The sequence below is a fragment of the Siniperca chuatsi genome, linkage group LG3, assembly GCF_020085105.1.
Source record: "Siniperca chuatsi isolate FFG_IHB_CAS linkage group LG3, ASM2008510v1, whole genome shotgun sequence".
Lineage (NCBI taxonomy): Eukaryota > Metazoa > Chordata > Actinopteri > Centrarchiformes > Sinipercidae > Siniperca > Siniperca chuatsi.
This window is the reverse complement of record NC_058044.1, coordinates 2,919,205-3,385,092: the sequence shown is the minus strand read 5'-3', so window position 1 is coordinate 3,385,092 and position 465,888 is coordinate 2,919,205. Positions and strand designations below refer to the sequence as shown.

General features: G+C 40.7%; 23 protein-coding genes and 2 long non-coding RNA genes across 37 annotated transcripts; 15 read left to right on the top strand and 10 right to left on the bottom strand.

The window, feature by feature from the left end:
• Positions 1 to 1,606: 1,606 nt before the first annotated feature.
• Positions 1,607 to 8,836, top strand: LOC122873163. Of its 2 annotated transcripts, none has more exons than XM_044189533.1 (5): positions 1,607 to 1,678; positions 5,399 to 5,737; positions 5,845 to 5,934; positions 6,144 to 6,260; positions 8,462 to 8,835. In XM_044189533.1, exons 1-5 carry the CDS (start codon positions 1,618 to 1,620, stop codon positions 8,650 to 8,652), a joined length of 798 nt encoding a protein of 265 aa, XP_044045468.1. In that variant the 5' UTR covers positions 1,607 to 1,617; the 3' UTR covers positions 8,653 to 8,835. The 2 variants fall into 2 exon arrangements, with proteins under 2 accessions (XP_044045468.1, XP_044045469.1); XM_044189534.1 differs by lacking the exon at positions 1,607 to 1,678 and adding an exon at positions 2,944 to 3,006 and having other exon boundaries at positions 8,462 to 8,836.
• A 3,530-nt stretch (positions 8,837 to 12,366) lies between these two features.
• On the top strand, positions 12,367 to 52,509 carry LOC122873160 (butyrophilin-like protein 2). 2 transcript variants are annotated; one of them, XM_044189530.1, is made up of 8 exons: positions 12,367 to 12,562; positions 14,906 to 15,235; positions 15,552 to 15,602; positions 35,020 to 35,349; positions 35,663 to 35,713; positions 46,926 to 47,255; positions 49,874 to 49,978; positions 50,732 to 52,509. In XM_044189530.1, exons 1-8 carry the CDS (start codon positions 12,496 to 12,498, stop codon positions 50,878 to 50,880), a joined length of 1,413 nt encoding a protein of 470 aa, XP_044045465.1. In that variant the 5' UTR covers positions 12,367 to 12,495; the 3' UTR covers positions 50,881 to 52,509. The 2 variants fall into 2 exon arrangements, with proteins under 2 accessions (XP_044045465.1, XP_044045466.1); XM_044189531.1 differs by lacking the exons at positions 35,020 to 35,349; positions 35,663 to 35,713; positions 46,926 to 47,255; positions 49,874 to 49,978; positions 50,732 to 52,509 and adding exons at positions 25,215 to 25,553; positions 25,661 to 25,750; positions 25,960 to 26,076; positions 28,277 to 30,196 and having other exon boundaries at positions 12,368 to 12,562.
• Positions 52,510 to 54,613: 2,104 nt separating this feature from the next.
• cdc6 (cell division cycle 6 homolog (S. cerevisiae)) lies at positions 54,614 to 63,616 on the top strand. The gene is made up of 12 exons (XM_044189527.1): positions 54,614 to 54,799; positions 55,793 to 56,099; positions 56,779 to 57,042; positions 58,381 to 58,580; positions 59,111 to 59,259; positions 59,665 to 59,771; positions 59,882 to 60,021; positions 60,137 to 60,237; positions 60,514 to 60,581; positions 60,674 to 60,852; positions 61,806 to 61,946; positions 63,196 to 63,616. Exons 2-12 carry the CDS (start codon positions 55,805 to 55,807, stop codon positions 63,286 to 63,288), a joined length of 1,737 nt encoding a protein of 578 aa, XP_044045462.1. The 5' UTR covers positions 54,614 to 54,799; positions 55,793 to 55,804; the 3' UTR covers positions 63,289 to 63,616.
• Positions 63,617 to 66,069: 2,453 nt separating this feature from the next.
• On the bottom strand, positions 66,070 to 78,382 carry ccsapa (centriole, cilia and spindle-associated protein a). The gene is made up of 4 exons (XM_044189532.1): positions 78,235 to 78,382; positions 76,044 to 76,425; positions 72,038 to 72,378; positions 66,070 to 71,329 (listed from the first exon to the last, which is right to left on the bottom strand). The coding sequence occupies exons 2-4, from the start codon at positions 76,393 to 76,395 to the stop codon at positions 71,150 to 71,152; spliced, it is 873 nt and encodes a 290-aa protein (XP_044045467.1). The 5' UTR covers positions 76,396 to 76,425; positions 78,235 to 78,382; the 3' UTR covers positions 66,070 to 71,149.
• A 4,279-nt stretch (positions 78,383 to 82,661) lies between these two features.
• On the bottom strand, positions 82,662 to 89,522 carry acta1a (actin alpha 1, skeletal muscle a). Its single transcript, XM_044189525.1, has 7 exons — positions 89,364 to 89,522; positions 87,946 to 88,085; positions 85,782 to 86,106; positions 84,619 to 84,780; positions 84,147 to 84,338; positions 83,828 to 84,009; positions 82,662 to 83,056 (listed from the first exon to the last, which is right to left on the bottom strand). Exons 2-7 carry the CDS (start codon positions 88,072 to 88,074, stop codon positions 82,913 to 82,915), a joined length of 1,134 nt encoding a protein of 377 aa, XP_044045460.1. The 5' UTR covers positions 88,075 to 88,085; positions 89,364 to 89,522; the 3' UTR covers positions 82,662 to 82,912.
• Positions 89,523 to 96,353: 6,831 nt separating this feature from the next.
• Positions 96,354 to 135,444, bottom strand: nup133 (nucleoporin 133). The gene is made up of 38 exons (XM_044191511.1): positions 135,158 to 135,444; positions 132,113 to 132,228; positions 131,854 to 131,957; positions 130,396 to 130,629; positions 129,727 to 129,897; positions 128,816 to 128,971; positions 128,283 to 128,353; positions 126,910 to 127,057; positions 124,686 to 124,969; positions 124,524 to 124,543; positions 124,084 to 124,248; positions 122,811 to 122,975; positions 121,626 to 121,776; positions 120,427 to 120,593; positions 119,209 to 119,373; positions 117,985 to 118,149; positions 116,796 to 116,960; positions 115,517 to 115,681; positions 114,293 to 114,448; positions 113,076 to 113,240; positions 111,822 to 111,977; positions 110,547 to 110,711; positions 109,248 to 109,366; positions 108,632 to 108,723; positions 107,959 to 108,122; positions 107,014 to 107,108; positions 105,878 to 106,102; positions 105,673 to 105,795; positions 105,481 to 105,580; positions 104,236 to 104,499; positions 103,188 to 103,321; positions 101,128 to 101,286; positions 99,187 to 99,322; positions 98,423 to 98,541; positions 97,445 to 97,525; positions 97,274 to 97,338; positions 96,922 to 97,010; positions 96,354 to 96,613 (listed from the first exon to the last, which is right to left on the bottom strand). Exons 1-38 carry the CDS (start codon positions 135,283 to 135,285, stop codon positions 96,477 to 96,479), a joined length of 5,484 nt encoding a protein of 1,827 aa, XP_044047446.1. The 5' UTR covers positions 135,286 to 135,444; the 3' UTR covers positions 96,354 to 96,476.
• LOC122873154 lies at positions 113,827 to 115,763 on the top strand. Its single transcript, XR_006377367.1, has 2 exons — positions 113,827 to 113,993; positions 115,217 to 115,763. It is a non-coding gene; the product is annotated as an uncharacterized LOC122873154 (long non-coding RNA).
• Positions 135,445 to 136,529: 1,085 nt separating the features above from the next.
• Positions 136,530 to 142,002, top strand: taf5l (TAF5-like RNA polymerase II, p300/CBP-associated factor (PCAF)-associated factor). Its single transcript, XM_044189523.1, has 5 exons — positions 136,530 to 136,853; positions 137,394 to 137,535; positions 138,122 to 138,226; positions 138,407 to 139,167; positions 140,111 to 142,002. The coding sequence occupies exons 2-5, from the start codon at positions 137,397 to 137,399 to the stop codon at positions 140,906 to 140,908; spliced, it is 1,803 nt and encodes a 600-aa protein (XP_044045458.1). The 5' UTR covers positions 136,530 to 136,853; positions 137,394 to 137,396; the 3' UTR covers positions 140,909 to 142,002.
• Positions 142,003 to 144,898: 2,896 nt separating this feature from the next.
• capn9 (calpain 9) lies at positions 144,899 to 160,972 on the top strand. Its single transcript, XM_044189522.1, has 20 exons — positions 144,899 to 145,222; positions 146,382 to 146,451; positions 146,546 to 146,664; positions 147,827 to 147,960; positions 149,166 to 149,334; positions 149,436 to 149,519; positions 149,903 to 149,988; positions 150,889 to 150,966; positions 152,902 to 153,062; positions 153,255 to 153,412; positions 155,099 to 155,307; positions 155,780 to 155,816; positions 155,905 to 155,985; positions 156,588 to 156,645; positions 158,453 to 158,517; positions 158,721 to 158,789; positions 158,998 to 159,076; positions 160,013 to 160,129; positions 160,293 to 160,351; positions 160,645 to 160,972. Exons 1-20 carry the CDS (start codon positions 145,016 to 145,018, stop codon positions 160,669 to 160,671), a joined length of 2,067 nt encoding a protein of 688 aa, XP_044045457.1. The 5' UTR covers positions 144,899 to 145,015; the 3' UTR covers positions 160,672 to 160,972.
• Positions 160,973 to 165,247: 4,275 nt separating this feature from the next.
• On the top strand, positions 165,248 to 175,623 carry ltv1 (LTV1 ribosome biogenesis factor). The gene is made up of 11 exons (XM_044189520.1): positions 165,248 to 165,439; positions 166,719 to 166,850; positions 167,198 to 167,392; positions 168,061 to 168,148; positions 168,720 to 168,852; positions 169,413 to 169,650; positions 170,538 to 170,665; positions 170,820 to 170,959; positions 173,372 to 173,424; positions 174,166 to 174,366; positions 175,092 to 175,623. Exons 1-11 carry the CDS (start codon positions 165,437 to 165,439, stop codon positions 175,200 to 175,202), a joined length of 1,422 nt encoding a protein of 473 aa, XP_044045455.1. The 5' UTR covers positions 165,248 to 165,436; the 3' UTR covers positions 175,203 to 175,623.
• Positions 175,624 to 176,502: 879 nt separating this feature from the next.
• ifngr1 (interferon gamma receptor 1) lies at positions 176,503 to 188,877 on the bottom strand. Its single transcript, XM_044189521.1, has 8 exons — positions 188,693 to 188,877; positions 188,513 to 188,601; positions 182,878 to 182,995; positions 182,269 to 182,450; positions 181,976 to 182,124; positions 180,830 to 181,004; positions 178,644 to 178,774; positions 176,503 to 178,547 (listed from the first exon to the last, which is right to left on the bottom strand). Exons 2-8 carry the CDS (start codon positions 188,571 to 188,573, stop codon positions 178,188 to 178,190), a joined length of 1,176 nt encoding a protein of 391 aa, XP_044045456.1. The 5' UTR covers positions 188,574 to 188,601; positions 188,693 to 188,877; the 3' UTR covers positions 176,503 to 178,187.
• Positions 188,878 to 197,045: 8,168 nt separating this feature from the next.
• On the top strand, positions 197,046 to 202,017 carry LOC122873149 (small integral membrane protein 28-like). Its single transcript, XM_044189519.1, has 2 exons — positions 197,046 to 197,284; positions 201,093 to 202,017. The coding sequence occupies exons 1-2, from the start codon at positions 197,186 to 197,188 to the stop codon at positions 201,513 to 201,515; spliced, it is 522 nt and encodes a 173-aa protein (XP_044045454.1). The 5' UTR covers positions 197,046 to 197,185; the 3' UTR covers positions 201,516 to 202,017.
• Positions 202,018 to 204,247: 2,230 nt separating this feature from the next.
• On the bottom strand, positions 204,248 to 208,258 carry LOC122873148. Its single transcript, XM_044189518.1, has 5 exons — positions 207,653 to 208,258; positions 206,690 to 207,160; positions 206,312 to 206,375; positions 204,602 to 204,646; positions 204,248 to 204,419 (listed from the first exon to the last, which is right to left on the bottom strand). Exons 1-5 carry the CDS (start codon positions 207,849 to 207,851, stop codon positions 204,350 to 204,352), a joined length of 849 nt encoding a protein of 282 aa, XP_044045453.1. The 5' UTR covers positions 207,852 to 208,258; the 3' UTR covers positions 204,248 to 204,349.
• A 3,812-nt stretch (positions 208,259 to 212,070) lies between these two features.
• LOC122873146 (cell wall protein DAN4-like) lies at positions 212,071 to 217,244 on the bottom strand. Of its 3 annotated transcripts, none has more exons than XM_044189514.1 (5): positions 217,139 to 217,244; positions 215,890 to 216,060; positions 213,757 to 214,872; positions 213,598 to 213,658; positions 212,071 to 212,470 (listed from the first exon to the last, which is right to left on the bottom strand). In XM_044189514.1, exons 2-5 carry the CDS (start codon positions 216,047 to 216,049, stop codon positions 212,404 to 212,406), a joined length of 1,404 nt encoding a protein of 467 aa, XP_044045449.1. In that variant the 5' UTR covers positions 216,050 to 216,060; positions 217,139 to 217,244; the 3' UTR covers positions 212,071 to 212,403. The 3 variants fall into 3 exon arrangements, with proteins under 3 accessions (XP_044045449.1, XP_044045451.1, XP_044045450.1); XM_044189516.1 differs by having other exon boundaries at positions 217,142 to 217,197; XM_044189515.1 differs by having other exon boundaries at positions 215,890 to 216,057; positions 217,139 to 217,194.
• Positions 217,245 to 232,648: 15,404 nt separating this feature from the next.
• On the top strand, positions 232,649 to 259,818 carry akt3b (v-akt murine thymoma viral oncogene homolog 3b). The gene is made up of 14 exons (XM_044189513.1): positions 232,649 to 233,305; positions 238,255 to 238,737; positions 246,239 to 246,364; positions 246,458 to 246,569; positions 249,150 to 249,294; positions 249,435 to 249,566; positions 250,034 to 250,099; positions 250,350 to 250,418; positions 252,090 to 252,212; positions 252,395 to 252,523; positions 253,153 to 253,367; positions 254,616 to 254,703; positions 255,339 to 255,441; positions 256,390 to 259,818. Exons 2-14 carry the CDS (start codon positions 238,692 to 238,694, stop codon positions 256,473 to 256,475), a joined length of 1,440 nt encoding a protein of 479 aa, XP_044045448.1. The 5' UTR covers positions 232,649 to 233,305; positions 238,255 to 238,691; the 3' UTR covers positions 256,476 to 259,818.
• Positions 259,819 to 260,378: 560 nt separating this feature from the next.
• pus10 (pseudouridine synthase 10) lies at positions 260,379 to 271,897 on the bottom strand. Of its 7 annotated transcripts, none has more exons than XM_044189505.1 (18): positions 271,448 to 271,710; positions 269,513 to 269,599; positions 269,239 to 269,373; positions 268,823 to 269,095; positions 268,652 to 268,738; positions 267,996 to 268,030; positions 267,766 to 267,880; positions 267,420 to 267,481; positions 267,196 to 267,241; positions 266,496 to 266,560; positions 266,330 to 266,415; positions 266,106 to 266,231; positions 265,766 to 266,001; positions 264,430 to 264,485; positions 264,184 to 264,301; positions 263,676 to 263,818; positions 261,713 to 261,812; positions 260,379 to 261,516 (listed from the first exon to the last, which is right to left on the bottom strand). In XM_044189505.1, exons 3-18 carry the CDS (start codon positions 269,362 to 269,364, stop codon positions 261,478 to 261,480), a joined length of 1,713 nt encoding a protein of 570 aa, XP_044045440.1. In that variant the 5' UTR covers positions 269,365 to 269,373; positions 269,513 to 269,599; positions 271,448 to 271,710; the 3' UTR covers positions 260,379 to 261,477. The 7 variants fall into 7 exon arrangements, with proteins under 7 accessions (XP_044045440.1, XP_044045446.1, XP_044045445.1 ...); XM_044189511.1 differs by lacking the exon at positions 269,513 to 269,599 and having other exon boundaries at positions 265,766 to 265,842; positions 265,945 to 266,001; positions 271,527 to 271,702; XM_044189510.1 differs by lacking the exon at positions 269,513 to 269,599 and having other exon boundaries at positions 265,766 to 265,842; positions 265,945 to 266,001; positions 271,448 to 271,701.
• Positions 271,779 to 279,584, top strand: cct4 (chaperonin containing TCP1, subunit 4 (delta)). Its single transcript, XM_044189512.1, has 13 exons — positions 271,779 to 272,094; positions 273,077 to 273,129; positions 273,244 to 273,333; positions 273,490 to 273,598; positions 274,658 to 274,922; positions 275,130 to 275,262; positions 275,842 to 275,981; positions 276,092 to 276,188; positions 276,690 to 276,800; positions 277,037 to 277,167; positions 278,246 to 278,480; positions 279,160 to 279,273; positions 279,421 to 279,584. Exons 1-13 carry the CDS (start codon positions 271,977 to 271,979, stop codon positions 279,433 to 279,435), a joined length of 1,611 nt encoding a protein of 536 aa, XP_044045447.1. The 5' UTR covers positions 271,779 to 271,976; the 3' UTR covers positions 279,436 to 279,584.
• Positions 279,585 to 280,155: 571 nt separating this feature from the next.
• fam161a (FAM161 centrosomal protein A) lies at positions 280,156 to 289,000 on the top strand. Its single transcript, XM_044189503.1, has 8 exons — positions 280,156 to 280,858; positions 282,239 to 282,507; positions 283,795 to 285,021; positions 285,329 to 285,496; positions 285,577 to 285,676; positions 286,692 to 286,831; positions 287,269 to 287,549; positions 287,791 to 289,000. The coding sequence occupies exons 1-8, from the start codon at positions 280,703 to 280,705 to the stop codon at positions 287,865 to 287,867; spliced, it is 2,418 nt and encodes an 805-aa protein (XP_044045438.1). The 5' UTR covers positions 280,156 to 280,702; the 3' UTR covers positions 287,868 to 289,000.
• Positions 289,001 to 289,535: 535 nt separating this feature from the next.
• On the top strand, positions 289,536 to 309,263 carry xpo1a (exportin 1 (CRM1 homolog, yeast) a). The gene is made up of 25 exons (XM_044189502.1): positions 289,536 to 290,181; positions 290,917 to 291,049; positions 291,304 to 291,405; positions 292,282 to 292,354; positions 292,455 to 292,516; positions 292,594 to 292,638; positions 293,431 to 293,612; positions 294,309 to 294,357; positions 294,451 to 294,570; positions 295,880 to 296,008; positions 297,991 to 298,149; positions 299,300 to 299,482; positions 300,199 to 300,337; positions 300,981 to 301,162; positions 301,423 to 301,579; positions 301,918 to 302,081; positions 303,044 to 303,178; positions 303,307 to 303,490; positions 303,950 to 304,056; positions 304,710 to 304,904; positions 305,034 to 305,202; positions 305,866 to 306,000; positions 306,326 to 306,485; positions 307,264 to 307,360; positions 308,409 to 309,263. The coding sequence occupies exons 2-25, from the start codon at positions 290,924 to 290,926 to the stop codon at positions 308,553 to 308,555; spliced, it is 3,201 nt and encodes a 1,066-aa protein (XP_044045437.1). The 5' UTR covers positions 289,536 to 290,181; positions 290,917 to 290,923; the 3' UTR covers positions 308,556 to 309,263.
• Positions 309,264 to 310,814: 1,551 nt separating this feature from the next.
• On the top strand, positions 310,815 to 379,840 carry usp34 (ubiquitin specific peptidase 34). The gene is given in 79 exon segments (XM_044189501.1): positions 310,815 to 311,178; positions 321,089 to 321,179; positions 324,384 to 324,936; positions 325,867 to 325,917; positions 329,579 to 329,728; positions 330,258 to 330,325; positions 333,817 to 334,009; positions 335,514 to 335,575; positions 336,126 to 336,207; positions 336,489 to 336,581; positions 337,253 to 337,378; positions 337,490 to 337,619; positions 338,411 to 338,541; positions 339,269 to 339,984; positions 340,813 to 341,027; positions 341,177 to 341,295; positions 341,723 to 341,850; positions 342,226 to 342,315; positions 342,571 to 342,666; positions 343,781 to 343,863; positions 345,749 to 345,903; positions 347,001 to 347,114; positions 347,431 to 347,530; positions 347,966 to 348,128; positions 348,270 to 348,396; positions 348,495 to 348,645; positions 348,802 to 348,902; positions 349,194 to 349,409; positions 349,559 to 349,684; positions 349,892 to 350,014; positions 350,497 to 350,580; positions 350,845 to 350,931; positions 351,117 to 351,317; positions 351,434 to 351,516; positions 351,610 to 351,650; positions 351,881 to 352,005; positions 352,552 to 352,704; positions 353,658 to 353,762; positions 353,912 to 353,967; positions 354,816 to 355,120; positions 356,817 to 356,980; positions 357,097 to 357,162; positions 357,754 to 357,900; positions 358,288 to 358,344; positions 358,947 to 359,024; positions 359,153 to 359,247; positions 359,890 to 360,062; positions 360,250 to 360,400; positions 360,531 to 360,609; positions 360,690 to 360,743; positions 360,852 to 360,947; positions 361,240 to 361,304; positions 361,407 to 361,482; positions 362,159 to 362,206; positions 362,302 to 362,367; positions 362,559 to 362,639; positions 362,802 to 362,887; positions 363,619 to 363,787; positions 364,436 to 364,510; positions 364,736 to 364,887; positions 364,986 to 365,139; positions 365,567 to 365,611; positions 365,989 to 366,093; positions 366,880 to 367,027; positions 367,831 to 368,135; positions 369,006 to 369,335; positions 370,498 to 370,655; positions 370,961 to 371,039; positions 371,459 to 371,585; positions 371,916 to 371,998; positions 372,000 to 372,024; positions 372,569 to 372,673; positions 373,198 to 373,322; positions 373,868 to 373,991; positions 374,147 to 374,226; positions 374,858 to 374,998; positions 375,406 to 375,546; positions 375,675 to 375,831; positions 378,196 to 379,840. Coding segments are annotated over 79 exon segments (10,992 nt in total). The 5' UTR covers positions 310,815 to 311,135; the 3' UTR covers positions 378,942 to 379,840.
• A 1,351-nt stretch (positions 379,841 to 381,191) lies between these two features.
• LOC122873138 lies at positions 381,192 to 382,615 on the bottom strand. Its single transcript, XR_006377366.1, has 3 exons — positions 382,560 to 382,615; positions 382,431 to 382,467; positions 381,192 to 382,312 (listed from the first exon to the last, which is right to left on the bottom strand). It is a non-coding gene; the product is annotated as an uncharacterized LOC122873138 (long non-coding RNA).
• A 34-nt stretch (positions 382,616 to 382,649) lies between these two features.
• LOC122874027 lies at positions 382,650 to 389,287 on the bottom strand. The gene is made up of 7 exons (XM_044191509.1): positions 389,080 to 389,287; positions 387,404 to 387,514; positions 385,986 to 386,177; positions 384,434 to 384,531; positions 384,167 to 384,364; positions 383,469 to 383,796; positions 382,650 to 382,661 (listed from the first exon to the last, which is right to left on the bottom strand). The coding sequence occupies exons 1-7, from the start codon at positions 389,080 to 389,082 to the stop codon at positions 382,650 to 382,652; spliced, it is 942 nt and encodes a 313-aa protein (XP_044047444.1). The 5' UTR covers positions 389,083 to 389,287.
• On the bottom strand, positions 389,252 to 415,188 carry LOC122873137 (protocadherin Fat 4). The gene is made up of 27 exons (XM_044189500.1): positions 415,027 to 415,188; positions 412,703 to 412,771; positions 411,688 to 411,851; positions 410,822 to 410,869; positions 410,652 to 410,741; positions 409,547 to 409,633; positions 408,449 to 408,556; positions 408,211 to 408,324; positions 407,907 to 408,000; positions 407,677 to 407,795; positions 406,752 to 406,925; positions 406,543 to 406,671; positions 405,711 to 405,866; positions 404,739 to 404,919; positions 403,503 to 403,636; positions 402,351 to 403,301; positions 401,963 to 402,091; positions 400,941 to 401,096; positions 400,147 to 400,327; positions 399,913 to 400,046; positions 397,850 to 398,797; positions 396,212 to 396,337; positions 394,411 to 394,662; positions 394,227 to 394,325; positions 393,314 to 393,486; positions 391,063 to 391,214; positions 389,252 to 389,386 (listed from the first exon to the last, which is right to left on the bottom strand). The coding sequence occupies exons 1-27, from the start codon at positions 415,106 to 415,108 to the stop codon at positions 389,283 to 389,285; spliced, it is 5,154 nt and encodes a 1,717-aa protein (XP_044045435.1). The 5' UTR covers positions 415,109 to 415,188; the 3' UTR covers positions 389,252 to 389,282.
• Positions 415,189 to 423,572: 8,384 nt separating this feature from the next.
• Positions 423,573 to 450,820, top strand: LOC122873121. 2 transcript variants are annotated; one of them, XM_044189473.1, is made up of 6 exons: positions 423,573 to 423,630; positions 425,337 to 425,401; positions 426,340 to 426,420; positions 447,982 to 448,016; positions 448,864 to 448,899; positions 449,324 to 450,820. In XM_044189473.1, the coding sequence occupies exons 3-6, from the start codon at positions 426,340 to 426,342 to the stop codon at positions 450,534 to 450,536; spliced, it is 1,365 nt and encodes a 454-aa protein (XP_044045408.1). In that variant the 5' UTR covers positions 423,573 to 423,630; positions 425,337 to 425,401; the 3' UTR covers positions 450,537 to 450,820. The 2 variants fall into 2 exon arrangements, with proteins under 2 accessions (XP_044045408.1, XP_044045409.1); XM_044189474.1 differs by lacking the exons at positions 423,573 to 423,630; positions 425,337 to 425,401; positions 426,340 to 426,420 and adding exons at positions 445,976 to 446,167; positions 446,790 to 446,822 and having other exon boundaries at positions 447,904 to 448,016.
• Positions 450,821 to 460,290: 9,470 nt separating this feature from the next.
• Positions 460,291 to 464,634, top strand: LOC122873128 (keratin, type II cytoskeletal 2 epidermal-like). Of its 2 annotated transcripts, none has more exons than XM_044189491.1 (4): positions 460,291 to 460,408; positions 462,336 to 462,451; positions 462,994 to 463,795; positions 463,843 to 464,634. In XM_044189491.1, the coding sequence occupies exons 2-4, from the start codon at positions 462,336 to 462,338 to the stop codon at positions 463,957 to 463,959; spliced, it is 1,035 nt and encodes a 344-aa protein (XP_044045426.1). In that variant the 5' UTR covers positions 460,291 to 460,408; the 3' UTR covers positions 463,960 to 464,634. The 2 variants fall into 2 exon arrangements, with proteins under 2 accessions (XP_044045426.1, XP_044045427.1); XM_044189492.1 differs by having other exon boundaries at positions 460,335 to 460,412.
• The last annotated feature ends 1,254 nt before the right edge of the window (positions 464,635 to 465,888 follow it).

Below are 465,888 nucleotides of genomic sequence, written 5' to 3'. Positions count from 1 at the left end.
TTTGTGTAAAATCTGACAAACCGGTAACTACAGCTGTCAGATAAAGTTACTCTGAAATAGAGCTGCGATGATTAATCGATTTAGTTGTCAACTGTTAAATTAATCGCCACCTGTCTTGATGATTGATTAATCGCCTTTCGGTCTTTTTTTTTCTAAAGGGGGAAAAAGTTAAAATTCTCTGATTTCAGCTTCTCAAATGTGAATATTTTTGGGGTTTCTTTGCTCCTCTGTGACAGTAAACTGAATATCTTTGGGTTGTGGACAAAACGAGACATTTGAGGACGTCGCCTCGGGCTTTGGGAATCACTGATTGCCATTTTTCACCATTTTCTGGACCAAACAACTAATCGATTAATAGAGAAAATGACAGATTAATCGATAATGAAAAAAATAATCGTTAGTTGCGACTCTGCGATGTTGGAAATTGGTCTCAAATTACAAATATCAAGTCTGAAAATTGTTCTCATAAACGATACTTTTAAATCTTGGTCATTAAAACAGTTCCTACATGAAGCTGCTCACAACAAATCTGTGGATTATCTTGAGTAACCGGGTCGTGATTTCTGGAAAGAGACGTCGCTGCCATATTGTCCCATCATATTAAATAAATGCAGATATCTCCAAAACTCGGCAACTGACCCCAAAACTATCTAGATGGATAGACAGCTCTACAGCTGAGAGGGGAAAATATGTATTTTTGATTTTGGGGTGAACTGCCCCTTTAAAGTGACAAGTCCACCATTATAGCTTTTTTTATTTTTATTTTTGCATTGATCCGTAAGGCCGGTGACACTGTGGGGTGGAGCTGGACTCTCTGGCGGTGGTGTCAGAGAGGAGGATGCTGGCCAAACTACACGCCATCTTGGACAGTGTCTCCCACCCGCTCCATGACGTGCTGGTCAAGCAAAGGGCGCCTTCAGCGGAAGACTCATCCCCACAATGCACCACAGAGCGCCACAGGAAGTCATTCCTGCCTGTGGCCATCAGACTCTTTAACTCCTCCCTCTAAGTGTCAGTCTGTATGACCCTGGGTCACTAAACTGGACATTGATCATTAACATCTCTGCAATACTTGAAATATTGTGCAATATTCTCTGTTTTCAGTTTAATATTCCCTATTTATTGATATTTATTAATACTTATATTACTGCTGTGCAATATCCACCATCTAATAATCATCTTAATAAGCTACACTTAACTTGACAGCACTCATTATTGCACTATTTATTACTTATATTATTAGATTGTATTGTACCATAGAATACTTATCAACCTCTAAATCCAATTTGTACTTTACACTTATTTTAGCTTTTATACTTTATTTTACTATTTAGATTTATTTTATTTTTTTTGCTCATTTATATATTCCATCCAGTTTTTAAGTTCCCATTTTTGTTTCTTTGCAGTAAAAAAACATTTGCTAACTTTTTGAAACGCCTCTAGTGGCATTAATGTGAAAGCGCGTGGAGACACTGTCTCTTTAAGAGCTGGTGTTATTGCGCAAGATTTTATCCCGCCAAAAAGTAGCTTATTGAAACTCCCGCGGACCCCGCAGCCAATGAGATCCGCCATTGGCCGCGGGAAAATTAGCAGGGCGGGGGAGGAGCCTTTCTCTCAATGGGAGGAGCACGAGAGAACTCACACACTTACCAGCACGCGGACTGCACCTTCAAACCAGGTAAAACAAAATCTAACATTTATAACTGAAATGTTTTGGTGGATTTTAACAAATTTAAAGTACATATTATTGAACAGGATGCTGCAGCTGGTTTAAGTGTTTATTATAAAGATTGATTGGTGCAGTTTTATGTAAGGTTGTTACAAAGGAGGGCTCGTGCAGTTAACTTTATGCGGGAATTTGGGGATTTTAATATGTGCAGTAAATGTGACGTGGTGACAAAATGCTCCAAACCAGCAATGTTGTTTTAAACTCAGGAGCTAAGTGTTGAAATGAGTAACCGGTGCTCTTTATCATTTCGTTGCATTGCAGTTTCTCACGTCACATATTTTTGGGGAAACTTTATTTTGGCTTTGTCTTTATATTGCATTGATAGGCAACATTTTACAGCGAGCAACCGCTTAATTGGATTGACAACAAAATCCTCATAGCCCACTTCTTCTGAATGTTAAATGTTGACCAAAGTACATAACAATTGCGATATTGCTAACTGACATCCTGATAGTTTAAAGTGTCTGGATCATAGTTCAAACTCCTGTGCAAAATACTCGATATTTAGCTCCGCAAAGCTCAATCTAATGTAGTTTAATACAACAGCCATGCAATAAGTCCTTCCTGCATTTTTAACTTTTGCTTATTGCATTATACAGGAGGAGTTTATTTAGCCTACCCTCACTGTTAAAAACACCTCTTCTGCAGGTAGGACTGTTGCATTAGACTGCATTAGTTTTAGCTATGTGGACCTAATAAACTAGAGTATATACTTTACATAGCATATACTATACCGCTATAAGTGGTCAAATAAATTAGCATATCTACCCTTTTTAGTAGAAGAGTAGAATAGAAGAAGAAGAAGAAGGGAAGAGAGAGAAAGAGTGCAAGCGCTGTCGACTGTACCATTCTGACATTACGTCGGGGTGTGTTGGTGAATTCACCACGCCAAATGCGATGTAATAATAAAATGTGTTAATAAACTAATAGATTGTATTGTTATGTGGCGAACAGAAAGTAAATTGAGTATGAATCTGTTTTTATGATCCTGTTTCAGCGACAACCATAGACCTTTACCAGCCGCCCGCCCCCCCTCCACCCCCACCGGGACTAGGGCATGACGTCCGGCTCCCCTTCCTCCATTATGATTGGCTAATATGGCGCGGGACTTCCGGTCACGTAATTGTGGCGCTCACGTCCAGTCGTGGTTCGGTAGCGGGAGTTTTTGAAGCCATTTAACATTAGCACGTCGCCGCGATGTTTTATCTCTTTTACTCTTAGTTTAATAATGAACATGACACTGGCGACTCTACCGAGTGTTTCGTCGGTTGCCAAGGGTAAGTTTAAACATCGACTCTGGTAAAACTGCTAAGTTTAAAACTGGTTTAAAACTATTTACGCCATTACTGTTTTAACACGGCGGCGTCGTCCATGTTAGAAAGCTAGCGTGACATTAGTGCTCATCAGTATGTTGTTATAAACCTAAACTGGGTACGGTTCCCTCTATTTATACTTTTAAAGGACTTTCTAAAACTTGAGTTTTGTTGTGTTTATTGTTATAGTTTGACAACAAAAACACACAAAATGGCGAATGCAGCGACCATAAATCATTACCACTCACTTTTTTTGTTTTTAAGCTTATGTGCGATATTGTTGAGATTGTGTCAGTGACACGTTGGGTCATCTCTTTCTTGAGCTTTTAGCTGTCCTGTTTTTTTCCTTACCTGTACCAAGGTGTTCACGTACAGTGTAATAATTGCGGTATAACATCACTAACCCATGTCACACACATGGCAAATATTGTCCATTTGTCTAATTGTATTACATTGGGACAGCTGTTTGTGTTGTTGTGTCCACCCTGTTGTGTGTCAAGTAAATTTAAAAAACAAAACATGTCTTCACAGTTTTATACTGATGAGGCGAGGATACCACACTAAACAATGATAAAATAATACTAATGTATGAAATTAACTGCTGCATTTTTAATGCAAGTTTGTCTTTTCGTTTCCTGCAGGATTCTTGAAAGCGTAGATAGATTTTTACACTTTTCCGTCACTTCAGCTCAGAATAACTTGAGGCGACTTTTGTAAAGACAGCTGGACAAAAAAAACTATGTCCTCGTCTATATGTCGTCTTTTTATTAGGGGGGGGGACTATCCACACACAATCGGCTCCCCGTGAAGTGTAAATGCAACTTTTGGGATGCAGATAGACCCAGGCATTAAAGGTTGGGTACGCGATTCTGGAGAAATCCAATACCATGACAAATACCATGATATAGAGTGAAAACAACAACACAGCGAGTGATGTAACTAACATTAGCTAGGTTTGTGGGTTAGCAAACTGTCCCTATAGTTGCTGCTGCGAAGCTAACAGCCAGAGAGGACGAGACGGTTTCCCAGAGCCAGCACAGCAGCTCCAGACAGCGACGCTCACAACTCTCCTGCTGCTATGGCTAACATCACGACAGCAGCACATCTATATGTCAGCTGAGTGTCCGTGGGCAAGTCGTTTAACGTGACCTGACGCACAAATCACGGCTGGATTAGTGCTGTGTGGCTCGGTCCGAGCCTCTTTGTTTATTTCCCATTTACAGAGCCGGGGCTGAGTACAAACACCGGGTTTGTTTTCAGCAAACACACACTGAACGGACAGCTAGCGGACCGCGAGGAGATATTCGCTGAATTTGACAGAAAGACGTGTATTGCGTGAATCGGATACCCCACCTTTTTAACTTTTCTTCTCATCTACGCTCCGCTTTTGCGGCAGATGCTTTTTTTTAACTTAAAGTGTATCACATATTCGTAATAGTTCATCATGAGTGTAAGTTTCTCCTCTCTCTAGTCTAGAGAGCTGAAACGACTGAAATGACAAGATTTCCAGCCTCACAAATGTGAGTTCTTGCTGGTTTTCTTTGTCTTCCATGGTAGTAAAATGAACATTTTTGGGTTTTAGACGGTTCATCGGTCAAAAGGGCAATTTGAGGACGCCACCTTGGGCTCTGGTAAACGGTGATGGACTATTTTCTGACAATAATTCAAGAAAATAAACCCTACTAGACTACTGAGCATGCTGAAAATGCCAAATGTATTTAAAAAGACACAACTGATGACTGTGTGTGGCCTTAACCTTTGAATATTTGGATATTATTACTAGAATTTCTACAGCTTCTTATACTACAGTTGTTGTTTTTATTGCTGCCACAATAACAACATTTCCTTGTCAGTATCACCGTTTCATCTTATATCGTATTAAGTACGTCACTCGTGATTCTGAGGTTGGACCCTTTGTGTGTTTTCAGTTCATAAAAGTTAACTAACATTTTGGTCGCCTAAAATACTGATACTAGCTCACACATTTACATTGGATAAAAAAGTACAGTTGCCGTGTTTATATACTCCTCACTTATTTGTATTTTTTTTTAACTGCAAGTCTACTTTTTTTTAAATTCATCTTATTTTACTTATTTGAACCTCATAAACTCACTCCACGCTCGTGTTGATCCAGTTTATTTATACTAGACGGTCAGTGGATTTGTGGCTTTTGAGAGGTGAATTATTTGGAGGAAACAGATAACAGCGCGGACACCAAAGAGCAACAAGAGCATGGCAGACTATCAGAACATGACAAGCGCACTGAATTTAAACATGCAAAACATTTTAAATGCCTAAGAGATGGCTGTTCTTCAGAGGCTTTCAAACTGTCTAAATGCAATGTTTGTTTCCCCAGGAGAGCCTCGCGCCATTTGCCCGACTCCAATAAAGGTAGTAGAAGGCGACGATGTTACTCTGCAGTGTCGACTGGATCCTCGGGACGACGTGTCTACTTTCGGAGTGGATTGGAAGAAAGGTTATGACAAGGATGTCGTCCACTCCTACCGACATCAACAGGACCAACATAACCTACAGATGGATCAATACAGAAACAGGACGCATCTCAACCACGAAGACCTGAGCAGAGGAGTCCTGACTCTGAGGATCTCCTCAGTGCGGCCGTCTGACAGCGGACTGTACAGAGGCTTTGTCTCAAAACTGATCATAGTCAGGTTCAATATTGAAGTCATTGTTGGTGAGCATCCTGCGTTTAATACTGTACACGTCAATTTAGGATGTTTTTATTCAAAATGTATATATCGTTGTTCCTTTTTAATAAGACCTTTTAATCATTTGAAACAGTGGGAAAAGACCAACAGAACGAGACAGAGAGAGATGACTCCAGCACAACTGGACCTCCAGAGGAAGAAGTGACCGAGCCGGACGATCGCGGTAAATGTCTTTTTGAATATTTCTCTAGAAAACTGAAGTTAAACTTTATCCTACATTCTCTCTACACGATGATACAAGATAATCTGACTGCAGACGTTGTGTGAGCAGTACACTGTAGACGAACTATCAGAAGGAATAACCGTATTGGAGAAACACTGCGTCACCTTTGAACCTGCACTTCTTCTGAACTCTGTCTGATTTTCCTTCAGATGCTGCAAAGATGGAGGCTGGCTGGAAAATTGTCCTTCCTGTTGTCGTTCCCGTTGTTGCTGCTGCTGCTCTTGTTGGTGGCGTTATTTTTATCCTGGTGAAACGTGGAAAGATCCGTAAGTTACAAACTTCTCCTCTACAGTATTTTATCATCAGTGGTGGAACAAAGCTAATAAGGACATTTACTCAAGCGCTGCACTGACTGACAATTGTGAGGTATTGGTACTTTACTTGAGTATTTCCATTTTATGCTCCTTTTTACTTCCACTCCACGACATCTCAGCTGCAAGTCATTGCGCTTTTCACTCCCATTAGTTATTTGGCAGCTACAGCTACTAGTAACTTTACAGATTAAGAGCTTTTTAATTAAGCTGTTAAATATCAAACCGGTGGTTCTCAACCTTTTTTTGTTTTGTGACCTCTTACGTAAAAGTCACTAGTTGCGGCTCCTCGTCATGTTTCAGATGTATATGAGTTGTAAGCAGCTCCCCTCTAAACTTTTAACATGGTTTCATTTGAAAAACTGTTTGAGGCCCAAATAGGTAAAATTATTCAATATTTCACAATAAAAACGTAAAGATTACAGAAAATGAAAACAGATTTGAGAATCAGAACTGTGTTTTTTCTTCTTTCCTCTCCGTTGAATCATCTCACGACCCCTCAGATTTATCTGGCGGCCCTTTTGGAGGGGTCCGACCCCCAGGTCGGGAACCACTGGACTAAACTACCGAACTGTATATAAAATACCGTATTGGCCCGAATATAAGATGACCCCCCCTTTTTCCAACCGCCGTTTCTGGAAGAAGACTTTGAACGTCGATACTTTTAACCCAAGTAGAAGAGAGCCCTCGTCCTTGAACCCTTTAGTCTAAAAGTGAAACATGAAATAATACCATTAAAGCAGAATAGCGGGCGACCGATATGGGTCTTTCAATGGCCGCTGCGGATATCTAGAGAGCAGGGCGGCCGATGTCCGATAAGTCGATATCTAAACAAAGATAAGTCGTGTGTAATTCTTTCATTCAATCTAATATACGTGCTTATCTCAGCCAGTAACCTGCTGTTTTTAGACAGAATTTTTTACTAATTAACAAAATATAAAAATGCATTGGGTTATGCTGTAGAGGTAAGAAGGTGACTGGTATTTAAGGGAGAGCAGGGTTCAGTCATTCAGCTGCATTGTAGCTATACTGTCTGTCCGTCACTGAAGCAGCTTGTCTGTCAGTCGCTCTCCTGTCCGGCTCTCGAAACCGTCAGAAACTCCTCTGACATTCAGCATTTTTAAAATCTTTTTGAGCTCCACCTCAGCTGTGACGGCAGTACTTCTCGAGATTTTCTTCATTGTTCGTTTTTGCAGTAGAGACGTCGCTTTTCTCTCGCCCCTGATTTTTATTTCCTTCCTGGCATTAAAACACGAGCCTTCAGAAACCCGGTTGAAACTGCAGGTTAAACTGGACCAACAGACTAACTCTACAAGACTCGCTATAAACTGAGGCGCTCGCTAGCTTAGCAACATTAATGCTACTAACAACTCGCAACTTCGCTCTAGGAGCCGGTTTAACTGTTTACTCCTCCAATGTAAAACAACCCAAACTTTTTTAAAAAGTAATTTCCAGGGGAAAAATAATCGCCTTATATTAGAGCCAACACGGTATTTAAAACTAGCTCCACCTGGAGCTGCTGCAACAGTAAAATGCTGTTTACACGTTGATGCATCAGTATTGATAATCTAATAATGTCAGATTTAATAAATCAGTCACAGGGGAGATTTTACTGCAGAGCAAGTACTTGTATTTTTGAAATTCAGCTGATAATACTTTTTACTTAAGTAGGATGTTTAATGCAGGACCTTTTTACTTGTATTGAAGAATTTTCACATTGTGGAATTACTACTTTTACTCACGTGAGTGCTTATTATCAACATTTGAAGCCGTGAACTGTGATCACTGTTGAGCAGATTTCTTTCGTTTAGTTTAAATCAACCATCAGGGTTCAGTTCTGCTAGTTTTATAATATTTTAAGGCACTTGTGGGCAGTAATTCAGTTTTATTGTTCACTGACCTTCAGGGCAATGTTACGTTATTTCTGAATAATCAAATCAAAACGGGGTTTTTTTTTTCAGTGGAGTAGAGGTCATGGCTTTGAACATCAATTTCATTATCTTGCATACATTTACCGTAATGTGGTGATCGTTTATATCAGAAACTATCATTGATGTTGTGATGAGATGTAATGATATCAACAATATCATCACATTGCCCGGTTCTACTGCTGTATGACTGTAGTGCGTCACAAACTGGTTTCCATGTTCTCACAGAGATTTGTAAGAAGAAGCTCAGAGGAGTGATGGAGCCAAACAACTTTGAAATGCAAAACCTGAGGACCAAAGCAGCGGAGGCGGGGGAAGACCCAGACGGCGCTGCAGAAAATGGCCTCGGAGCGGCGGGGATCGCACAGGAGCAGACGGACGCTCGCGTGCTTGTGGGACACGAAGACCCAGAGGGTTAGAGAGACGCGGTGGTTTTCAGAAAGTTTACAGTACTCTGGTCGGCAGGACAAACGTGGACTGCAGTACTAGGCTTATAGATTCATTTTACGAAAACACATTTACTCAGAATAAGAATCTGGTTAATTTTGGTCCAGAACCTTTTTTAAATCTCAAATCTTCCATCTCTTTTGTAAGTGATTAATAATTTATCTGAGTTCGTTACAATGGGCTCCAAATACGAGTTAGTTTTCATGAACATGTTTCTTCAAATATTTACAGGTGAGAAGTCATCTCGTGAAATATCTAGAATATATATATATATATATATATATATATATATATATATATATATATATATATATATATATATATATATAGATATAGATATATAGATATATATATTTTAGAAGATATATATATATATATATACGAATATATATATATATATATATATATATATATATATATATATATATATATATATATATATATATAGATAGATAAAAATGATAGATAGATATAATATCTGATCAAAATAGATATATAGAAGAAAATGTTTCAAATATATAGATATATATATATATATATATATTTAAAACAAACAAAGATATATATATTTAAAACAAACCTTCCTTCGAGCTCGGGTCCTCTACCAGAGGCCTGGGAGCTTGAGGGTTCTGCGCAGTATCTTTGCTGTTCCCAGTACTGCACTCTTCTGGACCGAGATGTCTGGTGGTCTTCCAGGGATCTGCTGTAGCCGCTCCTCCAGTTTGGGGGTCACTGCCCCGAGTGCTCCGATGACCACGGGCACCACTGTCGCCTTCACCTTCCAGGCCTTCTCCAGCTCTTCTCTGAGCCCCTGGTACTTCTCTAGTTTCTCATGTTCCTTTCTCCTGATGTTGATGTATGTATGAGACTTCAATGTGGAAACTTTAAGAAATCACAATACTGGAGTGAATTTGCTTGTTACCCATTAGGGACCAACAAGTATCAAACTATACGTACATTCTTTAACTTTTTTTTGGAAGAGGCTGAGAAAAGTATATTCTTGATTTTTAAAAGTACCTCTGTTGCCAGAAAATATCTTGGGCATTAATTTACTAATAAAGATATATTTGGCCGTCCTGCACGTCACCTGCTTTGGTGACAAAGACGTGGAAACAGCCAAATCCACCAAAACTAACCTCATGGCCTCGACAGCAGAACGCATTTTGGAAAAATGAACCTTTTTACAATCAGATCACACCAAAAAATGGCTCCGTAAAATAGCATTATGTTATTTAATATTATTCCAACCGTCTCCCACCCTGTTTTGTGTTATTGTAGTGTTTCTTCGATATTTTCTGTTCTGTTATTTATTAAATTTAACTACTTACAACTCAACAATAAGTATTGCCCGATTGCCCAGGGAAGAATTAAACACATGTAGATTACTGGAGTTGACGACAACTACTCTCATTACTGTAAGTAAGTGCAATAAAACCTCCTCGAGTAAAAAGCAATACACCTGTTCATCAAGCTTAAACGTGTGAACGTGTAGAAAGCGACATTTTAATCTGCTCCGCCTGCAGTCTCTTGTTTTACACAACCGCAGCGAGCTAGCTCGGCTAAGAGCTAGCTGTTTAGCTTAGTTTGCCACGAATCTCACAATTTGGCACATTGTTGTAAACTCAGCTGAGACAAACCAGCCCCTCCTCCCATCACTCGGTGTCTTAAATATGAATATTCAAGAATATGATTTATTTTTAGATTTCTTTCCAGATATTATTGAATGTATGCTGCAACGTTGCTGTTGCTGCTTTATAAATTTTGTTATATTTTAAATTTTCGATTCTGATCCTGTTCTGAATTAATTTTAGTTAAATAATAGATTTCTTTTTTAAAGCAATTATTTAGTAATGAAGGGGGGGGGGGGGGTCGTACCATTTTCAATATGCAATAATGTTTGTTGCTTTGCATCTATGACGCGCTGTGTCCTTGTTCTGTTTCATTTACTTTATAAAGATTAAACATGACAGTTAACTTTACTTTTTGTTGTTGTTTGATGAGCGATAATAAATTAAACTTTGTATAGGGGCAAGTAAAAAACCCAACAAAACCTTGTCGTTGAACCCTGATTTATACTAAAAGGTATAAAAATGTATAAAAGGATATAAAAATGTGAAGTAAACACTTGTATGGAAGATGAGGAAGGAAACATTGCAATAAAGTAATAATAAAAAAAAATCTTCCATCAGAGCAATCGGTCAATAAATTACAATCAATAGCCAACAATTATTCTTCAGTGACACGTGCAGAATAATGACTTATTATTATTTATTAATAATAAGAAAGACGTACATGTTTTCAGTGGCCTTTGGTTTCTCTTAGTGGTTTTAGTATTGTAAGCTTTTTATTAATTGATCTTTCAAGTTTTATTCTGTTTGTTTTTACTGTTTGTAATTTCATTTATTGTTGTATTTGTGTCTTTCTTGCTAATGTTGTTGTACCCTTCACTTTGTACAGCACTTTGATTAGACCAGACTAATATATGATTAATAAATTCAACTTTGTCAATTAAGTTTCGTCTTATGTTATTAAAGAAACTCCGTGTCAATAATGTGAAACGATGTGGCGAGACTGTGACTTTAAAGCAGTGGTGGACAGTAACCAAGTACTGTACTTAAGTACACATTTGAGGTACTTTTAATGCCTCTTTCTTCTTCTACTCCACAACTCAGAGGGAAATATTGTACTTTTAACTTCACTACATTTATCTGACAGCTTCAGTTACTTTACAAATTAAGATGTTTACATTAAAAACAACACATGAAGCGTTTTATAAAATGTTTTGTTATAAATTGAACTACCAAACAGTTTATACAAGTACAGCTAAAACGATCAGTCGATTAACTAACTGATCAGTCAATTGACAGAAAATAAATTGGCAACTATTTTGTTAATCATAATTTTTTTTGTGTAAAAACATTTCCTGGTTGCAGCTTCTCTGACGTGAAGATTTGCTGCTTTTCCTTTGAATGATTGTCATGTTTTGTTAATAACGTCGAGCTTTGGACTGTTGGTCGGACACGACAAACCAAACAATCAATCGATTAATGGAGAAAATAATCATCAGCTGCAGTCTGATACAAACCAAAATCGTGCTTTTACATTAATGCACGAGGAATAATAATCTAATGATATAATATATAATTTTATAACAGTCACAGGGGACATTTTACTGCTTTTATTTTTAATACTTTAAGTACATTTTCCTGATTATACATACATACTTTTACTTAAGTAATATTTTCAATGCAGAACTTTCACTTGTAACAGAGTATTTTTTTTACAGTGTGGTATCTGTACTCTTATTTAAGGATCTGCATACTTCCTCCTGCGCTGCTTTAAAGGCTGAAGAACAACAACAACAACTGTTTCTGGTGTGGTTGATTTTATTTAAATAAAGTTGGATACAAAAAAAAAATCTACCCCGCCAAAACACACCATTGGCCCGTTGCCTCAGCCAATGAGAGTTCCAGAATTCCGAAAGGCGCGAAATTCCTCTGACGATAGGAGCTAAAATCCTCAAATACTCGAAATGTGTTAGTGATATTGTTCCTCAGTCTTGTAGAAAACCTGTTGTGTTGTTGCAACACAATTTGAATGAACATCGTGGTGATTATTTGGGTCGAGAGAGAGTCTTTAAAGTAGCTTTGACACATTTATTTAGGTGAGACAGCCGGAAGTGACGTATGGCTGTGCCTCCTCTTGGGGCTGTGTTATGACGCTTTCACGGCCGGCGTGCAGACACACCACAGCTAAGAAACAGCATTTTAAAACCTTACGAGTGGCTGGGATCACAATAAAAAAAGTACTTCGCAATGATAGCGACGTGTGCGCTTGTAACGTGGTATTACGTAAACGCTTTCACAGCGTTTGCTGAAGCCGGTAAGTTGCGTTAGCTAACGCTAGCGTAATGCTAGCGTTTAAAGCTATGTCCTGAAGTTGTCAGCGTTAGCATCTTTTTTTTTTTTTTTTAGGTTTGTATCATCGGTATGTTGTTGTTGTTAGCTAATGCGGACTGTTTTATAGCATTGTTGAAAACTGTTAGCTAATGCGGACTGGTTTATAGCATTGTTGAAAACTTTTAACCTTATACTGACAACTTGAGCTAGCGATAGCATTGCTATCTAAGCTAGTTAGCTAACGTAGCATTAAAGGGACAGTTCACCAAAATAAAAACTTGATATTGTTTCTCTTTACCTGTAGAGCTGTTTATCCATCTAGACTGAGAGGTGGTTGGATGTCAACAGCTGTGAAAGTTGCGAGAGGTTGTCCCGAGATAGATTAGTTGATTTCATGTCAATATATTAAGAAATTATTAAGATATTGAAATTACAACCTTGAAGGTTGAACCTACACTTTTTTTTTCACAGCTTTAGTTAGTGAAAAGGCCCTTAACACCACGATGCATGGCAGGTGGTTTAATGTCAATAAATTAAATAAATGAGCAAGATATTGGAATTACAACACTGAAATGTGCACAATTAAGGAAATAGGTCGTGGATAACAGGATATGCTGAGGTTTTTAATTCATTTTTTAACTTTTTTATTTACAAACTCACAGGTGTGAAATGTTTAAGGGCTGTCACTCTCTATAATGGCTGTGGTTTGAGATTTCTATGTTGAAAAACAGAAAAGTTATTGAAGATTGAAATGGGTCTTTTGCACTCTTATGACAGTCCCTAACTACGCCTGCAGAGTTGGACAGACATTCAGTCCTTTGCGCTCTCAACTGCGTCGTCATATTTGGTGATTTTAAATATGTGACACAACTGCCTAAATTAGCTTTCCAACATATCCCAAAAACCGGGAGAAATGGAGGCTTTGACACAGAGCTATTGAAGGTAACAGCTGCTAAAACTGAAGAACGCCATACACATTGAACTAACTTGTGACAAAAGGTCAGAAGGCGTTTTGGGACAGAAACAAAGCCAGGCGTTTTGAACGAAGGTGGGGTAATGAGTTGTGTATAGCATTTTATAAATTTTCTGTGATTTATTTCAACATTATCATATATACTCCTTACCTACACAGGAGGGGGTACAGATGGATAGGCTGACTACATAGTCCCTAAATACCTAGAGGTCCAGGGAAAAGACTCAGGAACGCACTGTAGGCCTGTAGCCTACATATGTGTTGTAAAGTAGGCCTGCTTACAGTCCAGGGTACAGCTTTGTACTGACAGGGGACTTCAGCAGCCTGAGGTGCAGGTTTATGTGAATGGACACTGGTATACAGAGTGCTGTTCATTGTTAATGAGTACAGGAAGCAGAAAAGCTTGTTTATGATGAGGATTTTACAGTAAATACAGCTGATGTGAAAACCAGGAGTGTTCATTTAACAAACAAGGGCGTTGTAGAAGATGACTGTCATGTCACAGTTTAGCTGTCACGTACAGTAAAGGACACAAACACTACAGCCGTCGAAAAACTTTGAGTCGTTGCACTATATCGAGATTTATGATACAAAAGGCTCTCAAACTCAGCACATCTCTTCTAACAGTAAACTAACGTGAAACCATTTAAACGTAAGGTTTTCTTGTGAAAAGAGATGCTCAGTATAGTTAGTAAAAATAAATATATACTGTACATAGTAGCAGAAGCTATGCAATGTTGATTAAACAGTCCAGTGGAGATACTGCTTAATTTTGGTAACCTTAACTTGTTGTAGGCATTTAACCTCTCTGGGCACAGGCAGAGCAAAGCGCACGCCCTTTGTCTGACTACTAAAAGATATTTTCTGAGTACCGAGAACATTTTTGTCAACAGACCAGGACAAAGAGAGATGATTCCAGCACAACTAGACCGCTGGGTGAGCCGGACAGTCCTGGTAAATTGCCTCGAGCTGATCTGTTAACAGAAATGTAGTTGTTTTTCACTGGTTATTTCTTTATCTTTTTGAGTAACAGTGAAATACAATAATGACACTGTAAATTGGGAAGAAGTATGTTGCGGCCGTGATCTAAAGCGATACCAAAAAGATTGACGTTCAACGGTTCTGAGATTTTAAATGAGTTCAGTGTGGCGAGCTGCAGATGTGCGACAAGCTCGCTAGGCACGCCAAACCTTGCCAGCTGATCAGTTTATCCAGCGTAGGAGGACTGTCCTCTCCGGAAAGGGTCGAGGTGGAGCAGCACGTTTACATTTTAGGAATAGTTGCACCGCTGAATTGAACAGCAGCGACTGATCAGAGGTGTTGCGTAAAGGTGATGTTTGTTTGTTTCCCCAGGAGAGCCTCGCGCCATTTGCCCGACTTCAGTAAAGGTAGTAGAAGGCGACGATGTTACTCTTCAGTGGCGACTGGATCCTCCGGTCGACGTGTCCGCTTACACGGTGGATTGGAAGAAAGACCAGGGTTTCGTCCACGCTTACCGACATCAACAGGACCAACATAACCTACAGATGGATCAATACAGAAACAGGACGCATCTCAACCATGAAGACCTGAGCATAGGAGTCCCGACTCTGAGGATCTCCTCAGTGCGGCCGTCTGACAGCGGACTGTACAGATGCTTTGTCTCAAGACTGAGGGCCGGTTGTGTTATTGACGTCATTGTTGGTGAGCATCCTGCATTTAATACAGTTTCCTTCAGACACTGTAAAGGTTTGTCAGAATTAGGGGAATCCCAGTCATGGTTTTGGCCCATAATAGTCCTTAATACTGGGTCTGATCTGATACTGAATTCATCCAGAAAGACTTTCTTGTGAAAAGACATGCTCACTATAGGTTGTAAAGATAAATATACACATAGCAGCATTTAACCTCTTTGGGCACAGGCAGAGTAAGTAGTGTCTGACTACTAAAAGATATATTAGTCTGTTTTCTCAGTACTGAGAACATTTTTGTCCTTTTTTTTTGTTTGTGTTTTAAACAGTAACAGGTGATTCCAGCACAACTAGACCACTGGATGAGCCGGACGATCCTGGTAAATTACTTGAAATGCATGTTTGTTTCTTTATCTTTGAGTACAAGAAGGTTTTTGTAGAAATGTGCAGCTTAACGGTAAAATGAGCAGGATTTGTCGGTGGCTATTTTGTTAATAAACCATTCAAAGTTGGCCCCGGCTCAACGAGAGCGAGCGGTGGTCGAGCGAGCTAGAGAGTGAATGAAGAGAGGCAGCGGCGTTGGCGAGAAACGAAGCAGTGAATCGGAGAAATAAAACATTTTCTGATTTGTTTCACAGCGGCTTCGTTTTAAAGCCTCAAAATAAACACGCCCCCACACCTCTGCACCACCCTGCGGGAAGGAGCCAGCTTCAGCCCCGCCCCCCTCGGTCAAACAGACGCACAGCGTCTGCGGCTTTTTATACGTCCATGACGCAGACCGAGAGCAGAGAGACGGACACAGCGATGTAACCTGCTCGCTACGTTTTTATAGAGTCCGGACCTCACAGCCTGCGCGCTGCTGTTGGCTGGAGGCTACACACCACTGCCCAAAGGTTGACGCCCAGAAACAACCCGAACACAACAAAATAACAAGAACATACAGGCAGAGGGCAGCGTCTCTACGGGCTAGAGAACTAATAGCCATAATGTCGTCGCAGCTTATATATAAAACAACTGGCAGCACGGGTTAAAAGCACGGAAGCCACACGTGTAACGTCAGCATGAAAAATTAAAAAAGTAAACTCTGAGCACCTTTTTTTGTTTGTTTTTTTTTTTTGTACAATTTTTAAAAGCGTAACAACAAGATGTAGTTTCCATCCAAAGCCGTCAGTCTGCAGCTTTCACACAGCAAACGCCGTATATTTGATATGTGTCGCTATTGTTTATTCCATCATTTACTAACAAGATGAAGCGGCTGACCACCTTAGCTAAAAGATTTACTGAACATAAATGAAGAAGACTCAATCAACCTGCGCATCAAGCCACATTTTCCCACTTTTGAAGAGATAAAAAAAACAGTTTTTGGGGTGGAGGCAGATCTATATATGTAGGTAGGCTCTCCAAATAACGTCTCCGAGGTTTAGAGGTTAGGACCGTGAAACGCAACGTCCCTGGTTCGAGTTGTTTCATCTCTCTGCTACTGTCTGTTTTATAAAAGCGCAAAAATGCCTGAAAAATACTTTAAAAATGTTCCCAGCTACAGCTGATCTTGACTTCTGTATGTTTCCCTAATCCAAAGAGTTATAAGATTTATTCTTTGCTTTAGTTTATCATCAGAATACTTCTTATGTTTGTTTCTTATTTCCAGAGTTAATAATATCTAATAGGGCTGCACAATTAATCGACATATATTATCGAAATCGCCAAGTGCAACATCCAAATCCAAATTTTTGATGAAGGTGAAGTGTGTGAAGTGCTGCGAGACTACAAATCTTGTTCTCCAGATGTAAGAAAACGTGTTTGTTTGGTACAAGACCCCAACAAATGTCACGTCGTCGTGATTTTAATAGTTTTGGGGTTTTTTTTCAGTGAAATCGTGATTCTCACTAATCGTGAATCATATCGCAATTTGATTTTATCGCAGTTGTCGTGTAAGTTTTTTTATTTTTACCGTATCGTGCAGCCCTACTTTCTACCGGTGTGTGTTTATAAGTGTGAGAGCTGACCTGTAGTGACCCCCCCCCCCCTCTGTCTCTCCTTCTGCCCTCAGCCATGATGAGAGGAGCTCCTCCAGCACCGCCGGTGGGGAGGTGAACAACTGACCTCAGCTCAGGACTTGAACTCTCAGTCAGCCGATTCGATGGACGGTCGGAGGGTGGTGGTGGTGGTGGGAGGAGGAGAGGGGGGGGAGGGGATGGGGGGTTGGTGAAGAAGCACTCAAATCACAAACACACTACAACACAAACACACTAACACTATAAACCACCTGCTGGAAGCACAGCGGCACCACGACAGGTTTGACGCTGCTCGCCGGTCACCTTCTGTCTCTGCACGAGAGAACAAAAACCACTCGGAGGCGAGAAGCAGACTCGACCCTTCTGGCTGCGACCACCTCGACTTCTCCTCTGCCGACGGGACGCAGAGGCTCCAGTCTGACGCATCAGGACCAAACTCCGAACACTTCCAAATCTGTGCGTTCCATCTTTTTTTTTTTTTTTATATATATATAAATGCAGATTCATGATAATAATAATAATAATAATAATAATGGTGATTTTCATAATTATTCTGAATAACATCTTTTTATTTGGTTTAACTTTATTATTTTGGTGTCAGCATTAATTTGTGGGGACAATTTCAACACTACGAACGGAAACTGTCTTTTTGAAATGATGTTTTCAGCAGGTGAATTTACACTTCCCACAAAACTGATAATGCCATGAATGTGGGGTTGATTGACTGTTATATATATATATATAATGTTTAATTTTTTTTTTTTTTTTTTTGGGGGGGTTGTTATATTTTGTCTTTAAATAGCCATTCCAGCAGTGCCAGGTGAGGGTGCGTTTGAATCTAATCTGTGTCTGTGTGCCAAAAGCGGAGTGGAGTCAAATGAAGTGCACAGAGGACAGTTTCCATACATGTTATAAATATAACTGACATGTTTTAATTTCTCTTTTCGATCTTTTGGACAAAATGCATTACTGGAAAACTTGCCAAGTTATGACAGAAGCCTCGCCCGGTCGATTACTTTTACATCTGGAGAGCGACTATTTCCTGGGGGTTGTACCCCCCTACTTTCCTTTATTTGGGGGGTGTTTATATTTCCGTCTTCAGGCGATTTGTTGCACGGCAGCTTATCTGCTAAACCGAGACACTGTGCATGACGCTTATTAAGGCACTTCCGCTAACAGAAGACCCCGACACCAGGATTGCATTCACGTTGATGTGACAAAAACCTAGAAACACTAAGAGGGTTTATCGTAAAATGTTTCCCCCCCCCCCTTTTGTTGTGTCACATCCAGCATCTTTCTCCAAACGCACTGCGGCTCCACGGCGGAGGCCAACACTAAATTATTATTAGTTTACTGGACCAAGTAAAGATGATTTGGCTGCAGGTTTGCAGTGCAGAGTTTTGGAGGTGTTTTTTTTTAATATATATAAGGGATCATTTATCAACTTTCTGTGCAGGGAAGTCAGTCTAAAAGCTCAACTCTGTTCTGAACCCATCATTGTACTTTTGCTGCTGTTGGCCCCTTTTTTAATTATTATTATTTTTTAATAGAGGGGACTGTGCGGCCAGAGAAAGACGACATGTTGTTTAATTGCTATGCAAGGAGCAGTTTGTACAGATTTGTAGTTGGTAGCAGCTAACCAAAAGACAAAAGGAACACTTAAGTGCCAGAGAACTGTTTTAAGCAGATGGAGGTTATTTACTTTTTCTTTTAAGCTTGACTTTAAAACACTAATTACATGACAGTCAAACTAAGATGAACAAAAAAAACGCTTGTTCAGGTCAGATTCTTCATTCTCAGTGATGCAGCGCCACCTGCTGGACCTTGCCTTACGCAAATCTGTTGTCACTCTCATCGGTACCAGTGCTTTTATGTTTTGTTTTTGACGTGGGGAGATGATGACAACAAGGTAAATAAAGAAACGAGTTTATTTTGGGGGGGGGGAAAATGCAATAAATATTGTATATTTACACACAAGGAATATGGTAATCATAGTTATTGATCTATTTTTATGTTGTAAAAAGCTTGTAATATAGGAAAGAGAAATGATTATAACTGCTCCAGTCTTTGGTCTGATGGAGATGGAGCACCTCTCTGGATGTTTGGCCATAGCGGTGAATGAGCTGAATGGATGTGTGTGAGGGTTTTTTTGTTTTTTTTTTTTTTTTGCCAACGAGCCAACATTTTTGGGATCCTGTTTCTAAAGAACCGGGTACTGTAGTGAACGGTGCGTCCGAGCGACGGCAACAAATGGAACTACGCTTCCTGTCCTGGATGAACGCTCACCTTGTCACACAGGTGACCCCGAAACACCTTGTTCTCACCTTTTATCCACTCAAGAGCAAAAAAAAAAAACAAAAAAAAAAACAAACTCTGTGGTCATTTCATGTTAATCAACCATGTTTTTATCATTTGAAATAATTTTCAAATAAATGTGGGGGTGAAAAAGGGTACCTGTTTTCTCTTCCTGCTCTATTTCTGTGTTTTTAATGAGTCTGTTTCACGTTTAAATTCTTTACTGGAGTAAAAGTTTACTTGTCTGCTGCTCTAAATAATGGTCATTTGTTAACGTACGTGTTACTGTTGATAAAGTAGTTGCAGTTTAGTGATTTTTTTTGTGTAAAATCTGACAAACCGGTAACTACAGCTGTCAGATAAAGTTACTCTGAAATAGAGCTGCGATGATTAATCGATTTAGTTGTCAACTGTTAAATTAATCGCCACCTGTCTTGATGATTGATTAATCGCCTTTCGGTCTTTTTTCTAAAGGGGGAAAAAAGTTAAAATTCTCTGATTTCAGCTTCTCAAATGTGAATATTTTTGGGGTTTCTTTGCTCCTCTGTGACAGTAAACTGAATATCTTTGGGTTGTGGACAAAACGAGACATTTGAGGACGTCGCCTCGGGCTTTGGGAATCACTGATTGCCATTTTTCACCATTTTCTGGACCAAACAACTAATCGATTAATAGAGAAAATGACAGATTAATCGATAATGAAAAAAATAATCGTTAGTTGCGACTCTGCGATGTTGGAAATTGGTCTCAAATTACAAATATCAAGTCTGAAAATTGTTCTCATAAACGATACTTTTAAATCTTGGTCATTAAAACAGTTCCTACATGAAGCTGCTCACAACAAATCTGTGGATTATCTTGAGTAACCGGGTCGTGATTTCTGGAAAGAGACGTCGCTGCCATATTGTCCCATCATATTAAATAAATGCAGATATCTCCAAAACTCGGCAACTGACCCCAAAACTATCTAGATGGATAGACAGCTCTACAGCTGAGAGGGGAAAATATGTATTTTTGATTTTGGGGTGAACTGCCCCTTTAAAGTGACAAGTCCACCATTATAGCTTTTTTATTTTTTATTTTTGCATTGATCCGTAAGGCCGGTGACACTGTGGGGGTGGAGCTGGACTCTCTGGCGGTGGTGTCAGAGAGGAGGATGCTGGCCAAACTACACGCCATCTTGGACAGTGTCTCCCACCCGCTCCATGACGTGCTGGTCAAGCAAAGGAGCGCCTTCAGCGGAAGACTCATCCCCCCACAATGCACCACAGAGCGCCACAGGAAGTCATTCCTGCCTGTGGCCATCAGACTCTTTAACTCCTCCCTCTAAGTGTCAGTCTGTATGACCCTGGGTCACTAAACTGGACATTGATCATTAACATCTCTGCAATACTTGAAATATTGTGCAATATTCTCTGTTTTCAGTTTAATATTCCCTATTTATTGATATTTATTAATACTTATATTACTGCTGTGCAATATCCACCATCTAATAATCATCTTAATAAGCTACACTTAACTTGACAGCACTCATTATTGCACTATTTATTACTTATATTATTAGATTGTATTGTACCATAGAATACTTATCAACCTCTAAATCCAATTTGTACTTTACACTTATTTTAGCTTTTATACTTTATTTTACTATTTAGATTTATTTTATTTTTTTTGCTCATTTATATATTCCATCCAGTTTTTTAAGTTCCCATTTTTGTTTCCTTCGCAGTAAAAAAAACATTTGCTAACTTTTTGAAACGCCTCTAGTGGCATTAATGTGAAAGCGCGTGGAGACACTGTCTCTTTAAGAGCTGGTGTTATTGCGCAAGATTTTATCCCGCCAAAAAAGTAGCTTATTGAAACTCCCGCGGACCCCGCAGCCAATGAGATCCGCCATTGGCCGCGGGAAAATTAGCAGGGCGGGGGGGGGAGGAGCCTTTCTCTCAATGGGAGGAGCACGAGAGAACTCACACACTTACCAGCACGCGGACTGCACCTTCAAACCAGGTAAAACAAAATCTAACATTTATAACTGAAATGTTTTGGTGGATTTTAACAAATTTAAAGTACATATTATTGAACAGGATGCTGCAGCTGGTTTAAGTGTTTATTATAAAGATTGATTGGTGCAGTTTTATGTAAGGTTGTTACAAAGGAGGGCTCGTGCAGTTAACTTTATGCGGGAATTTGGGGATTTTAATATGTGCAGTAAATGTGACGTGGTGACAAAATGCTCCAAACCAGCAATGTTGTTTTAAACTCAGGAGCTAAGTGTTGAAATGAGTAACCGGTGCTCTTTATCATTTCGTTGCATTGCAGTTTCTCACGTCACATATTTTTTGGGGGGAAACTTTATTTTGGCTTTGTCTTTATATTGCATTGATAGGCAACATTTTACAGCGAGCAACCGCTTAATTGGATTGACAACAAAATCCTCATAGCCCACTTCTTCTGAATGTTAAATGTTGACCAAAGTACATAACAATTGCGATATTGCTAACTGACATCCTGATAGTTTAAAGTGTCTGGATCATAGTTCAAACTCCTGTGCAAAATACTCGATATTTAGCTCCGCAAAGCTCAATCTAATGTAGTTTAATACAACAGCCATGCAATAAGTCCTTCCTGCATTTTTAACTTTTGCTTATTGCATTATACAGGGAGGAGTTTATTTAGCCTACCCTCACTGTTAAAAACACCTCTTCTGCAGGTAGGACTGTTGCATTAGACTGCATTAGTTTTAGCTATGTGGACCTAATAAACTAGAGTATATACTTTACATAGCATATACTATACCGCTATAAGTGGTCAAATAAATTAGCATATCTACCCTTTTTTAGTAGAAGAGTAGAATAGAAGAAGAAGAAGAAGGGAAGAGAGAGAAAGAGTGCAAGCGCTGTCGACTGTACCATTCTGACATTACGTAGGGGTGTGTTGGTGAATTCACCACGCCAAATGCGATGTAATAATAAAATGTGTTAATAAACTAATAGATTGTATTGTTATGTGGCGAACAGAAAGTAAATTGAGTATGAATCTGTTTTTATGATCCTGTTTCAGCGACAACCATAGACCTTTACCAGCCGCCCGCCCCCCCCCCCCACCCCCACCGGGACTAGGGCATGACGTCCGGCTCCCCTTCCTCCATTATGATTGGCTAATATGGCGCGGGACTTCCGGTCACGTAATTGTGGCGCTCACGTCCAGTCGTGGTTCGGTAGCGGGAGTTTTTGAAGCCATTTAACATTAGCACGTCGCCGCGATGTTTTTATCTCTTTTTACTCTTAGTTTAATAATGAACATGACACTGGCGACTCTACCGAGTGTTTCGTCGGTTGCCAAGGGTAAGTTTAAACATCGACTCTGGTAAAACTGCTAAGTTTAAAACTGGTTTAAAACTATTTACGCCATTACTGTTTTAACACGGCGGCGTCGTCCATGTTAGAAAGCTAGCGTGACATTAGTGCTCATCAGTATGTTGTTATAAACCTAAACTGGGTACGGTTCCCTCTATTTATACTTTTAAAGGACTTTCTAAAACTTGAGTTTTGTTGTGTTTATTGTTATAGTTTGACAACAAAAACACACAAAATGGCGAATGCAGCGACCATAAATCATTACCACTCACTTTTTTGTTTTTAAGCTTATGTGCGATATTGTTGAGATTGTGTCAGTGACACGTTGGGTCATCTCTTTCTTGAGCTTTTAGCTGTCCTGTTTTTTTCCTTACCTGTACCAAGGTGTTCACGTACAGTGTAATAATTGCGGTATAACATCACTAACCCATGTCACACACATGGCAAATATTGTCCATTTGTCTAATTGTATTACATTGGGACAGCTGTTTGTGTTGTTGTGTCCACCCTGTTGTGTGTCAAGTAAATTTAAAAAACAAAACATGTCTTCACAGTTTTATACTGATGGGCGAGGATACCACACTAAACAATGATAAAATAATACTAATGTATGAAATTAACTGCTGCATTTTTAATGCAAGTTTGTCTTTTCGTTTCCTGCAGGATTCTTGAAAGCGTAGATAGATTTTTACACTTTTCCGTCACTTCAGCTCAGAATAACTTGAGGCGACTTTTGTAAAGACAGCTGGACAAAAAAAACTATGTCCTCGTCTATATGTCGTCTTTTTATTAGGGGACTATCCACACACAATCGGCTCCCGTGAAGTGTAAATGCAACTTTTGGGATGCAGATAGACCCAGGCATTAAAGGTTGGGTACGCGATTCTGGAGAAATCCAATACCATGACAAATACCATGATATAGAGTGAAAACAACGACACAGCGAGTGATGTAACTAACATTAGCTAGGTTTGTGGGTTAGCAAACTGTCCCTATAGTTGCTGCTGCGAAGCTAACAGCCAGAGAGGACGAGACGGTTTCCCAGAGCCAGCACAGCAGCTCCAGACAGCGACGCTCACAACTCTCCTGCTGCTATGGCTAACATCACAACAGCAGCACATCTATATGTCAGCTGAGTGTCCGTGGGCAAGTCGTTTAACGTGACCTGACGCACAAATCACGGCTGGATTAGTGCTGTGTGGCTCGGTCCGAGCCTCTTTGTTTATTTCCCATTTACAGAGCCGGGGCTGAGTACAAACACCGGGTTTGTTTTCAGCAAACACACACTGAACGGACAGCTAGCGGACCGAGAGGAGATATTCGCTGAATTTGACAAAAGGACGTGTATTGCGTGAATCGGATACCCCACCTTTTTAACTTCTTTTCTTCTCATCTACGCTCCGCTTTTGCGGCGGATGCTTTTTTTTTTAACTTAAAGTGTATCACATATTCGTAATAGTTCATCATGAGTGTAAGTTTCTCCTCTCTCTAGTCTAGAGAGCTGAAACGACTGAAATGACAAGATTTCCAGCCTCACAAATGTGAGTTCTTGCTGGTTTTCTTTGTCTTCCATGGTAGTAAAATGAACATTTTTGGGTTTTAGACGGTTCATCGGTCAAAAGGGCAATTTGAGGACGCCACCTTGGGCTCTGGTAAACTGTGATGGACTATTTTCTGACAAACAACTGATGACTGTGTGTGTGGCCTTAGCCTTTGAATATTTGGATATTATTACTAGAATTTCTACAGCTTCTTATACTACAGTTGTTGTTTTTATTGCTGCCACAATAACAACATTTCCTTGTCAGTATCACCGTTTCATCTTATATCGTATTAAGTACGTCACTCGTGATTCTGAGGTTGGACCCTTTGTGTGTTTTCAGTTCATAAAAGTTAACTAACATTTTGGTCGCCTAAAATACTGATACTAGCTCACACATTTACATTGGATAAAAAAGTACAGTTGCCGTGTTTATATACTTCTCACTTATTTGTGTTTTTTTTTAACTGCAAGTCTACTTTTTTTAAAAATTCATCTTATTTTACTTATTTGAACCTCATAAACTCACTCCACGCTCGTGTTGATCCAGTTTATTTATACTAGACGGTCAGTGGATTTGTGGCTTTTGCAGAAACCAGTTTGAGAGGTGAATTATTTGGAGGAAACAGATAACAGCGCGGACACCAAAGAGCAACAAGAGCATGGCAGACTATCAGAACATGACAAGCGCACTGAATTTAAACATGCAAAACATTTTAAATGCCTAAGAGATGGCTGTTCTTCAGAGGCTTTCAAACTGTCTAAATGCAATGTTTGTTTCCCCAGGAGAGCCTCGCGCCATTTGCCCGACTCCAATAAAGGTAGTAGAAGGCGACGATGTTACTCTGCAGTGTCGACTGGATCCTCGGGACGACGTGTCTACTTTCGGAGTGGATTGGAAGAAAGGTTATGACAAGGATGTCGTCCACTCCTACCGACATCAACAGGACCAACATAACCTACAGATGGATCAATACAGAAACAGGACGCATCTCAACCACGAAGACCTGAGCAGAGGAGTCCTGACTCTGAGGATCTCCTCAGTGCGGCCGTCTGACAGCGGACTGTACAGAGGCTTTGTCTCAAAACTGATCATAGTCAGGTTCAATATTGAAGTCATTGTTGGTGAGCATCCTGCGTTTAATACTGTACACGTCAATTTAGGATGTTTTTATTCAAAATGTATATATCGTTGTTCCTTTTTAATAAGACCTTTTAATCATTTGAAACAGTGGGAAAAGACCAACAGAACGAGACAGAGAGAGATGACTCCAGCACAACTGGACCTCCAGAGGAAGAAGTGACCGAGCCGGACGATCGCGGTAAATGTCTTTTTGAATATTTCTCTAGAAAACTGAAGTTAAACTTTATCCTACATTCTCTCTACACGATGATACAAGATAATCTGACTGCAGACGTTGTGTGAGCAGTACACTGTAGACGAACTATCAGAAGGAATAACCGTATTGGAGAAACACTGCGTCACCTTTGAACCTGCACTTCTTCTGAACTCTGTCTGATTTTCCTTCAGATGCTGCAAAGATGGAGGCTGGCTGGAAAATTGTCCTTCCTGTTGTCGTTCCCGTTGTTGCTGCTGCTGCTCTTGTTGGTGGCGTTATTTTTATCCTGGTGAAACGTGGAAAGATCCGTAAGTTACAAACTTCTCCTCAACAGTATTTTATCATCAGTGGTGGAACAAAGCTAATAAGGACATTTACTCAAGCGCTGCACTGACTGACAATTGTGAGGTATTGGTACTTTACTTGAGTATTTCCATTTTATGCTCCTTTTTACTTCCACTCCACGACATCTCAGCTGCAAGTCATTGCGCTTTTCACTCCCATTAGTTATTTGGCAGCTACAGCTACTAGTAACTTTACAGATTAAGAGCTTTTTAATTAAGCTGTTAAATATCAAACCGGTGGTTCTCAACCTTTTTTTGTTTTGTGACCTCTTACGTAAAAGTCACTAGTTGCGGCTCCTCGTCATGTTTCAGATGTATATGAGTTGTAAGCAGCTCCCCTCTAAACTTTTAACATGGTTTCATTTGAAAAACTGTTTGAGGCCCAAATAGGTAAAATTATTCAATATTTCACAATAAAAACGTAAAGATTACAGAAAATGAAAACAGATTTGAGAATCAGAACTGTGTTTTTCTTCTTTCCTCTCCGTTGAATCATCTCACGACCCCTCAGATTTATCTGGCGGCCCTTTTGGAGGGTCCGACCCCAGGTCGGGAACCACTGGACTAAACTACCGAACTGTATATAAAATACCGTATTGGCCCGAATATAAGATGACCCCCTTTTTCCAACCGCCGTTTCTGGAAGAAGACTTTGAACGTCGATACTTTTAACCCAAGTAGAAGAGAGCCTCGTCCTTGAACCCTTTAGTCTAAAAGTGAAACATGAAATAATACCATTAAAGCAGAATAGCGGGCGACCGATATGGGTCTTTCAATGGCGCGCTGCGGATATCTAGAGAGCAGGGCGGCCGATGTCCGATAAGTCGATATCTAAACAAAGATAAGTCGTGTGTAATTCTTTCATTCAATCTAATATACGTGCTTATCTCAGCCAGTAACCTGCTGTTTTTAGACAGAATTTTTTACTAATTAACAAAATATAAAAATGCATTGGGTTATGCTGTAGAGGTAAGAAGGTGACTGGTATTTAAGGGAGAGCAGGGTTCAGTCATTCAGCTGCATTGTAGCTATACTGTCTGTCCGTCACTGAAGCAGCTTGTCTGTCAGTCGCTCTCCTGTCCGGCTCTCGAAACCGTCAGAAACTCCTCTGACATTCAGCATTTTTAAAATCTTTTTGAGCTCCACCTCATCTGTGACGGCAGTACTTCTCGAGATTTTCTTCATTGTTCGTTTTTGCAGTAGAGACGTCGTTTTTCTCTCGCCCTGATTTTTATTTCCTTCCTGGCATTAAAACACGAGCCTTCAGAAACCCGGTTGAAACTGCAGGTTAAACTGGACCAACAGACTAACTCTACAAGACTCGCTATAAACTGAGGCGCTCGCTAGCTTAGCAACATTAATGCTACTAACAACTCGCAACGCTCGCTCTAGGAGCCGGTTTAACTGTTTACTCCTCCAATGTAAAACAACCCAAACTTTTTTTAAAAAGTAATTTCCAGGGGGGAAAAATAATCGCCTTATATTAGAGCCAACACGGTATTTAAAACTAGCTCCACCTGGAGCTGCTGCAACAGTAAAATGCTGTTTACACGTTGATGCATCAGTATTGATAATCTAATAATGTCAGATTTAATAAATCAGTCACAGGGGAGATTTTACTGCAGAGCAAGTACTTGTATTTTTGAAATTCAGCTGATAATACTTTTTACTTAAGTAGGATGTTTAATGCAGGACCTTTTTACTTGTATTGAAGAATTTTCACATTGTGGAATTACTACTTTTACTCACGTGAGTGCTTATTATCAACATTTGAAGCCGTGAACTGTGATCACTGTTGAGCAGATTTCTTTCGTTTAGTTTAAATCAACCATCAGGGTTCAGTTCTGCTAGTTTTATAATATTTTAAGGCATTTCTGGGCAGTAATTCAGTTTTATTGTTCACTGACCTTCAGGGCAATGTTACGTTATTTCTGAATAATCAAATCAAAACGGGGTTTTTTTTTTTCAGTGGAGTAGAGGTCATGGCTTTGAACATCAATTTCATTATCTTGCATACATTTACCGTAATGTGGTGATCGTTTATTTCAGAAACTATCATTGATGTTGTGATGAGATGTAATGATATCAACAATATCATCACATTGCCCGGTTCTACTGCTGTATGACTGTAGTGCGTCACAAACTGGTTTCCATGTTCTCACAGAGATTTGTAAGAAGAAGCTCAGAGGAGTGATGGAGCCAAACAACTTTGAAATGCAAAACCTGAGGACCGAAGCAGCGGAGGCGGGGGAAGACCCAGACGGCGCTGCAGAAAATGGCCTCGGAGCGGCGGGGATCGCACAGGAGCAGACGGACACTCGCGTGCTTGTGGGACACGAAGAACCAGAGGGTTAGAGAGACGCGGTGGTTTTCAGAAAGTTTACAGTACTCTGGTCGGCAGGACAAACGTGGACTGCAGTACTAGGCTTATAGATTCATTTTACGAAAACACATTTACTCAGAATAAGAATCTGATTAATTTTGGTCCAGAACCTTTTTTTAAATCTCAAATCTTCCATCTCTTTTGTAAGTGATTAATAATTTATCTGAGTTAGTTACAATGGGCTCCAAATACGAGTTAGCTCGAACATGTTTCTTCAAATATTTACAGGTGAGAAGTCATCTCGTGAAATATTTTTAGAAGAGGACGAATCGAAAAATGATCCGATACAATACCTGATTCAAAATAGAAAGAAGAAAATGTTTCAAATATCTAGAATATATATTTATAGATTTAAAACAAACAAACTTCGTCCTTCGAGCTCGGGTCCTCTACCAGAGGCCTGGGAGCTTGAGGGTTCTGCGCAGTATCTTTGCTGTTCCCAGTACTGCACTCTTCTGGACCCAGTTGTCTGGTGGTCTTCCAGGGATCTGCTGTAGCCGCTCCTCCAGTTTGGGGGTCACTGCCCCGAGTGCTGCGATGACCACGGGCACCACTGTCGCCTTCACCTTCCAGGCCTTCTCCAGCTCTTCTCTGAGCCCCTGGTACTTCTCTAGTTTCTCATGTTCCTTTTTCCTGATGTTGATGTATGTATGAGACTTCAATGTGGAAACTTAAAATATCTTGGGCATTAATTTACTAATAAAGATATATTTGGCCGTCCTGCACGTCACCTGCTTGGTGACAAAGACGTGGAAACAACCAAATCCACCAAAACTAACCTCATGGCCTCGACAACAGAACGCATTTTGGAAAAATGAACCTTTTTACAATCAGATCACACCAAAAAATGGCTCCGTAAAATAGCATTATGTTATTTAATATTATTCCAACCGTCTCCCACCCTGTTTTGTGTTATTGTAGTGTTTCTTCGATATTTTCTGTTCTGTTATTTATTAAATGTAACTACTTACAACTCAACAATAAGTATTGCCCGATTGCCCAGGGAAGAATTAAACACATGTAGATTACTGGAGTTGACGACGACTACTCTCATTACTGTAAGTAAGTGCAATAAAACCTCCTCGAGTAAAAAGCAATACACCTGTTCATCAAGCTTAAACGTGTGAACGTGTAGAAAGCGACATTTTAATCTGCTCCGCCTGCAGTCTCTTGTTTTACACAACGCGCAGCGAGCTAGCTCGGCTAAGAGCTAGCTGTTTAGCTTAGTTTGCCACGAATCTCACAATTTGGCACATTGTTGTAAACTCAGCTGAGACAAACCAGCCCCTCCTCCCATCACTCGGTGTCTTAAATATGAATATTCAAGAATATGATTTATTTTTAGATTTCTTTCCAGATATTATTGAATGTATGCTGCGACGTTGCTGTTGCTGCTTTATAAATTTTGTTATATTTTAAATTTTCGATTCTGATCCTGTTCTGAATTAATTTTAGTTAAATAATAGATTTTTTTTTAAAGCAATTATTTAGTAATGAAGGGGGGGGGGTCGTACCATTTTCAATATGCAATAATGTTTGTTGCTTTGCATCTATGACGCGCTGTGTCCTTGTTCTGTTTCATTTACTTTATAAAGATTAAACATGACAGTTAACTTTACTTTTTGTTGTTGTTTGATGAGCGATAATAAATTAAACTTTGTATAGGGGCAAGTAAAAACCCGACTGGGCAAGTAAAAAAAACCCAACAAAACCTTGTCGTTGAACCCTGATTTATACTAAAAGGTATAAAAATGTATAAAAGGATATAAAAATGTGAAGTAAACACTTGTTTGGAAGATGAGGAAGGAAACATTGCAATAAAGTAATAATAAAAAAAAATCTTCCATCAGAGCAATCGGTCAATAAATTACAATCAATAGCCAACAATTATTCTTCAGTGACACGTGCAGAATAATGACTTATTATTATTTATTAATAATAAGAAAGACATTACATGTTTTCAGTGGCCTTTGGTTTCTCTTAGTGGTTTTAGTATTGTAAGCTTTTTATTAATTGATCTTTCAAGTTTTATTCTGTTTGTTTTTACTGTTTGTAATTTCATTTATTGTTGTATTTGTGTCTTTCTTGCTAATGTTGTTGTGCCCTTCACTTTGTACAGCACTTTGATTAGACCAGACTAATATATGATTAATAAATTCAACTTTCGTCAATTAAGTTTTCGTCTTATGTTATTAAAGAAACTCCGTGTCAATAATGTGAAACGATGTGGCGAGACTGTGACTTTAAAGCAGTGGTGGACAGTAACCAAGTACTGTACTTAAGTACACATTTGAGGTACTTTTAATGCCTCTTTCTTCTTCTACTCCACAACTCAGAGGAAATATTGTACTTTTAACTTCACTACATTTATCTGACAGCTTCAGTTACTCTACAAATTAAGATGTTTACATTAAAAACAACACATGAAGCGTTTTATAAAATGTTTTGTTATAAATTGAACTACCAAACAGTTTATACAAGTACAGCTAAAACGATCAGTCGATTAACTAACTGATCAGTCAATTGACAGAAAATAAATTGGCAACTATTTTGTTAATCATAATTTTTTTTGTGTAAAAACATTTCCTGGTTGCAGCTTCTCTGACGTGAAGATTTGCTGCTTTTCCTTTGAATGATTGTCATGTTTTGTTAATAATGTCGAGGTTTGGACTGTTGGTCGGACACGACAACATTGTGAAGGCGTTTCTCACTATTTTCACAAGTTTTACAAACCAAACAATCGATCGATTAATGGAGAAAATAATCATCAGCTGCAGTCTGATACAAACCAAAATCCTGCTTTTACATTAATGCACAAGGAATAATAATCTAATGATATAATATATAATTTTATAACAGTCACAGGGGACATTTTACTGCTTTGAGTACTTTTATTTTTAATACTTTAAGTACATTTTCCTGATTATACTTACATACTTTTACTTAAGTAATATTTTCAATGCAGGACTTTCACTTGTAACAGAGTATATATATATATTTTTTTACAGTATGGTATCAGTACTTTTACTTAAGGATCTGCATACTTCCTCCTGCGCTGCTTTAAAGGCTGAAGAACAACAACAACAACTGTTTATGGTGTGGTTGATTTGATTTAAATAAAGTTGGATACAAAAAAAAAATCTACCCCGCCAAAACACACCATTGGCCCGCTGCCTCAGCCAATGAGAGTTCCAGAATTCCGAAAGGCGCGAAATTCCTCTGACGATAGTAAAAAAGGGGGCGGGGCAAAGGGGGCCATGTGCGGAAAGACACGGAAGAGGAGGCGGCAGTCAGAGAGAGCGCGCTTCAAACGTGGACTTTCTTTATATTTTCCCGAACCAGGTAAAAAGAAATACGCTTATTTATTTTAAAGAGAAAGTGTGAAATATTTGGCGAGGATTCAAACACGTAACGTTACAACATCGTTTCACTAACTAAAGCTGTTTTGGTTAATGTTCGCGTGGCTGTTGTGTCATTTGGCGTGGAATGAGTCTGTGTACGATTTCACTTTGCAGTTTTTTATATTGGAAATTGGTCAAAAAAGGGGGATTCGCCCTTTTGTTTGTATGCAATGTGTCTGTGGGACTAAACACTACAAGTGTGGGGAAACCATGCCGTGGAGCTAAAATCCTCAAATACTCGAAATGTGTTCGTGATATTGTTCCTCAGTCTTGTAGAAAACCTGTTGTGTTGTTGCAACACAATTTGAATGAACATCGTGGTTATTATTTGGGTCGAGAGAGAGTCTTTAAAGTAGATTTGACACATTTATTAGAGCCTTTTTCAGACGGTGAGACAGCCGGAAGTGACGTATGGCTGTGCCTCCTCTTGTGGCTGTGTTATGACGCTTTCACGGCCGGCGTGCAGACACACCACAGCTAAGAAACAGCATTTTAAAACCTTACGAATGGCTGGGATGACAATAAAGTACTTCGCAATCATAGCGACGTGTGCGCTTGTAACGTGTTATTACGTAAACGCTTCCACAGCGTTTGCTGAAGCCGGTAAGTTGCGTTAGCTAACGGCTAGTTTAGAGTTTAAAGCGATGTCCTGAAGTTGTCAGCGTTAGCATTTTTTTTTTTTTTTTTTTTTTAGGTTTGAATCATCGGTATGTTGTTGTTAGCTAATGCGGACTGTTTTATAGCATTGTTGAAAACTGTTAGCTAATGCGGACTGTTTTATAGCATTGTTGAAAACTGTTAGCTAATGCGGACTGGTTTATAGCATTGTTGAAAACTTTTAAGCTAATACTGACAACTTTAGCTAGCGATAGCATTGCTATCTAAGCTAGTTAGCAAACTTTAAAGGGACAGTTCACCAAAATCAAAACTTGATATTGTTTCTCTTTACCTGTAGAGCTGTTTATCCATCTAGACTGAGAGGTGGTTGGATGTAAACAGCTGTGAAAGTTGCGAGAGGTTGTCCCAAGATAGATTAGTTGATTTCATGCCAATATATTAAGAAATCATTAAGATATTGAAATTACAACCTTAAAGGTTGAACCTACACTTTTCACAGCTTTTTAGTTAGTGAAAAGGCCCTTAACACCACGATGCATGGCAGGTGGTTTAATGTCAATAAATTAAATAAATGAGCAAGATACTGGAATTACAACATTGAAATGTGCACAATTAAGGAAATAGCTCATGGATAACAGGATATGCTGAGGTTTTTAATTCATTTTTTAACTTTTTTATTTACAAACTCACAGGTGTGAAATGTTTAAGGGCTGCCACTCTCTATAATGGCTGTGGTTTGAGATTTCTATGTTGAAAAACAGAAAAGTTATTGAAGATTGAAATGGGTCTTTTGCACTCTTATGACAGTCCCTAACTACGCCTGCAGAGTTGGACAGACATTCAGTCCTTTGCGCTCTCAACTGCGTCGTCATATTTGGTGATTTTAAATATGTGACACAACTGCCTAAATTAGCTTTCCAACATATCCCAAAAACCGGGAGAAATTGAGGCTTTGACACAGAGCTATTGAAGGTAACAGCTGCTAAAACTGAAGAACGCCATACACATTGAACTAACTTGTGACAAAAGGCCAGAAGGCGTTTTGGGACAGAAACAAAGCCAGGCGTTTTGAACGAAGGTGGGGTAATGATTTGTGTATAGCATTTTATAAATTTTCTGTGATTTATTTCAACATTATCATATATATACTCCTTACCTACACAGGAGGGGTACAGATGGATAGGCTGACTACATAGTCCCTAAATACCTAGAGGTCCAGGGAAAAGACTCAGGAACGCACTGTAGGCCTGTAGCCTACATATATGTTGTAAAGTAGGCCTGCTTACAGTCCAGGGTACAGCTTTGTACTGACAGGGGACTTCAGCAGCCTGAGGTGCAGGTTTATGTGAATGGACATTGGTATACAGAGTGCTGTTCATTGTTAATGAGTACAGGAAGCAGAAAAGCTTGTTTATGATGAGGTTTTTACAGTAAATACAGCTGAAGTGAAAACCAGGAGTGTTCATTTAACAAACAAGGGCGTTGTAGAAGATGACTGATGTCCTGTCACAGTGTAGCTGTCACGTACAGTAAAGGACACAAACACTACAGCCGTCGAAAAACTTTGAGTCGTTGCACTATATCGAGATTTATGATACAAGAGGCTCTCAAACTCAGCACATCTCTTCTAACAGTAAACTAACGTGAAACCATTTAAACATAAGGTTTTCTTGTGAAAAGAGATGCTCAGTATAGTTAGTAAAAATAAATATATACTGTACATAGTAGCAGAAGCTATGCAATGTTGATTAAACAGTCAAGTGGAGGTACTGCTTAATTTTGGTAACCTTAACTTGTTGTAGGCATTTAACCTCTCTGGGCACAGGCAGAGCAAAGCGCACGCCCTTTGTCTGACTACTAAAAGATATTTTCTGAGTACCGAGAACATTTTTGTCTTGTTTGTTTTTAAAAAGTAACTAAGGACCAACAGACCAGGACAAAGAGAGATGATTCCAGCACAACTAGACCACTGGGTGAGCTGGACGATCCTGGTAAATTGCCTCGAGCTGTTCTGTTAAACAGAAATTTAGTTGTTTTCACTGGTTATTTCTTCATCTTTTTGAGTAATAGTGAATAGGTACCCAGTAGTTTAAAAAATACCCACAGTATAAAACGTTCCCACATTATTACCCCCTTTTATTCCCTAACTTCACATCGTGTTCCTACATGTATGTTTTGGTACTGTACAATAATGACACTGTAAATTGGGAAGAAGTACGTTGCGGCCGTGATCTAAAGCGAAACCAAAAAGATTGACTTTCGACATTTTTGAGATTTTAAATTAGCTCAGTTCAGTGTGGCGAGCTGCAGATGTGCAACAAGCTCGCTAGGCACGCCAAACCTTGCCAGCTGATCAGTTTATCCAGCGTAGGAGGACTGTCCTCTCCGGAAAGGGCCGAGGTGGAGCAGCACGTTTTACATTTTAGGAATAGTTGCACCGCTGAATTGAACAGCAGCGGCTGATCAGAGGTGTTGCGTAAAGGTGATGTTTGTTTGTTTCCCCAGGAGAGCCTCGCGCCATTTGCCCGACTTCAGTAAAGGTAGTAGAAGGCGACGATGTTACTCTTCCGTGTCGACTGGATCCTCCGGTCGACGTGTCCGCTTACACGGTGGATTGGAAGAAAGACAAGGATGTCGTCCACTCCTACCGACATCAACAGGACCAACATAACCTACAGATGGATCAATACAGCAACAGGACGCATCTCAACCATGAAGACCTGAGCAGAGGAGTCCCGACTCTGAGGATCTCCTCAGTGCGGCCGTCTGACAGCGGACAGTACAGATGCTTTGTCTCAAAACTGAGGGCCGGTTGTGTTATTGACGTTATTGTTGGTGAGCATCCTGCGTTTAATACAGTTTCCTTCAGACACTGTAAAGGTTTGTCAGAATTAGGGGAATCCCAGTCATGGTTTTGGCCCATAATAGTCCTTAATACTGGGTCTGATCTGATACTGAATTCATCCAGAAAGACTTTCTTGTGAAAAGACATGCTCACTATAGGTTGTAAAGATAAATATACACATAGCAGCATTTAACCTCTTTGGGCACAGGCAGAGTAAGTAGTGTGTGACTACTAAAAGATATATTAGTCTGTTTTCTCAGTACTGAGAACATTTTTGTCCTTTTTTTTGTTTGTTTTAAACAGTAACAGGTGATTCCAGCACAACTAGACCACTGGATGAGCCGGACGATCCTGGTAAATTACTTGAAATGCATCTTTGTTTCTTTATCTTTGAGTACAAGAAGGTTTTTGTAGAAATGTGCAGCTTAAAGGTAAAATGAGCAGGATTTGTCGGTGGCTATTTTGTTAATAAACCATTCAAAGTTGGCCCCGGCTCAACGAGAGCGAGCGGTGGTCGAGCGAGCTAGAGAGTGAATGAAGAGAGGCAGCGGCGTTGGCGAGAAACGAAGCAGTGAATCGGAGAAATAAAACATTTTCTGATTTGTTTCACAGCGGCTTCGTTTTAAAGCACAAATAAACACACCTCCACACCTCTGCACCACCCTGCGGGAAGGAGCCAGCTTCATCCCGTCAGCCCCGCCCCCCTCGGTCAAACAGACGCACAGGCCTGCGGCTTTTTATACGTCCATGACGCAGACCGAGAGCAGAGAGACGGACACAGCGATGTAACCTGCTCGCGCACGTTTTTATAGAGTCCGGACCTCACAGCCTGCGCGCGCTGCTGTTGGCTGGAGGCTACACACCACTGCCCAAAGGTTGACGCCAGAAACAACCCGAACACAACAAAATAACAAGAAAATACAGGCAGAGGGCAGCGTCTCTACGGGCTAGAGAACTAATAGCCATAATGTCGTCGCAGCTTATATATAAAACAACCGGCAGCACGGGTTAAAAGCACGGAAGCCACACGTGTAACGTCGGCATGAAAAATTAAAACAGTAAACTGACTGCTGCACAAGAGGCGCTCAGTTTATTACATTGGCATGTATTATGTATAAAAATTGCTTCACTCTTAAGAAACTGTCTATACAAGATTGAAGTATTTCTTTACCATACAGGATCATGAAAAGAGACTCTGAGCACCTGTTTTGTTTGTAAAATTTTTAAAAGCGTAACAACAAGATGTAGTTTCCATCCAAAGCCGTCAGTCTGCAGCTTTATCAGCGGTCAGAAAGTCACACACGGAAACTGTAAACGCATGTCAGACTGATCAGCCAAGTATTGATCACAGAGCCTGAAAAATGTTTGAACTCTTCATTAAACAACCTTAAACGCGCAGTAACTGTGTGAACTGTCTTACCTTTTTAATTTATTCCCGCAGTTTTACTGCAAAACCGCAGCCTTCATAAAAATCCGCGGCTCTGACCAGATTGCTGGAGCTGACGGCTAATTCTGCTCTCTAAGCTAACCAGGAGGGTCGCTTCTTGAACATCTCCCACTCCATTTTACGGCACAGAAACCACTCCACATGCTGATCTTCTCGTAATCTTCTTCTCAGCCTGTGGGCGTCGTGTGTGTGTGTGTGTGTAGTGATCCACTATCCATAGCCGTGCCATTTAACGGTTATCACTGGCCCTTGCTGAGCCTTACGCCGGGATTTCCACCGGACACGGCTCTATAACGCCGCGTCTGCGAGCCGGTTTTGTTCCGTCCTCCAAGCGGCTTCATCCCCCACCGGGAGCGTTTCAGAAGCAGAGCGGTTTGCCTGCCCGACGTTGTTGATTTGGTCCTCTTTTTTTTTTCCTTGGCTTTTGTGCTTCGATCATTGGAAAGTAAGCTATCTAGTGAAATTATTTATTTATTTATTTATTTTTTTTTTTTAGTTGTATTTTGTTGTTGATGTATGATCAAATGCTGATTTTTACAATTTGCATTCAGGAGACCAAGAGGGGACACGTTACAGTGTTCAGGGGTCTTACTTCGTTTTGAAACTCTGACGTAAGATCTCTTGAATACTTAATGTTCATTGGTTGTCACACAGAAGGGAACTTTATCCTCACTTATCTGCCAAACTTTCAGAACCGCAGAAAGTTCTTTCCAGTGGTGTTGAACCTAGTGTCCAAGTGCCTTATGATGTTGTCCATAGCAGTAAAAAACACTGTCCTGAGCTGTCTCCTCTCATACTCTCTTCCTTTTCCTCTGGCGGCTGTGTTCCTTACTAGCAATCAGTGTTTCCTCCGACAGGAGAGGCGATGCAAAGAGCAACCTGTTTTCTCTTTTTGTAGATGGCCCATCGCTCTGGGCTGGCACTAACAAATGAGTAAAGGTGATTGATTGCAGCCAACAAAATAATTTGAACTTTCTGGGCTTGACCCTGCAGCATGCACACCTGCAATATTTATTTATTTAAGGTGTGTGGGAGGCACAGGGTGAAAAGGTAGCCAGATGATTTGGGCTTGGACTCCCTTGACTTTCCCTGACATGTTTGTCGTATCTCCGATGTCTTGGTCATGGCGCACGCTTTCAATCATCTCTGCTATCTCACTTCCTGTCTTTTTGTGACAGTCCTTGACCTCAAGAAACCGTTCAGGGATTTTTCCCCCAGTTATCTGCTTCTTTGTTGTAACTCGCATCTCATGAGCACAGCACTCTGCTGAGTGTGGGAAATGTCTGACGTAGCGTCACAGATGACGTAATGAGCAATAAATGGCATCCTTCCTTTTTTGTGAATTCTTCTGAACACATTTTGAATGTCAGCTGAGATAATGTGTTAGTCCGGCTTTTGTTTTGCGTTTCCTGATTTCTGTAAGTGCTCATTCAGCAGTGGATAGTAATGAGACAAGCTCAACAAGTGTGCCTAGGAAATTACCATTGTGGATGTCATCTAGGTCTTTGGTTTTACCCCTGAAAATTTAAATTCCTTGATGCCAAGTGCAGCGTTACGTCTGGGATTCTCTGCAACAGAGCTGTTTTCCTCCGACTGCTACTGGAAGTGGACGAATTTGCAGCAACGGCAGTTAGTGGCATTGGCCGTCAGCTGCAGAAGCAGATAAAAAAAACGCTCATTGGCTTGGGAATTTCATTTTATATCCATGTTGACTGTTCAGTGCACTAAGGGAAGGTCTTTAACTCGCCATCCACCGAGTGTTTTTCAACATCCTCCTCGCTCTGTCTCTTTCTGTGCATCGCCTATCATTTGCTCCATCCTCAGCATTTGCATTGGTGCTGCCGCCACTGTCTTTCACCTCCGCTACTCCTCCCTGACAAAAACGTATCACTTGTAGAGGGTCCTTCTGGCTCTGTGGAGTGTACACATGATCCTATAATATAATATGATAATATATCCTATAATATAATACCATTTGTAATAACATCATAACCAAAATTTCAGTTACTACAATTTATTTATTTATTTTTTTTGGCTTAAATTAACCGCAAAATGAAACAGCACTGAATCCTGCAGAATATTGACCCAATTTACCTGCACTTGCGTATCAACACCACTAGATATCAGTAAACGACCATATTTCAGTCTGCATCAAAGCCATGGAGACATACCTTGGCTGTGTGACTTGAAGGTATTATTTAACATTGACTCAGTCTGTATTAAACTGTTCAATTCAATTTTATTTATATAGCGCCAATTCATAACAGAAGTTATCTCATTGCACTTTTCCTATAGAGCAGGTCTAGACCGTACTCTTTATAATATTTACAGAGACCCAACAGATCCCACCATGAGCAAGCACTTGGCCACAGTGGCAAGGAAAAACTTCCTTTAAGAGGCAGAAACCTCGAGCTGAACTAGACTCGATGGTGGGCGGCCATCCGCCGCTGCCGAGTTAGGTTTAGAGAGAGAGATATTTTGGGAATAACAGCTATAGGAATAATAATGTCAGTATTAGTAACAGAGCCAATAACAACAACTGTAGCAGCAGTTGTCGAGCAGGAACACGGGGGCAGCAGGTGGCCCACAACCACAGATCCAGACTCTGCAGCTCCGGAGGCAGAAACACCTGCTGAAAGTGACAGAAGGAGAGAGGAGAGAGACGAGAAAGCACAAAACTACGGGAGAGAGACGATGTCGAGTTAGTAACATGTAGTAATGGGATAAAAATGCATACAGATGGAGAGGAAAGAGGTGCATCATGGGAAGTCTCCCGGCAGTCTAGGCCTATAGCAGCATAACTAAGGGATGGTTCAGGACTCACCCTGAGCCAGTCCTAACTATAAGCTTCATCAAAGAGGAAAGTCTTAAGCCTGCTCTTAAATGTGGAGATGGTGTCTGCCTCCCGAACCCAAACTGGGACCTGGTTCCACAGGAGTCCAGCATCACTTACAGACTAGAGGCTGTTTGTTTTGTTTTTTTTTTTCACATAATGATCATTATGTGAGAAAACTAATTATTTTAATTGACTGACGTGTCGTTCAACACAATGTTGCTCACCTCCTTCAGTTGGGAGTGGGGGGGGGGCTGTTGAGCCTGAAGCTGCATCTGTTGGGCATGGCACCGGACAGGGACCGCTGATTTTAAGTATGAATAGTTTGCTAAAAGTTTGTCTGCATTGATTTTTTTTTTTTTAAAGGTTGTTGGGTTGAGCAATACAGAGATGCTTTTCCTTTTTAACAAGGAAAGCAAAACAAACCATTAGTTGTATTAGTACATTGTAAATACAATTATTAATGATAGGTTAATTTAATATTGAAAAATCAATTACCTGATGTTCAAATGATGGATTTTTTTTGGGCCCCTGTCACTCACAGGCCCTCACGTCCCCCCATACGGTGCCATTGCTTTAATGCTTGTAATGCATATATTTATTTTCCGTGGCGTCAAAGAAATAACTGATTATGAGCATTATTATTATTATTATTATTATTATTAGTCTTTATTCATAACATCTGGTCGATTAGCGAAGAGGAAGTACTTTAAAAGAGGCGCCTTGTACGACGGTTGTGATTACACTACGCACTTTTTAATGGACTTAATGAGCTGCCACAGTAATCAGAAGGATAAAAGCACAACGCGTCGCAGTTTTAACTGCTTTTAACTGTCTGATCCGGTAAAAATCCCCACAATCTACATTTTACCATGGCACCCAAATGATTTGCATATAAATATATACATCGCTTAAGATTGCTTCCAGAACGGTTCACAATCAGCAAAAATACTTCGGCTTTTGAAAATCATGTTAAAATCACGTATATATTATCAAACGGTCCTGTGGTTGGTCCGTTTTTGCCTTCGTGGAGCACCGATGAAGAGACTAAGCTTTTTGTTTAGTCCGCAGCCGAGTTCGACTGAACCAAACAAACCAGAACCAAAGAGGTAATGTGTGAAAACACCCTTACGCTGCACTAGTAGTGTCTCATCGTGCTGGCGCTGTTTTGGTTTAATTTGTCCAGGTTTTAAGATACCTGCCTCCACCTCAGTACATTGGAAGTGGAGGAATTTAATTTATGGTGCTCAGAGCGTTTGAAACATATAACATTTGAAAAATTAAACGGCATCTTGCTTTTCAGAATCGTTGAGGTCTGACGGATCATCCATTACTCTGGATTACTGGAGTTACTTCTTGAACTAGATAGTTTATTTTTCATTGCTGAGCACCACAAACTAGACTCCTTCACCTCCACTGTATTAGGGTGGAGGCAGAAGTCGAGATATCTCAAAACCTAAACGAATAAAACCATCTGTGTGGTTCGACACCACTGTGTGTAAATGAGGAAATAGTATGTGCGCGTTATGCAAAATATGAACTAGTGGAATAAATCCCATCGCTGTGTTGAAAAAATGCTGCCTCGCAGTGAGTCCTGGTTCTCATTAATGTCTTCTCTGGTTTTCTTTCAGATGGGGAAAAGAGGAAGCATATCCTTGCCGCTGTCATTGCCGCTGCTGTTGTTGTTGTTCTTTGCATTATCGCTGGAGCTCTGGTGAAAAGTGGAAGGATCTGTAAGTTACAGAACGAATTCCTGCCTCGCAGCTTTTTATTAACATTTAAAACCCTGATAAGTGATCGCTGTTGTGAGCAGCCAAAGAAGATTTTGTGTTGTAATTTCACAATCAGCTACGAGGGGAAACCAGAGCTGATATAAAAATAAATATTTCAATGAACACAGTCAAGTCCTTAGACGTATATTTGTACTTTGCCTAACCAGTAAGCAGTACACGCCAACGTTTTTAAACCGTGTTACAAACTTGTTTCCATGTTGTCCATAGCGAACCCTATGGTGAGGTTCAGAAGACGGAGGGTGTAAGAAGCAGAGGCGGCACAAAGCTGTGAGCTGACATCTTTTAAAAAAAAATAAAAGATTCAATCAGCAAAAGATGACCCGGACCCGGGTGGCCCTGGCGCAGACCCGGACCCGGGTGGCCCTGGCGCAGACCCGGACCCGGGTGGCCCTGGCGCAGAGGATTGGGGAAACAACAAGAAGTAAAGTGATGACCCGGACTTCATGTGTCCGTGATTGGCTGCGTGAACTCGGTTCAGATGACTTGCCTCTCCAGATTTATCTCTGTCTTCCAGCACGGTCGATTTTATGTCACAAGATAAATGGTCTTTTTTAAATTACTTGTCGGCGTCGGCCCTCTGACACTAATCCTTCCTGGCATGTAATACTTCCTCCAATGTGCAGAGAGGCAGCAGGCTTTCTGACCAATGCACGATGCTGAAATTAAGTCTAATAAACTGCACCAGATAATTTATACAGAAATCATAGAATTTATCCTGTTTTTCACCAGAACAGATTTGTATCAACATTATTTTTATCCAAACATAAATCAACAGCTCATTGTCATTAAAGTGATTTTTTTATTTTTTTATTTTAAAATGTCAGCTGTGAGTTCTTGTTATTCTTGGCGAACCACAGGAAGAAGTGCTGACACGTGCACATTTAATGTCGTCAGATGCACATTTTGTGATGCGGCCTCAATTTTACATTATTTTACTGTTACAACTCGGCCCGGGTTTGGCGCAGATTGTAACGGTGGAACTCCTTCTCTTTGACATCAAATCGTTCATTCTGTGATTGTAGGTGGAGAAGTTGGAAACAATGCTGATTTGAAGGAGACAAATCTACTGTGAACCCACTGCATGAATCAGTTAAACTGTTTCTGTCGGCTGCTTGATTGCACGTCTGCAGGCAACATGGGGGTTCGATGGGATTTCTGTCCAGCGGATCGTTTTCTGTGCCGTTAAAATCTCCAGGAAAATAAAAACTCCTCAGGCCCACAGTGACGCTGAGTTAGTTTTAAAAACTCTGCAATGAGCTCAACTAACTGAACTTTATACTATACATTTATGGCTTACAGTGAGCGGACTTGTATTTATCTGCACTTTTACCGAGGATATTTTGAAACATTGCATGGACAAAAAAGACTTTAAAGTGTTAAACCTGGGGAAGTGTTTTACAGTTTCAGCCTGTGTAACAGAGTATTTTCCCCCTCTGTAGTTGTTTTACTGAGAGGAACAGCTCAGTCAGCATGAACTGTGATCACTGTCTGGTTTACTAGACAGGTTTACACTAATGTGGTGTTTTTATCCCGAGTTGACTCGACATCTGACTCCACGTCAACGATAAAATAACTAGACCTGCAAACTCATATGTTTAAGGCCATTTAGAAGTACGGGGTAGATGTGTTGTATTTGCATATACATGTTCTGTTGATTAGATTGAAATATATTATTGAGATATATTATTTGACCTTTTTTTTGTGTGTGGAAAACTAGTGATGAAGCTTTTGGGAATTGACTGGTTAAAACTGCAGCCCACGGTTAATCTGACTTTAAACAGCTTTAGTTTCATCATAAAAGTCCCAGAAGCCTGGTGGCAGTGGGAGAAGTTACGTACATAAATGTATAAAATAAGAAATTGCATCTCAGTGACCAAAGACAAAGATGACTTCACAGGAAGAAACCAGACGATCGTCGTTAACGTCTTTTATTATTTATTTAAAAAAAAAAAAAAAAAAGTCTTTGTTAAACTTTAGAGTCCAAGATAATCTGACTGTGGGTGTCGAGTGAACATGTGCCGCGGGTCCGAACATTAAATATGAGCTTTACATGTTTACACAGTTAGCACATCGAGGTGAGGGACACTTCAAAACTAAACCAAAACTTTCTGTGTTGTCATGTGTTACAATTGTTAGTGCCATTTTGCCAAATGAGGTTTTCTGAGTCAGTGTCTTCGTTTAAGTCTCGTCTCAAAACACATTTTTACCTGATTTTTACCTGAACTGCCTGTTTATTTGATTGGTTTTGTGTATTTTATCATTCACTGTGGTATTTTATTTCTCTTGTTGTGAAGCACTGTTTTGATAAGAGCTCTATAAATAAATTTTTATTACCGCTGCTGTGATAATGTTATGCCTAACTAATAATTGTACAAGTAGTTCCGACCAAGCGATCTGAAACAGCTAGACGCATAGAAGTGACAGCACCCTAAAAAAAATATTACTCCGCCTGGTGCAAGAAAAATGTTGTTTTTGAAAGGTTAAACGCCAACAAATGTGGTTTAAAGCAGAATATTTCGTTACATAAAAACATGTTGTGAATTTAGGAAATATTGCATCTATCTTTGTTTTGTTTTTTTCAAATAAATGTTGTGGACTTGACAAGGCTCTGGAGTTATTGGAAATGTTTGGGTCACGTGGAAACTTTTCAGCCTCGATGTTAAGCTCAGGCGTCCTCCATCAGCTGGTGCTGGTACCGGCTCAGAAACGCACGTGAAGGTCCCGGCCGCATCGCTGTCGTGCCAATATTGACGTTAAAGCGCAGCCTCCGGTGTAATATGTACGGATAATGTACAGCGAGCCGGTCATTATTGGAGGGGAAGTGACCGGCTCGCTGTACATTATCCGTACATATTACACCGGAGGCTGCGCTTTAACGTCAATATTGGCACGACAGCGATGCGGCCGGGACCTTCACGTGTGTTTCTGAGCCGGTAGCATCCGGATACTTACGGGAAAAAATCAATAATTTGACACCAAATATTGATTTTATTTTTTTTTAATTGCTTTTAAAGTGATTTGTTCTGTAGTCTAGTGTATTTAGAGTCAGTCTTCATATTGTGTGTTTTTACTTTGTTTATCTGTTAATGTTGCACAAGAGGGAATCATTTCCAACCCGATTAATCCTTCAACATTTTAGCTGTTGGTGTTAATTCTGGTTATAGTTATTAATTTAATTATTAATCCAAGTTCCAAATTGATAGTTTAGTGTATTTTATTTCTCTTTTGTTTTGTTTTGTTTTTTAAGCTGAGTGGCGCCCCCGAGGACTCTTATTCATTTAAAGTTATTTATGATTATCTTTTGATAATTCTGCCAGGATTAATTGATCGCACAGACAGAAGTGGGTGTATTTATTGAACTTTTTTTTAAAAAACAAAACAGTTACATAACTTTTACATACAATATGAATACATGAAACAAAAAGAATAAATAAACATTGAGGAAGAAAGCAAAAAAAAAAAAAGGGAAAAGGTTCCTGACAGCAGTTCGGTAAATGCACCACATATCGGTAGATTACCTGCTGCATGGTTTAAACATTGATGTATTAGTAAATGTTAAAACTATTTCCTTCGAGCAAATACGTTTCAATAAGTGCCCACTTCTGTCGAAAAGAGTCAGATTTTACCTGCAAGTCTGCGGCCATTTTCTCAAATATATATATATATATATATATATATATATATATATATATATATACCTGTTTCAGTCCTTGTGTCCACTCTGTCACAGTAGGTTCGCGCACCTTCATCCAATTCACAGTGATTATCTTCCTGGCTGCCATTAATAATATATGCAATACAAATAAGTGGGATTTATTAAACTGATCTGAGGGGAAACCATCAAGCAAACAGAAAACTGGGAGCAAAATTTTACTAATTTCCCTTTTAATCCTCTGTCAATACAATAGTACTTTGGGACATTCCCAGAATATATGCACATAGACCCCCACCATCTCCAGCACTGCGATAAAGGTGATGTACTGTCAAATTTGGCAACCACCAATGGGACTCTGAAGAATCTCATTTTCCAATCAAATTCCTTCCACATTTGACTACTTGTACCCTTATGACAGCCAACACATATATTTATCCACATCTCATCCTCTATTACAGCATTTAACTCTAATTCCCAGTTTCTTTTGATATGAAACGTGTCATCAAATTGGTCCTGCATTAACTTCCTATAAATATGCGGGTGTCTCCTTTTAACCACTGTATAAACCAGAAGCATCTGGGGGGGGAAAAAAGATCAATCTGATCAATCTAGGCAGCGCTGATCAAATGTGATCGATAATCTGTTAATGTATTGCCTATTTCTCGCCTCAGGTGTTTTTCAGAAACACATTTCAGTGCGCTGTAATAAGAGAAAGTTTGTGACCTGGCTGCGTGGTGAGGGGGCGGGGCCAGACGTACGTCAGCGTGCAGCCGTCACGACAAGCTCCTCCCCCACGTCATCAGGTGCTCTGCTTCCTAACGGGACCCGGCCTGATCATGAAGGTGCTGCTTTTGTCCTTATCGTTTCTGGGTGTTTTACCGTTCGCTGAAGTGATCACGGGTAAGTTAATCAATTAAACTAATCAGTCAGAGTTTGCTTCTTTGTCACGCAACTTGATTTTTTTCCGGGCGATCAAATGTGAAAAACGGATTCAAACAGGCGGCGAGCTCGTGCAATCGCTCTGTAAGTGCAGTTAACTTTGCACAGAAACAGCCGGTAGAAATGTGCTTCAGAGAAACCCAGAGAGCACTTTTTAACCAGAATCAGAAATACTTTATGACGTACAAAGTGGATATAAAGTATAAAAGCTAAAATAAGTGTAAAGCACAAAGTGGATTTGCAGGTTGATAAGTATAGTGCGGTATAATGCAATGTAATAATATAAGTAATAGTGCAATAATGAGTGCTGTCAAGTTAAATGTTTCAGATTAACCAGATTATGAGATGGAGGATATTGCACAGCAGTAATTTAAGTATTAATAAATATCAATAAACAGGGAATTTTAATCTGAAAACAGAGTTTGTTGCACAATTGGTTCAAGTATTGCAGTGATTTTAGTGACTTCGGGTCACACAGACTGACGCTTACAGGGAGGAGTTGAAGAGTTTGATGGCGACAGGCAGGAATGACTTCCTTGGCCACACCCTCCATAATGCAGTTAAACCAGCCCCCACATTTTAACATTCACACGGGTAGTATTTGGAGGTTTGTTGCACCGGATGCGTTGTGTCCACCTCGTGCACATTGACTACCTTTGTGTCCAAGGAAGCAGAATGTCAGAGTTCAGTGTGGCGAGCTGCAGATGTGCAACAAGCTCGCTAGGCACGCCAAACCTTGCCAGCTGATCAGTTTATCCAGCGTAGGAGGACTGTCCTCTCCGGAAAGGGCCGAGGCGGAGCAGCACGTTTTACATTTTAGGAATAGTTGCACCGCTGAATTGAACAGCAGCGGCTGATCAGAGGTGTTGCGTAAAGGTGATGTTTGTTTGTTTCCCCAGGAGAGCCTCGCGCCATTTGCCCGACTTCAGTAAAGGTAGTAGAAGGTGACGATGTTACTCTGCAGTGTCGACTGGATCCTCCGGTCGACGTGTCCGCTTACACAGTGGATTGGAAGAAAGACATGGGTGTCGTCCACTCCTACCGACATCAACAGGACCAACATAACCTACAGATGGATCAATACAGAAACAGGACGCATCTCAACCACGAAGACCTGAGCAGAGGAGTCCAGACTCTGAGGATCTCCTCAGTGCGGCCGTCTGACAGCGGACAGTACAGATGCTTTGTCTCAAAACTGAGGGCCAGTTGTGTTATTGACGTCATTGTTGGTGAGCATCCTGCGTTTAATACAGTTTCCTTCAGACACTGTAAAGGTTTGTCAGAATTAGGGAAATCCCAGTCATGGTTTTGGCCCAGACCCCGATTTGAGTCCCTTAATACTGGGTCTGATCTGATACTGAATTCATCCAGAAAGACTTTCTTGTGAAAAGACATGCTCACTATAGGTTGTAAAGATAAATACAGTGGTGTGAAAAAGTGTTTGCCCCCCCCCCTTCCTGATTTCTTTTTTTTTTTTTTGCATGTTTGTCAAACTTAAATGTTTCAGATCATCAAAAAAATTTAAATATTAGTCCTGCATTTAATTTGTCAAAGATTTGTCAGAATTAAGGGAAATCCAAGGTCAAGGAAAGTCGAGGTTTTGGCCCAGACCAAGTCTTTAATACGTCACTGCGTCTCATCTATACGTGCGATATACGTGCTGACGTAAGCGTGTTGTCTCATTTCCGGTTCCGGTGTTTGTGTTTTCCTGGTAGCTACGTTTGCTGCGCTAGCTCGTCGCAGTTACTTTTGTTTGATTTTCTTCATTATAATGACCAACTGTCTGCTATACATTTAAACGTACACTAGTTCTGCTCAAGCACTCATAGCTCTCTCTCCTCCTTTTAACGCTAATCCCGAAGTTTACACGCTATTCGTATTTTTGCTAGCTACCGTTCTTTATCTTAGCAGCTAGCTAATGGCTTCTCTCTCTCTCCTGCTCGGTGTGTCAGCTGTTTAGCTTTTCCTCTGCCTCCTTTAGTGATAATGGTACATGTAATAACTGTAGTTTATTTGTAGCATTGAATGCGAGGCTTAGTGAATTGGAAACCAATGGGAACTGAATCATTAGCTGCTGTAGTTAGCCAACCAATCGGAGGTCACTAAAGTTCATGTTGAGTCGGTGTGTACATATGCAAAGACAATGGCAGACTCTGGTTTTCTCTGGGCCCCGAATCAGAGTTCAGACCAGGAGGCAGAGTTGCAGTCCTACACCATCAGAGCAGTTACCCACCCTCGACCACTTAAATTAATAAAACCAAAAGTTAACAGAAGAGGAGCTGTACATAGAAACCTAAACAAAAACAGTGAAATAGCTAAACAAAATAGGAGAATTAAACGTGGACTCTCAAACATCAGATCTAAAGCTGTACTAGTGAATATCAGAGCATCATATTGACTTATTTTGTCTTGCTGAAACCTGGCTGGGTCATGAAGAATATGTTAGCCTAAATTAATACACTCCGCCCAGTCATATATATGTGTGTGTGTGTGTGTGTATATATATATATATATATACTCTCACATCCCTCGAGGCTCCGGCCGAGGAGGTGGAGTTGCAGCCATCTTCGACTCAAGCCTATTAATCAGCCCTAAACTAAATTATATCTCATTCGAGAGCCTTGTTCTTAGTCTTTCACACCCGACCTGAAAAACACGACAGCCAATTCTATTTGTTACAGTGTACCGCGCTCCTGGTCCTTATTCTGAGTTTTTATCAAGTTTAGTCCTTAAAACAGATAAATTAATTATTGTAGGTGATTTTAACATTCATGTGGACGTTGAAAATGATGATGCCTTAGTACTGCGTTTATCTCTTTATTAAATTTGATTGGCTTTTGTCAGAGAGTACATGAAGCCACTCACTGTTTTAACCACAGCCTTAACCTTGTTCTGATATACGGCAATGAAACTGAACATTTAATAGTCTTTCCACAGAATCCTTCTTTATCGGACCATTATTTAATAACTTCTGAACTCCTATTACTGGACCACATGCCATTAGGCAAACACTCCTACACTAGATATCTATCTGATATTGCTGTAGCTTAATTTAAGAAAGCACTTCCATCTGCATTTAATTCAATGTTATGTCTCAATAAAACAGAGAACTCCTGTGCAAATGGCAGCCCCTCCCAAACCCAAACAAATCTAGTTGATAGTGCTGCAGGCTCACGAACGACACTCGATTCTATCACCCCTCTAAAAAAGAAGATAATAAAACAAAGAAGGTCAGCTCCGTGGTATAACCCCCAAACCCGCAAATTAAACATCACGAAAACTTGAAAGGGAATGGCGTTCCAACAACCTGGAAGAATCTCATTTAGTCTTAAAACATACAGGAAGGCCCTCCGTAATGCCAGAGCAGCCTACTACTCATCATTAATAGAGGAAAATGAGATAACTTCTGTTATGAATTGGCGCTATATAAATAAAATTGAATTGAACAGTTTAATACAGACTGAGTCACTTAATGCTTCAAAGTGACAGCCATTGTTAAATAATACCTTCAAGTCACACAGCCAAGGTATGTCTCCATGGCTTTGATGCAGACTGAAATATGGTCGTTTACTGAAATCTAGTGGTGTTGATACGCAACTGCAGGTAATTTGGGTCAATATTGTCGATCGTGGTAAACCTCTTTTTGAATATTTCTCTAGAAAACTGAAGTTTGAAGTTAAACTTTATCCTACATTCTCTCTACACGATGATACAAGATAATCTGACTGCAGACGTTGTGTGAGCAGTACACTGTAGATGAACTATCAGAAGGAATAACCGTATTGGAGAAACGCTGCGTCACCTTTGAACCTGCACTTCTTCTGAACTCTGTCTGATTTTCCTTCAGTTGCTGCAAAGATGGAGGCTGGCTGGAAACGTGTCGTTCCCGTTGTTGCTGCTGCTGCTCTTGTTGGTGGCGTTATTTTGATCCTGGTGAAACGTGGAAAGATCCGTAAGTTACAAACTTCTCCTCTACAGTGTTTTATCATCAGTGGTGGAACGTAACTCAGAGGAATGATGTCAAACAACTTTAAAATGGAAAGCCTGAGGACCTGAGCAACCGAGATGAAGATGGATGAAGACCCAGACAGCGCTGAGACGATAACCATCCATCACTACACCGTTTAAAAACTAACCAGACTTCACCTGCTTAACCAAAACCTTTTGCTCAACAGAAACACATTTTAACTTGCGTATATGGACGAGAAAAAAGGCATTACAGATCTGAGAAACACATTGCAGAATAAGACTCAGGTTTAATTTGGTCCAGAAGTGCAGTATTGGGGAAAGAACATTTTCTTGAATAACCTTCATCTCAAATCTTCCATCTGATCCTCTGAGCTCGTCTCTAAATGACAAGATTTATTCTTCAGTGGCGCTTCTATCAAAAGTTTACAGAATCATTTAAAAATGGGACCAAACCACTTTCCATACAGGACCTGTCAGCCCCCCTCCCCCCGAGTCCTGCCTTGTGGGCCAAAATCAGCAAGAATATTTTACACTCATTTTCCAGTAATTGATTCTAATTCGGCATATGAGTTTTAAGATGGTTTGAAAATGATTGACAAACTTTTACATTTGTTTACACTGCACTCCCGCAGCATCATGCTGAGATGTGGGGAATGTACAGTATTTGTTGTTACTTCTTCATTTCCTTCACCAACTTACTTTTAAGTGTCACAAACTGCTTTTCTTTCTCTCTCAGAGAATCGTATGCAGACGCTCAGGGGAAGGCAGCAGCCAAAACCAGAGACGGCGGCAAACGGATCTGAAATGAAGAAGCTGAACACCCTGGGAGCAGACGGGGACGAGGACAAGGAGAGGCCTGCGGAAAACGGCGTGGGGAACAAGTGATGGTCGGCGGACTGGCTGCTGGAGTGAGAAGACAACCGTTCATCACCTCAACGATCAAAAGCTGTTACCGAGCAAACAACCATTAAACCTCCACATGGACCAGTAAAGGTTCGACACATCTCAGACAGCATTAATGGGTCCATTTGGTCCAGACGCACAATACTGGAAAAGGGACTTTTTATAGATCTGATGAGTCCAGTGTTAATATATATATATATATATATATATATATATATATATATATATATATATATATATATATATATATATATATATATACAGGATAATATCGATCAATTTCAGTTTCTATACATCAATAAAATGAAAAGAAGACCTGTCAATCACCCCCAGTTTCCTGGGCCAAAATATGAGAGAATATTTTCCACAAAATACCAAGATGCAACTTGTATAATATAAAGATGGGAAACGCATAACTAGGGACGTGTTTTTAGTGATGTCGCTTCAGACTCTACAAAATGTCATTCATGGCGATCCGTCCAGTGGATGTTGAGATATTTCAAACATTCATGGTTCCCAGAGGATAAATCCTAATGATTTTTAGGCTTCGAGGAAAAAAACACCTCAACAACTAATGAAAGTTGGGACACACATTCATGTTCCCCTCATAATAACTTAGTTGATGTCTGACGTTTCCTCTAGCTCCATCATCAGTACTTACAATACTGGTTTATGACCTGCAAAACTACTGACATTCCCATCAGCCTCAGCTGTTTTGTGCTAATTAGCAAATGTTAGCATGCTAACACGGCAAAATACAATCATGGTATACCTGTTAAACATCAGCATCAGTTATCGTTGTAAGTGTGTTAGCATGCTGACTTTAGCATTTAGCTCAAAGCACCACTGTGCCTTTAAAACAGCTGCTAGCATGGCTGTAGACTGGTACTGAAAGAAATACATCTAATGCGTTTCCTTCCTCAAATCATTTTGGTCCCCTTATTTTGCATTTATAAGCAGCATATAAACAAGTAATAAATGGTTACTATTGCAAAGTCAACCTACTACCACAACTTGTCCATTTATCTTCAGTCGACTCGACTACTGCAACTCTGTTCGTTTAAATCCAGACTGAAGACTTTCCTGTTTGCCGCTGACTTTTATTAAATCAAATAATGATTCATTTCTTAAACTGCACTGTAACTTTTACTCTCCTGTTTTATCTTGTTTTTATTTTATATTTAACTCATATTTAAGTGTATTTAAATGTCTTTTTATATGGCCTTATGTTTCTTTTATGTTTTGTGTAAAACACTTTAAATTGTCTTGTTGAAATGTGCGTTGCCTTACTTTAATGTAGTTGTTAGCAGTTATAAGGTGTTTATTAATGCACAGTATTTGTCATAATTATAACTTCTATGAAGACTATTTGTTGTTACAACTGTGTCTTACCATATTGTCATTGATTATTTGTTTACACACCATATGTCCACAGTGGAGCAAAACTAAAAACTTTTCTATTTTTAATAATGTCTTTTTACTTTTGTTGATGTCGAATGAAACATTTATTGTATTTGTCTACATATTACTTGTTGCTCTATGTGCTATATTTTAATATAAAACACATTGAGTCTACCCTTTAATGATGAAATATAACTAAAATTGACTTTAGTATTACTTTTACCTATGCTGCCATTGTATTCAGAATCAGAAATACTTTATTGATCCCCGAGGGGAAACTCTTTTGTTTCAGCTGCTCGCTGTCACGTCAGTGCACACAGGAAGAGAAGTACTAAGCAAATCAAAATATAATACACTATAATACAGGTGAGATAAATTAAGTACAAAGTGGACATAAGTATAAAAGCTAAAATAAGTATAAAGTACAAAGTGGATTTAGAGGTTGATAAGTATTGTATGGTATAATACAATGCAATAATATAATTAATAGTGCAGTAATGAGTGCTGTCAAGTTAAGTTAAGCTTATTAAGATGATTATGAGACGGATATTGCACAGCAGTAATAGAAGTATTAATAAATATCAATAAATTTAACTGAAAAGAGTATATTGCACAATATGTCAAGTACTGCAGAGATGTTAATGATCAATGTCCAGTTTAGTGACTCAGGGTCATACAGACTGACACTTAGAGGGAGGAGTTAAAGAGTCTGATGGCCACAGGCAGGAGTGACTTCCTGTGGCGCTCTGTGGTGCATTGTGGGGGGTTGAGTCTTCCGCTGAAGGTGCTCCTTTGCTTGACCAGCACGTCATGGAGCGGGTGGGAGACACTGTCCAAGATGGCAGGTAGTTTGGCCAGCATCCTCCTCTCTGACACCACCGCCAGAGAGTCCAGCTCCACCCCCACAGTGTCACCGGCCTTACGGATCAGTTTGTTGAGCCTGTTAGCATCTGCTACCCTCAACCTGCTGCCCCAGCATGCAACATCATACAGGATAGCACCGGCCACCACAGACTCATAAAACATCCTCAGCATTGTCCGGCAAGATGTCTTCCACAGAACAGGGACCCTCTGGAGACTCAGGTTCAGGTTGAAGACATGTTGAAGGACTCCACATAGCTGGGGGGCACAGGCTTTTAGCACCCTGGGGCTAACGCCATCGGGGCCTGCAGCCTTGTTTGAGTGGAGTTTCATCAGCTGTCCTCTCACCTGGTCAGCAGTCAGGCACACAGCAAAGATAACAGGCGGGGAGGGGGGGTCGTCGGTCTGGAGAGGGCCGTTAGCCTGAGAGCCAGTTGAGGGGGGGAGTAGGACTCTCCCAGGAAGATGGACGAGGGGGGGAGCAGAGTACTCAGAGGAGCTTGAGGGCCGACAGCAGCTGAGTTAGAGGGGGGATGAGCAGGAGCCGGTGTGTCGAATCTGTTAAAGAACAGATTCAGTTCGTTGGCCCTGTCCAAGCTGCCTTCAGCTCCTCTGCTGCCAGTCGGTCTGAAGCCAGTGATGGTCTTCATGCCGCTCCAGACCTCCCTCATGTTGTTCTGCTGGAGTTTCCTCTCCAGCTTCCTCCTGTACTTCTCCTTGGCTTCCCTGATTTTTACCTTCAGGTCAGCCTGGATAGCCCTCACCTCCTCCCTATTACCATCAGTAAAGGCTTTCAGGATGTCCTTGATGTCCTTTGTTACCCACGGTTTGTTATTCGGGTAACAATGGACCGTCTTCGTTGGGACATTGCAGTACACTCAGAAGTTAATATAGCCAGTGATGCACTCAGTAAGCCTTCCTCCTCAGTGTAGCGCGGTATAACACTGAAGTTAAAATATACAGTAACAGGGAAAACTTGACATTATCACTCATTCCACCTTACAGTACTCGTCTTATAGTACATGCTGGCTTTAGTTAAACAACTGTACTGTACTGTTACTGTATATTGCTGCTTTTATACATAAATAAATACTACTGGGTTTTTCTGAGGTCATGGGTCAAAGTACAATTATATAAATACTTATTAGAAGCTCAAGTCACAATTTTGAATCATAATACTTTATTTTTTAAATGTTTTAAGTATGTAACTCAGCTGTAAAGTTGTCACTTATGTCATCACAAACACAAATAGTGGATTGTTTTCTAGAAACAGTGATTTTTTAGCAGGACTCTGGTACAAAAAGTTTGCCACGTACCAGACTGACGTAACAAAACAACACTGAAGTTCCCGGGAAAATTATATTCCGCCAAAACAGTGTTCTATTAAAACTCCCGCCACAGGCCTGCCGGCTTCCTAACACTGACGTAACGTCCGCCTGTGACGCTGAGCCAATGAGCTGCTGCTGCGAACTTTAGCTGGCCAATCAGAGAGCACGGCTGATCGAGGAGGCGCTGGAGGAGATTTGGCGCAAGTTTGAGCAGCTCAGTGTGCGGAAGAAGACGGACAGATAGAGACTTCGAGACGAGAGAAAACACCCAACTCTGAGCGGAGAAGACTTCTTTTTAACTTATTAAAAAGGTAAATGTATCACCTACGCGTTGATTTAAGCAAAAAGACGTGAAGTAGTTTGTTCATCGTACCCGGAAGAGAGTCCTCCTTCTCGTCTTAGTTGCTTTGCTAGTTTATCGTCTAAAACACCACGATTAGCTTCTTTTTCTCGTTATGTATCGACAAACTTCTCCCTTCAGATTGATTCGCATGTTAACACGATATGTTTTAGGTTAAACCTAAGTCATGTTAATGTAGAAATTTGGGTATTTTTTTTACTTAAACGCCACTGTTTGGACCTCTGCTGTCTTGGCGCCATTTAACAGCCGCACTGTATTGTTTCCTCTGCGGGAACATTTTTAACTAAAGACAACTGTTAGCTAAGGATTTACAAACCTCAACAAACCTCTAACACGTTACAGTAACAGCCACGTTTCACTTTAGATCAACCTGATGTTTAACGCGAAACTATATTGAAGTTAAATTCAATTCACTGAAACTTTATTGGAACCTCTCATTCGCATGTAAGAACAGCCAGACACTTAAATGCTTGGAGGTGGAGTAATGCATGTATTTATTGTGTTTTTTTTTAAAGGTTTAATTTAATGAAAGAGTTTGCAATTACCATAGTAAGATGCTGCAGGGTAAAGTACAAAATGCAATATCTGTGCCTGAATTTTAGTACCAGTACAAAAGTGATGCCTTTTTCAGAGCTTTATTTAGAGTTTTCTTCTCAAGAAATGCAAAGAAAAGCTCAACATTAATGGTGTGTGGTTATTAAAGTAAAATGACGCGAATGCGCGTGATGTTCTGCACAAAAAACTCTTATTTTTTTATTTAAAAATATATATACCAGACCTCAAATCCATCAGTGTTCAAGGTTGCCACAAGTCATGTTTAGGTAGTCATTTATGTAGCCAGAACTTGTCTCACAGGGTTTTACAGACCCAAAGAGGTGTTTCTTTTCCAGGTGTTCCCAGTCCCCTTTCTGTAATAATCTTTCCCTTTTTTTTAATATTTCAGATTAAACACAAAATGCCCAGCACGCGCTCTCAGGGTCGGGCTCAGCCCACGCTGTCCTTCCCTCGCCGCAAATCCTGCAGAGCTTCCTCACGCTCCAAGACGCAGCAGCGGGACAAATCTCCAACTCCATCACCCACCGAGCCTGAACCCCAGCACCCGGCCCGGATCCGGATCGGACCGCTCTCCCCGAGACGCCACGTCGACCGGCCCACTCCTCTCTCACCCAGACGACCTGCAGCCCAGCAACCACCGCCAGCATCTCCCAGTCTGCAGCCACGGCTTCCACTCAGCCCGCGCAAACGCACAGGTGAGAGACTCCGTACAGGTATTTTACTCCCTTCCACAGTCCAGATGAGGATCACAGAACTTAACGGGGCGGCGGGTCGTGTACGTAAACGTTACTGTTTACTGAGTGCGTCACATAAAATACAATAACATGACAACAGCAACATAGAAAATATTCAGGTGGTTATTCAGCTAAATAGCAAATATTTAATCATTTTGGGATTCAAGTTTTTAGTTCTTTGAAAGTTTAAGTTATTTACAACGTAAGTTACGTAAAGGAATAGTTCAACATTTTGGTCTGCGGTTGTTTGCTTTCTACTCACTCTCAGCCAGAAAGCCATTCATTCAGCATATTTCCTAAAGTGTCTGACTTCTGCTTTAAGTCTAAATCGGAGTGGATTTGGATTCCATGCTGAAGTTTAACACTATTGAACCCCAACACTAGTCGTCTGTCTGGAAAAATAACTTATTGTTAAACAATGTGTGATCTTAAACAATCGCAAACATCCACTCCACGCGTCCTTTTTTTAATAAACGCCCTTTTCACAGCTCTTTTATACCTTCAGACCGCTTTTCTTGTTAGTCTGGCTTTTGATCGATCTGGTTTATCAATTCATTTGAACTTCCTCACGTCACAGAATCGAGTTCCTCCACTTGAACTTCACTGGGAAATTAAACGCTTCTGTATTTTCTCTCTCAAGGTGACGACAACGGCTGCAACCTCGGCGCCTCCCTGCTCGGTTCGCCGCCGAAGCAGAGCAAGCCGGCCCCGGCCTCGCCCCGAAAGCTCGGCTTTGACGAGAACTCGCCGGTCTTGGCTCGCCGACGGCTGGTGTCGCTGTCACCCCGGCAGCCGCTCTCTCCCGCCGCCGGATCGTCCCCGAGGCGACAGGAAACGCCTGCTGGAAGCCCGGCCCGCCAAAACTCAGAGAAGAAGCCGCCGGTCGTTCGGCTCTTTGCAGACAGTAAGAGCTCTCAAGTGTTTGAAAAGTTCACTTGTTTAACCTCTTTTTTTTTTATCAGCAAAAATCCAAGTTAGGGCTGCAGCTAAATATTATTTTCATTATCGATTGATGCGACCATTATTTTCCAGATTAACTGAACAATCACAGGTTTCCAAGTTGACACATTCAAATGTTTTGTCGCCTAAAACCCAAAGATCTTCACCGTCATAGAAAGTGAGGAGAACAAGCACGTGTTCGCATCCGAGTGGCGGGAACCAGAGACCTTTATGCTTAAAAAACTGACTTAAAGATCGATCATCAAAACAGTCGCCTTACGTGCCAAAAGTTCCTGCTCTGATCCAAGTTGGGGAAACGTGTGTCCTTTTTTTTAAATAAATATCTTTTTAGATTTTGTGTGAAAAAAGTTTTATTCTAGTTTTCCAAGCTGCTTTTTCCAATTTAGGTGTGAGATCAGTAAAATCTTAATTGAAGTGTTGTATTTTTTTTTATTTTTTTTGTGATTCCTTTTTATTTGATCGGCTAAAATGGAGGAAGGCTTCACATGGATTCACCTGGTTAAAATTATACACATTCATAACAATTTAGCTAAATTACTCAATATATACATTTCCAAAGGCTGCCATCATCGAACCAAGACTACCAACATAATATCCAAACACAAATAAGGCAGTCAAACTGCCTACAGCCCTGTTACACTGGTAAAGAGCGCCATCTAGTGGCGAAATATCTATGATTTGAATTGGCCTGGTTCTATAGTGCCGCTGCCTTCAACACAGACTCTACATCGTCAAGTAACAACGAATCTCGCAAAACTAACAACGAGGAATACTTAGAGTATTTCTACAAAAGACAGACTGAGGGAGAAAACTGGTTTTGCACTCAGCAAATCTTCCCAGACCTCGAAAACGCAGCACACACAAATATTCACCCACCAAACTGTGAAAGGGGAATAATTGTTCTGCATTTGTTGAAAGTCAGTTGACAGAAAATGATGTGCAACTACTTTTTAAAACTGATTTTGTTTTATTAATTTACATTTTTGTAAAAGTAAAAATGTCGGTGGCTTCTCCAATTTGAGGATTAGCTGCTTTTTCTCTGTTTTATGATTAGAAACTAAATACTTTTGGGTTTGGGGACTGTTGGCTGGACAAAACAAGACATCTCCGGACGTCCCCTCGGGCAACGCGGGACATTTTCACCATTTTCTGACATCGTATAATCCAAATAATCTATTAATTAAGTCAAAAACACTCATCTGACCATCCACAGCTGCCTGTCGCTGTAAATCCAGCCACAGTGATCTTAGTTAAATAATGGATTTGACCTCTTCTCCTCCAGAGTCAAGGTTTCTGAGCGTGAAGCAGGCGCTCCACACCGCCGTCCCCGAGCGGCTCCTGTCCCGGGAGGCCGAGCGGGCGTCCGTCCGCTCTTTCCTGGAGGAGAAGGCCCTGCGGCGTCTCCCCGGCAGCCTCTACATCTCCGGAGCCCCGGGGACCGGCAAGACGGCCTGCCTCAACTGCGTCCTGCAGGAGATGAAGGTACTTTTAGCAGTCGAGCTTCAGCCGAATGTGGGAGGAGGACGCGCACTGTGTGTTGTCCTGTGATATTACATGCGTGGAGCTTGAGTCTCTGCAGAAAGGGGCCAGTCGAGCCGTGGTGCTCTGAATGAATAATGGTATTTTTACGCTGTAGTATTGCTACTTTTACTCGTATAAAAGATCAGAGAGAGGAAGGAAAACGCGCCTGCTGCATAAATTATATTTATTTTCTTTCTTAAATTATGTGAAATGCTGGAGAGTTTTTATCTCCTCTGGCGTCCTGAAAGTATCTAAGTAACAAGTCATTTCTCATTTAGCAGGCCGAGCGCTTAACAGGAAAAATAACTGATCGGCGATGAAAGTTATTGTTAGTTGCAGGTCTAGTTTTCATCACTTTTATCAGACATTTCTACAATTTTAGGTGACGTGAAGAGTTTTCAAATCCAGGCTCATAAGTTATTATTTCTCTTTGAACAGATTATTATTGTTATTATTATTTATCGTTATAACGGCGTCTTCTGCCCCGTCAGGCCGAGCTGTCCTCCGTACAGACGGTGGTGGTGAACTGTATGAGTCTGCGGAGCTCCCACGGCATCTTCCCGCTGCTGGCCGACAAGCTGAGAGCGCCCGGCGGGCAGAACGGACTGCAGAGGTTCCTGACGGCCCCGGGGCCCGCTGTGTGAGTAACCCGGCTTGGTTCCCAGGGAGGAACCAGCGTCCTACAACAGGGGACTGAAATGTGACGCAGGGAATGACACCACCTGTGTCTTCATACGTGTTCGATTAAATGTTTGATTTGAGTCCTTTTTTGTATTTTCCTTCAAATGAAGATACAATTCTGACTCAATTAGTTTTTCTTTAATAGTCAGAGAACCATTTGTCAGCAATATTAACTGATTTGATGAACAACTGCTGGTTACGGCTTTAAATGCAGTGTGCTTTTGTTTGGCTCTTTATTATTTTGAACTGACGACTTGATGTCTTTTTTTTCTCTTTTTTTTTTTTTGATGAGGTTAAAAACACGTCTTCATCAGAAAGTCCAGTAATGAACGAGACTCTGACTCCATCTGTGTTTCCTCCTCAGGCTGCTGGTTCTGGACGAGATGGACCAGCTGGACAGTAAAGCCCAGGACGTCCTCTACACCATCTTTGAATGGCCGTACCTGCCAAAATCTCGCCTCTGTCTCATCGGTAAGAGCTTCACCCAATACGATAAGACTACAGTCTCTGTGCCAGATGTTCAGTGTTTCTTCTGAAACTTGAAAGAACGCGAGCGACGATGGTGGCTGCTGTTTTTGCAGGTATCGCCAACGCTCTGGATCTGACGGACCGCATCCTGCCCAGACTGCAGGCTCGCCCTCACTGCCGCCCCCTGCTGTTACACTTCCCTCCCTACAGCCGGCAGGAGCTCACCGCCATCGTGCAGGACAGACTTGCTCAGGTAAACGCAGAGTGAGATGCAACGCTGGCAGAGGGGAAAATAAACATCTTGATTTTTAATTTCCAGACTTTCTTATGAGACTTCTGTATTAAGTTTTAAATGTTCCTCCTCTCAGGCGTCGGCTGAAGGGATCCTGGACGCCTCGGCGGTTCAGTTCTGTGCCAGGAAAGTGTCGGCGGTTTCAGGAGACGCCAGGAAAGCTCTGGACATCTGCAGGTACGAAATAAGTTTCTGCTGGTTAACCTTCTCAGTTTGGTTTTTAGAGCACACGCATTTGTTGTGTAAGAAATAGTTTTAAAACTGTTGCTTTTAATGTGATGAACCTGATTTCTGTGGAGCATCTTGATAAAACTTTTCAACTGATGTAAATCTTAACACCGCTCAAACATTTAGGGTCAAGTGTGTTTTTCTGCGAGTTCTTCTCTCGCTGCAGTTAAAGCCCGTTAGATCAGGAGTTGGATTTGTTCAACGTTCGATTGATTTTGTTTTCAGGAGAGCTGTTGAGGTTGTGGAGTCTGACGAGAGGAAGAACGCATCGGATCCGAAAGCTGAAACTAAAGGTGAGTGCTGCTGCGGCCGTCGGCTGATTTCTGTTCCTCACTCGACAAATGCGAACACTAACTCCAACGCTTCTGTCCTCGGGTGCGTGCAGCGTCGCGGGTCAGCCTTCCCCAGGTTGCGCGGGTGCTGTCGGAGGTGTACGGCGACCGGATGGCGTCTCAGGGCAGCGGCTCTGATGGAGAGAGCTTCCCCCTGCAGCAGAAGCTGCTGGTCTGCTGCCTGCTGCTGCTCATACGCAACGGAAAGAGCAAAGAAATCGTCCTCGGAAAGGTGAGTTAATGAACTGCTCGTGTTTTATTTAGAGGGAGTAACGGCAGCTGTTGTCCTGGAGAACCAAGATCCATCCATCCATCCATTTTCTACCGCTTGGTCCCCGTTAGGGGGTCGCGGGTGACTGTTGTCCTGGAGGGACACCTGGACAGATGCATTCAATACGGGCAATTTAGTTATCAAAACCAAAGTCTTTGGACGGTTAACACGGGGAGGACATGCAGACTCCACCCAGAGAGATTGTGTGATGTTGGTCCGGTGAATCGAACCCACGAACCCACGATCTCCTTATTGACCCCGAGAACCAAGATGCAAAGTTTATGTTAATATGATGACGGAAGATTATTCCTTCCAGCTGTTACTCATAAAATACGTTTTCTGGCAAGTGAAAGATAATTATCTTTTTATTCTTTTGGACATTGTGTACACGTCTAGTGCTTTAATGTTTAATTTATTTCAGTGTGGCTCCAAAGCGCAACTCAACTGTAAAACAAAACAAAAACTTCTACGAATCTTGACCCAGTCACAATCCGCCTCACTCTTCATTTCCATTGCAAAGATATTATAAATGGCAGATCTGCAAGGAAATGAATTAAGAATAAACCAGACTAGATCCCACTGAACGACTATGATTTAAGTCACACGTCGGTGCAAAATGGATTTAAATGCTGGTTTTATTGATTTGGTTTGTATTTGCTGCGTGTTTAGTTACAAGCAGTTAAACTATAGGAGCTGGAATGAAAGTTACAGTAAGAGTCGGGAGTAAAGCCAGCGTTACGTAATGCAAGTATAAAACCTGGCAACTCGATGACAGTTAGTCACTGAGCTGCAGCCTCACTTATTTTAAACGTCCAGCAGGTGGCACCGAAGCCTGAAGGTGAATAACTCCTGGTGTTTTTCAGTCGTGCCGTGTCCGACGAGGTGGGAAACGTGATGTTCTGTTTGTGTTTCAGCTCCATGAGGTTTACAGCCGCCTGTGCGCTCAGAGGCAGGTGTCTGCGGTCGGCCAGGGCGAGTGTTTGTCTCTCTGCGGTCTGCTGGAGAGTCGAGGAGTCTTCGCTCTGAAGAAAGCCAAAGAGGCTCGACTCACTAAGGTGTGCCCGTCGAACATCGCACCGTCACTCCGCACCACAACGTTACATCACCATGCGTTACTCCATCTGGGTTTCCTCGGGCTGTTTTGATATCGACTGTATCATTTCGGACTAGCTTGTGGTGGTGGGCGTGGTGTAATCCCCATCAGTACACACACACACACACACACACACTGAAAGATAAAGTTATTACACAAGGCTTTCCATTAGTCAGTTTGCAGATTTGCGTGTATTTTAAGGCGCGAGAGAGAAAAGGCGAGCGAGCAGAAGGTGAAACGTGACCCCTTTTTTTTTTTTTTGTAATCTGTGTTTCATTGATGTAACTTTCCTAAAGAAATACAGACGGAGCTCTTAGCAACACTCGGGTGGAGGCTTCACGCAGATTTCATGTCTCTGTAAATGCTGAAAGGTGGTGGTGGCAGACCCAGGTACCTTCGAGAACTCGATGGTCTCCTTTAGTTAAAATCAGTATTCTGCCAGAAGGAAAAGTGCAGCACAGACTGCAACAAGTTCAGGGAGAGTTATATAATTCAGTTTTTTTATTTATTTTATTGTCTTCTCGTGGACCAAATTCTCTGAGGCCCAGTTTGAGTCCGCAGCCTGGGGGGTGGGAACCTCTGATGTGGAGAATAAACATTTTTTGCGTCTCTGATTTTTAACTTCGTCCATCCTGCTACAACTCAGGTAAAACAATATAGTTTTTGTGCTGGTAGATTGTGGCACACAGCAACAAATATCAGAACGTGTGTCTTTAAAAATGTCTTGCAGCCCAACTGCATATCCAGTCATTGTGGTCTGGTATTGTTTAGGTTTAAATAGGGCTGCAACTAAAGACTGTGTGTGTCGTTTTTGTCCTTTTGGTCTATAAAACAGATCAATGACCCAGTTCTCTGCAAATGTGTTTTGTTTTTTTCTGACCAACAGTCTAAAACCCAAATATCTTAAATTTATTTTTAATGTAAGGTCAAGAAAAGCAACAAAGTCTCGTATTTGAAAAGATTTAACCAATAAATTTTGGGGCATTTTTGCTTGAAAAAAAAAAAAAGACAAAATAGTTGGGGAATTAATTTCCTGTCGATCGATTTAATTGGCTAATCGCTGCAGCTCCAGATCCGATTTTTTTTGGTTCGTGTCAGATATCGCTCCTATAAACGGCAACGCGGTGAGCGTTTCGTTGAGACAGTTCAGGTCGTTGCCTGGAAACCAGAAAGCCGTGATCTGACAGGTGGATGTTTGTTTCCTCCTGCAGGTGTTTCTGAAGATCGAGGAGAAGGACGTTGAAAACGCTCTGAAGGATCGGACTCTGCTGGGCGGCATCCTCGCTGCGGGGCTCCCGTCATGATCTCACATGTTTATTTATTTTTTTTAATCTCATTTTTAAGTTAAACATACGAACCAAGATTTTTCACTGGTTTATTTTTCTTTTTATTCTCGTTTTTGCTGAGAATTTGTACAGTTTTTTTTTTTTTTTTTTAAATGAAAATGTTTACAAAAAAATAGATTTATTTTTAAATTTTTTTCTCACACTGATGTTGACGCTCAGCTTATGAGTTGCCGAGAAATGTTAAAAACCCCACACGTCAGTTATGAAATGGCAGCATTTGTTTCAGTTTGGATTTGAAACGTTTCCATTTTTATGCTGTAAATAAACAAATGTACAGACATTTTAATCAGCTTTCCTTTGTTGTTTTTTTGCTGCAGTGCAGAGAAACAACCAAACAAAACAAACGCTCACGCAGGAACGCACACGGTGAACCGTGTTTTCTCTATTTATGCACAATTTTACTCCTTTTTCCTGCTCTCATTCACAATATCACTATTTATGTGTCATATCCCAGCACTGGGAGATACTGATGAACATTTATTGTACTTTTTTAATGGTCCATTGTTACCTACACCCGTGTAAAGGCATGCATGGCCCAAAACTCTTTCCAAATTATTTCCAACAATTTAAAAACTGTTAACAGCCTCACATTTAGCTTTGTGTGAGCAGCGGGGGGCCCAGAATAAATTGTGTAAATATATTAAACCAGATCATTATGCAAAGGCTGAGTCAAAACCTTTTTTAGAAATATAAAAACTAAACGGAGAACCAGCGTTTAGTTTTTATGCTCCACTGTCAGTTTGTCACCGCGTGTTATTAAATTTGGGAATATTTATTCATAACTTGCACTGTAATTTTTATTATTCTGTTTTAGCTTATTTTTATCTTCTATTTTTTTTTTCTTGAAATCCTGTTTATGTTTGTCTTTTATATCTTTTCACGTGACATTAAAAGTGCTACATGTGCAAGGAAACTTGCCTCGACAGACCAACTGATGAAAATACTAAACATTTTCTACAAGTGTAAAATGTCTGTGCAGTTATTTGAGGCTATTTTGCTTCTTCTTTCAGGCTATTGGAAGGAAAACGTCCAAAATACACATTTTAGGTGTTTATTTTACTAAACTTTGGCTGTTTGTGTCTGTAGATTCTCCTAAATTCACAAAAAGGTAGCATTAGATAATGCCTCATTTGCGTATTTAAACATTAAAAACAACAGTGTAAGTAATCAACCGGGGAAGCTTCATGGTGATATCTATTAGTTAACCTGTTCACCTGTAGTGTCTCGCTAAATGTATGAAATTTTACATCCTCTGAGCCAGAAATCTCCCCTTCAGTAGCGCTTACATGCACCAAACTTTCCAGGTGTATTCCTGTCTATATTCTGGAGGTTTCCACAGAGGGGTTTGTTCATATATAATTCATAGCCTGATTTATAGAACATTTTATTCCTGAAAACATGGCGAAAATGTATTTATTTATTTTTTTTAAATGGCTGATAGTATTTTAAAAGAGAGAGATCCAAAACTCTCTCTGTGAAAACCTTTGACTCTAATATGTCGACAAAATGAAACAAGAATTTTTAAACCTGGCTTTATAACAATGTGCACATTTCTGTTCTGGAAATGTATGCAAATTAGCAATTTTTTAAAAATTAGATAATGCCTCATTTGCATATTTAAACATACAATTTCAGAAAACTTGTAATACAAAAAAAAAAATGGCCTAAATGTAACAACTAATCAACTGTTGTGTTATCTGTTAGTTAAATCTCTTTCACCTGCGGTGTCTCCCCTTAAGCTGTTCCTTTAAAACCACTCAAACCAGTGACCGTCCACCTGAACAGCCCCGCTGATTGGATTAAAGGGTTAACTGACTGATTTTCCGGCCTGTGGCAGACCTGCAGGAGCTGTGAGGAAACTTCACGACCCACGACTGAGACTTGAACCATCACGTCTTCATGCACCAGGCTGCAGGACAAAAGCCGGTTTGTCTCCTGCTGAAATCCAGAGACTCTTAAGTTTCTGATTTCTCCGTGAACCCCTGAATACACCGTCACTCATTTTACAGGAGGAGGACAGAAAAGCAGGAAATAAAGCATGAACGAGCTGGGTGATTATCCACAAAAACGTCTCGGTTAACCCACTTTATTTACTTCAGTGGTGGAAAGTAACCAAATACATTTACTCATGTACTTAAGTACAATTTTGAACTTGTACTTTACTTGAGTTTTTCCATTTCATGCCACTTTCTACTTCTACTCCGCTACATCTCAGAGGTTGTACTTTTCACTCCACCACTGCATTTGTCTGACAGCTTTAGTTACTTTTCAGATTTTACATAAACAAAAACACATAATACGCTTAGGAAATCTGATGCGTTGCTAAAGATTAAACCAGTTTCCAACATAAATAAAGTAGCTCCACCTCAAACCAGGTACAACAGTAAAATGCTGCTCACAATATAATAATATACCAGTAACGGGACATTTTATTGCAGAACGAGAACTTTAACCATTTAATAATAATAATACTTTTGTACTTTTAGTATTTTTCTGCTGTTGTATTGGTACTTTTACTTCAGTAAAGGAACCGAATACTTGTTCCACCACTGCGTGCGATCTGAACACAAGCACAAACTTCAGACTTTCGGAGAATTGACTGAAAATTACAAAATAACATAAAACCCGATGGCTCCTCTAAACCTCGACAGCTAAATAATCTGAATTTGGTGAAATTATGTTGACAGAATTGAGATTTAATTCCATATTCAGAAAAATTAAAGACACAAATACAAACTATTCAAATGTGATTTTACTCAAATATGATTTATTCACAGCAAAGTGGATGAAAATATATATATATATAACTATATATATATATATATCTATATATATATCGTTGTGCATGTTTTCAAATACAAATACAGTGACCAAAAAGGTAAACGAAGTTGGAGATAAAATACTCAGATGTGAGATACATATTTCATATTATCTTCTGCAAATAAACCACACAAACTCAAAGCTTTAGTAGAGACACAGCCAGCAAATAAAAGCAACTTTCTGTGCATTTAACTAGTTTATATTTTAGTGCCTGTTTTTAGTTAAAATGTGGGATTTTCTATAAATACACAGTCGAATTAGCTGCTCGACAACAGTTTGGATATTTTGCTTTGATTGTCTGAACGTTCAGACTCAAAACTCAAACTCATCAAATAAACAAAAACACACCACAAAGTATCTGCAAACACGAAACCACGTGAACCTCTTCACCTCAGTACAGAATTCAATCTGTGTGTAATTTCAGCTTCTTTCCGCCTGAGACACTTTTATTTTTTATTTTTAACTACACAGTAATGATAATTTTCTGAAGTATGTCATTCAATTTAAATACAAATAGTAAAGGGCTCGTTTGGCTCGTTTGAAACATTTTCTGAACTTTCTTCATTTTATTGTTTGTTCGGAAAAACGAGGTCTCAGAGTTGCTTCTGACACTGTCTTACGATATCATTTCATTCAGGATCCTTTAAAGAGTTTCCCCTCGGATCAATAAAGTATTTCTGATTCTGATTTAACCCCTTCAACCCCCTTAACTTGTGCTGTGCAGCCAAACGTTGTTCAAACTCACAGAACTCTTAATATTACTACTATGTTGGGCTGAATTTGGGCAAAATGTGTGTGAAATGATGCATAAAAAACTAAATGTTTTATATATTAGTGAAATATAGCTTCACCGAAGGGTCGGAACAAGCCGATGTAGAATAAATACTGTATGTAACACAGTCAGACAGCGTGGAACAAGATAATTTCAATCATTTTAAAGCTAATCAAGTGGAAATATAAGAGGAAAACTGGATTTTAGGGAGTTCAAATAACAATCTGACATTTTCTTTTAAATAAAGTTGTCTGTTTTGACTTCACCTGCTGACAGTTTAATCTCCTCTTAGTGAACTTTGACGAAGCCTCAAACACAGAAACACAGCTGAGACTGTTCACGCTGAAGACATTAAAGCCACAAACGCTTCAAACAAAACCAAAAAAGTGAATTAACAACGTGAGTTTTTGAAGGTTAATATCAATATTTTTATACCTGAAGCCCCCATTAGTTGATATTTTATGTCCATTCTGATGTTTATTTTGATCTTTTTGATCATTTTCAAGGGAACATATTCTTAATATTTTCAGCCGTCAGTTTCTTCTTGTCAGGGCGACAACAGGACCATCATCTGACACTAAAGCCATAAGCAACAGCAACAGAATTGGATGAATATAACAGCTTTAAAGACACTGACCCACCAAGCGTTTGTTTAATATAATTCTTTATGTACCGTTTTTCTTTTTTTTTTAAATGTTCACATATTTTAAATGCCAAAATATGTGAAAATTTCACCCGAAACGACACATTTCCAGTGTCGAATCTTGATTTTTGTTCTTACAAAGTGAGAAAATGTGAGTAAAATCATATTAGGAGTTGCCGTTTTTTGAACAGTAACACAAATCGATGCCTGTAGTGTTAAAATAAAGTAACAGCAGTGTGTTGTTTCAGACCGGACGCTTTAAAAAATGGTTTGTCTCCTCGACGTCTCGCAGCTGAAGAGTGAAAACGAAAATATTAAATGAAACTAAATAAACAGTTTTGCACATTCAGAGTGACGAGGTTCAGCCGGTAATAAACATTCTCAGTGAATTTATATGCACTCAGTTTTAAAAGTGTACTCGCAGGATGTCATGAACATTAGCCCTCAGTTTGAGTCACGATGACATCGACGTGTGTTTACAATCTTTAGTTACATCAAACAGTCGACAAACAATCAGAAAAACAAACTTTTCTTCACTATGACACAATCTGTGCGATTTGATGGAAACAGATGAGTTTAAAATCCGTCAACAAGGCGCTAAAATATGTTCACATCCATTAAAATGTATAATATACTGACTGTAAACATTCCCTTTCCCCCATTTTCATCCCATCGCTGGATACAAACGCCAAACTGAAAGAGGAAACTGATTTCAGGGTTTCGAGCAGGAAAAACGTGATAAATCTTTATTTTATGGGTCTGTAATTCCCCAATAATTCACAATCAGTTATCCTTTCTGTAAAGAACCATGTAAGTTGGAGTAATTATTGGTGCAGCCCCATTTAAACTCTAAAATAATATTCATTCGTTCATTAATTTACTGTATTACAAATTACATAGTTCTTTCTAGGAAACGAGCCTGATGTTAAAGCACATTCATTTCTATACAAATGTCATAACTTTTGTTTATTATAACTCGAAACAAGAAAAACTGAACTGGGAAATGACAGACCTGTAAAATAAAGAGTTGCTGAGGCGTAAACCTCAATCCCGACGAGCCGTGTGATCAGTTTAGTGATTTGATGACGGCCTTATCAATGCCTCCGCTCGCTCCCCCCGACCGTTAATGTGTTGTTTCACAAAAGTGAATTCATTCTTTGTGACATTATGGTCTTTTAGGTGGTTCGCCTCCGCTGAAGAAACCTGCAGGAAACCCTGGATACTGAAACCAAATAAGCTTCAGCTTAAACATGAATTAACAATATTATAGTGTTGCATTTGAATTAATCTTACAAAGGTATTATTTAAAACTTATGCAAAAGCAAAAAAAGCTTACTTTTGCACAATCAGCCCCAAGAAGTTAAACTCAAATCCTCTTGTTATTCAATCTGCTTGGATTCATTGGTCCTACTGCAGATTATTTCTCGTTAAAATCAAAGTAAACCAGAAGCTGCATCTCAATGTGCCAAACCCTGAAGACAAGCAAACTAAACTCTGAGATTATTAGAAAGGTAGCACAGCTTAAATATAGTTTCTACTCAGAAAATACCTTAAATACTAATTTTATTTGATAAATCTTGTGTTTCTACGTAGTTTATTCAAATCTAAACTTGAGTCTGTAGATCCAAAATACTCAAATATCAAAAATACTCCAGTTTGGTCCTTTCTGCTGCCTCTTAAATCAAACACTTTGAGTTAAAAACACAGCTGCCTTTGTGAAAGAGAAGTGAAAATGACTAAATGTGTCTGAGAGAAGAATTAACAGCTAAAATAAAGCACAGCAGTGTGTTCGGAGAAATTAAATACATTCAAATAGTGATCTGGATGTGATTTAATTCTCTCTGATGTTTGTTCATCATCAAACTGCGAACAGCTTCGACAGAAACACAGAAAACTATTTCAGCCCGTCGCGTCTGAAAATGTTTTCGGACCGAAGAACAACACTGTTCCTGCAGACCGCGTCGCTGCCGTCGGCTGGAAAACACACATTTGAAAAGCGGAAGTTTCTTTGCAAATTACTCGTAAATGCCTTTAAACGGTCAGATTTAGACCCGAACTTCATTCAACCTGAGGCGCTTTCACACAAGACAAGTAGGGATCTCCTGGACCTGTAAAGCACATTAAAATCCAATGATACGTATTGTTTAAAATCAGATTTTTGTTTATCATGCTGAATGTTAAAAGAGGTGTTTTATCAGGTTCAAACACTAATGATATTTTTATAGTAAAATCGCTAGAAGTGATTATTTAAGCAGCTGCTGGTGTTTTAGCGTTTAGCTGATTGTCGTGTTTTATCAGAGGGGAGAAGGTTAAAGATTTATTATTATTACTGAACCCTGATCCACGGCTTCTGCCATCACGGATCAGGTCGCCGAACCATAATGAATGCATCTTTAGACTCGGCCAGTACTCGATCCCATCTTGTTTAATGTTTGGTGAATATCTTGAAATTTAAATCACACGGTCTAAAAATAAATGACCGTATAAACTTTAGACTCAACAGGGCGCGTGGCTGGGTTTTGTTTTTTCCTCGACAGCAGCGATTCGCTCTCGAAGGGACACTGAAGCAACAAGAAAACACAGTTCCCGTCGTCTCGTTACTTCATCATAAAGGACATAATGCGTAAAGTAAAGAAGAGGGCAGAGTTATATCAGGTCACCAGGGTTCAAAGTGAAACTCCTGTTCATTTTTTGCATAGTTAAAAGGCATGATGGAGCATTTACAACTCTTAAACCTTATAAAAATATCGATTATAGCCGCTTTAAAGAGAAATGACACTCTCCTGGTTGAATAATTTGGATACATTGGTGACGGTGATGATGAAGTGTTTGACTGGAGCCTGACCGATAACCAAGACCGGCCGATATTAGCTTATTATAGATATATCTACGTATATATGTCGGCTGATATTAAATAACAAGAAATGTTAACAAAGAAATGCCAAAGATTCGTTTTTCAGGTGATTTAGAAACTGTCTCTATCGAACAGTTACACTGTAAAATGTCCCACTCAGTACATTTCTTGGTCCCAGTTTTATAAATTGTACAGGATCAAAATGTTTGTTATGTAAAAAAAGATATATATATATATATATATATATATATAGGCCGATATATCACTTTCAGATTTTTTAAATATTAATATTAGCCTAAAAAATCCAGTTTCGATCAGGCTATAGTTCTGAGTAAGCCAGTCCCTTTAACATAGGAAGAGCCACTGGGGCTTATGGGTACTGTAGTATTTAGAGCCATTCACCAAACTAAGAAACTAATAAAATGCGATTTGTCAAGGGGGATGAATCTATATCTGATGACCATGACATAACCCTGTTTTATCGTAAAGTCTTCCAAAACTTTCCTCTGTTTCTGTAGTTTTATTGAAATTTATTTTGAGAGCTCTGCCTACTTCCTGACTTTAGACAAGACAAGACAAGACAGCGAGCGCCGTTTTGGTCTGATGGACTGTAACGAGACAACGCGATCCTCAGTTCGTCTTGTTGTTTCAGCTGAACGAACTAACGACCCCTGCTCCACCGTCCAGTGAGTAAACCTGGTTTTCAGGGATCGGGGTTTGGCTCCTGTCTCTACCTCAGCCGGGCGGAGAAGCAGCGCATGTACTCCGTCATCCAGCGGTCGTTCACCACCGTCAGCTGCGACCGCCTCATCTTCTCCAGGTCTGCTGACCGAGCCCGCCGACGGTCCAGGTTGGAGCTCCATTTGTCGGACTGTCGTCGGGTCTGAACGCAGGCGTCGGACGTGTTGTTCTGAGAGGAGAAACCAGAGAGGCGGAGAGAGAGAGAGAGGGAGAGGGGAGTCGTTTCCGAAAAGCTCACCTGTGTTTTATTATTAATGCTTGCCGAGTGTTTGGTGACACGGCTTCACTTCTCTGGTGTCCCGTGAACGAGGTCGAGCCGCTCTGAGAGACTCAAACTGTTCCGGCTTCTACAGTTTACATCCTAACTCTTTGGTTGTTCCTCTTTTTTAATCAGAATCAGAAATACTTTATTGATCCCCGAAGGGAAACTCTTTGTTACAGCAGCTCACCTTTACGTCAGTGCACACAGGAGAAAGTACTAGCAAAAAATATGATACAATACACTATAAAAACTATAAAAACAGGTCAGAAAATGAATGAAGTACCAGGTGGGTATAAGTATAAAATAAAATAAGTGTGAAGTACCAGGTGGGTTTACCGGTTGATGATGATAATACAGTATAATAATACAATGTAGTAATGTAAGTAATAAGTAGTAGTGCAACAATGCTTTTTAAATTACATTATGCAAGAGCATCACAAACGCCGAGGGTGGTGTTGGAAAATGGTCAGCTGCGATATAAAGTTGGATTTATTTGAGTTAATAAGACTAAATCCACTCGTACGGACCTTGAACTTGCTGTTTTGACCTGATAAATGTTACGTTTTTATAAAAGTTTTTAATCAGTGTGTATTTAAAAGTGAGACAAACACTCACGTCATTCGGCGTCCTCCTGACCTCCGTCTGTGTCTCGGCCCAGTCCAGTCGGCCGGACGGCCTCCGGTTCTCCTGCTCCTTGGTGCTGATCGGTGGTTGGCTCTTCGCTCTCTGCTGTTTGCGGACGACAGCCGGTTCGTCGTCATGGGAACTGTCCCGGTGTCCCGGCTCAGGCCGAGGGGTGCGGCGGCGGCGACGTCGTCTCGGCGCCGGGTTTACAGGCTCTCCGTCAGAAGACGGCGTGTCAGCAGGACCATCGTCCGCCGCCGTGTCGTCTGAGGGCCCGCTGCTGTTTGGGGCCGCCGCCATCGAAGCACCGCTGGCTTCATTCACACCGTTTTCTAGAACAGCCGGTTTACAGGACACACAGAAACACCGCAGGTCAGAGCCACAGCAAAGATTTCATCAAAGAAACGTCTTCTCGTCGATTTTCTGATTGATTGTCAGGCGTTTACGTGCATGCTGATGATTTACACGTCGTGCAGTAGTCTGATGATTGTCGTGTTGATACTTTGTCAGGGTTAACTTAGTTCAGTTCAGCAGAGAGATCCCGTCCTGAACTGAGCGTACATACACACACACGTATAACATCACGAATGAAAATAAACACATTTAGATTTAAGGAATGTAATTTCTGTAAGTGATATCACTCTACTGTCAGCGGTAGTGAAACCCACTGAAATCTTAGTCACGGCAGGATCATTTTCATTTATCTCACAAATTACGTATAAAATAAATCAAACTGATCGAAGCCCTGAGCTGTGTTTCACTGTTCACATACATGAGAAAAACTAAACGAACAACAAGAAATTCTTTGTTTGTTTTTGCAGCTTGAACACATTAATTTGGACAGGGACTGCAACCAACGATTGTTTTCATTATCAATTAATCTGCCCATCACTTTCTCGATTAATCGATTAATCGTTTGATCTGTAAAACAGTGAAAAACGTCCGTCACAGTTCCCTAAAGCCCAAGTTAACGTCTTCAAATTGCTTGTTTACGACCACATGAGACAGCGAATCCTTACAGGTGTGAAACGGGAACTTTTTTTTTTACATTTTTGCTTATAAAATGACTGAAACTATTAATCAATTATCGATTTTTTTTGTTGGTAAAATGTTTTGATGCATTTATCGTTACCTCGAGTATCTTTTTTTAGATATTTATTAATGTGTTTATGTGTTTTTAAAGCTTATAGCCTTTTAATGTTAGTTTTGTGATTAACTGCGTTTATACTGAAAGTCGAAAAGATTAAATTATTAAAGATTAAATTATTGCCCATCCCAAAACATGCTGCCTAGTTTTTATGTTCCTACACTTATTTTTGCATTAAGTTTTAACTAGTAATGTAAAGTAACTAATCTGCAGAATATTTTCTTGATTGTTTTGTCGATAAATTGTCGAAAAATAGTGAAAAATTATTTCTCAGTCATGACTTATTCAGATGGCGTCTTTGTCCGACCAACAGTCCAAAACCCAAAGATATTCAATTTACTATCATATATGACAAAGAAAAGCATCACATTATCATATTTCAGTACCTGAAAACGGTATTTTTATTAGTTGTTTATCAAAATAGTTGCAGCATAGTAATTTTCTACTAATCGGTCAATCGACATATTGTTTCAGCACTTGTACAAGTATTTGTACCCTTAACATGACAGTTCATAGAAGATTACAATATACTGCATTTATTCCTCCAACAGAGTGCACTGTAACAGGATGTGGTACAAATATAATATGCTGGTTTTCAGTTTATTATATTGCTAAATATACTGTATTATGGACCGTCTATAAATTTGTGGTGGTGAATTTCAGAGCTGGTCCCCAGACACCCTCCTGTCTGAAATGTAGCCATGGAAATGACACAATAGGTCCTTTATATCTGTCTGAACGGGAGGAAACAGTCCCATCTGATCACTGAACCTTCAGTCCACAAATATTTTTAGCATCAGTGTCTCTTGAGGTAAACAAGTCTCTGGCCCTCATACTGTCAGAGTGACGCTCACACAGGAGCACAAAGAAACTCCTCCTGGGGGTCTGTTAGATTATCCCAAAATATTCCTGGAAGCGAGACAGGAAACAGAGGAATCAGTGCAAACAGGAACACTCTTATACTTAAGTATAGACAGTCGTATGAATCTCGTCCCAGGTGAGATTAGTTTCCTTACAGTGCAACCTGATCGACCGTGAGCATTTGGTTTAATGCGTGTTCGTTAAGAGTTTCAGAACCCCTGAACGACGGCTGCAGCTGATGATTATTTTCATTATGGATTAATCTGGTTATTGCTTTTTCTAACTAACTGTTTAGTCTCTAAACTGTCAGAGTAGTGAAACGAGAGTCCACAGCCACGCCAGCAGCTCTGTGAGGCGGTGCTTTGAGCTAAATGCTAACGTGCTGATGTTTAGCAGGTAAAGCTTAACATTGTCACCATCTTAAGTTAAGTTGTTAGCATGCTAACATTTGCTAATTAGCGCCGAACACAAAGTAGGCAGATGGGAGTGTCATTAGTTTTGCAGGTTTTTGCAAGTATTTGCTCCATGAAAAGTCAAATAAGCACCGACGTTATTGGTTGAATGAATGATTGTCTGCAACGATTAGTCGACGGACAGAAAATCAATCAAAACTCTTTAGTTTCAGCTTCTCTAATGTGGATATTTGCTGGTTTCCTTTATGTATTAAGTTGAAGATCTTTGGGTTTTGGACCGTTGATCGGACAAAACTAGACATTTTGAAGATGCCACATTTACTCTGGGAACTTGTGATTGACATTTATGACATCTGACTTGACATTTTACAGACCGAACAATGAATCGAGAAAACAATCAGCACATTGACTGAGAGTGAGTGTGCATACACATTTTGACGGTGGATATCTATAACTCAGACTTGACGAAGCTTAAATTAGACACTAATTAATCTGTTGTTTATTTTATTTATTAATTTATTACAGGATAGCACTGGCCACCACATAGCACTGTGGTGGCCGGTGCTATCTTGTATGCTGTTGCATGCTGGGGCAGCAGGTTGAGGGTAGCGGACGCCAACAGGCTCAACAAACTGATCCGTAAGGCCGGTGACATTGTGGGGGTGGAGCTGGACTCTCTGGCGGTGGTGTCAGAGAGGAGGATGCTGGCCAAACTACACGCCATCTTGGACAGCGTCTCCCACCCGCTCCATGACGTGCTGGTCAAACAAAGGAGCACCTTCAGCGGCAGACTCATCCCCCCACAATGCACCACAGAGCGCCACAGGAAGTCATTCCTGCCTGTGGCCATCAGACTCTTTAACTCCTCCCTCTAAGTGTCAGTCTGTATGACCCTAAGTCACTAAACTGGACATTGATCATCAACATCTCTGCAGTACTTGAAATAATTGTGCAATATCCGTGTAATACTCCTGTGCAATATTTAGCTTTTTCCTATTTATTATTTATACCTCCATTACTGCTGTTGCAATACTACTTACTACTTATATTATTACATTGCATTATTATACCGGTAAACCCACTTGGTACTTCACACTTATTTTATTTTATACTTATACCCACTTGGTACTTAATTTATTTTCTGACCTGTTTTTATAGTTTTTATAGTGTATTGTATTATATTTTTTCCTAGCACTTTCTCCTGTGTGCACTGACGTAAAGCTGCTGTAACAAAGAGTTTCCCTTCGGGGATCAATAAAGTATTTCTGATTCTGATTTCTGATTCTGATTATTAAACTACACAACATTAGAAGTTTGTAAAAAATGCGCATCAGAAGTCCTGAGAGCCAAAAGGGACGTCTTCAAATTTCTTCTTTAACAGCCCAAAACCCAAAGAGAACGGTAGCAAACCCTCACATCGGAGAAGCCGGAACCAGTGGATGTTTGGCATTTCTGCTTGATAAATGATTTAAACGATTGATCAGTTATTCAAATGGGTGTCTATTTATTTTCTGATGAATCGACTAATCGTTTCACCACTGAAAGTCAGCAAAATTATCACAAACAGTTTGCTCACCTGCGGTCGGTGCAGCGTCTGCGACCGGTGCCTCTCCAGCTCCCACCTCAGTCTCTCCGTCCCCAGGAGGAGGTTTCAGTCCCGGACTGGACGGCCTCTGCTTCCCCTCCGAGGACGTCGGCAGTGGGAGGGACAGGGGGGCCACTTTGTTCCTGGTCAGCCTCGGCGTGGACCAGCCGCTGGAGTCAGAGCCGCAGTCCCAGCCCTCCCAGAACCAGGGGTTGTGGGAATGCTCCATCACCCTCCGGGTCAGACGGTACTTCAGAGAGTCCTCGTAACATTTGGAAAACGTCTCCCATTTGGGATCCCTGAACTTCTTCATGTACTCCGTCCGGATTTTCTTGGTGACCATGGTTCTCGTTATTGCTCGTGTCTGGAAACACTGGAGGGAAAGCAGAGGAGGGAATGAAATAATGAAATAAAAACGGAGAGCTGCGAGCGGCACTCAACAGGATTAGGCCCGATGGGCAGTGTAGTCTGTTATCAGAAGGCAAGAGAAGTTAAACTGATTCTGTAATCAAGCACAAGAATTCCCAGTGAATTAATACCTACAGTAAAGTCAGTAAATTAAAAAAACTAAAAACTGATATATAACATGCTAACTTTAATCTCCTAATGGTGAAAGAAACTGTAAAACAAACATGGGGTCACTGAAGGAGAGTTTTGAAGCTTTGATCTCTCCAGTTCCTGAAACTATTTCAGGCAAAAGGGATGAAGCCCAGGTGAAACTTGAGGTGGCACTGTGATAGGCTGAGACACCTGTCAATCAACGTAACATCGAATCATACTTCTCTTTAATCCTTGCTATCTCTTAATGGGACATTGATTCTCAAAATCAAACCCATCAAGGTCCATACATACAGCGTATTTAACTACATAATAAACTGAAAACCAGCACTGTCTAAAACAGTATTCAGATCCTTTACTTCAGTAAAAGTACTAATAAGAATACTATGTAAAAGTATGTGAGTATAATACTTAAAGTATTAAAGCAGTAAAACGTTCCCTGTGACTGTTATAAAATTATATATTATATCATCAGATTATTATTCCTCGTGCATTAATGTAAAGCAGGATGTTGCTGCTGCAGCTGGTTGAACGGCAGCTAATGATTATCTTCATTCTGGATCCATCTGCTGATTCTTTCCTCCATCGATCGATCGATCGTTCGGTTTGTAAGACTTGTGAAAATAGTGAGAAATAACTGATTGATCGACTAATCGTTTCAGCTGTACTCGTGTAAACTGTTTTGTAGTTATAATATGTAACAAAGCATCATATTTTATAAGATCTTCGTTTGTTTTTCATGCAAAAATCTTAATTTGTGAAGTAACTAAAGCTGTCGGATAAATGCAGTGGAGTAAAAAAGTGGAAGTGGAAGTATAAAGTGGCATAAAATGGAAATACTCGAGTAAAGTACCTCGAATTTGTACTTAAATACAGTAGTTGCGTAATTGTACTTATTTACATTCCACCACTGCTTACAACATTTTACCAAATTAATTAATTTGTATGTCTCTGAGCCCTTGGTGACGTGGCTCTGACAGGTGTGGTCTACCTGTAAGCCCCGCCCACCCACCCACCCCCTCCACAACAGATAATACTCAGAGCAGAGCTTATTATAGTCTTACTACTGACTGTACTACACATACAACACGATCAATAACAGACTATTTCCTCTACACACATCTTTCCTTTTTATTTTATTATCTAAATTAAATACCTGTTATCTTTAGTGAAAACAAGCTACACTAATTATTTATTTATCTGAGCTGGACTACATCTGATCCAAGGACAGAACCGGGACAACATCTAACATCAATTTATTGTCAAGCAGCTAATTATTGCAGATTTATTGGTGTATTTTAACTGAAATACAGACAGAAATGGGTCTCTTGTTCTGATGGCTTTTATTTCCTCAGTCACACCCCGAAACATCGTCTTTTCAAAATGTAAGCCGCAGAGAAAAACAATACAGCCGCTAGTGTCTGTTGAAGGTGGAAAAAAAAGACATTTAAGTGTGTAAATTTGAGTTTTAAAATTACAGTTGTCGTGTGAAAACGGGCTACAGCCATATTCTCAACCGTTACTCTCACCTGCCTGCTCCGTTAAGCCCCGTTTGTAACCACGGAGAGGTTTAAAGATATGAGGCTAACGGATGGATATTAAAGCCCGGAATCATTTTACTCACAAAGACCTCATTCCAGAGGGGTCCGGTCTCTGATTTTACACCCGGTCCGTCCCTTCAGTCCCGCGGTGAGAAGCCTAGCATCGCCCCGCTCCTCCGGCTCTCCGTCTCCGACTGACAGCGAACACCGAGAGCCGTTAGCTAACATACAACACGCGGGCTTCCGGTTAGACTTTCAAAATAAAACTGCAAGGGGAACATCGAGCTCATCACCTCCGCGTGGTGGGGCAGAATATGGAGGAGGGACTCTTTACAACATCAAAATCAGTCACACAGTTTATCATCTATCTCGAGACTTATATAGAAAATACACTTAAGTATTCAGATCCTTTTTTTTTTTAAGTATTAAGACCACTCTGTGAAAATACTCCACTACAAGTAAAAGTCCTGCGTTCAAAACCTTAACCTTAACCTTGAAGCTCCATCCCTTATGTATCTGGACTGTCTGAAAAACTACAAAGGATCTTTAGACTGCACGATGTTCCTGTTTTCTTTAAACCAGGCAACACTTTAAGACAGAAACTCGTTCACCCCAAGGACAAGATGCACACACAAAAAACAGAGCAATGTAGTTTACTCCATTCAGTGCAGTGAGAAAACTGCAAAGAACGGTACATAGGTGAGACCAAACAGCCGCTTCACAAAAGACTTTATCAGCACAGACGACACGCTAACTCGGGATTGCAGAGCGCCGTGCATTTGCATCTAAAAGCTACAAACCGCACATTTGAAGACAGCGAGGTGAAGATTCTAAGTAGAGAGAAGAGTTGGTTTGAAAGAGGAGTCAAAGAAGCCATTTTGTGAAAAAAGAAAACCCCTCTTTGAACAGAAATGGTGGTCTGAGATTCAATCTGCCCAAAGTCTATCACAGTGTATCAGCACCATGGTCAAGCCAATCATATGCTAATCAGGTACTTAACAGTGATGAGGGAGGTGCAGCCAGAAAACAATAGGCCTGATTACTGATTACTGGGCCATCATGGAAACAATTAGGTCAGTTTCAGGTGAAACTAGTTATTAACAGATACTCAGGTAGACTCCTTCCTGAGGGCAGGGCTTATGTAACACAGAGTAACTTAAATTTCTAGTTCCTGTCCCATTTTTTCACAATTGAGAATGAAACCGTCTCGATTCTGAAAACAGCGTCCAGATGACTACGACTGAAACCTTTTCTACGATAAACCTTACTGAAGTAAAAGTATGTAAGTATCAAGTATGAAAAGTCCTCACTGTGCAGTAAAGTGTTCCCTGTCAGTGTTTTATTATATCTGATGTTTCTGGATTCATATTCCTGCTGCATTAATGTGTGTGTTGCATTTTACTGCTGCAGATGTTTAAGGTTGAGCTCATTTTAACTGCTTTATATACTGTTGGGTATTTTAATCTGCAGCAATGCATCATGGTCTATAAGACCATCATGTGTTTGTGGCGTCGCCGTCCCGTGAGAACCACGTATCTCTAAAAAGTCAACTTTTCATGAGAGAAACAGCCTGTTTTCAGCTCTGTGACGATGCGTTTTCCAGCTGATCCGAGGGGGGGGTTAAAGAGTTCATTCAGCTTCAGGAGGAGGAGTGTTTTCTCAGCACATGAAGGAAACTCTTCATCCTTCAGCTCTGTTAACCAGGACCGAGAGGTGCGACCACATCACACCTGGTTCAGCCTCTTGACATCGGCTCCCTGTTGGTTTCAGGATTGATCCCTTATGAACCTTCACGTAGTCTGAGATCTTCGGGCAGGGGTCTCCTGTCTGTTCCTGAGTCCAGGATGGAAACTAAGGGGGACAGAGCTTTGGCCATCAGGGCCCCGAGGCTCTGGAACAACCTGCCCGAAGACATCAGGCTGTCTGAGTCAGAGTCTTCGTTTAAGTCTCGTCTCAAAACACATTTTTATCTGAAAGCAGATCCTGATTTTACCTGAACTGGCTGCTTATTTTATTGCTTTTGTGTATTTTATTTCTTTATATCTCATCATTCACTGTGGTGTTTTATTTCTCTTGTTGTGAAGCACTTTGTACTTTGTTTTGATAAGTGCTCTATAAATAAAGTTTTATTATTATTATCACAAACATCTGGAGATACAGGGTTTTCACTGGACAGGAAGGGTGTGAAATACTGTGATCTGTAAAGTAACTGAAGCCGTCAGACAAATGCAGCCAAAAGTACAATATTTCCCTCTGAGATGTAGCGGAGTGGAAGTATAAAGTTGCATAAAATGGAAATACTCAGGTAAAGTACAAGTACCTCGAATTTGTACTAAATACTTGAGTAAATCTACTCTTAAATTAAAGTCTTTTAAAGTCGTTGGACTTTAAGGAAGATGTAATTCTAACCAATTACATATTATTTTTGCACATATTCTCTTCATACTGTGAACAATTGCACATCGTCTTTTCTTTTAAACACTGCGCAGCTCTTTTCATTTAAAAACAGATTTCACATATTTATTTACTGTACATTTCTATTTTATATTAATGATTCTTGACTTTTGCAGTACTTTTCTCTTACTGTGTTTATTGTGCCCGTTATGCACCGACCACACCAAGGCAAAGTCCTGTTTCTGAATCTTACTGTGAGATGTTTAGTAAAATGAAGTTTACTAAACTTTTAAAATAGTTTTCAACTGTATTAATTGTAGTAATTGTATTTGTGTATTTTATGTATTTTATTTCTTTATATTTCATCATTCACTGTGGTGTTTTATTTCTCTTGTTGTGAAGCACTTTGTACTTTGTTTTGATAAGTGCTCTATAAATAAAGTTTTATTATTATTATTATTCACACATGGAGTTTGCCCTGTTGTCATGGAGACGGGTCTGTTGACATGCTAGCTCAGTAGCACGTATCTGTTTTTCGCTTAAAATTGATCTTAATTGTTCATTCTTGACCTTGAAAATAACAAGATGAAAAATGTCGAATGTCGTTGGTGTAAGAAAGAGGAAAACCTCCATTAAACAAAGTGTTTTCTTCTCCTCAAACTGAAGCAGTACTCGTCACTAGTAAAAGTAATACTTTTTCCTGTGAGGTCTGGCTTTGAGTCACATTTCACCCAGTACTAATGGAGACAGACATTTATTAAACTCTCAAACTATTTATATAAGACACACACATGCCTTAGTTTTGTTTCAGAGAGGCTTCCCCTGATGGCCGGGAGAATATTCATTTTCAAAAGAACAATGTCACAAGCTTTGACAGGAGCCTAAGCAGGAAGCCAGCAGCAGGTAGAGGATATTAACAATAATGTTATTAAGTCATGAGATTGTTTAGTTTGGCACACAGGTGCTGCTGGATTCATTTCAACACTTGGACCTGAGCTCTGTGTTTGTCTTGGAGCTTTAAGAGCTTCATAAAGTTTATTATGAACCTGGTTTCACTCGTGTGTTTGGATTCGGACCAGTGGAGTGGGAATTTTAATGGTCTACAGATATATTTGTGGTGATGCTCCTACTGGCTGATATTTAGAGTCACTATTTGTCATCTTTTATCCTTTTCAGTAGTAGCTCACAAGTATTTAGTGTGTCCTCCAAGATTTCCTAATTCTCAGGTTGGAAAAGTCCACATCTGATCCTCCAGACCAGCGATCTGCGACAACTGAGGCAGAATGAAAAAGAACATTTTTAACAGGCCATCAGTCCTATCAGTGATGACAACACCGACCCGACTATTTATCCAAAACGTTAGCCATAAATACGGACGTCCAGAGCGAACCGCAGGATCGGGATCTGGGCTGATCCCACCATTTTTTTTGAGGGAAACCTGATCCATTTCAGCCTTTGTTACTTTTAGAAACTCTGCGAGAAAGTGACTATTAAATGAGAGGAAAGTCCAAAGTGATGTCACTTTTACTCCTGTGTTAAGGAAGTAGCTTGCATCCTATGAGAGGGCAGGCTGGGCATCAGGCCTCATCACTTTTTTTTAAGTACCGACCAAAATGTGTCTGACAGCCAGCATTAAAAACAGTTCGGTACCAAACGCTGTCACTGAATGTCAGATGTGTACTCTGGTTTACTTATTCTTTCATCAGATTTAAATCTAAATGTTTAGGCATTTAAGTTCTTGTTTAGTAACATTTCACATTTTATCAGACATCTGCAGCAACAAATAATTAACATCCAATAATAAAATGTATATTTTTTTCTGGAATGGACCATTCTGCATGAAGAGTACTTTTACTTTTGGTACTTTGAGTTTATTTTGATGCTAATACTTTTGTACTTTCACTTTCAATGCACGAGTTTTACTTGTAACAGAGTATTTCTACCCTGTGGTGTTTCTACTTCTGTTTAAGTAAAAGATCTGAGTACTTCCTCCACCTCTGGATATCTGCAATAGTAAACATAAACCTCATATAATATATATATTTTTTTTAGGTCTAACAAACCTAAAACACATCCAAAGTGTTCACAATCAGAAATAACAGACAGAAGTCGCACGTGAAAATAAATGGATTTTATTTGTCTCGTTTCTTTTTTGGTCTTTTCTGTGTTTTTTTTTGTCTCAGTTGGTCCGACTTGGAGTGTGTCGTACCTCGAAAGCCAACACTCGCTTTGCTCTCACATACACACCGGACATCATTCGCATTCAAAACATCACATGCATAACGGAAGGAATAAATAACATATGTACAGGTTAGACGCTTCTCGTCCTGGGACGGCAGCGTCTCGTTGCTTGCGGAGGCGTCGCGTTTAGAAGCACTTGCGGTGGACGATGCTGGGGCCGGCCTCGTCGTACTCCTGCTTGCTGATCCACATCTGCTGGAAGGTGGAGAGGGAGGCCAGGATGGAGCCGCCGATCCAGACGGAGTATTTACGCTCAGGAGGGGCGATGATCTGCAGAAGAGAAGGAAATCACGTTGTTTTTTTTTGTTGTTGCCTGATAGCACGTAAAATAATCACATTATTACAGATAGGATGATGATACCACCGACTCCGTGATTACTTCAGTCAGAAAATTTAATTGGCAATCATTTTGAAAATCGATTAATCATTCAAGTCATTTATCGAGCAAGAATGCCAAACATTTTCTGATTCCAGCTTCTCAAATGAGAGAATTTTCTGTTTTTATATAATTGTAAATTGAATATATTTGAATTTTGGACTGTCGATCGAGTAATTTGAAGACTCAGGGAACTCTTGATGGCCATTTTTCACTATTTTCTGACATTTTATAGCCTAAACAATTGATCAGTAATGAAAATGATCCCTAATTGCAGCCCTAGTTTAAATATTTGTTGATCTGTTGATTATATTTTGGATTGACTGTTGTTAAGTAGCTTTTTGTGCTTCTGTTATTAACTATAAATATCTGGCCCGCTTCCCACAATTTTGATCTGCTACAATATATATATGGCCAAAATTATGTGGACACATAAAGAAATGGTATTCCTTGTTTGGTGTGGAAGAACTTGAGTCTGCGAGTCAGAGCTTATCGCCCAACATCAGTGTCGGACCTCACTGATGCTGTGGTGGCTGAATGGGAGAAAATCCGAACATCTGGTGGCAGGTCTTCCCAGAAGAGTGGAGGCTGTTTTGTAAACTATCTTCACAAACTGTCCAAATCCGATCACGGGTGATGCAGGGTTAGTTGAGGGTTTGTCGTACCTTGATCTTCATGGTGCTGGGAGCCAGAGCTGTGATCTCCTTCTGCATGCGGTCAGCGATACCCGGGTACATGGTGGTGCCGCCGGACAGCACGTTGTTGGCGTACAGGTCCTTACGGATGTCGATGTCACACTTCATGATGCTGTTGTAGGCGGTTTCATGGATACCAGCGGACTCCATACCTGTTCAGGTGCACGGCAGAGAGATTCGGGTTACACATAAAGAAACGTTTAACCTTTTATTATTCAACCTTGAGCTTTCAGATTGCATCGGTTCTTCTCTCCACAAATAAAAGAGAAGTACAGCTCATACTACACACCGATGAAGGAGGGCTGGAACAGGGTTTCGGGGCAGCGGAAACGCTCGTTGCCGATGGTGATGACCTGACCGTCCGGCAGCTCGTAGCTCTTCTCCAGGGAGGAGGAGGAGGCGGCGGTGGCCATCTCGTTCTCAAAGTCCAGAGCCACGTAGCAAAGCTTCTCCTTGATGTCACGCACGATCTCACGCTCAGCTGGAAACAGAGAGCGAAGATCAGACTTTGTGCATAATGCGAAAAGTAAATTAAGTGCGTAGATGTTTTAAGACGGAGAATTGATATCAAGACTTTGCATCAAACTGAATATATTTCCTTTTCTAAGCCATTTTTTAGCCACATTTTTTTGGGGCACATCCACTAAAAGCTCACAAACAGGAAGCTTCATATTTTTGTTAAACTAACTGAAGGAAAAGGCGTAACTTCCTATTAAAATAAAACTGGACCGCTGTGTTTTGTGCTGAAGTGAAGTGTTTACCGGTTGTGACGAAGGAGTAGCCACGCTCGGTCAGGATCTTCATGAGGTAATCGGTCAGATCGCGACCAGCCAAGTCCAGACGCATGATGGCGTGAGGCAGGGCGTAGCCCTCATAGATGGGCACGTTGTGGGTCACGCCATCACCAGAGTCCAGCACGATACCTGAGAGCAGAAACCGAAGAGTTAAATCTAAGTTTGAGGTTTTATATCCACCCTGTGATGAGCCATGAGAAAAGGTTTAAAACAGGATCAATACTCAGTTACAACTTCCTCCTTAATGCTTTATTTATTAATGCAGTGCAGCATTTCTGCCCTAAGGTCTACATCGGGTCTCACCGTTTAAAAAGTTGGTTTATTTCACAGACAGAAAACTGACTGACTTCTATAGTTAGCTAGAACTGCAGCTAACAATTATTTTCATTATCAAACAATCTATCAATTCATTTTTTGATTAATCGTTTAGTTTCCTGGAGCCCAAAGAGACGTCTTCTTCTGTCAGACCAACAGTCCAAAACCCAAACGTATTCAGTTCACATGATATAAAACAGAGAAAAGCGCGAAATCCTGATATAAGAGGAGCTGAAACCGAAAAATGTGACTAGTGCTTGACTAGTTGTTGCTTTTAATTTTTCCTATCGATCGATTAATTGTTCTACAGTTAGATAATAATTTTGGTAATCAAGTGAGGTTCTAATATTGATGGTCAATTATTAATTTTCATCATTTATAGAGTAAAAATTGTTTTAAAAAGTAAAATTTTCTTGAAAAATGTATTACTTTTCTTGCTTCACATCATTATGAACTGAATTCTTACGGATTGTGGCCGCTTGCAATTTAAAGACATTTTACAGACCAAATGGTTACTTAAAAAAATAACCCATAGGCTAATGGACAAAGGGATGTTTGTAATATTATATTGCGATATTGATATATATCATGATATTGTGCATTTTCTGTAATTTTAATTGATAAACAGTTTGTGAGCAGTTAAACCAACCTAATGTCTCTTTTTGGATAAACCAATTCACAATGCAAAAATCCTGCAAATCCAATGTTGACAGGTGAAAACATAATTTAACTGTCATAGAAAATTGTTTTCTTATTATAAGTTATAATCCTGTGTTCTAATAATCCTTTCTTGTGTGTGTGTGTGTGTGACTCACCGGTGGTACGACCGGAGGCGTAGAGGGACAGCACGGCCTGGATGGCCACGTACATGGCGGGGACGTTGAAGGTCTCAAACATGATCTGAGTCATCTTCTCCCTGTTGGCTTTGGGGTTGAGCGGGGCCTCCGTCAGCAGGGTGGGGTGCTCCTCGGGGGCCACGCGAAGCTCGTTGTAGAAGGTGTGGTGCCAGATCTTCTCCATGTCGTCCCAGTTGGTGATGATGCCGTGCTCGATGGGGTACTTCAAGGTCAGGATGCCCCTCTTGCTCTGGGCCTCGTCGCCCACGTAGGAGTCCTTCTGACCCATACCGACCATCACACCCTGAGGGGAGGAGGGAAACCAGCGGAGAAGTTATGAATGTTTTATAACTTTGAGAATAACTTCAGTACAAGTCCATCAAAATCACAACTTACAGTGCTTTACTCCCATAACGTTTCCAGCTGTCTTGCCTTCATCGAGGCGAGGCGTTTGAATGTGACTAAAGCTACTGAATGAACAATGGTTGATCCATCCTTACACTCCCGATACGAACAACACGTGTGAGTTTTAGTCCCAAATTGTAAGTTTTACACATACAGCGCTTGCCTGTGCTTCGAGTGTCTTCAACACGCAATTTTCTGGGATTAAAGCAAAGCTGGACAGAGGTCCAAACTGTCCGACTCAAGCGATTTCAACGCCCTTGGTGGAGATGAAAGCCCGCAAAACGTTTACAAAAAGCCGCTCGATTACTGGAGCTGTTCGGGTTGGAAACACTCACACTACTCTCCCTCTCCAGCGTTTAACTGATAAGCAAATATTGCACAACAAATACATATAATATTTATTATTGTTTATTATATATTGTACTCTACTATACTATACTTTATTATATTTTATATTCTATGCTATATTGCTGCACTATACTGTATATTATGTTATACTATATTACTACATTTCACCTTATATTTTATTTTAAATCCCATATGATATTATACTATATTATATTTATATGTTTTATTACATAATGTACTACATCATATTTCTATATTACTACAGACAAGTATAATTACTGAATACTACACTGTTCTGATGTACGCTGTTACAGTAGGTGGTATCATATACTTTGCTGCTACTAATCGCACCACTATGTCACTAACTGCACTATTAGTTAAAGTACACTGGTTGTGGCTACTGTGTGTTTGTGAACTGCTTGCCTTGTAATTTCGAGTTTAATTGCTCTCGTATAGTTTCTATTTTTATTCTTTTATTATTATTTATTTTTTCTACTTTTCTCTATTTATCTGCACTTATTTCTGTGCTGCTGCAACACCTGGATTTGTTAATCAATAATAATAATAATAAAACTTTATTTATAGAGCACTTATCAAAACAAAGTGCAAAGTGCTTCACAACAAGAGAAATAAAATACCACAGTGAATGATGAAATATAAAGAAATAAAGTACATAAAATACACAAAAACAGTAAAATAAGCAGCCAGTTCAGGTAAAATCAGGATCTGCTTTCAGATAAAAATGTGTTTTGAGACGAGACTTAAATGAAGACTCTGACTCAGACAGCCTGATGTCTTCGGGCAGGTTGTTCCAGAGCCTCGGGGCCCTGATGGCCAAAGCTCTGTCCCCCTTAGTTTCCATCCTGGACTCAGGAACGGACAGGAGACCCCTGCCCGAAGATCTCAGACTGCGTGAGGGTTCATAAGGGATTACAAGGTCTAAGATATAATCTAGAGCCACGAAGAGCCTTAAAAGTAATCAACAAGATCTTAAAATCAATCCTGAAACCAACAGGGAGCCGATGTAAAGAGGCTGAAACAGGTGTGATGTGGTCGCAGCTCTCGGTCCTGGTTTACAGCCGAGCAGCTGAGTCCTGTACAGTCTGCAGTCGTGTCAGAGTTTTTAGATTAAGACGAGTGAACAGGCTGTTACAATAATCGAGGCGTGAGGAGATAAAAGCATGTACAACAGTTTCTGCATCACTAAGATTTAAAATAGATCGGATTTTCAAAGGTGAATAAAGATTTGTCTTATCTTTAAAAAAAGAAGAAGCATATATTCAGCATGATTAAAAGCTGCCAAAAACTCAGGAGGTCAAGGGTCAGGTCCTGTGTGTGACTACAGAATGATAAAATAACAGATGCATTTTTTTGTGGAGGGGGTGCCTACCTGGTGACGGGGGCGGCCGACGATGGAGGGGAACACGGCCCTGGGGGCGTCGTCTCCGGCGAAGCCAGCCTTCACCAGGCCGGAGCCGTTGTCACACACCAGGGCGGTGGTCTCGTCGTCGTCACACATGTCTGCAGGTGCTGGAGAGGGAAAGTCAGAGGGGGGGGGTGGGTTTCTCTACAGCAGATACACACAAAAACACCTGTGGTTTACTTTAGCCTTCACAAATGCCTTAATTACCAGCTGAATGCACAGAAACGATAGCAAAGTGGTGAGCCAGTATTTCCCCAAAGACCTGAGCTGTGCATATGTGATGTTTAGGTGCACAGACCATGTAAGAATTACATAATTCATCACCACAGCCATAGCTACGTGTTGTTTAACAGTGTGTTTATTATTGTATTCTGCGGGTAGTTCATCCGTTAGTCACCAAAATCATCTACTTTAATTTTATAAATTGTTTACAGCTGCTAAAACTAGCACCAAAGTTTCAAAACAACCTCTTTTTGACCTAAATTGATTTGCTTTGGCTGCTCCTTATGTTATCTTACACCGCAGACGAAACCTTTCTGTTGCTGTTCTGTCTTGGGGAAATATTTAATTATTATTTTATTACTTTTTCTTCAGTTGTGGAGTCTAATTATCAACAAATACATTATTTTTTTCTGATTTTTTCTCCTATACACTCCCTGTTATATTTAAACTGTATGAATAATCAAAGGCTAATGGCTATAACTCTCAGCCCTGCAGTGTCTGGCTCCGGTATATCATTAAACCAGAGGGTAGTTAATCAGCTGAATACAGTTACTCAGCTTGTAATGACATGTTGTCATTAAGAAGCAAACAGAAACGCCATTAACCCTCATTTAGTGTAATGATGCCTTCAGTTGCTCCTCATAAACTCCTACATCTGAACTTTAAGCTGCTGTCACGTTTTCATTATGCGTTTCTGTTTTTGGCTAGTTAGAATATGTGTTATGTAAAAAGAACGTACAAAAAAAATACATCACAATTGTTACCCTAATTGATAACATAGCTTGCGCAGTCTCTGTACTTTAAACATTACATTTCGGTGTCACAGAAAATTCCGATTTGCCCAGTTTCTTGCGTCGTTCTCTCGTAATACCAGAATTACCCACAGCACTTGAATGCAGCGGGTCTGGCTCTGACAGGAAGTTTTCCGCTGCCTGTCACAATAAAAGCTGCTTTTTTTTTCTAACCGTTGAAGGTGAACAGAAGCAGGCTACGGTTCACTGCCAGCTCCCAGCCGTTAACCACTCAGTCCGGATTATTCTCCATCTGTTTCACTCACTTAAACTAACAAACCAGACTCCATTAACTCAACATCTAATTCCACCTCTGTCCTTCTCTCCATCCACCCAGCCCATCCCGGTGCCCCGCTCCTCCAAGCCACTTACCTCTGCTTGTCTCCGGCTGTCAGTGAGGAAACTTTAACCGCTACTGGTTCCAGCTGAGGGGGTGACGGGCAGCGACCACCGGGGTCCTTATATATACCTTCTCGTCCATACCACCCGGAGAGGGTTTTTTTTTCTTCTCCCCAGACAGCCGTTAGGAATGTCCGAGTATTCGACAGGAATTCAACCGGTCCTTCGTCCATATTTGGTCGCGCGGGAGGGCGGCCGCATGCATGCACACAGAAGCTCGCGCGCTTGGCGGGCCATATATGGAGAGGAAGCCCCCGCGAGGCTGCCGCGGAGCGCTCGAGCCCGTGTATGGAGCGAGACCAGACCGACCGTTACCGGCGCGTGTGGAGTACTACTACTAACACACACACACACACACATTCAGTCTACAGAAAGTACACACGCCCATTCAGAACTATAAAGTTTATTTTTAACATTTTTTACCGAACTTTTTTTTTAGTTCATTTGACAAAGCCTCTAGCGTTTGTTGTTTTTTTTGTTTGTTTGTTTGTTTGTTTGTTTTTTAAATTAATGTTATTATTTCCATTGTGGTCCTTGATGTAAAGGTAGCAAATAGCCTACTGGGACACATCATACAAACAAACAAACAAACAAACAAACAAACAACAAAACTACAATCGATACCTACTGTATGTCATCAGCAATAAAATCACTCCCAAGTTTAACATAAAAAAAAAGAATATGAAAATTGACATGTAATATTTCCCACTAGCCATAATTAGACATTTCATAGCCATAATTTGAACCCCTTGTTGGGGGGAAGTAGCCTAATATGTTATGTTACTGCTTAACTTACTGCTTAGAAGTAACTAATGTGTTACTGAATAAAAAAATAAACTTGAAAAGGTAAAAATCTTCTGTAGGAAATTTGCGTGCGCTGCTGAAACTTTGCAGTTGAAACATTTAAAACTATTTCAATGTCTTTGTATGGCAATGGCATCTGAAGTCGAAGACGTTAAAGCAAATAAAGTTGCGCCTGAAATTGAATCGCTGAAAGACAATGGACACTAATTCTGTAATTCTGTATAATGGAACAGAATTACCGAAAAAAGTTAAAGTGGCAGTCAAAACTAAAATGTTGAAAGGAGTTGCAGTTTCAGTTTAAAGTTATGTGTAAGCGCTGAGTGAGTTGATACTGAAGTATCAGTTGAAGTGAAATTGGAGTGAGATGAAGTTAAAGCCCTGAAAGGAGTTGTAGTGAAAGTGAAAAGGGCTGAAAGAAGCCGAAGCGTTTGATGAAGTTTAAGCGTGAAGTGTAAGTACACTCAAGGACACAAAGGAGTCGTTTGAATTGAAGTCCTGCAAAGAGTGTAAAAGCTAAAGGCACGGTCAGAAGTGTCATTTGAAGTGTAAGTAGTGAAAGGAGTTGAAGTGTCGCCTGAAATGTGAGTGCTGAAAGCAGTTTAAGCATCACTTAAAGTATAAGTGCTATAAGGACTTTGAATCGTCAGATACTGCATACTTCTAATTTTTACTGTTTGCATATTTAAAATTTTTCCACTTTCATTCGACAAAAAGCAAACACTCTCATTCAAAACTTAAACGCTTCAAGGCAAGCTTGAAGCCCTGAAAGGAGTGTAAATGACATGCCTTTGGAGCTATTGAAACGTCTTTGTATGGCAGTAAGAGCTGAAATTAAACATATTAAAAGAAATGGAGATGTACCTAATGAAATGGAAGTGACAGTTTAAACAAAGTTACTGGAAAAAGTAGCAGTTCAAAAGGAAAAGCTGAAAGCAGTTAAAGTGAAAAGTCGAATGAAGTTCAAGTGATAGATTTTGTGTTAAGTGCTGAGTCGAATCTGCATTATCAGTTGAAGTGAAAGCACAGAAAATTTGTAATATCAGTTGAAGTCAAGTCCTGAAAGGAGTGTAATCCCTGAAAGTAGATGTCAGTTGAAGTGTCATTTGAAGTGTAAGTAGAACAAGGAGTTTAAATTGTAAGACACTCCATACTTTTACATACCATACATTTTGCTGTCTGCATACCTTTAGTCATTGTATAGCAGTAATAGCCAGAGTTAAAATATTAAAAGGAAATAAAGCTGTACCTCAACTTTAAAAACACTGAATGACATTGAAGTGAGTTTTATTGAATTACTGGAAAAAGTAGCTGTTAAAATGGAAGCACTGAAACCAGTTGTTAGATTGAGGTGACAATTTGTGTGTTTAGCGCTGAGTTAAATCTGCATTATCAGTAATATCAGCACTGAAAGGAGTTGAAGTGTAAGCATAAAGTGTAAGCACCAAAAGGAGTCGAAATGTCAGTTGAAGTCAAGTCCTGAAAAGAGTGTAAAAACTTAAAAGCAGATGTAAGTTGAAGTGTCATTTGAAGGGTAAGCAGTGAGTAAGTAGTTGAATGATCACATTTAGTGTAATCACTAATGGCAGACCAAGTCTAAAAGCAGCAGCAGCCAATCAGAGTCTTATCATCACATCGACTCAGCAAATAAACCTTTAACTATGTTTGATTTAAAAACATCAACGAATAGAGCTCTTAGCCAGAAATGTTTTTTTTAAAAAAGCTGCTCGGCAACAACATCCACACAGCAGCCGAGCGACGTTTCGGTTCCTAAAAACAAGAGCGTCAGGACCTCCAACCCCCGTCGGACAGCTGCAGCCGGAGGACTGAGACAGAAATCCTCTGAGAGACAAAAAAAAAAACGAGCCAACAGACCCGGCTCTGTTTATCCAACTGTTAACTGAGCTCCGCTGAGGTGTCGGGATCATCAGAAAAGCCGGGGCGAGTTTTATATAGAAGATGACCTGAGACTATGGCAGGAGACTGTAGTCATCGGTCCAAAAAAAGGGGAAGAAGACATAACTGAAACATTTAGTGGCAAAAAAAATGGCTTCCCTCTTACAGACACGATCGCATTATCTTCTGACCTGCCTCAACAGAGAGGCAAAAGGTCAAAATCAGTGCTTGTCGACCTTTCTGGCTCTTGACCCTTTAAAACAAACCTTCAATCCTCTTCAAGAGGCTGATATGGAGCTGAACGGTGATTTTGCCTTTATTAAACTACTAACGTAGTGTGGTTAACACTGAGTAGGTAGTGTGTTCAGTGGGTTTATCAGAACTTTTGATCCGAACAAACTGCCTGCTTCGGAAAATGAAGTTCATGAGAAAGGTGAAAGCAGTGGTGGAAGAAGTAAAAATGTATCAAAAGTAAGTATTTGTTTGTCGGTGTTATATCATTATATTACTAGACCATTATTATTGATGCTTTAGCATGTAAACAGAACTTCAAGGCTCTTATCTATACTTTTTGGTAGTTAAATCTATAACAGAATCACATTTTATATACTGATCAACATGTTTTGTTTGTAAAATCTCGATCTGAAGCGTAACAAAGTAATTATAGCTGTCAAATAATTGTAGTGGAGTACAAATATTTCCCTCTGAAGTGTAGTGAAGTAGAAGTATAAGGTAGCATAAAATGAAAATACTGAAGAAAAGTACAAGTACCTTAAAATTGTACTTCAGTTCAGAGCATTTGAGTAAATGTACTTTGTTACAGTCCACTACTGAGAATCGAAACAGTAAAGTTGTTGGCTGGAAAACACAAGTAGAGTGCAGAGTTGGTGGTGTTGCCATGTGGGTTCACCAGACGGACTTTCCTTTCACACAGTTACACAATAACGTGTCATTTGATCCACGCACGGTTAAAATATAAATATTGATTAGAGCAGTTTTAAAGCTGCACAGTGTCTTTACACTGTTACACTTACTAAAAGCAGTAATATCACAGTTTAAAAATACTCCATTATACAAAAAAAGTCCTGCATTCAGAATTTTACTTAAGTAAATGTATGTTTACGCTGAATGGCCCCTTTCAGAATGGATATTATTGGATTATTATTATTATTGTTATTAATGATGCATTAACATGTAAGTAGCATTTTAATATTGTAGCTGGTTGAGATGGAGCAAATTTGAACCTGTGTACAGTCTAACCTATAACAACGCATCACATTGTACACAGTATGTTTATATTTTGTGTATAAAATCTAAATCTGCAACTATAGCTATTGATTTAGCTATTGAGTACAAAGTAGAATATTTGCCTCTGAAATGTAGTTGAGTAGAAGTACAAAGAAGTATAAAATGGAAATACTCAAGTATTCCTTGCATGTAATGTATGTAGGTTATACGTGTGTGTGTGTGTGCATGCATACATGTATCTACATGATACATGTGTGACAACAATTGTGTTGAATTATTGTATGCTTATTTTAAATTCTTGACTCTGAGCTAAAAGAGATCCAAATAAACCAAACCAAACCTTGAAATTGTACTAAAGTTAGGTGAGATTTGCTTTTAAGCATGTTTTCCAATCCTGCAGGTCTGTGGTGGTTTTTTTATCTCTCTCACTGCTGTTTAAAATAAGACAGTTTGGATTTTACTGATCATTTTTTTGATTTACTTGCTATGAGCAGGAAAGCGACTGTGCTAACAGACCAAGAGTTAATCTGGGCAGACAAAGCAAATCTACAGCGTTTCAGTTCGTGATTATGTACTTCTTCCCTGTTGCAGTCCCGCTCCGTCATCAGATAACTGGGCTTTGATATCAGATCTTTAGTGCAGCTTTAATTATCTGACCCTCTGAACCCTGTTATTCCAACATTAAGTCGCTTTAAAACGATAATATTCTGTCATCACATATTCTTCCTTGAAGCTGGGAGACTCCGACTCCGTGTTTTTGTTAATTACTGAACCAATACATCAAACTGAAGTATTTCAGATGTCTATAATCCAACAAGTCCTCCTCATTATAGACAAAATACGTCGTTTGTCGCTGACCTTTTGGACAACACACAGAAGCTTTTTATGATAATGACAGTCTCCTATTATTTGTATTATTTATTTGCACATTTTACCAAAATTCAGCCACGCACATTTGGTTTCTTTGGAAATTGCAGATTTGAAAATAAACTTCTGCGTATTTGAACAATGCTTGTACGTCCAGTCTACATTTAAAAAAAAGTTCTGACCCTTAAATGTAGTGCTATAATATGTAACTAAAGTGCTTTTGCCAACTGTCCTGCTTAGATAAAACTCAGTTATGTTTCTCCAACTATTAAAGGTTTATCTATCCAGTTAAAAGCAGAACAGAGCAGCTACGTAGAGCTGATGTCCCTAATCTAACCTACTTCCACTATTTTTAGGTGAGCTGGACCCTGAAAGCCATCTGCAGCCGCTGTAGCTGTGAAAGTGGATCATCACAGAGGATCCCTGTCACCGTGGCAAGAAGTCCAAATCTATTTATAACCAACATCTGCCCCTCGTCACCAAACAGGAGTAAGTCCTGACTGACGCAGGCCAGCTTCTGGAGTCTGCAGGCTCAGGTTTGTGTCACTTTCTAGGTCTGATATCAGACGCTAAGAAGCCACGGAGAGTAGAAAGTAAACAGGATTAAGTTCCTGCAGAGAAATGTTACAGTCTGTGGCCTCACAGGTACAGTGCCTATTTATTGTTTTACAAGATTGAATTAAAGTAGATTTAATGAGGAGTTTTTTTTTTTTATGCTGATCAACAGAAAAGGACCCTTTAATGTCAAAGTGAGAACAGATCGCTACAAAGTGATCTGAATTCATTACAAATATAAAATATGACATACTTATTTGTGTAAGTATTCGCACACCTCCAAGTCAGCAGTGATGGAGGAAGCACTATACCACACTGTAGAAATACTCTGTTACAAGTAAAAGTCCTGCATTCAAAATCTTATTAAGTAAAAGTACAAAAGTATTAAGATCAAAATATACTTAAAGTACCAAAAGTACTCATTATGCAGAATGGCCCATTTCAGAATAATATATTATTGGATTATAATTATTGATGCATTAATGTGTTCATCACTTTAATGTTGCAGCTGGTGAAGGTGGAGCTTATTTTAATTACTTTATATACTGCTGGGTAACTTGTGAATTTCCCCCGAGGAGCAATTTAGTCTTATCTGATCTTAATCTATAATAATACATAATAATAATGTATTAGCTGATTATATTTGGTATTTCTAATCTGAATCTGCAAAGTAACTGTAAATGCAGTGCAGTAAAAAGTACAATATTTCCCTCTGAATTGTGGCGGAGTAGAAGTATAATGTAGCATAAAATAGAAAAACTCCAGTAAAGTACAAGTACCTCAAAATTGTACTCAAGTACCTTTTGTGTTCTTTTGTTTTGTTTTGTCTGACTCACCAAAGTTGGACCTTCCAGATACACATGTAAAGCATTTATACTGCGGTCAGCTGAAACCCTTTCACACAGGTGATCGCCATTTAACTAATTATGTGACTTCTAAAATCATCTGTCTGCACCAGTGATGATTTAGGTGCGTCCTATTAAAAGCAGGTGAATACTTACGCAAACATGTATTTTGTATTTGTAATGACTGTTTTCCCTTCGACTGTCTTTTTTCTGTTCATCAGTGTCAAAAAAGCTTCATTAAATCCATTAAATCTACTTTTTATTGGCGCTGTAGCTACATGTAGTGAGCATTAATTAGGCTGCTGTGATTACAGATGATGTATTATCACGTTTAACTTTGCTTACTAATGTTGAAAGCTGAATCTAAATGGACTCAATAAAGGATTCAGATTCAGTGACCTAACTTTTTTTTGACACACAGCTCAAGGCTTTTTTCTGGGCACGCACACACACCGTGTTTTTCACTGTTTTAAAACCAAATTATGTGACTAGTTTCTTCTATAACAGCAACAGAAATATGCTGGATGTAGGATTTATTTGACTTACCAGTAATATCTTCTCTTCTGTAGATAAATCATTGCCTTTGTTTTTAAAAAACAAACAAATATGTACACTTTGTCACTATTGTTGTTTTAAAACAGTGCTTTAGAAATGTCACTAGATGTCAGTAAATGACAACAGAATCAACTGAAGCTGAAGTGCTTTCCCACCAGCACTCCCATTCAAAACTTGCTGCAAAAATACTGCAGTCTACAGAAATAACAACACATTTATTTAGAAAAAACAGCACAATTCAAACAAATATCAAAAAATGAATCAGAATGCAAAAGGAAAGCTGAAGTGCGGTCGGCGTTACTGGGAAGGGGAGAGGTCGTCACATCTGGGCTTGCAGGTAATGTTCATAATTGGCTCGAAGGACAAATTCAAAGTAGGGTTTTGATTTCAAACTGCTCAGCTCGTCCAGCTCCAGCAGCTCTTTGACGTCAGGCAGGTACGTCTGCAGAGGCACGCCTGAAAAATACAGAGATTACGGAGTCATTTGGGGAAAATACGGAGTCAAATTAATGTTTTAATGGTTATTTGTAAGTATAACCTTTAATACATGGATGAAACTTTGACAGTCCAGATAACAAACTGAGGAAATGTAATGATGCACTTTAACAACACCACCGTCTTGTCTGATACCTTCTCAAAATCGGGGTGATGTGTTTTAGTCATTTAAGCTCTTTACATTTGTGGATGAAATGAACCCTTTGCTTGAATCCACCTGGCTGTACGTTGGTTTATTTTCTCAGCGCAGCTTCGTGAATGTTTCTCACCTTCCTGTATGAGCTTGAGGAGGATCTTGACGAAGATGCTGTCTTTGGCGGCTTCCAGAGGGTCGTCAGTGCCGTCAGCTGAGGACCAGCTGGGAGGAACGCAGCATCAAAGTCAATCAATCAGAGAAATCAATAAACTTCAAAACAACCACGGCCTGTGATGCACAGTGAACACGGTCGCACGTTTATAAATCAGTGTTTCATCGTTTACTTTCATTTGTAAAGAGCTTTAACGATCTCACACAGTTTGTAAAACAATCTTCCATCAGCGACATCAAAATTTAATTTCAGCAAATCTTCAGTCTCCAAATTGAATGAGTAGATAAACTAAAACACGACAGATGGATCTTACTCGTCTCTCCTGAGCGCTTTGCCGAAGATCTCACATTTCAGCGAGTCCGTGTCCACAGCGTCCTCCTGCAACGTGAGCACAGAGAAATCCACATAAGTTGACTTTTAACCGCCGCCGAGGCCGACTAGTCGAACCTCAAACAGACCAGCGCTCAGTAAATCAGGAAGTTACCCCGTCGATGTACTCCAGCAGATCCAGAGCCTTTTTGAAGTCGTACTCGTTGGCTCGCCTGTTGTCATCACAGACGTACAACTGTGGAGCGGAGGAAACACTGACGTGAGCCGAGGCTGTCAAGTGACCGTTAGCATGTTAACATGATCATTCCCCGCTTATGGCCGTAATCTGGTTTCAGAAATGTCAAAGGAAAAAGTAAAAGTAAAGCCACTGGTAGAGTTATCCTGCAGAAAAACCGATTGTTTGTTCCTTTATAATCTTTCATAAAAGGTTCTGTGATTGTGACAATGTTCACAACTGAAAGTAGTGGAAAGTAAAGTATTTAATTGGAAAAAGAGACAACCTCAGCAACAAAGTCTATTACAACTTGGTTGTGATTCACGTGTCAAAAAAACAGAAGGGAGAATAAAACTTCAACCAGCTGAAACAAACAGGGAATCTGACCAAACTGCATGTCAGCTGGGCTTTAGAGAAACACAACACCTGCTTTATCTGTTTTTCTGTGCACGTTTACAGAGTTAATGACACGAATGTGTGATAGTTTAGTTCACCAAAAATCACCAAACAACATTTTCTCCCTCTTAAAAAATGGTCACCAAAACTCACTGTGTGAATCCTGTGGAGTTTCTTCCTCAAAAAACATTCGAAAGCTGATTTTTAAAAGTATTTTAAATCCAGCATTGTTTACATTCAGCATGTCACCAAAACTCACTGTGTGAATCCTTGCTACAGACACGCAGATGACGTGCAAAGAGTTTCAGGTTTTAAGATGTCTGCCACCAGAACACCCATTTTCTTGCGTAGGAAACAGCAACGTGTGACTGAGGTGAACAGAATTTCAAAGAGTTTCAGGTTTTAAAATGTCGTGGCATTTCTGTCGTGGCATTCAAGCAAGAAAAAAGTCCATGTCCCAGTTCCTCTGGATGATGCACAGACCTCTTTGTGAGCAGAGGGTGTGTGTGTGTGTGTTTTCACCTGTATGAGGTTGTGAGCGCTGAGCAGAGGCATGGTGTCGGGGTTCTGCTGCTTCTCCTCCAGCAGCTGTCGGGGCAGAGTCTCCTGATGCAGCAGGAAGCGCTCCTGCTCCACGATGTCTGATTGGACAGATAAACGACATGCGTCACGTCCAGTTACGGGACAAGTTCAAGCTCTGCCCCTTGCATGTCTATCATGCGACGTTCTTCTGGTTTTTCGTTTGTAAGAAAAGTGGAAAAGCTGCTAAAAGTCAGATTTTTCAGGTGTTATAGTGTCAGATCTAGATTCTGCAGCAGTAAGCCATCAAATAAAAGCCTACACACTAAATTACAAAGCAGCACCACATGGACTGAAAATTAAGAGCTAGCCTTAAGCCGTTTTCTTACAAGTTTAACTTTGATCATTTAGATTTGGTACAAAATGTGGGAAATTACATTATTGTTTGTTTTGTTTTGGATGCTTTGACTTGTTTTGATGGTGCTACAATGTGAGAGGGTTACAGGTGACACGGATGACGGCCCGATTACTGAATGATGCGAGTATCCTAAAGGAGGTCCTTGAAGGATGTTTGAAAGTGTACGTAAAGTGGTTTTCAACCCATTATTTCCGTACGAAGGCCGAAATATTAAAAGAGCAAACCTCCTTCAGGCTGTTAAGCAGCAGCAGCAGCATACATTTGATAGGGTTGAGGTGTTTCTTCATTTGAAGACAACAGATTCATTTTAAGTACTGACTGTGTGCCGCGATTGATTGGAATCGTTTACCGTCGACTTGTTTGTTGAGCTCGTCCTCCGGCAGGTCGGATGCCAGCACCGTCAGCTTACTGAGAGCCAGCAGCGTCTTCTTCTTCACAAAGTATCGTGTCTCCATGTTGGCCTGGTTGTAGAGCGTCCTGTGAGCCTGCGGAGACACGAGAGACCAAGTCAGTCGCAGCGACATACTAAGACCTCTGACTATGAAGGGAATATTAATGCTGCAACTACAAGTTATGATCATCACTGGTTGATGTGTCATTTTTGGTCACACAAAGTGTGAAATGTTACAAAATCAATGACTAATGCTTATTACAACCCAAAGTTACTCTTAACATATCTTTTAGTTGCTTATTTGATCTGACCGGCAGCCAAAAAACCCTGAACGAGTTCAATTTAAACTGACAATAAACAGAGAAACAGTAAATGCACGTGAGGCGATACAATACACAATAACAGACATTTGTATTTACATCTCGTGGATAAATTGAACATCTCTAAGTTTATACATAAAAGAAAACTAACTGAGAACTTTTAAATGTTAAACTAAAATATTGCAGTTTTCTTTCTTCTGATATTTGCAGACCACCTTGTATCACCTCGACAAGCAAAAAAAGTCAAAAACACAAATGTCAGACTGTGTTTAAAACCAGGAAGCTTTTCTTTTTCTGTGTATGTGAAACAGAGAGTGTGTGTGTGTGTGTGTGTGTGGCTTTCCTGTGTGTGCTTGGTAACTGCAAGCCGGAGGGAAGCTGTGCAATGTGTGTGTGTGTGTGTGTGTGTGTGTGAGATGCAGAGGCGTATTCATTGCTGCCGTACTGTGCTGTCGCTCTGGTGGTGAGCATCAATGTGTTAAAAGCTGCTGAAACAGGAAGGAAATGGAGTTTGTGTGTGTGAGTGTGTGTGTGTGTGTGTTCTGTTATAAGCTGTAGTAAATGTAGACTATGACAGTGGGAAAGAAATAAGGAAGGAAATATAATATAGTTCTGTGTGTCGCTATTTTAGGTGAAACTAGATTTACCGCCCTGCGGTTGTTTGCCTCCACCGACCAGTCAAGTTTCAGTTTGCATCCACGCCTGTCCAGAATATATGAAGTGAAGACTTTGAATGAACTTATGTATGATTCCAGTGAATCCACACGTTGAACTGATAAATGAAGGATTATGACAGATGTGTTGGCTAAACAGCTAAACATGTACTTGATTTACTATGTAAAGATGGATTCTTATAGAGCATAGCGGCACAAAATGTGCTGCTTTTTTCAAGAGTGGTAGGAAGAAAGGTAAAAGAAAAGAAGAGAGACAGGATGGAACAAAAGAAGGAAGATGACATGAGGAGAGAGAGAGAGAGAGAGAGGAGAGAAAAAACTAGCAAAAAGGAAGCGAGAAGAGAGAAATCGGAAGGAAGGAAGGAAGGAAGGAAGGAAGGAAGGAAGGAAGTGTGTGTGTTGTTTTTATCCTCACAGAGGATGTGGTTGTGGTTTTGTACTGAAGCATGAAACCAGCTGTGTGTGTGTGTGTGTGTGTGTGTGTGTGTGTGTGTGTGTGTGTGTGTGTGTGTGTGTGTGTGTGTGTGTGTGTGTGTGTGAGAGAGAGAGAGAGAGAGAGAGAGAGAGAGAGAGAGAGAGAGAGAGAGAGAGAGAGAGAGAGAGAGTGTGTGTCACTGTGTTTGTCACTGTGCGTGTGTGTGAGAGTGTGTGTCACTGTGTTTGTCACTGTGTGTGTGTGTGTCACTGTGTTTGTCACTGTGTGTGTGTGTGTGTGTGTGTCACTGTGTGTGTGTTTGTCACTGTGTGTGTGTGTGTGTGTGTGTGTGAGAGAGTGTTTGTCACTGTGTGTGTGTGTGTGTGTGAGAGAAAGTGTGTGTCACTGTGTGTGTGTGAGAGAGTGTGTGTCACTGTGTGTGTGTGTGTGTGTGTGTGTGTGTGTGTGTGTGTGTGTGTGTGTCCCGTACACTGCGGTAGTCGTGGATGTGGATGTGGTGCAGCCAGCTCAGGTGCTGGTGAGACTGCAGGAAGCTGGCCAGCTGCTGGTGCTGGGCGGCCGGCTGGGACAGCAGCTTCCCCCTCTTCCCCTTCTCCATGTACCAGCGGAACAGGAAGTCGGCAAAGTTCTGCAGCAGGAAGTGACACGTGGGGCGAAAAGAGGAAGTTAGCCGGCAGATGCGTGAAGAAAGCTCCGGCATGTAAAATGAAAGTAAAACCGTGACTTCGCTCATGAGTCTGAAGGTAACATGAGATGGGCGTCGTGCCGTCTGCGAGCACACTTATTTGTTTCGTCTTTATAAGACAAAACTACGACGGCACTGAAGGGACTGAGACCTTTTTTTCTTTCTTGAAATACAAAGACAATAAATTAGGATTTTTATGGAGGAGTTGTTTGTTTTTTTGTTGAGAAAGCAACATTTCTGTCACAGACTTTCATCAGGCGTTTAACTCACACAAAATATCTTTATACTTGAGCCACAGGCTGCAACCACCAATCAAAAAATTAAGTCACCTGACACAAATGCACCTTCATTAACTGATAAAATACAATCAATAAAATGAGACAAGCAGTGTTTCTCAACATCTTTAGACACTTAGCTTGTTGCTTTCTCATTTAACTTTGTTCTGCTGGAGTTTATTACCCTCTTTTGTCTCCACACATCAGGTGTGTACAAATTGTCACGACCTCAATAGCTAATTTCACTTCTTCAATTTCTTCTAAATAAAACTCTGCAGCCACATTAGAAGTCAAATGTGACTGTAATATTAATTTCACACCAGAAAACTAAATTGTTGGAGAGACAAGTTTTCAATTCTTAGAGCTTTGGGGCAAAGAAAAATAAAAGGAGGGAAGGTCATGTTGTTGCCTCAATCTGAAAGGGTTTATCTTGTGTTTGTAGGCATTTTAGGAAATCTCAGACTCAGCTTGTCAGGCCCGAGTTTCATCAGATGAAGCTGGACCTAAAGCTGAAGGCTGACGTTTGTACAGCTACACCGTGTCTACGCAGGAGGCGTAGCGCGAGCAGCATGTCAGAAGCAGCTTCAGTCCTCCATCTGTGTCTCTAAGTCGCGTTCAGGTACAGTACTGAGTGTAGGTCACCTGCGTTTTGGCTGCATTCAGAGCTGCACACACACACACACACACACACACACACAACGAGTGTAGTTACGTGCGTAAAACAGAAGAAAATAGACTTGAAGCGCAAAAATATGGGTGAAGTTTCCGATCTCAGCATGTTACCAAGCTAACGCTGACATGCTACCATTAATACTAAAGTTTCGGATTGAACATTCAGCTCTGGTGGCTGCTGCTCTGTACCGCATCTTGTATCAGAGAGGCTTCCCTTGTCCAGTGACTCATTTCAGTCACATATCTCTGAAAGCTTGATTTATAGTCGTCCATTAAAAAGGGGGTACGGCGTAGCTACGGAGCCTGTGCACATAGCTGCCGAAGCTACGCCGTATCTGAATCTGTGCCCATTGTTTCCACCGCCGCAATGTTTGAGCTTCACACTGAGCCGACTCATATACAACACTGACTCTCATCTGTGAATGTAAAAGCATTACTAATGTAACATTGTGTATATAAACATTTAACATGCTAACGCTGTACGCATGTTAAAGGTACCCTGTGAACAAAGTTTTGTTTTCATACTGTGTTATTCACCGAAACACGTGTGTGCATCCTTAGGGCCTATCCAAATTTGTTCAATTAATTTCCTTAAAAAAACATTTGCAAAACTAATTTTTTTTAAAAATAATTTTGAAATCTGCATTGTTTACATCAGCTAGCATTCTTGTTTCCTGCCGTGTGCTGGTGCATTGCTACGTTTTGTTCCAGTAAAATAGCAAGAAACTGTTGGCACATTCAACGTGTGTGTTATTAGAGTGTAAACAAAACAAGGGCCTGTGCATTAAAACATTACTCCGCAGCACTGCTGACGGTCAAAAACTCCACAGGGTGCCTTTAACGTGCTAACAAAACACGATTCTTTCTCAAAGTGGTCCCTTCTGGTTCTTTGTGTACCTGGTCTGTAAACTTGGTCATGTAGTGCTGCAGGCGGTTCTGGTTGTCGGTCTGCTCACACATCTGAACCAGGATGTCGAAGTCACAGTACTTCTCAGCCAGCGCTGCCACCCACTGGTACTGACCCAGATCCACTGCAACACACAGAGACTTCACAGTGACAACCGCAACGCAGACCTACTAAAATCTGTTCATTGTATGTCGAGTGACACTGTGACGTCTTTAGACTTTAACTTGTGATGTTTAGCAGGAATGTCCACCATGTGCAGCTTGGTTTAAGAAGAAACAGTTAGCCGTAGTTTTAAGCTTTAAGACGTTCGTGTTATTTAATTTTTAACTTTTTATAAACTTCAAAATACTTTTTTTATTTTATAAATAAGAGCTCATCAGTTTCTGTTTCTGACTTTGTCCAAGTTAATGTGTTTGTTGAGGGTAGATTGTTCCTTTAATACTAGTAGAGCGTGTACAAAAAAAACAACACAATTTATCCCTATTTTCTAAACTAAATTATTTCTTTTCTTTTAACTAGCTTTTTTACCTCAACATTATTTTCTCATTTAAATATTTTTTTATTTTTAATGTCTAGCATCTCTTGAGGATGATCTTTCTTTAGTAGCAGAATACTGTGACCTTTGACTCTTCGTGTTGTTACTGGTGGCATTACTAATCACATACTGTATCTGTGTATATGTTGACTGATGTGTCGTTTTACTATAGTTTTTTTACTGTTCATTAAAGTTAATCATAGTTTATATTATTAAACTTGTTTTTATGCTGAATTGTTTCTTATCTAATCTTTGGCATATTGTTGGTTTTGAGTTGTTGTTACTGATATTAATATAATTTCCACTGTTTACGGTTTATATTTGCCGTTGGTGTTATGTTTTTGAAACGTTTATTCTTAAATTGTAAAACGTCCTGTTAAGTACATACGTGGGCCAAAACTCTGTAATATATTGGTTGATATATTGTTATTAGACTTTTTAAAAGGAAAAGGGATTATTGTTAGACTCTCAGTCAGTCCCTCAGTACCGTTTAATCCACTTACACAGCGGGGCCAGCAGCTCGGAGCGGCGCTGGCTGTACTCCATTTCCAGGCTGTTGTAGCGCTCCTGTTGGGCCCCTGAGGGCCTCTGCTGCTGCAGGGACGTCAGCTGGGCCACATAGCCGCCCAGGTAGATGTCCAACAACGCCACCAGCTGCTCGCAAAGGGCGCCGCGCAGCTCTGAGTCGGCGTGCGGGTACACAGAGCGCAGGATGATCTCGTGCTGGCGGGAGATGACGGTGCGAACGCCGGTGACACCGCCGGACGCTGGAGGAGAAAAGATCAGGTGGGCGTCAAGGGGTTAATAATTTATTCTACTCCAAAAAGCACTTTTACATGTAACTAACAAACATTTGTACATTTGTAAACAGCATTAATATAAATAAGGCAGACATCATCTGGAACTTTTAAAATAAATAAACACACAAACACCATTATTTAGGAGCTTATTTTCAGTCACAGTGTTTACATGGACTGCAGTATTCGATATTCTGATATTAAAAAGGTATCTGTGGAGTTTCGGACCACGGCAGTGCTATACAGCAATTTATTTATGAGTGGGACCCCGCAGGTGACCGACAGGTGGCGGTAACACGCAAACACAATAACGCGGCAACAAAGGCAGTGAGGAAGAAGACTTACAGCAAATAAACATGGATGTAAACAATGCTGGATTTAAAATGTCGGGCGGGAAAAAGGTTTGCAAATGTTTTATGAGGAAGTTAACACACTCAACACATTTATAAGAGTTCAAGGATACACACAATGCGTTTAGGTGAGAAACACTGAATGTTTTTTTGAAAACTCCACAGGACACCTTTAATGAATCTAAGTGATTAATTAAAAGTCTTAAATGAGAAACTGCTATATGCAAATGATGTACAGTAATAATGTCATACATGAATTAAGCATAAAATTATGGCATGTAGAGAAATCTAATTTTAATCTACATATTGAAAGGCCGTTTAGGACACGTAGAGTGTTGCGGTGGTCTAAACTCCAAAATCCAGCATTGGCAGCCTTAAAACTTCTTTAATTTCTAAGGGCTGCACATGAACGCTTGTTTTCTGCAGATATTCTAAATCAAAACGCGCTTTCAATTTATTTTCCACAAAGACTTTCTGGTATTAAGGCTTAAATAAATTCAGAGCTTAAACAAGCGATGAGGCTCATGGGGGCGTTTTCACAGCAACGCGCTGTCGGGCTGCAGAGACCTGAGGACAGAAAGCTTCGACGAGTTAGTTTTACCTGTCCATGGGATATACTCAGGCTCTGCAGCAGCGTTTTCAGAAGCTCTGTACATGAAGGCCTTGGTCTCCCTGTACTGACCAGCAGCCTGAAGAATGTCCTGCACACGCAAAGTACATGTCGGTACAATTATTTGACTTCACTACATTACTACATCACGTCACCCTTCGTGAAATGACGAACGTGTTGTACCTTGATGATGCTGTTGACAGTGAGAACCACCTCGGCCCACTGCACGGAGTCGACCGGGTTCTCCTTCAGACTCCGCTCCTCCTCCTCCAGCAGACAATCAAACACCGAGGAGATCTGAGACACCTGCGAGCACACCGAAAACTAAATTAAAATCCAACTTCCACACCACATGGATTATCACAGCAGAACGCAGTCGGACACAAACCTCTCTGAAGAAGACATCAGCAGCGGTGAGGCTGGGCGGCACGGCGGCGTTGTTCCTCTGCAGCGCGATGCTGATGGCCCGGTTGACCAGCTCGGCGTGTTTGGTGTGGTGGTTCTTCAGCACCATGGCTGCCTGAAGCTTCTCGGCGTGTTCACACAGCAGCAGGCGCGTTGCCATGGCAGACGAGCGGACCGTCACCTGGCCAAGCCGGTCCAGCAGACCCACCTGACAGGGGGAGGACGATCGTTTCATAGGTTCTACTTTTCTGTTCTTTCTAAATCCAGCCTGCGTCTTAAGAGCTGTATTTCCACCAAAGAGGTTCTATTTTTAGTCCCGTTTGTCTGAAATTTAGCAGGATGTCAACAACTACTTAAAGGGGAACTTTCCAGGTTTGTTTCCAGGTGTTGTGGAGTGCTACTACATGTATGAAAAAGTAGTATAAAGCCTTTTGTGTCTCCAGAGGGAGCTGTGTGAAGTCTGATATCACTTTATCTGAAGACTACGAGTTTGAAGAAGACAAAAATCTGTTGGTGTGGAGTTAGAAAGAACCAGACCTCTGTAGCAAGCTGCCGGCTAGAGGCTCCAGGTTTACATTAGCTGCTACTAGCATAACAAACCCCAGATCTCCAACCCGCCAACTGTCACGTTGCATTGTGGGTAATGTGTGCGCCAGGTTTTGACAAGAAGAATGTGTGGAATGAGACTTCTGGATCTGCTGCATCGCCTTTTTGATCTTTTTGTCCAATTACGAGTCCGACATGTTACAGGGGTGCAATGCTGAATAGGTGGAGCACTCTTAACACAGAGCTGATTAGTCTTTGGTGCAATAGCACCACCATGTGGCCATTTATCAGACATATTTTCACACAACCCTCATGGACTGTGAGGCGTAGAAGCAACATCTTTTACTTTCTGGATTCCTTCGTCCAACACAAACCAATCTATATAGATGCTTGATATGATAGATATCGTATTAAGCCTATCCTATCCCATAAAATACAAAATTAAATGCTGAACCCTTAAAGAGATCAGCACAGCTCTAAAACATGATTTCTTTAAAATAACACAGGTTGGATTTATTGTAAGTTGCCACTACATGAATTTAAGGTATTCCAGCTGTATTTGTGTGTGCGTACCTGGAGCAGGAAGTCCATGAAGCAGCCGTGGGCCTTCATCTTGTCCTCCAGCTGGTGGAGGATGATGAGGGAGGTGAGAGGAAAGCCAGCGCTCTCTGGAAGAACGGAAACAGAGACGTTTGTATGAAATAAACACGGCAGAAGTACAGAACAGTTTGAATGAGCTGTTCCATAATCTTCAGGTTATTTAATATATTGTTATTTTTGTCCTTGTTCATTTCTTCAAGCTAAAGGATTTTTTAGACAATCTAATTACGACTGTGATGTTTATATTATTTACTTTTCTGCAGTTTTTTAAGTGATGTAACAGTAAAGTTAGGAAAACGATTGAGGACAGACAAGGAATATATAGCTGAGGGACGTGAGGTACAAATACATCCATTAAAGCATATAACGTGCTAACAACATGTTATATATGTTGTATTAACTCCGATCTATATCAGGGTTACTGGACACGCAGAGCAAACAATCCCGGTTCTACATACTGACAAAATATATAATAATATCACCTGTGGTGACTGCATTCAGGTTAATTTAGTATTATTTTCAGGGGGTTCTTAATGTAACATATGCACACAAGAATCTTCAAATTTACTGAATAAATGTGGTGCAATTACTGCAAAAAACAAAAGCAATCCCATTAACTCTGTTGTTTCTTGTCAAAAACTGGATGTTGTTGACAAAACAGCTGTAGCTCAGTTTGCTCTGGGAGAAAAGGGATCCTTCCTCTTTTGAATTCAGTGGCAATTCCTCCAAATCACAATCTAATATATTATAAATAAAGATTAGAGTCTGGCAGTCTCGTTTGTCTATGATAAATATCCTCACTGTATGTCTCATAATGTAACATTGTATAGAAATGCTGCATCAGGATTTTTGCCAGGTTGTTTTTTTGAAGAACAGGTGGATAGACCGTCTCTCCGTCCCCCCTTTTCCCCTCCTCACCGTCGGGGACAGACTCGGCCCAGCGGGGGTCGGAGGCCGGGTAATCGTCCACCAGGTCCAGGTTGATTCGAGTCACCACGCTGTCCAGCTCGGCTCCCTCCTCCCCGTCACCGTCAGCAGGGAAGAGCTCGTCCGTGACCGTCTGAGCACCCACCAGATCATTACTGACAAAAGGAAAGAAGATTTTTATTTTTAATTTACAGTATTAAAAAGGAACTAAATCCTTGCGTCTTAAATCAGCCAGCTGCAGTCAAAGAATTTTTAAAAACTTTTTGTTCAATAATAAATGAGCACTGAACTCAATAAAAGATTTAGATAAAAATATCAAATGTTCCAAAAGTCCAAAGTTACTCCCGACAACATGACGCCGACAAAAGCAACTCTTTGTCTTTGTGATCTTTGACCAGCATGTTCGATGTTTTTACTTCATAAAACACTAAAATTAATCATCTTTCCACAGAAGTGGCCTGATTTAGTAATAATTTAAGCACTTGATTAAACCCAAATGTACAACCTCTGTCATTTAAAAAAAAGCAGGTTTTCATTGATCGCACTTGGTCTTCTGATGATACTGTGTGATGTACGATTCAGACGACTAAGTCAGAAAGTAGTGTGTGAAACCAGGAGACAACTCTTTCCACTGTCCAAACCATCAACAAAAGATTTTGTTTACCGACAGAACTGCAGGAAAGCCGCCTTCAGGAGTTTGGTTTTGTCCTCGTGAGCTACGGGCTCTGCTCTGGTTGGAGTCTCCATGGCTGAAACCTTAAACACAGAAACGAAATAAGAAATGCGTTTTAGATTCAGTCACAATCGAATGCATAATCACATGGTTCAGTGCCATTTTCTTCACTTCTTTTAAGTTTCCTGTATCAGACTTAGAAATTCATATAAATAATTACATTAGTTGAATGCGTCTTGAACAATTTTTAGAAAATGATTAGCTCCATGTCTGTCTCTCAAATAAAATATTCCGTGACACAAGGTGGAATATATCTGAGAGTTCTCCCTTTGATGTCAACAGTTCTCCCTTTGATGTCAACAGTTCTCACTTTGATGTCAACAGTTCTACCTTTGATGTCAACAGTTCTACCTTTGATGTCAACAGTTCTCCCTTTGATGTCAACAGTTCTACCTTTGATGTCAACAGTTCTCACTTTGATCCATCAGTGACCTCATTATGACGTCATTGAGTTTCCAGCAGAGAGACTATAAGTACGAGCTGTGCCGCTATCAGTCTAACTTCCACACTCCCACAGAGGACAGGTGGAGAGCTCTGAAGCCCGGACAGACCCCGGGTTGAGGCTGTGGACGATGGGCCTCAGAGCCAGGTGCTGCCGCTGAGCTTCCAGCTCGCGGTGCGCCTTGTTGCTCACGTCCTGCCAGCGCACGGACAGCCCTCGCGCTTCTGTAAAGGTGGCAGGATAGGCTCCAGTAGGAGCTCCAGAGCTTTCCAGTGTCCTCGGTGGGAGCTGGGTCTCTCTCTCTCTCTCTGTTGCATGCTGGGAGTTGGTGAGAGTGGTGGTGGTGGGGAGAGTTTCTAAATCTAGTTTTTTTTTCTCTTTTCTTTGTTTCTTTTCTATATAGAAAATACATGATTTAGAAAGGAAACTGTAAAATAGTTGAATACTGGTGAGTGGTGAGAATGGCGTCTGTTGATATTGGTGTATAACATTGTTGTATTATACTGTGGAGGATGTTGTATATTGTGTTGTATAATATTGTATCGGCATCACGCATGAATCAGGCTGTGGTTGTTTTCTTGAAGGAACAAAATCTAGTTAGTCGTTTAATAGTAACTGGTCTTACTGTTAATGAGGCGTTTGTGCAACTTTCTCCGCTGTATACTGTGACAACAAAAGTTACAGTTTCAAATATCCCGCCTTTCATATCTAATGATGTTTTGCAACGTGAGTTAGTGCGTTTTGGAAAAGTTGTTAGTCCCTTTAAAACTGTTACGCTTGGATGTAAACATCCGGCTCTGAAGCACGTTGCGTCTTTCAGACGGTACGTCTACATGGTGCTAGAATCACCTGAGAGTACACTGGATATTAATTTCCGCGTGAAACATGAGGGAAGGTTGGGTGGGAGCTGGGTCTGTCTCTCTCTCTGTCTCTCTCTCCCTCTCTCTTTCTTCATCTCTCTCTGTCTGTCTGTCTGTCTGTCTCTCTCTGTGACACAAGGTGGAAAATATCTGAAAGTTCTCCCTTTGATGTCAACAGTTCTCACTTTGGTGTCAACAGATCTACCTTTGATGTCAACAGATCTCACTTTGATGTCAACAGTTCTCCCTTTGATGTCAACAGTTCTCACTTTGATGTCAACAGATCTCACTTTGATGTCAACAGATCTCACTTTGATGTCAACAGTTCTCCCTTTGATGTCAACAGTTCTACCTTTGATGTCAACAGTTCTCCCTTTGATGTCAACAGTTCTCCCTTTGATGTCAACAGTTCTCACTTTGATGTCAACAGTTCTCACTTTGATGTCAACAGTTCTCACTTTGATCCATCAGTGACCTCATTATGACGTCATTGAGTTTCCAGCAGAGAGACTATAAGTACGAGCTGTGCCGCTATCAGTCTAACTTCCACACTCCCACAGAGGACAGGTGGAGAGCTCTGAAGCCCGGACAGACCCCGGGTTGAGGCTGTGGACGATGGGCCTCAGAGCCAGGTGCTGCCGCTGAGCTTCCAGCTCGCGGTGCGCCTTGTTGCTCACGTCCTGCCAGCGCACGGACAGCCCTCGCGCTTCTGTAAAGGTGGCAGGATAGGCTCCAGTAGGAGCTCCAGAGCTTTCCAGTGTCCTCGGTGGGAGCTGGGTCTCTCTCTCTCTCTCTCTCTCTCTCTCTGACTGTCTGTCTATGTGTCTCTCTGTTGCATGCTGGGAGTTGGTGAGAGTGGTGGTGGTGGGGAGAGTTTCTAAATCTAGTTTTTTTTTCTCTTTTCTTTGTTTCTTTTCTATATAGAAAATACATGATTTAGAAAGGAAACTGTAAAATAGTTGAATATTGGTGAGTGTTGTATATTGTTGTATAACATTGTTGTATTATATTGTGTTGTATATTGTGTTGTATAATATTGTATCGGCATCACGCATGAATCAGGCTGTGGTTGTTTTCTTGAAGGAACAAAATCTAGTTAGTCGTTTAATAGTAACTGGTCTTACTGTTAATGAGGCGTTTGTGCAACTTTCTCCGCTGTATACTGTGACAACAAAAGTTACAGTTTCAAATATCCCGCCTTTCATATCTAATGATGTTTTGCAACGTGAGTTAGTGCGTTTTGGAAAAGTTGTTAGTCCCTTTAAAACTGTTACGCTTGGATGTAAACATCCGGCTCTGAAGCACGTTGCGTCTTTCAGACGGTACGTCTACATGGTGCTAGAATCACCTGAGAGTACACTGGATATTAATTTCCGCGTGAAACATGAGGGAAGGTTGGGTGGGAGCTGGGTCTGTCTCTCTCTCTGTCTCTCTCTCCCTCTCTCTCTCTTCATCTCTCTCTGTCTGTCTGTCTGTCTCTCTCTCTGTGACACAAGGTGGAAAATATCTGAAAGTTCTCCTTTGATGTCAACAGTTCCACCTGTTGAGGTGAGTGTCAACAGATGCTTGCTTTGATGTCAACTGAATCTCACTTTGATGTCAACAGTTCAAACCTTTGATGGATTTAGTTCTACCTTTGATGTCAACAGTTCTGCACTTTGATGTCAACAGTTCTCCTTTGATTTCAACAGTTCTCACTTTGATGATCAACAGTTCTCACTTTGATCCATCAGTGACCTCATTATGACGTCATTGAGTTTCCAGCAGAGAGACTAGGCAGCTTTTACGAGCTGTGCCGCTATCAGTCTAACTTCCACACTCCCACAGAGGACAGGTGGAGAGCTCTGAAGCCCGGACAGACCCGGGTTGAGGCTGTGGACGATGGGCCTCAGAGCCAGGTGCTGCCGCTGAGCTTCCAGCTCGCGGTGCGCCTTGTTGCTCACGTCCTGCCAGCGCACGGACAGCCCTCGCGCTTCTGTAAAGGTGGCAGGATAGGCTCCAGTAGGAGCTCCAGAGCTTTCCAGTGTCCTCGGTGGGGGAGCTCTCTCTCTCTCTCTCTCTCTCTGTTGCATGCTGGCATGCTAGGAGTTGGTGAGAGTGGTGGTGGTGGGGAGAGTTTCTAAATCTAGTTTTTTTTTCTCTTTTCTTTGTTTCTTTTCTATATAGAAAATACATGATTTAGAAAGGAAACTGTAAAATAGTTGAATACTGGTGAGTGTTGTATATTGTTGTATAAGATTCTTGTATATTGTGTTGTATATTGTGTTGTATAATATTGTATTGGCATCACGCATGAGTCAGGCTGTGGTTGTTTTCTTGAAGGAACAAAATCTAGTTAGTCGTTTAATAGTAACTGGTCTTACTGTTAATGAGGCGTTTGTGCAACTTTCTCCGCTGTATACTGTGACAACAAAAGTTACAGTTTCAAATATCCCGCCTTTCATATCTAATGATGTTTTGCAACGTGAGTTAGTGCGTTTTGGAAAAGTTGTTAGTCCCTTTAAAACTGTTACGCTTGGATGTAAACATCCGGCTCTGAAGCACGTTGCGTCTTTCAGACGGTACGTCTACATGGTGCTAGAATCACCTGAGAGTACACTGGATATTAATTTCCGCGTGAAACATGAGGGAAGGTTGGGTGGGAGCTGGGTCTGTCTCTCTCTCTGTCTCTCTCTCCCTCTCTCTTTCTTTCTCTCTCTCTCTGTCTGTCTGTCTGTCTGTCTCTCTCTGTGACACAAGGTGGAAAATATCTGAAAGTTCTCCCTTTGATGTCAACAACAGTCTCTGTCAACAGATCTCACTTTGATGTCAACAGATCTCACCTTTGATGTCAACAGATCTCACTTTGATGTCAACAGTTCTACCTTTGATGTCAACAGTTCTACCTTTGATGTCAACAGTTCTACCTTTGATGTCAACAGTTCTCCTTTGATGTCAGTTCTCACTTTGATGTCAACAGTTCTCACTTTGATGTCAACAGTTCTCACTTTGATCCATCAGTGACCTCATTATGACGTCATTGAGTTTCCAGCAGAGAGACTATAAGTACGAGCTGTGCCGCTATCAGTCTAACTTCCACACTCCCACAGAGGACAGGTGGAGAGCTCTGAAGCCCGGACAGACCCCGGGTTGAGGCTGTGGACGATGGGCCTCAGAGCCAGGTGCTGCCGCTGAGCTTCCAGCTCGCGGTGCGCCTTGTTGCTCACGTCCTGCCAGCGCACGGACAGCCCTCGCGCTTCTGTAAAGGTGGCAGGATAGGCTCCAGTAGGAGCTCCAGAGCTTTCCAGTGTCCTCGGTGGGAGCTGGGTCTCTCTCTCTCTCTCTCTCTCTGTTGCATGCTGGGAGTTGGTGAGAGTGGTGGTGGTGGTGGGGAGAGTTTCTAAATCTAGTTTTTTTTTCTCTTTTCTTTGTTTCTTTTCTATATAGAAAATACATGATTTAGAAAGGAAACTGTAAAATAGTTGAATACTGGTGAGTGTTGTATATTGTTGTATTATATTGTTGTATATTGTGTTGTATAATATTGTATTGGCATCACGCATGAGTCAGGCTGTTGTTGTTTTCTTGAAGGAACAAAATCTAGTTAGTCGTTTAATAGTAACTGGTCTTACTGTTAATGAGGCGTTTGTGCAACTTTCTCCGCTGTATACTGTGACAACAAAAGTTACAGTTTCAAATATCCCGCCTTTCATATCTAATGATGTTTTGCAACGTGAGTTAGTGCGTTTTGGAAAAGTTGTTAGTCCCTTTAAAACTGTTACGCTTGGATGTAAACATCCGGCTCTGAAGCACGCTATGCGTCTCTTTCAGACGGTATGCGTCTACATGGTGCTAGAATCACCTGAGAGTACACTGGATATTAATTTCCGCGTGAAACATGAGGGAAGGTTGGGTGGGAGCTGGGTCTGTCTCTCTCTCTGTCTCTCTCTCCCTCTCTCTCTCTTTCTCTCTCTCTGTCTGTCTGTCTGTCTGTCTCTCTCTGTGACACAAGGTGGAAAATATCTGATATCTGATGTCAACAGTTCTCCTTTGATGTCAACAGATCTACCTTTGATGTCAACAGATCTCACTTTGATGTCAACAGTTCTACCTTTGATGTCAACAGTTCTACCTTTGATGTCAACAGTTCTCCCTTTGATGTCAACAGTTCTACCTTTGATGTCAACAGTTCTCACTTTGATGTCAACAGTTCTCACTTTGATCCATCAGTGACCTCATTATGACGTCATTGAGTTTCCAGCAGAGAGACTATAAGTACGAGCTGTGCCGCTATCAGTCTAACTTCCACACTCCCACAGAGGACAGGTGGAGAGCTCTGAAGCCCGGACAGACCCGGGTTGAGGCTGTGGACGATGGGCCTCAGAGCCAGGTGCTGCCGCTGAGCTTCCAGCTCGCGGTGCGCCTTGTTGCTCACGTCCTGCCAGCGCACGGACAGCCCTCGCGCTTCTGTAAAGGTGGCAGGATAGGCTCCAGTAGGAGCTCCAGAGCTTTCCAGTGTCCTCGGTGGGAGCTCTCTCTCTCTCTCTCTCTCTCTCTGTTGCATGCTGGGAGTTGGTGAGAGTGGTGGTGGTGGTGGGGAGAGTTTCTAAATCTAGTTTTTTTTTCTCTTTTCTTTGTTTCTTTTCTATATAGAAAATACATGATTTAGAAAGGAAACTGTAAAATAGTTGAATACTGGTGAGTGTTGTATATTGTTGTATAAGATTGTTGTATTAGATTGTTGTATATTGTGTTGTATAATATTGTATCGGCATCACGCATGAATCAGGCTGTGGTTGTTTTCTTGAAGGAACAAAATCTAGTTAGTCGTTTAATAGTAACTGGTCTTACTGTTAATGAGGCGTTTGTGCAACTTTCTCCGCTGTATACTGTGACAACAAAAGTTACAGTTTCAAATATCCCGCCTTTCATATCTAATGATGTTTTGCAACGTGAGTTAGTGCGTTTTGGAAAAGTTGTTAGTCCCTTTAAAACTGTTACGCTTGGATGTAAACATCCGGCTCTGAAGCACGTTGCGTCTTTCAGACGGTACGTCTACATGGTGCTAGAATCACCTGAGAGTACACTGGATATTAATTTCCGTGTGAAACATGAGGGAAGGTTGGGTGGGAGCTGGGTCTGTCTCTCTCTCTGTCTCTCTCTCCCTCTCTCTGTCTCTCTCTTTCTTTATCTCTCTCTGTCTGTCTGTCTGTCTGTCTGTCTCTGTGACACAAGGTGGAAAATATCTGAAAGTTCTCCCTTTGATGTCAACAGTTCTCCCTTTGATGTCAACAGATCTCACTTTGATGTCAACAGTTCTACCTTTGATGTCAACAGTTCTACCTTTGATGTCAACAGTTCTACCTTTGATGTCAACAGTTCTCCCTTTGATGTCAACAGTTCTACCTTTGATGTCAACAGTTCTCACTTTGATGTCAACAGTTCTCACTTTGATCCATCAGTGACCTCATTATGACGTCATTGAGTTTCCAGCAGAGAGACTATAAGTACGAGCTGTGCCGCTATCAGTCTAACTTCCACACTCCCACAGAGGACAGGTGGAGAGCTCTGAAGCCCGGACAGACCCCGGGTTGAGGCTGTGGACGATGGGCCTCAGAGCCAGGTGCTGCCGCTGAGCTTCCAGCTCGCGGTGCGCCTTGTTGCTCACGTCCTGCCAGCGCACGGACAGCCCTCGCGCTTCTGTAAAGGTGGCAGGATAGGCTCCAGTAGGAGCTCCAGAGCTTTCCAGTGTCCTCGGTGGGAGCTGGGTCTCTCTCTCTCTCTCTCTCTCTCTCTCTCTCTGTTGCATGCTGGGAGTTGGTGAGAGTGGTGGTGGTGGGGAGAGTTTCTAAATCTAGTTTTTTTTCTCTTTTCTTTGTTTCTTTTCTATATAGAAAATACATGATTTAGAAAGGAAACTGTAAAATAGTTGAATACTGGTGAGTGTTGTATATTGGTGTATAACATTGTTGTATTATATTGTGTTGTATATTGTGTTGTATAATATTGTATCGGCATCACGCATGAATCAGGCTGTGGTTGTTTTCTTGAAGGAACAAAATCTAGTTAGTCGTTTAATAGTAACTGGTCTTACTGTTAATGAGGCGTTTGTGCAACTTTCTCCGCTGTATACTGTGACAACAAAAGTTACAGTTTCAAATATCCCGCCTTTCATATCTAATGATGTTTTGCAACGTGAGTTAGTGCGTTTTGGAAAAGTTGTTAGTCCCTTTAAAACTGTTACGCTTGGATGTAAACATCCGGCTCTGAAGCACGTTGCGTCTTTCAGACGGTACGTCTACATGGTGCTAGAATCACCTGAGAGTACACTGGATATTAATTTCCGCGTGAAACATGAGGGAAGGTTGGGTGGGAGCTGGGTCTGTCTCTCTCTCCCTCTCTCTTTCTTCATCTCTCTCTGTCTGTCTGTCTGTCTGTCTCTCTCTGTGACACAAGGTGGAAAATATCTGAAAGTTCTCCCTTTGATGTGTCAACAGTTCTCTTTGATGTCAACAGATCTACCTTTGATGTCAACAGATCTCACTTTGATGTCAACAGATCTCACTTTGATGTCAACAGTTCTACCTTTGATGTCAGTTCTACCTTTGATGTCAACAGTTCTACCTTTGATGTCAACAGTTCTCCTTTGATGTCAACAGTTCTCCTTTGATGTCAACAGTTCTCCCTTTGATGTCAACAGTTCTCACTTTGATGTCAACAGTTCTCACTTTGATCCATCAGTGACCTCATTATGACGTCATTGAGTTTCCAGCAGAGAGACTATAAGTACGAGCTGTGCCGCTATCAGTCTAACTTCCACACTCCCACAGAGGACAGGTGGAGAGCTCTGAAGCCCGGACAGACCCCGGGTTGAGGCTGTGGACGATGGGCCTCAGAGCCAGGTGCTGCCGCTGAGCTTCCAGCTCGCGGTGCGCCTTGTTGCTCACGTCCTGCCAGCGCACGGACAGCCCTCGCGCTTCTGTAAAGGTGGCAGGATAGGCTCCAGTAGGAGCTCCAGAGCTTTCCAGTGTCCTCGGTGGGAGCTGGGTCTCTCTCTCTCTCTCTCTCTCTCTGTCTGTTGCATGCTGGGAGTTGGTGAGAGTGGTGGTGGTGGTGGGGAGAGTTTCTAAATCTAGTTTTTTTTTCTCTTTTCTTTGTTTCTTTTCTATATAGAAAATACATGATTTAGAAAGGAAACTGTAAAATAGTTGAATACTGGTGAGTGTTGTATATTGTTGTATTATATTGTTGTATTATATTGTTGTATATTGTGTTGTATAATATTGTATTGGCATCACGCATGAATCAGGCTGTTGTTGTTTTCTTGAAGGAACAAAATCTAGTTAGTCGTTTAATAGTAACTGGTCTTACTGTTAATGAGGCGTTTGTGCAACTTTCTCCGCTGTATACTGTGACAACAAAAGTTACAGTTTCAAATATCCCGCCTTTCATATCTAATGATGTTTTGCAACGTGAGTTAGTGCGTTTTGGAAAAGTTGTTAGTCCCTTTAAAACTGTTACGCTTGGATGTAAACATCCGGCTCTGAAGCACGTTGCGTCTTTCAGACGGTACGTCTACATGGTGCTAGAATCACCTGAGAAAACACTGGATATTAATTTCCGTGTGAAACATGAGGGAAGGTTGGGTGGGAGCTGGGTCTGTCTCTCTCTCTGTCTCGCTCTACCTCTCTCTTTCTTTATCTCTCTCTGTCTGTCTGTCTGTCTGTCTCTCTCTGTGACACAAGGTGGAAAATATCTGAAAGTTCTCCCTTTGATGTCAACAGTTCTACCTTTGATGTCAACAGATCTCACTTTGATGTCAACAGTTCTACCTTTGATGTCAACAGTTCTACCTTTGATGTCAACAGTTCTACCTTTGATGTCAACAGTTCTCACTTTGATGTCAACAGTTCTCACTTTGATCCATCAGTGACCTCATTATGACGTCATTGAGTTTCCAGCAGAGAGACTATAAGTACGAGCTGTGCCGCTATCAGTCTAACTTCCACACTCCCACAGAGGACAGGTGGAGAGCTCTGAAGCCCGGACAGACCCCGGGTTGAGGCTGTGGACGATGGGCCTCAGAGCCAGGTGCTGCCGCTGAGCTTCCAGCTCGCGGTGCGCCTTGTTGCTCACGTCCTGCCAGCGCACGGACAGCCCTCGCGCTTCTGTAAAGGTGGCAGGATAGGCTCCAGTAGGAGCTCCAGAGCTTTCCAGTGTCCTCGGTGGGAGCTGGGTCTCTCTCTCTCTCTCTCTGTTGCATGCTGGGAGTTGGTGAGAGTGGTGGTGGTGGTGGGGAGAGTTTCTAAATCTAGTTTTTTTTTCTCTTTTCTTTGTTTCTTTTCTATATAGAAAATACATGATTTAGAAAGGAAACTGTAAAATAGTTGAATACTGGTGAGTGTTGTATATTGTTGTATAACATTGTTGTTGTATATATTGTTGTATATTGTGTTGTATAATATTGTATTGGCATCACGCATGAATCAGGCTGTGGTTGTTTTCTTGAAGGAACAAAATCTAGTTAGTCGTTTAATAGTAACTGGTCTTACTGTTAATGAGGCGTTTGTGCAACTTTCTCCGCTGTATACTGTGACAACAAAAGTTACAGTTTCAAATATCCCGCCTTTCATATCTAATGATGTTTTGCAACGTGAGTTAGTGCGTTTTGGAAAAGTTGTTAGTCCCTTTAAAACTGTTACGCTTGGATGTAAACATCCGGCTCTGAAGCACGTTGCGTCTTTCAGGACGGTACGTCTACATGGTGCTAGAATCACCTGAGAGTACACTGGATATTAATTTCCGCGTGAAACATGAGGGAAGGTTGGGTGGGAGCTGGGTCTGTCTCTCTCTCTGTCTCTCTCTCCCTCTCTCTTTCTTCATCTCTCTCTGTCTGTCTGTCTGTCTGTCTCTCTCTGTGACACAAGGTGGAAAATATCTGAAAGTTCTCCCTTTGATGTCAACAGTTCTCACTTTGATGTCAACAGATCTACCTTTGATGTCAACAGATCTCACTTTGATGTCAACAGTTCTACCTTTGATGTCAACAGTTCTACCTTTGATGTCAACAGTTCTACCTTTGATGTCAACAGTTCTACCTTTGATGTCAACAGTTCTCACTTTGATGTCAACAGTTCTCACTTTGATCCATCAGTGACCTCATTATGACGTCATTGAGTTTCCAGCAGAGAGACTATAAGTACGAGCTGTGCCGCTATCAGTCTAACTTCCACACTCCCACAGAGGACAGGTGGAGAGCTCTGAAGCCCGGACAGACCCCGGGTTGAGGCTGTGGACGATGGGCCTCAGAGCCAGGTGCTGCCGCTGAGCTTCCAGCTCGCGGTGCGCCTTGTTGCTCACGTCCTGCCAGCGCACGGACAGCCCTCGCGCTTCTGTAAAGGTGGCAGGATAGGCTCCAGTAGGAGCTCCAGAGCTTTCCAGTGTCCTCGGTGGGAGCTGGTCTCTCTCTCTCTCTCTCTCTCTCTCTGTCTGTTGCATGCTGGGAGTTGGTGAGAGTGGTGGTGGTGGTGGGGAGAGTTTCTAAATCTAGTTTTTTTTTCTCTTTTCTTTGTTTCTTTTCTATATAGAAAATACATGATTTAGAAAGGAAACTGTAAAATAGTTGAATACTGGTGAGTGTTGTATATTGGTGTATAACATTGTTGTATTATATTGTGTTGTATAATATTGTATCGGCATCACGCATGAATCAGGCTGTGGTTGTTTTCTTGAAGGAACAAAATCTAGTTAGTCGTTTAATAGTAACTGGTCTTACTGTTAATGAGGCGTTTGTGCAACTTTCTCCGCTGTATACTGTGACAACAAAAGTTACAGTTTCAAATATCCCGCCTTTCATATCTAATGATGTTTTGCAACGTGAGTTAGTGCGTTTTGGAAAAGTTGTTAGTCCCTTTAAAACTGTTACGCTTGGATGTAAACATCCGGCTCTGAAGCACGTTGCGTCTTTCAGACGGTACGTCTACATGGTGCTAGAATCACCTGAGAGTACACTGGATATTAATTTCCGCGTGAAACATGAGGGAAGGTTGGGTGGGAGCTGGGTCTGTCTCTCTCTCCCTCTCTCTCTCTCTCTCTCTCTTTTTTCTCTCTCTGTCTGTCTGTCTGTCTGTCTCTCTCTGTGACACAAGGTGGAAAATATCTGAAAGTTCTCCTTTGATGTCAACAGTTCTCACTTTGATGTCAACAGATCTACCTTTGATGTCAACAGATCTCACTTTGATGTCAACAGTTCTACCTTTGATGTCAACAGTTCTACCTTTGATGTCAACAGTTCTCCCTTGATGTCAACAGTTCTCCTTTGATGTCAACAGTTCTCACTTTGATGTCAACAGTTCTCACTTTGATCCATCAGTGACCTCATTATGACGTCATTGAGTTTCCAGCAGAGAGACTATAAGTACGAGCTGTGCCGCTATCAGTCTAACTTCCACACTCCCACAGAGGACAGGTGGAGAGCTCTGAAGCCCGGACAGACCCCGGGTTGAGGCTGTGGACGATGGGCCTCAGAGCCAGGTGCTGCCGCTGAGCTTCCAGCTCGCGGTGCGCCTTGTTGCTCACGTCCTGCCAGCGCGCACGGACAGCCCTCGCGCTTCTGTAAAGGTGGCAGGATAGGCTCCAGTAGGAGCTCCAGAGCTTTCCAGTGTCCTCGGTGGGAGCTGGGTCTCTCTCTCTCTCTCTCTGTTGCATGCTGGGAGTTGGTGAGAGTGGTGGTGGTGGTGGGGAGAGTTTCTAAATCTAGTTTTTTTTTCTCTTTTCTTTGTTTCTTTTCTATATAGAAAATACATGATTTAGAAAGGAAACTGTAAAATAGTTGAATACTGGTGAGTGTTGTATATTGTTGTATTATATTGTTGTATATTGTGTTGTATAATATTGTATTGGCATCACGCATGAGTCAGGCTGTTGTTGTTTTCTTGAAGGAACAAAATCTAGTTAGTCGTTTAATAGTAACTGGTCTTACTGTTAATGAGGCGTTTGTGCAACTTTCTCCGCTGTATACTGTGACAACAAAAGTTACAGTTTCAAATATCCCGCCTTTCATATCTAATGATGTTTTGCAACGTGAGTTAGTGCGTTTTGGAAAAGTTGTTAGTCCCTTTAAAACTGTTACGCTTGGATGTAAACATCCGGCTCTGAAGCACGTTGCGTCTTTCAGACGGTACGTCTACATGGTGCTAGAATCACCTGAGAAAACACTGGATATTAATTTCCGTGTGAAACATGAGGGAAGGTTGGGTGGGAGCTGGGTCTGTCTCTCTCTCTGTCTCGCTCTCCCTCTCTCTTTCTTTATCTCTCTCTGTCTGTCTGTCTGTCTCTCTCTGTGACACAAGGTGGAAAATATCTGAAAGTTCTCCCTTTGATGTCAACAGTTCTACCTTTGATGTCAACAGATCTCACTTTGATGTCAACAGTTCTACCTTTGATGTCAACAGTTCTACCTTTGATGTCAACAGTTCTACCTTTGATGTCAACAGTTCTACCTTTGATGTCAACAGTTCTCACTTTGATGTCAACAGTTCTCACTTTGATCCATCAGTGACCTCATTATGACGTCATTGAGTTTCCAGCAGAGAGACTATAAGTACGAGCTGTGCCGCTATCAGTCTAACTTCCACACTCCCACAGAGGACAGGTGGAGAGCTCTGAAGCCCGGACAGACCCCGGGTTGAGGCTGTGGACGATGGGCCTCAGAGCCAGGTGCTGCCGCTGAGCTTCCAGCTCGCGGTGCGCCTTGTTGCTCACGTCCTGCCAGCGCACGGACAGCCCTCGCGCTTCTGTAAAGGTGGCAGGATAGGCTCCAGTAGGAGCTCCAGAGCTTTCCAGTGTCCTCGGTGGGAGCTGGGTCTCTCTCTCTCTCTGTTGCATGCTGGGAGTTGGTGAGAGTGGTGGTGGTGGGGAGAGTTTCTAAATCTAGTTTTTTTTTCTCTTTTCTTTGTTTCTTTTCTATATAGAAAATACATGATTTAGAAAGGAAACTGTAAAATAGTTGAATACTGGTGAGTGTTGTATATTGGTGTATAACATTGTTGTATTATATTGTGTTGTATATTGTGTTGTATAATATTGTATCGGCATCACGCATGAATCAGGCTGTGGTTGTTTTCTTGAAGGAACAAAATCTAGTTAGTCGTTTAATAGTAACTGGTCTTACTGTTAATGAGGCGTTTGTGCAACTTTCTCCGCTGTATACTGTGACAACAAAAGTTACAGTTTCAAATATCCCGCCTTTCATATCTAATGATGTTTTGCAACGTGAGTTAGTGCGTTTTGGAAAAGTTGTTAGTCCCTTTAAAACTGTTACGCTTGGATGTAAACATCCGGCTCTGAAGCACGTTGCGTCTTTCAGACGGTACGTCTACATGGTGCTAGAATCACCTGAGAGTACACTGGATATTAATTTCCGCGTGAAACATGAGGGAAGGTTGGGTGGGAGCTGGGTCTGTCTCTCTCTCTGTCTCTCTCTCCCTCTCTCTTTCTTCATCTCTCTCTGTCTGTCTGTCTGTCTGTCTGTCTCTCTCTGTGACACAAGGTGGAAAATATCTGAAAGTTCTCCCTTTGATGTCAACAGTTCTCACTTTGGTGTCAACAGATCTACCTTTGATGTCAACAGATCTCACTTTGATGTCAACAGTTCTACCTTTGATGTCAACAGTTCTACCTTTGATGTCAACAGTTCTCCCTTTGATGTCAACAGTTCTCACTTTGATGTCAACAGTTCTCACTTTGATCCATCAGTGACCTCATTATGACGTCATTGAGTTTCCAGCAGAGAGACTATAAGTACGAGCTGTGCCGCTATCAGTCTAACTTCCACACTCCCACAGAGGACAGGTGGAGAGCTCTGAAGCCCGGACAGACCCCGGGTTGAGGCTGTGGACGATGGGCCTCAGAGCCAGGTGCTGCCGCTGAGCTTCCAGCTCGCGGTGCGCCTTGTTGCTCACGTCCTGCCAGCGCACGGACAGCCCTCGCGCTTCTGTAAAGGTGGCAGGATAGGCTCCAGTAGGAGCTCCAGAGCTTTCCAGTGTCCTCGGTGGGAGCTGGGTCTCTCTCTCTCTCTCTCTGTTGCATGCTGGGAGTTGGTGAGAGTGGTGGTGGTGGTGGGGAGAGTTTCTAAATCTAGTTTTTTTTTCTCTTTTCTTTGTTTCTTTTCTATATAGAAAATACATGATTTAGAAAGGAAACTGTAAAATAGTTGAATACTGGTGAGTGTTGTATATTGTTGTATTATATTGTTGTATATTGTGTTGTATAATATTGTATCGGCATCACGCATGAATCAGGCTGTGGTTGTTTTCTTGAAGGAACAAAATCTAGTTAGTCGTTTAATAGTAACTGGTCTTACTGTTAATGAGGCGTTTGTGCAACTTTCTCCGCTGTATACTGTGACAACAAAAGTTACAGTTTCAAATATCCCGCCTTTCATATCTAATGATGTTTTGCAACGTGAGTTAGTGCGTTTTGGAAAAGTTGTTAGTCCCTTTAAAACTGTTACGCTTGGATGTAAACATCCGGCTCTGAAGCACGTGCGGCGCCCAAAGCGTCTTTCAGACGTGAGTGTATGCGTCTACATGGTGCTAGAATCACCTGAGAGTACACTGGATATTAATTTCCGTGTGAAACATGAGGGAAGGTTGTGAGACGTATGGTAAACAAATTAACATAAACAATTTATTTTCTGATGTAGACAGATTTGTTCAATCTGTTATGTTTTATCAGAGGACTGTTGGAGTTGAGGAACTTAGTGAGAAGAAGCGTTTTCAGCTGAAAACGCATCTTACCAGTATAAGAAAAGGCAAAGCAATGACTAGGAAAAAGAACAAATCAAGAATCTAAAACAATCATGTATCACATGGTGTCTTTTCCTTCCTTGTCTCTGTCTGTCTGTCTCTCTGTCTGTCTGTCTCTCTCTGTCTCTCTCCGTGACACAAGGTGGAAAATATCTTAAAGTTCTCCCTTTGATGTCAACAGTTCTCACTTTGATGTCAACAGTTCTCACTTTGATCCATCAGTGACCTCATTATGACATCATTGAGTTCCAGCAGAGAGACTATAAGTACGAGCTGTGCCGCTATCAGTCTAACTTCCACACTCCCACAGAGGACAGGTGGAGAGCTCTGAAGCCCGGACAGACCCCGGGTTGAGGCTGTGGACGATGGGCCTCAGAGCCAGGTGCTGCCGCTGAGCTTCCAGCTCGCGGTGCGCCTTGTTGCTCACGTCCTGCCAGCGCACGGACAGCCCTCGCGCTTCTGTAAAGGTGGCAGGATAGGCTCCAGTAGGAGCTCCAGAGCTTTCCAGTGTCCTCGGTGGGAGCTGGGTCTCTCTCTGTCTGTCTGTCTGTCTGTCTGTCTGTCTCTCTCTCAAATCAAATATTCCGTGACACAAGGTGGAATATATCTGAGAGTTTTCACTTTGATATCAACAGCAATAATTACGTTTCTTGAATGCTTCTTGAACAATTAGTGCAAATTATTAGCTTTCTTTCCATTTCTACCTTCAAAAAAAACCCCATTTCCTTATGTACTTTCTTCACGACATGTAAATCTGCAGGTTAAAATACTAAAACTATTTTATTGATTTATTTTTGTCTTAGTTACTTAGTTGTTGTTCTTTTTCATTTTCTACTCTATTTTCCCCGGTTGTAATTACTTGTAAAAGCTTAAATAACTGACCGCTTAAGGATCACTTAAGTCTCATATAATGTAAATCCATCACTCTCTTTGAAATCTCACCTAACTGTGTTATTATACTAATCTGATTGTTTGAAAATGCTCGTTCATCTGGAGCCAAGGATGAGACACAAGGTTTTCTTTTCTTACCAGGTAAGTTAAAGCTGATTTTCTCATCAGGTAGTCCTCCCCTGCTGGTTCCCGTCCAGCAAGCAAACACCAGCTCCTCGTTATACAGGAAGGCGGTGGAGCCGGGGGAGCGTGGCAGCACCAGCCGTGTAGCCTGTAGGGCCTCCTCACTCTGACAAAGCAAAATTAAGCATGCATCTTCGTCATCATACATTTTTGACGGAAAATAAAACTTAACGTAAACCCAACAACATCATCTGAAGGAGGTCTCAAATCTCTGCAAGTTGATCTTTATACCATGGCTCTCGTAAATTCAAACCAGCGGCTGCCTGGATGGCATGAAGTTAGCCTTAAATGTGTTAATAAAACACGCAAACAAAGCAATTTATTCTATAAACTTAAAGGGTCAGTTCACACTAATCACACAAAAATATAGATATTTTCCACACTTAACCTTTAGTTTTGGTTGCATTTGTCCAAGTTTTGAGACATCCATACTGCCTAGGCCTGTCACGTTATGACCTCGATCATTTTTCCTGACCTCGATATTGCCCGTTGTGTTTACATGCGTGTTTGTTTACATAAGAATGTCGCCAACATTTTAGCCAACATGATGCCAGAACAAACAGCAGGGTTTTCCCCTACTGTTAAAAGCCTCGGGTAGCAGCGCTTAAGCGTTTTAAGTCGAACAGAAACAACAGAAAAAACGATGCTGAGACACGTTTTGCTGTCATTTCTGGTCGCGTGCTGCTTCTGAGCTCAGGTAGCTCACACAGCGACAGTGAACCAGGTGAAGTGAAGATAACGTGTTACTCGAGGTTAATAGGTGTTTCCCCCACACAAATGCATCATTTCAGCCAGCAAGTTTGAAAGAATAAGTCCAAATGGCTGCACTCCACAGCTCCGGCGTGGGAACATTTTGGGTTTAAGCCGAATGAGAGAGGAGAGCCCATTAACGTGAATGAGCCAGTTTGTTGACTTTATTTAAAAACAGTGACAACGAAAAGAGGCAATACAACTACCTGTTAAGGAATGAATGACTCTCCATACCCCTGTGCTTGATTAATATTTATTTAAGTGCAATTTTTGTTAACAGAGCCCAAGAGTCCATTTTATTTATTGTTCTGGTTGTGTGGTTTTATTTTATTTATGTTTTATTTATTTGGGATATTTTAATATTTTCTTCACACTCCAGTTCCAATGTCTGAATATTCTTAAGAATTAAAAGCCCACTGCTCTTTAAAAAGTGTGTACTTGCAGAACTGCAATGAAATAACTGTTTATCGCAGTTATTTCCGGGACAATATATCGTTCAACAGAAGTAGTTATCGTGACAGGCCACTACAATTCAATGAAGGAGAAAGGAATTTAGTTTGTGGTCCGTGAGACATTTTTATTTAAAAACACTGTCATGGTTACCCTGGATCAGGGGTTTTCAAACGGTGAAGCGAAGGGACGGTATGGAGAGAGAGACCTGTCTTAGGTGCACCTGTCCCCTTCACCGTGTGAGGTGAAGGGGACAGGTGCATGGCGGTTCAACACACACAGGTTAATTAAAGTACTGCAAAACCCTCAGTGCTCTCAATTGCTGCAATTTGTTGCATCAAATATCGTATTCCTTCTCGGAGACATAACTCAAGTCACATCAAAAAACACAGACAAGATGAAAACAATCGATTCAGTGTGATTTACCAAGAATCATCACATTTTAAACTGTCTTCAGTATCAAAAGTAGATCTTGATTTTGTCTGAGGAGCGGCCCACAGTGTCAGACCGCTGCTCTAGGGACTATTTCTTTGTTAGAAAGTAGTTCTAGTTTGGATCCGATCCACTGGTCTCGGAAAAACTCTGTTGAATGTTTTAAAATGTCCTTTTTCAAATGAATGAAATTCCATTCGCCTCCACTGTATTGGAGTAGAGGCAGAAATCTAACAGGCGGACATCTAACACACCTCATCACATAAAACCAAAACTATCTGCATGGATAGATACCAGAAAAGATAAGCAGCATAATCTTTTTGTGATCATGGGTGAACTGACCCTTTAATAGATCCAGTACAGACGACAAACAGAATCTGAATCCACCCCTGCAGCATCAGGATCGGGACTGACCTGGAATGGAGGGTTGTACTTGGTGACTTCCACGGTGAACTGGTCGGAGATGGCGGCTCCGTTGTCCTGCAGGGTGACCAGGCAGAAGTAAGCCAGGCAGGGAGTGTCTGACGGGTGCCAGGCTGCAGCCAAAACCACCAGGCCGGCTCTGAAAACACACAGCACAGACTCCGGCTCAGGTCAGCCTGAGATGATAATAATAATAATACTAATAATAATAAAACTTTATTTATAGAGCACTTATCAAAACAAAGTACAAAGTGCTTCACAACAAGAGAAATAAAATACCACAGTGAATGACGAGCTATAAAGAGATAAAATACATAAAATACACAAAAGCAATAAAATAAACAGCCAGTTCAGGTAAAATCAGGATCTGCTTTCTGATAAAAATGTGTTTTGAGACGAGACTTAAATGAAGACACTGACTCAGACAGCCTGATGTCTTCGGGCAGGTTGTTCCAGAGCCTCGGGACCCTGATGGCAAAAGCTCTGTCCCCCTTAGTTTCCATCCTGGACTCAGGAACAGACAGGAGACCCCTGCCCGAAGATCTCAGACTACGTGAAGGTTCATAAGGGATTACAAGGTCTAAAATATAGTCTGGGGCCATGAAGAGCCTTAAAAGTAATCAACAAGATCTTAAAGTCAGTCCTGAAACCAACAGGGAGCCGATGTAAAGAGGCTGAAACGGGTGTGATGTGGTCGCACCTCTCGGTCCTGGTTAACAGCCGAGCAGCTGAGTCCTGTACAGTCTGCAGTCGTGTCAAAGTGTCAAAGTTTTTTGATTAAGACGAGTGAACAGGCCGTTACAATAATCAAGGCGTGAGGAGATAAAAGCATGTACAACAGTTTCTGCATCACTAAGATTTAAAATAGAAGTATACTATAGAGATATAGAGATATACTCTGAATTTTGGTATTTCCTTCCCTATATGTATTCCAGCTATCAGTTAATTCTACCTCTCAGAAATACTCCTTTAACTCCTCAGTACACAAGACTTTCTCACAGACTACTTCCTTCTGGATACAAGGATCCTCCCTTCTATTAAATGCGATTACAGATGTTAATTTTAAGTCTCAAGCTTCCATTTGTCTCTTTGCAAGAAGGATTTTATTTGCTCAAAAGTAAAAACCCTCTACCTTCCTATTTACTGACCTTGCTTTAAGAGGTGGTGCATCACATTCAGTTAGAGAGGACCAATAATAAATTAATAGAAAGACATTGTTCAGGTAGGTAGATTTTTAATTGAAGAATCTAAAAATGTCACCTAATATGACAAAGACAACTTCAGACCATTTATACTTAAGTGTAAAACAAGCAGGAAGTCATGCACACACACACACACACACACACAGAGATGAACACACTCACTGGCTGAGCTTCATATCCAGGTATGTCACGTTCGCTCCCTCCTTCATCTCCTCGTAGTTGCTCTCTGAGCCCTGGTGGGAGAGAAATGTTTGAGAAACCTTTTACTGTTTGACCATGATGGAAAAGTATCGGAGCTTTAGGTGTCATGAAGAGATTTAAAAAGATAAATTATGGCAGTTAAGAATTTAGTTAAGAACTGTATTGTGAATTACAGTTTCTGTGTCATCTCTGCTTATTACTTATTTTATTACATTGTATTATTATACTGTATTATCATCATCAACCGGTAAACCCACTTGGTACTTGACACTTAGTTTATCTTATACTTATACCGACCTGATGCTTAATTTATTTTCTGACCTGTGTTTATAGTGTATCATATTGTTTGCTAGTACTTTCTCCTGTGTGCACTGACGTAAAGGCGAGCTGCTGTAACAAAGAGTTTCCCTACGGGGATCAATAAAGTATTTCTGATTCTGATTTACCTCCTGTTAGAAAATAAAATACACTTTCACCAACATCTTTGTACTGACCCAGATGGCGTCTGCAATGCTCTCGGTCAGAGCTCTCTGGACGTCCCAGCTGAGGATCTGGTGCTCCCAACTGTCGTCCACCTCCCATTTACACAGACTGGAGCTGGTCAGCGTGTACAGGCAGCTGGCTCCGCCCACCCACAGCACACTGTGGAGCTGCAGCAGAAAACAGAGTCTGTTCACCATCTGAACACGAGTAAACCAGCAGCAAGGTCGACTGTGCTGAAAAATACTGAAACTGCAGCTGAGCTTATCTCAAATTGTTCACATGTTCACTATTAAGGGGATTTATAAAAAATATATATATATTGTGTTTGTTGGCAAAAGTCAAGAAAACAATTACATACACTTTTCATGTCATACACCTGTGCTATAGTTACCCTGTAAACAATTTCTGGAACGTAATCACTCATTTCTCTCTCTGTACGCCAAATTTCATTCAAATCTGTCACGTTTTTGTGAAAACCTGCCAAATAACAAACAGATAAACAAAGTAACGACACCAAAACACAGGATTTTTAAAGCCGATACAGATACTCAACATAAACTCTTTTGGTAAAGATCCTTTTAACTTGGTTGTGGCCACGTTATGTACTTTGCAGGACATTTTACAGTTTAAAAATCAACTTTTGGCTTGGTCAGTTATAATATGTTAAATTTGTACTGCTTTCAGTTGCTTTATGGCAACTGTTGAATCCCTCAAAGAAGCTAACTAACTAAGAGCTTCTGTAACAGGTTGTGTACATTTGGCTAGCTTTAGAAGTAAGCAGCCACAATGCTAATTATTTGCTTTATTACATTTGATTTATTATATTCAAATTATCTACACTTAGGGGCGCAGCCCTACACCACACTCCACCTACTGGACTCCACGCTTTGTCTTTACAGTACAATGTGTTAGTGTGACTCACTGTGTCGTTGGCTGGTGGGGAGAGGATGCCGAACAAGCTGGAGACACGGCGTCCGATGCCGGAGAGCACACCCTGACCCTGCTGCAGGGCTCGGTACTGCAGCTTTCCCGAGGAATCTGCACTCGCTCTCAACAGCCGACTCTTCTCCGAGGACAAGACGAAGCTTCCACCCTGAGAGACAAGAGAAAAGTCAGAAATAAAGACAGAGAAAACAACAGCAGGGATGTTCTGTTTGATTAAAGCTGAAGGTTCAAACCAGACTGAAAAACCAAATGGTAAACGGACTGTACTTGTATAGCTCCTTTCTAGTCTTCCGCCCACTCAAAGCGCTTCACGCTACACATCGCATTTACCCCATTCACACACTTGCTCATCAGTCCAAAGAAACTAACTCATTCACACACACTCACACGAAAGGCACAGCCCTCAGGAGCAATTTGGGGTTCAGTATCTTGCCCAAGGACACTTCGACATGCAGGCCGCATGGGGAAGCCAACCTTCCGCTCTACCTCTAAGCCACAGCGCCCGTGTGAATTACAAATAAAACTGAAAAAACAGATTGACTAGTAGCTGCTGCATCAGGGAGTTTGATAACCCGTCAGCTGCCAGGTTAGAGGTCTTAGCTGCAACGGCATCAAAATAAATCTGATTTATTGAAGATTTACTTACTCTCACAGCAACAACAGAGTTGCAGAGATCTCCAAGGTCCACGTCTGTCTCTGTGTAGTTGCCCTCCTGGGCCAGGCTGGGCCACAAGCGAGCCGTCCCCTCCGCAGCCACGGCCAGGACGGAGATGGACTGAACGGCGGCCGTCTCCAGAGGAGCAGCGGAGGCCATGGCCACGAGGTCGGCTGTGTAGTTGTAGTCACTGCTGGGCAGCTGCAGCTCCTTACACACTGACATCTGCAGGAAAACACACAGAGAGTTGGTGGATTTTAAAACTTAAATTATTAATCTGTGAGTGATTCCTCTGGGGCTGCAACTAACAACCATTTTCAGTGGATTAGCCTGTAAGTTACTTTTCGTATAATCAGAAAATATTGAAAAATACGCATCGCAGTTTCCGAGAGCCCAAGGTGACGTCTTCGTCTGGTCGCAGATACAGGACACTCAAGATGGAAAAAGGCACATTTTGGTAGAAGTTTGCTTTGCTGCTGCCACCGCATGTTCCTACCACTTTCTTCAAATCTGACTGCTCCTCACGGTCACTGAGGTGTGTTGAAAAACACTACCACACTCACAACAAAGCTCTGTAGTTCACAAATGTTTCAGGCCCAGTCACTACAACTACACAGCTTACATTTTTCCTCCCATGATCAAAAACTCTTGTACCAACTGATACTTAAATATGTGAACAATTCTTGTGCTGGTGGCTCTGCAGCAACTGTCTTGGAAACTTCAACACTTTAGTCGGAGTAGAACGGTGTAGTCCCTCATTCGTCCAGGAGTGTTCTATCGTAGAAAAGGTTTCAGTCGTAGTCATCTGGACACTGTTTTCAGAATCAAGACGTTTCGGCTCCCATCCGGAAGTCATTCTCAATTGTGAAAAAATGGGACGGGAACTAGAAATTTAAGCTACTCTGTGTTACATAAGCCCTGCCCTCAGGAAGGGGTCTACCTGAGTATCTGTTGATTAGCATATGATTGGCGTGACCAAGGTGTGACCAAGATTCAATCTGCCCAAAGTCTACCACAGTGTATTAGCACCTTGGTCATGTCAATCATATGCTAATCAGGTACTTAACAGTGATGAGGGAGGTGCAGGCAGAAAACAATAGGCCTGATTACTGATTACTGGGCCATCATGGAAACAATTAGGTCAGTTTCAGGTGAAACTAGCTATTAACAGATACTCAGGTAGACTCCTTCCTGAGGGCAGGGCTTATGTAACACAGAGTAGCTTAAATTTCTAGTTCCCGTCCCATTTTTTTTCACAATTGAGAATGACTTCCGGATGGGACCCGAAACGTCTTGATTCTGAAAACAGTGTCCTTTAGTCGGAGTATTCCTTGCAAAATGTTGCACCAACTTTTTCACTGTTTGATTAAATCTCTGGACTGGGAAGCAGCTGTTGTTTTGCAGCTTTAGTTTCTGGATCTATTTGGTGCAAGAGAGGCTGAACTGTACCTTGGCCACAGCAGTCTGGCAGATCTTCCAGATGATGAGTCTCTCTCCACAAACCATCCAGGCCCAGCCGCTCTCATTCACCTTCACCGAGATCTGGTCATCAGCTAGGGGGGACCGACACACACAGAACTGCTCAGTGGCAATACTGGAACAGGACACAGTACTTTTAACAAACCCTGACAGACAGAAAGGGACATCGAGAGGAACAGAAAACTGAAATACATCCCAGAAAATAAGCAGAAGATGAGGTTTCCTTTACCATCAGCCATCGTCAGTGCCTCCATCACTTTGACAGGCAGCGACGAGCCGAAGGTTTGCACATCATAGTTGATTGATTCTGCAGCTGCATGGCTCTGCACTCTGGTGGGTGTCGACCTGGTGGTGAGAGATTTTTTTTTTTTTAAGAGTAAGACAAAGTGGACAAATTCTCAGCTGAATATTGAGCTGCTTTGTGTTGCTGTTGAATTGTAATGCACTATAGTGAGAGATGTGTCAGATATTCAGTCTCATCCCAGTGGTACCTACTTAGACTTTTACTGCTCTATCCCGCATTTACTATCCCGCATTTACTACTGCTCTATCCCGCATTTACTACTGCTCTATCCCGCATTTACTACTGCTCTATCCCGCATTTACTACTGCTCTATCCCGCATTTATTACTGCTCTATCCCGCATTTACTACTGCTCTATCCCACATTTACTATCCCGCATTTACTACTGCTCTATCCCGCTGCATTTATTACTGCTCTATCCCGCATTTACTATCCCGCATTTATTACTGCTCTATCCCGCATTTACTACTGCTCTATCCCGCATTTACTACTGCTCTATCCCGCATTTACTATCCCGCATTTATTACTGCTCTATCCCGCATTTACTATCCCGCATTTATTACTGCTCTATCCCGCATTTACTACTGCTCTATCCCGCATTTACTACTGCTCTATCCCACATTTACTATCCCGCATTTATTACTGCTCTATCCCGCATTTACTACTGCTCTATCCCGCATTTACTATCCCGCATTTATTACTGCTCTATCCCGCATTTACTATCCCGCATTTATTACTGCTCTATCCCGCATTTACTACTGCTCTATCCCGCATTTACTATCCCGCATTTACTACTGCTCTATCCCGCATTTACTATCCTGCATTTATTACTGCTCTATCCCGCATTTACTACTGCTCTATCCCACATTTACTATCCTGCATTTACTACTGCTCTATCCCGCATTTACTATCCCGCATTTACTACTGCTCTATCCTGCATTTACTACTGCTCTATCCCGCATTTACTACTGCTCTATCCCGCATTTATTACTGCTCTATCCTGCATTTATTACTGCTCTATCCCGCATTTACTACTGCTCTATCCTGCATTTATTACTGCTCTATCCTGCATTTATTACTGCTCTATCCTGCATTTATTACTGCTCTATCCCGCATTTACTACTGCTCTATCCCGCATTTACTACTGCTCTATCCTGCATTTATTACTGCTCTATCCCGCATTTATTACTGCTCTATCCCGCATTTACTACTGCTCTATCCTGCATTTATTACTGCTCTATCCCGCATTTACTACTGCTCTATCCCGCATTTACTACTGCTCTATCCCGCATTTACTACTGCTCTATCCTGCATTTACTACTGCTCTATCCTGCATTTACTACTGCTCTATCCCGCATTTACTACTGCTCTATCCCGCATTTACTACTGCTCTATCCCGCATTTATTACTGCTCTATCCTGCATTTATTACTGCTCTATCCCGCATTTACTACTGCTCTATCCCGCATTTACTACTGCTCTATCCTGCATTTATTACTGCTCTATCCCGCATTTATTACTGCTCTATCCCGCATTTACTACTGCTCTATCCCGCATTTATTACTGCTCTATGCCGCATTTACTACTGCTCTATCCCGCATTTACTATCCCGCATTTACTACTGCTCTATCCCGCATTTACTACTGCTCTATCCTGCATTTACTACTGCTCTATCCCGCATTTACTACTGCTCTATCCCGCATTTACTACTGCTCTATCCCGCATTTATTACTGCTCTATCCCGCATTTACTACTGCTCTATCCCGCATTTACTACTGCTCTATCCCGCATTTATTACTGCTCTATCCCGCATTTATTACTGCTCTATCCCGCATTTATTACTGCTCTATCCCGCATTTATTACTGCTCTATCCCGCATTTATTACTGCTCTATCCCGCATTTATTACTGCTCTATCCCGCATTTATTACTGCTCTATCCAGCATTTATTACTGCTCTATCCCGCATTTATTACTGCTCTATCCCGCATTTATTACTGCTCTATCCAGCATTTATTACTGCTCTATCCCGCATTTATTACTGTTCTATCCCGCATTTACTACTGCTCTATCCTGCATTTATTACTGTTCTATCCCGCATTTATTACTGTTCTATCCCGCATTTACTACTGCTCTATCCTGCATTTATTACTGCTCTATCCCGCATTTACTACTGCTCTATCCGCATTTATTACTGCTCTATCCCGCATTTATTACTGCTCTATCCCGCATTTACTATCCCGCATTTATTACTGCTCTATCCCGCATTTACTATCCCGCATTTACTACTGCTCTATCCCGCATTTATTACTGCTCTATCCCGCATTTATTACTGTTCCATCCCACATTTATTACTGCTCTATCCCGCATTTATTACTGTTCTATCCCGCATTTATTACTGCTCTATCCCGCATTTATTACTGCTCTATCCAGCATTTATTACTGCTCTATCCCGCATTTATTACTGCTCTATCCCGCATTTACTATCTATCCGCATTTATTACTGCTCTATCCTGCATTTACTACTGCATCTATATCCGCATTTATTACTGCTCTATCCCGCATTTATTACTGCTCTATCCTGCATTTATTACTGCTCTATCCTGCATTTATTACTGCTCTATCCCGCATTTACTACTGCTCTATCCTGCATTTATGCACACACTTTATATCCTGCACTTGCTTATTGCACTTCTGGTTAGACCTAAACTGCATTTCGTTGCCTCGTGCTTGTACGTGTGTAATGACAATAAAGTTGAATCTAATCTACCCTCATTAGTATAAATGGGGTAAACAAAAGTAACAGACACACCACAAACTACGTCCTCCAAAACGATCATACACTTGAATCAACACCTCTTTAAAACAAAAGCTGAACATCATAACCTTCATGAGGGGTTTATTACAGCACTGTTGTATTCGACTGCATTAGTTTTAGCTAGGTGGACCTAATAAACCGGCAGCTTTCACTCACCTCGCCGACAGAGGCGTCCTGCGCGGGGAGAACAGCAGACCGGTGGCCGCACCGGAGACGCTCTTCCGGCCGGTTGTCCTGCCCTGCTGCCTGCGGCCGGAGCTCGGGGCGGTGCGGGGGCTAAACATGCCTGCTGTGATACCCGGTGCTGCCCAACAGTCGCGATATATGTCAAATTTAACCGTGAAAATCTACCAACACCGCCAACCCTCACTGTAAAATCTTCTCCAAACAGCGCGCGGTGCAGTCGCTTGACATATACGTCATCACTGGGTCAACGAAACGCCCCGCCCCCCGACAAACCGGAACTTTAAATAAATAAATAAATAAATAAATAAATAAATATATATATATATTTTTTTTAGAATGATGCAATAACGTTAATAATATGATTATAATTATAATATGAATATTTCACATTTTTTAAATTAGTTTTAGCCCTGAAATCTAGTTCGGTTAAAAATCTTTTCATGAGTCTGGGGTCACATAATAAGTGATATATGAATATTATTTTTATTATTATAACAACATCATCATTATTACTTGTTATCTGTCAAAAACAGCCTTCTTTAACACACACTACCTGGCCACTTTTATGGTACACTTACCATTTAATGCAAACCAATACAACAGATCTGCCACAAATTCTGCATTTAGGAAGATTATAATGTTCCGTTTTTGTTGACACTGTAATTCAACTATATGCTTATTATTGATAATGTTGGACACCTCTCAATATAATACAGTCCAGTAGTACAATCCATGTTTTAGCAAAACCCGGATTAGATTCAGTGGCCTACTTAATCTAACCTTAATCTCACATTAGAAATTTAATTTTTATAAGATTTGTTCGGGCAGCCTGAGAGCAGTGCCAATGAAAACAAGTGTGTGACTTTTAGTGAATGTTTTAATTTCAATCATATTCAATGATTTTATATCACTATATGTCAGCACTGAGGTAGAATTGCATTCATGATTCGCATAGACAATATATATAATATAATAAGTAGAAAACGCACGAGACGTTAACGTTGTTTTTAATCTGTTCTACCTGCCCAGGTGGGATGAGACACGACCCTCCAGATTGCCTTCGAGAAAGTGTCACTTTAAAATTGCATTGCTCAGCAGTGCAAGAGCACCCTCCATACAATGTTACCCTCAGACGTTTTTAAATCAATACAGATTAATCGTTAACTCGGCATATTTCTGATGCGCAAAGTGACGCGTATTGTGATTAAACTTTTGTTCACGGTGATGTAATACACAGTCTTTCTGATTCGACAGCCGACCGACAGTGACCGACTTGCAAACCACTCCAAAAAAGAGTTGACATTTTATTTAAGTTTGGCTCTGGCGCTTGTTTCCCTTCATTTTTCAATGGAGTTTGGTTCAAATTTCGCCGCACACGAAAAAGGCCTATCCAGACATAGGTAGTAGATTGTCGATAGATTTACCCTTGCGATGATAAAGGGAAAGCCAGGCGGACGAGTGGATTAACGATAGCCGTTACCCATCAGAGATGAAAGCGGCGGGCTAGCTAACCTAGCATGATTTGATGGAGGCTGAGCGGGGGGCGGAAAACCACGATGGAGCAGCAACGACATGCAGCGGCGTAGCTTCAACTGGGAACTGAGTTACATTAAAACCTCACCAGCTTGCATACAGTAACTGAGGACGGAGAACAGCACGATATGCAGTGAGTACCAGCTTTCAACCGGCGGTGCTACGGAACCGGATCAATCCCGCTAAAAGTTCGGAGCCGCCAGGCCCACTGCCACTAGCGCTAAGTTAGCCGGTTAGCTCAGTTCAGGCATCCTCCTCTAAAGTGGAAACCTGCCAGCTTTTAGACCGGATTAATGCGTGCTTCAGGCTTCTACATTAGTTTCACGCTAACACACATATATATTTAGACTGTCAGCAAGGACGTATCCAATGTTTAAAGCCTTAGTAAACACATTAGCTCGCTTCTTTGCTAGCTAATTAGCTACTGGGAAGATGCTGTGCTCAGGAGGGTTAATATTGTCGTGGAGAAAGATTAATCGGATTTTAAGCATTATTACAAACAGCACAGCCTTTTGCCTACTTGAACATATATTGTTTAAACAGTTTGGTGTGATTGGTGGCCAGAGAGAGAGAGAGGAAGTGATGTGCAGGAGTCTCCTCTTATTTGAAACGTCTCAGGTGTATGACAGTTTTTGTTTTGTTTGTTTGTTTGTTTGTTTTTGTTTCTCCTCAGGTCATGAAGCGGGTTCGCACTGAGCAGATCCAGTATGCCGTGACTCAGTACCTGAAGCGGAGGCAGTATGTAGACACTGACGGCTCCCCGAAAGGAGCCAAGCTCTTCCAGTCAGCCGAGGAGATGGCTGCCAGCCTCACAGGTGAACAAACTGTGAAGATGAAGATGATGGTGTTTTGTCATTTGTCTTTCACATCAGACTCCACTTCATGTCAGAGTGAAATAATGTACTTTTACTCCACTACATTTAACAGCTCACTTACTAACTTGGGTTTTACATACAGAACATATCAATTACATACCCACACAGGTGTTTTTAGTTATTGTGGCTGATTTAGACCTGCTTGTGTTGTCTACGCTGGAATTTACGTGAGTCCGTGTACTAATAAGACGAGTGATAAAGTTTTAACTTTAACAAAACTAACAGGATAGTGAGACAGATGTCTGCCATGCCCAATTCGTGCACAGTCCTGAGAAAAGGTTTAATCAGACATAAGTAAACTTTGTCTTTAAACTACCCAACAAGTTATAAAATAGTTCAAATGAAGTTCACGCACACCAGCTACATTACAACGCTGCTTACATTACTACGCATGCCATTATAATAATAATAAAAATAAAAATACACTATTGTACCACTCTGAAAGGGGCCATTCTGCATAATGAATATTTTACTTCTTTCTCTTCTTCCTCCTCCTCTCCCTTCTTCTTTCTGGTTCTCTGAGCAGTGCAGACAGAGTCGGGTTGCGCCAACATCGTCTCTGCAGCACCGTGCCAGTCCGACCCACAGCAGTATGAGACTCAGTACTCCAGACTGCGCTCCTTTCTGTCAGGTATCACATTCCTGCTGTCACTGAATTCCTTAGCTCAGCACAGCACAGCTTTGTGTTGTGCTGTGACCTTACCAATAGTTTACCATTTAAAATTTCTGCTTTAAGTTGTTTTGGAAAATGGCAAAAGTCCTTTTTGGATGTGAAAACCCTCAGAATAATTTTTATTTCCCCCTAAATCAGAAACAGAAATATCCTGGGCAAAGGAGGTGAGCAGCATCCTCTACCCGCTCTTCGTCTACCTCCACCTGGACATGGTGCGCTGCGGCCTGAAGGGGGCAGTAGATGGTTTTTACAGTCGTTTCCACAGCGCCTTTCTTCAGGACAGCGAGCAGCGTGCCACCGTAGAGCAGCTCCCCCGTGTTCTCACCGCTCAGGACGTTGCAGCCAACCCCAAGCTGAGTGCTTTCCTGGAGCACAAGTACGTGGTTCACCTGACAGAGCCGGCCTACAGCTACCTGCTGCGTTACCTGCAGAGTGAGGACAACAGCGCCCTCTGCAGGGCCCTCAGCACACACCTGCAGGTGGAGGTCACCGCCTCCAGGTGTACAGACTACCAGCTGTATGGAGCTGCCAGCGGGGCGACTGCCGCCCCAAACTCCACCTCCTCCTGGGCAGGAGTGGGCGGGACAGAGGGCAGGGAGGGGGTGGAGGTTCCCGCAGGGATCCCACAGAGTGAGGCGGCCCTGGAGGCTCTGCAGGACTGCATCAAGAAAGTCCGCGAGGGCCCCCCCACGCTCACCACCGTGTGTTTTTACGCTTTTCACCACACTGAGCAGATGCTGAACACCGCCGATGTCTCGGCTGACAGCCGGCTGCTGGCCGCCGGCTTTGACAGCTCGACGGTGAAGCTGTGGAGCCTCCGAGCCAGGAAGCTGAAGGCCAAACCGCATCAGGCTGACGTGTCGCTCATCCACCTGGCCTGTGACGTTCTGGAGGAGGAAGTGAGTTGACTGAAGGGATAATTATCAACTGATGGTTGTTTCAAATGGCTTCAGTGAGCTTTATCGTGTAGATTGATTCGAACAGTAACAGCAAGTTTACTGCGTAGTTGACATTGTTTTTGCAATTTGAGGTATGCGTTGTTGTTAGTCAATTAATATTTTGGTCTATAAAGTAGCAGAAAATTTAGAAAAATATTCACAGGTTTCTGGAGCCCAGAAGTCTGAATAAGTTTGTTAAAGTTCAAAACCCGAAGATATTCAATTTACAGTGACATAAAAAAGCAGCAAATCCTCATCTTTGAGAAACCTGACCCACAGAATATTTGGCATTTAATGACTTTTGATTAATCGATTATCAAAATTGCTGTAGATTACATTGATAACTTAAGTCACTAATTGTTTCAACACTTGATTAGAGATGCTGTTAATGATTTCTTTATATATCTTTATTTATTTGTTAGGGTTTTGATTACTTAAAAGACTTTAGAGACTGCGTTATGGAGAATGTCCGTTACTTGTTGATAGAGCCTAAAGTAATATCATTAACATTGCTGCTGATCAAATAAGCAATGTTTCCATTTAATATGTGGAGATTTTTAATGAAGAGAAACAGAAATCACCCTCATTTGTGGAAAAAGTAATATGTAGACGTTTTGATGTCGTCTTGGTCTCCAGGAAACTATGATGGACATTTTTATCAAGTTTCTGACATTTTCTAGACAAAAGAAATAACAGAGAAAATATTCAACAGATTAATCGATAATCAATATGATTATCTGCAGCCCTATAACTAAAAGTTGTAATTGATGAAATTGACTTAATTGACGTTTTTTGTTTTTTCGCAGAATTTGAATTCACTCAAACGTTTTCCAAAGGCAAAAAAAATAATAGTTAAATAGACGGGTAATGTCAGGTGTCACATTTTTCCATTGTTTCTCCTCAGGTGGACGAAGAAGACGGCTCCGGCAGCGAGATAAAGACGCTGCGAGGTCACAGCGGCCCGGTGTTTCGTACCGCCTTCCTGACGGACAGCTCCGGCCTGCTCTCCTGCTCTGAGGACACAACCATCCGCTACTGGGACCTGGGTAGCTTCACCAACACCGCGCTCTACCAGGGCCACGCCTACCCGGTGTGGGACGTGGACGTCAGCCCCTGCAGCCTTTACTTCGCCAGCGGCTCCCACGACCGCACGGCCCGCCTCTGGACGTTCTCCCGCACTTACCCGCTGCGGCTTTACGCCGGGCATCTCGCCGACGTCGACTGTGTGAAATTCCATCCCAACTCCAACTACCTGGCCACCGGCTCCACAGACAAGACTGTCCGGCTGTGGAGCACCCAGCAGGGGTCGTCTGTTCGCCTCTTCACTGGCCACCGTGGCCCGGTGCTGTCACTCGCTTTCTCACCTAACGGGAAGTACTTGGCGTCCGCCGGGGAGGACCAGAGGGTGAAGCTGTGGGACTTGGCATCGGGGACGTTGTTCAAAGACCTGCGGGGACACACGGACAGCGTCACCAGCCTGTCTTTCAGCCCGGACAGCAGCCTGGTGGCGTCGTCGTCTATGGACAACTCAGTCCGGGTGTGGGACATCCGGAACTCCCACGGCGGGACACCAGCTGACGGCTCGTCCAGTGAACTGGTGGGACTGTACACTGGAAACACCAGCAACGTGCTGAACGTCCAGTTCATGGCCTGCAACCTGCTGCTGGTGACGGGAACTGCACAAGAGAAAACGGAACAGTAGCTACGGCGATCTGGTTTTTGTGTTTTTATGTTTGGGAGAAAAGCTGGAATATCTCCAGATGTTTGTTTGAAGATGTGGTCACCAGTCAGACTGTGTTTTCTTCCCTGAGCCAACCACTGAGAGCTTGAAAGTCACCACCTGCCCAGGAGTCGGAAAAGAAGCAAGCTTAGATATTCAATTATATATATATTATCATTTGTCTCTGGTATTTTCTAATTACCAAAGCGTCTTCACTAGATGTCAGTATTAAAGAATTCCTCAGTTTCTCGTGTATCTGACGATTTAAAAAAGCGTAAAGTTCTGGGTCTGGTGCCTTGGTGGTCAAAAACTGTTTACTCTGCTGTCATGCACAAGTTTTTTTTTTTATGAACTATAAAATCAGCATATAACATGTGACTATTGGGAAAACATTGTTCCTGTTGGTTAAAAAAAAAATAAAAATCCATTGCATACACAGACAGTACGATCCTAATACTCTGTGTTTGTGATGATAACGTGCAGATCTAAATCAGTTTGCTGCTGTTGGACAAATTCGCATCTTCAAGGAGAAAACTACAAATGAAGAAAAATACATGTTGCATCGATGCCCATAGAGTTTAGAGACTGTATTCAGAGGCCTCAAAGGTCGAATACAAAAGCTGACGAGTGACCGTGTGAACTTTAAAACGCCAGAACGGGAAGTGGTTGTTTCTTCTCACAGCGGCAGTGAATGCTGTTGGTTTGTCTCTGAAAGTATAAATAGCCTTTTTGAGGAAATTTCTAAGAATCAAACCTGTATTTTTCACACTGTTCTGCGAGTGGCATTAACTGTGCAATGCTTAAAAGTGTAAATATACTGTATTTTTGTAATATTTTGGCTACCAAGAGGTTGTTCTTTAACGAGGGCTAAAAAATACTGACAGAGAAACCGATTTGACATTTCTGGATTGTTTTCATACATTCAGAGTGTGACTGAGGTTTATTTTTTTTGTTTTTGTTGTTTTTGAATATTTCATTCATATATTCAGTCTGGAAGTTGCCCTTTATGTTCGTCAGTAAACTTTCGTTCCCTCTTGTAGCCAAACACAAGGAATAAATAACAGAATTTATTTGAACTAATGCTTCAGTCAGTTCCTCTTCTGAGTATTTGTATTTGAGTATCTGTTGTTATGCTGGTCCACATGTGGTTCTGCTTCACTGCATATAAAACGCCCTGATACTGATGTCGTTAAACCTGACCTATCAGACTGGACAGGCAGGACTCACATCAGCAAAACCTTAAATGTGGGTTAGCTGGTTATACAAGCAATCTAATCCTTATTTTACACTCTAGGAGCAGACTGAGCTTGCTGGTTTTTGAGTCCATTTGACAAACTTAAAATCCTCATGATCATAATGACAGAAAAGACTGTTAACCTTTTTTAAATAAATACTTTTATCTCATCATCTGCTGGATGTTGAACAAGACAAACAAGAGGGAACTACTGATAAGAGATCATGTATAACTACAAAAAAACAAACATTGGAAAGTTGTGCTACATGCAAGGATCAAACAAGCAATCCTTGGCTTCTAATATCCCTCCTCCCCCTCAGTCCCATCATCCGGTCCCGCCCAGGAGGAGGTGGAGTTTGGGGCAGTAGTCACCCGCCTGCAGCTCCGTACAGCTGGTAGTCTGTACGTGATCTCCACCTGCAGGTGTTTGCTGAGGGCCCTGCAGAGGGCGCTGTTGTCCTTGCTATTTAACCTACCCTCATTGATATAAATGGGGTGGCCAAAATAATAGATATGTCAGTATAACACAATACAATTCAACAACACCACGATCTACAGCCTCCAAACAAGATCATACGGATGAATCAGCACCTCAGTTTAAGCAAAAACTGAACATTATAACTTCATGAAGGAGGATTTATTGCAGCACTGTTGTATCAGACTGCATTTAGCCAGGTGTTCCTAATAAACTGAGTGCAAAATCAACGAATAAATGATGACGTATTGCTATAGGTTGAGATAAGTTAAGACTATTGATCCCCAGGGGGGGAATTCACAAGCTACCCAGCAGTACATGAAGTATTAAAATTAGCTCCACCTTTACCAGCTGCAACATTCAAGTGATGAAGTTAGAAGACGTTAATGCATCAATAATTATATTTATATAGTATACATTATTCTGAATATTAAGTACTTTTTGTACGTTAATTATATTTTGATGCTAATACTTTTGTACTTTAACTTGTAACAGAGTATTTCTACACTGTGGTATTGCTACTTTTACATACATAAGTAATACATCTGAGGACTTCTTCCACCACTGCCATCTACTGTCCCCCCCCCCATCCTCAGGTCGCACTGCACCATGTCCAGGTGGAGGTAGACAAAGAGTGGGTGGAGGATATTTCTGTTTCTAACTTAGATCTAATTAAGGTCACACAGCATGCAAAGAGGACTCGTAAATGTGATTTTGTGGATGCTTGTATCCAAAACACCTGACAACCCTCTCTCAACAACGGTAATCTCGCAGCACAACTGTGAAAATACACAGTCATCTTAAGCTATGTAAGGAATCCAGCGACTGTGCAGCAGGAATGTGGATGTCGTAGCTGACGGAGAGGAAAGCAGGGCGGAAGACCGAGTCTCACACCTCGACTCTGTCTCCCTCTCATTTTGTGTCATCTCTCCGCTGTCACAAAATATCTAGTAAAGGGACAAAATTTGCCAAACAATCTGGCATACGTTGGAAAACGGTTGGCAGAAATGTACAGTTTACATTACTGTGGCATTGGCTTCTAACCTGGGGGTCACGAGAGGAATCCAGTGGTGTGAAAATGTTTTTTTATTTTCTTCTCATCTTTGCTATTTTCTTGTGAAATACTAAAGTTTTACTTCTTAAGGCCTCTAAAAACGATTCAGATCACACTCGTCTGATGAGGGCAAATCATGTTTCGCTCGAGCCGCCTCAAAACCCGCGTAGACCTGCAGGCTGTGACGACAGGTCTCCAGTGGACGTTAGTTTGTATTAAGGGGTCCAGCCATCCATTAGCTGGACCCGCTTCTGCTTTTGAGCCGATCCCAGCTGCGGTGGTGGACAGTAACCAAGTACATTTACTCAAGTACTGTACTTAAGTACAATTTTGAGGTACTTGTACTTTACTTGAGTATTACCTTCTTATGCAACTTCATACTTCTACTCCGCTACATTTTAGAGGGAAACTACATTTACTTTTCAGATTAAGATTTTACACAGAAAACCTAGGACTTCTTAAAATCAAACATTGGCAAGCTACCCAGAATAACTACCCAACAGTATATAAACTAGTTAAAATAGCAAACTTTGACAAGCTACAACATTAAAATGCTGCTTACATATTAATACATCAGGAATAATAATCTAAAAATACTGCTGCCTATTACTGCTGCTTTTACTCTGAGACTTTAAGTACATTTTGTTGCTAATACGTCTGTACTTTTACTTAAGTAAACTAGTAACAGAGTACTTCTACAGTGTGGTGTTGCTACTATTACTAAAGTAAGAGATCTGAATACTTCTTCCACCGCTGCCCAGCTGACACTGAGCGAGAGGTGAGGTACACCCTGGATGACATGTAGGCAGTTTAGAGTCTCCAATCAACCTGACCTGCATGTCTTTGGACTGTGGGAGGAAAGTGGAGCATCTGGAAAACATGCAAACACCACACAGAAAGGTTCAAACCCAGAACCACTTGCTGTGAGGCAACAGTGCCTCCCAGTTATGGCAAATATATGCTAAAATAAGCAAATACACTTCTGTGGTCCTTTGAGTGCACCGAAAAGTTCCAATTTAGAGATGCAGATTTGAATGAGAACACCACTTCTAGACATCAGGAATGCATTCTTACTGTTTCCTGCAGGCCAAGCCCAAAGAGAGAGAGAGAGAGAGAGCGAGGTAAGAGAGTGAGAGAGAGAGTCAGCAGGGGCGAGGTTCACCGCCACGGGAGGACAAACCAGTTTCTGTCTGGAGGGTGTGTTACCTTCCTGCCCTACCGACCTGACAGGCTTGTCCCTGCATCAAACACACAGCAGCTGACTCCATCACACACCACCTCACCGCGTCCTCCTTCTCCACTCACTGAGGTTCTTCCCCGAGGAAGATGCCTGTCCAGTCCACTTTGTCCGGCAGGGGCTCCGGCTCCATCAAGGCCGAGAACACACAGTCGGACGGGAAGTCGTTTGAGCAGCTGAGGAACGAATGTTTGCAGAAGGGGGTCCTGTTTGAGGATCCAGACTTCCCCGCCACCGACTCCTCGCTCTTCTTCAGCCAGAGTGTCCCTGTCCAGATTCAATGGAAGAGGCCCAAGGTATGTAGGCACATAACATTTTAGATCTGAAGTTTTAGGGGGGCTTGGCTGATGCTCTGGTCAAAGCAGCATCCAGACAACTGAGCAAGTTGTGCTCAAGAAGTGTCCAAACATCTCACAGTATGTCCTCTTAAGGCCAGAAGTGGTCTTGAAATCTGTTAGATTCAGTTTCTGAAGTGTTGAATGAATGAAGTGTTGTGGTTTGTAGGTGAACTGTTCGTCTGATGAGAGGTTTTGACACTCATGCAGGCTGTTTTGTGACACTTGCTTTAATATTCTAGTTGCTTGGAGTGATAAAATTAATCGTACTATTTGCTATTACTAATAGGCACTGAAAAGTCTGGTTCAGCACAACCCGAATAAATGAAAACCAATAAACTGTCTATGGCGGTTGACCGAATGAGTGTTGGCAGCGTTAATACAGAGAATCAATAATTACTGATATTATGGTACTGAATTAACAAAGTGAAAGTTTATTTGAGGTTGGGTTTTTTTATTGCTTTTAATACAAAAAAGAGCAATTGAGTATTTATCCGGCCGTATCTGCAAAACCAGTTCTGCAAGAAAACAGTGTAAATAGAGTCAAGTGCAGGGGCAGTTTCCTCTGAGCTCTGTGGGCAGACTTTATCCCCACAAGCCTCAGTGTTATCTGCAGTAACACAGTTGTGAGAAGTCATGCCCAGAGGTTCGATTTGGTCGGTTTTTAGCTGATCAGCTTTAGATTAAGACGTTTGTGGAAGCTTTCTTGATTTTTTTCCATGAACTCTTTAAAGCTATGTGATGTCCTTGCTTGTTTTGTATTTTTTTAGCATTGTCTCTTGTTTTTTTTTAGCTCATTTCCAGCATATTTACCTGTTAACATACCTTCAGCACTGCCCTGGCTAGAGTAAACTGGGGAAAAGTTACTCACTCATGTGCGTTACAATGACTACACATTTCTCTCTTGGGCGTTCCTTCAAAATAAATGCTTCAGCTGCCTGCATTTGTTGTGTGGTGTGTTTTCTGTGTTACAGTTACTGCAATTTCAGGCTGATTAATATGCCTGGAATGTGAACACACCTATCAAAGGCACCTGTGTCACCTCTCAACTGTCATTTGTTTTTGTTTTTTTTAAATAAACCAACCTGTTCTTTTGCTGTTTCTCGCCCCGTCTTTACAGGAGCTCTGCGACAACCCAAAGTTCATCGTCGGTGGTGCAGACAGGACAGACATTTGCCAAGGAGAGCTCGGTTGGTACTCAAGTTATCCGCATGAGTCATTTTGTGTCTTTCGTATGCACACATTTCACTCATTTTCCCATGATGCACCTGCTTGTCACCACAGGAGACTGCTGGCTCCTGGCAGCCATTGCATCCTTGACCCTAAAAGAAGACGCCCTGACCCGAGTCGTCCCCCACGACCAGGACTTTGACCACAGATACGCCGGCATCTTTCACTTCCAGGTACACCGCCGGCTGATTGGCTGCAGACTGATAAGGCATCTGAGCAGAGATGGCTTATTGGCTGACATGTGTCCCTTTTGAATGAGTCTCATGTGCTGGTCCTTTTCAGACATTTCAGCCTCGATTCTCTGAGAAAGACACACAGATTAATGCAGACCGGAGGGCAATAACTATGTAACGTCTGAGGTTTATAGTGTACATTTACATTTAGTGGTCAAATCTCCTTTAATAAAGTAAATTAACCCTCCATCCATCAGCTCTACCCGATTATCCTTCGCAGGGTTGCGAGGCGCTGGAGTCCATCCCCGCTGGCGCTGGACGAGAGGCGGTGGTGCACAAATCAAATTAACCCCCTTTTAACAAACATAGTAAAAACAGATGTGACAAGAGTTGTCAAGAAACTGTAGCCTCACACAGTGGACACCCTCCCAAATGAACAATAATCTAAAATATGATATATACAGTATATATGCACACATATACAGTATCTTGTAGCTACACTGTATATATATATATATATATATATATATGAATTGGTAAAATATAAACACATGTAAACACAAACAAAATAAGGAAAATAAGACAAACTAAACAGAGCAGTTATAGCAGTTTAAATCATATAGAATTTGCACATTAAATATAAATGAAAACACGTCAGTAAAATATAAAGATGAATTCATGTTCTGAACCCAGTTTCAGTCTGTAGATTAAACATTAAAAACCTGTATTGTACTGCAGCTGAGGAATGAAGCAGTAACAAAGCTTCACTTCCTCTAACAGGAAGTTAGGTTCAGTGAAAACTCCGAACTGTTTAAATAGTTTAAAGCCTAAATTCTCAAAACATAAAGGCAATTTGAAAAAAATAAAAGACTTTATATACTTTATTCAATTTCTTCTAATTTGTGTTGATTTTTTTTTTCTGTTATAGAGATATTAAGGCTTAAGAGAAGTATTTTTAGGAGCATGTTTGCTTGCTGGATTCTGCTCACAAATGAGCCAAAATAACAAATTCACAAAAAGGCGTTTTTTTTTGTTTACTTTTTGTCTTTTACAGAATCGGCTTCTGTCTGATACACATGACAAATAATGGGCTGTAGGCAGAGGATGAACAGCGTCGCAGAAACAAAGCGTTTTGTGACAATATTCTCTGTTGCTCTTTTAGTTCTGGCAGCACAACAAATGGCTGGACGTCGTGGTGGACGACAGGCTGCCGTCGGTGAGAAACAAACTCATCATGCTTCACTCCGCCTCCAACGACGAGTTCTGGAGCGCCCTGCTGGAGAAAGCCTACGCCAAGTAACGACACTTAACTTCATTTTATACCTCCTGGGCGACAGATGATAAACATAAAACACTTCACTCATCCTCTACTGTATCTTTGTTTCCTCCAAAATCACAGTCGTATCACAGTGTACCTCTGTAATTTTATCATATCTGCTTAAATGTTACTGAAAATGTAAAGCTCTGCTCGCCGTTCTGTTCATTACACCCACAATAATCAAGTTTTGGACAGAACAAACTCATGACTTAGCAGTTCTTAGTGGAGCTCGATGAAAGGACCATTAAAATGAATAGGGTTCTTCCTCTGGGGAGCGCAAATGTTCTCAGAAATGTCATGGCTGTGTTTATCCTGAGGGTGGCCCTTGAGGAAAGGTCAGAGTGCGTAAATTGCAAAAGGTTTATCCTCTGGGGGCCACAAATGTTCTCCTGACATTAGAGTTTGATTTTAGCCACGCTAGCCACGTGGCTCTGTGGACGGCAATGTAAGTCTGTTGGTCGGTCATTTGGTCCACCGCTTTGTTCCAGACAGAAGTATCTCAACACCTGTCGGACATAGTAAGATAACATTTTGTACAGACATTCGTGGTGTCTGTGAATGTCCATGGATTGTGGCGATCCCCTGACTTTTTCCTTCTCTTCGTGGAGTTTTGGGAAAATTTCGGGGCAAACATTCGTGTCCCTGTGATCGCTTAGATGATCGATTAATCTTCCATTATGCGCCGTCAGCTGTTTGTTTGTTACTTCAGGTTATGACCCAAAACCTGCAAAACTAATGACATTCCCATCAGCCTCTGCTGTACTTTGTGTTTAGTGTTAATTAGCCAGTGTTAGCATGCTAACACACTGAAGTAAGATGGTGAACATTATACCTCATAGACTTCAGCGTGTTAGCATTATCACTGTGCGCATGTTAGCATGCTGACATTAGCATTTAGCTCAAAGTGCTGCTGTGCTCAAGTGCAGCCGCTATCACTCTTAGTTGTTAATGTGTAAAAGCTGACATTTGGCCTGATAGTGGCGCTACAGGAAAGGTCAGGGGGTCACCAAAGGGATCAGGGTTTAACCCCTGGGGAGCATGAATATCCACAACAAGACCATCATCTTAAAATTCTTAACATGTGACAGCTTTACAAACCACTCTGATGGTTTAAATACAAGTAAATCTTTAAGTTTGGCTTTCGACTTTATCACACGTTAACCACTGTGACGTGTTGTTTTAGACTGCACGGCAGCTACGAGTCCCTGAAGGGCGGCAGCACAATGGAGGCCATGGAGGACTTTACCGGCGGTGTGGGGGAAGCATATGAAACCAAGAGTGCTCCAGACGACCTGTTCTCGATCATGAAGAAGGCCCTGGACAGAGGCTCCATGATGGGATGCTCTATTGATGTAAAGAAAATGTTCTTACTTATACCATTTCATTATTGTTGCTTCCGTGCTTCAGCCAAGCGCTCGTGTTTTAAACCTCTGGGTGTTTCGGTTTTCTCCAGATCACCAGCTCTGCCGAGTCTGAGGCCAAGACGACCACCGGCCTGGTGAAGGGACATGCATACTCCATCACAGGCGTGGAGGAGGTGAGACTCAGAACAGATCGCTTAGATCTGGTTTTAAGTATTTCTGACTGGAATCAGTATCAGCACTGCAGACCGATTCATTATGATTAGGGAAAATGACAGAAAACCTTTATGTAGTTGAATGACTGCTGAAATCACGCACAGTTCTTGTTGGCATGTGGAAAACATTCAATGACAAACAAAAATACACATTTAAAAAAAATTTTAAATACAAATTACATCTAAGCTGCATATAGTCAAACAAAGCCAGAGTAAAAATGTGAAAACAAGCCAGTTTTATGATCTGGCCAAAGATTTGTACTTAATTTGTAATAATAGAAATAACAATGAAGTAAGAAAGTCTTACTGTAACAATAAGCAAATTAAATTTGTCTGATTTTCAGGTGAATTTCAGAGGTCAGACGGTCCAGCTGATCCGAATCAGAAACCCCTGGGGTCAGGTCGAGTGGAATGGTCCCTGGAGTGACGAGTAAGCATAAACGAGAATACCACTTTCAAAATACACAATACATGTGAAAAGAAATATAAAGTGTACCCGAGGTCAAATTATGAGACCAAGACCCCCCCATCCCTCCTTTATAGGAGCCCCGAGAGAGAGACAGAACAACTACAAACGACTTCTTTGGTCATCTCTCTGTTGTCCTTTTTTCGTCCCCTTGTGTTGTTTTGTGTCACTTTGTAGTCGTTTTACATCTCTGTACTTCTTTTGGGTCGATGTATCATCCGTTCATTCAGTAATTTCATTCAATCTAGAAAAAAAAAAGGAAAAGCAGATCAGAATTTAGTTGTTTCGTGTTTTGTAGGCAAAAAACAACAACAAGCCAAATGACTGTGTTTCCCTGTTTTCATCTTGAAACGGGTAATCAGATAAACTAAAAACCAACCCCCCAAAACAAGTCTTATTTCTGTTTTTCTGTTACTTTGTTTAGTGTTTAAATGTGGGCGTTTAGACAGTTATCATGCGGTGCACTACAGTGCAGGCTTGGCCAATATGTAGTTTTATAAATGGTTTAAGAGGAGACAATAACACTCTTGTTTCCCCAATTGACTCGAGCAGCTTCATTAGTAATTTGATACCTGTAAGATTATTAGGGGTAAGGTTATCATAACATCCTAATATGTAACGTAGTACATAACTTATCATCTTTATATTTGTGACACCCTGAGTCCCTTATTGCACCACCAAAATTCCTTGTTACGCTGTTTATATAATATGAAACCCTTGAAAATACTTGCGATTTACAACAGATGTACGGTAAAAACAACATGTTTGTTGGTGTGTTTTTCCTAAAAAAAAAAGTATTGGCACTGTTGCTTCTCTCTGATTCCTGCGTGTTAAGGTTGTAACCGATTGTTTTGTCCGTTTCAGTTCCAGAGAGTGGAGTTATGTTGACAAGGCGGAAAAGAATCGCATCCTGCAGAATTCAGCAGACGACGGTGAATTCTGGTGAGTCCACCTGATGGATCTGGTCCAAACTGAAGATTAAGACATCTATTTAATTGTATACAACTTTGTTTTAGCATTAGGATTGTACATTAAACATGTTGTATGTATGCAGGGATGTAGTGTACTATTAAATTTCACTCACCAGTAAATATCACTCCTAATGGGAACAGTGATGCTGGGCCTTTGAATGAAGAAGTGCTGTCAGGTCAGGTGTAAGTCTTATAGGTGCGAAGTACATCACAGAGGTGACTGTCAGACATCTTGGACCTCAGTCTGCTCTTGTTCAGTGTCCCAAGTGAAAATGTTTGGTCACATATGTACGTAGAGCCAAATCTACTGAGCATCCTTTCGGCATGGAGCCTGATCTGTGGAAGTCTGGACTTTTCCGAACCCCTGTAGAGCTCAGTGGGAGCTGCTGGTGGTGACTTCGGAGAGTCTCACCACATTGCATTTCAATAAGCTCCAACTGCATGTCCTTCTGAACTCCTTCCATGGTCTGAGAACAGGCTGAAGTCAGTCTCAATGGCAGCGAAATCTTGAAAGTGCTGGTTAAACTTTGTGATTAGTGATGTTGCCCCATTTTCACAGAAGCGTTGGCATTTGGGAAACTGGAGATAATTCCCAACTTCAGAGTTGGGAAGTGTGCAGCGCTGCCATCACTCTTTTGCCGTTCAAGAAGTCGAATCTTCACAGCAAATTATTTCATGTTTGCATACATTTGCAACACAAGCTCCTCTTTTCCTCACAAGCTCTTGTTCAATGTGTTCGGATCAGTGAGATTAACAAAAAAAGTGAGGTCTGCCAATCACTCGGGGTTGCTCAGTCCAGACCTCAGCATACAGAACTGCTCCTGAACCATCCCACGACTAAGCCAGTGCACACCTGAGCGGTAGATTACGTCCCTGTATTGTGCATCGATTTCCAACAGGAAAGTGCTCTTGATTGGATGAGATTAAACGTTTTCACCATTCACCATTTCACCTAATGTACTTTGATTTCTTCTGGCGAACCCAGTTTATTTGTGTTCATGGTCATTCCTATGTTGACTAGCAGCTTCTTTTTGCTAACTTGTTTGTTTGTTGTTGTGTTTTCTTTTCGGTGGGTTATTTATGCCTGTAACTGCCTTTCTATTGCTTTCTATTGCTTTCTATTGACTGGTGTGCCATTACCATTGTATCAGCACTTCCTGAACACGTTTACACAGTGTATATATACAGTATAATGCAAGATTCATATGTATATGCATCGTTGTTAATGCTCATCTAGCTAATAAATTGCTAGTTGGACATGGACATGAAAAGGAAGGTGGGATATCCACTGAACACAAAAATAGCAGCACTAACACATAATAAGGCAAAGAATGCAGTGTAAAATAAACTGAACATGTCGACTAAAACGGGCTTAATGCTCAGTAAGCATGTAATTACCAGTATAACAAGTGAAAAGGGTAAGAGAAGATTTGGCAAATGCTACATTTTCTAAATGAGCTAAAACACTCATTAAAACAAAGAGATTGTGCAGCAGAGTTTCTCAAACTAAGGGTCAGTATCCCATGTGAGGCTGATTGATATATAGACGGGGTCACATGAGGTTTCTTAAACTGATGGTTGTTTGATATATCAAAAGGTTAATTAAATAGGTTGGAAATATATCAGTATTTCTATGCAATCCATTTGGAGCCCATCCAGTGCTCCAGAAATCTGTGTGTGTGTACCTTCACTTCAAATCTGCAGGAGGCTATAAATTATCTAAGTTTGCAAAATGCATTTTAAAAATGACCTCATGAGCACATTCAAATCTGCTTTATTCTGTTGCCTTTTGAACATTGTACTACTTTATTATTAAACTCTGTGTTTTGAGCACAAATATGACAAAGCTGAACTCTTGTGAAATCACCGTATTTGGAGATGACAGTGATCGTGTTTGTGACTCCAGGATGGAGTTTCAGGACTTCAAGAGGAACTACGACAAGGTGGAGATCTGCAACATGACCCCTGATTCCCTGACTGACAACACAAAGCGCGCCTGGGAGGTCAGCCTGTTTGAGGGAAACTGGATCCGCGGCTCCACCGCTGGAGGCTGCAGGAACTTCATCGGTAAGACCGCCAGATCTGAGAATCTGAAATTGAAACGTCTTTCTCAACACAGTGAAAAAATTCACCAACACTTTACTGCACAGTGAACAAGTTAGGTGTACTGGCAACATTGCAGACGATAGAATGAGACTTATTTCAGTTGGTGTTTAAAACCCAAACTGCCCTCTAAAGCTTTGCATCTTCAATCCGCAGACACATTTTGGACCAACCCGCAATTCAAGCTGCAGCTGGAGGACACTGATGACGATGACGATGTGTGCAGCGTAGTGATCGCTCTGATGCAGAAGAACAGACGAAAGATGAGGAAGGAAGGCCTGGACATGGAGACCATCGGCTTCGCAGTGTACGAGGTCAGAAAGAAACCAAACATGTTTGAGCCTCACACTCCTGCTTTAAGTGTTTTTCTTTTAATAGTGTCACTTTTTTCCATATAAAGCAACTTTCAACATGGTTTAAAATCTACATTAAAGTGTTTCCTGACAGTGAGGCAACTCATCAGAACAGAGTTTCTCAAACTTTGGGTCAGGACTCCATGTTGGCTTTAACTATTTCTATTCCTTTAACTAATTAACTCATTTCAAATATAAGATAATAATATAACAATCTGTATAATAAATAAATGTACTGTACAAGAATTTTTTATACTTGCTGTAAGAACATTGTTGTGCCAAGAATAGACATATTTTAAGTACACATGAAATAGATGGGAAGGGTATAATTAACATAAGTTAATGTTAATTAACTTAATTAACATAAGTTAATTATACCCTCAAAGGAGAGCCTGTGAAAACAGCTAGGTTAAATTTTTCTATTCAATACTGTTTTTCAATACTGTTTTTGCTGCAATGCTGTCGATCAATCAAGAAATACAGAAATGCAACATTTTTTGACTAAAAAAGTATATATTATGTAGTTAGTTAAGCTATATTTTTTTCAGGAAGTCTGAGATCAATCATTACATATAAGATGGTATCATCGGCATAAAACTGGACTTTGCAGTTGTAAAATAATGATGCATTATCTTAGAGTAAATAGCAAGGGGCCTAATATTGATCATTGTGGAACACCTTTATCAAAAACTTTATTTGAAGCAATTTGCAACAACAGTTTGAACTCTACAGGAAAGATTTGATTCAAACCACCTGTAAGCAGAATCTTCAAACCCATGGATAACAACTTATTTGATCGATGGATTAGAGCAATTTATATGAAAGAGAAATATTTTTAAATGATTCATATTTTGTCTTATGCATCTATAGTTATTATCTATTCACCATATCTGTATTTCTGTTGTAGAAAATTAAACATGGCGAAGCAGCATTTAGTTTATATTCACCACATATCTGGAACAAACTCCCAGAAAACTGCAGGTCTGCTGCAACTCTCTTCTTTTAAATCAAGGCTGAAGACTTTTCTGTTTGCCGCTGCCTTTTATTAAACCGAATAATGATTAATTTCTTACACTGCACTGTAACTTTTAATCTCCTGTTTTATTTTGTTTTTATTTTCTATTTAACTCTTTTTAAGTGTTTTTAAATGTCTTTTTATATTGCCCTATGTTGTTTTTATGTTTTATGTATAGCACTTTGAATTGCCTTGTTGTTGAAATGTGCTACACAAATAAACGTGCCTTGCCTTGCCTTGACCTTGGAAACAGCAGTTGACAAAACAACGGTCCATGTGCTTGTAGCTGTTCTGGAGCTTTCGATCAAATCATATCACTTGATTTATAGATGAATGAGAAGCTAACATGGACGAGAAGTCTTTAAAATCCTCAGAAAAATAAAAATTTGAACATCAATTCCATGACAACTGAGCAAAGTCCATCTGTTGATCCAAAGCTTCAAGAGGGCTACTAAATGGACCTTGAGGGCACATTGTTTTGTCAATCTGCCTACTTTTGTCAATCTTGTACTTCCGTCATACTCCCCTGCTTTTACTAGTCATATTTTTTTTTTACATGATTTACGTGTTATTTAATATTTTGTCTAGTTAGGATGAGATGAATGAATGTCCTGTCCTCTCTGTCTGTTCAGGCTCCAGATGACGATGACCACCTGGGGAAAGATTTCTTCCGCTACCACTCGTCCAAGGCTCGCAGCAAGACCTACATCAACATGCGGGAGGTGTCGGAGCGCTTCACACTGCCTCCTGGGAAATACCTGCTGGTCCCAACCACCTTCCAGCCCCACCATGAGGCCGACTTCCTCATCAGGATCTTCTCAGAGAAGAAGGCCGAAGCTCTGTGAGTGTTCAGCTCTGGGTTCTGGGTTGAGTTTGGACACGGAGGGACAAAACTCAGGCAGCACACAATAAGTCAATTCTATTTAAAACCCAAAGAGAATTTAAAATAAGGAACCCTAAAAGAGTAAAAAAAAAAACTGAGAAACTTCAAGACCAAAACTGAATTTGAGAAATAAAGTCAAAAGTAGTTATCTCCTTTTTGTCCACATTTTATTTCTTTTGAAGAATCTTTCATCAAACACACAATCAAATTAGCCCCAAAATAATTTCATCTGTACGGGTTTAATAGAGAGTTTAAGTGCTCCGATGTTGGTCCGAATGCAGTTTCAGTGGCTTTTACAGTCTGATAAGAATGTAATCCTTGGGGTAACACTGAATAATTGTAAAAACATTTTAAAATATGAAATGTCAGCACAAATTTTCTGCAATCACTGACTTTTCTTTGAATTTTTATGTGTGGTTCTCTTCCACAGGGAGATGGGGAGCAATGTTGATGCTGACCTCCCAGATGTAAGTAGATCACCCGAGAATTGATTATCAATCAATCAGCCAGTCCTGTCTGCTTGTCTGCTTGTACTGATGCTGTTGTTTCCACTAGCCGCCTGCTCCCAGCCTTCCAGAAGAGGAAACAAAGGAGGAGAAAGGCCTGAGGAGGCTGTTTGATCAGCTGGCGGGTGATGTAAGAAAACAGCAGCTTCACCTTCACCAGATCAGTCCACATTTAATTTACTTTAACTTTCATTAAATAGTAGTAAACAGTATAGTGGAGCATTTAGCAGCTAAAAAGACAGATATTTGTCTCTGGAGTTGGGGGAGACCAAAAACAGAGATAAAAGGAGAGTGAATATTGGACTTACATTCATCAGGTGACACAAACACCAATCGGAATTAATGATAATGTTGCATCCTGTTTGTTGGGTGTGTAAATAAGCACCTGTTTGCTTATATGTTACTTTATAAGGTGATAATATGTCAGGGATGTTATGTTGTGATGTTATTCTGCCTCCAAGCGGCCAAAAACGTATGTTAATGCAGCTTTAATATTTTACAATGATCAAAACATTTTTTTCACTATAGAGAAGAATGGGAATTTAAGGATAAACACTGTAAAATTGATAGTTTCATATATTTCACATTGAAACTAGGGTTGGAAATATTATAATAAAAAGCTCAGATTGGTAGACGTCCCAGTTCTGCAGATGTTGTGGTAATTACTGTGTTGTGCATTAGTATGTATGAATTTTTTTCAACGTTTTCTTTTCATCCCTGGTGTGCCTCCAGGACAAGGCTATCTCTGTCAGAGAGCTTCAGCAGATGCTGAATGGCGTTCTCAGCAGACGTAAGTGAATTATAAGTATTTTGATGTCTTTATTCACTTTAGTTTAATTTCTTTTTTCTCTTTCTGGCTTGATTTTTGGAAACCCTCTTTATGTAAAACCTTTTTACAGATGCTATTCGTAGCACAAACATCAACTGGTAAATTTGACGTGCTGTACGGAGTCCCACAAGGATGCATACTTGGTCCTCTTCTGTTTGATATTTAAATGCTTCCACCGGGCTCTATCATCATCTTATCTGTTATTATAACTACACAGATGATATACAAGTCTATATTTACTTCTTCTTTTCCTTTCGGCTGTTCCCTTTCAGAGGTCGCCACAGCGAATCATGTGCCTCCATCTATTACTATCTCCTGAAAACATGATCACTTTATATTTATTGTGCAACTGCCTTAAAGACATCAATCTCTGAATGTTATGAAACGTCCTGCAGTTAAACAGAGAAAACACTGAACTTCTAGTGTTGGGTGCAGCAGGTCTGTTTATGAGATTGTGCTTTACAATTAAACTTGAACTTGTTGACCAGTTATATTCCATCTTTAAAGCAAAAGTTCAACACTTTGGGAAATTTGCTTATTCACTTTCTGGCGGAGAGTTAGATTGATCCCAGTCTCATATCTGTCAAATATGTTAAATATGAAGCAGCCAGCAGCCTTTTAGCTTAGCTTAGCACAAAGACTGGAAACAGCTGGCCTGGCTCTGTCCGAAGGTAACAAAATTTGCTTACCTACCAGGGTTACTTGACTATTTCTTCACAACCAGTGGAGACTCCAGAAAGTCAATACTCCTAGCCAAGAAATAGTTTGGCTCATAACCCCTGTAAAATGCCAAATTTTCGTAAACAGACCAGATGTAAAACATTAATTAGTGAATTTTAGCGGTGCTGGTTGGCAGATTTGGTTACTTTTGGACAGTCAGGCAAACTGTTTCCCCCTGTTTCCAGTCTTTATGTTACATGCTAAGCTAACTGGCTGCTGGCTATAGCCTTATATTCAATGGACAGATATGAGAGTGGTATCAATCTTCTTATCTAACTCTACGTCAGAGAGCGTATTTCCCCAAAAATGTTGAAATATTGCTTTACATGCAAACCAGAGAAGCTGCCTCCTAAAATAGAAAAACACCTTCTGCAAGCTTAAACTCAGTTTACTCTGGAAGAACAGCGCCCTCTTTCTGTTTTGTACTGTAAAGCAGTGGTTCCCAACCTGGGTGTCGCTACCCTCAAATGATCCCATGAAATGTCCAGATGATTACCAGATTAAAGGGATAAGAAAGAAAGAAAATATATGCTGTATATACAGTATTTCTGTCACACAATATTATATTTTCTATTATATTTTTCTTGTGAAATAATGTCTTCCACCTTTTTCACATATCTAAAGATCCTTTAAACAGTCTGAGAAGGGAAAAAAATTGCTCTTTGGTTGGTTGATTAGGGGTCACAAGCAGACATTGTTTTTAAGATGTAATGAGCCAAAAACGCTGTAAAGCAATCCAGCAGGTTTCCCTCCAAATGCAACCATTTGGTTCATCATGTAAAAGGAACAGTAGTCCTCTAATTTATGGTCTAATATGCTAATGTGTCAAAATGATATGTGCAGCAATCTTTGATGCCAAAATACTGCATGTGGCACCTTTAATCTTACATGTACAATATGTACTGCATTTTCTTAACATTTCTTTCTATGTTTTATCATTTCATGCAAATGAAAAAAAAACAACCTAAATATCTTGAGAGTTATCATGCAACATTATTGCATTATTTTGTTGAATGATGTTCCACTGTTTTGTCTATTTTGTCTTCAGGAAAAGAGATCAAATTTGACGGCCTGAGTCTCAACACCTGCCACAGTATTATCAACCTGATGGATGTATCCTTCCACATCACTGACTGACTTGTGACTAACACACATTTACGGCGTGATGGCTGCATCAGTTGTTCTCTGTTCACCGAGTTAATCCTGTAAAAATAACACAACAACTAAGGCTGGAGATTAGAGGGATGGTTTTAAAATAATGGATAAGCTGATTACCACAGTGCTTTTTAAAAGTTTTTTCCTTGACGGTAAACCAGGTGGACAACACAGGGAAGCTGGAGTTCCAAGAGTTTAAGGTCTTCTGGGAAAAGATGAAGAAGTGGATTGTACGTGTTGATTTATGAGCAGAAGTAGCAGAAAATTTAAATACTTAAGTAAAGTACAAGTACCTCAAAATTGTACTTAAGTACAGTACTTGAGTACATTTGCTTGCTTTCCTTTATTTACTGCTGTAAATCAGCTCTGGTGGTGGAGGTTTTGGGAGTGCGGTTCTTTGTGTTTCAGGCTGTTAAAGGTGAACTTGTGTTGTTGCAGATGCTCTTCTTGTCCTTCGACAGCGACCGCTCAGGGAAGATGTCGTCCTACGAGCTTCGCAGTGCTCTCAAAGCCGCAGGTGAGAGTCGACTGACTGCTGTTTAAACTTTGTGCAGAATATGAACACACTTTATTTACTTTAATATTTTCATTTCGTTTGAAATTGTCATTTTTTCCCCTTTATTATTTATTATTGGACTCTTTTCAGATTTTAATACATTCACACAGATATGGAGTTTTAATATACTGACATTAATTTAACACATTGTGTATAGATTTCACAATGCAATATATTCAATTTGACAAAAAGAATGTACTCGAGGTTCACTTACTAGCTTTTTCCACAGCTTTCAAAAAACATCTCGCAGTCTTCCTTAGTGGACAGAGTTTGCTCAACTGTGTCACCATAACAAAAGAGTAAACTCTATCCACTAAGGAAGACCATGAGATGCAGTTGAAAGAGCTGGAAAAAGCCAGTAAGCAGACCTTGAGTTAAGTTTTTTCTTTTCAAATGAAATGTTTGTTTGCAAGGAGTTTTCTTGAAGACAATAATGTAATGTATACTCATTATTGTACATTATAGAATACTGTATATGTGATATATTCATTTGTGAAATACTGCATACTTAGTATTATAATTATAGTATATTATAGAATACAGCAATTATTGCCATGTTAAAATATACTGTAAAACCTATTTTCCATATATTCAACATTTAACAACACAAAAAAATGACAGTATATTTGCATGTACTGTAAAATCAATGTGTAGTCCATTCAAATATTCAATATGTGTTTCTAAATATACTACATTATATTACAGTGTCAATATATGTTTGTTTCACAGGATTTACATCACAGAGCAGTTCAATTTCCTTTTATTATTATTTATAGTAAAATGAGTAAAAGTACTATTTGTTCTAGTATTAATAGTGGCTGTATTAGCGATAGTAGTAATAGTTATTCATTTACGGGAATGATTCAGTGTTTTGGGTGTAAATCTGCTCCCATGCAGGCATGCAGCTGAACAACAGGCTCCTGCAGCTGATCGGCTTGAGGTTTGCTGACGAGAACTACGACATCGACTTCGACGACTACCTCACCTGCATCGTCCGTCTGGAGAACATGTTCAGTACGTAAAAAAAGGAATATGTCAAAATAAAATCCTCCACTAGATTTACAATAACCGCATTAAAGCCTCAAATTGATCACAGTGAAGATTCACTGGTGTTAAAATCAGCTTTAAGAAAGTTATTTGCCACTTTGTGCTGACTGGAACTCTTTATCTGAACCAGGAGTTTTCCAGGCGATGGATAAATCCAACAAGGGACGTGTGAACATGAACATCATGCAGGTAAAACCTTAAAATCCTTTAATCTCAGCAAAGACCTCTGAAGTGTTTGTTTTATCGCACCTGGTGTACCAGATGGGTGGGATTTATCCAGATCCTGTGATTGTCTTTCTGATCACAAGCTTTATTTTGCTTCTTTTTGTCTCAGTACAGAATCTGAATCAGAATCAGAAATACTTTATTGATCCCCGAGGGGAAACTCTTTTGTTACTTTTGGTACTTAACTTAGCTTGTGATGTATTGATGACTTGATTTAATTGCTTTAACTACACTTTATTTTCTCTTTACCTTTACAGTTCCTGATGCTGTCCATGAATGTCTGAGCAGAAGCTGGAAGCAAACAGAAGCCACGGGAAGAACAAAACACAGTCCCGGAGCGCAGTGTGTTGAATACTCGGGCCGTAATGGTGCATGCACGCATTTTCTTTATGATGTTTCAAATTCTCAAAATCTATCTGCTTTTTTGAGCAAATAATGTGAGATAACTTTCTGCGCTGAAGTATTGGAACGGTGGGAGCAGATGTTAAAGTTTACTGACTTGTGCTTTTGGACAAAACATTGTTTTATTTTCTCTGTTCTCTGCATGAATGGAAATACATTTTGAATTAAACGTCTGGCTTTTCAGTGTGGGCAAATGTTACTGAGTTGGACAGTGTATCAGTTCACTTTTGTGATTAATCAAGATTTATATTTATAGAAAATGTTGGACTGAATAAAGTTTTTCTTAATAACTACAATAATTTCAAGAGTCAGCCGGTTCCACAGTGAAACACATGAAACCTTACAGGAAGTGCAGTTAAAGTTTGTTCATTTATGAACTTCCACTAACAAGAGTTGAGTATCGCAGAGCAACTTCTCCAAAGGTTTAATGAATTGTTCATTTAATTTTTTGCATGGCAGTGGTGGAAGAAGTACTCAGATCTTCTATTTAAGTAAAAGTCTAAAATTTTACATGAGTAAAAAGTATTAGCAGCAAAAGAACGACCCATTTCAGAATAATATGTGTAATTGGATTATAATTATTGATTCATTAATGTGTTTAGCACTTTAATGTTGCAGCTGGTAAAGGTGGAGATAACTATAACTACTTTACACACTGCTGGGCACCTCTGTCTATAATAACACATCCAAATTTATTTGTTAATTATATTTTGTGTTAATAATCTGAATCTGCAAAATAACCAGCAACTAAACTTATCAAATTAATGTGGGGGAGGTTTTGCATGGTAAAAGACTTAAACGATTATCAGAGAAGTTGCCAATTAAAGCTCTTATATGTTTGGTGTGTAAAAATCTTAACTTGTAAAGTAACTAGTAACTCCAGCTGTCAGACAAATGAGTAAAAAGTACAATATTTCCCTCTGAGATGTAGAGGAGTGGAAGTATAAACTAGCATTAAATGGAAATACTCAGGTACTGTACTTGAGTAAATGTACTTTGTTGCACGGCACGACATTCATTTGCTGGTGTTTTGTCTGTTCGCTTGAAGTTGCAGCCGAGAGGCGGCCACCATGAGGGTTGTTTTGATAAAACAGACAATGAGTTTCTGAAACTTAAAAATAATCTTCATGCAGGAGGATCGGTGTGAAAGGTGTGAAGGTTGTAGATTGGGTGGGTTAGGGTGCAGGTAAAGAATGTGGCTTGAACTGGAAAAACAGGATCCGAAACATTTCACAACCACTAAATGTTTAAAGTGAGAGGTGGAAAAACACTGCAGGGAGTGAGCGAGTGGGTGGAAGATACTTTTCTTAGTAGAAACCTTATTTGCAACCAAGAGGTGTTACTAATAACGTTAAGAATGGCTCCATAGAGCCAGTGGAAGTCAGACATTGTTAATTATTCACACCTGTGCTTTTTTTCTGCTGTGACATGTGTGCACAGTAACCAGTCGCCTCCCTGTCCTGTACATACCAAATACAGAGCACACAGGGACGACACGTGGAGGCTTCTAGCAGACCCAGTAAACAATCAACACTCCTGCTGGAACACCACCTAACCCCGGATGTGTTGTGTGCCACTTACTTTCGACTCAACACAAACGTATATTACCAACACATGCAAAAAGCTCCTAAACTAAATGTTGTCGCAGGAGCTCTCTGCCACACGTGGCTTTAAGAACAGGTAATGATGCAGGCGCCACCTCGAGACCGTTATCATTTCAGTTCATATCGCGGTAGTGCATGTTCCCAAATAAACTTGCAGTTAATTTTATTACCACTAACAAACACAGTGAAACTCCTGGAGGTTATGGTTAATGAACCATTCAAGGACTTTGTTACAAGGTGCTGCACGACGCAAACCTTGAAGAAAATATGGAATTAAAAACAGGAAATAACATAAAAACAATAAACAATAAAAAAACTACACAGGAGGCAAACGTGTGTCCCTTTGGGCTTAAACACTGGCAGTCTAATTTATGATACTGTCAGTTGATTACTTAGTGTTTTGTTTGTTTTGTTTGTTTTTTTTTACTGGGAAATCATTATATGGCAAGATATTCTGACTGCATAGTAAGGGTCTGAGTGCTCGCCTCGTTTGGGTTCCCGTCCCTGTGCTGTAGGTGTGGATTTACCTGCCAAACAGTCTCTGAAGTCACAGACCGGCTGCACGAACTAAAACTGAGGTTAAAGCATGAGTCTGGTGATATTCCTTATTGTTCTTATTGTCAGCAAATCCCATGAAAAGACCAAAACCAACAAGGAACTGACCCTGCTAACAAGTATTGTGTCCAAAGCCTGCCATACGTTATTCCTCTGTGCCACAGAGCTGGAGTCGATGTCCACAAACTATCAAAAACATGCCCCAGATACTCACTAGAGCAGCAAATGTGGATTAATCCGCTGCTGTCCCACCAATAAAGTTTGCTAAAAACTATTTGTGAGCTGTTTTACATCTACAGTAGGAACCAATGAGTAAGACAGAATACATGTGCGTCAATGAGAGGGACCCAGGTGGGACGGTGAGGTCACAGGGAGCAGAGGTGACGAAGGTGCAGGACTTTAAGTACTTAGGGTCAACGGTTCAGAGCGATGGAGACTGTGGAAAAGAGGTGAAGAGGCGAGTGCGAGCAGGTTGGAGCGGGTGGAGAAAAGTGTCAGGTGTGTTGTGTGATAAAAGAGTCTCAGCAAGAATGAAAGGAAAGGTGTTGAGACGGCGGCGGTGAGACCAGCGATGTTGGACAGCTTAGAGACAGCGGCGCTGAAGGAAAGACAAGAGGCAGAGCTGGAGGCAGCAGAGCTTAAGATGCTGAGGTTCTCTTTGGGAGGGACGAGGACGGACAGGATCAGGAACGAGGACATCAGAGGGACAGCTCATGTTAGATGTTTCGGAGATAAAGTCAGGGAGGCCAGATCGAGGCGGTTTGGACGTGTTCAGAGGAGAGACTGTGAATATATTGGTAGAAGGGTGCTGAGGTTGGAGCTGCCAGGCAGGAGGTCTAGAGGAAGACCAGAGAGGAGATTTATGGATGTAGTGAGAGAAGACATGAAGTTAATTGGTGTGAGTGAAGAGGATGCAGAGGACAGGGTTAGACGGAGGCACGTGATTCGCTGTGGCGACCCCAGAAAGGGAACAGCCGAAAGGAAAAGAAGAAGTAGGAACCAATGAGCTTTGAGCTGAGAGCCGCAGGCAGGTTAGGAAATGCTCAAGTGTTAAGAGACGCGGGGGTAACACGTTGTTGGTTTGATCTTTTCATGGGATTTGTTGACAGTAAGAAGAACAATGCCAGCAGCTTTAATTGGTAAGGCTTTAATATTTTTAAATATGCAAAAAGTGTTCACTTCATACACCCAACTGCAGCACATATACACAGGTATCAGCCACAATCCTTCTCTACGGAGAAAGTCGTGTCTTTGACGAGGAGTTAAGAGACTAGTATGTAGTAAAACATCAGAATCAGAATCAGAAATACTTTATTGATCCCCGAGGGGAAACTCTTTTGTTACAGCAGCTTGCTGTCACGTCAGCGCACACAGGAAGAGAAGTACTAAGCAAATCAGAATATAATACACTATAATACAGGTGAGATAAATTAAGTACAAAGTGGACATAAGTATAAAATTTAAATAAGTGTAAAGCACAAGAGTGGATTTAGCGATTGATGATATGTATGTACGGTATAATAACACCATGGTATAATAACACCTTGTTTACAAGAGTTTCCCTACGGGGATCAATAAAGTATTTCTGATTCTGATTCTGATAATAATATAAGTAGTAAGTAATAGTGCATGAACTGTCAAGTTAAGTGTAGCCTATTAAGATGATTATGAGACGGAGGATATTGCACAATTATTTCAAGTATTGCAGAGATGTTAATGATCCAATGTCCAGTTTAGTGACTTCGGGTCATACAGACTGACACTTAGAGGGAGGAGTTAAAGAGTCTGATGGCCACAGGCAGGAATGACTTCCTGTGGCGCTCTGTGGTGCATTGTGGGGGGATGAGTCTTCCGCTGAAGGTGCTAACATGACATTACATTAGAAAATCTTCTTGGGAAGGTATCATGGAAAATATATAGCCATTTAATCAACTACTTAAACGTAGTTGATTAATTAAAAGTAGTTGATTAATTAAAAGTAGTTGATTACTGTATTAACCCACTAATCCACCTTCCAGTCCAGCGGGGGGCGGTAATGAGCCCTTAAACTGGTTTTCCAACCGCCACTAAATGAAGGGAGAAAGAATCCAATTTGGACTGTACCAACAATGCACAATGTATAGGAATTACAACCACGGTCTTCAATAACATGAATTACATTATTAATAAAACACATGTATCAATTTAAGATCATTCATGAATTATTATAAAATAATTATTTTTGCCAAGAATAAAAATGTATCACATGTGCTCCCCATGTTAAAGCATATTATTGTCGTTTGAACACCCCCCTGCTCTTCTCTGAAATGGTTCCTCCCAGTAATGGTAGCAGCAGCATGGTGACGGAGAATCCAGCGTGGATAAACAACAACAACGACAGTTTCTGGATTTAAACGGTTATTTTGTGTTAACAGCTACCTTAAGTTTGAGTTTTGAGGACATTTAAACCTGACCAGCCGAAGAAACCCGTCAGAGATTCCGTTACAAAATGGTGAGCTAACATTTCTTAACTGAGCTAACCTTGTTAGCTAACAGCGGCTAATGCCACTGATGTATAACCATGAAAAATCACATTATTGGTAGAAAATAAACGTCGTTAGCTAAATGTCCGTTTGTATTATAGTTACGTAATTAAATTTAGACAGTGTTGTAGCTTTGATCAAAAGAACAAGTCCCCCCCCCCCCTTTTCGCTCTTGTTTTTGTAGCTAGCTAACTCAGCTGTTTCCTTCTTAATGCTAATACTGCTAAAGTTAAATTATTCCATGTTGTTGTCTTTAGCACCAGAGATTCAGAGGAGCCGGACCTTCCTAAAGTTAGTTTACACACGATTATTTGACAAGCGTCCTGCCCATGTTAAGATGAAGATGTAAAGACAAAGTGTTGGTTTAATCCAGCTGATTTGGGGACACACAGAAGCCCATACAGGAAACTTATGGACTGTGTATGTTGTAAATGTTGTAATGTGGTTTAATGCGGATCTACTTGGGTTGTAAAACTACGTTTGGGAGTCTTTAATGACTTGGACTAGGTTGACATGTTGATCTGTTGCACCTCTGGAACTAATGTTTGTTTTTGAGTATTCATTAATCTGTCAATTATTCCTTTTGATTAATAGTCAACTGACAAAACAATACCACCTCAAGTAGGTGGGTTAGTAGGTGTTCTGGAGCTTTTGATCATATCGCTTGATCTTCATCGGCATATGGAGTTTACCCAGTTTTTCGTGGACATTCAAATTTCTATTTTTTTCTAATAAAACTGACCTTGAGGTGGGATTGTGGCGTCAGCTCCTGTGTCCAAAGTCAAGAACTTTTGTGTTTAATCTATAAAATGTCAATTAACAGTGAAAAATGCTCATCACAAGTTTCAAGAGCCTAAGGTGACGTCTTCAAATGTTTTGTTTTGTCCAACCAACCACCCAAAACCCAAAGACATTTAATTTACAAAGATAGAAAACAAAGTAAAATGTTGTTAATTCGGTCATTATTAAATCGCAAAGATTGAAAATTATGATCCTCATTCACTTCTTGTTCAGAAGTAATCTTGTTTAAGGTAAACGGTGAGTTTGGTAACAGTACATCTTAAAAACTTCATGACAGATTTTTATGAAGTGCTTTGCTCAAAGGCACCTCACTTGGGGTAATAAGGGAGAGGGAAACAATGCTGCTGTCTTTGCCACGCAGTTTTGTCCCGGGATCAAACCAAAGACCTTGCTGTTACGTCGTCACCGGCGAACGCCACTATTCACTGCCGCGTTTGTCTCTTCCAGCCTCATCGAAAGAAGAAATCGTTCATCGAAAAGAAGAAGGCCGTGACCTTTCACCTCGTCCACAGAAGTCAGAGGGACCCGCTGGCTGCAGATGAGAAAGCCCCACAGCACGTCCTCCTGCCCGCCACCAAGGTACGGCTTAACCTCAGCGGTTCATCTTTTAGGCTCGTGACCCTTCAAAGAAAAGCAGCAGAAAGTTGAAACCCCTGCTCACCTGGTTGCATATGTGTGAGCAGTTCAGCCAAAGAGGGATGTACTCTGTGAAGAGTTTACAGAAGCTTGAAGAGGTTAAAACTATTCAGCATTTCACAATTAAAAATGAAATCGGCAAAAGTCTGTTTTGTTGTTGCTTCCTCTTTCCTGTCTTGTTAATTTCATGCAACCGCCGCTTTAATTTGACCAAACAAATGTCACAGCATTGCTTGATTTTGGAAATGTCGTCATGTGTAATGCGATGTCACGATTTCGGCGTTTCTCAGGTGGAAGTTGAGAAGCGGCGCGAGGAGCAGAGGGAATTTGGCGTTTTCTTCGACGATGACTACAACTACCTGCAGCACCTGAAGGAGGCGTCGTGCCCGACCGAGCTGGTGGCAGCCGGCCCCTTACACACCGACAGGCGGCCTTTTCACCTCTGTGATGAAGAGGAGGAGGGTGACACGGACAAGGCCGTTCCTGTAAGTTCACTCAGAGTTGCCCTCAGTCAGGAAAATCTTGGAAAAGTTATGGGATGTAAAAACAGGTTTCGCAGAGCTGGGGGGGGTTTTGAAAAACTTTAAAATATTTCTGGCATTTCAGATTCTGATGCTAGGTTTGTAAACTTCAGTTTCTTCCTCCCGGGAGGTTATGTTGTTGGTCCTGTTTGTTTGTTTGCAAGCAAGTGTTTCAAAAATTAAGATTCAGTGAAGTTTGTTGGAAAAGTAGGCAGTGGACCAATAAAGAACTAGTAAGTTTTTTGTGTGGATGGCGCCACCAAGTGGCAATTTATGAAGCACTTTTACATTTACATTTTTACTTATATGCACATTTTTACTCATAATCCCTGAACTGTGAGGCATAGAAGCAAAAAAAAATCATTTTTTCTGGATTTCTTAGTAAGACAAACAGCAAAAGCAACATGTTTGATTCTAACGGGATCCCAAAAAACTGAACCTCAAAATATTGCAATTTAAGAGTTTTTTCATTATTAAAAAAAAAAAAAGAAGAAGAGGATTTTCCTGATGCCACTGCTCAGACGTTGGCCGATTATCCCTTGATGTCGCTCACACACATTCACGCAATTGGTCAATAAACAAAAAAACAAGTTTGAAAGTCTGAAATGATTCCTGTTGTGTTTGATGAACAGGCAGCTTCCATCAACCTGCCATCTTCAGTGTTCGCCTCAGAGTTTGAAGAGGAGGTGGGACTTCTGAACAAGGCCGCTCCCATCTCAGGTAAGCAGCATCTCAGGTACGCAGCTCATCGGCTTCAAATGACGTAAAGGAGTTTATGACTTGTATCGGCCTCTGCCGGTGACCAGTAGGAACTGATCGTGAATGTGAACGTGATAATTTAGAGTGAGCGCTTTAAAAACGAAATAATTATAGACCGAATAATTTAGGGAACAAAATCATCATTTTATATATATATATATATATATATATATATATATATTGTCTGTATTTAATTTTGTTGCTTTGGATTATATTGTGTTTCACCATATCGACGATTGTGTGACTACACTCTTCAAGATTTAAGAAACAGTTTTAGATGCTGAAACACGGAGCTGCTTTCTCCTGATACAGGGAAGATTTTAGTCTTAAAAAATCCAGCTGTGTTATCGGCAGATCTTCGGACTGAAACAGAAAACTGCAAAGGTGTAACATCATTTTATGAGTCATAAGAGATCAGAGACCTAGCTGCTGTTTGTTGTCCCCAGCATGTGAAGTTGCCTAAATCAGCTTTTAAAGTTGCCCTCAGGTTCAGATGTCCGCATCTCGTTGTGTCTTCTTCCTCTTCCTTCAGGGCCACGGCTGGACATGGACCCCGACATCGTGGCTGCTCTTGACGAAGACTTCGACTTCGACGACCCCAACAACATCCTGGACGATGACTTTATCATCAAAGCAAACTCTGCGAGTGGAGCAGTGGACAAAGAGTAAGAAATTAAACTTGTTTTTTCTCACTGCTGATGCTGCTCAGAACTGTGTATCATTTCATTTTCGTCATTTGAGGGATTTTAAAATATGTTTGACTTCTGTCTAGACGCAGTGCCTTTTTATATTTATACCGTTGTTACTGCTGGTTGCTTTACGTGGTTGCGCTGACAAAAATTCGGACTGTTGTTCCGGTTAATAGCGTGGTTTATTTAAGCAACAGAAATGATTTATTGTATGTCATCTTTTAGTAGAATCATATTGAACAGAAACAGAGAGCTGACGTGTTGCTTTATCAAAATAACAACTGCATTATCTCTTTTTCTTGAGGTGAAAAATTTATTCTTTGCAGACACATAATGTGAAATATCACAAAATCGTCCAATGAACATTATCTTTTATTGAACCATATTTCAGCAGTAACATATTCACGGAGTAATGTGATTGCTAATTGATTGATTGATAACTGTATGTAGATATTGGTAGACAAAACGAAGGGAAATGTTGCAGATATTCTCTGACGTTTAATTGTGATTTCCTGTTTGTGTGTAACCTGTGACAGAGGTGACGACGAAGATGACGATGATGATGACGATGAGTGGGATGACACAGACGAGGAAGATGACTTTGACTCTGAGGGCGGGTTTTCGGGTGAGGAGGACACGGAAGGGGGCGGCCGCGGTCGAGAGTTTCTGTTCATGGACGAGGAGACGAAGAGTCGGTTCACAGAGTACTCGATGACGTCGTCTGTGATGAGGAGGAACGAGCAGCTCACTCTGCTGGACGACCGCTTTGAAAAGGTGAACTTTTAATTAATTAAAAAAATCCAATTAATTTTAAACACTGAGATTAGGTACACTCCCAATTTTTACATAAAAGTTAGTGGTGGAATCTAACTAAGTACATTTACTCAAGTGCTGTACTTAAGTACAAATTCGAGGTACTTGGACTTTACTTGAGTATTTACATTTTATGCAACTTCATACTTCTACTCTGCTTCATCTCAGGGGCAAATATTGTACTTTTTACTTCACTACGTTTGTCTGACAGCTTTAGTTACTTTGCAGATCACAATCTTTCATCCCCTTCCTGTCCAGTGAAAACCACGCCAGCCCGCTGTGACTGATTCAAAGTAACTGAATTACTAAACATTATGACATTGACGCATAATCTATATTTAATGTTGATCGGTCACATTATGGCCAGTAATGTTCTGCTTATCTATAAGTATCTGCATCTATCTATCCAGCATATTAGATCAGTGGATTTCATCCTTTAGTCAGGTGATTTTTGGCGCAGTTTTCTGAATGAAATGTAATTATATATTCCTTTTTTTTTTTTTTTTTATACAAACCCGTCCACAGACAACCAATCTGAAGCCACGTTTGTGATAATGCTTAAAACTAGTACCAGGCACAACATTTCTGGCCGCATTTCAACATCTGCAGACTGCTGACCTACTGGTATTGACCAATGTTGATGGCCTTTACTTCCTTCACACCTCCACCCATTCAGCTGCCATTTGTTTGGCCGCCCGGGGGAGACGAGGGTGGTAACACTCCTTAAAAAGCGTCTGTGCGTACCCTCCGTATTGTGACCAAACTCACTTGTGTGTTTCTCCACAGGGTCTTAAATCTGTTTCACTTGGTCAGAAACTACATCTGTGTTGTTGTTGTTGTTGTTTCAGTTTTACGAACAGTTTGATGATGACGAGATCGGCGCTCTGGACAACGCAGAGCTGGAGGGTTTCATCGAACCGGACAGCGCTCGCCTGGAAGAAGTTATCAAAGACTACTTCATACAGAAAGAGAAGGAGTGGGTGGATTTTATTTTTCTGTCCTCTTGATCTGATTCCGTCATTTTGTTTTTTGTGACAGGAGGTTTCATTAAAATATGGGACCATCTGCTGGACGAAAACGTTGCTTTAAATGACCCGTCTGACTAATTGTATGTCTTGTTTGTGGTTTAGATACCTGAGGCCTGATGACTTGGGTCCCAAAGAACTTCCTGTCGTGAATGAGGAGGAGGAAGATGAGGAGGAGGGAGAAGAGATGGAAACTGTGGTCGTCGGGGCTCCAGAAGAGAAGTGGGACTGTGAAACCATCATCAGTGAGTTTCATTTCTAGTTTTATTTATAGAGGGGGCTTTACAATCTCCACAGCACCCGACACCCTCCGTCCTTAGAACTTCGATTCATTCGGATCAGGAAAAACTCCCCAAAAAACATTTTAACATTTTAAAAAATGGAAGAAACCTCGGGAAGAGCAGCAGAGGAGGGATCCCTCTCCCAGGACGGACAGACAGGAAATAGACCTACATAATAAAATTACAGTATGGACAATCACGATGACAAAGTTATGAATTGTAAACATGTATAAAGATTATGGATCCGGGAGGACGTCGAGCAGCTGCATGACCTCCTCTCCACCATGGAGACCTGGAAGAGGGCGGACTACGCAAACACACAAGAGGCAACACTTAAACACACCATTCACACACACACACACACACACAGAGAGAGAGAGAGAGAGAGAGAGAGAGACACCGACAGCCAGGAGAGAGAGACAGAGAGAGAGAGACAGAGAGAGAGACACCGACAGCCAGTAGAGAGAGAGACACCGACAGCCAGTAGAGAGAGAGACACCGACAGCCAGTAGAGAGAGAGACAGAGAGAGAGACAGAGAGAGAGAGACACCGACAGCCAGTAGAGAGAGAGACAGAGAGAGAGAGACACAGAGAGAGAGACACCGACAGCCAGTAGAGAGAGAGAGAGAGAGACACCGACAGCCAGTAGAGAGAGACAGAGAGAGAGAGACAGAGACAGAGACACCGACAGCCAGTAGAGAGAGAGAGAGAGAGAGACAGAGAGAGAGACAGAGAGAGAGACAGAGAGAGAGACACCGACAGCCAGTAGAGAGAGAGAGAGAGAGAGAGAGAGAGAGAGACACACGACAGCCAGTAGAGAGAGAGACAGAGAGAGAGAGACACAGAGAGACAGACACCGACAGCCAGTAGAGAGAGAGAGAGAGAGAGAGACAGAGAGAGAGACACCGACAGCCAGTAGAGAGAGAGAGAGAGAGAGAGAGAGACAGAGAGAGAGACAGAGAGACAGAGAGAGAGACAGAGAGAGAGACACCGACAGCCAGTAGAGAGAGAGAGAGAGAGAGACAGAGAGAGAGACACCGACAGCCAGTAGAGAGAGAGACAGAGAGAGAGAGACACAGAGAGACAGACACCGACAGCCAGTAGAGAGAGAGAGAGAGAGAGAGACAGAGAGAGAGACACCGACAGCCAGTAGAGAGAGAGAGAGAGAGAGAGACACCGACAGCCAGTAGAGAGAGAGAGAGAGAGAGAGAGACACCGACAGCCAGTAGAGAGAGACAGAGAGAGAGACAGAGAGAGAGAGACAGAGACAGAGACACCGACAGCCAGTAGAGAGAGAGAGAGAGAGAGAGAGAGAGACAGAGACAGAGAGAGAGAGACAGCCAGGACACGTTAAAGTTAGTTTGTTCAGACACTTTTGGAAATACGCTTTGTTTGCTGTCTTTCCAGGACTTGGGGACAGATTTGTAGTTGTTTGAAAGCAGCGTTGATGCAGCTCGACGCTTCCAGTGTTTGTGCTAAGCTAAGCTAAACGGCCAAAAAGCCTAAAATGTTGGGAGTACTCCTTTAAGACGCAGCAAACACAAATCCACCAGTGGAGGATTTGATGTAATGTTTGCATGCAAATGTTTAGAAAGCAAATCAGCAAATAAACATAATTCAAATTTTACCGGCTATTTTAGAACTACAGATCTCTTTTTAAATGACCGCTCTTCAAAGATAATAGTTCAGAGGAAGTCGTGACACACTCTGCCGTCGCGCCGTGAGATGACCCCAGTTAATAAGTTAATATAAAGTTTATGAACTTTAACAACAAGCATTGTCGGGTTTATTGAACTGGAGAACTGACGATTTTATTGGGTATTCGTTATCGACAGAATCAGAGAACTTTGCTCTGATTGGTAACAAAAAAAAAGGACTACAGTGTATTTACCTGTTGGCTAAGATCTTGTAGTGATTTATTGGGAGCCAAAGGTTAAAATCTTATCTGTTTTACGTCAGAGCTATCAAGCTTATTTGGTCAATGGTTGATAAAATATCACCACAACCAGTCGGGCCCATGGGTGTTATTTTCCATGTCGGAAACTCTGCAGTAATAAAGAGTAAAATAAATCTTAACTTGTCAGAAGTGATGTTGTATAAATTCCAGGCCTTAAATGCTCGAGTAGAGTAAAATATAATGTTTGTGTTTTAATTTCTTAAAAGAATAAATTATGATGTCTCGCACCTCCTCGATAGTTCAGCAACTGCTTATTTTTTTTAAACCTTTAACGTGATGAAATTGGTTGTAATTCCTCTTTGAATTGAGTCGATGTGTTTGATGAATGTGACGCTGACGCTGTTAATTTTATGTGTGTTCTGTAGATGTTGTATGTGTATATCTTATTTTGACTGTATAATGTTTCTTGTCTTCTCCAGGCACATATTCCAACATATATAACAGACCGAAAGTCATTAAAGATCCACCGAAGGTATGAAAAGACATTTTTACCTGCTATTAGATACGATACACACTAAAAACACAAAACAGGATGAAAGGGTTGATTACCCCACACCTGCAGTGCTGTCCTGAAAACTCAAAGCTCCTGTCTCGCCACTTCCTGTCAGACAGGTTATGTGACCAACTGGCCGAGCGTGTCGCACCACCACCTTTGACTCTCCTGAGGAAGGAGATAACGCTACAGCTGAAACCGTCAAGGCGACAAACAAGCGCACTAGTCTGCAGAGTGAAGACTAGAGTGTAGTGTGTCAACTGTGACACAAAGTCTCACTTACGAGATGCTGTTATTTAAGACGGCACCTTCTTGTGTTGATTTCTTTGCGTACAGTTTTGTAAATTTTGGGAATATTATGGAATTTCAACAAGCACATTCCAGTCCGGGACAGCCAGGGTTTACAGCAGTATATCATAACGCTTTTTTTTTTTAATAGTTTATTTCAACCATTTTCTGCATAGCTGGTTGTTTTCAGCACAGACTGAGTAGAAGTCTGATTTTAGAAAACCTCACCAAACCGGGAAGGTGAAAGATTTAAATGTTGTAGATGAGCTGCGACAGAGCTGGATTTGTATAATTTTACTAATAGGTTACAACCTTTTTAAAAAACACTATTGTCAAGCTGCTTAATGACCCAGCCACTCTTAGCACGTTCACTAAAAATAAGACTTGAATCAACCTCCCCCCTCCCCCCTTTTTGTTTCCTTCTGTCCTCAGCCAAAGCCGATCCAGGTGTCCAGTAAGACGGGTATCCCTCTGGGCGTCCTTCCTGCCAGAGGTCTGACCGCCAAGCAGGCGGAGTGCATGACGAGGATCAACGACTCGGACCTGCCTCGTGTCTCCACCCAGCCCCGCGACAAGGAGGAGAGCAGAGAGGCGAGGAAAGCGAGGAAACAGGCCATCAAGGAAGAACGCAAGGTGAGAGAGAAAGAGAGAGATATGAGGGTGACTCTGGAATCTGCCCACTCCACAGCATCGATCAGTTTGTCAGCAGTTGTCACCGTTAACAAGCGTAGTCTTAGTTTTAGACCGGTGTAAGAGCCGAACTAAGACTGGCCAACCTCTGAAGATCAATATAACCCAATGATGTGTTGTGTCTTTGGCGTAAGCCCCATCAAATCTTGCTTTCAGTACTTAAGTATTCTCTATAACATTTCATATTCATGTCTAAATAAGCAGTCAAAGTAAAAGTTAAAAAAAAAAAACATCCTCAGGGTTATTTAAAGAGTTTAAAACTCACTAATCTGCTTCATCAGGGCGATGTAGGTGTTGACATCAGTGAGTCACGCTGTAGTTTATTCTGACTCACAGTCCCACACACTCCGTCCTGCTGCCACAAACACTCACACTAGAACAAAACAATCAGCTCAATGAAATGTTTTATGGCAGTGATTTGTTTGATTTTGCTCTTATCCAAGTGCGACTTACATCAGAGCCTGGCCATTCTGTTTTTACTCACATTTTCCAAAACAAAAAGGGCATCATCAGTATCGCTATGAATCTTTTAGGTCACCTTCTTATGATAAGAAAAGGCGTAGGCAAGAAAAACGATGCCGGAGGAAAAGATGTCAACAAATGATTTTAAAGACATGAAAATATTTGTACAGTACAATGGGTTAAATTCTGCTTCTGTGTTTGAATAGGAGAGGAGAGTAGAGAAGAAAGCCAACAAGACGGCGTTCAAGGAAGAAAAAGTCCGACAGGAGAAGCAGATGTTGCACCTGAGAACGAACGTTCAAGGCATTAAGCTTTAATAGCCAGCTGCCGGCGCTCCGCCCTCCACAGACTTTTTTACCCGTTGACGGCGTCAGCAGTGGACACATTTCTCTTCACTTCAGTGAAGCTGACAGGACGGCAAACAAACCCAAACAAGAGGACTGACGGGGTGCTGAGAGGCTCTGGGTTCTTAGACCAGAGTTTCCTCAAATCATCATCTTCATAAAGTGCATTTAATTCAAAAATTAAACTATCTACAGTAAACCAGCTCAGGTCATCATGTTATAACAGTTTGAAATCCAGGAATACTAAAGGCTGGGTATCGAACCAAAATGTCTTTGTAGCACAGAGTATTGAAGACTTACGCATCAAAAGTTGGCTTTGAATGTCTGATCATATTGTTAATCTTGTTTGATCATTCTCTGATATAACATGATTTAAAATCTACGTGTTTGGCAATTTTGGACTAATTTATTTTCTTGTGCAGCTGCTCATGTTAAACCACATTTAAAAAGGAAAAGTTGGACATTTTGGGAAATAACACCTATTCGCTTTCTTGCCAAGAGTTCGATGAGAAGATCGATACCAGCCTTGTCACTGTACGCTAGCAGACGGCTGACTTAGCTTAGCATAAAGACTGGAAATGGGGGGAAACAGCTAGCCTGGCTCTGTCCAAAGGTAACAAAATCCACCTGCCAGCTCCTCTAAAGCTCCCTGATTCACACGTTACATCTTATTTGTTTAATCAGCACAAAAACAGAAGTGTAAAAAGGAAGAACCGGCATGTTACGGGGTTATGTGCCGGATTATTCCCGGCTCTAAAAGAAACATGAAACAGTCCGGCACGAATCCCCGTAAGATGGCAGTTTGTGCTTGATATAGCGTCATATTCATAAGAGCGGTATCAGTCTTCTCCTTTTGCCAGAAAGCAAATAAGCATATCTCCCAGGATGACAAACTATTCCTTTTAACATTCGGCTTCTTTTGGTAACGGGGGAAAATGATTTGAGGAAAATGTTCACAAACGTATCGAAAAAACATTGTTTTGGCCAAAACGCCGCTACCATCGGGATTTGTATGCCCAGACCTGCAAACACCTCTTCATATTTAAGAGTTAACAAAACCAAATATAAATAGGTGAGCTGATGAGCATCTGCTCAGAAACCAGAAACTCTTTGGCAAATCACCATGCTGACATTCCTTCCTCTCATGCAAACAAGCATCCAGTGTAATGGTTCAAGTCCATTTTGTTTGATAAAGTCACATCTTGTATTGGTCGGTGCGTAAAATAAAAATCTTTTTGGCTTCGGTGTTTAACCCCTAAAACAAATTGAACAATTATTGTAAAATTAGTCTTTATTGAAATCATATTAGCAACTGTATAAAAAGCCAGTATTTATATAACAAGAGAGAACAAACTTTAACAACATAAGCAACCCTGGGGTAATGTAAACAACAAACCTAATCCTCTCGATGCAGACAAAAGAAAAAGAACACTCCCATCTCCTACAGAGCCAGTTTTGCAGGTCACAGGTTTTCCAACAACAGCAGATGGAAACTGTGATAATTGCAGTTGTGTGGAATTGATAAGGCGTGGCCCTGCCAGCAAAATTGAAAGGTATGTTAACACCTACAAATCTGCTGCCAGGAAAGTCCAGATTATTTGAGGTTCTCGGTTTAACTTAACGTGTAAAACAAAACCCTTAAGGGTGGTCAGAACAACCAGGAACAGGCTCACCCAAATGTACCTTTAGTGGTAGTTTGGTTTTATTTGTCCAGGTTTTGAGATTTTTACTGCCAAACTGGGAGTTTAATTGAATTCTGCTCCAAAAAAATGACAGAAGATTCAACTGCAACATCACTTCGTATAAACAAGTTTCCGTGCTTGCTCTGGACGATCCAGACCTCGCAGCGAATGAATTGTTTTCATTGGAACTACTTTCGACCGAAGAAATAGTCCCTATGAAAACTGGTGAAAGTGGATCATTATATCTAAAAAGAAGCGTTGCTGTTTTTCAAGTATTTCAGTTCACCTTCATTGTATTTGGATCGCAGCAGAAATCTCATCTCATAAAGCTAAAACTATCTACATGATTAGATGCCACTTGATGCAAGTGGGAAGATCCTTTTTTTGTGTGAACCACCCCTTAAATAAAATAATAAATGCTGGCAAAGATAAAAAGCCCCTTCCTTCATGAATAACAGCAACACATACAACCACCGCTTTCAGCTAAATTCCAGCTAGATTAAAAGTTTCCCGTTAATAATCTGCACTGCTGCATCTGATAAAATGCCACAAGAGCGGAGCCTGGCTGAGGGTGAGAGATCTAGCTGGCTGCATCTGTAAGCAGACAGAAAACAGCTGGAAGGTGACTGGTTTGTTTCCCTGGTACAACAGAGTCAAACAGCAGCATTGACTACTGCATCTTCTTTGAATGATGTTAAAAACGGGTAAAAAAGCAGCTGAGACTGCACAATGGTGAAAAGTCCTACTCCAAAATGTTGCTCCACGTTGTTCCGTGCAGAGGTAACGCACGCTGAAGTCTTTTTTTTAATCCTCTTTGTGTTGCAGTTCTTCGATTCGCCCTCAGATTTGTATTTGCCTCCAAAAAACAGCCACAAGGCAAACCAACGATATATACTTAAACATGTTTTAAAAAAAGGTTGAGTGCTTATAGGGGTTAGTGATTTTTTTTTTCTTTCCTGGAGCTGTTTGCAAATCACATGAAATCCTTAAAAATCTGTTTCGGATGGAGAGAGGATTAAGGGTCACTTCAGAGAGTAAAATTTTAGATTTGATCAGTGCATCTTCAACTGTGCAGTCAGAAAGAAGAAGGTTTGAGGGTGATTGGGGGGGTACAGCATCACTCCCAACTTCTCCAAGAGGTCTCTTGAGTACCGACTCCCTGAGTGCACCGGTTCAGGCGTTATAGTGCATAGCTAGCCCCGAAGTACGGAGGTCCTGGATTACCTATTATTAAATAAACTTGAATCCAAAATCAAGTCCTCTGACAGTTGTATTACTAACCCCTGTAACCCGTGGCCATGTCTCCCTCACCCATGTCCACCTGCAGAATATGTGGACAGTCGTAGGGTGACTTCTCCCCCCCCTCTTTCACCACCACCTCCTCCTCCTCCTCCAAATCAATCGAAAAACACTCTGTTTTCACCGAGCCGTCCGAAGAGTCGTCATCTATCCTCTGTCTCTCTGGAGGTCGGCACTGCATGTACGAGGCGGCAGAAGACTGGTAATCAGAGCCGGCACTGCTGTCCTCGAGGTCCCCCTCCTCTAAGCTGACAATCACTGTAACAGGACTGATATCTGTGGTGGACACGGGGCAATACTTCATGTCCCGTTCGCTGGGGTTTGGCAGCAGTGGGTCCTTGACAAGAAGAGAGGGATAGGCAAAAGCGTTAAAAAACAAATAGAGCAACACAATTACCAAAGATTTGATTGTTTTTCCAATTTGACACCTTACCAGAGTCTTGGGTAGACTGGGTGTATTCTTTGTCCACGTCCAGGCCCTTGTATTATAGATGATAATTGTTACCACAATGATTACGAAGACAATGGCGGACAGCAGTATGATAAGCGTTATCATGTGGGCCCCTGCAATCAAAAAAAAAAAATTTAGTTTGGAAATGTGCTGAAGCAAAGAGCACTTTTATTTTGAAGGATAGGTTCACAATCTTTCAACTCAGGTGACCATTCGCACGCCGGACACGTTTTTGCTCGCAGCAATCATTCCTCTTGGACGGTAAAGAGATTCCTCCCTAATGCACTGAACTCCACAGTCCTTGCTCTGTGCAAAAACACATTCCCAAGCAAGTTTATCTGAACATAACGAGGTGAGAGGCTGTTGGACAGAAAGTGAATTGATCGCCCCAAAGTTAGTGTTTTGTGTTTAAAAAAAACAAAACATTCCTCTGCAGCTCAGCAAGGAAACTATCTGAGGAAACGCAAAGAGCCCATTCTGAACTAATGAGACTGTAGCTTTGGAAGATATCCACTTGAGTTGTCTAACTGATGTAGCCTCATATCAAATATACACTCAGTGTCCACTTTATTAGGTACACCTGGACAGTCTAATGCAATCCAACACAGCTGACGTCTGCTTTTATGATGCATACGGTGTTCATTTATTGTTGACACTGTCATAGAGGTGTTCATTCAATTTATGTTGTAGCACTGAGGTAAAAGTTAGTGTTTCTAATATTCTTATAGTTCTCAATATTATGTAGTCCAGTACAACACCACCTTTAACTTTGACCTCAGGAATAAACATATAATTGAATTTACTTAACATTATGTGGGGGGGGGTTGTCATTGCAAGCAACACCTTTCACATTAAACGCATCAGTTTTTCCCCCATTGCGAGGACTCGGAAGTCTCTCTGTCTTGCACATTTACTGTCTGGTTCTGTCTCAGTGTTTTCAGCAACAACTGGCACTTTTTTTTACAATAAACAAGCTCCGGTAAACCCGCTCTACACTACCTGCCCAGCGGCAAACAGCAGACTGACACAGCTCGAGACTAGCTGGCGAGGAAAGAAAGTGTCATCAGGTGGACAGAAACAGCTGTCCAGTGGGATGATAATGTTGCTTTGTGTCTACTGGATGTGTAAATATGCTACATGTTAGTTATGACAATTTAATAAGCCAATAACTTGTCAGGGCTGTGTGTCTGTCAGCTTGTGATGGAGGTCTTCTGTCTTTAAGTGACACAGTAAGTAAAAAAAATAAAACAAACAAACATAAAAACCGAACTAACAACAATAAATGACATTAAATGCAGTGTAGTTCCTTCGATCCTTCTCATCGTGGTTATGAAAAAGTGAGTTATTTCCCTCTGCGCCCTTTTTTTAAAATTCAGCTTTCAGATTGCCAAACTACTTCCTGTTGACAGTGGTGGAATGTAACTAAGTGCATTTACTCAAGTACTGTGTTTAGTTACTTGTACTTTACCTGAGTATTTCCATTTTATGCAACTTTATACTTCTACGCCGCTACATCTCAGAGGCAAATATTTTGCTTTTTACTGCACTGCAGTACTACTACTACTTCCTGTCCAGTGAAAACCACGTATCTCCAGATGTTTGTGATGAGCTGAAGGATGAAGAGTTTCCTTCATGTGCTGAGGAAACTCTCCTCCTCCTGAAGTTGAATGAACTCTTTAACCCCCCCTCGGATCAGCTGGGAAACGCATCGTCACAGAGCTGAAAACGTTGACTTTTTAGAGAAACGTGCTTCTCACAGGACAGCGATGCTGCAAACACGTGATGATCTTATAGACCATGATGCATTGCTGTAGATTAAACAGCTGTAATATTAATCCAGAAATCAGATATAATAAAACACTGACAGGAGCGTTTTACTGCACAGTGAGGACTTTTACTTTTGATACTTTAAGTACATTCAGCTGATAATACTTAGATACTAAGTAAGGTTTTGAATGCAGGACTTTTACTTGTAGTGGAGTATTTTCCCAGTGCGGTGTTAGTACTTTTACTTAAATAAAGGATCTGAATACTGCCTGTTGATAGCTGTGTCCACGCCGTTTATTTGTATGTTACAACAACTTGCTTTTCATCGAACACAGATACAGACACATTTTTGATGCAGCACACTGTCAGTCTTCGAAGAAGCCTTCCCAGCTCAGACTTACCCATTGCGTTACTGGGACAGATGCTGTCTGTCTTATTGAACAACACTTCGCCAACTTCATTTCCGGCCAGCACCGACCCTGTCAGTGTGACGCACTCCGCCACACCCTCGGGAAAGGGGACATCATATTTGCAGTTCAGCTGATTCACTGTGCAGTCCTCACCCCCATAATCTTTCTGAAAGTCACAGAACAGGTCATTAATATCAACATTGCTTTTTATCTTATTTGCATATTATTACAATAATGAACAAAGCATTTGACCTCCATTGTTTTGGGGTGGAGGCAGAAATCTCAAGAGACATATTTCTGAGTGAAGTGACCTTTTAACAAATCCCTAGTTCTTGTTGAGCTAAATCTGGCTCCATTTCAGAACTGCTTCTCCATATCCGACCCTAGCGGAGCCATAATAAACACAGCATCAAACATTTCTGCGCGTGACAGGGTCTGAAGATGGCGATGCTCGTCGGTCTGTCCAACGCTCTGGTCCAGAGTGATGAAGGTAGCTGGAAAACGCTATCTAACTCCATGAGACAGGCCTCTCATGAAGAAGGACAGTCGTGGTCCACGGGGGGACGATTCCAAACGGTTTTTGTCGAAAATGCCGACCTTTCTTCTGGTGCTAACACTGGGGAAAAGCTTTCGCTTGTACACAAGAAAAAAAAAACATCTAGTGACCAGCGTAAAATCTCAGGGTCTTTGGACAAAAAAAAAAAATCAGACTTTGGCTCAACTTTTGAGCTTTTGACTGACCTTCCAGATTTGTAAACTCCTTTTTCATACTGTTATAAACCACCGTGCAGTGTTGCTCCAACCGGCGCGTGCGATTTTGTTAGTTTTTATACTTTATATCCACTTTTGTACTTAATTTATCTTAGCTGTATTATAGTGTATTATATTTTGATTTGCACATCTCTTATTTCTTACTAGAAATAATTGTCTCGTTGCAGACTTATTTTATTATTATTTCTATTTCTATTCTATTAGTGCTTCTATTCCTGTGTGCACTGACGTGACAGTGAGCAGCTGTAACCCTCGGGGATCAATAAAGTATTTCTGATACGGACGTGTGATGTTCTTTAAATACACCCATCCTCCAAATGCAGTGCATCCCGTAGTAAAAAGTCTATAAACTGTATTTGTACTTACACCACCGGAAGTGACAGTGAATTTAAAGGTGGCATCATCCGGCTTGGTAGCCTGCTTCAGTTCACTGTAGTGGTGGAAGGGATTTCTGAAACTCACTGTGGCCCCCGAATCCTCCACATTCAGATTCACAGGAGGGAAATTTAATTTACCTGTGAAGAGAAATTCAAGTTTTATATCTGCAAGAGAGAAACTTGGCAAAGTAATTTCTATTTGTAACTCAAGCATCTTCTAACTTGAACCACGCTCAAGTGGGTTGCATCGGATTTACAGGGAAATAAACACACATTACTTACATTTTATATCAGCCGTCTTTAAGTCGTTAAAGCTGAATGATTTAGAGAGTGCTGCTGCAGACTGGCGGCCTCCCCGTAAGGCCGTTACATTGACATAGTGGTAGCTCAAGTAGCGCTTTTCAGATTCCCAGATGAAATGGCTCAGATCACACTGATGGTCTGTGGTTTCGATCACATTATTCCTTAAATATGAGCAACAATACAGCAGATTAATCATTCATTTTACTAAATCCGATCAGCAGCCAAAGACAGTATTCAGAAACAAAAACTCGCATGCTAGTCTTACCAGTTCTACACAATACAAAAGAAGTCGCTGATTGTACTTACTAATCGACTAATCCAATATTATAATTAGTATCTATTACTACCATCATTATTCTACTATTCATAACAGCACTAAATAGGTTCATGTGCAGACTGACAGTTTAATCTGAACGCAGTATTCTGTTTAAACTTTATCATTTTTAACCACAATTTCAACACAAAACTTCTGCTGCTGCTAGGTTAACAAGTTACAGTGCAAACATTTAAATCACATTTAACTATTAATCACACCAATTCAAGCATTACCAAAGTTATATTTTCTTATTTCAAGTTTAGAGTAGTTACCCTTCAGAACCCTGGATGTGTACCCTGAAGCTGGTTTGCGGTTGCTGTGTGCTGTACTCCCAGCTGACTGTGACTTTGGGATTTTGGCAGCTCACAGTCACATTTGTTGGAGGCAGAACTGCGAGTGAGAAAAGAGGAGAGACCCATAAACAGACATGTAACCGAACACCTATCCATCGCAGACTATATGGACATTTGGATCAGCACACTGGTTCGGTATTTTGGGGCATTTTTGTACCTTTAATACCGTCAGTAAAGAGATGACAGGGAGGGAGAGAGTAACACAGATGTATACAGGGGGGGGGGTCCCCACACAAGACAATGTTGGACACACCAAAATAGTACTTTGCAAATAAGACGTACACTCAGTTGCCAGTTTATTAGGCACACCTAGCTAAAGCTAATGCAACTGTCCTGCGATAAATCCTACCTCCGCGAAGGTTATAGTGTTCGGTTTATGTTTAAACTGAAACTTTTATGAGGGTAACTTAACCTACCCTCACTGATATAAACAAGGCGGACAAAATAACAGAAATACCTGCACCACAAACTACATCTCATACAGCTGAATCAACACCTCTCGGAAACAGTTTCAGCACAAATCAGTCAGTCGTGGTTACAAAAGTCTTACAGGAAAGAAAGAATTGGTGACGAAGGCACATTTTATTTTATTTCTGCGAGCTATGCCGCATACTGTGTACCAAATAATGTCAACGTTTACCCACGCTGGCAGAGCTAGATGAGGGCAAAAGCATTTCTGTGCAGACACGACACTCGTACGCAGTTACAACACCCGCACGGCTACATATCAGCCATGCACGAACAAAAAAACCACATATTTGATTGTTATATTAGCACCAGAATGGGTGTGTGAAGCTGCAGCACATACTTTCTGCAAAACATTTCCAGTAACACGCCTTCAGTGCTTCACCACTTGTCCTACATCATAACAGCAGTGTGGTGGCAGGTAGCTGGCAGGTACAAGGAAGCAGGTGTAAAACAACAGGTACATAAATGCATTGTGGTTGCTCTTCAGCATTCCACCAGAGTCGTGCGTCAGTGTTTATCAGCTACTGCCTCGCCTGTTTTTTAATCTGCTGAGGAGAAGACGTCTCGTATAAGATGGGTATTAATAAAACAAGAATTCTGTAATCTCAGGTGTGCTTGGGCGGAACCAGGTGAAAAGGTATATTAAAAAGCATGAGAAACGAACTTGAATAAATCAAAATGTCAGTTCATTAAAACTGATATTTTTCATTTACAGGTGACAACTAATCGGAAAATCAATAACTGAACTGAGCTTTAGTTTTAGTCAAGGCTAGCTGCGGCTATCTCACAAGCTAGCTTTCACTCGATCGCTCTTACTTTAGCTGTCTAATTAGCGGTCTGCAGTAACTACACGGCCAAAGTACACTTTCTTTCTTTTTTGTTGCAGATTTAAAGAGCTGTTTTCATGGAAATTACACATTTCTACGGCATAATATTTTTTTTATAATCGGAAAAACAGATGTCGGAGAGTCAGATACAGCTTATAACTCAGTTTTGACCAAATATAGTTATTTGTGAAATAAATGAGGTTGAGGAAAGATGTAAAAAGGAGAAATAAACCGAGACAAAATACAACCTAGAGAAGCCAGCTGAATATAAGGCAGCTAAACCCCTCATGCATTTGAGCAGCTGGTATCACCTTTCCCTTAGATATTTCCAGCTAAAGTCACTCAAGGCAAAATGTGACGAGAAATATAATCATTTAAAACCACGTTATTTGAACACACTTGGTTATATTTCGTTATAAAGTCAGGTAGAAACCAAACAGCTCAATTCTTTTGTGAGAAAATAATGTTGTAAGTGTGGTCGCTGGTTCTAATACATGATTCCTGTGCAGAGCATGTGCTTATGGATTGGGGGAAGCGGTGAGTTACTGGTGTTTTAGTTATCGATTTCATGGCCTCGTCGATACTTGTCGCTGGATCAGTCCCGTTCCTTAACTTACAATGACTCACTTTATTTAAAAGCTGTCATTTGCTGTAGTCTTCTTCTTTAAACCGCCAGAACCTGGTCGTCACTGTGGCGTGAAACACGGACGCTTCACGCGAAATGACGCAAGTGTAATTTATATAGTTGTAGGTTTTTGAGGTGAGATCCCCGTCAGCACCATTTGCCAGTTTGTTTTATTGTCGGATGGTATGACTCGTTGGAGTATAGTGAGGGAATATATTTCAGTGTAATTTGGGGGAATATTTGGTGTGATTTCATTCCTGTATATGTGACCTCTGTGAATTTTGCTGAATTCCTGTGTGGCTTCTGTAAACATGTGACAAATGAACAGGAAGTGGAGTTTTGTTTTTGGAAGTGTTCAGAAAAAGTAAAAAAATAAGTAAATGAGAGTTCGGCGGTTGTTTTACCGTTGGCGCTGCCACCGAGCCGACTCGACGTGACAGTCTCACGTCGTCCTTATCATGTGGTTATCGATATAAGAAAGTTAGGATAAGGATGAGATCAATGCAGGCTAAAGATAAACGCTACAATCCCAATGAAGAGAAGTGCACTGGTATGTGCTGGGAAATGTGAAAACCTTTACAGTCTTATGTGGTTTTCAACCAGTCTGCAGGCTCTGACTCCCACCAAACATCTCAGCAGTTTATTTATTTATTTATTTATGAGTTTTAAGTTTTATTCTTGTGCAAATGTAGTAGTTGTTTAGGTGACATACGACAAAAAAAAAACCCTTAAAAATCTGTATTCAGTTTTGCAAGCACTTGGCAGTAAGAAATAATATTGGATACACTACATGGTCAAAAGTATGTGGACACCTGAACATTACACCCATATAGAAGATCGCTCTTCTTGTTTCAGACTTGGCTGCAGGGATTTACTCCCATTCAGACACGAGAGCATCAGTGAGGTCCAGCTCTGGCGATTTCATATGGGATGTCTACTGACGGACGGCGGAGATGGGAAAGGTTCCCATGTTTACGACTTTTAAGCGTCCAAGTGTTCGAGACAGTTGTATGCTTGCAGAGTTGGTCGCGTGAAGGTTAAAGATACGTGGCGGTCAATATGTCCGTTAACTTCTGGTTTTAATTAAACCACAGACTTTGGCTAATGCGAGGCGTCCATATTTGTTTGCCTTCTGTATTAATTAGCAAGTAAGATATATGAGAAGTTTTAGACAAATCTAGAGTTGTAATCACAACTTGGATGTTGACGTGGGAAAACTGGTAATTACGGAGCATTCTCGGCATTCCAGTTCATCCAAAAAAGGTGTTGAATGGCCAGTCAAGTTCTTCCACACCAAACTGGGAAAACCATTTCTTAAATGGACCCGGCTTTGTGTCGTGCTGAAATAGGAAAGGGATGTGGACGCAAACTGCTGACACAAACTTTCTGTCTATCGATGTATGCTGTATATCATCGAGAGCTCCCTTCAATGGAAGTATGTCCACATACTTTTGGCCATATGGTCTACTGGTGCATCTACTGCAGGCTAAACACTTTCCAAAGGAATGTGTAATTAAAATGTGAGCTATCCGGTTTCCCAAAAATACACAATGTTGCTGATCAGTTGGATTCTTCTGAGGCTGATTGAAAGCAGGTAAATCAAGACCTCACCCTTTCCTTGTTCCTAGTCTGCAAACACACGGACCTCAACCTTTGCTTTACGATCTCGGTTATTTCAGCACCATTAAGGCTGAGTCCTTACCGCAGCGGCGCGGGTTCGATTCCAACCCTCCGCTGCGTGTCACCCCCCATCTCTCGCTCCTTCCCTGTCTGCATCTAACTATCTGCAGCTGTCACCGTCCAATAAAAAAAAAAAAAGGCGAAATGCCCCCAAATAAATCTTTAAATAAGTTGGAAAGTTTTTGAGGAAGCAGTGTGAGCATGACACAGGTCCGCTCGGGACTGGTTTGTTGTGGTTCCTGAGAAAAATAATAATGAAAGCACCTGGACAGAGAAGTGAGGCGTCATTCACCTTTGGAGGAGAGCCGGAACAGAAACTATTGCCACATTAACACTTTTTCCAACTTGTGGTAACGTCTACACAAGTCTGAGCAACACACAAGCCACATTACACCTACATCTGCCCCGGAAAGAGGCAGGGACACCCAGAAACTCTCCACGCCGTTTTGCAATTATGAATTAAAAGAGGAAATACGTGTTCTCTACGGTTTGAAAAGAAAAACGTCCCATGATTTAAGCACCAGCCCTCAGGATACAGAAAGTTTTTGTCTGGCTGCTTATTAAGCTGATTATAAAGTGGCCATAAATTCACTGCATGGTAGAAAACATCCACACCCACGGGCGACTGATGAAGCTGGACCTCGAACACATTTATTACTCCCCCAGAAATATTTTTATACGCATCACAGCGTCCCTCAAATTTCTCTAAAAGTCTAACAAAAGAAAAAACGCTATTTTATGGCACATCACACTAAGTTTCGCCCGTAGTGGCCTTCCCATGATTAGCGTTTTAAATAACAGTGATTTCCATTATTGAGTCATCTAATTGTTCTGAGACGAATCAATTACAAAAGGTAGTTTATAACATCTGTGAATTATTAACAGTGATATTAAAAACGGCCATAACAAGTTTCAAGAGTCCAAAGTGCTTTCTTTCTTTCCAGCAGTAAGGAAAGACAAAATATTCGGTTTATGATATAAAAACAGACAAAAGCAGCTACTTCTCACATTTCAGAAGCTCGAACCAGCTGGAGTTTTTATACTTGATAAATGACTTCACAGATTAACTGTGGTTAAATCATTTTCTACATTTCAACTAATTACGTCCACCAAGGCGTGTTTTCGGTGCCAAATGTTAAAAAAAACATTTAGGACAGTTTCAGTTTAATTTCATGGGAAATTCCAACCATAAAGAAACTTTTTGATTCAAAGACGTGAACATTTTTACTCTCTGATGAACTAAAGCACTAAGGCAGTCTGGGTAACTACATCCTGGTGTGTATTTCGGTGCAGATCCAGTTGCAGATTAAACATTTCTAAACTTTTTTTTTCAATTAAAAATACAATTTGAATATTGCGCAGCTTTGGCAGAGGTAAAATAATGTTTTCTTAAATGCGGAACACACAATTTTCCTGTTTTTATGTGCTCATACTGTATAGTTTATTCTTGTGCGCAGAGCAATGAGACAAGCTGCTAAAATAAAAAGGATTAAATAAAATAAACACACTAAATGTTTCAGCACTAATCAGGTTCATGGACTTTTTTTCTGCAACTTCAACCTGAATACAAGACTTAAAAATAAGTAATTTTGACTATTTCTAACTAACGAAATACAAACATTTATTTTTTTTACATTTGAATTTTACTTTGCCTCATTATTTAAGTGTAACAGCAAACATAAATAATGACAAGTGCCCAAAGGTCAAGGTCTCATTTTGATTTGTCAACAACTAAACATCCGGATATGAATGTGAAGTTTACTTCATCTTCTTCTTTTATTTCAACAGTTTACTTCTTCTTTCTTTTTCTTTTTTTAGCAGTATTGTAGTTTAACAGTAACATGCGTGGGTCCCACATACAAAACACATCTAATCATTTCATTTAAAGATGATAATAGCAGCACAAAGAGCAACATGTAGGCAAACTGCATTATAACTGAGTGCAGCTTCTTACCAATCACAGCAGAAACTCCACTGATCAGAAGGAGCAGGCCAGTGAACCAGCGGTCCAGCATGTTTCAGGTCTTCAGACACCTAGTCCACCTAGCACCAGCAGAAACCCGGCTTACTGCTCAGCACCGAGGAGCCAAAATAAAATGAATAAAACCCCCCACGAGCCTTCATTAGAAACTACCTTTACACAACAGCACGTGGAGTTTCTCTTCCTGAAGTTCCCGATTTTCTTCTTGATTTCCACAGAAACCCCGCCAGTGACTCACATCCCCAACTCCGTGTCTGTGCTGTTAAGACATAAGACACACAAGACTCAAATTAACCTGCGTAATCAGGGAAAACACCTTGATGACGTCACCGGATACAGCAAAGACCGCGGATCTTATTTTTCTAAATAAAGGTTTAATTGAAAAGATGGCGAAGCTTAAATGAGAGAAAAACAAATCGAGCATTTTCTGACAAGCGAGTCTGCAAAAAAAAAAAGAAGAAACAAATACATGAATTCAGTAAATGCATTAAAAATGGACCGCGGATGAAAACACAATAAAAGCCCGAAAGCTTACAGCGGTGTGAAAAAGTGTTTGCCCGCTTCCTGATTTCTTTTTTTTTTTGCGTGTTTGTCACACTTAAATGTTTCAGATCATCAAACAAATTTAAACATTAGTCAAAGATAACACAAGTAAACACAAAATGCAGTTTTTAAATCAAGGTTGTTATTACTAAGGGAAAACAAAATCCAAACCTACATGGCCCTGTGTGAAAAAGTGATTGCCCCCTAAACCTAATAACTGGTTGGGCCACCCTTAGCAGCAACACCTGCAGTCAGGTGTTTGCGATAACTTGAGTCTTTTACAGCGCTGTGGAGGAGTTTTGGCCCACTCATCTTTGCAGAATTGTTGTAATTCAGCCACATTGTTGTATTTCCATTGTGGTCCTCTGGTGTAACACTTAACACACCACAAGATAAAGCAAAACAACAACCAGACAGCAAGCGAAGACAATACCATCAGCATGTGCAATATCTAAAACCCCACTGAGACTGAAACCTCATTCGTAAGGGAGACCTGAGTACTTTAAAAAATCGATATCTACGTAGTTTAAAAAAATATATCTAAAAATAATACAGGACTCCCAAGAACAGTAATATAATTATTAAAAAAAACAACCCCATAAATAATGTATGATGGAAAAAGAATAGAGAATAATCAAATATATATATATATATATATATATGTATATATATAACTGAAGTGGCTGATATCAAGAAGTCCTACCAATGGCTAGAGCGGGCTGGATTGAAGGACAGCACAGAGGCACTCATCATGGCTGCACAGGAGCAGGCCCTGAGCACCAGAGCAATAGAGGCCCAGATCTACCGCACCAGACAAGACCCAAGGTGTAGGCTGTGCAAAGAGGCCCCTGAGACAATCCAGCACATAACTGCAGGGTGTAAGATGCTGGCAGGAAAGCATACATGGAGCGCCATAACCAAGTAGCTGGCATAGTGTACAGGAACATCTGCACTGAGTATGGACTGGAAACCCCGAGGTCAAAGTGGGAAACACCTCCAAAGGTGGTAGAGAATGACCGAGCCAAGATCCTGTGGGACTTCCAGATCCAGACTGACAGAATGGTAATGGCGAACCAGCCTGACATCGTGGTGGTTGACAAACAGCAGAGGAAAGCCGTTGTGGTTGGACGTGGCGATACCAAGCGATGGCAACATCAGGAAAAAGGAACATGAGAAACTAGAGAAGTACCAGGGGGCTCAGAGAAGAGCTGGAGAAGGCCTGGAAGGTGAAGGCAACAGTGGTGCCCGTGGTCATCGGAGCACTCGGGGCAGTGACCCCCAAACTGGAGGAGTGGCTACAGCAGCAGATCTCGGTCCAGAAGAGTGCCCTGGGAACAGAAGAACACCAGACATCTCAGGTCCAGAAGAGTGCAGGATACTGGGAGGACAAAGCAAAGATACTATATATATATATATATATATATATATATATATATATAATAAAGAAAATGAAAATGATGATAGATGGATAGATATTGGACAAACATATTATCACTCCATAGTTAAATATATGGATCTATTAAGGTGTTTTTAATGGGTGTTTTTTTTTTGTATTTCACTTAAATCCCAGTTATTCTCAATTATTAATTTATTTCACGACTCTATTGCGAAGACAGAAGTGCTTTGATTTCCGTTTTTTTCATTACTTTCTGCACAGGTGAATCAGAAAAAAGCTGGTGTTTGTCGCCACCTACAGTTCACACCCTGACATGGCACTTCCATTTATTTTGACAGATGTGGCACAAAAAATAAAAGACATAATCTGCCTCATTCAACTTTAGCTTCTGTTTTATTTTACACTTTATAAATCCTGTTTATCTGTGTATATTTTTATATTGCCTTGTGTTTCTTTGCCTTGTCTTTTTCTGTCTTATGTAAAACACTTGTTGAAAGGTGCTGTACAAATAAACTTGTCTTTCTTTGCCCAGTGTAACCATATTATACAATACATTGCAGATGACCTACAGACTAAGTACAGCCCGGTTCCAGACCTCTGATTTCCCCCCCCACATCTCTGATTTGTTCACAGATTCAAATATGAATTAAGTGAAGAAAAATAGTAGTTCAGTGTCACTATCAGGCTAACAGACACATGCAGGATATAAGTACAAAATGCTCTTAAAAGAAGCAATAAAGCATTAAAATAGTTTCAGTATAATCTGAAAAAGACGTGTGTTATATATTAGCCATTCCACCTTATTTTAAAGAACAATCTCGCTTCACACGACGTGTCTGTTGCCCACTTGTTGTCTTTTTAGCCCGAGCTGCTGTGACAAAGCATGTTTATCGCACCGTGCCAGCAGCATCCAACTTCAGCAGAGTGAAAAGCAAAGCCTCTTATGGGATTACAGCTGCAGTCTTTTACTGAGTCAGATGCAGAGACGAGAGGAGCGACGACCTCTCACACAAACTTCTTTGATGAATTTCTCCCGGGAAATTCATCAAAACAGCCCTGGGACATATTCCAGATTATTAAGAAGTAGTCTGCAGGGCATTATAATCTATTGCAAGTAATCACCTGTACATTTATATAAATCTCTCCATGTGTAAATTCACAACAAGGTCTGTGGATTATCTTGAGTAAATGGGTCACTCTGAGCACCACGAGCCATATAGTCCCACTATATTCACAAAAGGCAGACATCTCCAAAACTCGGTAACTCACTGCAAAACAATCTAGACGGATAAACAGCACTACAGGTAAGAGGAAACATATGTATTTGTACTTGTAATGGAGCATTTTTACACTGAATTACTGGTACTTTTAAGTAAAGAGTCTGCACACTTCTTCCAGCACTGCTGGAAGTGTAAGTTGACATACAGAATTAAAGAAAATGCCGTGTGAGGCAGGGCAGTGGGATTACTCAGGGTACCATCAGTGGTGTAATGACAGGTCTGACTTTACCCATGATCCCCCTCTCCACATCTGTATGCTCGGACCCGGCCCTCATATTTCTGCCCTCTCAGCTCGCCACGTGAGGAGTAATTACAGCTGCACGCCTGGGCCAGTAATCCCGCAGGGACAAATCCCACCCGCTGCCCCCAGAGCACTGAGCATCCCGCTGGGTCGAGTCCAGACAGATGTTGAACCTCACAGCTGGACTGCAGACATGTCTTTGATCAGCATTGGCATCAGCATTGTCGTGAACAACATCTGGAATAGCTGATGCATTGGAAGCTATTTGTTTAATTAACAGAAGGACGACATTGACTAGAGGTACGAGGTTAACAAAGTACATTCACTCAAGTACACTGTAGTAGAAATGTTTGTACTCTGAGATACTTTCACTTCAGTCATTACAAACAAATACATGATGGTCGCAAATAAAGCCTGAGGGTGAAATTATGAAAGAAAAACTACATTACTTGTTGGTTGTCAAATTTATAAACGTACATATGACCAGTCAAGTCCTTCCAAACCAAGCTGGGAAAACCATTTCCGGTGGTGGAATCTAACTAAGTACATTTACGCAAGTACTGTACTTAAGCACAAATTTGAGGTATTTGTATTTTCTTTTAATGCCATTTTTAGATTCTGCTGGGTAGCTTGTTATAATAATAATAATACGTTTATTTGTTGATTATATTTTGTATTATTATTCTGAATCTGCAAAGTAAAAAATACAATATTTGCCTCCAACTTGGAGTAGAAGTATAAAGTAGCAGAAAATGGAAAGAAAAATACTCAAGTAAAGTACAAATACCTCAAGTACTTATTTACTCTTCACCATGTTGTAATAATGTAAATAACAGGCTTGTGGAAATCCCAATAAACACAGTACGAACACAAACAGGAAGCAGTCTCGTAAACATGGCATGTTGGTAAAAACATTTTCTGAGGCAACAGTATTTTCATTCAACCATTAATGAAACAAGTCAATAACATTTCAAGTCTCGTAGAGCAGCACAAAGAATACATTTGTGTACATGAGTGATTTCTTTGCCAAATGGGTTTCAGAGTAACATGTAACCCTAAAACAACATGTTTTATAAATCTGTTTCACACTGAAGAGAAATAAAATACTCAAAGAAAGAAAAAACGTTGACAGAATATAAGGCTGCATCATTGTCAAACCCCCCCCCCCTTCACTGAGGTGCCTAAACCAAACCCTGAAAAACACACAAAACACCACAGTTGTTTGTATTTTCCCACAACAGCAATGATTACTTGATCTATTGTAGGTCAGATAGCAAACAGCTCAGCCCAGACAGGCTAATCACCACTGCTGCTGCTGCTGCTGTCTGCATGAGTTTATCATTGCAATCGATTTTTAATTACTCAGACAGAAAACTGCTCCTACTCCAGTGATAATCCATCTGTCCAGTTATTCCATCTGTTGAAAGCTCAGGTTCACCTCGATTGATTAAACAGAAAATGTAATCACACACAACTCTGTCCTGACTAAAGTAGAGAGCAGCCATGTCAATGTTTTTGAGAAAACCTTAAAAATGTGCATGTGTCCAGTGTGTAATGTTGATTCAAAGGTGACATTTTCACTTTAACTTCTAAATTTCAAACAGCGTACAGTAAATTAAAAAAGGAGACGCTCAGGATTCACAGTAATAATGTGTTGCTTCATCTCCATGTGCCAGAGAATAAACAATGAATCTCTATCTATCTATCTATCTATCTATCTATCTATCTATCTATCTATCTATCTATCTATCTATCTATCTATCTATCTATCTATCTATCTATCTATCTATCTCCTATAACATCCTGGATTCTGTTGCAGAAGCATACAAATTGTGTTGACGTTGCTTCTTCTAGGCTTCAGACACACTGGCCATGCCACTTCTTCATTCCTTTTCTTGCATTGACAATGGTTTGAATGTATATGTTAGCATTTTTTTTGGTTTCGTGGTTATTTGTTTTTAAATTTGGTCTGTTCTGTTGGCTTGTGGAGGCCTGCAAACAGAAACGACCCCTCACTGGCTTCCCACCCACAAACCAATTGGAATCAAACCCTCCGTCTTTGCACTGGCGGACGGGAACTTTCCCCCCGCACCACCAACACACCCTCAACGCCACATTTAAGAACAACAAACAAAATCTGATTTGAAAAAAATAACTTGGGCTCCAACATTAGCATACACCACAACATGTGAGCTATCAGACAGTTTTAGCATATATGTGAGTCTTTCAAATGGACTTTTTTATCAACATTTGTGAGCATAAACACAACCGTTGTTATGCCGCGTCCAGAGGTGGCCGAGACACAACATCTTCCCCAAAACCCAAGCAGCCGCAGACAGATTGCTGAGATTTAACGACAGTGACGTTTATTTACGACGTGTTTTAAAATAGATGGAGCTGAAAAATTGACTTCAGGGAGGGCAAAGACCAAAATCACAAACAAATCATAACTGGGAAGGTGTAACAAATGTGACAAAACAAAGAAACCGAATTACAATAACTTGCCTCGAACTAAAATTAACAGGAGAAAACAAGCTCAGCAGAAGCTGCAGCCGACCCCCCAATAAACTCCTGGAGAACAAAAACCATCAGCGCGGCAGAGATAAGGAGGCCAATCACCTGCGGTTACCAGAGGCCGGTGGACCAATCGCCTGCAGGTACACACCTGTTTGCATGCATTCCCACTTAAACACTTGTCACACATCATACCATAACAATTTCACAGATGAGAGAAACACATTAACACAACAAAGCACGACCACGGTCGTAACAAACACTAGAAAGCACCATCTTTGTCCATTTACCGAACATCGCTTCTTAAGTGCCGAGTCGAGTCATGAAAAATGTTGTGTTGGAGTGATAAATTAGTGGTATATAAACATCATTTCTCGGAGACATTGTTGCCCACTGTGCATGAGATTTAATGTGCTCACAAACAGATGTGAGTCAGTCTCACTGAAAGCATTTGCACGCATGAAACACGTTTCCCCGTGCATCTTCCAGCAGTATGCGGCTGAATCAGGTGCTCGACATGATGCCCAGGCTCACCACGGCTCTGCAGCATCATTAAAGCCCTGGGACAAATGTCACCCTCTCCTACAGGTGGTGACCCATATTTGCGATTATTGTCTCCAGTGGCCGTATAATTATGACAGGAGCAAAGGAGGACGTCAGGTGAGGCAGCATAAGGAGTAATTTGAGTGATCAAAAACAGGTCAGGTCATCACTAACACTGATGACCTTCCTCACACTGCAGCTTTTCCATACAGTAAAACGTGCAGATAAATCTCGCGCCTAATCCATCCTATAGTTATTTCATCAAAAACACTTTTTCAGGTGTTTTCTCGCTCGTGCAATATTTCAGTGAGGATTAATGTAAGGAGGCTGCACGCCAGCCTCGGGACGACTCGTGCGTTAGTCCTGCTGTCTCGCAGAGCTGCTGCTTTAGGTTTAATTAACACACACACACACACACACACCATCAGGTTCCTGCAGCTCCGCAGACCTCACAGGTTCATATTCATTTCTAAAATCAAATGAATTTCTTAACCCTTAGCCAAAAGGTACTGTAGGCTGAGGGTAATCATAATATCAGCTGAAATATTAAATATATGGTACCGAAGAGTCAAAATGATTTTTTACCCAGTTTACACCATCATATCATTACATAGGTGCGGGCACACTTCATACACAAATACATAATTCAATGAAAAGATTAAAAATGGAAATACAACATAAAACACTAAAGTGTAAAGAAAAAGAAGAGAAACCTTTCAAAAAGAAATAAATAAAGATAAAAACATAAATAAGAGAGTGAAGAGTTTGTTAAAGGTGGTGGACAAGCGTTTTTAATTGCTGCTGATGATCAACAGAAAAATAATGAATTCATTTTATCAAGTAAGAATACCAAACATTTTCTGGTTCATGCATATCATCATCATCATCATATCATCATCAGTTTTTTGCCCGTTGGTCGGACAATGGAAGCAATTTTTAGACGTTTTAACAATTAATTAAACAATTAGTTTCAACCTCAACCTTACCTTCTCTGCTTTTAAGCACGTTATGTAGTGAGCAGGGTCTCTGGGCCAGATTAACCAACAGCTGAAGTATTAAAGATATTAAAGCGACTTTAGGGCCCCTTACCATATTGTTAGTTAGTTGTGCTTATTACCAAACACAAAATTACCTCAGAATAACTTTGAAACACCAGGAGAGGAAAGGGAAGGTTCAGGCTCAAACAGGGAAGGCTTTGGTTTTGTGGTTTTTGTCTTGGACCACTGGGAAAATACTGACAACACAAAAACAGGAGTGTGTCGTTAGAAACGAAAACCAGCAAAATGTTCTTGGAAGATTTTCTCTTCCCTCAATACTGGTGAAGAACACACACACACACACACACACACACACACACACTGTTTGTAACAACAGTGTGTTTTTTCCTCAATTGTGTCCCACGTGCCTGAGAGTTGATCTGAAGAGGAGCCTCGCCTTTTTCTGTCACCAAGCTTTACTGGCACACAAACTGGATCCCCCCCACACACACACACACACACACACACACACATATGCTTGTATTTTTACACCTGTGAGGACCCTCATTGACACAATGCATTCCCTTTACCTTAACCATCACAATTTAATGCCTAACCCTAACCCAAACCTAATTCTAACCTGAGCCTTGAAAACCAGGTCTGAACCCTCAAACAGCCCTTTGAAGGTCTGTCCGAAAGTGAGGACCGGCCAAAATGCCCTCACTCCCAAGGTATAAAACTCAAATTGGTCCTCACAAAGATATATGTACAAGCACATACACACACGCTCTCTATCTCTGTGATATAGGGCGGCTGCGCGGCCCGAAATCCCATCATTGGCCTGAATCCTGTTGCTCTGCTGCATGTGTCAGCATGTGAGCAGCTGCTTAGCTCGGGGGCCCCTCCCATCGGGCCCTCCGCTGGGCACCAACCCACCCATCTCACCCTCCACTCCCAACAACCCCCCCCACCACCACCACCTGACCAGCAGCCCTCCCCTCCCTGCTCTCTGCTCTGTTTACTCCTCTGGACCAACAACTGGATGCTTTAGTTGATCATCTATTTACTCTACAAACACACATTTCTCCCTCCGTCAGTCCACACCACGACCACCACCACCTCCACCACCACCACCACCGTCACCTGAGCATTATGCGAAGGCTTCTGGAGAGCAGCTGGATGAGGTTTGGACCGGCAGGCAGAGGGTCGTACGACTGGGTGACAGGATCACCTTCAGCACAGGAGAAGCAGGTGTGTAGAGTTCAAGTTCAGCAGTGTAAATCTGACATATTCACCTGTCACGCTCAGAATGTACCTAGAAACATGTGGATTTAAAATTACAGGTAAAAGAAAATTGTGTTTCTGCTTGTTTCAGGGCGTAATTTTAGCTGATTTGAAGTGAAACATTTAAATCTAAGACACACATGTCTTCTGCATCATTTTATATACATTTTGCCAAAATTATGCCTGAGATATCTGATATCTTTGGAGACTTTGGTATCTTGACAACAACCTAAAATAACATGCTGTGCCTTTGAATGATACTTGGCCATGCAATGTACATGTAATGATGAATCCACATGCTGTAGGGTTGAAGAGGCGAAGAGTGTTTAACAGGTAAACCAGCCAGCTGCACTCATTACTTTACTGGAGACTAACTTTTAAAATCAAAATGGATCAAAATCTAAATCTCAAGTTGAAACCATTTTTTCAGAGGGAACAGTCACATGGTCAAAGATGATCTGGTGCTTATGACGTTTTTATGCTATTTTTATTTTCTTAATGTTTGTGCTCTGTATTGTTTGTATGTATTTTCCTGTTGAGTTATGTGGTGCAAAGTAACTAAATTACACAAGTACTGTACAATTACAAACTAGTAGAGTGCAGATCGCTGCCAGGCCTGGGCTGCGTTCAACCCCGACAAAACGTAGAAAAACTTACCCTGTTGTGTTCAAGCGCACTGCCTTTTTAATACGGTGGGGTTTATATACACGTCACTGTGATTGGGTAACACCTCTGTCACACCCACCAAACGAGAGAAAACCTTTTGCGAATCTTTTCACGCCCTTTAGTCTGTACTAACTTATATTGTGCAGAGACAGCATGTCATTTTACGTGCGAATATCATAGAAACAAAAATGTCAGGTGGCTTAGTTTAAAGAGCGACAAAGTCCACATAGGGACGAAGTCAGAGTGGATGGATAAGTCAAACAAACACAAGACTTTCACTCAGGAGACTGCTGTTCGTGTCCTGTGTGAAAACAAAAGTCAATCTTGACTTATTTTAACTTACGAACATAAGTTAACGTACGTAACGTATTTAACTTAAGTGTATATAAAGTAGGTAAAACTAGCTAACTGTATATAAAGTAGTTAAAACTAGCTAACTGTATATAAAGTAGGTAAAACTAGCTAACTGTAAATAAAGTCGGTAAAACTAGCTAACTGTATATAAAATAGGTAAAACTAGCTAACTGTAAATAAAGTAGGTAAAACTAGCTAACTGTAATAAAGTAGGTAAAACTAGCTAACTGTAAATAAAGTCGGTAAAACTAGCTAACTGTAAAAGTAGGTAAAACTAGCTAACTGTAAATAAAGTCGGTAAAACTAGCTAACTGTATATAAAATAGGTAAAACTAGCTAACTGTAAATAAAGTAGGTAAAACTAGCTAACTGTAATAAAGTAGGTAAAACTAGCTAACTGTAAATAAAATAGGTAAAACTAGCTAACTGTAAATAAAGTCGGTAAAACTAGCTAACTGTATATAAAATAGGTAAAACTAGCTAACTGTATATAAAGTAGTTAAAACTAGCTAACTGTAAATAAAGTAGGTAAAACTAGCTAACTGTATATAAAGTAGTTAAAACTAGCTAACTGTATATAAAATAGGTAAAACTAGCTAACTGTAATAAAGTAGGTAAAACTAGCTAACTGTAAAAGTAGTTAAAACTAGCTAACTGTATATAAAATAGGTAAAACTAGCTAACTGTATATAAAATAGGTAAAACTAGCTAACTGTAAATAAAGTAGTTAAAATAGCTAACTGTATATAAAGTAGTTAAAAATAGCTAACTGTATATAAAGTAGGCAGTTAGAGTCTAAAATGGGATCATGAGTCAGAAAATGTTCCTGCTGTAAGGCCTCTAATTTCTTAACATTAGTACCTGTTTGTAACTGCACAAAGGAAAACTGTGGATTGTCTATATTGTAATGGGGCTAAATTATGATGATTTTTTTTTTTACTGTTAGCAAACAGAGGCTAAAAATGCTTAACGGAAAACCAAAAGAGGAGATGCAGTAAAGTGTAGCAGGCTTGAGATCTGGAGACCAGTCTTTTTCTTTCTTTCTTTTGTCCCTAGAGAGTCCTTTAAGCCTCATATAAAGTCTCAGACTTTCAGGACGGCAACACTTTGTACTGAGGGCAACTGAGTCACACTCAGACAGATTGAGAATTAAAACTGTCCAGTCCTGCAGAGGACCAGAGTCTGCAGGGTGCTGGGTCATCCAGGCAGCATTAACTAATTGCTAGAAAAACTGAGACAGGGGGGAATTTGGGACACTGTGGGCGGATGTGAGCAGCACCGCCACATGTTGTCCTCTCACAGCTGGAGGGGTGCAGGATCACCCTTCTTGTCTGGATCAAACACAGACTTGCAATGCGTGATGTGCAGCGCTGCAGATTTACAGCTGCTGCTGTTCGTTCTCGCAGAGGATCGTGATCAGAAAATGTGACTGCACCGTAAATACAGTAGATTCAAGTGGAAGCAGGAAATATCTCTGTAAAATCTAATGGATGTTTACAACATACAGTTTAGGTGAAAAGTTAGTTTTTCTTTTCTAAATATTATATACAGTATGCTGCAGGCTAAGTAATTAAGATAAAATAAGGTATTAATGAGATGAATATACTTATATTTAAATACATATAAAACAAACACAAATCCATTTTAATACTTCAAAAGGCAGCCATAAGAGTTGAAAAAAAACTAAAAAGAACCAATAAACAACGAACTTTTGTTCATCCAATCATTGTATTTCTGTTAAAGCGGGAATTATGAAACAAAAAATGTTTAGAAATAAACGTATGAATGACACGTTAGACACAATAAGCTGTAGTCTGCAGAACATTTTGATGTTGTAATGTCTTCTACTGTACTGTTTGGTCGGGTGTAGTTGCCTTTTTTGTTTGTGTGTTTGTTTGTTTTTCTTTTTTTATTCTAAATTGGTTTTGTAATCATTTACAGGCCCAATAAGTTTCAGTTTCACGATTTCAGGATAAATATGAATATAATATAGAAATGTGAAACTGCCAGAATACAAAAAAAAAGGGGGGGCATCTTGCCCAAAACGTACATGTGGCAATATTAAAAAGTCAAATTAGAGTGCGGTCCTAGTCTATTTTTTTTCGGATAAATATGATCAAATGATTTTTTTTACAACCCAGCTGATCGTCTGACTCATGCTGCTCACCCACGGGCCTCCATTTGTATTAGAGAAGGTCATTTTGTTGTTTTTGAGCAAGAAATAAATGCTGCTAGCACCCAGAATAAAAGAGATGTTCCCACCCAATTCTACCAATGTCCACACCTAGATAAACGTTTTTTTATCCCATCAATTGTGCACACACCACGTACAGAAGCTGAATTATATTTTGAAACAGTACAACTGTTTTTATGTTTGTGGTAATTTGATGAAACACAACTTTATTTAGGAAAATGCACCATGTGAGCACGATATAAAGTAAAATCAGACAGGAATCTATGAGACAGGGCCACGAAATTACAAAATGACGCACAACCCACTAAATGCAAACAAACCTGTAAGTAATCAAATCACCAAAAAGCAACTGACACACAGTGAATCTGGGACGTCTGGGGCCCTTGGAGATCTGAATGATAATACAGCCTTGCAAATGCCACCAAACCATCTGCTGTCTACAAAGAATTTGATGGGTAAAACAGCAAAAATATCCAAACCTGCAAAAATAAAACCCTTGTTGTGAAAGTCCCCAGATAGACAAATATTTCTGTAATTCAGCTATTCCTTGCTGGTCTCCAGGGCTACAACTGGAATGAGTTGGACCTGGGAGACGACAGAAAGTCGGAGCTGGCGGTCTACGTCGTCCTCCTGGTCGTCTCCGTCCTCCTGCTGGCTCTCCTGGTCGGCTTGGTCTACCGCCGGTGTTCCCGCAGCAAACTGAGTCTGGCCGACATCATCGCTCTGGACCTCCAGGACGCAGAGAGCAGCGCCGAGTTCCTCTCCTCCCTGACCGGGAACGCAGAGCGCCACACCAGCACCAGCTCCGATGGATCGGATGGAGTCTTCGTCATGGTCTACCTGCCTCCGCCCTACGAGGAAACGCTCACCAAGATCACCCGGGCTGCCAGCCTCTCCAGCTCCAAAGACGTGGAGTCAGTAAAGATAGAAGATCTGGAGGCCAAGCTGTGTCCAGAGCTCAAGGCCAGCGGCCGATATGTGTGAGAAGGCGTTAATGCTGCAGTGTAAATAGACATTATAAGAACAATATTTCTTAATAATTTATTTAGTGTTTTTATAACTTTGTTGTCCGCGAATTATACTTATGTAAATATCACTCAACTCTGCAGCTCTATGGAGCTTTTTAGCCTCTTTTAGCTCATAGTTTTGGTTTTGCGGTGCATTTACTGTCTGGTTCAGTCTTGGCGCTCTCATCAACCTCGTTTCCAGCAGCAGCAGCAGCAGCAGCAGCAGGCAGACAAGCTCTGATAAACCCGCTGTTCACGAGCTGCTCAGCAACAAACGGCAGACAGACACAGTTAGAGACCAGCTGGGGAAGAAAGTGGAACAACCGGCAGCTGAAGAGCCAAACCGGAGCTAAAGGAGAGTCAACATTGGACTTCTGTTCATCAGGTGTTAGCTTGTTTTGGAGGTTTCAGTCGTAGTCATCTGGACGCTGTTTTCAGAAAGAAAAAAGAAAGAAGAGTTGGTTTGAACGGGGCGTCAAGGAAGCCATTTTTTGTGAAAAAAGAAAACCCCTCTTTGAACAGAAATGGTGGTCTGAGATTTAATCTGCCCAAAGTTTACCACAGTGTATCAGCACCTTGGTCACGCCAATCACATGTTAATCAGGCACTTAACAGTGATGAGGTAGATGCAGCCAGAAAACAATAGGCCTGATTACTGATTACTGGGCCATCTTGGAAACTATTAGGTCAGTTTCAGGTGAAACTAGTTATTAACAGATACTCAGGTAGACTCCTCCCTGAGGGCGGGGCTTATGTAACACAGAGTAGCTTAAATTTCCAGTTCCCGTCCAATTTTTTCACAATTGAGAATGACTTCCGGATGGGAGCCGAAACGTCTTGATTCTGAAAACAGTGTCCAGACGACTACGACTGAAACCTTTTCTATTTGAAATCTGGTCACGAACCAAAGTATTTACATTTTTAAAAATTTTGACCAGATGATGGCGTTAGAGGAAAAGTCAGATGCATCATCATCCGTCCGACAGATGTTGAGATATTTCACAAAGAGGAAAAAAAAGTCAACCTCATGGTGGCGCTAGAGGAAAAGTCAGACGATCACAAAAGTCAGTAGGAAATCATCATCTGGAAACCTTGAATGTCTGTAGATGTTGAGATAGTAAGTGAAAACTTTGACAAGCTGGTGGCGCTAGAGGAAAAGTTAAGGAATAAGCAAAATCATTGGGATTCATCCTTTTGGCACCATAGACCTCTGTACCAAATTTAATTCCATCCAATAGTTGTCCAGATATTTCACTAAAAGCTGATAATGTCAACCAGCTGGTGGCGCTAGATTAAAAGTCAGGTGATCACCAAAGTCAGCAGCATTCGTCCTGTGGGGGCCGCGAATGTCTGAACCTAATTTCATGGCAATCTGTCCAATAGTTGTTAAGATATTTCAGTCTGGACCAAAGTGGAGGACAGTTCATCCCTACAGACACAGATACAGAGCATCATGTGACAAATATTTTCCTGACTCAGTGGGACGTCAGTGTGATTAATATACAGTATAAACTGTACACACACACACACACATATACATATATATATATATATATATATATATATATATATATATATATATATAAACTGTACAGACGGGTGAAAAATAGTGTGGGACAGAGAGAACGATTGTCCGTCAAAATGCAATACAATGCAGACTGATCTGAGCTGTGCTGGTGAGTACATAAACACAGTAATAAAGTAAAGTACGACCTCTAGTTGTGACAAGCCGGCTAATTGTCTCCAGCTGTATTATTATCTTTGACACATTTAAAACGGCACTGAATATGGGCTGTAAAGTTAGAAATCACTGTGCTGTATCTCTTATTGTGACATTAGTCAAATCTGACTCATGTTGCCATTAACTTTTTGCATTTATGACCCCACGTTTGCTAGTTTTGGAGATAAAAATAAACTGTTTAGATAACTTTTAATAAAAGTCACGGCTACTTGAATTCTCACACCGAACATCTATCGTGTCGCTAAGGAGAGACGATGCTGTTGTCGTTTTTTAAAAACAGTTGTCACGTTAGGAACTGTGTGAAAAGCATTAGGTAGGAAGTGTGTACTTTTTCTTTCAGCTGAAGGGAGGGTAGCCTGACGTCTTTGGGAGAGCAGGGGAGGGTCTTTTAACTTTTTGTAATCCCAGATTTAAACCTCTGTATTAGGGCTTTCTCATCAAAATCAGCAGCCTGTTCTCATTTTTGTAATAACTAATTAAAACAGCTCTGTATTTTGTCATGTTTGTCATAAATAAACTCGTTTTACGGAATTAGAGGGACGGCGTTGCAGTTGTTTTTAATTATTTTTAAGTCAGAGGGGAAAATCCAAAGAAAATAATAATTATTATTATAATAATTATAATAAATAATATATTAAATAATGCTGGAAAGAGTCTTTCTTTTTAACAAAGTGAAATATAAGATTCAATCCCCTCCCCACTGCTTTTCATACAGTCCCTTACATCTGTTAAATATAGGACTCTTGACGTGCAGTAAGGTGCTGGTGACTCAACCATACAGCCTTATAATTTATTTAAATGTGCTGCTGAGGCAATAATAAAACACGATATTAATAGGATTATTTAAAGGCTTTCTTGCATCTTTATTGTGGAAATTCCTTCATCAGTCCTCATTGTGACACTTTTTTCCACAATGCTGTAGGGCAGATTTCATTTTTGGATTGTAGACACCAAAACGCAACAACAAGTGCAACATGCTTCACTTTATTATTATTTATTAAATCACTGGCCACTCATTTGAGAGAAGGTTAATCCTTCCAGCGATAGTTACGGCACTAAAGGTATTTAGGTTATGAGCATTCAGCGAAGTACTCAGAGGGATCCTTATTGCTGCACTCTTCCTGGAAGATGAGCCTGATCCTGCAAATAAACAGAACAGATCAACGTTACTTGAGGTGTGCAAATGTTGTTTTTGTTAAGTAAACAGACTGAATTGATTTCACGATTAAATGGTAATGAATTCATAATTTATTGCTTTCAAAAGGCAGATTACCAAAAGCATCCAACCTAAAGACCACAAACAGACGAAGACGATAACTTACATTCTTCTTAACTCCTTCCAGTGGGTCGAACCGAAACCATTTTCACTGTGGAAATATAATATATAAAGAATATTCACAGCGTTAGGGTTTAGTTCCTGTTTGAATCACAGTGCAAACAAACGTAAAACCTTCAGTCCCGATGGGCTTCAGGCCACAACCCAACCAGTGACGTCACAGACATCAAACACAGCAACATCACATCCCTCTCTCCCCCCTCGTTTCCTGTCTGACTCCGTACTATCCTTAAAAAAACTACATGCAAAACACCCACTGTGACATCACTGACGTCACCACTGTGACGTCACTGACCCACTGTGACGTCACTGATTGGGGCGTGGCATGCTTGAAAAGTTTAGCTCACAGAGAGCAGAGCAGCAGCAGATTTTCTGATTTTCTGTTTTTGAAGCTTCTTTCAAAATGTGAATTTTCTTGTGAAAATACTCCACTACAAGTAAAAGGCCTGCGTTCAAAACCTTACTTAAGTAAAAGTATGTAAGTATAATCAGCCAAATGTACCTAAAGTATGACAGTAAAAGTCCTCACTGTGCAGTAAAACGTTCCCTGTCAGTGTTTTTTATTATATCTGATGTTTCTGGATTCATATTCCTGCTGCATTAATGTGTGTGTTGCATTTTACTGCTGCAGATGTTTAAGGTTGAGCTCATTTTAACTGCTTTATATCCTGGTGGGTAGTTTAATCTGCAGCAATGCATCATGGTCTATAAGATCATCATGTGTTTGTAGCGTCGCTGTCCTGTGAGAACCACGTTTCTCTAAAAAGTCAACGTTTTCAGCTCTGTGACGATGCGTTTTCCAGCTGATCTGAGGGGGGGTTAAAGAGTTTATTCAGCTTCAGGAGGAGGAGAGTTTTCTCAGCAGGAAACTCTTGATCCTTCAGCTCATCACAGACATCTGGAGATACGTGGTTTTCACTGGACAGGAAGGGTGTGAAAAATTGTGATCTGTAAAGTAACTAAAGCCGTCAGACAAATGCAGCCAAAAGTACAATATTTGCCTCTGAGATGTAGCGGAGTAGAAGTATAAAGTACCTCAGATTTGTACTTAGGTACAGTACTTGAGTAAATGTATTGTGCTCACCTTAAATCTGAGTTTAAAATGTGGACACACCAGCAGGATTTTGAGACCTCACTGTTTTAGAAGCCAATCATGTGTGCGTGCATCAAGAATGGGCTTTTCAGTGAAGTTAGGAGACATCTCGTGTTTAATAGTTAGACTTTTGAAATGAACAATATTTGCATATTAATAGATTCTGGATTTTTTTGGTGAAAGATGAGTAATATATGTAATTTTAAAAAGGTTTTGTTGAAAAACAATATCAGAACCAAAGTATTGTTCAAAGCAGAGCATTTTTATGTGTCTTAAAAAAAGAGAGGATCTTTAAAAAACACTTTCTCAGTGTCATTTTCAAAGATGGAGAATATTTATCAGCTCAGTTAACAATGAAAGGGAGTGAATGAATCCAGGCAGGGCAAAACTGATTAAAAAATGTCTGTATAAATGTCATATTTAACAATTATGTGATGGAAATTGAGCAAAACCATAAATCGGGTGCAATTGGGGCAACTAAGGTACAATAAAGTCAACATAAATCAACTTACAATTTTAAAAATAAGTTAAACTGCGCAAAGGTTTTCTGACATTTGATGCACCTTGTGATTCCACTGTGAAGAAATTTAAAAATGAACTTACATAAGATGGTTGAAGATGGTTATCACGCAGCTGACGTCGTCACGTGTGTCGTCATCGACCAAGTCTGGAAAGAAAACAAGTTTGCTGTTTTAAGGCGAAGACGCAAGTTGAAAATGTGAAAACGGGACGAGGAGAGAAGAAGAAAAGCAGGGTGAACTGTAGTTCCTGTTAATTATCTGAGCTGTGACATAAACACACAGCAGATTGGTAAACACATAAACACACAGATGATTGGTGCATAGGTTGCTAGCTAGCTACAGCTAACGTCTGTAGAGTCGAATAAACAGTCAAATTTGAGCGAATAACGCCGGGCAAACGTTTACCATGCGTTCGGTCTGTAACGCTGACGTGTAGCTATAAGCACAAACTGAAACTCACTGTTGCAGTCCATCCCACAGATGTTGGGTGACGGAGTCGTGCCGTCGCTGCAGACCAGGTGACTGCTGAGCTGGAAAAGGCCATAGAGCGTCCAGACCTCCTCGTCCAGGTGTGGAAGGCTGGTGAGTGGTTTAGACCGGGTGGGGCGGGTGGGGGCTGTAGGCCGGGTGGGGGCTGTAGGCTGGTTGGGGGATGTAGACCGGTTGGGGGGTGTAGGCCGGGTGGGTGGTGTAGGCCGGGTGGGTGGTGTGGGGCGGGTTTGCAGTGGAGGCTGCCTGTCGTGCTGTTGCTCCCGGGTGTGGGGCCGGATCGTGATTAAAGGGTCCTCGGGGTCCACAGGCTCCGTCAGGCCGAACACGCCCCCATAGCCCGTGTCCCTCTTCCTCCTACCGTGAGGGTCTTCCATCCCGGGAGTCAGCTGACTGACCACGCTGGTGTTAAAACCCGACGCCAGCTCCACGTGACAGACGACTGAAGGCAGCGGAGAGAAGAGAGAAACAAATCATCTCCAATGTCACACTTTGTCAGCCACACTTCCACAAACTACCGGGCAGACCGAATATTCTTGGTCCCCAGAGGGTGATTCCCAACGATTTCATGACCCCCAATCTTTCCTCTAGCACCGCCATCGGCTCAAAACTTCAACCTGTACACAAGCACTTTTTAAATTAGCTTATGCAAGAAATAACAACTGAGCAGCTGAGGCACCAAGGGGAGCTCATGTTGGTTTAAATCAGATCTACATGGTTCAGTCCAGGACTCCCAGGAGCCCAGGAGAAACAAACGGTAATTTCTCGATCACAAAATATCATGAATCGTGGACATTATACAAATCGGCGACTGCGTGAAATGTTTTCTCAATTTTTTCTTACAATTAACAACATTTTAAACATGTGTTCATTTTCGAAACCATTAATAGCAGGCTTCAGTGTTTCTAATGTAAAAGTTACAACCAGGACTTACTCTTTGCCACTAAGGTCTCCAAACTCCGCTCTTTGGGCTTTTCTGCCTTCTGCAGCAGTTCACCAATCCCCTTCGTCAGCTGGTCCTTCAGTTCACATTTGGACACAAGTCCCCCTTCAGCCAGACTGCAGCCCAGCACTGCCAAGAGACACACCTCAAGTATTCTCATCTTGACTCCAGTTATCATCTTTGAAAGCATACGTGACAAGATATATATATATACTGTCTGCAGAGCCAGCGGTGGCGAATCAGAGAGAGCAAATCTTTTGTTCTCCTCAGATAAAGGCCGCTCCCTCTGCGCCTAGCAACAGGGCTCTGGAAGTGCACGATGTTGAGCCGAATCTCACGCTTAGCTTTGGGTTTCTGAGCCCTAAAGAGGTCGAGGGGAAAAATGATCCATCTACCTGAAAAAATCTTTTCTCATTTATAGGTTACGCCTTCGTCCTGTTGAAAAGACCTGGACATGAGACTAAAACAAGATAAGGCGAAACAGTTTATCATCTCACGTCATCGTGAGACATTTATAATTTCAGAGGATCGGGTGTCAGCGCCGGCAGTCTGGCAGCAGTGAACACACAGTGTGTTTTTAAAATGAGGCCGTTAGTTTCCTGAAGGCAGATATCACGTTAAGCCCAACAAAAGAAACAACAATACCAAGAGCAGCGAAACAGCAACATGAAAGGTGAGGGGAAGAACACATGACTTCAGTTTCAGTGAATACGTTTTCCACGAAGGATCTTGTTAGACTTTTAAAATTAAAACTGTAATAAAATCCCCACCCATATAGTGCTCCAGGCTGATAAATCGAACATGTATAGGATCTGAACGCAGTGAAAGTCAGAGAAAGCGCTGTTGTGGAAGAGGTGTAGTCTTCTGCTGAAACTCAGTACAGCTGGAAGTTATATGTCAGCACAGAAATGCAAAGAATACATTTTCAAGTACTGTACAATTTAGAGTTACTACTAATTAATTTGTGTGATTCTGTTTGGACTTCTTCAGTAACCCTGTCTCCTACAAATTAAAAGTTTAAATACTACAAATACAGAGGTTCTTATCCTTAGCTGTTAAATACACGTTCAGAAACGTTTAGACCCGGCACGGACTCTTGGCCAGTATGTTAAGGGTTTGATTCGTTCGAATATTGTTAATCTATTGTGTCTCAGGATGACATCCCTGGATTGTTTACATGTGGTCTGCTGCAAAGCTTTTGACCGGGTCATCAAACTGGCTCCCCACCAAATTCGAAATCCAGTGCAGGATTTTTCGGATTACTTGTAGAGTTTTGTGTGATCAGGCACCAGCAGTGGTGGAGCGTAACTAAGTACATTTACTCAAGTGCTGTACCTAAGTACAAATTCGAGGTTTTAATCAAGTATTTCCATCTTATGCAACTTAATACTTCCACTCCACCACATCTCAGAGGCAAATTTTGTACTTTTTACTCCACTACATTTGTCTTTTCAGATTATTTTTCATCCCCTTCCTGATTTTGATGAACTGAAGGATGAAGAGTTTTAGCTTTAGTTACTTTACAAATTACAAATTTTCACACCCTTCCTGTCCAGTGAAAACCTCGTATCTCCAGATGTTTGTGATGAGCTGAAGGATGAAGAGTTTCCTTCATGTGCTGAGAAAACTCTCCTCCTCCTGAAGCTGAATAAACTCTTTAACCCCCCCTCGGATCAGCTGGAAAACGCATCGTCACAGAGCTGAAAACGTTGACTTTTTAGAGAAACGTGCTTCTCACAGCACAGCGACGCTACAAACACGTGATGATCTTATAGACCATGATGCATTGCTGCAGATTAAACTACCCAACAGTATATAAAGCAGTTAAAATGAGCTCAACCTTAAACATTAATGCAGCAGGAATCTCGGAACCCATCGACTATCGTCTGATGACGATTTGAATGCTGATAAATTGTAAAGAAGCTAATAAAAGCTAATCTCAAGAGTTACGAGATTGATAAAAAGCTCTCTTTTGCTCTTCACACGGGCTGTTTACCTGCTTGCAACCAAAGCCCACTCTAACATGACAGGTCAATACTACGCGGACTACAAATGGAAACCAAAACACTTCTGATAGATTCATATGCAGAATCTGTTTATAGAGATTAATGCAGCAGTAATATAAACCCAGAAACATCAGATATATATATATATATATATATATATATATATATATATATATATATATATTACTGCATAATGAGTACTTTTACTTTTGGTATTTTATGTACATTTTTCTTACATACTTTTTTGAATACAGGACTTTTACTTTTTTTTTAACAGTGTGGTTTAGTACTTTTACTTAAGTAAAGGATCTGAATATTTCTTCCACCACTGGGGTCCTGCCTACATTACAGACCTACAGCAACCTTACGTCACCAGCAGGTCTCTACGGTCCTCTGATTAGATTCGATTAGATTAGAATCAACTTTATTGTCATTACACACGTACAAGTACAAGGCAACGAAATGCAGTTTAGGTCGAACCAGAAGTGCAATAAGAAAGTGCAGGATATAAAGTATGTGCATAAATGCAGGATAGAGCAGTATTAGGAAAATATTTTACAAGTGGTGCTATGGACATTATATACAGATGGCATTACCATAAACAGAAGTATACTGATGGATATGTACAATAATGAATCGGACTGGGCAGAACTGCAGTGCAATGATTATAAAGTAGTGCAGTTTATGGAAATAGTTAGTGCAGTATTCAGTACATAGTACTGGAGTGCAAATGAACATGTGGTACATGTAGCAAAAACAATATAGCAGCATTTAAAGTTCAGTAGGAAGACAGCTCTGGGAAAAAAAGCTGTTTCTCAGGCTGCTGGTCCTGGTCCTGGTCCGGGTCCGGAGACACCTGAGGCGCCTGCCGGAAGGCGGGGGAGAGAAGAGTCAGGGTCTGCTGGCTGTTTCTTGCTCCAGGGTTAAAACTAAAGGAGTCGTGGCTTCTAAACTTTGGAGCTTTCTCCCTTTGGACCTAAGAGCTGTGGACACCTTTAAAAAGCAGCAGACCCACCTGTGTAGACTTTCCTTCGACAAGTTCTTGTTCTGCTTTTATCTCTGTTTTATTTTTTCCTCTTACATCACGTCTGTATTTTATGTCTTGCTTTTTGTCTGTTATTGAAAGGTGCTAAATAAACATAAACTTTACTTACTTACAAATACATGTTCAAGGATATTGCTGCCTAAATTATATTCACGGGTGACATTTTTCAGGGGATCTGGAGAGTAATTGTGATCCCCTGACTTTTAATCAAACACCACCAGCAGGTTCATATTTAGAAATATCTCGACAACTATTGGAAGAATTCGTGTTCCCCTCAGGATGATTTTTTAAAATCTAGCGCCATCATCAGGTCAGTTTGTCCAATACGTTGGTTTATAACCAACTACCTGCAAAGCTAATGACATTCCCATCCCATGTTCACATGTTTAGTGTTAATTTGCACGGTAAACATTTCACCTGCTAAGCGTCGGCATGTTAACATTGTCACAGTTAGCATGTTAGCATTCTGATCACCTGCCTGAATACAAGCCTCACTGAGCTGCTACTGTGACTGTAGACGCTTTAGTAGTTAGCACAGTTAACTTATCTGAAAGTTAATTCACACTGTCGATCCCACTGTCATTTCTGTCTTAACTGTCACTTGCTGAAAAAGTTTAGGAATTATGTATTTCAGTGTGGAATCATTTTAGGCTTGAGACAAGTATATTAAAGCAATTATCACTATTATTAATTTATTCCTGTCTACTGAGTGAGTTTTAAAATTTCCAACACTGCTGTTGAGCCTCTATTTCTACATGCGATGTAAAAGGAAAAACAGGGAAACAGGGTTTAATAGCATGGGTATGGGTTTATGGAGAGAGCCACGTGGCCTGCGTTCTTGATTTTTATTACTGTATGTTATCAGAATTAATAGTCTGATCAGCTTCAATTCTAAATCAGCTTATGATGCCTTCAGGCATTATGATCCTCTAAGTCTCTACCACATGAACCAACAGTATCTTCTTTTAAAAGCAGACTAAAAACTTTTTTCTCAAGCTTTGTTGGGTTTAAAGTGTGTGGTTGACAGGTACATTTTGTATCATAGAATTAGTATTCTTTGTCATTATTATTTAATAATAATGATACCTACTTATCTTATTCCATTTGTATTGTAATACCATTTTATATTGTTTTTATCATATCTTGTGTTTCCATACATGTAATGCCTCCTTATTTTGTTTGTTTTTGTCATGCAGGATTTTTGCCTATTTTTCTCGCTTGCTTTTATTTTGAAGTGCGTTGAGTCTGCGCCTGTCGTGTGAAATGTGCTATATAAATAAACTTGATATATCTTGAATATCTAACTTAGATCATAAGCAGCGTTGCTGTAAGTACAGTAACATGTTCTCAAACACATATCAAACAGCAAAACACGTTTATTCGAAGATTACAGAGAGCGGAAGATACAAGAATAATATTCTTCAGGAATAAAATCACTATTCACAATAGTGATTACACAATATCGCCAAAACTATTAAAATGACAGAGATACATTGTCAGTTTAACCTCAAGTTCTGGTGATTTTGAGAACAAATTCACCCACAAACGAACCAAAACAAAATGACTGTAGTAAAGAAAACTCACTGATTTATTAAAGTGACTTTTTAAAAAAAAATTCTTCACAATGTTTGGGAGATTAGGATGCGGTTCAAAGCGCATCCTGCGGGTAGAAAATGTGTTGTGACAGCTGCTCAATAACATTGGTCGAAGTAGTTCTTGGTGCGATAACACTGGTGAGAGGCGTTCTTCAATACGTCCCTGTTTTGATGGGGGGGAAGAAGCAAAACAATTTGTTAAAACAGCAGTTATTAGTTTGTCAGTAAGCAGCATATACATATGGTCCCACAGTTGTATTGTTTTATTACTCGTCACTGTTTGAATTGTTTATGTTACATCCTACACCTGTACTTATATTTTGTTTGTTAGTATCTTCCCCGGCTGGATACAGTATTCATCTACATGCATATACAGTACAGTCTTCACTGTGACTTCACTTGATGAACACAGTATTCAGCAAGGGAACAATACTGACTAAAATCTTCTCTTTTTTTAAACCTTTATTTAACCAGGTAAGTCCGATTGAGGTCAGAAACCTCTTTTGCAAGGGAGGCCTGGCCGGGACAGCTGCATAAAAAAGGTTAAGACAGGACAATACAACATCAGGCACACAAATAAAACAGTACTGCAAACCAGGTAACAATGTTAAGGTACACCTGGCTAAAACTAATGCAGTCTAATTCAACAGCCCTGCAATAAATCCTCCCTTCATGAAGGTTATAATGTTGAGTTTTTGTTGAAACTGTTTTAGAGAGGTGTTGAATGTAGTTTATGGTGCCTTTAACCTGTACTGCATTCGACAGAGAGGTTTTTCTGTTATTCAGCCTACCCTCAATATAAGTGGATTAGACAAAATAATAGATAATATAACGCCCTTAAACTCTTCATGCAGCGAAGGTCCTGCATGCCACGTTTCAGCCAAAAATATATTTAAAAAAAAACAGCAAACCTTCCTTTCCATAAAAAATACACCAACCCCAAAAAACCAACAGAATGAAGAAAACGGTACATTTTAAATGTCACGTAAGTCACTAAAATGGAAATGTCCAGCTTTCTGAAAATGTATGACCATTCTTGCCACCTAAATGTGAGTAGCAGCTAAGCTAACTGTGATGCTAATCATGCTAGTCATGGCTGACATACCTACGCAGGCTTTATATAAACTATGAACTTATCACAATTTGACCTGTGCGTGTGTGTGTGTGTGTGTGTGTATACTGTATGTAAACGGTATATAAATCTCTTTTCATAGAGTATGATAGGAGGTGCATCTCAAAAGGTACATTTCAGAAGAATTATGACTTTAACTTTTCTGTAGAGAAACTTACAGCCAGTAACCAGTCTTCACAAAGCAATCGATGTCATCCATTATGTCGTCATCGGTGAAGGCTTGGGGGGGGAGACAGTCATTAATATGCATAATATCTCATTTAAATAATTATCAGTGGTTACTCTTTTGTCTGTACGTCTCCGGTTCAAAGACTCACCTGTGCAGGTTGTACGACAGGTATTTCTGGACCAGAGATAACCAGAATTACAGAAGTGGCTGTCAGTCAGCTGGAAGAGTCCATAATAGCCGAGGGACTTAAGGCTCCTCTTGTGTCTGGGAGGCTGGGAGGACTGCGTCTTATCGTCCTCATCGCTCCTCCCGTCGTCATCCTCACCGAACTTGTCTTCGAGCAGTTCCTTCAGGCTTTCCATCTCTGTCGTGTCAGACTCCTCGCTGGATTTGTCAGCCTCCCACTTTCGTCTGCGAACCAGAAGGTTTGGTTCGGTGGTCGTTGGTTCGGTGGTCGTTGTCTCGGTGGTCGTTGTCTCGGTGGTCGCTGTCTCGGTGGTCGTTGGTTCGGTGGTCGTTGGTTCGGTGGTCGTTGTCTCGGTGGTCGCTGTCTCGGTGGTCGCTGTCTCGGTGGTCGTTGGTTCGGTGGTCGTTGGTTCGGTGGTCGTTGTCTCGGTGGTCGTTGTCTCGGTGGTCGCTGTCTCGGTGGTCGTTGGTTCGGTGGTCGTTGGTTCGGTGGTCATTGGTTCGGTGGTCGTTGTCTCGGTGGTCGTTGTCTCGGTGGTCGCTGTCTCGGTGGTCGCTGTCTCGGTGGTCGTTGGTTCGGTGGTCGTTGGTTCGGTGGTCGTTGTCTCTGTGGTCGTTGTCTCTGTGGTCGTTGGTTCGGTGGTCGTTGGTTCGGTGGTCGTTGTCTCGGTGGTCGTTGGTTCAGTGGTCGTTGTCTCTGTAGTCGTTGGTTCGGTGGTCGTTGTCTCAGTAGTCGTTGGTTCGGTGGTCGTTGTCTCAGTAGTCGTTGGTTCGGTGGTCGTTGTCTCGGTGGTCGTTGGTTCGGTGGTCGTTGTCGCGGTGGTCGTTGTCTCGGTGGTCGTTGGTTCGGTGGTCGTTGTCTCGGTGGTCGTTGGTTCGGTGGTCGTTGTCGCGGTGGTCGTTGTCTCGGTGGTAGTTGTCGCGGTGGTCGTTGTCTCGGTGGTTGTTCTATCGACTCGTGGTGTTGAGAGAGTTGTGACCGTTGTTGTTGGCCTGACTGTCGTTGTAGTTCTGCGTTTGCCGTACACCTTGACCAGGCCGGTGTTCAGGCGGGACGCCCTGTCCACTTCACAGATAACTGCAAGGAGACGGCAGAATGCAAACAAAGAAGAAGAAGATTAAAATAGGGTGATAGCCAATAAGTGAAATTTTCTTCCTTTAACACCGACCTGTATGTACTTCTAATTTTCTTTGTTTGAGTTATTGGGTTCTTAAAAATGACATGTTGGACTCCTGATTCATGGACAGATTATGAGACAATTGGCCCCTGGGGGCATGTAAAAGGTTCCCCACCCCTCCAGAGGAGCAAGACACCCAGACTGAAAGAGACATCTGTGTTGCGATTGTTTTGCGTCTCTTTGTAGTTGTTTGTGCCGCTCTGGAGTCGTTTTGTATATCTTTGTGGTCATTTTGCGTCTTTGTCTTGCGTCACTTTGTAGTCATTTAATTGGGTTTACAATAAGAAATGTTAACCGTCACTTCAAACAGAGGCTCTGTCCCAGGAACCCCCTAACCCCTTGGGCCCCTGGGCCTGTGCCCGGTAGGCCACTTCAGTAATCCTTCCATGTCCTGAATACATTGACCAAAGATAAAAAATAGATGTTTTCCTGTATTATGACTTTAGTATTTGCATAACAAAGCAACCCTTTCACCAGAAACAGACGTTGATATTGGAAGAATCTGCAGAATGCTGGATCAAGTTCAATGAAAACCTTTTTTTTACGTCCTATGCCAAAACGTTTTAAATGTTTTGCTTTCTACAATATCTGCAGTTATGGTATGGTTAAAATAAGGGAAACATGGTCCTCGTGGCAAATAAAATATAGTTAAGGTGTGGTTAGGATTAGCCGATTACACTTCAGGCAAGCGAAAGATCATGATGGGAAAACTCATCACTTTTTAATACTCTTACTTTTTGTATGTCGCTTGTCTATCATTTTATCTATCAGTTTTTTCGTCCTGTTTGCAAACTCTTATCTGTCTTCCTGCTCTTGATTTCCCCTGACAGCTGAATGATTTGAGCTGGTGACTCTGGAGGTCATTGGCTGACTTTTCTAACCTTCGGGACACCTAACCCACCATTTATTAACCTCACCTATAGCCAGGATTCTTTCCCTGAATCTTTGAAGGCTTCTGGACAGGGTGATCGCCGCCCCGAGCTTTTCTTTCAGCTCGCATTTGGAGACGGTCCGGCCCTCAGACAGGCTGGGCACCAGAACCGTCACGGTCAACACTACCAGCAGCCCCAACTTCATGTCAACACCTTCTGTGGGGAAAATGGGGAAATTAAAACATTACTGCAGGTAGGAGAGGACGTCAACCAATACAAATTGGTTTCATTTGGAACAAATTTCCACTGAAAAACAGCAGGACTTTTAAAGGAGCAGACTGGTTAAAACTGATCTTTGTGCATAAACAGCTGTGCAGAGGACAGCGTTCAGCTCAGATTACAGTAAACAGCGTCCTCTAGTGGTCAGACAGGTTAAAACATGCCTCTGCTAATGAAAAGTCAGGAGAGAAAAAGCAAATTAACTGTCGGTTATTAATCATTGCGGAGTGCTGTGCTGAAAAACAAACATTTTATTTACAGGATCATTAATCTGAAAAAAATCTAAAAAAGACACATTATTGATAAAATTCATATATATATATGCATGATTGAAATATCTGTGAAATATCTGTCAGTGGGATAAGATTATTTTACCTGACTCCAGAAGTGTACATTTTATTTAAAATTTCTATCTTGGTTTGAGATACATGTCTATATATATCCTCATTTCTGGAAATTGTGAAACAAGGTAAAGACATCAAGAGGACTGATCTCACTCATATTTGCTGATTTGCACTCTAAAAAACAATGACTATTTTGAATAAATTGGGTTTTGTAGTTGCAGTTGTTCTTATTTTACCCCTTTACAAAATCAGAATAACAATTTGCATATATTCATCAGGGAGAGTAATGTTAATAAGAGACACCATCTGCACTTTTAATTATAATTTAAATTTAATTTTAATTATATAATATATCCAATATTAATACACAAAGAGTCATAAAGTACAAGTTGTACAGCAGAGACAGATAACTCGGTAACAATAGGAAAATATATTAAGATGTTAATTAACTTTTTGTTCAATGTTAAAAAAATTTTAATTAATTAATTTTAGTGTTTTATTATTTTTTCCAGCTTCAAAGAAAGTGGCGAGTAAAAAATAATAATAAAAATAATGACATCAGTAATTTGTGATTGTAAAAATTTTTTTTTTAAAAGCACTGACAAAAATGAATAATAAATAAAAACAATAATAACAAAAAGAAGATTAAGAAAAGAAAAGCTGTTTCCTACCACGTTCTTCCACCTATAATATGAACCTTCGAGTTTGTTGATGGAAGTTTGCCTCTCTCTGTCTGCAGATCAAAATGATCTGAGTTTATATATCACAACTTCAACCTGCGGACCAACCTGTTTTACTAGTCGTTTTCTTACATCATGTCCTTGAACAGGGAAATTGTCAAAGTCACTACTAAACAATACACAAAAGACTCCTGTGACGTGAACATGGATTACATTTTTTGAGACTCACAATGACAAAGACTGGTCACCCAACACCTGAACACAACATTTACAGCAACAATGAAGCAAAACAATCACAATTCAGAGTTTTGAACTGATCGCAGAGTGTTGTGTTATAGCTGTACATGAAGTTATTTTTTACTGAAGTTCATTAACAAGACCGTGCCTCTACCGTACCTTATCATGGACTGCGAGCTGGTTCTCAGCCCCTCGGACTGCGATCTCTTCTATGATCGATCCGAGGTCTTTGAATCTCATCAGTCCACAGTCGCCCCTGACGCAGCTCTGGGATTTAGCTCCTTCCCATGCAACAACCCTCTCTGACTGGACAGCCACCCCGCCGCCAGCCCCCTACAACGGTGCAGCAAACACGTTCAGCCCTCACTGAGGGCCGTGTCTGACTTGTCCCGTGTCTTTTCCTCTTTTCTCTCATCCTTGTGTCAGCAGGTAGCACATCCAACCCCTGCGCATGCATCCTTTCTTCTTCTCTTCCTTCAGTCGTGGCTCCTGCAGCAACCACCACTAACGCTGTCGTTCATACCACCTCCATCGCGCGGTCTCTCCACCCTTCAGTCTGCCTTCCTTCAGCTCATCTTTCCCCAGAGAAAACAGAAGGACCCTGTACATCCCTCGCCTACCACTTCCTTCCATCGACATTTTATTACCAGTTTCATCGGCAGTTTTACGCCCACTCAGTTCTCAAAATCAGAACATTCACCATCCAAGTGTACCTCAGTGCATCAAACTGCTTACTGGAGCTCCAGCCCCTTCCCTTTCTCACCCCCACGTCAACATGTTACTCAAAGGCCTACAAAAGGCAGAACCTCAGGTCACACCAAAACGCTGACAGCAGTCCTCCTCATTCGTTGCATCCAAACCCTCCGCACAGGATGCTTATCCCCATCCACTGACTCAACCCTCGAAGCAATGTTCCTCCTAGCATTCTTTGTTTTTTTTTTTACGATGCTCGGAATTCAGCACCACCTCATCTACCTACAACCCATCCGGCATCTCCGACATTTCTATCCACTCCCCGGACACTCTCAGATTTAACCTCAAAACCGACCGACTCGGCCTCGCTCACCCCACTTTCCTCTTCCACTTCCAACTCTTATCTGAGCCCATCGTGCTTCTCCACAAGGCCCGTTCCACCACCATCTCCGCCAAGTTCTGTCCGAGTCAGGAATCTCTCCCGAACGATACCCCGGTCACTCCCTCCACATCTGAGCCGCTCCAACCGCATCCAGACAAGGGAAATCCAAAATTCTTGGCGGCCGGTCTTCCGAAGCTTACCATCGCTACATCCACAGCCACCCCAGCGACATCCAAAGAGCCGTTCTCGCTTAGTCCAGTGAAGTTAACTTTGGGGGATGATGAAGCAGAAAGCTCATCCCCCCTTCATCCCTCTCCTCGACCCCAATCATCCCACTGCAATATTTGAAATAAATGTGCAATATTCTCTGTTTAATACTGCTGTGCAATATCCTCTTTTCAGTTTAAAATCCCCTGTTTATTGATATTCATTCATACTTCTATTACTGCTGTGCAATATCCACCGTCTCATTATAATCTTAATAAGCTACACTTAACTTGACAGTTCATGCACTATTACTTATTACTTATATTATTACATGGTGTTATTATACCGTACATACTTATCATCAACCTCTAAATCCACTTTGTACTTTACACTTATTTAGCTTTTATACTTATATCTACTTTGTACTTAATTTATCTCACCTGTATTATAGCGTATTATACTTTGATTTGCTTAGTACTTCTATTCCTGTGTGCACTGACGTGATAGTGAGCAGCTGTAACAAAAGAGTTTCCCCTCGGGGATCAATAAAGTATTTCTGATTCTGATTATGATTCTGACCATACACGACCCCGACCAACCTCAGGTTCCTGTTCATCCCCATGCAATCAACCCCCTTCATCCCACTGTTCACGACCCTCATCCTATCCTTCCCGAATCCTTTTGCCAATCTGAATAAACTACCTTTTATTCTGCACAAATGGCGTGGTCTTTGTTAGTTAAATATAATATGTATGTACTGTATAGTATAAAACGTGCATGAAGTAATATTTCTGTGGTCACTCGAAGTGCCGAAATCACAGAAAATTATCAGCAACTCTGCAGCTCTGCTGAACTTTTTAGCCTCTTTTAGCTCATAATTTTAGTTTTACATCATATTTCCTGTTTGGTTCTTTCATCAACCCTGTCTCCAGCAGTAGCAGGCAGCTGTTTCCAGCAAACAAGTGACCCGGAGAGCTCAACGCACTGCAACTATAAAGAAAACACACAAGCAAATGAAGAAAAACATCTTTAACAATATGACAACACATCAGCAGCATAACAAAACATGTACAGAAAACGCAACCAAATACAGAAACAGATACAGGAAAAAACAGAAATAAGTTACAACGTTTCCAGGGGACTCTAAAAACTGATGAACACGCCTGGGCACACGAGTGTTTGCGTTGGTTGTGGCTCATTTGCAGCGTGTTTCTGTAGTGGGGTTGTCTGTATTTGCAGCACATCTCAGACAGACAGTGTGCCAAACCTTCTGCTTTGGTATTTGGTCGGCCATGAAGACATGGACGGGTGAGAGTGGCTCCCCTGTTTCCCCAACACTGAGCCAGATAAGGCTAACTAGTTTGTCCAGGTTATTTTTGCTGTGTCACTGTCCAAACACATGCATCAATACTGAACACACATCACGCATTTTTCAGGGAAATCTGATTCTCCAGAGGAGCGGCTCTGACGTACAGAGCTGTTGTTCTGAATGTGGTGAAAGGAGACACAGAGGGCTTAAGTATATTTTTAGACATGTTTATTTTACTCAGTTATTTACCCCTCTAACTACTTTTTACTTTTTTGAAAGTAAAATGTGTACTTTTAAAATCCCCCAGACTACTCATTACAAAATATATTAAAATAATGATAATGACCCACACCATTAATGATGAAGATAATGATAATAAATAATTTACTCATAGAAATACTGGTCGCACTTTATTTTACGGTACACTAATAAGCCGTACTTTGCATCAAATTAGACTGAAACTAGAAATATGCTCTCAATTATAAGTATAGTATATTTGGGGTCTAATACGGCATTACATGCGGTTTCTAATTACAGCATAATTTAGGTGTATGGTGTCTAATTAGGGTATAACTGTGTTTGTTTACTGTGTCATAAAGAACATATTTCTAGTTTCAGTCTAATTTGATGCAAAGTACGGCTTATTAGGCTGCATGTTATAAGCAAAGGCTTGGGATTGGTTCCACAATTATGTGTGTGAAGTCAGGGAATGTCCAGTTCTTTCCGGTAACAAAAGGTGTTCCACATGGCTCCGTTGTGGGTCCTGTCCTCTTCACCATTTATATTAATGATATTGTCTCTTCATTGAGTGGCTCTCAAGTCCATCGTTATGCTGATGACACTATTGTGTACTGCATTGCTGATTCAACTAGCCACTGAGAACCTGCAACTTTCCTTTAATGCTCTACAAGATGCTCTTAATAATCTTAAACTGGCACTTCATGCAAATAAAACAAAATTCATGCTGTTTACCAAAGACAGAGATATCGATTATAATAGTGTGCATATATCCTCTGCGAATGGGTCTAACATTTAAATTCATTTAAACATTTAAATGCCAATCTTGTCAGCAAACTGCTTCAAAAATATTGTTTGTTTCTTTTATATAAACAGACTAGTAGAAAGAGGGCTGTTGAGGCAGTTTTCCAATCAATTTTGGAAATCAATCACTGGAACTGTGGACCCTAACTCGCTCAAATGAAATTGGAAAGTCAGCCTTTTATTTTAGTGCCCCAAATACTTGGAATGATCTATACTATACTTGAGTACTTGAAAAATCAATACTTTACCAACCTATGGACAATTTAAAACCATGATCATAAACCTCCCGGCTTCAATGTGTCACTGTTTTAACTGATTTTTCTTTATTCTCATCTGTGTTTGTCCTATATTTTTAACTTGTATGTAACTTGGACATCGTTGCAAATGAGGGCAACATCAGTGGTACTTTGAGTTTAAATAAAGGTTTGAAATTAAACCACCACCAGCTTTATTTGACAGAGCAGCTAAATGTTCATCACCAGTGACAACCAGTATAATGCAGTAAGAAATGAAGTCCACGTTAAATAAATCTAATAAAGTTCACACAAATCTACCGTAGTTTATTGTTTAAAAACAAAGAGTCTCTTTGGGATGATGACCTGGTTTTTCCCATCATAAGTCAACTTTTGAAAGCCTGTTGAACTGTTTTCATTGTGAGAAAAACACAGAGACAGGCTTTACATGAAGGTGTTTGGTATGTTGAGTGCTGTCATGCAGGAAGTATCGGATGTTTTTGCTTTTGATGGATAACTTTTTTTAAAACCCCATGTATCACCCCCTCCAAATCTTTCTTTCTTTCTTTGAGAACGAGACTTGGTGCTCAAATTTTTTGTGTGTATGTTTTTTTTTTAAAACAGTGGTGCCTAAACACTAAAGATGACTGACAGGAGGAAGGCAGAAAAAAAACATATTGCTTACATAACTGCTGCACAAAATTATATTTATTTTTTAGATTTTACTAGGCTTTACTGAATAATCGTATCTGTGTGTCTAAAAATTATTCAGTAAACAAACTATAGGAGATAGAAAGGCTAGTGGGCTAACAAAGTTATTAATAATTATAGTAATTATACATCTTCTAATCAAACACTCTACTGTCATTAACCTCTGTCACTGCCCTTGCTTCATCCTCTGCCACTTGTGTTATTTCAACATGAAGTTATAAAACAAGAATATAAACAAACAATATTTCCTGAGTGAGAGGTCAGTCCCTCCTCCTCTCTCAAACCGGCTGGATGCTGAAGAGATTCACAATTTCACACCTCAAAGTTCAATCAGATTGAACCGATTGAACGAGTTAATTCGCAACTGTAAGCAAATGTGTTTCCCCGTTCCACATTCAAATGAATGGGAAGCAAAATCCAGTGTGACTGTGAGTTAGTCTGTCTGTTCTGCTGTTTGCGGGCGTGTTTCAAGAAGGATGTCATAGTCCTGCTGTCAGACATCATCAGCTACTGAACTGGATAAGTTGCCATGCGAAAATATGCCAATAAAACCTAAAACAAAAAGCTCAGTAAATTTGCAGGTCATGATGACTGAAATGGTGAGCAGAATATTCATTCTGCATAATGTTTATATACATATTTGTTGATTTTAGTAACATTTAGGCTCATTCAGATTCGAAGTTTGAGAACATTTGAGAAAGACGGTGTAGTCCCTCATTCGTCCAGGAGTGTTCTATCGTAGAAAAGGTTTCAGTCGTAGTCGTCTGGACACTGTTTTCAGAATCAAGACGTTTCGGCTCCCATCAGGAAGTCATTCTCAATTGTGAAAAAATTGGACGGGAACTGGAAATTTAAGCAAATCTGAGTTACATAAGCCCCGCCCTCAGGGAGGAGTCTACCTGAGTATCTGTTGATTAGCTAGTTTCACCTGAAACTGACCTAATAGTTTCAAGATGGCCCAGTAATCAGTAATCAGGCCTATTGTTTTCTGGCTGCATCTACTTCATCACTGTTAAGTACCTGATTAGCATGTGATAGGCGTGACCAAGGTGATAATACACTCTGATAGACTTTGGGCAACATTTGAGAAAAACGTTCTCTTAAATCACTTGTACGTGCCACTTAAGAACAAATCTGGTTCTTGCACGAGGCCCATTGTTTTGTTTTAAAAGGGGTTACAAGTCAAAAAGGTTGGGAGCCACTGACTCAGAGCACGTTTCTCCAGCTCATGTCTATCAACAACCGCATGCAACAGTTTACATGTTCAAAATAAGCACACAAAACACAAAAAGACAAAGTTAATGTAGTGCATTTTGCCTGCACTGTTACTCATAAAGCGGTTATAAGTGGATTTCCACCTTCAGCGATCAGTGAGGCTGTCAGACCGGTTAGCTGTCTCATGCTGTTCATCCCTTTTAGCCCCAGAACACCTTAGCTCTTTGTTCTCACACTCAGGTAAGCAATGACCCCAGTTAGAGACAAACAGGCCTCAGTAGGTAACATACAGGAAGAAACACTCTCATATCACAACTGAAGACATGTTTCTTGGCACGTACACTGTCTCATCTTGCAGAGATGGTAACCAAAGCCCCTGTACAACCCACACAGGAGTTATTTCACCTGATCGCAGCTCAGGACTTTCAGGAGGCGTGTCCGCGCTCTGCTTGACATCTCACTTTCCAGTTAGTTTAACATTTGACAATACAGATAAGCAAAATGCAAGCTAGTGCTGCAACTAATTATTATTTTCCCCATCAAAGACATCACTACAAAGTGTTAGCAAATCATCCGATATCAAAATCAGTCAGCAAAGAGATGAGTTTTGTTTAGAAACAAAATTTTGAACTGAGCCATGTTGGTTTTTGAAAAGCTGACATTTCTGAATGAAACATATTTTCTCATTTCGTCGATTCATCCTTTTTTCTGTAAGATGAAAGAGGCCAACTAACAGTCCAGAACTAAAAAGATATTTAGTTTGCTATCATATGAGACAAAGAATAGAAACAAATCTTCACATTTGAGAAGCTGGAACCAACAAATGTTTAGTCTTTGTGCTTAAAAAGTGACTCAAATGATTAACTGATTGTCAAAATAGTTGCCGATTCATTTTCTGTCAGTGAACAAATTTATCAATTCGAGTAATTGTTTCAGCTCTAATACGAACAGTAAAATGTTGTGGAGAACAGAATAAAATTGACAAAAAGTCAACTTATGTACTTTCATTGTGGTCGTTTAGTCCTTTATATGGCTGCACTAACACAATAAGTAACTAATGCCTCAAAAATACAACAAATAATTCCCATTGAGAATTTGCTTCCATTACTAACCAACAGACAGATTTTACATTTACAAAGTATTTGGAATATTTGGAATGAGTTTATTCAGCTTTTCAACCGTTAAACGTTTAATCTGCCAACAGATTAAACCTTCAAAATGAAATCTAACAGCATAAAATCAAAAGTTATAATCACACAGTAAATGAAGAGTCTGTATAAAATACTGTTGATCAAAAACATAGTTTTGCAGTCACTGGAGAGCACCTGGGTTTGAAAACTGCATATGATCTCGTGATGATGTGCAAAGAAGTAAATAAGCGTCCAGGTTGTTGGACAAATGTATCTTGGTATGAACGCACGTCACATACCTGAAATACAGGTTCTGCAGCTGTTACCGACATGAGGTGTCATCACAGCACTTCCTGTCAAATGACTGGCCATTGGTCAATAAAGACGCCATTACGCCACAATACAAAAATGACTCTAACTGCAACACATGTACTGAAGATGTTCTGTAAGTGATTAAATATAATCTTTCAATTAGAACAGTATATTTTAATATATCAACTACGCACTTCCTCTTTGCTCAGCATGCACTGAGATGAGCAGGTATCAAACCACATGATGACCTTGTGTTTTGCCATGTGGTGGTTTTAGTGCTGCAGTTACATCTTTTAGCCACAAGATGGATCTGTTATCCAACAAAAAAATGAATGGAAAACACATATATATATATATATGAAATATCAGCACTCTCATTTACACATGAAACTGCTCTGTCTTTATTCTGTGAAAAATAAACTGTTGTTAAAATACAGCTTCTGTTAAAACTGAGCAGTCATGTGAACAATAGCCCCTTTCTGTGGCCGCGTGATGCCACTGCGGATTTAAAATGACCACAAATGACCAAGAATTACAAACTCAGCTGCAACATGCAGAGCACAAGTCAAATAAACTACGGTCAATTACTACAGCGCATTCTCCTAAATATTTAAAACATGTTCTCACAAAGGTAAAAGCACTTAGGAAACAGTAGCACACTAAACCTCTTAATAATTGAGTTGATTTCTGATCCTTTTAATGTTTAAAAGCATTCTAATTAATTCATGCACATACTAAAATCATGAAAACAAAAACATACACATAAGGTTAAAAAATATATTGTGCACAGGAATCTGGAGTATGCAGGACCAGTTAGATGAACCGCAATAGCACCAGTTTTCATTTCTACATGAACATAACTGGGCCGACCTGAACGTCAGAGCTTCTGGTCTGCAGACGATTCATTCGTTCTACATGTGTACACTTCATGGGCTTTTGTTGGACTTTGTATCTGTGGAACTGGAACATATTTTGTAAAAAGCAGATTATTGACAAGCTCATTGCAGCCGCTGATGTCCTTTTAAAAGGAAAACATTGGCAGTGGTGGAAAGTAACTGAGTACATATACTCAAGTACTGTATTTAAGTACAATTTTGAGGTACAAATTTTCTGCTACTTTATACTTCTACTCCACTACAGTTCAGAGGGAAATATTGTACTTTTTATTCTACTACATTTATCTGACAGCTTTAGTTACTGGTTACTTTCCAGATTCAGATTAATAATACAAAATATAATCAACAAATAAATGTATTATTATAGGTTAAGAAACTTGACGGATCTCCAGGGGGGAAATTCACAAACTATTTAGCTGTATCTAAAGTAATTGCATGACAAGTTCTTTTACTTTTGGTACTTTAAGTAACATTTTATGCTAATACGTTTGTACTTTTACTTAAGTAAATTATCGAATGCATGACTTTTACTTCTAACAGAGTATTTCTAAACTGTGGTGCTGCTACTTTTACTTAAGTACAAAGATACACTAATGATGAAATGTTTCCACAAGCGCACCGAAGGCACAAACCCCGCTGGACTACTGAGGACCAAACTGCTCCTGGTAAGTCGTCTGAGGGGGGCGCCGTTCCGGGACAGCGGGACTGTGACGGAGGACAGTCAGCGCTCTCAGAGTGCGGAGGTCGAAGCTCTGCTGGTAGTCTTCACACGGAGGGTTTGGAGACTGAAGAGACTCGTGGACGGACTGAGACCGTCCACTGTGAAGATTATAGCTGCAACATGTTGAAAGACAGTAAAGTACAATACTGTGATTGTTATTAAAATTACATGTTTGTTTTCTATACTTATTTTCTATCTGTCCAACACTTTATTTAAACAGATTACCATAAAACTTATTCTGGCTATTCCTGGTCGCCAGAGGATGAATCACAATGACCTTGCTCTAGCGCCCCCATCAGCCCAAATTTTCAACTTCCATCCATCCATCCGTTTTCTCCTGCTTATCCGGGGGGCCAGGGCGCGGTGGCAGCAGGCTGAGCAAGGTGGTCCAGACGTCCCTCTCCCCGAGCAACGTTTTCCAGCTCCTCCTGGGGGATCCCGAGGCGTTCCCAAGCCAGATGAGATATGTAACCTCTCCGGCGTGTTCTGGTTCTACCCAACCTCCAAAACCTCCAATGGAAGGTGGCCAAGAGGATCCTGATCAGATGCCCGAACCACCTCAAGCTGAGCTCCTTACTCTAAGGTTGAGCCCAGCCACCCTACGGAGGCAACTCATTTCAGCTGCTTGCGTCCGCGATCTCATTCTTTTCGGTCGCTACACCAAAGCTCGTTACCGCAGGCGAGAGCTGGAACGTAGATCGACTGATAAATCGAAAGCTCAGCTCCCTCTTCACCGCAACGCTCTCATTGCTGCTGATGCCGCACCAGTCCGCCTGCCCATCTCACGGTTCACTTTACCCTCCTAGAACAAGATCCCGAGATACCCGAACTCCTTCGCTTGGGGCAGCAACTCCTCCCAACACGGAGGGAGCAGAGAAGCATGGCCTCAGACTTGTGCACAGGAAATATAAAAATAAAAACAATAGCAGCCATATTTCAAGTTTACCAAGCACATTCATCATCCCCAGAGAATGAACCCTTTGCATTTTGGACACTACGTGACCTTTCCTCTATCTCCACCCTCAGAATAACTTGAACTTTTAACCAGCCTTTACTTTTTAGGCCAATCAGGAGATAAATATTTGGCCTAATTTCCTGTACAGTCAAGCTCCCTCATCACATCAGTTTTCAGGCTTCTGCATGTGTCTGTATAGAGATGTGTAAGAATTTATTTCCCGTTCTATTTCATTAGCAGGGCGTTATTTTTGTCATACAACTCGGACAGTTATTCTTGACATATCCAACTTTCTAACCATCAATATGTCAGAATATTTCTACGTATTGCAAATCAAGAATCTTGCATATTTATTTCTTGCAACCAATAAGAAAGTACCCGAGGCAGCGACCAGCAGAAGCGCTACTAAATGAAGACCCGAAAGAACCGGCTCTCGTAAAGGAACGGAGCCATAAAGATCCGGCTCCCTTCAAAGAGCCGTGATTCCCATCACTAGTTGAATTTGTCAGAGCAGATTCATGCTCATTGGAGTATAAACACTTTCTGTTCTGTGCGCTCCATCTTTCCATCTCTACTGTGGTGCCACACTCAGCCCAAAATGCTGACTTTAAAAATAACAACTCTCATAATCTAATCGGCATCTTTTAGATAAACATGTGTTACATTCAGCTCCCTCTGCACTGATCATCTCATAACAATAGAAATCGTGTAGGTTCAAGACGCAATTCAGTGCACTACTTCTGACATTTAGCAGACTGAGCAGAGATTCACATTCAGCACCCACCCATAACCTTACCCACAATCCTTTGAGTGAACAACATGGACTCTACCCAGCTGTCCTGGATATAACCCATGCACATCTCTCCCCAGACGTGACGATCTGGAATAGAAAGGAATAAAAAGCTGAATGTACAAGGTTCCCATCACTCAGAATACACACCACATCTTTTACATGAAGTTCAGTTTTATTTTTGTAAGCCAGTGGTGAAATGTAATTTACTCAAGTATTTGAACTTCAGTAATACCTTTTCATGCCACTTTATACACTACGTATCTGAGGGAAATATTGTACTATTTATGTTTTAATTAAGGATTAAGTATCATTTTGGAGTAAAGTCCCCCAGGTTTAGATTGCTGGTGCTGCTCACTCACTTTGGCGCTAACGTGGTCGGTCCATCAAGCTTTCCGGAGTCCTGAGACTCTCTGAACTCATGCAGCCTCAGAGCGACGCCAGATCCCGCCATCACTCAAGACCAGGTCCAGAGAGGGTTGAGGGTGACGCTCCAGTGTGAGAGTTTCCTGTGGATGAACACAGACGTAGATCCATCGGCAGGAGCTCTGTACTAAACCTTTAATACCTTTATGAAGTTTCTTAAGTAATGGTATGTAAGTATAATAAGGAAAATATGCTGTAAGTGTTAAAGTAAAAGGATTAAAAGCAGTAAAATGTCCCCTGTGGCTGCTGTGCTGTTATATATTCTATCATCAGGTTATTATTCCTCGTGCATTAATGTAAAGCAGGATGTTGCTGCTGCAGCTGGTTGAACTGCAGCTAATGATTATCTTCATTCTGGATCCATCTGCTGATTCTTTTCTCCATCAATCGATCGATCGTTATAACAGCATAACAGTCACAGGGGACATTTTTCTGCTTTGAGTACTTTTACTTTTGCTGGTACATTTTCTCGATTATACTTTTACTTAAGTAACATTTTCAATGCAGGACTTTCACTTGTAACAGAGTACTTTCACAGTGCGGTGTTAGTACTTTCACTTGAGTAAAGGATCTGAATACTTCCTCCCAACGGTTAAACACTGACTTTAAAAACCAACGAGACGCAACATTCAAGCCTCGGTGTACTTACTGTAAACTTGACAAAAGTCATTCACAATTGCTGTTCCAGACGTCCCACCACCCTTTATTAGTTGGAAGAACCACCAGCAGTGTTGCCTGCAGATGAGAGCGACCCCCCCCCCACCCACCCCCCACCCCTAACTGCTGACCTGGAGTCAGTTGGAGTCTTATTTAGAGAGGATAACCTGAGAGACTGAATCACTCGGCTGTACTCGAATCTGCTCCACTTTATTTCCTCAGCAGTGTCCCGTCCTCTCCTATTTTCTATATTAGTGTTTCCTTCTCGTCTCTTCTCTTCTCTTCGCGACGTCTCTGCAGGAGAACGAGGACAGAGAAACCCAACACTGCACTCTGACAGCAGAGCAAACTGACACTGGTAACCACACACACACACACACACACACACACACACACACACACACACACAGCTACTATGGTTACTGTAGGACTTATTAGATACATTATTGTATGCTCCATTGTTTCATATATTAAAATGATGAGATGCACATATCTTACTGTCCGTAGAAAACCATGTTTTCCAGCCTCAGATCCTCCGGCAGGGCTCTGCTGGCGGCTCCCAGTCCCGGCTCAAGACTAGATGATTTTATTTGCGTCATTGCAGACCTCAGATGTTTCAACCATGTAAAGCACTTTGTAACTTTGCTTTGAAAAGTGCTGTATAAATAAAGTTTATCATCATCATTATTATTATTTATCAGGACAAAACAAGAAGCAAAAAAATAAAGTCATGTTTATGTAATTCAAAATGATCAATGAAAGAAACTTCTCCATGACATGAAGCACCACTATCAGGTCAAAAATGCCTCTTGATTACAAGAAATATCAGTAATGAGCAGACTTTCATGCTCCCCAGATGATGAACGCGTATTATTTCTTACTGTAATGCTTATTTTTAATTTTTAATTTGTTGTTGGTTGGTTTTATTTATTTTTTATAATCAATATATACATAGGGATCCTGTTCCTCAATGTGTTTTTCTCTGAGTGTAAATAAAGGTTATACAGTATGTGTGTGTGTATATATATATATATATATATATATATATATATATATATATATATATATATATATATATACACACACACACAGTCATTAGACTCGGGCGTCAGGTATGAACACATACGTATCACCCACAGGAAGGGAGAAGTCAAAACTTAAAAGACAAAATGTGTCTCCTCGACAGTGGAGAAAGGTGGGACACCAATTATGTTTCAATCTCCACGTCCAAAAAAACCAACATCGATACACTTTTTACATTTTATTTTATAGTCTATGAAATGTCAAAAATCGTGTCAGATGCCCATCACGTCCGGGTCTGAAGAGATGCCTTTAAAGTGTTTATTCTGACTGAACAACACACAAAAACACAAATTAAAAGATATTAAACAGAAAGCAATTAATAAATCTGAAGCTGTAACGTGAAACTTATTAGAAAAATGAATAATTGGAAATGGTATTGGTTAATATATTTTAATGCTATTGTATTGCTGTTGGATATTATTGAATTACATTTTTTGTCTTTTGTTATTTTTTGTGTGTGTGTGTGGGGGGGCAATATTTGTCTTGTGTTGACAGTGAGCAGACACCTCTGAACAATATCCACAAACTGTCTCATGTAAAGTGGGACTGAATTGTTATTTTACAGACTGTAATTGATTAATGCAAAGCAGCAGCAGCAGTCCCGTCTATGTAGGCCTGCAGCCAGACTGGGACCAGGATCCTCAAACAAAGCATCCATTCACAGGAAGGCTGGGGAGGGAGGGAGGCGGGGAGGGAGGGAGGGAGGGAGGGGGTGCTATACATTTTGGTAAGCCTGAGTAAATTAATAACAGTATAAAAGTCTGAAAAAAATTATTGTCAGTGTGCAAAATATCCACATGGTTGGTTGGAGAGTCTCTCCAGTGGACTTGATATCTGCTGTGGATCAGAGGGAAGTGAATTATAACTGAACTGAGAGAGAGACAGAGAGACAGAGAGAGACAGAGAGACAGAGAGAGACAGAGAGAGAGAGAGAGACAGAGAGAGAGAGAGAGAGAGACAACAAAAGCTGGGGACCAACAAAAGCCCTGGATGACATGAGGAGAGAGATGCTGCGTTCACGTACTCCCTGTAAAGTCCTACTTCCCAAAGTAGAGGAACACAACAGACTCAGACATGCCGAGAGACACACAGTAAATCTTGACGTGCAATAATTTAACCCTTAAGACACGAGAACGAAACGTAGCGCTCAAATGATCAGTCGATTAATCGATTAGATCAACAGAAATCTACAATTACTTTAATAACTGATTGATCGTTTGGGTCGATTTTGAGGCAAAAACAAAAAGCTTCTCAAATGTGAGGATTTGTTGCTTTTCTCTCTTTTATATATATCTTCTCCTGGAAACTGAATATCTTTGGGGTTTTTGGACTGCTGGTCTGACTGAACAAATAATTCCAGTAAATTTGACAAAATAATCTTAACTCAGGGATTAATTACTAGCTTTTTCTGGAGCTTTCAACCTCTTCTTATGGTCTTTATCGATGGATCGTGTGGTTGAAAACCCCCAGAAAAAGCCATTAACTGGACCTTCACTCTCAAGAGAAAGAATACAGGTGAATAAAAATAATAATTAGTTGCAGCCCATCAAAATATCATGATGCAAAGAGCCATACTGCGATGTGAAACCAAACTCATGTATTACCACAGGCATTTTCATGTGTACAGTGTGTAGTAATTTCCTCATTTCAGTCCTGCACAAGACATGATCTATTCTAATTATTATATCTATTCAAGTTTTAGCTGGTTTGATATTCTTCTTCAACTTAAAGCTGAAACCTTTATTTTATTTTTTTTTTTTTAAAAAGTCATCTGCAAGTGTTTTTTAGACACGTTGGACCTTCTAACCTAGTTTAGGAAATCTCTCACAGATATTTTATCCCTGTGCAGGCATCGCGCATTTTTTTAAATCCTCAGCTTTCTTTATTACTAGACAGTAAAGCTGGAATTCACATCATAAATCATATGTAACTTTAGCACTATCGGCAGCTTGGAAATGCATCAGATCAGATATACATCGCCATTCACTGCAAACTCTTTCACAATGGTGGACTGAGCTCTCAATCTGTTTGGCGCTTGACAAGGCTTATTATATTTTTGAAGGGAACACCCAAGAACTTTACAAAATTTTGCATTTCCATAAAAGCTTTTTTGATAAGTGATTACAGTTTTTTAAGCAAAGCTACCAAACATTGTCTGGTTTCAGCCTCTCGAAATGCTAAATATGTGCTGTTTTTCATTTCTCCTGTATGACAGTAAATTGAATATCTTCAATATTTTGGACTGTTGGTTGGACAAAACAAGCAAACTGAACACGTTCCACAATAATAATTAACCGATTAATTGAGAAAATAATTGTCAGATTAATTGATAATGACAACAATAATCATAATAATAAAACTTTATTTATAGAGCACTTATCAAAACAAAGTACAAAGTGCTTCACAACAAGAGAAATAAAATACCACAGTGAATGATGAAATATAAAGAAATAAAACACATAAGAATACACAAAAGCAATAAAATAAACAGTAAAATAAACAGCCAGTTCAGGTAAAACCAGGATCTGCTTTCAGATAAAAATGTGTTTTGAGACGAGACTTAAAAGAAGACAACCCAGTAAACATTAGTATAAAGTTATTTAAGGGTAATATTTCTAAAATCCTGGACACGACCTCGGTGTCCTCATTTTTAGCCCTTAATTTAAAAACAAATTCCCAGGTTCAGTCACATTTCCCAGCTGGCTCGGTCCGTGACTGCACGGAGCGGCCATATTTCCGACGGCCCCTGAAGGCGGCAGGAGTCCTCCCAGTCAGAGCTGGCTGAACGTGACGTGCAGACTCGGAGCAGAGCGAGGTTTCCTGGCGGAGCTGCGGAGGGAGCAGGAGCCGAGCGGGTCTGTCTGTCTGCGTGTCCGTCCGTGTGTCTGTCTACCGCCGCCGCAGTCTCTGTCTGTCTGGGTCACACACACACACACACACACACACACACAAAAAAGCCTCCTCTTTTCGGCTTCCACGGTCTGGACACGGCATCGGCGGCTATGGATCCATCGCTGTCCTCCTCCTGTTTTCACCACTGAGGGACGTTAACGTTACTCCGTCGGATGCTCCAGTGCCCATAGAGGAGGAGGAGGAGGAGGTGGAGGAGGTGGTGGAGGAGGAGGGGGGGCAGGCAGCCCTATCATTCTTCGACTACCAGGTGATAAATAATTATTATAATATGGCATAACGTGTTGTGTGTGGGGATTGTTTGTAGGTATAGGGAGAAGAGAAGGGGGGTTGGGGGGGTCGTCGTTTTGGGGGCACGGTGAGCGGGTTTGTCTCGAGCCCGGAGCGGGTGGGAGCGGAGGTTAGCATGCTAGCTAGCTGCTGTTAGCGGGCTGCTGCTGCTGCTGCTGCTGCTGCTGCTTCGTCATTCGCCAGTCTGGGGAGGGATGCGGCGCCGGGATGCTGCTGCTGCCTGTGCTGCAGAAGGGAGGGGAGGGCTAATAATGATAACGGTACCGTCCGTCTGGCCTCGGCCCATCTCCGTGATGAACGACACCCCTCCCCTCTCTCTCTCTCTCCTCCTCTCCCCCCTTCTCCTCCTCCTCCCCCCACCCCGGTCTCCCATCCCTTCAAAAACACGGCGTCGCGTCTCCGAGATGAATAAATAAAACGGCCGTTAAACCGCGGGGTTGTTTCATCACAGAGACCAACGGCTCCTCCAGTGACTGTCAGTTAGCCAGCTTGCTATGCTAGCCAGCCTTCCAGCCAGGCATCCAGCTAGCTAGCTAGCCGGCTAACATTAGCGGTAGCATCCCCACCACCTCCCCCTTCTCCTCTCCCCCCCCGCCGCTAGCATCCCTGGCTAGTTCGCATCCTCCAGCCGAGCCATCACAGGCCACGACCGTCTCCCTGACCCTGCCATTTCACACCGGGAGCCCGCTGCTTTATCTCCACCAACACTGACGACTCGGTGCGAGAATCACGGCCAGACATTTATTCGCGTCTCGCCCATTTAAAATATAACGGAGCACGCCAGCGGATGTTGTTATGTAACAGATAATGACACCACACGCCCTTGAAACAAAAGCTGTTGTTTCGGTATTTGTTTGTTTGTGTGCGGTGCAGGACCCAATCGTTGGCCGATAAATCAAAGACAGCGGGGTGTTTGTGGTACCGAGGGCCGCGACTCTGAACCGGCTTCTGAAATACACAACGGCTGCTCCTGTCAGCCATTGTTTTTGTTGTCATTTCCAGCCTTGGATCTCCCCATTGATGGTGTTATGTGCATTGAAGGAACATGGCCAAAACATGTTCCGCATCTTACATTACTACTTATAGCTTGGTGCCGAAATGTCATATTATGATTAATAATCATTATAGGGAAGGTGATTATTACCCATAATGTATTAAACTGTACTGGAAGGGCCAGCCATTAGGAGATGGTGAAATGCTGTGGGGGAAAAAGTCAGTTTGTTATAAAAAAAAAAATCACGTTTTCTTATTAAATTCCTTGTAAAATACTAGTAGGAGTGAGACTTAATGGTTATCTCATGATGGGTAACATTATATAGGCAATTATGCGATGTGTGATATATTACAGGACAAATCATTTATGAATCATGATGGTGTTGGTGAAACTGAACAGGCATTTATATAGCACCTTTCAAACACAGAGGCACTTCAAAGCGATTTACAAAAGCAATAGAAATGCATTTAAGAACACAATGTATTGCGACGGTTCGTCACCATATTTGTTTCACTTCATCAGAAAGGAGGGCTGGACGATGGCGTTATATTGTTTTAATCACATCGCGACGATATGATCTTAACAGATCTTAAAGCTGTATGTGAAACCCGACAAAATCAGATATTTAAGTTCTTGGTTTACACATATGAAGAGTTTGGCCTCATGTAATTGCACAACAGTGGAACATACTTAATTGTTTTGAATACATTTGCCATATCTTGATATCAGTGTTGAAAATCTCTTTATAAATACGTGATAATGATTCAGCTATATTGCCCATCCCTGTAAGGGAGTGCTAGCAGAGTTTTAAAGTCCGCTAAGATGTAGTAATACGTAATATTTTAACTTTTTTAACTTAAAGGCAGCAACATGCACGTGTGTCATAATTTAAGTGTCAAACAGCCGTCAGACTGGGACGAGGCAAAACTACCAGAAAGAAGCAGTTCAAGTTAAGACACTTGAAGTAATGGAAATCTGCACTTCTGCCTCGGTATCACAATAAATTGTATTGTGATATACTGTATTGGTGTATGAATATTTCGTGTCACTCATACTACCCGACAACCCTAAAGCAAGTTTCATCAACACGGAGATGGGAAGTATTTATATGAAGTTTTTGGTTTGGCAGCTGGAACAAAGCAAAAGAATAAATATTACTACATATACAAGAAATCACTAAACGTATGCATAAGAGAGGCGTAAACAGAAAATGTATGTGATTCATCTCCTAGCTCATAGGTTCGGTTCAAAGCCTACAACAAATTTCTCAGGGATTTTTAAAATGGGACATTTACCTCCGGTACTGTTCCTGTAAAAAAAAAGTCTCCAGGTACGTTTCAGCAACATACTTTTCAGCACGTTTGGTCTGCAGCTTATCGATGGTCTGATACTACAGTATGAGTTGAATAGTGTGAAATGGAAATACATTGTCCAGTCGCTGTGTAAGCTTTAGGGATAAATGTGATTTATAAATCATTTTACTCTTGGTTTTTTTTCAGGACAGTGGTTCCCAGAGTGAGGTCCTAGGCCTCCATTAAAACAAAGACTAATTTCATATTCCCTTCTAGATGGTAAAAGCCTGCCGGTCTCTGTTAAACTGAGATATGAAGCAATAGATGCTTTATATCAAGCAGCACTGGTTTTAGGAGAGCTGTACTTTGTGGACAAACACGTAAGAAATGCAGCTGCTGTTCGGATTTCAACGTCTGTCCGCTGAGGCACCGGTGAAGACATTAGAAGGAGGGGTGAAGTGAAGGTAAAGGGAAAGTTTGGGAGTGAAGGAATGAAAGAAGGAAGAAAGAGGAGTGAGGGCAGGGGAGGAGAGAACAAGGGAAGGCGTGACAACAGATAAGGGAGGAAGAGGACAAGGATTAAGGGAGGTCAGGCGTAGGGATTCCCCCTTAGCGTTGTTTTTAATGGGAGCCATTTCTAATTTAGTATACCTAGAGTTCTGATCAGGGGCCACAAAAGTGATTTTGAGAGCATTGCTTAAATGCTGGTAGTAAATTGAAGCAGTGTCACGTTTCACAAATGATTGCAAATTGCAGATAAATAATAAGTCCTACAGGGCTCCTGAATGCTCATGCATGGGTTGCAAGTACGGCATTTACAGTGTTTTCATTAATGAAGCGTAACTTAACGCAAGAGGAAATGATCTCATGTTGCAAATCACCGCTTGCATGTCGCAAATTTGGTGAAAGGGGCCCCAAGTCCAATGTAACCGCTCTGCTATCTGCGCTTGGGAAAGTTTTCGAAATGATGCAAATATATCTCTCTGCCTCTCTCTTGACACCTGTTTTATTTGCAGGGGGCAGAGCTTTGGTCAAACACTCAAAGAAGAAGTGATGGTCAACACTAATACCTTAGATATGGCTGCGATAGGACTGGACGATAGGACAATATATACAATATAAAACGACTAACTCTGCAACTAAAGATTATTTTCTCAGTCAGAACGTCCCAGAGCCCAAAGTGACATCTTCAAATTGCTTGATTAGTCTGACCAACAGTCTGAGAAGAAGAGAAAGACGACGTTGGAGGAGGGTTGGGGCTGGTGAAGGTGGGAGGGAAAGAGGGAAGGAGGAGAGAGAGGGAGCGAGGGAGGTACTGGACTTTTGTGAGGAAGGAGAAAGGGAGCCAAGGAAATGCTATATGGATGTATTGGAAGAAGGGAAGGACCCAGTCAAGGAGGGTGAGAAAGAAAGAAGGAAGGAGAGGAGGAGGTATAAAAAGATTGGGGGAGAAGTGGTTAGGGAAGGACTGATGCAGAGAAGGAGGGAGAGAAGGAGTTAGTGAAAAGGGGAGATAACAAAGGAAGGAGAGAGGGGGGAGAAGGTGTGAGGAGGCTAGGACAATGGGGAAGAAGTTGAGGTAATAGAAGGAGAGAAGATAGAAAGGGAAGGAGAGTAGTATCTGGAGAAGGAAGGAGGTGAGAGTGAGGGAGAAAGGGATCCAGTCAAGGAAGGTGATAAAGAAGGTAGGAAGGAGAAGAGGAGGTAAAAAAAACATGGGTAAACGTTTTTGAAGGACTGATGGAGAGAAGGAAGGAAAGGGAGGATGCAAGAGGGAGGGAGAGAAGGAGTTAGTGAGAAAGGGAATGAACGAAGGAAAGAGGAGCAGGAGAAGATCGGGTGACTGATGTGAGGAGGCAAGGAAAATGGGGAAGGAGAGATGAAGGTAAAGGAAGGAAAGTAGGGCCCAGTGAAGGAGGGAGGTTCCCCAATTCTTTGAGGGAGGAGAGAACGAGGGAAGGAGAAAGGAAGTCAAGAGAATGAAAGACTGATGTGGACGGAGGGTGAGAAAGAAGGAAGGAAGGAAGGAGAAGAGGAGGTAAAAAAAATGGAGGTAACAGTAGTTAGTCAAGGACTGATGAGAGAAGGAAGGAAAGGGAGGATGCAAGAGGGAGGGAACAAGTTAAAGAAGCAAGGATGGAGAAGAGGAGGTAAAACAGTTAAGTAAAAAAGCAGGGAGGGAAGGAGAAAGGAGGGAACAAAGGAAGGGGAGTAGGAGGAGATGATATAAGGGGGTGAATGATGTGAGGAGGCTAGAAAATGGGGAAGGAGAGATGAAGGTAAGGAGGGAGGTAAAGAAGGAAGGAGAGAGAAGAGACGGTAAAAGAAAATTGGGGGAGAATTAGTTACGCAAAGATTGATGGAAAGAAGGAAGTTATAGGGAGGAAAAGGAGGAGTTAGAGAAGACGTCAGGGAACAAAGTAAGGAGAGGAGAAAGGAGAAAGTGTGAGGAGGCAAGGAAGAAGGAGAAGGAGGTAAGGAAGCAGGAAGTGCGTTAAGGCTTTGAACAATAAGTGGCGGCCTGCTGTGTTTGCTGAGCGAGGGAAACTATCACCTAACCTGCTCTGTGTGGTTTTATTTTTTTCTTCCTTCTCTCATTTCTCTGCCTCCGTTTCCTTCCAGGCTGACTCAACGCTGGAGCGCCTGAACACAGAAGAAGAAGAAGAAGAAGAAGAAGAAGTTTGAAGAGAACGAGGGAGTGAGGAAAACCGAAACAGAGAGCAAGAAGGAGGGAGGGAGAGAAAGAGGGGAGGGAGACTAGGAGGGGAGAGAGACAGAAGACCGCAAGAGAAAGTCAGGTTGGGTCGGCGGGGCGAGAGGAGGTAAGAGAAAGTGAAAGAAAGATATTAGACATTATAGACTCATACGGCCCAGTGGGGAACAAGTTGACAGATCTGAGGTCAGGCGAGAGAGGGCGCAGGTAGTTTGGAGGTTGGAGGTCGAGCGGTCAGACGGGAGGCTGACTGAGCTTCAGCCGCACAAACTGTCCCGCCACCCCCACCAACAACTGTCCTACACCGTCACCACACTGGGAGAACTGGTGACGAGGAGAAGCCACCATGAGCGACCAGAACGTCGTCAAGGAAGGCTGGGTCCAGAAAAGAGGTGAGGAGGGCTCATGTTTTCATCTGTAACGGCTAAGATTGCATCCAGCTGTGTGCGCTTTTTTATATTTCGCCGAATTAGACGTAGCTGGTGATAGTCTAAATTTTTCTTCTTGTCAACAAATTCCACGAAAACACCAAAACCAACAGTGAATGTATCTACTAACAAGTATTGTCTGTGTATTAGGGATGTGCATCTCCATCACGATGCATTGCCGACGATCCGATACATTAAAGATATGAAGCAACGGCCAATGCGGTACGATACGATTCACCCCTATTGCGATGCGGTGCGATTCGACACGATTTGATCCAACACTATGCGATACAATGCGATTCGACGCGATGCAAAAGAATAGGATGCTCTGCAATTGACTATGGTAGAGAGATTTTATTTCTTTCTTCTCAAGCAAACAGCAAATCATAAATTAACCAAAAAAAAGTGCCATTTTTACTTCACATATTTGTTTCTCTAGTACTGCAACTCAGTAAGCATCTCATATGTGCTGTTTCTTTTTGAGCTCTAAAAAACACACAAAAAGTATCTGACAAAAGAGAAAATAAAACCGGGCCTGGGCCTTGCCTTAAACCAGTTCTTCTTTCCTGTTCTCTGTTTCCAGTTACGCTTTTATAACTCCTCACACATTTAACTGTTAAACAATTTAAGGAAGTTGCAAGACTTTGCTCACCAGTCTTGCTAGCGGTACCGCTGGGGCTAGCTAGAGCTGAATCCGAGGGGGAGGGGGAGGCAGACGTCTCCACACTCGCACCATGTCGCCACTTCAGGTGAGTTTTTAAGTTAGTCGTGCTGCCTGTGTACTTTTATAGAGTCTTGTCAAGTTGTCCGTCTCTCTTGAAAAATCCGAAGTGTCGCCAAACATTTGATTTGTAGGAATCCGGAGGAACGTGTAGCTCTTCCTCCTCCGTGTTAATCTCTAATGTGGCACGCCTCGGCCTCCGTAGTAGCTAACACGCCACTGACAGCAGTGGAGATGAGAGAGCGCGCTTGACAAACAGTTTAGAAAGGAGGAATCAATCTAAATGTAAAATTATTGGTAACAAATTATTGGTCACATTATTCAATAATAAAGGCATAGGGCCTCTGCTAATAATTGTATATAAATAAATCTGATTTTACCGATGCAAAGATGTTCTCGAGTTCATCCCAAATTGTAACCGGTGCACACTTTTTTAATCGGGCCAATCGCATGTTGAACTTTTATGCCGATGCTCGGATGCGAATCGGTGAATCTTACCATCCCTACTGTGTATCCAAAGCCTGATATGTCTTCTTCCTCTGAGCCAAAGAGCTCCAAAAACGATTAAAAACACATCAGCGAGCCACGCTGTTGCACTGGGCGACATGTTCCTTCATCACCATGAACACACACAGACTGTAGTTTATTCTGACTCAGCCCCACACACACCGTCCTGCTGCCCCAAACGCTCACTAGAGCACCAAATGTGGATTCATCCGCCGCTGAAAATAGTCCCCAACAAATGCACTTATTTCCTCCTTTTGCCTCAGATGAAGGTGTGAATATGCCGACATTATCTGACAGAACAGAAACGACAATGCTAACCAGCTCTTGGAAGTCACTTCTCCTTTCTGTATTTTTTACACACAGGAAGCTGATTTATTGGAAACCTGACAGTTGGATTGAAACATGGCTGATGTGTTCTGGTCTTTGTGGCTGTCTGTGTTTGTGCTTGTTTTAATGAATTTATTCATCTTAGTGCGTGTCTGTGTCTGGCGTGGCTTTTAGGTTTGTCTTTACGCAGGATGGAAACATTTCCAGCCACAGATGGCTGCTGTTCTCTTGTCATTCTCTATTGGATTTCCATTTTTAGTTTTAATTATTTAGCTGACTCGTTCGTTTAGTGTTCAGGTGGAGATGTGTGTTCTGCTCCAGGACATCTGAAACCAGATTAACACAACATCTGTTGAGGCAATTGAACCGGAGACCATTATGTTACAGGACTCTACTGAAAAGGCATTTTACATGTCATCAAATAAATTCATTCATTCATGTGAAAACAACTAGTTTTTTCAGCCTAACTGTGTCACAGGTCCATACCACACTCTCATTCTATATAGTATGTTATACACTCTAATCTTAAACTTCACTTTTTCGCATTTCTTTTTTACAGAACTGCAAACTTTCAGTAAAATTTGCCATTCTGAATGAAAAATATCGCACCAACGTGAATTGTGTAGGTCAAGCAACAAGCACTTGAAATCCTGGTTCAGCCAGACAGGAAGACAGGAAACGATGTACTTAAAAATGATGCAGGTCAATTTAACTACTCATGTCTGCTCAACAGGCTGCGTGGGTCGACGGGGGTTGTGCCACTTGTCACGGTCTTTTGACCTTTTTCAAGGCCCCCCCCCAGCAGCTTTAATTTAAATTTCAAAACTGAAAAAACTGAACTACATGTATCCTTTCCATCAATTTTTATCTGAGTGCACCAGAGTGATGCATTTATATGCTAAAATAAGCATTTTCTTCCACACGGGGAAGGCCCTGAACCCCTCTGCAGGTGTTGGGGTTCAGAATCGTCAGAGTCGCCTGATTTTACAAGAAATTAACATACTTCACCATTTTATACTAACGTGAAAGGATCAAAGATTTGAATGGATGGACATGGGCCTGTTGCACATAATAAGAAAGCAAAAATGATTGAATACTTTTTGTTTTCTGAGATGGTTTTGGAGCCCTTCCCACACTCACACCCACATTTTCATCTTTTCCACTTACTTCATTTTATTCATGCATTGCATTATGGGCCAATAGTAATAATAATAATAACATTAAATCTACTTAATTTTGTAAATTTATCAATGTGAATGCACTGCATATTTAGAACTGGGATAGAATTAGTATGTAGTGTGAAACTGAAACACAGCTGTTGTTTTTGAAGACACACTGAAATGCAAAACAACAGGAAACCAGCTAAATCTCTTCTTCTGCATCTTGCAGTTATTAATATAGTCACTTGTATGGTCACTTACAATGTATTTCAGTAAAGCCAAACATGCAATTTAGTTCTTCCCATTGAAATCTCAACTGTTGAACAAGGCGTTCCTGCACAGAGACGTCAATGAAATCAGTATTTTATCATTTAGAAGTTGTCTGATGACAGAAACATAAATTCGAATTTGAAATTCGCTAATGACAACACCTTCCCTTTGTGATCGGCTATGTAGACATTCAAAATGAGCAATCGCAACGAGAGTTAGAGGTGACAGAAAGATGTCTTCTTAACTTTGCTGCCACACAAACCTGCTGGTCCACGCTACAACACCAAGACACCGAGGAATTCACTGTTTAAGGTGCTTAGCCAGTCAGAAAAGATGTGTTTTTATGCGGCTCAGTGTGGACATGGCCTAAGCCGCCCTGCCAGTTTGAAGAACAGCACCTCCAAACAATGGTTGTTTACCTGCCAGACGGAGAGCAGAGAGAAGGCAGGCTTTGCAGGGCTGCAGCCCAGTCTGAGCTGCACTTGGCTGGTGTGTTATTTCCCACAGTGATTTTTAGTGTGTGTGTGTGTGTGTGTGTGTGTGTGCTGGAGGTGTGTTTGTCTGGTCTGAGCTCAGAGCTGTTGGCTGGCAGGCAGGGGGAAGTTTCTCTGTGGCACTATGAGCATACAGAGGATGACCTAACACTCTGGTTCCTTCCTCTCCGGCCCCCACAAGTCCCTGAATTGTTTATTGCACCTCTGTGTGCTCTTATAATTCAGTCCTAACAGCCCTCTGAGAGAAACTGCCCCAAGCAGCTCTCTGGGCTGTTTAGGATCAAAACCCAAGAGTTCACACGCAGTTCAGGACGGTTTGGAAACTGGGGTTTTGAAACACGATTTCTGAGAAATGCAAAAAAAGTCGTAAACTTTGAATGTGGAGCAACATTATTGTTCTGGAGTTTATGTTGTTTAACCTGTTTTAGTTGTTAGAAATGGTCTTTGAATGAGTGTATTCACAAACTGATGGATCTGTTCCAGCAAAATGAGCCTTTTTTGAACAAATTAACAAATGTAAAGTTTGTCCTGTTTGTCCGGGGGGGGGGGGTCAGTGGAGGAAGGACCAGGGCGGCCATGAGAGACCTCTTGAAGTTGCATCTTTACTTCTTTAATGTTATGTGCAGGTGTTTCCTGTTGGAGCAGTACGTTGAGCGGGACATATCACAGTGAGGAATCGATTTAAACTGTAAACCAATGAGAAATCAGTCATAGTGAAAGCTCATTGAGTTCAAAGGAGAACAGGAGGGGAACACTTTCTCGAGGACACTTAAGCATGTGGACAGGAGGAGGTTGGACTCCCAACCACCAACCTGACAGTGACGCCCGAGCGGGCAAGACTGATCTGCATTGCGGTCCTGTATCTGTGCTGGAAGCGATCCCGGCTCCACTAGAGGAGCGGAGTAGTCCACAACTCTGTGCTTCTGTCTCTGTGGGAATCAAAACAAGTGCGATCGGCTCTCGCTCGGTTGTCGCTTGCATTGCGTCAGAGGACATTTGCATAAAGTTGAGTCTTTCTCAACTTTATGCAAATGTCAAATGTTATGCAAACCCTGTAGTGCCACTGGGTGCCTTTTTTTTTAAAATCTATGTAGCTCAGCGGGCGGTGCCGGGCTGCAACGCCAGGCCCCACTCACGAACAGCTGTCTGAACAGCCTGTAACAAACGTGCTGAATGTATTTCCTTCCTTAAAATAATTTTATATATCTGCATTGTTTCCATCCATGTTTACTAGGTTGCAGTTTTCTACTTAACTTGTTGGCGCCTTCTTGGCGTGTTACTGCTACCAACTGTCGATTAGCTGAAACATTACTCCAAAGAGCTACTAGTGGTTTAAAACTCCACAGAATACCTTTTAGGATTCACAGATTTCCAGGAAGTGACAGTTAATCTGGAATGTAAAATCCCTGTTTAATGGGGTCTTTAAAATCGAAAGGGTTCCTCCTCTGGGGAGTAGGAATGAATGTGCTCCGCAAATCTAGTAGCAATCTGGTCAAACTCCCTGACCGACCGACTGACACTGTCATCCTCGGGCCCCGCCACTAGTGATGAGCTAAACCTGTGACAAATTGTGAAACTTTGTCATAGTAATGTAAATGTAACGCTCTATAAGTGCACCATTTCTGTTAGTGACCAATTAGTCAATTATTCTACAAGCCTGTCTAGAGAAAAAAAACATTTCTGATAATTGATTAATTATCTTTTTCCTCACTGCTCCTTCACTTTCCCCACCTATATTTATCCAGCTCCAAGCTCTATTGAACCCTGAACCATTAGCCTTTAGGCCACCTCTGCCTCTGTTCAGTTGGCAGACATAGTTCATAACAATTTTGATAATTGATTAATGGTTTAAGTCATTTATCAGAATGATCAGTTCTTTAGCTTTTCGAATAGAAGGATTTGCTGCTCCTCTCTGTTTTATATCATTGTAAAGTAAATATCTTTGGGGGGGGTTAAGACATCTTCTTGGGCTCTGGGAATTTTTAAACAGGCATTTTCACAATTTTTTAACATTTTAAGGACTAAACAATTAATCAAATAATCTTTTTAAGTTGCAGCTTAAACTATTTAGCAACATAGATGTGCCTGCAAGTTATGCTATGCTGTTGACTTTCTCTTTCTCTGCTGCTCACCAGCTTTTAAGTGGAACTGACTTTTTCTGACTTCACCCCATCCCTGTCTTTGTCATCCTCGTCACACTGTTGTTCTGAAGCTGTGGAAATCATCAGATGTGTGAGAATAGTTTTGTCAGATTTTGATTTGTTGGATAGATGCTGAGGCAGTTCAGTTCAGTCGTTGATCACTAATACAGACATACTTTGGTTCCAGCGCCTTGTTCTCCGTTAGCTCTGGTGCTAATGTGTCAACATCTCACCACGACATATTCATGTATTCCAACATTTGTTGTAATTGTGTCACAAATTGATGAGTCAGAACAGCAGGAAACCAACACTTCATGGCTGCTGAATAAGAATAAGCACCGTGTTCATACAGTATTTCTCGTCAAAAGATTTCTTCCTCAGCTGGAAGTGGTACAGATGCTTAAATGAATTTGTTAGCTGATGTTTGTTTATTATTCTGATGCTTATTTCACAATATGCAGCAGAAAACCAAATTTAACCAGTTCAAAGTGATGAGTCGTCCACTACAGCAGGGGTGATTTTGTTAGTGTTTCAGTCCTGGCCCAGTTAAAAACAGTAAGCTCTGGAGTTTACATTCCTGACATGGCTTTCTACGAGACACCTGTGAAACTATTACTGTTTGAGCCTGTTTCACGTCATTTACGACATGTCTGACCCCGTGCACTTTTGAAAGGCGTCGTGGAATTCAGTTGAAATTCGAAAGCAGTTTCACAAATTCCCCAGCAAGCCCTGATTTGGTCATTTGCAGCTGAGAAGAGGTCATGGTGAAAACGTGGCTAAATGGGGTTGAAAAGTGACTTTTAACTGTTGTTTCAACAGCAATTCAGTGCCTATATTTTAATGTGAAGATGTTTAAATATAGTGATTGGAATGATCAAAAAAATGTTTTATATGTCACCAAGATGTCTAAAAAACTAAATGCAGACATCTAGACTTCCTTTAACCAAAATGATGCTTATTGGATCTGTAACTATAATATGATTGCTGAAAATAAAACAGCAGAGGGAGAAATTTAACTCACTAGAATAAAGGATATGAAACTTGCAAAAATCTGCCAAAATCATCCACCTGCGATGAATTCAGATAATCACTGATTCCTGATGTAGCTATCACCCCACCCTCGTGGTACTGCATTTATAATATGTTCTTAGCAGAGTTGGGTTTTTAAAAATATTGGTTTAAAATGTCTTATTAATAGTGCACTTTTGGAATAATAGCCAGTTACGGCCAAAATGGATCATAATACAAGAGAGGATGAAAGAAAATTTGATGCGTTATATCGGAATATTTTTTAAATCGGTGTGAAAAACATTCAAGAGTGACTTAACACTGCTGTCCTCCAGTGGTTTAACTTCTCACCTGGCTGCAGTGATGCACAGGTGTGCTCCAGGAACCCACAACGCCACTGTTGGGTGTGCTTACAGATGCAACAGAGCGCATTTATGACTACACCCAGGTGTGGGAAACTTTCTATCAGAGAGGTCAGCAAAACACTGCTTTTCAGCCTGGTGTTACGTTACTCTTTAAGTGCACTGCTCCTAGCAAGCGCTACCACAGCTTCTGTGGATTGAAAAGGACGTCAGAGGGACGGACACATCCGTCACTGCTGATTTAGTTATTAGCAAGAAATGGCTAACATGAGCATGATGTCTGACTGAGTAATGTTATAAAATGAAATGAGAGTTCAGTCTCATTATCAGGCTAACACCAACCTTACAGAGACACGTTCCTCTACATTCATTACAAAATTAAAGTGATTTTAATGCAAAAAGTCCACAGCTCTGTCTAATATGTTATTGTAGCAGGATGTAACCTGTTGGTGTCACTTTTTTCCCCTCCCTGCAGGTGAGTACATCAAGAACTGGCGACCGCGCTACTTTCTGCTGAAGACAGACGGCTCTTTCATCGGCTACAAGGACAAACCACAGGACTCTGACCTGGCCTACCCGCTCAACAACTTCTCTGTAGCAAGTAAGACACGAACAGAGGCCTTCATCAGATATTTCACACGCTAAAAACAAATATCCGTGGAACGCCGCACATCGATCTCTGTGTGACTTCCAGAATGTCAGCTGATGAAGACCGAGCGGCCCAAGCCAAACACCTTCATCATCCGCTGTCTGCAGTGGACCACCGTCATCGAGAGGACTTTTCACGTCGACACTCCTGATGAGAGGTGAGCCTTCAGCCTCCTCCTCCTCCTCCTCGGCAGTCTTTCCTCACATATGAGTTTAGACTGAAGGATGTTTTTTCTATTTATTTGACAGAACAGGGAGAAGTAAGGCCATCCAGCCGATGAATAATATATCTAAAAATATCTCGGAAAATACTGGCTACTTATTTCTGAGCTAATAATGAAAGGAAAATAACCACCTGTCGATCATTACCACAATTTTTAAGTTGCATTATGTCATTTTTGGGTCAATGGGTCAATATTTTTCTATAAAGATTCTAAAGAAAAGGGAATCTGTAAATAGTGTTACTGGATATTTGGGTTTTAGCTACTGAACCACACCTCTTTTGTTTGTGTTGAGGATGAGGAGCGGCTATCTAAAGGACACTATAAGACACTATACAAAATATTATAGAAACCATCAAAGGAGACTTACAGTGCATGTTATATTTTCTTAATGCAGATATTGAGCTGTAAAACAATCTCAACTGCTTTCCTTGTGTTAGTGTTGACTTACTTTTGGCTGCTTGTGTATTGAAAAAAAAAAAATAGAACTGTAATAAAACAAGATATGGGAGAGGACTCACTATCAACAGATACCAGATATGAAAGGTCTGGCATTGGGATTAGGGGTCTCAGTCCTGAACCAGACTGGAGGGTTTTTGTGTTAAATTCTCCTCACACAATAGGAGTCTGTCAACACGGTGAGAAGAAAGACAGGAAACAGGGGTGTGGGGCTGAGGCTAGACGCCAAGTTTTGAAGGGTTTTGTTCCAAAACACAATATAATGTATACATTATGCTTAATGGTTTGTTATGTACAAGACTCAGCTGACAACATCCTCCGAGCTCTTACATGCACTTGACCAGCAGTCATTTTGTCAGAGTAGGTCTGTAGGCCGTTTGGAGGATGGATAGCTTGCGTTGGATCGGACCATTCATTGGCTCTCGCATCTCATTGGCCTCCAGTTTATTTTATTTAAAAAAAAATGTAAGAAAAACGAACAAATTAAAAGTCAGTATTTTAAAAGCTGCGTTTCCAAATGTAGGTTTTCTATTTTGCTTTTATTTACTGTCCATTTGGTAGCAGACGGGCGGACTTTACCGCAGAGGACGAAGCTCTCGGTTTTAGAAAGGCTAGGAAAAAAATGTCAAAATGAGTTTTTATTTGTTTTCTGTGATTGACATTCTACCTAATATCACTGTAAATGTGTTAATGTAGTAAACTCTGCCTTTTCAGTGCACCAGGCAGGTTAAACCTTCTTCTAATAGCACTCAATCAAACCTGAAACCTTTAGATGACAGGATAGTCCGATTAAAGCTGGATTTATCCTTGACAGAAGGGGTTAACAGCCTTATTATTGATTCATAGCTAAGCCTCAGATCTCACCTGTTAATAGCACCGCCTCAACTGTGATCAGGTCGTACGGTGCTGCAGCAACTGTTTACATTTACTTTGTGATATAAGGCGAAGACGAGGCGGTTTTCCTTGTCTCGTTAAGAGTCTACTGCTGTGCAGTTCCCATGTTTATGTTCTTCCGTTCTCTGTGACGGAGAGCGGTGATCGTGATGAGCAAATGAGCAGATTTCTGAGGCTTTTTTCAACTTGGTTAATGTTTTCATTATCAACCATCTCCACTGGCATCGGCAACTTGTAGGAGAAAACAGGAGCAGCCAAAGCTGACCAGTCGCAGTTCTTAGCTGTAGCTAAGTTTTTGAGAAGGTGCACGTCAGCTACAGCCTATCTTAACCCACAACTATAAGTCTACCTTAACACCTGGCCACTCAGTTTGTACCTCCTTAAACTGGTTGTGATACACAGCGTAGTGTTTTCTGCTTAGTTTTGTGTTGAAGAAGCTTTGGGGATTGTTTTTGGTCTGAGTGGTTAAATTCTAGACACCCAGCTCAGCATCAGATGTAGTTACAAAGAGATACCTCAGTTTGGTTTTTTTTTGGGGGGGGGGGTTAAGCTATTATTATGCAGAATCAACAAGACAAACTTGTGGAAGCCTATCTCTCTGTGCAGTTTGAACATATTGTAGGAGACAGAACATGGGTGCACTGTGTGTTCGCTGCATGTGTGTGGGTTGGTCTGGTGCTGAGGGGGCGGAGCTCACAGGAGCAGGTGCGCGTGCACGCATGTCTGTAAAGGTGAGCACTTACCTGAGGCCGGGTTGTTGAGAGTCAGGGACGGGTAGCCGTAATTTTTGTTGACCGCCTGATTTTCCTGTTTTTTGTCCATCTACGTTACCTGTTTTATGCATCTGGTTTTCATGTCCATCCTCTGTCTGCCGTGCTTTGATGGCTCATGTGCAATAAACCTACAAAACGCATGTTGGATCTCAGAACGCGGCTGCAAGGTTTGTTAAGGAAGCCGCTACACATATGGACACATAATCTTACAGTAGCTCAATATGTGAGAGTCTATAGTTTCAACTAGCAGTCTCTTAAAAGTTTGGGGAAAAAAGTCCTTTTAGCTTCTCCAAAGATTTATAGTCTAAAATTGAAGCCACAGTTACAAGTAATTAACCCACAAAAAAAAGTGCCGCCTGCAGGTATTTTAACCTGTTGTTGTGTCCTGCAGGGACGAGTGGGCAGAGGCCATCCAGATGGTAGCCGAGTCTCTGGCCAAACAGGAGGAGGAGGGCATCCTGTGCAGCCCCACCTCCCAGATCGAGAACGTCAACGAGGAGGAGATGGACACCTCCATCAGCCACTACAAACGAAAGGTGACGGTTGGTCTGAGTGTAGTCAAAATATCGTTCCTGCTCGTACAGCAAGGGCTGTCTTACTTTGAGACGAGGATGTAAGTGCATTGAATGATGGAGAACCAGATTCTTCACACCATGCCTCTTATTTCTTTGTCCAGACAATGAATGACTTTGATTATCTGAAGCTTCTGGGCAAAGGCACTTTTGGGAAAGTCATTCTGGTGAGGGAGAAGGCGAGTGGCACCTACTACGCCATGAAGATCCTGAAGAAGGAAGTCATCATAGCCAAGGTCCTTTTTAATGTTTATCAGTTGTTACTTGTTGCTGCTGTTTTGTTGTCTGTAAAACACTTTTTAACTCTGAAAAGTTTGACATTTTTTTTATTTATTAATTCTAACTTGACTGCAGTAAGCACCAGCACTAAGCACTTTTTATTCTTGATGCCAGTTTTTGATCACTGGATTCAAACGACTGTCATATAATCAATTTTTTTTACAAAGATCTACCATGACTCAGCAAAAAAATCTAAATGCATTACCTTCAGTGTCAAATATTTGGCATGTAATTATTAGTCTAGGATGTTTATGTTTTAGAAAAATCAGTTACAAATGGGTTTTATACTGGCATTAGCCCAATATTCACACACCTCCCTGCCGATTACATCCTCGACCTTTTGACTAAAACAAGAGGCAGACGAGCTCCTTTTGTCTCCTGATTAATCACTCTGCCTCTTCTTTTTTCTTTTTTTTTATCACAGGATGAAGTTGCTCACACACTCACAGAAAGTAGGGTATTAAAAAACACTCGGCATCCATTCCTAACTGTGAGTATCAGCATGTAGATTGCATGAAACATAACATGAAGACACACCTGTGCTACTTAGTTTTTAAAAAAAAAAGAGAGAAGCAGTGGCCACCGACTTCAATTCAAAGTCTCTTTTGATAAGTGTCGTGCAAAGGAGGAAGGATGCGCTGAATTCAGACCACAAAGCTTCTGTTATTAAAAAATAATGTGTTTGAAACAAACGGCTGAGCTCTGCTGAGTTTAAAAAATCTGTATATATTGTGTTTCAGTCTCTGAAGTACTCGTTCCAGACTAAAGATCGGCTGTGCTTTGTAATGGAGTACGTCAACGGAGGAGAGGTGAGAGATCAATGAGGAAGAAATGTTTTTGATGCTGGCAGATGTTCTGTCTTATTTCAACATGGGAGTTATTTCAAGAATTATTGAAGAATGTTGATTAACAACACAGTGTGATTCAAAGAGCTTTAACAGAAAGTGGTTTATATCTTGTTTGGAGAGTTGTAGGACTGGAATGTCCGCACTGTCGTGGGTTTTTTGGTATCAATTTATCAATTTCAAGGCAGAGAGACATGCAAAATATCTTGAGAACTATTCATTTCTTTTTACGCGAGTTCAGTCAGAGACACTTGCATCAAGGGATCGACCGTCTATTACAAATGGTTACACAGTTTGTTTTAAAATCTGAGTCGCAACAAGGATTTTTGTTGGGAGAATGAATCCCGCTTAACAAACGCATCCGTGAACATTAAATAGCAAAAGCTTGGCTCATAAGGTGGCGGCCATGAGCGTAATAATTGTGAGAAGACACAGGTTGTAATGACCGTGCTGTACACCTGCACGAATATGATTGGACGTTACCAGTCGGCCGATCAGCCGTGAATGAGCCAGTGATTATGAAGCATAATTAAAGCTACTAATGCTGGTCAGCCAGTGCAGGCGTGACTTCAGTGCTCTGCCTGAACTAACGCTGTGCTCCATCAGAAAGCGTCTATTTAGAGAGAAATATACTGTAATAAAGAAGTCCTTCCGTATCTCTCTAAGGGGTATGTTGTTAAAATGGGTGCCTGATAAATAACCTTCTTAAAATTCTGTAAGTCCGATCTGTTTGGTGTGAAGAAACAGGCAAGCAGGACCGGACTGGGACAATAATTCAGGGAATCTAACGTCAGCCCAGGCCAATATCTCCACACATTCACAACAGACCACGTATACTGTAGTCGTTTTGAAGAAATATTATTTCTGTTTATTGTTAATGCCAGTAACACGTAACTTTGTTTTATTACTACACACAAAAAGTGCTTCGCAAGTATACAAAATAGTTAAAAACAGCCAAGTGTCTTCAGTTTCAGTTTCAGTGCCTCAGTTTGTTTTTGCACCTGGCATTTCCTGCGAGCTCTGACAGGACTGGGCTCTGGTAGCTCTGAGTAACTGGAGCTACTTCCACCTGACTAAACATTATACAGCTCTTTACTTTCACTATTATTTCATTTTGCATTTTTTTAACACTGGCCTGACACTCTGGGCCAATCAGCTGGCCAGTCCGGGCCTGCAGGCTAGTGTTTATAATAATTGCGCCATATTGAATTTTTGAAAAAAGATTTCAGATATATACATAGATTTGTCTATTTAGAGAAAACGATTACTACTCTTTCCTGTACTAAAATGGACTTTGATTCAGAACTGGTTCTATACTGTATACATGTACTGTTTGTATGAAAAATATATGTATTCCCACACATACACAGGCCCCAGCTTTGCTTTGTCCACAGTATGATGTGCTTTAAGCCTTGTTTAATGATCGGAGAGTCCAGAACTGTCATTCTGCTGTTGTTTTGAGTGTAACTGTGTGTGACTTGATCTCATCTGCTTACATCTCAGCCCCTCCTGGGTTCCACTGCAGAAAATCTCCAGCAGTGATTTTGATCTTTGATTATCTTTACTGAATTAATCAGCTTATCACAACAGAGACGTCTGAGGTGTATGAACTCGCGTTTTTATTTTTCTTGGCAGCTGTTTTTCCATTTGTCGAGAGAAAGAGTTTTTTCGGAGGACCGCACCCGTTTCTACGGCGCCGAGATCGTCTCTGCTCTAGACTACCTACATTCTGCCAAGATCGTCTATCGTGATCTAAAGGTAAACCACACCTGCTGTGGGTGAGGTGGTCTAAGAAAAAGCCAACATTAGACGCCTGCGCTGAGTTTACAGTCATCAGTTTAACATGTGGAAACACACAGAAACATGTCCAGATTGTGCATGTAAGATGGAAAAACAAAGGGATGTGTTTTTTTTTTTATTTCTCTCGTCCTCCCCGTCAGCTGGAGAACCTCATGTTGGACAAAGACGGCCACATCAAGATCACCGACTTTGGCCTCTGCAAAGAAGGCATCACCGACACTGCCACCATGAAGACCTTCTGCGGAACACCAGAGTACCTCGCTCCTGAGGTCAGAGGTCACACTAAACAGAGAATTAGAACAAATTAGCCAATTTGGGTTTCAGAGTTGATGGAACCTGCAGTGCCTATAAAAAAATAACAACCAGAAAAATAAGACTACGAAAGTCGTGCTTGCAGATTGGAAACTAGTCTGTCTAAACCCAAACTGGGCCTGTTTTTGTCCTGTATGATGAAATCAGGAAAGAAACTGTTTGTCTGTTTGTCACCAAGCGGCAACCACCGGGGCTAAACATTGTAGCCAATGTGGAAGTACCCTAAAGATTTAGTTCCTCTAATGGCAGCTGGATGTTTTCTTTACAACAAAGTAGAATGTCACCAACTGATTTCACTTCTTCTAATGTGTATCTTGGTGGAGATTTTGAAAGTTATTTTTCCATTAAAAGGATTTGAAAGAGGATATCAGATATGTCAGGGTCAAAAATAGTTACATCAGAAAGAAAAGATGCGCAGGTTGGTGTTGAATTTTTCATTTTATCTAACAATGGTTACATTACAACACTGGCTAGACCTCGTGCATACGGAAAATACTAGGTTTGCAACAATTTTTTAAGCTTCCTAAGAGGAAATTTAAAGGAAATACTGATAACATTATGGTTAAATAGTATTGTATCTTATCAGGTGCTGGAGGACAATGACTATGGACGGGCGGTGGACTGGTGGGGTTTGGGCGTGGTGACGTACGAGATGATGTGCGGCCGCCTGCCGTTCTACAACCAGGACCACGAGAAGCTGTTCGAGCTCATCCTCATGGAGGAGATCAAGTTCCCACGAACCCTGTCGGCCGACGCCAAGTCGCTGCTGTCGGGGCTGCTCATCAAGGACCCCAACAAACGGTACACACACTAACAATGTGGAGACAAACACACCATCACCAGGCTTTCATAATACATGGGTAAGCATGGCGTTGTGCAGAGAAAGGCTGCTGTTTTCAACGGAGGAGGCAGTTGAGATGCATGATGCCCTGATTTTTTGGGGGCTTTTCTCCCCCCATTTCTCATTAGATACAGTATAGTAGGTGAATTATGACCACGATGGCCAGTGTCTTAAACTGCTAGTCCACAACAATGCCCTGTTTTCTTCCCCATTTCCTTCAACTTTGGAGAAAATGCAGTGCATTTCCCTCTGCAGTGCAGTTCTAGTCCGTGCGAAGTCTCCAGTCGTGTGGAGACTGTTGATGAGCGCCACTGGGAGGGTGTAACATGTGGTAGGTTCCTGTGCAGGTGCCCTGTTACCTTTCAAACTTCACTAAGCTTTGGCTGGAAAACATGGTGACCCCTCTGAGGTTCATTCAGTGGTTTTCTGACATTGACGGGAGGCTTACATTGTGCGGGCAACGTATTTGACCAGTAGTACAACGTAATGCAGAGTCCCGACGGTGGTTTTATGCTATTTTATGCTAGCGATGCGTGTGCCAACAAAGCCACATTGCAAAGGCAAAGTAGATTGCTAGTGAGCAAACAATTAACGTTTTTAGTTGTTGTTTTTAAAAAAAATCCACTTTGCAAACGCTTTACGATGAAGGAAATGCATTCAACACATTTGTTAGACCTCAAGAACAGGAGAGAGCTGCAGCAGCCTAGGCGCAAGCTCAATTTTAAGGTTTAGCTGTTAAAAAAACGTTAGATTTAGGAAATCCACCATCCATTATGGCCTACTGACCTTGCAGGATCCTGTTTCTTATTCACAGGACAGGAGATAAAAAAAAATACTTGTCCTGTAGTGTCCCGCACATCCCCGAATTCACCGGTTCATTTCGCTATTTAAACAGCTCGATGTTAGGAAGAGAACAAAACCTCCTAATGATAATTGGTATTCAGCAAAAGTGCTGTTAGACCAAACTGGCTGGTGGCTGCTGTTAATTTCCCACTCTTGATTATCTCTGAGGCGTTCTCTGTCTCTAATGAAGAAACTGGTGCAAAGAGGCTACTGCAGCTTCAGACAGCGAACTCGTTCACCTGGGCGAGTTATTTTGGGATCAGTAGCAGGTGGATATTCTGGTTCCATTGATGGAGACTTTATAAGAGCAGCGTTTGATGTCTGACTTCGACGTCTTCTTCTTCTCTCCTTCTCTTTTCTGACAGGCTGGGCGGCGGACCGGATGACGCTAAGGAGATCATGCGACACAGTTTCTTTGGCACAGTCGACTGGCAGGACGTCTACGACAAGAAGGTGAGAGCAGGATTTAGCTGCTAGACGTCATCCGATCTTCAGTGGTAATTTATTCAAACAGCGTACCTGAGATATTCTGGTAGCAGGGTTACCTAATTTTTCAAAAGAAGTCTGGCTGGGATGTAAACTCCAAAATAGAACGGAAAAGAAAAAAGATTACCTCATCTCCATCTCATTTCAACAACATAAAGCCGTCCAAACACCACCGGGCCCTCTTGACGGACACCTTGTCTTCTTTTTCTCCTTGTTTAACAGAAATATCAGTCAGTCAAGGTCTTTGTTGCTCGCTGCATGTCCACGTTAAATATTTAGGAAAGAAATGTGTTTTAGTCATTTACCCCTTTTACCCAGATTTATTACAAGTTCCACCTGATTGAGTTACATATGGTTTGGCTTTCATTTTTCGCCTTATTAATACTGTTCACATAAACATCCAAGTCATAATTATGACTTTCCACTCCTCCAAATGATAATTGGTATTCAACAAAATGCTGAATACCAATGCTGGTGCTAATTTAATGGATATATATTTGACCATGCTCAGTATTTTTCAACCCTCACACAACTAACTAACTGTCACTGTCCTGTTGGAGGCAGAAAACTCACCTTATTCACCTACTTCCTGTCTGTTCCAGCTGGTCCCACCTTTCCAGCCCCAGGTCAGCTCAGAGACGGACACGCGCTACTTCGACGAGGAGTTTACAGCACAGACCATCACCATCACTCCGCCAGAGAAATGTAAGGATGTGTTTCTACCGATCAGTTTCCTGATACATCAGGCCGGTGCTGCTCTTCTATTAAACACCAGATCTGTTAATATGATGGACGCTAAGTATTTTACTTCTTTAATGAATCTGCTTCCTTTTGGCTTAAAGGGGAATTGATTTTAAAGATGAATTTACCAAATAAAATGTTCAAAATGTTTTGTGCAGTGACAAAGAAAATATAATACAAAAGCTACAAAGTTTCATCTTTGAATTATGTGTAAAATGTTTATAATTATATCAAATACCAGCTCATAAATTTATGCTTAATTTCATTACTTAATTTGAATATTTAAAAACAGCAGGAGTAGTTTAATGCTTTGACATTTTAGATGGTTTAAATGAGCAGATTTTTCAAATTTGATCAAAACATGGCAGAAATACTGACGATGGTAAAATGGCAGGAGAGGGGATGGAAACCAGAAAAAAAGTGTCCCGTATAGGTTTGGGGTTCAATAGCATTTTATAAAGTTAGAAATAACCAAATCAGATTTTGTTGGCTGAGAAGGCAGAAACACAGTTTTTAGTCGCAGCCTAATCATTGTTCACAACCTGTAGCTACAACCTGAAAAGCAGATGCTAACTGAACCGTAGCCCAGTGCCATGAGCGCCTAGATGTTGTTTCATTCTTGCTAAGTACAGCCGAGGCCGATGTGACGACGTGTGTTTTAAGGTTTTTGTCAGACTAGTGGAGCTGTTTTACCCGTAGGTGGCAATAGATGAAAAGTCAGGGAATCACCAAAATCATTAGGATACATTGTCTGGGACCATGAACGACGGGTCCAGAGCCAAATATCGTAAAGTTGGACCAAAGTGTTGGACTGGTAGAGAGACACATCGCTAGTCACGTGACAAACGTATGTCCTTTGTTATGGAATGGCTTATATTTGCCTCTAATGCGTGTCTGTTTCTCTCTCTGCAGACGACGAGGACGGGATGGACGCGGCGGACAACGAGCGAAGGCCTCATTTCCCACAGTTCTCCTACTCAGCCAGCGGGCGGGAGTGAGCGCTCCGGCCCAGCCAGCCAGTATCGTCCCCATTCGTGGCCATTTTGAGGAAAACACGTAGCCATTTTAGGGAAAAAACCAGTCTCCCCTCTTTTTCTCCTTCTCTGCCTCCTCACAGACGGGGAGAAGTCTTTTTAGGGACTTTAAAAGAGGTTTTTGCACAGTGGGATAGACTCCAGCCGGTCTCCCCACACTAAAAAAATAAGTCTCCTACATTTTCAGCGCTATTTACTGCAGAAGGCAATGTTTTTGTTATTTATTTTTTACTCTCCATCAGTATTAAGTTGTCGACCTGGGTTGCGTTAATCTTTTTTTTTTTGTTTGTTGTTTCTGCCCCTTTTTCTTCTCCTCCTTCTTCTTCTTTTGACTTTTTGCACTTGGTTTGGAAGAGCCGTTTTAGGGAACAAAAAACCAAAAATGTTGCCTTACGTGTGCAGATGTTTCGTATCATACCGACAGGGTGATCTTCTGGGAGAGGGCGGGCGGGTTTTCGGGGGTTGTGAAGGGTCATTCTTAGTTGAGAATAAGTGCATGGCTCGTGGTTCACTCAAAAAAAAAAAAAAAAAAAAAATATATACAAAAAAAATATTTTTCTTTCTCATACATGCCATGGCAGCGCACATTCCCCAATCCCATGGCGATGAAAATCACTGTCTACAGGTCAGTTAAAAAAAGAAAATCAAACAAAAAAAACAAACAAAAGAAAGACGAGAACGGACGAGTCTGTTTTAATTCCTTTCATCGTTGCGGTGTTACTACTTTGCTCGTATTTTTTTCTACCCATGTGTGTTGTTTTTTTTTTTCCTCGCGCTCCACTTCTAAGTTGTTCTTTTACTTTGAAACAGGAAACACTAAACTGCCAGAAACTGCACAGTTCACTCAGGCGCCACAGAGCACAACCGCGTTCAAACTCAGCTAACCGCTCCAGCTTTCCACAGCCGGCAGGGGAACGAGGCCTTTCTCTGCTTTCTCACCGCTTCTCCTCCTCCTCTTCCTCTTCACCTCCTCTCTTCTGTTTCCTCATCGTAGCTGTAGGACTAGTGGAATGGGTGTTTACACAGGGAAATGTGGCTTAATGTATGTATGTACTGTATGTATGTACTGTATGTATGTGGGACATGTGGGATCAACCATATGCTGTCATAGCACACAAACACACACACATATATATATATATATTTACACTCAGAAACAGGAAACAGCTGTGAGCTCTGCGTACTGATCAGACTGAAGTCGGCAGTTCACTCCAAACTAAATCAAATTTGGTGTTTTCTCAAATTCACAGAATACTGCAACTCCAGGTGTGTTTAACAGGAACAGCTGATGCCAGGTGGAGTCCACACAGAGGCCGTTTCCTGTGTATATTTAGTCTAATCAGGCCGGTTAGCGTCCTGTTGCAAAGCATTGCTGCATTTTGGATGAAAATAAGTTTATGCCTTATGGATTTGAGTACGTTTTCCACAGGTATGCTTCGGTTTCGGTTTGGTAGTGAACCTCCTAGACCAAACTACAATCCCCGGCAGCAATACATCCAGCATGGACGTACCAGCTTCATGTACAACTATTGGTACAACCACAGCTGATGTATTAGCACAAGCTTAGTGAGTCCCGGCCTCTAGTGGTCCGAGAGGTGCACAACACTTCACGAAGGAGAAGACTCGAAAACCTGAAAAACACTCGATTCATTCAGAGGAACTGACTACTGAACACTATGAACTCACTGCGTAGATCGAAGCTAAATGCGAACCGGCCTTTTCACCTGTGAAAACACGTCAAATTTCATTAGTTTCTGGAGACGACTGCCGACTTCATCTGTTCCGCAGAAATCAGCTCGCACTCGTCGGGGTTCCTGCACACATCTGGAAAGGTTCGGAGGAAGAATTCGGTGATTTCCAGGTCTTAAAAGCTATTTGCAATTGCTACAGATTTTGGAAAATAGTTTTCTGATGCCCTGTCATCTCATACTCTTGAAGTTCACGTGTAAAAGTGATGAAATAGGTCAGAGACGTATAAAAACATATCGAAGAGCGAGTAAAGACGCGCAGTCTAGTAACATCTTGGGTAAGGTTTGGATCTTTGTGCACCTGTGTGGGAACCCTGACAGCATACACGAGACTTTCATTCATATTTATATATATATACACACACACACGCAAACACACAGATATACAAAGACTGTTTTTAGACGATAAATCAGAGTGAAGAAGATATAATTTATCACACGGACACTAACAGAAACGAGGCTTCCAGCTCCAGATGCAGGGGTTCTGTCCCTGTATATCCTGTCAGTATTGTGAGAAAAAAAAAAAAAGTATTTATACATACATGTTTTTAAATCTGAACTGAGGGTATCAATAAATCACTAATCATGTCACAGATCACGAGAAAACTGAGCCGTGAGACACTCATGTATGAAGACTGTGAGGACTGCCAGAAAAAAGTTGAGTCGCCCCAAACTTCTTGATGTAAATATGCAATGCAATTATTTTTTTTTTTTTGGTTTTTTGTTTTGTTTGTTTTTTGGGTCTTTAGTGGCATCTTGACAGACGAGACGTGAACTTTTTTTTCCCCCTGCGTGACTGTACTTCAAGCTTGCTGATGAGAAAAATGACCGGAAAAATACGACGACGACCGCAAAACGACTCAAAAACTGCATTTAAGAAAAAAAGTTAAATAAGAAGGCGAGAAGTAAAGACGGTATCAAAGACCGGACCCTTCCATTGATGGTTTTATTCCTTTCCGGGTTGATACACAGACTCGACTTGTTATCGTCCATGGAGGATGTTTCCATGGAGACAAACCCCGCCCCCCTCCTTCCTTTTGTCGCCATGGCCCCCTGAAAACGATCGACTCCCGAATTTCTGAGAGGACGTGACTAACTGTGGAGTCTGCACTGTCATTTCTGTTTCCCTTCACGACCTTTAAAAAAACTAAAAAAATACAAAAAGTGGGACCGTGGCTGACATTTAAACTTTTTTTTTTTTTTTTTGCAGTGCTGGTTTCATCAGGTTGTTCCAATCCCATCATCCCTTGCTTCTCCTTCTCCCCCTTTTTTTTGTACCATAGTATTTGTTTTATTTATGTTTGTCATTCTAGGCAGTGTTACCTTGTATGTTGTTAAAAAAGGCACCTCGTGAAAGTCGCTGAAGGATGATGATGATGATGATGATGATGATGATGATGGATGCATTAACTGAAGTCTCTTTTTATTCTCTTTTTTTTTTTGGGATCGTTTGCTTGTTTGTTTTCTTACCAAAACATTAGGGCAAGAACCCAGTAGTGGACTTGCATTGCCGTGGTAGTATTTATTTTGAATTAAATTAAAAGAAATACATTTCAGGGTTTCTGCTGTCGTGGCTCTTTATTTCGGCTGTTCTCGGATCTTTGCCGCCCTTCGGAGGCGATGAGCATCAGCTTGGAGAGAAAACGTACGTTGCGGCTCGTGTGGCTCCTGATTCATTTAAAGAAAAGCTTCTGCAGGGCAGATTCAAGGAAAACAAGTTCATGACTCCTCAACGTTGTATCCAACAGAACAAAAATGACTTTTTGCCAAAATACAACCCCCACGTGCTTCACGATGGACCATTTTCCAGCATACCACTGGGGCTAGTGTCAATACGACACCAAAAAGATGAACCCTTACTTTGAAGAATATTTTTCTTTCTGGGTTTTTCCCTCATTGAACAAAAGAAGCCAAATTTCTCAAATGTTAAATGTTGTCTAATTAGAAATTACAGGAACTCTGCCTAAAAGAAATAGTCGGTAACTGGCAACGTTTTAATTTAAATCAGAAACTCTCCGACCAAAGAATAAAAGATATTAATATATAAAGATATATAATCTGTCCAGACACTCACATTTGTTTGTACGAAAAAGTATTGAAGTTCAAGTCCCACATGAGACAGATTCAGATTTTTTTAATGTGATATCGTTGTCCAGGTTAATTAGTTTCAGTTCATTTTGCTATGAAAAATAATTTGCAGACGCTTCCGTTAGATGACAGTCTGCTCCGTCAGTTGCATGGAAATACAGATAACAGCACATTGAACTGAAAGGTCGAATTTCCACCATGCAACAGTAATGCGACTTTAGCATGCTAACGTTAGCACGGCTCATGCTTAACACAGAATGTTAGCATGCAAACATGCTAGCTGTCATCTTGATCCCTGTGCACACCTTGGGGGAAAAAATCAAAACTTTTTTTTTTTTTTAAACATTTTTATCTTGAAGTAGGTTGTAGAAATATGTTGTGAAATATCGGATAAAAATGTTGGTTTCGCCAACATTTTAATCATTTAAAGCAGACAGCTGACGTCAGTGAGATGACGAAAACACCTTTGAAGATGCAACCTGCTGCTGGATAACAGTTAAAAAATGTTGTTTGGGATTTCCCCCCCCCTAAGGTTTGCGAATAGAAACGAACAGTGCTGCAAATGAAGCTACATGAAACTCAAAGTACGGCTGAAGCTTAGACTGAGCCTGACAAGCTGAAGTGTCCTAAAATGGCCACCGTACGGAGGATAAACCCTTTTGATTCACCCAACAAGACCTTTCCTCTGGTGCCACCCTCAGGACAAACTAGACGGTTTTGACCACCGGTGGTAAAGATCTAAGAATACAAAAAGTTGTCTTTCCATTTTTTCCATCCATACCAACAAAACAAAAACAAAAATCTAGGGTGTGACTGAAACTAATCACAACAGAACAAGGCCACTAGAAAGCGTTATTAACCGTTTTCTGTGATACAACGGAAGACGGGGGGTCACGATCCAGAAACCAAAACATAAACACGCCCGGGCTTCGCGGAGCAGCCAGCGGGACTGTCTGACCGGAGTTCGTGGTTTCCTCTTCACCGTTCCGTTTTCAGTCTCGCTCTGATCCTGGTCGATGGTTTGGTGTAATGCTCCCGCACAGGATCCCCGGCTGCTGACAGAACCAGTTCGGTCTCACCGAGATCGAACCCGCGGCCTCTCAGATACAGGACGAGGCCGGCGGCAGAGTTCACTCCGGTATGGACGGAGGCCAGTCGACATCCACAGACTGAGAGAGGAAACACACAGACAGATTAGAGTCATTTAACTGTTAAATGTTTAAAGATCTGAGGATCATAATCTGTTCCAGAGCAGCACGAGTACCTCTAAAAATATAAAAAGAGACTCTGCTGTTCTTTCTGGTATTTGTCATCTAAAAATACTACAGATTTTAAATTTCTGGACGGATGATAATCCCATCCCACCTCCACGTCCAGCTCCAGGATGTCTGTATCCGTCTTCAGCAGCTGACACAGGTTGGGTTTGGTGCGCCCGAAGTCTCCGTGGACAAACTCTTTGATGTAACTGTTGACGGATGACGTTCAGGAACACATCGTGAACTAAAAAGTTCAGTAAAAATCAGCTTAAACAGTTTAAAACTATTAAAATGCTGCTTAAAATTTAATTTTTACAGCAGTTTAAAAACTGATAGCTGGCAAACGTTGGCTGTTTGTACCTAAATACAGCTGTTGAACACATATATATATATATATATATATACATATATATATATATATATATATATACATATATATATATATATATATATATATATATATATATATATATATATACATACATATATATACACATATATATATATATATATATATATATGTATATATATATATATATATATATATATACATATATATATATATATATATATATACATATATATATATATATATATATATATATATATATATATATATATATATACATACATATATATACACATATATATATATATATATATACATATATATATATATATATATATATATATATATATATATATATATATATATATATATATATATATATATATATATATATATATATACATATATATATATATATATATATATATATATATATATATATATATATATATATATATATATAATATATATATATATATATATATATATATATATATATATATATATATATATATATATATATATATATATATATATATATATATATATATATATATATATATATATATATATATATATATATATATATATATATATATATATATATAGAATAAGAAGACTAAAAGTCTACAACCATGCTAACTCCCCATGAAGCTTAAATGCTCATTACATGCTAAAAAAAAAAAAAAAAAAAAAAAAAAAAGATTTTGCGTGAATGAAATGAGACAACTTTTCTATTCTTACAACTAGTTGGGTAGAAAATGTCAAGTTTGGCCAGAGAAAAAGGTGCTAATGCTAACATGCTGGCATTTGTGTTATCTTTGTAATGTTAGCATCCTGGATGTATCAGGTTAGCATGCTAACATGCTAAACATTAGTATGCTAACTTGCCAACCGGCCTTTCCTCTTGTAGTGCCAACCCTCAAGCCAAACATAGCACGTTAGCATAAATCAGCTGTGCTTAAAGCTTATTGCTAACATAGCACGTTAGCATAAATCAGCTGTGCTTAAAGCTTATTGCTAACATAGCACGTTAGCAGTTAATATAAATGTAACCATGTTAGCATGCTATGTTAGTTTTCAGTTTGAGACTGATTAAAGTGGAGCAGTGGTGGAACAAGTACTCAGACCTTGTAACAGAGTATTTCTACACTTTAGTACAAGTAAAAGTCCTGCATTTAAATTTCAATGTACAAATGTTTTGGCATCAAAATATACTTAAAGTACCAAAAGTAAAAGTCCTCATTATGCAGAATGGGCCATTTTAGAATAATAATATAATTATTGATTGAAGCTGGTAAAGATGGAGCTAATTTTTTATACTTTATCTGCCGTGTAGCTTGTGAATTTCCCCCAGGGGATCAATAAAAGTTTTATCTTAATCTATAATATTATAATTTATCATTTACAACATCATCATTTTTTTGTAGTGGAGTAAAAAAGTACAATATTTGTAGTAGAGTAGTAGTATAAAGTAGCAGAAAATGGAAATACTCAAGTACAAGTACCTCAAAATTGTACTTAAGTACAGAGTTAATGTTCTTAGTTACTCTCCAGCACTGATGTAGCATAGCTCACTGTTCTTACATCCAATAATCTTATTTTGTGATGTGTAATGAGCGTCATGGGGCCGCTAACGTCTCTACAGACTTCCCGTCTCGCTAATATAATAAAGAGTCATTTTTTCCACTGTGGAGAAACAACAGATTTGATGTGAGGATACGTCCCGGCCTGTGTCTTCAGCCCCAGGTAGAAGTGATGCGAGTCCAGGAAGCGGGTGCTCATGCTGTGGATGACTCGCTGACGAATGGCCAGCGCCCGCCGGTGCAAGACCCTCAGAGGAGTCTTCTGGTCCAGAGTCAGATCCTGACGGGATGAACAACAAGCTAATCTTCATCCAGTCAGTTTATTCCTGGAGCATCACTGTTTGCTACTGGCGGCCACTCAGTACCTCCCCACTGGAGATGCTGACTTTCCATTTGCAGCATTTGAAATTGTTCATGAAATCCAGTTTCAGAAATCAATTTAAAAACATTACAGACCAGAATAAAATGTGGAATACAATTCAGTTTCAGATGTACAACTGATTATAACACACATTCAGATTCACCAAATTAAAAATAATAATTCAGGAATCACAAATATCAGCCTAAAACGCTTCTTTAATCTCTTGGCTGTACACAGACAAACTGACGTGACAGTGTGTGTGTGTGTGTGTGTGTTGTAGTGACCTTGATGTCGTCGATGAAGGTGATGTCTTCGCTCTGAATGGGTTTCTGTGTCCAGACGAGCGCCGTGTACGACTTGGTTTTCTCCTCCTCTCCCTCCTTCATCCGACTCATGGCCTCTCTGCAGTTCGACACACAACAAACACACACAGCCCCAGTGCATCGTTTTGTCAGCTGTCTTCGTTTCTATTCATTTATTGCTACAGATTCAACGATGCGGGTGCAGTTTAGTGTGTCATATTCTCTCACCTGGTAACAATCTGCAGGTCTCTCACCCTGATTTTGTCTGAAGAGTTGTTAATGGTCTAAAAACAAAAAGGTTAGTAGTCGTCAGTGTTTCAAAGGTCAGTGTTTATGTCCTCGTGACGTCAGGACATAAACACTGCATGTGCGTAGCTCTGTCAGTGTAATAAGTTGTTGTGTCAACAGAGAGAAAGACTACGAGCTAACAGCTTTTCAGTCTGTCCAACACTTCGGTCCAGAGTTAAATATCTCTAAAACTCATGAAAGTTGCAGCAGATATTCACGGCTCCCTGAGGATGAAGCTAACTATTTTCGGTGACCCTGGGATTCCTGTAATCGAGCTGAGTATTGATGTTTTGTGTCTCTCTCTCTGTATTTTGACAAGTCGTATCTACCTACTGAAGATCTTTATGGCTGCAAGTAAAACTGTTTTTTTACTGTTTTGTTGCTCTGGAACGAAGCGTCGACTTTCTCTAAGTGAGCATCAGAGCGAACAAGTCAGCAGGCAGGTTTCCGTCCAAATGTAGCGCGCAAATGTTAACCAAATTTTCAGAAACTCTGCAAAAGAAAATGCGACTTTATGTGCGTTTCCATCCACTACTGTTAAGCCAATATTAGGTTCATTGAGATAAGCAGCAGGTGGTGCTAATGCTCCAGTGAGGTGCCTTTACACCATTGTAGAAGAAGAGGGAGCAACAAGATGACGTAGTTAAAAAGAGCTCCAGTCAAACCTCAAATGGTGGGAAAAAAATGTAGAAAACATGATGGAAATATGGCATTTATGTTTGTTTCATGTGTTAATTTGAAGAAGTTAGTCTCCTCATCGCTCCACGCGGATCTGCCGCCATTTTTTGTCTCTTCATTTGACGTTTAAGTCACATGCTTCATGTACATCATGACTTATTAATTCTGTTTCCATTGCACTTTGTCGCAATCTTTTTTTTTTTTTTTTTTTAAATTAATACGCCAACTTCTCCACCTCAGACAAGCTTTTTTGCAATATTTAAACTTTTTTTCCAAATTTTCCACTCCTTTTTTTTTTTTTGTTACAGGTGGATGTCGTAGAAAAGGTTTCATTCGTAGTCATCTGGACACTGTTTTCAGAATCAAGACGTTTCGGCTCCCATCAGGAAGTCATTCTCAATCGGATGGGAGCTGAAACGTCTTGATTCTGAAAACAGTGTCCAGATGATCACGACTGAAACCTTTTCACGATAGAACACTCCTGGACGAATGAGGGACTACACCGTCTTACAGGTGGATGGAAACCCACTGAGTGAAGTGTTTTATATGACGTTTGTGAGGTGAATGATGGGTTTGGGAGTGAGTTGCCGGGGCCGACCTCCTGCAGCTGCTTCATCTCCACTTTGCTCAGTCTGGATCTGTGAGGATTCAGCAGCTCCATCGCAAACGGACGACCTGCCAATTGAACCAAAACAGAAAATAAAAATACTTCAGGTGACGAAATCCTCTGCAAGTGCAGCTTTAGGAAAATAGATAAATAAATAAAGTGTGTCTCACCGTTTCCAAGAGTCCGGACATCCACATCCTCCCTGCCAGACGAGGAGAAATTAAATCCTGTAACGAAACAAAAAGGGAGATTATCAGGACACATTCAGGATCATTTTTTTGTCCGATTCAACACAGTTCTGAGACAACTAGCCGTCAGAGTGTGGTCTCACCGCCGGCTCTGAAGGAAGACAGGACGGGCGCTGCGATCAGCTCCTCCACCGAGGACTCCATCCTCCTCTCCCCATCGATCACCCAGGGAGTCTGAGGCAGACTGCGGCAGAACTTGTTGTACCTCCCTGGACAACAGGAAGAACATCAGGAGGGAAAACTGAAACCCTGATTCTGAGTTTAGACAACAAAAATGTAAAAACATTTTCTTGGTGTCGTACAATACCTGCCACAAAGACAGACACGTGGAGACACTGGACGTCCCGAGGGCTGCAACTGCTGGTCGGCTGCGCCGGTGGACACGGGTAGTGTCTGAAAACAAACACGATCATTTCACGCAGCCCTTTTTAGAACAACATCAGGAACTGAGATATAAAAAAGGTGATGCTTACTTCAGAAATTTGCCGTCAGATATCTTTTCCAGAGCTTTGACCACCGCCATCCTGGTGAACACCGACTGCAGAAAGACAAAAAGGACACACGCTGTTTTTATTAGTCCCTCTGCCCTTTATATCAAATAAACCTGCACTTCTGGGGACCTACGTTGCATGTCATACCCCTCTCCCCTCATTTCCTGTCTCTCTCAACTATCCAAAGAAGGCAAAAATGCCAAAAAATTACCATAATAAATCGGGAGAGGAAACGTCCTAGAGCCTTGTCGTCAGCGTGAGGTTGCCAGGCAACCAGCAAAAGACTCCAGGAAGTCACTGCTTCCAGCCAAGAAACAGTCTCGCACAAAACCCTCTTTTTAAGATTTCAGTTTGTGTACAGATTAAACAAACAAGATATAACGTGTTAATTACTGAGCTTCAGAGGTGATGGCAGGCGGATTTTGTTACCTTCACACAGAGCCAGGCTAGCTGTTTCCCTCTGTTTCCAGTCTTTATGCTAAGCTAAGCTAACAGTCTCCTGGCTCCAGCTTCACATTGAACCGACAGACATAACTCTCGGCAAGAAAGCATAAAAGCGTATTTCACAAAATGTCCAACCTTTCCTGTAATGTGTCTCAAGGTGACAATAAACTTAATCCTTCTGATTTGAAAGGTGTTACCAAAAAAACTCATCAACACCTTAACTCTGTTGCTTCCTCACCTGTTTGTTCTTGGTGGGTTTGAAGCAGTCAGGACATGACGATGCACTGTGGGAAGGACAGAAAACAGGACGTAGAGTATCATTTAACCATACGGCCATTCAGGTTCAAAAGGTCAGAGGTCAGCTCGGAGGTAAGACTTTAACTACATTCATCTAAAGTTGCACGTGTTTCAGAAACTTTGCATTACAGCTTTCTCTAGATCTTCGGAGAGATCAGGACTCACAGGAAGTGGCAGTCAGCGTCAGTCTCTGGGTGAGTGAACTCCACACCGACCTCGAACAAACTCTGAAAAAACAAAAAACACAAAGCCAGCTCCATCTGTGAATATCGCATTTGTAGTGTGGAAAATGATATGGTTTAATACGTCAGAGGGGGAAATTAAAGAGGTTAAATGCTTTTAAATCACAAGACTGGCTGTGAAAACGTAAACTGAGAAAGTAAACGACATCTTTGCCCTTGAGAACTGAAACTTTTTTTATTTATAAAGTCAAGTTTGTAAATGATTATATATAAAAAACTTTTCCTTAAATAAAACTGAGTTTTTCTCCTTTTCACGGGGGTCTCCCTACCCTGGTAACCACGGCAACGCCGCCCAGCGCCTTGGCGACCTGGCCCTGCATGATCCACTTGAAGGCCTCCTTCACCTGGACGACATCGTCCTTGTCGAGCGCAACGCTCTTCTCTCTGAATGAGCGAAACAAAACGTGCCAAAGTTAAAGCAAACTTGTGACCCCACGTGACGCCCGACTGCACATGCAGCGATGTTTAAAATGGAGGAAGACGAGACAAATTCCTTTACCTCATTTCCTTCTTCACGTGAAGCCAGCAGGAGTGCTGCAGGATTAACAAAATACCATAAAGTCATACTAATGTGACAGAAACTAAACTTGCCATGGAACCATTGTAGTCCAGAAACTGTTAAAAACACATCAGTGAGCCGCACTGTTGTTCCTTCATCACCATGAACACACACACTGTAGTTTATAATATAAAAACTACAGTGAGCAGCTGTTTGTCTTCAGTAGGAACCAATGGGCTCGGAGCTGAGAGCCACAGACAGGAAGTCAGAGATTATTGACAGACAAACACATTGTTTGTTTGGGTCTTTTCATGACATTTGTTAGACAATAAGAAAAATATCATTTAATGCTTGCTATCTGGATTTGATTGTCTGACAGCACAGCTCCCAAGTACAACGCTTTTCTGCAGCCTTTTATATTTGGACTGTTGTTCAAACAAAACAAAAGTATCTGAAGACGTTCACATTGGGCTCTGGGAACGCGTGATTGCCATTTTTCAAAATGTTCTGACATTTTACAGACCAAATGATTAGTCAGTTAATTGGAGAGATGATCAACAGATTAATCAAAAGTGAAAATAATCATTAGTTGCAGCTCTAGCTATTAAATGACATCACACACACACACACACACACACACACGCACGCGGACTGACCTCGCGGACACACAGCTGAGCAGGCAGAGAGACAGACAGCACCAGGGTGTCGAACTCGTACTTTTCTGCCTTCACCGCCTCCGCTATCTGTTAACATAGAACATCAAGTTCACCTGAACCATGATACAAGTGTCGCGTATGTAAGCAGTGAATATTTCACAGCACGCGCACCTTTACGGCCTGGGTCGTGCCGCAGAGTTCCTGTAGGATCCCCAAACACACCACGCACACACACGACTCTCCATCCTTCAGTTTGACCACAGCAGCAGCGTCTTCCTCTGACGGGGCGTCAGCCACACCGGGCGCCAGTTTAGCTCTTTTGCTTGGTGGGTCATCGGGTGGTTCTGACCCCGCTGCACCATGGGATTTGGTGTTTTCTTCCGTGGACTCTGCTTTGCTGTTCTCTGTACTGCTGATGAAAGCTTGAAGTTCCTTGAGCGTATCCTGTGTAAGATGGACAACGACGCAACGTGTGACGGATCAGTAAGTAACTGGCATTAAGAGGGAACCGCCGGCCATTTAAAAACATTTATGAATGAACACAGAAAGGTGCCAATGTCAACAGCTAAAATCGGGACGAGTCTTACCTGTTGCGGTTGTCGGTAGGCAGCCTGAACACTCACACAGCAGAACCTGAGGACGCAGCGAGCGCAGCAGCCGGCCGACAGCAGCTTCTGGACGATGGGTTTGTCCTTCTCCTTCAGCGGCAGCATGACTCCAGACTGCAGGAGGCGCAGAGACACGCATTAGGAAACACAGGGTGGTCCGCCCACATCGATGACACTTGTTAAAACTTTCTTCAGTCAAATCATTTCTCAAAAAACAAAACATAGAAATAATAAAAAATTCTTGTCTCATTACCTTTGTTGTAAATTAAAACGTTTGGGATTTCAGACTGTTGGTCAGACATGTAAAGTAGTCTTAAGACATCATTTCAGGTTCCTGGAACTTGATGTGATGCAAGTGTCATTATTTGTTTTTACATTTTACATGCTAAACAAATCAATCAAAAATAATTAAATAGATTACACAATAGCATGCCTGAATCTAAATCAAAGGTGCTGGTGATATTTAAAAGTAAATGATGTATCTGTCCCTGCTGATGTTTATGTGAATGTCTGTGCAGGACTAAAAAAAAACAAAAAAAAACTTCCACAGACTCACTTATTAGAGCCCGACCGATAAATCAGCCAGGCCGATATCTCGGCAAATATTAGCTCTTGCATACATTATATCTGTATCAGCGAATATACAGCTGGGTGACAAATTACAGGAGAAACCAACATAAAGTGTCTTAGTAAGGTGCTGGGCCACCACGTGCTGACTGAACAGCTTCAGCGCTCCTTGGCACCGATTCTACGAGTCTCCGAACTCTACCGGAGGGACGAACACCTTCTTCCAAAAAGACATTCCCTCATTGGGTGTTTTGATTATCGCGGTGGAGAGCGCCGTCTGACGCGTCGGTCCAAATCTCCCATAGGTGTTCAGTTGGGTTGAGATCTGGTGACCGCGAAGGCCACGGCTGATGATTCACACCACTTCCATACTCATCGAACCATTCAGTGAGCCCCCGTGCTGTCTGGATGGGGGGGGGGCATTGTCATCCTGGAGGAGACCACTCCCATCGGGATAGAAATGTTCCATCACAGCATAAAGGTGATCGCTCAAAACAGCTTTGTATTGATTTGCAGTGACCTTTCCCTCTAAAGGGACAAGGGGACCCAAACCATGCCAGCTAAATGCCCCCGGATCCCCTCACTGTAGGGGGGGTCAAGCTTTCAGCACCGTACCGTTCTCTCTGTGTTCGCCACACATGCTTGTCGAGAATATGGTGAAGGATGACCCCCCCCCATCTCTGTAGACCAGTGCCAAAGGTCTTTGCACCACTGAACTCTCATCTTTGTAATGAGGGGTTTATACACTGCAACCCCACTATAATAACTGATCACATCCTGCATTGACATTCCCACCCGAGGAAGAGTTACTCTTCAAATCAAATGTCGACAACAATCTCCGGCCCTGTTCACTATTGTCTTTCCTTCCTATTGAAACAAGCTGAACAGCATTTGTGACTGAAGCTCCTGCAGTCCGGGCCACAACAACGAACCCTCTTTCAGGGCCACTTGGATCTTTTCCTCTTGCCATCTTGATACAAAATCAGAATCAGCTGGGCCTGCTCAGCATTTTTTATTTTTTTTTTAAACACGCCACAGAGCATGATTGGATGATAATTGCTTAATTGTACCATGCAGTGCACCTTTGTGGAAGCATCTGCATTCATTATGTTTCTCCACTCGTTTATTCAGGTGTTTCCTTTAATTTGTCACCTGCCTGTATCTGCCAAGAAGTCACATAACGAAACATAAATGCCAAATGATCGATTTCTCCATTACATAGTTTATACAGTTGAAAAATAAACTCGTCTGTGCTCTCTGGTGGACAAAATGTCCCTCTCAGTACATATCTTGGTCAGGGTTCAATAACCAAATTTGTCAAAAATGTGTGTTCATGTAAAAAAAATCAAAAATAGCTAATATATCCTAATTTTAAGTTCCCATAAAAGAGTGAACATGAAATGCGGGCCAAAGTAAGTAGAATTACAAACAGCTACTCTTGCAATATGCAAGTCATACATGATGTACACAATCTGTAGCTTAAAACATGACTGTGTGGTCTCCTGATTCTTGCTGTCTGCTAAGCTAATTTAGCTAACACTGAGCTTTTAGGAGCCACAACGAGAGGATGTGAACGCAAACGGCACATTGAGCCGCTGATAAACAATCAAAATAAACCTACCGGACACGGAGGTGGTTAATTCACGAAGATATAAAGTAACGGAAACAGACGGGGTTTAGTTACATGTGAACATGTTTACCCAAAATGCTTCTTCCCTGCTAGTTCAGCCCAAAGAGACAAAGCTAATCAACCCAGATCAGTTTCTCTCAACTTCGTGAGACATTTTCGGCTTTAGCAACAAAGTAGAGACCACACTCAAACCAGCCTTTGATTAATAAAGACAATCGCGTATAATCTGGGCACAAATTTAAATATTTTAAATTAAAAAAATCAACGTTAATGTGTTCTGTCACATCGGTTATCAACGCCTACTGTCTGAAAACGTCATCTCCAAGCGCCGGGCAGTTTGACAGCCGGGTCCTTCTTCTCTACGCAGCAGCCGGTGTCTCTGGAAGGTTCTGACTGGGACCGGGTGGAGATACCTTAATCTGAGTCCATCCGAAGCCGAACCGCGGTGTTTCAGCTCCGGGGTTCATCAGTCCCGTTCCGAAGACTTCTCTTAACATTTACCATCGATTATAAAGCCGCGATGCCCGAAGCGATGTCGGCATCTAAAGCCCCAGTCCGAGGCAGAAACAAAGGAGGGGCGTATGTGGACCGCGACAAGCCGGCCCAAATTCGGTTCAGTAACATCTCTGCTGCCAAAGGTAGACCAAAAGACTTATAAGCTGTTTGAAACGGTTAATATCAGTCCCAAAATATCACCTTTCAGTTCCGTTTCATGGCTGTGGGCTGGGCTGGGCACCGTTATTCATTCTCGTTTTAGCATTGGCTTCTACCTGGTCCGAAATGTAATTCACTAAAGTGCCAATTTAACAGCCTTACTCCGTAATAAAAGTACATTACGTAGTGGCTACAAAGGTTTAGGTGGCTTTATTAATTTAAAAGAATCACCTTTTCTGTTCGGCATATATGACTGCACGACATACCACTTTAGTTAGTTACCTTAATGAAATTAAAATTAAAATTTGGGTTTATTCCGTTAAAGCTTCTTCCAGTGCAGCATGAGACAATAATTTCCCAAATTTTGATGCAAGACTCCAAGAGTCTGGTGTGGCGTTGTCTTCCTGCAAGATGCTCATGACTCAACACAATCTCAGCATTAGCTAGCTCAGTGGCCCCAAAGTGCTGCAGACTATATATGGCCAGAAACTAAAATGTTTATCTAAATTTAAAAGCTGAAGTAGGAGGTCTACAGTTTGCAGTCTTCTAGTAATATCACTTTGCTTTTAATGGATAGCTTGATTTCCTTTTAGTTGTGACATTTTGGTCTCGCTTGTGAATTATTTATGTGCTCGTTCATTTTATTATCCTGAAGCATATGCAACTACTTTGCTCTGTATACTAAGAATAACAAGACCAACCCTAATATTAAAAACCCTGTTTTGTGTATTTTCAACAAACGACTAGTGGATATTGTGGGTTTTTTTTTGGTTCCTCTTGCTTGTGAAAACATGGATGTTTTGTTGACCTATTTTCTGACCTGTTTTTATAGTGTATTATATTTTTTTCCTAGTACTTTCTCCTGTGTGCACTGACGTAAAGGCGAGCTACTGTAACAAAGAGTTTCCCTTCGGGGATCAATAAAGTATTTCTGATTCTGATCATTGACACCTGCTTGTTTGACAGCTGTTGCGGATGCCGTCAGAACAAGCCTGGGGCCCAAAGGCATGGACAAGATGGTCAGTAAATACATTTTGGCTTCAGGCTAACTTGCCCTAGCTCCTGGGTCATACACATGTTTATAAAGCAGGTGCTGTTTTTTTATTTTATTTTTGTTTGTTTGTTTGTTTCAGATCCAGGATGAGAAAGGTGACGTGACCATCACCAACGATGGTGCCACCATCCTGAAGCAGATGCAGGTGCTCCACCCTGCAGCCAAAATGGTACGTTCGTGTTTTGGATGCAGAAGAATCAACAAACACTTTTACTTTTTCCCTAGATAATTTGCAATACAGGTCATTGGTATTTTAACATGAACTAATCTTAGTTGTTTTTTTTAAAAACCTGGATGTGTGTGTGTGTGTGTGTGTGTGTTTCAGCTGGTGGAGCTATCCAAAGCCCAGGACATTGAGGCTGGTGACGGCACCACCTCTGTGGTGGTGATTGCTGGAGCGCTGCTGGATGCCTGCTACAAACTGCTGCAGAAAGGTAAAAGCTGCAGAGGAAAACAGATACAACGTGAAATAAATGAATGCCGTTATTGTAGACACTTATCTCGGAAAGGGAAGGTTGGCATATTGAAAATGAGAAGATGCAAATTTTGGCTTTCGTGAGCAGATTTTTCAAGTTCACTTCAAATTCAGACGAGGGCCCTTTTTGTCGTGCTTACTTTGCGGTAATTAATTAAATAATAATAAATAATTAAACTTTATTTATAGAGCACTTATCAAAACAAAGTACAAAGTGCTTCACAACAAGAGAAATAAAACACCACAGTGAATGATGAAATATAAAGAAATAAAATACATAAAAGCAATAAAACAGTAAAATAAGCAGCCAGTTCAGGTAAAATCAGGATCTGCTTTCAGATAAAAATGTGTTTTGAGACGAGATTTAAACGAAGACTCTGACTCAGACAGCCTGATGTCTTCGGGCAGGTTGTTCCAGAGCCTCGGGGCCCTGATGGCCAAAGCTCTGTCCCCCTTAGTTTCCATCCTGGACTCAGGAACAGACAGGAGACCCCTGCCCGAAGATCTCAGACTACGTGAAGGTTCATAAGGGATTACAAGGTCTAAAATATAGTCTGGAGCCATGAAGAGCCTTAAAAGTAATCAACAAGATCTTAAAGTCGATCCTGAAACCAACAGGGAGCCGGGAACTTTCTCTGCACTGCAGGTCAGACACCATACTGAAGTTAGCTTGATAATCACCAGCTGGACGCATCATTTAAAGAAGTGTTTTGCCTCATCCTGCGGCTAGCCGATTTCCTGGGTGAGAAATCATTTAGTCTATAAAATGCCAGAAAACTGTGAAAAATGGCATTCACAATATATTGTTGTTCGACCAGCAGTTCAAAGATATTTAATTTAAAATTATGTAAAACTGAGAGTCAGAAAATCCTCACGTTAGTAGCTGAAACCAGACAATGTCTGACATTTTCGCTTGGTAAATTACTTGTATGATCAAGTGATTAAATTTTCTGCAGATCGACGAACGTGTTGTTAAGTTGTTTCAGTACTAATGTTTACACGTTGTGCCGTCGGTCAGGTATCCACCCCACCATCATCTCGGAGTCGTTCCAGAAGGCTGTGGAGAAAGGTGTGGAGGTGCTGACGGGCATGAGCCGGCCGGTGCAGCTGAGCGACCGCGAGACGCTGCTCAACAGCGCCACCACGTCGCTGTGCTCCAAGGTGGTGTCGCAGTACTCCAGCCTGCTGGCACCCATGAGCGTGGACGCCGTCATGCGAGTCATCGACCCGGCCACCGCCACCGGTGTCGACCTGCAGGACATCAAAATCATCAAGAAGCTCGGGTGAGTGCGAGCGCTGGAGTCTCGCTGGTCCATATCACAAATCATTCACACACAATCACTGGTTCTATTTTAAAAAGTCATTTGAGACGCATCCTTTGTATATTCCTTTTGTATTTCTTTACATTTCAAAGGGATTTTAGACCCACTCCACGCATTCAAAGTTTTGATCTGGATTTCCCCTCTCTGTTTTTTTATTGTGTTTCATAGAGGGACCATTGATGACTGTGAGATGGTGGAAGGCCTGGTGCTGAACCAGAGGTTGGCCAACAGCAGCGTGACCCGTGTGGAGAAGGCCAAGATCGGCCTCATCCAGTTCTGCCTGTCCCCACCCAAAACTGACGTGAGTCACTCGATAAATATCAGCTCAGAGGAAAGACTGCAGCTTTTCTGTCTACTTTTATGGTATTTTATGTTGTACTTTACTTTATATGAGGGGAAATACATCTTAGCATTTCTTTAGTTCCACTGTTAGTTTTACTTGATGCAATGCATGACATTTAAAAACAAAATTTTCTCGTTTCTCCCCTAATTGAAATTTGCTTGAAATCATTTATTTGGACTACAGAAACGATCACACAATATAATCACATCATCGCAATATGCTTCCGCTGAAAGATGAGTGACTGATGATACTGAATTATCATCATTAGTCATTATTATCACCCTGTCCTATAGTTTTATCTTTGCCTAATAAGTAGAATAAAGTGCTCTTAAAAAGCTTAATCTCATTCTTGGCACACTTCTCAACACACTTCGCTGTTTTGGATTTATTTGTGTCATGTTTCCAGTGATCAAAGCTATCCTGAACATATTGTGTTATAAGCTTTAATTGGAGAAGCATTCCCTTTCTTCTTGGAGGTGACAAATTCCTGACACGGTCCTTCTCTTTCCTGACCTGTGGGGTTTTTTTGACGCGCAGATGGACAACCAGATCGTGGTGTCAGACTACGTCCAGATGGACCGCGTGCTGCGGGAGGAGCGCACTTACATCCTCAACATGGTGAAACAGATTAAGAAGGCCGGCTGCAACGTGCTGCTCATCCAGAAGTCCATTCTCAGGTACACAAACACAGCTAACATGAGGACAGATGCTGGTCTCCGCGTCTTGTCAAACTCTAGATATGGACAGTAAACACGTTTCATACTAACAACAAACTGTCCTGTGACAGAGACGCTCTGAGCGACCTCGCCCTGCACTTCCTCAACAAAATGAAGATCATGGTGGTGAAGGAGATCGAGAGGGAGGACATTGAGTTCATCTGCAAGGTGAGCGTCATCAAAATGTCTGCAGCTGCACTGTGTTTCAGGCTGCACCGAACTGCAGTTATCATAGATGAAAAGACACTTCTCGGTAATAAGAGTAGATATTTTTATTTATTTTTTTTTTACATAGATGTTGTCGTGTTAGTTTGGCTCATACCTCAGTTCTCAGGAGCTGTGAACCTGAGGGCCTGTTTGGCTTTGATAAAGTCATAATTGCTTCCAAGTTAGCCCATTGGAAAATAACATTTCAGTAAGGAGCTGCATAGTGAACTCTGCCAAAGAATATTACAATTATTTGCTTCTATATTTATTAAAAACCTAATAAGCCAGGTGGACATTTCTACTCATGAGCAAATATTTGGGTTTAGATGGCCTTTACTTTTTTTGTTTTCAGTGTCTCCACTAGTTTTTGTACTCTTTGACTCTTTACATCACACTAGGAATGTCAATGCCTAAATCCTACATATGACAGCAAAGTAAAACAAAGTGTCCCCTACCATCCAGACTCTTGGCACCAAGCCCATCGCCCACATCGACCACTTCACTCCAGAGATGCTCGGCACGGCAGAGCTGGCGGAGGAGGTCAGCCTGGATGGCTCCGGCAAGCTGGTCAAGGTACGCGCCAGGCTGAGTCTTTGTGCTGAGATCTTGGACGATTCAGAGCTGTTATAATATAGCAGTTTTCAGATCAATGACTCCTCATACTTCACATACAATACAAAGAACAACACAAATGAGACAATTGCAAAGTACTGGGAACCAGAATAGGAGAACAGCTCCAGTGTGAGAGGCTGAATGTGTGACGCTGTGGTGTTATGCTTCCGGTAAACGTTGGGCGTTGCTCCTTGCAGATCACAGGCTGTACCAGCCCCGGGAAGACGGTGAGCATCGTGGTTCGGGGCTCCAACAAGCTGGTGATCGAGGAGGCAGAGCGCTCCATCCATGATGCGCTGTGTGTCATCCGCTGCCTGGTCAAGAAGAGGTGGGTCATTCCTGCAGAGTTCATTTCAAAAACGTGACAGAGAAGTAATCACTGAAACTGAGAGAAAACACAGATAAACTGTCCACATAAATGTTTTTGGAAATTGAGAGTACAGGCGCAGAAAACCTCTGACAAAGGCGCTCTTGCATTGGTTCATCCTGCAGGAGCGTAAGAAACAGAGGAACAGTGCTGTGGAAAGCTCACCATTTATTCACTCCTGGTTGTCTCAGCAACTTGGCTGGGGAGCATTCACACATTTATTACATATCCAAGGAAAACTGGGAAATGATTTTGAAAAAAGATGTACAAAAAATCCACAAAAATTCTGCGAAATGTATCTGTCCACTTCTTAAAGGATAATTCCAGTTTTCTATCGATAATAATAATAATAATAATAATAATTTCAGTCGTAGTCATCTGGACACTGTTTTCTGGAAGTCATTCTCAATTGAGAATGACTTCCTGATGGGAGCCGAAACGTCTTGATTCTGAAAACAGTGTCCAGATGACTACGACTGAAACCTTTTCTACGATAGAACACTCCTGGACGAATGAGGGACTACACCGTCTTAATAATAATAATAATAATAATAATAATAATAATAATAATAATAATGTACTTAAGTTAATTGCTAAGAAACTGTAACAGTGACACCTCTTAAAAAAAATCTGACAGGTCAAGAAACACAAGCAGACGGGTTATACAGACTTATTTGGAAGAGAAAATGAAGGCGAACAGTTGTAACGTTGTAAACATTCATCACAGTTTACAGACTGACTTCCTGCTTCAGTTTTGACCTACTGTACTTACCGTAGCCGAGCGCACACATTTTCATGTGCACTGGGGGACAGGTACGTTTCAGGTCTGCTCACTTTTAGTGTTACCTCCCAAATAATGATCTGGGGAAAAAAAACAACCTGTCTGATCATCTGACTCATCTGACTTTTTTGTCTCGATGTTCCCAGGTTTTAGCAATTAGCTGTCTTTCCTTTTAGATTCACAATTTGACTTATTGTTTTATTATTGACGTCATTTATTTCATTAACTCCATCGTCTTTCTCCTCCTCCGCCCCTCAGGGCTCTGATAGCTGGTGGCGGCGCTCCAGAAATCGAGCTGGCTGTGCGTCTGGCAGAGTACTCGCGCACTCTGGGCGGCATGGAGGCCTACTGCGTGCGGGCGTACAGCGACGCCCTTGAGGTGATCCCCTCGACGCTTGCCGAGAACGCCGGCCTGAACCCCATCTCCACTGTGACGGAGCTCCGCAACAGGCACGCTCAGGGAGACAAGATGGCCGGCATAAACGTCCGCAAGGTCTGCTCTCAGTCTCCCATTTTTCATCAACATGTTGATGTTCATGAAGTAACATAGTGAGGATAAAACAGAGGATCATATAGACTTAGTGCTGAAACAGTTAGGGTTAGGTCAAGTCAATCGGTCGTTTTACGTGATTTATCCAATAAAAAATTCTCTAGTTCTTGTTTTTTAGTGTTGGTTTGTTGCTTTTTCCTGTTTTGATATTGTAAATTGAATATCTTCGAGTGTTGGACTGTTAGTCAGGCAAAACAAGCGATTTAAAGACCCTGCCTTGCGCTCTTGGAAACAGTGTTTCACAGTTTACTGACATTTCACAGACCAAACAGTGTATTTAATTAAATGGAACAATAATCGACAGATGAATCAATAATGAAATAATTATTACTTGCAGCCGTGTTGTGCAGTGATTTTTAAAAATGTAAAAAAAATGAAGCCATGTGGAATTGCATATCACTTTTAAATAGTGATACAGCAATGATAACACTATATTGATTTCACCAAAGGTGAATTGCATGTAATGATGCTGCAGCATTAACAGACTCCCCACCACACACTTCCCAATGGCTGCTCTTATATATTTTCCTTTGCTGTAACCTGGTATCAAGACTGATTTGACTGACTGGTTTACTGTGTGTGTGTGTGTGTGTGTGTGTGTGTGTGTGTGTGTGTGTGATAGGGAGGAATCTCCAACATCTTGGAGGAGCTGGTGGTGCAGCCTTTACTGGTTTCCATCAGTGCACTGACCCTGGCCACCGAGACGGTCCGCAGCATCCTCAAGATCGACGACGTGGTAAGACTTAACAACCCCAAACTGTGGATTCAATTGTTGAAAGTGAATTTATCTGAAATTAGTCTATATTCGTGTTTTTTGCTCAGTCTAAGTGCACTGTTAGTCCATGTTAAGTCTGAAGTGCACATCTGTTTTGTCTTGTTACAGGTGAACACCCGTTAAGAGATTTGAGTTCTGTCCACTAAGCCTGCTCGTACTGCGAGGGATCGGACGACTCTGCCAACATCAGTCTGTTCAGATTCCCGCTGTAGTTGTTACGTTGCGTAATTTAATAAAATTAAAGGCTTGTTTTTGTTTTTGTTGACACTCCAGCTGTTGCCCGTGTGATTCTTTTGCCTCGCAGTGAGTTAAACCTCTGGCCCGTGGCCCTCCTAGAGGGTCATGAATAATATGGTTTCAGTTCAGGATTTGTTTTTTTAATTTATTTTTTTGATGTGTTTTAATGCTGTTTCAGAGGATTTTTAAACCCTTAAAATGGCTGCATTTAAAGTTTAGATTTACACAAATGTGCTTCTCTTGATTTGTTTAGTATTGAAGGCCTTCATTTTTTTAATCTTTGCAAACAAGACATTACAACAGGGCATTACAGATCCTTGGCATACGTCTGAGTAGCAAACCTAAACATTCAAGAGTCAAATTAACAATGGCACGCAAGAAAATGAGAATTCATAATGTTTTTTAAACACTATTTGATCAAGAAAGGCTTTTTAACATTTAAAAATCTATTAGACAACACAAGACAGATAAAATATGCCTCAAAATCTGAAAGACAAAATGTAATTATGACATTTTATCATGAGAAGTGGTCTTCAGTGTAAATCAAAGCCTATTGTATTTTTTTTATTGTAAAGTTCTACAGATCTGAATAAATAATTCTGCAGATTTAAAATCCACAAATGTCAAGGACTTCCTGTACAGCTAGGATTTATAAAAATGCATTAAAAGTGGGTGGGGGGTTTTCTTTAGCAATTATGAGAATTGTATTAATCAACACATTTTCCAGTTCCCCTATCAATAAAGTCCATACATTAACTTTACATCCACACATTACATCCAGGTGGTCAACAGATAAAGTCTAACATTTTCCTCCAATATATAGAGTGAGAAAGCAAAAATGTTTAAACATTACTGTTAGTTTTTTTTTTTTTTTTCGTGCAAGGAATTCACTTGATGGCTATATATCGTTAATTAATTTGTCAAATTATAATGCTTTTAATTTGTATGGAACCCACATTTTTTCCCCCACTTCCTGTCACGCTCCGTCACTTCCTTCCCAACCAAGCTCTGCTCCGTTGCTAAGGAGCCCACCTTCAACACACAGTTTTTAGCACGCGGACAGCAACTCTAGTCACTATATTGACTTAATCTCAAAAATACCTGACTTTGTAACGTTAATGTGCAGAAAAACTGGAGCAAATACTACGAGGCCATGGCGAATGCCCACCGGACAAACGTTCTGGTCACTTCGTGTCTGAAAACGCCGGTAGACCCGCACACCAAAGCCCCGTTAGCTTCGTACGAGAGGGAGAGAGTCCTGCCGTTCGCGGCTACAAGTCATGTGGACAACCGGCACTACGAGAAGGAGGTAAAGACAATAAAAATCACATTAATGAGTATTAATTCTGGTGTGAAGCTACAGTACGACAGTTACAACCTCACCTTTTAGTTTAAAACACCTTCAAAATGAGTCTGACGGCTTCTTTTACTGATACAAATTAGCCCTAACTAACTAGCTGTTAGCGCTAACTTAGGTTAGCTAAAAGCCTGGTAGCTTAATTTAAAACCGACAGTGTAAATTGCAGATTTTCATAATAATTAAAATATTTCCTCACTGCTGCACAGTAAGGGAATTACCACTAATGCGAGATGAAAAATCAAATGATTACATTTAATTGAATCCCGCTGTCTTCTGTCTTATAAAACAAGTGTAATTTAGTCCAATGCCTCTGAAATGAGGCCAAGAAAGCATTTTTAGCTCTGCAAACATAGGCAACAGATTTGGGACAAAACTAGAAAAATCCTCCCAAGCACCATGAAGGAAAGACAGAGTATTGCTGATGCTGTCAACTATATTATAACCAGTGACTCTGGATCACAAAAAGATCCAGTTTGTCTTAATAAGGTGGAAAAACAGAGTTCAAAGTGGTTTTATGCTTCACTACATAACTGCCCATACTACATTAGTTGAATCACAATACTGCTTTCAGATTTAATGTGTTTTCCCCTCCCTTCCATATTACAATCCTGACTTAATAGAGTTGTAATGCTTACATTTTACCAGTATAATTTTATTTTGTTTTTCGAGTGAAACCGACTGATCTTCTGATCTTGTGCGGTCAACAGGCCGTTGACAGTTTCAGGTCAGTCTGTGTGGTGGAAGGGATTTGACCTGTGTAATTTGTTGACTATTTTTGGACTTCGGTCTTGACAAGATTACCAGACGCCACATTCAGTTAATAATCCTAAACACTTAATTATCTATTGGACAACAACACTGCAGGATCCCGCAGCAGTTTCAGTGAAGTTCTTGACAAACACCTCATAATAATGTGATCAGCAATTGAGCCAGACACCTGAGGCAAGGTGTGTGTCAGTTGAGCTCTTTCGTGGTAAGCTGCTCTTTGTGCTCCGCCATATGATCCAGGTTGCTGCTGCAGCAGGATAATAGGCTTAGTCCTGGAGGAGCCGCTGCGCAGGGCTGCTCTGCTCCAAAAAACAATGTCCTGCAGCCAGCATAAAATATAAAAGTCTGGCAGCTTCAAAACAAATATATTAGCTTCAGGCTACTTTTTAATATCATGTTATATAAATCATATAATGTATGAGTCAAGTCACATACTGTTGTTTGTTTCCCACTGAGGCCACCCTTGTCATCAGTCCACTGTTACAATAAGTTGCTTAAGATTTAGATAGAAAATTACCACTGATTGGCAAATGAGCTTTACATGACTTTTGACCTTTTCAGCTGGAGTATGAGGACTCAGGCTCTGATTTCTGTGGTGAGGACCGTTTGGGGAAGGGCGGTCCTCTCCTGGTGACTGACTACAGAGCAGCAGGAGACCGCCTTGACCTGAGTGAAATCTTCTTCACCAACGAGGAGTACTACAGCAAGCTGGAGGAGCTGAAGAAGGCCCACCTTCGCACCATGGCTGAGCTGGAGAGCATGTATCGGCGAAAGCTGCAGCTCAAGTCCATGGAGCCTCTGGACGTGGCGACGCTGGGGACGAGGCACAGGTGGGTGGCTTCTGGTCAAGATTATGTAAGGGACTCAGTGTTAATGTGTTGGGTTTGTCACACATAGAGAATATTTGCAACTGCACATTTGCATAACTGAACTGTCCTAAAATACAACAAAAAGATTCAACAAATGTGAATCCTTGATCTTTCTCCTTTTGGCCTAAAGGGGGTGCTATATCAACATTTCATATCACAACAGTAAGGGTCAATTCACCCAAATCACAAAAATAGTTTCTCATTCAGTGCCAGTGGTATTTAGCCTTGTAGATAGATTAGTTTTATGTGCCTTTATGTACCTCTGAAACTTCTGCTGCTACTCCAGTATAATGGAGGTAAAACAATTGAAAATGACATTTGAAAAACTCAACAGAAATGTTTTTTTTTTTAGATATAATGTCTCAATCACTTTGGATAATCCACAAACCATGCTGTAAATAGTTTTCACAGGGACTATTTCTAAAGTAGGAAGTTGTTAGGATGTTGACTGTTGACAGTGAGGTCTGTGGATTATCCACCTGGGAACACAGGTGCTCTGGATGATCCACACAATGCTTTCGACTTTGTTTGTTATTCTTCAGTGCTTCGTGCCATCACACTTCCACCAGCAGAGGCACTTTTGGAACATTTTGGAATAAGACAAAAGTGTCTCTATAAATTTCAAACTGTTCTATCACTTTAATTAATTAAATTGTGTGCTCTGTGTTATATTATACAAGTGTAATTAGAGATTAAATGATTAATCGATTAGTTGATTCACAGAAAACAATTGATTAATTGAGTAATTTCTCAATAACAAATGTCGAGCAATTGCCAGTTTCAGCTTCCACAATGTGAGGATTTGCTGCTGTCATATCATTTATAAATTGAATAGCTTAGACAAAATAAGCAATTTGAATATTTCACTTTGGGCTCTGAGAAATTGTGGGAGAAGGGGATTTTTCACAATTTATAGACAAAATGATTAATCAATTAATTGAGAAAATAATCAACAGATTAGTTGATAAAGAAAATAATCGTTAGATGTAACCCTGAGTGCAATTTAATTGAGCATGTATATGTTTCCTGAGAGATGATTTATAATAAGATCGTATTATGAATTACAAGAATACCAAGCTCAAAATAAATTTTTAAGTGAATTATTAAAGATAGCACCTTTTCCCCCATTTTTTTTTCAGAATTAACAGTTTTCTTCATTGTGATACGGTGAGTTTTAGTGATGGTGACCAATTTTCTGAGTATTAGGTGCTTTGTCATGTTAACAGTCATTGATTTATGTTTTGTTAGGCTACTGTGGTCGAACACCAGCCCAGCAGCTTCACGCCGTTTGAGGAAGTCGCACTCTGCTGTTGAACTCAGGAGGGGCTCCGGACAGTCAGACTCTTCAGATGAAGATGAAGCTGCCAGTAACGATGTGGAGAAAGGCCTGCTTTTTTCTCCTAAAGAACACATCAAGAACATGTGGCGGGATTTTGAGCTGTCCCCTCATAATGGCCACCTCTCGTTCTCCTCGTTGCACAGCCTGTCGGGAGACCAGAAGACACCAAGACAGGGAAAAGGAAAGAAGAGGCAGGGGCATAAAGATGGAGAGCAGGAGCCTTGGAAACACAGAGTGACCGTCCCGAAACCTTTCCAGATGATGCTGCGTGAGGCTGAGAAGCGAAAGCGTGGCATAAAGACGCGTTCAGAGATCGAACTGGAGAACGCAGAGCTGCGACGGCAGCTGGAAGAACTGACAGAGTGCCAGAGGAAGTTCCGTGCGAGCCCCGTACCGGCTCATGTTCACCTCCCGCTTTATGAAGAGCTGCAGGAGCGGAACGAGGAACGACAACGATCGATAAGAGAACGAGAAGATCAGCATCTTCAAACCATCCAGAAGCCCTTCAGCTTCCTGGAGAGGGAGCGACTCAAGAAGGAGCAGAAACAGCTACATCACCCGCAACCATCCGATCAGGAAAAAGTGAAACCCTTCAAGGCCAAGCCTGTGCCCAAGGCAGTGTACGCAGCAGCATCAGGGGAGCAGATGAAGGAGGAGCAGCTCTATCGGTCTATCAAGATAAAGATGAGAGCTGAGGAGATGCTCCACAGTGCTTCGATGCCGGCCAGCATGCTCGCACGACGACTCAGCGAACGCAAGAAGACCAAAGACAGCAGCGCCGCAGCCGGAGGGGACAACGACTTCTCCCACAGGCCCCATATTAACAAAGAGGTACCTGACTTCGACGCCAGTTACCGACGCTTCCAGAAACACCTGGAGAAACAAAAAGAGGTGAAGCCCACGACTGCATGCGAACCCTTTGAATTGAGGACGTCACAGATCTCTTCGCACCGCGAACGCATCCTGGCCGACATCGAGAAGGAGCAGAGCAGCCCTCGGATGCTGCGCTGGCCGTACATCAGCCCCAGGCCGTCTCGGACGGCAAACTCAAGTGTCTGTTCGTCCCTCTCTGGCAGCCTAGAGCTCCTGCCTACCAAAGTCACAGATGCCACCAAAAAGCGCCATGAGGCTGTGAGGTACCATTTTACGACTCCAAAGGCTTCCACCATTTTAGTTGAGATTGAGACAGCCTCAGAACTCAAATGTCCTATTTAGACATCAAGACCTCAGTCCAACCAGACCAACAGTTGCCTTCTGTGTTTGAAATCCCCAAAGGCTGAGTTTTTGTGGAACTCCTTTCCCCAACATCCCTGCAGTGTGCTTACAACCCCTCCCCGCCCCGCCCATAGCCAATTGTTGCTCAACTATCTTCCCCCGCCCTCCCAAAGTCCCCATCCCATCCAAACCTTCCTGCATCTGTGACCAGATTGTCTCCCTGAGTAGAAAGGTGCTGGAGCAGAGGAAGAAGGCTGAGGAGGAGGAGGAGCGGTGGAAGGAAAGGCAGAAGCAGAAGGAGAAGCAGCTGCAGAGGGTGGTGGTGAAACGCGCCCAGGCCAACGACCCCCACCTGGCTCTCTCACAGACGCACCAGACCAAACTCAAAGAATTCAGGTACCCTAAAAACAACATGACTACAGCATGAACTGTTGTTGAGTGGAATGGGACGATCCATAAATTTGTTTTCTCTGCAGGAAACAAGAGCTTCAGCGCAGGAAGGAGTACCGGCAGGAGATTAAAGAGATGCAGCAGAGATTGAAGGGGAGGCCGCTGCTGTTGGAGCAGGTTGCACAGGTGAACATCAACTGGAGCCTTAAATCAGAAAACACAGGTGTCCATGTGATCCCCCCCTGTGACGAGCCTGCTGTCGACCATATTTTAAAATCCAAACCGGATTTCTGTATGACCGCATACCCTGAGACACATCCCCAGTGTGATTACAGCAGATTGTGTGCTTTCACAAATGTATGTTCAAGCCTTAAAGCGGTAGAACATTTAAACGGAGACAGATGAATTGATTAGCCAATTAATTAACACCGAACTAAAGGTTAAATGATGTTCCTGCATCAAACATACAGAAAACCAGACCATTTGTATGTCATAGGTGAATAGGGACATTCTGACTAAATAAATAAAAGACTATAAAATAATACCAATACAACACTTTATTTAAATAGTTCCTTCCTTTACACATAAAAAGAGGCCTAAAATCATTGAAACAGCTAAAACAATGCATACACTGAGAGTTAACTAGTTAAAACAAGAAATGTAAAATGGTATGTGAATAATAAAATTATAAACAATTATACATTTATAAACATTTGGTTTTCAAATGAGATTTACATGAAGATAATGAGGTATAAAAAAATATGCTTTTAAGATACATTGCTGAACAAGCTACTGCTGATTGATCTTTTTTTTTGGTGCATTTGGTTGTTGGGTGGATTTTTAAACCTTTTCTGGATAATTGTGAAAAAGGAGATGCTGTAACGTGACATAACCAGTTATTTCCACCATCACCGAAGAGAATCAAAGATCAATTTCTGCATCCCCAGGAGCAGCAAATATATATCTGAATGCAGCGCAACCATAAGTTAAAGTTAGTTTTGAATAAAAGGCTGGAAATTCAGGAAACTGTAGGAAATCAGTGACTGAAGGGAACGTTAATGGACTACAACCATAAGTGCTGGTATGCATGAATATCCGGACTGATGAAATCTAACAATGTTAATGTATCTGAGTGTGTTATTTTAGCTTTGATTACCATGTCACTGCTTACACTAACTTTCTGAAGGTGCTTTGATAACAGAGGAATGCCAAACAGGCAGCAGAGAAGCGCTACACAGACGCCCTGCATGGATGTGATCTGACTGAGGAGTTTATCAGCAGCAAGGCGGCCAAATCAGGATCTGCACGCAAAGCCTCCCAGTCCAGTGACAGCAAACAGAGGTAAACCTGTGACGTCATTGTCGTGTAAACTGCACACTACGCTCAAGTTTACTGACGAAGCCAGTCTGATGCTTTAAGCATCAGAAAACCAAAAGTATGATTGACATAAAATGTCTGGGAGGGACTGCAATGAGCGATTTGGTCAATAAAATGTCACAATAAGCTGAAAATGTTGTATATAAAGCCAGTAATAAATGTCAAGTCAAAAAGATTCCAAGTACGTACACACAAAAAGGGGATTTAAATCTTAAGTTTAAATTTGTTGATTTCTAGAAATCAGCAAACTAACACCAAAATTGTATTTGGGTAAATGGGTGGGTGGCTCACAGCTTTATCAGAATTAGTTCTTACTATTAATACGAGTACAGCCATATTTAAGGCCTAACGCTGCAACTGACTCTCTTATCAGAAGCTGATTGTGTTCTTCTGTTTGTTAGTGACGAAGAGGAGCCAGACATGGGATATGAACCTGTTCACTACAGAAAGGTCTTCCTGGACGATGAAGACGTGGACGCAGATCCAAACGAAAGGGAAGGAGGGAGAGAGGAAGAGGAGAGTGACGAAACTTCATTAAACCGCCGTGATGGAGAGGACGCCGGCAGTCACCGCTCAGATCAGGATTACCATGGAGATGATCACCACTATTCAGATGAAAGTTTCCACTACTCGGACGATCATGAGAACTATTCAGACGACAGCGAGCATGATGCTGACACTAGTAAGCAGGAAGCAGGGGAGTGATGTCATCAAACATCACCGTTGCTATGTTTATAAAACTCTGACAGAGCAAATCTGAACAGCTTCTTATTCCTAAAATGATAAGATGTTATGTTTTATTGTAAATATCGCGCACGTTTAGAATGGAAAATGTGATATCTTTAACCTGAGGTGACGAGATTGATTGTGTCTGAAATCACTTCCTTGTTTGTTTGTTTTTTTTGTTACGTTTATTTATTTAGGGAGTTTCACTGAGAGGAACAAACACACACATTCACACCTGGAAGCTGTCGAGTACAACCACAGTCTGATCTGCTGAGCTGCTCCACTGGAGCGGTCGGGGTTAAGGACCTTGCTCAAGGGCACCTCAGTGGTGGTAATGAGGGAGGGGCAGAAATTGAACAGACGACCTCCCGGTCACAAGCTCGCTTCTCTAATCTTTAGCCCACCGCTGCCCACTCTGACTTCACTCATTCGCTATCCCCTACATAATAAACACTCAGTAGATTACTCTGTAGTGAGCAGTTCATTGAGATTTTAGACACTTTTGAATCGTCATTAGTGACAGATGTAATTTCTAGCAAAATGCCGTACGTGTCATGAGCACTTTCGCTCCATTGTGGGAATTTTTGAGTGCACAATAAAACGCTTCACACTTAAGGAAGTGATTTTGGACACAGCCATAGGCCATTTGCACAGTACACACTTTGACTCGTCATAGTAGGACGAGCACAGGTGTTATAATAACATTATAATAACATTAACGATGGCTCCTTCTATTCAACGGTCCCAGTGAGCCATGACAGTAATGGCATGTCCCAAATCCATACTACATACTAATTCTATACAGTAATTACTCCATACTTACTCTTAATATACTGTTTTAGCAGTTAGTATACGCACGCTGTCTGCTTCAAATATACTTTATTTCATGACCTATCCAGTGCGAACACAGCACATACTAAAAACCTGCTTAGAATTAGTATGTAGTATGGACTTGGCAGCTAAATGGAATTCGGCCATTATTAATTTTATTATTTCCAGATGTGCTTTTCCTGCTGTGACAAAAATGTCTTCCATTAAAAGGCCTAATTTCAATGAGCTAACATCTTACTTATCTGTATATATTTTATAATATCACAATTCTTCTGTTTTATGTATGTTTTTTTTGTTTACACATGCTTTGGCAATGTTAACATCTGTTTCCCATGCCAATGAAGCCAAACTGAATTGAATATAAGAGAAAATAAATAAATAATCATGTTTCTGTAATGTTTATGGCTTTCAGTTATTGGTTTTGTGGTACTGTATATACACTTGTGTTATTGTCTGCAGCTGTGTTTTATGTGCTGCAGCCTCTCTTGGCCAGGACACTCTTGAAAAAGTGAGTTTTAATCTCAATGAGTCTTTTATTCCTGGTTAAATAAAGATTAAATAAAATGTTTTTAAAAAGTGTCGAATGTTTATTTATAGAGGTGTTCATGTTGAGTTTTGAAATATACACTCCCTCTTTCTGCAAATGAACATAAAAACAGTGACATCAGTATTGAAAGTCAATAATCAAAGTTCAATATCTTACATTCGTGGCACTTTGGATAAAAGACTATCAAATGACACACGACTTCACACATGTGGACTAATATTTGTTGCTGTATGAAATACTTATTCATTGTTTTTTTTGTTTTTTTTAGTCATCGTGACCTTGTTTATGTCACACTGGACCATCTTCAATAAAGCCACTTATTCAAAAATGACAACTCGTTTGATTTTGTTATGAATTTAAGTTATTTGTTATTGTTTAGGGGCCTGTGTGTTGACATTCACGTTGCTCCTCATCAGAGGTCAAACTGAGACAGAACACAGAGGGAGAGAGAGAGGTTGAGCCAGATTGACAGTTCCACCCAGCCTATGACACAGCATGACGACTGCGCCAGCGCAACCAATCAGATGCCGAGTGGGCGGGTACATAGTCCAAATTTTACGCGGCGCGCGACGGGCCGAAACACCGAGAATGAATATCCCGGTCTCAACCGGTTTCAACCGGTCCGTGGTTGGAAGCATGAGCTTAGAGGAAGAGCACACTTGCACGCATTAAAACATCTCTGCTCTCCAACAGTGTGTGCTAATAGAGCCAGAAATAAAAACGAAACTCTTTCATTTCGTGATTATGACCCGGAATACCGCTCGAAGTTTTGACTCCGTGAATCTGTGTTGTTAGCTTAGCTTACATTAGCCAGCAGACCTGAACCATCATTGACTTTTCCATTAGCACGCTAAAGTTGCTATTAGCCCGGTGGGAGTCGGCTGTAATCACTGATAGCTAAAGAAAAAGATATGTTTCAGACTGGTTGAAGACAAGAAACAATATGCTGTAACTACGGAAGGCTTTAAATACATCGCCAAGAATCGATAAGTATCCAACCTAAAGGTATTTTTTTTAAATTAGCGCTCTTAGTGTCATCCAGGAAAGCTAACATCAACGTTAGCTGTTGGCTAGCGAAGGTTAGGAGCATTGTAACGTGTGCCATGAGATAACGTTGTAGTTGTTTTCAACGCACCGAGAGGATTAATATTTCGCCAAGTCGCATCAGTGAACCAATACTTGTTTTCGACGAGCGGACAGGACACACCAGGTAAGTTAATCCCGATCAGCATTAACCTAACTAACCCATCGTCGGCTAACGTTAGCACCCGTCAGTTTCAAAAGTAATGTGGTGTTTTTGTCTTTGGGGCGCGGGGGGGGTTAACTAGCTGTTACTCAAACCAAACATGACATAACGCACTGTAGCCGGGGGACTTGTGTTTCCACGACCATGTTTTCCTCTGTGGCTAACTCATTTTTAATTGCTCTCAATAGCCGTAAAACAGGTCTATCAGTTGGGTTGTAGTGAATGCAGCTCTGCACCCAGTTAGCCAGGTGGGGGCGTTGTTTCATCTTCTACAAGCTTATTTGTTTCAATGGGTGTCATAATTGGACCACGAGGGCTGACTGAAGCTTCAAGCTGGCTGCCTTGACACATTTTGACTGAACAAGAATAACTTGTTTCTGACTCACTGCTGCAAAACGTGAAGGAAAACTAACCATGCTTGTAAGGCCTACATTCCCACTTCTGTTTTGGCTCACCTTTCCAAATATTAATGCATCCATTAAATGTCATGTTTCATTACCCCAGTTTAGTAGTATAGTATTTTAAATATTACTAAAATATGCAAGTGACACTAATACTCAAAGCTTTAGTTCTTAACTGTCTTCCTGCAATCTCTACCTGTAGATGAGTGTATTTATTTTTTTTGTAAGTTTCGGTAGTACCTTTGTTACTACTACCAGGTGCTGCTGTGGTTAAAGTTCATATAATTTCTCCTCTCAGAAGCTCTATGCCAGCAGAAATGACGATGTTGGCGGATCACCCAGCCAGACAGCTGCTGGACTTCAACCAGAAACTGGACATCAACCTGTTGGACAATGTTGTCAACTCCATGTACCACGACATTGGATCCCAGGTGAGGACTGCTCTTCTCTGCTGTGGGCTTCCACTTCAGGTGGATGGGATTCACATGTAGTCTGTGCAAAGCTGTGACATTTGATTACAAACGAGCTCCTCGTGGGTTAAATGTATTTTTGTTCGGTAACAAAAATGAAGAATATGTTGCTTAGCTTAACCGTGTAGCTTAACGGGAAATATACCCGTGGTTGATCTTTTAAAAACCTAAAGATTCATGGACTATAAATTGTTTGTTGTGTTGCTGTCTTGTAGCAACGAGTGGCCCAGGAAGTTCTCACCAACCTGAAGGACCATCCAGACGCCTGGACGAGGGTCGACACTATCCTGGAGTTCTCTCAGAACATGAAGACTAAAGTACGTACCTGACACGTACGATCTAGTAGCAGAGAAAAGCTATGAGCTCACGTCAGCTTCTTGTTGACAGTGTCTCAGGGCAAGTGTAATTATGTGAGACTGATGTTTATCAGTTTATCCACATCAGGCCACAGCTTTCGGGGCAGTGAGTTTGGACATTCACTCTGCTTTAGCACCACTGTTTTCTCCAGCTAATGGAAACTTTCTGTGCTTATCTGAAAAATTATTAGTCTTCTCTTATCTTTTGGTCTGAGCCATTAGTTGTGATAATATTATCATCAGTGGTCAGCGCTATCAAAATGTCGATTTTCTGTTGTTTTTGAGTTTCTCTTGGTGTCGCTGTTGTCTTTATTTGTTCAGTTGTGATGGCTTCCAATGCTTATGCCAACTATCCACAGTTCTTCCCTTTTAGTATCACAGTTGCTGCTGCCAGTAGTGCTAAATGCTGCAAATAGAACAGCAAATAGATTAGTTTTCAGCAGCTTGATGTAGGGTTGATCTGTTCTGTGTTGTAATACGAGACTGTACATCTGTTAAGTTATTTACAAACAGCGCTGTCATTTCCATTCATGTGGAAGGATAAAGGGACCTGAATGGTCCAAAAAATGGACACAGATGGGACACACAGTTCTGTTTATACTACATTGAGTATCTGCATGCACGAACCTGTTCACACGTGTTTTTCGGTGTGTATGGTCCATGCTTACAGTCCTTAGGTCATACATTTTGGGCTGCATGCGCCTGTACGTGTATGACATCACCAGGGAGACATGACAAAATACCATATAGTGGTTGTTTGTTGTTAATTAGCTCTTGATGAGAACATTACGTCTAATACTTTTTCAGAGCTCTAATACATCTCAATTTTTCTCTCAGTATTATGCACTGCAGATTCTGGAGACAGTCATCAAAACACGCTGGAAGATTCTCCCTAGAAATCAGTGTGAAGGTCAGTTTAATGACGTTAAATAAAAAGATTATAAAGATGTGTTTCTTGTCAGAGAAATCCTCTCTGCATTTTCCGTTAAAACACTTGGATATATTTTCAGGCATCAAGAAATACGTTGTTGGGTTGATCATCAAGACTTCGTCTGATCCTGCAAACATGGAGGTGAGGTTACATTAATGTAAGATATTGAACTTTGTGCTGCTCAATACTGATGTCACTGTTTTTATGTTCATTTGCAGAAAGAGGGAGTGTACATTTCAAAACTCAACATGATCCTCGTGCAGGTAAATACACATTTGACTGTTTGACGCTTTTTAAAAAAATACTTTATTTAACCAGGAATAAAAGACTCATTGAGATTAAAACTCTTTTTCAAGAGTGTTCTGGCCAAGACAGGCAGCAGCACATAAGACAAACATAAAACAATTTACAATGAAAACAAAGAACAAATTACAGAATTATAAGATATAAAAACAATTTTCAACATTCAAAACATCTACAGCCAGATGTATCTGCTTCCCAGGCACTTAAAATCACTTTAAACACGTCTAATAAGACCAGCTCCCGAAGATTTAAGTGATTTTGCAACTGATTCTAAGCCGAGGGAGCAGCATACTTAAACGCCCCTTTTCCCAGTTCAGTACGGACTTTGGGGACAGTCAGTAGAAATAAGTCCTGGGAGCGAAGACAATAACTTCCCATACTTTTTTAGGATGCAGATCTGTAGGTAAGAGGGAAGCAGCCCAAGAATAACCTTATAAATAAGAATATGCCAATGATTAAACCTACGGGTAACCGAGGCAGACCATCCAACACGATCATACACAGAGCAATGGTGAGTAAGCGCTTTGAGGTTTGTAATAAATCTCAGTGCTCCATGGTAGACTGGAGATTTTTCATGAGTAATGTTGAAAGAGTCGAGTAAGGAGGCAATGAAATGCTCATTAAAACAAGCAAGCATTTCGGCCTTATTAGAGATTTTATGCGTGTCCTTAATGTACGTAGTTCAAGAGCAGTGACTGACATGATGTGATGAGGCTGGTGACACAGAGCTCTTCTTCTCTGAACTGGTTTAGATCCTGAAGCAGGAATGGCCCAAACACTGGCCCACCTTTATCAGCGATATCGTGGGAGCGAGTCGGACCAGCGAGAGCCTCTGTCAGAACAACATGATCATCCTCAAACTGCTCAGCGAGGAGGTTTTTGACTTCTCCAGTGGCCAGATGACCCAAGTCAAGGCCAAGCACCTCAAAGACAGGTAGCTGATAAAAGTAAATGTACTGTGACTTATGTGAAGTGAAGAGTTGTTGGTACATTTTGGTTGTCGCTTGTTAGTTGTCTGTTCTGTCCTCTAGTTCTGCAGGAAAATAGATTAATGGAAATCCAGATATCAGTTATCCAGATCACTTCCCCAGTTTACGTCCATTCAGTTGCAGTACTTAGAATGCAGTGAATGGGTGTGTGCCATAACAGTACTCTTAAGTATCAACATTTTCTGCTTCAATCAATTTAAATTAAATATTTAACTCTGGCACAGTTAAGATTAGCTCACACTACATGTTTTAATCACCCTTTCTGCTTGGCCAAAACATCCAAACTTTCGCTCACACACACACAGAAGTGTTTTTGTTCAGTGACAGTTCCAATAAAGTTTTATTCAAACAAGATGGCTGCATTCTCAAATGTTGACAAAAAAAAAGAGAAAGACCGAAGAGAAGGAGTGCGGGGAGAATCATTATCAGAGCACAGTCTCAGTCAGGGCTACAGCAGCCTGCTTAAACTGCTAGATCATTGATCGTTTGGGCAGTTAATCAGGTGTTGCAACACCTGGGCGTCAAACAGAAGCTGATCTGGGGGAAATTGGTCAGGGGCAACCAATTCAGGGGCTTAATCCATACAGTGTCTGCCAGCTTAAGACATGACTCACTGATGATCCCTACTCTTTGTTTTTCAGCATGTGCAACGAGTTTTCCCAAATATTCCAGCTGTGCCAGTTTGTGATGGTAAGACGAGGTTGACGTCAGACCAAACAGTTCTCAGCATCTGCCTCTGATGTTTATTGAATACCACAATCTGTACCACCTTCTTCTGTGTAGGAAAACTCCCAGAATGCCCCACTGGTCCATGCCACGCTGGAGACTCTCCTCCGCTTCCTGAATTGGATTCCTTTAGGTTACATCTTCGAGACTAAGCTCATCAGCACTCTGGTCTACAAGGTAAACCAGATAACATTCGTTCAGTAAATCAAAACTTTAGGTGAAACGTTTGTGTAGTTGGCCAAATCGGAATCAGATCATATTTATTCATTCATCTTCACACAGCGCACACGGAGTAAAAACTACATTTATAAACAAAAGATAAATATGGCGGTGCAAGAAGTAGCAAAGTGCAAACAGATATAGTGTTGGTGCGCAAAGTTTACATACGCTGACAGTTGCACGTTGTGAGCTGACAGAGTGTCCGACCATTCAAACGTGAAATGAGAACATTTAAATCACGATGTTACGATGGTAGAGGATGGATCGTCCATCGGCCCAACTCTAATAAGATAAGCCTTTATTGATCCCCATAGGGGAAATTCGGTTGTTGCAGCAGCACAAAGGCAGAAATAAATACAGATAAATAGGTAAAGTAAAAAAATAATAATAAGAGGTATATACAACTAGAATAAGAATAGAAGTAAAAAGCAATTTAAACAGATATTTTCAATATATGCTGTGTTTCGCCTCCAATGAGAATGTCCTCTGACAAAGGCGCTCTTGCATTGGTTCATCCTGCAGAAGCGTAACAAACAGAGGAAGTGCTGTTGAACGCTCGCCATTTGTTTACATCTGGTTGCCCCAGCAACTTGGCCAGGGAGCATCCACGCACACACATTACTGTACGTGTCTGTAAAGCATGGAAAAGGGACAGTTTTTCAGAACATTGAATGTACCAAAAATTGACAAATCTTTGGAGAAAATTTTTATTTTGTCAGAAAATTATTTGCCAAAATTTTGATAATTGATTAAACATTTAAGTCATTTATCAAGCAAAAACGTTCACTGGTTTCAGCTTCTTATATGTAAGGATTTGCTGCTTTTCTCTGTTTTACATCATTGTGAACTAAATGTCTTTGGGGTCGTTTTAATGTGTCACCTTGAGCTCTGGGTGATGGACATTTTTTATTAATCTTACAATTTATAGACCAAGCCATTAACTGATGAATGGAGAGAGAAAACCCCAGATTGATTGATAATGAAAGTTATCTTTAGTTGCGGCCCTAATTTGCCCTAGTCTGCATTTTACACACATCTGCCTGTGAACTACTTAGTCCTGACCCATTGTGAGCCACTGTCACTATCAGTTTTGTGACCAGCCTGCAATCAGGGCAGAAAATCGGTGGGTTGATGGATGTAAACACTGAATTATAAAACTGCCATTTTTCACAGAAACACGAGTAGGAGTACTGACAATACAGACAGACGGGACAGTTAAACCGGCAGTTCAGCACTGACCTGATTTGTTTTGTTTGTGTGTTTTCAGTTCTTGAACGTGCCCATGTTTCGCAACGTGACGCTAAAATGTTTAACGGAGATTGCCGGAGTGAGCGTCAACCAGTACGAGGAGCAGTTCGTCAGCCTGTTTACCCTCACCATGTGCCAGCTCAAACAGGTACACAAACACACACAAACACACAATCATTCTGAGTGGTGCTTAAGTTAATTGCACTCATTATGATTACACACAAGCACACTCTGTTATTACGCACACACTTTGTGTAAACAACATCCTGCCACACAATTTCCTACCACACACACACACACACACACACACACACACACATACAGCATATAAAGTCTGCAGGCAGCACAAACTCTCAGACTTGCTGTCAGCCTGTTATTGCACACACACACAAACACACTACACTGTCAGGCAGTGTAAGCAGTTGTTCACTGTTATTACAAATAGACACAAATAACTCACCTGTGGGCGGAGTTTATGGGACAACACGGTTGAAAGCTGCAGGGGGAAATTCCAAAAACAAAAAGCATGAGTGGAACACAACACAGTGTGTTAGTATTTTGTTTTTGAATTTTGCGTGTTTGTCTTTGTTTGTATTCACCGCAAGGTTTTGGTCCCATTGAGCTTCCTCGCCTTACTGTATACATAGAATTAGCTGACGCAGGTGTGGTTGCTAACACCCTCGACACACCTATAGAGAGTATGCGTTTACAGACTGCCTGAGACTAAAAAGATGACAAGCAACACAAAGAAATTCTTTTGTAGGAGTTTTTAACATCAACTAATGGTTTTCTGAACGAAACATGTAATAACATCAGAATATTTTTACAAGACTGAGTACAGACAACCAGAAGATCATTTTAATGCCCATTGAATTTTGATCAGGGTGACAAGTAAGCGGACTTTATTGATGTAGCACGGCAAGTTACAGAGTGCTTTACAGGAGGAAGTGAGAAAAGGGCAAGACAGCACAAAAACGAGCAAAGTTTATAAGTGGAAAAAATCAAGAAAAAGCCAAAGAAAACAAGTGGGAAGATGCTTTTTAAAGATTTGAACTGATTTGGCTCCTCTCTCTGCAAAAAAGGCTGTTTCAAAGTCAAGCAGCAACAAAAGTGATGCTATCCGGTTGTTTCATCGTTAGGGATCAGGTATCAGTAGGCACGGATTGTTTAAATATGACTTATCAAACATTTGAACTGTCTGGGAGTCTTAATTAATAATGAATCACTTGTCTTTCAGGAAACAAATCATAACCTTCTTTCACTCCACATTGTCTCAGTGTATTTACCATCAGCATGTGCACACACGCTCCTTATTAGGTGGATGTAAACTGCTCCCCCTGCCTGCAGTTGTTATCGTTGTAAGAGCGAAATAATCCTGAATGATCGTAGATATCAGGCCTAAAAAGCCATGTTCCCCAATAACAGGTGTTACTGATGAAGAGTCATTAAGTCAGAAGATGATGTTTATCTCTAATTTATAATATCTAGAGCCGTAGTTACCAAGCCTTTTGAATTGTGGCCCCTTAAAGTGTCTACCTGCGACCCTCCTCACAGGTTGCAGAAGTCTGAGCTGCGAATGGTTCTACCAAAGATTTTCTCTTCTACACTTCTCAGATTGTTGAATCAAATTTTAAAGTTTTTTTAGTGATCAGAAAAGGTCAAATTAAACTATTTCACAAGAAATATAAAAAAAAAAAATAGCAAAAGTCAGAACAAGAACAAAACATGTTGTATGTTAACAGGCTGTTAATAAATGTACATCTATACACTCATGCTAAAAAGAAACATCAATTTGAATTATGGATATATATTTTTTTTCTCTTAATTGAAATGGTTCAGATCTTGAGGGTGAAAGCTTTTTTCCAAAGCATTTAACCCCATCTCATGGTCTTCCTCACCACATAGTGTTTGCAGGGTTTGCTTTGTTAGTTTTAAGTCTAGTTTTAGATGAAATGATCTTCTTGGGTGGTCTGACGGCTCAGTGTGGTTTAAGACCTAAAGGTATTTACAGTAAATACAATGTCCTCAAACAAAACACACTATGGATGCAATTATGGCAAAACAATTGAGGAAAAAATAAAGTTTGAGTATAAATAAATAAAGCGAAGTAATGTTTTGTCGTCTGGTCAGATGCTGCCTTTGAACACTAACATCAGAATGGCCTACGCCAACGGGAAGGACGACGAGCAGAACTTCATCCAGAACCTCAGCCTGTTCCTCTGCACCTTCCTCAAAGAACACGGCCAGCTCATCGAGAAGAGGCCCAACCTGCGAGAGACACTCATGGAGGTAGGAGGGCGAGACGGATCCCTTTCACTTAAATCAGAAAAGGGGGGGGGGGTTTCATTACAGAACGAACTAGACATTTTCACTGTTGAAACTGGGTTTTGTTTTTCATGTGGAAATGTGAACTTAAATGATTTAGTCATTTCCGCCTCCGCTTTAGGGTTGTTAGAAAGAAAACTCCCCCTCGTATTCAGTGACTTCCCTGCCTCTCCTGTGTTTCCTTGCCAGTGGTGTCCTGATTAAACCTTTGCAATGACATACATTTGGGACTGATTACAGTGGGAAGGACCACCTTTTATAAGTACTGTTTCAGGAGGCGATGTTGACAGAAGAGCAGTAGTCCGTGTAGCAGTTTGTTCAAGAAAAGACTGTTCAGTTGGTATTTTGCTGCAGTTAGACAGAGAGATACAGAGATATCCATTAATCCCGGATGGAAATGTAGCCAAGTGGCAAAAAAATAAGGAAACTACAGATCAGTATGGAGACTTAAGTGTATTAAATAAGACATTTTGAAATGATTAATCATATGAATAAATACAGATATGTAATATATCACTTTTATTCGAGACAAATGGGGCAGAGCCAACCAATCACAATTGTGAATCACTGCTCATTCAGACTTAAGCAACGACCTTTTGAAAGAAAACAAACAAAAACTTATGTGTTGAATAATAAACACTATGGCTCTCCATACGATGGATAAATAAAATAAAAAATAAGATACAATAAACTAAAAAAATATAATAAACTAAAACTGAACCAAAAAAGTACTGTAATCTAAATCTATACTGTGCAATGATAGTACCTGGCAGTAAATAAAGTTTAAAAGTAAAGCCAAACTTCTCTGTCTCCTAACGTTAGTTCAGAATAGCGTAAAGTTAGTCAATCGTGTATAACCCAGATATTTATCACATGAAGCCGGGTGTCACCGCCGCAGGAGAAGACCCCAACAAACATCAGTGATTTTAAGTTGTTGTTATTCCTCTTTGTAACAGAATAAGTAAATTGCTTGTACTCTAATCATATTATCCAAAAGGAAACATTTTGCAGTGATGTACGTGTGATTACATGTGCTGCAACCCTGAGCCATATAGCAAGACTAACCACTGTTAGTACTGTTATGCGAACTCACCACACTTTGCTCCGCCCTCAGGCCCTGCACTACATGCTGCTGGTGTCGGAGGTGGAGGAGACGGAGATCTTTAAGATTTGTCTCGAGTACTGGAACCACCTGGCAGCAGAGCTCTACAGAGAGAGTCCCTTCTCCACCTCCAGCACCCCGCTGCTGTCCGACGTCCCTCCACGCAGACACCTCTACCTGCCTGTACTCTCCCAGGTAGGGCTGTCACCCAACACACTGAGATATTCACACAGACTATAAACTGATTTATGACACAAATGTGAATTTTCATTAATTTGGTTAATCTGCAGATACGTTTCTCAGTTAATCGATTAAGCGTTTGTTTAATAAAATGTCAGAAAATGATTATAAATAATCTGACGACGTCATCAGAGTCCAAAACCCAAAGATATTAAGTTTACTATCACAAAGACAAAGCAACAAATACTCTCATTTTAGAAGCTGGAACCAAAGGACATTTTAACAATTGATAGTGATCAAAATAATTTCCCATTATTTTTCTGTCAAGACTAATTGATTAATCATTTCAGCTCTAAATGTAAACCAGTTGTGAATTAATGGAGGACTTTAGCACACTTCCTGATGAACTGTATTCTAGAAATGTGAAACTGAACATGATCATGTGATGTTTTTCTACGCAGGATGCTTGTGGATGCACAATTATGAACGAAATGCAAAACATGATTATTTTAATCAGTTTTAAAACCATAATTTCATTTTCAGTACTGATTATTCATCTGTTTTTGTCAACAAAATACATTTATTGCTTGAAAACATTCAAGAATTATTCGCTGTCACTTTAACAATGTACTTAAACATGCTTCAAATTAGGAAGATTGGTCAGTCGGCTCAATCAGAGGCTGTTGCAGACTCGCACATCCAGCTTATTCCCCCTCCTCTTCTTCTTGTAGGTGCGTTTGCTGATGGTGAGCCGCATGGCCAAACCAGAGGAGGTGCTGGTGGTGGAGAACGACCAGGGCGAGGTGGTCAGGGAGTTCATGAAGGACACGGACGCCATTAACCTTTACAAGAACATGAGGGAGACTCTTGGTAAGTTGATACATGTCTGTGGTGATAAATACATGGTTCTGTTTCAGATACACACATTATTAAATATCAGTTCTTTCTTTAAATGTGAAGTTTTAAGTGCTTTTTTAGTTTTCCAGATAGTGTACATCTACAGTGTGTTTGGACTGTCTACTCATTATTGTCATTGGTATTCCAGTTTGCTTACTCCTTTATTGACTCATACACGTCTCTTACACTGGATTTGTTTACATTCAGTTTCTAAACCAGGTTTAGGGCTTTTTATTGTAAATTACACAACTGGGTCCAGAAATCTCTGGTAAATTTGAACTCAGACGAGAAGAAACCCATTTAAATTGTCTGGTTTACTCATGTATTTATGAGTCTGTTGTGTTTATTGAAATGTTTCACACCTTTCAGTTGTTGTTTTCCCTGAGAGTAACACCTACTTTTGATTATCATTTCCCTACACTGTATTTGAAGAGGGAGGAATTCATATTTATTACACTATTTATTAATGGCAACCAAACAAAATCGAAAACATAGCACAGCACACAGAACAAGTAGCCTGACATGACCAGTAGCTGAGTTATTGCATGTAAAAGTATCCACTATGTATTTCTCACACACACACACCATAGACTCAACCGTCTCTCTGTGTCTGCAGTGTATCTGACCCATCTGGACTACGCCGACACTGAACGCATCATGACAGAGAAGCTCCACAACCAGGTGAACGGCACCGAGTGGTCGTGGAGGAACCTGAACATGCTCTGCTGGGCCATCGGCTCCATCAGCGGGGCGATGCACGAGGAGGATGAGAAGAGGTTCCTGGTAACCGTCATCAAGGTGGGGGCGCACAGACCATATTATATTTGTGTTAACATCCCTCTTAGTTAGTCCAGCTACAAGTGGCAACTCGCCTGTGTCTGGCAACATGGCTGCGTGACAGAAGCATTTAATTAGCTAACCTGCTGAGTCCAGTTAATCAATCCTAATTGCTTTCTCTGTAATCCTAGACCATTTCTCCCAACCAGTTATTGACACAGCAGTTATGTGTGTGTTGAACTGTGACCGACGTTAACTGATTGCGTGTGTTACGTGCTCAGGACCTGCTTGGCTTGTGTGAGCAGAAAAGAGGGAAGGACAACAAGGCCATCATTGCGTCCAACATCATGTACATTGTGGGCCAGTATCCTCGCTTCCTCCGAGCCCACTGGAAGTTCCTCAAGACTGTCGTCAACAAGCTGTTTGAGTTCATGCACGGTGAGAAACCGGAAAAGATCGAATCCTCCACACAGATCAGATCGAATCCTTTTGCGTAAATCGTTCTCTAAATCTTTGAATCAAAAATCCACTGCTATTTGAAGTCTTAAATGCATCTTTACTGAAACGTATTGATTCTTAAATCTAAATCTGCTTACAAACTGTGATGTGTGATTCTGAAGAGCCCCCCAAAAAAAAGAATAACACAGACCTTGAAGAATTTGTATTTCCTAAAAGTGCTACTGTTACTTGCACTGTGATTAACGCATGAATGCTGTCTGTCAGTAAATGAGGCTTATCTTGATTTTGTGTCGTTTATCCTCTCCTTGGTCACACAGAGACCCACGACGGTGTACAGGACATGGCGTGTGACACTTTCATCAAGATCGCCCAGAAGTGCCGGCGTCATTTTGTCCAGGTTCAGGTGGGCGAGGTGATGCCCTTCATCGATGAGATCCTCAACAACATCAACACCATCATCTGTGACCTGCAGCCACAGCAGGTCAGTCCTGTCTCTGACTTTTTTTGATTTTGATTTATTTGACATATCAAAAATATATATATATATATATATATATATATATATATATATATATATATATATATATATATACACTGCGACAAATACATAATCATTGAAAATGTTGAAAATGAGGATAACACAATAAAGTTACAGGATAACTGATTTCCATTGTGGTCCTATTTCCAGGAAGACAAAGATAGCAATACAAGTCACAGATGACTAAGGTACCCTGTACCATCACATAGGCTACATTAAAACAACACATCCTTCCATATAAAACTACAAAGCAAGGCAAAAGAAAATAAATATATACCTATATACTATATAGCGCACTTAACTGCACATACATGCATAGGCTACTTGCATACATACCTACACACATTCCCACCTATTACATCCATAATAAAATACGTATACACATACACCCAGTGGCCAACTCAGCAGGCACCGCCGCACACCCAACAAAGCGGCCACTCCCATCTTTGAGTGTGGCCCCTTCATTAGGCGCACCCAACAAAGTGTCCTCCGAGCACACATACCTACAAGCATACCGTGCATACACACATACATACATACATATGTACACCCACATACATTTCTAAGTCATTCTCTCATTTTGGTCAAATAACCATTTCCCACATGCATGTTTAAACCTACGACAGGACTGACTTGATTTTATCTCAGCTGGAAGTCTATTCCACTCTACCGCTTCCATGTACAGAAAGGTATTTTGCCCAGAACATGTCTTAAATCTACATGGCACAATGTCTGTGGCCCTGCTTCTAGGTGTCATTAATGTTATTTGTTTGTTTTTTTTAAATGCCATTATTTGTAAGACTTTTACGGATGACATATGTTACATTTTGCACTAAAACTTTTGCTACATTGTTAGCGCTGTGTGAAGGTCTGAGTCAGGTAATATCTGCCCCTCGTCTCCGCAGGTTCATACGTTTTATGAGGCCGTTGGCTACATGATTGGAGCTCAGACAGACCAGGCAGTTCAGGAGCTTCTGATAGAGAAGTACATGCTGCTGCCTAACCAGGTGTGGGACAGCATCATCCAGCAGGCCACCAAGGTGAGGACAGGTCGATTATAATCCACTGATGTTTCCTTAATGCCTCAGGCGTTCTCATTTAATGCAGCCTGTAGCCTGCTTTCGTTGAAAATGGCTACTTAAGCTAAATTATGGACTCTCTGCTGCAGAACGTGGACATCCTGAAGGACGCAGAGACGGTGCGTCAGCTGGGCAGCATCCTAAAGACAAACGTCCGAGCCTGTAAAGCTGTCGGCCATCCCTTTGTTGTCCAGCTGGGACGAATCTACCTGGACATGCTCAACGTCTACAAGTGCCTGAGTGAAAACATCTCCTCGGCTGTCCAGACCAACGGTTAGTTCCTATTCGCTCCCTGTGTGTGTCTCTGTCTCAGTGTGTGTTAAGGTGTAACATGGCTAAGGTGTGTGTGTGTGTATGGCTCTTCAACCGAAGTCTTCAGCCATTTACATTTCTTGCTTCTTTTTTTTTAAAGAGGTTATAACTGATTTTTTACACTAATGTATCAAATGACAGTTGAAAACAATGGTACAATGTGAAAGTGGTCTGTTGTAGTGATGAACGTACAGAGAATTCAGCAGCAAACAGCAGACAGACACAGTTAGAGACCAGCTGGTGAGCCAGATATTTCCCTCCGGAAGTACTGGATGTATAAATATGTTTTAAAAACAGTTTATATATATATATATATATATATATATATATATATATATATATATATATATATATATATAAACTGTTTCCGCTGCCCCTAAGTGGCCAGGTTTAAATAACTGTCTTGTATCATTTATACAGGTGAGATGGTGACCAAACAGCCTCTGATCAGGAGTATGAGGACGGTAAAGAGAGAGACATTGAAGCTGATCTCAGGCTGGGTCAGTCGCTCCAACGACCCTCAGATGGTGAGCAGGTGTTTTTATTTTTCCCAGTCAATTCTGTAATAGAGGAAAGTCTTTTTTAAATGTGTGATTTATAATGACTTTTATTTTTAGCAGTGTTCCACACAAAGCATCCTCTATATTTAATTCAACAGCAGTGCAACGACACAGTGAAAACATAACCAATGCTGCTACAGCAAATGGAAAACTGTACTAATGATTTAGGATGTATGCCCAGTTCCTTCTCAAAAACAACAGTCATAATGTTTATAATTAAAAGCTGAAATTAAAAAATGTTTTCAGTGCTGTGAACTGCACTGTAACCCTTACTGGGACCAAAACATGCACAAACAAAAATCAAAACTACAAATGTCCCCCAAACACAAGTATATAATATAATTTTGATTCCAAACCATTTTTCACTGCCTTATTGACCGGTACCAACGTCTAAAGATGGGTTTTAACAAGGTTTTAACTCGACTAAATCACGTTAAAGTCAAATATAGACGTATTTGAATGTAGAAAATTGACATAGAGTTCTTATTTTACACCATCTAATGACTGGTTTCTTCGGGATCCATATCTACTCTTTCTGATCAAAAATCTTTTAATGGTACAGTCATAGACATTGGGATGGTGGGTCTGTCAACGTGTTTGTGTGTTGTTTTGTGGTCCAGGTGGGAGAGAACTTTGTGCCCCCCCTGCTGGAGGCGGTTCTCATCGACTACCAGAGGAACGTGCCTGCTGCCAGAGAGCCCGAGGTCCTCAGCACCATGGCAACCATCGTCAACAAGCTGGGAGTCCACATCACGGGTGAAATCCCCAAGATCTTTGACGCCGTCTTTGAGTGCACTTTGAACATGATCAACAAGGTCGGTTTGAGTTATTTAATCACACCTGGTACCAGGTGAAAACTCTTAGAAAACAATTTTTAAAAAAAATTATTACAGTTACAAAGTTACAGACTTTAACTCCTTGTTGTTCTCCTCCTGTGCCATCAGGACTTTGAAGAATTCCCAGAACACAGAACCCATTTCTTCTACCTCCTTCAAGCCGCCACCTCCCAGTGCTTCCCAGCCTTCCTGTCCATCGCCCCGGCCCAGTTCAAACTGATCCTAGACTCCATCATCTGGGCCTTCAAGCACACGATGAGGAACGTGGCCGACACAGGTCTGAACTGGCATCGACTCATCCTGTCAGATAGAGTTCGCACAAATATAGAGAACTTAGAAAGGTCATTGAATTTAAAAACTGTCTTGGCGGGGCTTGAAAAAGTTGGATAATGAACTCAGCTCAATAATGGCTTTGTCAGCTTTTTTTTCACAGCCAGAAAAATGTTTTCACTATTTAGAAACGTAGCTATGAACCTTTTTTAATAAGTAAAAAAACAAACTAAAAAACCTTCTTGATTTACTCAAATTTTAAACATAGAACATGGCTTCATTTTGATGTCTGTTAAATGTGCATTGTGCCTCTTTATATGATGGTAAAAGGCAAAAAGTACACACTTAAGTTGCAGTTAACATTTTTTCTTCAGACAATGTTTCAGTTCAACAAACCTCTTCCTGCCGTCTCCAAACAGAAGGCTAACTCCTCTTTAGATTGGAGAGGTCTCCTGACTAATAACACAGATTATGATTAGGAATTAGCAATTACATTGTAAGAAATAATGTTTAAAACTGCGGTGTTTCATTTTTTTAAATTCTGAAATCTTAGTTGAAACACAGAATTATATCGTGGACAACTGATACAAGTTAGGTTAATGTGCCAGAGCAGTGCAGAAGTTTGGAAACAGTGGCTGTTTCCATATCTCTGTGTCTTCATCTCCTGCAGGTCTACAGATCCTGTACACACTCCTGCAGAACGTGTCTGGAGAGGAGGCGGCAGCACAGAGCTTCTACCAGACGTACTTCTGTGACATCCTGCAGCACATCTTCTCCGTGGTCACTGATACCTCTCACACTGCAGGTAAAGAGACTGACCTGGTGGCATCTGGCTGTGTGAAGACATATTCTAACCCTTTTTCATTTTCCAAAACTGGAAAATATACAATATTCAGTTTAGTTTTTATATAAAGTTTGAACACATTTGCTCTCAGGTTAACTCCTCATTTACTTTGTTAATATGAAAAATAGAATTTATTGTCTTTTAATGTTAGAAGTTACTCTGTGGGGTTTTAACAGCTTTTAGGGGCCTAATTTCATTAAAGCATACTCAACACAAAAATATTAAGTAAACTGTAAGTTCATGTGACAAACGCTGACGAACCCCTCTGCTTGCTTCCTGTCTGCAGGTCTGACCATGCACGCCACCATTTTGGCCTACATGTTCAACCTGGTGGAGGAGGGGAAGGTCAGTGTTGCTCTGAGCGCCGCCAGCCCTGCCAACAACCAGGCGCACGTCCAGGAGTACATCGCCAACCTGCTGAAGACGGCCTTCCCCCATCTGCAAGAGTAAGTAGGCTTCAGCCCCGTCAGGTGAACCACAGTGGGATTACACGAGCTGTGTGTGTTTGGTTAACGTTGCCAGGTGTATTCAGTGCTTTTTCATGGAAGAGGTTTTACACAAACACGTGGAGATTAAAGGGAAAATTTAATAACTGAGATTTTTTTTCAGCCACAGCAATTTCAATAGACCAGAATGCACTTATGCCAAAGAACACATTGTGAGTGAAGGCTACAGCTGCCATCATAGACATATCCCGAGAGTTCGAGTCTTTAGTCCTAAAACCTGGAAGTGAGTCAGTACTATTGAACTCTGGGTTCCATCCTCTAATTCTAGAGAATTTATTTACTTAGAAAACTTTGATTTATGCAGAAAATAAGGTCTGAGGCTGACGGAAAATCACAAAATAAATTGCACCTGTTAACGTGGCACTCATAAGTTTGAAGGCTGTTTTGTGCTTTAAGGATTAGGGTTATATAATGGGAACTGTGTGGTTCAAAAATTGTAACATGTATTCACTGGTTCAGATTATTTTTAAACATTGAAAATGGAACTGCAGATGCACAGACTTTTGATTGAAAGCAGCAACTTGGCACTCCTTTGGAGGTTGTCAAAAAACATTCAGGCAAATGCCTACATGAAGCAGTGGTATATCACATGAGAGGGAAGAAGTTAATAAAAAGGTCATGTTTGTTGCACGGCTGTAACAGATGTTGTTGTTTTGTCCACCCTTGTACATGCTGTGCTGTTTACAGACTTGCGGCTAATTGAATGTCTTGTCTTCAGTGCCCAGGTGAAGGTGTTTGTAACGGGTCTGTTCAGCTTGAATCAGGACATCCCCGCCTTCAAGGAGCACCTGAGGGACTTCCTTGTGCAGATCAAAGTGAGTGTCCAGAGGAAATGGTTAACACCTGCACCTGAAAACAGACCAGGGAAGATGTCATTAATAAAAATGTAGTACTAAAATTAACTGACAGTTGCATCGAGACTATGTTTCACAACACACAGACGTTGTTAAAAAAGGAGATGACAGATCAAAGAAGGATTTGTAATGTTTCTGGATGATTTGAATCTGCAGTTCTCAAGCACATGTCATCCAGAAACAAGAGTCTGCTGCCTCTCATTCACAGAGAAGCCGTTAGGGAAAACAACTTTATGCTAATTTATGTTTGTTCTAATAATTTTTGTTGAACAGGACTTTATTTTACATTGGTGATTAGTTAAAACAGGCGTGTTGTTGAAGTCCAAGCCTGATGAAGCTCATTCAAGGTGAAACTTGTGCTTTAATTTTGGGAAACTGGCAGTGTAAAGTGATTTTTGGTCATCACAGTTAATGCCTTAGACCCTGTCTGACTTCCAAACACTGCAGCAGCTGATTTAACTGACGGAGTCACTTTTACTTGGAATTTAGACAATACATGAAAGGGGCTACAATGCATTAGTTGTGTCGCATAACTTTCTATGCACTGTGCTTGAATATTGTGTGGGAGAATTGTAAAAGCACATCAAAGCAAAAAGGTGATGATATAAAAACATCGGGCGACATCAAATCATCTCAACTGAGCCTCCGTCAAAATGTAAACAATGATTCTGTGCTTGGATCAACAAAGACAGATAGCACAATGCTTTATTTAACTAAAGCGGCAACTCTTTGGCTATATTACACACTTATTAAAGCTCGGGGACATCTTTACTTGTTCGTGTTTGTAAATCAACAAATACATTACATAAACTCTAATCTGACTGGGAGCATTTGAAAGCTACAACCTGCGTCAGAACTCAGATTATTAACTTTTGAGTGGAGAGACCTTGTGGAAAGTTTGAGCAGTACAGGTCTCCCTCTGTGGGAAAATGGCAGTTTGGCCAGATTGAATCTAAAGCCTTAAACCTGGTGTGAGCGCTGCTGAGCCTCTGCTTGTGTGGTCCTGCAGGAGTTTGCTGGCGAGGACACGACGGACCTGTTCCTGGAGGAGCGAGAGACGGCTCTGCGCCAAGCCCAGGAGGAGAAACACAAGCTCCAGATGTCCGTGCCCGGCATCCTCAACCCTCACGAGCTGCCGGAGGAGATGTGCGACTGAAGCAGCAGCGAACAGCGGGTGCAAAACAGCTCTGAAGGGGGAAAGGTCAAGAGCAAGGACGCTTCCTGTTGATGAATTGTTTTCTTTTCAAGTGTGTTTGTGTGCAAGTGTGTGTTGGAAAAGAGAATGAGGAGCCAGAGGACGGACCCCAGCACTCGGTTGTACGTCGACCAAATCAATGTCAATATGTAAATGAGAATCGTCACCCTGACCCCCCTCAACCCTGGCGCAGATTTTCTTTTTTTCCTACAAACTTATTTTATACAAAGATTTTGTGTGTAACATGCCATCTTTTGTTAATTCTTTGCTAATTAAAGCTTTGTGTTTGGCCGTACGGTTCTTTTACACCTGCATGAAGTTGAAATTATTCAAGGTTGTTTTTAATCCCTCTTGACCCCCTCGATTCACCTCCTCTCCTACTTGTTAATATGTAATATATAATGTTGAAACACTTGCAATGGTTAGTTGACGGATTGCTCTGGTTTCAGAAGTGCCATGTGCATGGTGCAGGACGAATGTGATCAAGGGGTAGACATGTACTTCCTTGCTTCCTTTGTTGTCTTGTTTTGGTTTGTCAGTGTTTATTGTTTTGTTTTGTTGGTTTTTTTTTCTTTTACTCTGGCTCTCTGATTGAGTCGGAGCTTCAGTTGGACCGCTCTGCGTTTGGATGAGAAGGAAGGCTGTGTGCATATCATCCTGTTTGTAAAGCTGTCTTAGTACTCTGAGAATATAAAGTTGGCTATTTTTACAAAAAACGTCTGTGACTCTGCTTCTTACCCGAAGCCCTGAAGGTTACGGAAAGCCTGGAAAAGACGAGGAATGTCGCAGCTAGGCTTCCAGGACCTGAAGGGTTATTGCAAATGACATATATATATTTTAAAAGGTTTTGGAAAATTGGAAATTGTTTATTTGAATTTGACATTAAGCTTGGCTGTTCATGGACATAGTTACCTTTTGAGGAAATAGTTCCCAAACTGCTGGGGGGGGGTCACACCAGACCAGGGGGAAAAATGTGGAGTGAAACTAAACTTTCACAGCAGATATTTTAGCTTTGTCCCAGTTCCTACTTGTCAAACGCAGGCGTAACTAAATATTATTTGCTGCATTGCAATGTAATAATTGCTGGAACGGAGCCATTGTTAGTGTTATTAGTTCCACCTGTGCTTTTCCTTCTATAACAGGACAAAATGTCCGCTGTAAAAAAGGTTTTTGAAACTGATTCATTTGGGAACAAGTGACATAAAACAATTTACTGCTCATTATAATAAGTTATCTAACAGAACTAATGAGTGCGTCAGTACAGCTCTACCTGTACATTTAAACTTATTTTGACGAAGTGCAGTGTTATGCAGACAGACAGTGGGATGATGAGCTGTTACAGACACTGGCCGAACAAGGTACATATTACTTTTGTAAGCAATGTTCTGCTCTGTTAATCTACACTGAAAGAAACACTGTTGTGACATTAAATGGGTCTGAAGGTAGCAGGCCTGTTATCAGGAAGCAAGTTGTCAGGTTTGGTTCCAGGGAGAGAAACTTCATTTTGGTGAGTTTAGTTTTCTAGTCTATACACACACACACACACACACAAATTACATTGTGGGTCCTGAGTAAGTTATGACATATGGGTCTGATTAGAAAATGTTTTAAAGCCACCTGTCCCTGTGAAAAGGCTGGGTCTGACAATAATGACAACTATTTGGATAATGAGGGATTTAACTAGGTGTAACATGAGATTTATTACATTGGAGGAAATGGAAACATTGTAAACTAAATATTTCCTTTCTCCTCCTTTTGTTACCTCCCAGCCTATCAATGTGCACTGTACAGACAAAACAAACACTAAAAAAAACCTACACAAAACCCTACATGATTTTCTACTTGTCAGAGATTCACATTATTCAATTTGTATTCAATTACTAAATATTTTTAAACTTTAATTCAAAGAATTACATGGAATTGGAGGGAAATATAAACTAGAGAAAATGTAAATAAAAAATTTAAACATAACACAACATAAAAAAATTAATATTTTAATTAAAAATAAAAACATTTATTAACGTTTTAGTTTTTAGTACTAACATTAATATTTTTGTTGTATTTTGCACTTTTTTACTTTAAAGTTATATATATTATTTTCACCGCAGTTGCCCTTGAGATCCCAAGAAAAGGTTGTAAACATCACTTAATTTGGGGGAGATATCGCGAGACTACCGAAGAAATACGAAAGGATGAAGGAGACAGGACGGAAAGTCCCGAACTATGTGCACTGTGTCGCCCCCACCACCCCTCCTTATCCAACATGGCTGCTGTGTCTGCTCTCTCAAGTAACGCTCAGATTGGAGAGTGACTCGATTTCTACCTTCCAGTGCCTCTTAACTTTTGATGTACATCAACTTCGCTTGGATGCAAATCACGTTCTACACCTTTTTGTTTCCCCTGGTTTCATTTAGTGGAATAACCTTCACCAATCACTCCCTCCACTGGGCCTTTTTTTACCCCAAAAACAACCAACTGCCAGCCAACAGTTTCCAGTGCAATGGTTTGAGTAGGTGCACTCAGTTTTCTTCTTCATGAACAATGTGTGAAAACTGCGCCGAGCTGGTGGAGGTTTTAAATGAAAGTAAGTAAACAAATCATTTTATTTACATCAGACGATGCTGAACTAGCTGCTTGATGTTAGCGTCGCTGTCCACTGAAGCTTGATGGGAGCATGTTAGCTAGGTGGCTAGCTAAATATAACTTTGTGTGTTTTCTTGATTAGCTCGCCTTTACATCCCGACTTTGCAGCCACAAGGCAGTGGAAGTAATGACATTGTTTCTGCATAATTTTGCAGTCGGTGACAGTTATGTCTTCATGTCAGACTGTCGGTTTGATATGAATGCAAATGCCATTTTCCTCTCCAAACTGGCAGTCAGTTTTGGGCCTGTCTGTCAAACACTCCTCACACAACTCACACAAGCAAGCTCCTAAATCGACTCAAAAAATCGTGTCACCTCGATCGGTTTTGTATGTGACACAACAGTCATGACTTGAAATACTTTAGCACTGTTGAACGCGGTACGCGGGAGCGATTTTGAAGGATGCTGCTGTTTGCTGAAACGCGGCTTGCACGGATTTGGAAGTTAGCTAAGTTAGCTAGTTTAGCTAGCGAGCAGGCTGACTTTGTTTGATGTGTTTGTCAGGTCAGTCTGCTAGCTGTCCACTACGCTGCCCACCCATTGTTTTGCGGATGGTTCACATTCACAGTTCAAAAATGGCCTGCTAACTGTCAACAACACGCTCAGGGTTAATATTGCTGACACGAAGACGATGATGTGAATTTCTTAACGTGTGTTTTGGCGAGTCTGTTAAATGTTAACCTATTCTAAGCTAGCGGCAACTAAGCTAGCCCAGAAAATTAATGGCTGCAACGAGGCGTAAATTTTGGCACATAGCACATCGTTAATCCTCGGTAGCTTTTGTATATTTTTCGCCCGACGTCTTATGCACACTAGCCTTACTCCTTAGCTAGTTTTGATGGGAACATTAACTCTAATCGTGCCGTGAAGTCCCATGTAACCTACAGGGCTAACATCAACTTAAGCCAGCTAACGTAAATACAAGGTTGCCTTTTATAGCTAGAAGTTAGCCGTTAGTCCTGGCGTGCTAACCAGGCCTTGCCGCACTTCAGGGGTGTCAGTTAGACATTGAACAAAGCCTTGTTTTGTTATAACACTATTTTTAAAGCCGTTACTACTCAGTGATTCACGGTGTATTTGTCTGTGTGTCCAGCCTATTGTGTGTCATGAGCTTGTGTGTGTGTGTGTGAAGTGAAAGCTCCTCCTGCAGGCTCTGTAGGAATCCATCCTGCACCTGACTGTAACATGGGCTCACTAATTCAAACTTTAAAAGGTATATAAAAATAAAAAAAAATCAAGCTAATTTCCTTTTGACAAGCTGATATGTTGTCTATTAGAAGATAAACACTTTGGGAGTGTGTGTGTGTGTGTGTGTGTGTGTATACAAATATATTAAAGTCCCAGTTGTGAGAGTGAGTTGTGGCCACCTGTTTTTTTGGAAAGGAATGTCGTCCTCATTGTACACAGTAAATGGCTAAAAGTATGTGGACACCCAGACACGTTACAGACATGTGATAGCTGAGCATGTTATTTCAAAACCACGGGCATTATTGCGCGTGCTATACAGCCTCCTTTCTTCTGGAAATACTTTCCACAGGATTTTAGAAATTGGCTGCAGAGATTTGCTCCCATTTTGCCACAAGAGCATTATAAAACCCTTTTCGTACAGGAGATGCACGCATGGCGTGGTTCTGCTGACGTGCCGAGACAGCAGTCAGGTCCATGTGGTTGTTATTCTTATCAGAGACTCTAAAACTGCTAAACCATACAACAACACAGACATGACATTATAAACACATTGAAGCGGATTTTCAGTTTCACACCTGTCTTGCCCGTGACTGCACGCTTTCTGTTTCTCTTTTTGCCTCTCTCTTGTTAGGGAGTCTGTCAAATCACGTTTAAAGGTCAATATCGTTATATTTCTATCCATAAGGAAGGAGGCAGCTGCGTGGGTCTGAATAAGTTGTTAGTGAAGTCGGCCACTGATGCTGGGTGATGAGGCCTGGCGTGCAGTTGCCGTTCCAGTTCATCCCAAAGGTGCTGAGGTTCAAGGCTCTATGCAGGCCCGTCACGTTCTTCCACACAAAACTGGGAAAACCATTTCTTTATGGACCTGGCTTTGTGCACAGGGGCATTGTGATGTTGAAACAGGAAAGGGCCAAATATAAACCACTGCCGCAAAGTTGGAAGCGCACTATTGTCTAAAATATCATTGTATGCTGTTTTGTTCAGATTTCCCCTGAGGGGCCTAGACCAAATGATGAAACACAACCCCAGAACAGAAATACACAAAAACATGTCCACCTACTTTTGGCCATATACTGTATTTTGAATGAGCAGTTGATCGGTCCTACAGAGATTACATTGTAGCATCTTCCGATGTTTTTGTCGAGGCTGAGTTGTGTGATGGAGTTCACTCCGATTCTGTGATTACTGAGGTTGCCAGTTGTAGTTTATCGAAACGTTATTAAGCTTCTGTTATTCAGTGTTTGGCTGCCATATGATCTGTCACTAAGCTGTGACAGTAGGCCTCACAGGTTCAGATTCAGCTTTGTGTCTGTCCAAATGTGTGCTGTGTGTGTGTGTGGGATATTAAAGTGACCAGAGGACTGTTTTTATAATATTGATGTGAAGAGCATCTGTGTGTTTTTGGGGAAATCGCAGGTCAGCTTGTGTAGTTGATGTGCATCAGGTAGCACGTGTTGCATGGTGATAGGAAGTCAAACAAATGCTTTCATTTTCCCAATATGTTTAAGTATGCCAGAAGTCATTCTGTGGAAAACTGTAGTAGTCTTGGTGATAAACTGAATTGCTTTGTATTGTAAAGTCAGATTTGAGAATTTTTAATACGAGTGCCAATACAGAGTAGTATATAGTTTTTTCCCCTACAAAACCTATAAAACCCCAACGTTCTCAAATGTTTAATGTTGTCTAAACATAAGCAGCCATACACAAACTTTGACCAAGTAAAATACACTTGAAATACATTTTATTTGAATCAGAAACTGTGTGATAAAGAGTACAAATCTGACCAAGCAGTCAATACGAGCTTCCAGTACTCGACCGCGGCGACAGTGGCTTGATTCTGACTCGAATTAAAAGACAGAAAATCTTGAGCTTCTTCCGATGTGCTTCAGTTCAGCAGTGAAATTAGTGAAAGCCAGTGGAGTCTGGCTGTGTTTTTGCCTGTTGGGCCTGGTGTTGTGGAGGGTCGGGATGGGCGTCCCACAGCAGGGCGCTGTCAGCTGTGACAGCTCTGTCTACAAGACTGGCAGGTCCATGTGTTGTATGTCTGTGTCTGTAGGTGACCTCTGACCTCAGATTTGCTGCAGCAGCATGTGTTTGTGTGTGTGTGTGTGTGTGTGTGTGTGTGTGTGTGTGTGTGTGTGTGTGTAAGAGACAGAATCCTTTTTACAACAGGGAGCTGCGTTCAGCCGGTGTTTCCTAACGCAGGGCCGATCCACACGGTTTCCCAAAAAGCGAGGATTTGCTGCTTTGTGTGTAAATCGAATATCTTTGGGTTTGGGATTATTTGTCAGACAAAACAAACAATTTGAAGCTTTCACCTTGAGCTCTGGGAATTTTATTTTTTTTTTTGGCATTTTCTGACATTTTCTAAATTGATTGTCGATTGAGAGATTAATCGGTAATGAAAGTAATCATTAAATACAACCTAGCTGTAGTTGCGTTGAAAGTTGTAGTTCTGATTTTTTAAATTTTTTTAAAGCAATAGGTGTTTCTTTAAAACCCAGAATGTAATATGGCACTTAAATAGATTTGACATATAATATTATTGTATGCAATTTATGCAAAAAAAGTAGATTTTTCTAAAAAGGAAACCAATTAGTTGTTCATTTTAAGAGACCTGCCTTGTTTTTTTGTCTTTTGCATATTTACTATTGCTCTCTAATAAAGCATAAGTATTTCTTATCCGATTAATCGATGGAATAATCGGTAGAATACTCGATTACTTAAATAATCGATAGCTGCAGCCCTAAGTGTATAAAATATATTTAGCCTTTCTCCCCCTGTTAAGAGTCTTAAACCACACACAGCAGTTCACATAATTGTTTATTATGTGAACTGCTGCCAGCGCCTTTTACAGATAAAGTGTGGAGCCACCTAAACCACTAAAATAAGTGAGTTTAGTTTCCATAAAAACAATATGCAGTATGATAACAGCTCAGATAATGAAGAGTAGGCAGACATTTTGACACGTCGCAGTGGGGAAAAGCACTTTAAATAACAACATTAATGATGGCTGAATTCCATTTAGCTGCTTTACTTTCAGGGTCCTGGTATTGTTCGTGCTGGCTCACTGTCGCACTGTCCCGGCTTACTGGGACACTTAAATAGAACAGAGCCATCGTTAATGTTATTAGTAACACCTGCGCTTTTACTGCTGTGCCAAGTCAAATGTCTGCTGTGAGACAGGGTTATAAGAAATAATAATGCTATAATTTTTACGTGAAGTTAACTAGTACTGATAGAAAAGGTGAAAGCTACAAACAAAACCGGGCCTCATTCATGTTGAGGTTGCTGTTAACCTCCGACCTCAGTGCTGAATGAAAAGGAAATGTGGTCAAAGTTCAAATTTAGGGCACAAGGATGAACCTGTCCTGAGCATGGAAGTGTTAAGAGAGCAACAAAGGCTTGCTTATCCTTTTTAAAAAGAAAAAAATAATAATTTCTATGGTCATACCAAAGTTTTCAGAGACATAAACTAAAGTAAAATATAAAATTATTCACAATATAACTAGAACTTTCCACTGGATGTGAGGGTCTGGGGATGTAAGGCAGAAGCGTTGATATGACTTCAGTAAAACACTGTAACGGGCAAAATGTTTCACATCTTAAGTGGAAATTTAATTTAAGAGAAATTCTGTTTGATTTTTGTCAAAACATTTTAGCTAAATGGCGGTAATCAGTTCTGGACAGCGAACCCCTCAAAAATAAAAGCACCCGAGCAGCCAGACCAGCAGTGAGCAGTATTCACACAGAATCAGATGTGGCACCGACCTGAGATTCTGATTAACCTTTTCATGCAGTTTAATCTATTTCCCAGCAACGGACACCTTCAAACATGACCAAGGTTGAGAACCGCTGACCTGCTTTGTGTTGACCAGAATATTTGTCTCCGACGCCACAGCAGCACCCTGCCGAAACAGTTCTTGGCGTTTTTTAAAAGAAGCTCCTATCGAGAAGGAAACTCGGAGCGATTAACTTTTAAAATAATGTCCGCACAGACGCAGATGAATCTTACAAACGTTTTAGTTTTTCCAAAAAAGATTTCCGTCCACCCTGAAACACCTTTTGTTGACTTTAGTGTTAATAAATGCTACCTTTTTATAGCCAAGGCTGACAGTAATTCTGGGGCTGTTGTATTCCGATCCAGTATTTAATTCAACACAAAATAACCGTATACACTAATGACAACACTTGCTCATCTTGCTACCAAAGGTGAACCTGACGGAGGTTTCGGGTCCGGTTCGGGTCGTTTTGTTGCATAAAGCTTTGGGCTTGAGTTCGGTTATTTATTTGGTAATTTTCAAATGTAATTCATTAAGACATTTCTAGAGTGTAGCCAGTGTGTCATATTAGTCTGGTGAGATTATGGTCGGTAATGGATGAAATAAAGAAAAAAATGTAGTGTCTTGTCTTGGGTCGGGTCTCAAATGTGGCAGTGCCCGACGTGGGTCTTACAGGCGGGGTTTGGGGCTCACTTATAGGCTCATGCAGAACTGTAGCTCAGCTCCACTGAAACGCTAAATAAGCAATCACAGATGGTTTGAGATGACACAAAGTGTAAGCTTCACTACTGAGCATAACATGTAACCTGTGAGATTTTGACAATCGTGCATTGGTGCTTTTTTTATTGTTTTGCTGGTTTGATGTGGAAAGATGTGTTTTCAAACGTGCTTACAAGATCTGAGAGGAAACTGCTGTTGCTGTGGAGGGGTTGTTTTACTTTCTGTACAGATAAGTGTGGAGCAGATAACATGACAATCTTGAGATGCCAACAGTGTGTGTAGGGGCTCATGTTATGTGAACTGCTGCCAGAGCCACGTGGTGATCTTTCGTTCAGTCGGTCGACCACTTTGGTCCAAACTAAAATACCTCAATAACTATTAGATGGATTGCCGCAAAATTTGGTAAAAAACATTCGTGATCCTCTCAGGCTCAGTTATAATAACTGTGGTGATCCCTTAAATTTTCATCCAGCACCATCATCGAGTTACATTTTTAATTTGTCCAGTGCTTTGGTTTTTGAATAAATACCTGCAAAACTCGTGACGTTCCCATCAGCCTCAGCTGTACTTTGTGTTAAGTGTAATTAGCACAAGTTAGCATGCTAACACGCTAAACTAAGATGATGAACATGGTAAATATTACCTGCTAAACATCAGCAGTTAGCATTCCCATTAGCATTTAGCTCAAAGGCCGTGCTTAAGTACAACTTCACAGAGCCGTTAGCATGGCTGTAGACTCTTAGTTTTCGTATTTATTCTGCTGTTAAATTGATTGTAGATTTCTCTCAGCAGTTGATTCAGTGAAATGCCTTAAAATGGAAAACTGTCCCAGTTTTTCATCAGAGGCTGAAACGTCCTCAGTAAACACCTGCAGGCTTTTGTACGAGACATTTAATACTGCTCACCTACACGCAAACTTTATTTGCACTGACTTGTGCTATATTGCCACGTCTGGCTTTACTTCTCTGCGTAGCTTTTAAAACATAGCTTTTCGCAAAAGCTAAGAAAATGAAGGAGAATTTGGACATTTGAAACAGTTCCTTAGGTTTTACAGAGAGGCTGTCCTGGAAGCCTGCATCCAGTGGGCGTTCATTTCTACATTTGAAATGAAGAGTTTTTAGGGTAATTGTATAAATGTTGTTTCAGAGGCCTTTTAACCCTGAAAATAATTACAAATATGGTACAAACAGGAAATCTTGCAGTATATTGCAGGGGTGCAAGAATATGAAAATTGCTGGTTTATCATTTAGAAAAACACTGATTGTTTGGCAGGTTCGCCCTGTGCTTTTTGCCTTATTGTAAAAAAAAATACACTTTTAATTACAGAACTGCAAATTTCTGCAAGAAAGTAAAATAATTTTCTGTAACTCATCCAACTTAAAGTGTGTTCCTCCAAGTGAAAGTGCATCTGAAATATGAAAACGTAAGGTGCTGTGGCAGGCAAATTAAAAAGGCAACAATTGGGTGCAAATAATTACGGACTCTTAACGTGGAAGTTAATTCTTGACCTTTTCGAAAATTGTATATGTAACCGAAATAATAAACGCATTTGAGAATTATAATATTTACATTCTTAACATCCCTATAAATGGCTATGAAGCCTAAGACACATGCTTTCTTACATGAATTATTAAATAATACCATATATAAGCTGCTCCACTGCAAATATAAAGAACTGAACAATATATACAGCTCCATTGCTTCACATTGTATCAAACAAATAACAAAATAAACACAGTGAAGAATAGAAATGAGGCCCCTTTTCCTGATAAAATCTGCTTTTCTGCCCTGTTTCTACATCTCTCTGGGTTTGCAGTCAGTCTCACCTGTTGCTTCGGCCCTAGCTGGCTCTCCCACAGCAGCATGTTGGCTCCTCCTCCTCCTCCTCCTCCTCCATCTCTCTCTTCATTAGCTACATCTATCCCTTCCTGACCCTCTCTTGCCGCTTAATAGTGACGGGCGAACCAGTTCTTTTCAGTGTAGCCTACTGAGTCATTAGAATCGGAGCGGGGGAATGAAATGCAATGAAATAAGATTTTGCCCATTTTAAATAGAAAATCAATATGTGGCGGTCATTGTTGATATTGTGGTGGCTGCCACACATAAATCAATGTATGGGAAACGCTGAATTTATATCCACGGTGAGCTTCAGCAATAAACGTTGGCACCCGTGTGCCTGTTCCCAGACAACATCAAAGCAGTGAAACGACATCTCTCAGCACGGCTGCAGGGAAACGGCCAAATCCGACGGGCCGGTATCCCCCGAACACCACAGAGCGTGGAAGTCAGAGGAGCTTCTGTTCACACGTAGAGCTGAAAGGCTTTTGGTTCAGTTTCCGTGAGGAAAGTTTCTCGCTTGCATGTCCGAAATGGTTGATTGGCTACTATTGTTGTTGTCTTTTTTTGTATTCTGTCTGCCAAATTCAGGTCAGCGATTCAGTGGAGACACTTGATTCCTCTAAACTGGGTGTGACTGATGTGGCTCTTTGAAAGCCAGTACAATAACAGTAACTTTAGACTGAAGCTGTTGAAGTCTGGTGCCAGTATTTAATGTCTTTGTACCAGGCAGCCTCCAAATTAGAGCCCATCTGATACCTTTTGAGGCCAATATCAATCTTAGAGAGTAAACATTTGATAATGATAGCCTATATCTCCAGATATTCTCTTTTCTTTTTTGTTGTTGTCACTTTTTATTTCTAACAATTTTAGATTATTTTATAATACAACAAGAGAGATAAAAACATCACCAAAGCATGGGAACTAAGTGGGGCATACATTTCTTGGTCTACTTGGTCCTTTGACTTATCCAGATATGACAGCGTCCTCATTGTTTGCAGTGAAGGTGATGCATTTCTCCCATTTTCTGGGAAAGGTCTCCCCCCTTATTCCTCAGGGAAAATGTCAGTTTTTCCATCCACTGTTAAAGACTGTGAAGTTTCTTTAAATACGAGTTTTTAGTTAAGTTTAGTTTCTGCAGGCAGCTAGTATAATTTTACAGAGATACAGGTCACTTCTTTAACACGTCTTCTGTTATTAATTAATGTCTTACTGGAATTTCATAACCTAAAATCTCTCTAAGGGTTAAAGGTATATTCTCCCAAACTGTGGTAATTTTCTTTTTTACATGACCAGAAACTTAACATATGTATATGTCTTCTTTGGCTCTGGGGTTTTGTCAAGTCTGAGAAAATTACTCAGGTGACGTCCCTTGAATGTCTCAGTTTGGGCTTGGGCAGTAGCTACACATTTATAACAGAAAGCCTGTGTTGCACATTTCCCAGGTTGCATTATGGGAAATGTAGGATCCAGTGTTTATAGAGCTTAAGTCAGGATATCTTGGCCTTGCTTTGATTTTGACCAATCTGTTTTTTGTTTTATTATTATTAAATCTCTCTCTCTTGTGACTCTCTTGAGTGCCCAAACTTTGTGGAGGTGCAATACTAAATCACTGGAGTGCCCCTTTAACATAAATAAATGACTATTATTATGGATATTAAAGACTTGTGACGCGGATACCGTAATGTACTGAGGCAGCATATACACTACACAACAATAAATGTTGCTATTAAAGTTGACAGTTACAGTAAATATAAGACTACAGAACATTTTGAATCGTAATCTTAACTGAAAATTATGATAATAGTAAAGTAATAAGTAAAAGCACAAATAAAGCAAAAAGGTAACTTTGAATTAGGAAAAGTAAGGGTCAAAATTATATAAAGATGTAGACTATAGAACATTTCTATACTTCCAATTTCATTTTGCATGTCAACCAACATACACTGTAAGTTGATGCTGATATATCTGTAACAGACCAACATTGGCCTGCCTATTAATCGTTTAGTCTCTACTCCAAAATGAATGTGTTAAAACTGGAAGACCAAAACAATCGTTCCCATGCCATGTTTATTTCTCCAAAGTGGACTTCCAGAGATTTTATTTTTTTATGTTACTACTTGACAAACAGATGTTAATTGTTTGTCGTAACTTTGAATTGAGTTTGGTTACCTGACAGTAACAGTGCGTGTTGTTGACAGACTGTTTAGTGTTTAGTCAGCTTTTCCTTGGAGAATAAAATGTTAAAATAAAACATTTTCTGATCAGATTCCTGAGATGTATCTAGCTGTTCTCTAACGGGTATTTTCTCTCGTTTCTCCTCAGTATCGGATGCAGACAGCAGTGAAGGAGGCTTCCAGCTGAAGAAGGAACATGCTCTGCGAGTGCTGGGCTACATCGGCTCCTGGACGCAGAGGTCAGTGCTGCTTCATCTGAAATCTGATACGAGTCAGTCAGCTGATAAAGTTTTCATAATTACACTCTAAGAAAAACAAGCTATGACGTTGCTTTCCTTGATCCTGTTATACACAGGATCAAGGAAAGCAACGTCATAGCTAGTTTAAAGTTCCAAACTTTAATAAGCAGCTGCAGCTCTCTGCTTCCCCAGTTCACTTGTGAACATGATCTGTTTTTTATTTTGACCAAATGTTAACCTAGTGTCACAACAGTACTCTTACTGAAATGCTGTTTCAGCGAAAGGGCTGCAGGAAGTGTTGAATTTGCATTAAAAGCAACATCACACAGACAAGTATTTTGCTTTTTCCTTCAGCTGGACGTTATCACTAAACGGTTTTCTTTGACCCCCCCCCCTTCAGCTCTGTCTGGGCAATAGGTCAGTGTATTTTTCAAAAACATTAGAAAAGGGAGAAAATGGCAAATCTAATTTGATACAAGCAGGAAAACCATCTTAAAAAAATGATGTAAAGCAGTGAGGAAATTCTGGAAATATGGACAAACTCCAGTCCTGCTGGCTTCTCACCAGCTGGGATGATCTGGTCAGTGGAAATTAATTTATGCCCTTCTCCAGCAACTATAGTCCAGCTACCTTCAAGCAAGGCGTTGCATCCGTCGAAGCCTGTGGTTTGGTGCGTATGTGGCTTCACTGGGATGATTGGTGACGCTTCAGAGGGGCTTTCATGCTCTGCCAGCTTTCACTTGGATAAATAACTATTCTTAAAAAATAGTTTTAAATTTTAGACTCTAATGTGATCTGACAGTCAAGGCCATCAGACGACATGAAGTAACGATGACTCTCATTTAGTTTGGTGTTTGTTTTCCGTCTGTTTTTGTTCATGCAGCTGGGATGTTTTTTATATTTGGTGTATGAAGGAGACTTGAAGTCGCCGACCTAAACATTCAAAATCTGTGGACTCTTTTTTTTGTTTAAATGAGACCAAGAAGCAATCCTTCCTTGGGCCTGCTGGGCTTTATTTGTAAGTGTATACTGCTTCCATCTTTGTAGAAAAAAAGAGGAAATTGCTGGTGAGCCGATCTGTACTTTAACTTAAGTGATGGGTAAGAGGTACACTGAGACGTGGCAAAACATCTGTGCACTCACACACACACTCTTTCCAGAATGTGACAATAAACTTGAATGGAGATATAGTATTTCAAAATCTACTTTGTCTTTTATGTTTATGTATTGTCAGCTCGCATGTCAGGTTTTTTTTAACGCACATGGCAGTCAAAAACATTTCCGCTCTTTGGAACATTAGGCCGAGTCAGAGTTTGTTGGAAGAAAAGTCGAGTCTGTGACGACCAAAGATTGGAAAGAGACCGACGTGTTTACACAAAGTTGTATTTCACTGAGAGAATGGGAAGATGATTTCTGAATGATGAAAAACCTCCTGCTTGGTTTACACTGTTTGAATGTTTGACGTATATTATTACATTGTATTATTATATTGTATTATCATCATCAACCGGTAAACCCACTTGGTACTTCACACTTATTTTATCTTACACCTGGTACTTAATTCATTTTCTGACCTGTTTTTATAGTGTATTGTATTATAGTTTTTGCTAGTACTTTCTCCTGTGTGCACTGACGTAAAGGCGAGCTGCTGTAACAAAGAGTTTCCCCTCGGGGATCAGATTCTGATCTGATTCTGATGAGACATTTTACCAATATACACCAGTTCTGACGCTACTGTTGCTGTTTGTGAAAACTCAAGTAGAGACCTGGCTTCAATGTAACATTCCTAAGGACATGAAGACAATGTAGATAGGAATAAAATACATTTTTTTTATCCTAAGCGCTTTACAATTTTCCTCTCATTCACCCATTCACACACCGATGGCAGCGAGCTACCATTAACGGTGCTTGTCGCATCAGTAGCAATTTGGGGTTCAGTGTCTTGCCCAAGGACACTTCGACATGTGGACAGGAGGAGCTGGGGATCGAGCCGCCAACCCTGTGATTAGTGGACGACCCGCTCTACCTCCTGAGCCACAGCCCCTGTTTATGTTAAAGACCTAGTGTTGCTGTGATGCTGATTTAAAAAATCCCCTGGCTAAAATTTTTATCTCATCTTGATGGGGTTTTTTTTTTTTTAGATTTGTGGGTGAGATTGACTTATTTGCAGATGTAAAGAGAGCACGTGTAAGTGTGTCAGACGTCACTGTGACGAGACATCTAGGTTAGAATCTGTATCATACCATATATCATGTATTTTGTCACTTTGTCTTTTTATATCTCCCGAGTATTTGATCACTGCTGAAATGACAATAGACACAAAATTAATCAACAATTTTAATAATCATTTAAAGTAATTCATCAAATAAAAATGCTTAACATACGTCGGTTCCAGCTTCTCCAGTGTTATGATTTGCTGTTTAGCGTTGTCTGATATCAGACTAAACTGGACTAAACAATGAATCCATAAATCAAAGAAATAATTGTTGGACTAATCGATGCTCAAAATAATCAGAAGTTGGTGCCCTAATCACTAAGTGAGTATAGCTAAAGTAAACTGAATGAGGCATTAAGGTTAAAGCAATATTTCTTCATTAATGCTACAGTTCTTTAGCAAAAAGACATTAATTAATCTATCATAGGTTATTATTGACACATACATGACGAGGAGCAATTGCAACAACGCAGAGCTTTTTCCTGCATAACATAATGAGTCACATTTTCCCAGTAGAGAAGAGTGAGCTAAACTCAGCCATCTCTAACCTCAATAATAATCCTCAAAATATTTCTTTGAGTCTGAGCATAGGCATCACCTGCTATCCAAGGCAAAAACAATCTGCAAAGAGAATCAACTTCATAGCTACCTATCTGCACAGACTACCGACTGTTAACACTTTTTTTAACGCTTTATTCACTGAAACTTTCAGAAACAAATTTTTCGCTTACTTGAGCAATTTACATGTTAGAATTTCAGTGAGTTCTTTAAACTAGTGCAATTTTTTTTCTCATTGGTTTTCTATTTTTATGTGACTGTAATGTTTTGCAAAATAACAAGAAATGCTGCAGGTGTTTTTGTCATTTGTAGCACCACAATTACAATACCACTCAGTGAGATCCTGAAGTGACTGGTTTTGAGAACGAAGCTCTGTAGCCATGTTGATTCCCTCTTTAACACTTCCTGTTTCTTCTGCGTTGTGTCTTCAGACAGTGTCTCTGCTGCTTCAAGGAGTACAAGCACCTGGAGGTCTTTAATCAGCTGGTCTACGCCCTCATCAACCTGGTCATCGCTCAGATCAGCAGCCTGAGAGACCGCCTCTGCAGCGTCCAGGACCATACCCATAAAGGAAGTGTGTCTGGGGCGGAGGGGGCGGAGTCTGAATGGAGCGGGGCCAAGGCTGCAACCGGGCCCCTCCCCCAGCCGTCCTCACCTGGGGAGGACGAACCTGTAAATGTGGAGAGAGACTCTGCCGAAGAGGATGCCGACACTCCCGACCTGAACCAGAATAAGACCCAGGGTCAGGGGGCCAACCAGCAGTGTGAAGCCCAGAGGGAAGCACTGGGGCCTGGGGAGGGGAGCAGTGGTTCTGGGGGTGGTGATGGTGGTGTCGGCGCAAACAGCAGCAGTGACTGCCAGGACCCGTTCAGCTCCTGGAACACAGAGGAGAGGGAGAAATTACTGCTGTGTGCCGCCAAGATCTTCCAGATCCAGTTCCCCCTCTACACAGCCTACAAACACAACACACACCCTACCATAGAGGTAAGGACCATATCACACACCGAACGCACCACCACGCCCACAGATTAGAGCCTGACAAGTAATTGATTTTTGAGGTTGATATTGATATTTGAGAGTAAAAAAATGTTTTTTTAACATAAATGCATAACAAACATTTTCCCCTTAAATGACCTTATTAAAGCATTGAGACAAACATACGTACTAAGCAAGACATTTTATGGTGTTAAAATAAACATATTAGTATTCTGTGGTGGACAAACAATGTAATTGAGACACTGTTTCTAATTTATCTCAAACCTATTTTTACCAGTATTTACTTAATGATACACAGCGTCCGGTTGCAGTGACTTCCTGGAGGTTTGAGGAAATCACTGCACCCGGCCGGTAGTCACCAAGAAATAGTTCCAGGATGTAATTCCCCATAAAACGTCATGTTTTTACATTTTTGTTAGTGAACAGATTAAACAAACAAGATATGTTGTGTTAATTAGTGAACTTTAGAGGTGTTGGTTAGTTACCCAGGCTAGCTGTTTCCCCCTGCTTCCAGTCTTAATGCTAAGCTAGGCTAAACGCCTCCTGGCTCCAGCTCTGGACTTAACCTCCCAGACAAAAGAGCAATATTGATTTTTCTCATCCATCTCTCAGCAAGAAAGCAAATATGCGTATTTCCCAAAATGTTGAACTATTCCTTTAATGGATCCTTATCAAAAATGTTTATGTTCAATACATTATTTGATTTCTTTTTTTTTTTTTTTGTTAGCACTTCAAATCAGGCTCTGTGGTGTATCTGCACTGAATGAATTGTATCTTCTCTGCTGACAAGTTCTTTTTAACGTCCTTTGAATGTGAACAATGGCCTGTAATGCAGAACCTCTGAATTCATTAACTAAACAGAACTTAGCATTCAAACCAGCTTTGTAATTACTGATGTAATTTGTTTCTTTCCTTCAGGACATATCTGCTCACGAAAGCAACATCCTCGGCTCCTTCTGCGACATGAACGTAAGCAATCTGCCTTATCCTTATTTCACAGAGTCGAGTGCTGCATTTGGATGCACTCTGCCTCCTGTCAATCACCTGACACCTACAGCAGGAAATAATCCCTCAAACACACGTTACCTTGAGGCCAGTTAAGACCACTGATGTCACTGCTGCAAAAAAAGACAGATTTCCTCATTCATTTCAACGAAGCTCCTGACACCTAATTCACTATAAGCTGCTTCGAGAACCATTGTCTGTTAAATGCTTAAAGAGAGATTCGTCTCTGTCTTCTTGTTCTCGTGCTAGATGTAACTATCTATGTAATTTATTCTATCCTGAATACTGGGAAGCTGCACGAACAGGCTCCCCGCCCAAACCCGACAGCTGTGCTGCATCCAGAGCAGGACCTGGGGGGGGAGCAGGGGCGATGATGAAAACTAGATGTAGGCCTGAGGCATGTTGGGAATTGCTGTAAGAGACGAGGACATCAGGGGCCCGTATGTGCCAAACAGTGTCACATTACTGCTGAAGAGACTCAGGTTTATTGGTCACATCGTCCCTCAGCGGGCCAAGCATTTGCTCCTTCCACTCTTTAGTTTTGGTTTCTGTGTGAGGTCACAGTGCACATACTGTGGAAATAAATTTTAGCAGTTTAGTTTGTACAGGCAGAGGGACAGATTACCAGGAAGAAATAAATAATGCCTCATTGTCTGAAGAGAATTACGAGTCAGTTCACGTCCTCTAACACCAGTTTTCACCAGAGTCGCCTCCTGTGATTTGTCTAAAATTTCATCTCTATTCAGCAGCGGTTTCCTCGTCTAGTGGACCGCAGTGTGGAGACGTTTGTCACCCGGACAGAAGTTAATATCTCAAAGTTATATTCAAAACTTTCTGTCAAATAAACTAAAAATAACAAGATCATTACTACATGTTCAAAACTGGTCTTGTCCGTCTCTGTGCTACGTGTGCATAACATTCTTTATAATAAAACATTCAATTGTCAGTTTTTCAGTAAACCTAACCAAAACTTAGGCTTGCACAACTAATTGTGTAATAATTGTGATCATGATTTTGGTTTCAAGCAGGTGTGACACATTTAGAATTTCTGTCCAATTTCAGTGCTTATTTGATTTGAAACAATAAATAAGTATACATTTGAATTTGACTTCAAAGATGAATTTCATAATACATAATTTTGATCTCAAAATAATCACAATTGTCATTAAGCCCATAATTGTGCAGCCCTACCAGAACTAAAACAGTTCCATTACAGACCATTATTCTACTCTATTAGTAAGAAAAGTAATGTGATTACATAAATTTGTTAGTTACTATTGTGCAATACCCCCATAATTACTGTTGCTGTGCCTGTCAAGCTTTGCAGATTTGCTTGTGCCGCTCCTGAAAGTGACCGTTCCTAATTTACCCTTTTTAACCTCGCAAAATAATGCCGTTAGCTGATGATATGCTTCTTCTCGGGCTTGGAAGTAATGGCACGTCACTACTGTAGATGAAGTAACCGTGGATGCTGCCGTTATGCAAGAGTGGACAAACACACTAATCCATTTCTTACACTTTAGCACTTTAGGAAAAGCGATTTAAAAAAAAAAAAAAAAGAGATACAACCCTCCAATTGCTCTCGCTGCAACCCCATTGCACACCACTTCAACATGTTGAGAAATCCAAAGCTTGACAGACCCGCCGTGTCCAGCTGTAGTTGCTAAGCTATGATTGGACAATCACTTTTTGGGGAGGGGTTTAGCAAGAATCAGTTGTATTTTACAACATATTTGACCATATAGTTCTAAAACTTTAGTATTTTCTGCTCCAGTGTGTTGTGAGCAAAATAAAATCACATTGTTTTCCAGAAACCCAATTGTTATACTGTATTTCTGTAATTGCTGTACTGAAATCCATTTTACATTTTGCTCGTGGGGCAGTTCTTATTGTCTCCTGACCTGAGAGGTTATCTCGGACCTGACCTCAGAAACCTGATACCCAGGCGGCTGAGTTTCCAAATATAAATGTTGTGTGATGTGAGGTCTTATGTTACTATGATCTGCTCTGTGAGTGGCCCAGCTTGAATTTATTTTTGTCCTCTGGACTCTGCTCGCTTATTTTGATATCAGTGCACTAAATGGCTTCATATGAAATGGAAAACCCTAGATTCACAATAAACCAAAGACAAAATCTTACATTTCTCTGTTCTTTCCATCATTTTGGTGTGAATCACCTTCAGATCAGTGCAAATGTGTGGGCCTGCAAATAAAAAGCAGATGATGACGTACCAGGAAAAAAGCATGTCATTTCTAGATTACTTTTATTAACAAAGGCAGCCAATGTCTCACCGGGTAAAAACACTTATGAAAATAATTACTCTGCTCATGGTAGATGTTTCCTTGGAATAAGACCGTTCATGTGTTTAGTTATGAGTCACAGAGGAAGAAAGTTTTTTTTTTTTTTTTTTTTTATCAGAAAGGCCTTTTATCGTAGTTTTGGTTCATGTCAGTCAGTGTGTTGAGTTCGAATTGAGAACAGTTCTCTGTTTAGCTAAGTATTGTCCACACTTCCTGCCCGCTTTGGTTGTTTTGTCAAATCGACGCCCACGTTATTTCAGTGTGCTGAGCCTCATAAAGTCCACGGTGACAGGGTTTCATTGGTCTGTGCTCCTGATGCTGCTCTTTGTGTTGTGAGATAAAACATTTGAAGAGATCACAATCAATTTATTAACAATGTCTTTGAAAGGAATGCAGTACTTGTAAACTATGTTAAATGAGCTCATGTGTCTATTATAGTTTGTAGATAGTGATTAGGGCTTGTATACTGGAAAAAATAGTTAAAGAGCTGTTCTGGGTGAGTTGCCGTTTATTGGATATGGTTCGGTTTCCTGCCGATGAAGTCATTGTCCCCCAGAGAGCAGTAATGTGTCCCCAGATAATCTGCTAGCTCGATGGCTTTTACCTTCCCACCGTAATAAAGTTTTCATTAAGCTCAGGCGCTCCCGTCGGGGATGGATTTAAGAACGGACACATTGTTAAAAACAACTGAGCTGGAAAAGAAAAACTACCAGCTAACACTGTTTTTACTGGCCAAAATAACTGATATACAGCATAAAAATAATGGATACCACATTGATTTATATACTAATTAAAATACACTGATTTCACATAATGTTTTAGAGTTTCAATCAAGTCGAAACAAGTTCATCATTTATTAAGTGCACCAAAATTGGCACTACTTTCCAACACACTAACGTTGTTTAAGTCCGAAAGAAATTTAAGTGTAGAACTGCTAAACAGAAGTAAATGTTAAGAAATGCAGCAGGTCTTTTAACAAACGTTACTGTATTTTGCAGCTGAGTTCAGAGCTGTTTTTGACATGATTTTGAATTCATGTCAATTACAATGTACTGCAAGATTTTATGGCAAAACACCCATAGAAAACCCTTCTGGCAGTATAATTAAGGCTCATCGTTTTGGTTTTTACTGCTTTTTCACAGATAAATAACCAGATTTTTCAATCAGTTAAACCAGTTGTCATTGGATTTTATGTCTATATGCAAGCGTTTATGTTTCCAATTGCAAAATCACAAAAAAATAGGAATACAAATACAAATGAGCTTCTGATAATGCATCATGACCTTTATGAGATGTATCTGATGTTGTCCCCGCTCACTGACCAGGACGTGGAGGTGCCTCTGCATCTGCTGCGTTACGTCTGTCTGTTCTGTGGGAAGCACGGCCTCTCCCTGATGAAGGAGTGCTTCGAGTCGGGCACTCCAGAGAGCCTGCCGTTTCCCATCGCCCACGCCTTCATCACCATCGTCTCCAACGTGAGTCCACCAACCCAAACACAAATGCTGCTTACCGCTGACTGTCACTTTTAAAAGCCGCAGTTTGGGAGAACTCCTGCTTGCCATGATTTATACCTAAAATTGAACTCTGTAACATTCTGAAATCATTAAATTAAATTTGAGATATTCAGTTTTCAGGTTGATTTTGAATGAAAGGGATGTTTTTGCCAGTTGGCAGTTTATTAGATACACCTAGCTTAAAGTAATGCAGTCTAATACAACAGTCCTGCAATAAATTCTCAATTCATGAAGGTTATAATAATCAGTTTTTGTTCAGACTTTCTGGTCATTTATGAGGTTGTAATTTGTGGTGCTGTTGAATTGTATTGCATTATACTAACACGTGTTTCTAATATTTAAAGTATCCTTATTGATAAAAACAGGTTGGACAAAATATTAGCTGGGAACTGAGATACTTGTACACCCAATGTAGATTATCTGCTGTGTTTTTGTGTGTTGTTTGTTTGACGTTAAATACTTTGCGTTATGTTTTTGGTCCTGCCCACAGATCCGAATATGGTTGCACATTCCTGCGGTCATGCAGCACATCATACCGTTCCGCACCTATGTAATACGGTGAGTTTACTCCAAACAGTGTTCACAGACGCTGCACTTTGCTTTCATAAGGGAACAAAGTAGGAAGTGAATTTGTTTACTGTGGCAAAAGCTGTCGTTCAGAGATGTTGCGCTTGTTTGTTGGTACAAAACAAAAAATCAGCTCCCGCACACTTTTGACACTCACTGTGATTTATTCAATAGCTACGTTTTGGTGGTGACCTTCATCAGGCATTTCATACAACAAATGACAATAAGTCACATATATGCATACATGCATACATACACAGAAAAATCAGCCAATCCTAGGGACCTGGGAGGGGCAAAGAAAATATATTATTAACACCCAGGAAGGCAAATTCCCCTCAACTTACTCCAATACAATTTTAAAACAATTATCAGTGGATAACTGGAAATGTGTCTCCTGTGCACCTGTCTGTAGATGTGCACCTGTCAGCACGTGTTTGTTGATAAATTAAATTGAATCAGGAAATTCAGCAGCCTCTAACGCCATGGATCCTCCATTCAGCTTTTGTGACAAAAATTGAAAATAAGGAGAACATTGTTACATTTTAACTCAGAGCGTTTGTATGCTGCCACGGGGCTGCCTGAGTGCCTGGTTTGTATATGAGTGAGTAGCTGCCATTTTGTTGAAACACCTTGCTTTGCTGTCAGCACAGCATCCGACCGCTCCTCCGCCCAAATCAGGCTGGAAGAAATGCAGCTTCTGCAGAGGATTGGTGGTGACTTTTGGATTCAAATCGGGACAAACCCAAAATCTAGATATTTCAAAACATTAAAATCGTACTCATTGCCCCTGTTTAAATGCTTTGGACAACCGTGACTGCTAGCTTCAGTGTCGAAGTGTGTCTCCCCATCGATTTATTTATATTTTTTTCCCCCCTGCCATTTGATGTGACAAAGCAGACGTGGTCGATTTAATCTCAGAGCTCTTTCCCTCTCTGTCTCTCTCACTCACTCAGTCAGTGCACCTCGCTCATTTGTGCTCTCTCCCCCAAATACCAAAGTGCCACACATGTGTTGCTAGGAAGAGCTTCTGTCACCATGGCAACAGTTGCCAGGCCCCCAGTGAACCTCTCCTCACATGACCCTAGAGGAGGCAGAGCGCTGGCAGGCTCGGTCATGTGACGCAGGCAGGCCGATGCTCTGCTGCCTCGCCGACTCTCCTGTCTCACTGAGCAGAGACTCACAGTGGTCGAATAAGATGATTACTGTAACAAGAATAATGATTAAAAGGTAATTCCCTGATTTTATTAGAACACCCTCTTCCCTCAAAATATCCATCCAGCTCACTGTTGATGTTTTCAAAGTCGGCACAGTTCATTTAAAAAAAAAAATTTCAACAGTTAATGTTTTCATCAAGGAGCAACCTTTGACTCTTAAGCTCTTAGCTTAGCCTAAATTTTTATACATCGAGGAAGAGAAGATTCTTTGTCATCCAGCCTCAGTGTCCTGTCTAGCTGTTAAAGGGCAACACACACCAGCTGCCGCTATCATGCACGACTATAATGCATGAGCACACTTGCCTGGAGTAACAAGATGAGGGATTAGGTATATCAACGTGGATTCGTAGTCGATTTAAAGTTGTACAAGAAGAAATAAAACTCAAAACAGCTGCTGAAGCTTTAAAGGTGCATACACAGGAAAGCTCTGAGAAGGTACGCACTCAGCAGCAGGTCTCTAGGGTTCGATCAGTCCACAGACTGAAATGTCTCAACAACTGTTGGATGAATTGCCGTGAAATTTGGTTCAGACATTCATGTTCCCCTCAAGGTTGAATTGTAATAACTTTGGTGATCACCTGACGTTTAATCTAGCGCCATCATCAGGTCAAAAAATTAAAACTAATGACATCAGCCTCAGCTGCACTTTGTGCTAATTAACAAATGTTAGCATGCTTATATGCTAAGCCAAGACGGTGAGCATGGTAACGATACCTGCTAAACACTAGCATGCTAGCATCATCATCGTGAGTGTGTTAGCATGCTGACATTAGCGTTTAGCTTAAAGCCTAAGTACAGCCTCACAGAGCCGCTAACGTGGCTGTAAACTGTCTTAGTTCGATATTTAGTGCTACCTCTTTAAACATTTCATTTGATACCAATGCAGATTCAATGCACAGCCCTACTGATGATGTCTTTTATAAAGAATGGATTCAAGCACTTACATTTGTGTTATACTGTATAGCAACATGACCGATCAAGTTCAACTTCTGAAGAAATAATTGTGTAAGGAGCCCGTGCAAACAATACAAAAATATGTTCTTATTGACAATATAATTGAGAGCCTGTCTGTTGACAAGCAGTCCATGTAAACCGACTGTACTGCAGCTGAATTAATGTTCACCACACTGTTTCTGTCTCCGCTTCCTTGTGCCCGACCTTAAGTCTAGTTAGTTTTTCTTTGTGGGTTGACTTTCATGTTAAAAAAATGTTTGCTGATGATATGTTAGCTGCTTACAAAATCATAATCAAAACAGAATTAGGATTTTTCTTCTTCTTTTTTTTTTCAAGGCTGTAGTCCAATTCAAAATTAAATTAACTTTTTTTTTTTTTTCCCCTCAAAGGAGATTTTGGGAATGTTTTCTGGGTTCAGTCCAGTTTAGGTCTTTGTAGTTGTTTGTCCCTAAAATCCCTTTTGAAATCAGTTTGATCAGCAAAACACAAACCCCTTCAGCAGCAACTGTAGTCTTCCAGCTCATCAGAAAATATCTGAAAACCACAAACCCAACTATCCCAGCTCAGAGTGAAGACTGGATGAGTCAGCAGCACTCTGCTGTTGATCAGATATCTCAACATACGCCTACGCAGGGCTGGAAAAGGAATGTGATTAAAAATGAATCTCAAAGGTACTGGCAAAGTCTTTCAAATGTTTGAAAAGTCGAATTCATAGGCAAAAATGTGAAATGTGAGAGTGAAAAACAAACAAACTTCAAGCTTGGTGCTGTCAGGTTGTTTTAACATCATTGACAAAATCTTTTTGTGACTTCTTCGTTGTCACAGTTGTGATGTGTCTTGGCATGCTGTCCAGCAGTTGCTCAAATTCTTCCTGGTGGATTTTTTGCTGTCAGAAGTGCTGGTGGTGAACTTTGGAGGGTGGAAGTGTTTCTAAAATGGATGTAGCAAAACCATTCGATTGAGAACCATATCTTTAGGACAGCACATATTCACATCATTCATTCGTTCCTCTATTTTTACATAATATGCCAGTAATATGCCAGGAAAGTCAAAGGTATTGATCGACAAAACTGTCAATTCCCACAGATATGTTGTTGTCATTTTGGGCGTTGGGAGAGTTTAATCTTGCTTAATGCATCTAAATTAAAACTTTAAATCTGATTTTAACACAGTACGTAACTCTGTCTAATGTCCAAACATTAGCATTGAGAGCAGTTGGTTGAAGTTATTTCAAAGAATCTTGTACATTAAATTCAAAATGTTTGATAATTACTTTGACAAGTGAGCTCATTCAATTTTGGATGCTGTCTGCAGGTATCTGTGTAAGCTGTCGGATCAGGAGCTGCGGCAGAGTGCGGCGCGCAACATGGCCGACCTGATGTGGAGCACGGTGAAGGAGCCGCTGGACAGCGCGCTGTGCTTCGACAAGGAGAGCCTGGACCTCGCCTTCAAGTACTTCATGTCCCCCACGCTCACCATGAGGCTGGCAGGACTCAGCCAAATCACAGTGAGTTACACTCCAAACATGACTGAAGTCGCTCACACACTGTCGCCTGGGTCAGGCCGAAAGGGGCTTTAACAGGGGGTCTAGATGAGGCTCGTCACGGTAGCATCTATCAACCGTCCTATGAGAGACCTCTGTGTTTGATTCTGGTTCTGTATTCTTGATTTGAGTTTCAGCTGCAGTTCTGTTTCACTCCTTTATCTCACTTACCGTCTGCACTGACTGCGCATTCATAAGAGTTCCTAGTCATGGGAGTTTAAAATGATGATATATCAATGACTTAAAAGTCTTCGTTTTGCAAGAGTCTCGCATCCATGTGAGAAAAATGTACTTCCAAGATTTATAAAAGGTTCCTCGGTGTACAGTGTTGGAATTGTGAGGCTTTAATGCTCATCACACGCCAGAAAACAATCCTGGTTTTTCAGAAACCAGTAAGAAAATGTTGTCAGATGGTAAAAAATACTTGAGATTCCCCCAATTCCTATTCTTAGTCAGAGGAAAGAAAAATCTAAAGGGTTTGTCCTCTGCACAGTGGCCTTTTTAGGACATTTCAGACTCGGCTCTACATTGTCATTGGCTGTAATTAGACCCAGCTGTGCTTTGAGATGTATACTTACATTAGTATGCTACATGCATGCTGTTTTCCATGTTATAATGCTCACAGTTAGTGTGTGAGCATTATAACCTAATGTTTCTTATGTAACATTTAGCATTATAGCTCTTCAACATGTTAACAACTAATTTTACTGTTAACACACATACAGTCAGCACCCTAACATGCACGTTTTTGCATGACACTTACTACCAGTTGTTATTTTAGCGTGAACATTCAGTATGTAACACTTTGCATTTAAGCAATCTAATATTGCTATGCTACCATGCGTACAGTTTTTGAATTTTTAAATGTAAATGCTCAGCATGTGATGTTTAGCAATTAGCCTGTTAGCTTATATGAATGTCAAGTATCTAGGACATATTGTATTGTTCCCCAGCTGATAATAAGTGACTGTACTATAAAACTGCCAGTGAAGAGCAGGTTTTAGATACTAGACGTTATCTCTTAAAATTGTTATAGTAGTACTGGTGTCATTATAAATAAACCTGCTGTTGATTAGCACGTCATCTGAATATCTACAGTAAAGTAAATCATTTTAGGGTTAAAACATGCAGTAACACCATATTTCCTTATAAATATTAAGGAAATACGGTCACTGTAAGGACTGTGGACCTGGTGAAAAAATTACAACCTGTATCTTACAAAGGCTGGTGCTCTATTTGATTAATTTGATTTAGTTAATAAAGGCCAATAAAGACCCCAGACATAATTTGACTCTGGCTGTATTCCCCAACAGTGATAATTACAGCCAAGAGCCAGTTTGTCTGCCAACAGCTTTCTTTTAATTTGAAGGTTTTGGTATGGCACTGATGGGAAATAACCTTGTACAAAGATGTATGATGTACAGTTTCTTCTCTCAGCATTTTAATGTGTGTGTCTGTTTTTCCTCAGAACCAGCTGCACACCTTTAATGACGTCTGCAACAACGAGTCACTGGTGTCCGACACAGAAACGTAAGTTAAAGGGATCAGATGCCTGTGCACAAAGGCGCCGTGACGGTGCCAATATAACCATTTAGAAAATTAATTGGGTCTGCTTTAATTAATTGATGATATAATGGCATGTTATTGATCCACAAAAGCAACCGTGCAACAGTCTTCAGAACTGTCTACGTTGAGTTGTATTTTTAGGCTAGCAGTCATTTATAAAAGACACTGTTGGTTTTCTCAGATGGTGCATGTGTAATTCCTTACTTCTTCAAAAACTACATTGTCCACTTTCCCACTTGTGAATAAACATGTTACACATGAATGGAGTGTGATTAAAATAACCAAAGAGAAAGGAAAAGACACATTCCTGTCACTTTACACCTGTTGGGGTAAAAAACAAAACAAAACACAGGTGTACATCCACATAGTCAATATGCGCTGTGCCACAGCACACACATTTTATAAAATGATGAGTTAAAGTTTTCTTCTCTACATGTTGAGCTTTGGTTAACGTGTGTGTTACTTCACTGAATGTCTCTGAGCATCTCCTTCTGATTCTGCTTTGTCCTTCCAGGTCCATAGCAAAGGAACTAGCTGACTGGCTGATCCACAACAATGTGGTGGAGCACATATTCGGACCAAATTTGCACATTGAGGTGAGACCTTTGATCCGGTGATGTGAACTGACAGCAAATGTATACAAATATGTTGCATTTTTAACAAAATCTTCAGCCATTTTTTTAAAATTATATTGTGTTAAAACGCACATTTTCTCAAATTTGTCAAAAGGATTTATATTCTTTTTGTGACTCCATTGCAAACGGACTCCTCCAGTTTCGTCACTTAAACAGTGCAACACTGGAGCGCACAGGTCAATTTATTTTCTCCAAGCACAGCCGAGCTTTAATGTGTGTGTGTGTGTGTGTGTGTTTTCCAGATCATTAAACAGTGCCAAGTGATCCTGAACTTCTTGGCTGCAGAGGGCCGACTCAGCACGCAGCATGTGGACTGTATTTGGGCTGCAGCTCAGGTAAGACAGGACAGATTTACACCTGACTGTACACAGCTTTGTTCCACTCCATTAACCTGTTTGTTACTCTGTGGAACAGCATGAAGGAGCTTACAGTATTTATCATTATATCAGTACTATCAAGGTGGCTGGTTGGTCTATCTGGAGTTATAATATTTTGCCTTTTTAACAATTAGAGTCGATAATGTAGATTTGAACATTTTTATTTGTGAAGGGGGGGAAAAAGGAAAACATCTCCAGCTTCAATTGTAGATATGTCGACTAAATGTTCACTTTACTTCTCAAAGGAAATAGCTTGTTTTTTTCACACTCTTATGTGATGTTTTCATTAGAATAAAGAGGAAGATTTGTCTTTCAGTAAACAATTTAGTTCTCCATCAGAATGAAACAGGAAATGCATTCTTACATATCCACTAGTTAGTAGGGATGAATTTTTAACTGCTATGCAAACTGCTGTTGATTAGTGTAGAATTATACGAATATAGAAATATAAAACTGAATTAATCATAAAATGTAATTACGTGTTAGTCTTAGATTGTATTCTGGTATATTAGAATATTGTATACAGACCATATTTAGGTACAAAAACATCTCTGTGCCAGTCAATGAGGAACTCTTTTCTGCTCTCCAAATATTAAATAATTAACTCTGCTTTTTGTTTGGCGTTTTAGCTGAAACACTGTAGCCGTTACATCCACGACCTTTTCCCTTCCCTCATCAAAAACCTGGATCCAGTGCCTCTCCGCCACGTCCTCAACCTGGTGTCGGGCCTGCACCCCAGCGCCCACACCGAGCAGGTACACACACACACACACACACACGCGCGCGCAGCCTCAAACATGAGCAGTTGTATTTTAAAGTGTTGATTTTCTATGATGAACTCTCATGCGTCTCCCTCTCCTCCTCAGACATTGTACCTGGCCTCCATGCTGATCAAAGCTCTGTGGAACAACGCCCTGGCAGCCAAGGCCCAGCTCTCCAAACAGAGCTCCTTCGCCTCCCTGCTAAACACCAACATCCCCATGGGCAACAAGAAAGGTCAGTCTGGGTTTATGTGCTGCTCCAGGAAATAAAGATTGATGAATCGAAATGTAAGAGCTACATTCTTAATGTCTCAGCAACGACTGACCAACATTTTTTTTTTTTCTCATGACAATTTGGCAGCGATGGAAGAAGTGCTCAGATCTTTTACTTTTAGTAGAAGTAGCAATACCACAATGTAGAAATACTCTGCTACAAGTAAAAGTCCTGCATTCAAGATTTTACTTAAAGTACAGGATTAGCATCAAAATATACTTAAAGTACCAACAGTAAAATTACTCATTATGCAAAATGGCCCATTTCAGAATAATGTATATTAGCTTTTAAAGGTGGGGCTAATTTTAATTACTTTATATTTTATACTGCTGGGTAGCTTGTGAATTTCCCTCTGGGGATCAATAAAGCCTTATCTTATCCTATTTTAACCTGTAATAATAGATCATAATGTATTAGCTGATTGTATTTTGTAGTAAAAAGTACAGTAAGTCCCTCTGAATTGTAGCGGAGTGGAAGTATAGAGTAGCACAACATGGAATTGTGAGGTATTTGTACTTTACTTAAGTACAGTACTTGAGTAAATGTCCTTAGCTACTTTCCATCAATGCACTTTTTTTAGAATGAAGTCCGTGACAGTGGCAGCAATATAAGACAAATCCTCAGCCACTGAACCACTACTGCGTGTGTCAACTGTGAATGTTTGTGCAGCAGGTTTGATTTCCTTCCCCCAGTCTGGTCTGGTCAGTCAGTCTAGTCCCTGGTTCTCAGTCTGTCTTCTTGTCTGGTCTCAGGTTCACCAGCTGCCAGTCCCGACAGCAGTGACAACAGCGACACTCAACACAGCGGAGGCAGCGACATGGAGATGGACGACCAGATGATGAGCGGCAGCAAGAGGAGCCAGCAGAGGCTGTCTGACACAGAGGTGCACACACACACACACACACACACACTAGTACACACTCGCTGTAAAGCTGATTTGGATCCCTGCTGTTTTATTTATTTTTATTTTTTTTACTTTTTAGCTGTCATTAACACACCAGATGTAGATCCACTGTCCCTTTGATACACAGCTGCTGATGGACACATGGAACTTTAAACATTTGAGCTGCATATCTGAAATTTTAAAACAATAAAAATTTAACTGGATGAACAAAACTAAATGGTAGCAAATGTCAGCAAGGAAAGAACAAAGAACATAATTTTAAATTCTGGTGGACTTTGTGCAAAGTTTCTGAAGATACCAAATATGTCAGACTGAATTTTGGGGGAAATGTGTATAAAATGATGCATTTGGTGGAACAATGCAGCCATAAGAAACATTCAGTCTTAAGTTTTAAACTTAATTCTGTCTAATCTTCATGATCATTTGTTATATTGTTCACTGTGCTGATTTTTCCCCTAAATTTGAAGATGCTTTTTTCAATTGAAGCAAAAAAAACATGGGAGCTAACATTGTGCAGCTACACCAAAATGACTGAACATAAACTAGATTTTGTGCTCTGTCGTTGTTGTTTTTTTTTGCCCCAGGTTTGCCAAAAGTCATTTTAACAGTTGAGGGATTTGAACCACCGCTCTCACCTCTGACTGACTGCCACACCGAAGTGATTAAAATAATTGTATTGTGTCTTGTGTCTCTGTTGTTTCCTCAGGAGTCGATGCAGGGCAGCTCTGATGAGACAGCCAACAGTGTGGAGGAAGGCAGCAGCGGGCCGGGCAGCAGCAGCGGCCGCAGCGAGGCTTCCAGCAACGAAGCCGCCTCCAGCCGAGCCAGCCAATCGGCTGGGAGCCCTGGCAGTGAGATGCACTCTGACGACATGGCGGACAGCGAGGCCTTAAAGGAGGAGGAGGAGGACGATGAAGAGGAAGACGATGAGGAGGATGATGATGACGACGAAGAGGACGAAGATGAGGGGAACCGCTCGGCTGCTGAAGGCGGGCAGCAGAAGGAGCCCAGGGAGCAGATGGAGTCGAGGAAGAGGAAGGCGGGGGAGGCACTCGGCGAGAGTCCAAGCCAGGGGGCGGGGCCCAGTGGTTCAGGGGGTGGAGCCAAGCCCAAGGTTCTCCCCTTCAGCCCAGAGACTTCTGCTGTCATGGTTACAGCATCAACATCATTGGAGGGCCGGATGAGGATGTTGGACGCCTGTTCTACGTCGTCGTCCGCTCGGCCCGAGGGGACGGAGCCCCAGCAGCAGCCGCCAGACATCGGCCCCTCACAGATGGTTCAGGGGCCTCAGGAGCCTTCGTGCCTGCCGCGGCCTGGGGACTTCCTCGGAGAGGCCATGGGCAGTGAGCTCTTTAACTGCCGGCGCTTCATTGGCCCCCAGCACCACCACCATCACCATCATCACCACCACCATCACGAAGGGTAAGGCCACCATTCTGCAGTTTTGTCACTAACTCTGTTCATTCGTCCACCCACAAGGAAACACAGGTCTGAAGCCACGCCCACAGGCAGTTAGAGGCTGCGGTGCTCATTGCAAATGTTGAACAAAATGAACAATATACAGATCGTACCACTAGCCTCACTTCACATGAAGAGAGAGAAAACAGGGAGACGAAATGTTAAGAACCTGAAGATCAAGTAGGGTTTGTTTGCACGAAACCTTTTCTGTCCTTTTTGTTCTGTCCATCACCGGTCGCTCTCAGGTTACATCAAGGACAATTGTCATTTCATTGGTTGCACATTGAAAGGTCACCTACAAACAAGGTCAGGGCTGAAAATGATTGAACTTTGGGTGCAGTGGTGAGCCGTCAAATCAGAGTGGTGTGCAAAGCCCAAGGCAGCGTCTTCACTCTCTTTTGGAAAACAGTGGTTCACGTTACAGTAACACAAAGCAGTTCTGCTGCTGATCATGTGTTGAGACCCTGGTTTGTTCTGAGGGTGGAACTAAAGAAAAGGACATTAAGAAAATTTTGTCCTCATGGTGGCGCTAGATGAAAGGTCAGAAAGTCACTAAAAACATCAGGGTTTAACCTCTGGGGACCATGAATATTCACAGCAAATTTAATGGAAATCAAGCCATTGGTTTTCAATATCTTGTGTAAAAAATGTTGTTTATCACAATATTTATCTTGCATTATTTTTTTCTAAATTCATCTAACACTGTTCTGTAATTTCACATTGTGACAGAGCTGGTTTATTGATCTTTAATGGATCTGCTTCTCTTTTATAAATCCCTCCTCCCTCCCTCAGTCCCATGGTGGAGGACATGCTGAGTGCTGACGACGTGAGCTGCAGCAGCTCCCAGGTCAGCGCCAAGTCGGAGAAGAACATGGCCGACTTTGACGGCGAGGAGTCGGGCTGTGAGGAGGAGCTGGTCCAGATCAACTCCCACGCTGAGCTCAGCTCCCACCTCCAGCAGCACCTCCCCAACCTGGCTTCCATCTACCATGAGCACCTGGTGCAAGGTGAGCCACACTCAAGGCCTTGAAAAGTTTGGAATAATCAGATTATTTTGCCCAGTACAATGGGTTGTGTTAAATCCCCAAGACTGAATAAAGGTCAACCTTCCAAAGAACCAGATAAGCTAATTTTGTGAGCGGTCTAATCTCTGCAGGTCCGGCCGTCCATAAGCACCAGTACTCGAGCAGCCACGCTGTGACTGACATCAACCTAGACAATGTTTGTAAGAAGGGCAACACTCTGCTGTGGGACCTGGTGCAAGACGAGGACGCGGTATGACTTCGAACCCAGCTCTCCGACTTCTCTTTATAGACACATCTCAATGTTTTTAATGTTCACACACGTTAGAGATAGTGCTTTAGTAACCAACAAACAGAAGGGCACAGTGACTTTCCAGAGTCTTTGTGTCACAGAGCTTACTTCATGTGAGAAAAACAACCTAAGATGATCCTTTAAGATGTTTACAGAACAGTTTTAATAATCAGATTCTTGCTTTGCTTTGGTCATAACTGAATTATTTAAATGCCTGCTCTACACACATTGAATATTTAGTTTGTTCATCTCTGACGACCAGAGGTGATAATAACTTTTCTCATTAGAAAATTCCTCATAATGATCACAAAGTGTTTCCCAGAAGCAACATCACCAAAAAATAAAAGTGCCAAGCGCTGATTTTTCATTTATCTGTGTGTGTTTTTAGATTCACCTGTCTGAGGGTCTGATTAATGAAGCAGAAAAGCTGTTGTGTTCGCTTGTCTGTTGGTTTACTGACAGACAGATCCGAATGCGTTTCATCGAGGGTTGCCTTGACAACTTGGCCCACCACAGGTAAGAGTGGCCCATACCCGAGCATTGGTCTGATTTTATTCAGGGTTCTCAATGAATTTAATCATTTCCACAAACAAACTGTTAAAAAAAAAAACAAAGAATGAACTTCTGAAAGCTGCATGGAACTGTTACCTGGAAAATGTTTCAGAACGTCATAACGTAATGTTGGAAGAGGATCATTCTTGGGTCCGCTCTTTTGGCTTTAGAGTTGTCAAAAAAAGCACAAATAACATCTTTTGTGACCCTGTCTGCAAATATAAAGTAAAAACTGGTCACACAGCAACAAAACAATATTTTCAGAACACTTTCATTGTTTTAATTTCTTTCTTTTCTTTTATCCTTGTTTTTGACCCTCATCTTTTCATCCACCCTCAGGTCTGTTGTGGTTTCCTTGCGTCTACTACCCAAGCTTTTTGGCACTTTTCAGCAGTTTGGCTCCAGCTACGACACTCACTGGATCACCATGTAAGTAACATTTCCTAGCTTGAGTATCGTAGCACTCAAGTTCAGATTAATGTGTTGAATAGGCTATATACTTCAAGCTGCATATTCAGTATATTATTTGAACTTTTCAGTTCTATTACAATTTTTCCTGCATAGGTACCAAACTTCTACTGGTCTTAAGATGTTCAATGGCTCCTAAATACAATTTTAAAATGAAATGAAGAGGGAACCGTCTCGTTTCATGTGTGGTACTGATGTGCTTGTCGGTTCTGTCAGGTGGGCTGAGAAGGAGCTGCACATGATGAAGCTGTTCTTCGACAACCTGCAGCACTACATCCAGGAAGTCCGTGAACACCTGCACAAGTTTGCACTGTAAGTCTGGCAGCCCTTCAGCTCACTCACACACAGTTCTGGTTCATCACAAAGTGCTTGACAGAGCTACAATAAGGATTAAAAGCAAGACAAATAGTTACATGTCACTCCAAAAAAATCAGTGTTAAACCCAAACCAAGGTGAACTTAAATTTGACTTGAGCACAAGCTGTGAGAAATGTATCCTGATGTTATGATGATGTGGAACATAATGTCTTTAAAAAAAAAAAAATGTGTCAGTTCAGTCATGTTGGCAATCACAACCCATAGTAAATATCTAGTTAAATGCCTAGTTTCTTTATGGTTATTCCAAACATATGTGAACAGTAAACAACGTCCAAAAAAAACACATTAACTAGAAGGGCACTCGGAGAGCGCAGACCTCCGCCAAGGCCAATAGTCAAGTCTCCTATGATATGTAAATCTGCAAGCACAACCACTATATATGTCTGGATATATTACTATTAGAATTACAGTATGTCAAACAAGCACACTGTGGTTGTAACAACAGCTGAGCCCCGCCCTCGGTCAAACACGTAGAGGAGAAGCTGGCGCGACCATAAAATATTTTTTTACGGATCTGCATGCTTCACGTGGGTCATTTTCAGGTCTGAAAATCCAGAATTCCGGATTAATCCGGAAAAATCACATCCCTGATTGCTTATTTCTTACATACCTGCTGCATTTGTTTCTCCGGTGATGTTTAAGGTGGTTGTTACAGTATGTTTTATTGTATGTTTAGTTGCAGCGCACCATTCACTTTAATTACCCATGCGCGTCGAATTCAGTTAATTTTGCCGCCGTAAACAATAATTTGTGTATTCGCCCGTGATTCGGATCCGCTCCAAAATGTTATGGGTTCTTCCTTGGCCGATGCTACACCCTTCCACCAAGTTTCATGAAAATCGGGCCAGTAGTTTTTCCGTAATCCTGCTGACAGACAAACGGCGCCGAAAACAAACCTCCTTGGCGGAGGTAAAAATCACACAGAGAGGAGCAACACAGACAATCGTCTGTATGACAACGTTATGGATTTCAGTAAAATCATATCTTTTCTCTTTTTAGAAATACTCGCTACTAATACTGACGTGTCTCCCTTTGACGTGTTGTTACAGGTACAGCCACAGTGCGGAGGTCCAGGTCCGTCTGCAGTTCCTCACCTGCGTCTTCTCCACACTGGGATCTCCAGACCACTTCAGTAAGATTCAGCTGCTTTTATTCTGCTTAGAGAACAACAACTTGAACAAGTCTGGATATAAAAAAAAAGGATTCATAGTTTATTTAAGCAAACAAGAGTCCATCTTAAAAGATAGTTTAACATGTTGGTTTACAAGCTAAAGATACTTTTAGGCACTGAAAATGAACTGCACTGCAGTTGTAATGGTAACTTAATTTTAGTATGCATAAGGTTGGCATGACGCCATCATAACTGTCACAAATACTGATATCAACATGTTAACTACATAAAAGGGTATGACTGTTGTCATTAAAGGTTTAGTTCATCAAAGTCATAAAAAAATCAGATTTTCTCACTTATCCCTCGTTACTTCTAGTTATACAGGTGGTATCGGGTTTATATGCCAAAGTTTGGAGAAATATTTGCTGCCACCCCAACATAATGGAGGTCAATGGCATTTCATTTGTGTTGCTCGAAAAAAGAAAAGAAATAAATATATATATATCTTATCTCGATAATCCACTGATGTTGCTGTCAGCAACACTAACAAGCACATTTCAAGTCTTTGCAAGTGTCATGCTGTAGTGAAATGAGTGGGAAGCAATGACTGCTCAGGAAGTAGGAAAATCACATTACAACTCAACTGGCTTAAATGTGCAAAAACAAGTCTATAGTTGTTTTGCTTGACGTTGCCAAAACTGGTGTATTTTCCTAAGAGAAGCATTTTTAACAGTAGTTTGGAAATGAACTCTTAATGTGCTTTTGGTTTTCTCTTTGAGTCTTCAGGGAACCATGCTAAAATAGACCTCATTATGCAACCTGAGCTGCCCCACTGAGAACAATGCTCCCACTGTCTGTGTGTGAGAGAGAATGACGTAACACTGATGAGGAGAAAATATAACATAATATTTTCTAGTAGTATTTTACCAGATTTATCCCAGTTTGCTCACCCACAGCGATCATTCGAGTTTGATCTAATTTTAGCTCATTTTAAAGTTCCTCAAATATTGACTGCAACCAAAAGTAAAATGGTAAACAGAACTGTAGTTGCTGTCAATATTTGGCGAGATTCAGTCCAGAAAAGTCTGGGAATTTGATATATATATTGTCCTCAGAAATTGGAATATCAGGGAAGTTAACAAATGTGTGACTGTACAGAGTACAGCAGGATGTGTTTTCATCTTGACAGAAATCTAAAGGCCTCTTGTACCTGTTTACTCCTACAGAAAACCAACATTACCATACTGTACCAGGGGTTGATAGAATTTCTTTTGTCTGATTCATCTTCATCCCCTTTTGTTCTTATCCCTAGTTGTTCCTGGCTCATTGTTGCATTTTAAATCCCAAGGTGTGCTAATTACTTTGTTTTCAATCTTTCAGATTTAAGCTAAGAGTCTTTGAGTGTAATAGAAAGTGTCATAAACGATTTAGTTACAGATCACCGTAGAATTACATACAAAGAAACCCTGTATTATAAATGTATAAAAAGTATTCTTGTTAGAGTAACACAGTGGTTCCAAACCTTTTTGACTTGTGGCCCCTTTAAAATTAAGCCAAGTCCACTTTTAATGTCACAGGTTATGGCTGTAGTGTGAACGGAGTGATTTTTTTCCTTCCCAGATTATTTCATTTTAAGGGATTTTAGAAGCCTAAAGAGGTAAAAAGTATCCAATATTTCACAAGAAAATCAAACTTTGAAAAAGTTAAAAAAACAAGCCAAAAAAAACAACATAATTTTTTTGTCTTTTTCTTTTAGTCATCATTAGCTTTTATATGTATCTTGGGACATATGTATGTTGGGCATGTCATAGCAGTCTGTTGTATTAAGTATAGAAGAGGTGGAGTGTGCCTTCACATTTGAATGAGCTCTGTGTGTGTGTGAGTGTGTGTTTTTCTGTCTCTTAAGGACTGAGTCTGGAGCAGGTGGACATCCTGTGGCACTGCCTGGTCGAGGACGCCGAGTGCTACGACGACGCGCTGCACTGGTTCCTCAATCAGGTCCGCAGCAAGGACCAGCATGCTATGGGCATGGAGACATACAAACATCTTTTCCTGGAGAAGGTAAGGACGAGGAGGGGAAACACAAGCACACTACAATATACAGGAATGAGAAGTTTACAGAAAATGTCAGCAATCAGAAATTTGAAGTCTGGGTGAACTCCTTTCAGTTGCAGGGTTCCCTCTGCTCCTGGGATTTCCTGAATATCTGGGAATTTTGAATGTTGGCAAGGAGCATCAATGAGTGCTTTTACATGCACACGAGTATCTTGGTTATGATCAGGTTTTTGGAGTATCCCGGTTATGTATTGCGCATGCAAAAATGCACATGCCACCAGGATCATGTGGCATGTAAACACCTTATCCAGGTTTCTCAGCATTGTGTTGGTACAGGACATAGTGGAGAGACATCATGACACATCTGCGCACAGACCTGAATATGAAATGAATAACCAGGTTTTTCATGTTCCATGTAAACGTCATATCCCGAATAAAATCAAAACCAAGATAAGACTCAAAAGAGATTTGTCTAGAAAATATCCCACTGAGAAATGATGAGCCTGTTTGGATAAATGTCGGACCAAACAGAAAACTATGTGAAGACTTACCGCCTCTAGAAATGAATAAAACATTATAGATATAAATTGAATCTTTTGCAACTGAATGATCCATTTCTCTCCTCAAACGTATTTAGAAAATAGTCCCTCCATCCATCCGTTTTCTAAACCGTTCATCTTCCTCAGGCTGGAACTTATCCCAGCATGTGTGCACAGCATTTCCAGAATAGCCACCATGTTTTTCTCCAAAGAAGCAAAAGACCAAAGAGAGCCTAGTGAGTGGCGTGTTAGACAAAATCAATTGTCAGAAGTAGAGCTGTCAATTATGTGTTGTAAAGCCTACTTCAAATAAAGTTTGCCCTCAGCAAATTCATCTGTGATCATGTCCGATGACACTGAGAAGTAAAAACGACTCCACTTACCTATGAGGCAGTTTACAGCAGAGTGCTTTCAGCAGTAAGTTTCAAACATTTATTCCACTGGATGATTTAAGCCGAGCTGGAGTGGAAACCCACTAATGAGCCCTGAGCAATCCACTGGAGCAGCTGTGTGTTGATGTTTGTGTGTGTTAATGTAACTGTGTGTGTGTGTGTGTGTGTCCAGATGCCCCAGCTGAAGCCCGAGACTATCAGCATGACAGGCCTCAACCTCTTTCAACACCTCTGTAACCTAGCCCGCCTCGCCACCAGTGCACTGGACAACGCCTCCAGCTGTGAGGTAAGCAAACTCCTCTGAACTTCTGAGTCATTCCTTCATATTCAAAACTGTATTTAGAAAACAAATGCTTAATAAATAAAAAAAAAAATAATATATATATATATATATATATATATATATATATATATATATATATATATATTATGATTATAGAACTTTTATATTTGTTTCTGTGGGAAACAAATTCTCAATACAGTTTGTAGACAAGCTGGAGACTCAACAGCTAACAGACATGTTACGAGTACTCATCTTGCCTTTAGTTAAACCAGAGTAGACAGACAGGACAGTTAACTCACAGAGCTGTGTGTGTCTCCAGCTGTGTGGGATGGACCAGCTGTGGGGGATCGCTCTGAGAGCTCAGTCTGCCGATATCAGCCGCGCCGCCATCCAGTACATCAACTCCTACTACATCAACGGTTAGTTTACTGGCATCATTTACACTCAGAAAACACAGCTTCGCACACAAAGTTTACAGACCTTAATGCAAATATGTTGACTTTCATATCAAAATGTGTGTGTGTGTGTTACGGTGTGAGTGGGTGATTGGCATTAGCCACCAGTGCACTGAATGTGTGTCGAACACAAGTATTGAAATGTGTGAATTTATCGAGCGATTTCAGATACATGAAACCAAAAATTTGAATTACAAAAACAGAATTTTCAGTGTCTATACAAACTCACCTGTGTATTTGTCATGGTTTGTAACTTCAACAGAAAACTACTTTTAATGTCAAAGTGAAAACGTCTTCAAAGGTTAATTTAAAGTTTTACCACCATGGACTATAAAAACTCATTTTTTTTTGTCCTGCATCATGTCTTTGTATGTCTTGTGTTTATGTTGACATCTCCAGCTGGTAAGACGGGCCTGGAGAAGGAGCAGGAGTTTATCAGGAAGTGTATGGAGAGTCTGCTGATGGCTTCAGCCAACCTGGAGAAGGACTCCCACTCCAGTCTGACCAGCATCGAGAGGGGGCTGCTCATGCTCAAAACACACCTGGAGGCCTTTCGACGCAGGTACACACACCAGAAATGTTTACACGAGGACTCAGACACACAGTCGAACAAATCAATTTATACAACATTAATGTAAATAATAAAACTGACTGTGTATAAACACATCTCAACAACACATTGTTTCCTTTCCTGTCCTGTCAGGTTTGCGTACCACCTGCGGCAGTGGCAGATCGAGGGGACGGGAATCAGCAGCCACCTGAAGGCTCTGAGCGACAAACAGTCTCTGCCGCTCAGGATCGTCTGTCAGCCCGCTGGCCTTCCTGACAAGGTGACAAATTTACATTTGACACAACAAAATTTGAATGTAAATATCAACCTGTTACATTAGTAGATACAACCTTTTATTTATACTAAGTGTTTTTGCAGATGACGATTGAGATGTATCCCAGCGACCAGGTAGCAGACCTGCGAGCTGAGGTGACCCACTGGTACGAGAACCTGCAGAAGGAGCAGATGAACCAGCAGGCTCAGCTGCAGGAGTTTGGCCAGAGCGGCCGGCAGGCTGGAGACTTCCCAGGTCAGCCCCCACAAATTCTCCCCTTGTTGTTTACTTACAAACAAACATCTGCAGATCACTCAAACCGTTGTCACACTGTCTCTTGGTCCCCTTTGTTTGATGCTGGATTAAAAGCCTTTGTGAGCAGGTGTGTGAAGTTTGTCTTGTCTCCTGCAGGTGGTTTGATGGGACCGGTCAGGATGATCTCCTCTGGCCACGAGCTGACCACAGACTACGACGAGAAGACTCTGCACGAGCTCGGCTTCAAAGACATGCAGGTGACCGCCTCGTTTCTTTCCTTATATTTGTCAAAACCTTAAAAACAACCAACAACAAAACGGAGCACAGTTTTGTTGGATACTACGGTCTAAATAAAAGATTGTTGTTTCAGATTTAATTATTACTTTTTGTCAGTCAATTACTTTTTGTGCATCAATTTTTTTATTAATTCTAATCATCTGGCAACAGATTGTGTAAAAACGGTTAAAATTTTTTGTAGTTGTACTGTCATTTGAAATGTACAACACAGGTGAATCATCACTGCGTCATGTTTGTCTCTTTGATCCCAGATGGTGTTTGTGTCTCTGGGAGCTCCGCGGAGGGAGAGGAAGGGGGAAGGCATCCAGCTGCCGGCCTCTTGTCTGCCTCCTCCCCAGAAGGAGCACATCCCCATGCTGCTGCTCCTCCAGGAGCCGCACCTCACCACGCTCTTCGACCTGCTGGAGATGCTGGCCTGCTTCAAACCGCCCAGCCCCAACACCGAGAAGGTCCACGAAAACCCCGAGGTGGGTGTGACTGATGGAGGAAACTCAAGTGTTTTAACTTAACATGTCGCACTTGAAGTGTTCATGTATGCAGAGCAACTTATAATGAGGATAAAAAGATTATATGAACGGAAAAAATAAAATCAAAGTTTGTGTGTGTCTCCCTGCAGAGTGCACGGTGTGAGGAGCTTCACCTCCATGCAGAGAATCTGTCTCGTCGGGTTTGGGAGCTGCTCATGCTGCTTCCTACGTGTCCCAAGATGCTGCAGGCCTTCCAAAACATCTCCGACGACACGGTCAGTCACCACACTCGCCAAACAACTTTGATGAGTTAACGGCAGAATGACATTCAACAAGCATACATAGAGAAGAGAAAATGCAGAGATCAATTTCTAAACCTACAGGAGGAGGAAAACAGTGCAGCCACAAATTCAAAGTGTTGTGTGTTTTTCTGTCAGACACTGAATAACTGAACTTGAATTTGTGTGTGTGTGTGTGTGTAGAATGGGGAGGGTCTGTGCTGGAAGGAGCTGCTGAGGATTAAAAGTCCCCACAAGCTGCTGTACGCTCTGGAGATCATCGAGGCTCTGGGCAAACCCAACCGACGCATCCACCGAGAGTCCACTGTGAGAAAAACACACATTGTTTATTTTTTAAAAGATCTGTCTACATACAGCATGTAGTGTCTGGTTTTGTAATGTGGTCTGGAGTTTTCTTTACTTTGTACAATGTGAAGGCAGAATAAGCAGGAAAAACAAGAGATAAAAAAAAAAAAAAAAAAAAAAAAAAAAAAAAGACTATTTTTTTTTTTAAAAGTTTTCTAAAAACAAATTGAAAGTACTGAAATCATTATCAGTTTTTTAGGGACCTTTTTACACGTGTGTTATTTGTACATGAACAACATCAACACAAACTTTTAAAAACACACCTTCTTATGTGTCCTGAACACACAGTCACAATGCACGGACTTCTTAGACTCCTTGTATGTACTTTGTACTTGTTTGTACTGTTTATAAATCTTACTCTGTGTGTGTGTGTGTGTGTGTGTGTGTGTGTGTGTGTGTGTGTGTGTGTGTGTGTGTGTGTGTGTGTGTGTGTGTGTTTCCAGGGCAGCTACAGTGATCTGTATCCAGACTCTGACGACTCCAGTGAGGATCAGATAGAAAACAGCAAGAACACCTGGAGCTGCAAGGTACAACACAGCACATCACATCTGTGACAGAAAAACTACTCTGATCTGTTGTTTAGACAGTTAGAAACTCAAAAACTTCAATTTTCCCCCCTTTATCATCTTTCTGACTTTCACTGTCTTTCAAATTTAAGTAGTTATTAACATAAAGATGTAAATAAAACCACAATATACAAACAACAATCCAAAATTGACATATCAGTGTGTTTATGTAGAATAAAAAATGAAGTTCTTGTTGGATTCAGTCTTTTTCTTTCTCTCCTCCAGTTTGTTTCGTCTGGAGGCCTGCAGCTGCTCCTGGAGATCTTCAACTCGGGCATCCTGGAGCCCAAAGACCAGGAGTCCTGGACTGTGGTGAGAGAGGCTAGGTCCCTTTGAGTGCAATTTTCAGGGGAAGGTTTTCTCTTCAGTAAGCTGGTTACTTAAGCTGGTTTGGGTTCATTTACACATTTTCACAATCTGAGTGTTAATGGAATGAGTTGTCTGTTTTTCTTCACGTGTGATGTTTTATATTTGGCCTCTTTCTGTCTCCTCTGCAGTGGCTGCTGGACTGCCTGGCCTGCCTGCTCAAGTTGATCTGCCAGTTTGCAGTGGACCCCGCAGACCTGGACCTGGCCTACCACGACGTCTTCTCCTGGTCCGGCCTCGCCGACAGCCAACGCAAACGGGCGTGGCCAGGCAAATCCCGCAAGTCCACCGTAGAGCACGGGAAAGGCCTCCACATCCCTCGGCTGACTGAGGTAAATGTTCCAGCAGCTGGAAAAACAAACAGCTGCTTGTTGAAGACCTGCGCAGCAGCGATTATCTTCGACGTTCTGGGATTTGATGATCAGCTGAGCTGTCTGTTGGTTTGCAGGTCTTCCTCAGCCTCGTACAGGGGACCAACCTCATCCAACGTTTGATCAATGTGGCCTACACTTACGACAACCTCGCACACAGGTGACAAAATACAGGAGTACAAAAAATATTATTCTGGTACTTCAAAACTAGATACATCAAGTATAATTTACATGTTATCTTTTCGTTCAACAGAGTTCTTAAGGCTCAGTCTGACCACAGGTCTCGACATGAAGGTGAGAACTTAAAAATGATATTCATTATCATTTGGCTTTCATGATGTCTATTTCCACTCAATGATAAAACTCTGAAAGGAAGAAGGAAAACACAAGCATACAGACAGGATAAAGAAACGTAACCCAAAACAAATCATGCCTCAGAAGTCAATAAAAACAACAAAAATAGACGTGAAGCAAACACTGTGATGTTTGGCAGTGACATGACTGTGATGTTTCTTTCCCACAAGTGACTCACTACTCCATGTGGCTGCTGGTGAGCTGGGCTCACTGCTCCTCCACAGTGAAGTCCAGTCTGGCCGACAGCGAGCACCTTCACGACTGGCTGAAGAAACTTACCCTGCTGGTGCCCGAGGTGAGCCAGTCCAAACATCCACAGGTCCCTCACGAGTTTAGAATGAAAGTAACCAGGTAAAAAAAAGCAATCAAAGCCACCTACCGGCATCTCATCTTCCTGTGTGCGCTGACGTAAAGGCGAGCTGCTGTAACAAAAGAGTTTCCCCTCTGGGATCAATAAAGTATTTCTGATTCTGATCTCTGAAGCTCTCTAACACGTTATATCTTGTTTGTGTAATCCATACAAAAACGTAACTGTAAAAACGTCAGGTTGTGATTATATCTTGTTAAACAAATGAGATGTAACGTGTTAACGCTAGCAGTTGTCAGTCTTTGAGCTAAGCTAAGCGGCTGCTGGCCCTATTTCATATAGATCAGACAGATATGCGAGTGTTATTCATCTTATCGCGAGTGGTATCGCAAGAAAGCGAATAAGCAAAATGTCAAACTATTCCTCTAAATCAGATGTTTTATTTATGACTAAGGAGCGTGTGATTTGATGCACAAGAGCAGGTTTACTTAGTTTTTTTTTTTATCAGTGTGTGACTTGTTGTTGTTCTTTCAGCCGGCTGTGAGACACGAGGCTTGTAACGGCCTCTACAAGCTCTCTCTCTCGGGTTTGGAGGGAGGAGAGTCCATCAACAGATCCTTCCTGCTGCTCGCCGCCTCCACGCTCCTCAAGTTCCTGCCTGACGCACAGGCACTCAAACCGCTGAGGGTGGGTCTCACACACTCGCACACACTCACGCCGACAGGAAACTCATCTGCAAGCTACACTCTGTGTCAATAGTCTTCAGGGACAATGATTTGACTCAATTTGAGCTTTGCTACAGTGAAACCAGTTTGTTTCTGTGAGCCATTTTCCCTCTGGTGGGATTCATGCTGGAGAGAACGGGACACGCTCTGAATACAGGCGCCCTGTGGAGGTTTCTTGTAAACAAACAGAACTTGCGTTTACATTCAATGTTACTCACCAACACATTGTGTGAATCCTTGAGGTCCAACAAATATGTTGAATGCATTTCCTTCCTCATAAAACATTTGCAAAGCTTATTGTTTTGAACATTTTACCTCATGTATTGTTTGCATCTGTGTTTACTAGCTTGCAGTCTTCTTCTTCCCTGTCTTTGTTGGTGCATTGCTGCATTTCTTGCTGCGTGACTACCACGTGTAGATCACTGCAATAGTGTGAAACCAGGGCGGCAGGGTTGTAGCTGTTTGACTAGGAGCCGGGATGCCAGTCAGAGTCAAGGTCTCACAAAGATTATGGTTTTAGTTACCCTACAAAGGACCGATGTCTTTCAATACCCTTGGAGTAGCAATAACTAACAACAAAAAACACAAAAATTTGAAGTTGACCACAGTATATTATACAATAAGTGATCAATATGAAACCCACCGTTCAACCCCTATGAATGAGTCCTTATCTCAGTTCAAATTCAAATTTCAGCAAGTGTCCATATCTCAGCAGAAAGCTCCTCTTCAGGATCCCAGCAGGCACACAGACAAATACTCAGTGCAGCAGGTGATTGGTGGTTACCTGCCGAAGTTCAAGACAAAATGTCCCATCCTTTATCAAACTCTGACTCAGATGTTAATGATTTTACTTCAATTTTTAAAGATGCTACTGAGTGCGTAATAATGGAGTTTGATGGTAACGTGTATTTGCAGGTGGAGGACTATGAAGAGGAGCCTCTGTTAAGGACGGGCTGTAAGGAATACTTCTGGCTGCTCTGTAAACTCATCGACAACATCCACGTTAAAGACGCCAGCCAGGTGAGAACTGATCTGTAGTCGGTTGATAGATTCAGTTTATTGAACAGCTGGTAGTATTGTTGTGATGTTTTATTGAACTGTTGCTAGTATTGGTCTGTTTGAACTCACAGAAGGTCTCTCCCTCTCTGTCGCTGGCCGGCTCGATGCAGACCACGCTGCTGGACCTGGACGCTCTCGCCCGACACCTCGCCGACTGCATCAGGAGGTCAGACAGTCGTACACTGACTACAGGAGTCTTATATACAGTGAATTGTAACTGGGTTGATATTTTGTTGTATCGACCGCCTGCAGGTGTTCCACCTTTTAGTGAAACTTTTGAACATATTTTCTTTTTTGAGAAGGGTTTGTGCTGCTTATTCTTTTGGTGTATGTTTTTTTTTTTTTTTTTATGTAATATGTTTCATGTCATTTGTTGTTATCCTGAACACAATGGCAAATTTCCACATTGTGGACATTAAAACTTTGTGTTGGTTGCATTTAAAATCTTATCCAGAAACAGTTCATAAAACACTTATTAGACGTTTAACATTTTATATTACATTGATTTAAAGGTTTATCATGGTTAGTTACAACTTGGGTCTTATTTTCATAGTTTTGGCTATCTATTGGTAAAAATAACATTGTCCACACCAAGTTAATGGGCCATATCTGGGAATCCAACCATGTCACTAAAAAAAAGTTGTTGCCAAATAAAGTGGTGTAGATAATCTGGTTAAACAGTTGGCTTATTGTCTGACTGCACGTGTTTCTTGACTTGTCGGACTTTTACATGTAATTATGTTCAGCACCAATGAGCTTAAGTCGCCTCTAAACATATTATTTCTTCGCAGCCTTTCAGATAAAGGATGTAAAGGACTGTAAAGTTTAGATTTTGGCTGACATGGAAGCGCAGAACTCTGATGTGATGAGCTGTGGCAAACGTTTCTCAACCAACAAGCTTTGTGATCGGCTGTATAAGAAACTAACTGACTTCTGGTGAACTGTAGAGCATGTTGTTCAGTGTGGACGTTTAACACCAGCCCGCCGTGACCTCTTGGTTCCTCTCTCCTCCAGCCGTGAGATCCTGGACCAGCAGGACGGGGCGATCGAGGACGACGGGCTGACCGGCCTCCTGCGTCTCGCCACCAGCGTCCTCAAACACAAGCCTCCCTTCAAGTTCTCCCGCGAGGGTCAGGAGTTCCTGCGGGACGTCCACAACCTCCTCTTCCTCCTGCCCAGCCTGGCCGACCGCGCTCAGCCCAAATGCAAGTCCCACGCTGCCCGGGCTGCCGCCTACGACCTGCTGGTGGAGACGGTGAAGGGCTCAGTGGAGAACTACCGGCTGCTCCACAACTGGGTCATGTCACAGCACATGCAAGGTGAAAAAAACTGGCTACTTCACTTTTTAAACAGCTAGCAGCACACAAAAACAATATGGTAATTTAAATGTTTCCAACATGTTTTGACTTCAGACAGAAAATTCAAAATTCAGCTTCTTTTAGGTCTGAAAGTTTTCATAACCCATCTATTTAAAATAGACATTTCTTTGCTATTGGATATTGGCAGGGAAAAGTTATGGCCTCTCTAAAGTGCATCCACTGCCTGCTCAGCTCATCACGTTTTCTTTCAAATCAAGATTTCGGCCTGCCGATGTATTTTATGTGTATTCTCTGAAAGTGTCTTTCAAGTTTGTTTGGTTTCCTCTTTTCCACAAACAACACATTACTGCACAAGAGGCATTTGGATAATTACTTGTTTACTCAGTGGTGATCATAAATTTATACTGAAGGAATGTTAATTGTAACTTTGTGAACATTTTGAAGGTTGATATTCAGCAAATTGTTCACTTATTGATGTGGACGGGGCATCTCCATGAAAAAATCTGTCTACTTTGCTAACTTGCTGGCTCGCCGTTTTACTGCCCATCACAGGAAGACTTCCTCGTACAAACACAATTGTACTATATATATATATATATATATATATATATATATAACAATAACAGAACGCGTCAACTTGCAGTCTTGTGTACATCTAGGTTCAAGGGTCGTGAAGTTCAAGGGAGATGCAACATAATTCAAGCAATTAATTTTTCCCCACATTTTCACGTTTTATAATTTAAATGAAACTGTTAAAAAATTAATCTGATTTAAATTGACTTTATATTATCTTATCTCTTCTCAGCAATTTTGTTGCAACCCTATTTCCATATCAGACGACCACAAGTTTGGGAAAGAATTCAGTAAATATTGTGGTGTTTCATCGCTCAACATTAGACCATAGGTCTTGTATCCGTGGCATGTATTCAGCAGCAGAAACCAAAACCTTATGGATTTTAAAGAATGGGAATACTGCATCCAAATGCTAACTGGTATTACTGATAATCACCTCAATTAAATACAAATGTTTAGGATTTTAGAGCCAGAGTTAATTTTTACTTCAGAATAAATTACCCTTTAAAGCTGCACTTTTGGCCACTAGGTGGCATAAAAACTTAAAAATAACACCAGCTTATAAAACATGTACTATCTACACATCCACTAGACACAAAGCAACATTATACTTTATTTGGAGTTGTTTTTCTGGCCACCTGAATCACTTTATTATTATAGTAGGAATCTCTTATTATATCTCGTCTGCAAGCTACACTCTGTGTCAGAAGTCCTTTGGGATGATGATCTGACTCAATTTGAGCTTTGCTACAGTGAATCCAGTCTGTTTCTGTGAGACATTGTCCCTCTGGTGGGATCAATGCTGGAGAGACTGGGACAGCCGATACAGTAAATTAACTATACAGTAAATGTGCTTTAAAACTACAACAATGAGCTAAAATGGCTGAAAATCTCCATTAGGCAGCAGAGTTGGTGATATATCTCTGCGTGTTCATTACTGCAAACAACCTCCTTCACATTACACTTAGTATGAGTTAATGTCAGAAATACTGATTAGTGTAGGTTTAACAGAAATATATTTTTCTGAAAATACCACTAGGCAAAACTGCCACCAGGTACACCACAAGGTCTTCAAAAAAATTGCAAAATTATTAAAAGCTTCCTTCTGATATTCTTTCTCTAGCCTCTCACGCCCCGTACAAGTGGGACTACTGGCCCCACGACGACGTTCGAGCCGAGTGCCGCTTCGTGGGTCTGACTAACCTGGGAGCAACCTGTTACCTGGCCTCCACCATCCAGCAGCTCTACATGATCCCTGAGGCCCGCCAGGCCGTCTTCACTGCCAAGGTCCGTACCTGCAAGACGAAACTGGGGCACAGCACATCGTTAAAGCGTCAATCAAATTCAAAACAGAGTGTAGATTCTTATTGTGTGTGTGTGTGTGTGTGTGTGTGTGCGCGCAGTACGCTGAGGATATCAAACACAAGACCACACTGCTGGAACTGCAGAAGATGTTCACATATCTCATGGTGAGTTTTACATTTATACCTCCGACTGTCCTTATAATCATCCTCTGCTTTTGATAGTAACGTCACAGAGAACGAAGTAAAAGAAAACAACCAAAAATGTGACATTTTATTTTATTTTTTTCATCATCTTGTAGATTTGTGAAAGTGCAGCCTGATCTCAAACAAAATTACTATTTAATAATATTTTAACATCTGAATTTGTATGTCAAATTCATTTGAACAGATGTGCAAACGGCTGCCCTAGATTCGAGTTCAATTACTAATTCATTAGTTTTTGTCAGAGACCCATTTTGAAGCAGTTGTTGGTTAAAAAGCACAAACAGGAAGACCAAAGAAAACAGCCTGCACTCGCACGTGGAGGAAAAAATTAGATTAGATGTTAACATCAAAAGCATCTGTCCATAAAGTCACATGCAGCATGTTGTTTCTCTCTTGTAAAGGTTGTTAGTTTAAAGTTTCTTTACCTTTGTAGTTTGTGACGCTCTGCAGACGGTTTGATGACTATGTTGTGAAACCACACAACTATTACATCATCTGAACCTGCCATTTCCCCTCCTCCTCCTCCTCTTGTCCAATGTTTTGTCTGTTCAGGAGAGTGAGAGGAAAGCTTACAACCCCCGGCCGTTCTGTAAAACGTACACTATGGACAAACAGCCTCTCAACACTGGGGAGCAGAAGGACATGACCGAGTTCTTCACCGACCTCATCACCAAGATCGAGGAGATGTCCCAGGAGCTGGTAAAAACACACAACTTTACACAAGCCACACCAATAACAACCCCTCTCTGAGAGACAGAAACATACTGTACAATTTTCTCAGGGTGAATTTTATTTCTGTCCAGCCATTTTACATAAGTTGTAAAAGTTGGAAATTTGTATTTTACAATTAAAATTTTTTTTTGCAAAGATCTGACAAGAACTGATGATTTGGAAATGTTCTATTCCTAATCTTTCTGAATTCGACACTGTGTAATAAATAAAACCCCAACAACAAATGTCCTGATTACAGAATCACCCAATAATGACAGGAGTTGGTCATAAAAAACCCTGATATTTAAATTAATTTTGAATAAAAATGTGAATCAACCGTATTGATTAATGTGTCTTATTTGTCTATTCTTATAGAAAAACACAGTGAAGACTCTGTTTGGAGGCGTCATCACCAACAACGTGGTCTCCCTGGTGAGTTTGAGGAGAGGAATTTGATTTGAAACCAGGAATATTGAATTTAAAAATTAAGATTATATATAATACATGAACATCATATTTATAATATATTTTGTAATATAAAATATTCTGAGGACCAGAAAGAAGCTGTCAAGCTCCAAGCACACCTCGTATCTTTGATTTAACTTGAATTGTATCCTGTTTAACACCTGCTTTAATTATTTTGTGCATTTTCCTTTTTTATATACTCGTTGCTCTATTTTATTTACCCTTTAAAGTATTTCTGAGACTTAAAATTACTTTTAATAAACAAAATTTTTAATTATTTTATTATATTATAATCAGTGATAATAAAGAATATTGGCTCTGATGTTGAATTTAGGTTATAATTGGTCTTTTTTTAAAGAACTTTATACTAAATCATAACAAGCTTGATGACTTGACTCTACATGAAGTATTTACTTCATATCTTCAGAATGCATTTTCCAAATTTAGTGCAGAGGTTAAAGTAGTTTAATTCAAGAGTTAGAAAGCTGACTTAGTGGTGAATTTAAAATTTCGGTTCTTGACTGTCTGTGTGACAGTTTGAGTGACGCTTTGTGCCGTCTGTCCTGCAGGACTGTGACCACGTCAGTCAGACTGCAGAGGAGTTTTACACAGTCAGATGTCAAGTGGCGGATATGAAGAACATCTACGTGAGTATACAAAATGCATCAGCCCCGAAATACTCGTATACATTTATCAAGCCGTTTTCACACTTATCACACATAATATTCTGCAAAGTTCTTAACTGTTTCTTTCTGCGGTTGTTGTCTTTATTCAGGAATCTCTGGATGAGGTGACCATCAAGGACACTCTGGAGGGCGACAACATGTACACCTGCTCCCAGTGTGGCAAGAAGGTCCGCGCAGAGAAAAGGTCGGAATAAATCTAAATACATGGATCTGTTTAGTTAAAGTAGCATGAAAAAAAACCAACTGTAAAAGCCTCCTGTAGAAATATTGCAATTGGATACATTTCCCTCTAAGTTTCTATATGACCCTAAGTCATTAAACTGGACATTGATCATTAACATCTCTGCAATACTTGACATAATTGTGCAATATTCTGTGTTAATACTCCTGTGCAATATACTCTTTTCAGTTTAAAATTCCCTGTTTATTGATATTTATTCATACTTATATCACTGCTGTGCAATATCCACCATCTCATAATCATTTTAATAAGCTACACTTAACTTGACAGTTCATGCACTATTACTTTATACTGTATTATCATCATCAACCGGTAAACCCACTTTGTACTTCACACTTATTTTAGTTTTATACTTATACCCACTTGGTACTTAATTTATCTCACCTGTATTATAGTGTATTATATTTTTTGCTTAGTACTTCTATTCCTGTGTGCACTGACGTGACAGTGAGCTGCTGTAGCAAAAGAGTTTCCCCTCGGGGATCAATAAAGTATTTCTGATTCTCTATTCAAAGCTGTGTGATAAATCCTTTAATCTCCCTCCATCACACTGTCCGACGCCATCTTTCGTCTCTCCTCCCACAGAGCTTGTTTCAAAAAGCTGCCACGGATCCTGAGTTTCAACACCATGCGATACACCTTCAACATGGTGACGATGATGAAGGAGAAGGTCAACACCCACTTCTCCTTCCCCCTGCGCCTCGACATGACGCCCTACACCGAGGACTTCCTCATGGGCAAAGGAGAGCGCAAAGAGGGTTCGTCCAAACCTCACAAACACTGAATACACTCAGGCTTGATTTTACAAATGACAAAAATATTAATGAGAAGAAAAAGTTACTGAAAAGTCTGTGTTTTGGAACAGATTTATTTACATTTGCAGTAAATTTCTGGTGTGGCTATAATTTGGATGAAGTTCTGAGCAGTGTCTGTCGTGTGCTGCAGGTTTTCGGGAAGAGGGCGAGGCAAAGGTCACGGAGAGCTACGAGTACGACCTCATCGGAGTCACAGTACACACGGGCACAGCAGACGGCGGCCATTACTACAGCTTCATTAGAGACATCGTCAACCCACATGCCTACAAGAACAACAAGTGGTGAGGGCAGAAGCATGTTAAAGTGGAAATAATGATTCATTTTAAAGACTTTAATAAGTTTTGAAAGTTTCAGATTCAGGTTGCTCAAACATGTAGTTGCATTTAAAAACAACACTTAACATTCTTGCAGGTACTTGTTCAACGATGCGGAGGTGAAGCCCTTCGACTCGGCCCAGCTGGCCTCCGAGTGCTTCGGTGGAGAAATGACGGTACGAGCTGCAGTCAGAGGAAAATAAAACATTAATTCATCTGTCACTTTGGATTTCGCTGACATTAGTCTTTCTTTCAGACTAAAACCTACGACTCCGTCACGGACAAGTTCATGGATTTCTCTTTTGAGAAGGTCAAGACAGTTTCCTGCCTGGTTTTTACATTTTTTTCATCTGATTCTGTTTTTCATTTAACACATATTGTCCAGAAGGTAATAATGACGTGTTGATTGAACTTGCAGACACACAGTGCCTACATGCTCTTCTATAAGAGAGTGGAGCTGGAGGAGGAGAACGGGAAGGACTTTAGTTTTGACGTCTCTCCTGATCTGCTGGAGGTACTGTGGGTCTGCTTTTTTAAGTTTAACTTATGTAAGTGCATTAATATTTACATTTTAAATCTTAAATTTAGGGCGCCCCGGTAGCTCACCTGGTACAGCGCGCACCTGTATCAAGGCTGAGTCGTTACCGCAGCAGCCCAGGCCCTTTGCTGCATGCCATCCTCTCTCTCTCTCCCCTGCCTTTCCTGTCTCTCTCTACTGTGACTATCAAATAAAGCAGAAATGCCGAAAAAATTATTACAAAAAACCCCCAAAAAATCTTAAATTTACATGTCTGTGTCTCTTTCAGTGGATTTGGCACGACAACATGCAGTTTCTCCAGGATAAAAATATATTTGAACACACCTACTTTGGGTGGGTATCTTATTTTGACAGAATGAACTGATGAACCCTTGTCAGTCTTTATAATCACCACTCACCTTCCTTGTTTGCTTATTTGTTACTTGCTTTTTTCAGTTTCATGTGGCAGCTCTGCAGCAGCATCCCCAGCACTCTACCAGACCCTAAAGCCGTCTCCCTCATGACTGCTAAGGTGAGAGATATTTCAGAAATATTACACGTTCAAGCATTTTATACCTTTACTGCCAGTTTAACGTTTTACAACACTAAAAGAAGGTTGAGGGGGAAATGAGCATTTACATTTTATTTGACAATTAAACATGAGTATGGTACTTAAGAAAGCCGAAAATGCTTCTTTAATAATAAAAATAAAGGCTTCACTGACCGATTTGAACCTGCGTTGTTAGAATTAGAGCTAATAAGTAGATCACCAGAAAATTAATCGACAACAATTTTGCAAAAATACCAAAACCTTTCTTTTTCACGTCATTGTAAACTAAATGTCTTTGGCTTTTGGTTGTTTGGACAAAACCAACTAAATATGTCATCTTGGTGTATAGGAAAATGTGATGGGCATTTCATAGTCCAAATTAACCGAATGAGTATATAATCGGCTACTTAATAAGTTTGTTGCAGCCCTAGATTGAACTGAAGGTAAATGTTTGTGCCCACCTTAGTGACCCATGTGCTATGTTAATGTCAAACTCCTGCTTGGAAAACATATTTCTGCCACTTGGTCAATACAAACACAAGTCAATTGTCAAAGTGCTTTCATGTGTTTCTTTTGAAATTCAGTTCCTGAACAGCCATAAATCACACGAGAGACATAAAAGTTAATTTACTTACTGTAAATGTTGTTTTCTTTGCAGCTCAGCACATCATTTGTCCTTGAGACTTTTATTCACTCCAAGGAGAAGGTAATGCACCCTCACCTTATTGTAGGACATTTCATTTCTAACTGCTGGAAGCCTGTACAGAACTGACTGTTTCCGTCCGGCTCTGTCACCTCCAGCCCACCATGCTGCAGTGGATTGAACTCCTGACCAAACAGTTCAACAACAGCCAGGCCGCCTGCGAGGTTGGATCACAGCTTTAACTATTATTTTACCTCAGTGTCGTGGGTTTTTGTTGTTTTGGTACATCTCATATGCGGTGTTTGAATATAGCTCTTACGTTCTATTGATTTTATCCAAGGAAGCAGATACAGTATAGAAACTCATTCTGTGTTTGTTTACGTGATCGCTGATTAACTGTTTTTCTCTGTTTCAGTGGTTTTTGGATCGAATGGCTGATGACAACTGGTGGCCGATGCAGATCCTCATAAAGTGCCCCAATCAGATTGTCAGACAAGTGAGTTATTTATCAAATATGATTTCATTGTAATGTTTCCATTTTTCGTTCCTATTGACTTAGTGTTTCTCCACAGGTATTTAATGATTAAAGTTTTAATGACTAAAGTGATTGAAGTTCCACCTTCATATAGTCTCACTTCTGCCTTCTACATTCTTCCAGATGTTCCAGAGGTTGTGTATTCATGTCATCCAGCGGCTGCGTCCGGTCCACGCTCACCTCTATCTGCAGCCCGGCATGGAGGACGGGTATGTCACACCTGATTGGTCGGATTGGCAGCCCTGGCCGATCAATGTTTAACACTAGTTTTTGTTCTTAGTCCTGAAGAAAATCAAAACACACAAGCTGCTTGATATTTAGATTTAAAATTATTGTTCTTTGCACTCAAAAAGTAATGGAGACATTCTTTTTTGACTTTGACCCTCCCTTCAAATGTTTTTAATATTCTAAAAAAGTTGTTTACACCAGATTTTTGAAATGTTGTTTGTGTTTGTAGTTCTGCATGTTTTTATTGTACTTCCATTGAATAAATTTGAATTTGAACCCAACTTTTAAAATTAGATGCCAAGACTCATTGCAGCCTCTCTTCCCCAGCCCAAAGAAGTACACTTGAAAGAACTTAATTTAAATTTTTTTAGAAGTTGTTTTCACGTCAGTTTAATTGTGCCATTAGAGGTGTGCAGTACAAACAGTCCGTGATGTGTCTGTGATATCAGATGGCGACAGAGATCCAAACAGGAGCCGTGTGTCACTCAGTGTCTCTGTCTCTCTGGACTCTGAGAAAGACTTGTGGCTCCACATCACTGACACGCACACAGAGCTCGGCAGAGACGAGAAAGATTAGAAAATGCATTCAAGGCAGCAGTTTATAGTTAAAATGTGTCAGACTGGCTCAGTGGCAAAGCAAACACCACCTGTATCATGTTCAGTTTTAACCTGCCCTAAAAACAACTTTCCCTCTTGCTTTTTCCTGTCTCAGCTCTGACGACATGGACGGTCCGGTGGAGGACATCGGCAGCCGATCCTGCGTCACTCGCTTCGTTAAGACCCTCCTGTCCATCATGGAACATGGCGTCAAGCCCCACAGCAAACACCTGACTGAGTACTTCGCCTTTCTCTACGAGTTCGCCAAGATGGGAGAGGAGGAGGTCGGTCTGAACTTCTACACCCAATTTGATCCTTTAGTCTAAATGATGTTTGTCATCCAAAGGCTTCATCAGGTTTACTAACTGGTGGGAAAGTGTTGAGAGTCTCAAGCCTGTTAGATGAGTTAAGAAACATCTTCAAGCCAAACAGTTGACTTCCTTGAGTCCTGTTGCCTCTGATCTAGTATCAGTCCACACACAGATAACAGACAAGGGAATTTAATCAAGTGAGTGAGAGGTTATTATTAAAAGTAACATTTGTTTATTAGGTTATATTCATGTTTTTAGATATAAAGCATACATATAAGCATTTTTTTCAGCATCTTCACATTTGCACAAGCACACCAGCAGGATGGTGTTTTGTAGTTGAACAAAATAATATTTGAATAGGCTCTGCACCACTGTTACTCTTAATATAATGTTGGGTAAACTAATGCGCTGCAGTGTTGTAAGCTGTGAAGTTTGCTGGACAAACTTCAGTATGTAATGACATTATTGTTTCTGAATTACCACAAAAGCTGTTTCTTTTTTTTTCTTCTTTGAAAATAGGATTAAATTATTTATACATGTAATGTAATTTCTTTTTTTAAGCATTTGTTGTTAAAACATAATTAATCTTTTTCAAGTCATTCATCTTTTCTGTGTCTCCAGAGTCAGTTCTTGTTGTCACTACAAGCCATTTCCATCATGGTGCATTTCTACATGGGAACAAAAGGCCCTGAGAATGTAAGTTTACACACTGATTGCTTTATGTGTGTTTCACAACTCACTATATTTATTTACAATATTTCTATCTGAATGGTACTTCCTACTTTTTTTATTTCTTGTTAAATGTGACAATTGAGCCTGTAGCCCTCTTGTAGATTAACAATACTGCATATTTAGTGATAGATGACATGTAGGTAACATGATTATAAGAAGGAAGAGTAAATGATGACCGTCCTCCCTCAGCCTCAGGTGGAGGTGCTGTCGGAGGAGGAGGGAGAGGAGGAGGACGAGGAGGAAGACATCTTGTCTCTGGCGGAGGAGAAGTATCGGCCTGCAGCTCTGGAGAAGATGATCGCCCTCATCGCTCTGCTGGTGGAGCAGTCTCGCTCTGAGAGGTACGACTACAGGGCGTCTGTATGATGGAACAAAAAAGTGTTCTCTTTAATGAGTTTGAGGATTCGGACAACTCTTTCTTTCTCTTTCTGCTCTCCAGACATCTGACTCTGTCCCAGAGCGACATGGCGGCACTGACCGGAGGGAAAGGCTTCCCCTTCCTCTTCCAGCACATCAGAGATGGCATCAACATCAGACAAACCTGCAACCTCATCTTCAGCCTCTGTCGCTATAACAACCGCCTGGCCGAGCATGTAGGTTTATCACAAACATTAAAAAAATAACATGATTGTAACATAATGTTCAAATCTCTGGTGTTTGAATAAGGCCTGGCATTAAGTCGGTTAAAAATTCTTCAAACAGTTAATTTTTGATTCTCAAGTTTTCCTAAGATACCAAACATGTCAAACTGATCTCCATAGACGTGTGTGATATTGTGTATTATAAAGAGGAAAAGAGGAAATGGATATAATGTTATCTTGTTGTTTTAAAACTTTGATCCTATTCAAAGAGAAATTTCAGGGAAAAGTTTGGGTGAATAGAAAAATCTGTTACATTTTGCTACTTTGGTTTTTGAAATCGGCAACAACTAAACAAACAGTATTTGCAGCAAGCAGTACAAATACTTTTTCTAACATTGGATGTATAATTCTCCCCCTGACTTATCTAATCTGTGTGCAGATCGTGTCGATGCTCTTCACCTCCATCGCAAAGCTGACCCCTGAGGTAAGCAGGACAGAGATGAGACTTCGGATCAACTCTGTTGTGTTTTCAGCGCTATGAATAAAGCCGGTTTGAGTACAAAGTGCTTAACAGCTACAGAGAAAAGAATAAAAGCCATGCGGATATATTTGTTTTTGTTTTCCCAGGTTTGGACATATCTGTCTAACTGTTAATTGTTTCTTTTTATTAATTTTTGTATTATTTAGCTTCTCTGTGGGATCACGAGGACCCCTACCTCATGCAGTTTTAAGCTTATTCTTCTTCTTAGTTATTACTGTTGCAGTCATACTAATTCTGACACTAGCTAATCTAAGATATGGGTGTATAGGAAGTAGCTCTGCATGTGCTTCATTGACAGTTTTGTTTTGTTTTTCATAAAGGCTGCCAATCCTTTCTTCAAGCTGCTGACGATGTTGATGGAGTTTGCGGGCGGACCACCGGGGATGCCCTCCTTCGCCTCCTACATCCTCCAGAGGATCTGGGAGGTAAATAACTTCAGCTAGTGTCACTGGCCCTGAAATCCAATTTACTGTTCGACTTCTGAACATTTTTCAAGTTTTATATCTCTCTTTTTTTTTTAAATGGTAACATATTTAAAATAAAGCTATTAACTTCAGTTGTATGTAATTATTTTCAGTGTTTCCTTTAACCAATGAAATTAGGTTCATCTGTTTTGCTTTACCTTATGTTGTATGCGACTACAAATACTTGATCACAGTAATGGATCAAGTTTATTTTTTTCTTTTGATTTTATCCTTTACCAAGGAACGTTTCTTAAGAGAAAATGTGTCTTATTACTGGAGAGACCTGGCCAAAATGGCTGCATAAAAAATTAAAAATAAATTGACAGAAAAGACAAATTTACAAAGAACCCATGCAGCTCACTAAAGATCAAAAAAAGGCACAAATGAACAATGAATAATTAACTTGCCTGTTTCAAAACATTTACATTGCTCATGAAACATTTCTTGAATGTGATATTTAAACACCTGAGAAGATGGAAGTTTTCTGGTGGATTATTAAATATTATTTAAGTCCATAAAGTGCATTAAAAGGTGGTTTTCTCAACTTCAGAATGGATTCATTTAAGGTAAATTGAAGAGTGCCGACTTTAGTTCATGTGGACTTTCTTCTTACTCTGTTGTGTCCATCCAGTCAGCAGGTGCAGATCATCTTGTGTGAAAATGTCAACCAACAGATTAATGGCAGGGGGTTTAATTTTTATCTTCATACAGACAGGCCTTCATGTATGTTCGTGTTCTTCCTGTCAGGTGATCGAGTACAACCCGTCTCAGTGTCTGGACTGGCTGGCTGTTCAGACTCCCAGGAACAAGCTGGCCCACAGCTGGGTCCTGCAGAACATGGAGAACTGGGTAGAGCGCTTCCTGCTGGCCCACAACTACCCCCGAGTCCGCACATGTAAGAGCCTCAACATTCTGCAGAATCAAATGCTGCAGTGTTTTTAATTTTCTGTATATGAATAAAGGTTTAAACATGTGTTGATGATTTGAACAGAGCTTCTATATTTTTCCTTTGGTAAGTAGCTGTGGTATGAGACCCATAATGCACTCTGAGGTATTCTAAACATGACTCTGCTTTGTGTTCTGGTTTTTTCATTTTTTTATATAGCAGGACATTTCCCTACAAAAAAACACTTTAAATGTTTGCGGGGGGTTTTCAACAACTTATGTAAATTATAAGCCTTTTTTCTTTTTTACTTTGGATTAACTTCCAGTGTTTTACTGTATTTTAGACCTGTAGTTCATATAAGACAAACATAAGAGTAAAAAGATGAGAAAAAATGAAATGAGATAAATGGATCTTTACATATACCATAGTTTAAACAACCGTCACATTGTTGCAATGCACTCTATCTTTACTGAATCGGTTTTCAACTTTTCCGTGTCCATGTATGCTTTCCTAATCACCATTAATAAGGATAAGAGCGCTGTAATATCCATGTTTTTATGGATGAATACATCAAACCTTGAACAAATTAGCATTTTGCTATAGTAGCCTTACGTTTTTCTAGGTGCAACACATATTCATTAATAATTAAAATCCAAAGAACAAGATGGCCTGTTAGTGTAAAAAACTAAATATAACCAAAATACAACATAACCTGACCTGCAACTACTTGTAGTACTTGTTACTCTGTCTTAGCCGTTACAAGTCTGCAGTTCGTTCCTGATCCTAACAGCAGCTGTGTCTCCTCCCTCCAGCGGCGGCGTACCTCCTCGTCTCCCTCATCCCCAGCAACTCTTTCCGCCAGATGTTTCGCTCCACGCGCTCCCTCCACCTGCCGACCCGTGAGCTGCCGCTGTCGCCCGACACCACCGTGGTCCTCCACCAGGTCTACAACCTGCTGCTGGGGCTACTGGGACGCGCCAAGCTCTACGTGGATGCCAGCGTTCATGGCACCACCAAGCTGGTGCAGTACTTCAGCTTCATGACCTACTGCCTCATCTCCAAGACCGAGAAACTCATGTTCTCTGGATACTTTATGGACCTCTGGAACCTCTTCCAGGTACATTCATTTCTTTATTCTTGTTTCTCTTATCAGAACCAAAAGATGCTTCTAAAGTGTATTATTTTATTATTTTTCTTATTATTTTCTTTGTGTACTTGCCTTTGCTGCTAAATTCTCCAACTGAGGATAGATTTTTGAAGGTATCCAACTGAAAAAATCCCACCCACCCCCCCTTAAGGCCTCCCTCCAAAGTCACTCCTTCGAAACACATTTTCATGCACAATGAGTGCACAGGCAGAGAGCATGCAGGTAGACAGGCAGGAAGCCTTATTACAGGCCTGAGACAGCCACAGATACCGGATTTTTTAATTTAAATTTTTTTCCCCCCCAGAGAATTTGATTTATTGATTTGCTGTCGGGATGTAAACAGAATTTCAACAAATATAACAAACACGCTTCTGAAATACATTACCTACCCTAGCTTTAAAGTTTAATCCAAAGATTTTAGAAAAGTGGAAAGAAATTAAGTTGACCTTGGAAACAGAAAACAGTCTCACCGCAAGGTCCATTTTGTAGCCGTTCTGGAGCTTTCTATCGCATCACATGATCTTCAGCAGCAGATGGAGTTTGCTCGGTTGTCGTGGGATTGTAGGACATTTTGAAGTATTTATTAATGTATTCGTCAATAAACTATAACTCCTCCTAACCCATAAATAGAGGCTGGTGTATAAACAGATAATGACTGACAATACAGTAAAACACAGTTGTAATAATATAAAATATGTCTTCATAAGAGACAAATACTGTACATTAATACACACTTATACTGTCCTTCTAACGACATTATAATTGTTAGTTGCAGCTCTACTAAGAACAATAGTCCCACGTCTGAAGCTTTAGCCGTGTTGTTCTCCTCTCCGTCTTCAGCCCAAACTGTCAGAGCCGGCCATCGCCACCAACCACAACAAGCAGGCGCTGCTTTCCTTCTGGTACAACATGTGCGTGGACTGTCCGGAGAACGTCCGCCTGGTGGTGCAGAACCCCGTGGTGACCAAGAACATCGCCTTCAACTACATCCTGGCCGACCACGACGACCAGGAGGTGGTGCTCTTCAACCGCGGCATGCTGCCCGCCTACTACGGCATCCTGCGCATGTGCTGCGAGCAGTCGCCCGCCTTCACCCGCCAGCTCGCCTCGCACCAGAACATCCAGTGGGCCTTCAAGAACCTGACGCCGCACGCCAGCCAGTACCCCGGGGTGAGTGGGGCGTCTGTTTTCAGATCAGCTTCAGCTGAAATGTGTTTTTATGATAGTTGTGTGGATAAAGCAGGCTTTAGACACTGCATGGAACTTTCTATTAGTTTTAGCACTTTGGTTATGTTTTATTTCCTGTGCAGTGGTATAGATTTTGAGTTCTTGGTGATGCATGTTAGATTGTTTCACAGCTCACAGGGATCAAGCTTACAAATGAGGGCGCACACTTTCAAAGTAGTACTTCAGAATAATATTTTAACATTCAATTTCTTCCAAAAAACTGTCCATGTCAGTTGTTTGGTTTTGTTTTGTTTGTTTCAAATTCAGATTAATTCACAAGATAAACCCCTGGAGATGTGTTATTTTGTTTTCAAGGCAGGTCCACAACAGACAACATGGCATTAAACAAGAACAAATCCAAAACAGATCAAATAAATAAAATAAATCAATCTAATTAGAAAATCCAATTACAAAAATGTACACATACTCCAAAAAAATCTGAGACAAAAAATATTTATTTATTCAGCCTTCATTTAACCAGGAAGTTTTTTCAGATAGAATATCTTTCACAAGAGAGACCCTGCAAAAATGGGAGCGTAGAGTAGTTTACACATAGCCACATGAAACATGAATTGTGCTGGACACCTGAATATCATAAATAATAAAATAGGACATGTGAGGCATAAAGGAGAGCTTAACTATTTAAAATATTCTTCATAAACATGTTTTGAATGTGGTGTTTGGATGGCTGATATGGAGGAATTGTTTCCAAATGAAGTGTATCTTTAAATTATTCCAAGCCAAGGGTGCAGAATAGAAGTTTTGCCAAGTTTAGAACAAACTCTGTGGACACTGAAGATAAGCTTTAAAGATGAAAAGGTACATAATGAATCTTAATCCATGTTCTCAGTGAGGTCCATCCATATATGAATTACAGCAATGAGTTTGTGATCCAGCATTCAAAATAAAACATAAATGATAGACAAGTAGTCATCAGTGTGAGTCTGAAAAGTAAATTTAGAATCTAGCCATATTGTAAGATACAAATATATTTTATAAACATGTGTCATCTCTGCTGTGTGTGTGTGTGTGTGTGTGTGTGTGTGTGTGTGTGTGTGTGTGTGTGTGTGTGTGTGTGTGTGTGTGTGTGTGCTGCCCCCTGCAGGCGGTGGAGGAGCTGTTCAACCTGATGCAGCTTTTTGTGGCGCAGCGAGCCGACATGAGAGAAGAAGAGCTGGAGGACGTCAAACAGTTCAAGAAAACCACCATTAGCTGCTACCTGCGCTGCCTGGACGGTCGCTCCTGCTGGACCACGCTCATCAGGTTAGGACACACACACACACACACACACACACACACACACTCGTTTATTGTGGAAATTATACTGTGAAACTTACATACGCTAACATATAAGTGTAGTCTGGTTCAGATACATATGAGAAAGTGGCTTTAATATCTGGTAATGATCTAAATGCTGTTTCTTTCGGCCCTAATGAGAATAACCTTTAAAATATTGAGTCTTTGTGATGGTTTGGAAGTCAAATTTAGAGACAAAATATTGGTACAATATTTGCCTTCAGGAGCTTATATTATCTGAATGCTAACACCTGGTTTTGTTGTTCTCTCAGTGCCTTCAGGGTTCTGCTGGAGAACGACGAGGACCGACTGCTGGTGGTCTTCAACAGAGGACTCATCCTTATGACTGAGGTGCGATCAGGATCAGGATCTCCTCAAATGTTGAAATTAAATGATAATTTAATTTCAGATCAGCTTAATATTCAAAATAACGAGACAAACAACCAAAGCACACAAAAAAGAGACATTAAGAAAGAAAGAAATTTTGAGGAGAGAATTTGGACATTTATATTCATTATAAACAAAACAATGCACCTTTTCCTGTTCATCACTAAACATGTACTACCTAGTACACCTTAGAGCAGAAAAGACAATTCTCAAGAGTTTTAATTAAGCTGAATGATTTGGATAGATCGTGAAGAAGTCAACAGCAACACTGGTAAAAAAAATTAAATGATAAATAATAAGAAACTGGTTGCAGTCCATGAGGGAAAATAGGTTTCTACAGTTGTTGATCTAGTAAATAACAGGATGCTGTCTGTGCTCTGCAGTCCTTCAACACTCTGCACATGATGTACCACGAGGCGACGGCGTGTCACGTCACTGGAGACCTGGTGGAGCTGCTCTCCATCTTCCTGTCTGTCCTCAAAGCCACCCGGCCGTACCTGCAGCGCAAAGGTCAGACCGCCTCGCTGCCACTGAGAAGAGGAAAAAATCTTTACAGTAGACAGAATAAGAATGTATTATTTATTATATTTTATATTCTGCGCTATATTTCTGGGTGTTTCTAGTTTTATTTCTGTCTTTATTTTTATTTTATGTACTTCTAATACTTTTTGTTTACTTTTCTCTATTTATCTACTTATTTCTGTCCTTGTGCTGCTGCAACTCCTGAATTTCCCCTGTGGGGATCAGTTAAGGTTTATCTTATCTGATGTTAAGACTAAGATATGCAGTAGTGTGAGAGGTGTTTGTTCTGAGCAGATGTTTCTCTCGCTTGTCGTCCAGATGTGAAGCAGGCTCTGATCCAGTGGCAGGAGAGGATCGACTTTGCCCACAAGCTGCTCACACTCCTCAACTCCTACAGCCCGCCCTGAGCTCCGCAACGCCTGCCTGGGTAACACACACACACACACTTTATTACATTCCACTATACAGAACAGAGGTTTTGTACATTCAGAATCAGAATCAGAAATACTTTATTGATCCCCGAAGGGAAACTCTTTGTTACAGCAGCTCGCCTTTATGTCAGTGCACACAGGAGAAAGTACTAGTAAAAAATATAATACAATACACTATAAAAACAGGTCAGAAAATAAATTAAGTACCAGGTGGGTATAAGTATAAGATAAAATAAGTGTGAAGTACCAAGTGGGTTTACCGGTTGATGATGATAATATGGTATAATTAGTACAATGTAATAATATAAGTAATAAGTAGTAGTGCATGTACTGTCGAGTTAAGTGTAGCTTATTATGAGACGGTGGATATTGCACAGCAGTAATGGAGGTATGAATAATATCAATATCAATAAATAGGAAAACTAAATATTGCACAGGAGCTAAATTCTTTGATAGAGAAAACTGAGCAGCTGCCTTATGTAGGAAAATATAAATATGATTGTCTGTAATGTTTTGTGCTCTTTGTTCTGCTTCCTGCAGATGTGCTGAAGGAACTCGTTCTGCTGAGTCCACACGACTTCCTGCACACTCTGGTCCCCTTCCTGCAGCACAACCACTGCACCTACCACCACAGCAACATCCCCAGTGAGTCCTCTGCTCCTCATCCTCTTCATCACCTTTCCTACATTTCATACATCCTAATTTTATTGGGAAGAAAACAGATCTACATGCCTCTGAAATAGTTTAAAAAGCACTTATTTGGTTTTTCACTATAAGAAGTTTAAAAAACTCTGAGATGCTTTCTGACACTGTAATGCATTTTGGCCCCTGTGGCCATCAGATTTCTTATTGTTTATTTATTTATTTTATTTTTATTATTTTTTACAAGAAGGCTTTCTCTGTACAGTGACCACACCTGATTACGGCAGAATAACTGAAGTGCAGCAAACAGTCAAAGACAAAAACCTTAAGCAACAGTATTTTAATTGGAATCTTAAAATGTTGCACAGTATCCTGATGTAAAAAGTAAATGTGCAGCATACATCAGGGATGTTAATAATTTCAGATAAAAACAAATTACTTTTAAAGCTTGATAGGTTGTAAACTCACCGTGCTGCAGATTTGTTGGTCGTCGTGCAGTTTTAGTCACTGTGTGTTCGTGTCCACAGTGTCGTTCGGCCCCTACCTGCCCTGCAGAGAGAACATCAAGCTGATGGGGGCCAAGAACAACATCCGACCTCCGAGACCAGAGCTCAACATGTGTCTGCTGCCCTCCATGGTGGAGAGCAGCAAGGTACGTTCACCTGACACACCTCTGTCACATGACCTGCCGCTCTGTCACGTCACCTGTTAAACCAGGTGTTATGTATTTCATTATGTATCAACAGGTTTATTTGCGCTGCTTGTTCTCTCAGAAATTTAAATCAGTTAAACTTCACTTCCTTCTAGAGCTGAAATGATCGGTCAACTAATCAATTAATCGAGTAACTATTTTGATAATCAAGAAAAAGTTCCAGTTTTTCCAATTAGAGGATATTCTGCTTTTTCTCTGTTTTATATCATCTTAAACTGAACATCTGTTGATAGACAAACCACAACATTTGAAGACGTTTGAAGACCAGTTAATCAAGAGAATAATTGGCAGATTAATCGCTAATGAAAATAACTTTGTTTGTTTGCTGCAGCCCTACTTCCTTCCTTCCTTTTCCTGCATTTTGAAATTAAACAAAATTTAAAACAGACTTAAAACTAAAAACACTTTGGCTCTTTAGAACCTGCAGAGGCTTGATGTTGGTGGTAAACTGTGTGTGTGTGTGTGTGTGTGTGTGTGTCTCTTAGGGTAAAGACGAGGTGTACGACCGGATGCAGATGGATTACTTCCTGTCCTACCACCAGTTCATCCACCTGCTGTGTCGCGTCGCCATCAACTGCGAAAAATTCACCGACACACTTGTCAAACTAAGTACGTGTGATCTTTGTGTGTGTGTGTGTGTGTGTGTGTGTGTGTGAATAGAAAATATACCATTCATAAAAACGTGTCTGCATATATACAGAGGAATTTCCACATAAACTCAGATATTTACATGCTACCATACACTCTCTCGCTTGCTCTCTCAGGTGTGCTGATAGCGTATGAAGGACTTCCTCTTCACCTCGCTCTCTTCCCTAAACTGTGGACGGAGCTCTGTCAGTCGCAGGTACGTCACATTTTAAACTCCTCCAGTAAACTTTGGATGCTGTAAGATTTATATTTAAAAAATCCTGCCATGTTTCCCCCCAAAAAGCACCACAGAGCGCCACAGGAAGTCATTCCTGGCTGTGGCCATCAAACTCTTTAACTCCTCCCTCTAAGTGTCAGTCTGTATGACCCTGAGTCACTAAACTGGACATTGATCATTAACATCTCTGCTATACTTGAATAATTGTGCAATATCCGTGTAATACTCATGTGCAATATTTAGCTTTTTCCTATTTATTATTCATACCTCCATTACTGCTGTTGCAATACTACTTACTACTTATATTATTACATTGCATTATTATACCGGTAAACCCACTTGGTACTTCACACTTAATTTATTTTATACTTATACCCACCTGGTACTTAATTTATTTTCTGACCTGTTTTTTTTATAGTTTTTATAGTGTATTGTATTATATTTTTTGCTAGTACTTTCTCCTGTGTGCACTGACGTAAAGGCGAGCTGCTGTAACAAAGAGTTTCCCTTCAGGGATCAATAAAGTATTTCTGATTCTGATGTTATTATACAATACATATACAACGGCACTGCATTGACTCATTTGTTCCTGTTGCTGCTGCTCTTTCAGTCTGTTCTGGCTAAAACGTGTGTGAAGCTGCTGTGTGAGGATCCGGCCTTCAGCGAGTACATCAAGTGTATCCTGATGGACGAGAGGACGTTTCTCAACAACAACGTGGCCTACTCCTTCCTCACCTGCTTCCTGCACAAGGTACAAAAAAACAAAGCTGTACTGGAACTTACTTTCTTTCTTTTAGATGTTTTTCTCCAATTTATATTTTGTGGGGCGGCACGGTGGTGCAGTGGTTAGCCTCACAGCAAAAAGGTGCATGTGTTCCTCCAGGTGCTCCGGATTCCTCCCACAGTCCAAAGACATGCAGGTTAATTGGCGACTTTAAATGAAGGTGTAGGTGTGAATGTGATGTGTCAGCCCTGTGAGTGACTGGCGACCTGTCCAGGGTGTGTCCCGCCTCTCGCCTAATGACAGCTGGGATTGGCTATGATGCCTCAAGTTTGTGTTTGTTGAAGAAAAACAGCAGTTGTCCGGTCTGTATCGGTGGGAACAACTGTGTTGATGATGGCGCCATAGCAACCATTTGTGTGTGTGTGTGTGTGTAGGTCCAGGTGCTGTCTGGTCCCAGCTGCTCCAACCTGATCGGTGTTCTGGTGACGAACCTGCTGAGCGAACAGAGCAGCCTGCAGCCTGAACTGGCAGCTCACCGCCTGGAGCTCAGCAAGACCAGCGGCCTGCTCAACGCCGTACGAACACGCACACAAACACACACATAGACCAAACGGTACTTCTTATCTGCTGTTTTAGACTGAAAAGTCATCTTTTTGCTCTGTTTCTCCTCCTGTCTCCCTCTCTCTCTCTCTCTGTGGATCAGGACCTGAGGGTGTTGGTGTTGCTGCTGTCCGTCCAGCCGCCTCAGGCCGTCGACCCGGCCCTCTGCCCCACCCTGCAGGAGCTGCTGGATCGCTGTCGTGTTTGTGTCCAGCAGCGCAGCACGCTGGAGCTCGAGGCCAAAGACCACAAGGCCAAAGGTACAACACACACACACACACACCTACAAAGTATAAATACACATACAGAGACAGTTTCAGACTCCTTCACATTTTTCATCCAGCAGCAAGAAGATTGCTGGTTTGATTCCCGTCTCGTCTTCCTCGTACAGTTGAAAAACATTTAGCTGTTTCAGAAGCTCTAAACCATAGGTGTCAAACTCTGGCCCGCGAGGCAATACCAAATGACTACTAGAGCTGGCCCGCCGGTATTATACAGCGCATTCACTGCTAATACTACAAATCCCATAATGCTCTGCTGTTGTTTTGGCGCGTCAATCATGACAGGACCCAGAAACGCCCTCTCCTCTGTGACAGTAGTCATAGCGACCTCATGCTACAACTGTCACCGTGCTACTCCTTCCCAAAAATGGCGAAAAGAGAGGCAGAAAACAGGAGCTTTTTGGAGGCAGAATATCTGTTTACATGTGTAAAAGACACACCTGTTTGTCTCGTATGTGGAGCCAACATGGCTTTAACTAAGGAGTAAAACATTAGACGACACTATGAAACGGTGAGTTTCAGTGAAAAGTGTTTGCTTTTAGCGTGCCAGATAGGTGTTCAGATGTAATTCTTGTGCACAGAAAGTTAATAAATTATAAAATTTCCCTATATTTTTGTCAGAATAAAAATATTAAAAAAAATTTTTTTATAAAAGAAATTGCATCATATAGAAAACAAAAAAAAAACATAAAAATAATATAAAAATAAATATATTTTACGTTGAAATTTGGTTCAAAGCAAATGTCAATTCAAATATTTTCATTTCCCTATAATGTTGTTGGGGACTGTCTATTGTACGGTTCCATATTCAGTGTTAAAGCAAAACTTGTTTGGGTCCATGTTAAAAGGTTCATTTGTTCAATGTTGGCCAGCGACTTTTGGCCCACTGTGTATTTGAGTTTGACACCCCTGCTCTAAACTATTCATCTACAGTTTCATCATCTAATGCATGCTGGGAAACTGTACCACCAGTTACATATTGGAGTTTCTTTGAGTGTGTTTACATGTAGTCCACTAAAAAAACGGCTTGAAAGGTAGCTCTGAAAAGTTTGTAGCTCGGCCCTGTGGAGAGAAAGGCAGCTGTATCACATCTAAGGTTCACAGCAGTTACAACTGTTTGGATACGTTTCAGCCATGAATTTGGGTTTCCATCAAACGCCCATTTCTCCGACTTCTCAAACCACCCCTGCAGCTTCATCTACTTCTCCACTGTTGATACAAACAGTCGTTGCTTTGTCAGTAAAACGCTAAATACGCCACTTCTCGCTTTGGAGCTATGAGGAGGCTCTCGCACTTCATGGGAGTAATGTATGTAGCTACACACGTCAGTCATGTGAGAGTCGGCAGTCACATGATTGAAGGTGTAAACTGGTGTGAAACCACCTAAGAGGGGATGCCAGGATGATGATGTAAGGTGTCCCGAAAGATTTAAAGAATGTCGAGCTCACACACAGTTTCCATATTTGACCAGTCAAACCAGATTTTACAGTATTTTAACAGAAGTCAGTAGCTGGAACTTAAATCAGTTTGATTCTAAACTTTAGCTTTTATGCACCGTTTATTAAAACAGTTACAAGGTCAGTTCACTTAAACTTATTGTGAACAGTTTTCACTATCAACTGAATATTAGTAGGAAAACACAGCAAACAAAAGGCTGTGAATTATCCAGAAACAAGCACATTCCTGTTCATTTTTTTTTAAAATGTAAATGTTTCAGTGCTGTAAGCAGCACAAATTCAATTCAGTTCAATTTTATTTATATAGCGCCAATTCACAACAGAAGTTATCTCACTGCACTTTTCCTACAGAGCAGGTCTAGACCGAACTCTTTATAATATTATTTACAGAGACCCAACAAATCCCACCATGAGCAAGCACTTGGTAACAGTGGCAAGGAAAAACTTTCTTTAAGAGGCAGAAACCTCGAGCAGAACCAGACTCAATGGTGGGCGGCCATCCGCCGCTGCCGTGATCCTTACGGTGCTGCTGGAGGCCGGGGCAATGCCATCTAGAGCAACTATATCTTTAGATAATGTGTCTCGGAGGTGTTTGGGGCCAAGTACAATAACTTCAGTTTTTGTTTGAGTTTAACATCAGAAAATTGCAGGTCATCCAGGTCAAATTAAATGCCATTCACCTCCATTACACGAGGGTGGAGGCAAAAATCTCCACTAAAAACCTGCACGAATGAAACCAAAACTTCTGATTTAGGTGAACTGAACCTTCACTCTTCATCACAGAGTTGACTTTAAGCAGCGAAGCAAGATGTTGATCATTTATTCTCACAGTAGCACCAGTTATCTGACCTGTGTGTGTGTGTGTGTGTGTGTGTGTGTGTGTCAGCCGAGGATGAAGGGGCGACCCCGGTGAAGCGGCGGAGGGTGAGCAGTGATGACGACAGAGCCGGTGACGCAGCGGCGCCGCTCTGCGTGGCCTCCACCTCTTCCTCCTCGGCCCTCCCTTCCTGCAGCGAGCCGAAGCCCGACCACCAGGAGGCGCTGACGCCCGCCAGCACCTCGGACACAGAAACACGAGACTCCTCTTCGCTGATCGACCCGGGCACCGAACAGGACCCGCCCTCTCCTGACCCCGCCCCCACCTCCTCTGGGAACCTGGACTCCTCCCCCAAAGTGGAGAAGATGGAGGCCTCTTCGTCATCCTCTTCCTCGTTCTCCTCCTCCTCCTCCTCCTCCCTGCTGCAAGAGGCAGGGGAGGGGTTTGCGCAGGGGGAGGAGCCTGAGCCGCCACGACACGTAGCGGCAGGTGAGGAGGAGGAGGAGGCGGAGCAGCGGGAGGGGAGGAGGGGTGAGGCGATGTCTGCCGCATCAGAGGAGGCGAAGGAAGAGAAGGAGGCGGGCTCTAAGAACAGCGGCAGCTCGGCCCCGTCCCTCTCAGAGGATGGCGTCTTCCCATCAGCCCTTGGGCTGGCGGGGGAGGGGCCAGAGGGCTGCAGTAGCCACGCCCCCTCCTCACAGGTGTTTCCGAGCGCCGGCCCCCCACCTGACATGCTGGACATGCTGTACAGGACCGTGGAAGCCACCATCGCCATAGTTACCAAACTGTCCGTTAAAGGCCCGCCCTCTTCATGACATCATCAATGACAGCCGCCATGAGATCTTTAACAAGAACTTTTTGTTTTTCTTTTTCTTTTTGGAAATCCGAATTCTGGTCGGAGGAAAAAACTTTTTCCTGTTTTTCGGTTTCTTCTTCTTCTGCTGTTTGTGTGCTGCTGTTCGTTGCCTTCTGCTGATGTTCAGTCGGTCGGTTTTTCCAGCTTCAGTGGCTCCCGCCGTGTCGTTTCGCTCTATAAAACTCTGACTCCACGCACAGCCGACCCCTCGTTTGACAAATTAAGAAGAAAAACAGAAAAAGTCGTACAAGCTATAGCACATTTTTTTTTCAAAGGGCAAAAAAAAGTTTTTGTTGTTTTTTTTGTGTGTTTTATACTGATTTGAATTTGTTTTGGAAAGTGATTTTATTTGCTGTAACGGGGAAAGGTTTACAGAACTTTTGTCTCCTCTGTATGTAATTTAATTTTATTGCATTTTTACTGTGTATAAAAATGGTCGTCCTCTGTGCCAGTTTTGTACTTTATGAACAAGGCAAAAGAAAGTTGCCTTGACTTTTTCTGTGGTTTAATTATCCAGAAACTAAGTTTACCTGTAAATTAAGAGAACCACAAGAAACTTGATTCTGTAAAGAATCCTCTCTAGTCATTGCCTGAAGGTGTATATGAAAACTATATAAATATATATATATAAATATCTTTATATATATATGAGTATATAAAAAGCGGTGCTTTATTTGACTGTGGTTGAAATAAAGCCCCCATGTTGGACCAACTGGAGCTTTTATTTTCTTTGGTGAAGTACATTCCATAATGTTTATTTTTCGCTTCCTCTGCTGTGTTCTGATTTTCTTCTGATTTTATTTTAATAGAGAATAAATTAATAAAAACAGTTTTAATATGAAGAATTATGAACTGAAATCCATGTGGAGCTGTGAGGTGGTTGTTATTTTTTCTGTCCCTCTGCTCAGTTTGCATCGTTTTAGAAAAATATGAGTTTTAAATTTTTCCAGGCTGCAGAGTGACGCTAACGTCAGCATCAGGGTTTCTGCACTGAAGATGTACGGGAAGCTAAATGGATCACAAAGTCTGCTACAGTAAGTGTAAAGAGTATGTGAGTACAGTGTCATTTGTTTATATCACAGTGAAATAAGATGTTTACCCCAGTATTATACCAGCTGCACAGTGGGGTTTTCCAACAGATTCTTTTATTAACGTGAGAATGTGTAGAAATCCTCATCTGCCGCAGCTCATGACACAACTTTCTGTGAGTTAAAGATGTGAGTTCTGGCTACCTGAAGATGTAATGAAAGCAAGTGTACATGAACAGATATGCAGTATCTGCCTACAAGCTACTATAAATGCTTAGTAAAAAATACAACAAGTATCATTGTAACATCTAAGGCAGGTCAAAAAAAAAACTAAATAGAGATATTGTAAAAGTAGATGAAGGGAAGTCAAACCTGGATGATACAACTGCTTTATTTTTATAATCCATGTTCCACAACCAGATTACTGTGGACGGGTACAAATCTTACGGTCACTAATGTGAGTTTTTAATGTAGAAGCGAGAGATTTTGAGTTCAAACCCTCCGACTTTAGGAAACAATCTCATCACTAATGTTCAGTTTCGGTCTTATTAGAGGAGGCAGAATAACAGTTTGATATCTGGTTGCTCCAAACTGGAAACATTTTAGATATTTTATCGTAGAAAAGGTTTCAGTCGTAGTCATCTGGACGCTGTTTTCAGAATGTGAAAAAATGGGACGGGAACTAGAAATTTAAGCTACTCTGAGTTACATAAGCCCCGCCCTCAGGAAGGAGTCTACCTGAGTATCTGTTGATTAGCTAGTTTCACCTGAAACTGACCTAATTCTTTCCATGATGGCCCAGTAATCAGGCCTATTGTTTTCTGGCTGCACCTCCCTCATCACTGTTAAGTACCTGATTAGCATGTGATTGGGGTGACCAAGGTGCTAATACACTGTGGTAGACTTTGGGCAGATTGAATCTCAGACCACCATTTCTGTTCAAAGAGGGGTTTTCTTTTTTCACAAAAATGGCTTCCTTGACGCCCCGTTCAAACCAACTCTGCTCTCTACTTAGAATCTTCACCTCGCTGTCTTCAAATGTGCGTGTAGCTTTCTACGATAGAACACTCCTGGACGAATGAGGGACTACACAGTCTTATTTAGATGTTTTCTTCTTTGGAAATGCCACATCTACAATATTTTTATTTACAAATCATTACTAAATAAAGAAATAGCAGAAAGTCTGTACATTTATTTATTTCATACTTTGCAAATATTAAAACAAAACTCCAAACTTATACAATTCAAAAGCATTTTATAACAGATCGATCTGCACAGATTGATTATTGGGCTGCAGCCACATAAAACGTTTGTGGCAGTTTAATGTAGCGGTGTTACTGCAGAGCTGTGGTAATATTATTTACATTATTACTAATACAGTGCATGGGGGGGGGGTAAAAAAATAAAGTTGTGTCTGAAAACAAAACAGAGGTAAGTGACATTTAAACATTTTAATTTCTGAAAAAATAAAAACATGAAAGACCATCGCAGACTGCTTCATGGCTGCTGTTTTACAGACACAATAAAGTAAATTGAGATAATACTAGATTAATAATTAAACTTATAACAAATCCTCAGTGAACTCTCCCTCCCGCTCCTTCTGTAGATAAAAACGACTTATTCTAAGGTAACGAAAACACAACGCTTCTTATTTTCAGGTGATTTATACACTAATGAAAACATACTTATGAATATTATATTTCTGCCAATAGATCCTCCTAAATGTTACACACTGGACCTTTAAGTAATCAATTTATAATAGATGTTTAAAATGTTTTTAAAAAGACTGGCATCTGAGCTTCAGCAGCCACATCAAGAGAATAAATAAATCAGGATTTTATCATCTAAAAACAAAGGGAAGAATTAGAGGTCTCATGTTCAGACTGGATTTAAAGAAACTCGTTCGTGTCTTCTCAGAAGAACCAGGAGAGCTAAGAAAATCGCTCCTGTCCTTAAATCTCAGCCTTTTGGGCCAAAATACATTTCTGAAGAACATAAATATTTGGGCAGCAGACAGCTTGTAGTGCCTTGAGTCATTTACAAATAAACACATCTTGCCTTAAATGTGTTAACTGGATGTAATTAACACAATAAAAGTCTCTAATTACTTTAGTGGCTCTCTGCAGACTCCATACAATACGGACTGAAAGCTGCTGTGTTCAGATCAGAGAGAAGAAGTGCGGCTTTCGTCACCATCACTGTCCTGTTTAACTCTCACACTGTTACTGCCTGTCTGTTTGTCCCATTGATCTGCCTCTCCGTCCGTCCTCTGCTGCTCGTCCTCTGGTCGTCTCGTCTGTCCCTGTAACACAAGTCACTGATCTTCATACGACGTGATTTTAACATTTCAAATATTTGATTTTAACACTTTTGAATGAGATCTGAGAGATTTCTTTCTTCATTTTTTTTTTTTTTTTTACCTGTTCAGAGGTTTTAGGAATCTTCTGAGACCAGTTCCTGAAACATAACGGGGAATTTCTATTAAAAACAGGCTTCAAACGGAGAACTGTGACGACGTTTTAACATGAAGAGTGTTTCAGTGGACTTACGTGTAACCTTCACCATGTCGGTCGATGTCAAAACTCTCTTTTTGTCAGAGTCCTTGAAACATAACAGGGAATTTCTATTAAAAACAGGCTTCAAACGGAGAACTGTGACGACATGAAGTTTTAACATGAAGAGTGTCAAAAGAGTGGACTTACGTCTGGATGACAAAATTCCTGAGAGGGTGAAACACATGTTGACATATTTAACTTCCTTCATCCTGATCAGAAATCCTGGGAGGAGTCGTGTGTTGGGACGCTGATGTTTAACCATAAAAATATTCCAAACGTGTCCGAGACTCATTTTATTACACTTTTATTTAACTTGGAAAAAGCTGCACTGAGATAAAAAAAGGAATCAGAATACGTACTGTCAACTTGTCTGTCTTTTGGTAAATTAGTCATCAATATAAACCTTGTTCATGTCTATAGAGCTGGTTTGTAGATCGTCAAGAGTGTTAAACAGTACATGGTCCTCAATTAGTGTCCACCTCACTTAATTACTTAAGACTCTTAAATATCTAATAGTATCAATTTGTTCATTTTATTTAAACATTTATATTATTATTCTATTGTTCTTTATATTTCATTTTTAACAACTTTCTTATATACTTCTGAGATATATATTTTTGTCCAGCCTTTTTTCTGATGCAGTTATGTTAGGAAACAAAATAAAACCTTCTATAAGAACAGATCGCTTCTTTCAAGTTTTTCTTTTTCTAAAAGTTAAGTCGTTTTTGTTTGTAGAAAAATGTGACGGCCGCTGGGAGGCAGTAAAGTTGGGATTGTGTGACTTTAAATAAAATATGTAGTGCTCATGATGGGGAGCAGGGAGGGATTTTTAACACAGCGATGGAAATTAATTCAGAATTGTGACTTTAAAATTACTTTAATCTCTAAATTGACATGTTTCACAGTTCTGAGATTATTCCCTGATAATGCTGAGATTATTATCAGATCTGCATTATCAGATTTTTTTTTGTCCACATGGGGGGTAACGAGATGAAAACACAACACTGTCTGAAGCACATGAATACAAACTGCTGCTTGTTGATGGTTTCCAGTCTCACCTGATGATAAAACCGATCCCACCATGCTCAGGGCCAACAGGACGCCCAGAGCGATGACCACATCCTGGTTGGATGCGGGGCTTTCAGGCTTCTTCACTATGTCAAAATGAACACCCTCCCCAAACACTTTGACTAGCTCCGCCCTCACGGCATCTGATTGGCTCTGCAGCTTCCTGATGGATAACAGAGGTATGGTTACAGAGATCAGAGTTACAGCTCCAACACGATTGGTCAGAGCTGAAGACCTGTCACATGACATGATGAAAATAGATGCTGAAAAAATGTTACCTGAAAACAACAAGTTGATAAGTGATAATTCTTTCTGAAATTACATATGTTATTTCATTTGTTTGTTTAGCGATATGGTTAAATCTTTTTTTAATGAAAAATTGGATAAATTTGGCTTTTCAATAATGAAAAGCAGGACTGCAGAGATTAAATGTTAACTAATATATGAATCAGTCTGGTTCAGGCTCCTTTGTCTTAACTTGAATGTAAAAATCTGCATATTAAAGTTTAATTTTAAAAAAAGCTAACTCTTACTTTGTGACCTCTTCAGAGGAAATGACCTCCCCTCCATCTACGGTGATGAAGCTGACCAAAGTCTTCACAGCCGCCCTCAGCGATCTGGTCTCAGAAAGCGATCTGGTCTCAGAAAGCGATCTGGTCTCAGAGGCTTCTCCGTTAGCGCTCGACACCTCGATGATTTTCACCGTCCAGCCCAGAGCCGAACCTAAAGACCTGAGAGGGAAAGAAAATTACAGCAATAGAAAACCGAAATGAATGAATCATGAGCTAAACTCGTCTTACTTCTCCAACTCTGGGACTTTCTTCTCCACAGCGTTAACAGGCCGGTTGATGGAGATGACCACCACGTCACTGCTGCTCGCACTTCCCTGGACCACCACCTGGGGGCAGAAGAGTGCAGTTGTGGTTCTGTAGGAATGTTTTTTATTTTTTATTTTATTGAATTACATAAAGTCCTGAGAGCATCAAAATGTTAAAAGAAATGAATACAATTGAATAAGGAAGTTTTACAGCCTTCTTAGGGACTGTAGAATAATTATTATGGGGGCTCAGATTGGCAGTTAACTTGTCAGTAATAAACTAGGACACACAACAACAAACAAGATGAGGCGATGTCAGGTATCTCAGTGCAGCGAGAACATAAAACATAAGTGTTTTACAGGATAAAATGTGTGTGTTGGTTTTATGGTTACCTCCTCCATCTTATCTGTAATGAGGTATTTGTGATGTAGGAATCAGAGTCAAGGACCCTGAGGGTTTTCTGCACATACTCTAACGTTTAACATTTTACACCTCGCCTGTTTTGACTCAGACTTGTCGTGATTTTGGCCTCTACTGGATGTTTTTCTTACCTTTCTAAAAAATGTTGATACATTTTTCTCCACCACTGTGAACTATTCCACCCGGTCCTCCACACTCACCTCCACCTTGGTCGTAGCATGAAGTCCTCGGGGGTCTGTGGCCTTCACCTCCACCTCAGCCTGCTGTCCAGCGAGACCCACAGCTGACACCACGTACACCAGACCTGAGGACGGCTCCACGTCAAAATAAGGACAGGAAGTTTTACAGCCTTCTTAGGGACTGTAGAAGAATTATTATGGGGGGGTCAGATTGTTTTTGGAGAGCAGAGGAGGGTCTTTAATTTTTTCTCACCCTTGATTTTTATTTTATATCAGCACCTTGAGAGCTGCTACCCGAGCCCAGTTCACTTATTTAGAAATGTGGAATGGATGAAATGGATGAAATGTGCCATCATGTGTGTGTGTTTTCCATCATTTTGGCAGCTGTTAATTCCACTTCTAAGATGCAGTTTAGTGGCTGTGTGAACGATTTAAAACATGACGTCTTTGTGTGATTTGTTATTTATGGTGAAACTAATTTTACCAACTCAGTTATATTATTTTGAGCTATTTGGAGGAAGGTGTGGCAGTTTTTAAGATTGGTAATAATCTGCTAAAATAAAGCTAAACCAGCAGTTAACTTGTCAGTAATAAACTAGGACACACAAAAACAAACAGATGTTTGAGATGAGGCGAAGTGTCAGGTATCTCATCATAAAACATAAGTATTTTACAGGATAAAATGTGTGTGTTGGTTTTATGGTTACCTCCTCCATCTTATCTGTAATGAGGCATTTGTGACGTAGGAATCAGAGTCAAGGTCCCTGAGGGTTTTCTGCACATACTCTAACGTTTAACATTTTACACCTCGCCTGTTTTGACTCAGACTTGTCATGATTTTGGCCTCTACTGGATGTTTTTCTTACCTTTCTAAATAATGTTGATATATTTTTCTCCACCACTGTGAACTATTCCACCCGGCCCTCCACACTCACCTCCACCTTGGTCGTAGCATGAAGTCCTCGGGGGTCTGTGGCCTTCACCTCCACCTCAGCCTGCTGTCCAGCGAGACCCACTGCTGACACCACGTACACCAGACCTGAGGACGGCTCCACGTCAAAATAAGGACTGTCTGCTGACAGACTGTAGACCAGCTGACCCTCTTCACCTACATCATGGTCGAAAGCCTGTTTAAGTGAATTAAATAATACAATTCATTAATGTCAGTTGGTTTTTCAGTTCAGTGTTTTAGCAGGACTTTGATCTCATTTCTATTTATTTACCATGACCTGCACCACTTCCTGCATTAGTAGTACCACAAACCCACTACCTGCTCTGCAACTAAAAACACATATGTACCTGGCAACCGTGCCTCCTTCACACCCTGAATCAAAGTAGCAACTATCACCATAAAAACCACATAATGATGCCCTGGCAACCATCTGGAAATACAAGGCAACCACCAATTAAAGCCCCACCTAGCAACCACCTAGCAACCATCTACCTATCACCTCGATATCACTGGATAATACTTAAAATAATTTGATAACAAATGTGTGGACAGATATTTTTTTGATATGGGTCTTGACCAAGATCTGTTTACAGTTGAAAAATAAAACTGTCAGCTTTCTCTGGTGGACAAACTGTGTAATGGAGACAAGTAACGTATATTCATATATTTTGTCCCGGCTGTGTACAGCCTCTTTTAATTTGTGTAGCACTTTGGTCAACATCTGTTGTTTTTAAACGTGCTTATAAATACATTTGACTTGACTATATCTGTTATAAATATTTCAAGTTTTGGTTCTGAGAAATCGTGTGTTTTCCTCAGTTTGCTACGCTGAATGGTTTTATTTTACCACAGTACATGTGAGCCCAAGCCAGTGTTATAAAGAAGAATGAGCCAGATCAGACATCAGAGTTCTGTTATATTCAAAACACCATATTTAATATCCACAATTGACCCAAAAGTTAAATATAAATGGATTCAAATCGCTGAATTTATCCATCAAGTTTGACTAAACTCAGCCTCTTAGTGCTCTCTGGAACTTCAGCTCAAACCTTTGAACTTTTGAATCTTTTCAGTGCAGTTTCTGTCCTGGAAAAGCTCTGGAACTGTTCCCGTTCACATATCGTTGTGTCTGATAGAAGATCAGTTCCCTCCAGATTCCTGAGGATGTGACGTGTTTTACTGCTGCTCACTGACACATTAACCACATCGCTCAGAGTTAACCGCCTGCTCGGTGGTTCAGGACAAAAAATAAAATATTGCTGCCACAATAACTGTGCTATCAAACAACACAGAGGAGATAAATGTAGCCTCTGTCCCTTTTATTACAGTTAGTGTTTCATTAAATGAAGAGGATATTTTCCGACAAATGGAAACTGACAGAAGCTGTGAAGGTGTGTTTACCTTGACGTGGATGACGGGGGTTTTATACGGGGCGATGCTGAACACAGAGGCCTTATAAACCTCGTAGGGAAACAGCGGAGACTCGTTTACGTCGTCCACCTGAACTCTGACCTGAGAGAGAAGAAACAGGTTATGTTTGCAGTCCTGTAAAGAAAGAAGAAACTGCAGACAGACTTTTTTCCAGGATTGCCTGGTTCAAGACAAATGTACCAGTAAAGAGAGCCAAAGTAAAAAAGGAACTTCCAGGTACACTACCTGTTCAAATGAAAGACAAGCGCATTCAAAATCCCACTGCCATTTGTAATAACAGTATGTCACGAGGTTCACTCTATTTGTCAAGACAGGGATGGTGCAAAAAGAAATGTTTTATATTGTTTTAAAACTTCAGTTTAACAAACACCACTTCCCACAAGCCCCAGACCTTCACAGGTCAGAGGTCAGTGAGCTCCGCGAGAAGAGAGGGAGGGTGGACATCATGGATGAAGACGAAACCAACCGTCAGCTGTTCATTTTAAACATAATAAGCGGGAAAACTTCAGAGGAGCTGTAATGGGACAGCGATGTTTAACTTTAAGAGCTGTAGTCAGTGGTGGAGTGTAACGAAGTACATTTACTCAAGTACTGTGCTTAAGTACAGATCTGAGGTACTTGTACTTTACGTGAATATTTTAATCTCATACCACTTTGTACTTCCACTCCACCACCTCTCAGAGGGAAATATTGTACTTTTTACTTCACCACATTTATCTGACAGCTTTAGTTATGAGTTACTTTATGATGATTGGCAACTATTTTCATAATCTTAATTAATTTTTCATGTAAAAACATTTCCTGGTTGCAGCTTCTCAGATGTGCAGATTCGCTGCTTTTCCTTTGAATGATTAATAACTGTAATGTTTTGTTAATAATGTCGAGCTTTGGACTGTCGGTCGGACACAACAACATGGTGAAGGCGTCACTTTGGGCTCTGGGTCGTTGTGACGGCGTTTCTCATTATTTTCACAAGTTTTACAAACCGAACGATCGATCGATGGAGAAAACAATCAGCAGATGAATCCAGAATGAAAATAATCATTAGCTGCAGTTCAAAATGAGCTCCAGCTCAACCAGCTGCAGCAGCAACATCCTGCTTTACATTAATGCACAAGGAATAACAGCACAACAGTCAAAGGGATTTTACTGCTTTAATACTTTAAGGACTTTTTCCTGATTGTACTAAATACTTATACTTAAGTAATACTTTAAATGCAGGACTTTTACTTGTACTGGAGTATTTTTACAGTGGTGCTTTTACTGAAGCAAAGGATCTGAATACTTTCCCACCACTGGCTGTAGTGGATACTCACGATGGAACACGTCTCACTGTTTCAGAAAGTGGAAGAAACCCTCAAAGAGAGATATTCCCAGACATTTTTTTAATCCTGGCCACCTTCAGCCAGTCGGTATTATTGTCACTATGTATATTTTGATGATTAAAAAGTAAAAAAATATCTGTTAATAAAATAAAGTGAGAGGATTGTGCAACCTTGGCAGGTATTTGAGCTCTGTCTGGCTTTTCTAGTTGCTTCTTTTCTTCAGTAATCAATATCACCTGAAATATTCAGCTCGTACACATGTCTATAGGATAAAGCTGTAAATACAACTTAAACTCATTTTTGTAAAGGAACAGATCGTACCATTGCAGTGGCTGACGTAGGGGGGGTCCTTGTGTCCACGGCCTCCACATCCAGGATGTACCAGTCCTGCGTTTCTTTGTCCAGCTGTGTTCTGGTCAGGATGGCTCCGTCGGCGTTGACGGAGAACAGGTCAGTGTGTGTTTTCAGTGTGTAGGCGACATCGTAAAGGTCACTTCCTGAGGAGGCCCACACCCTTCCCACCGTCACCCCGCCGGCTGGTTCTCAGGTAGGCTGAAGTTGTAGGAGGAGCTCCGGAAGGCCACGCCCTCCACCAGACTGACAACCCTCAGATTGACCACGAGACGGGCTGCAAGGAAGACGCATACATACGTAAAGATAAATTAAAGTACTAAACCAGCAACCAACCCCAACAAGCTGCAACTTTATCCTTATACATGCTTCCCTTGGGTGATGTCATCCGCAGACATGGTATTTCTTTTCATTGTTATGCGGATGACACACAGTTGTACCTCCCTGTCAAGCCCACTGACCTCAGTACGCTGAGTTCTCTGCAGGACTGCCTGTCTGACATAAAAAATTGGATGTCGATAAATTTTCTTCAGCTCAACTCAAATAAAACTGAAATCCTTGTTATTGGGCCGCAACACATCACTAAACAAATACTGCCATCCACTGGTAACCTGTCACAACATATCAAGCCTGTTGCAAGAAATCTTTGTGTCCTGTTTGATAGCAGTTTATGTTTTGAGCAACATATCACTAAGCTTATCCAATCATGTTTTTATCACCTTAGAAATATTGCAAAAATACGATCTATTTTAAATCTTAGTGATGCAGAAACTGTTGTACATGCTTTTATCTCCTCACGCCTTGATTATTGTAACAGCCTGTTCACTTGTCTTAATCAAAAAACTTTGACAGGACTGCAGACTGTACAGAACTCAGCTGTTCAGCTTTTAACCAGGACCAAGAAGTACGACCACATAACACCTGTTTTTGCCTCTTTACAATGGCTCCCTGTTGGTTTTAGGATTGATTTTAAGATCTTGTTGATTACTTTTAAGGCTCTTCAACCTGTTGGTTTTAGGATTGATTTTAAGATCTTGTTGATTACTTTTAAGGCTCTTCATGGCCTGGCCCCAGATTATATTTTAGACCTTGTAATCCCTTATGAACCTTGAGATTTGAGATCTTCGGGCAAGGGTCTTCTGTCTGTTTCTGAGTCCAGGTTGAAAACTAAGGGGGACAGAGCTTTTGCTATCAGGGCCCTGAGGCTCTGGAACAACTTGCCCAAAGAAATTAGGTTATCTGAGTCAGTGTCTTCGTTTAAGTCTCGTCTCAAAACACATTTTTATCTGAAAGCAGATCCTAATTTTACCTGAACTGGCTGTTTATTTCACTGTTTATTTTATTGCTTTTGTGTATTTTATGTATTTTATTTCTTTATATTTCATCATTCACTGTGGTGTTTTATTTCTCTTGTTGTGAAGCACTTTGTACTTTGTTTTGATAAGTGCTCTATATATAGTTTTATTATTATTATTATAACTTTATATTGTAAGGAAATGTTGAAACTGTTGTTCTGCAAGGTTTTCTTTTTGTTTGTTCTTCTAAACAATGTTTGTTGTTAAATTTAGCTGAAATGATGCTTACGTGTTAATGCATCAATAATGATAATATAATAATATTGTAAATAATTGAACACTCAAAGAAAGCCATTCTGCATAACAAGTACTTTTACTTTTGATACTTTAAGTATAATTTGCTGATAATACTTCTGGAGTTTTACTTACTTCTTACTTAATTTTGAGTATTTTTACATGGTACTATTGCTACTTTGAGTTAAGTAAAGTATTTGCATACTTCTTCCACCAATGTAAAATCATCATTCTGAAATCCTACAATACTAATTCAATAAAAAATAATGAAATAAATGATGATGCTGAACGGTGACCTGAACAGGCAACACACTGACCTGGAGGTTACTGACGCTGAGTAAAACTACCTGGTGCTCAGACTGACCTGTGGTGTTCAGAGGAGGCCGGCCGTGGTCTTTAGCCACGGCTGTCAGCACCAGCGTGGTGTCCTCTGTGACATCAGCAAGGTCAGAGGTCAAGGTCACGGCCCCGGTCTCACTGTTTAAGGCCAAATACGGAGAGCTTCCTGCAGAGAAACTACAACAGCAGAGAGCGAAAAAACATACTTAATGTAATACAAGCTAGGACATTACACAAATATAGTTTTGCTGAAAAGTGCACAATAGACTGGAACATAAGAAATATAAAATAAAATAAAAATAATAAATATATTTCATCATTTCAAACACTTTTTCAAACAAATGGGCCTCATGCAAGAACATTTTCATGTCATACTAAACCTCTCTATGAAGCCCTCTCTCGATAAGACGGCCTGTTCTGCTCTGTTTGTGGAAAAGTTTCATTCACAAAAATGTGAAATTGTGAAAAAATGGGACGGGAACTAGAAATTTATGCTGCTCTGTGTTACATAAGCCCTCCCCTCAGGAAGGAATCTACCTGATCTGTTGATTTGCTAGTTTCACCTGAAACTGACCTAATTGTTTCCATGATGGCCCAGTAATCAGTAATCAGGCCTATTGTTTTCTGGCTACACCTACCTCATCACTGTTAAGTACCTGATTAGCATATGATTGGCGTGACCAAGGTGCTAATACACTGTGGTAGACTTTGGGCAGATTGACCACCATTTCTGTTCAAAAAGGGGTTTTATTTTTTCACAAAAATGGCTTCCTTGACACCCCGTTCAAACCAACTCTTCTCTCTACTTAGAATCTTCACCTCGCTGTCTTCAAATGTGTGGTTTGTAGCTTTTAGATGCAAATGCACGGCGCTCTGCAATCCTGAGTTAGCGTGTCGTCTGTGCTGATAAAGTCTTTTGTGAAGTGGCTGTTTAGTCTCACCTATGTACCGTTCTTTGCAGTTTTCCTCACTGCATTGAATGGAGTAAACTACATTGCTCTGTTTTTGAACAGGGTGTCAAGGAAGCCATTTTTGTGAAAAAAGAAAACCCCTCTTTGAACAGAAATGGTGGTCTGAGATTCAATCTGCCCAAAGTCTATCACAGTGTATTAGCACCTTGGTCACGCCAATCATATGCTAATCAGGTACTTAACAGTGATGAGGTAGGTGCAGCCAGAAAACAATAGGCCTGATTACTGATTACTGGGCCATCATGGAAACAATTAGGTCAGTTTCAGGTGAAACTAGCTAATCAACAGATACTCAGGTAGATTCCTTCCTGAGGCAGGGCTTATGTAACACAGAGTAGCTTAAATTTCTAGTTCCCGTCCCATTTTTTCACAATTGAGAATGACTTCCAGATGGGAGCTGAAACGTCTTGATTCTGAAAACAGTGTCCAGAAGACTACGACTGTAACCTTTTCTACGACATTCACAAAAATGTTACCAAAGAGTTTCAAGTCTACTGTTGGAGATTAGCAGACAAAAAGACAATAACCTCCGCTGTGTTAGAGAACTATTTAAAAATATTAATAGTACAGCTGTCAGGGGCGTGCCATCAGAGCAGCGCTGTACTGTGACAGATGTAAAGAGGGAATGGTTGACATGAAGTTAAAAATGTCTTATAAAAGCAAAGCGGTCCCGACCAGGAGGAGTGAGAGACTTTTCCTACTGAAATGTAGAAGTTGCTGTGCCAAAATATGCCAATAAAAATAGTAAAATCTAAAAAACCTCTCAGTAAATTGATATGGCGAACAGAATATTCATTTTGAATTAAGTTTGTCTTTGATATATGTTTGGATTGAGTTCATTTCCGTATCATATTTAAACTCCAGATTCATTCATTGGACCAATTTTGTTCATACCAAAGAAAAAACTCAAAGGAAGAGAAAACTTTTCTCAACTAAATTTTCTTTCTTCTTAACTCACTCTGTACGTGCCGCTGAAGAACGAATCTGTTTGTACGAGCGGTTCTTGCATGAGGCCCGTTGTGCACTGATAAATTTAATTACAGTCCGAAACTGGGCTCAGCGCCTGGTCAATACCTTGATAAAGAGTCGGTTTGTGGAAACTAATCATTAACTCAATGATTAATTCTTAGAGACAGGTGTTCATGCAGAAACACTTTAAAAAGCAGGAATTTCACCAGGATTTAGAGCTAGGATGTCTTAAAAACACACAGATTCTGAGTCCTTGAAATTGGCCAAAGCCGACCCTGAATTTGAACCTTGAGCTGGTGGAAGCAGGTTGAGTCAGTGATATTACAGTCAGCTGACCTGTAGGTGATGAGCGAGTTGTTCCCGGCGTCTCTGTCGGTGGCGGACAGCGTCAGCAGCAGCTTCCCTTTCTCGGCGTCTTTCAGCAGGACGCTGCTGACGTAGCTGCTGGAGCTGAACTCAGGTCTGTTGTCATTGATGTCGAGGAGTCTCACTCTGATGGTGGTGACGTTCTGGTGCACAGGAGTCAGTTTAATAAAGAAGTTTTTCAGTAAAGGAGGCTCAGATTGTAACATCAGTTTGGATTATTTTATTATAATTATTACAATTTAAATGATTTAAATTTAAATACACATTAAACTTTAAATTAATCACCTATCCTCTTCTTCTTCGGTTCCTTTATAATGCTGGTTAACCTTGTTAAAGCCGTATATGTTATGTACATACTGTTTGTTGAACATATACTCAGTTCCAATACTTTCAACATTAATCAACTTTTTTTTTTCTTAATAATCTTTCACTTTGATTTTAAAATGTGTTGTTTTTTCAGGTTTATACACAGAAGTATCAAAGTGAAACTACAAAAGAATGAATCTAAGCATTTTCAAAGTTTTCTGTATTCATGAACATTTTTAATCCAAATTCCCTTAAAATGTGTCACAGTTTTGGGTGTAATGGGGCCTTTTAGTGTCTTTCATTCACAATTGGCTATTTAATTGCAGCATGAAATAAATGTTTTTTCATTGCAAAACATGAATCATGCAAAACTTGTACTTGTAACATGCATTACTTTAATTTCACACTAACAGAGTATTTCGAAAAGATCTGGAAGTGACTTTGTTGCATAACCAAATCTGATGTTTCCATTATTAAAACATTATTTTGCTACTTACCTGTAACCTTCCTAAAACAATCCAAGAAATGAAAACAATATGAGCTACGTCTGGTTAAGTTGAAATGCAGTGTCTCCTACCTCTCTCTGTGGGCTGCCTTTGTCTGAGGCCTTAACGACCAGGTCATAAGTTTCCCTGCTCTCCCGATCCAGAGGGCCAACAGCCAGCAACGTCCCGTCCTGCAACACAACGCATGATCTCAGAGCCCGAGCACTGACACAGCAAAGTGAAAACTACTTCCACAATCCTCTCTCTTGGCCTCACCTCTCTGAATCTGAAGAGTGGGTGAGGGGAGGGGAGGGAGACGGTGACCTCTCCGTTGGGGCCGAGGTCGGCGTCTGTGGGCACAATGGTGAAAATCTCTCCTGGAGTTTCCTCCGAGTAGTCGCCCTCAGGGATCTGTAGGGGGTCCGGGATAGCTGGGAACTGTGGGGCGTTGTCGTTGTAGTCCAGGACGGTGATGTTGAGCTGAGCTGTGGATCTCAGACCGTCAGTGACCTGATCCACCGCCACCACCTGAACACAGACACAGAAAACAATATAAACTCAGCTGAGCAAACAGACATGATATTACCTGCTTTATCCCCTTCCAGGATCTTTTTATGGAGTTATTTTTGTTAGGCCTTGCACAGGGTCAGCTGTTGTCCAAAACCTTTTTTATAGGGTTATTTTTGTTGTATTAAACTTCACAACACAAGCAGAAAATCTGACTTTCAAATGTGTTTTGTGTTTTACTAATAAAAAAGAAAACTTAAGACTTAGATAAAGATAAAGCGATGGGAAGAGGGCCTTCATAGTGTTTATAATGAAGATGTTTGGGAGGAAAGTATTTGCACCTCTGATTCTCTTTTTCTTTATATATAACATATTGCATAGACAACACAGAACACCTCATGTTATGAGCAAAATTGATCCCTGTAGATCATCTTTGTGTATTAAGTGTAAATTGAGACTTACCTGTATTTCTTTTGGAGTTGTTCAAAAATAGTTCAGTTCTGGTCATATATAACTAAAGAATTTCTAAAGATCCAGGCCAGTTTTTATTTGGGCTGCCGCCTAAAGAAGGAACCTTGGACTCACGTAGATCTAAGCTGTTGAACAAACTTTTTTTTTTGGAAAGTAAAAGTGTTCTGGATCCATGAAAACCCTCCTGCTGTAACACAATGGTAAAGAGACATTTAAAATATTTCTGATGGAAAGGCTGAGAGCCAAAATGAAGGGAAATGACAACAGCTTTATGGATATGGGGGGCATATGGGGGGCTCTGATAGATCACTTGCCCAGTGATCTAAGTGACTTAAGAAATGCACTTATGAAATCCACTTCTGATATGTTTTACATATCAGAAGTGGATTTCAGTAACTGAGGGACAGTAAGTGTAAAAGTGTGTTACATGTGTCCTTTGTTACATGGTTGCAGTGATGCAGAAATGTAGAAATGTTGTGACGCAAAGAAAAATATAATTAAATGAAATGAAAAACTGTTTTGACAGGTTAAAATTAAATTCACAAATATTCAATATGGATCACATATGTAGGATTAACTGAGACTGAAATTCACAACTGTTGTTTTTTGGATGAAATAACATGTTAACGTGTTTTTCAGGTGTTTCTGTATTCATACATCACCTGGCAGATATAAAATCCCTTTTCTCTATTTATTTTTCGGGCATTTTTAAACCGTTCCTCTCAGCAAGATTGGAGATTTTGTTTGTTTTTTTCTTTCAGTTTGCAAAGAAATGTTTTACAGATTGAAATTTTTTTATTTAAAAATTTTATGAAATTTCTGAAACTAAAATAACTCAATAGTTTTTGGTTTTAGCATGTACAATATAAACCAACACACAAGAATAAATGCATTAATACATTTTTAAACAATACTGTAAAGGCTGTTAATAAAAATATTCAACAATTAAGTGTATATGTATCAGATAATGTTTTATTTTGTTTGGTACCTCAAGATGGAAACTGCTGTGTGTTTTGGAGAGCCTGAGAACTGGATGTAAGCTAAGGTTTTCATTGAAACTGGCAAAAAGCAGGAGACAGGAAATGTAATCATGTTGTACCTGTAATATGTAGCTGTCCTTTGTCTCTCTGTCCAAGGTGACGTCCTTCCTCAGTGACACCACACCTTGTTTGTTAATGTCAAAGGTATCGTTGGTGTAGAGGAAGTAACCGTTGGAGAATCCACCCTGAAGAAGAAAATAAGGTTGTGTTACCTCCACTGACTTCATAGTCAGAGTTAATCATCAGCTGTCAATGACTGGAATAAATAAATAAATAAATAAATAACTATGATTATATACAGTCTAAACTGTAAGAGGAAGATTAAAGTTCATATCATCTGTGTTTTAATCCGATAAACATCTGCCAAGTCTTTCACTCGATTAGATAAACTGCTTCTGCAAATTCCTGGATCTATTTCACCAAACCAATCAAAGGTCATCTGACAGTATAGTCCTATGTGAACTGGCATATGCATCAATAATTTGGAGTTGTATGTTTATTTTGCAGTTGATTTTGTCTGTTAATCAGCAGAGAGAGCCTTTACATTTCAGTTGTATTTGAACATTAATGGGATTTGGTTTATTTGATTGAACTCCTCATATTAAAAGGTCCCTGTGTAATTCTAGTCCACTGCAAATAGGACATAACTTAAGTTAGTGACACCTAAGATTAAAGGTGCCCCAGGAAGTTTTTGGCCACTAGTAGTGCTGTGGAGCAATGTTTTTATGAGCAAGTCTCCATTTGGATTGTATCTCGCGTACGAAGATACAGCACGAGCATGTGGGTAACACGATACATTCCTGCCTGATTAACGGGGGCAGTAACGCACCAGGAACCGTAGCAGTGCACCAGCAAAGGCAGGTAAGAAAAAGACTGCTGGCTAGCAAACCTGGATGTAAACAAAGCAGGTTTCAAAATATGCAAAAAGTCAGCGTTGCAAATGTTTTATGAGGAAGGAAACATTCAATATGTTTGTTAGGCCTCAAAGTTACACAGAATGCGTTTTGGTGGGAAAAACTGAATGTAAACAGAAAACTACACCGGGGGCACTTAACCTCTGTCAAGGAGGTTATGATTTCTGTTCCTTTCTGTCTGTTAGCTGGCAGGATATCTTAAAAATGGGCCACTAGATAAAAAAAAAAAAAATTTAGGCCAAGGAACAAACAATTTGTTTCAAACAATCAAGTTTTTGGTGCAGTTTTGGATTCAATAGTGCCACCATATGATCATTTATTCAGCACATTTTTGGTAAGTAACTCCTAAAGTTATTCATTTGTTTTTTGATATTCCACACCGTTGTCTTGTAATTAGTTTCCAAATTCTTGTAGACCTATTTAAGAAAAAAATGGCATTACTCTTAAAACGCAACATGACACATTTAAATTACCATAGCTCAGTGCTCATTGAGTCTGACACACCATCTGCCAATCAGTGAGACTGTGTATCACTATATGTATTTTGATGCAGATCGGAAACAGATGCTGATTAACAATTTCTAAATATTTTCTTGACTCAGCTGCTACAGTTAGAAAATCACAGAGCTGGTAGCAAAATGTCCTGTAACTGTACCGATTGTAAACAAGAACAGTATACATTCTCAAAGTACAAATGAGAACACACCTACACACAAAGAATCAGATCTTTTAGAGCTAAGAACCAGATCATTTTTCAGCACAGAAGCAGGTGATTTAACCCACCTCATCCCTGTCAGTGACCTCCAGGGTCAGGATGAATGCACCGCTGGCCAGGTTCTCAGAGACAGCCACGTCATAGCTTTCCTTACTGAACTCAGGTGGGTTGTTGTTCACGTCCTTCACCTTCACCACCACAGAACCGTTCCCAACCAGAGACGGGGTCCCCCCATCAGAGGCCTGAACCATCAGACTGTACATCTTCACTTCACTGTAGTCCAGAGGCTGGACCAGCCGCAGAGTCCCGCTGGAAGAGTCCAACTCAAAAACAGCAGGGTCTGATGAGGGACTTTGCTGGAAAATTCTGTAAGTAACGCTCCCATTTGCTCCTTCATCAGGGTCTGCAGCTGATAAGGTGAGAACGCTTGTACCCACTGACTCTGTCTCAAAGACTTCAACCAGATACTCAGCCGTTGAGAACTTGGGGACGTTATCGTTGATGTCGGACACTTGGACCAGCAGGGAGGCTGTGGCCGACATGGCTGGACGACCCTGGTCTTCGGCCACCACCAGCAGGTTGTACTCAGCCTTGGTCTCCCTATCAAGTGCACCAGCCACACTCACCATCCCAGAAACAGGATCAATAGAGAACCTCCCCTCTCCTCCTCTCAGAGAGTACCTGATCTCCTTGTTGAAGCTGCTGTCTTTGTCTGTAGCTGGAACAACAGTAACATTGGATCCTACCTCTGCGTCCTCTGGGACTGATTTTGTGACAGAACTGGAGGTAAAAACAGGATTGTTATCGTTGACGTCAGTGACTCGAACCTCCACGACCGCGTCGTCCCTGTTGACCCCGTCAGAGATGGAGATCGCCACAGAGTAGTTGTGTGGGGCCTCATCGTAGTCGAGCTTCACCTTGGTGGTGAATTCACCACTGGAGGAGATGGCAAACTTGTCGCCTTCTGTCTCAATGCGAAGAGTCACGGGAATCTCTCCTGCAGCAAGGAAGTCAACCTGAATAAATAAAGAAAACAAGGACATTATTCACTGTGCCAGTGATTGATATAAACAATCAAGTGTCTTCAGAATTTGCTGTATTTAAACATGGACTAAGCAAGTTAAACATCCTTATGCCATGAACAGAGATGTTTTGGATTCACGGTCTGATTTAATTACCTTGTTAGCTCCACTGGAAAAAATTATGTGAGGATCTGAAAATCAAAACTGCGATCCAAGTGATTGTTGATTTTTGTGTCATTAGCAAGAGAGACTAAATGTGTGTTCAGGCTGAGCACCAACCATCATTTAGAGGCAGCGCAATTGTATTTGAAGTCAATGCAAAGACGAGAGTGGACGCAACAGACCCGCAAGTTGGTCAGTTCAACACTTTGGTCCAGAGAAAGATATTTAAGGGCCAGATTGCCATGAAATTTGGTACCATATTCATGTACAGGGTCATTCCATGGTTCATAACAAGGTGTCTCAAAAAGTAATGCAGCCATTTGCATTGAATTTTCTGCAGAAATTCATGATCCCCAGAGGCGCCACCACCAAACTGACATTTTTACTTGTACCTCAGAATATAGAAGCATCTAGAACGCACACTGCCATAAAATTTATATTCATTCCTCCCTTTTCATTTTTACTCTACAAGCTTTTCTTTTGCATCTTTGAGCACATTCCATTTCCCAAATGAATAATATTTGACTAATATCCCTATAACCTTTCCTCCTCCATCAGGAAAAACTTTATTTTTATCTTCACTACTGTTAACGCTCTAGACTAACAAAATAATCAGTATTTTAGTGGTCGCTCAAACTCAAGGTCCAACACTTTCATATTGTGGTTTGTCCTCTATGGTCCGCTTGGTGTCGTTTTAAAAATATGTATCTATCACCACCCGCTACGAGAAATTGAAAAAGTAAGCCAGTGGAGTTCTCAAGTTTAGCAAAGATAAATGACGTTTCTCTAAAAAAAAAAATTAAACAATTTTATCGCAACAACAGCACTGCTCAACAAGTTGTAGAGCTTAATTGAAAACTTGTTTTGGATAAAAGTGGAAAAGGAGGCGGACGAGATGATCTGTAATGTTGTGGTGACAGTCTGTGCCAATTTGCTGAGAAGCTCACCTTGAGGATCACTGTTCCTGGGTCTCTCTCTTCTTCTATGGTGCCACTGTAGGTGCTCTGTGTGAACTGTGGTTTTGAATCTCCAACAGCGAGAATCTCCACCTGCGCTGAGGCAAAGCGGGACACTACGCCTCCTAGAGGAGAAGAATAATGTCATCATGACTTCACTGTGACTGGCTGAACTGAAATGATTGATCAACAATGGACATGTGAAAAAATACTGTTCACATCTACCATCTCTGGCTGTTATGAACAATAAGAACTCCAAGGTTTGATGCTTTTCCAGTGGAATCGTTTTCGTCAGAGTGATTGCTCCAGTGTTTTCATCAATGGAGAAGTAGTTGTTTTGATTCCCAAAGTCGATGGAGTATTTGATCAGTCCATTGACACCTGCATCTGGATCTTCTGCCTCAACCTTTCAATTACATCATAGAGAAGAAAACATCATTCCATCATTAAATATTACCAGTGTTTTCTGTTATCAGTTAGGAGGGGAGGGTGGTTAAGATCGGTCAATTGTCAACACCAATCTCAACACCTAGAAGCGCAATTTTTCAAACAATGTTGTTGTTGACATGTTTCATAGCCTCTGATTGCTTGTTAAAAATTGTAAATTGTAAAACTGTGAATTTGTGTAATTTTCTTAAGTGACTTTTACTTTACTTTTGCTGTAATACACACATAATGAACACGATGCAGTAAATTTACATGCAAATCTTCTAAAAATTGTAGACAGTAGAATCACTGTCATGTAAAAACAATGCTGCCAAATATTTACTGTATAAACTTACAAAACTGTGTTTACACACTTGTTCACTGCATTTAAAAACCTTTGTTTTACAGTATCTGCAATAAAAAAATACTATGGACTTTACTAACTGTAGGATATTACAGTTACATTTTTATCATTTCTTTGTGACATTAGTTCAACTGCAGTTCCTGCCCTGCCTTTTTGTAATGCTTTATTTTCCAAGATAAAACTTAAGCTGTGAATGCTCCTTTTGCAGCGTGTTATATAGATCCCTTACCTTCACAAGCAACATCCCCTCTGTTTGGTTGGTGAAGACTTTGCTCTCATACTTGCTGCTGGTGAATTTAGGGCTGTTGTCGTTCACATCCAGAAGAGTTACATTCACAGTCGCCGCCGCAACATGGTTGGGTGGTTTCGTCTCCCTCGCTTCAACCTTTATGATGCACAAGAGAATAACGTCTCAGGATGTAATCAGGTCTGTTTATAAGACAATTGGTCCCAAAACTTGCACATGTGACAACTTGAGGTGCCAGCTTGAGCTAGTGCCCAATGGGATTGCCACGTGAGGAAAAGGTCACAGCTTTGAACCTTAACTGTCTCACATTGGAACAGCACATTTTGATGAGAGCAAATTACAACATCGCTGCTGATCTTTGTGAAGTGAAAATCCACCTAAAAACAATCATGTGTGGAGCATCAAAGTTCATTCTTGACCTTGGAATCAGTAGTTTGACAAAAAAAACCCCAACTTATTAAACTCCATCTGCTGACGAAGACATATAATAAGGTTCAAAGCTCCGGGAAAAGCTAGTAAGTTGACCTTGAGTTGGGATTGTTCAGTCAAACTACTATTTTCAAGGTCTAGAATACACTAACACATAAGCCAACACAGACAAGAAGTCCCATTAGTGCTCTAAATAAAATCTGAACAGCTACCAAGTTTGCATGTCAAAAGATCCATCTCCATGACAACTGAGCTAAATCCGTTTTCAGAAGAAGATTATACATTTAAAGCTCTGGAAAAAGTTAGTAAGTGGACTTTAAGTTGGGAGTGTCACAAATTTTGTTTTCTATGGCACTGTATTGCTTCTTCTTGTACTTCAGGCAGTTTAGATGCTTGCAAAACATCTGATCAAGCCCCTCCTTAAAGGCCCCATAAACGAGACATAATTCATGGAGGGAGTAGTCAAGTATAAACCAGTGGCATCTCAGTAGGGGAGTAAGCTCTAACCCTAACCTTATTTTAAGGTGGACTTTCCCTTTAAAATAAATCAATCTGTTTCTTGGATTCTACATTACCTGAAACACAATCCTCTCAGTGGTCTCTCTGTCCAGAGCTGTGGAGTTCTTCACTCTGATCGTCCCATCAGAGCTGATGGAGAAAGGAGCAGATTCTGGAAGGATCCGCAGAGTTCCCACAAATCCTCCCTGTAGAAGATTAATGAAATGATGGAATAAGAAATGTTATGTAGTATAGCATTCAGGTTAGGGTTAGAAGTTATTACTATGTAATACTAGAAGATGTTTGATTTAGAAACTCCCTTGGAGGTAGTCTGATAATTGGACTGAATTGCCATTTTGTTTCACTTAATTTATTCAGCCTGACATTGTGTTCATGATTTCTTGTTGGGAAGGGGGGTTATTTTGAGAGTAGACACACTTGATCTGCAGGCTGCAAGAAACTCACCTCATCCCTGTCAGTGACCTCCAGGGTCAGGACGGACGCACCGCTGGCCAGGTTCTCAGAGACAGCCACGTCATAGCTTTCCTTACTGAACTCAGGTGGGTTGTTGTTCACGTCCTTCACCTTCACCACCACAGAACCGTTCCCAACCAGAGACGGGGTCCCCCCATCAGAGGCCTGAACCATCAGACTGTACATCTTCACCTCACTGTAGTCCAGAGGCTGGACCAGCCGCAGAGTCCCGCTGGAAGAGTCCAACTCAAAAACAGCAGGGTCTGATGAGGGACTTTGCTGGAAAATTCTGTAAGTAACGCTCCCATTTGCTCCTTCATCGGGGTCTGCAGCTGATAAGGTGAGAATGCTTGTACCCACTGACTCTGTCTCAAAGACTTCAACCAGATACTCAGTCGTTGAGAACTTGGGGACGTTATCGTTGATGTCGGACACTTGGACCAGCAGGGAGGCTGTGGCCGACATGGCTGGACGACCCTGGTCTTCGGCCACCACCAGCAGGTTGTACTCAGCCTTGGTCTCCCTATCAAGTGCACCAGCCACACTCACCATCCCAGAAACAGGATCAATAGAGAACCTCCCCTCTCCTCCTCTCAGAGAGTACCTGATCTCCTTGTTGAAGCTGCTGTCTTTGTCTGTAGCTGGAACAACAGTAACATTGTATCCTGTCTCTGCGTCCTCTGGGACTGATTTTGTGACAGAACTGGAGGTAAAAACAGGACTGTTATCGTTGACGTCAGTGACTCGAACCTCCACGACCGCGTCGTCCCTGTTGACCCCGTCAGAGATGGAGATCGCCACAGAGTAGTTGTGTGGGGCCTCATCGTAGTCGAGCTTCACCTTGGTGGTGAATTCACCACTGGAGGAGATGGCAAACTTGTCGCCTTCTGTCTCAATGCGAAGAGTCACAGGCATCTCAGCAGCTATTGCAAGGAAGTTAACCTGAATACATAAAGAAGAGGACCAGGATGTAAAAAATGATTTAACTAACTAGTTACATGTAATTTGTGAAGAAGTTATTTTTTAATCATCCCACTTTCTGAACAACAGTGAGTACCTAAATACAAATCAATTTTGGTGTTAGATGAACAGGTGGTTGATAAAAAGACATGACTGTTAATACCAACTTACTGAGAAACTTACCTTAAGAATCCCAACTCCTAGATCCTGCTCTTCTTCTACGGTGCCACGGTAGACTTTTTGTAAAAACTGAGGTTTTGAGTTGCCAGGAGCACGAATGTTCACCTGTGCTGAGGAGGAACGGGATATGCTGCCCCCTTGAGGAGAGATGGAGAAGAACATCTTAATGATTTATAATATTGAGTGTGATCATCTTTTTTACCTTCCGTCTCTGTAGTTACAGGTAGTTGCAGGCGTTCAGGATGAGCAGCTGGGACTGTTGACATGCTCCTATTTTATCACAATTATGTAGCTGTAGTTACCCCTATTTTAGTCTAGGGCTGGTATGTATACAGGGCTTTTCACACTTCACAGTATGCTTCAAATAAACCAGGTTGTACAACGTCTCGTCCAACCACGTCTAAAATCAAAATGTTTACTTGTTCCAAATGATCACACTCACGAAAAGATTGCCGTCATAGCCTCCTCACGGCTACATGCCACTGACTCCTGATTTCTCTCCAACAACCTTTTGTCTTTGTAGTCTTGATGGGATGAATCATACAAATAGGGATAACAACGCACTCTTTCAGACAGTATCTCCTCAAAGGCAATCATGGTGTTGCCTCACTCGGTTGATAATCACAAAGTTGTGAAAAATTAGATTTATATTTGCACACCTCCTCAAGAAGTTGGGTTTTATGCGAAGCCTTAACGGAAAGCACAAAACAAAGTTAAGCTAGCCCTGGGCCCTCTATGGTCCTGTATTTAGGTTACCCAGGGCTAAGAAATGTAAATGTAAAAATCCTTTTTGAAAGACTCAATTAAGTAGGGCAGAGTACTGCAGCCAATAAAGATATGTCTGAGATCACCAATCTGTATAAGGGTGTGACAACAATTTTATGATCACAAAGAATTTGATACTGCCAAAGGTGAAGTGTTTGACGTGAGTCTACTGACTGAGGTGCAGTCATTGAAAGTTTCAGCCCACAGAGAGCAGTCTAACAAAAATATTCTGCCCCTTGGTAAAGATACAGTACCTAATTTGAAAGATATTGATATTTACTGTAGACTGACTGGATTAATGCTTTGTGCCACACACATGCCAAATAATTATTCTCATGGCTTAAAAAGTTATGATTTTGTGTTGATTGGCTCTTTTAATATTACAGGCTGAATCATCACAATCAGGATAAGTGATTTTTGAATTTCTGGCTGTACGTAGTGCTGGAAACTCAGAGAAATACTGTTCAGATCTACCATCTCTGGCTGTTATGTAGAGCGGGAACTCCAAAATCATGTTTTCCTTCAGGGGAATGGTTTCAGCCAGCGTGATATTTCCAGTGTTTTCGTTGATTGCGAAGTAGCCGTCATTGTTCCCAAAGTCAATAGAGTATTTGATCTGCCCATTTGCGCCAGCATCTGGATCTTCTGCCTTAACCTTTGAGTTAAATTATACAAAACATCATCTTAATAGCACTTCTAAAAATGTCAAATGAAAATGACATAGCAACAAGTTGTCAACAGAAAAAAACAACAGAAAAAGCAAAAACAATCGTGTAACTATAACATTGTTAACAGCAGACACGTATCAGACTATTCAATAAACTATGTGGAATATTTAGCAATGACATGAATCATTAAGTTCATTAAGTTGTAAAAATCAGCATTCAGGGTTAGTTATAGAAGTGTGTCATCAGCATATCAGTGAAGGGCAGATCTCCACCTAATGTACTGCAAAAAAGGAAGGGACCTGAAATTGAACCTTGAGGAACTCCACAGTAAATTTCTATTGAAAAGGATGACAACTTTCAAATGTAAACAAAGAGGGTTTTATCAAAATAATGTAAGCTGAACCAACTTCTAAGTGTCATGCCAAGTGTAATGCAAATTTAGGAATGTTACTCCCTTTTCATATAAATCTATTTCTATCAGAATATCATATACAACTTAACTTAAAGAGGGCCTCTAAACTGTGAATTTGATTGAAATATGAGAACTATCTTTAAATGTATAAAAATGTACATACTTCCATACAATTTTGCTGCTGCTTTCACATGCTTAACAATGGAAAGAAAAATATCTGAATAGTAGATAAAATAATGGACCTTATAAAAATGTGGTGACAACACTGATTACATTACTTAAATAGTCATCAGAAATATTTTGCTAGATTATTTAGCATCAGTACATGCTTGGGTAATATTGAACATAACTGCTTTAATCACTCACCTGGACCAGCAGCATTCCCACTTTTTGATCTGCAAACACCTTTCCCTCATACTTGTTACTGGTGAATGCAGGACTGTTGTCATTTTCATCCAGAAGAGTCACACTGACTTGCACCACTTTGACATTGTGGGGTGGATTCTTCTCCCTTGCTTCAATCTTTTAATAAACAAAAGAACAGCATCTATGTTAAACGTTAAATATAAACAGGTCAAGATACAATTGTCTGTTTAGTACTATAGTTATACTTTTAACTGTCTAATTTGTCCATCAGTGGTTAAGGCACTGAGCCTCTACCTGCTTTCTCATGGTAACTCGCCCTGTGTAAGAGCAGCAGGTACTGTAAATTGTAAAAACATGTATATTAAATGATAACTCTGGTTATATTACTTTTTTCCCTTGTCCATCAAAAGACCACAAGTAACAATTAATGTATCCTACTAACAAGTATTGTGTGTGTGTATCACAGCCTGATATATCTTCTTCCTCTGTGCCATAGAGCTCTATTATTGTTCAAAAACTGTTAAAAACACATCAGTGAGCCGCACTGTTGCACTGGGTGACATGTTCCTTCATCTCCATGAACACACACACTGTAGTATATTCTGACTCAGTCCCACATACACCGTCCTGCTGTCCCAAACACTCACTAGAGCACCACATGTGGATTCATCCGCCGCTGAAAATAGTCCCCAACAAATGCACTATTTCCTCTTTGTTTGTTTGATAAAAACAAAAAAATCAAATGATATATTTGTGACCTGTTTTTAAAGATTTATGTCTTCAGTAGGAACCAAAAAGCTTGGAGCTCATGTTTAATCTGAATCTAGTTTACCTGAAACGTGATCCTCTCAGTGGTCTCTCTGTCCAGAGCTGTGGAGTTCTTCACCCTGACCGTCCCATCAGAACCGATAGAGAAAGGAGCAGATTCTGGAAGGATCCGCAAAGTTCCTACAAATCCTCCCTGGGAAAGACGATCACGTAAGAGATTATAGCTTACTAATTTTTACTTAATTTCTGAGTGTGGTTTTAAGTCAGATCTACCTGGTCCAGGTCGCTGACGATGGCTTTGAACACAACAGCATTTACTGGAGAATTTTCCAGAAGTTTTGGAGAGTATTCGGGTTGGTCAAACTCTGGAGCATTATCATTCACATCCTCAACAGTGACAGACACCACAGCATTAGCAGTCTTCAAACTGTCGTCTGTCTGGGCCGCCTGCAGGGAGAAAATATCACAGATTTGAGAGTCATTCATTTTGTGTTGTATACTGTATATGAACTGTCTTTTACTCATTCCGTAAAAATCCAGAAGAAGACCATGTGTTGATGAGCTGTGTGACTGCATATTCTTACACCGCATCAATAAGTGTGTCTGATTATCCTTAACATGTGGTAATGTTGTGGGCAAAGTGTAAGCATAAGGATGCAGTTACATCAGAATTAATGACAGAATTCACTTGAATATATTTTTGCAATCAGATGATTTAGTACATTGAATGTCGTAAATTCACATGGGACACTTGATATGCACCAAGTTACACTTTTGCCAATAGCAAACCAGAATCCACTGAAGGGGTAAGTCATCCTCATAGCTCTTTATGTTTTATCCACTTCTCCAGTGTTTGCTGTCACTTTCGACACAGTTGAGTGGGTGATATCAGTGTATCCTTAAGCTTCTGGTGCTGCCAATCACAGAAACAAGACTGAATTTTGTGATGTGACCGGCCTTTGACGCTCATTATTGCTGGTTGACATGCGTCGATGCACTTGAATACACCACTGTTGTATTTCCCAGCGTCGGTGCACTTCAACTCTTGAATTTATCACATTCGCTCTCCTTACTGCTTCTTCTGTCTATCTGGTGTGTGCTACGAGCTCCAATGATGCAATGCTACATGGCGTAGTGGGTAGACTTCTGTCGTATCACATTAGCCTCCATGAATGATCGTACATTAAAAAGTCAGTACCTTGATGCTGACAGAGATCACACTGCTGTCCATCTCCTCTCTGTCTATGGCAGTCAGCACAGACATAGCTCCAGTGCTGGAATCAATGTTGAAGTTTCTCTGATACTTGTCTGGAGACACTTAACAAACAAAGAAAGACAATGTTAAATATTTAGTGTTTTTCCACATATTTTAGTGTTTTGCCTCAAAGGTCTGAGCTGCATTAAAAGCTTTTATTTCCTGTCATTTACCTGCACTGATGAAGTAAGTTAAAGTCATGTTGATCCCACTGTCTCCGTCCTGAGCCTTTATCGTCTCTGGCTCAATGGCCTGGAAAGACCCAATCTGAAATATATAATACACAAGTGCAGAGATGTAAAACTTATTCATTAATCTATCAAAAATCTTAGAAATGCACCACAACCACAGCACTTTTGACTGTTTTTTTTTTGTTTTGTTTTTTTGCATATAGATGCTTTAAAAAAGCGTTGGTTGGCATTGTAAAAGACACTAACTGTGAGAGAAATGTTGCAGTATTTAGTTTAAGAGACTCGCCTGATTCTCTGGAATAAAGGCCTGGTACACGTTGTGGCTGAAATAGGGATTCAAGTTATCAAAGTCCTGTACGTCGATCAACACAGTGGCCGTGTCATTTAACCCCCAGTTATCCTGTAGTGAACAAAGGCACAGACAACATGTCCTTCACTTTTTAAAAACACCAGTTACTTATGTTTTTATCTGGTTCTAGATAATTCTGCATGAGTAGATGTTGTGTGTCAATATTTTCACTTACCTGTGCCGTCACAATGAAGTTGTACTTTTGGACTACATTGTAGTTCAAACGCCTCTTCAAAATAAAAGCCCCTGAGTTGGTCACCATAAAGTCCTCTGAAGCTGGTGCCTTATGAAAGAAAGTTACCATCACATTTCCATACAGAATATTGTTACTCATCACAACACGTGATTTTATTAGATTTATCCAGTCCCATTATCTTGAGGTTTTAATCTGAATTTAAAGATATCCATTCTTCAAAACCATATAAGCATGAAGATGATAGCAGTGTGATCTTCTTTTTTCTTTTCCTATGTATGTTTATACAATTAATCAAAAAAAGTTAGTCTGTTTTTTTCTTGTTGTTGTAAGAATCCATTAGTGTTATTAGGTGATACATTTGGTGATGGCACAAATACACCTTGACAAACTGAATGAATAATTGTTTAAATAACTTGCTTAATTCAATTTATTTATTATTTAAATACAATTATTAAAAGGAGGAAGTTAGGTGTTTAGCCATCATCTCCAGTAAAATTGGAATCATGCAATCCAAATGTTAAAACTAAAATAAACATTTTAAGCTCATTTTCAATGATTAATGACGTATTTTTAGTGTCCGCAACAAATTTCCGTTGTGTTGGATTTAAAGTATTTCAGTTGGCTTGTGTTTTATGTATTTGTAATGTATTTCTTTAAAATGCTGCCTATGTGTTGTCTTTATTTGCTTGTTTTGTACATTTGCATGTGCAGTGTCTTGAGCTCTGCAGTACCAGCCACCAAAGTCTAGTTTCTACAAGGATGACACAACAAAATCTGATTTGCTTGTACAAGAAGCTCATTTGCACTGTTACTCTCAAAAATCTTAATATATTATCGTCATGATTTGGATTTGACAGGATTTAAAAAATATATATAATCACCTAAATCCACACTCAGCTTCCACAGTGCAGTGACAAGCAACATGAATGAATGTCCATCTGTTTACTACAAATATCTCTAATAACTTTAAAAGTTGTCATTGAAACTTTACTGAAAGTACTCTCAGTAACTACTCTTAGCTTTGGTGTACATGGAAACATTCATTGTAGCTTTTCAAATATGAGAACATCTTATTACAATTGAATATGTCAATCCGTTGTTTGCCGTGGTGCTGTCTCCGTCCACAGCTGTCACTCGAAGAACTTCACTGTCCACAGGTTTTACCTGAAAGAAGAGCAGGCTGAATGACGTACACCCACAGATACCCACACACACACACACACACACACATGCATGTTCTGTTGTTCCTACAAGTCAAACATTAAGCCTGAACACAACATTTGTTACTACGTTTATCTTCTCTAACTCATTCTACTGTAGTCCACATCAGAGCAACACTAGTCTTAACACTAACACTAGTCTTTAGTCAGCTGAGCCAATTACAGGTAAAACACCTGAACAATGAAACAAACATTTTCAAGCGTATCCAGCTGGCAGTAGGAGCAGAAATCCTACTGGGATTTTACTCCAGCGAGCATAGCTGCGGCGAACGGCCACTTAGCTAATGAGAACTGTAGGCCTAGATAGCCAGCCTCTAAAAGATGCTGCACCTCCAACACAAAACTTCCAAATAAAATTACAGCACATAAACAGCACATATCACCAGAGTCACAAAAACACATCACAACAACAAGAATAGTATTTAGATGAAACGGCCTATCAAGTCAGTGTATAATGTACATACAGTGGTGTGAAAAAGTGTTTGCCCGCTTCCTGATTTCTTATTTTTTTGCATGTTTGTCACAATTCAATGTTTCAGATCATCAAACTAATTTAAATATTAGTCAGAGATAACACAAGTAAACACAAAATGCAGTTTTTAAATGAAGGCTGTTATTAATAATTAGTTTAGGATTCATCTGCATGAATTTCACTAGAATAGTTTTTAAATTGTCAAATTGACTAACAAGCTAGCTAAAAAATCCATCTCATATCATATCACATCTCCTTGTTTTTCTACAGGCTGTGTATCTTTTAAGTTTTAAGGACACATTAATACTTGTTGCTTCTGCTGTTGAGTCACCGGCTTCGACTTCCTGGTTGTAATGTTAATTAATTAGTTTGTGATTATTGTCACTCTGTCGCTGTGGCTCAGAGCATCAGCTGAACATATTAAAATATTAATATAAATGTATCACACAGGCGGTCTACAGTGCCTTTCTAATAGATTGCAGTGACTCACCTCAGAGACAGTAGTGCTATAGAGCTTCTGTGCAAATATCGGGCTGTGGTCATTGAGATCGTTGATTTTCAGTGTCCGAGTGTTGTTGTACTGCAAAGGTAAAAACATCATTTGAAATATTTTGTTTCGCAATGTGAATGTGAATACTGCAACTTTTACATTTTACCCACCTTATGTGAGCCGACACACATGACAGAGTAATACAAGGTGCTGTCAGTCTGTAAGACATGAACACAGGGGATTTCAGGTCTGTCGAGACCACTTGCAGGACACAGTGCAAAACTGAAACTGAAGATGTGCCTAATATAATACATTTATTTAATATAAAGTATCTAAATGACAAATTCCCTTTACTATCCCTCCACTGCAGCTCAGCAAAAACACTGTCTAGCAAAACACAAAGAGGGAATTTTGCACTAAAAAGACAGTAGCTTTGGAAGATACCCACTACGTTGGAGTAATGAAGCCTCATATTAGCATCAGCTGATCGTAAGAATGCATTTTTGTACAGAAAAGAAAATGTGGATTTTGTCCTCCATCACTTACATGAAAGCTCTTTAGCACGGACAGGAGGAATGATTACAGCGACCAAAAACTCTTTCAGTGCACACACACGGGCATGTGAGTATTGTTTTAAGATAGACATAAAAAAATGTGAACAGAGTTTCAGTAAAATATGAATAATAATAATAAGTAACACATCCTGTCTTGCAAGTCAGTGTTGACTTTTTTAATATTTAACCAAGACCACAATCTTTCCCTAACCTTAATGAATACCTAAACATAATAACCCTAAAAAACCTGTTCATACTAATGAATAGGTAAACTACTGAAATACATTGTCAGTGAATGTTTTGCAGATATATTTAGTATTAACATTTTGCGACTTGGCAGACACATTTATTAACATTTTCTGTTTATGTTGATAGAAAACACAATCCAGGCAGCAAAATGTATTTGTAATGTAATGTATTTGCTGTTGCAAATTAGCAGAATATAAACTTAATTTCTAGGAGACGGGGTTGCACTAACGCACAGCCACCAGCATGTCTGCGTCCAGCGGCTGCTTGGTGCGAACAGTTGCGCTGGTGTCTCCAAGTGTGAAGCTCAGCTGCAGAAACTCCAGGTGCTCGGGGAAGATGTGGGGCACCAGCATCACACTGCTTCCTGCTATGATCCCATTCACCACCTCCACATCCCCTGCAGCATCATGGGAGCATTGTGAGAAGGACTAGATAAACATCTTATCTACCATTTAAAGGACACACAGTACCAATGGAAGCATGGATTTTTTTCCCTCGCTGCTCCTTATTCTTCTTCACAATTTATCAGAAATCACTGATGTAAAAAAATACTGCATATAGAAAAAAAAAGACTTAATCTTTGGCAAATAAATGGGTGATAATGAAAATGTATTCTGAAGTAGCTTATTAATGATGCATTCACCTCATAAATCATGACACTTTGCTCTATAGTACATTACTAACTTTTTAATAATAAAAAGGTATCGGTTTCAGTTTTGATCTTGGTGAATCTGGTCCTGGTATTAACCAGATTTTGTGCTATCACCCAGCCCTATTGTTTAGCCGTCCTGTCCCTGCAGATTTTGCCCACAAAGCATCTTGCAAACAGATAAAAGAAGATGAAAAGTAGAGGGCAGAAATACAACATTAAACTGGTTGTGAATTATCATTAAACAACAAAGAAGAAGAAGAAAAAAGGATGGCCCTGCAGTAGGAGGGCCTGAGCGCCAAATCTGACCCTCCAACAACGGTTTGGTTTTTTGGCCCCAAATGAAAATGACATGAATTTATTCACCACTATTTAGAAAGAGCACCTGAAGTAAGGTGAATGAAACAATGACAAATTAAACATGAAACCACTTTCAATTTAAACACTTTAAATTCATCATTATTATTAAATCATGCAAAGAAAAAAAAAGACAAGATACATTTTTTTGTTGCAAAATGACACAGCTGCTGGCTGCTGGATAAGGTGACGTTAAATTAATCTAATTTTGGAATTTGCAATTAATGTCCTATCTACCTTACCTTCATATCCTTCATCCACTGCACCCACATATTTATTGCTACCTCCATTACAATTTATGTCTGAAGTACCTTGAGGAACAGAAAAATACAAGTTAATAGAGAATAGTCAGATTATAGTAGGTTAACCCAAATATGTATATAAAAACACTGTTTCTCACTTACAACTGATATCTAGGCATGCAGAACATTTTTGCCTCCACATTAATACAATGGAGGTACATATATTTTTATTTGTGGTGCTCACGGTGTTCAAGAATTACATTTAAACTAAATCAACAGCAGCATCTTTCCTGAAACAGTGTCCAGTTTACTACGAATAATCAGTCATCGGGCCTCGTTGTGCACAGTTTTCATTGGGGCTACTTTCTACTAAAGAAACAGTCTCTTATGAAAAACTTATGAAAAGTGTTGATGTGAACACAAGTCTAAAAGTCTACAGCCACACTGACGGACGGCTCTGTGAGGGAGTACTTAACAGTGCTTTGAGCTAAATGCTAACATCAGCATGCTAACATGCTCACAATGACAATGCAAACATGCTGATGTTTAGCAGGTATAATGTTTACCATGTTCCCCATCTTAGTTCAGAGTGTTAGCATGCTAACAATGCTAATTAGCACTAAACAAAAAGTACAGCTGAGGCTGATGGGAATGTCATTAGTTTTGCAGGTATTTGGTCATAAACCAAAGTGTTGGACAAAGTGAAATTTTGACCTGATGATGGCGCTGGATGAAAAGTCAGAGGATCACCAATGTTATTATAATTCATCCTGTGGGGACATGATTGTTGGTACCAAATTTCATGGCAATTCACCCAATAGCTGTCAAGGCATGTCACTCAAAACCACAAATGTCAACCTCATGGTGGCGCTAGAGGAAAAGTCAGGGGATCACCAATGTCAGTATGATTCCTCCTGTGGGCACCATGAATGTCTGAAAAATATTTTATGACAATCTCTAGTTGTTGAGATATTTCAATCTGGACCAAAATCGGTGCATTCACAGATCGACATTGCCATCCCTGCAGCCACGGCGCTACCATGACTAAAAATATAAAGACACGATTTTAACAACAAGTTTGGAGCTACTTCTTGATGACTAACCACTGGGCGAAGTGATAGAAACAGTATCTCAAAATCCATGTCCTTGTGTGAAACTAAATTTTTTATCTATGGTTCATAAATGTTGAACTGTTCCTTTGAAAATCATCATCATTTATTTGTAAGGGTCATACGATATCAAACATAAATGTCACCATTTGACATATGGTGCCTGAGTTAGCTTAAAGCTAATTTAAGGTTATATTATATTACATTATTGGATTAATATTACTGAGACATTAACGTCTCATCTGAAGGAGGTGGAGCTAATTGCAACTGATTTATATAGTGTTTATGGTAGTTTATATCAGTGCACCACATGTTATTAACTGATCACATGATTTTATGTAAAAGGTTTGTCATGCAAAGAAACTATAGCTGCCAAATAATTGTAGTAGATAAACAAATACAATATTTCCCTCTGAAATGCAGTGGAGTACAAGTATAAAGTAACATGAAAATAAAGTAAAAATACCAAAAATACTAAATAAAAATACTATAGTACGGTACTTAAATTAATGTACTTAATTTACTTTCCACCAGTGGAAGCAGATACATGTTTTGTTCAACAGGCCGGATGCAACAAATAATGTGTCAGCTTTGTTAAAATTGTTCAACACAGTTTCAAATCTGAAACAAAACAGACAATTTAGTACATGCAAAGATATTGTCTGTATATTTAAGTTTTTACCATTGCGAAATTATCTTAAATCTAATTTCTGTTGTCTTGATAAGCATAAAAATAAAAATGGGGTTGTGTCTCAATGTATTTACCATTACACTATACTGAAAACTCATTTGATTAAGAATTATAAATGTACCATCTGTAATGTAGTTTTCTCCTTTTTTTTACATTAGAAAATCTGATCAAACTGATATGGCAGCATAATTAAAATTTTAAGCCAATGTAGCTTAGCCTACACAGATACAATGCAAGCGTAAGGCTAAACATCATTTAACATTACTGGGCCTCCACAGGAATCATATTTCATTATGTGTACTGATAACTGTCATTATGTATATATGCATACTCTTACTCTTTGATTTTTAGGCGGATTGAAATAACAGATGTGGACACAAAAAATGATTTTTCTGTACTGACGCAATCAGCCTCCAACACAGACAGGAAATAGTCAGCCTAATTTTTCCTTCTGTCTACAGTTTTAAATCAAATCTGTGCCACATTTGTCTTTTTCTAAATCCATCCATTGTGGCTCCACTCACCTATTGGACTTCCCGTAACGACACACACACAAATGGAGAAAACGAGGAGGAGACAAGTCTGAATCAAACCACCGGTGTCCATATCGGCTCGGCTGTGTTTTCACAAAACCTGCAAATCCACACTGAACTGATCACCTCAAACACAGATGTTAAGCATCCACAGTGAACTTCGTCCTCCTTCCCAGCAATCCTGTTTTATGGCTGGTTGTAAAGTGTCACAGGTTTCACTGACAGTGGACTATGCCCAAGAGCAGGACCAAGTTTCATTTCTCCTGAAACCGTGTGTTTTACCTTCACAGGTGGAGAAGCAGAATTTAGCTATCAATAAAGGCTAGGCCTCTGCTGCTGCTGCATATCTGCATTTTAGAGTTCAGAAGAGAATGCTGACCTTGTTTGTACTTTTGTGGTTTTTATTGTGTTTTCCTGGATTGTCACATCTTTGTGGAGTATTGTAAAATGTTTACTGTCTATTTGAAAACAGACTTTTCCTGTTTTTCCTGGACTGAACTAAACTAATTTAAATCTAAATGATTTTATCATAGCACCACAAATCCTAAAAAAGTTAACCGCTTTGAAACCGGGCTTAATTTACAACATTTAGGGAAGTGGATGGGCTACTGGGTGGGGGCTATAATCCATGTCCTTGTGTGAAACTCAATTTTTTATCTATGGTTCATAAATGTTGAACTGTTCCTTTGAAAATCGTCATCATTTATTTGTAAGGGTCATACGATATCAAACATAAATGTCACCATTTGACATATTGTGCCTGAGTTAGCTTAAAGCTAATTTAAGGTTACTCCACCCTGGAAGGTCACAATTTAAAACATACACACAATGAAATACACTTAAAACATGACAGGACACATAATCCAAAATTATGTACAGCAAAAAACTGAAGACCACTTTAAGTGACCAAGAGACTGTAAATGAGAAGCAGACAGTGGTTGAAGAAGTACTTAGATACTTAATACCACAGTGTCATAATACGCCATTAACCGCTTTGAAACCGGGCTTAATTTACAACTGACTTCAAAAACATCAATAGAGAGCTGAGAGGAACATTTAGGGAAGTGGATGGGCTACTGGGTGGGGGCTATAATCAGTCAAATCAGTTTCTGTACTGTTAACTAAGACTAAGCTAACACTAAACACAATACAATAAAAACGAACCAAATTAAAAGCAAACTGGGGCCTGTATCACTGACAAAGATTAGCAGGTTTGCTATCTTTACATTTAACCAAGTTAGATCTCAATGGCAGAGGTGGAACAAAGTCATTATGCATTATTGCAGGTCACAAATAAGTCCCACGTCTTGTGTCAAGTCCAAGTCCTAAACTTTGTGCTTCGAGTCCTAAACAAGGCATGTTGTGTGCTTCACCAACAGTACAATAAATCTACTGAAATAGAGAGGCGAAGTCATGACGTCATGCCAGGCTAGTCTCTGCATCTCTTTACAGAAGTTAGTGGAACAAAGTCCCTCCCCTTCCGTGTCCCCCATGGGACTTTATTTCGGAAAAAATATGTACGGTAGTCAACGGTGAGAGACAAATCATTTTTTGATCCCGTTTGAATTGTGCCATGAATTACACATATGTTGTTTTATCAATTTTAAAAATAATTCAAGAAAGTTGCAGTTTGTCGTAGTACCATTTAGTTTTAACCACTCAGTGAACTACATCTCTTACTCACACAATACACGTCACCAAATCCAACATGGTCGTCCCTTGTAACGTTTGTGGTAGTTTTGGTGTTATCACTTCCTGTTTTATTTTGGTAGTATTCTTCTTCCCTTGTGTGTCTTGTGTCTTTACTTCCTGTCTGTGTTTTTCCTCCAGTTTTGATTGTTGGTCCTCCCTTGATTGTTGGCACCTGTGTCTTGTTATCTCACCTCCCCTAGGGTATTTAGTCTTGGTCTTTTCTTTGTTCTGTTTGGATCATCGTTGTACACATGGTGTTGTTGCTGCCAAGCATATCTTGTGAGTTTATCTTGGATTCTTTGTTCTCCTGTGGACCATTTTTGGATTCTTGGATTTTTGGATTTTGGCTTTTGTCTGCTCATTACCTGTCTGCTCACCTCTGCCTGTTCTTGCCTGCATTCCACCCAACAATAAACACGGTAGTCATCCGGCTACTTCACCCTGAGACCGCTTCCTTGTCATCTGCTTTTGGGTCCACATACCTCCATACAGCACCTCGCCTTACGACAGAATGATCCGACCAAACATGGACCCAGCAGGTAAAGACCCGGAGGTAGCACCCTACCACTTAGCACTGGCTAACAGAGAGGTTCTGCTAGGCCAGCACGAACAATTACTCCAGACTCTGACAGACAGCAGAAAGGCCATGGTTTCCCAAATCGCACAGCTAACCCAGCAGGTCTCCCGACTCACCACCCAGCTCTCAACAGCCGGCACCACCTCGCCTACAGATTCCGGTCACTCTCCACCACTCCCTGTCTCTGCTGGATGGCAGGAGCCATCGCTCCCGGTATCTACTGGATGGCGGCAGCCATCGCTCCTGGTATCTACTGGATGGCGGCAGCCATCGCTCCTGGTCTCTGCTGGATTGCTCCAGCCATTCCTCCCTGTCTCTGCTGGATGGCAGCAGCCATCACTCCCTGTCGCCGCCGCTGGATCGCAGCCGCACCCTGTCCTCGCCTCCGCCACTGGATCGCAGCCGCACCCTGTCCTCGCTGCTGCTGGAGCTCAGCAGCCTTCGCTCCCTCTCGCCGCTGGATCACAGCCGCACCCTGTCCTCGCTGCCGCTGGAGCGCAGCAGCCTAAGCTCCCTGTCGCCGCTTGATCGCAGCCGCACCCTGGACTCTCCGCCGGACCTCAGCAGCCCCCTGGACCCCCTGCTGGATCGCAGTCGACTTCTTTCCCGGCTGGATCGCAGCAGTTCCCTGAACTATCTGCTGGATTGCAGCCGACTCGTTTCCCGGCTGGATCGCAGCAGTTCCCTGAACTCTCTGCTGGATCGCAGCCGACTCGTTTCCCGGCTGGATCGCAGCAGCTCCTTACTCCCAGGCCTGAGGTTCCGAAGACAGCGCCATGTCCGGAGGTCCAGTCGCCAGTGCCATGTCCTGCTGCCACGCCGGTTCCAGTCCCCTGGTGGGCGGCCCCTTGCTCCAGCGTCGCAGCGGCCTTGCTCCAGTCTCCTCCAGCCGCTGGGTCGCAGCCGCCCCTTGCTCCAGAGCCGGCTCCATGTCCAGCCGCGCTTGCTACCGGCTCCAGGCCCAACCGCCGCCGCCGCCCTGTCTTGATGCCGCCTCCAGTGACTCTCCGCCGTCGCCCGGCTCCACGCGCCCTGGTATCCAGTCGCTCGGCTCCCTGTCCTGACGTCTGGTCTTCGGATGGTGTGTCTCCGGTCGCGGACCCGGGGATCAGCCCCGCTGTCCCCAGCTCCGCACCTGTCCTTGGTCCCCCTGGGTGGAAGGGCAGGCCTCACTTCCTGGAAGGTTCTGTGTTTTCCCTCCAGTTTTGATTGTTGGTCCTCCCTTGATTGTTGGCACCTGTGTCTTGTTATCTCACCTCCCCTAGGGTATTTAGTCTTGGTCTTTTCTTTGTTCTGTTCGGATCATCGTTGTACACATGGTGTTGTTGCTGCCAAGCATATCTTGTGAGTTTATCTTGGATTCTTTGTTCTCCTGTGGACCATTTTTGGATTCTTGGATTTTGGATTTTTGGATTTTGGCTTTTGTCTGCTCATTACCTGTCTGCTCACCTCTGCCTGTTCTTGCCTGCATTCCACCCAACAATAAACACGGTAGTCATCCGGCTACTTCACCCTGAGACCGCTTCCTTGTCATCTGCTTTTGGGTCCACATACCTCCATACAGCACCTCGCCTTACGACAATGTTAGCCTTTTTTTTTTTTTTGAACAAATTGAACGTTAGCTTAGCTGATGTGTTTTACTCAGAGACTCCTGGTCCTTTTATCAGCCGGGAAGTGAAAGAACAAGCAAGACCCATTGCTCATGTGAATAAATCCGGTACTTTATACATCCATGTACGAAACACACAGGCATCGTAGCTTCAGCGCCTCTGGGTAGCTTGTGAAGAGAGAAAGCCATGACGCCACTTGCGTGACTTTTACATGTGTTGTCTTTCTAATTACATATTTTTACAGTCTTATACTTCAACAGTGATACAACAAACTAGACTTTCTTTTTAAAATTGGCAAAATTATCTTTTAAATGAACAAATATCATATGTGTAATTCATGGCACAATTCAAACAGGATCAAAAATTATTTGGCTCTCGCCATTGACTACCATACATATTTTTTCCTATATAAGGTCCCATGGTGGTCCACTGGAAGGGGAGGGACTTCGCCTCTCTATCTCAATAAAGAGCCAAAGGGAAACCAGAACTACCAGGTTCTGTTCCAGAAGTAAGAAAAGCTCATTTAAAATCCCATTGGCATTAGTAACATCGCTAATAACTAGCATGGAACAGAGCCCTTCTCAACAGTATGTTGCGTGGCTCGTTTCATATGTCTAGATAAGGACAGTAGTTTTTTTGAAAAACATCACAGCTCGCCAAAAGAAGCGAGTCCATGGTCAAGCCAAGGGGTTGCAGTTAGTGCAGACATGTCTGTAATAACAGCAGGACAAAGAGGACTGAATGCTGTAGAGGGTTTTGGACAGCAGAGATTACAATTAAAAAGTTGGAAAAATTACTTTCCAAGAAAGTGTTGGTGAGTTTTATGGATATGGACAAAACCAAGTTACAATGATGCAAGTAGACGGTGTAGTCCCTCATTCGTCCAGGAGTGTTCCATCGTAGAAAAGGTTTCAGTCGTAGTCATCTGGACACTGTTTTCAGAATCAAGACGTTTCGGCTCCCATCTGGAAGTTATTCTCAATTGTGAAAATGGTCTGAGAACTCAGAAATTTAAGCTACTCTGTGTTACTTAAGCCCTGCCCTCAGGGAGGAGTCTTCCTGAATGTCTGCTGTTTACCCTGCCTAGTTTCAACTGAAACAGACCTTCTTTTGTTTCAGTGATGGCCCAGTAATCAGTAATCAGGCCTATTGTTTTCTGGCTACACCTCCCTCATCACTGTTAAGTACCTGATTAGCATATGATTGGCTTGACCACAGTGTTAATACACTGTGGTAAACGGTTGGCAAGTTGAATCTCAGACCACCATTTCTGTTCAAAGAGGGGTTTTCTTTTTTCACAAAAATGGCTTCCTTGACGCCCTGTTCAAACCAACTCTGCTCTCTACTTAGAATCTTCACCTCGCTGTCTTCAAATGTGTGGTTTGTAGCTTTTAGATGCAAATACACGGCGCTCTGCAATCCTGAGTTAGCGTGTCGTCTGTGCTGATAAAGTCTTTTGTGAAGTGGCTGTTTGGTCTCACCTATGTAACGTTCTTTGCAGTTTTTCTCACTGCACTGAATGGAGTAAACTACATTGCTCTGTTTTTGTGTGGGCATCTTGTCCTTAGGATGAAGGAGTTTCTGTATTAAAGTGTTGCCTGGTTTAAAGAAAACAGGAACATCGTGCTGTCTAAAGATCCTTTTTAGTTTTTCAGACAGTCCAGATACATAAGGGATGGAGACTCCGTTCCTTCTTGGTTCTGTTTCCCTTTTGTCCTGTTTTTTGGCTCTTTTAACTTTGTTGATAGCCCAAGTAGGATAACCACAGGCTGAGAGAGCATTCTGGACATGCCTCTCCTCTTTCTTCTTACCCTCTGAGCACTTCTTGGGCTCTATTTTGTAATGTCCTGATTACACCCAGCTTGTGCTGTAATGGATGGTGTGTGAAGTGGCTGTTTAGTCTCAACTATGTACTGTTCTTTGCAGTTTTCCTCACTGCATTGAATAAACTACATTGTTCTGTTTTTGTGTGGGCATCTTGTCTCACACCATCCAACAATGTAGTTTATTCAATTCAGTGCAGTGAGGAAAACTGCAAAGAACGGTACATAGGTGAAACTAAACAGCCACTTCACAAAAGACTTCATCAGCACAGACGACATGCTAAGTGTTTCACTGGAAACTAGGCAGGGTAAATGGCAGACATTCAGGAAGACTCCTCCCTGAGGTCAGGGCTTAAGCAACACAGAGTAGCTTAAATTCTCTCTCTCTCTGGTTTTATGTGCCTCACATTACCTCTATTTTTTCTTCTTCTTCTCCACTTCTGACCTGTAACTGACCCTGACCTGCCCTCTGCCCTTCTGCTAAAATCTCCATCTTTAATCTTCAAGTCATGATGAAGAGGCAAAAGGAGAAAAAAAAATCTAATTTGCGTAATTTTCCAAACATGTGACCCTTACCTTCCTTCTCTGAACTGAAATCCAAAATCTGCAAGTCAGGGGGAAGAAGAATCATGTTTGACACTGAACCTAAAACACAAAACATTTTCCTGCAGATGAACAAAGAGGTCTGCAAAGGTGTGAGACAGATTTCAAAAAGCAGTGAAACAAAACCATCAGACTAATGGGCTGCCTCTGTAAGAGCTGCACTAAAAGAAAGTTCTTTTAAAAATGGCTGATATATTTGAAAGCCTTTTATGTTTTCTTAATACATTGACTCAAATCATGTCCAATAATTTGTTTACTTAGTGTAAAAAAGGATTCAGAAGTTGTGCACTGGATTACAAGTCAAACTATCGTGCAACCAAACATTGTTTAAACCCACAGACAGGCTGCATTTGCAGTATGTAAGAGAAACAGTATTGATAAACAGAATCTGATTTCTTTTATCAATTACATTTTTTAATGCACATTTGTGTGTAAGGCTCAGTCCACACTCCAGATCAGTAGATGGTGGTGGTATTGCACCCTTTAATGGTGGTTACGTAAACAATAAAACAACAAACAAAACTAGAGAGGAAGAGGAAAGTGCGTTAGCAGGCAGTTGATTTACATTTTGGGTTAGTTAGGGCTAACCAGTTAACCTAAGGTAGTGGATTATATGTACAAAATGGACTGTTTTCTGGTCCTAAAGCGGCCACATTCAGTGGAATCTCAACCCACCCTCAGAGTCACCGGAGATAGGAGAGGATAAAGAAGTGGAAGAGCAGGAACAAAACCAGGCAAGCTTGCTGTAGCCACAGCCAACATAACTAATGTGGATGCTGATTTGGATGTTAACCAACATCCGCAAAAAGGACCATGACATCCAGTTGTTCAAAAATGCCCAGCAGAAAGGAAGCAACAAAGAAGCTGAACTTTAAAGAGAACAGTAACAGTGATGGCCTAAAGGTTAGAGAAGGCCGGAAGGCTGCCAGTTCGATACCCAGACTGGCAGGATAAATCTGGGCGGGAAAAGAAAGAAAGAAGTGCCTGCCCCTGCATCATTACCACCACTGACCCCAACTGCACGAGTGGAGCTGCTCAGTGGCCTGTGGACTGTGGTTGTACTGGGCAGCTTCAGGTGTGAACGTGTGCAACTGTGTGATAGTGGGCATGTTCCTTCTTCCATTGTCACTGCACTATTACGTAATAAAGACGTTTGTTATTTTTATGTTACTTCACTCTAAACTTCCTCTTCACCCCTTCTGACCTACAGCTGGCTCTTCTCCTCCTTCTGTGTTTCTGCCGAAATCTCCATCCTCAATCTGCAAATCAGGATGAAGATGCATATTTGGTTATATTACAAAATCACAAAGCTTTTCTAAAAAGGTCAAGCACAAGCTCTCTGAAGGCCTTTTCCAAGCTTAAAAGATTAACAACAGCAAACAATCTAAATATTCAAAAAGCTGCAGAGTAAAATGGAATGGAAGGAAAATAAGGAAGGTGATGTTGCTCAGTCAGTCAGTCTTTGCAATACTTTTGTCTAGAACACGATATCTCAACTACTAGCCAGGTTTTCATGAAATGTGCTGTGGATATTCATTGTCCCCTGAGGATAAATCCCAATTTTTTAATGAGCTTCCAACATTTCCTCTCGCAGTACCATCAGGTCAAAATGTCCACTTGTACGCAATCATTGTCGTATTGATTTGGTGGCCGGTAAGGCAGGTCTTATCCAATATGAGCCTGTTAGAGGGCAGACGCCAAAGAGAGAAAAGACGAGAGTGAGAAGAGAAGGACAAATGCAAGAAAGTTGGGGTGCAGCTGATGGCGAGGAACTTATTTGATCAGGCCATGGCGGACAATGACTTACTGCCCTCATCCCGGAAATATTTTGGATTAGCTTCTGTCTGAACCGCACATGAACTGACACCATGTCAAGCTCGGTGCATGGTTTGATGACGGATGCAAGAGGAAGGTGAGTTGAGCTCACCGGGGTCCAAATGGATAATTTGAGGTCAGTTTGAGTTTCATGTTGTTTCTTTGCAATGAAGAAAATGCTGTTTTTCTGACTTCTTTCAGTTAGTTATAAGAGAGACAAATTAAAACTCACTGCAGTGTCCTAACTTCCCAAATCAAACTGCAAAATGTCTTTCTGCTCCTCTTACTTCTTCCTAATTTTTTAAAAATATGTTCAAATAAGGGCATGTTGCCACTGTGAGTGTTTGGCCACGGTCAGCCTCTCCTCTATAAAAACACCCTTCCTTCTGACTGTGTTCACTGCAGCTGCACCTTCCCTCCCAACACTGAGAAGAAAGCGACAGCATTCATCAGACATCTTTCTCCAATAAAGCAGGTAAAACATTTTCTACAGGTTGTACAGTATGTAGTGTAACTCTAATGGAAAGTACAAAGGACAATTTTCTCTCTTACCTGTCTTATAAGGTGTCTTAATGGACTGAGATTTTTTTTTCCATCCAAAGCTTTAACAGGACTTTTTAAAACCTAAGGACACGCCCAAAAATTTTTTTTCAGCTCACCATTTACTTTTTAAACCCAACATCTTTGAGTTTCAAATCATCAAAGGAAGGACATTTTGTAACAAAATTAAGGATTACACTTTTAACTGCAAGTATCTAAAACAAAATGAAATAAATTATAAACCTAAATTGTTTTACATCCTTACCCTGGCCTCTGTGCAGAAGCCCTGGGAGGCAAGTGAGAAATGTTTTTCTGGTGATCCATTTTCTAAGTCTGATCTAAATAGTTTTCTCTCCTGTGTTTATGACTTAAGAACAGGTGGGAAAAAAGCTTTTGCAAGGATCATATTTCTAAGTTACTTTTGTTGTTTTTCATCTGTGAGAACAGGTGGAATACAAATGTTTTGGCAGGTGAAATAATTTTTTTGTCTGTTGTTTTCTTCTTGGTGAGTTAAATTTCTCCATGCACTCTAAACACAGGTACATATACTGTGTGTTAGCAAGTTATTTTACATTGCTGTCATGTCTCTCTTTTGGCTAGAAATGTATTTTAATTGGCGCTTCACCAGGAAGAAAACAGGAATGCTTTTAGTCCTTATTTAGAACAGGGGGTAGTGGTGCACTTCAGCCTCTTGTGGCCGAAAAGAGTATTACAACAACAAACACTGCCAAAACCTTTTTTCCACCTGTTTCATTAAAATGGATTAAAAAAAATAATTAAGGAACTTAAAGATTATCCTGGCAAAACCTTTTTTCCACCTATTCTTAAGTCAAACACAGGAGAGAAAACTATTTAATTTAGAATTTTTTTCTCACTGTGAACAGTTGAAAAGTTGACAAAGTTTTTTGCCACAACTCACACAACTACACCACTTCTAAAATGCAGACCGCAAAGAACAGTATCTCTAAAAAAAGAAACATTGAGAAACATTTATCAGTTTCTCTTATGCTTAAAGGAATGTGCCCTGAAAAAATTCACGCACATTGTATGAGCATTTGTCTTTTTTAGCCGCACTAGCTGTGCGGCTCCACGAATAGCAGTGTTGGTCTGTAGGTTGGTCCACCACTTTGGTCCTGACTGAAATATCTCAAAAACTACTGGATGGACTGCTGTGACTATATATATATATATATATATATATATATATATATATATTTATATATATCCTTGAGGATATATATTGAGGAATTATAATGCTTTAGTGATCATCTGACTTTTCCACTGCAGCCATCATCAGGTCAAAATTTCTGTTTGCCCAAAGGGCTAATTAGGGCTAATTACCAAATGTTAGCATGCTAACAGGCTAAACTAAGATGTGAACATGGAAAACTCTATACCTGCTAAACATCAGCATGTCAACGTTGTCACTATGAGCATGTTAGCATTGTGATGTTAGCATTTAGCTCACAGCACCACTGTGCCCAGGAACAGCCTTATAGAGCCGCTGGCGTGTGTTGTTTTATACATTTTTAAAATGGAGTACAGGTTTAGAGTCAGCTGTTATAAACGACATTCCTTATGTACAACTGGGATACAAGTTGTAATTTGCATGTATTGATTTTGTGTCTTTTCGTTTTTTAGGGCTATTAGATCCTGTTGGCAGCGGCAAAAAAGTTGAGCACACCCGTGACCCTGATCGAGTTAAAGTATGACAACTTTTGTTTTATTTCTTTCTGTAAAGTCAACTTTTGTAAGACTCAAGAGACCACTTGCTGCCCAAATTCAAGGCAATTTTCAATACATTTAAAAGTCCTTTATTTCACCTGCTGCTCTGGGGTGTAGTGCTCACATTAATTAGGTTAATAACATCAGCATCAGAAATACTTTATGGATCCCAGAGGGGAAACTCTTTAATTAAAGTGTCTTGGACATTTGTTTAGATATACCTTTGCACACTTCATACCAAAACATACCTTTCTTTAAAGTTTTTGCATTTCTCAGTTTTTAGCCATGCTTGTGTGGAAATGTTGGAGTGAAAAGTCTGCCATCGTAGAGAGGGAGGGGACGAGATATCACTAAATTATGAGTATAACGGCACACATTTTCAGATAGTCTCTCCTGAAAAACATTTATAGTGTTGCACTCTATTGTTCACATAAAGTCACAGAAATAGTTGTGTCAAGAATGAAATAAGAGAGCAAGAGAGAGAAGTTCAAACTCTGACTTTTACTTACTTTCTCACCTCTACACAGCCAACCAATCACAGCCTGAAGTGAGTGTGAATGTCACATTGTTGGTTTCAGAAAGTTATTGAAACGCAAACACAGCCCCCCTAATACGACGTCAGAAAGGTGTGGGAGGGAAGGTGTCCAAAGCTCCGACAAACACTTCTCATGAAGTATACTGGCAGATTAAGTACAGCCTCCACAGTTACAGAAATCAATTTAAATGTGGATGTAAAACCTGAATATCAAATGTAAAAACTATACAGGTACCATGTGGTAAAAAGTGACATACCCTGTCTTTAATGAAAGAAAAGATCAATGTCCATCAAATGGCCCCAACACTGAACACCTGTGGCAGGTTTTAAAGGTTATACTTGGTCTTATCATTATTATCACTGTTTATCTTGATTTGTGTCCAGATGGCTGTCCTGTGCTGGATGGCTGTAACGCTGGCCTTGTTGCAGTCTGCTGGAAACAGTTTGGCTGATGTGGACCAGAACCAACTTGCAAGTATTGTAAATGTAATTCTGAACAGGTGAGCCGATTGACTCTCTATTCTCTGAAAGAATATTGCTTCTTGCAAATACTGTACGTTGCAGGTCTAAATGTAATGGGGCTGTTGCTCTGTCATTAGCTTAGCCGAAACTTTCATTGTTATGCTGAATTATATCTATCGATCAAGCCAGATGAAACTAACCAGTTAGCTAAACTTCAAGTATGCCTTAAGGACATAAAGACCTGGATGACCTGCAATTTTCTGATGTTAAACTCAGACAAAACTGAAGTTATTGTACTTAGCCCCAAACACCTCCGAGACACATTATCTGAAGATATAGTTACTCTAGATTATTATCTTTGATCAGGATTTATCCTTTAACTCCCACATGAAACAAACTTCAAGGACTGCCTTCTTTCACCTACGCAATGTTGCAAAAATCAGGCACATCCTGTCTCGAAATGATGCCGAAAAACTAGTGCATGCATTTGTTACTTCTTAGTTGGACTACTGCAAGTCCTTATTAACCGGCTACCCGAATAAGTCCCTTAAGACTCTCCAGTTGATCCAGAATGCTGCGGCATGTGTACTTACAAGAAAGAGGAAAATATATTTCTCTTAGATATTTCTCCAATATTAGCTTCTCTGCACTGGCTCCCTGTAAAATCCAGAATAGAATTTAAATCCTTCTCCTCACCTACAAAGCTCTTAATGGTCAGGCCCTATCATATCTTAAAGAGCTCATAATACCTTATTACCCGACTAGAACACTGCGCTCCCAGGATGCAGGGTTACTTGTGGTTCTTAGAGTCTCCAAAAGTAGACCGGGAGCCAGAGCCTTCAGTTATCAAGCTCCTCTCCTGTGGAATCAGGTCCCAGTTTGGGTTCGGGAGGCAGACACCATCTCCACATTTAAGAGTAGGCTTAAGACTTTCCTCTTTGATAAAGCTTATAGTTAGGGCTGGCTTGGGTGAGTCCTGAACCATCCCTTAGTTATGCTGCTATAGGCCTAGACTGCCGGGAGACTTCCCATGATGCACCTCTTTCCTCACTCCTCCTCTCCCTCTCCATCTGTATACGTCTTTATCCCATTACTGCATGTTACTAACTCGACATCGTCTCTCTCCCGTAGTTTTGTGCTTTCTCGTCTCTCTCCTCTCTCCTTCTGTCGCTTTCAGCAGGTGTTTCTGCCTCCGGAGCTGCAGAGTCTGGATCTGTGGTTGTGGGCCGCCTGCTGCCCCTGTGTTCCTGCTCGACAACTGCTATTACAGTTGTTGTTATTGGCTCTGTTACTAATACTGACATTATTATTCCTATAGCTGTCATTCCTATTATCATTATTATTATTAATATATTAATATTACCACTACAATTACATTAATACTATTTAAAAAAAATTCTAGGTGGTATTTGCATTGTGCCCCCCCAAAACCTCTTGCTCTCGCTCTCTAAACCTCTCTCGCTTTCTAAACCTCTCTCGCCCACCATTGAGTCTGGTTCTGTCCAAGGTTTATTATCAAGTGTTGTGATGTGTACAGTAATTCCAATTAAAGGTGTCACTTCTCCCTTAGTTAATTTTTGATGCCAGAAACATAGTTACTGATTATCTGACAAACATAACAACCACTTCTTGAAAAAGCCACAAGTCCAGTCCCTGCAAGGAGGACATATGGTCAGTTTGCCTTAATGTGTAAGTCACAGAAACAAATAATCATATGTGTTATCAGATCAGTTCCCAATCCAATTTTAGTGTGAGCAATGCTGTATATTTGTCAAGTTGCCTTTGTTTGCTAATTTTAGTTTTTCAACTTAATTTCTTATGCTGGGAAAATGTAATTCTGGTAGAATAAATTCATAGTTTTTTTTTGCTTGTCTCTTTCTGATAAATATTCTGTTAAAAAAAACAAAAAAACACCTTCTGTTCTGTACCTGTTTCCTTTGGCAGGTACAGGCCAAGCTACCAAACTCTGCATAGAAGGTCAGTAAGTAACTGAGTAAACTTTTTTTATAGCACTTTTCAAAACAATTGTTAAAGTGTTTTTTGGAGCAGAGAGAAATAAAAGAAAGAAAGTAAAAGAAACTGACTAGACAATGTGTCCATGTTTGTTGTTGATGAACTGTTATATACAAAATAGTTTTTAATATCAATGAAAACAACATCTCAGGCTCAGATAGAAGAAAACAAAAGCTAAAGTACAAACATGACAGATATTTTGAATAAAATGTGACTCAAATCTATAGTTGATTTTTGTTTATCAATCAATCCTTCCTTGCATCTAACTTTCTTTAAAGGTGGGGTATGCTATTCTAATCCAATACATGTCTTTTTGTCAAATTCTGTGAATATCTCCTCATGGCTCGCTAGCTGTTCGTTCAGTGTGTAAGCTGAAAATAACTCAGGTGTTTGTACACAGAAATAAACAAAGAGACTCAGACCAAGCCACACAACACTAATCCAGCCATGATTTGTGTCTCAGGTAACGTTAAATGACTTGCTCACGGACATTCAGCTTACTTTCTAGTTTGCCAAGATATGCTGTTGTTGTGATGTTAGCTATAGTATCAGGAGAGTTGTGAGTATCGCTGTCTGGAGCTGCTGTGCTGGCTCTGGGAAACCGTCTCGTCCTCTCTGGCTGTTAGCTTCACAGCAGCAACTGTAGCGACAGTTTGCTAATCCACAACCTAGCTAAGCTAATCCACAACCTAGCTAATGTTAGTTACATTACTTGCTGTGTCGTTGTTCGCTCTGTATCATTGTATTTGTCAAGGTCTTGGATTTCTCCAGAATCGCATACCCCACCTTTAATTCTGCTCTGTATTAAATGATCCAAGATACCTGGTTAACATTTTGTGTATTTGTTTTCTTTCAGAAAATCCCCAATGTTCAGCCTGGCTGTAAGCATCCCATACAACATTAACAGGAAGATGTATGATATCAATCAAGTCTTCAACACTGACCCTGGTAACCAAGTGAAGAACAGTATTCAAGCTTGTAAAGTTTACACCGGCACGAGGGTGGTTGCAGCTACACTTCTAAAGTGGCCCGATGTTTTGAATCAGTGTCCTGATGGTCGTGTGCAATGGACTGATGTTGTGAGACGATGTGGTAGAAGGCTTCTTGGAATTGAGGCGACATGGGCTAATGTTCAGAGAAAGTGCCCTGATGCAGTTCGCGGTAATCCAGCTGATCATGCAGAGTACCGTTCTCTGCAGCACTTTAACACCTTGGTCAACAATCATAACAAAAATGATTTGTTGCTTTTTTATGTTTATGCCTCTCCATGTGCAAGTAGATGTTCACAAGAAGGAAATCCAAGGAGCATTCTCAAACTCATAAATCCCATTCTGAATTGGGATAATTTTGCTTTTGTATTTTCGAAAGTTTTCAGGCCCCGCGAAGGTGATCCCATACCTGAGGAAGACCTACAGGGAGCTCTTTTGCAGCTTGGGAACTTTAAGGGTGACCTAGGGTCAATCGGTCTTAACAACATATTCCGTTGTGACAGAACAAATGATAAGATGCAGTGTACCAGCTGTTCCACTGGTGGTCAAGTTACACGTCGATGTTATTTAGACGAACCACAACCCGGTCCCAGCCACCCTCATCTGCCCTCCGCTTTAGGTTGAGGGCAGATGGCAGGAGGTAGGTAACTTCTAAGGACTGCTGTGATTCAGGTCACATAGATTTACAGGGATGTGAAGAGTATACTGCCCCTATTGCTGTCGTTATTGTCATAATTCTATGTTTTATTAGTTACCACACTAACTCACTATTGTTATAGAACGAAAAGTCTCAAAAGTTAAAATACTCACTATGCAGAATGGCCCCTCTCAAAATATTATATTAATGTATGCTTGACAATGACCATAAAGTTAATCAACACCTCTCTAAAAACAATATAACCTTCCTGTACTCCAGGACCCCGTGACATCACTGTTGTCAGATAAAACTAGCTTAAACTTTCAAACAGAGAGGGCAACAAAACACAGCTTTTCAACCTGGTGTTAAGTTCTATTTTATAAGATATTGATATGTTTTATATAAATAATCTTAATCAGTAATCAGTAACAAGAGCTTTCAGATATATATGTAATGGGGTAAAAAGTACTATTATTACATTTCCCTCTGAAATGTAGAAGTATAGTACAATCAAACGGAAATACTCAAGTAAAGTACAAGTACCTCAGCACTGAGTCAATGTATTTAGTTACTTCCCACCACTGTGGGCAACAACAAAAGGCTTGGCAGTTGATAGTTTTACCAACAACAAAAAGAATTAGGCACAACCTTAAGAAAGCTCCAGTTTAGAGTTTAGTTTATAAGTGAAGCCCCTTTTTTAACCTAATTCTTGAAGCATACATCTTTGACATACATAGTTAATATGTGTGTGTGTCAGGTGAACATTGTATTTTATATGATGTAAAATGCCAGAAATCAGGATGAGGAGTTGGGACAGTACAGTGGGAAGAGGGAGGGGTGCCCTTTGTCTGAAGTGAACCACTCCCTCTCAAAGTCTCTGTGCACGTCCCTGTAGATCTGTTGGAACCTGAGCTCAAATCCACAGCGGTCCCATGAACCTCCTGCAACTGGGATAAAAAGCTTCCTTTCACTTAAAAATGCACTTGTTTCTTTTCATACTACGTGCTAATCTCTCCAGCATTTCTACTGATTTATTGACTTCCATTTATGTCTGAGTATTGTTTGGGCCATTCAGTGGAGTTAGCAGCGACAAGGACCAAAGTAATTAAGATTTCCAGGTTGGGGAGGAAAAAACTACTTAAATCCGGTTCAAAGGACAAAAAGTCAAAGAATCTGACAAAGCCTTAAGTGCCAACTTTTGGTACTTGACAATTTAGTCAGGACTTAAAGATATCCATCATGCTTTGATACACAGCCTCTAAGGATGTAATCACACGTACATGTTTTGGAAAAGCTGCATAAGAAGCGCTGCAGGTAATCCTTTTGGACGGGAACTCCAGTTAAACAAAATGAGGAAAATTAGGAATTTCTTCTACCACAGTGGTGTCAGTGGTATACAGTAGGAACACCCTTTTGTTGTGTGCGAGGAGACCACTTTGATTTGGACTCCATTCATTGATTTTATTGTTAAATTAAATCCTGGAAAATGAAAGTGTAATATAAATGACCCTCTGTATTTACCCTACTGTACTTATGACATTGTACCCTTGACATTCTGTTATTTCTGATTAAAGCTTGGCTCAGCATCCATCCTGATCTGTCTGTGTCAGTCATTTGGGAACAGGACTTTTATCTCCAAAAAGAAGGATGTGTTTTATATTGAATTACTTAACTGAGCCTTTCCTTCCTCACTGAGATTAACAGTGTCTGTCTAAAGAGAGACGTGGCCAGGAAATCTACTGCACACACATACTACACCACACTATACAACATTACCTTCAACTACACAACACTATGCTAGACTGTACAGTACACTATACAATATAAGACCACACCATATTGCTCTACTGTAAACAATGAGACTGAGGGGAAAAAAACAAAATGCTACCAAACACAAAATCCCAATAGTTAAGAAGAAACGCACAAAATAATACATAACAATATGCATTATTTTGTTGGTGTCAATAAAATATAATTGAACATGTGTATTAGGCCTCAGTGATAAACAGTGTGTTCTGGTAAAAACACTGAATGTACACTGAACTTTTGTTGCTCCACAGAGCACCTTTAAGAACCGAAACTAAGCTTCCCTTAGGTTCTGGGACACCCAGCCTGGGCCTTTTCATAGACTTCAGGGCTTTGTTTACTTTCCCATACCTGTCTTCCTAGTTACTTATGACATTTTCCATCTGAATAATGAATGAAAGACCTCAGGGTTAACCTGAGTTTCTACAGAGTCGACGAGACCTGAGGGCTATATTTATATTTGTATATAAATATTTGTAGATGATTATGCATTAATTCATTTAAAGAGATGTGTGTACTGCTTGACCTGAAATGGGGTTATAGCAAAGCTATTTAAGAGCTAAACCACAGATGTTAGATGCATTAAACTGTGACAATCATCTAGTACTCACTGGGATACCTTTTTAAAATCTAAGATACATTTCAAAGACAAGAAAAGACCTACTACAGTGTCAGTCTTCTTCTGTCTTCCTAATTTTGGCATGGTGCCACTCTGAGGGTTTGACTGTAGTCAACCGCTCTATAAAAACACCCTTCCTTCTGGCTGTGTTCACTGCAGCTGCACCTTCACTCCCAACACTGAGAAGAAAGCTGAAGAAGAGAACAAGAAAGGTAAAAGATTTTCACTTGGCTGTATTTAGCTTAGTCCTAAAGAGGAAGGTAGCAACAAACTCAAGTACAAATTATTACTCAACTTAAGCAATTACTAGGCCCTTTAATGAAGTCTTATCTCTCCTGACATCTTGTAAAAAATCTCAGATGTTTCCTAAAAAAAGTTAATGAAGCCACAGTAAGCCCTATAGAAGCCGAGAGTGGCCGTGGCTGCGATTAGTTTTGAAAACCCGTTATCTAGAGATCTTTACATCTATACACACCCACCGTGGTTGGGTGGAAGGAAGTAGTGTTTTTAGCTCTGTTGTTAAAGAATTGCAGTGTCCCAGTTCTATACAACTGTACATACAACACGTACATACAGCCTACTGGGTACAGGCTGAGGGGCCCAAGGGGTCAGGCGGGCCCCTGGCCTTGTGCCTCTGTTTATAGTGACTGTTAGCATTTCTTGTTGGAAAGTCAATCTAACATCCACAAAGAGACGCAAAACAAAAAGTTCATTTTTGCATAATTTGAATGTTTTTGAATTTTTAGATAAAGGCACGGTGCCACTCTGAGCATTTGGTTAAACAACCTAATTTAAACTGCACAATCTAAGATATATCCAAAATAATAATAATAATCTATTCCCATGTCATGGCTGTGGCACATATCAAATACTGCTTTGTTCAAGAGTTGATGATGTTCACCATATTGATATGTTCATCCAAATTGATTGTTAACAATCAATCAGTCAATCAAATTTTATGCCTCTGGCCATGGCTGTTGTCGGTGTGGAGGCAGAAAAATTGATGAGTGCAGCTTTAACTCTGTTTTTGGGGAGCGGAGGTTTGAGGCAATATCTCTGACTTGTAAATAGCAAGACTGAATAAGAGTCTTTGGTTTGGGCATCATGGTGAAGTTAAGCAGCATATAGCACAAGATTAAATGGTGATAAATTTTTTTTTAGTAATAAAGTAAGGGCAGCTTCTTCCAGGATTCTACAAATATATCCAATAAAGCAGGTATTGCGGAGATTTAGATGGATGTCAGGGCTGCAACTAATGATCTGCCAGTTAGTTTCTCGATTTATTGATTAATCGTTTAGTTTATAAAACATCAGAAAACTTTAAGTAAAAGTATCAATACAACAATGTAGAAGTTATTCTAACGTAATCAGCCACATACATGGTTTCCACACAAATTCAATGATTTTAAATGACTTTCCAGGCCCAATTCCCTCAAATTCAAGGACCCAACACGACATAATTACTGTTACAACACTGAGAATTTTCATAATGAGGACTAGCAGGCTTTACAGCAGCTCACAGACAGCAAGAGAGAGAGGCTTGAATGCGTGAACACTTCTGAATTAAAAAACCTGTGGGAACCCTGCACATAACTTAATATACCTGTATGGGTGTGCAAGGTCTTTAATTTCTAATAATGCTTCATATTTATTTCTAAATTGATCTCGTGTTTTGTTTGTAAAATCAAAGTAACTAGTAACTATGGGTGTTAAATAACTGTAGTGAAGTAAAGTAAGTAGAGTAAAAGTATAAAGTACCATAAATTGGAAATGTTCAAGCAGAGTTTACGTTCCTCAGAATTGGACGTAAGTACAGTACTTGAGTTACTTTCCACCACTGAGGTCCATTATGTGGGCATCATTTCGTCTTGCTGCAGCGGGTTAGTCGGAGTCTGATTGCTGTGGGGCATTCGAGCTCCTACTGTGACAATGAGCTGTTTGAACGACTGCTGACAAATGGTGATCAACAGTGGATGTATTTGGGCCTTAATTCGGGCTCACATCATGCAGTTCATCTTTGCACCACCAGAAGGCTGCAAATCATTATTCCACCTATACTCCCTAACAAGTCATGTGCTAAGATACTTAAGCAGCTGGCACAGGTGAGATTACAGAATCAAGACTGAATATGGGCAAATTTCCAATATCGACAATGATTGTGAGTGTTAAAGACTGCATCAGGAAACATTTCAATAACTTTTTTTTTTTTGTTTTCAATTAGAATTAACTTGCAATAACAATATATTAACACTCAGAAATATCAAGGTAGGGGTTTGTAAAAATAAATAATAATAATTCAATTTAGTTCTGGTTAGTTATTTAACCACCATAATATCTACATTAGTCCACTGTCAATATTGGGCAGAAACAGTAAATAAAATACTGACATGTATAGGACTTCAGTAAATCTTCACAGGTGTCCCAAAGCGTGTTTTATGCTGTCAAACTAACGTTACCTGTTAGTGGCTGAGTTTTCTAACTGACTGTAAGAGAAAAGAACATACACACCGCGGGTACTGTGAAGTTTTCTGTTTTGTTTTTTAAAAAAGCCTCACCTTTCCATCAGACTGTGGGTGTCAGTTTCACCAATCAGTTTATGGCTTTTAAAGCTTTTATTACTTCATTACACTGTGGGCACTCCTCATTGTTTCTAAAGAAATATTATATAAAAATATTCTTTGGCTATTCCAGTGAAGTAATGTGAATCAAGGTATTTATTACATTGACTGTTAAATCTGCTGATGTCCAGAGAACGTGAGAGCTGGAAAACATTGCTGACTTTTTCCAAACGACTTGTTTCAGCGTTACTTAATGAAATCCATAGCACCTACGAAGTACTTTGTAAAAGTCTAAATGTGAATGTAGAACCCAATTACTGCATTTAATGTGAAAGATTTCATTTACTGTGAACACCTGCAGACGACATACTTTCCACATACTATACCTGTTTTTAATCCTCTGTACGATGTTTTGTTTCTGTGTGCAGATGGCTGGCCTGTGCTGGATGGCAGTGATGCTGGCCTTCTTCCTGTCCGCTGAAAACAGTCTGGCTACTGTGAACCAGAACAGGCTCACTACTGTGGACCAGAACAGACTCACTACTGTGGACCAGAACAGGCTCACTACTGTGGACCAGAACAGGCTCGCTACGATTGTGAATGGCATCTTACAAGAGTGAGTCGACTTCTGCTTCATTCACTGAAAGAATATTGCCTTGAGAGAAAGACTAGCTATACAACAACCTCTGTCTTTACACCCTTGATTTATCTTTGTTAAAAGGATGAAGTGCTTGTTATTGTATTGTAGTTATTGTACAAGTCAGTACAGTAGTAATAAACTTTCTGTCGATGGACTAATTGATTAATCGACTAACTGATGCGGATCTAGCTGACTGCATCCAAATACCTTTACATTTCACCCCTGTGCTAGCATTGTGCTTTGTGCTGCTCGTCTCAATAAGACAAGATGATAAAATTATCTTTTTATAAATGTGATCCACATGTCTATTTATCCAAAATTATATACGTATGCTTAGCATAAAGTAAGCCATCCCATGATTTTAAATACCTGGTATTTTGTTTGTCTATTTATTAGGTATCGAGTACCTGGCATGTTCAGCCTGGCTGTAAACATCCCATACAACCAGAACCAGAACCTTAACCAAATTCTTCAGCAGGTCTTTAACAGTGATCCTGGTAACAATGTGAAGAATATAATCAACAATGACAAGGTGTACGTCGGCAACAGGGTGGTTGCAGCTAAAGTTCTGAGACGGCCCACTGGAGGAGCTGATCATGCAGAGTCACGCGTTGTGGACCACTTGTTTAACCCCATAATGAGAACGATTTGTTGCTTTTCTATGTGTATGCCTCCCCATGTGTTGAAAAATGCTCAAGCGACACACATCGTGAGAGCATTCTCCAAAGGATAAATCCCATCCGTCAATGGCCGAATTATGCTGTTGTCTTTTCTACAATATTCAGACCCAACAGTGGTCCAGGCAATACTGACCAACAACGGATTGGAGCCCTTCAGCGGCTCGGCACTGCAGTCGGTCTGGAGAACATATTCCGTTGTGATCGAGTGCAGTGCACCAGCTGCTCCATTAATGGAGGGGTTGCACATTATTGTGTTTCCGATTCGCCTGCTTCCAGCAACCTGCCCCCCACTTCAGGTTGAGGGCAGCGGGCTCAGTTACACTGGCAGAAGGTAGAAAAGTTCCTGGGACTGCTGTGATTCAGGTCGTATAGGTCTGCAGGGACGTGAAGAGTACACTGGCTATGGTGGGTCAAGCCGCTGCTGCATTGCCCTCAAACATTATTTGAACTATTACTGCTGCTACTTTTATTTTAATATTATAAATTATAATATTGTTGTTATAGAACAAAAGCATCAGTTGATTGGGGAACAACAGAAGACAAGATGAGACACAATCTCAAGAAAGATAAAGTTTTGAGTTTCTTCTCAGCCATACTAGCAAGAGATGGTTGGCTTGCCATGACATTTGATGAAGACATTTATGTTCCCCAGAAGATGAATTGTAAAAACTTCAATAACCTGACCTTTCATTAAGCACCATCTTCAGGTCAGTTATCTGTCCAATACTGTGGTTTGTGACTACATGAACTGAGCCCCTGCTCCTAATATAATACTCGTCCCTGTACATTTATTAGAACTTGAGCTTGAATGCACAGCAGTCCCATGAACCCACTGTGACTGAGATAAAGAAATTCCTTATGCTTAAAATGCCCTTTTTTCATTTCATACTACAAGACGGTGTAGTCCCTCACTCGTCCAGGAGTGTTCCATATTTTTTCACAATTGAGAATGACTTCCGGATGGGAGCCGAAACGTCTTGATTCTGAAAACAGTGTCCAGATGACTACGACTGAAACCTTTTCTACGATTCATACTACAAGATTGTTTCTAAAGAATTTGTTTTCATTTAATAACTTCCATCATAGCGTCCGGTCACACCAGAAAGTGGCACAGCTAAACCCATTTGCATGTCGTCACGACACAGGTGGTGCCGGAAGCTAGGTGACGTAGTGACTACTTGTGCTTTCAGTCGCTAACTGGACATTAGTTAACACAGTTCATTTAAACAAACATATTTGTACCATCCACTCATGTCTCATGACTTACTACAAACCATGAAACTAGAGCCTGACCGATATGGGATTTTTGAGACCAATACAGATACCGATTTTAGAGGAGAAATATTCACCTGTTACCGATATGGCGTCCGATGAAAATGGATTGTGCATCGATTTTGCATCGATATAATTAAGCAAAGCTACTCAGAAGGCTGCTTTCTTAAATAACTTTATTAAAGAATATTTAAGTTAAATATTCTTTAACATGTTAAATAATTCAACATATACATTGTCAACCAATTATAGAAATTTTACCACAAGCATTTTTGTCTGCATTATATATCGGAAAAAAACTGGTTTCATATCGACGCATATCGGACAACATATAGCCGATACTGATACGATACCGATATGACTGTGCAGCAATAAGGATTGCTCGATTACGGTGTCCTTGTTCTGATTCATTTATTTAAATAAAGATTAAAGTCATTGTTGTTATTTGATAACCGCTAATAAGTAAAACTATTTGATAGATATCTTCCTCCTTTTTGGACTCCACGTTCTCCGTCCCCTGAAAGGTCAACACTCTCAAAATGGCTTGCAATTGATCTACTATGCAAAAATGCGTGCCAGAATCCATCAAAGTTTAAATGTATGTTTTGTTAATTAACCTCTGTATTTACAGAACTCATGTCAGTCTATACTTCTGTAAAGCATTAGCAAGTCCTCTTATTTTCTGCTCTTTCTGATTAAAGCTTGGCTCAGCATCCATCCGGTCTGTTTGTGTGTCAGTCCTTTGGGAACCCTTGCATAACAGTACTATTATGTGTTACACAGTTTGCATTATGTAGGCAAACAGTAAAAGGTATTTTGTTGTTTATCTGAGCTTTTCCTTCCACTGTGTCTGTCTAAGGAGAAACTGAATTGTCATATTTGATAACGTATCACTCATTTTGGTATACTGAAATATCGCAATAATTATAAAACCGATTGCAACAAACAACTATTGTCATGATGTTTTGAACAGACATTTATGATCCCCAGAGGATGAATCCTAATGAATCCTTTGGCGATCCTCTGACCATGTAGTGTCAACACTACAGTGAAATACCACATATACAGTGACTTTGATTATCTCCTCACTTTTCCTATGGCACCACCATGAGGTTGACATTTGCAGTTTACTGGATGGATTGCCGTGACATTTTGGAAAGACATTTTATTTCCCCCTATGGATGAAAACTGATGATATTCCCATCAGCCTCAGCTGATGTTTGTAGTACTTGTGTGTTTAGTATGGCAGCTAATATTAGCATGCTAACACGCTAAACTAAGATGGTGACTATAGTAAACACTATACCTGCTAAACATCAGCATGTTAAAGGGTCTGTATACTAGATTGTGAACATTAATATAGCAGCAAACAACTGTTTGCTATGTAAAGATATAGTGAAGTAATGGCGCCCTGAGCAGAGAATGACGTCACACTCCTTCTGCCCTTGTTGTTATCGCAGCCTCTCTGCGCTTTGTTTACACAGCCGGTCCGGCCGCGGGTGCACGTTAGTCCCTCCGTGTGAAACTGTTCAACTGTGAGGAGAGCGATATAACGGCTGTTTCTGGTTAAACAAAAAGAATCTTACTGTTGAACAAAAAGGTCTGTCTCTGTAGCGATCCTTTCCATAATGTTGTCAGACTTAGAATAACAATCTGAGCCAGTGGCAAAAACACAGTTTTAGTGGACGTACACTGATGGGCACATTTGTCCACAGCAGCCATTGCAGCCCGTTTCGTGGATGCCAGCTGAGGCGTAGAGCCAGGATATTTCGGTGAATTAAGGGTTTATTTCGACCAAATCAGAGCTGGTGATTGTTGGAACAGTGGAAAGACTAACAAAGACGGTTTTGGTGAGTTTTATTTTGTTTCTGTCCAGTTTGAATGAAGTGTTTTAAGATGATCTGCAAGGTAAAATTACTGTTTTTCCTTAATGGAGTCTGGTGGGCCATAGCGCCCATTTGTTTTGGTCTGAGCTGCTGGTGCTCTAGTGCGACATTTAGTGGCAGTGAATGTTGCTTACAGCACCTTTAACAGTGGCTCAAAGCACCGCTGTGCCTAGTAACAGAACCACTAGCATGGCTGTAGAAGAGTAAATACAAAGAAAACACACAGGACAACAGGTAGAGTATGATTATAGTCGTGTTACTGGGCAACCCCTTTGGTTTATGACTAAATATTTGAATTCATGACATTCCCATCAGCCTCAGCTGTACTTTGTGTTTAGTGCTAATTAGCAAATGTTAGTATGCTAACATGCAAAACTAAGATGGTGAACATGGTAAACATTATACCTGCTAAACATCAGCAAGTTAGCATTGTCATTATGTATGTTAGCATGCTGATGTTAGCATTCAGCTCACATCACTGCTGTGCCTAAGTACAGCCTGACAGAGCTGCTACAGTAGAATGTTGTGGAGTCCTAATCTTGTTATCTGATACTAATGCACATTAACACTGAAGACTGAAACTACATTTCAGTGTTCTTCCACATGACATTGTTCTTCTACTCTTGCACAACTAACTAAATTACATTTAAAATATGAATGACCCACCCCAACAGGGACAATGATAAGATACTGATAATGACAATGATACAACCCCTTTTCTTTATCTTTTGAAAATTGTCTTATTTTGTGCTTCCTGAATTGTGATCTGTTTCACTGAAATGAAGCCAAGATCTAAAACAAGTAATCCCAGGGTGAAGAGAAGAAGAGCAGAAGCAGATGACAAAAAAGATAGTTTAAACTGAGAGGAATTGTGTGTGGGGGACACACTTATAAGATCTTTGGAACAAAAATATGTTCATCAAAAGGAAAATAATAAGTTGATCTGTGATTATTTTATTAGTGACACAAGTCAGAGAATTTAAAATAAAAGTCCACAAAGAAATCCACAACTTTGTAAGTGCTTACATTGGGAGCTGGGTAAGACAAGAGGGAGGTATATTCCCAGGAACAGGATTTGAAAAATATGACCTCCTAAATGATGTATATTTCTGTATTCTTCTTTTCCTCCTCCACACAGAATACGTTGTGCTAATTCACCTCAGTTGCCTCCCAACTGTTTGCTGGCCCTGCTGACATTATCTCAATGTGTGGACACAACACTGTGGCCTGACACATTAAAGGGAAGAAAGATTTGTACCTACTTACATGCATTTGAAGAAAAGTGCTTTGCCAGATACTGCTACTGTGTTTAAAAAATAAATGTTGCTATCATCTAGTAACCTCTTAATTAAAACACATAGATGAAATGTATGTACTTCTCTCAGCAGCTACAGGGCAGGGATACAGTACAGTGGTACCGAACAACATCTTGAGATGGGTGTGATGTGCAGGGCTCCCCTAGAGTGAGTGGCAACTCCATCTGCATTTGGACAGTTAACTGTGGCATCACTTTGGAGTTCTCAGTGTCCTGCCTGGTGTTCCTGGCTACTGCATGGGACAAGCTAGCAGGCCTCAGCCTCTCACAAACTTCTAGTAGCCCCCTCCACAGATATATCATGCTGTGTGGCTGTATATGGCTTGGTCACATGGACATGGCCACTTTCTGCTTGCCAGCCACTCCCTGGTTAAGTGTAACTGAAGGTGGTGTGGAAGCGCTGGGCCCCCTTTCATCTCCTAGTTCCTCAATGGTACCTGCAGCTGGTCTTTATGCTGACTCAATAACTCACCAAAGTAAAATTACATCGATATTACTTCGCTATTTAGCTGGCTTTATATTAGCCTACATTACTCAGTGAGTTCATGTAATGGACCTAAGGATCCTTACCTTTGACACATTAACCCTGACTCATTTCTATAGAATTCAAAGCTGAATTAGCAAATGTTTTCTTTATTTTTTGTGCTGTAACACAAGCTGCAAATGTTGGCATGTCTGGCTAACTAGCTTACTACCTACAGTAACGTTACCTCCAGCCAAACTTGTTTTAGATACCCCTACATATGCAAAACACATGGTTTATTCGGAGTAAAATTAGGATTTGTTACAGTGGTGTGAAAAAGTGTTTGCCCCCTTCCTTGATTTCTTATTTTTTTTGCATGTTTGTCACACTTAAATGTTTCAGATCATCAAACAAATTTAAATATTAGTCAAAGATAACACAAGTAAACACAAAATGCAGTTTTTAAATGAAGGTTGTTATTATTAAGGGAAAACAAAATCCAAACCTACATGGCCCTGTGTGAAAAAATGATTGCCCCCTAAACCTAATAACTGGTTGGGCCACCCTTAGCAGCAACAACTGTAATCAAGTATTGTGATAACTTGTGATAACTAACACACACCTTCCGAAAAGTAAAATTTTTGTCCACAGAGTACTTTCCCAAAAGTCTTGATGATCCCCAAGACTTTTGGGGAAATACTCTGTGGACTGACGAGACAAAAGTTGGACTTTTGGAAGGTGTGTGTCCCATTACATCTAGCGTAAAAGTAACACCGCATTTCAGAAAAAGAACATCATCCCTCAATAATAACAACTTACATTTAAAAACTGCATTTTGTGTTTACTTGTGTTATCTTTGACTAATATTTAAATTTGTCTGATGATCTGAAATATTTAAGTGTGACAAACATGCAAAAAAAAAAAAGAAATCAGGAAGGATGCAAAAACCTTTTCACACCGCTGTATGTGGGGGGTTTGAGGAGGAGGATGTGGGCTTCAGTATACACCATTATGAGTTTTTTTGAATTTGAAAAACTGAAATATTCAGTGCACCTTAGCTAACAAAACTACCTTACATTAATGAAAATGCTCTATGGCAGTAGTCTGATGAATGGTATCTTAACACTGTGCCAGAGCGGCAGTGGTGGTATTCAGATCCTGTGAAAGTACTCCACTACAAGTAAGAGTCCTGCATTCAAAACCTTACTTAAGTTAAAGTATGTAAGTATTATCAGCTAAATGTACTTAAAGTATCAAAAGTAAAAGTCCTCATTGTGCAGTAAAATGCTCCTGTCAGTGTTTTCCTGTTATATCTGATGTTTCTGGATTAATATTCCTGCTGCATTAATGTGTGTGTTGCATTTTACTGCTGCAGATGTTGAGCTCATTCAAACTACTTTATATACTGGTGGGTAGTTTAATCTGCAGCAATGCATCATGGTCTATAAGATCAGAATGTTTTTGTAGCATCGCTGTCCTGTGAGAACCACGTATCTCTAAAAAGTCTTCCTGAGCTCAGAAAAACAGCAGTTTTCAGCTTTGTGACAATGCATTTCCCAACTGATCCGAGGGGGGGTTAAACAGTTTATTTAGCTTCAGAAGGAGGAGAGTTTTCAGATACATGGTTTACACTGGACAAGGTGGGTATGAAAAACTGTCACCGAAAAGTAACTAAAGCTGTCAGATAAATGTAGTGGAGCAAAAAGTATAATATTTGTCTCTGATATGTAGCGAAGTAGAAGGAAATCGGCATGAAAAGAAAAGACTCAAGTAAAGTAGATGTACCTTGAATATGTACTTAAGTACAATACTTAAACTTAGGTAAATGTACTTAGTTACACCACTGCAGAGCGGACGTATTCGTAGTAGACAAATCATCTCTAGTACGTACAGCCAAATTAGCAGTAGCAGCATACAACTTGATGGGCATAGTACTTTTTCGAGCTTGATTTATTGCTACAAAAAGAAAATGATGTCTGTGTCCAGGAGGAGCTCAAGACTTCTGAGGGGGACAACGTCCTCCAACAAGAAACATGCGACTTGGAAGAGAAGCTCCAAACAGAGGACTCAGACTTGGATCTAAACTCAAGGCTTTGGAGAGGGAGAACAGGGTATTGAGCAATGAGGTGGAGCAGATTAAAATGAGTTTTGAGCGTATGGCTGAAAAGTACATGGCAGAAAATAGAGAAAAAGAGGCCCTGCAAAATATAAGTCAGGAGCTCAACATCAAGCTCCAAAATGAAAAGGATTTGCATTTACAGCAGCAGCTGAAGGCCTCTGAGAGGGAGGAGGTCCTCCGCCAAGAAATAGATGACCTTCGAGAGACACTCCAAAAAGAGCATGATGAGGATAGTAAACTCCAAGCCTGGGAGAAGGAGAAGAAGGCCTACCTTCAAGACATACAAGACATGAAACTGTGCTACGAAGGAAAAACCTTAAGATTCAATGATATGTTTGAGAAGTTAAAGGCAGAAAAAGCTGATAAGGAGGCCATTAAGGACGAACAGTTCAAAAAAATTCAGACGCTCAACATTAAGGTTAGACAGCAACAGGATTTCTGCATCCAGCAGAAGCTGAGGGCCTCTGAGAGGGAGAACATGCTTTCCCTGAAGCTGAAGAAGCTGGAGGAAAAGATCTCCTGTTATGAGAAAGGGGCTCGCCCAAAGCTCACTGTCAGGTTCAACACAGAGGATGAGAACAACATTGATGAGCAGCCCAAGCCCAAGAACCCTAAAGGGTGGAAGAAAGTTGCGTATAACTTCAAACCACGGCATTGCAGGAAAAAGTAGAAAATAAAACTCTTCTACTTTAGTAATAGTTCACCATTTTGGAAATTACGCTTATTCGCTTTCTGGTAGAAAGCTGATTGAGGTCAGTGTATTTCTCACAATGAACCAACAAACTATTACTCAGTTTATAAAGGGCAGCACGGTGGCTCATTTGGCGTTTGGTTGGCAGTGTGGCCTCATAGCAAGGAGGTCACAGTTTTAAATCTACCAGCTCATCTGCTCGCATGGGTTTTCTCTGGGTGCTCCAGTTTCCTCCCACAAATTCAATCAATAAAAATATTTGTATTTTAATTTCATTTCATTTACAGTCACAAGTGCGGACAAGTTTTACTCAGGTCAGAGACTTGTGTAATTGCTTGTGCAGAGAATCAGCACATTAGGTTCTTCACCAGTCTGTCTCCAGTGTCTCTGATGCAACCAATAGGAGGAGACAAAGCAATCTATGGTACTCATACACACACTTCGCTTAACTCTGTGTTGACACTAGCTAGAGCACTAGAGGGGTAAAACAGTCAAATTTGTTCCTTAAAGGATGCTCATGCTCCAGAGTCTGCTCTTACATTAAAGGCAGAATAAGTAGGATTCGTCGGTTGCTGGTTGTAAACACACAATTCAAAGTTGGCCCTTCCTCTCCAGCTCAACGGGCGAGAGACAGAGCAAGCTAGAGAACGAATGAAGAGAGGGAGCGGTGTTAGTGAGAACAAAGCAGTGAATCAGAGAAATGAAACGTCCTTTTCTGATTGTTTCACGGCGGTTTCGTTCTAAAGCACAAATAAAATCGCACACACCTCCGCACAACGCTGTGAGAAGGAGCCACATTGCTGGATTTTGTGTGAATTCAGCCGAAGCACACACACTTCGTCCTGTCCCCGGCCTTTCTGCTCTCTGCTCTGCTCTGTGTGAGTGATGTTTCTGTTCTACCTTGAATAATTAAGGGTTTTAATAACCTACTGTAACTGAAGATTTATTTAAGAGGTCTGTACTATAATTTTGCAAATCGAGGAAACTTTTTTTTTTAAATGATGTCCTTTATTGATCATAGCAGAAAATATAGGCATATAGTTGTGGAGCAACTAGCAAAATAACTGTGGTTACTTTTATTAAAATTAGAGAGTAACTAGGGTTTAAAGAGAAAGGAACAGACTCAGGTAAAGACAGGTTTAAAATGAATCTTGCTTATTTTGCAATGTGCAGTGGTGGAAGAGGCAGTCAGGTATGTTACTTAAAGTAACAGTTCAACTTTTTTGGAAATAAATAGATTTTCTTTCTTTCCAGGAGTGAAATTGTAAGATCAATATCAGTCTCATACCTGTGTGTAAAGTGCAGAGCTGGAAACTGGACATGGTTAGTTTAGTAAACACTTATGCTATAACTAGTCTAACCAACAGCTGATGCAGCCATCTCCTGCTGTCAGAGTTACCTCACAGCACGAGTGTAGGAGGCAGTTACCCCACCCTACGCTTCCTTCTGTATTTCTGCTGCAATCTCCATCTTCAATCTGCAAGTCAGGATGAACTGTCCAAAGCACAAAACAGTTCCTCAGAAACAAAGCACAAGGTCTTCAAAGGTCTTTCAGTGATAAAAGTAAAAGCAACTGAGTTTTTAGCCTCTTTTATCTCATTATTTTGGTTTTATGGCACATTTCTTGTCTGGTTCGGTCTCAGTGCTCTCATAATCGGGACGTGGTTCACTTAGCATGAAAACTGGTCTTGGTGTGTGACTGGTCTCTCCGCAGACACAAAGTTACACATGGGAGGTAAAAAAGAATTTCTTAAGCATTTTATCAGCCAATAGCAGGCCTCCAAAGGTTAGGAGTCAGGGCTACGTGACAACACAAATGATTCGGCCTTTGTTCAACTTCCTAAATCAAACGGCAGAATGTCTCTCTCTTGTTCTTCCTTCTACATAATGTCTTAGAAACATGTTCAAATAAGGGCATGGTGCCACTCTGAGGGTTTGGCCGTGTTCAGACTCTCTATAAAAATGCCACGTCCTTCTGACTGTATTCACTGCGACAGCACCTTGCACTGAGAAGGAAACAGAGTCAACAGCACCTGAAAGACGCTTTTCTCCACCGAAGCAGGTAAAAAATTTCACTTCTAGCACTGAAGGAATTCTGTCACTCCCTGAACGTTAGTCAGAGAGAGTCAGAGTAGTAGATACTCTGGGTACCAAGTTTCTCAGTTATCTGCCCACAAACACTGAAACATGGCAACGTGGAAACAAAGGTTTTGACATTTGAGCAGCCTGTTAGTCAAAACTATCTTTCAAAGTTACAGTCCATCTAGTACAAGATCCCTCTGAGTATTTCCCCGGACAGTGTTTCTGAGCTGAGTGCGGTGGAGGGATAGTAACACAAAGAAGGAATTAACTGACCTCATATTACTCTCAGATAAACTGGAATACAGTTTTGCACAGAACGAGGATTGTACATTTTGTCCCCCATCTCTTCCATTGGAAGAGCATTAGGAAGGGATCTTTTAATGACCAGTATGAACAGGAGGAATGATTACAGCAAGCATATGGGCACCTGCCTATTGTTTAAAGAGAGATTTAAATGTTCTGTGTACATTTTGAAACAAAAAAACAAACTATCAAAACGTACACAGACCCTTAAAAACATGTGAGCCTGTCCTTTTAAGTAAAACGTGTCAGAGATACACATTTTTACGTCTATTATTGGTTTTGTGTCTTTTCTGTTTTAGGGTTTCTAGATCCTGTTGGCAGCGGCAGTGAAGGTGAGCATTCTGCTGATCCTGATCCTGTTGATGTTTGACATCTGTTTTTGTTCCCTTTTCCTCTGGAAAGTCAGCCTTTGTAGAAACTGCAGACCATTTGCTGTCAAAGTTCAGGACACGTTAAAACATTTTAAAAAGCCTCTACTTTGTTGGCTATTTATGGTGAAAGAAAAGAGATGCTTTGGAGACTTTGAATTTTCCTTTTTCCAACAAGAGTTCCTTGGGTTTTGAATTTAAGTACGATACACTAATCTGTTTTTTTCCACTCTCATTTTATTGCTGGTGGTACTGCCTCTGCAGACACGAGCATGTCGCTCAACGTCAGTCAGTCCAACACTTTGATCCGCAGTGAAATTACTTTGGTGCGGGTTATTGCACAAGAAAGTCCGAGAGCAGAGGAGAAATTTGAGAGCAGAAGTTTCGCGAGCGCAAGGAGAAGGGCTGAAGCTGGAGCGCAGGAAATCTGTGCAAGCAACAATATATCTGAGTGCAAGCACACAGTTTGAGCAGAAGGAAAGCAAATCTAAGTGCAAGCAGGGGCTGTTTGAGCGCGAGGTCAAAATCTGAACTGAAATCAATAAGTCACGCTCTCAAATTAAAAGAACACGCTCTTGAATAAAGATAGGAAAATAATCCCATAGTTGTTGTGGTGTTGCTCACTGAAATCAATAACAACTGCTGACTATTTGGTATAAAACTAGTCTGTAGAACAGATCAGACTGGATCTAATCACAGATGGAGAGCCATTTCTGAGGGACGGGTATATAGTTTGTGAAAGTTTCACTTTTAAAACTATTGCCAAATTTCTCAAGAATCAGCAAAACATTTGACAGATTTTTCCAGATGACTGTAGCTTCACTAAACTTCTTTTCTGGCACATTTTAATGTGTGAAACATTAGTGTAAAACCTAAATATCAAATGCAAAAACTATACAGGTAGCATGTGGTGGTGAACCCTGTGATAAATAACAACCTGCTGCAGATTGTATACATTTTGAGACTGTAATGTACGTAGTCTTGTTATCTTTCTTATCCCTGCTTTTAATCCTCTATGCTGATGCTGTGTGTTAAAAACGCTCAGATGGCTGTCCTGTGCTGGATGGCTGTAACGCTGGGCGTGTTGCTGTCTGCTGGAAACTGTTTGGCTGTGAGCGAGCAACAACTTGCAGGAATTGTAAAAGAGATCTTGAACAGGTGAGTCGACTTTCTGTAGAATATAGAGGAAAAAAACTTCTACTTATTATGATGTTCAGATTTAATGCTGTTGTTTGTGTGTATAAATAAAAAAACTAAACATCTAAAACTTAACAAAATCTATTCGAAGACCCTCCTTTCTGTTTTTGGATAAAGAATTTTTAAAGATAAGACAACTTGAGTAAAACGTAAAACATTTTTAATACAATACAGTGCATCTGCTTAACATATTGTCTCATTTAAATAAAAATACAATCAATTCATAAAAACAAAATAACCAAGTTGCATTTGTAATTCCATTTCATAATTTCAAAAAAAGAATTAGCAGTCTGAAGAGCAGCTACCTTTTGTTTTTTTAATCTCAGTTGTTTATGCTGAGAAAACTGAATTGGGCTAATTGAATAACTGTATATTTGCACATTTTTAATACAGTGGGCTGTTGTGTGTTGATTGTATATCATTGTATAATTTTTTTTTATCATAGAATCAGTATTATTATGATTCTAGTTTTAATAAGAATGATAATACCTACTTATCTTATTCCATTTTTATTGTAATACTTCCCTATCTTATGTTTTTATCTTATGTGTTTCCATATATGTGATACCTCCTTATCTTATGTGTTTTTATCTTGCATGATTTTTGCAGATTTGTTCCTGCTTTTATTTTGAAGCGCATTGAGTCTACGCCTGTCGTATAAAACTGAGCTATATAAATAAACTTGATATGATATATCTCTTTCTAATATTCAGCCTGTTTCTGACAACTTCCATCTATCAAACTTTCTGAACTTCTGTTCTGTATCAAATGATCAAACGTAACATTTTGTATCTGTTTCCTTCGGCAGGTACAGACCAATCTACCTGGGCAGCAAGGGTCAAAGGTCAGTAAGTAATTCAATAAACGCTCCTCATACTGTATAGCACTTTTCAACACAACAGTTACACTGTGCTTTATAGCAGAGAGAAAAGACAGAAAGTAAACAAATGGACAAGACAACTATATAAACAAACCACTGACAGAACAAATGCAACATTATACACCATATGTCCTCGATGATCTTCCATACGCCCGCTTTTTAATTCACAATATCAAGAAAAAAATACACCTTAAGTTCAGGACAAATAGTTTAACTTTCAATTTCTTTTATTTGATGTTCAAAAACAGAGAAAATAACAGATGTCCTGATTAACATGTGCTGATGTCTACAGTTCAGTTTATTTTGGTTTTGAACTTTCTGGACTTTATTAATATACTGTTTTAAATGACACCTGGTTTCCATTTTGTGTATCTGTTTCCTTTGACAGAAGAGAACCCATGTTCAGTCTGGTTGTAAGCATCCCATACGACAGTGACAAGAAGATGTATGACACCAGTAAAGTCACTGACACTGGTGACCAAGTGTGGCAAAGTATTTTGAAGAAATGTGACGTGTACACCAGCAAGAGGATGGTTGCAGCTACAGTTCTGAGATGGCCCAATGTTTTGGATCAGTGTCCAAAAGGACCTGTGCGGTGGGATGATGTTCTGACACAATGTGGTAAACCGTCTATGACATGGGCTGATGTTGATGCACAGTGCCCTGGAGAAGTTGAAGATGGTAGAGCTGATCATGCTGAGTACCGTGTTCTACAACATTTTGACACCTTAGTCAGCAATCTTGACGAAAATGATTTGTTGCTTTTCTACGTTCTTGCTTCCCCATGTGATCAAATGTGTACAAGCGAAACAAGTCCATGGAGCATCCTCAAAAGCATTAAACAGATTCAGAAGTGGAAAAACTATGCGGTTGTGTTTTCCAACGTATTCAAGCCCCGTGATAGTGAATCCATACCTGACGAGGACCTACGTGGAGCCATTGAGCGGCTCGGGCAATCAGTTGGTCTGAGAAACATATTCCGTTGCAAAGTAAAAGGTGCAGGGCAATGCACAAGCTGCTCTAATGGTAATCAAGTTGCACGCTATTGTTTTTCAAGCGATTCAAAACCTGGTCCCAGCCAAAACCTGCCCTCCACTTCAGTCATACAGCCTCAACGTGGCCGAAGTAATTCCCCCTCACACAGTCGTCAGGGTAGCAGAGGCAGACAAAGCAGCAATATTAATCCAAGCGCAGGGGTTTCCACAAATGTTGATAGTAATACAGGAGGAGGTCAGGGTGGCAGCGGCAGACAAAGCAGCAATATTAATCCAAGCGCAGGGGTTTCCACAAATGTTGATAGTAATACAGGTAAAGGTCAGGGTGGCAGAGGCAAAGTCAGAAAAGTGGGTTCGCGCAGAGTAGGGAACAAACGCAGAGGTGGGGGGAACAAGCAGACAAATAAGAAGAAGAAGAAGAAGAAGAAAACGCAAAACAAAGGGGCAACACAATGGAACCAGGAGGTACAGGGGAGGGCTCAAAAGCAGACTGAGAAGAGGCAGAAGGGTAAGCAGCCACAGAGGAAGGGGGGAACGCAGAGGGGTAAAGAAATGATGAGAATCAATCAGCCACTGAGGAGGGGGACAAAGCAGAAGAAGGGGTAAACACAGACGAGTTAGCAGGAGCAGAGGAGGAGGGAGGTGTAGAGGACAGTGCAGGCCAAGCATTCAGTGGCAACTTTGCACACTGGACAGTTTTTGCTACCCTGTGATACACACTTTGGTCTGTGTGAGTGTGTAAAGAGATCATTTTCATTTAGTTTCAAATGTATTAATTAACAAAAAGAAGTTTGATGTAAATCAAGCTCAGTGTTTGCAGCCCTTCTGTAAAGTATTACCAAATCCTCTGATGTTCTGCTCTTTCTGATTAAAGCTTCGCTCAGCATCCATTCTGGTCTGTCTTTGTGTCATTTTGGAGTCATACCAAATATCATTTCACAGTTTGGATCATGTAGGCAGAACAGTCCAATGTATTGTAAAGATTACATTCTTTGCATGAATTAATTTGAATGCTTTTGAATTTTCCGATAAAGGCATGGTGCCACACTGAAGGTTTTGCTAGTTTCCCAAATTCAGACTGCACGACTTCGGATATCTCCAAAAGTGCTTTATCTCATGTCATGGCTCTGCCACACATTATATACTGCTTAACAATGTGGCGTTATACTGGTGATATAACAAGAGTCTACATAAATAAATACAGGCACTTAAGGTTCCAAATAACAAAACACTTGAAAAAATGTGAACCAAGCTATGTGTGCCTAAACATATCCATAAAAATATCAGTCATGCTTTAGTTGCTTAGCGGGTATTGCAAGAGTGGATATTGTAGAAAAAACAAATAAAAATGTCAGTGAATATTTAGCAGATACGTTCCTTACAAACATTTATTCATTAAGCTGCTAAACAACGTAACTGAGCCAGCATTACGTTGTTCTCTTAATGTTACTTGCTGTTACAAATGAGATTATGTAAAATGACAAAGACAGGCAGGGCTGCAGTGGTTAAGACTTGCATTAAGGCTGTGCAATACGGTTAAAATCATTATTACAATCCCAATAGGGTATTTTCCGAGGTGTCACTAAATCAGCCCAAAAAACTTCAAGATCAACACTGAAATTTGCTTTAATAGTAACATTAATTGGGATAGTAAATATCCAGCCAAATCTTTGCTGCACAGTACAGAGACAGTCTATAAGTATGATCTTGATGTATGCTTCAAGTTTTTCCACTGAAGTTTTGATGAAGCAAAGTGTTGCCTGAACAGAATGAAATTGTATCAATTAGCCTCCAGCAAGTTCAGTGCGATTATCTTCAAACATTAGTTTGCATACAAACAGTGAATCGCATCATATGAGTGATATTAGTCGTGTTTTTGTCTTCTCTTGCCCTTTCTTCCCATCAACTGTTGTTTTCATGGCCCGACCTGACATTACTGGCCTTTGTCAGACATTCAATTCAATAGTTTTTGGAACTTTGTGTGTCTGTTTTCTTTGGCAGGTACAACATTTCAGGCCAGTTCAGTTTGGCTGTAAACATCCCGGTGGGCCAGGACCCGAACAAGCTTGAGAAGGTCTTTGATGAAGACCCCTTTGCTACTGTGATGGAAAAGGGTTCAAAGGATGAAGCGTACCGAGGTACCAATGTCGTTGCAGCAAAATCTAAAACATTTGAGAAATTGACTGACCATGCAGAGGCTCGAGTTCTGGACGACATAAAACCTCTAGCTGACAGCAGTGAGGGTCATGCTCTGGCCTTTTAGTCTTACCTTTCTCCATGTGGTGCACAGACAGTCCATACAATATCTTAGACAAGATTAATAGAGTCATTCCCAAATGGAAAGACTATGCCTGTGTGTTTTCTAAAGTATTCGACAGGACCAGAAATGGTTTTCTCTTTAACAAGAGTGAATTAGTGGAGGCTCTTAAACAGCTTGGAGAATCGAAAATGGGTCCCAACAACATATTCCGCTGTTACAAACTCCAGTGCACCCCCTGCTGGTGCAGTGGTAAACCTTTAGATCAGTGTGTGAACGATTTGAGTCCACGTGATGGGGACCTGAGCACAAACACAACGGGATCCTATTTAAACTGGTGTTGGTATTTGTCCTTTAAACTACAAGCTTACTGCACACACTAAGGACCCAAACACACTTAAGATCCTTTCTTTGGTGCAAACCGTAGTCGAGCTCAAATGAGTTTGTTGCACACATACTCTTGAAGTTTATGGTTCTTGTTTACCTTAACGCTGACTGATTTGGATTGTTCCATGCATCTGGTTTGAATCATGTTCTGTACACATGGCCGTTTGGTCTGAAGAGGACAGAGACTCATATTTTCAGTCTCCGTGTAGGTTTAGGTCGAGGGGCATTTTCTGCCCTATCCAAATAACAAAACAGACTGAAATACGGTAGACTGTGCTTCCGAGTTTGAACGGCCACACAATAAAATGAGTGATTATAGTTTTGCCAGTATAAAAAAAAAAAACATGCTACCAAATTAAAAAGGGAAACCTGAGATTTGGTGGATAGTGAAAAAGTGGGCTGGTTCCATTCAACCTAAACAGTAACTGTATTCTACCCTATTTCAAAAAGTCTGAATAATATCTTACATTTACTTAAACTAAAATAATGTTAAACGTGGATGTTGAATTTATATTAACCTCAGTATTTACAGGACTTGTGTCACTGTACTCAACACGTCTATAAAGCATTACCAAAATCCTCTCGTTTTCTCTTCTTTCTGATTGAAGCTTGCCTCTGCATTCTCAGTCTGATCTGAGTCTGTCAGTCTTTTACCCCTGCATGACAATACTGTGATTTGAACCACGTTAGATCAACCTACTTTATATTTTAGTCCACTGTGTAGCTTATGTGCTCACACCTGAAGGGAGGTGGAGAAAAAAACTGGTGTAGATGATATTAAAAGATTATTTTAGAGTGTGTTGCATTATACGGAGAGGTGTCTCTTGTTTAGCCTTCCCTCGTTGATATAAAGGGTATATAGATATAACTTTTAGTAAAAAACACAATTTCCTTAGAAATGTAAGTCTGTAGTTTCTTCCATTGTCTATTGTCACTGCACTAATATTTCAAAATATCTATTTAAAAAAAGGTGTTGGTGTATTTAATGTTCCTGCAAGTCTTCCTCTTCTACACAGGCAGTAGAAAGCAAACTGCCCTTTCGTCTCCATTTCGGTCAAAATCCCCATCCTTTAATCTGCGAGTCGTGATGAAGAGGCAGACTTGGTTTTAACTCCCAAAAGCACAGAACATGTTCTTACTGAAGCAGCAAAAGCTCTCCAAAGGGCTTTTTCAAGGTTTCAATAAAAGCAACTGCAAATTTATAATCAGTCAAAATAAATAATGGTCTCAGCAGCTACCGGGCAAATTACCATCAATTTTGCTGTGGATAACAACAGTCTGAAGAGGATGAATCCTGATTTTAATGACCACCAATCTCTCCTCTAGCACCACCATTAGAGCCCGATATTACCGGCCGATACCGGCCCATCACAGATATATCATGTCGGCGTGTATGTGATCTGACATCAGCCAATATAAACCTGTTGTCTTTCCAGTGCATTTAACAGATAGAAAGGCTTGTGTTTCTATGTTGGTGTCACCACAAGGTTTATCCAGTAGAGTGCACTGCTACTACAGTGCATCATGAGAGAGAAGAAGCAGCTCTCACAACCTGGCAACGCACCACTAAAATACAGCTGGTGTCATGAAATGTAACAGCCACCTCACTAATTAAAACCTACCGACATAAACCACCATGTTCTCAACAGACACATTACAGACACTAACAAAAAGTAACAAGCTAACCTTAACTGCTTTCAGCACTAGGAAGTGCATGTTGGGAAATGTGTGCTGTCGCTATGGCTACAATACTGAGTCTGTTGAGTGTCGACTTCACGCTGTACGTTGTTACCTAGTTGGTGAGATGCAATGCTGGAAAGTTAATAAATAACGTCCCCATATTGGAGTCAGAGCAGCCTGTTTTTTCCTGTTTAATACGTTGAACGTTTATAGCAGAGGCGCTGTTCGTCTCTTGGCTCTGCAGCTGCGAACCCTGAGTTAATGTTAGTGATCGTTACGCTTACAGCGAAATATGTTTTGATAAGCAAGGAAAAAGGGTTTCTGATTGGAGTCCAATCGTTTGAAACAATGGTTCAGAACGGGAACGAAGCTGCAGCATGAATCTCAGAGCTTGATGGAGTAAGTGAGAGATTATGTGGCTTAGTAGGGAGCAGTGGTGGAATGTAACTCAGTACATTTAGTACTGTCCTTTAGTACAGTTTAGAGGTACTTGTACTTCGCTTGAGTACTTCCATACTGAACAGTGCTGATGTTTAGCTATTTATTTGATTTATTCTTTATTTTTTCAGTTTTCAATGTATATGTAAATCATTTAACATGTTAAAGTATATTTAACTTAAATATTCTTTAATAAAGTTATTAAACAGGACCAGGCAGGCACCACGGCAGCTGCTGTGATCGCCCAGGAGGAGAGCGTGAGCTGGAATAGGAGCCATGCTGGCCCAGCTTGGACTTAAGGCTGCTCCTGGCTAATGTCCGGTCTGGACGAAATGGGACTCAGTCTGACCAAGCAACTGTTGTGCCCACATCTTTACAGAGACCTGCTCCATCAACATCCCGGATCAAGCACTCGACGGGCGGACCGAGTTCTGAGCTGAAGAGGCTGAAATGAGGAGGACTCTGTGTTTACATCGATGGTGCTTGGTGCTCAAACGCATGCAGAGTGGACGGACACTGTCTCACAAATGTCGAACTTCTAAACATTTAGATGGAAACCATATTATCATTACTATCTCTGCTGTTTACATTCCACCAGATGCCTGGCTGTATATGTGTAGGCTATGTATATATCTATACAAATAACTGTATATATTGTTATATTTATTTTATATGTTACCCTATTCTAATATAAATTTAAATATCTGTTATGTTCTATGTGCGAAGCATGAAGGGACTACAAACTCATTTCGTTGTACAACCTTGTGTTGTAAAAGGATGAATAAATTACCTTGCACCTTGTATTTGTTTAAGAAAGCAGCCTTCTGAGTACCTTTGTAAAGTCATATCGGTGCAAAATCTGTGCACACTCCACATAGAAAAGGTCTATTTTCATTCCAGCGCAAAAATTCACTATATTAGTGTTACGGACAGAACCACCGGAGGCAATGGTAAGGAGACTGAGAGAGTTTATTGCAACACAGAAGTAATACGGAGTGATATGATACTGTCCTTGATCTTACTACTGGCGGAATAGTGTGGGCACTGGAGCGACAGACACAGAGGACTGGAGATACACAGGAGCTCGGGAGACTGGAGACAGACGGGAGCCAGGAGTCGGAGCGACACACTCAGGAGACTGGAGACAGACAGGAGCCGGGGTTCATTATGTGCAGGTGTGCGATGGGTGACAGGTGCTGGGAATTAATACTCAGGTGAGGAGGTGAGATGTGGCTGTGAAGTGGTGGAGAGAACATGACAGACTGTGACAATTAGCCGCCATATTGGTAACCGGTGAATGTTTCCCCTCTAAAATCGTTATCAGTCTCAAAAATCCCATATCGGTCTGCTCTAATAAATAAGTGAGTTGATGATGTGACTAAAGTTGAAAAAATGTTAAAACAATGCAGGGATTTGGTGCTGGAAGAGTAAATGTGCTGACTCCTGTCTCACAACAACAGTGTGAAAAGAATAAACGTGTTACATGGTTTTGTTAATATGTGGGATATTTGGCTTCGGTTGGACCTGCCAGTTGGTGCCTCTGTGTCTTTGTTCGTTGTTTGTATCTTTATCTTCATATGTTGTAAACATTGCACACACGAGGCCAATTTGTGGTTTTGGGCTAAAATTGACTCAGCACGTTTCGAACCCTGAGTTACAGCCAGTTCATCCAAACCACTGTGTGAGAATTCATTTTGTTTCTAATACACCGTAATGTTTTGTATTCACTTTATTAAGCTGAGATAAATGAAACATTGAGGTGAAACTTAACCTCAGTATTTACAGCACTCATGTCATTGTACTCTATATCTCTGTAACGCACTGGCAAAACCTCTGATGTTGTGTTTTTTCCAGCTAAAGCTTGGCTCAGCATTGATTCTGGTCATTTTGGTTTTCTGTGTGTCAATAAAATCTGCAAATCCCTGTATACCAGTCTTATGATTTTTCAATTCAATTTTATTTATTCACAACAGAAGTTATCTCATTGCGCTTGTCCTATAGAGCAGGATAAACCAAACTTGCATATCCTACAAAAAGGTATTTAGGTTTTCAGCTGAAATGTGAGCTAGATTCAGAAAAACACAGTCTACACACTGAAAGCTCCCAATGCAAGACTGCCAGCAACGACTGAGTGAGGCTTTGAGCACATTGCTCTTCATCAGACTAAAGACAAACAACAACAGTAAAAGCTAAAAGCCAAAAATAGGAAACTATTTTTAAAGGGTAGGTTCACCCAAATCCCCAAAGTTTTCACCATAGTCAAAACGTCCACCGGGACAACCTGTCACCACTGGAAGACATTGTAACTATGTAATTGTGTAGTGAAGTATCACTTTAGATACTTCAAATGAGCAGTGTTGAATTTGTAGCCACTTTTATACATAGTCCCACACAGTCCGCCAATTCTGGCTGACAAAACTTTATTGGAAATCCTTTGAGGCCAATTACAGGTTGTTAGTAGAATAAGATAAGACGGTGTAGTCCCTCATTCGTCCAGGAGTGTTCTATTGTAGAAAAGGTTTCAGTCGTAGTCATCTGGACACTGTTGTCAGAATCAAGACGTTTCAGCTCCCATCAGGAAGTCATTCTCAATTGTGTAAAAATGGGACGGGAACTAGAAATTTAAGCTACTCTGAGTAACATAAGCCCCACCCTCAGGAAGGAAGGAAGCCATTTTTGTGAAAAAAGAGAACCCCTCTTTGAACAGAAATGGTGGTCTGAGATTTAATCTGCCCAAAGTCTATCACAGTGTATTAGCACCTTGGTCACGCCTATCACATGCTAATCAGGCACTTAACAGTGATGAAGTAGATGCAGCCAGAAAACAATAGGCCTGATTACTGATTACTGGGCCATCATGGAAACTATTAGGTCAGTTTCAGGTGAAACTAGCTAATCAACAGATACTCAGGTAGACTCCTTCCTGAGGGCGGGGCTTATGTAACTCAGAGTAGCTTAAATTTCTGAGTTCCCGTCCAATTTTTTCACAATTGAGAATGACTTCCGGATGGGAGCCGAAACGTCTTGATTCTGAAAACAGTGTCCAGATGACTACGACTGAAACCTTTTCTACAGTAGAATAAGATGTAGGCAGCAGCCGCCAGAGCGGAGTTGCGTGCTGCTGACACCCATTCAAAATACAGAACGCCAACGGCACTGGGCGGCAGATGCAGCGGTGACACCTCGATGGCCATGAGATGCAGGCTGCAAACAACTGCCAACCCTGACTTTGCTCCAGAAATACAAAATCATCTTTTTAGATTTTTAATTCGTTTTAGCTTGTTTGCCCGGACTGAAAAGTCTGTCAATAATTTACACTCAGTCGCGGTAGTTAGGTCTCGCTGGATCCACTTCAGCTCCACTCAGGTTTCACCATGAAACTATGAATTTTACAGAAGAGCAGAAGTCTGGAAGAATACCACCACAATGCACAGCGCAACATAAATAAATAAATGGCAGTAAGTTGTCCATATATTTACAAAACCTTCATACATTCAAAAGCATTCATCAGCATGGGGACTTGACTTAGTGGGAGAAATGGCACAGTTTGACTGTAACCAGTTCCTTGACCCTGGGCACAAACGTTGAGACACTGATCGAAGTTTGTTCTTGAAGCAGCTGCAGTACGAGCACACAGATCTGGTGCCGGACTACAAAGACGATTAATGCATTTCTCTCCGTTCCTCTTTGAATCCTGTGTTTGCATCACTTTTCCTTTGCAAACTTTGACTTGACTGACTTACACTTCACAGTTCTTGTGATCGGAGTGAACGTGGACACACACACACACACACACACACACACACACACACACACACACACACACACACAAAAAGGTGGTTCTGTGTAGTCTTACTGTCTTTATCACATGTCACTGCACACAAAGTATACTAACACACTTTCAGTTACATTAGCAATGCTCAAACACGACAACATACAGTGTACCACTACATAATATCAATGGAGTGAGCGGCACATGTTCTGGTCCGGATTGATTTGCAGTTTGGTCCGGATCCTGACCTTGGTCTGGACTTTGAGAAGTTCTGGTTTCTAATTTCCAGTCTGTAAGAGCATAAATCTTGTGAGAATTTTGTGAGAACTGTATAAGCTTAGGCCCCGAGTATACATTTTCTCATGAACAGATGGAGAGGCAAGATGAAAACAGGAAGAGTTTGGTTTTGAGTTGAATCTACTAGTCATCCACCAAGCAGAAGTCTCGCTCTTGTGTTTATCTCTTGATGACTAAGCTAACACAACTCGGTGGGATCGCTGCTAGAGTTTGTTGGCTGTTGCGCAAAAGCACATAAAGGCCACAAATGGTTTCAAAGCCATTTACCTTTTTATCTTATTGTACATCTTCGGGGATACAAGACAAAAAAATATTGCATTTTATTGTTCATTATGACCCTCTCTGTGTTGACACACTGATGTCATTTCTGGTGCTGAGAGCTTTGCTTTTTGAGCCAAATCATAGGGAAAATGTTTTTTAAGATTATTTTCAATAGTGATTAACCTGCCGATTATTTTTTTCAATTAATCGTTTGGTTTATAAAGTATTTATAAAATGTTTAGAATGGTGAAAAATGTCAATCACAGTTTCCTAGAGCCTAAGGCGTCTTCATGTCGCTTGTTTTGTCCGACCAACAGTCAAAAACCCAAAGAAATGCAGCAAGCTCCCCCATTTCTGAAGCTGGAACTAGGGAATGTTTAGCATTTTTGCTTGAAAAATGACTTAACCAATTAATCAATAATCAAGAAGGTTGCTTTTTAAATGTAATTAAATAAGTTTTCTGTTGACTGAGTAATGGTTTCAGCTCTGTGTCTTTGTGCAGTTACAGATGTTTTACTATGTGAACTCCCAGATGAGAAGCTATACTGGAAAGGTATTATTTCCTGCATTTTTTCCTATCGTCCAGCATGAAGACACATCTTCAATGATGTCTCAGTAGTTTCAGACAACTACACAACGTACGGTTTTGTATACATTTTGTAGAAATCTAAGAGCATGTTTACTACCTGTACCATGACCCCTGTACTTATATACAGTATATAGAAATGTTGCTGTCCAGCGTGCTTATATTTGTTTAGCTTCTTATCTTGGTTTATCTTTTTCTCCATCGTATTTCTGTAAATGTGTTCTCTGCACTGTCTGTGGTTATGTATATTGAAAGCTATTGAGAAGTGCGTGAAACAGTAGTTTGTCAAAAAAAAAAAAACAATCTTAACACAAATTTGGCATTTTCATACAGTTTTCAACCACAACAAGATCATGAGATGCAGCTGCAAGGTCTGTAAGAGCTAGCAAGTGGAGCTTGAGGTAAAATATTTTATACATAAGGTCTACAAAAATATCCTTGCTATAGAGATCTACTGCAAAGTGTGGATGTGCTGACGAGGTGAACCAGTGCCCAGTATTTCTCAATCAAAAAGAAACTGCCAAATAAAGGTGTTGATGAATTACTTCATCCTCTTTTTAACTTCTCAAAATCATACGTATCGAGATGATACATTACCCCGTTTTCTAATCTTCCTCTTCCTACTTTTTGAAGAACATGTTCAAATAAGGGTATGATGCCTCTGTGAGGGGTTTGGCCATGGTCTCCCTGTCCTCTATTAAGAAAATGTCACTTCCCTCTTACTGTGGTCACTGCAGCAGCACCTTCCCCTCAACAGGAGAAGTCTTCAGAGCATCTGTCGGACATCTCTCGCCACCAAAGTAGGTACATGTAATAAAAAGTGCAAATTTTCACTCCTCAGGGCAAAATGGAGTATAGCTTCAACTAATGATTATTTCCATTATCGATTATTTAATAATTAATAAATAGTTTGGTCTCTACTTGCTAAAGCCTAAAGTCACATCTTGAAAACGATTTTTTAGCCGACTAATGGTCCAAAACGTAAAGATACTGCATAATGTAGGAAAATGAAAAGCAACAAATCCTCATATTTGAGATGCTGAAACATCAAATGTTTGGCATTTTTGCATGAAAATGAACTTGAACGATTAATCAGTAGTCAAAATGCACATTGCACATTATGTTTCTGTCAATTGACTAATCAGTTCATAAACTAATCATTTCAGCTCGAAAATGGACACGAGTACATGTGATTTTGTTTTTTCTAACTGCTGTGGAAATGTCCTGTTTGCTAATTATTTAGCAGAGATAGATATTGGAAAAACTCTTTATTGGAAGGTTTCACTGAAAAGCAAATTGTTGACAATATGGACTCAGAACAAGCAGATCAACATCTTGCATTAACGGAGTTAATAGAAGTGGTATTTGCATTGTGCTCCCCCCTGCTCTCTCTCCAACACGGCAGCGGCAGATGGGTCTGAGTCTGGTTCTGCTCGAGGGTTTCTGCCTCTTAAAGGAAGTTTTTCCTTGCCACTGTCGCCAAATGCTTGCTCATGGTGGGATTTGTTGGGTCTCTGTAAATAATATTATGAAAAGTACGGTCTAGAACTGCTCTATAGGAAAAGTGCAGTGAGATAACTGCTGTTATGAACTGGCGCTATATAAATAAAATTTAATTGAATGTAAGGTATCAGGAATATAGAATTTTTTTTTTTTTATTCGCAGACGATGCCAATATTTTCTGTTCTGGGGAAAATTTGCAGCAGCTTTTGGAGGTGGTCACGACAAAAAATAGTAAATTAAAAAGGTGGTTTGACACAAACAAATTATCATTAAATTTGAACAAAACCAAACTTAGGCTGTTTGGAAATTGTAAAATAAACAGGCAAGTACAAGTAATGATAGACAATGTTATTATAGAAAGAGTAAATCTAAATACATTTCTCGGTGTGATATTAGACCACAAAATCTGATGTTAACCTCATAAAATTTGGGCGAGCAAAGTTCTGGGAAAAACTAGAGACATTCGGGATCATAAAGAACTGTACACTCTGTATTGTTCACCTGTATTACCGTATCTGAATTACTGTGTGGAGGTATGGGGCAACACCTACAAAAGCACCCTACAATCATTATTCATACTACAAAAAAGAGCCATAAGGAGAGTAAGCAACGTTGGATATCGGGAACACCCTGACGTTAGCTGCAGCAGTTCACATGCATTGAAATTCAGGGATCTGGTGGAATTTACTGCTCAGAAATAATTTACCTACTGGCAATATACAAAAATTGTTCTTGTACAGAGAGGGGGGTTATAACTTCAAGAGGGAAATTTTGAAATTTGAAACAACACTGTGTTCACACTAATCTTAAAAGTATGCGCCTATCAATTTGTGGGGGTGACTTTGTGGAATGGACTGGAGTAAAGACAGTTTAAAAAGATGTACAAAGAAAGAGGTGGAGAAATGAGGAAGGCTAATGTAAAGCACGCTAATGGTGAAATTGTTGTTATTGGTTTTCTTTTCTTTTTTCTTTTTCACATTCTTGATTGGGTGGTGTTGTTGATTACTTATGAACATGCCGGTTTATTTGCGGAGGGTGGGGCGGAGAGTTAGTTTATGTGATTGAGTGATTGAGTACTGATAGATTAGTAACAGGGGTAGGACTACACAAGCAAATTACTTCTTCCTACTCCATTTCGGACCTGAAATGTTATTATCTATTATCTGCTTTGAGACAATGGTGTGTGTTAAAACCACTCTGTTATTAAACCTGATCTGTGTGCAGATGGCCGGCCTTTGCTGGGTGGCTGTGGTGCTGGCCTTCTTCCTGTCTGCTGGAAACAGTTTGGATGCCGTGGACCAGAACTGGCTCACAAGTATTATAGATGGCATCAAGAATGAGTGAGTCCTCAAAGACTGTTGCTCTTTGTCTTTTCTGATGACTCTACTCTACTCTACTCCTACTACCAAGGCTGCATCAGTTGTTGTCTGTGACTCAATAAAAAACAGATTTCTCCCTACGATTACGATACAACATAAATTATAATTACAACATAAATTGATTATGCAGAATATGTATTTCAATATCAATTTCTTAATATATTTAATACCTTTTATTTTCTGCAAAACTTGATTTAGTCTGACAATTCAGTTGGACTCTCTTAGTACTACGGTTCATCAATGGTATCCCAAAATCAGTGTGCAGTCGCTGTCCTTGTTGCTAAACTTGTTTCCTGACCATGTAGACTTTCTCTCAGGCTGAGGTACCACAGGGTGTTTAAAACTAAAAAATGTTGAGGACTACATCAAATCTTAGTATTTTCCTATGTATTCACACTACCACAATTCAAACTTTCTATCTATACTACCATCTACAGTACATACCTTATATCACGCGAACCAAGATATTCATTAAAAATGCATGTAATGTTTTCCTTTGGCAGGTACGCACTAGGTGACACCTTCAGTCTGGCTGTGAACGTCCCACAGAACCAAGACCCAAATACTCTTCAGCAAGTCTTTCAGGATGACCCAGCAGACAAAGTGATTCAAACTGTTTCAGGGGGTCAAGTGTACCAGGGCACCAGGGTGGTGGCGGCAGCAGGGGCAGTGGCACGTGTTCTAGAAAACATACAACCCCTCATTAAGAGCAGTCAGGGTAATTTCCTCGTCATCTACTCCGAAGAATCCCCAACAGCAAATGAGGACGGTGTCGCTGGCAAGGTTAACGATGTCATTCAGAACTGGAGTGGTTATGCGTTTGTGTTTTCTAAAGTAGTCAATGTTCCTGACGCAGACGTGTCTCAACTGTCTGAATCCTTTAAACAACTTGGGATTTCGAAATTTGGGCTTGACAACATATTCCGTTGTTATAAACCCGGGGATGATCCTTTTCAGTGCACCAGCTGCTCCTCAGGTGGAGATGTTGCACCCACATGTGTTGCAGACAATTCCCTGTCAAATCAAGAACAGGGCGTAGGCGGGGAAGTAAGTACAGTCCCACCAGGCGCAGGCACAGACACTGGCCTTAGTAGCGGAACAGGAGGTGGCAGAGAAAAGGAGAAGGGCAGACAAGTGAAAGTGAGCCGCTGCAAAGGACGTAAACGAGGCTGCAAGCGTAGAAAAGGTGGCAAGGTTCGAAAAGGGCGCAAGCAAAGAGGAGGCAAGGGTAAAAAATGGGGTAAGGTTCGAAGAGGGCGCAGAGGCAAAGGTAAAAAGGGGCGCAAGGGTAAAAAATGGGGTAAGGCTCGAGGAGGGTAGAAAAGGTGGGGTAAGGGTAAAAATGGGGTAAGGCTCGAGGAGGCCGCAGAGGCAAAGGTAGAAGAGGGGGCAAGGGTAAAAAAAGTGGAAAACGCAGGGGAGGCTGGGGCAAGAAAAAAGGCGGATTTAAAGGCTGGGGACTGCAATGATACAGGTAAAATAACCTGTGAATCTGAGCAGCAGCTGGGACAAAACAATGCAGTGTCCATTTTTAAAAATGTGCTTGTTTCTTTTCCTTCCCATAGATTTAATGACTCCCTCGTACAGCATTTGAAATCTTTTAATGCCTGCGTCTATACAACACTTTTTTGGCACAGATACTGAAAAGATCCATTTTTTTTAAGCTTTCAAAAGGTTAAGGCTGGCTGTATTCTTTATTTTTAGGGAAGCTGGAAAATATTTAGAGACGTACTAACACATTGTTGGTTTTGGTCTTTTGATGGGATTTGTTAACAACAAAAATATAAAATGTCACCAGGCTTATGCTTTGAAAACTCACTGCAGACCATGAACTGATCGATCTTGGTAAGCAGACTTTTTATTTCAGTAAACAACACACACACACACACACACACACACACACACACACACACACACACACACACACACTAAGCCATAGTGGTGCTCGTGCCTGCCCAACTACTCCACAGTGATACAGCCAGTGGGTTTTAAACTGAGGCAAAGAAAGAAAAAAGGAGGATTATTGTAAATTAACCTCTGTATCTTTAGTATTTGTATAATTGTACTTTGTAATTCTGTAAAGCGCCATCACCATATCATCTGATGTTCTGTTCTTTCTGATTAAAGCTTCGCTCAGCATTTATTATGGTCTGTGTATGTGTCAATCATTTAGGAACGCCTGCCTTACAGCAGTGCCCCTAAAAATAAACATAAACGTAGAGCCCCGTAGTTAGTTAACAGTGGTGTTGCAATGGTTACCTGCAGTTTAACATATGATTAAAAATGGTGGTTGAACTGTTTGACAAGTCGTGTTATGTAGTAATCGACAGTTCATATACATTGTACTGCTACAGACAATATTACATTATGCAAATTGAAATTAAGGTATATAACGACATCTAACTGAATATAGAGACACAATATAGAGATTAATGCCCTGCTCTCTGTCTGCAATAAAAACTATTTCATGTGTTCAAATTCAATTTCAAGAGGTGGATTTATCGAGGATGACTCCACTTCACAGCTGAAAGCTGCCGTCCTTTTCTCGAAATACTCAGAGGACCCAGAGTTGTTTCTGAGCGTCAAGGAGCCTTCAAACACGGCAAAAAATAAAGTGACAGAGAGAATCTGAAGACCAGTGCAGAAATGACATTCACTCTCAGCTCAAGCTTGCAGTAGCTGCAGAGTTGTCACGACTCTTTGAGTAAACGTGCTATTTGATTGTTTTAATTCATTGTAGTCTAAATACCAGCTGATATTAAAACAGAACCATGACACACAGACACCCAGAGGTCCTGTTCATGATACATGCTGCTAAAACCTGTACAGCTGTACAGTAGACAGTGACACAAACTCAAAGAGTTGAAATGAATGATAATGTGAACTGAAACATCTCAACAACTGTTGGATGGACGTTCCCCTCAGGATGAACTGGAATAACTCTGCTGATCCTCTGACTTTCCATCCAGCGCCACCATCAGGTCGACATGTTAATGTGTCCAACGCTTTGGTTTCTGACCAAATACCTGCAGAGCTGCTGACCTTCACAACTCACATAGATGTTACTTTCAGTTTTGGAACCTTTTTGACTGTTTTTATTGTCATTTTATTGCTATTTAGTTTTGACAATTTAGTTTTTGTTTCCATTCTAAGTTCTATCTTTTCATGTGTAGAGTTATTTCACTTGTTTCCTGATCTTTATATTTGCCCTGTTTTTCCTGTTCTTGTTTTATGACGAAACAGCAGAGAAGGATTCAGTTCTTAAACCACCAACATTATCCGTCTGCGACCACCGTAATAAACCCGGGACCGGGGGCCGCAGCATCTCGCAACAAGCCGATATAACGGCATGAAAAACACAACATGTAAACAAAAGTTGTGTTTGATGCTTAAATCCA

Excerpts from the sequence above, each read along its gene's own strand:
- LOC122873163 (XM_044189533.1), top strand. The coding sequence starts at position 1,618 with ATGGGAGGAGCACGAGAGAACTCACACACTTACCAGCACGCGGACTGC. Across the intron at positions 5,738-5,844 it reads CAATATTGAAGTCATTGTTG|TGGGAAAAGACCAACAGAAC; the intron begins GTGAGCATCCTG and ends CATTTGAAACAG. Across the intron at positions 6,261-8,461 it reads GGTGAAACGTGGAAAGATCC|AGATTTGTAAGAAGAAGCTC; the intron begins GTAAGTTACAAA and ends ATGTTCTCACAG.
- LOC122873160 (XM_044189530.1), top strand. The coding sequence starts at position 12,496 with ATGATAGCGACGTGTGCGCTTGTAACGTGGTATTACGTAAACGCTTTC. Across the intron at positions 12,563-14,905 it reads CACAGCGTTTGCTGAAGCCG|GAGAGCCTCGCGCCATTTGC; the intron begins GTAAGTTGCGTT and ends TTGTTTCCCCAG. Across the intron at positions 47,256-49,873 it reads TGTTATTGACGTCATTGTTG|TTGCTGCAAAGATGGAGGCT; the intron begins GTGAGCATCCTG and ends ATTTTCCTTCAG.
- cdc6 (XM_044189527.1), top strand. The coding sequence starts at position 55,805 with ATGCCCAGCACGCGCTCTCAGGGTCGGGCTCAGCCCACGCTGTCCTTC. Across the intron at positions 57,043-58,380 it reads CGTTCGGCTCTTTGCAGACA|AGTCAAGGTTTCTGAGCGTG; the intron begins GTAAGAGCTCTC and ends CTTCTCCTCCAG. Across the intron at positions 58,581-59,110 it reads GCGTCCTGCAGGAGATGAAG|GCCGAGCTGTCCTCCGTACA; the intron begins GTACTTTTAGCA and ends CTGCCCCGTCAG.
- ccsapa (XM_044189532.1), bottom strand. The coding sequence starts at position 76,395 with ATGGTCACCAAGAAAATCCGGACGGAGTACATGAAGAAGTTCAGGGAT. Across the intron at positions 72,379-76,043 it reads AGACGCTGCACCGACCGCAG|AAAACGGTGTGAATGAAGCC; the intron begins GTGAGCAAACTG and ends CGGCTGTTCTAG. Across the intron at positions 71,330-72,037 it reads TCAGGAGGACGCCGAATGAC|AACAACACGTCCGACGCCTG; the intron begins GTGAGTGTTTGT and ends TTCTCCTCTCAG.
- acta1a (XM_044189525.1), bottom strand. The coding sequence starts at position 88,074 with ATGTGTGACGACGACGAGACCACCGCCCTGGTGTGTGACAACGGCTCC. Across the intron at positions 86,107-87,945 it reads TCGGCCGCCCCCGTCACCAG|GGTGTGATGGTCGGTATGGG; the intron begins GTAGGCACCCCC and ends TCCTCCCCTCAG. Across the intron at positions 84,781-85,781 it reads CGCCTCCGGTCGTACCACCG|GTATCGTGCTGGACTCTGGT; the intron begins GTGAGTCACACA and ends TTCTGCTCTCAG.
- nup133 (XM_044191511.1), bottom strand. The coding sequence starts at position 135,285 with ATGTTTAGCCCCCGCACCGCCCCGAGCTCCGGCCGCAGGCAGCAGGGC. Across the intron at positions 128,972-129,726 it reads CCCCACCAGCCAACGACACA|CTCCACAGTGTGCTGTGGGT; the intron begins GTGAGTCACACT and ends TTTCTGCTGCAG. Across the intron at positions 111,978-113,075 it reads TCCTCTGTGGGAGTGTGGAA|AAGCGCGAGGGCTGTCCGTG; the intron begins GTTAGACTGATA and ends CCACCTTTACAG.
- taf5l (XM_044189523.1), top strand. The coding sequence starts at position 137,397 with ATGAAGCGGGTTCGCACTGAGCAGATCCAGTATGCCGTGACTCAGTAC. Across the intron at positions 137,536-138,121 it reads GATGGCTGCCAGCCTCACAG|TGCAGACAGAGTCGGGTTGC; the intron begins GTGAACAAACTG and ends TTCTCTGAGCAG. Across the intron at positions 138,227-138,406 it reads ACTGCGCTCCTTTCTGTCAG|AAACAGAAATATCCTGGGCA; the intron begins GTATCACATTCC and ends CCCCTAAATCAG.
- capn9 (XM_044189522.1), top strand. The coding sequence starts at position 145,016 with ATGCCTGTCCAGTCCACTTTGTCCGGCAGGGGCTCCGGCTCCATCAAG. Across the intron at positions 150,967-152,901 it reads GCAGACGACGGTGAATTCTG|GATGGAGTTTCAGGACTTCA; the intron begins GTGAGTCCACCT and ends TTGTGACTCCAG. Across the intron at positions 158,790-158,997 it reads AAAAGATGAAGAAGTGGATT|ATGCTCTTCTTGTCCTTCGA; the intron begins GTACGTGTTGAT and ends GTGTTGTTGCAG.
- ltv1 (XM_044189520.1), top strand. Across the intron at positions 166,851-167,197 it reads TCCTCCTGCCCGCCACCAAG|GTGGAAGTTGAGAAGCGGCG; the intron begins GTACGGCTTAAC and ends GGCGTTTCTCAG. Across the intron at positions 170,666-170,819 it reads TTCATACAGAAAGAGAAGGA|ATACCTGAGGCCTGATGACT; the intron begins GTGGGTGGATTT and ends TTTGTGGTTTAG.
- ifngr1 (XM_044189521.1), bottom strand. The coding sequence starts at position 188,573 with ATGCTGGACCGCTGGTTCACTGGCCTGCTCCTTCTGATCAGTGGAGTT. Across the intron at positions 181,005-181,975 it reads TCACTGTCACTTCCGGTGGT|AAAGATTATGGGGGTGAGGA; the intron begins GTAAGTACAAAT and ends TGTGACTTTCAG. Across the intron at positions 178,548-178,643 it reads CCAGTCTACCCAAGACTCTG|GACCCACTGCTGCCAAACCC; the intron begins GTAAGGTGTCAA and ends CTTCTTGTCAAG.
- LOC122873149 (XM_044189519.1), top strand. The coding sequence starts at position 197,186 with ATGCGAAGGCTTCTGGAGAGCAGCTGGATGAGGTTTGGACCGGCAGGC. Across the intron at positions 197,285-201,092 it reads CTTCAGCACAGGAGAAGCAG|GGCTACAACTGGAATGAGTT; the intron begins GTGTGTAGAGTT and ends GCTGGTCTCCAG.
- LOC122873148 (XM_044189518.1), bottom strand. The coding sequence starts at position 207,851 with ATGCTTTCAAAGATGATAACTGGAGTCAAGATGAGAATACTTGAGGTG. Across the intron at positions 207,161-207,652 it reads GGAGACCTTAGTGGCAAAGA|TCGTCTGTCACGTGGAGCTG; the intron begins GTAAGTCCTGGT and ends CGCTGCCTTCAG. Across the intron at positions 204,647-206,311 it reads ACCATCTTCAACCATCTTAT|TGAAAATGGTTTCGGTTCGA; the intron begins GTAAGTTCATTT and ends ATATTTCCACAG.
- LOC122873146 (XM_044189514.1), bottom strand. The coding sequence starts at position 216,049 with ATGAAGTTGGGGCTGCTGGTAGTGTTGACCGTGACGGTTCTGGTGCCC. Across the intron at positions 214,873-215,889 it reads GGAAAGAATCCTGGCTATAG|TTATCTGTGAAGTGGACAGG; the intron begins GTGAGGTTAATA and ends GTCTCCTTGCAG. Across the intron at positions 213,659-213,756 it reads CTGTCGTACAACCTGCACAG|CCTTCACCGATGACGACATA; the intron begins GTGAGTCTTTGA and ends TCCCCCCCCAAG.
- akt3b (XM_044189513.1), top strand. The coding sequence starts at position 238,692 with ATGAGCGACCAGAACGTCGTCAAGGAAGGCTGGGTCCAGAAAAGAG. Across the intron at positions 250,100-250,349 it reads CTCGGCATCCATTCCTAACT|TCTCTGAAGTACTCGTTCCA; the intron begins GTGAGTATCAGC and ends ATTGTGTTTCAG. Across the intron at positions 255,442-256,389 it reads CATCACTCCGCCAGAGAAAT|ACGACGAGGACGGGATGGAC; the intron begins GTAAGGATGTGT and ends CTCTCTCTGCAG.
- pus10 (XM_044189508.1), bottom strand. The coding sequence starts at position 269,364 with ATGCTGCCGCTGAAGGAGAAGGACAAACCCATCGTCCAGAAGCTGCTG. Across the intron at positions 267,482-267,765 it reads GCGTTGCCGTGGTTACCAGG|AGTTTGTTCGAGGTCGGTGT; the intron begins GTAGGGAGACCC and ends TTGTTTTTTCAG. Across the intron at positions 266,232-266,329 it reads CGTGTCTGTCTTTGTGGCAG|GGAGGTACAACAAGTTCTGC; the intron begins GTATTGTACGAC and ends CCTGTTGTCCAG.
- cct4 (XM_044189512.1), top strand. The coding sequence starts at position 271,977 with ATGCCCGAAGCGATGTCGGCATCTAAAGCCCCAGTCCGAGGCAGAAAC. Across the intron at positions 273,130-273,243 it reads CCAAAGGCATGGACAAGATG|ATCCAGGATGAGAAAGGTGA; the intron begins GTCAGTAAATAC and ends TGTTTGTTTCAG. Across the intron at positions 274,923-275,129 it reads AAAATCATCAAGAAGCTCGG|AGGGACCATTGATGACTGTG; the intron begins GTGAGTGCGAGC and ends TGTGTTTCATAG.
- fam161a (XM_044189503.1), top strand. The coding sequence starts at position 280,703 with ATGGCGAATGCCCACCGGACAAACGTTCTGGTCACTTCGTGTCTGAAA. Across the intron at positions 285,677-286,691 it reads TGTTGGAGCAGGTTGCACAG|AGGAATGCCAAACAGGCAGC; the intron begins GTGAACATCAAC and ends CTTTGATAACAG. Across the intron at positions 286,832-287,268 it reads TCCAGTGACAGCAAACAGAG|TGACGAAGAGGAGCCAGACA; the intron begins GTAAACCTGTGA and ends TCTGTTTGTTAG.
- xpo1a (XM_044189502.1), top strand. The coding sequence starts at position 290,924 with ATGCCAGCAGAAATGACGATGTTGGCGGATCACCCAGCCAGACAGCTG. Across the intron at positions 294,358-294,450 it reads AGCTGTGCCAGTTTGTGATG|GAAAACTCCCAGAATGCCCC; the intron begins GTAAGACGAGGT and ends TCTTCTGTGTAG. Across the intron at positions 304,905-305,033 it reads CTTTGAACATGATCAACAAG|GACTTTGAAGAATTCCCAGA; the intron begins GTCGGTTTGAGT and ends CTGTGCCATCAG.
- LOC122874027 (XM_044191509.1), bottom strand. Across the intron at positions 384,532-385,985 it reads ATGCTACGACCAAGGTGGAG|GTGGTGGTCCAGGGAAGTGC; the intron begins GTGAGTGTGGAG and ends TTCTGCCCCCAG. Across the intron at positions 383,797-384,166 it reads TCCTCTGAAGAGGTCACAAA|GAAGCTGCAGAGCCAATCAG; the intron begins GTAAGAGTTAGC and ends GTTATCCATCAG.
- LOC122873137 (XM_044189500.1), bottom strand. The coding sequence starts at position 415,108 with ATGGACACCGGTGGTTTGATTCAGACTTGTCTCCTCCTCGTTTTCTCC. Across the intron at positions 406,926-407,676 it reads TGATCTCTGTCAGCATCAAG|GCGGCCCAGACAGACGACAG; the intron begins GTACTGACTTTT and ends TTCTCCCTGCAG. Across the intron at positions 404,920-405,710 it reads TGGGAATGCTGCTGGTCCAG|GTTAAGGCAGAAGATCCAGA; the intron begins GTGAGTGATTAA and ends TTTAACTCAAAG.
- LOC122873121 (XM_044189473.1), top strand. The coding sequence starts at position 426,340 with ATGGCTGTCCTGTGCTGGATGGCTGTAACGCTGGCCTTGTTGCAGTCT. Across the intron at positions 426,421-447,981 it reads TGGCTGATGTGGACCAGAAC|CAACTTGCAGGAATTGTAAA; the intron begins CAACTTGCAAGT and ends GTGAGCGAGCAA. Across the intron at positions 448,017-448,863 it reads GTAAAAGAGATCTTGAACAG|GTACAGACCAATCTACCTGG; the intron begins GTGAGTCGACTT and ends TTCCTTCGGCAG.
- LOC122873128 (XM_044189491.1), top strand. The coding sequence starts at position 462,336 with ATGGCCGGCCTTTGCTGGGTGGCTGTGGTGCTGGCCTTCTTCCTGTCT. Across the intron at positions 462,452-462,993 it reads ATAGATGGCATCAAGAATGA|GTACGCACTAGGTGACACCT; the intron begins GTGAGTCCTCAA and ends TTCCTTTGGCAG. Across the intron at positions 463,796-463,842 it reads AGGGTAAAAAATGGGGTAAG|GCTCGAGGAGGCCGCAGAGG; the intron begins GCTCGAGGAGGG and ends AAATGGGGTAAG.